We start from the raw sequence: 560,240 nt of genomic DNA, 5'->3' as shown, positions 1-560,240 counted from the left end.
GTTGGCTACAAAGATTCCCAGGAGTGAGTTCAGCAGCCTGAGACTTCTAGAGCTGTGCTCTGGAGCAGAGCCCTGGGGTACTGGTCCCCCCACTCCTTGGACAGATAGGTACAGGTGTATGGATCCTTTGTACCTGCTTGCTAGTAAATGTTTGGACATTTGGCAGACTAAGACCTGCTTTTCTTATAACATTCCGTCTGGTGGCAAGGTTGTTGGGGTGTGTATGTGTATGGGGGGGCGTGTCTGTGCGGCCATCATCTGCCTCTAATTGGGGGTCCACATTTTTGCCAGAAAACCCAGTCAGTTAGAATGCATGCCCAAAGTCAAGTGGTGGAGCCTGGCTGGGAACCAGGTCTGATTCTGGAACCTGTGCCCCTACCCACCACCCTACACTGCCTTCCCACACGGCCTTTGATTTGCTACCACGTGTCTAGAGGAGTTCTAGCCTTTACTCCAGACCCTGCCAGGCCAAGGCACTCTGCGGGGTGCCCATCATGGCCACGGAGGGTGCCATCTTTGGGTGCCCCTTCTCAGCAGCTGCTTTAGCCTCAAAGTGGAAGTCAGGTTGGGCCCTCCAGCTCGGTCTGGCAGGCGGTGTTGGTCTGATGATTCCTTTCACAAAACCCACTCCGAAACATGACCTGTTTTTGCAGGTGGTGGCTCGTTCTAAGGTTGACCGTTGGGCCTCATCCATGTACACGTTTTTCAAGAGCCTTCGGCCAAGAGCAACAGTCTATTTCTAACGAGTAGTTACACTCTTGTTGCAACATCAGCTTTAATTGTTCTCCAAACTACTGTTTCCTCAGCAAGCTCCGGAGAGCAAGGACCATCCCTTCCTTGTCTCATTCCTCCTTGTCCCAAACACCCAGCACGTTGAGGGCCCAGGTGTGTCGAGGAAACACCTGGTTACTTGACCGGAGGGGAAGGGGAGGCCCCCAAGAGCCCAGGTTACAGGCCGAGGGGACCACGGCAGAGGGCAGCCCCACCAACTGCCACATCACAGGGTGCCTGAGAGCTCCCCTGGGCGGATGATTAGCCTGAAACCCTGGGCAAATGGAGGCAGGACGCCTCTCTAGGACCCAACTGGACACCTGCAGTGGGAACAGCTCACCGGGGTTCTCCACATGCGGTCCCCGGCCCAGGAGCATCAGCATGGCCTGCAAACTTGTTAGAAAAGCCAATCCGGAGGCCCAGCCCAGAGCTAGCGAATCAGCAACTCTGGGAGCAAGGCTGGCCCTCCAGGTGGTCCTGACACACATCCCCCCTTTGAGAAGAACTAGTCCAGGCTCCTAGTCTTGTTTTCACACCATTTAAAACCTTTAGAGAAACCCCTTAGAGACCCCCCAGGAGATGACAGAGGCAGGAACAGACATGCTGGCTGGGAGTGCGACAGGGGGTGGGGGGCTCGCCCTGGCGAACTCTCGGCTTCCCACCACACTCCCTGAAATGTTCTGATTTAATCATTATGCCCAAGGCTCTCATTTTGCACAGTCTGTCTTGGGGACCCTGGGCAGACAACACCCAAAGCAAGAGAAATGGTGTCACAGGAGGAGAAAGAAGCCTAAAAATGAAATGAAAAAGAACAGAAACAGACAAAGCAACAGGTCCACACAAGGGAGGCGAGGACAAGTCAGAAGCGTGTTTAATTGGCATGACATGGAAGACATACATCAGGAGCACGAGAGGAGGCCTGGGCGCACTAGGTGGCCCTTGTCCACCCTGGGGCCTCCCCCTCCCCCACCGGCACCACAGGGCAAGGGCCTGCTTCTTCCCCAGAGACACAAACCAGCGGATTCAGACAGGACAGCACCCCAAAAAGAGGCTGGGGGGGGCGGGTTGGAAAGGCAAACAGAAAGAAAACAACCATAGCCAAGAAACATTGCACTTTCCCTTTTTTTTTTTTTTTTTGGTTCAGAGTTGCCCAAATTCCTTTACCAAGTGGCAGACAGAGGGTCAGGGCATCCCGACAACTGAGACCGCCCCACTGGCCTCCCACCTCTGCAAGGTGCTCTGACCCCTACGCTCATGCCCGCTCTCCGCTCCTCACTTGGCCCTGTGAGGGGCGGAGCAGACACCTGCTCCCATCTGAGGGACAGAGGAACTGAGCAGGAGCGACCCGCCCCCAGTCTCAGAGAAAGCCGGTCACGGAGTCGGACTGGGAGCGTGTGGCCCTCCGTGGAGCCCCGGGCCCCTGCAAAGACGTAGGGAAAACGGAAGTGTGCAGGCTGAGGGGCGAGGGGCAGGGGCGGGGGAGAGGGGGATTCTGTGTTTGTCCCAGTTCCGGGCAGTCGACAGAGCCTGAGCCTAGATGCCAAGACAGAAGATGGGACCAGCTGTTTATTCAACAAAAGCCTTTTATTCAGTCAAAAATCAACCATTGGGTTTATTCCGCAGATATTAAAAAAATGGGTAGAGGGCAAGGCTTCCCATCACTGTGCCCTTATGCTAATTAACTTAATTAACTTGCTATCCCGGGGGGAGGGGAGGGGGGAGACCTAGAAGAGGGGCATCTGGGAGACACGCTGCCAAAAATGCGGGGCTGGGGCCCAGAGCCCGGGTGAGATCGGAGCCCCCTCCTCCGCTCCCCGCCTCCCGCTGCCCCCTCCAAGCTCCTGTTTGGCCTGTGGGGGGGCCCCCACATGCCTTTGCAGCTCCCCGCCACCAGGGGGCGCGCCGGCGTCCCCTTGGATCGCCAGACGCGGAGGCGAGGCTGCGCCGAGAACCGGGTAGCTTTGCGCAGGGCGCGCAGTGGGGCTTAGCTCCAGACAGAGGCTGCCTCTCCCGGGGGGCCAAGGCCCCCCCAACCTTCCTCCCCTCAGAGAAAAGACAGGTTCCCGAAAGCCCAGGTGTGCCTGTCGTCTGGGAAGTTGGCTGTCAAACTGAAAAGCATTTCTGGGGAAAGGAGGACACGCACGTTTGCCTCGACGTTACTCAAAACGTTGCCTGGTCAAATGTCGGGAACTCTGGCATTCTCCCCAGTGCCATCAACACAGAGTGGGGAGCGGACGCCGTGAGGAAGAGGCCAGGGCCGCTGCTCCTGGGCCAGGCGACGAGGAGAGAAGGGTCGGCAGAGGGACGGAGAGCCTGGCGTCCGGTGGGTCTGGAACCCCCAGAGAGCAGCATGTGACCAGCCTGGGCCTCGGGTGGAAATCGCTGCTGGGGACAGAGGCCCACAGCTGCTCAGGATTCCAGATCTAGAGGCCTGGTGAGAGGAGGAGACAGAACTGTCCCTGCCCGGCAACCTCGGGCACAAACGGCCAAAGTCCAGCACCCCGCCAGGAAGAGGGCTGGCCCTTCCGGCAGCTCTGGGCTGTCCCCGGGCATGGACCCAAGGTGCGCCTGAGCCATGGGGCCACAGGACGCCTGCTAAGGCCAAAAGCCACACCCGTGGCTCCAAACCAAAAGGTCAGAGGGCAAGAAGGTAGAAGGAAGGCCTCATGGGCAGATGCTCATAGACGCCTGGGAATTGATGCCTGAGCTGGGGAGGGAGGAGGGCGGGGGGAATCCACACGCATAAGCCTGGATGATTCTGAGCCGCAAGTCCCTTACCGAGATGATGCCTCTAGCACGGGCTGCTCGACAGCTCCTCCCCACTGGGCCAGAGACGCAAATCGAGGCTCAGGCAGAAGCCAGAGAAGTAATGTGACATGGGGAAGGGCCCCCCTCTCCCCTCCTCCAGCCCCAAGCCACCAAGTCAATCTCCTGCCAGAGGGTCCTAGGTCAGAGCCAGGATTGGGTGGGGGAGTCCTGGGGCTCCTGAGCCAGTGGCCTGAGCAGGAAGGTGACTGCAGGGGCCTTGAGGGGCCCAACCTGCAAAGTCACCTGTGAAGATCAAAGCGCTCCCAGTACCTGCGGAATCTGGGGGCTCACAGTAGAGGTGGGGGACAGCCACGGGCTCTGCTGAGCAAGAAGGGAGTCAGGGACTGGCTAAGCGGTCCAGCCAGCGGGAACAGACATGCAAGCCCCACGCTGGCAGAGCCGTGCTCTGGGTTAATTAGCAGTCGCTCTGGCCTCCTAGGAAAGTGCAAAGTGAAGACCAAGGACAATTCAAAGTGAGAACCAAGGGCCAGCTTTTCCTCTCCTGGGGCTGGAGTAAGCAGGGAGAGGACAGGCTGCTGACTTTGCAAAGAAGCAGGAATTCTAGAGTCAGGCCGGGCCCTAGGTAGTCTGGGAGGCTGCTTCCCATACCAGAAGCCTTCCTTTGATGAGGACTAGTTCTGGGCCAAAAAGAGTCCAGCAGGGACCAGGAAGAACTGCAGAGAGAACCAGGTAGGTCATCTGACCCCACACAACACAACCAGCAGCTGCCATGTCCCCAAAGACTTGTGCCAAGAGATAAAATAGTGACTCAAACAGATCTCGTGTCTGTTGGGGTCTGGCAAACTCAGCCACAGACCGCAGAATCATAAACTGTAAAAGACCCAGCCTTACGATTGTACAGTGTCAGCATGGAAGAGGACCTTCCGGTTCAAGAAGCCCAAGCTTCCTGGTTCTGCAGATGGGGTAGCTGGGGCCCAGAGAGGCCTGGGGCCTGCCCACAATCACAGAGCAGAGCCAGCTGCAGGTTCCTGGCCTCTGGTCCAAGGTCACCTGACTTTCCTGGTGGCAGTTCCAGGGCCATCCTGTCTCGGTGGCAGGCGGGGTTAGAAGCTTCCTATGAGCGCATGTGGGCCATAGCCCCCAGGAGCAGCCACTACCGAATGGGATTGCCTGGGCCCCTTCCCTCCTGCCCGCCCTCCCAGCATCTGAGCTGAGAGAGGGAAGGGAAGGAGGATGCTCTGTGGTCTACTGGACAAGGCAGACCGGCAGGCAGAAAAGCAAGTGGGAGAGAACTGAGCGACAGTTTTCAAAATCTACCACGGAGGGAGAAGGAGCCCTTCCTCTGCTCACCTGCTTGCAAAGAGTGCCCTCCTCCCCTTTCCTAATGTACCCAGTCCTCCCTTGTTGGCTCCCAGGCTCCATGCTGCTGCAAACACCAAAGGAAGAGTTGAGAAACCAAAAGATATCCCCTGTTTGTCCTCAGAAAAGATGCTGTGGACCCAGAGGAAGACACAGGATGGGGAGTGTGGACAGGAAGCAGAGAAAAGGGGTTCAAGAGGAGGCATTTGGGCTGGGGGTGGGGGGAAAACAGTGCATTAGCCATTTAAGAAACCCACTCTTCGCCCTCTCCAAACATCGAGCACAGTATCTGGAAAAAAAAAAAAAGAGAGAGAGAGAGAGAGAAAAAGTTTTTTGGCTTCTTGGCCGCTGCAGGCCACCATCCTCCCAAGCGCAGGTGGGCAGGTGGGCGAGGGCGTGCACATGTAAACGGTAGGCCCCGCATCCCTGGGAGCTTTGGACACACGAGGCAGCAGCAACAGTTAACAACCAATAAATAAAAGATATCAATTATATATGTATAAAAAAAACTCACTTTCCCCACAAAAAGCACAATACTGTTATCACAAAAAAATCATCATCATCATCATCATCATGAATCATCCTAGCCACACAGGTGGTTTCGCTGCTCGAGGATGGGACGACAAATAACGTTAATCAGGTGGGCCCCCCCGACACCCCGAGCGCACCGTGGCCGAGGCCGTGACTTCCGTGGCCTCTCCAGCTGCCGAAGGACGGCCGAGGCGGGAGGCAGTGTTCTCTGAGGTCAGCAGTAGCTTTCTCCCCATCTGTCAGTCTACCTTCTAGGACAGAAGGTGGTTTTGTTTTGTTTTTTTCTTTTTCAATGTTTGTTTGAAATAAAAAAACAAAAGCACACGCGCAGGAGAGCAGGAGGGACCCAGAGGCTGCCTGCGAAGCAGCCGAGTCCTTGGTTTTGCAGAGGGCTAGAGCCTTTTCCGTTTCGTGTTGGTTTCTGGACAAGCAGAGGTGGTTGGCAATTGGAGCCGGTGGCTTCAGGCGGTGGTGGGTGCAGGGCTGGGGGGAGGAGAGCCGGGCCTCGTGGTTCCAGGGCAGCCCGGCTGGGTATGGATGCGGAGAAAGGCTGGGTGGACACAGGAGGGTGGTGTTGGGGCGGAGGTGGCCTCATGGCACGGGAGGAGGTGAGTGGTTCCCAGGCATCTGGAAGACACAAGGAGGTGAGACAGGTGCAGAGCTGGCTGCCAGGGACGCACCACTACAGGGCTGGTGGGAGAGTCAGCGAGGCGCAGGGTGGCATTCTGTCAGAAGTCCTAAAATTCAATGTGCATCCCCTCTGATCCACCCATTTGGTGCTTAGTATTCATCCTTAAGAAATAAATCAGATGGGGGCGCCTGGGTGGCGCAGTTGGTGAAGCGTCTGCCTTCGGCTCAGGTCATGGTCCTGGGGTCCTGGGATCGAACCCCGCATCGGGCTCCCTGCTCAGTGGGGAGTCTCCTTCTCCCTCTGCCCCAGCCTGCCGCTCCCCCTGCTCATGCTCTCTCTCTCCCTCTCTTTCTGTCAAATAAATAAATAAAATCTTAAAAAAAAAAAAAAAAAAAGAAAGAAGGGGTTTGCCTCAGTAAAATCATCTATAATAGCAAAATAAAAAGGGAGGGAGCAACTCAGTGTCCACTAACGGGGAGCTGGTTGGATACACAGGATGCAGCCAGAGCATCACGTGATGGGCAACCACTGAGTTGGCATGGCATGGCCAACAGGCTCAACGGGATGAGTCGTCAGGGAAGCGCAAAGAAAAACCACACTAAGACAGCACTTCACACCCACTAGGGTGGCTCTCCTCAGAACACAGGGAAACAACAAGTGTTGGTGAGCGTGTGGCAAGCCCGGGACCCCCAACTCTTGCTGGCGTAGGTAAAATGGTGCAGCTGCATGGAAAACAGTCTGGTGGTTCCTCAAAAAGTTAAACACAGAGTTACCACAGGATCCAGCATTCCCACTCCTAGGGATGCACCCCAAAGAACTGAAAATCGGGACTCGAAGCCACGGACACCCACGTTCATGGCAGCACTGTTCACAGCTGTCAAAAGGTGGAAACCCAGATGTCCACCAATGGATGAGTGGATGAACAAAATGTGCTCTGTCCATACAGCGGAGCACGACTCAGCCGTAAGAAGGAACGAAGTCCTGACACGTGCTACGACATGGATGGACCTGGGAAACATTGCGCTGAGTGAAAGGAACCAGACAAAAAAGGCCACAGATTTCACTTCTACGAAATGTCCCAGATAGGCAAAACCATAGAGGCAGAAGGCAGGCTGGGGCTGCTGGGGGCTTAGTTGCAGGGGGGATGGGGAGAAACTGTGTAGTGGATTTGGCATTTGATTTTGGAGGGATACAGATGTTTTGAAACTAGACAGAGGTGGTGGTTGCACATCGTTGCGAATGTACGAAATGCCACTGAATTGTTCACTTGAAAATGGTTCATTGGAACCCACCCTTCCCCTTTGGGACGGGGCGCCCTGCTGGCTCAGTCGCTAGAAGCTTGCGACTCTTGATCTCAGGGTCATGAGTTCAAGCCCCATGATGGGTGTAGAGCCTCCTTAAAATAAATAAATATTTAAAAAAAATTTTTTTAAAAACAAAGTGATTGATTTTATGTTAGGTGAATTTCGCCTTGATATATTTTGGAAAAAAGGCATGGAGGACTGTCCTGTCTGTTGGCGTCTGCGCCATCCACAGATCCTTCCCGTAACCTGCTCCACTTAAATCCCATGTCCCTGCTCCCCCAACTGCATGGGCGTAGGTGTCGGATCCAAAAGAGGCCATTTCCCAGATCTGTGTGAGATGACCTGAAAGCATCATCTGGGTCAGTCAGAAGCTAGGTAGCGGTGGCCCTGGAGGAGTAGGAAGTCCCCACAGGACCAGAGTTTGGGTGGCCGCCGCAGTGCAGGTGGGGGGAAGAGTCACCCAGGGAGAGGACTGTGTCCTCTCAGCCTTCTGTCCCCATGCCAACCCTGGGGTGCTTGGCTGAGTTTCTCATCACATGCTTTGCCTTCTGTGGCAATCTGTGAACCCTTACGATCCGCAGTGTCGTGGTGAAAACCGCAAACATGATGAAACTCACCAAATGCTTTAAATCCATAAATTCATGATGGTATGTTTAAAAAAAAAGCCATTGGTCACCTCAAAAGGATATTAGAATCCAACTCATTTTGAAAACTGAAAAGGAGGAAGAATCGAGTATCTATCCTGCCTTTCCAATTAAAAACTAGGTTTTAGAGTAACGAAATAGTTGACGAGGGCAAAGTTCCCTGCGTAGAAGCAACCGAGCCACAAACAAAGAAGGACAGACAGCTTTAGGACGTCACCTACAGAATGAATGAATGAAGCAGTCATCACCAATGGCTGCTGCTGTCACCCGACCTTATGAGCTACCTGGTGGACACAGGCAGCCCCAACTTAGGAGGTGTTCTCGACGAGGTGGACCAAACTGAGTGCTGGGCAAGCCTGTAGATCTAACTGCCCATTTCCCAGAAGTACAGGGAACCAAAGAACATGTGAGAACTACCACAGGGGCGCAATCCACAAACCGCAGATGGAGGAGACTCTACAGAACGTGTTTCTCAACAAACAGCAAGCCAAAAAGGGGAGGGGAAACAGATTAAAATAAACTTGAGAGACCTATCAACCAATTGCAATAGGTGGAATTTATTCAGATTTTGATTCCAATAAACAAAAACCCGTGAGGTAATAGGAAATGGGAATACCAGCTGCAGGGTGGGGGGTATTAAGGCATTAGTATTGATTTTTCTACTATTATGGATTTTGTAAAGGATTGTTATCTTTTAGGAATACATTTTGAAATATTTATGTATGAAACGATAGAATGTCTTGAATTTGCTTCAAATTAACCCACTCCGAAGGTGCATATGGAGGGTACAGACAGTACCAGATTGGCAGCGAATTGGTGATTCTGAAGGAGGGTGGTCAGTAATGGGATTACACCATTCCTTCCACCACTGCTTGTGAATACGACGTTTTTTTTAAAAACCCACTTCAAGATTTCCAACAGCCTAAGTGTCCCACAGCACAGGACTGGGTAAATTATGGCCCAACTATACAACAGAATACCATGCAGCTATTAAAAACGATGGTGTCGAACCACATTTTTACTGATGTAGAAAATAGGCAGGATCTCAGTTCCTGGGTGGCTCAGTGGATTATGTAACAGTAACTTATCAAACAATTAGGATACATCAGGAATCTGAGAAGGCAAATCAATCACAAAAATGATGGAACACAGGTTGGATCTAATTACTATCCAGTAGGTTCTAGGACAAGCCTGAGAACAGGAAGAGGGCAATTTTTGGGACGAGCTATAGAAAGGTTGTCTGAAAAGCTCGTCATGGAAATAAAGTAACATCTTCTTGGCCGCCATGTTGCTGGTGAGGCTCAGATGGGTGTCTCCATACATGGTGTTAAGGAAAGCCTGGGCAGCCACAGCATGATGTGAACTTTGTGCCAAGTTGGGTAAAACACGTTAAAAATCTTTTCTTGGGGTGCCTGGGTGGCTCAGTCAGTTAAGCAACTGACTCTTGATTTTGGTGCAGCTCCTGATCTCGGGGTCATGAAATCGAGCCCTGCATTGGGCTCCACACTGGGCATGGAGCCTGCTTGAGATTCTCTCTCTCCCTCTCCCTCTGCCCCTCCCCACAGCTCGTGTGTGCTCTTTCTCTTTCTCTAAAAACAAACAAACAAACAAAAAACCTCTTTTCTTAGTGTTGAGTCTCCAAAACAAAACATAAATGTTTCCTATAAGTTGTTCATAAAAAAACAAAACAAAACAAAACAACAGCCAACAACATATGGTTATGAACTCATTGTTGCTGAGGAAATACAAACACATGTGTGTTCACAGAAAACCGTAAGGCAGAAACAATTAGGGTGATTGAAAAATAATCACACACCATAAAGAAATTAGTGACACTGCGTGAGTTTTTCTGGGAGGCGGATATATCAAGAAGCTATGTTTGTACCACTTTTTCCACAGCCTGCGGGAGACAAAGCAGCATGTCACAGGAGACCACTGGTGGTAATTCACAAAAGAAGCCTCTGGGAAATGAGACAATGGATCATAATACGCACCATGGGACCCAGAGCCACATGCTGAGTGCTTCTAAGATCAGAGAAATAACTATGATGGTTTCTTTAGAAATTGGTTTGATTATATACCCCCATGTGACCCAGTTATTTTTGTGAGTGTTCGATTCCTTTTGAATCACCCTGGACCCAAAATGCTCACAGTGGTTATATCTGGGTTATACATGAAGGTTTTTAAAAATAAACTTCTTGTGTTCTGTTTCAACATACTGTCTAAGGTCTCTTCAATGGAAAAGGATTTCTTGTGTAAAATCATCAACAGCAGCAGCCTCATAGAAACTTAAGAATAGCATAAGCCCCCAAAATAAAGTATCAGCAAATCAAATCTGATGATACATAAAAATACTAACACACAATGGTGGAAGTAGAGTTTATTCTAAGAGTGCAAGGGAGGCTTAGCATTCAAAAACCAATCAGCATTATTCATCAGGTTAACACCCAAAAGGGAGAAAAGTCATATAAGCATCCTGGTAGACGCAGAAAATTTTTTTTATAAAACTCAACACTCTTCGTGATTTTCTAAAAAAACAACTCCTGGGGGCACCTGGGTGCCTCAGTCGTTAAGCGTCTGCCTTCGGCTCAGGTCATGATCCCAGGGTCCTGGGATGGGGCGGGCCCCGCATTGGGCTCTCTGCGGGCGGGAGGTCTGCTTCTCCCTCTCCCACTCACCCTGCTTGTGTTCCCTCTCTCGCTGTCTCTCTCTGTCAAATAAATAAATAAATCTTAAAAAAAAAAAAAAAAACTCCTAGGAGGGGCCCCTGGATGGCTCAGTTGGAACAGCTTGGGACTCTTGATCTCGGGGTTGTGAGTATGAGCCCCACGTTGGGTGTAGCAATTACTTAAAATAAATAAACATAAATAAAAAACAACTCCTGGTGAACTAGAAAAGGAAATTTCTAAATCTGATAAAACCTATCAACAGAAGACCTATACCAGACATTCTAATGATAATTATTGAGTTAATTATAACTTAACTAATCTAATAGTGAATTATTATTATTATTATTATTTTAAAGATTTTATTTATTTGACAGAGAGAGACACAGTGAGAGAGGAAACACAAGCAGGGGGAGTGGGAGAGGGAGAAGCAGGCTTCCCTGTGGAGCAGGGAGCTCGATGTGGGGCTCGATCCCAGGACCCTGGGATCATGACCTGAGCCGAAGGCAGACGCTTAACGACTGAGCCACCCAGGCGCCCCTGAATTATTCTTTTTTTTTAAAGATTTTATTTATTTATCTATCAGAGAGAGAGAAAGAACACAAGCAGGGAGAGGGAGAAGCAGACTCCCTGCCAAGCAAGGAGCCTGATGCAGGACCCGATCCCAGGACACTGGGATCATGACCTTGGCCAAAAGCAGACGCTCAACGAGTTGAGCCACCCAGGCTTCCCACTAATAGTGAATTATTGAAAGCTGTCCCCCAAGACAAAGAGTGAGACAAAAATGCTCCCCATCGCTACTCCTAAGTGACACTGCACTGGAGGGCCCAGCCAGTGCAAGGAAGCAGGACAAAGAAACAGATGGCTGAAGGACAGGAGAGGAAGAAATAAAGCATAGACAGTCCCAAAGAATTGAAGGTAGATTCTTAGATTTGATAAGTGACATTAGCAGGACCATTAGATATATCATCAATAAACAAAAACCAACTGAATTTCTAGAAACCAGAAATAAACGGGAAATACAATTTAAAAAAAACAAACCTGAATATCCCGGAATAAATCTATCGTAAGATGTGAAAAACTTTTAGCTGAAATCAATAAAATGTCCTAGAGGAAAAATCTGAAAGACCTAAATGAATGAATATACCATTTTCATGGATTGGAACACTCCACACAACAAAGATGCCAATTCTCCCCCGAAATGAACTGTAGATTCAACTCAATCCCGATCAAAATCTCAATGTGTGCATGTGTGTGTATAGAAATGGATACATTCATTCTAAAATCTATATAGAAATGCACATAGCCTAACGTAGCCAAGGCACTCCTGAAAAAAAAGTGATGAGGTGTCACTTCCAAGATTAGGTTATGAGAAGATGGACGCCTGCATCTCGGGTTCTTGCTCTCCCTCCCTCCTAGGAAGCTCCCCCTGACGGAAGCCAGCAGCCCTGTGCAGAAGTCCCCACAGTGAGAACCAAGGCTGCCGATCCAAATGAGCGAGCTTGGAAGTGGGTGCTCCCCCACCAAACCTTCAGATGACACCATGGCCCTGGCCAGCAGCTGAGGGTTATCCAGGTTACCTGAGGCTGAGGAGTTTCCTAGAACTTGAGACTTTCCGTGCAAAATCTGGGACAGTCCTGGGCAAACGGGGATGGCTGGTCACCTTGCTGACAGCTTGACTACATCCTCATGAGAGACCTCAAGCCAAAGGCCCCCAGCTAAGTTGTGCCCGAATTCCTGATGTCTGTTCTTTTCAGCGGCAGTTTTGAGGTAACCTAGCATTCAGCAATAGATAACTATGACGGCACTTCCCAAAAGGATGACGTACATATGACCAGCTACCCGACGTCCGTGCTCACCGGAGAAAGATAAATTAAAATTATACCCCGTCACGACACACCCACCAAAATGTGTAAAATGTAAAAGACAGAGAACATCCAGTGTTGGCCGGGCTGTAGAGCAAATGGAACTCTGAGGCAGTGCTGGTGGGGTCTAAAATTGGGGGGGAGCCACAGGGGAAGACTCGAGTGGCCTCTAGTGAAGCCGAACACACACATATCCTGGGTCCCACAATCTTCCTCAGATACACACCAGGGGAACGCATCATCCGTCCACCAGAAGGCACGTTCAAGAATGACCTCGGGGGGGGCAACACCCCCATTCCTCGCACACAACACGGAGGACAGAACAGAGAGGAGGCAGAAAGAAGAGGTAGGGGAGAATCAGGAAGAAAAAGGGAAGCAGTCCTCTCCTGGCCACAGAGGCCTCTCCTGGCTCTATGGCTCAGCACTTCCAGCAAACCCGACTGGAGGAAACGAGAAACCGTATCTGAGCTTCTGAACAAGGGAGCCAGAGGGCTCACTCAGGGCTTCCACGGGCCACACCCGGAGGGCGTGCACAGCCCTTGCTCTCCCCGTCCCCCGACAACTGTGCTTTTCAAAGCGTTTCCAATCCAGGGAAACTTCTATTTAAGCAAACTCTCGGGCCGAATCTGGGCATATAAAAATGACAAAAGGAGAGGGCGCCTGGGTGGCTCAGTTGGTTAAGCGACTGCCTTCGGCTCAGGTCATGATCCTGGAGTCCCGGGATCGAGTCCCGCATCGGGCTCCCTGCTCAGCAGGGAGTCTGCTTCTCCCTCTGACCCTCCCCCCTCTCATGCTCTATCTCATTCTCTCTCTCAAATAAATAAATAAAATCTTTAAAAAAAAAAAAAAAAAATGACAAAAGGAGAAAGGCTGTAGCTGATTTGAAGCCTACCTCCAGGCCCTCCTACCAGCTCGGCTCCAGCTGGGCAGACCCCAAGGACTGCCAGGAGACCCAGCGAATCCTAGGTGCCCTGTGACTGGCTTTCCCCCCCCCCAAGCCCCAGGTTCCCCTCCACTCACCCCGGCTCTGGGCCCTGGACTATACCAGCCCGTCATAGAGGGACAGTGCCTGCACGATGGAGGGGTCTGCCTTCGATCCTTCCTGGAACTCCTGCAGGGTGAGCTTCCCGTCGGCATTCTGCAAGCAGAGAGAGGCGGCTGAAGGCGGGGGGACAACAAGCCTCCTAGGATAGGGGCCTCTGGCCTGGACCCTGGACACCTGCTCCCCAAGCCCATCCCAGGACTGGCCCGGAGAAAGCTTCCAAATTTAGGTCAGGAAGAAGGCAGCGCACCTCGCTACGTAGGAGGAGTCAGGCATCAAGAGAGACCCGGGCACTTCCTGGCAAGGTAACCTTGGGTACGTGACCCTGGACCCCTAACTCCATACTTATCATTATCACTGCAATGAATTCCCATAAATGGTGGTTAATCCCCAAGGGCTGAGAGCCCACTGCATTTCCCTGGGGTCACTCTTGCAAGGGCATTTAAACCACTCCCGGAGCAGCCTACACCAGACGCCAGGAGACCCAGTGGAGCTCAAGAAAAAGGGCTTGAGTGGGGTCTCTCGGGGTAGTGGTGATTTGGGCCAGAATCCCTGCCTCTGGAGCATCTCTCAGGGAAACCCGTGAGAGCCAAAAAAAAAAAAAAAAAGGCCCAGAGAGATGGCTCACTGCGGGCCCTGAAGATGCTACGCGTCTCACACTTGCTCTCAGGGGCTCCTCACGGCCGCCCTAAGAAGAGGCACTGCTCTTATCCCCATTTTGCTGGTAAGGAAACTGAGGCTTGGTCACCTCCCTAGGGCCCCATGGCTAGTCACTGGGGAAGGTAGAATTTACACACAGTCTGGGTGGGTGGTGGGCTCTGTTTCCCTAAATAAGGGACGTACGAGCTGGGGAGATTTAAGGAGCGTGTGGCCTTGGCATTAAACAGCATCGAACCGCCCCGTGACAAAGTCAGTATCCCTCGCTCCACACGCTGTGGATGCATCTTTCGATCAACGCCAAGAGACCAGCGCAGTCTGAACCTAGAGGTCTTCCCTGCCTCTCTGACATGTGCTGATCTCAGGCTCTAAGCTTTCAGGGCAAGCACCTGGATCCAGCCAGGACATACTAATAAGCCCACTGTCAGGAGCGCCTGGGTGGCTCAGCCAGTTAAGTGTCTGCCTTTGGCTCAGGTCATGATCCCAGGGTCCTGCTCAGCGGGGAGCCTGCTTCTCCCTCTCCCGCTCCCCCTGCTTGTGCTCTCACTCGTTCTCTGTCAAATAAATAAAATCTTTAAAAAAAAAAAAATAAGGCCACTGTCACTGTAATTTGTGTTCTTTGATTTAAGGCAAGTGATACTGGGCTGCCCTACCATCACCATATCAAATTTCCAATAAATACAAACTTATTTCACTTTAAAAAAAAATTTTGATATAAACAAGGATTTCTTAACCTGGGATCTGTGGCTAGAATGCAGCAGGTCTGTAAACTTAGATGGGAAAAAAACGAGGTCTTTCTATTTGCTAACTTCTAACTGAAATTTAGCTTTTCCATCTACAATGATGGTAGGTGACAATGCCCAAGAGAACCAGCCGCACCTGGGACCTGTGTCAACCGTGGGGGTCATAGGCAATGACGTGTGGGCATCACGTACGCTTGTCACCGCTTTGAAACTGGGGGGTGGTGACACCCACCACTACACCTCTTTATTTAATGCATTCATAAAGAAGCTCACAGAACGCTCTATCACGAATTCTTTTTAAAAAATATTTTGATGTCTGTATTCCAAAATCATTAGCTTCCTTTTTGATCCTATGGATTTGATTTGATGCACTGAAAACCGTTATTCCGAGAAGCCCAGAGACTTCTCCAGTACGTCAAAGGGATCCAGGTCAAGAAGTAAAAACGGTTAAGAATTTAGCTGGGGAGGGGCGCCTGGGTGGCTCAGATGGTTAAGCGTCTGCCTTCAGCTCAGGTCATGATCCCAGGGTCCGGGGATCGAGCCCCACATTGGGCTCCTGGCTCGGCAGGGAGCCTGCTTCTCCCTCTCCCTCTGCCTCTCCCCCTGCTCATGCTGTTTTTTTTTTTTAAAGATTTTATTTATTTATTTGACAGAGAGACACAGTGAGAGAGGGAACACAAGCAGGGGGAGTGGGAGAGGGAGAAGCAGGCTTCCCGCCGAGCAGGGAGTCTGATGCGGGGCTCGATCCCAGGACCCTGGGACCATGACCTGAGCCAAAGGCAGACGCTTAACGACTGAGCCACCCAGGCGCCCCTGCTCTCTCTCTCTCTGTATCTCTGTGTCTCAAATGAATAAATAAAATCTTAAAAAAAAAAAAAAAGAATTTAGCTGGGGAAAGAAGTGTTGGCTAAACTTACTTAAAGCTCTGGATATTTGATAGGGATGGCTGCTGACCTGCACTGAACATCTATGCATCTCGCAGGGTCTGCGCGGCCCACCCACTGGGGCCCAGGGCCTGGCCCCCACGCCTTACCTCCCTGGTCAAGTACCAGCCTCACCGGGGCTCACCTTGTCCATCATGGCGAAGATGCGGTCCACCCTCTTCTCCGGGGTGTTTTCCTCCTCGGGGAGCTCCACGGTGTTCCCCTGCCAGAGAGAGACAAGGTGGGCGCTAGGCTCCTAGCACTCCGGCTTTGGGGTCCTGGCCAAAAGCCTGCCCCCCAGATCTGGGCGGGTTCCAGATGCAGACTGCTCTTTCTCCCACTCCCCACCCCACCCCGGCCCTCTCTGCCTCCTGCTCTGGAACACTCTGTCCCCACAGCCGCTGCCCACCTCGCAGATGTGCAGTGACCCCTCCCCTGGCCAACTCTCAGCCGGGGCGGGAGAGCGGCTACGCGAGCGGGCTCCCTCGGGGCCGACCAGGCCCTGTCCCCAAACGTGACGCCCCCCCTGCCTCTCCTACCCCATAGGGCCCAGGCCTCACCACCATCTGGTAAATGGCGTCCACAATGTCCAGCATCTCGTTCCTGGTGATGTAGCCGTCGTTATCCAGATCGTAGAGCTTGAAGGCCCCTGTGATCAAGCAGCGGGGCGGAGTCAGCCCCAGCGCAGGGCGGGGTCCGGCAGGCTCTGCCACGCCCCTCCGACCCCACCACCCCCCAGCATGCGGGGGAGCCCCATTACTCATCCACAGAGGATTCACATCAGGACAAGCAGGGATGGACAGACAGACACACACACACACACATTGACACAGGTACCATTTCAAGTAGGGTTTAAAAAAAAGAAAGTAAAAGTAAAAAGAAGGGGTCTCTGGGTCTGTAGAGCAGGGGCTGGGGTTGAGTGGGCGGGGGGGGGGGGAGGGAGGGCAGGAGGAACCCCTAATGGCCTCCCTCCCCCCGCCCCCACCCTCCCCAGTCTCTGCCTCCTCTCCACCCACTCCCCTCCCACAATCACGCAGCTTCCTGCTATGGTCAACTAAGAAAATAAAATAATATGCCCGGGATGGGGGTGGGGGGGTAGCTTTTACATGAATAAAATCCTCCTTTATTCCTAAAAAAAAAAAAAGAAAGAAAAAGAAAAAGAAAAAGAAACTGCACTGTTTTCTTGTTGCCAATGCAACGTAAAGGCCCAAGAGAGCAGTGAATTCTGGTTCAACTGTTTCCACCCTCTCTCCAGACGTCATTTTGCCCCTGCCCACTCCGCCCTAGGGCCTCGCACATGCTGTTCCCGCCTCCCACAGGGCCAGCTCCTGACCCTTCACAGAGCCAGTTGCTCTCCTGTCTGCTCACCCACCCTTCCCGCCTCGGCTGCAGTTTTATGGGATTTTTCAAAATCGTGTCCCCGTGCTAGACTGACAGCCATGACAGCGGGCACCTGCCTATCTGATTCTCCCGCGGCTTCCCAGCCTCCGGGCCAGGGCGCACTGTGGCCGTGTCCTGTGGATATCTGCTGAGTGAATGAGTAAGTGCATGAATGAGACCAGACATCAAAACAGCGGCCTCCCAAGAGGTGCAGCCAGCACTGGAACCGAGTCTTAGAATGCAAGGCTACACTACCCGTGGTCCACGTCTACACCCGTTAACCGCCCCATCTGTCCACCCTGCCTCGGTAAGCCATGTTCCTCCTACACGGCCACCCCCAGGGAAGCTCCTGTGACCTGGAAAGGCCGGACATCTGGGTCATCTCTCAGCCCTGGACCCACAACCTGGCCCGGTTATCTGGGCGCCCTCCAGCCTGGGCCCAGCCAGGGGCTGCCTGACAGAACCCAGGGACAGGACTTACACCGAAGCTTCTCATCCAGCGTTCCCCTTGAGGTCACCGACAGCGCCTGGATGAACTCAGAGAACTCGATCCGCCCGTCCTGATAGGAGAGAGGGGCAGGGTGGCCTCAGTCAGTACCGGGTCTCTGGTCAGGCTGGGCCTTGGGTGCGTGACGGGTGGCGGCAGGCACCAGATGCCCATGGCTGATGGACGGACACCCAAGTGGAGAGGGTGGGAGAGAGGGGACAAGGGACGGAGTGGGGGGTAGGATTACAGATGGGTCAGGCCAGGCAGGGGGGACAGAAGAAGGAGTGAGGCTAAAGGCAGAGCCCAACTCCACATGTGATGGGAGAAAGAGCCAGAAGTTACCACCAACACACACACACCCTCTCTGGGCAAGGGCCTCCTGGAGATCCCCTTTCCCCTTGGCCTAGAACTATAGGCTTCCAGGCTTTTGAGGGCAGGGCTCTAGACTGTTTAATCCCACCTGTCCGTTTTGCAAATAGGGAAACTGAGGCCTGGAGAGGGCAGAGCTCTTCCCAGGGCTAGGCAGTGTGATTGTCAGCTTGAGGATACTTGGGGAGAAAGCCAGAGCGTGACAGCACAGAAACATTCCAAGCGCCCAACAGTACAGAGCGTGAAAACAAGTTACAGTAAATCCACCGTGAACATGAGGAAGCCTGGAAAAATGCAGGCATGGGACAGAGTGCTAAGGACTGTGGGCCCCCTGACAGTGGATCTGCCAACTGTCAGCACGGCCATCCCCAGGAGGGGACACACGCAACAACACAGATGAGCCTTGAAAACATGATGCTCAGTGAATGGAGCCAGGCACAAAAGATCGCATATTGTATGCTGCTCAGAGCCTCAGTTTCCCCATCTGCAAAATGGGGGTATTAAAAGGTCATACCCCACAGGTAGTTGGTTGCAAAGCCTCACTCAAAATAATCCACGTAAAAAGCTTAGCACACAGTAAATGTTCAGTAAGGTCAGTGATGATTCTAAATCCGGGTTATTGTGCCTGCAAGCATTTGCATTCTGTGCTTGTAAGAGAAAGGGCAAGGTATACAAATGTGCGCATGCGTGTCTATACATACATACGTACGCATACACATCTCTGTGCAGCACGTGTAAGTGCATGAATTGCATATGTGTACGCACGTTTGTGTGCGGATGCAGGCACGCATTTGTACGCATCAGTGTATGTGCATGTGTGTGCGTGCGCACGTGTGTGTGTGTGTGTGTTCCTCCTCCAGAAGGGAAGGCCGGCAGGAGAGCGTGGGTGCGGAGATGCCGCGGGCGCCTGCAGGAGGGAGGGGACTCTGGGCCGGGCGCGGGCCCCGCCAACCCCCAGCTCACCTTGTTTTCGTCAAAGACGTTGAAAACAAACGTGGCGAACTTGGTAGGATCTCCAAATGGGAAGAACTGCTTATAGATTTTCTGGAAGCCTGCAGCATCCAGCTGCCCGCTGGGGCAGTCCTTGATGAAGCCTTTGTACCTGGAGGCGCAGACCCGGCGAGAGAGGGTAAAGGAGGCGCCGAAATCACCCACCTACCCGCAGCTCCTGCCCAGTGCCCCGGGAGGCTGTGAATCCTGGTTCAAAGAGACGGTGCCCCATGGGGGTGGTGGGCTGGACGTCCTAGCGGGGGCTCATCCCAGCTCTGCCTCTGGCTAGCTGGGTGGCCTGGGATAGGTGACTGCATCTGTCTGAGCCTCATCCATCCAAGGGGGAATAAGAGACGCCATGAGAATGAACACTGTGCATAGAGCACTTGGCCCCCCAGCCCTGCCCCCCACACAGCGGGGCTACAACAAAACTCACACGAACCAGCTCCTCAAAGTGGCACTCTTACACCAGGCACTCCCGCCTCCCCCACTTTCTCCACTGAGCCCTTCCTGGCACCACAGAGTGGGCAGAGCCACCATATGGGGCCGGCAGCTGGCTCCTCCCACATGCCTGCACCCTACAATATGCACACACCCCCTCCCCCACCTCTGTTCCCAGGGATCTGCACTGACGGACACGGGAGCCGGGCAGCGAGCTCAGAGGGCACCTGGTTTGTTCCGATTGGACTTGTCCACCCGGTATTCCCAGTGCCCAGCACAGGATCCTGCAGATGCCCGCTGATGGCGACATGGCTTTACACTCCAAATCCCAGCTTTGCCCTTTGCTGGCTGTGCAACGTTGGGCAAGTGCCTTCCCCTCTCTGAGCCTCAATCCCCTCATTCATAAAAGGGGACAGCTCTCATAGCGATTTTGTCGGGATCAGATGAGATGATGAGGTAACACTTACCCCAGGCCTGGGCATAAAAAATCATCAACAGCATGATCTTTAGTATTATGAACTCAGATGAGCTGTTGTAAAGTAATTCATGAGTTGGCTCTTGTGTGTAGCTTAGCAACCCAGCTGGAGGAGGGGGATTCCCAGCATAGAGGGAAGCTAGCGAGGGATCAGCAGCTGAGGGATCAGCTGCTCCCAGCTCCTAGCTCTCGGGGCACCTCACTGCAAACCCATTCTCCTGGAGCGCCCACAGCGGCTGGTGAGCAAGTCTACAGTGAAGCCCACTTGAAGGATGAGGAAACTGAGGCTCAGGAGGGGTACTTGCTCGTCCTCGCAACCCAGACCAGAGCTGAGGCGGGGATCGAAGGCAAACACTGAAGAGCCCAGATGCTCAGAGACACGGGGTCGCCGAGACTCACCTGCCCCGTTGTTCTGTTCTAATGGAGACCCTCGTGTCCAGGGAGGGGATTCTGGGCACCCCATCTTGGCCCTAGGAGGTGGCACCATGGCCGGAGCCCATTCATAGAGGGGGCATGCGGAGAAGAGGTCCAGGGAGGCCAGATCCCTGCTCAGTAAGCAGATGGCTGCCCCATCTCACCCTCCGCCTGGACCTTCCCGGGCACGGAGCTCAGCCTTCATGGCTGCTCCTTGTGAGTCACCCCTGCCCTGCAAGGTGGGTTCAGTGATGCGGGGGTTCAGAGATGAGGCAAGAGGTCGGGTGCGCTTCCCAACACTGGTACCAGGAAGGGACGCAGCCCAGTGCAGGTCCCTCCTCTAAATTCTCCTTCCCAGCGGAGTGCTCTGGGCTCCAAACTTCATACCTAGGCAGGACACACAGCCAGGGAGAAGGAGCGTTGCAGGGACAAGACCTGGTCCATGGCCCCAGGCTCCCTGGTCAAGACAGGTCCCTGGGCAGGAAGAGGGGACAAGCCTGGTGCCAGGACTTGGTGGTCCACGTGGGGACAGGCTCTGCTGTCCCCAGATCACTCTGGATGCCAGGGTGGGGGCCTCCCCCAGAGCTTCTCATTTCCCCACAATGGATGTATGTTACCTAAGTGATCCGCAGAGACTGTTAAAAACAATAAAGAGAAGACAAAAGCCTCTTCGGAGGGTCCCTGCGGGTGGCTCTCAGGGGGCGGCTCTTGGAGGGGAAGGCAGCTCGCTCAGCAGCAGGAGTCTTCAGCTCGGAGAGCAGCTGCCTGGGCCCACGGTGGGGGCCCTGCAGTAACTGGGGGCTGGCGGGGCGCAGGGAGGCCAGCCTCAGTGGGGAGCCTTCGGTGGGGGGGCCTTTCCGGTTACCGCTGCAGAGACTGTCACGGTAGGGCCCCAGGAAGCCCACCCCCAGGAGGCAATACCAATTAGGCCAGCCCCATGGCCCAGCCTCCTCTTGCCAGGCACTTCCATAATCCACACCCAACCACACCTTCTAGAACTTGCCATACGATCTCCAGCCTCCAGGCCTTGGTACCTGCAGGTCCCTCTGCCTGCAGAACACACATCTTCCTTCTCTTCATTGGGCTAATCCACTCACCCACCACTACCAGTCCCAGCTTAGCTGTCACTCCTTCCACGAACGCTGGCCAGGCCCCCCAGAGCCTCAGAGCAGCTCCTCTGCTCCCTCACCCCTCGGAAGACCCCAGCACGCCGTATCCCGTTTGTCTCCAGGCTGTGTCCCCGTCCGACCGTAACCTCCCTGACACTGCAGTGCCCCATGCCCGGCACAGGCCCTGGTGTACAATGTGGGCTCAGTAAATGCCTGTCCAGGGAGATGGATGGATGGATGGACAGATCAGCATACAAACTGCCAGACAGGGACAGACGGAGTGGGGGCCCAGGCATCCAGTGTCTTCTTCCTGAGCCCCGAGGACCCTGGCCAGAACCTGAGAGCTTCCTTCAGATGGCTAGAGACCCACTGATGGCCCCCCACCGCTCTGTGACAGGGAACTGAGGGCCCAGAGAGGGCGAGAGGCTGGCTCAAAGTCACACAGCAAGTTAGCAGCAGGATCAGGGCTCAGACCTGGGTCTCCCGCCTCCTGGGTTCCCACGTCACCCGCCTCTCCTTCAGCCAGGCAGAAACACGGCTGCATAAACGCATGGTGAGGCCGTGCTCCCCAAACGCTGTGCCACCCTGCTGTTCATCATCAGAAGGTGGGGGCACCCTGCCTCGCCGGAGCAGAGATGGGGAGCTGTCCCAGACACCCCGGTTACCCCAGAGCCCTAACTCACCCTGTGAGTTGTCACAGCTCTGAGGCCGGGACTTGACAAAACGGCCCAGTCCTGAGGCTGGCTGAGCCGGAACACCCCGCACCAGGCACACGCCCCCTCCCCGCTGCCGGCACCCGGTGGGGGGCTGCTGCCTCATAAGGAAGTTCACATCCAGGACTCCCGTCCCCAGGATGACGGAGTGACTCCATCCCCCCCCCCCCAGGGCCCAGGCCTCAGGTTCCAACAGGCCCGGGTCCGTCCCGCTCTCCTTCAGACGCACAGCCATCAGGAAAGCTGCTCCAGGAGCCCAGGCCCTGCGTGCCAAGCCTGGCCCCGTCCTGTCTCGCTGGGAGAGGGACCCTGAGGGACCCCTTCCCTGCAATGCCCCTCAGTTTCCCTGCTGGTAAAATAAGTGACTCAGATCAGCTCCGGGGGTCGGGTTTCCCCACGCCAGCACCTCTGACATTTGGGGTTGGAGGATTCTCAGTGGGAGAGGGGCCTGTCTCGCGTCCCTGGCCTCCATCTGCTAGATGTCTGTGGCCCTCAAGTTAGGACAACAAAAAGGGTCTCCAGACAGGGCCAAATATCCCCTGGGAGCGGAACCACTCCAGCTGAGAACCACTGAACTAGATGGCCTCTGGGAACCCCATGAGCTTGAGGGGGTCTACCACAAGTATTTTCTTCTGTGTAACAACCACCCCTGGGGGCTACTGAGGACCAGGCAAATGGCTATGTTCTCTCCAGGCACAATTTCACCCCATGGTCCCACTGAGCCCAGGAGACAAGGACGATTATACCCGTTTTACAGATGGGGAAACTGAGGCTGGGGAAGGTTACGTCTTGCCCTGGCTCAGGGCCTTCACTCAGCACGCCTTCTGTTTAGCCTGCTCTTCCCCTCCCTACCCTGCTGACTCCCACCCACACTTTCATTCTCGGCTTCGGTGTCTCCCTTAGAGAAGTCCCCCTTGGCCCCTGCAGACCAAATCACGCTCTGGGACAAACACTCCCAGCAAGTCAGGCATCATGTGTAGTGGAAAGGAGGTGGAAGGATCTTTTTCTTTTATTTATTATTACTAGCTCCGTGCACTGAGCATGCACGAAGTCCGTAATATAAAAAAGTTTAATTTTTTTTTAGAGTTTAAAGGACTGAAAAGGAAGGGCTCAGGCTTCCCCGTCAGACCTGGCTCGATCCCAGCACCATCCTTGACCTGTGTGTGACCCTGGGCAGGTGACTTCCCCTTTCCGGGCCTCAGTTTCCTGATCCGTGAGGTGGAGACCAACACAGCACCTGGCTTCCAGGCCCTGGGTGAGCTTCGACAAATGGCAGCAGTGTGGCAGATCGCAAAAGACGTCCTGGACATCTGCCGGGCGCCAAGCTCCTGCCCCCAACCTCTCCCACACAGCAGAGCCCGAGATGCCACGGACCCCCCGCCCCGGGCGCCCTGTCCTGCCACCTGCCCCAAGGAGGAGGTTCCAGTACACCAAGGCCCCTGATGCCCCCGCCCCGTCCAATCACTCAGCCTTTATGGAGGCCACCCCCATACACAGCCTTAATGGTTAGGGTAGTATTTTACGTTATGTGTATTTCACCACATTAAAAAAAAGGAATTAAAATCATTACAGAGGGACGCCTGGGTGGCTCAGTCAGTTAAGGGTCTGCCTTCAGCTCAGGTCATGATCCCAGGGTCCTGGGATGGAGCCCCGCATCGGGCTCCCTGCTCAACAGGGAGTCTGCTTTTCCCTCTCTCTCTGCTGCTCCCCCTGCTTGTGCTCTCTCTCTCTCTCTCTCACTGACAAATAAATAAACAAAATCTTTAAAAAAAAATCATTACAGAATGTTCTAGATCAGGCATAAAAATATCAAACACAGATATAGTTTGGTGTAACGCAGCATGTGATATAGAATACAAATCCTAGATAATAAAAGTTGTTTATATCCACATAAATCAACAAACCGTGACAGCAATCAACTATTACCCACTAAAAAATGAGCTACTTTTAAAAGATTGTTGCAGAAAACAAAACCTTTGAAAAAACAAACCAAACTACAATCACGACTCCACCTAGATTTGCCTTTTCTTTTATAAACCGTCCTTAGTTACTAGGACTCGTGGAAGCTATTTTTTGATTTTAAGTCATCTTTTTATTGAGGTAAGAAGACGACATTTTATCAAATCGATTATCTCTGTACCTGTCACTAGTCTTGAAATCTTGTTCGAGAACAGGGGTCTTAGCTCTTGGGGGGCCAGAGGCGGCTCTGGGAATCGGACACAAAGCTATGGCACTGAGTCTGGGAAATGGGCCCAGTGTCTGCGCACGCAGCGCATACACTTCCTGGCCACATGAGCACGGGCGTTCGACAGTGTTTGCTGTGTTTGGGAGCCAGCTCTTCAAGACAGGGTGGGGATGAGAAGAGAAAGTCGCAGACCTGACAAGTGCGTTCTTACACTTCTTTGAAAAGGAAAGGGGCGAAGAAACCTGTCATTTCATAAAGCAGGGAAGGCTGAATGCCACTTACAGAAGGGGCTTCTCCACTGGGCCAGCCTGGGCCATGCCTGTGTCCCCTCCCCCAGGGGACTCCAGGCACCTGTCTCCCTCAGAGCCGCCTGCCCCCAGCCCCCCACACTGGCCTGGCCCATAGCAGGTGCTCAGTAAAGACTTACTGAGCAGACAAATGAATGATCAAGTGAATGAATGAACGAATCCTCGCTATGACACGGGGGGTCCAACTCCAGCTCAGCTTCTCGTTCTCGGAGGACCCCGAGCAAGGCCCAAAGGCCCCAGCCTGCTAGGACTTGCTGGGGATTCAGTGCTCTCAGTTCCCAGGGATCTCTGCCCCGTGGGAGCCAGCCTGAGGCCAGGCTGCAGCTCCCTGCATGCCCCTCTCCCGCCAGGCCCAGGGTAAAGCGAGGCAGCGCGGCCTTCTGCAGCAGGAAGGGTACGGAATAGATGGATAAACGAGAGCGCTTCTCCCCGACCTGCCATCAGGCCCAGTGCGGCCCCAGCTGCCTCCGTGTACACCCGACGGATTCTTCTCCCATTATCTTTGCAAACAACGCCCTCCCATAAACACAACCCATGAGGAGGATGCCTCTTCCTTCCTGCCCTCCCCGCCAGCCCCCATGGTCTTCAGCTTTGGGGGGCTGCCCAGGCAAGAGCCAGCAGGATGGAGCTCCCACAGCCTGGGCCACGGAGGTGGAGCGAGCTGGACCCCGACTCCAAACACACACACACACACGCACGCACACAGCACTGGGCCACCTGGGCAAGTGTCTCCACCCCTCTGAGCTTCAGTTTTTTCAGAAAATTTGGAAAATAGAGGGGAGCCTCGGTGGCTCAGTCGGTTAAGCGGCTGCCTTCGGCTCAGGTCATGATCCCGGGGTCCTGGGATCGAGCCCCGCACTGGGATCCCTGCTCAGGAGAGAGCCTGCTTCTCCCTCTCCCTCTGCCTGTCACTCCCCCTGCTTGTGCGCGCTCTCTCTCTCTCCGTGTCAAATAAATAAATAAAATCTTTAAAAAAAAAAGAAAAAGAAAATTTAGGAAATAGAAACTGTAAGAGAGAAAGGCACCAGGACCCATAATGCTGCTACCCAACACACGCCTCTGGCCATTCCTTCCCAGCTCCCAGGCCCTCTGCCTGTGTTCATCGGGACCCGGGGTGGGTGCGGGGCGGGGGGGGCATTATCTGTGCCCTGCTGTCTGCCCTCTGAGTGATGGCAATTTCACAATCATCTGCAAGGGCCTGGGACCTGCTGCAGTTTCTTAGCCCTCACTGCGGTTCCTGACCTTCCAAGAGTGACAAACTAGGCTCAGCATGGGAACGAAGATGGTCAAGAGCAAGGCGCAGGGACCCAGGCTGGCTGTGGACCCCGACACTGGCCTCACCTCTCAGCCTCCAGCCCCCTCCCTGCAAATACAGACAACCGCATGGCAGCGCGGGGCTGGGAGCCCCCAAGATGACCCTGAGGGGCACCCAGCGGGAGCCCGGTGCAGACTGAGCCCTGATGACGCTGGCCTGGGCACCCCACTGCTGCAGCCTGGCCTGGGCTCCCCCGAGGACCTGTGCCCGACCAGCACCGAGGCCCGAGTGCTGCTCCCGGCTCTGCCTCTGCTCCCTGGGTGGCCCACGACCCATCACAGAATCACGTAAGAGCCCTGGGCCTTGGGTTCAGCCAGAGGAATGTAGGACTCTTAATCTCGAGGTCGTGAGTTCGAGCCCCACCTTGGGTGTAGAGATGACTTAAAAATAAAATCTTAAAAAAAAAAAAAAAAAAGCCCTGGGCCTTGGTTCCCCTGCTGCATTGTGGCTACTGAAAGTCAGCACAAAACAAGGGGATCCTAGAGCATGCTGGAGAAACAGGGACTGGGTGGTGAGGACAGGCCTCTCGGAAGAGAGGACACTGGGTGCAGATGCCAAGATCTGGGTGCAGAGGGAACAGCAAGGACAGGGGTTCTGAGGTAGGAATGAGCTTGGTGTGGGTGAGGGACAGCAAGTAGGGGGATGCCCAACAAGGCTGAGGGAGAAGGTGAGGGGAGAGATCCTGGGAAGCCCAAGTTTTCCCAGGGAGGCGCCATCCCCAACTATTGGGTGCCCTGAGAGCTGTTTAGGATGTGAAGGGGCTGGCTGGGGGCTGTGGTGGCAAAGGGTCCTCTGAGAAGGGCCCAGGGCACTTGGGATGCAACTGCTCATCCTACCCGTTTCCTGTGCAAAAGACAGAGGGGACGGTGGGTTACCTACAGTCCCAGTGAACCAGTGAGGCTCGGGTCAATTGAGGGATAACAGATGGGCTCCTTTTGTGGGCCAGCAACAACGGCACTGGGCGCCCTGAGCACTGGAGGAAACTGATCCAGAGTGCGATAATCTGTGATCCATTACCAATGTCTGCTGTGGGCGCCGGCGGGGAGAGTGGTGGTATGAGTGGCCCTGTTTAACCATCCCCGGTCTCGCTTCACCCTACGGGATGTAGCCATTCTAGAATACCACAGTGAGGTGGGTCGTGGGCTGACCCAGGAGGGCCAGAGGAAGGCACTGAGTCAACCATCTCCTAGGCTTGAAGGCACCACCGAAATGAACCAGAGGACATGTACTCAAGGCTCACAGAACTTTCTGGCAAAGAAAGACCAGTTCTTGTCTTTATAAGCTCTTCAGAGACAGTTGCCCTACAGCAAGGACTGGGTGTCACAAGGCCTAGGGCCCCGGCTCTGTTATGGGAGCCTCCACGAATGCTCTCCACAGGCCAGCCTCTTCGGCCTCCCTGCTGTTCCTCAAACCCTCAAACACGCCAAGTCCATTCTCACTGCACCTTCACGCTCACTCTTCCCTGGGCCTGGAACTCTCCTCCACGGCCGAGTCCTTGTCCAGGTCGCAGCTGAAATACCAGCTTGGCAAATGAACCAAAGGCACTCCACCTGTCTGGGCCTCGGCTTCCCCATTGTCATAACGAGAAGGGGACCATGACTCTCAGGACTGCCGCATGGGCTGTACTGATGACGATATCAGGATTATTGTTAAAACCACCAACGAAGAGAGGGCTACTAGGCCCTGCTCCAGATGCTTCATGTGACTACATCACTTGTTCTTTAAAATAGTCCTATAATATTTAACTATTATTACCCTCATTTTCCAGATGGGAAAACCAAGACACTGACAAGTCCAGCAACTTGCTCAAGGTTGCTCACGCAGGACGTGGGGTGTGGGTACCCAAGCCCAGCGCCCTGGTTCCAGAGCCCGCCTGGCCGCTCTGCCCTGCCTTCTCCGGGGGAAGCACAGGTGTAAGCAGGGCAGAGCCCGGGGGCTCAAGGGCCCTGTCTAGGAAATGTCAAGATGGGACACTCCTCTGGGTGACAGTGAGGAGGAACTGAATGAGGCCACGTCTGAGAGCTCGCAGGGCACACGGCGGCGCTGGGGAAGCATCTGCCATCTCTCCGGGACAGACTGCACCTTCTGCCCTGCCCGGCAGGGCTCACCATGTGGGCCCCCAGGGCAGCTCCCAGGAGACAAGAGCAAGTATGGGAAGCACTTGGGGTGTGCTTCTTGGGGGCTGAGCACCTGCTGTGGCCAGGCTCCGGGGGCACAGGGGCGAACAGGGCAGGGCCGGCCCTCAGGGCCAGGAAAGGAGGCAGGGAGGCTCACAGATGAGTAACTGCTACGGGCTGTGTCCCCGGCTGTGATGGGGGCCCCTAAGCTAACCTGAGGGCCCAGGGGTCTCAGGGAAGAAGCCCTGAGGGTGGGAGATAGTAGCCAAGCAAAGAGGTGGAGGGGTGTCCCCAGGAGGGGGACAGACCAGGCAAAGTTCAGGAAGGCCCAGGGGGTGAGGTGAGTTCAGGAACAGACAGCAATTCAGGCAGGCCAGGGGGCAGAAGGAGATGGCAGTGAGACTGGCGGGGTCAACAAGGTCAGACCAAAGCGGTCCTCATCCCCATATAAAGATGCCGAAGGCACGGCCTTCACCTGAGCGTCAGGCAGGGTTTCGGCAGAAGCCGAGCATTGTCAGGTTTTTGTTCAACAATGATCCCTCTGGCTGCCAGGTGGGAAGGAGGGGGATAATGTACAGATGGGGAATCCCGGAAGGCTTCCTGGAGGAGGTGACTTGGATGAGCCTTGGGAGAGGAGAGCTCAGCTGGCCTAAGAAGGTAGGAAAGAAGGGTGGGGAGTTCCAAAAGGGAGACAGGAGTAGACAAAGGCCCAGGAAGGAAGGGCGGGGAGTTCTGGAAGGCAGAGCCATGGGGATAAAGACCTAGAAGTAGGAACGTTTCTGGAACGCTCACCTGGGGAAGTGCAGAAGTGAAAATGAGGTCGGAGGCAGACCAGACCCACATGTTGGTCTCGGATGTGGGGGAGGAAGAAGGCGGCAGCGGCTGCTCCCTCCACATGCGCTCCCCCCCTTCCCCCGCCTCCCCCATCGCAGGAGTAGCCAGCTCACTATCCGGGTTCCGCCCACCAGGCTGGGTGTCCGGCATGCGGTCAGCAGAGTTGGGCAGGGCGGCCGCAGCTCCCACCCTCTGCCGCCTGGACTCAGGGACCTGGAGTTGTACAGACTGGCCCCTAGGGGAGCCTGGCCCGGAGTCTCACGGTGTGGGTCCTTGCAGGCCCACCACGGCTGGCTGTGACAGGGGGCACATCTCTAGGCCTCAGTTCCCCATCTGAACGGCACACAGAAGACCACTGGCCATGGCTGTCATCTCTTGGACACTGTGCTACGACCTTCACAGGGAATGTCTTCCCAGTGAGTCATCATTCCCACCACACACACGGGGAAACTGAGGCTCAGAGAATCACTTGAGGCCTCGTCAGGATCCTAGAGTCCATTTCTAAACCACCAAACTTTCCTGGAAGTTATCCAGGCTTGCCTCCTCCCCTCCCTAACCCCCCAACCTCAGGTCTACCTTAGCGTGAGCCTCCCCTGTCAGCACTACATTCTGCCACATTCCACAGGTGACCAGGTGACAGACAATATGCCACTCCCATCTCCCCCAGCCTAGGCAGGCATAACTAATCCGTTACAGCCCTCGTTAATCTCTCACTGCTATACTTTCCCTTTGTTCCATGACATACAGCCTCAGAACCCTTCTTAACACGGCACTCTGGACAGCCACTACAGATTGAATGGAACCGGCATCCGAGAGAAAACCTATTTGCCATCCTTGGTCCAGTCTCACTGATCACTTTATAGAAGAGGGGGCTGAACCCCAGAAATGGGAAGAGACTTCTCAAGGCCACCAGTGACTTAGTGACAAAGCCAGGCCTGGGACCCAGTCTCCTGACTCGTTCCTGGTCCAAACCCCTCTCTTTGGTGAGCAGGGCCTGGTGGTCCTTAGAGATGACACACAAGGCAAGGAGTCCCCAACACCCCCTCTCCACTCCAGTTCAACTGGCTCTACATCAGCCCCTTGTGGACAAAAAAATCTAAATGAAGGCTGCCTCGGACAGGTTGGTAGAGGAGCCAAGCTCAGAAGCCCCTCCCCGTGCCCCTGTCCTGGGCAGCTGGACTGCTGTCCCATCAGCCCAAAGCCTCCCCGCCAACAGTTTGGGGGAAAAACAGCTACTCACCACTGCTGGACTTCCTTCTCGGTAACTGCAAGAGAAAACAGAAGACTTTTAGCTCTGGGAGGTGTCTTAGGGGATGGGCAGACCCCGGGGAGCCTCCTTCCTGCCCTCCCCAGCCCGCCCCCACAGCCTGCCCGCCCCTGTCCCCCAAATGAACAGTCCCGGTCAGGAGCTCCGTGTCCGGCCACCCCGGCAGGGGACAGCACTGGCCTATCCCTTCTGAGGCCCATTGTGCTTCTAGAAGGACTGACAAGAACAGCCCCTTACACGCGGGGTTGGCTCTCCCTGCTGTCCTGGGGGGCGGGGGGGCCGGAAGGAGCATCACACCCAGGCCAGTGTTTGAGATACGCTGCGCCCCACCTCTCATTCCCGGGACAGCACCGTCGGAGAAGGCACTCGGCTGCCCTGCCTGCGTGTGGCGGGCCAGGACAGAAAGGCTGAGCAGTGCCCCAGGGCCCTGGCAGCCCCCAGCCCCCTCCGCTCCTCAGCCTGCCCCTCCAGCCCCCCACGGCAGTCACTTCCAGGTTTTTTACAGGCAAGAAGAGAACAGAGCCGTAAACCAAAACCTGGGACAAGCCACATAACGTGGTCGAAGATCCAGCCAAGCCAAAATAGTCATTCTTTATTGAACCGTGAAACAAACAAAAAAATCTTTTTTTTTTTTTTTCTGAAAAGTACTAAATTGGCTCAGATTGGAACCAAACCAGGGCTCTCTCTACGATCACCGAGTGAGAACATGTAACCACCTCCCGGGCCACACTCAGTCTCTGTGGGGGTGACTTCGGGAGGTGCCTCCAGCAACCCATGCCTCAGTTTCCCCATTTGTAAAGCAGGAATAATAGGACCTGCCCCATGAGCTGTGCTGGGAATTCTATCAGAACAGGTGTGAAATGGGTGTGAAAGCTCCTGAGTCCCTGGCATGGGCCCTGGCCCGCCTACGTGCTCCATGCCCACTTGTGGAAGGAATGAATGAAGGTACAAATGAACGGACGGACAGGAAGGTCGGTGCCAGGTGGAGGTCAGCTGAGTAAAGGAATTGCAGCCTCCTCCCAGGGAAGTGGGAAGGGAGGCCCAAGGGGGTGTCCCTGAATTGCTGTGCCCGACTGGACTCGAGGAGGCCACTTTTCCAAAACCTGCTCAAAGGAAGCTTGTAACAGCTGCCGGACACCAAGTGCCCACCGGCTCCGTGCCAGGGTGGGCCTCTGTGTTTGACTCAGCCGCCCTGACAACAGCTCCGAGGGAACACGGTGTTACTCTGCCCTGGCTCCAAATGGGGAAACTGAGGCATGAAGGGGCCAGGACGTGAAGTGAGAGGGTGAGGATCTAAACTTTGTGTGTGGCTCTGCCATCTGATCCACAGGATGTAACCTGGTGCTCAGACCCCTGGGGCAGGCTGGAGGCCCACCGCCAGGTTCCTCCTCCCACAAGCCCAAATCCCAGGCAGAGGAAGAGGCCAGTCCCCCAATAGGCAGCTGATAAACAGAGGGCACGGCGACAGTGGGAGGTGCCGGCTACCTGGATCGGCCAGACCTAGAGTAAAGAATGCAATTTTCCAAGAGTTTTGGCAGACGATAGAAGGTGGGAAGGGGGTCAGGTGTGGGGGTGGAGAGGGAAAGTGACCTTGGTCTGACCCAGGCTGAGCTGCCCTGGACTCGCCACCCACGCCTGGCAGTGAAGGGCAGCAGGGGCAGGGGATGATGCTCAAAGCCCAAACCTGGAGAGACACAGGAGACCCATCACAGCATAGGCAGGAGCTTACGGGGAACCTACTCCGGAGCCAGACTAGGCTGCCTGGATTCAAACCCAACTCCACAGCTTACTAGCTGTGTGTCCTCGGGTAAAGTACTTCCTCTCTCTGAGCCTCAGTTCCCTCATTTATAAAACGGGTTCTTGTGAAAACTACAATGGCTTGATGCTCTTTCCTGCATAAGAATCCCACAGGTAGGGGCGCCTGGGTGGCTCAGTCGTTAAGCGTCTGCCTTCGGCTCAGGTCATGATCCCAGGGTCCTGGGAGGGAACCCTGCATCATCGGGGCTCCCTGCTCAGCAGGGAGCCTGTTTCTCCCTCTCCCTCTGCCCTTCCCCCCTGCTCTAGCTCTCTCTCTCAAATGAATAAATAAAATCTTAAAAAAAAAAAAAAGAATCCCGCAGGTGGGTGGTAGTCCCGTTTTCCCAATTAGATTGAGGTTCAGACGAGTCCACTTGCTTATAGTCAGCCAAGGTCACCTTGCCAGGAAATGGCAGGGCCAGGACTGCCTTCAGAGCCCAGGATGGACGCCCAGCTGGGTGCCCCCCCACCCTGAGAATCAGAGGAAGAGCTGCATGACCTTGTGTGACCTCGGCATCACATGACAGGAGCGGCAGGAGCTGGGAGGTAAGAGTTTGGGTGGCAGATCCACTGCTGACCTCTGGCCTCACAGGGCCAGAGAAGGCTCCCCTGGAATCCCCTAGCTCAGAAATTCCCCCCAAGTCCCCAGGATGGAACAGCTAGCTACGTGGGGGCAGGGGACATAGTTGGCTGCCCCTCCCCCATTGGAATTGTCCCCAGCATGAACACTGGTTGATCAGCAGGCAGCTAAGCCCCAGGGGCAGTGAGCTGGGGTGGGGGGCGATGGGCCCTTCTGATGCTTTAAGGAGCTAATTAACCTTTAGGAAACAGATGAAGCCATCAGGTGTCCCCTGGTACCATGCCAGGGCCAGCAGGTCATCACTGCCTCACTGCCTGGACCCATGGAGGGTCCTGAGTGGGGTGGGCATCAGGCAGCCCTCTGGGGACCCAGCCACCTACCCGAAGCCCCTCCACCAGTGTCAGGAACCTGGAGGTGACCAGTGTGAACCTGACTGTGCAGGTGAGGCAGCTGAGCCAGAGACCTGAGAAAGGGACCCAAGGCCACGGCCAGAAGGAGGCAGGCAGGAGGTCATTGCCAAGGTCTGCTCAATGCCGAGACCTGCGTTCTTACCATTCTGTCTGGGTTTCCAGGAGCTCAGCCATTCCCACGCTACCTTCTCGATTCTTCCCTAACCACCTGTCCGATGATTCACTCAGGATGTTTCTCTAAATCAGCTCGCTCATTTCACTGACTTGCCTGATCTAGATTTAGTCTAAGCATCAATATCCATAAAATTACCAATGACGTGTGCTGTTCGTATCTTTTCTAATACACAACAAAAATATAACCATGAAGATGACTGTCCTTGATCAAACCTGGCCTCTCCAATAGTGAACACCCCGACATCATGTGCCCCCCTGATTTCATGCCGTGGGAGGACGTGGCATCCACGGAGTGCTCCTGCCAGAAATATTCAACCTGAGTCTAATCATGAGGACATAACCAGACAAATCCAGAAGGCGGGACATTCTACAAGGCAATTGGCCAGGACACTTGAGTCAGTCAGTGCCATGAAAGGTAAAACAAGGCAGGGGATCGTTCTGGAAAAAGAGACAAAGCCATCAAATGCAACTCGCAAAGCCTGGATTGGGTCCTGGATCTGGTGTTAAAGACCAGCCACAGAAAACATTATTTGGATCGCTGGGGAAGCTGCACTATGGGGCGCAAGTAGATGCCCCAATGGACCCGCTGCTGATTTTCTTAGGGGTGGGAACGGCACAGGGGTGGTGTGGGAGAATGTCCCTCTTCATCGGAGATGTGCCCTGAATTATTTAGGGGTGAGGGTCAGGATGCTGGCAGCTTCTTGTGGGAGGTTCAGAAATGCATGCACATATATTTAGAAAGAGAAGCAGCAAACCCCAGCAAAATGCTGGCCGCCGGCGAATCTAGAGGAAGGACACACAGGTGTTCACTGCACTGTTATTTCAATGTTGCTCTCGCTTTCCAAATGAAAGGTTGCCGGGACATATTTGTCCTCATCAGCCCACAACCTGTGTGTGCCCCCATCCCCCCCTCCCCAGCGCAAGAAGGACTGGGGGTCCTGCAGCTCTGACCACCACAGGCACCGGGAGGGAGGAGGGGGTGGGGGACATCACCGGGTCCCTCTGCTCCACACTCCACCCAGATGCCAGAGCGACATTCCCAGGCTCAGGCTTCCTAGCTTCTCCCCGGGGCCTCCATCCAAGTGTGAAATTAAACAGGCGTCCACCCACACCGCGCTTGCACTAGGCGGGTCCATGCTCAAGGCTCAGGGCTCAGGACAACAGAAAGCTGTCCTCAGTGCTCCCTCAGCCCAGCACTGCCCCCTCCAAGCCCCTCGCTAGCCATCCCCCCCGCCCCCTGGCTCCTGTACATGCTGTTCCTCTGCCCAGGACATTCGTCCTCACCTCCTTCACCTGGGTAACCCTATGCACCTTCCCAATCCCCACTGGGATGTCCCTTCTCTGCAGAGCCCTCCTGCCCTGCCACAGCCGCCTCTGAAGCCCCCGCTATGTGAGAATCACTGCTTCCTGCCTGATCTGTCTTCCCATCAGCTCCACAGCGGAGGGTCAGACCGGGCGCTGCCTGCCAGGGCCAGCTCAGCGAGGAGGGGGGCGGCGGTAAAACGGAGCGGTCTGCAGAAGGGGCTCTGGGGTCAGCCCAGCCAGCACTCCAGGCCAGGGCTCTGGTTGTGTGGCCCTGAGCAATGACTCCACACCTTGGAGCCTCGGTTTGCTCATCTGAAAATGGGACAAATAACAGCCTCTGCCTTAGAGGGGGAGGGTGTGTGGAAAGCGCCTGGCATGATGTCTGGCATCCAGCAGGCGCTCAACGGTGCCACTTTTTCTCCTCTTCCCAGCTGGACACTAAGCACCCAGAGGCCAGGGCGCTTCTCGTGGCATACCCCAGCATCACCTGGGCACCTGGCCCGGTGTCCTGCATACGGGAGGCAGAGAATAAACCCTCGTTGATTCCTCATCAAGCCACTTGGCTGCATTTGGGACACACCCTACTGTGTTTCTCAACACGTTTACTTTTACAACTGCCATCGGCTTTGGGCACCTTTACGGATGAGCTGCCTTTCTCCAGCCCCCTCCTGCCTACAGGCCAGGGGGCCCCAGGCTCATTAGGAAACCAGTATTTAAAACCACATGGCTGAGGCGGCGAGAGGCTCTGGGCCAGTGTCCTGTCTTAGCCATGTATAGGCTGTGTTACTCTGAACAAGTTACTTAACCTCTCTGAGCCTTGGTCCTCATTGAAGGATGGGGTATAAACTCCTATCAGACAAGAGCCATGGGGAGAGCTTCTTTTTTTTTTTTTTTTAAAGATTTTATTTATTTATTTGACAGAGAGAGAGACAGCACGAGAGGGAACACAAGCAGGGGGAGTGGGAGAGGGAGAAGCAGGCTTCCCGCCGAGCAGGGAGCCTGATGCGGGGCTCGATCCCAGGACCCCGGGATCATGACCTGAGCCGAAGGCAGACGCTTAACGACTGAGCCACCCAGGCGCCCCCTTGAGAGGTAGCTAGAAAACTCCCAGCTTAGAGCGGGCACAGAGCCAGGAGGAGAGGGGCTGGGCATCCCCTCCGCTCCCCTCCCACGGACCTCCCTGAGAAGCGGGGGAGACAGGGAAGAGGCTTGCTGGTGGCTGGGAGTGGGGAGGGGGCCCAGCCGTGGCCCGCTCCCCAGCTGTCCCCCAGCTGGCTCACTGCAACCAGGCCTTCACCCCCTTTGGCAGGAGTGCCTGCAGAGCCCCTCTCCTCACCACCCCCCCCCCACGCCCCGGCAGGAAGAGCAGGAACAGCACTCCCGCTCCTGAGGCTGCTCCCTGGGCCTCCTCCCTCAAGCACAGCTCTCGTCTGCCAGGAATGAACGCGAGAGAGCTGGTCCCTGGAGCCCAGGATAAATGTTGAGTCTGATTTTGATTTCCCTAAAGCAAAATACCTCTCTCCTGATTGAAGCTCAGCTCAAACACGGTGGGAACAGAAAGCAGGGGTGGTGGCCCCCACAGAAGGCCTGGCTGCAGCAGGAGGGATGGCAGGCCCAGCCTGCTCATTCCGGCCTCTCCAGCCACCGCCCTGTGGCCAATCCAGACCCTGTTTCTGTCTCCAGGGACAGAGGCTGGGTCGAGTGCCTGTGTCACCCATGCCTCCCACCCCAGTTGCAACAAGAAGGCCTCTGGTTTGATGAAGACAAAAAGCGAAAGTGGGGCCATTTGGGCCTGGCCCCCAGCAACCCCTTGTCACTAAATCTGACACTCCGTTAGTCCTGACACATCTGACCACTCGGACAAAGAAGTGCTCAGAAGTGCAGAAAGACAGCTTCCAGAAGCACAGCGCCCCTCAGACAGCTCCTGCTCAGGCCCCAGGCCTCTCCTTTGCTCAACCTCCAAATACTGGAGTCCTCAGAGTCCCTTTCTCACACGGCTGTCGGGGGTGGGGGGCAGCACAGGCACCCCACACACCTCACCCCAAGCTCCTCTCCAGCTGGCCCCCTCTAGCTCAGCCCCTGCCTACACTCCACGTGGCCCAAAGAGATCCCCACCCCAGACTGGACCTCCCCTTCCTGGGGACACCCCTTTCCTGCTCTACTGGGCAGAAAACACAGGAACACCCCCACATTCCACAGCCAGCCAGGTGTCCCCACCTGGCCCCCCTCCCCCGAGCACTTGCCAGCCTCCCACCCACCCCCCAATCTAGTCCCCACCAGCAGCTGCCAACATCCCTAATTTGGCGTGTCCCTCCCCTCGTAGCAAAGCTCAGAGAAGGGAGGGAAGCGGCTGCCATGTGCAGCCTGTCCCTCCCTCCAGCCTGGGGACAGGCCCCCCCACCTGCAGGAGGGGCAGTACCCTCTAGGGAAGGCAGCGTAGCGGGGTAGGCTCCTGGGACCGGGATTCCGGGGGGCTGCTACCCCCCCGCCGTGTGACCTGTCTTTTCCTGTCTATGAAAGGGGACACAGCTCCTCCCACACACAGCAGACCTTACCTACAGTGCTAACTGCAGAGACTAGAGAGAGAGAGAGAGAGAGAGAGAGAGAGAGAGAGAGAGAAATGCTTGGGAGTTTCCCTCCCAGGGCTCTGGCCACAGAGAGCAGACACCTGCACTCCCCCAGCCTCCAAGAGCCACACGCGCCCCGAGCCCCATGTCATCTCCCAACAGACCCGTGTATGCTGCGGTGGAAATACACCGGTGTTCCCGTGGGGGCCGGGGACTAGGCAGCCCACCTTGGCCGTGCAGCTCTCCATAGACTCCAGAGAGCTCCAGTCCCCAGCTCCCGCACCCCATGAAGTGACGGGCAGGCAGCCAGCCAATGGCCATGGACTACTCCCCCCCCCCCCCCCCGCCAGGCCCTGTGCCCCAGGGCGCAGGCCGTGGACACCCACCAGGGGCGGTGTGGAAACAGGAGGGCGGGCACAGCCCTGGGCCAGGTGCGGTGCTAAGGTGCTAGGAGCCCTCGGCCACCGGGGGGTGGCAGGCTCCTCTGCAAGAAGGAGACCTTGGGGACAGCTGCCTCGAGTGACATGCACAGCTACACCCGAGTGACATACACAGGAGCTGACTCTCATTCCATGCCTCCTCCAGAGCAGGGGGAGAGGCGGCCGGCCCTCCGCCCGCCCCACTCCTGCCTTCCATAAATGCCCAGCTGGAGGGAGCCAGCCTGAGCTCATCGGAAAGGCACCTGGCTTCCTGCCCAGAATTCCGGGGCGCTCCAGGCTGAGCGGGGTGCTGCGGAAGCCCCTCTAGCTGACCCAGAAGGAGCGAGTTCCCCAGGACCCTGGCCCCACCACCCTCCCCCACACCCCCAGCCATCCCCTCCGGCCCCCCCCCCCCACTGGTGGTTAGCACACCCACGCCAGCTGGGGCCCACAGGAGTCCACAGGACACGGGGCAGGGCCTTGCCTGCCATGCTCTTACCGCCCCCCGAACCTTCTGTGCAGGCTTACCTGCGGGGACTTGGGGGCATCAGCCATCTGCAGACCCACTTGCACCAGATCTGTGAGCTGCCGCTACAAGGCTAGCCCTGCACCAAGCCCCTGCACACAGGATTTTGTAAAGCCTCCCAAAGCTCCGGGGGTCACAGCTCTGGCCAGAGCGAGGCCAGCTGCTCACCCCTCACCCCTCTGCTCCTGGGACCGACTCTGGCTGACCCGCCTGGAAGCTGGGCTCTCTCCCACCACAGGCCTTTGTGGGGCCAGGTCCGCCCGCTATCTAGCTGCTGTGTGACCTCAGTCAATGTACGCCCCTCTCTGAACCTTGAGCTTCCGTCCCTCTCATGGAGCTGCTGTCGGAGCCAACAAGAGCATGCAGGCCCAGAGCACTGAGCCCAGCAGGTGACGAGTGACACAGAGACTCAGACTATCATGATGACAGCCACGGTGTTAGAATAAGACGTCAGGGGTTTCACTGCCACTGGGGAAGCAGCAGAAGATGTGGGCTGCGGGGCCGGGGGGGCTGATGGGAAATGTCCTCCGGCGCAGAGAGGAGCCAAGCCCTCAAGGGGACCGAGGTGTGAGAGCTGCTCAGGACTGCTCAGATCCCAAGGCAAACGCCCCTGCTCCCCGTTGGCCCCTCAGGATGCTCCTGAGCCCCGGACAGAGCCGGCTCCATTGGCCGAGCTCTTGTATTGCTCCAAGCTCTGTGCTGACAGGTGGGGGGTCCCTGCCAGCCCACCCAGCTGGTGAAGAGGGAAAGGCACCCGTCCGAGGTCACAGTCAGTGGTGGAGGAGTGGAGGTGGGCGCCCAGGTCCCTCCAACTCCGAAGCCCGTGCGCAAGACGGCTTTAGCCTGGATGGTCGTTCCCAGGGAGGGGGCCACCCGCCGAGCCCCGCAGGCCGTGGCAAGCCCTCGCTGAGCACCTGCAGTCGGCCGGGCCCTGGGCGCCTGGGGTGCGAGGTTCATGGCCCAGCAGGGAGCAGCGGCTCCTGCCCGTCAAAGTGCCCCTCGCTGGTCCGGCCCCTGAGAACCAGGCTCCAGGTTCCACCTTTCTCCTGGACGCTGAGACCTTCCCACATTCAGATTTGCCAGCTAAAGCGTGATGTGTGTCTTTCTGGTCACGTCTCAGTTTTCTCATCTGACAAATGGGTTAAGAATGCTCACTCCCACCGGCTTAGGAGGAGATGAAAGTGCTTGGTCCCTGGAGAAGGGCCACGTGGGGAGGAGTCCAGGGGCTCCCCAAAGGTGCCCTCCCCAGAGCCTCTGAGGCAGAGGGCTGGTACGTTCTGGCTCAGATATTCCCACGAGTTTTGCATTCTGCTCCATCATTTATACACATTTATTTTACCCTAAAAATAAAGTTATAAAACACATTGATTTTAATTTCTATCTGTTAAATAACTTTTCCCCCTAAAATTCTTAAAACTGCAAAAAGATGTACTTTGTCTTGTGGCTTCCAGGTGCAAAAACGTCTCCCTTTACTTAGCATTCACTGCGTGCCCACCTGCGCTTAAGCACGTGGCAGGCATTCATCTCATTCACTGCCCGAACGAGGCTGTGGGACAAGGACTTTGCATCCCCCTTCTACAGATCAGGAGACTGAGGCTTCTAGAGGTGAAGCCACTTGCCCAAGGACCAACCTCAGTCTGCAGCGAGGCTGGGACCAGAACCAGGGTCCGTGTGAGTCCAGAACTTGCTGGAGAAGTACAGCATTTCAAACATCACAAAAATGCATTCTGGGAGTTACCTTCCTGCCTGACTCCTGAACTGCATCATCTGGGGCCCTTGAAGAGGCACCGAATCTTTGGCTTCTCTGACTCCCCAGCAAAGGGCCACCGGGGCTGGGAAGCAAAGGTTCTCAATATCTGCTGATCTATTAACAACTTGCTTTGGTCGAGGGACCCACACCAAGGGACACTCACAGGTCCCAATCCCAGCCCTCCCACGTTCCAGTTGTGTGACACTGGACAAGTCAGTTAATCTCTCTGAGGCTCGGTTTCCTCATCAGGAGATTGAGGATAAAACCTACCCTGGCTACATACACAGGGGAAAGCCTGGACAGCGGGGGGAATGGTTTTGTTCTGGTCTTTCCGCCTGCCTGCATTATCTGATTTTGTCTTTCCTCAGCGGCCGGGGGCTCCATGGGGCAGGATCTGTGTCTGCCTAAGTCACAGCCATAAAACAGCATCCAGTACATAGTAGGTGCTCAGTGTGTATCTGCTCTTGGAGAATGCATGTGTGTGTCATGCTTGTTTTAGGTGGGGAAGTAGACGCACCTGCTTTTACTTTCTAGAACTCAAGGTATTCCGTCCGGCTCATTAATGGGCTTGCTCTGATGACTGCACTCCTGGGCACTCCTCTCTTTCTCTCTCTCTCTCTACTCCCTCTCCCTTCTACCTTCCCTCCCTCCCTCCCTCTTCTCTCAAAAAAAGAAAGGAAGGAAGGAAGAACAAATGGGATTTCCTTTACCCCTGCATTCACCCGATAATTAATTGCTGAGCAGCATATCGACCAGGCCCTGCGCTGGGCTCCGGAACACAGCACTGACCCAGACACAGGTCTCTGTCCCCGAGTCTCTGATGAACAGGAGAGACGGACATAAGCACGCAACAGCTTGGCTGTCTAACCATGTGTGCAAAGTGGGATCCTGGCCCACTCAGGGGGTCAGGGCTGCTCCCTGGGGAAAGGGTGCATAGGCTGACATCGAAAGGATGGGCAGGCCTCAGCAGGCAAAGAAGAAGGGAGAGGGCTTTCCGGAGATGACACAGAGTGTGGTGAGCTCAGGGGACCACAAGAAGCCACGGCTCACTGGAACAAGGAACTGGCCAGAAGAAGCACGATGTGGTCCAGGCAGATGGAGCACAGCAAGGGCCCCAAAATGTTAACAACTGCTACTATTATTAATAAAGGTGTCACAGCACCCACAGACAAGACAAGATGACCAGAGCCACTAACAAGGGCGCCTGGGATTGGGGGAGGGGGTGCAAGAAGCCCTGTCCTAGGACCTGTGGGGTATGTGGCATCTGCCTACCCCAGCATCCCCCACTTCCCTGCCTCATCCCCAGACCTGGGAGGGGGTGGGGACATGCTGGGCTGGTCTCCGTCCCCGCTCAGGCAGAAGCCAGGTCAGTCAGAGCCCTTGATAAGGTCACAAGCCCCAGAGCAAGGAAACTTCAGAACAGCAGTGGGGGAGGGGCCCTGAGAGACCCAGCGAAGGTGCAAGCCCCCCCCAGACCGGGGAGCTAGAGAGGACACTGGCAGGGATCAAGCAGGGGCTGTACCAGGAATGGAAACCGGGTGGTCACGGGGTCAGCAGGACCCCGCCCCACCTCCCCCGCCAGCACCCCTCCCTCCCCTTCCTGCCCAAGACGTGGCAAATCCCCCACTGAGAGCGACCAGCCAGCCGCACCTGAGCCCCACTAGGGTGGCCCAGCTCCCGCAGCGTCCCCGGGGCTGCTGAGTGGGGGCTGGAGCCCCAGGCACTCTGGGCAGCCAGCAGCACTGCGGGCTCCGGCTCTGGCCCTTTAAGAACCAAGAGCAGAGGGGCGCCTGGGTGGCTCAGTTGGTTAAGCGACTGCCTTCGGCTCAGGTCATGATCCTGGAGTCCTGGGATCGAGTCCCACATCGGGCTCCCTGCTCAGCGGGGGGTCTGCTCCTCCCTCTGACCCTCCTCCCTCTCATGCTCTCTCTCATTCTCTCTCTCGCAAAAAAAAAAAAAAAAAAAAAAAAGAACCAAGAGCAGAGGGTGGCCTTGACCTGGCCTCCGCACAGAAGTGACTTGTCCTGTCCTTATCCTGGTCCTGGGCAGCAGGAGGACCCCAGCCCTGGGACGCCAAGCAGCAGTGGGGCACAGACAGGCACAGCCACACGCCCGTCAGCCTGGCCGGAACCCACCGGAGGCCAGACGGAGGCCATGACCACTTCACCTGCTGGTGCCTCCTCGGGCCAAGGTGGACACCCCTAGTGTCCCTGGGCCTTCACAAGGCTCACCTGGTTCCCAAGATTGGCCCCCAGCAGGGCTCCCTCCAGGTGGGGCCCCTCCCTGCTGGTCGGCAGCCCCTCGAGGGGGCTAACTCACCATACCTCTGCCTTACCATGCATCTCCTCTCCACTCTGGCCACTGCACCCTCTCTAGGTCCTCAGAGTTGCCACACCTAGATGCCTCCAGACCTGGAACACGCTGTTCCTTCTGCCTGAAACACTCTCAGCATCTCCCATAAACTACCCCAAAAACCTCTTTGCTCCTTCTCAGCTTCAGGTAGGGCCAGCTAATTTAGCACATAAAAATACAGCATGCCTGGTTAAATCTGGATTTTGAATAAATAATGAATAACTGTTTATTATGGCTGGCAACCCTACCCTCAGGTTTCAACCGAAACATCACCTCTTCCAGGAAGCCCTCCCAGATGCACCCCCAACCCAGTAGCCTCCCACAGCATTGTGGAATGCCCTGTCTTGATGCTTATCCTAGTCTCCTACCCGTTTCCCCACCCAACTGCAAATGCCAGGAAGGCCAGAAATCCATCCATCCGTCTGCCCTGCATCCTGGCACCCACAGGACCTGGCATGAGGCATTCATCCCACAAAGGCTTTCTGCATCTGGAAGTAAAGAGCGGCAAGGTGACCCGGGGATACCCTTGGCTGAATTCACCCCACATGGGCACCCAGGGCCTCCAGCCCTTCTCCCCCCGCCGGCTGGGCCTCCTTCTCACAAGCACCCCCAGCTCCACAGAGCCCGAGTCGAGGAAACCCAAATCAAGGTAAGAGCAGCTAGTGGGCTCCTCTCCTTTATTTTGAGGGCTGCTGTTAGTTTTAATTAAGATCATGTACCACTCAGGCCCAGCAAGGGCCTCATCACGGGCAGTCTGGAAATAATAATCACCCACCGCAGCCGTGTGAGCTGCTGAGGTCTGGACAGGAAGCAGGACCCTGGGGGCCGGGGGGCAGAAGCCCAGCAGCACGGGCTTTGAGCCCCGTCGAGCGCCTCGTCTGCCCAGCACACACACCATATACTTTTGAACAGAAGGGAAGCATTCGCTTTTTCCCCCACAGTGCCAAAAATAGCCCCATCTCCTGCCTTTGAACAGGAATCTCTTGGTTCCTACAAAAAGACAGGAGCGGCGGGGGGGGGGGGCTGCAAGGAGGGGCCGTGTTGGCTGGCTGGACCCCTCCTCATGTCCCCAGCCCCGGGGAGGTCCTTGCCAGGCCTGACTTGCTGGGGCCCAGCCTCCCCGTGCCTGACTTCTCAGGACACCCCCAGACAGGGCAGGCCCCCCAGCCCCAGCCCAGGAGGTCGGAGGGGGCCAGACAGGAGCAGAGAGCACAGACCCGAGATGGGTGAGCCGCTCCGCTCACTCGTTAGCTTCTTCCTTTCCATATTTGCTTGTTCGTTCCAACGGGTATGCGCCAGGCTCTGTTCTAGGAGCCAGGGGGACAGCGGTGACCCCCGCAATGAGATGAGTCTGTCCTCAGGGTGCTCACAGCTGAATGAGAGAGCTGAAGGTGTCCTCGCCACCTGGTCTTGGGAGGCCACAGGCCGGTCCCTGGGCACCTCCCTCGGAGAGGCTGCCGGGGAGCTGGCACACGTGGAGGGCCAGGTGAAGAGCGCCCCCGAGCTGCCCCTCGCCCAGGGCACGGACCCTCATTCAACCTGGCAGCAGGCCTGTGTGAGGCCACCCGGGCTCAGAGGAGGGGTGCAGGAGCTTGGGGACCCACCAGGCCCTTATGCCAATATTTTCACACTCATTCCAGCCACAATCCTGGGAGGTGGGATTATCATCATCTGCCCATTTTACAGGTGAAGTAAGGAGGCCTGAGGGAAGGAGCTTGGCCAAGGTCCCAGAGCTCAGGAGAGGGGCCAGGCTTCTCCCCCAGGCCTTGCTGCTCCCCGAGCAGGAGCGCCTGCCATGACACCGCAGAGAAGCCATCTCCACTCACGTCGCCGTCCCCTGACCCTCCAGTTCCACAGAAGACAAAGCAGAGGGTCAGGGTAGGAAGTGGCCACAGGGCTGGGAGGTGGAGAACGAGGGATCTGAACCCAGCTCCATCTGCTGCCAAATCCAGGACCTTTCTGGTTCCCACAGCAGCTTCTTAGTTGTTTTTGTTTTTTTTTTTTAAAAGAGGCCACCTTCTGTCCCCAAAAGGCCAGAGTGGTGGGGGCGCTGGGGAGGCTGGGGAGAGAGAGAGGGAGAGAGAGAGAATGGTACTCTGAGCCCACTTCCTAGCTGAAAACCCAAGCCTAAAATAAAAAAAGGAGAGTGCTATTTCTGCTTTGGGTTAAACATTCCTCAAAGCCACATTCCTCCCGCCCTCCTCCTTCTCCCCTGCCAGGGAATCCGGAGCACGGTGGCCTGGACGCCCCATCAGCTTCCTGGTGCCACCGCATGAGACCAGGAGTGCCAGAGCCAGCAGCTGCCCAGCACCCCTTCCTGGGCACCCCCCAGCATGGACTCAGTAGGTGGGGAGCACTGCCCCCTGGGTGGCCCCATCAGGATATCATCAGGCTAAGAAAAGGTGACTCCCCATCACATAGACACGGGACACTGGAGAAATGGAGACCCTGAAGGGGCAGCTAAAAGCCACAGCAAGTCGGGCTAGAATGAGGACCCCAGACTCCAACCTGGAGATCCATCCCCTCCTACCCCACCCCATCTGATTGCAGGTCAGGAGGACAAGCAGGTCCCACCCTGGTCAGCGGAGGACCAAAACAAAGCAACACATACACTTTGGAAAGCCCAGACTCTTATACAGAGGTGTTCACAGGCCTGCCCTGTGCATGGCTCCAGGTCGGGCACTGCACAAAAAACAAATCCACCACGAATGTCCCAACCCTCAAGAAGCTTACAGTCGCCCGGGGTGCTGCTGCCAGGCCTCCAGCCCCTGAGGTCCCCTCTGTTGTGTCCCTGAGCCTCACACTGCACCTGTGGTCTCCCACTTTGTCCAACAGATGTTTCTTGAGGCACCCTGGCCATGCCAGGCACGGGCAAGGCAGGACGGCTGGGGGCACTCCAGGTGTATCCTGTTGATCTCCATGGCCTTATCCTCGGGCTGCCTCCTGCTTCACAGCCCCAGCCTACAGGCTCCCCAAGAGCAGGGATGGTGCCAACACTGGACAGTGGGACACACCACTCCTGAGCCCACAGGCTGGGAGGATCCCATGAGGTGAGCACAGCACTGGGCACCTAGTGAGCATTGGAGCCTCCCCTGGGACAGGCAGAGGCTGAGAAAGCCTCAGAGGCCTGGGGTGGGGCAGCCCCCTGATGCCCAATCCTACCGATGTCCCCTGGACTTCTCACAACTGCTCGCCTGCTGCCTTCCGAGCCAAGCCGAGGTTGCCCCAAATCCCTTGCGAGAGGCGAAACATCTGGAACCAGTAGGGCCACGTGTAAAGCTATGAAGCTGGAAGGATCCTACCCACTGTCTAACCTCACCTCCAGCCCAGGAATCTGGGATGTCCAGCCAGTATCTGATGAACAGCTGCCTGAATGCCTCCAATGATGGGGTGCTCACTACCCTACTCAGCAGCTCTAAGGTTATAAGGCTCACAGATTGTAGGAGCCAGGCACATAGAGGGAGGGGCATTGCTTTGCCAGACAAAGATTTGAGCCTGGGCCCCAATGTGGCCACTGACTGTCTGGGAAGCCATGGGCATGTCTCTGAATCTGCCTGGGCCTCTTTTTCTTCACCTGTAAAATGGGCACCATAGTCCCTACTCCCAGGGTTGTGGTGAGACCACAGGGCGGTAGATCTGTACTCAGTACTCACCGCTCAGCATGCTCACTTGGTAAATGGGGGCTGTCACTTCTGCTATCCCTCCCCAATCCCCCCAGCGCCCCAGGACAGATGGGCTCCCACAGAGCACCGTGGTAAGGGCAGGAGGGTGAGAAGCGGCAGCCAGGTTGTCTGGTCCCAGAGCTCAGCAACTGCGCCCCCGGCTTCTGACTCAGGTCTCCGGGCCCATCTATGCCTCCCGCCCAAGCTCCCCCCCCACCGCCCCCCCCGCCAGGCGCATCTGCATTTACAACCTGCGCAGAGCTGCCCTCACACACACCAGCACGCGCACGCGCGGGCACAGACGGGCCGCCTCACCCACACACGCCCGGAGCACGCCCACGCGAACCGGGGCTCGCACACGTGACCCAAGCCCCCGCCCCACCACACGCCCACACCGGGCACCCACGCTGGCTCACGATCGCCCGCACACCTCCAAGGCAGCTTCTCGGCACCCTCACCCACAAGGGCCCGCCCCCCACCCCCCCACCCCGACCCGGGATCAAACACCACCTGCATCACTCACCAGATGGGTGGCCTTGGGCCCACCCTGCTCCGCTGTGAGCCTCAGTTTCTCATCTGTAAGCGAGCACCACCCAGGATTCCTGGGAGGAGCTGGCGATGGGTGCGTGTGAACCCTGAGCTGGGTCCGGCAGAGACGGCCTCTGATCCTTCCACGATGTTGATTACAGATTCGCCCTCATCACTCATGAGCCGTCAGATTCCTGTCTCCACGATCCCTAACCTCACCCACAACAGCCCCAATTCGCAGATGATAAAACCGAGGCACGAGAAATTAAGAACTGTGTCTGCGGCCGAGACAGCCCATGATCCCAGGTCAGCAGACACCAGAGCCCGGCACGCTCTGTCCCTGGGGCCCCGGTGTAGCTGCCCCACAGAAGTCTCACCAGCTGGAAATCTGAACATCGTACAGAAAGGGAAATTGAGTCCCAGGGGCACTGGGGACTCCACGGGGACTGTCCAGGCTGAGGGTTCTGGGACTGAAGCCCAGGCAGGTGTCTCTCTGGCCCTCCAAGGCTACGTCCATGCAGGGACCTGAAGTCCAGCATTCCAGAGCCTGTCCTCCCTCCCCAGCTCAGTGAGCCAGGAGCCCAATGCAGAATGATCCTGCTGCCAACCAGCTGGGCCAAATACAGAGGCCATCACATTTGCCACTCACTCCCAATTTATCCAAGGGCTTGTGACTGCTCACCCTGTGACCACCCAAGGGGTGGCCAAGGACTGCCGTTCCCTGACACGAAGAGCTTAGCAGCTTCTTTCCTGTGAGAGTATTTACTGAGCACTTACTACACACCAGTCCCTGTGTCCACCTGTCGGGAAAAGCACTGTGGTCCATCCCCACGTCACACACAAGACGCCCAGAACTCAGAGGGGCAAGGGGCTGGGCAGAGTCACAGCCAGAAGACAGCAAGCTGTCCCACAAACGCTCAACGCTCTGCTGTCCTGCCCTCAGCTGGGAATCTGACCCCAATTTCAAGTTACCTGGAAACCTGGCACATAAATTTATGACGTTCTCTGCCCTGGTAAATAGACCACACCCAGGACGTGCAAAGTGTTACATCTCAAAATGCCAGTAAGAAGGATGCTCTTTTTAATTGATACTGGTTTTTTTCCTTGCCTGAGAGGAAGAGATATTTAGGACAAGATGAACCAAATCAGAAAACAGCAAGACACCCCTGTCTCAACCCCAAGAGCCAACCCATCATGGCACAGTGGGGAGCACCCCAACATTTAGAGCCAGCAGTCCTGGGTTTCTGCCTGGTATTTGCCTTGTAACCTTGGGAGGAACACTTCATCTCTCCAGTACTTGATTTTTCCATTTGTAAAATAAAATAAAATAAAATTTGTAAAATAAAATTTGGACTATATGATCCCAAAATCTCCTCTACCTCAAAGATCCCAGGGTCCTATTTAATAGTAATCAAAAGAATGAACATTGAAAGAGTGAGCTACTCTTTTCTTTCCCACAAAATCAGCAGTAATCAAGAAAAGCAGTAAGACTCAGTGCTGGCAAGAATGCAGGGAAAGAGGCACTCTCTCATCCATGTTTGCTGAGAATGGAAATTGGAACATACTTTTTGAAGAGTGATTTAACTATTTTTCTATCAAAAGCCTTTTTTTTTTTTTTTAAAGATTTTATTTATTTGACAGAGACATAGCAAGGGAGGGAACACAAGCAGGGGGAGAAGGAGAGAAGCAGGCTTCCCACCGAGCAGGGAGCCTGATGCGGGGCGCGATCCCAGGACCCTGGGACTATGACCTGAGCCGAAGGCAGATGCTTAACGACTGAGCCACCCAGGCGCCCCTCTATCAAAAGCCTTTTAAGACATCCCCAGGCTTTAACTCCGCAGCTTCATTTTGGGGAATGTATCTTCCAAGAAGAGCTACATGCAAAAATTTATTGCAAAGATGTTCATACAAAGATTGAGGAGAAAAATGTTTGTCACGGCACTACTGATATTGGCAAAAAGAAGAAGGAGGAGGAGGAGGAGGAAGGAAGGAAAGAAGGAAGCAACCAACCTAACTATCCAATGGCAGGGGATCAAATAAAATGTTGCATTCATATGATACACCATTAAAAAAAATCATGCTTTTTATTTTTTTAACCATGTTTTAAACTTTTTTTTTAAGATTTTTATTTATTTGACAGAGAGAGAGACAGTGAGAGCAGGAACACAGGCAGGGGGAGAAGCAGGCTTCCCACTGGGCAGGGAGCCCGATGCGGGGCTCGATCCCAGGACCCTGGTATCCTGACCTGAGCCAAAGGCAGACGCTTAATGACTGAGCCACCCAGGCGCCCCTAAACTTTTTTTTTTTAAGTGGACTCCATGCCCAGCGTGGAGCCCAACGCAGAGCTCCAACCCACGACCATGAGATCAAGACCTGAGCTGAGATCAAGAGTCAGATGCTTAACCAACTGAGCCACCCAGGCGCCCCTTAAAAATCATGTTTTAAAAGAATAGTTAACGATATGAGCAAACATTCACAATTGTCAGGTTTAAAAAAGTTAGAAAATAAAAAGTATATAATCCCAAATGTATAAGGTAATGAAACCTACACACCAAGTCCAATGGAATCTTCCTCCTAAATACACCCAGAATCTGTCTCATCCCCACTGACACCCAGTTCATCACCGTGACCACCCCCTCCTCCAATCCATTCTTGGACTATAGATAAGAACACTCTCCAAACCCACATCTAACTTTCTCCACCACCTCCTTCCATGGCCCCCCACCCATCTCAGAAAATGTGCAAATCCCTTCCCAGGGTCTTCGGGGCCCTTGGTGAGGAGTGACATGAGCCTGGCCCAGCCCCAGCCGCATTGCCCGCTGCCCATGATCTGCCCAGAGGGGCCGAGGTCTGGCCTTGGGAGGAGAGGAAGTTGGGGGGCCAAGAGAAAGGGCTTTCACCTCACACTGCCAGAATCTCTGGGGTGGGGTGGGGCTGGGGCTGGAGACAGAAGGAGCCAGAGGAGGCAGAAAGAGCCAGAACAGGTGTGAGGAGGAGGCCTGGGCTCTGTGACTCCCCACAAGTCCCTGCCCCTCTCTGGCCTCCTCTGCTTCTCTCTGCACAAAGGGGCAGGCGGCAGACCCACTCGGCCCACCCTGCTCTAGGAGACAGAGGATCCTAGGACTGAAGCTACCAAAAGTTTAAAGGGTCCCCTCAGAACCAGGCACCGTGCTAAACCCTTCACATGCCTGTGAATCCAACTCTGGGGCCTCTGGGCTGCTCATCTTCCACAGGAGGAAAGTGAAGCTCTGTGAGAAGGGGTGTGCACAAGGAAAGAGCCAGAACCCCAGCACATCTGGCCCCGGAGGCCCACTATCCTCCCTGAGACTCTGCTGCCAAAGAGCCCCCCTTCCCTTTCTGGCCCACACTCTGGACCTCAAAGCATCCTCCCATTTGGATCCACAGAGTCACATGGGCAGGTGTTACAGATGAATGGGCCGGCGCTCAGAGAGGGTAAGTGACCTGCCCAAGGTCACAGAGCCTGACTGAGGACGCAGCCCCCTTCTCCAGGATACTGAGTTCTTTCCTAACAGCAGATGTGGGCCCACCTTAGTGTAACGCCCCTAACCTCAACTCCTCTTGCTGCTGTTCAATCTCCCCTCCAGTGGAGAGAGGGAACGGGCCTCCCTGGTCCCACCCTCTTGTGCCCAGGATACATAGGATTACAGAAGCCGCCTTCCTCCCTCTGGGCCTTCCCTCTCCTGGGTGGCTTATTCCTTGCCTGGCTGTGGGGCCCTTCACAGCCCGACCCATTTGTCCCCAGATGGGTACCACGTACTGCCTCCCCCCACGGCAACGTCTTGCCCCCCTCTGGCTGAGCAGCACTGGGTGGGGGGAGCGATCATCGGAGAATATTCCTTCTCTTACAGGAAGGGACCCTCGTGTGACCTTCCCAAAGCCAGGGAGTTACAAGAGCCCAACTGGTGACACCCGGTATCTCTTCACCCCAGACGCCTGACCGTGAACGAGGGTCCCCTTCTCGGCTCTGGGTGGCAGAGGGGTTAGCTGCCGGCTACCCAGACCTCCCCCCGCCCCCGGTTGCTCCTCCCCTCCACAAGGTGCCACGTGCCGGGCACCATTCTGGGCATCAGGAAAAAGGCTGCAGAGACTCAAGGTTGACAAGCAAGGTCAAGACAGAGCCTGGGCTGACCAAGAGCGACAAGGAGCAGGCGACCTCCTCCGGGTCCTGGACAGAGGGTCCCTGGGGAGTGCCGGGAGCACCATAGGGAGAGGCTAAGGAAGGGAGGCGGGGTGGTGTGTGTCTGTTGGGGCCGCCTGGCTGGAGCCCAGAAACCTTTAAACCAATGCAGCTCAGACCGCAACAAACGGCTCGAGCCCCATAAGCTTGGTATTTTGGACCATCTGGCTGGTTTCCATCTGAAGGCAAGAGTTACATCCCTCTCCTTCCCGTTTCAATGTCTGCGCCCAACCCCGAGCGAGCACTCGATGAATGGCAGGTGAGGGCAGAGCAGAAATTACCAAGTGGGGGTGTGGGGAGACCACTGCAGGTAAAACAAGAAGCTGCTAGGATTCGGGCTCACCGAGGATCCCACCTTTCTCTGCGTCCTATGGGCCAGGCACAAAGTCCGGGGCCGTGGGAAGATGCCCCGTGTGGAGAGATGAACTTTGCCCACAAGATGTATTTACGATCAACTCAAGATGAAGCTGAATCGTGTAGTCAAAGCGACATTTGGAACGACTGCTCCCATGCATCCTTACATCCTTGACAAGTGTTTGTCGCGCCTTAAGGAGGACCCTTTACAAAAGGCCACGTATTAGGCTATAAGGGAATTACCCTGTTGGTGCCTTACGTCCCCTGGGAGCCAAGTACCATGAGCATACCCATTTTGCAGATGAGGAAACCGAGGGTCACTTAGGGGAGGGGCTGGCCTGTCCCACAGCCTGGGCACGCAGGGTTGACAACAGCCCCACCAACAAGCTGGAAGACAGTGGGCCAGGCCTCCAAGAAACCGGGCTGCCGGCCACAGACTCTTGCTCTCCCAGTCCCGGCTGGGCAGGGGCCCCCATCAGGCTCGAACCTCCTGCTGCTCCTGCATATGAGCTGTGCCAGGAAGGGGGAGGATTGCACGACGGGGCATGATGATTTACAAAATCTCATCTGCAGAGGAGGAAAAAATCTCCTCTGCAGTGTTCAGCCTGAAAGCCGGAAGGTTTTAGTTAGGCTGCATCCAGATGTGTCTTAGACTTCCTCCTGCCCAAACACCCCCGCCACACACACACCAGGACAGTCTCTCCCACGGAGGAGGAGAGTCACCACCAAGGGTGGCAGCCAGCGATGACTCAGGTGTGAACATCTGGGCTCCCCTCTGGGCACTGCAGCCAGCTGTGCTCTCCCGAGGTGGCCTAGGACCCCCCAGAACCAGTGTGGGTCTTCAGATGGGGCTCTTGGGAACCAAGATCTGCGTGACAAACACCTGTCAAGGACGCAAGGCCCTGGACCCAGCCCAGACCTCAGGACTGAGAAATCGGAGCGCAAAGCAAGCGGTGCACTTGGAATTTAACAAGCTCTCCCACAGACTCTGACGGCCCTTGCTCAGTGCTCCTCTCTTGACCCCACACACAGAGCCCCCGGAACACAGAGCAGATGGCTCCAGCGCCCATCAGAAGGAAGCCCATCTGGGGGCCTTAGGACAAGCTGGAGGCTTTCTCTGCTTTTCCTGCCGGGAGACTTTTCATCAACAAATATCTGTGGACCTACTAAGTGCCAAGCAGCAGCAAGGGAGACAGACGGGAAGCCAGTGACCCCCCCGCCCCCTCCCCCAGCCCACACCTAATAAAGGCTCTACAGAGGAAGGTACTCGGCTAACTCTCTCTGATCAAAACTGTTCCATGTCTCCAAAGGCCTTTAAAAATAGCCCAGGCCAGCTCAGCACTACCAGACCCATTCCTAACAAAGCCCTGTTGACTCAACTTCTCCTAAAGTTGACAGATGTGCCCAGGGGTGGGGCGGGGGGGGCAGCAAAATGACCTTCCCCCCCAACCCCTTCCCATTTAGAATCCACCATCAACGGGCTGATAGCAGCAAACAGACAGGGACCCACAGAAGAAAAGCCCCTCCTGACTTCTCGGCCTGAGTTCTGAGGTCTTTCAAGGGGCATAACTTTGGAGACGGACGGAGTTTGAGTCCTGACACCATGTGGTGACTGGCCGTGGATCTTGGGCACAGGACTTCACCTTTCTGAGTCTTCGTTTCCTTGTCTGTCAATGAGGTTGGGAACAGTGCCCACAGCGTGTAAGATGATTCTATGAACTAATGATGCCAAGAGCTCAGCATGTGACATGCTCAGGAAGCAGGCAACCTGGCTTCATTCAGCTCACAGTGGGCCCCCCTGCTCCACCAGCATGGGGACGCCCTGGTTCAACCCAAGCCCACCACTCCTGTCAAAGCCCGTGGTGCCCTCTGCCTCCCTGGGCCCAGGAACCTGGGAAGTCCCACCTGCAGCCAGCCTGAGGACCCCTATGGCCCACATCTGGACAGAGCCTGAGGAAAGGCCCAGCAAGTCTCACAGCAGAGCAGCCAAACTGGGCCACCTCCCCGCTCCCCCCATCCCCCCAGGAAAGAGGGTAAGAGCGGTAAGGACCGAGTCCCAGTCCTTGGAGCCTCCACGCTTCAAGGAGCAGCTACTGGGATGTGAGTTCCTCGCTGGAGAATTCCACTGGAGAAGGACCAGTACCTCCCAGCAGACTAGCGCCCACTCAGGAAAGCCCCCTTTGTTCTAAGCACGTGGGGGCGAGGGGCAGGTTGCTGAAGCGTGGGCTTGGCCAGACCTGCAAACGTGCCCAGAAGACCGATGGAGGGGGGAGGGGGGCCGAGGTTGTGCAATGCACCACCAGAAGCTGCCTCCCAGGCCTCCATCAACGCAGGAGGCTGGCAGTCAATCTCCTGCCCCTGGGAAGAGTGCAGAGGGGCTGGCCCCCCGCAGCTGCCCAGGTATGGGGTCTGAACTCCAACCCACACCCAAGGCCAGTGCCCCCTTCCAAGTCACACACACAGGCAGGAGCCCTTCCAGACCATGCAGCCGTCCTTCTCCCGGTCCCCCCCCCAAAAAAGAGCATGTGGTCATGACCCGGTGCCATGAACCCCTGGCAAGCTGGGGTGTCCCCCCAAGAGGCTGCAGGGAGGGGAGAAGTCCGTGATGGAGAAACCGAAGATGCGAAGGTACCGGACAGTTGTGAAGTTGAGCCAAGTGGAGAGACACACTGGACCAGCTCTGGAGAAGCCCGAAACGGGCAGACCCTCCTCTTAGGGGGGCCCCGGACGGTGACCTGTTGAGATGGCCCAGACCACCCCACGCCCCCACCCCCCCCACCCCCCGCCCGCTGTATCAACCCATTTCCCAATGTGGCAGATAGAGATAGAAAAGGGAAGGTGAGATCAGGGCCAGGGGAGAATTCACCCCGTAAATCCTGCAGCCCACAGGGCGCCCAGGACCCCGCGCCGCCGCCGCCTCGAGCTCTCTGGCAAGTCTCGCCCTCCCCACCCCCCCCAACGCACACGATCCGGGCCAGGGAGGGGGCGAGAGGCCCACCTCGAAGCAGCGGCAGCAGCAACAGCAGCGGCATCGTGATGCATGAATCACCCACCCCGCTGTGCTCGTGCCAGTCGGCTCCGCACAGCCCCAGCCACCGCGCCACCGGGAGCCCCCTCCCCGACCACCGCCCCTCGCCCTGGCACAGCCCGGCCCTTTCGGACAGTTCTGCAGAGAGGGGGCTGCGGGGGGGGGGGAGGGGGACGGCTGGAGCCGGCCCTCCCGGCCCGGGGGGTGGCCCCGCGCGCGCCGACAGGCGGCACCCGTCCCGGGCGTGGGGGGGAGGGGTGCCCTAGAACAATAGGACCAGGTGTGGGGCCGGGGGCGCGGCCGGGGGCTGCGCAGGGGTCCGCGCGGAGGCAGGGCGGGGAATGGCCGAGGGAGGGGTGCGGCGGGCGCGCCCGGAGGAGGGACGCGGGGTCCGGGGGTGGGGGGTGGGGGTGGGGGGTGGGGGCCGGGCGTGGGGGAGGGGCGCGAGGGGGCGGAGGCAGCGCCGCGGAGCGCGGGGCGGGGGTCCCGGCGCGCGCACTCACAGTAGGTCTTCCTGGTCAGCTCCTCCACAACTTCGGGCTTCAACTTGCTGTTGGATTTCCCCATCCTCGGCGGCCGCGGCCCCCGCCCCCGGCCGGACCCCGTCGGGGCGCCCAGCGGGAGCGGCTCGGCCGGCGCGGGCCGCGGCGGGCGGCGGGCGGGGCGCGCGGAGGGCCGGCGGGCCGGGGCCGAGCCGGGCCGGGCCGGGCCGGGGCCGCGCCTTTGTCTGCGCCGGGCCCGCGCGGCCCGGGCGCGGGGCTCCGGCGCGCGGCGCTGCGCGGCTGGCGGCGCCTCGGCCCCCTGGGCGCGGCGCGGGGCCGGGGAGGGGGTGGGGTGGGGCGCGCGGGGCGGCCGGCTCGCAGGCCCGGGGCCGTCCGGCCGCCGCCCTCTCCCGGGCGCCGCGGCGCGGAGCTGCGCTGGGCTGGGCGCCGACGCGGCCGCGGGGTGGCCGCGGTCGTCCCTGGTTACTGGGCTCCGCGGCACATGCTCGCTGCTGCGCTCCCTCTCGCCGCCGCCCCTGCGCTCCCCGCCTCCCGCCTCCCGCTCGCACCGGCGCGCCAGGGGTGGACCCGGAGCCGCCACTCAGCGCCCGGCGCCACCTCCCGCCCCGCACCCGCCCGGCTCGGGCCTGCGCCCGCCGCACGGCGGCCCCGCGGGGCACCGAGCCGGCCGGCGGAGGGGCGGCCCCGGCCTCGCCCGGGCCCGCGGCGGGAGGGGGCGGTCACCCCCGCCCCCGCCCGGGCCGCCGCGCCCCGCGCTCCGACCCCCCGCGGCGCCGCCGGGCGGGGGGAGGGCCCGGAAGATCTGACGTGAATGAGGCCAAGCCTCTGCGCCGCGAAACTCATTCATTCGACGCGGATTTGTTGGGCGCTGGGGACCCGCGGGTGAATGGGACGGGCGCGGTCCCAGCCCTCGCGGGGCCGGGGCGGGGGTGGGGGGTGGGGGTTGGGCACTGCGCGGCGGGATATCACATGTCTGCTGGGGGATACCTTCCGCGGCCTGGGGGGGGGAAGGTGACCTCCAAGCCCAGGCGAGGGAGGGGGGTGGTTGGGACCGTGTTCCAGGCGGTGAAAACCTGGAGGAGGGGAGGCCCGAACCCGAGGGAGAACTCAGAGTACAGGGCGGCCGCAGGCGGGGTAAGATCTGAAACCCGAGAGAAGGGCCAGGGCCAGTGGGGACCGGCCTGCCCCTCTCCCCAAGGAGCTGGGCCTCTGGGCTTTAAGCGGAGGGGTGACAGGGGCGGATCTGCTTTCTCTGTTTCTCTGGCCTCCGTGCGGGGGGTGGCCTTCCTGTGGAGGGGTCCTCCTGGGGGGAGTCGAGGCTGAGGCCAGTGGCCAGGGCTCCACCTGGATGGAGAGAGGCAAGAGAGAGAGTCCACATGGCCTTCCCTGGCCATGCCCATCTGCAGTGTCAGTATGTTGGGATCTCCTGTCTCCTAAGCAGCTTTATCCTTTTCTCCTTTGCAACCATCAGACTAACCGTCTGCTTTATTGGTTGTGTTTATTTCTTGTGTGTCCCCTCCCCTGTAGTGTGAGCTCCCTGAAGGTGGGGTTCTTGTCTTATTTGTAGTTGTATCTCCAACACCTAGAAGGCACCTGACTTGCAGTGGTCACTCCAGCCAACCTCCCTGGTGAGAAAGAAGGGGCTGGGGATCTGGGGGTGGACAGAGCATGGGAGGAAGAGGCCAGGATGAGGTGGGGGGGCAGGGTTTCTTTTTCTCGCCACTTTGGCAGAGCATTCAGACCTCAAGGGGCCTGGGGTACACAGAGGAACTGAGGAGTGCCTCTCAGCCCCCAGATGCCCCCTCCTGCCTCCAAACATGGCCCATTCCCGATTCCCCTCCCTACACTGCCTTGCCCCAGGAAGCCTTCAGATGGGCATATACTTGCCGGCCACGTTCGTCAAGGAATGTGGTGGGGACAGACCTGGAGAAGGGGGAGCATTGCCCAGGCCCTGCCCTGGAGCCCAGTGGCCCGTGTGTGGCCTCGCAGGGGCGCAGCAAGGTGGGGCTTAGAGAACGAGGGAGAGGTGGGGGGTAAGTCAGACTCAGCATCCGTTGGTATTTAACTAGATCACTTGGCGGCAGTTCCCAGCCCTGATTCGCAGCAGAATCAGGCCCCACGGGAGGGTGCTGCATGGTCAGCCAGGGTGGTGGTGGCCGGGTCCAGCGAGGCAGGCGAGGACACGGAGAGAACTGCTTAGACTCAGGTTATAGTTTGAAAGTAGAGACCGTGGGATAGCCTAATGGACTGCATGGGGGTGTGGGACAAAGAAGGGAGTCAAGGTCAATGCCAAGGATTTTGACCCGAGCAACTGTTAGAATGGCATGTCCATCATGTGCCCAGGAAGCAGGTGATGCCGGCGCCTGGAGTTCAGGGACACGGAGGCTGCGGGGATCAGCTGGGGAGTCATCCTGATAGAGATGGAATGTAAAGCCATGTGGCAGGATAAGGTCACTCAGGAGGGAGGGTAGACAAGGAGAGCATGGAGGACTGAGCCCTCAGAGACAGGGATGGGTCAAGAGCGGCTCCCTGAGGGTTATAAACCAGCGTGTATAAAGTAATCGAATTAACTGCATACACCTGTGAAAAGCAGCCTGAAGCCTCTACCTCCAGGGTGTTCCATCATTTGTTACCAGTATCAGTGGGATTGCAAGTCATTTTATTTTCTGCCCTCATCTGTATTTTTCCTTGCATTAAAAAAAAGTGGGATGTAATTCACATAACATGAAATCCACCGTTCTAAAATGTGCAGTTCAGTGGTTTCAGGATATTTGCTGGGTTTGTGCAACCGTCACCACTACTAACTCCAGAAATTCATCTGTATTTTGTACAGACTGTTTTCTACAACTAAGCACATTGCTTTTGAATAAAACAAACATTTGATCAAGTCATTTCGCTCATCTGCAGGTAGCCCCGAAAGGTGCCTTCCTGAATCACTTGCCAGAACGTCCTGATAACCCAGATACCCGGGCCCCATCCAGAAGGGGTGGATCTGAACGAGGTGGGGGCGTGGCCTGGGAATCGGCATCTTAACCCAGCCTCTGGTCAGCGGCGAGTCCCTTGTCTTGTTTTATAAGCTCGCCTGGGAGAGTGACCCCAGCAGCTTGCTCAGTAGTTCTTCCAGAAAGCCCTTGGGGAACAAAAATGACGTACATGTGGTAGGCAGAGTCTGGATTAAATATTCCCTACACCACTGCGTCCTGGGCGTCGGTACCTTCCCCGCCGGATCAACAGCTCCAGCCCAGTCTCTTCCAAGTCTTCACCTGTGTGCGTATTCAGTGCGCTGCGGGGTGTGTCCATTTGGGTGTCCCTCAAATTCCTCAGGCCAGAAACATAACTTATCACGCCCCCATCCCCCCAAAAAGAATCTTCTCTCCTTGGGCAAATGGCTTCTCCTATACTCTGGCTCTAGCCAGAAATCTGAAACACCTTAGCCACCCCTGCTCTCCCCAGGGACCCTACTCTCTAGATCCATCCTCTGCACCTAGTCCATTGGATTTCGCTCCCTGAATAGACCTCAAGGCTGAACGCTTTCCTCTGTCCCCCCACCCCCAGCCAGGTGAATCCAGCTACGGCCCTCTCTCAAAGCCATTTTCTCTCCTGACTCACCTCTTGCTCCCTCTCATGGGGCTTGCTCCTCCAGAGCTGGTCTCCCTTCCCCTCCCACAATAGTGATCTCCTACACCGGCAGTGTCCAGCACAGGGACCCCTCCCACACAAAGGCCACTGAGCACATGAAATGTGGCCAGGCCAAAGGAGATTCTGAAGGTTTGCACAAAGTAAAAAGAATGAAAAATACCTCATTAATATTTTTTAAAATGTAATGACGTATTGAACTGGTAATGTTTTGGATAGAAAGTTTCAATATCTTAATTTTTAAGTGTCTACTAGAAACTTTAAATTGCACATGTGGCTCATGTGATATTTCTGTTGGGCAGCACTGTTGGATGTCCCTTCAGGTCTCCACATAAACATCAGATCCTCCACGGAGCCTTCTTGGCTCCTCCAGGTGAGCTCAGGTTCCCCTGGGGCGCAGCTACCCACAGGCACCTGGTCCTTGGGTTTGCGGCACTTTATACGATAAGGAGGTGTGTCCGGGGAAGTCCTTTCCTTTCCATAGGCCTGGGGGGATCAGGGGTATAAACGGAGGATGCCCAGGGCAGAGTCAGCTGCTGGGGGTGGGGGTGTTGAAATCTGGCCCAGTGGAGGGGGGGCGGGGGAAGAGGAGGGGTCCCACTGAGCCCCCAGCATGGAGTGTGACACCCCCCAGTCCTGGTCGGTCCTGCCCCTCATGCACTGGGTGGCTTTTGGCAGATCACTTCCTATCTCATAAGCTAAGCTGATCGTCTCATGTGGGGGGGGGCAGGGTTATAAGGATCAAAAATGCTTTGCACAAGCACAGGACAAAGAGTTAATATCTTTAACCTATTAAGAACTTTCTAAGCCAATAATCTTTTTTTTAAAGATTTTATTTGTTTGAGAGAAAGAGTGAGCGAGCATGAGTGGGGAAGGAGGAGAGGGAGAAGCAGACTCCCCGCTGAGCAGGGAGCCCAATGCATGACCTGAGCCGAAGGCAGATGCTTCACCGACTGAGCCACCCAGGTGCCCCAAAGATGAGCTCTCACTACAAAGTTGGGGAAAGAACCCGATCAGGCAACACAAGAGTAAATGCAAGTGGCCAGTCCACAGGAAAGCTGTCCTTTATAAGCCATCAAAGAAGACTAATTGGAAAAAGAAAAAAAGTTAATAATCATACCCAGTGTTGGCAAAGGAGCAAGAAAACGGGCATCCAGATATTGCCAAGCAGGGTGCAAGTTGGTACATCCTTTCTAAAGAACAGTTTGGCAGTAAATATCTGTATTCTCTGACTCAGCACTTCCACTTCTAGGAAATTATCCTAAGCCAACAATTAGAGATCTATACAAATGTTAAGCCTCAAAGATGTTACTGCAGCAACATTTATAATAATGACAATAAAAAATGGAAGTGGTCTATATATCCCAAATGAGGGATTCACCTGTTGTACCAGGGAATCCTGTACAATATTAAATTATAGCTCAGCTGGAAACCTAGTCACATGATATAGATCTGTTTACAGCACAAAAAACACAGAAAAGTTTCAAAAACCTATAAGATGATCCCAACTGTGGGGGAAAAGAATCTATGCACATCATTGGGTATTTTATTTTATCTTATTTTAAAGATTTTATTTATTTATTTGACACAGAGAGACACAGCGAGAGAAGGAACACAAGCAGGGGGAGTGGGAGAGGGAGAAGCAGGCCTCCCGCAGAGCAGGGAGCCCGATGCGGGGCTCGATCCCAGGACCTTGGGATCATGACCCGAGCTGAAGGCAGACGCTTAACGACTGAGCCACCCAGGCGCCCCTCATTGGGTATTTTAATTAAGTAGTTTTTATCATATTTTTCTCCAAATTAAAAAGATTGTCAAATGTTTGTAACTCAGTGCCTCCTGGTGAAAAACCAGTCTCTGGTATATACATCCAATGGGAAGGAGGGCTCCCCTGTATGATGCTTGTGGGGAATAGGCTATACTATGAACCACTCCGTCCACAAAGTCAAGACGTATGTGAGCATCATAAAGGTTCTGGGAAGTCCTGCAGGGAAGGAATCTATTTTATTTAAGCATTTTCCACGCTTATTTGGCCGGTGCAATTTTTTTTTCCTTAACTCCCATTAGCATTTAAAGAACTGGTATCCTATGGAATAAACAACCATGAGGAACCTCCTGTTTTATGAGTCCAACCCCCCTGGGAGAAATGATGGGGAGAGCATTCCCTCAAGGTAAGTGGGGCAACACTGAACCCTGATGAGGGTTAAGGGGATGGAGGGGAAGCAGGCGGCCTTCCATCAGTGTGTTCACAGGGTGGGCGTTGCTGGAGAGAGCCCACCCAGCGGCCAGCTCCAGCATCACCTCAGATGACCCTCAGGTGCGTGGCCCACCGTGGGAGCTCCATAACCACGCGCTGGGCCCCCAAGCTGATCCGCCCGGTCCCCACAGCCTGCTTCATGTGCACGCGGTGGCTGCTGGAGCCCTGGTTCGGGAGGAGTGGAGGCAAGCAAGCACGGCTGGAGAGAGTGCTGTGAACCTTCGTGCTGTGGGTCCCAGTCACGGGGCAGGGGAAGGATCAGCCTGGGCAGCGTGCCTGCCCGTGTTCTCCCAGGGAGAATTCTCCAGTCTTTCCCACCCATCTTGCCCGCCTGAGTAAATGACTACCCACTCAGGGCAAATGGCGTGTGGAGAGGACCAGGCGCTGGCCGTCCGCCCATGTCAGAGCTGCCCACCATGGCCCACCCTCACTGGGCCCTCTGGCCAGCCTTGTGATTTAGGGACCTGTGGAAGTGGCCAGTCACTTCCCCCCCTGTTGAGGGAAGCAGGCGGGACAGTGGTTAACACAGCCCTGAAGCCAAGACTGCACTTACTGGTTGTGTGGCCTTAGGTGACTTACTTAAACTCCTTAAGTCTCAGTTTTCATATCTGGAAAATGGGCACAATAAAGATGGCACCTCCCCACATTGGTCGTTATAAGAATCAAGTGAGGTGATGTGTGTAAAATACTTCGGACCACTCAGTATAGATTGGCTACTGTTATTGGTGAATAACAATATTGTATTTTAACAATATTAACATTGTTATTGACAAAGAAAAATGCAATCACTTAATGAAGCCGTCCGTGGGAAGGACCCTAAACCAACAGTCTGAGTGCCGGTCCTGTCTGTGGGATCTGGGGCCAGGCACGTGGTCTTTCCGAGCCTCAGCTTCCTCATTTGTAAGTGGGGACCGCGGTGCCTTGCGGGGAGCCTGCTGCCTCGCGGGGCTGTCTGGGGAGTTGAAGCGGGTTCCTCGGGTCACAGGAGCATGGAAGAGCTGAGCGCGCACATTTGTGAACGAGGAACAGGTGCAAAGCCCAGCTGGCCTGGGGATAAAGCCCTCCCTCCTCGGGCCTTTATCTCCGGTTCCCTGGAACTGAGAGGGGAGTCCCTTCCCTCCTGGGGTGCATGGCCATCCTGCTGCAGGACAATCATTGACAGGCAGACTGCCGGGGTCCTCGAAGGCTCTGCCGGCGAGCTTGGGGACAGGTACCTTCTCTGAACCTCACCTTCCAAGCACTGAAGCCTTCAGGGAGGGTCTCGAGTGAGGCCCTTCCCACACGCCTCCTGCTGTCCCAGCCTGGAGCAATTTATGAGGACAGGAGACAAGCCAGGGCACCCGCGGGTAGAGACGCCCCTGGGAGGGAGCCTCCCGGCTCCAGGGTTGCCCGCAACAGAGACCAAAACTGCTCGTGAGGGCACAGCCAGCGACGCGTGTACGTACAGGAGCGCTCGGGGCACTGGGGGGCCGCTGGAGAGTAAGCTGAGGAGGAGCGGGACCCACGAGTCTCCAGGATGCGGGATCCAGAGGCAAAACCAAGGAAACGGGGGTCTCCAGGCGACCAGCAGCTCCTGCCGCTTCCACTCTGCAGCCCTGCGTTCCAAATTCGGTCCTGGGAGAGACAGTCTGTGGGCCGCGCCGGGGTCTTGGGACCACACTGGCCGTGGGGTGGGAAACTCCTCCCGTGGGGGAAGGGGAGTCTCCCCCCAAGGTAAACTGAGCGCTTTTCCCAGAAGAATGGGGACTGAATGTTGGGGTTGGGGGCGGATCCAGTAAATGCCCAGGCAGTTTGTCTGCAGACGGCGTCCCCAGGGCCTCCTGCCCCTGCCTGGGTCTTCCCGGCCCCCCAGCACCTGCCCACCAGACTGACTGACGAGTCACGAAGCCCAGTTCTGGGAGAGGATCTGATTGGCCCACATGAGTCAGGTGTTTGCCCCGGTCCAATCAGCCCCGGCCAACCAGGGTCAGGGTACGTAGTTATGGCTCCAGACGCCTGCCCTCAGGAAAGGGGAGCTGGACTGACCCCCTAAATACCACTAGCCACAGAATTTGAGAATCCTCAAAGCTGGGAGCCACGACTTTGAAGACCAGCGGGCCCAGTGTGCCCATCTTACAGATGGGAGAGCAGAGGATGCTGTGTCCTGTGGCTTCTGCCAGATGCCTGGTAGAGCCTCCGGGAGCCAGCAGGTCCCCCAGGATCAAGCTCAGAGCAGGAGTGGGGAGGAGGAGCAGCTTTTCTGGAGGCCCCAGGCCAGGAGCCCATGAATACCCTCGGTGCCACGGAGCTGCCCACCACCTGGCCTGTCCCCAGCTCATCAGCGAGATGCCTGTTGGTTTCTGAGCCCCCAATGGCCTCTGGGATCCGGCCCAGCTCTCCCAGGGCCCTGGCCCCCCTACATCAGTGATCTCTGAGCCAACGCATGGGCCCCATGAAGGCCAGACCACATGCATCTCGTCGCTGCTGCCTGCCCAGGGCCCAGCCCGGAGAGGAAGCTCAGACCACACTGATGAGTGGCTGGGCGGTGACTCCTCAGCCCCTCTCCTCCTCTTTGGCCATGACATTAAGTCCATCCATCTCCTTGAGGTCAGCCACATAGAGAATCCAATAATGCCCAGGCCCCTGTTCTGGGTTCCAGGCCCAATAACTTCTGGCGCAGACCTAGATGATTGTTGCCACCCTCTGGACCTCAGTTTCCTTGTCTGTACAGTGAGGGGCTTCAAGGTGCCTTCCAGCTGGGACGCTGTGTGCTTTGACAGTTCTGAGTTGGGCTCCAGTCTTGAAGGGGCAGAACTGACTGGGATAGAAGCAGGACATGTTCCTTCTCTTGCAGTCCTTCTTGCTTTCAGACTTGAACTTGGTCAAGAGCAAGGTCCTGGGGTAGCAACCGTAGCCACCCCTTCCCCGCGCCCTAGGCGATGCCCCAAGTGCTTCCCATGCATCTGCCCCCGAGTCTTCACAGGACCCTGTGAATTAGGCAGCGAGGCCCAGAGAGGTTGAGCAGCTGAGCCTGGGTCACACAGCTGCGGACTGGCCATAGGGATCAAGTCAGGCCTATCTGACTCCCCAGCCTGGGAGCTCACTCTGTGGCGCAAAAACATCCTGGAACCTGCGTACAAAGAGATGTGTGCTCTGCTGAGACCTGCTGGGTTGCACAGCTCACCGAGGCTGGCAGAAGGCAGGGGATCCGCATGATTCGGGGCTACCAAGGACTCACTGCTGCATGGATGAGTGAGCTCCCCATAGCCCCTTCCTCCAAATGGCTCTGGGGGAGCTCAGGGTGGGCACTGCTCCTGCTCATCTCCCGATGTTTTGCCAATGGAGCCCAACACCCCCCCTTCCTGGGGTCCGGCAAACAGTAGGCAGCAATCGTTTACAGTGGATCTTTAGAGCCTTCATTCTCAGTGGTCTTGGGGCGTCATCAACATTCAGACATTGCTGACAGTGGGCTCCCCACTCCCCCCAGCCCAGGGAAGTCCAGGCCCAGTGCAGGATTCCTGCCCCCCAAGACCAGCCCACTGTAGGGGCTCAGACCGAGTCTTCATGTGGTTTCTGGGAATGTTGTAAATGAGGACGTAGGGTAAGTTCCACTGGTAGGTGGGGGCACAGGGCTGAGTTGGGAGGGGAAGTTCCAGAAGCATCTTTCCTGGACTCAGCCCCCATCTCCCTGGGGCTTCCCACCCCAGCCACTTCTGCTCCTTGCTGTTCTCGGCCCGGCTTCCTGGCTTGAAGGAAACCTGCCAATGCCAAGCTGACTGCAGGGCCCTACAGGCCCCCGGGGGAGCCTCAGTGGCCCTCGGTGGGGCCGGGGAGAGACTGAGAAGAACACACTGAGGGAAGAGCAGGTGCAACTTTGGCTCCTTCTCCATGGGCTGATGGCTTGGGGGTAGCCAAGCCGCAACCCCCTTTCTTGTTTGTCTCCACCTTGGCTCTGAGGACAGGGTTGGACCCTGAGCCTGGAAGGCTCTGGGAGCCAGCACGGGCCATGGGTGGAGAAACCCTACATTAAGGAGACCCTTTACCGCCCAAGTGGCCCTGGATTCTCCCATTTTGCTGCACGGCCTCGTTACTCAGCAAGCCCCTCCGGAGAAGTAAATACAGCCTTGTTAATAATTCTGTCTGAATGACCCTGGCACCGGAGCCTCTGGATGATCCGTGTTAAGAGTAGTAGTTCATAGGGGCCTGGAGAGACTCATTACATGGAGGTAAAACATGGTTGAAAATCCATGAGGCCACCCACTGACGGATTTTATGAAGGCCTTGACTGTGAAAAGGCCGAAGTCGCAGCCAGGGGCCCACAGGTAAGGGGGGCAGGGAGGGCAAAAGAGTGCCTGAATTCCAAATGGGGTAAATGAACTTTTTCTCAAGAACAGCAAAATCAGCTTTTCCCAGGCTCAGCCCTGGAAGGTTTGTTGCTTCCAGTCAAACCCCAGAGCGGTAGTGGAAAGGACTCAGCCCAGGAGACAGCACACCTGGGCTCCAGGTCCAGCACGTCTGTTGCCCCCTGGGGCCCCACCTTGGATGGATCGTCTGCGGAGCAAGGCGGGAGGAGGAGCTAATTCAGTGGCAGTGCGGGTTCAGGGCCTTTCCTGTGCTCAGTGTGGGTCTGGGGGTCAGGGCCCGCCTCTGACAGGCTACTGAAATCCCACCTGGATGCCTGCCTCCGGGCATTGATGATGAATGAATGTCATCAGCAGATTCTCAGGAAAGACACCATATAAATCACCCCTTCCTCTTGACGACAGCCCTTCCACTTACTTTGCTAATTACCTCTTTCTCATCTTTCAGAATTCTGCCCCTGCATTTTGCGGGCAGTCCTCTGGGACCTTCCAGGGAGACTGCAAAGGCCCCTCAGGGCCCCCTGTGCTTTGTGCATCCCTTCTGTTCAAGCGCTTTGTCATAACAAAAAACATGACCTAAACTGGCTAAAGCGACAGAGAACTTTATTGACTCATGTAACTCAGAGTCCAGCAGTATCTGCTTTCAGGCAAGGCTTGATCCAGGCTTCAGGATTTCCTCTCTCCATTTCTGGCTCTGCTTCCTCAGTGTTGGGGGCCATTCTGAGCAAGGCTCTCCAACTTGGCTACAGGCAGCAGCTTAGGGCTTCCCAGTTGTTCACATCTTGCTGAAAGTGAGCCAATTCCTCCCCACCCTGCCAACCAAAACTCCAAGATGGTGTCTCATTGGCCCAGATGACCTGAAGGGGGTCATGTATCTATTCTTGAGCCAATCAATGCAGGGGTGCAAGGAGATAAGGGATGTGCTAATCAGTTCAAACCAACCAGGGCTATGGGCACCCTGGGTGGGTCAGTTGGTTGAGCATCTGACTCTTGATTTCGGCTCAGGTCCTGATCTCAGGGTCGTGAGATCAGCCCCACATTGGGCTTTGTGCTCAGCATGGAGTCTGCTTGTGATTCTCTCCCTCTGCCCCTCCTCCCTACACCCCCACCCCCGCTCATGCGTTCTCTCTCTCTCTCAAAAAAAATAATAAAAATAAACCAATCAGGGCTCAAGTCCAGAACCAGGAATGTGAGGTTAGCCTTACCCAAACCAGAATCCTAAGAAATCAGAGGCTGGATCTGGTATAGAGAAGAAGAGATGAAAGCCAGAAAGGCAGCCAAAACATGTCCCCCATGTCTCTTCTTTGTGTTATAGTTACCAGTGTGCCGATCACAGTGCCATCTGACCATGTTACTTCCCTGTTAAAGCTTCCAGGGCCTTCCTACTGTCTTCAGGGGCAAGTCCAAGCTCTAGCAGAGGGCCTCCTGACACAGCCATGCCTGCTTCTCTAGTCTCATCTCTTTGCTCCCCACTTCCCACTCATGGTTCCACCTCTGCTGGATTTGTCCAAATTTGCCAAGCTCTCTCTCATCACTGGCCTTAGCACATGCTGTTCCCCCTGCCTGAACACCTGTCCACCACCCGCTTCATCGAGCTAACTCATCCTACACAGGATGATACTTCCTCCCTGAAGCTCTCCTTGACCTAGCCAGGGTTGGGGGCCCAGGCTCTGTGTTGCCAGACACCTCTCAGCTTGGATCACTGTATTTTTTTAATAGCTTTTGTGAGATAGAATTCACATACAATTCACCCATTTAAAGTGTACATTTAATGGTTTTTAGTATTTTTGTAGAGTTGTATGTACAACTGTCAACCACAAATTTAGGGCATTTTCACCACTTCCAGAAAGACGCCTTGTGCTCACGACCCCCCACCCCCTGGCAACCACTAATCTACTTTCTGTCTCTATAGACTTGCCTATTGTAGACATATTATATAAATGGAATCATACAGCAGGTGGCCTTTTGCATCTGGCTTATTTTTGCTTATATATGCCACAAAATGCCATCAAGGTCCATCCATTTTGTAGCAGGTGTCAGTCCTTCATTCCTTTTTATGTCCTTTGTTTGAGTAGACCACTTTTATTTATGCACTCATCAATGATGGACATTTGGGTGATTTCCACTATTTGGCTCTTAGGGATGATGCTGCTATGGACATCTATATACAAGTTTTTGTGTGGACATCTGTTTTCATTTCTTGACTTCATACCTAGGAGTGGAATTGCTGGGTCACATGGTGACTATGCTTAATCTTTTGAGAAACTGCCAGATTTTTCCAAAGCATCATTTTACATGTCCATCAGTGCTGTGTGAGGGTTCAACTGCTCCACATCCTCACCAACCAGTTGTTATTCTTTTTTTTTTTTTTTAGCCACACCAGTGGGGATGAATCAGTATCCCACTAATTTTGACTTACATTTCCCTGATGAGTAATGATGTTGAGTATCTTTTCTTGTGCTTGCTGGCTGCCTATTCAGATGCCAAGACCATCTGGTAGGGAAAGGACAGTCCTTTCCTTCCTTCCAAGGAAGGTGGAAAAGTGGATCTCCACATGCAAAAGAATGAAGTTGGACCCTTGTCTCATACTAAATACAAAAATTAACTGAAAATAAATAAAAAACCTAACCTAGGAGCTGAAATTATAAAACTCTTAGAGGAAAACATAGAGGAAAAGCTTCATGACAGTGGATTTGGCAGTGCTTTCTTCTTCATGTCAAAAACACAGGCAATGCGAGAAAAAAAAATAAATTGGATTTCATCACAATTTAAAACCTCTGTGCATCAAAGAAACTATCAGGAATGAGTGGCAACCCACAGAGTGGGGGAAAATATTTGCAAATCATATATCTGATAAGGGATTAATATCCACTATATATAAAGAACTTCTACAACTCAACAACAACAACAGTTCAAAAATGGGCAAAGGGAACCTTGAGGACATCATGCTGAGTGAAATATGCCAGTCACAAAAAGACAAATACTATAGCATTCTATTTATACAATGTAGCTAGAGATGTCAAATTCATGGAGCCAGGAAGTAGAATGGTGGTTTCCAGGGGGTGGGGGGTGGGGGAAAATGGGGAGTTGTTGATTAATGGGTGTAGAGTATCAGTTTTGCAAGATGAAAAGTTCTAGAGATTGGCTGTACAACAATGCAAATGTACTGAACTGTACACTTAAAAATGGTTAAGATTGTAAATTTTATGTTATGTATATTTTGCCATAATTAAAACCAAATTAAACTAAAAATGGGCCAAGTCTTTGAATATTTATTTCTCTGAAGAAGACAGATGGCCAATAAGCATGCAAAAAGATGTTCAACATTACTGGTCATTAGGGAAATGCAAGTCAAGACCACAATAAGATACCAAATCACAGCCTATGGCGATGGCTATGATAGGTGCGCCTGGGTGGCTCGGTCATTGGCCGTCTGCCTTTGGTTCGGGTCATGATCCCGGGGTCCTGGGATCAAGCCCCTCTTTGGGCTCCCTGCTCAGCGGGAGGCCTGCTTCTCCCTCTCCTACTCCCCCTGATTGTGTTCCCTGTCAAATCAATCAATCAATCAATCTTAAAAAAAAAAAAAAAGGATGGCTATGATAAAAAAAAAAATAGTAACAAGCACCCTTGTGGAGAAATTGGAACCCTGTGCACTCACTGCTGGTGGGGATGTAAAATGGTACAGCTGCTGTAGAAAATGGTATGGCAGTTCCTCAAAAAAATTAAACACAAAACTATCACATGATCCAGCAATTCCACTTCTGAAAGCAGAGATGTGGACAGATGTTCACAGCAGCATTCTTCACACCAAAAAGTGGGAGCAATCTAAGTGTCCATCAGGGGATGGGTGAACAAACAAAATGTGGTCTATGCATACAATGAGATATTATTCAGCCTTAAAAAGGAATGAAATTCTCATACATGTTACAACATGGATGAACCCTGAAAATATGATGCTAAGTGAAATCCCTATTCAGATCTGTTGCCATTTTTAAAATGGGTTATCTTTTTATTGAGTTGTAAGAGATCTTCACATATTCTAGAGTTGAGACCCTTATCAGATACATGATTTGCAAGCGATTGGGCTGTCTTTTCACTTTACTGATGTGTCCTTGAAGCACATAAGCTTTAATTGTGATCAAGTCCAGTTTATTTATTTTCTTCTTTTGTTGCTTAGGCTTTGGTCTCATATCTAAGAAACCTTGCCGAAATACAAGGTAATGAAAACTTACCCATTTCCTTCTAAGAGTTTTATGGTTTTAGGTGGATGACCCATTTTGAGGTAATTTTAGTATATGGTGTGAGGTAGGGTTACATATTTACTTTTTGCATGTGGATGTCCAGTTGCCCCTGCACCACTGGTTGAATAAAAAGATGGTTCTTTCCCCATTGAATTGTTTTGGCACCCTTGCCATCTATCAATTGACCACGAATGTGTGGGTCTATTCTTGGACTTCACTTCTATTTCATTGATTTATATACATCTATACTTAACGTCAGTACCACACACTCTCTTGATTACTACAGCTTTGTAATAAGTTTTGAAATTGAGGGGCACCTGGGTGGCTCAGTCAGTTAAGGGTCCAACTCTTGATTTCAGCTCAGGTCATGATCTCAGGATCATGAGATCAAGCCCCACATTGGGCTCCACGCTCAGCAGAGAGTCTGCAGAAGACTCTCCCTCTCCCTCTACCCCTTGCCCCTTCTCTCTAAAAAAAAAAAAAAAAAAAGATGGTTTTGGCTATTCTGGAGCCTTTGTATTTGCAAATGAATTTCAGGATCAGCTTGTGAATTTTTTGCAAAGAAGCCAGGCTTGATTTTGGTAGGAATTGCACTGAATTTGTAGATTAATTTGGGAGTGTTATGGTTTTAACAATATTGTCTTCTGATCCATGAATATGGGATGGCTTTCCATGTATTTGGATCTCCTTTAATTTCTTTCAATGTTTCAGTTTTCGGAGTATAACTTTTGCACTTCTTTTTACTTTATTTTTATTTAAAGGTTTTATTTATTTGAGAGAGAGCACGAATGGAGGGGGGGCGGGGTGATGGGCAGAGGGAGAGAAAGAAGCAGATTCCCCACTGAGCAGGGAGTCCAATGTGGTGTTCAATCCCAGGACCCTGAGATCATACCCTAAGCTGAAGGCAGATGCTTAACCAACTGAGCCACTCAGGCACCCCTCTTTTTTTTATGATTTATTTATATAGAGAGAGCGAGCACAATTAGGGGGAGGGGCACAGGGAGAGAATCTCACAACCCTGAGATCTTGGGGCTTAATCTCACAACCCTGAGATCATGACCTGAGTCAAAATCGAGAGTCAGATGCTTAACCAACTGAGCCACCCAGGCGCCCCAAGTTTTGCACTTCTGTTAAATGTATTCCTAAGTATTTTACTCTTTTTGATGCTACTGTAAACGGAACTGTTCTAATTTTATTTTTGGATTGTTCACTACAAGTGTATAGAAATGTGGCTAATTTTTCTATATTGATCTTCTATCCTCCTTGTTCGCTTCTGTGTCTCTATGCTAATACGGTAGGCGGGCACTTTTAAAAGGGCAAAAGGCTGGGAAGTGGGGCAAAACTGGAGGCCAGGCCGCCCGCTGGAAGGTGTAGTCCGGGTGAGGGTAAGGGTGGCCTGGGCAGTGGCAGTGGGGAGAGAGGTGGGTGCACTGGGATGGGGTGGGGGATAGGGAAGGGTCAAGGGTAAGGCCCAGGTGTTTGGCCTGGATCACACTTACCACACTTACCAGGACTGGGGAGGAGGCGTGGCAATTTCATTTTGAAAATGTGGCTTTGAAGCGCCTTTAAAACAGCCAGGGAAGCAGCTGGCTAAGCCACCAGGGGCTCAGAGAACAGCTCCAGGCTGGAAATAACACTCTGGGACCAGTGGGGGGCGGGGAACGGAGGAGGCTGCCAGGGCGAGAGCTGGGACCCTGCTGAGGAACCCAACACCACAGGAGGCTGACCGAGGGCCACGCAGCTGGAGAGAGGAGGGAGCCCGCAGGAGGTCTAACCTGGCCAGGAGGTGATGCTGGGCGGCGCAGTGGGAGCCCAGGGGGCGTCTCAAGAGGGAAAGAGTCCCTCAAGTCCCCGCAGATAGTAACGGAGCCCCAGGAGGTTGCAGGCGACTCTGGCTGGTGGAAACCAGGCTGCCGTGAGTTGGGGGAACTGGGAGGTGAAGTACACCTGAGTGGGTTGGCCTAGGAGTGGGAGTGGGGGGCTGCTGCTGGCCTAGGGAGATTTGGGTGGTTTGATTTTGAATGGGAAAGTCGAAGGAGCTATTAAACTGGAAAGGGCGGGCAGGGCTCCCAGCAGGGCCCACACTTCTCCCCACATGCACCCCCGACACCAGGCTCCCCTCGGATTTCACACAAACACTAGTGTGTGGAGAACTACTTTCACTCCTAAGTGACTGAGGCGCCTCGGGCTCAGTCCCTGCAGATCTGCTCTAATGAGCAGGTTCCTCATTTTATGAAGGTCAGCACTCCCCTGCAAACTGGAAGGAGCTGTGGAAGCTCCTGAGCCGTGCCTGTCACCCCAGCCCCCTAAACTCCGGTCCCCAGACTGCTGAGCCAGCTTCCCTCCAGGTGGGGACCGGGCTGGCGCCCAGGGGCTCTGCGAATTCTCCCGAACGTGGCCTGGCAGAAGAACCAGGTCTGCAGGAAGAAGGAAGCACTTTTCTTACACGTCTCACCTGCCTCATTGTTCTGTAGCCGGAGGGCATGTGTCCGCCGGCCTGCCAGGTTCCTGGGGAAGGACAGGACATCCACAGGCAGCCGCAGCAGGGAGGGGGCCCCCGTGGGCACTGGGAGGGCTTCACCAGGCTCCTGGGCCCGGGAGGCAGGGAGCAGCTCTCAGCTAGGCTCCCGACTTTGCCTGCTCTGCGCCTCATCAGAACAGGGAAAGCAGGTGAGTGATCAGGCGCCCCGGCACTGGCCTTCCTGACCCGAGCCCAGGTCCTGAGCTGCCGGCCCCACGGCTTCAGGCCTAGAGGGCTGCCTTTCCGACTGGGCAGGACGAAGCCAGTGTTGATCAGAGGGAGCAGTTCACCCCCCCAGCCCCTGCTAGCACCCCTCAGTGCTCACCACCGCTGCTCCCCCCACCCCCCGGCGGGCCCGGAGCTGTGTGTGCGAGGGCTGCTCAGACATGTGCAGCTGCGCGACTGAGGCAAGTCTCCAGAAGGGGGCTGGCTGGCTCACATGGGTGGTTCCCAAAGTGTGATCTGGGACCGGCGGAGGCCGCATCACCCGGGAGCTTGCTAGCAGTGCCACTTCTCGGGTCCCACGGGAGACTCTGGGCCCTCCAGGGGGCTGATGCTCGCTCAAGTTTGAGAAGCACCGGATCAGGGGGTCCCTAAGGCCTTTTCCACACCTTCTCTTGGCTGCCCCTTCCTGGGATGCCCCAGCATCTCTCACCCTGAGAGTCCCTCCTGATTCCTGGGATCCCCCCATTACAAGGCCCATCCTACTCCTCACGCTTCATTCCACAGGTACCATTGGCAATCCAAGGCCCCCAGAGAGTCAGGAATGGGAGCTGGGGGTGAAGTATGGCCACCCACTGAGAAACCTAGGCCAAATAACATAGCTTCTAAGCGCCCCCTGCCCGTGAATGTCTAGGCCATGATGAATGAGGACTGAATCCTCACCAACCCAACAAGGCTGGAACCAGCAGACCTGGGGAGGGGGCACAACCTCTAGCCCCAATTTTTGTAGCTTTAAAGCCAGAGCACTGGATGCATAAACCACAAAACAGTACGCCTTGTGGAAGAAGCCAGACACGAGGGACGTACGGCGCGGCTGCTTCATGCGGCGCTCCAAAACAGGCAGGGCTGTGGTGTGGGAATCGGAGCAGGGGAGTGGCAGTTCCAGGGAGGGGGTGGTTCTGGCTGAGAAGGGGCACGAGACAACCTCATGGGGGTTGGAAAGGCTCCATCCCGATCATGGTGGAGGCTACAGAACTATATACGCATCTGTCCAAACTCACCCAAGAGTGAATTTGACTGTATGTAGGTTACACCTCAGTTCAAAACATTCGTAGTAAAATAAGGGGCTTGGGATTGCACGACTTCTAAAAAGGCTCCGAGTCTAAAGTCTTGGACTTCTGGGATTTTGATGTGAGCTGTATGGGCGGCCTGCTTGGAAGCAGCGTCAGAGGGCAGGCAGGAGGGCGTCGCCCCGAGGCTGCACTGTCACCTCCCTTGCAGCCACAGCAGCTCGAGGTCCTGCTCCGGAAGGTCCTGCTCCGGAAGGTCCTGCGGAAGACAGCCCCCACCCCCCCACCCCCCCCATGGAGGCAGGGCATCAGGAAACGACAGGGGATTTCCAGTCTGTTCCAGAGCCGAGCCCCTGGGGCTGCAGACGGCAGGGCCTGCGAGGTTCGCAGAGCTTCTCTGGTAGGAGTCACTGTTGTCGGTTAGAGCAGGTGGGAGGCAGTTAACTAATTTAATGAACAAGAATCACGAAGGCAAAAATGAGGAGAGGGAGGAGGAGAGAGAGCAACCAGGAGTCAGTGCCTCCCTACAGGATTACAAACATACATTTCCGTCAGAGAATCTTTATTTTACATGTTTGCATCACAGCAAGAGGATCCATCCCATACGTCACCCTGATCGGAACCCCCACCCATGACACGTTTACATAAATACTCTTCAGTGATCATTAGTGTTAAAAAAAAAAATACTGAAACTCCTGCATCCCAATCTAACCTAGAAAGCAAATGATATTTACAGACATTTTCTCCCGCAAACGAAACTTATTTTTTTGGATTAGATGTGTCTGACTTCTTTGGAGGTCACATGACCAGGCAAATCCAATTTATGGTCGGGAAAAGCTGCTTAAGGCGCCAAGAACCGCCCCCTTGTGTGGCCAGGATTTGGGGATCCTTTTGTAATAAGGATCTTAAATGCTAGAAGGCTGCCCTGCTGGCCCCCGTGTGATTTGGCGTCGACTACAAAACCCGCCCTAGAATAAGCTGTCTTGGAAGTGAGTGAGCTTTTCTGTCTCACTTCGACCCTTACTGACTTTGTCCAGAACTCCTCCTTCCCAAACGGCCTGCCTGCAGACTTCCTGCCCCCAGAATTCCAACAGTCCCTGGGCAACACGACCAGATCCTTGCTCCCACACCGCCTAGTCCCTCTCTCGGCCGGGCTGCCTCCTTCACACAGTAGCTCGGGCGATGTGCATGTCCCATGTCCTCACAGAGAGCCACCGAGAAACATCTGTCAAGCGTAAACCATCCAGAGGGGTCACAGGCTACAGAGCAGCCCCCGGGGAAACCTGGAACGTTCCGTCCACCAATCGATAACCATACTCCAGGTGGGACAAGTATTAGCATCAACTCAGGTGGGTCTCTTTTAAAGACTTCCCGCCCCAAACACCCTGGAGAAACCTGCAGTCAAGAGCAATCCTTTGGAACACACGGTATGTTCCAGATGAATACCTTTTTGACATACCAAGAAGTACCAAGTCAAAGCCTAAATTCTTTAGTGGGGAAGCTACTCATTTACTGAATCCTGAACGGGAGAAACAGGTAGCAGGCCATGGGCATCGGGGACTCAGCACGTTCTTAATCTGTTAAAAGGCCGCGGGTAAGTCTGAGGAAAGCAAAGGGGTGAGTATGGAGTGTGGAAATGGGCTGGGATCTGCGTCCCTTGAAATCCAGCAGCTTATCAGCATGAACGGTCCCACTGTTCCATGGGGTGTATGGAGCAGCGCCAACCACTTCATCAGACCATCTAATGTTCTAAGAGCCTTCCTCGGAGAAGATGCTTCAGGATGTGGGAGATGGCCACAACGCCACTCAATTCAAACAGGCATCTTCTAACACTCTTCTTAGTTCCTAAGGACCGGCTCCTGGTAATAGACTCTTAAGTACTAAACAAGAATACATTTTACTGCAAAGGTCCAAAGCATAATGTGCAGCATTAACATGTACGCTCTTGATAAAATTCTCCTTGGCTTAGAAAGTACATGTGTCACACGGCTCCAATGCTGCAATGCACCAAAGCCTCCAGCCCATGTTCCCAGACTGAGCCTTTGTGCGATCAATAGCTGTGGGCTGAGGAGGAGCGGGGGAGGAGGAAGAGGAGGGAGGAGGAGGACGGGGCGGGGGGGGAGGAGGGGGAGAAGAAGGGGGGCAGGTCGTGGAACAAGAGAGAGCAGATATCCCGATGAGATCATAATGCAAGAGCAGAGAGCTCACCGCGACAGGCACGCAGAGCACGATGAGACATCGCTGTGTGGCTGCCTGGATATGTCCAGGAGAGACCAAACCTGGAAATTGTACTCCAAAGTGGTTTCTTGGAAGAAAACTGAACTGACTCAGGCAATGATCTGGGAAACCATCTTTCACACTCGAGTAAGCACCTCCTGACGGCAGAGTGGGCCACCAATCCACCAGAGTTGTAGTCAGCAGGTTCAAATGCACTGCTACTGAAATTTTAAAGCATCAAGGAACCAAGAAATAGGCTGATGGAGTCTTTGGCTACAGTTAAAAGCCAGGATTAAGAGATCGATGATTGTTCCTGTTGTCTTAGTAATTTTCTAGCAAAATACACAAACTTTATTACAGGAATAGGACAGATCCTTTATTTCCTCAAGTCCCGCAGCCGGCTGCCCTTGCAGTCCAGAGCAGATTTCCCAAAGGAAGCACGGGGACTATGCGGGGGCAGAAACGGAGCAGGAACACAAAGCAAAGCTATAAATCCTGCCATCTCTCTAGGATGCGCAGCCGATCCCCGAAATACTGACGGGCTTAGCAGCGGAAACACTGACTCACGACGCCCCCACGTGGTGGTGAAGACCGGGCTGCTGGAAGGACTGGTGGGACTATCTGGCTTCGGACCCCAGTGGTCATCTTTACTCGGGAGGAGAGCTGAGTGCTAGTCCCAGCTCCCAGATGATGGACAAAGGGAAGGCATTTTTACAGAACAGGATGGAGAGCTCTAACAATTTGTACAAACGTGGGAAAACCAGTTTTCCCAATCTGGGGCTGGGGTTTTGATTTTTCTTGATCACTGGGCCTCACTTCAAACCTTCTGCCACTTACAATACAGGACTTGGGCAGATGACCTGCTTGTTAGTCTTTATTCCTAAATCACGACCTTATCTGGCCTGCACCTTCCCGTTCAGAAGGGTCGGGACTGTCTCAGCCACCACGTGCCTGAGCCCTGAGGCGCACGTGTGGCACCGGGAGCCCAGCGCTCTGGCTCACGGCCTCACCAGGCTGCTGAGGCTCGGGGCTCTGCCAGAGGAAGGCAGAGGCTCGGGGAGGGCAGTCAGGTTGGAGCTGCCCCCACACGTTCTCTTCCTCCCCGGCTCCTTCACTCCCTGGCTTCCGGCAAGTGAATCAAGGACACCTCCGCAGGGACACTTTCGGGGGGGCGGGGGAGGGGGAGAGGCTTCATCACACCCTGGGTCTTGCCAAGAAGTCTTATGGCCTAGTCAAGAACATCTGCTCGCAGGACAAACAGCAAATGCGTCCCTCTGAGGGAAGCACCTAGGGGGGTTTGACCACAGCACGAGACACATTTCAGAAGTACTGGGACTGTGTTTACGCCAGGAAAACAAAAGTCTTAATATTCTCGTCCTCCCTGCAACTTCCTTCTCCTATTGTGTAGCCCCCATTTAAGGAAAAAGAAAGACAAGAAGAACGGAAGAAAGACAGAAAAAGAAAAGGTCCCTTAAAGAAATACTTAGGGCGAATTTCGTTGCTCCTGAAAGTGGGGAGACACACGGCCTCTTCCCCCAACTCTGTGGCGAGGCGAGCAGCAGCCTCAGGAGACGGAAGACGCCGGCTCACACCCCACGCCTAGCCAGGACCGAGCCTCTGTGCAGGAAGGGCCGCAGACAGCACCGAGGACTCAAGAAAGTGCGTGAAGAGAAGGCTTTTCCGCTCCCTTTGTCCGGGAGAGAGAACAGCACAGGAGAGGGACAACTGAGGACAGACTCTTCAGGTGCCCGAACCTGGGGTGCTGAGCACCGCCCCCGAATCCTGCAGTTCCTGAAGGACGCTTCTAAGCCGAGGGGGGTGGGGGGAGGGGAAAACCACCTCCGGAGACAGCTGCCCGCCCCCCTCCCCAGACCCAGGCAGGTGTGGGCTCCGGGCACCCCCAGCAGGCGTTCCCGACGAGGCCACAGTTCAGCCTCTGGTCTCAGGCCCGGGCTGCCATAAGCCTGGTGGGGAGATTTCTGCCCACCTCCTCGCCTGGGCCACAGTGGACCTTCTGAGCGTCCCACCATCCAAATGACTGAGCTACCGGCTGCACCACTTGAGGCGACTACCCGTGCCCATCTCCAGGCTCCGGAAGTTTGGAAGGGCCCTCTGCTGAGTCTCTGAGAAAGAGCTCGCCAGCCCCAGTCCCTGAGAGTAAAGCTCTGTTCGACCACACCTGTTCTAATCTTAGCATGCATGCCCCTGGGAGACAGGGACGAGGTGTTTCATTCCTGCCAGAAAGCCTACCTGGTTTATAGGAAAAACTTTCTAACGATGACGATTTGCTTGTACTTAAATATCTGCTTAAACACTACCTTTTCTGCCCCCAGCTGCTCCTTTAAGAGACATTCCTTCCCATTTCTCCCCGTTATTGTGATTACACAAAACAAACACAGCCACAACGAGAGAAGGAAAAGAGGTGGTCCTGCTCTGGGCAGTCAGAGGAGCCAGATGTTCAAGGAAATCCTACTGGACAACGCTTTCTGAGCTTAACCATACACTTCTATCCATCCATCAGACAACACCAAATATGCTTCAAGAAAAGCACTTTCCACCACGGTTCCAGAGCCGTTGACTCTGACAGGGCCATTCAGCCTCCAGATGACAGAGCCCTTTTGGGAAGAAGACGGCCGGGCCTCTAGAGCTGCTGGTTCCTGGTCGCTTTCAGAATCCTGGGTCAAGGTCTGGGGCAACATTCAGGGCCAGGAACCCTGAGGCAGGCTCCATATACTAAACTGGGTTTTGACACTGCTTTCTAAAATAACCTAATTTCATCCATTTTTGTCCCCCAAAGACACCACGATAAGTTTCCTTTCCCTTCTAAGTCCCTGTATCCTCCCTCAGCCCCTGCTCATTTCCTGCGGCCTCATTCCCGAGCCGTGACTGGCCCCAGCCTCGCGCCGCCGCCCTCCCTCCCTGTCCACTGACACTCCCCCCCCCCCGGCTGCCACACACTTGGGGGCACAACTGCTTATGTCTTGAGAGTTCGCAATTAAAAAAAAGAAAGAAATATAACTTACAAACAATGTCTTCCTTTTATCCTCCTATCTACACTCCCTCCCCACCATTCCCACCTGAAGGAGAATTCTAGCTGCCCATAACCAGCCACAGATCCAGTTTCCATAAAAGAGAGTAAAAAATTAGGTTTCCGTGGCACTTTGTTCCCAGCCGCGCGCTCTGCGGTGTCACTGCTGGGAGGCGCTAACTGCCCCTGCTCACCACTAGGACGATTAATAAGTTAGAGGTTCTCTTCGACAGTCCCAGCTCAAGGCTGCTCCATCACGCGGTGCCTTCCCAATCGCCCTGGGGCTCCACCGAGCCGTTGGTCACCTTCTTGACTTTCTTCATGTTCTCCATCACCCCTGATGTCGTCACTCTGAATGAGGGGGGAAAACAAATAAACCAGTGGGAAAATCTCAGTCTTTAAGTAAAAGGCCATCTCACCACGGGCACAGCAGAGTGGCTACGCGTGTGGGCTCTGGAATCAGACAGACCTGGGCTCCAGTCGCGAACCCGCTCCTTGCTGGCTGGGTCACCTCTGCCGAGTCATCCGACCTCCCTGTCCTAAGTGTAATAAATGGTTCCCGCTTCCCAGAACTGTCATCGGGGGAAAATAAGATTCTCCAAAGCACCTAATCAATACATACCAGCTGTTATTATTACAATCAACACTGATCCGTTGCCCTCTTTCTGTCGTGGTCTCCACAGATTCTTATGTTGCGTGTCTACGTGATTATGATTACAAGACCACCATCTGTGTCCTAACTAACCTTCTGAAAAGAAAGCTCATCAGGTGTAGTCGTTCTTCATAACCAGCCACAATGGATCATTTCTGAGTCATGGGACAGAACCACAGGTTTTGAGGAAGCTTCTGGCCCAAAGATTCCTTGACCATCAGAAACAGAGAACGGCTGCCCTTAACGAGCCCGGGGCCTGGTCTCTGCACGGCTGTCAAGGAGCCCGTGGCCCCGCCTCTGCGCTGCAGCCTGGGACAGGGGCCTTGTCCCTGTTGGTGCCCGGCCCTGAGGGGTGCCACGGAGCCCTACACTGAAAGCGTAGATCAAAAGGGAAGGACCCCGGCTTCAGAGAACGTGCGGAGCTGAGCAGAGCGGCCCTTTCCAGACAGTGAGCCACAACATCTCTCGAGAAGGTGGGGTCTATGAGAACACAACCTCTTGCCCCACTAAATGTGAGCTGGACAAGATCTACAAAGGATCCAGGTTGCTTCGCAGCGGAAGACACCAGGCAGAGAGACTGAGCTTCGCCTGGCAGGCAGGGCTCAGAGGAGTCGCAGGGCAGTGAAACGACTGTGGGTGGGTCTGTACTGTAGACACCTGTCATGACACGTTCGTCCAAACCCACAGAACGCACACCACCAAGAGTGAACCCGGAGGTAAATGACAGACTCTGGGTGATAAGGACGTGTCAGTGTAGGTTCAGCGACCGTAACAAATGTCCCTACCACTCTGGAGGGGGATGCTGACAACGCAGGAGGCTACGTAGGTGGGGGCAAGGGGCACATGGGAAACCTCTGTTCTTTCTGTTCAATTTGCTGTGAACCTAAAACTGTTCTAAAAAATAGAATTGAAAACAAGTAAACAAACACACCTACCAGCATCTCCCTAAGTACTCTAGAAAAAGAGGCACCTATGTGCCCCATCATGGACCTGCAGGCATCTCCTAAGCAGTAAAATAAATTCAGTCAACTCAGTAGATCTCTCCGAGGACCCTCCCTATCCCCCCATCGGCTACCAAGTCCTTTCACCTACAAATGGTAATTCAGTGGCCCTATACGGGACACACCTAGAGTCTGTCCAGCTGGACCTAAAGGCAAATAAATGATTTTATGGGGTAAGGAAAGAACTGCCCCCTTTATTTCTCCTTTCATTCCTGCCACCATGTTGCTGCTGCGACCAGGCCTCAAAGCCAGCCAGTCCTCCCCAGAGTTGGGACTTTTCTCAGACAAGAGTCCTTCCGACTCTTGGGCTGGCTGTACTTCTGGCAAAGTCAGGACAAGGTGGGCTGCCAAGATGTGGCTCTTAGGGGAACTGGGGGGTTCCCGCAGATTCTGTGAGTATAAACATGGTCCCCGGACAAAGGAAACCGCCTCACTTCGCCATGGGACCCAGCATCACTTCCCGTCCACCGGGGCGGCCAGGGCCTGAGCCCTCCAGGAAGGGTGCACCTCTCCCAGGCGACAGGCACGCCCACAGGTCTTGTCCTCATGGGACTGTCTCCGGACTGGGATACGCAGGTGGAGCAGCCATAGGCCCAAGAGAACCGGAAGCCTTTCTTGCTCCAGTACAGCTTCTCCAAATGCATGAGATCAGAGAAGAAATGCACCCTCAAGTCTCACAGAGTCGCTCACAGCAACAGCAGCTGCTGTGTGGAAGCCCTTGCTGGAAAGGACAAGGGTTTCCACACAGCTGGGCTGTGAGCACAGCCGGTTCATCGGACCCGAGCGGGGCTCGGGCTGTGGCTTGGGAGACACACCTGCCGTGTGTCTCTCCCCAGCAAAACACTGCTATCCAGCTGGCAGACCAACTGAGAAAACGAGGCTCACTCTGTCATGCCAGCCTGGGGCTGGGACAGAGAGGGACAGGAATCAGGGCTCTTTGGACGCCCCAGCCCAGCAGAAAATGGTCTTCCAGAACGACACACAACAGACAGGAGAGCTCTGAGCAGGGGGGACCAGGACTCGGGGTGGGGAGAAACACCTCTGCCTGGGATGGGGGGCAGCTTCGAAGCCTGTACCAAAAGAGGAGGAGCAGAGGCAAGATGGAGGGGCGGGAGGAGGGCAAAGGAGTTTCTGAACAAAAGAAATGTAATGGGCAAAGGGCATGGAAGAAACAAAAGAAAGCTCCCCGCACGGTCAGAGAGTGAGAAGCAGCTGTTGGCGAAGGTAAGTGGCAGGAAGGTCAAGGGCAGGCAGGGCAGGGCCGTGGAGGGCCTTGTCTACCTTGGCACAGCAGCTGGACTTGATTCTTACACCAGGGTTCTCAGTCCTGGCTCAAGCAGGATGCCCTGGGGAGTTAAAAAAAGGACAGAGGTACCTGAGCCTCGACGTTCAGAATCAAGTGTCCAGGGGAGGGGCTAGGGACTCTCCTTGGAAAACACTCTACAAGTGATTCTGGTAGCCAGGAGAATGGAGAGGGAGGGAGGAAGACCAGGGGCGGGGACATCAGCCGTAGGAAGGCAGAGCACTGGGGTAAAGGGGGAGAGGGAGAGGAGACACGACATTAGGTTCCCAAGAAGTAGCCGCTCACTCCACGTGGGCTGAGAAGAGGAAGGTGTTTAGGCCAACCACCACGTGCTGCTGATGGCGAGCGGGCGGACAGCGGGGCCATCAAGGCCCGTGGGGAATGCAGGGGACGCAAGCTTGGGTACCGGTGGGCAGGTGGCTAGAGGGACCCGAAGCTCAGAAGAAGCAAGTGGCTGGAGCAGGGGGCTGGGGGGAGAGGGGGGCTGTCAATTAGGAGACGGCAGCCTGTCCAGGGCAGACGCTGTCCCACCTTCAGTGCCTGCTCAGGGGAGCACTTGAGGGCCAGCGGCCCCTGAGCAGCTCTCAGGTGACGGCAGCAGTCCCGAGCCAAGTGGCTGTGCTCCCTGGGGGCTCAGGAGAGAGTGTGCAGGACAGAGACAGAAGGAGCAGGGAAGTGTAACAGAGCTGGAGGGAGCAGATGGACCCAGCGCTGCCTCCCACTTCCCTTCTCCATCTAAAAGGTGACCCCTCCTTTCCTTGCAGAACCCCGACGAGCTGTGCTTGCAACCAAACGGGCCTACTGAACACAGGCACGATAAGAAGGGGAGCTTCGGGCACCCACCGCTCTTCCTGCTACACCACGCTGTGATCTTGGGCCCAAGCGGCCCCTGGACACCTCTGTTTCTGTAACCAAACCAAACCGTAAAGTACAATCCAACTGTAAAGTGTTTTCTGGACTTGAGATCTGGAGAGGCCTGGCTGAGAAATAATTCTATTAGTCTCTAATCCCCGTCTCCACTTCCGTTGCCCATCCACTTGAGCAAAGGCAGTTTAGTAGAAAAAGGTTCCCGGCATCCCTGAGGCCAGCATTCTGGATTGGGAACCCCAGAGAGGCAACTTCCCGGCCCTGGAACCCACACCAAATATTTCTTCCCTCTCTGACATCTCAAAACAGCAGAAAAGAATTCAGGTCATCAAGGATATGCATGGCACAGGAGGCGGCCACCAAGTGTGATCACTGAAACTGCATCCAATACTTTTTAACTTGCTGAATTTTTTGATAAATTCTCTTAACCAAATTGGTAAGCCTTTGCAAGCTTTAGCCCAAAGAGAGTTGTGTACAGAAATAAAAGAAGAAAAAGACAGACAGTCAGGTACTTCTGACTACACCCTCACTCTGCAGGCTCCGCGGGAGAACCCAGGTGGGGCCTGGGGGGTGGCCGGCATGCAGGCCTGGGCCAGAGGAAGAGTGGGAGCACTCTACCCCCAGGAGGAGCCCGGCCTGTCCTGGGCTCAACTGGCAAGACTCGCCTCCCAAATGCACTGCACTTCAGAGAAAGGAAGTGAAAACAGGTAGAAGAGAAACTACCCAGAATCTCAGTCAATAAGGTGAGTGGCCCAGTTCAGTGTTCGGGGGCCACTGATGGGTAAGACTCATTAGGAAGAGGATTTGTTTTGGGGTGTGTGAAGCCTAAGGAATATTCCTTCCCACAAAGAGGAAGTAATATTTGTTCTGTGGTGAAGATCAGATCAAGCTCCTTTCTACAGGAAACACCCTTCAATGTGGATGACAGAGAGCTCATGACCTTCTAGAAAACACAAACAATGGCTCTGCTTGCCTCTGGCTTGAGTTATTTCTAGAAGATTTAAGAGGTGCCATCCAGGAAGAGCACCTCCATGCAGAGGAGGGGACAGCCTTGGGCGCAGTGGCATCCCCGAGAAGCTGCCATCAGCCCTCACGCTCACCTGCAGGTGAACACGGATGGCAGGCTGAGGGCTGGAGCTTCCTTCCACCTTGGCCTGTTCTGCTCGGACACATCTTATTAATCCATAGGACTTCCTCAACAGCAGAACTTTCTCTCAGCCAGAGAGAAGCCCCACACAATTTCCCTGCTGACTTAAAGGCACTTGGCCTCAGTCGGCAACCCAACTTCTTTTTCACAGGCTAAGCAGGACCAGCGCTCCTTGGAAAGAGCACCACCCTAAACAAAGCCTTCACCTGTGATTTGACTCTCTCGCTGGGACATACTCAGCTTTTCTGCCACTGAGGAGCAGCGCCCTCACTATCACAGGATGGCGCACACTGAGCCACAGAAAACAGGGTGTCATCACAGCGCTCCTCCCTTATAACAGGAGCGTAAGCGGAGACAACCAACGGCTAACCCTCACCCCTCCGATCTCTCCCCCAGGCTGCCAGAATGAAGGACACACTCCCTCCAGTCTCCACGTGACTTGTGGTCTGTCTGTCCACTTCCCCCACTTCCCTGCCCTGAGCTGAGCACACGCAGACCCTCCTGCTAAAATACTTACCACATATTACCAGCGAGAAACGAAAAACCAAAACAAAAACTTTTAAAAATTTTGCCATGAGACAAAAATACCTTCACAGCGCCTCCGTGCTTCTGATAAAACGGCTGATGGAAAGGATGTGCGGACTCCTATATTGCTGGTGAGAACTTCGAATGACCCAGGCAGCCAGCTTCCAGCTGCGCACCCCAGAGAAGCCCTGCTGTGGGGGCATGGGTAAGCACACCTCTCCCCACTGACTCTCATTTCAGACCCTTCAACCAAGTTACCGGCTCAGATTCTGCTCCTTCTAGAAAAGGCACACCGGACGGCCCTACTCCTTCCCCTCTGCTACCTGTAAAAAGGTATTTCTTTTGCACAGAGAGCTGTTGTTTGGGGCCCATCGGTGGGAGCTGCCTTCCGTTATTGTTCCAAAGAGCCGTCCTATGCTGTCCAACAGCCCAGCAAGGCCCAGCAGGGCCCAGGAGGCTCAGCCTTTGAATCAGGACAAGTCAAAAAGCCACCCGCCTCGCTGGAGGCAGCGCACCTCAAACCGAGCTTAGGCTGATCATCAAACACAACCACTGACCTGGCCCATCACAGTTCATCAGTAAACAAGCCAATACTCTCAGTCACTATTCCTTTTCTAGATAATGAGTGCTCTTTCCCAGAAAACAGGACCCGAAAGTCACTTGCCCTGTGACTCAGAAAAGCCCGCCTGAATGCTCGCATAGAGGTCAAGTCACTGCGCTAGCTGTGAAAAGCCACTTCGTTATCTGGTGACAGAGGAGTCTGCGGACAATTAGCAGACCCACAGACGACTCAGACGATCACATTTTTAGACACCAGCTCCTGGTGGCAGGGGCCGAACAGGAAGTGGGGCTGCCCATCCCCAGTGGTGCTGAACGGGCCAAGCCAATGCCCACGTTCCCACCCCTGGCTTATTGGAGGCAGGCTCCAACGATGCTCAGTGATGCTTAATCGGATGGCCAGTCCCATTCCCCTGCAGAGACTGAGCGATGCCCGGCAGATACTGTCCTTCAAACTGAGTAAGACCGCCTGAAGCTTAAGTGTCCATTTCCTTCTGCTAAATATAGACGTACTACCTCTGGAACAACAAAATGCAGAGAGAAGCTGCTCCGATTCACACCGTGCTGTTCAGTTGGGGCCAGGGGCAAAGGAAGGGGGGCAAGAAAGGAGATTTCTTACACTGATTCCATTTCCAGGTCATCCTCCTGAGAAAGTTGTAGGTAGGGGTTATCTGAAGCCGGACGGAATTTACAGCCCGTTAGAACAAAGAACACCAGCGTGGCCATTTCATCCAGGAGCTGCAAATTAAAACCCACCCCAAATAAAGGGATTAGCAATGCTGTTCTTCAGAAAGCAGTGAACTAAGCAAACTGGCACAGCCCCCCCATCACTGACCACTCTCTCAGGCCAGGGCGGTGCTAGGGCAGGGTCTCCTCACAATGTGTGCCAGAGCGTCAGCTAGGAGCATCTGCCCGCAGATGACAGCTAAGACCCTGGGCTTTAACCAGTCTTCACTGGAATCTTTTAAGAGCTTCTTTTATGCCCAAGTTTCCCACAGTGCCCTTAGCACCAAGCAGGTGCCTCAAGGAAGTCTCCTCTCACCGTCCCCTACACGCAGAACTGGTACAAGCACTGGGTGCCAACTACACATTCGGGTGAGAACGAGAGAGAAAAGGCTCTAAATCATTTGGTGGCTTCCCCTAGGAGTTAACTAGCCCTAGTATATGGCACAGACACCATATTGTTGAAATACTCATGTGCTCTGGATTCTGAGCTTTTCTAAGCCCTGTAACTGAAGGAGAGACCACGTCTCATAGCATTTTAATTATCCAGGGCGAAGCTCACACTCCATGCCTGAGGCTTTTCTCTTCAAAGTCTTGTAAAATTGAAAACTAAAATCAATAATGCAATTACTTCCAGATTTTTCATGTAATCCAGCAGCTTTCCTGGACAAACAGATCATCTTAATTGTGGACCAGAAGCGACAGAAGTGGCCGCTTGCCTGACCCCTCTGGAGCAACCTTACGTTACAGCCCAAGACTTGTCCTCAGCCAGAGTCTCCCCCCACCCCCCCAGCAGCGCACCTGGTAGAGCCACTTCCACTGGAACGGAACGGCGAGTTTGAGGAGAAATGCAATGATCCTGGTGAAGTATATGTAACACACGATCTACCGGGGGGGGGGGGGGGAGGGAGAAAGAAGAAATAAAATCAACATGGAAACAACAGCACTGTTTTCTTCCAACATCTTGCCGTCACAAAAGAACAACAAATCAGAAGACAGCATTACCCGAAGAAAATCATTTGACACTCAGGATGTTAATTAATAAACGTGGCAGAGATGGCTTCTCTGCCAGTCCCACTTAAAAGGACTCGTTCCTTGGGCGCCTGGGTGGCTCAGTTGGTTGAGCGACTGCCTTCGGCTTGGGTCATGATCCTGGAGTCCCGGGATCGAGTCCCGCATCGGGCTCCCTGCTCAGCGGGGAGTCTGCTTCTCCCTTTGATCCTCCTCCCTCTCATGCTGTCTCTCATTCTCTCTCTCGCAAATAAATAAAATCTTAAAAAAAAAAAAAAAAAAAAAGGACTCGTTCCTCATCTCTAGGTGACCACCCAACATGGGGAGGATAAAACATTGGGCGTGGCTGCTCTGAACTCCCGAGTCACCCCTTCCTCACCTTTTCCACATACATAACCCCACTGACTTCAATCCCCAAAGGACGGTATATTTTATTCCCAGGCTTTGAGGAATATTTTCGAGTAGTAATAGCAAAACGAAGCCGACAGGGTCCACACTGCTTTAGCCTCTTCGACAGAGGCACTGAGCCTCTGAGGCCCACACCCAGAGGACGTACCAGTAACACTGAGTACTCTAGTAAGGGAGGATGTGGCAAGGATTCCCAGTGCCGGCCACTGGAGCATGGACTGCTCACTGGGACCACGCCCAGGGTGGCTGGGCTTGCAGGGAAGGAACTGTCCAGCCCACAGATAGGAGAAGACTCAGAAACTTTCTTTTAGGAACCAGGAGGCAAACTCTTGAAGAGCTTACACCTTATATATTCCAAGAAATCATTACCCTAATAATTCAGAGCGGGTCCTGCCTTTGGTGTATGCTCAAAAGGACTTTTCACGGCCAGCAGTCCTGATTTTAGGTGTGATCTTGTTTTTGCAAATGAATAAAACAAGAAAGTCAAGGGGCGGCTCCATCTGGCATATGCCTGGAAGAGCACCCAGAGAAATAACCACCAAACTGTTAACAGGAATTACCTGGGGGAGGGGGAGGAAGGAAAGGGGAGAACATCAGGGTCATAAAGGGCTTTTGCTTTGTCTCTATAATCCTTGCATTATAAGAAAACATCAAGCATGTATTACTTTTCGAAGTATTTAAAGCCACATTTAAAACTAACATTTAAGAAGGTGTGACTCAGCTGTTTAATTCCCCCTATCAAAAAACATAATTTGGTTTGATAAAATGAAATCTGCACAGCTCCAGATACCACATCTTGTACTTTCGCCAATTCTTCGGAAGTTTATTTGCTCTACTCCTTGAACTGATCTTATTTACAGATTTAGGGTTTTTGGGTTTTTTTTTTAACTCACCAAGACGTAATAGTGTCTGAAAAGTTTCAGCTTTGCTAAGTTAATAGCAGCTAGGGAGAAGAAAGAACAAAATGAGAGGCACATTAACTTCTTTTCTCATTTTTAAAAGCAAGTGACATTCAAGCGCCCTCTGTCAAGAGGCCAAGTCTAATGCAGATGAGTACTGCCCAGGGGCACATCTATATTTCTGGAACCGCATCAGCTTGGCAGGATTTCCCCCAGTCATCAGGAAGAATCAGGGAGTTATGGGAGCTGGGATTCCCAGCTCCAGTGGTACGCTGGTGTGCATCTCCCCATTCTGGGCTCAGGAGCTTTAAACTTGCCATACTGACACCACAGAAATCCACAGGCACTACAGATCAAGATGCCCCAGCCCCCCAAAGCCACTGGTAAACATTCCAGCTCTGCCACTGTGGCTGACAGAGCTGCACTCCCCACTAGGACCAGTCTCAGGTGGGGCCCTGAGCCTCCCACTAGCTGAGGGTCTAAGTTCAATTAACCCGCGAGTGCATCTTGCCAGTTTCACTTGTAACAAGCCCTCTGAATACAACGCTGCTGGCTATGTCCTACCTTTGGATCGCTCAAGGTCAGGGAGCCAGGACAGCTAACTTCCTGCCACCGCCTATGGCCATGAAATATTGATGACCACAGAGGGTAGCCTGGCTCCCTCCCCGATTAGCAAGCCTTTCATTCATCATAAACCTTCCTGCAGGAGGCAAATTAATTTGGCTTAATAGCATTCAATTACTGGTTCCATTTAAGAATGGCGCCGTGGATGGAGAAGATTCCTCTTCCTCTCCCCTCTCCTCTGGCTCATGATTAGCGGGGGGGCACTGAGGCTTAGGGTTCCAAAAGAAATCCCTGGAATCCTAAATTAATCTTCAGCGTGATGATCAACTAACAGTATCTGCAAGAACCTCCTCGGGGAAACCGAACGCCTGCCTCCATGAGGAGAGGAGCAGAAAATCTTTACAGCAAATCTAACCCTCAAAATTGAGAGGCTGTAACACCCAGGTGTCGAGCTGGAATGGATTCACGCATGCAACATTCGAAGAAGCTAAATGAAAGCAGGCAGATCAGCAAAAGCTTTCTTATCTGGCAACCTCTCTGGTAGTCTTGTTATTTTTCAAATTAAATCTCTCTGTTCTCTTCCAGCTTGCCATTCACTGTCTCTGGGCCCGGCTCCAGGATGCAGGCCAGCCGAGATGGGGCAGCTGTGGCCTTTGCCCCAGGCGCTGCTGTCCCTCAGGGGCAGAGACGTGCTACACGCCCAATACGGGCGGCACAGAGTATCCAGGGAGTGATGCGAGCAGATGCTCCTGCCCGTCTGGGGGACGGAAGCAGCTCCACTGAGGACCAAGCGTTACACCTGAGAATTCTGTGTCGAACAGCTAAGCCACCACAGGTTTAAGGCTTCACACATCTGTATGAACCAGGGTTCCGTTCCTGTGTCTTTCTGCATGGGCATTTGCTGCTCACGTGGTCAAGGAAATGCACACCCCGCCCCCAACAAGCAAAAGAGTTCTTGCACACGAACACTCAGTTCTCTTCTTTGTGAACAACCAAGGGAGAACAACATTAACACTCAGACCCTTTAGATAATAAAAATGCTTGAAAAGTCTCTTCTGAATTTCATTTGCTGAAATAAATCCTACACATGCAACTCCTGCCCTTGCTTCACCAAGCACCATCGGCCGGCCAGAGAGAAGTATGAAGGGTTTAGTCCTGGAGGTCAAGGCGCCAGACGGGTTATAGCTGCTGTGGCCCTGTCCAGAGAAGGGCTCCCAACTTAGAGCGGGCGCACAGGGGTGAGAGGGAGGGTTCCCGAAGGAGCTGGTGTCTCAGCAGAGGCCTGACCGGGGCTCGGGAAGGAGCAAGAGCGGAGAGGCCAGGGGACGGTCCTCGGGAGGAACAGATGCGAGGGCTCGGGGGTGAGAGGCCCCTGCGTGGGGAAGAGGAAGCTGGCTGCTGGACTGGCCTGGCCAGAGAACCGGCTGGGCCGCGGGGGAAGCCGAAAACAGAGCTGATGCAGAAGACCACCAACTGTCCTCCTTGTCGCTGCTGAGGGCGCGAGGGCGCCAGGGAGCCTCTGCAGGGTCTGAAGCAGGGAGTGCCTTGATCACATCTACATTTGAGAACAATCTCTCTGGAGAAAGGATGGAAAGAACCAAGAATGAGAGCCCAACTGAAGTCAAAAGCCTCGAGTTTGCAGAGGTCCCTCGGAAAGGCGGTGAGGCACGTCTTTTTTTTTTTTTTTTTTTAAGATTTTATTTATTTATTTGACAGAGAGAGACACAGCGAGAGAGGGAACACAAGCAGGGGGAGTGGGAGAGGGAGAAGCAGGCTTCCCGCCGAGCAGGGAGCCCGATGTGGGGCTCGATCCCAGGACCCTGGGACCATGACCCGAGCTGAAGGCAGACGCTTAACGACTGAGCCACCCAGGTGCCCCGAGGCACATTTTGCTCAGTGCAGATCCCGCCTCAGAGGCTGGCTGAGGGAGATGGACAGACAAGGTAAGTCTGATGGTCCCCTCTCTCCCCACCAGAGTGAAGAATTTGGGGCTGATGGGGAGGGAAGCACAGGGGTGAAGGCGTTGCAGGGCAAAGACCGAGTGTGAGGGGAAGAGTGGGGAAGGCGCCGCATCTAACGTCTCCCAGGAGTCAGGTGCCACCCCGTGACACCCTCCAGGCCGCTGTAAGACACCCTGAGCTGAGGCAGGCCACGGAGTGCCTCAAAGGCGAGCCCGTGCGCCCAGGCCCCGGCACTGAGGCCGCGCCATCTCAGGACGCGGGCCAGGACGGACAAACAGACCTGGGGACAGGCAGCGCGGCCTCTAAGAGATGCAGTCACAGTATGTGAAGCTCAGGGTTGTTGGCAAAACCCACCAGTCATGACAGACGTCACTTCTAGTCACACTCGAGACATTTGCTTACGAGAGCGCTGCTCCCGGGGCCAGCCCCCCACCTGGGCGCTCCAGTCACAGCCGAGGCAGCAAAGGCAGGGAGGAAGCTGACTTACTGAACTGAGAAACACAAGTAGGTAGCAGTGTAGGCCCTGCACATTTGAACATCTTGGGTTCAAATTCCAACTCTGCTGCTTCCTGGCTGTGTGAGCTCAGATAAGCTGCCTAACCTCTCTGAGCCTCAGTTTCTTCATCTGTGAAACAAGGGTTGTTGGCAGAGGTAATGAGACAGTATGTGGAAAGCAAGCAGCACCCAGTAAGCACTGGACGAATGTCTACTGTTACAGTATTAGGATTATACAGTATCGACCGAACACCAACTAGGCCATAGACTGTTGCAGCAGCTGCCACATGTGGCCGGAATCCAGGCTCCAGTGAGTTCGACTGGCCCAAGTGGGGACGTGGGGGCTGCCAGCACGCCCCGGGCTGCCATCTGCACACGATGCGTCAGCCTGCTGAGCAGGCAGGACCCAGCCCCAGAGGGGGAACCTCACCAGCATTATGCAAGGAGCAGAGAGCAAGGCAGCAAGTCGCAGCCTGGAATCCCAAGCCTCCTTCTGCTTTTTTCCAAAAAAGCTGTCCCTGGAGTTGAGAATGCGGCTGAGCTTGCTGCTCACTGGCTCAGGGCAGGCCGGGCTCCCACGGGAGTAGAGGCTCCTTGAGTCTGGGCTGGCTATTTCTGACCCCACCACCACAAACAGCAAATATGGTAAAAGAGCGAGTCTGGTGGGAGGAAAATGCCTCGGACAGGAGCCCAGAGCCCCACGTTCCAGTCCCTGCACTGTCATGGCTCCATGTACCTGGGCCTGGCCTGTCCCTCCCTTCTCAGGCATGGGGCTGCCTGTGGTCAGGATGTTTTTATGGCAATGGTTCTCCCCGGGGTGAGCACCAGAATCACCCCGAGAGCTTCTCCTAGTACACATGCCCGGCTGCCCCTATTAGAGAATTGGACTTGGCCAGAAGGACTTTGAAGAACCTCCCAGGGAACGAGGAAGGAGAGAAGCAGGGGACAGGGAGGTTGTGCACCTGCTCTAGGAGCTCCTGCAAGGCCCACCTCCTGCTACGGGCTCCCCCACCCCCACATATGGCCAGGACTCTGGATTTTGGCAACTACTTTTTACTGATGAGAACAGAACAAGTGCCCACAGAGGCAGGAAGTGCCCAGCTGTTTCAAATAATTACCAAGGCAGGGACGCCTGGGTGGCTCAGTCGGTTAAATGTCTGCCTTCGGCTCAGGTCATGATCCTAGGGTGGGTCCTGGGATCAAGACCCACATCGGGGCTCCCTGCTCGGCTGGGAGCCTGCTTTCCCCTCTGCCTGCTCTGTCTGCCACGCCCCCTACTGTGCTCTCTCTAACAAATAAAACCTTTAAAACAAATAAACAATTACCAAGGCAGCAAACTCTGTGGCCAGCAGCAAGAGCAAAGGTGCCCCATCTAGAGGAGGTGCTGCCCCTTCCCTAGACTTTCACCTTTCCTCCATACCCCCAAGAGGAACGAAGAGGCTGGAAAGAAGACAGATGGTCCCCTTCCTCCCCAGCAGACTTGCCTAGATGGGCTTGAACCACGACACTGGTCGTCAGCTGAGTGAGGAACCATGTGCCAGGCACCTTCTCATGCTTCATCTGGGGTAAAACCTCACAACAGCCTCCGTGAAGGAACAACCACTGTGACCACTGCCTCACAGAGGAAGGACTCAGGCCTGGAGAAGTTTTAGCAAATTACCAACGTCACACAGCTTGTAAGTAGAGAAACCAGTACTTAACACCCAAGTCCACCTCTCTCTAAAGACCACGCTCTCAATGCCCACACTTTGCACTCAGAGAAAGGCAATTCATAGCTTTGTAATCCCCTGGCAGCCTAGGGCTCAAAATGCTGGGCAGTGCCCAGGAGCTGCCAGCAATCCATCTTGAAGAGGTAATACTGGGTGATTTATGAGACACACAGAAGCAAAGGCCCATGACAGTCTCTTAAAGGGTGAAAAATTTCCAAAACAATCCTTCTCTGGGTATAAAGAAAGCCTTGAGGCTTAAAACCATCCCCATCTACCCCAAATCCTTTTCTCCTGCTTCTTCCCTGCCGTGCTTCAAAGGGAATTTTGAGTCGAACACCACAATTACAGAAATAAGGATGCTAACAAGGCCTGGCTGGCGTCAGTGTTGCTCGGACTCACTCTGAAGCTCAGTGGTTCCACAGTCTGCTTAAGCTCTGAGTTCAGTCTCCCTCTGCTGAGGCGGGGGGGAGGGGGGGGGCGCACAGCAGCTGCCCCCACTTTCGTGGTCGAGCACAGGCCTGGAAGCCAGGCCACACGTTGACCTGGGACCACACTGGCCTGGAAGTGTCCGTTTTGGGGAGAGACCAGCTCACCAGGTGGCCTCTGGCCTCCACTAAGAGGAGATGTCACTAACCTATCTCACGAGGACAGCATCAGAAGCAAGTATGGGAACGGCTGTGGTAAGACAAGAACTCTGTACAGAAGGAAACTCGGATTTTCAAACTGTCGAAGGTCATGTGAAAAGTGGTTCAAAATACATTTCCAGGGGCGCCTGGGTGGCTCAGTCAGTTAAGTATCTGCCTTCGGCTCAGATCACGATCCCAGGGTCCTGGGATGGAGCCCCGTGTCGGGCTCCCTGCTCAATGGGGAGTTTGTCTCTCTGCCCCTTCCCCTGGTCGTGAACTTGCGTTCTCTCAAATAAATAAATAAAAATCTTAGAAAAAAATACATTTCCAATACACATTTAAAACAATGATCCCGGAGTGGTCAAAATTCACCAAACTGAACAGGTAAGGGCTAATGCATCTCATTGTAAGCCAATGTGACTGTAAAGGAACAATAAAAAGAAAGAAGCATAAATGGTCCAAGAGACTGGCCGATGACCAGAGCACACACTAGGGAAGCTAACTGTAAGATTTCTGCTGTCACATCTGCTGAGTTTCTGTTCTTGCCTCCCTTCTGCTCTAGAAACACCAAAGGCCCTTTGGGGGTGGGAGGTAGGGTCCGAAGGACCCACGCTGATCTGAGTCTGCTCCTGTGTCCGCCAGCCTGCAGCATGCACGACGCTGGGAGCCCCGCTAGTCTGACATCATGGCTGAGGCTGGGCTGAGCCAAGGAGCACGCCGCGCCCCGGCTGTCCGTGGCACAGACTCACAGCTGGCAATGAGCTGGGTGAGGAAGAAGGTCAGATGTCCCATTGCTTGATGACACAGCCTGGTCAACAGCAGACAACACCTTCTCCATAAGAGAACCGGATCTCCCTAAATACTGCGGTAATCAACTGAGAAGAGTTGGTTTCAACTGTGACTCAGGACTCGTAGAAACCAAACGCAAGCCAAGGCCACTAGGCGGAAGAACCCTGTCCAGGACCAGGAAGGGCATACCAACTCAGATCGCAAACCAGGCCTGCTGGGTGGCCAAGGGCCCCCCAAGACAGCAAGGTGCCCAATGTTTTGAAGGCCCAATAAAAAAAATGGCAATGTGTCCATGATGTGGCTGCTTCTCAGGCTGGGGATATGCAGAGGCCTCTTTGCTTTTTGGTTATAGATTATATTAATTCAGGATGGTAACAGTGGTTGATTATTTTGAAATGTTGAGCAGAAGCTATGGTTATGTTAACAACATTAAAAGAAGTTTGGGTGATCTGCTAGGGGAAAGTAATGAAAACAGGGTTTGGTGATTAAAAGAAATGAAAGGTCATTGTATTAAGCCAGTCTAATCAAATACTCTTTCTCGTTACTTCTTCAAAATAGTCTATTTAGCTGTGGTTTTACCCTTTCTAGGGTCCTGGACTCCTCTGAGATTTGCTGAAAGCCACAAACCCTCTGCCCAGGTAAATGCACGCGTGCACAAAACCTCACCCAGTTTCTGGCGCCTACACAGCCCCCCTCCCATAACGCACTCACAGATGCCACGTGGAAAACATGGGAACTAGAGAGCTGGACTTACTCTGACACGAGGTGGCCCTGAGTACAGGACAGAATGCCACACCGCCCCAGCCCCCATGGCAGAGGACGAGCCTTCTAAGCCCCTGCATCACACCGGCTGGAGAGAAAGCGTTCCTGGCGTGCCAGCACGCCGCCTGTCTGGCGCAGAGGCTGTTTATGGCGCTCTCGTGGCACAGCTTTAGACTTCAGGGTCAGGAGAGGATCATAGGCATACGCTCTAACTACATACCCAGGGCTAAGAGGAAGGATGAAAATTTTCTGAGTGACCAGATAAAGGGCATCTCATTTTTTCTGCCTCTTCTCTCCTGTTACCTTGAAACAGTGCTCCAGAGGGGGTAATCCGAATGCTATCTCCAAGGGCAGGGCAGAAAACAGCATAGAACAATTCCAGAGGAATTCTTTCCTACCCAGGCAGCACCCGGTCCTAGAGTCCTCCCCACATGCTGGGGAAGGGAAATCACAGCCAAATGTGTGGTTGGGAGGCTCCCCCTTCTCCTGACCTCCTTCTTCACCCTAGGGCTTTTGACCTAGGGCCTCCAAGTCTAACCTAATCATAATAATTCTCACTGCCTACAGCATCAGTGGGCACGGGGCACCTCAGTTTCTACTTGGAAAATGTAAATAAAGATTGGACAAACCTGAAATTATAACCAGAAACTGAGTCAAAGGAGTCAGGGAAGACAGTGCTTATAAACATCAGCCCAGGTGGAAATGTATAACCCAAAGCTCTGCTGGTAAACTGAGGGCAATTCATGTTAAAAGTCATCTTGTTAGTGAAAGAAAAGCACAGATACCCATTAGAATAAGAAGTCAGGTAAAATATCACAGCAAATAATGATGCAAAAGCTATTGCCCCAATCAAATGACAACACAGTCCTGGACACAAAGATGAAGTTCAACAAATGGTTAAAAGCAGTAATTTCTTAAATCTATGTAAGCTTTATAGTTTTCAAAGCACTCAGTAAAGGGTGAAAAGTCAGTGGTCAACATCACTGTTACAGATATGATTTTTAAAATGGTATCTCTTTAATGTCTACAACAGCCAGGAGTTGGCAAACTTTTTCTGTAGAGGGTTGGAGAGCACCCTTGTGGGCCCGATGATCTCTGCCAAGGACTCAACTCAGCCGCTGAAGCACAAAATCACCCACAGACAATGCATACACAAATGGGCATGGTGCATTCCAGTAAAACTTTATTTACAGGGGCGCCTGGGTGGCTCAGTCGGTTGAGCATCTGCCTTCAGGGGTCCTGGGATCAAGCCCCATTTCGGGTTCGCTGCTCAGCCGGGAGTCTGCTTCTCCCTCTCCCTCTGCTGCCTGCCCCCCTCTCCCGCTCATGAACGCTCTAATAAATAAAATCTTTAAAAAAAAACGATTTACAGAAACAGGCAGGAGTAATTTTCTTCCTTTCTCATCAATGGGTTTTTCATTAGGTCTGTTTACATGAACCCACCCAAATAAAACATATTTTTTTGGCATGAGATGCCCAGAACTAATGGACTCTAAATAGTCACAAGAATCTGGCCAAGTAAGTCTGAAATAAACTCTCCAGGCACAGGAAAAAAGAACTAGGCAGGCTTTTTGGTCATGGCTGTCATGACCATGAGAGATTTAAGAAGCCTCATCTCTATCACATGGTTCTCAAACTTTTGGTCTCAGGATTCCTTCATACTTTTAAAAATTATTGAGGACCTTGGGGAGCCTGGGTGGCTCAGTCATTAAGCATCTGCCTTCGGCTCAGGTCATGATCCCAGGGTCCTGCTCCGCGGGAAGCCTGCTTCTCCCTCTCCTGCTCCCCCTGCTTGTATTCCCTCCCTCGTTGTGTCTCTCTGTGTCAAATAAATAAATAAAATCTTAAAAAAAAAATTATTGAGGACCTCAAAGAACTTCCGTTTATATGGGTAAAATCTACCAATATTTACCATATTAGAAAACTAAATTTCAAAAGTATTTAATAATCAAATTAAAAGTGACAAAATAAATCCACTATATGTTAGTGTAAATATTTTTTTAATAAAAAAATAACTCATTCAAAAAAATTTGAGAAGAGTAGAATTGTTTTCTGTTTTTGTAAATCTCTTTAATGTCTGGCTTAATAGAATGCAGCTGGATTCTCATATCTGCTTCTGTAGTCAATGTGCCGTGAAAGTGTTTTGGTTGAAGTATGTGAAGGAAATATGGCTTTATGCAGATATAGGCCCTTTTCAGAGAGCTATGAACAGTCTTCTTTGACATTAAAACTTGCCAAGTGGTAGCTTCTTAAAAGATTAGTGAGGTGGGGAATCTGAAACTGTGTCAATGAATTTCCATAATCTGTCATTAAAATCCACTGGTCCAGGGGTGCCTGGCTAGTTGTGAGTTCGAGCCCCACGTTGGGTGTAGAGATTACTTAAAAATAAAATCTTGAGGCGTCTGGGTGGCTAAGTCGGTTGAGCATCCGACTGTATTTCGGGTCAGGTCATGATCTCAGGGTCATGAGATGGAGCCTCGCAGAGGGCTCTCCGCTCAGTGGGGAGTCTGCTTCTCCCTCTCCCTCTGTCCCCTCCTTCATGTGAGCCTGCACTCTCTCTCAAATAAAAAAATACATCTTAAAAAAAAAATCCACTGGTCCATCTTGCACTTTGAATGGATCTTTTATTCATGCATGACTGTGTAACACACATTGGCCAGGTGGAAGATACTGTTCAACCAAGTCATGCAGGTGTCTGAAATATTGACACTTTTTATCATAAAATATTTTTTTAAGTCACATTTGTTAATATCACCCCTTCTCACGTAGGTCTTTTAAGAACTGGGAAGCTATCAGGCCTTCAGTGGTGGATGTGTTTTCCTAAATTAACATTTGTGCTTTCAAGTGAAAATGAGATCACCAGCAACAAATACTTCTCGTCATTTCCCTGAATTGACAAGTTTACTTCGTTCATTTTCAAGAAAATGTCTGACAAAACCTCATGTCTGAGTAACCATACCAAAGTTTTATTCTTTCAAACAAAAATGATGTCCCAAGAGAAAAGCAGCTGGTTCAGCTTGCAACTCCAACAACTGCACATGTGCTTTCCCCTGAGACAACTATCATATTTTGGTGCACAGCAGAAGTACTTCACACATACTTCCCATTTCATGACACTTGGAACGTTCAAAGACATGTTTAAAGGCTGAAACTGAATAACATCAGTAGTTTTTACTATTTCATCAAGGCCGCTCTTCAGTGAAACGAGCCTCTCTCAGCGCTGGCAAGCAGGCAGCGATGGCCGCTAACACAGCTTGGTGCGCCGGCCTCGAGTCCTGCTCTGGCACCAGCTGCTTGACCCCCTGCTGCTCGTGTACCAGCAGAGCAGATAACGACGACCGTGGCCGGTGGTGAAAACAGTGTGACCCCGAGGGCCCTCGTGGGAACTGCTACCCTGACGAGTACTTCCCACGGCCGCAGCTACTTGCAGAACGTGGGCGCCGCTCCCAGGGAAGCCAGGCCTCCACAAACCCTGCAACTAGCCAGTCACAGTTTAAGTGCCTGTGAAGCTCACATAAAAGCCCAGAGTCCTCAGAACACTTCCTCTCAATCTTCCTCTGAAACACAAGGGGGGAAAAAAAGACGAGCAGCAGCAGAGATTGTTAATTAAATGTAGGGCGTCTGCCCCCCGCCAGTCCACGATGGCGGAGAAAGGAGGAAACAGGTCTACGCTCGCGGGCAGTGACAGTCAATGTCGGCGGGCAAAACACGGTGCAACCTGAGCCCGGGTGTCTGTGTGAGACTCAATAAGCTGCCGCTCAGAGGATGCAGCGCAGCAGTGACTCCAAATGACAGAGGAGCTGAGAGAAGCAACAGCGTGTGACAGAGGAGACAAAAATGCAGCTGAAGGACAGTGGGCAGCTTCATCCTTAACGTTTCCCTCAGGTGCAAGGACTCCAGAGACGAAGAAGTAAACAACATCCAAGCAAACACTCTGAGAGCCAACCGCCATCCCAAATGCAGGGGCAGCCACTGCAAACTGCACTTCCCCCACTGGCAGTTGGTCAGGCCGGACGGCACTTACGCTGAGAGTCTCAAGCTCAAGTCACTGTCAAGGTCATGCATTGAGTCAATGGCACCAGGAGCCTAAGATCAGGAAGCAGAACATCAGCTGCTGTCCAACAAAAGCTTCCAAATCTAGTAGCAGGCTTTACTGCCCATGGCCTTCACTTTGCCAGCTGCCTCTGGGGTGGGCTAGATCTCAGAAGGGTGGACCGAGGAGCACAGGGGGCCAAGCACAACAGCCGGGAGCCTGCGGCCGGGCAGTCGGCAGTGTGCTCACTCCAGCTTCTGCCTCACTTCTGTCCCGATCCGCTCTGCAGTCAAGCCCCAGGGCAGCTTGCCGCTGAGGGGTAGGGGATGCTGTTCCTGAGACTTCTCTGCAGGGGGACTTGACCGTGGGAACATGGCTGCCCTGACTCCAGAAGAGTTACAGGCATAACCATTTTTCCAAGTACTGAATGAAATATGCATTTGCATATCAGCTAAAAAGCAGCCACGGCCTAAATCAATTCAGGGAAAGAACATGGATCAAGACACCCCAATTCTAACTACTCTGTCTCCTTTTCAAAGGGTTTGTGATATTTGCTGATGAGAAATGGGTGCCTTTTTTTTTTTTTAAGATTTTATTTATTTATTTGACAGAGAGAGACACGAGAGAGGGAACACAAGCAGGGGGAGTGGGAGAGGGAGAAGCAGGCTTCCCATGGAGCAGGGAGCCCGATGTGGGGCTCGATCCCAGGACCCTGGAATCATGACCTGAGCCGAAGGCAGACGCTTAATGACTGAGCCACCCAGGCGCCCCAAATGGGTGCCTTCTTAACAGTATGTCAACCAGAGAACTGGTGACAGCAAGCCCTGGTGTGCTGGTGACTTCTGGTTTTTAATATTTGCTCTCCACTGACGAGGTCGCATGCTGCCACCTGCTGGAAAAAGTGAGAAACTGCCTCGTGTGCCCCAGGCAATGACAAGAGCATTCATTCAGGTTCTAGTTTCTTTTCACTACAGATGCACAGGGACAATTCGGATCCCATCTTGGGCTTCAGCCGGCTAACCATCAACTGCTAACCATCAACCACTCATGGAATGAATGGTCACAGAGACAATTCATTACCGTGGTCACCCCAAGCCCTCTCAAAGCTGGGTGCAGAAAGCGAAGAGGCAGTCAGAGGGACCAGGATGATGGAGGAGAGGGGAAGGGAGCTGGCGAAGAAGGGTCAGAGGAATCCACAAAAGGGGAAGGGCGAGGCCAAGAAGAAAAGTACCCATAAAATTCACCAACTGGAGGACATCCTCCTTGGAATTTTTAAACATTTTCAGCCAAAAAGTAAGAAAAATGAATCCAGAAACACCTAAGTGTATGAAGACAAAAAAGTAAAATGTCTCAGCTCAATATATTAAAAAATTTTTTAAACTTTAAATTTTTTTTGAGTAATGTCTATACCCGACATGGGGCTCGAACCCACAACCCTGAGATCAAGAGCCACACACTCCACCAACCAAGCCAGCAAACCGAGCCAGCTGGGTGCCCCTCAATGTGTTAAAATTAAGAGAACGACCTATTCACTGTTACAAAAATAATAATAAAGGCACCTTTTTATATGACAAGCACAGAAAAAGAAGAAAGAAGACAAGAATATCTCCCAAACAGTTATTCTCAGAAGGTGAGTTTTTATTTTTTATTTTGGATTTTTCTGTTTGTGGTGGGGTGCTTTATTAGGATTCTAATTTGTGTTTTATTTTTTGTAATTTCACCTTACCCCATTCCAAGAAGGCAGGAGGGCGCTCTGAGCTCTGAGCCAGGCTAAAAGCAAACCATTTATGCAAAGTTCAAGCTGAAACTCACTGACAAGAATCTGTCCCAGAGGGAGAAGAGAATCCAGTGCTTTTGAATGCTTTTGAAGAATAGGAGAAGAAAACCAAAAAGAGCTATTTCCCAGGACAAGAAAGAAAACATGGGCTGGCACATTCTGAGTGGGGCCTGCAGCCACTAGGGCTGGGTGGGCCTGGGGAGGCAGGACCCCCTGGCGCCAGGCCGCCCAGAGCCAGAGCGCTACGAGGGCTGGATGGCGGGAGTCCATCCAGCAACGACTGTGGGCCAAAACCACAAGAGTCGCAGACACCCCCTGAGTGCGGTGCTCTACGTAAAGACCCCAGGATCCCGCCGGACACTGGCATGAAGCCTTGAAGTCGGGTTTAGTTCAACTTAAAGAAAATACTGTGGTATTAATTATATGGCAAGTGCAAAATAAGACTGGTACCTATTACCTGATTTCCAAAAAATGAATCCACGTTACTTTTATCATCATCATCATCATAATAAAACAGGTCAGCAACCAAACTTCATCAACAACAACAAATGAATCATCTGCCTTAAAGAACAGTGCTGTCAGCATCCGGACCCACAGGCAGCGCCGAGCACCGAGAAAGCACTGCTTCTCAGTCCCTGACGGTCCGAAGCCCTCCTTTATGCCACGGCCTGCGGTCGTGCACTATTCAAATCAGCTCAGAAACGCACAAAACATTTTCTTTGTGGCTTCTTTTCTTAGGAGGGATGGTTAGAAAACCAAGGAGATGCAGAAGGGGTATCATGGCACAAGCATTAAAAACCAGAGCGTTTCAAAGGTTCTCTCTGGCATCAGTCTCATCTTAAATTAATACCGACACATCTATTTTGAAAGCGTGTTAAATCAGCAGGAAGGGATGCTTTACACATATCCATCCCCACTCCATCATACCTCCTGTTCTCACAGTGAAGTGCTATTTGATCCTTCCCAGACAAGATTTTCTCCTCCTGACTCAGTTTGGAGAAGGTGAAAATCACGCTCACGAGTGGAAAAGGAATGAATCACCTCAATAAGCAGCCATCACCCCCAAGCCTCCTTCCACGGCTGACCTCTGCAAAGTTCACCCCCTACCTCACCAGCAAAAGCCCCTGGGGCTCCCCGGCCTGCCTCCCAGGAGATAGCCACCCTTCTGCCTCCACCTCCATCTCCCGGCGGGGCCCAGGCATGCAGCTTTGGGAAAGGACCAGCAGCACCAAAGAGCACAAGGGGACTTGCCTTTTCCATCTGTTGCTGATGCTTCCTGTAAATGCCTGATTGACCTAAAAATAAACATTTGGAGAACAAAGGTTAGCTGACAGGTCTGCATTCTTCTCTGTTTCCAGCACTAGTAACTCAAGGCCTTGAATTCCCCAGTTTTTAACTGGAAGGGCCGGACCAGGCGGCTTTAGAGTGCTCTCCCTAAACAACGAGATCTCCGCTAACCGACACCTTGCCCCATCCGGGGCTCGAGCCTGAGAGTTAAGGATGCCCTCTAATGGCTGAAAAAGGTCTGACAGGGGCCTGGGTGTGATGGGAAGACAAAGCAAAACACAATCATTTCAACCCTCTTCATCTCTCTCTCTCCACCTAAAATCTCTCATTCCCACAACTATGCCACCCCGCGATACTGCCGTAGAGCGCACCTGCTACCTGAAGAACATGCCTCCCCGCACCCCTCCCCCCCCGCCCCGCAGAGGCCGGAGGCTGATTTCTAAAGTCTAGGTTCTAGGAGCTTGTGAGCACATGGTTTCCCGAAAACTCCCTATTTCACTGACTGGAGATGCAGAACTCTGCTGAAAGGTGTCGGCCTCCAGGGAGTCGGTCTCCCTGCTGTGATGGGCCAGGCAGCTAATTACATCACTGCAGTGAGGCATGGGAACATTAACATGATTAACACGGTGATGGAGCAGAGTTCTAGGCAGAGTGCAGAGGCTGGAAAGGAAAGACTGTCTCAAAAGGATGAGAACAGCCCAAGCAGATCCAGCCCAGGGGGAGGGTGGGTCTTACATGGGGGCCGAAGTCCTCACGGGCCACCCACTCTCTACCTGACCATGAAAAAGTCTTTTCTCCTGAGGGAACCCCCCCACCCCCGCCACCGCCGCCATCTTCCCACCTGGGAGAACTGAATGACGCAGTACAAGAAAGTGAGCTAGCACAAAGTTGGCACCAAACCCACGGCGGCCGAGTCTGAGTGCTTCAAAAGAACCATCGATACTATTCCTTAAGTCACCTCTAGTACTTGATGTTTTTCATCTTACAGCAACTTTCAGAATATTCACCTTCAAGAACCTTGCCGTGCGGCATCTGCTCGTTGGTGCTAAAATGAACAAGGGGCGGGAAATGGCCACTCGCAGCCCTATGGCCTGCCTGCGTCTTCCCCAAACCCACAAGGCCCTTCTTTTTATTAAGAGGAGCACATGGAAGAGAAGGGACTGCACTCTGTTCGAGAAACTCAGACGCTCTTTCTATCTGAGGACAACACTGGTCATCCTGTTCCAGGTGCCTGAGCTGCCTGCTCCTGGGTAGGACGAGGGGCGGTGGGAGAGATCAGAAAGACTCATCCGTACTCTGTCGTGTCTGCTGGAAGCTGCCTGCCTCACAGACATGTGTGCACGTGTGACGTACGACGGAATAAGGGTCAAGAGGGAGTCTAACTGGCTGGAAGGATTACATTCCACTGGCACCATGTTCTAAATAAGCAGAATAACTGAAGGAACTGATAAACCCCAGGATCCTGAAAAATAAGAATTTACTTCATGAGGCCACTGCACTGTGGACTACCTCATTTCTAATAGAAAGCAGGTAAATATATTTTTAAAAACTTTATTCCAGGGGCGCCTGGGTGGCTCAGTCTGCTAAGCGTCTGTCTTCAGCTCGGGTCATGGTCCCGGGGTCCTGGGATCGAGCCCCACATCGGGCTCCCTGCTCAGCGGGCAGCCTGCTTCTCCCTCGCCCTCTGCCTGCCGCTCCCCCTGCTTCTGCTCACCCTCTGTCAAATAAATAAAACCTTAAAAAAAATTTAAATACAAATAAAAACTTTATTCCAAAAGAAGTAATTGCTTTCAGTCATGGAACTAGATCACTGTAAGAATGAGTGTTTTATTTCTGCCAGCCCTTTTTCCTCTACTTGCTTCCTACCAAACCAGTAATTCCCTTCACTTGGCATAAGATTTAACAAGGATATTTTCTCTCATCAACCACTGACGTGGTACTGATGTTTCTTTACAGAACTGAAGCACAATGGATGCATCTACAGCCTGCCGTTCTGAAGATACGTATCCTACGTGTTCATGTGCTGGGACTCTCACTAGTTCATGTTCATGCACTCCCGCACCTTCCGTCTAACCTGGCAAGAAAAGGCTATTTATGGGATTTCAACTCCCTTCCCTCCAAATCATGCTGCTAGGTTACGCTGCTGCTGAGCTCTCATTTCCAGACCCTTCTCTATTGTCTAATCTGGGCTAAAAGCCACGGTGCCAGATCAGCTCTATCGGAACGCACTGAGGAACCGGGTGAAGACACGAACTCCAGCCTCCTCCTCCTGGGGACTGACCCAGGTTAGCCTGGGGACCCAGGAAGCTTTATCTGTCACACAGATGCCCCGTGTGACTCGGACCGGTTTGCAAAAGGCTGGTTCAGCAGCCTGGTCTTGTTTGGCACACGAGCCCCGGGGTGCACCGTGGCCCCCTCCCTGCGGGTACTCACCACACCACTGGGAAGAGGATGGCCCCACAGCACAGCAGGTCTACCAGAAACAGAGAATCCTTCCATAAGCCATACTCCGTAGTCCCCTCCTCGGTGGACTCTATGATGATGTAGGCCACGTTTGCCAGAACCTACAGGACACAAGAAGTGGCTGAGGCCCTAAAGCAAGGGCAGATCTCTACAACAGCAGTCCCAGGAGGGGGTGGCCACTTGGGCCTGCAGGCCCCCAACCACGGCCACGGCCCTCTCTCCAGCGCCGCATGCTTTTCAGAATACTCCGCTCTCCCGTCAAGCGGTGGTCTCTGTGCCCTCCTCCTGAGCTTGTGACTGCCCTGAGCAACAGTTAGGTGGCAGTGAGACCACGTGATTTCCAAGGTAGGTCATACAAAGGACACCCCCTCTGGCTGGCCCGATCTCTCAGGACACATGCCCTGGGAGCCCTGAGCCCTCTTGTAGGGAGTCTGGCTACCCCGAGGCTGCCAAGGTGGAGAGACCAGGCAGAGAAAAAGAAGCTGAGGAGCCCCAGCTATTCCTGCCCCACCTCATCGAGTCTTCCCGGTCCAGGAGACGGAGGCAAGTGGAGACGTCGAGGTAGCCCCAGCCACCGTCTGACCGCAGGAGGCCCCACATCAGACCTGCCCAGCGCAGCCACTCCTCAATTCCTGACCCACACAGAACGTGAGAGAATACGTGCTTATTGTTGCTTTCTGTCACTGCATTTGGGGTGATGTGTGACGTAGCACAGATCATCAGGACACTCTGCTTTGCTTTTTAGGCCCCAAGGCCTCAGCAGAACCGCTCGGGTGCTGAATGGGAGACACCGCACACCCCATTCAGCCACGATGCCCAGATTCCTCAGGCCCAGGTTCTCCCTGTGTGGCCGCCGCTGCTCCTCAGTCTGAGGTACCTGAGAGTGTTATCAGAGACCAGAGCAACGAGAACGGCGGATTTTGGCCCAGTGCTTGAGTGGTCACACTGCTCCTCCTAGGAGCAACCCCACCCGGGTCACCTCCACACAGGACATGGCTTAGTTCTTCCCACTGAGGCTCATCTGTGTCCACGTTCTGCTCCAACTGGCCTTGGGGATTCAGTCCTGGCACCAGTGTGCTGTGAAAGGCCCCTGAGCTGGCAGAACTGGGATAGCAGTATTTCAAACCCGGGCTACTACTCAGCATAATAAAGGGGACGCTCTTTGGGAGATTTCCAGTAGGTGTGGATGCAGAGATTACAAGTCCACCTCTGCACTGCACGAAAAGTCCAAGGTCCCAACTACTCTGCTTGCTTTCTGGAAAGGTCAGTCTGCACACTTTGACAAAGAACGTAAAATCTGTTGTGCTGCTATTCGGGACGTCTCTAAGGATAGTTTCTTTTTCTATCTAGGACCTTTTAGCGAAACTATCACAGAAGCCATACTTCACTTGATACAAATGCAAAAACTATTCGGAAATTTCAGTCGTCCTCTGCCACACACACCTTAAACACCTGCATCTGGGACTATCTAGGAAGACAAAGTGGAAACAAAAGCGTTCCCAGCTTAAATTCCTAATTCCACTTGGTCCTTACTTCACACTCTCGACAAAAGACAAAATGTGCCCTGGTGTGGAACAAAGTGCCAAAAATGTTCTTGAAAGTCTGTGCGTACATTTTGGACATCTCTCACTTCTCACTCAGAAATGCGCACTGGCTCCCCATGGCCACAAAAGAAGTAGTTTTAGCTTCCGGGCTGATATTCAAGGCCTTCCCACATGAGTCCCTACGTTATCGATGCAAAACTTCCTTATGTTCAATTGTTTCAATGTCCCGTTTCCTCAGAGCTGCCTGCCACGTAACCTTGCACTCAGCTCCGTCAGGGGTGCAAAGGAGGGAAGCCAGGAGGGCTGTGCCCCATCGCATCTCCGTTCGGGTGGGGGCAGGAAGGTTTGCCTGGAGGGACAGTGGCAGCTCTGGGGGGGGACAGGGCGACAGGGAGCAGTGCCACACAGTAGGAAGAGGACCCAGGCCCTCCCTTCGGAGCCGGGAGGCGTGGGCAGGCTGCAGAAGTCCGCCTGGCCGGCGCAGCGGCCGTGGGAGCTCGACAGCCGGGACCCGTACGGCTCCGCAGCATCTCTGCTCGCTCGGCGGCAGCACCACCTGTTCCTGCTACTGCTCTTTTGCCTGCCACATTTGTCTCCTTAAACAGCCAGGCAAGGCTGTTCTCTATCTTGAAGGCTTCTAGATCATTCGAATTTGGGAAATCAGTCTCTCTCCCAGGAACCTACAGCCACTGGTCTGTACCACTCATCTGCTGCTGACACGAGTCCCTCTGTCATTAATGTGAAGGTGGCTTTGCTGCGAACACTGCCAGACTGCCAATCACCGGAGCGAGCGGGCTGGTCTGGGTGTGCAGGGAGCTGTCCCCCGCCTTCCTTCCCCTGCCACACCCGCACTGTGCTCCCGAACGAGATCACACGATGAGAACAACTTTATCAAACACATGCTCTTTGAGCAGAACAGAGCAGTCAGGCATCCCTGCTAGGCCCTCCGTGTTTACTGTGAGTTCTTTATGCCCAATCTCTGCCTCCAATAAGACTGTTACACAGAAGACAAGGTTCCTCTCCCAAGGGGCTCACAACCAGGCAAGGCTGGCCTTGGCCTAGGGTCCCAAACCAGGAAGGGTTTAATAAATAGTTGCCCTGGTGTCTACTTAATATTCTACCTTGTGAGAACTCACTGGTGTCATTCACAGTTTTACAATAGTTTGTTAACTGAAACACTATGTACCTGAGCTTGGCTAAGGGGACCATTTTGCTAGAGGGCAGCCAGGGTCACGAAGGCAGGCTGTATGTTCCCTGACTTTCTAGCAGCTCTCTACTCAAGTGCAGGCATCCGTAAGCCGCTCGCTAGGTGAGCGATGGCAGAAGCTCTCAGGGCAATGACCCAAGGCCTAGGTCTGCCAGAATTCAGAAAGAGAACCCCAGTGGTATGAGCTGGAGTTTTTGGATGAGCCGACTCCCTCTGCCTGGACAGGCCCACAGCTGAGCCTTGCGAAGTGCCAAGACACAACCAGGACACGCAGGAGTAGGGTCCCTTTACCTGGAGTGGGATGACAATCATGAAGATCTTTTTGTCTTTATCGGAAAGGATGTGCTTAATGAAAGCCCAGCCGGTGCCGATGAGCGCAATGGTGATGAACAGGAGTGCCCCTTTCAAGCTGGAAAAGAAAAAGTTTCAGACACCAACAGTCTCTTCAGACTCTCTGCAAGTTCCCCTGCATAGCTCATTCATGACTTCACGGGCTTCTTGGAAAAGAGAGGGGGCCAAATTTAGGAAACTCCTCTTAAGTGAAGCAGCACACAAATGGTTCCCCACGCACCCCACTCCATGGGCAGCAAATCCCACCCCCCCATGGAGGCAACCCCCTCCCGGAAGACACCAGCAGCCTCGGGTTCTCAGGTCTGGACAGCACCCTGTGTGCCATACACCTCTGGCATGGCGAGAACCCGGACAGGCCGCCACAGGAGGGCAGCGACTGTTCATGCGAGGCAGGTCTCTTCCTACCATGGCCTCTCCAACTTCTCCTGCGTGTCACTCTGCGTACTTACAGGTGAGTGATGTAATACACGACAGCCCAACCCTCGATCGGAAAGCCCTGGGAGGAGATGTAGTGGTAGTCAATCTGCAACGAAACGACTGCATTTCAGAAAGGTCCATCTACCACACGCCTTCCGCACAGCGAAACAGGAAAGGCTGCCACAGGACCTCACAGTGGCGGGGTGGGGTGGGGGGTTGTCCTCTCCACCCCACACACTAATACCTCACTCGTCAATTCATAACTCAGCATGTGAGGGCACTAACAAGGTCAGGTAGCACAAGAAACCTGCCACAAGCTTTCGATGCCACCAGCATGCAGATCAGGTCCCTCTCTTGGGGCAAGAGAGTCACGCTGGCAAATGGCTGCCTGTTATTTTCTTTAAAATCCCCAAGGGCCGGGACGCCTGGGTGGCTCAGTTGGTTAGGCGTCTGCCTTCTGCTCAGGTCATGATCCCGGGGTCCTGGGATCGAGCCCCGCATCAGGCTCCTTGCTCAGCGGGGAGCCTGCTTCTCCCTCTGCCTGCCGCTCCCCCTGCTTGTGCGCGCTCTCTCTCCCTCTGACACATGGATAAATAAAATCTTCAAAAAAAAAAAAAAATCCCCAAGGGCCAAATGCCACAGGTCTCTTCAGTATCCCAGCCAGGAACTTCACCTTGCACACCCCAACTGCTTATTACAGAAGTCAGTCAGTCAGTCAGCCAGTAAAAAAATCCATGTGGAGTCACGCCCCTTCCACTGTTTTGTTTTGTCCTTTAGAAAAAAATCTGTACATTTCGAGCTACTTAAAGCCACCAACGCATTTTAATTAAAGAGGCAAGTCTCAGTAGTGCGCCCACAATGCTTCCTGGCACAACTCACAAACGCTGGTATCGATTTCTTCGTAGACCTTCCATTCTGTCACGAATGGCTATCTAGACACTGAAGTGACTCTAGGGCCTCGTCATTCATTATCTACAAAGTTCCAGAAAGAATCTTTTAACTTAGATCCAAATGGGAAATTATCCAAATAACTGTCATTTCCGAAGACTGCAACTGGACACATTACTACTCCTCTGATGCCAACACTTTTAAGTGCAGGAGAGCGCGTGTCTGGAGACTGTCGCCCTCACAAGCGCGGCCGGCGGGTGCCACGGGGCAGTTGTGACCTTCCTCCCATGGGCAGGTGCACGTCACTTTGCAGCTGGACTAAATATTCAAAGTGCAAGCTCAAGTCACACGCCTCCATCTTTGGAGCATCATTTTTCTCTCAATAAGTATGCAAACACCAAGCTTCAAATCAAATGGGAACATGGGAAAGTATTTAGAAAAATCAAGTCGTGGAAACAATTCAGCAGGTGGCACTCTAATCTTGAGAAAAGACAAACAAACAAAAAGGAATAAAAATAAGTAAGGTTCTAGGAAAACTCTGGGTATGTAGGTAGTGTCAGAAGATGTCTCCGGGCTCAGGTTACAGATGGAGGGTGTAATGATTTATCCCTGTGATGGCCCCTCCCACACCAAAGGCTTCATGAGAAAAGGTCTTCTTTCATCTTATTTCCCACTGACCTAGCTCCTCTTTCTTCCAATTCGTAAATTTTCCTGACTGTGCAGACACTGTACATCATTTCATAAATGACCCAAAATACTAATACATACTGCGTGGAACACCAAGGAAAGAGACTTCGTGAAAGGAAGGGCCGCCATCAACCAGTGAATTTTAAATACGTCATTCCTATAAAAATAGAGAGAAAAGAATTAAAGGAATATTCCAGGGGCTCCTGGGTGGCTCAGTCAATTAAGCGTCTGCCTTCGGCTCAGGTCATAATCTCAGGGTCCTGGGATCAAGCCCCACATTGGGCTCTCCGCTCAGCAGGAAGTCTGCTTCTCCCTCACTCTCCCTCTGTGCTCCTCCCCTCTCTCTCTCAAATAAATAAATAAAATCTTAAAAAAAAAAGAAAAAAGAAAAAAGGGAATATTCCATTCCTCCAAAGGATGGCCAAAGCTCCAGGCATCAGATACATTTATAAGGACGCAGTAAATACAATCTAAGCAAACCACACACACGAAGCCCTTTGGAGACCTAGTTTCCACCAGCAGTAGGGCCCCGATGGAGCCCCAGGGTCACCTCTCGTGCACAAGTCGGTGCTGTGACTGGAGCAGCGTCAGGCACTGAAGCCAGACAGGACGACTTCCAGCTCCTGAGAAGATGGAAATCTGCACAGCTTGCCAGCTTCGTGCCCAGAAACCACCCTGGAAAGGCCACAGAGGCAAGAATGAGGCGGTGGGATCTACGAAACTGGCAAGAGGCCCCTTGGAGAGCAGAAAGCGCCCAAGCACAGCTGTGGGCGTGAGCTGCGGCCCCGAGGGGGGCGGGCCTGGAGCCAGGTGGCATGCAGGGCTGCGACCCGCCGGACACACCAGGCCAGCGGGGGAAGCGCCGGCTCCTGCTGCCATGCCGACACAGACACCCGTCTGCCTTCGGGCTGCCATCTCGCCCTGGGAACTAAGGACACAAAACCATTTGGGAGACAAATTTAAAACTCTTAAAGTACATAAAACCTGAATAAGAGCAACAGAGGAAACTCACACTCTCAGATACCAAGATGTTCTGTGAAGCCACAGCAGTAAAACATGTGGAATGGGTACAGCACCACAGAAATAAACCGGCAGAACAGAATGCTCAGAAATGGATTCCTGGGTGTACGGAGCCTTCACATAGGATAGATAAGGGGGCAGCAAACTGGTAGGAACAGGATGGACTGTTTAAAAACCGGCATGGGGAGGAGCGCCCAGGTGGCTCAGTCGTTAAGCGTCTGCCCTCGGCTCAGGTCATGATCCCGGGGTCCTGGGATCGAGCCCCGCATCGGGCTCCCTGCTCCGCGGGAAGCCTGCTTCTCCCTCTCCCACTCCCCCTGCTTGTGTTCCTGCTCTCGCTCGCTCTGTCAAATAAATAAATAAAATCTTAAAAAAAAAAAGGGGGGGGGGACTCCAGATGGATTCCAGTGCTAAATATAACATACATCTTTTGTGACCTTGTAGTAGGGAAAGGCTTCTTCCAAGAAGCACTGCCCAAAAGACTAAAATTAGAGAGCTCTGATTCTTGTTAATATGAAAGACTTTCATTCAACAATGAATACCACAGACAAGTTTAACAGACTGGGAGAAAAAATTTGCAATGTCTAAGACAGACAAAGGACTGATATAAAAAATATGCAAGAAACTCCTGTAAAGTGACAAGAAAATGACAGAAAACCCAACAGAAAAATGTGCAAAGCCTAAAGGTACTCACAAGAGGGGGAACCCAAATGGTTAACAAGTCCCTAGAAAGATATTTCACATCATTAGTATTTAGGAAAATGCAAAATAAAATGAAGTACCAGTTCACACCCAACAGACTGGCAAAAAACAAGATGTCAGTGTTGGTGGACGGGAAAACAGGAACCCTTTTGCACCACTGGTAGAAGTATAAACTAGCACAGGCAATCTGGCAGCACTTAATGATATTAAATACGAATTTACCCCATACCCAGTGCACCTGTTTCTGGGAGTGTACCCCCCCCCCAATGGTGAACAGAGACATAAAGGGACACGGCCAGGGTGGGGGGGGGGGCATCATGGCAACACTGTTTGGGGGAGGCAGGGGATGGGGTCCCTCACTAAAGGGATGGATAAGTAGAATGTGGGGATGCACACTATTGAGTAGCTAAAAATTAATGAACTAGACAGACACACAGCAATGTGACTAGGTCTTAAGAAAGATACTATTGCGTGAAAAATGAGAACAGTATCTGTAGATAGTAGAGTTTATAGAAGTTAAAAATACATGCAATATCAATAAACATTAGCTATTTATAAGAATACACGCATGCCCAATAACACCTATTACCTGCATCTGAGTAGCTGGGAAAAGCAGAAATGAAGGGGAAATGAAGAAGAGGGGCCTTGCATGGAATGATAAGGCGGGCGTGTCACAAACTGACAAACACTCCCTTTCCAGGCTGATTTCCTCCCTGGTACTTTCCTGTCTGGGGCCTACCTACTTGAAGGTCAAAAAGGAAGTCAAGGCCAGAGGAGTCTGTCACTCTTGAACAGCAATGAGATGTACCCAGAGTGCAGAGCTGCCCACTGCCGAGCCTGGTGCTCACTCACACGCTCCGGCACACTCAGCTGGCAGTCCCAGCTGAAATATCAGCCACGGGGCAGTGATGCTTGGGATGAGCACATGCTCCAAAGCCACAGCAACCTGGCTCGAATACTGGTTCTACCCTGGCAACCCTAACCCCTCTAAGCCGTAGTAACCTCTTCTAAAACGGGGCAATGTCCGCCTCAAGGAGCAGCCGGATGATCAGCAGAAAAAACCAGCATCGAGTGCTTGACGGGACAAGGAGCAGGCACCGGAGAACGGCCGGCTGTCTTCCCCTCCCCACACTCGGGGGCCCGGGACAGAACTCAGAGAGTCGAGAGGAGCCGCATATGCACGGCAAGTAGACGTGGATTCCGCTTCCAGCTGTGGCAGGTGCCACTAACCATGTCTCTCATTTCTCCTCTCAAGACCTCCATAAGACGAGGCAAAGATCTCCAGTTCCTTCCAGCTCTAAGGGACTGCAAGCCTCTGAAATGCACGAAGCCCTGGAGTCACATCCTTTATGTGGCTCAAATTTCCAACCCAACAGAACTGTCTGTAAGTCTCCTGGAAAAACATGGGGATGGGGCGGAAGGCTTACATTACACATCCCTGTGTGTACACTGCACTTCAAAGAGAAGCTAAACACGTGCTGCACAAAGCAGGTGGGCCTCATTTAACCACAGATTTAAAACTTCCCACAGTTTTAGGTAGGTGAACCAGTGATAATGACTATAGCATCACTAAATACATGGAAACTAAAATACCATTGAACACCTGCCTGGTCAACTATTTTGTATGTACCTCCTATTTGCATAGCACCCTGATTTGCAAAGCCCTCTAGACCACATTATCTCGGGGGCAATCACATAACACACCTAAGGTTCTAAGACTCTTAGAGGAAAGCAGGGCAATGACCCACCCTGTCCCAGTTTTGTGGCTCAGGAGTGAAGCGAGACACACAGGTGGGAATAGTCCATGTTTATACTTGGAATTGGGCCTCTGACTCCCACTTCTTACTTTTCTACTAAAGGCAGAAGCAAAACTTTATTTAAAAACCTTTTTATAGCCTGAATTGGTAAGATTCTTCTTTTCTTACTAAAGGCTGCCTGATCGCCTACTCCAAACATGACCATGCAGGGTCCTTCACAAGTAAAGAAGCGGCTCTTTCCATCTGGTGAGCAGAGTGAATCTTATGACAAATAGCAACCAGCGCTGTCCCCACCAGAGCTCACTACTCCAGCTGAGCGTGTCTACCAGAAGAGAGTCAGGCCACCGGGGACTAGAGAGAGGTCTCAATTTCTGCCCAATGCTCCATAGAAAGAGGTATTTGGGGTGCTTAATTATTTTATGAATTTAAATTAATCCACATTACAATCCCATATTCATATCCATCATTTCATTTATGGGCTTAAAACAAATACTTCACACTATTCTCTAACTGAAAATTAGTATTTTATTCTCAGTTTTTTGGTTGGAAGGAGACAGATTTATTTTTTTTTAAAGATTTAATTAATTTATTTATTTGAGAGAGCAAGAATGAGAGAGAGAGACAGCACATGAGAGGGGGGAGGGTCAGAGGCAGAAGCAGACTCCCCACTGAGCAGGGAGCCCGATGCGGGACTCGATCCCGGGACTCCAGGATCATGACCTGAGCCAAAGGCAGTCGCTTAACCAACTGAGCCACCCAGGCACCCCGGAAGGAGACAGATTTAAACACTCGCCCCGTCCACATGCAGGTGCTCCCTTCAAGAACTGAGTACAGGCAGGTAAAGCCTTCGAGTTTCAGAAGAGAGGCCAAGAGCCAGGTAGGTGGGCTCTGAGTAAGTTCTCTCCAGTGACAAGCCTCTGGAAGCCAATACCTCTCCCCGTCAGGCCCTGAGCAGACACCTTCAGTACTGAGCAGTAATGCCATCCTCTCAGCAGGTAGTGGGTCACTGTCACTAACCTCCTCTCACAAACAGACAGCCCCTGAATGGGATCAACGGGCTCACTCTGAGTCCTGGACTGTACTGTCTTCACTAGGGAAACACTTGCTTATACATTTTGTTTTGCCTGCCTATTAACAACCTATTTGGATTTGCTTTTTAAATAAAGCAAAGGGAAGTAAACAAACAGCAAGGCATGCAGAGTCTCCCTGTTTCAGGGAAGATGCCCTTTGAAGAAGAGGACAAGGTTGCTAGTGCCAATCCCTCTGGGGCTAAGAAAGCAACAAAAGGTGAAATTATGCACCTCTCAACACACTCTAAGCTGGATGGCTCAGGGAAGTAACAACTCACTGTCGTTTTCGAAGGATGTGAATCCAGATGGTCCCAGAAAGGAAAAAGAAAAAGGCCATAGAAATGTATAATTTAGGGAGAGGGATCTCTCCTGCGGACAGGTAGCTGTCAGGGTTCTTCTCTGTGATCTCAATCTAAAACAAACATAAAATTAATGTTTACTTTTCAGGAACAGATCATCCCATAGTCAGCAATCTGTCACCTTAGCTGCCTCACTTGGCTAAGGAAGTATCAGCAGATAAACACATTCATTCTAATGCACAGTTCAAAGTGTAAAAACATCCCAAACTGCTTTGTATTTTTTTCTTTGTGAATCCTCTGCAGAAATGGGATTCTGGCCACATTTTCTCCTACTCTGTTTAAGTGTTGTTAAAACCTACTCTTATAATAAAATAAATGTCTCACATTTTACAAGGCTGACAAAATCTGCGTGGAACACCTTCTATACCGTACTCACATCAAGGCTGAAGGAAAACTTGTCGCCAGACTGCACTTCATTCCCAGAGCATTTATGGAAATAAAGACTGTAGAGGCCTTCTTGGTCATCGGTGCTGATGTTAAAGAAAAACTGAAAGTGAAGAAGACAAAAATTGAAGAATACCCAAATCCTCAGCTAAATGTTTAAATCTTAGAAACAGATCATGAATGCTATGGACAGAAAAAAATACAGATTTCTTAATTTCTTAAGCGGATTCTCCCAGAGCAGAAACAGACGTTTTCAGGGCTTCTAGCCGGCTCAGTCAGTTACGCGTCTGGCTTCAGCTCAGGTCAGGATCCCAGAGACCTGGGATCGAGCCCTGCATTGGGTTGGTTCCCTGCTCAGTGGGGAGCCTGCTTCTCCCTCTCCCATGCCTCTCCCCTCCCCCTGCTCATACTTGCTCTCTCTCAATTAAATAAGTAAAATCTTAAAAATAATAATAATAAAATAAAATAAACAGATGTTTTCTTATTCTGTGATTCTGCCTGAATATTTTGTTGTAACAATTTTCAAGGTAGCAGGAAAAGGGACAGAACCACTCAGGGAACACCTCTGTGCCCACCACCGAGGTCCTACGACCTCGTTTGGACACAGACGCCGCTGCCCGTGGTGGCTTCTGCTGAGGGCTGCAGGGATAAGCTATGGAGCAGGTACCTCGCTTCCAAGTCAATATATTAGTTTGCTCTTTAGGTAAAAAATACTCCTGAAAAGAAAGGAGGCTCCTCTCTGCTCCCTGAAAAGGTAAAGGACCAATATTCCCTCGTTAAGATTTACTCCTGTGATTTCAGGAGACAGAGGCTACATTTTCTACATGGACACATTTTTCTGTTTCTCACGTTTCATGGGTTCAAATGACGTTTAATGTAAATCCAGACATTTTATATATAAGATCACAGAATACGACTCCTTAGTCAATTCTAGAGAGCATTTTGCTAGAAGCCTAAAATATACTGCTTAGGGCTACATAGATAGATGATAAACTATAAAGAGAAGTGAGGAACTGATGGGAATAACGTTTTTCGTAACAGTTGGGTAGGGATGTGAGGGTCACACGGGGTCTCTGGGGTGCTGGCACTGTTCTATTTCTGCTCTCCACTGATGGTTACAGAGGTTCTTATTTATAATTATTTGTACTTGACATAAATACTATGCACTCTTCTGCAAGCATACTATACCATGCAGTTAAAAAAGATAGGTAAAAAACAGACATCTGACAAGAAGACGGAAATAAAGGACCAAGAATATTCAAGCTGAAATTATTACTTTGTTAAATCATGTCCTGAACTCAGCAATGTAAACGTTAAGAGCATGTGTTTTAGTCCACACAGGGAGAGCCAGAAAACGCTTCTAAACATAGTAATAGGGGCGCCTGGGTGCCTCAGTCGTTAAGCGTCTGCCTTCGGCTGAGGTCATGATCCCAGGGTCCTGGGATCGAGCCCCGCATTGGGCTCCCTGCTCCGCGGGAAGCCTGCTTCTCCCTCTCCCACTCCCCCGCTTGTGTTCCCTCTCTCACTGTGTCTCTCTCTGTCAAATAAAATCTTTAAAAACAAACAAAACAAAACAAAAAAAATAAACATAGTAATAACCTCTAGTTCCAAAAGTAAGAATCATATGAAATTTCTAAGAAATATAAATTTTTTTAAAAAGTCAGTACATTTGTCATGGTTGACCAGAATAGGCACCTGACCCTTAAAAAAAAAAAATCAACCAAAGTGTATGTTTTAGAGTAGGAATAAGGGCTAACAGTCCCTTTCCTGCTTTAGGCAGAGAAAACACCATCCCTGCTCTGTGGATGGAGCAGACAAGCTCACAATGACTGCCCTATCCAAAATTAGGGTACTGAGTAGCAGCACAGCAAGGGGTCACCCACTGACTTCTATCCGAGGAGAAGGGAAGCCAGAGAAGAGGCAGACTGTCCGTCCACTGCCTGTTTCCTGAGTCCCGAGAAGCCTATGAACTGGTTATCTCAACCACTGTCCTTAATCACGACACTCGCCCTAACACAAAGCTTTAGTAACTGACAAATACGTATATCCTATCATGCTTTCCTTGGTGTTTTTTTTTTTAAAAAAGGCTTAAAGAAATTTCAAAAAACTTACTGTACTAATAAGCACTTTAAAGTGAGAGAAGGAAAAGAGAAAAAAGCACCTTTCGTATTTTCTTAAGGAGGCAGTAAAGAAAGTGATTAAACACATGAATGGGCCTTAGAGGCAGACAAACCTGGGTCTGAATCCTTCCCTTGTGCAAGTTCCTTAACCTCTCTGAGCCTCAGATTCCTCACTGTAAAAGGGGAATAACAACAGTGCCTCCTTCACAGAGTTGCCGGAAGGATGAACTGAGGTAATGACAATGTGCAAGCACTCCGCACCCATTCACTCGGCTCCGTCATTACTAACAGACAGCCTATTACAGGCCAGGCGCAAGATGAGGGATTTCAAATACATCAGAAAAAAAACAAATTAAAAAAAAACCCTCTCCCTTATGGCTACCCTCTACAGGGAGCCACAGAAAATAAGCATAATAAATAAGCAGAGGACACAGCATGTTGGAAAGAAGTGTTAAGGGAAAACCAGCAGGAGGGGAGGGAAGGAAGCGGCATTTAAAATAGGGCGAATGGAGGAAAGTTTGCTGAGAATATGACATTTGAGCAAAGGCTTGAAAGGGGAAGAAATGAATCACTGGCTTCTGAGGGACAACCATTCCTGCCAGTGGGTACAGCCAGAGCAGAGCCTAAGGCCTGACTGTTTCTAGGAGCAGCAAGGTGGCCTCTGTGGCTGGAGGGGAAACAGGAGCCAACGTCAGTGAGGAGACAGCAGCCAGACTACATGGCTTTGCAGACCAGGAAGGGCTGGAGCTTCTGCTCTGAGGCAGATGGGAAGCATCCACAGGCTCTCAATTAGCTATTAATACCTATGGTCACTAAATTTAAAGACAATATAAACATTGCTAGATAGGCAAAATAATTTATGCTGAAAGAAATCAGAACAGTGGATGCAGGGATGGGGGACGCTGAGGTGGTAAAAATATAGAGAATCTTGGTAGAGAGTGGGTTACACGGGTGCGTGCATTTGTTGGAACTGATCGAACTGCACATTTAAGACCTGTGCATTTCACTCTGAGCAAATTATACCTCAATTAATGAAAACTGGTTTGAAAAGGGGCAGTGATTCTTACAAATTAATGATAAAAGATTATTTGTGCACTGCTTCCAGAGCACTTTTATATTTAAAAAATACTTATAACAACCCTATGAGATAGGTGCCATCATTGTTCACTCTTAGATGATTAAAGAGCAAGATCCAGGAGTTAAGTGAGCTAAGGTCACCAGCTAGTAAGTGGGTGCTGAGACCCCATCCAACGTCCTAGCCCATCCACAGGCTGGGATGCTGCCATAAACTCATGGGCAGTGAAGAATGGGGCCAGACGGGTAGGTCACTCAACGCTGCTGAGCCTCGGTGAACTCATCTCTAAAATTCTACCAGCATCCTAAATGATCACCAACGGTCCTTCTAGATACAGAATTCTCTGCTTCTAGCACACTCCGAATGGGAGGCAGCACGGGATTAAAGAGGCAGAGGTGTGGGGACAGCCAGGCAGACGTGGGTTGTTGGAATGTGGGCCTTGTCACTCACACTGGACATTCACAAGTCACTCATTCTCAGACACATGATCAGCTAAGTGGTGGGTAACAATATCCACCTTGGGTTTGCTATGGAGAGAGCTACTGCATTCGAGTGACTGATACGTAGCATGCCTAAATTATTATTCCTAAATTCAAAATTCCTTTGCAAATTCACCCTTTTACACTGTAGAGATAAATCCTATGAAGATTACTCAAGAGAATACATACCTGAAAAGAAACTGCCCCATCACTATTGTGAACAGAAAAGGATTTTTCTCCCGCTGCCTAAAAAAAACACAACAACCTGTTTTAGGATACTGGCAGAAAATGTATACTAATAAAAATAAAAATTAAACAATGAATCATGGAACACTACATCAAAAACTAATGATGTAATGTATGGTGATTAACATAACAATAAAAAATTTTTAAAAATTTAAAATTAAAATTAAAACAGAACAAAAGAAAAGCACATCCTTCTTAAATCTTTTGCTGACCTTCAGAAGCTCTCTGGAAATAAAATTCACCATCCTTTCAAGATGTCTGTGATCCCCTTTCACAGAGAAAGAAACTCTTCCTCACCCACTTCCTTTTCTCAGCGGTCTCTTCTACCTCCCACTAACCCCCTATTCCCTGCCCCTGCCCCCGGACCCCCCTGGAGCGTGTCTCCATTCTTACAGTTTCAGCAGGACTACGGGTGCCCACCCAGGTCACATCCTGGCACTTCACCTGGACGCCATTCCCAATTTCAAATGATCAGTGTATTATTGCCATTGGTGCAGTGGACTGACTCTCAGCAAAGAGAAGGAGTGAACTACTGATACACCCAACATGGATGAACTCAAAAGAATTATGCTGAGTCAAAGAAAACAAAAAGAGCACGTACTGCATAATGCACCTCTATAAAGTTCTACATTACTCATCTACAGAGGCAGATCAGCGGTTGCTTGAGGACGGGAGGAAGGCGAAGGGGCAGGAGAAACTCGAGGGGTGATGAGTGCGTTCACTGTTCTGTTGTGGGGGTGGCTTCACAGGTATACACTTAAGTCAAAACTTAGCAAACTGTCACTTTAAATATGTGTAGTTTATTGTATGTCAATTATACTTCAACACAGCTGTTAAAATACTGCCATTTGGATGTCCCCTCACTGAAAAATCAAGATATCCCAACCCAAAATGTTCCCAATTTTTCCTTCTGCTATTTCTACCATCTACTCTTCTACAAAAATAAATAAATAAATAAATAAATAAATGAATGAATATCTACTTCCTTCCTCCCCTGCCCCCAACACCGCCCCATCCCTTACTCCACATTCCAAGACTCTGCTCCAGTGCAGGTCCTCATGGCCCTGAACCGGTATTGTCACAACCGCGTTCTTCCTGGTCGTCCTAATTTCACTGTCTCCCTCTCTGAGGCTGCTCTGCACATTACTTTCAGAACATCTGCCCCAAACACATCTGTATCACAGTCCTTCCTGATCAAGAACTCCTGACGACTTCCTATTTTCTGTGCATCAATTAATACCCTCTACTGTCTGGACTTTTATTATCTAAGATCCTTGTCTCTGCTCCCAAAGACACACGTTTTACTTCCCATAGGCCAGCACCCGGCATTTGTCATGCTCATTCCCACTTCCGGTCTTTGCTTATGACATTCCTTCCTCTTCCCCAAACAAACCCACCAAACTCCAAGCCCTGATGACATCTCCTTCCTGAGGGCAGCCCCCCCACTGTCTGATCCTCTACCATGTAAGTGCTGTACAACTCAGAACTGAAATTCTTCCAATGTGGTAACATTACCTCTCCAAACGACGGCAACTCCCCACGGATCAGGCGTGTGTACGTGCGTACCTGTATATATGTATGTATATAAATACATCCCCTCATATCGCCACATATATACACTTACATCTATATCCACACACATACACACATATGTACATATATATTCAGGAAAGCTGAGCATAGTGGGTGGTCAGTTCTTACCTTTGAATCTACTGTACTTCTTTTAGATTTTCCACTGTCTAGAAGCAGAAACATTTAAAAGATATTACTGCATGATTCAGCTTGTATATGTATGACAGGGTCATTTTATGAGGTTCTAGCTTGTCTAATATCAAATAATTCAAACTACTTGTTAGTTTGAGGTGAGGCCACATGCTATCTTGTAGACTGACAACTCCTCAGATTCCAAAACAATTCCTGAGCCACAGAAGCAGCAAACTGGAGCTTGCTACATGATCAATGCTCTCCAATAAAGGATAATACTTAGTACCAACAGGGAAATCATCTCTGAATAACCTAATGATGTTATTGCCAGAGGTGCCACATGGAGTGACCTTCCTCATTTTCTAAGTTATCACGCTTGAAAACAGATCATTTTAGAATACATATATGACATTTATTTATACACAGGGAAAAATTAATAGCAAATAATATTAGCACAATTCATACTTTTTTCCCCACACACACAGCAAGGTGTGTTAAGACTGCTAATGGCTTCTTTCAGGGAACAGGGAGGGTATCTGTGCCTTATTTTCACTTAAGATGCCCTTCATGGGGAAGACAGGATTTCAAACTCCCTGCAGGGAGAGAGTTTCAGAATAAAAGAAGGAAAAGAATACTCTCCATGCAGGGCATGCATATGTGAGCAAGAGAGGAATGGCGCACAGGCACTAAGCTCTACCATCAAACACATGTAACATTCCTGCATGTCTTTTAATTTGGGTTAGAGTTTTGACAAACTGAGAAAAAAAAATGTGTAAATAATACAATAAAGAGTAAGTTCTCTTGAAAGAACTAAACTATTAGACAAGGCTGACAGTTAATAAAAGAGGCAATAAATATAAACCGGTTAATCAACGTGTGGAGATAAAGTGCAGCCTCAGTAGTGAGAATGAATACAAAACTAAGAATATCCTTTTTGCCTTTTACTTTGGGATTAACACAAACAAATAAACACCCAAAACCCAGTCCTGGCTAAGACATGGTGATGTGGTCAGTATTCCTACAGATTTCCCAAAAGGAGCATCAATTCATACAACGCATTTAGAAAGGAACTGAACATATGTACCAATATTCTCCAAAGTATTCACAGCCTTTGAACCAAATATTCCAATTCCGGGAACCCAACCTAAAAAAAGTTCTAGATATGACCAAAGTTCTACAAATAAAGAACTCCCAATGCAGCAATATTTATAATAGCAGACAGTGGAAATACATCTCCTTAAGAGGAAAACTTGAGCAAATTACAGGATCCACATAACGGGAGGGATGGTAAGAATGAACTGTCTGCAAGCTGAGTGAACAGGGATGCTTAAGAAATTACAAACATGATGACTATGAGTTTCTCTTGCTCGCTCTGCTCTCTCTCTCAAATAAATAAATTTTAAAAATCTAAAAACAAACAAACAAACATTCCAGACCCATGAAAGAGCCCAGAAAGAACATAGATTACTCAAGTTCTAGTGCTGCAAGGACGGAGGAACGACTGTTCTTTTCCCCACCTTCCCCATAGTTTCCACCTTTTCCTTTAACGGTTATATATTTTTGTATAACCCCCAAAATAACATAATGCTACGATGTATGTGTTTTTACTTGGGGACAAAAAAGAATCTACAGAGCAGGGCAGTGAAGAAAATGCTGTTCTGAGCCTGACAGCTGACCTTGTTTTGGCTGAGTCTGGTTTCCCGCTGAAACAGGGTTAGCCCCCGGCTCCTGGCTCTGGCCTAGGCCCTTCTCATCCTTGCTGAAGACGATCTTTGGTAACTGCGTACCAGCATCTGGTGGAGATCTTACTCTCACCCTACATTCAAAATAAGAGAAAAGAAAAGAAGTTCAAGGTAATGCAATGGCCATCTGAGTGCCATGTGTTACACACTGTCTCAGTATCTAAATCCATTATCTCAGATAGTCCTTTCGAGTCCCTGATGTAGATTCTACTAGCTCCTTCGTGCACCTGCTGAAATGGGGACTCAGGAAGGTTAAGAACTTGCTCAAGAGTGGTGAGGCCAGAAGCAGCCAGGCGAGGATCCAGCATTCTTACTCTGAAGCTTACGTTCCTAGCAACCATACAGTTCTGAAGGACATATTTTCCCCCTAAGTGTCTATAATGTGCTCAACAAGGGGAACGGAACAAGGGGCAAAAAACCAGTAAGATGTTAAAGTGAACTCTAGGGGGGCATGTGAGAAGCAGCGGGCACAAGCATTTCCTCTCTCTCGCTTCTTAGCGGATTTAGATCCTGCCAAGGAGGGGCAGGTGAGGCCCCATGCCTGAATGGACACATGAGCTAAGCTAGCACGGTCGAGATGGAGGGGAGCACTTCTAGTCCTGCCTCATGGGGGAGAGGCTTCCCTCTGTCCCTGGCTGAGAGCCGGCTGGGATAATGAACTCACTCTGTTGAACACGCCACACTATTTCGAGCTGCTCTACCTTTGCCTCCAATGCTCTTCCCTTATTCACCTGGTGAAGTCCACTCACTCGAAGGCTGGTTGGGCCAAGAGTTGCCTGAAGCCTTCCCTTCTCTTCTACAATTCACCAGTTTCTCTGCCCCACTACCTCTCTATACTGCCATGATCATCTGTATTGGTGTTTGGCCTCCCTCATTCATCTCCAAGCTCCTTGAGGGTGGCACCTCCGTCTCCCTCGTGTTCTTAACCTCCAGCACTCAGCACAGTATTTGGCACATGGCAGACACTCAGTAAATGTTACCTTAACTACCAAATTCCCCGTAACTTTACTTGAGGATGGAACTGAAGGAACATGAGAATTACTTACTCACTTCTGGAGATGTCTAGGATTAGAAGGGTGACAGAGACAGACTGCTTTTTTAAAATACAGTAATTATCTTCATCCTGAGAAAGGAAGACCCAATTGTACATCATCTTAGTCATTCACACTAGAACAAGAACAAAAGGTTTTCAGGAACAAGGCAAACAAGTGATCCAACCTCCATCCCGAAGAACACAACTGTGGGTGCTCAGAGATGCTAGGGACTCAAAGCAGCCACCCCAGCAAGAAAAGAGCATTGACAGAAGCAGGGTGTTCTCACCCAGTGTCTTAGGCTCACATGAAGGGAGTGATCAGGTCATGTGTGTAATGCTCACCAGATAAGAAGAAAATCCGTCATTCTTTGTGCGGTCCAGGCTGAATCCAATCTAAGAGGGGGTGAAAAGAGTAGAGGTAAATATCCACATGATACTCTGGCATCCATACCTTTCTTACTCGAAGAGCAGAAAAGGTGATTCTTTGGCCTAGCCTTCTCTTGGTTTGCTTAGCATTCATTTTGTAAGAGGGATCACTAATTACTAAAATTATTAAAAAATTACACCTTAAGTGTTAAAAGTAAAACTATTTGATGCCTGTTCACAAGTTTAATTTTCTCCATAATCTGAGACTTCGTATTTAAGTGTGGGGTGAAGCTCTCATCTGAGCAACAGAGAAGGGTAATGCCCTTGACCTCCTGGGAAGGCACTTACACTTGTGTCCTTGTCTGTGGCTCTTGCAGGGTCATTCACGGAAAGGCTACTGACATTAACCACCATGTACCCATCCTTGAAGAATCCAAAGGTGTTCAGATGAACCTTACGCCTCACATCGTCCTAAAAAGATTTGGAGTGGTGGAATTAGTAATATGGAGAAGTTAACTTGATTATTTAACCTATTTATTTGCTTGAAAACTATGGTATCTAGCTAACCAGTCACTGTTTCCATATACTTGGACATATATATAATATATATACTTATCTTGCTCCAAAAGCTGAAGAAGACTCATCAGAAATTCGTAAGATATCAACAGTTTTGCAGAAGGAAGCACGTAACAAATTTAATTCATTCCCATGCATGCGAAAGGGTCCCAGGGCAGACTTGGTGATCAAGTGGAATGTGAATTCCAGGGAAGGAGGAACAATGTTTTTGTCATCCTCACAAGCTTCCTGCTAGCACAAGGCCTGGAATCCAGGAGGCACTCAAAACATGTTGGGGGTGAGGGGAGAAGTGCCAAAGCTGCCCCAAGAATACACTCATTTTTATAAACCTTCTTATGAGTTTTATGTACCTGGCTCCTCCCACTACAGGATAAGGGATACCTGACATTACTTTTCTAACCTATAATACAATTTTTTTACATTTGCACCTAAAAATGATGTTTCATATGACAGGTTTTAAGGAAACAAAGCCTTATGCAAAAGGAATCCAGGAACTAGCCAGGTGGAGACAGATCTCTCAGACATAGGATAATCCTGAGATTTGCTGAAACTGACCACGTGGGCAAATGCCTACCACACCTGCTTGCAACTGCCTCAAAGTTGTGATTCCAATCCCAACTAAGTCAATAAATTTTAAGGCCAACAGAACAACAGTACTAGTGAATACTTCTCAAGTTGAGGCTCCACCAAGACACGTCCTACTGTGTAAAGTCATGAGTTTTATTTTTTTTTTAAAGATTTTATTTATTCATTTGAGAGAGAGAGAGAGAATGAGCAGGGAAAGGAGGGAGAGGCAGAGGAAGAGGGAGAAGCAGGAACCCCGCTGAGCAGGGAACTTGACGCGGGGCTTGATCCGAGGACCCCGGCTGGGATCATGACCCGAGCTGAAGGTAGGCGCTTAACCAACTGAGCCACCCAGGTGCCCCAAGTCATGAGTTTTCTATAGAGAATCATTTGCCTAAATGAGAGCACCTTCTGTAAGTCCGCAATAAGCTAACAGTTGTTAAGTAGCTCCTAAATGCCAGGTGCCAAGCTAAGCACTTTCCTAAAACCTGCATTTGGTTCTTCCTCAAATCTGCATAGTCATTTTTGCTACTGTTTGCATCCTGCTCATATTTTTAAAATTCTATCCTTTAAGGGTGCCTGGGTGGCTCAGTCGGTTAAGCATCTGCCTTCGGCTCAGGTCATGATCCCAGGGTTCTGGGATCAAGCCCCGCATCAGGTTCCCTGCTCGGTGGGGAGCCTGCTTCTCTCTCTCCCTCTGCAGCTAACCCTGCTTATGTTCTCTCTCTCTGTCAAATAAATAAAATCTTAAAAAAAAAAAAAATTCTACCCTTTGTTTCTTTTGATTTTAAACATAGCTACTTGACAACATATCGAGATGCTCTGGGGACTCTAGCTCTGCTCTTTGGCTGTCTCTGCCGGCTTTCCCGGCAGGTGTGTCTTGGTGTGAATGGTAATTTTCTCTTTCTAGACTTGGGTCTCCTGGACATCAAGGGGAGTCTAATCGCAAACCCCAAAGACCTCTGAGGAGAAGCTCTGGATCAGATCTTTGGCAGACAAATCATAAACCGAAACCCCCTACATAGCTAAAACAGACATTTTATAGCCATTAGGAGGGTTATATTTCCCAGCCCACTCTTCTATTCAAGGAATATAGCTCTGAGAGTCCTATAATATTAGGACCTATGGAGAGGGACACAGTTCCAGCATTCTCCACCTCCCATCCCATCCAAGTCTTTGGCTCCTGCTTCCAGCCAGCCGTTGATACTCCAAGGCTCTAGGGGCCAAGTTTCCACAGTGTCTCAGGGCCCTGGCTTGTGTTCATTTACCTGCTGGGATTGCAGCTCCCCACCCGCCCACCCTCGACGACATCTTTTTTTTGTGGGGGTGGTCCTGAGCATTTCCCTTATTTTCCTAGGATCCAGCTATGCATTTAAAGCATGTTTGCTGGGCTTCCACTTCCTGGTGGAGCGGTGTGCAGTACACCAGAACTCCCAGGGAGAACAAGAAAAGCAGATAAAATAACAGAAGTCATCCGCTGGAAGGCATGAGAGGGCTGCTAGACTACAAAACCCAGAAAAGCTAAAGCTCATGGATTCTAACAGAAATGATTTGAGTGACTATTTTCTCAACTCTCCCAAAGCTGCTACAAGGCTCTAACATCCTAGATGCACAGGAGAGAAATCAATTCAACTACATATGATGGATGCCTTAGGACACTGTGGCTTCATACCCTGGCAGAATCCCCAGATGAGAAGGGCGGGAGAGACCGAATTAATAAGCAAGTTCTTGCTACATGCAACACACAGATGAACCTCACAACATGATACTAAGCGAAATGAGCCATATCACCATAGGTATAATCAAGTCGAATGCAGGGGGAAGTAATCTATGGTGACAGAGGTCAGGATGAGGATGATTCTTAGGAGGGAGACACTTGCAGTCGCTTGCAGGAGGGGGTCTTAAGGAGCTTCTGGAAGTGCCTGGTAACATTCTGTTTGTTGCTGGTTGTATAAGTGTGTTTACATTGTGAAAATTCACTGTGTCATAGGCTAATAATGCGTATTTTTTTTAGCATGTACATTATAAAATAAGGTTTAAATTTTACAAGTATGCTTGTTCTAATTTAACCAGCATTTAGATGCTGCACAGCAAAATGGAAGCCTGTTAAAAATTGCTTAACTCATTTAGTCTACCACCATATGTACTCTCTAGGTATGTGGGGGGGAAATGCTTCAATTGCAAGTGTATAGAAGTTGTTTTTCCCATATAAACATTATATTCCTTTATTGTTTGTTCTCACTTTTATATTATCATTTCACTTGATAAAACAATGCCACTAAAAACACATGTTTGAAGAATATTTTGAACGTTAATAACCGCAACACAATTCCACAATCTCCACACCTGAGAAACGGGCTTTCCTGTGATAGCTCATCCTCATCCAGCCCAGGGTAACTCAGAGTAGTAGCCCCAGACAGGGAGGCAAACACGAGTTCAGGGGTAAAATGACTACCCAAAACAACGCAGACCCTAAGTGGTGAAGCTGGGATGTCAACACTGATCTGTTGTGAAAGCCTTTCACACTACGGCCTCCCACCATGTGAAAGTAATCATGATGGAGTATTAAATGCAAGTTGGACAACCTGGAAGAAAGAGACAAATTCCTAAAAACATACAACCTCCCAAGACCAACTCATGAAGAAGGAGAAAATCTGAACAAACTAATAGTGAGTAAGGAGACTGAATAGGCAATCAAACAGGAAAGACAGCTAAGGCAAAATTAACAAGAACCCCGCTCAAACTCTTCCAAAAAAACTGAAGAGGAGGGAACACGTCCAAACCCATCTTACAAGGCCAGCATTATCCTGATACCAAAGCCATATAAGGACACTACAAGAAAAGAACAGTACAGGCCAATATCCCTAATTAGCACAGATGAAACACTCCTCAACAAAATACCACCAAACTGAATTCAACAGCACATGAAAGGGTCATATACCACGATCAAGGGTCATACACCCCTGGGATGCAAGGATGGTTGAATATATGCAAATCAATAAATGTGAAACACCACATTAACAAATTGAAAGGAAAAAAAATCCTATGATCATCTCAATAAATGAAGAAAAAACATTCAACAAAATACAACATCCTTTCATGATAAAGACTCTCAACAAATTAGGTAATGTACCTCAGTATAATACAGGCCACATAGGACAAGCCCACAGTTAATGTCATCCTCAAGAGTGAAACACTGAAAGCTTTTTAAAATCAGGAACAAGATAAGGTTCCCCACTCTCACCACACCTGCTTCAACCCAGTACTGGAAGTCCGAGCCAGAGCAATTAGGCAAGAAAAAGAAATAAGAGGCATCCACACTGCAAAGGAAGAAGCAAAACTGTCACTATTTACAGATGGCATAAGGAACTCAAACAACTCAACTGCAAAACAAAAAACAACCCCTCCAAAAAACAACCAAATAACCTGATTAAAAAGGGGGCAAAGGATCAATGAATCAATCAATAAATAAATAATGGGCAAAGGATCTCAATAGACATTTCTCAAAAGAAGACATACAAAAGGCCAACAGGTATATGAAAATGTGCCCAACATCACCCATCATCAGGGAAATGGAAATTAAAACCACAATGAGAAATCACCTCATACCTGTCAGAATGGCTAGTATCAAAAAGTCAAAAGAAAACAAGTGTTGATGAGGTGTAGAGAAAAGAGGATCCTTGCACACTGTTGGAAATGGAAACTGAAACAGTCATTATGGAAAGCAGTATAGAAGATCATTAAAAAATTAAAAATAGGACTATCATATGATCCAACAATCCCACTTCTGGGTATACATCCGAAGGAAATAAAATTAAAATCCTGAAGAGATACAGCTGCACTCCCAAGTCCATTGCAGCATTATTTACAATTGCAAAGTATGGAAACAACCTAAGTGGCTGTCAAGGATAAATGGATAAAGAAAATGTACACACACGCACGTGCATGCACACACAAACACACACACATACACCATGGACTATTATTCAGCTTTAAAAAAGAATGAAATCTTGTTATTTGCAACAATGTAGATGAACCTGGAGGACATCATGCTAAGTAGAATAAGCCAGACATAGAAAGACAAATGCTGCATGATGTCACTTATATGTGAAATCTAAAAACGGTGAATTCATAGAAGCAGATAGCAGAACAGTGGTTATGAAGGGCTAGGGGGTGGAGGGAAATGGAGAGATGTTAGTCAAAGCATACAACGTGTCAGATACGCAGGATGAGTAAGTTCAGAGATCTAATGTACAGCATGGGGACTAGAGTTAACAATATTGTATTGTACACTTAAAATCCGCTGAGTAAATCTTACTTGTTCTCACACACAAAGGTAGCTATGCGAGGTGACGGATATGTTAATTGGCTTGACTGTGGTAATAATTTTACAATGTATATCAAAACACATCTTAAATACATACAATTTTTGTGAATTATGCCTCAAAAAACCAGGAAGATATTAAATGCAAAGAACAAAATCCAAACTATCTAAAGTAAGAGCTAAATCTGTAAAAAAAAAAAAAAAGCATATGTATTTACACTTATTTATTTATAAAAGATTTGAGAGAAATTCACCAAACTATGAAAAGATTAGTACCAGTGGGATGGTAGGCAATAATTTTTTTTTCTTTTAAAGATTTTTTATTTATTTATTTGACAGAGAGAGACACAGCGAGAGAGGGAACACAAGCAGGGGGAGTGGGAGAGGGAGAAGCAGGCTTCCTGCGGAGCAGAGAGCCTGATGTGGGGCTCGATCCCAGGACCCTGGGATCATGACCTGAGCCGAAGGCAGACGCTCAACAACTGAGCCACCCAGGCGCCCTGGCAATAATTTTTTCTTTATACTTTTCTCTATTTTTACAATTCCTAACAATGGTCATGTATTAATTTATAATTTTAAAAAATTCAAAAAATTTTTTCAGTATTACCATTTGCCAGTATTATCTGTGGGACCCTCACCTAATCTAACCCCCATCTCCATTTTAAGCTATCATATCACCATGTCAAATAAGACACGTATGCAAACTCTATTTCGCTACAGAAATCACCGAAACACAGAAATTTTTAAACTAGAAGGAACCAGGAAGGTCATACATAATTGCTCACTCAACTGTATTTGACTCAATTCAGTGTAAATAAACCAGTACTTATAAAACACCACTAACGGCCGAGGCCCCAAAAGTGAAAAATACTCAGTTCCAGAAAAAATCGCCGCTAGTCAGTCCTGACTGAACAGGAATACAGAAACCTCTCCTTCTACCGTGGGAAAGCCAGAGATCTGGGCACTCTGGGACAAGTGCCCCGTCCATTCTGTACCTCCCGTGCCAGAGTGCTCCAGCCAGCATCTGGGGATGTGGGAGGAGTGCAAGAGACAGAGCCCTCAGCACTCACATTTCTCCCTCCACTCTCCTAGGAGCAGCGAGGTCAGTTTCTTGAAGACAGAGTGACAAAGCAAGGAGGGGGTGCCAAAGTAGAGTTAGGATGTCAATATCAGACACAAGCAATGAAGATTTAATTACATTTTCAACAACCACCCTCTTTTTTTTTGTTTGTTTAATATTTTATTTATTTATCTGACAGAGAGAGACACAGCAAGAGAGGGAACACAAGCAGGGGGGTGGGAGAGGGAGAAGCAGGGTTCCTGCCGAGCAGGGAGCCCGATACGGGGCTCGATCCCAGGACCCTGGGATCATGACCTGAGCCAAAGGCAGACGCTTAACCAACTGAGCCACCCAGGCGCCCCAACCCTATTTCTTTTTTTTTAAGATTTTATTTTTTAAAGTCATCTCTACACCCTACATGGGGCTTGAACTCACAACCCCGAGATCAAGAGTTGCGTGCCCCCCCGACTAAGCCTGCCAGGCGCCCCCTATCATTTCTATTAGCACTGACACAGCAGTAATGTCGGTCTGTTTCTCCAAGGATTCCAGATCGCAAACACTTGACCGTGTAGCCAACTGTGCTAAGAGCTTTATCTCCCACCACTCATTCTTACTACAACACTATGAGGCAGGTGTTATTATGCCCATTTCATAGATGAGGAAACAGAGGCTCAAAGTGGTAAAACGTGCTTACAATCATATTGTTAGTAGGGGACAAAGCCAGTATTCTAACTCAGGTCTGTTTAAACCCCAAACATGTGGCTTTGGCCACCTCATACTTTTTTACAACCAAATAGATAGTGCATCTTTTGTTTGTTTTCAAATTTTTTATTGTAGAAAATTTCAAACCATCAATTCATGGTCCATTTTGATCCTCCAAATTCCTCCCCACCCCCAATCTCTTCTAAATGGGACCTCATTCTGAATAGACTCAAATCTCAGATATTCTATCATTTCATTAATATTTTAGTGTATATCTGATAAGAGCTTCTTAAAAAAACATAACCATACTCACATGGTATGCTCTTAACCACAATAAACTGCTTATCAAGTTAATTAAACAAGATTGTTCATCCATGAGAAGTCAAGTTTACAGGAACATAAAATACAGGACTGTTCCCAGGTACATATTTATATGGTTGGTCATAAAAACTTGGTAGTTTTCCCCGGCTCTCCTAGTAGACTTATATTATCTGAAATCAGTGGAAACACAATTACAATCTCAAAAGTACTAATCCAAACAAGGAAATAAGTATCAGTTTGGTGATGATGATGAAACAATCTGAATTAATATATAATTAACTTATTACAGAGGATCCAATTAGAGAAAATGTGGCACCAGCATATTCTGAATTATTTCAGATTATTCTGAAAAGCTTGTCTTTATTTTCAATAAACTATTTGTAAAATTAAAACTTCATTTTACGATTGTCAAAATTCTAAACCAAAAAGTTTATCCAAAAAGCATATATTTTTTTTTTTTTTTTTTTTTAAAGATTTTATTTATTTATTTGACAGAGAGAGACACAGCTAGAGCAGGAACACAAGCAGGGGGAGTGGGAGAGGGAGAAGCAGGCTTCCCGCTGAGCAGGGAGCCCGATGCGGGGCTCGATCCCAGGACCCTGGGATCATGACCTGAGCCGAAGGCAGACGCTTAACGACTGAGCCACTCAGGCGCCCCTACCAAAAAGCATATTTAAACTGTGCAGTTTCAAGTCATAATTACGGATGCGTGTTTTTTTCTCTTCTTCCTGTTTTCTGTTTGCATGCAACTTTATTTTTACTACCACAAATGTGTTATTAGCATTTTAAGAGTATATACACACTCAGAAGTGTGCATGCAACTTTATTTTTACCACCACAAATGTGTTATTAGCATTTAAGAGTATATACACACTCAGAAGTAAATTCTTACTGAAATAAGTTTTCCTAAAATTTCTGACTTATAGAGAAAATCTGAAATTAATAGACAAGAAACATGCTGAGATCTTGAACCTCAGCAATAGTCAACTTAAAATGAGATGTCATCTTTCTCCTATCAGGTGAGAAGTTATTAAAACTTACAATGTGGTGTGTTGTGAAGTATATGGGTAAATGAACACTGAACATTCTTATACACTACAAATGGAAGTGTGAACTGATAGAACCTTGTAGTTACAGGCTATTTTTTTTTCTCAAGATTTTATTTATTTATTTGACAGAGAAAGAGACACAGAGAGAGAGGGAACACAAGCAGGGGGAGTGGAAGAAGGAGAAGCAGGCTTCCCGCTGAGCAGAGAGCCCGACGTGGGGCTCGATCCCAGGATCTTGGGATCATGACCTGAGTCGAAAGCAGACGCCTAATGACTGAGCCACCCAGGCGCCCCAGTTACAGGCTATTTGGCACCTTCTATTTAAAGTAATCCCATGCCTAGGAATCTACAACACAGAAATACTAGAGCTGATACACAAAGATAATATCTAAAACAATATTCACAGCAGCTCTGTTTAGAATAACTAAAATCAAGCAATAAAAATGCAACACAAACTTCTATAAACAAAAGAATGATTTTTATAAATTATGAGTCCTCCTTACGATGAAGTATTATTGTAGTGGTTTAAAAAAAGGATGTAGGCCCATGTATACCAACATTTAAAAAATGTCTGCAAGAGAGGCATGCCTGTGAGACCTGGGTGGCTCAGTCATTTAAGCATCTGCCTTTAGCTCAGGTCATGATCCCAGGGTCCTGGGATTGAGCCCTGTGAGCCCCATGAGCACCGTGAGCCCCTGGAGTCCCGCCCCTGGAGTCCTGCTCAGTGGAGAGCCTGCTTCTCCCTCTCCCTCTATCCCTCTCCCCACCAGCTCACGCTCACTCTCTCCCACTCCCGCGCTCTCTCTTTCGAATAAATAAATAAAATCCTTAAAATAAATAAATAAAAAGAGAGGGGTGCCTGGCTGGCTCAGTTGGTAGAGCAGACAACACTTAATCTTAGGGTCATGAATTTAAGCCCCATATTGTGTAGGGAGCCTACATAAAAAAAAAAGGCTGTAGATAATAAATAAAGACAAGTATATTCATTCAACAAGTATTTACTGAGTACCCACAGGCACTGCTCTAGGTTTTGAGACTGGAGCACTGAGTAAAATGAAAAAAAAAGTCCTGCCTTGTTGAGCTTATATTCTAGTGGAGAGAGCAGATAAGAACAAACACATAGTAAAGGCCATGGTCTATTAGCCTGTGAGGAGTGTCAGCGGACAAACAGTGCAGGGGAGGAAGAGGAGGAGAGAGGGAGGCAGTGCTGGGGAGGGAGAAGAGGAGAGGGGGACGGCGGGCCATTAGGCCACTTAGACGAGGGTGGTCCCGGAGAACTTCACTGAGGAGGCCCCTCTGGGCAGAGACGAGGAGGGTAGTGTGGGCATGGGCCCAGAAGACGGGCCACGGCACTGACATAGAGGTTGGCAGACTGAGGACGACAAGAGGACAGAATGGCTGGACTTTGGCTCAGAAGTCCCTGAAGAGCTCTGCACAAATCCTATCTTAGATTTTATAAAGTGTGATTACTCCAAAAAAAAGAAAGAAACCTCTAAGTGGGGAATGTGCCTATGAAGATTATTAAAGTTCTGCAGAAAAATGACATGCCAACCCAAAGGAGGGGACGGGGAGCGGAAAGGACTCTTCAACATGCCCGTGGCCCTCTTGTATTAGGCAAGCTTTTGGATCAGCAAAAAGCAAAAAGTCACCTGTCACATACTAAATACTATTTCATTCTTTCAGATGCTTTGTGAAAGGTGACTGTAACTCATGTTGTTCTAATTTGTACTTACCCAACCAAAACATTTTTTGGTTTTCTATAATCTATGCCTCTGAAAATGAAGTATTATATTCACAAAATCATTTTTATTTGACTTCTGAGAGTGAGATTTAGGACAGTTTTTACAATCAAACGTAACTTTAGAAATTGTAAATGACAGGGGCGCCTGGCTGGCTCAGTCCATAGAGCACACAACTCTTAATCTCGGGGTCCTGAGTTTGAGCCTCACGTTGGGTGTAGGGATTACTAAAAAAAAAAAAAAAAAAAAGTTGGTTAGAAAGGTATAAGCAGAGCCACAACATATAGTCTTGCTATTTGGCTGCATCCATAACAAGACTGGTTGTCGGGGTGCCTGGGTGGTTCAGTCAGTTAAGCCCCTGCCTTCGGCTCAGGTTGTGATCTCAGGGTCCTGGGATCGAGCCCCGTGTCCAGCTCCCTGCTCAGCAGGGAGTCTGCTTCTCTTTCTCCCTTTTCCTCTGCCTGTCCCCCCATTTGTGCTCTCTCTCTCTCTGAAATAAATAAAATCTTAAAAAAAAAACAGAGCCCCACATCAGGCTTCCTCCTCAGCAGTGAGTCTGCTTCTCTCTCTCTCCCTCTGCTCATTCTCTCAAATAAATAAATAAAATCTTGGGGCACCTGGGTGGCTCAGTCATTAAGCGTCTGCCTTCAGCTCAGGTCATGATCCCAGGGTCCTGGGATCGAGCCCCGCATTGGGCTCCCTGCTCCGTGGGGAGCCTGCTTCTCCCTCTCCCACTCCCCCTGCTTGTGTTCCCTCTCTCACTGTGTCTCTCTGTCAAATAAATAAATAAAATCTTTTAAAAATTTTTAAAAATAAATAAATAAAATCTTAAAAAAAAACAAACAAGATTGATTGTGCCTTACTGAGCACTCACAAGTCCACTAGGAGTTCAGAGAATTCCTATTTTTACAAACATGGCAACGATACCTTTTCCACTAGTAAGTGCACACTGGAGAAACACTGGGGCACAGAAATACATTCATCCCCTCATTTAACATACACCTGCTGAACCCCCACCATGTGTCGGGCACTGCGCATCATCAATGGACAGCCAGACAAACCAGCTCCTGGCCTCAGGAGGCTCACCATCCTCCCAGCTGTACAAAAGTAAAAGGAGTAACAACAAATATCCATTTACCCACTCTCCAGGCTTATTAAATGTCTGACTGTAGTGCTTCAGATCCACAGGAAGGGAGGGTGGGAAGGAGGGAAGGAATGAAACACTGGTGACAAAGAGAAGTGCCTTTGTACCTCTCTGTCGAACCCTAATCTCCTCCCATACCCCCCATGCTCATGAACTGGTTAGGTGCTTTCCTATTTTTCCTTTTAAAACTACTTTTACTAGATATATCCATATCCATAAATATCACATAGTATCACTCTGTGTTTTAAAAATTTGGATAAACTGTGTCATAATGTATAAGTACTTCTGCAACTTGCATTTTCGGACACTGTTTTCTTTTGAGGACATTTCTGTATTGATATATTTAACACGCACTAGTTCCTCATTTTACCTGCTTGTGTTCCACCACATGTACATCACAATACAGACAGTTCCAATCTATGATGTTTCAACTTAGAATTTTTGGGCCTTACAATGGTGCGAAAGCGATATGCATTTAGTAGAAACCATACTTCGAATTTTGAACTTGGCTCCCTTTCCAGGCTAGAGGTGTGTGCGATCCTCTCTCGTGATGCTGGGCAGTGGCAGCCAGCTGCTGCTGTAGGGCAACCCTGCGATCACAGTGGTGACCAACCCCTACGCTGACAACCACTGTTTGTCACTACATGAGATATGCGGCACTTTATTATAAAACAGGCTATGTGTAAGGTGATTTTGCCCAGATGTAGGTGAATGTTAAGTGTTCTAAGAGTTTAAAGTAGGCCAGGCTAAGCTATGATGTTCGGTAGGTTAGGTGTATTAAATGCATTTTCAATTTACGACATTTTCAACTTATAATGGGTTTATCAGGACTCAACTGTAAGTCAAGGAAGATCTTTATATCCACTTCCCCATCCATGTACATTCAGGTAATTTCCAATCTTTTGCTGTCACAATGCTGTTATAAACATCCCTGTACATACCTTCTTATGGATATTTGTGTGGGGATCGAGAGTATATACATCTAGATGTGAAAATCCTGGGACACGGAGTGTGCACACTTTTAGCTTACTAGAAATTGCCAAATGGATCTCCAAAGTATATGAGAGTTTCCTTACATCCTCACTGAACCTTGCTGTCAGACATTCTGTTTTGCCCAGTCTTGGGAGAAATCCATGCTGACACTGGTTCAGCTGCATTTCCTGATACTTCATGAGTTTGAGCACCTTATCTGTTTATTAGGCACTGGGTTTTTCTTTTGCAAAATGCCTTTTTTTATAGCCTATGCCCATTTTCCTTTTGGATTTCTTTTTATGTTCTTTATATATTCTGTCTCCTAATCTTTGACTTTTGTGCTGCAGGCACCTTCCCCTAGTCTTTTCCCTTTTGTTTTAATTGTGTAGTATCTTTTGCCATAGAAGTTGTTTTTTTTTTCTTTTCAATTTTGAAGGACAGTACCTATCTTTATTCCTGATAGTATTTTTAAACTCTTTTTTTTTTAAGTCCTTCTCTATTCAAGAACTTAACTAATATTAACTAATACATTATTCTAAAAGTTTTAGGATTGTTATAACGTTTTGGTCTTTAACCAGGAATATACTTTTGTGTAAGGTAGTTCTCTATTCCACTGCTCTGTGGTGCCACCTCTATTATGTATCAAGATCTCATTAAGATGTAAGTCTCTATCTGCGCTTCCTACTCTGTCCCATTGATCTGTTTGATTCCCACTACAGTATCATATGGCTTTATGATCTGAAACCAAGTAAGGCAAGACCACTCTTCTGTTTAGATGCGTGTTGGTTATTTCAGGACTTTTGGAGGCCAAAAGGAGAACCAGGGGACTTCTGGGGTGCTAATAACACCCTGTTTCTTGACCTGGGTGCTGGTTACATGGGTGTTCAGTCATAAGAAAATTCACCAAGCTGCACACTTACAAACTGAGAAACTAAAGAAACGACAGGCAATGAGATGAGAGAGGACGCCAGCTCAGAGAGAGACTAGACTGACTGCCTCGCTGAGAACGTGAGCTCCCTCCTAAGGGGAACAGGGTGCCCCTGATGGGCATAAAACGGCAGTGACGTGACCATATTTGGTGTTTAGACAGGTCACTCCAGCTACAGAACAAATATGAAGTGGACTAATGCTGGGACACCAGCTAGGAGGAGACCACACTGGCCCAGGAAGTAGAAGGATGGCCTGGACCTCACATCCACAGAACTCAGTGTGGAGAAGTCATGGAGAGAAGATTTCGGGCTTGAGAAAATGAGTAGCTGGTGGTCCCAGCTACCAAGGAAAGACCTGGAGCAAGAGTAGACAGGTTGGGGGTGAAGGAGTGGAAGGACAAGTGGGTTTCCAACATGCAGAGATGCTTGCAAGACAACTGGACAGAAGCGGGGAGATGGATTTAGCTATCCAGAGCTCCAGAAGAAAGATCTGATCTGGACATGAAATAGGAAAAAACACTCACAATCCCTAAAGACAAGTACTGTTTTGGTGTATTTTCTTTTTTTCTCCTCATCTTAATAATAGTTGTTTTGCACGGACAATCCTGTTCTTCTAAAAAGGAGAATATCAGAAATGCTTTTGCCTTAACTTCCTCAATAATTTCACATTAAATTGCTTTCAAATATAAAGCAAGTGGAGTAAAGATACTTCAATTTAGTTGTTCTCATAAACTGAACTTTAGAGAATAAATACAGCAACACTTAACTGAGCTAGCTGAAGGTCACCTACCTGGCCACTTCATTTTAAACAGCTCACCAACCAGCAGTCCACAGATGGTACGGCCCGTGAATGTGTTAGCTTTGGCCTACATGTTTGGTTTTTTTAATTTCAATTAGTTGCTAACTAATATCATGTAAAAGCCGGAATTTCTAACTTTTCTTGAGGGAACAAAAAAAAGAACCACAAGACCTAGCCTGTCTAGGCCACATTCCAATGCAGCAAAAGCAGAGAAGAAGTACCCCCCCCCCCCCCCCCCCCCCCGCCAGCAGAGGAGACATGCGCTCTTCAGCCAGCCACGCTCTGAGGTCTCCCACAGCCGGCTCACACACGCAGCTACCTAGCTTCCGCCAGCATCTAAGCCCGTGACCTCTGATGAACACAAACAGCAGATCTCAAAGGCAAGCAAAGATGCCTTTCAACAAAAGGCACCCACAATCAGTCTCTCTACAATAGAAAAAAACAAGAATACTACCATCTACCACCATTCGCTGCCCGCCTACTATTAATGATAGGAGACACTCCCCCCCATGAAGCTTAATATTCAAATTCTTGGCTTGTTGTATTTAGACAGCAACTCACAAAAGGAATGAGGTAAAATTTACTCAATAAAGCAAAATTCCGACAGCTAAGCATATGAGAGAGAAAAACTACAAAAAGCTGAAAGAAAATGCAAAACACAGACGTCTGGGGTCCTGGCAATCAGGGGTCTCCTCAGTGACAGTCACTGAGAGCTGGTTGCCTGGTGCAAGTGGTAAGATGGAAAAAGCCCTGATCCTGGGCTCAAATTCTGTTACCTCCACTTATGTAGCCCAAGTTCTGATACCCTAATTCATAAAGCAGGGACGATAACATTTATCTCAAAGGGCTGATACAAGGAGTCAATGAATAAAAAACATCCAATATTTAGCAGTCTCTAGTTTATACTGGATACTTTCATACCAAGTAGCTTTTACCACCACTTAAAACAGATTCTATAGGACACCTCATTTCCAAGTGAGCCTAGAACATCTGTCACTGGACCAGTGGTCTCAACCTTCCCGTGCACATAGCAGTCTCATATACTACAATTCTGGCAGCACACTTAAGAGAGACAAAAGATTTAAAACAACACTGAATGTACCAACAGCATCTACCTCAGCGTCACATTCGCCCAGCTCTCTTCCTGTCTCACTCTGCGTTGCCTTGGATGAGCTGCTGTCTGCCTTGACCAATCTCTCTTCCACACTCCCAAGGCCCAGGTAGTGAGTCTGACCTCACGCTGCTGCCAAGAGCACCCTGTATCCCGTCCTTTTCTTTTCTTAGAGAGGGAGAAAGACAGAATCTTAAGCAAGCTCCATTGCCCAGCACTGAGCCCGACACAGGGCTTGATCTCACAATCCTGAGATCATGACCTGAGCCGAAATCAAAGAGTCGGACGCTTAACCGACTGAGCCACCCAGATGCCCCTGTATCGTTTTCTACGCCACCCTGATCAATACCCTGGACAGGCAAGGCTAACCACATTCATTTTACATAATGACCACAGTTTTGGAGGCTGCCTAGGAAGGGTTTGAGGTTTACCAGGATGGACCAGCTAACAGTCCATGGCCCTGAGATGAGGCATAGCACGGATAAGGAAGATCCTCTCTTAATTTCCCAAAACTTTTCAGATACTTTTGGGGGTGAGGGGGGCCTCACAGAGCATTCTCTGCAACGGGGCTGCAGCCACTGGTTTAAGGAAGATCCGCCATATAAGGCTGGTGTGACCAGGTGGCTCCTGATCAGGGGGCAGTGGTTTTTGAGTACTCATGCAGAGAGGGATTTGATCTATTCACTTAGGATCATCACTCCATCAAATTGCTAAAGATGTTCTCTAAAGGCTCTAAGGAAAAACCCTCCCTGTGTCTTCTGGGCTTCTGGTGGCTGCTGGCAATCCTTGGATCTGCTTGGTGTGCAGAGGCCTCACCCCAATCTCTGCTTCTTTCTTCACATGGCCTTCTTCCTTCTTGTGTGTCTTCTTGTAAGGACACCGGTCATATTGCAAATAGGGCCCATCCTAATCCAGTATGACCTAATCTTCACTACTTACTTCTGCAAACACCCTATTTCCAAATAAGGCCACATTCTGAGGTTCCAGGTAGATACTAATTTTGGAGGGACACTAGTCAATGCAATATATATATACCTATATACAGACAGATAGATATAGATATATCCATCTTCCTAATCATTCACACTGAAGTATTTTAGGTCTTAATTACCCGGCCCATATATATGTTATCCTTCAACTAAAGAGGTGAAGGAAAAGAAAACCTACTAACTAGTCCAGACAATACTTTTTGACTCCAACTGTTTTTCTACTAGTTAAAAAAGTAGTAAACTACATATGAGGGTGCACTGGGGGAGACGGAAAAAGAAGAAATAAAAATGTCTAACAGCAGCAGTGGAAGGGGCAGGGGCAATAAAAGTGGGGGAAAAAAACCAAAACAATCACTAGAATTTTCCAGGGCTGTTTTATTAAAAACTCTAGCGATCAAATATCTGATTCTTCTGCACTAGTATTCTCAGAAGAAAGCAAACTGGCATGCATGCCACCAAACAGGAGTCACTTTTAAAAGGGCGTTATGTGCTTATACACACACATGCTGAAGACCAGATGCTTGATACACAGTTGTACTTAAAAGAGAAGAAACAGGGTGTCTGGGTGGCTCACTCAGTTAAGCGTTTGCCTTCAGCTCAGGTCATGATCCCAGAACCCTGGGATTGAGCCCTGAGTCGGGCTCCCTGCTCAGTTGGGAGTCTGCTTGTCCCTCTGCCCCTCCCCCTGCTCGTGCTCTCTCTCTCTCTGTCCCGCTCATTCACTTTCTCTCTCTCTCAAATAAATAAATAAAATCTTTTTTAAAAAAGAGAGAGAGAGAGATGAAACCCTGAAAGATCTGTGTAAGGAACCATTTAAAGCAAACACTGAGGTTAGGCGTCTTTCCAGCTCAAATGGCCAGGTACTGGTGTTAAAATAACCTTCAAAGTGCTATAGACTACTCCACTTTGGTGCATAAAAGAAGGCAGGAAAAGGTATGAAAAATGAAGAAGACCCAGATCAACCCATATGTTCACATTACCCAAGCCCAAACAAAATGGAAACCTGCTGTCTTTTGGCCACACCAATTAACCAAAGAGCAGCATGTGCTCAAGCCAAACAACAACGCTTCACTCCATTGGTTTAATAAGAGGAAAAGGAGTTAATTCAGCTATGCTAATGGGTGATTACACAGGAACTGCCCTTCACGTCCTGCAAAATATGCCAGTTCGATAATCATATCCCCAAACTTAATCCTTCTACCATAAATGTGAGTAGGAGGGTGGGAACATATGTTTACAATCTGAGGATAAATACACATCTTGCTCCTATGTTCCCTTCCCAACTATGAAATCACATTAACAGTATTATCTGATCTTCCTCCCATAGCCTGTTAGGTGGTGGAAGCAGCATCCACCTTCATAACCTCTGCCAGCAACCTAGATGCCACCCCCTCCTTCACCTCTACATCTGTCCATCATTTACCTTCTAAATAGCTAGTGGTCAGGGCACCCAGCTGGCTCAGTCGGTAGAGCGTCTGACTCCTGATCTCCGGGTTGTGAGTTTGAGCCTCGTGTTGGGGGTAGAAATTACTTAAAAATCAAGTCTTAAAAAAAAAAAAAAAATAGCCAATGGTCTGTACCCTCTTCTCCCTCCTCTCCACAATGCCCTACTTTAGGCCCTAATCTTGTACCTAGACCCTGCCTATAACTGGCTCATCCCATGCTTCCAGTCCTGCCCTCCTGATCAAGTGTCCACAGAAACCTATCTAAAATGTAAGCTCAGGGGCGCCTGGGTGGCTCAGTTGGTTAAACATCAGACTCTTGATTTCAGCTCAGGTGATGATCTCAGGGTCATGAGACTGAGCCCCACGCGGGGCTCTGCACTGAGCGTGGAGCCTGCTTGGGATTGTCTCTCTCCCTCTTCCTCTCCCTCTGCCCTGCCCCCGCCCCTGCTCACACACTCTCTCTCTCAAAACAATAAAATAAAGAAAAGAAAAGAAAATGTAAACTCAATCACCCCCAACCTAAAAAAACGTCAGGGGCTCCTTGAATGCTGTAGAGAGGGATTCAAATGCCTTCCCATGCCACAATGGCCTACCTCTATGCATTTCTTCTCCTCTGCCCTTCACTCTCTATACACCAACACCACGACAGTGGACTATTTCTTGCCACCATGCTCATGAAGCTGTCCACTCTGACTGGACTATCTCTTTCCATAAGCTTCTCATAGCTAATTCCTTTTCCCAACATGTAAACTCTTGAGGTTCAACTCAGATGCTACCTCTTACAGGAAATCTTCTCTGTCTTATGCTCTTAGAAAAGGTTCAGGATTCTGTGCTCCCACAGGCCCGGGGCATGACTGTTAAAGACACCATGCTGTATCAAAACTACTTGTTCCTGGGGCACAAAGCACGTATCTGACAAAGAACTAGTATCTAGAATATATAAAGAACTGTCAAGACTCAATAATAAAAAAATCCAATTAGAAAATAGGCAAAAGAGGTGCATCTGGTTGGCTTAGTCGGTAGAGCATGTGACCCTTGATCTTGGGGTTGTGAGTTCGAGCCCCATGTTGGGGAGAGAGTTTACTTAGAAAACAAACAACAACAACAAAAAAAACAAAAACACAACTGTTTCTGTGCCTGTCGCATTTTTGCATTTCTAGTGCCTGGCACATAGTAGGCATTTAATAAATGTTGAATGAATGAACTACTATTTAGTTTGTTCTACTAGTCAGTGCTATGTTTTATATAAATTACACCTAAGCCTTATAACTATCCCGTGAGAGAACTACAGATGAGGGAACTGAGGGTCAGAGTAGCACGTGAACACCGATCTCTTGTGCTTTCTATTCCACACACACTCTAACCACACACACACACCCCACCCTAGCATGTTCTTATTCCCTTTCCAGGTCTCAGCTTTAATGTGCCTTCTTCACAGAACTGTTCCCTTATGCCAAAAACCAAAGCAGGTTCTTCCTCACACAAAATAAAATCCACACATCTCACCACGGCCTCCAGGCTCATGTGTACCTCCTTATCTTCCCCTCCTGCCTTCCACTCTACCCCTGACCACTCTGCTCCAGTCACACAGGCCTCCCCCTAGTTCCCAAGACAAATGAAAATGAAGACTGTCCTACTCAGGGCCTTTGTACCTCGTTTCCTTTGCCTGCAATTCTTCCCCTAGATCCTCAAATGCTTGGCTCATTCTTTAAGTTTCTGCTCAAATACCACGTCTTCAGAGACACCCTCCCAGGACCCCATAAAGAGTAGCTTCCAACTCCATTACTCTTTACCCTGATACTGCTTTATTTTCTTCTCGATTCATCCCAATCTTAGACTACTTGTGCGTTCATGTGCTTCAGAACTTATGTCCATTACCACTAGAATGAAAGCTCCATGTGCATAAGGGCTCGCCCTGTTCACTGACACAGCCTGTATTTAGAGCAGTGCCTGCCCAGCATATAATAGACACCTGATGAGTATCTGTTAAATGAGTAAGAGAGTAGAAGACATATGTTGCAAAGTCATCTAGTAAGCTTAAAATCACTCATTTTAGTCAATGAATATACACACACACACACACACATACATATAGATTTTAAGTCAAAACAAAACATTTCAAGTATACACTTTTTTGGCACAACTCTCTGCTTTAATCTATCTTTTCGCTTAACACCTTCTGATCTAGATCCCACTGGTATAGAGGATGTCTTATGTGACTAGCCCAAAAGTTATACAGCGTATCATGGAAGTCAGGATTCCAACCAAGATCTGCCTATTCCAAAGTCATGCTGTTTCCTAAACTATATTAAACTGCTAGTATAGTTCTGATTTATGATTATGGTTTATAATTTGTGGATAATTACCATAAAAGTACTCAACCCAAGAATGTCCAAATTAAACCAAAGCACTCAAAGCTTTAGCAAGACACTCTCTTGCCATTATCTTATATGCAGGAGCTACCTGAAAGCTACAATTATCAGTCATCAAAATACTTTGTATTTAAAAATACAAAAGTCTACAATGTAAAAACTACACTCAGACAACCTCTAACATAAAACTCAGATTATCCTTTTTTATCCCATTAGTAAGAATTTAAAAATGACTTTTTTTTTTTTTAAGATTTTATTTATTTATTTGACAGAGAGAGACACAGCGAGAGAGGGAACACAAGCAGGGGGAGTGGGAGAGGGAGAAGCAGGCTTCCCGCTGAGCAGGGAGCCCGATGCGGGGCTCGATCCCAGGACCCTGGGATCGTGACCTGAGCCGAAGGCAGACGCTTAACGACTGAGCCACCCAGGCGCCCCTAAAAATGACTATTAAAATAACATCAGTGGGGTGCCTAGTTGGCTCAGTCGGTTGAGCATCCGACTCTTCATTTCAGCTCAAGTCATGATCTCAGAGTTGTGAGACTGAGCCCTGCATGGGGCTCCATGCTGGGCATAGAGCCTACTTAAGATTCTCTCCTTCCCTCTCCCTTTACCCCTTCCCACCCACTCATGCACACTCTCCCTCTCTCTCTCTCTTAAAAAAAAAAAAAAAAAGAATAACATCAGTGATCATTTAAATACACCATTTATTCAAAGTTAGGAGTCAGAAAATAAATGCTTAATAAATAAATGAATGGAAACCACCCATCATCCAGAAAAAGCTAAATTATATTCCATATTTTAAGTTTACAAAGTGGAGAAGTATTAAAATACTTGAGAAAAATTCCCATCAACAGAGGGAAGTCTAGGGACGCTCAGTCAGTTAAGCATCTGCCTTCGGCTCAGGTCATGATCCCACTGTCCTGGGATCGAGTCCCACATCGGGCTCCCTTCTCAGCGGGGAGTCTGCTTCTCCCTCTCCCTCTGCTGCTCCCCCTGCTTGTGTGCTCTCTCTCTCTCTCTCTGACAAATAAATAAATAAAATCTTAAAAAAAAAAAAAAGAGGGAAGTCTATACTACACTCAGAATATGGAGGACCACTATCTGTTTCCTTGCTGGTCTGAAGCCTCCGTGCCTGGATGGCATGTGGGTAGGGATCATGACTAATATAAGCAATCTATGTTTCCTGAGCATATGAATGCCTAAGGAATAATACTTGTTTACATTTTATACACTTTTCCTTTGTTTCATGTGCCATATTTGAGAGATATAACAAGATCCACTATATGACAACACATAATTTAATCAAGACAGTCCTATATTTTGACACCAAACAGCACAATTAAAGATCAAATACCTAACTGCTGTGTTCTGAATGTTTGTGTTGCCCCAAAATCCATATGTTGAAATCCTAGTCCCCAAAGATGATGGTATGGGGTCTTTGGGAGGTACTTATGTCATGAGGCTGAGCCTTCATGAATGGGATTAGTGTTCTTGTAAGAGAGACCCCACAGAGATCCCTCACCCCTTCCACCATAAAGGTACAGCAAGAAGACACCAGCTATGAACCAGGAAGAGGGCCCTCAACAAAGCAAGCACCTTGATCTTGGAACTCTCAGCCTCTAGAAGTGTGAGAAATAAATTTATGTTGTTTATAAGCTACCCAATCTATGGTATTCTGTTATAGCAACCTGGAAAGACTAAAGACACTAATGAACACAGAAATGTAAGCACTGGACGTCAACAGGGCAAACATGACAAAAAGAAAGACAATCAGACACTACATCTCCCAGTGGAAGAACACAGCACTAATTGAAGTGGTCTTGCCAAAAGAATCAATCCTGAACATGATCAAGCCTCTAGATCCAATTAACTCAAAGGATAGATGAACATATTAAACTAGAAAACATGTGTCCACACAAAGACACGCATGTGAATGTTTGTAGCAGCATTATTCACAATGGCCAAAAAAACGGAAAAAAAACCCAAATGTTATCAATTGGCGAATCAAGAAGACAAAAACGTGGTCTATCCATACAATGGAATAGTATTCAGCCATAAAAAAAGGAATGAAGGGCGCCTGGGTGGCTCAGTCGTTAAGCGTCTGCCTTCGGCTCAGGTCATGAGCCCAGGGCCCTGGGATCAAGCCCCGCATCGGGCTCCCTGCTCGGCGGGAAGCCTGCTTCTCCCTCTCCCACTCCCCCTGCTTGTGTTCCCTCTCTCGCTGTGTCTCTGTCAAATAAATAAATAAAATCTTTAAAAAAAAAAAAAAAGGAATGAATTACTAATACATAGTACACATGGATGAACCTCAAAAATTTAAGTAAAAGCTATAGACACAAAGGACCACATATCGTGTGATTCCATTTATATGAAATGTCCAGAAAGGGCAAATCTATAGAGTCAGAAAGGAGATTAGAGGTTGCCTGGGACTGGGGTTGAGAATGGGAATGAACTGCAACCAGCACAAGGGGTCTTTTGGTGGTGAGGAAAATGTTCTATGGCTGGACTGTGGTGATAGTTGCACAACTCAACAAATTTACTAACAATCACTGAACTGTAAATTTAAAATGGGTGAATTTTATGAAATGTAAACTGTAGGGGTGCCTGGGTGGCTCAGATGGTTAAGCGTCCACCTTCGGCTCAGGTTATGATCCCAGGGTCCTGGGATTGAGTGCCGCATTGGGCTCGCTGCTAGGTGGGGAGCCTGCTTCTCCCTCTGCCTCTCTCTCTCTCTCTCTGACTCTCATGAATAAATAAAACATAAAAAAAAAAAAAAGAAGTGTAAACTGTACCTCAATAAGGTAATTTTATAAAAGTATGGCGCCTAGAGAAAGAGAAAGAATCTGGGGCACCTGGGTGGCTCAGTCAGTTAAGTGTCTGACTCTTGATCTCAAGGGTTGAGTTCAAGCCCTGTGCTGGGCTTTATGCTGGGCATGGGGCCTACTTAAAAAAAAAAAAAAAAGAAAAGAAGGAATTTGAGAAGATTGGGAAAACCAGATGAATGAGGAAAAGTGTAGTATGGGGGACTGGCTCAGTCGGTGGAACATGTGACTCTCGATCTTCGGGTCATGAGTTCAAAGTCCACGTCACACGTAGAGATTACTTAAAGAAAGGAAAGTGTAGTATGGGACAAGAAATGTGAATAAAAAAATGAAAAGACTCATTTCTCATTTAAAAAAATAAAGAATGTGAAGAGAGAAGTAATACATGTGGGAATGGGGCAGAATTAGCCACTGGTTAATAATGGTTATTCAGGCTCGGTGACAGGTACACAGGAGCTCCATCTGTCTACTATTGATATCTGTTTGAAATTCTCCATGATAAAAATGTTTTAAACAGATGAATGCATATTTATGGTACCCAGTAACTTCTTCATGTTATTTCTGCCAGTCTAGGTCTATAACCTGATCAAGTCTCCTATTTCTCCCAGTCCCAAGCAAAACAAGACAATCTAATGTTGTTGCTCTGATAGGCTCCCTTCAGGTGACTTCTGTTTCCTTGGGGAAGAAGTCAGAATATTTACTTAAAGAGAAAAGAAACCACCAGTATTATTATGGAATGACCACTACAATACTGATGAAACATGTACACGGATGAAAAACATTAAGTAATTTAGCACAACAGGAAGAAATCAATTACCAGAATTACACCAATTCAGTTTGCTTCTACCACTGAGGTCAGTATATGTTTTCATCTCTACCAACACTGTATTTACCCAGTGATGCTGACCACCTGCCATTTTAATTCTAGAAATATACAAATCCAGGGCACTGGATTGGTAGCCAAGAGACATGGTCCAGTGTGTCCTATTACTAGCTTTGTCTCTAATTAATAACCTATATGAGTTCAGTTACACTACTTAATCTAAGGATCCTAACCTGTAAAATGAAAGCATTCTGAAGATCCAGAGTTCTTGAGTTGGAGTCATAAGCCTGGCCTATGGATAAACTTCAGCAAGATTAAAAAGTCCCAGAAATTCCCCAAAAATGTTTTGTCTACATTCCTACCTGCACTTCTCTGGGGAGAGGTTCTATAGATTTCAACAGATTCTCAAAAGGAGTCAAGACTCACCTATCTCCCTGCACTCAAGAACCATTTTAATCAGGATAAGTTTTACTTACAAACAACAAAAGCTGAGAACCAAAAGCTGGTGCATGGGTCTGGCCAGGCTTTTTAACCAACTGAGCCACCCAGGCGCCCTGGCCAGGCTTTTTAATCTGCATTCTATATTCTTTAAACTCTACCTTCACAAAATACAATGCTTCGTGGTTTGTTAAAGCAATGTGTTTTAATAAGACAAACTACCTATAATCCTACAATTTCTTAGAAAATTGTACATTATGAAAAACATGTACAAGGCTTTGGGTCGTAACGACTTATTTTTCTACTCCCCAAATATATTAACCTGCTGAACCGCCTGAAGGCACGTTTTAGCCTTAGACGTCTGTTAGCTGTGAGTTATAAAGTAAGATCCAAGGGATCATTCTAGGCCTATCATAAATCTCCTCCCTAGACAGACGACAGGAGTGAGGGAGAAAAGGGCAGGCTCTCTAATTAGAAACACATTTTTAATGCTGGTTTTAAATTCTCAGTCGTGTATTTCAAGCAAGATTTGAAATTCCTTAAAAAAAAAAAAAAAGTGAAATTCCTCCTGGAGATTCCCGCTTTCATCAGTCCAGACAGCGCCCTAAGCCGAACCGGGAAACTGAGGCTAAGGTTTCGCGTACCTTCAAGGGGCACAAGAGGATGAAGAGTGGACACCGCGGACAAGCTAAGCCGGGGATAAAAGTTAGAGGTGCGAAGGGAGGGGGAAGAGCTGGTCGCTCCCTGCTAGGAACCTAGGGAAGCCAGCAGGGACCGAAAGCGCGGCCTCCAGAATCCCCGAAGTTAACGCCTCAGTTCAGCCCCTTCCCCTCTGAGGCTCAGTTCGAATCTTCCTGCCCCTTCCAGACGGCCTGAGGACCCCCGTCATTTCCACAGTTCCCAACAGACCCCTCTAAGAGAGAGGCCGCGCCGGGGGAAAGGAGGGGTGGGGGCAATCGCTCAGAGACCCCCACCGTGGGCCAAAGTTGCCCCCAGCCCAAGAGAGAGGCCTCGGCCTCCGCCCCCCGCCCGGCCCTGGCCGGCCTTACCTTGAGCGCCAGGTGGTGGACACGGCCCAGGCCGGGCTGGGCCAGCAGCTGCAGCAGCCCCAGCAGTGGGAGCAGCCGGAGGCCCGCGGCCAGCGGAGCACAGCGGGAGCCCGAGGGGGCGACTGGCGCCGGGGCGGCCATGTTTGTTCCAGCATCACCAGCTGCTTCCTCTCCCGCCCACTTCCGGGGGCAAAGGGCTGCGGCTCCCGGAAGGTCCTGGAAGGGGAGGTCGGCGGCGGGCAGCCCGGTACCTGCGCGCCGTTTCCTGGGGCGTGCGGCCGGGGAAGTGGCCGAGGGACCGAAAGTGGCCACCTTGGGGCCGTTCAGTTTGGTCTCCCCTGTGCAGACTTTCGGCTTAGCCGGAAGAGGTGGAGCCCCCCGGGGGGGCGGGGGTTGAGAAATTTGTGGCGGTTGCCGTGGCAACAGTCCCGGGGCAGGACACTCCTCCCCCTCCACCCGCGCGGGGCCTCACGTCCGCCCCACGGAGTTTTGCAAGCGACCTTGGGCCTGCGAGACCGCGACCGCAGGGGGATCCGGGTTCGCTGCGGGTGGGAAGTCTTACACTGTGGCTACAGCACCGTGCCCCGCTGATGAGTGGACTGGTCTCAGGAGCGGCGTTGAGTCGGTGGAAAATACAGAGTTCCTGGCTTGTTAAAGGTCCCTTGGTTGTGTTGAGGCACCTCACACTAAAATTTCAGACGAAATGGTTGCAGTAATACGATTTATTGAGCCCTTAACTGGTACCTAGGCCTTTTGTGTGCCTTATTGCATTTGATCCTTGGAACAATCTGGTGAGGTAGGAGGTAGGTATGATCATTATCCCCACTTTACAGGTAAGCAAACTGAGGCTCTGAGAAATTAAGTCATTTGTTCCGGGTTGACAGTCAAAAGGAAACCTTTAAATACTGTGTTATATTGCCTCATGCTATTTCGTGTGACCTCGAGAGTCTGAGTCTCAACGTTTTTCTCTTAATTCCGTGTGGAAACTTGCTTTGCTTCTAATCTGTGGGATTTATAGGGAGATCTTCAATAGCGAATTCAGTGGTTGGTTCCCTTTTCTCACCATTTTGTCAAGAAGTTACAGAAGAACATGCTTAATGAAAATTGCCAATAGGCTAGCCAAGTTTAGTTTTTAGATTCTGTTTCAGCTTGCCGTACAAGTAAGTAATGCATGCTCTTTGTGTGAAATCATTTAAGTAAAAGAGAAAGTAAAAACCACTAGTGTATTTTATGACAGAATATGATTCTTGAAGTTTTAATTGGAACTAGGAACTGAAATGAACATATCTTAATATTTAATATATTTTAAAGGCCCTAATGGGCTGCACTCAGGTTAAAAAAGAAAAAATCAGTTGGGAAAATTCAGAATGGGGGAAGGAGGGATGAGGGGGTTGGGGAACTAGATTTTTTAGCTGTGTGCAATTTTGGTAAAATCATGAATCTGAATTCCTCCCTTCTAAATAACCGGTACAAATTGTGTCACACCCTCTGTAAGGGCGAAAGTAGGGCACTAAGGTGGGGCCAGGAAGTTAGAGGCAGTTTACTAGGGGAAGCATATCTCTTCCTACCCCAGCCTCTGATCTTTGGCCATCTATTACAAATGTGTAATCTTACATCTTTGAACAGAATTTTTATCTGATCTTACTACCCCATTTTGCAGATAAACTGAGAACGAGAAACTATTATTTTAAGAATCCACAAAGGGAGATGATAGTAGTTAAATTTAGTTATTGAGTGATTAAATTTGCCAACTATTCTGCTCGGTACTTTATATATACATTATCTCATTTAATGTCACAAAAACCTTATAAGGTATATATTTTTATTCCTTTTTTTAAAGGATGAGACTGGGTTGATTACTTTATTCAAAGGCCTCTGCTCATTTATAAATGACCTAGATGGAACGCTCATTCAGGCCCCAACCACAAAGCCCAGTACTTCATCTCTGTCCTGCATTGTTGTAAAAAATCATTTGCATATTAGGCTGGAAGAGTCCTTAGATAATCAACAGATCCATCTATCTGTTTAGCAAATTTGAAAACAAATCCAAGGAACCCAGTTGACTTGCTCAAGATCATACAATTTCTGCCAAGTATCTTTAGAACCAGGACTACAACCTCCTCTGCTTCAGACCTGGGTCTGTGCATCTTGCACTATACCATACATGGTTTTCTAATTCTTACCATTTTTAATCTTTCAAAAAATTAAAAGCCCAGAATATAAGTAACTGATGTGTTATCAAATGAAATGCTAGAAGGGGCGCCTGGGTGGCTCAGTCATTGGGCCTCTGCCTTCAGCTCAGGTCATGGTCCCGGGGTCCTGGGATGGAGCCCTGCATTGGGCTCTCTGCTCAGCGTGGAGTCTGCTTCTCCCTCTCCCACTTCCCCTGCTTGTGTTCCCTCTCTCGCTGTGTCTCTGTCAAATAAATAAATAAAATCTAAAAAGAAGAAAATGAAATGCTAGAAAAATTTTCAGAAGGCACTTTAAAAATCAGCAAAATGAGAGAACATAGTAGGAACATAAAATAAGTGATACTTTCTTTTTGGAATCGAGATTTCAAAGACAGTTAACTGATTCTCACTGCACTGTGAAACTAGTTCAAAGAAAAGGTGATTTTTAATTGCAGTTTCATTTTTAAAGGCAGTCTGCAATGCTTTGGAGTATTTCTGTTGTTTACTTTTTAAAGCAAGGTCCTGTTTTTGAGACTCTCTGGTTTTCAATTTGAATATACTAATAGGCTTCTAAAAATGGAATGATCAGGAAAAGTCTTTAATTTCATTAAGTGATACGATACTCATGAAACATTTAAATCGTTTATAAAATAGAAAGCTTTTGTCTTTTAGTTTCTGGGAAACAATTTTACAAGAGCTTAAAGTTGGTTTCTTATTCTTTGCTTCTTTTCCCTTGGGAATTATTATGTGACCTTCACAGGGTCACATACCAATGGTATCTGTCCAGAAGTTTATAAGGAATAGCTTCCTTCAGGTATTTGAGCGCTATATTGTGCCAGTCATTAATTTGAAATTGAGAGAATTAAGAAAGGGAACGCTAATTACAAAGACTTAAAGTGAAGTGTTTTTTAGATAGTTAACTTTTCAAATTCAGTGAAAACTATCTTGGCAATTATATTTAGGCACATAATTTCAGAGTTTCAAGAAAAGCTTATTTGCATAATCATGATGCTGTAACTGGAAACAGACATGTTGAGTAACAGAACAAGTTATGCCTTCTTCTCCCTGGCACCATTTTCAAAGGGACATTAAACTTGAAGGTATCGACTGAAAAAGCCTGGAGGAGCTAGAAAGAAGACTCATCTCCTAAACCTGACTTTTAACCTCACTATCTTAGTCAAGTCTATTTTATTTTTCCATTTCCTCTAACTTTGCAAGATCCACTAAAGTTTGCCACTAGTAGCTGAATTTATAGTTTGAACCTAATACTATTAATAATATTTGGTATCAGTTTAGAAATTTCCAGAAACCTTATAGAAATTAGTGGGTTAATATTTGCTGGTTGTAACAACGTATGATTACCATTTGTTTTTATCGAAAGAGTTGACAGTTCAGACCAAAAACCTCTAGAAACGGAAGAACCAGAGGTGAAATAGGCGACTGGCCACACATTCAGAAGTCAAATGTCACTTTCATTCTTTGACTTGAAATGTAATTTCTTGGGGCGTGGGGAAAGCCCATCGAGTCTTCTTGCAGAGAGTCATCTTGGAAAAACTCGGCCCTGGCATGTCTTAAATCCCATGAGTTGGAGAAAAACATCAAGTTCACTTCCCCTCAACTTGGTGGCACAGTGTGTAACTTGCTCAGCCACAGGACAGCTGGTTTTTCCTGATTTCATGCACATCTTCATAGACCTTCAGGGGAATTCCACAATCAGGTACAAAAATTGGTTGCAGTTTTAAGATTCTACTCACCATAGACTTGCTACTTTTATCCCACTCCAACTTTTTCCACTTGACTGGTTTCTTGGGTCCTTAGTGAGAAGTCTGAATGCTAAACAAATGGAGAATTTTAAACCAGAAACTAATGGAAGCTATTTTAAAGGAGGAAAAAAATCCCGAGAGGGTCATTATGAATAGTACGTCAGCAGTAGACAACCAATCAGTTAGTTGTAGTTCAGGCGAGCCACTTTGCGACATCAGAAGTGTGTCGAGGATTGTGTTCCTTCGTACAATAAGTAAAAATCCTCCAGAAAACAAGAGGAAAGGAAGAGGAACAATATTGGTGCCCTTAAGTGCTAAGCATTTTACCCATATTCTTTAATCTTCAAAGTGCTACTACAAATCTTTGAAGTAAGTAGCATTATTTCCATCTTTTTAGAGCTCTCCAGCTTTCTGTGCTATCACCAAAGCCAGTGTGCACCTCCAGCTTCCTCATTCAGCCTTAGAACAACCCACGAAGTCCCTGTTTGACCAATGAGGAGACAGAAGCTCAGTTTAAGTTAACTTGCAAAGGTCACACACACATCTAGTAAGTAGTGGGATGCTAAAATCCCGACTTAACAAATACCAAACCTATCTCCTGTAAAAAAGATAAGGTAGATAGATCTATACATCAGAGATCCTGAATGAGATGTTTATTATTTGCTAGCAGCATTAGAATTGTCAAAAAGCCCTGGTAGAATTCTTGGCCTCTAACTACACAGCGACCTGTAAGGGTCTCTAATTCCACATGATCAGACTTTTTGGTGAAAATTTATATAGTCACCCACCGAGATCAGAACTTTGTAAATCAGTGTTCTTCAAATGTTCCTGAGAGGTGAATCAGGTGTGCTTAACCTCGATTGACCCTCTATGTAATTCAAACACTTACGTAGAGAGGGTTCAGAATACCCCCTGTGATAATTGATTCCTAAGTAGGTCACAGTAATTTGTTAATAGTGAGAATTCTTTGTCTTAGAATTATTCCCTCACCATAAGAGAAACGGAAGTAGATTTAGTTCTGCCTAGAAAATACTGTGTTGTATTTTATCTTTCTCCCCGCCCCGCTGGCTTCTCTTTATCCTGTTTGTTTCCATTGCCTTGAGATCAGTGGTGCCTTTTTCCTTTTTTTCTTTTTTTTGAAGATTCTGACATTTTCAAACCTTTTCCAGGTACCACCCAAACTTAATGAAGTTAAAGATATTTGCAGTGTGGTCTAGTTAACCTGGTTCCATATAGTTCTGCTATTGTGGCTTCTAATGGGTTCCTATAACTATTTCCTGCTTACTCACCTTAAAAGGTTTCACTGTCATGTGGTCTTTTTTTCTTCTGCTGTCCCTTCCTCTTCTTTCCCTTCTTTAGAGCAGCAGGTTGTTTTTCCTCCTGATTAGCACATTTTCACAAGTGGTCACTCTGTTTTTGAGAAGTCTCCAAGAATTCAGTCAAGATTAGATCATTGTATTTGACTGGAAAAATATTTAAGTGTTGGCAGGAAGGAAAATTGAGTTGATTACTGAGCAAGGTCTTGTAAGCTAACCTGCATTTCACTTACCATTTCCAAATAGCAGACTAAATTGTGAGGCATTGTTTGAAATTCTGAGCCCTCCAACTCACTCTGGCTATTAATCTGCTTTGGGAGTAAGTGGCTGGCCGTCCTGATTGTTACATATCCAGGAGGCTCTGGAGTAAAGAGTTCTCAGACCGGGTAACAGTGAGAGCAAAATATTTAAACACACACACTAAAAACAAATGAGTAGGGGGAACTTGTAACTGAAAAAACACAGACCAAAACAGTCTTGACAGTTTAAATTTATTGTTAACTGTGCCCAACAAAGGAAGTAGACTTGTAGGTTTATCTGCAAGGGTTTTCAGCTGCACCCTTTCATGGAGGAGAATGATAAACTTGTGGAGGCTGGTGGTGGTGGGGTGGTAGGTATTGGAGAGATGCATCATTGTGCAATATTTCTAAAATGGGGCCCATTTTAGTTCAGAGTTACTCAGAAAAGCCAGTAGTATTAAATAAGAGAGAAAGAAAAGTTGGGGAGAAAGGACGCAATGATTGAGATGAAAGTTGGAACTCCAAAAGTTCAACATATCTTGTTGGAAATATTTGTGTAGAACTTTGGAACACAGAGAAAGAAAAGGGGAGTATCTACTTAAAAATGCATTCTTGGGGTGCCTGGCCGGGGCAGAGCTTGTGACTCTTGATCTCAGGGTTGTAAGTTCGAGCCCCACCTTGGGTGTAGAGATTACTTAAAAATAAAATCTTAAAAAAAAAAAAAAAGTCTGCTCTCAGTTTCCCAACCATGCACCGAGTAACAGGTGCTCATCTCCTGATCCTCACCAGCACAGGGTAAGATGGATAGTTCTCACCTCCATATGGCAGGCCAGGGGCTCTGAGCTTCTAGAGAGGTGGAGTCACTGCCTGAGGCCACCCAGCTAGTACATGCGGGCGGCTGGATTGGAATCCAACACGTTATCTGTGGACCCAGCGTTTTTGCCACTAAGCGGCAACGTGATTTCACGTCTGAGCGTTTCTTGGCCTAACAAGTTGAGAACCACTGGTTTCAGAGATTGAAAATCACTGGTTGTATGCCCCTGGATTCCTTCCCCAGCCGCTCAGAGCTGCTTGGTCGCTCTTGGTCCCCATCTGTATCCTCACCGAACCAGGCCCCACTCCCATCGCGCAAGTCTGCAGGGCACCTGGGGCCTTCGCGGCTGCTAGGCGGTGGGGAAAGAGCATCCCGAGCGAACTCTGGTCGGCTCAAATGGCTGCCAAGGGAAAGTATTGTCCTTAAGTCCAAATTGGTGCTTGGCGAGGTGGAGCACCGGTAATAACAGGGGCCGGCTTCGTTCAAAGGCGAGAGGTTGTTCTAAGAGCAGAGAGTGTGGTCGCTAATAATAAAGAAGTCGGCGGGGAGAGTTCTCCCGGTTCCCGGTCCCGGCCGCCCTCCCGCCTCCCTCTGCGTCCTTCAGGAGCCCTGGGCCGTGCGGGTCGGCCCGAGGGCGCCCAGGAGGAGGGTGGGCCGGGGCCGGGGCCGGGGCCGGGGGCGGGGCGCGCGCGTGCGCGAGCTGTCAGGCCGGCCCCGCCCCCGCCGCGGCCCCGCCCCCTCCCGCCGCTCCTCCCTCGCTTCCCCCTCCTCTCGCTGTCCGGGTATGGGGCGGGCTGGCGGGCGCTGCGGCGAGCGCGGCGGCTGCTTCCTCGGGCCATTTTGCTGAGGAGCGACGGGGAGGAGGAACTGCTGAGGAGACCCAAGGCGAGGAGCGGCGAGCCGGAGGAGGCGGCGGCCGCGCGCGCACCGGGCTTTCCTCGATTGCGGGGATCTCAAGGGGCGAAGGGAATCGCCGGGGAGGGGGACCGGAGAGCCGCGCCTGCCGCGCGGCGCGCCCCTTCCCGCCCCCTGCACCATGAGCTGGGGCACCGAGCTCTGGGTGAGTGAGGGGCCGGGCCCGCCGGGCTGAGGGAGTGGGGGGGAAGGTGCCTGGCGCTCCTGGGCAGGGGGCGCGGGCCGGGCTGCCTCGGTGGAGGCAATGGCGCGCTGGTAGGGGTCCCCGCGGCCTGCGGAGGAGACGCGGGGCTGGGTGCCCCTCATCGGCCTCGGCCCGAGCAAGAGGTGCAAGCCAGATTCGCCCTTTCGAGGCGAGGGGAGCTGGTGTGGGAAGGAGGAGGGGGACGGATCCGGGTCTCCCCGGCGGCCTGAGGAGGGGGCGCAGATCTGGGGCCCCTCGGCGGCCTGAGCTGGGGGCGCGGATCTGAGTCCCCCCCGGCGGCCTGAGCAGGGGGTGCCGATCTAGGTACTCCGGCGGCCCGGGTATGGGGCACGGACCCGTGTCCCCCCACGCCGGTGCTTGGGTAGGGGTCCGGGCTCCCCCCCACGGCGGTCTGGGCAGGAGGTGCGGATCTGAGTCCCCCTGCGGACTGAGGAGGGGGCGCGGATCTGGGTCCCCCGGGCGGCCTGGGCAGGGGCCGCGGGCCGGCCTCCCTCTCCCCGGCGCCCCGAGGCCAGTGTGGTGTGTGGAAAGAGCAACCTTAATCCCTCGGGGCGAGTAACCGACGCGCGGCTGACCAGCTTCGAGGGGGGCGTGGAGGCCCTCAGATTTTCCGGGCTGCGTTATTTGTTCGGGCGCCCCAGCCGCGAGTGCCTAGGGCTGTTCTCCCCGTGGAGGTGCGGGCCGATCTGGCGCTCCTCTCGGGGGCGGGGCGGCCTCGGCCGGGCCGGGTCTCAGGTCTTGGGTTTTGGGGTACAGGGGCGAGAAGTGATGTCTTCCCTCTAGAGGCGAGGACTTTTGACCTGTGGCGGCGCGGGGCGCACTTGCAGTTCTAAAGAAGCAGCTCAGATCCTGGATTTGCGGTGGGGACTGCGGCGTTTGGCCTGGAAGGGAAAGTAATCGGAGTTAGAGGGAGATCTTGTGTGACCACGTTCAGAAGGAGGCATTCGCGGGAGAAATAATTCTTTAACTGCTCAGAGGAAACAGTTTTAAATGGGGAAGGTTGGCGGCGAGGGGAGCCCTCTGAGATCCTTAACCTAGGGCTGCGGATGGGTAAACAGGCAGCGCGGTGTCTGAAACCTCTTGCTGGAAGCTCTCTCCCCGGAGCCGGGCGCCCAGGGGATGCCGAGGCAGTGCACAAGCCATCCCTGGGGAGGAGAGGCTGTGGCTGGTGGCATGGGGCTTGTTTCTCTGCCTTTCTCTGGATTCCCCGGGAAATCACTGGGCAAGGGATAGGCAGTGCAGTGCCGGGGTGGTGGGGGAGGAGTGGATGAAATCTCAATCATTGCACTGAAATGTTCTCAAGATGAGCCATTTCCCATGATGAACTCGGAAAGTGCCTCCTTTCGGAATTCCATTTGTAAAGGGTGTGGAGGAGAAAGTGTGGGGGGGTGGTTGCTGTCTGAGCTGAGGCCAAGAAATCTCACGTCAAAATAAAACAAGGTTAGAGCAGCGATGGAAACAGCGCATCCTCCCTTAATCTTTTTTTTTTTTTTTTTGGCTTTAATTGTTTTTACATAACCGTTTCTTAGGCTCAGAAACAGCTACTGTCTTTGACACCAAAATCCTGAAGGCAATAGCTCCCTTAAATTACAGTGATTGATTTTATAAACATTCTCTGTCTAAAGGGACTCAAGATTTCAGCTGATGTTTACAAATACAAATTTTAAAATAACTGATGGTTTTAAATATTTGTACCTACCTCCTTAAGCAAAATTTATCATTTTAAATGCAGCGTGTTTTTCCTCTTCCATTCCTTCTCCACTCCCTTGGGCTCTTTTTAGCTTATCTGGGGTGGGCGAACAAATCCGAAGTAAATTTTATCAAGATAAGAGAAATCCTGGCACAATTTCTTTTTGCTTGTTCAAGCAAGAGAAAAGGATTGTGGAGGAAAAAAGGCAATATTTTTTAAGTGCAATAGGCGGGGTCGAAGGGACTGAACACAAGGTGGACATTTCAGTGATGTTACTGAATGGCATAAAAGGTGATCAGGAAAGAGAAGGTAGCTTTGAGAAGAAAATGGTAGAGTAGGTCCAATCACCTGCATTATTCTGTACACTTCTTTTAGGGGGTGGAGGGGTGGGAGGGAAAGCAAAGACAATGTTGTTGAAAATAAATAGGAACTGGAATATCTATGATATATGATAGGAAGTCTTGATTTGGTTCAAAATAAATTGGGGTGGGGATGTTGGCAAAACAGGAGTGGTCACGAGTTGGTAATTGTTGAAGCTAGGTGATCAGCATAACAGGGCTCATGATGCTATTCTTTCTACTGTGTATGCTTGGAATTTTTTACAATAAAAGTAAGTGGAAAAGATTTTTAAGGCGGGGTGTGTGTACTACTTGAAAATTTTTTCACTTGGTAAGTTTCCAAGAAAGAACATGTCAGTTAGAGTTTTATATACGCAAATATATGTCAGTGAGGAGTCACGGAAAAAAAGCATTTCACTAGAGTATGGGCTTTTGGGCTTAAGTGGCTTATGGTTTAATAGGGGGAAAGGAATAAACACATTATTTGCACTAATAAAAGAAGTGCAGTATTTGAGTTTTAAGGTGAAATGCCAGGAAGCATAAGGGCAACAAAATGTCTCTTTTCCGCTGCTTTATTTTATTAGTATTTGAGATTTTTTTTTTAATTGGAATAATGAAGGATTCTGAAAAAGAAGCTTCCAGTCCTTCAGTGGTAAGAGACTGGGTGAAGTGCTGTGTTGGGCAGCGCCGGACAGCCCAACGCAGAGCAGTCATTGAGGGTTTTCCTTGAATGGTGGCTTGGACTCTTGCACGCGGGTAAGGAGATAACGATGGGATGCAAAATCCTAAGTTGGTAGAATTCTGTTTCTAGGTGGAGGGAGGCAGCGCTATGGTTTGGATGGGCATGAGTTATTTGTAATAGGTGGTTGCAGCTTTCATAGACCTTCACAAATACCACCAGGTTTTACACATATTTTAGGACTTTAGTCAAGATCTGCACAGGCTTTTAAAACCTACGGGTTTCTAATGGGCGCTTTACACACAAGGCCTGCTCTTAAGGCACGTCCTCCTTAGGTGAAGTAAAACCTTTCTCTCCTTTTTTTTTTAAACATCTCTGTAGGGGTAAACTTTCATATTCCAGGAAACTTTGAGAAATCATGAAATGTCAGGAAGTTAATACCACTATAAAAATGACCTCAAAACCATAATTCGTAATAACTTTATTGGATTAGTTTGTATTTTAATGGAGGCTTTCTATTTTTGTATCAGAAAGTCATAACAAAGTATAAATGGCTGTTTTAAAGTGATTAGGATATAATTAAATAGTTTCTGTACAACTCTTAATACTAGTCCCTTTTGTTTTTACTTTTTTGTGTGTGTGTGTTTTTTAATTTTTTAATTTTTTTTTAAAGATTTTATTTATTTATTTGACAGAGAGAGACAAAGCAAGAGAAGGAACACAAGCAGGGGGAGTGGGAGAGGGAGAAGCAGGCTTCCCGCTGAGCAGGGAGCCGGACGCGGGGCTCGATCCCAGGACCCCGAGATCATGACCGAAGCCGAAGGCAGACACTCAACGACTGAGCCACCCAGGCGCCCCTTTAATTTTTAATTTTAAGTTAACTCCACATTACACATGGGGCTCGAATTCACAACCCGAGATCAATAGTTGCATGCTCTACTGGCTGAGCCAGCCGGGCTCCCCCCCAAACCCATGCCCTGCGTATTATTCCCTCTTAATCAATTCTTAATTTTTTTATTGAACAACTACTGTGTGCAATATACTGATCTAACTCATGTTATATACACTGAAGGATATCTACTTATTTTGGTGAAAGCATATAAAGTAGGTTTTAACTCTAGTCTGCAAAATCAGAGTCAAAAGAGAGATTTATGTTTCTAAGATTAACCAAAATGCATTTACTCAAGCCTTTGTTACAAAAGGTAATGTTAATAGCGTAAATTGATTGCACTGACTTGTTGAAATTGTGACTGGTCATTGGAGAAATGGCCGAGCAAGAATTTCTTACATTTGAATGTTTTTTGTTATTTACTTAGTAGAGGGAAGTGACAAGTTACCGAGGTTTCACTTCAGCTTTTTATTCACATGCTCATTAATGCGAAGAATAAATAAACCCACTGGAAATTTTAGCTTTCCTCATAATTATTCTAATCTTTGCCGCTACCAAATGACCAAGTGACAGCACCTAGTTTTGTGGTCTCCCCGTGTCCTCTCTGACATCTTCATTGCTTTACTTTGGTGCCAATAAGAAACGGAGTAGCCCAAAATATCAAAAGCAAGAAAGCAAGCAGAGAGATTTTCTAACCTGAGTTTCCAGGACAATGCCAGGCATGCGATGTACATTCCACAGTATGTTGAATATGGTGATATTGATTGCGGTGAGCCCTTTTTAGAGGTAGCAGTGGAAGAGTTATTTACCAACTCTACTGAGAACAATGCCTGACTCATAGTAGGAGTTCAGTAAATATTTATTGAATAAACGAATGGATCCTTTTTTCCCTTTTGTTTTAATATTTGCTTTTTTAAAGTAATGGGAGGGTAATTTTAACACCTTTCTGCCCCTTGGCAGTTGTAAACATTTTTGATAACTCTAGGCACCGTTTTTTTTTTTTTTAGACTTTATTTTTTAGAGCCATTTTAGTTTCACAGCAAAATTGAGTGGAAAGTACAGAGATTTCCCATATACCCCCTGCCCACAAATACGCACAGTCTAGGCACCTTTTTTACTTTTAAAGTAAGGCTTGAAGATTTATCTCCTTTGCCGTTCATGTTGCTTATGCCGGCTATGTATGGGTATGTTTGATATAAGAACACTTTACAGTGAGTTAAAATTGTAAACTAAGGGGGCGCCTGGGTGACTCAGTCGTTAAGCGTCTTCCTTCGGTTCAGGTCATGATCCCAGGGTCCTGGGATTGAGCCCCGCATCGGGCTCCCTGCTCAGCGGGAAGCCTGCTTCTCCCTCTCCCTCTGCCTGTTGCTTCCCCTGCTTGTACACTCTCTCTCTGTCAAAAATAAATAAAATCTTTAAAAAAAAATTGTAAACTAGGCATTATTGATTCTTTCTTAATCTTGGAGTAATTGACTTAATAGTTCCAGGTTTGGGAGAACGGTTACCTCTTCTTACTGTAGAATGCTAAACGTAGGGCAGGATTCACAGCTCATAGCTCTTCTGCTTTTTGTTTTTAACAATTCAGAGATTTCCATTTGAGATAAAACATAGCAAGACCAACAGGGGAGACATTCATTCCTGCCAGATCTGTGGTGAGTGGAGCAGAATTGCCTCAGAAGATAGGCTAAGTGGAGTTTAATTCTGTCATCCCTGCCTTGCCATTAAAATAGGCTTTGCACCACCTTTTCTGGTTAGTAGATATCAAGCAAAACATGGGAGGTCTGGCAGTCTTGATTCACTCATCAGCTTGTTGCCTTCACTTTATACTCTAGACATAATCCTGAAAATTTGTGTAAACTGCATTTTTGGTCAGTAACACTGTATTTCAGGCACTATAACGGAGTTTTGTAAATGTCCGGGCTTACTGGGTGACCACATTATAACTCTTGCTTTACATCGGTGCAACACGGAAAATGCTCTTTGGAGGACTATTCAAGTATCATCCACTTCCTAGCTAAAGCTAATATTGTGTTTCCTGCAAGTATTACTCATACTTGTTTCATCAACACCACCCACATTTAAAAACAAGGCTTTATTTTGACACTTAAAAATTGCAAGCTACCAAGAATACATGAATGCCCTGGGAAATTAATCTAATTAGATTTTAGAATGTGGGTGTAAAATCTTCTAGAATTAGTGTTTATAATGAAGTATTTGTTTCCTTTTTTAGTAATATGTACTCATACTAATTTCAGGCTAGTAATGCATCTAGTTAAAATCTGGGGCATCTGGCTGGTTCAGTCAGTAGAACATATGACTCTTGATCTTGGAGTCATGAGTTCAAGCCCCATGTTGGGTGTAGAAATTACTTAAAAATAAAATCTTTTAAAAAATGTTAAAATCATAAAAGGCCAAATATGTATATTATATTAGAGAGTTAGTTGAGAGTATACAAGTTGTGTTTTTTTTTTTTTTTGAGAGTATGCAAGTTTTTAATATTGATTAATCATGGTCTTCCCATTGGGCCAACTTTTTTTTTTTTTTTAAGATTTTTTATTTATTTGAGAGAGAGAGAATGAGAGAGAGAGCACATGAGGGGGGGGAGGGTCAGAGGGAGAAGCAGACTCCCTGCCAAGCAGGGAGCTGGATGTGGGACTCCATCCAGGGACTCCAGGATCATGACCTGAGCCGAAGGCAGTCGCTCAACCAACTGAGCCACTCAGGCACCCATTGGGCCAACTTTTAACTCATAAATCTCATCCAATTTGTAAATTCTGTGTTAAATTTATGGAAAGCTTAAACAACTTCAGTTGTTCCATACTAGAAATAGATTTAAACCACCACCCCCCCAACAACAAAAAGATGAAACTTCCAATTTCTTGTTGCAAAAGTTATAATACCTGTTCACATTTAAGCTACAATATCACAATAGCTATATTGTGTGTTTTTTCAAATATAGAACACGCCAGTCTAGTAATTAGAATGAAGGTTTTACAAAGAATTAACTCTTAGAGTAACATCTGTGATTTTAGTGTATAAAGTTCAGCAGGTACAGTCCCCATTTGTACTTCTCTGCCCTCTTTATGGGTTATAAAAGTAGAAATAGCTTCTAAATTGCATAAACTCTATAGTTCTTGTAATAGTTTCACATGCACCATGCCTTATTGCTGTACACACTGTTGAGTAGTTATCATCCACGTTGCTGATTATTGAGAGCTTATCATGTCCCGTGTGCTGTACAAAGTATTTTCCAACCATCATCTCATTTATTCTTCCCAAGAATCCAGTGAGGTTAGTACCATACATGCCAGCATCTGGGAAGAAGATGCTGAGAAGGAGTTAGGAGTGCAAGGTTTTATTGGGAAGTAATACACACCTGTGACGAGAAGAGGGAGGAAGTGTGATTGGGAGAGGGAGCCACAGGACCAGGATGCAGCCTGAGAAAGTCTCTACCAGCTCCAGCACAAAGATTACCTGTTCAAGGAATCTTACGTTGGACAGAAATGGCCAGGCTGCTGTTGTGCCTTGCACGTTCATTGGCCAAGGGCCGCCCCGAGAGCGGTGTGACCTTGGCCTCCATCTTTCTCAGTCTTTGGTTGGTGTTTGCCACAAGAAGACCATGACCTTGGCTCACAAGATAAGGCAGACCCTAGAGTCTGCTAACTATTCTCCTTGCAGCTGGGCAACGAATTCTTTCTGGAAGGGGGACCTGAGTGGCACATCTCTGCACTGGCTACAGCCACACCGTTAACGTCCCCTTTTATAAGAGAGGAAATTGAAGCTCAGGAGGGCAAAGTAGCTTGGCCAAGTTCACAGAGTAGGAAGTAGAGATTCAATTCCACATCTCTGGGATGTAAGAGCCCTCTTCCTCAGACTTTAACATTTTTTTAAGTTCAGGGGCCCCTGACCGGCTCAGTTGGTAGAGTGTGCGACTCTTGATCTCAGGGTCGTTAGTTGAGCCCCACGTTGGGCATAGAGATTACTTAATAAAAAATAAATTTAAATAAATTTAAAAAATAAATATTTCTAAGTTTTAATGCCTTCAAAAATATTGTTGTTGTTTGAACTTTTTATTATGGACATTTTCAAACATACTTACATTAAGTAATATTATGAGCCCTTATATACTCATCATCCAGCTTGAAAGTAATCAATATGTTGGCGTTCTTGTCTCATCTTTTTGGCTCCACATGGTGTATTTAGAGCCCTTGGTTTTCTCCACCACGTGTTGTAATGCTAACCTGCTACCTCACTTTTCTAATGTATCTTTTATTATTTATTTATTTATTTTTAGAGAAGGGGGGGCAGAGGGAGAGAGAGAATCTTAAGCAGGCTCCATGCCCGTTGCGGAGCTGACCCTGAGATCATGCATGACCTGAGCCGAAATCAAGAGTCTGGTGCTTAACCAACCGAGCCACTCAGGGCCACCTCACTTTTCTTTTTTTTTTTTTTAAAGATTTTATTTATTTATTTGAGAGAGAGAGAGAGAGCACATGAGAGGGGGGAGGGTCAGAGGGAGAAGCAGACTCCCCGCCGAGCAGGGAGCCCAATGCGGGACTCGATCCTGGGACTCCAGGATCATGACCTGAGCCGAAGGCAGTCGCTTAACCAACTGAGCCACCCAGGCGCCCGCCACCTCACTTTTCTGAGGAATCAGGCAGAAAACCAAAATTCTTCTGCCCATCTCTTAAAATATGAAAACAGGAGAGAACCCAATTGTTAAGTGCCCAGTGCACATTTATTAGAGGATTTAAGTGTATCCTTTCATAGGCTAACAAGGACCGTGTGAGTTTAATAGTTTTCTCCATTTTATAAATGAGTCTCAGAGCAGTGAAGCTACTGACCAGACTCATCAAACAACGAATGCTAGCACTCGTGCTACGGGTTTTGGGTTGGTTGTGTTGTGTTTTGTTTTTTGTTTTGTTTTGTTTTGTTTTTCCTGACACTAGACAAATGTAGTTTGAAAAGTGCATCTTCTGTATTCGTAGCTTGCAAGCCCTTTTCTACCCATCACTCACTCATATTTCTCCATCAGTGATGTCGGTTTTGCTTTCTAAAACCTTTGCTGTTACTCATATTGAGAAGCGTTGAGAACCAGTGACTCACAGGGCTGACTACTGCAGCCCCAATGGAAACTGTTATGAATGAAGCATATATTCCAGCAGGTGTCTTCTGTGTGTGTCTAGTGATTCACTCATTCTTTCAAATCCAAAGTTACTGTTTTTCCTTTCCAGTTTAGAGAGATTAATTTGTTGTTGTTTTTAAGATTTTATTTATTTATTTGACAGAGAGAGGGAACACAAGCAGGGGGAGAGGGAGAAGCAGGCCTCCCGCCAAGCAGGGAGCCCGATGCGGCTCGATCCCAGGGCCCCAGGATCATGACCTGAGCCGAAGGCAGATGCTTAATGACTGAGCCACCCAGGCGCCCCTAGAGAAATTAATTTGTAAAGGTATTACGAGTAAGGTCAAGTTTCTGATTTTGTTGTGTTGCGAAAGTATGTCTTGCTGTAAAGAATTTTTGTTGTTGTTGTGGAAAAGTACGTTTTTTTTTTATTAAATTGGGACAGAATGAAGAGGTTCTAGATATTGACCATTTGGGGGTGCTCTGGCTGTCCCATGCAGCGCCTTCAAAGTTTTGGTTCTTGGGGACTAAGAAACAAAAACATTTCCCCTACTACCTACAGCAAAAGAAAACGTGGCACCTTTAAAGGGATCTATTCCCTTTATACTTTTGTTTGCACAACCAAAACTGAGAACAGGTTCCTGAAATGCATTAAAATACCCAACAGGTCCTTGGGAAAATGGTGTGGGCGTTGCCACACCATTTCTGCTCTGCGGAAAGCCTGCTTCTCCCTCTCCACTCTCCCTGCTTGTGTTCTCTCCCTCTCTGTCTCTCTCTCTGTCAAATAAATAAATAAAATCTTTAAAAAAAAAAAATTATAAATATAAAATGCACTCCAGGGGCACCTGGGTGGCTCAGTTGGTTAAGTGTCTGCCTTCAGCTCAGGTCATGATTCCAGGGTCCTGGGATCGAGCCCCACGTCAGGCTCCCTGCTCAGTGGGGAGTCTGCTTCTTCTTCTCCTTCTCCCTCTGCTCTTCCCCCACTCGTGTTCTCTCTCTCTTCCAGATAAATAAATAAAATCTTTTTTTAAAAAATGCATTCCAAAACACTAACCATACTAATATTTAGCAATATACTTGAGTCTACTTAAGTATAATTTAAATGTTACCTGTCCAGGGGAAATAGTTCTCTTTGGCTATTATTACCACATTTTTTTAAAGTTATTCTGTGATTGGGGCACCTGGGTGGCGTAGTCGGTTGGGCATCTGACTCTTGGTTTCATCTCTGGTTGTGATCTCCGGGTCGTGGGATAGAACCTCTTCTTTGGCCTCTTCTTCTTCTCTCTCTGCCCCTCCTGCTCATGCTCTTTCTCTCTCTCTCAAATAAATAAATAAATCTTTTAAAAAATTTTTAAAAGATAAAGTTATTCTGTCATATCACAGGAAAAAATTGTAACTATATATGTTAACTAGACTGTGGTGATCATTTCACAGTATATACAAACAGAATCATTATGTTGTATGTATGAAACCAATAATGTTATATGTCAATTCTGTTTCAATTTCTAAAAAAAGTTATACTGAAGTCACATTATGTCCCCCCAAAAGCTGGATGTTTGCTGCTTGAGACCACAGTCTGATGAATTATTCTACATATCGGCTTAGTTTGAGTTTGACTTCTACTTAGCAAAGAAAACTAAGAAACTTAAAAATATCTGCCTTAGGATGGACATATATGGAAATGCCTGGCAATGTTTGGGCAAAGAAATTTGGATTTTATCAGTGTGTTTGTGCATATAAAATATATTTTTCACCGTGACTTTAAAATTTTTGGAATTAAATTTACTTAGCCTTAAAAGTAGGTTATCTAGTATTATTTGTTCTAGTTCTATGAAAAATGTTGGTATTTTGATAGTGATTGCATTAAATCTGTAGATTGCTTTGGGTAGTATGGACGTTTAAACAATATGGGACTATACCAAAATAAAAAGCGTTTGTACGGTGAAGGAAACCATCAACAAAACAGAAAGACAACCTACTGAATGGGAGAAGATATTTGCAAATGATATATCTGATAAGGGATTAATATCCAAAATACATAAAGAACTTGTACAACCCAGCACCAAAACCCCCACAAATAATCCACTTAAAAATGGGGGCAGAGACCTGAACATTTTTCCAAAGAAGACATCCAGATGGCCTACAGACACATGAAAAGATGCTCAACATCACTCATCATCAGAGAAATGCAAATCAAAACCACAAAGAGATATTACCTTACACCTGTCAGAATGGCTAAAATCAAAAAGACAAGAAAGAACAAATGTCGGTGAGGATGTGGAGAAAAAGGAGTCCTTGTGCCCTGTTGGTGGGAATGTAAATTGGTGCAGCCACCATGGAAAACAGTAGGAGGCTTTTCAAAAAATTAGAAATTGAATTACCATATGATTCAGTAATTCCACTACTGGGTATTTACCCAAAGAAAACAAAAACTCTTAAGTAGGCTCCACGCCCAACATGGGGCTTGAACTCATGACCCTGAGGTTAAGAGTCGTCTGCTCTACAGACTGAGCCAGCCAGCTGCACTGAAAATAGAAACTCTAATTTGAAAAGGTATATGCATCCCTATGTTTATTGCAGCATTATTTGCAATAGCCAAGATATGGACACAGCCCAAGTGTCTACCCACAGATGAATGGATAAAGAAGATATTATATATATATATATATATAATGGAATATGACTTAGCCATAAAAAAGAATGAGATCTTGCCTTTGCAAGAACATGGATGGACCTAGAGGGTAAAATGCTAAGTGAAATAAGTCAGAGGAAGAGATATCATTTGATTTCACTCGTATGTGGAATTTAAGAAACAAAATAAACAAAGAAAAAAAGAGAGACAATAAAACAGAATCTTGAATATAGAGAACAAACTGATGGTTGCCAGAGGGGAGGGGTAGAGAGATGGGTGAAACAGATAAAGGGGATTAAGAGGACATTTATCCTGATGAGCACTGAGTAATGTATACAAATTATTGAATCATTATATTGTATACCTGAAGCTAATATAATGCTGTATGTTAATTATACTTAAAAGAAAGATTTCTCATTTGTACGATGAGGATTTAATCATTAAATAAAGAGAATAATCAAGTTTCATTAAAAAAAAAAAGGTTATCTACTTGCATTGTTCAATTTTCAAAAGATACTAAGGTGTGCATGAAAAATTTCATCCTAGGATAGATTTAATTCTTTTTTTTTTTAAAGATTTTATTTACTTATTAGAGAGTGAGCATGAGCAGGGGGAGGGGCAGAGGGAGAGAGAGAAGCAGGCTCCCTTCTGAGCAGGGAGCCCGGATGATGGATGACGTGGGGCTCCATCCCAGGACCCTGAGATCATGACCTGAGCTGAAGGGAGAAACTTAACCAACTGAGCCACCCAGGTGCCCTGGATAGATTTATTTTCTAGATTGCTATTACTGTTTTTGGTAAGAGGATTGGTGATGTAGGTGGCAAATAATTATGACTTTAGTATGTAAAAGAAGAAACTAAACAAAATTATAAAAATTATATCAAATGATACAGATGTGATGTGTATGATGGAGACATCCATATTTTGTCCACAGTACCTATTTTTTTGAGCACCTACTAAGTGCCAAGACATGGTTCTTATCCTCAAGTAGCTTGTAATCCCGTAGGGGTGTAGAAATATAGACAAATCACAGTACAGTGTGACAAGGACTAAGGTCGGGGTAACTCCACGGGAATAGGTACACAGGAATATAACTCAGTTGAGGAAGAAGTGGCATCCATGTGGAATCCTGAAGGACTAGCTAATTACACAGGTGAAGCGGTGCCAGGGGTGGGGTGGGGGTCAGGTTAGGAGGGTGATGCAGACAAAGCCTTCCAGGAACAGGAAGTAAATGGTATGTCCAAAGGTCCATACGTGTAAGAGGACATGGGCCTGGAGAATGAGCAGAGCACATCAAGAGGAGCCTAAAAAGGTAGACTGAGGTTGACAACTATATGAGCACTGTGGATTTGCCTTGAGGACACACGATAGCCTTGAAGTGAGGAAAGCAGGTAGCCACATGGTCCATTTTGTAGTCTCCTTACTGCAGGGTGGGGGTTGGACAGAAGCTAGATTGCAGTAGGCCCTGCTAGGTTAATGGGCTGATTGGATTCATTGCACAGGTTAGAGTACAGAGCACCCCCTAGTTTTATTTTTATTTGGGTGGCATTAGGGTAGAATTAATTGCTAGGGAGCCTTGGATGCCTAGAGAAGATCTAGCAGGGTGAGTCTTGAGTGGCGAGCCAGGGGATTGGGAGGATGAGGCCAATTCACCACTTTGGCTTGTGGGTTAAATAGTATGTCAGCCTCAGGTGTTTTTGTCCTTCAGTTGGGCACAGAACCAAAACCTACAGTCACTTCTTTCTGGTGCTCTCTTTGTTTCTGCTCTGGTGGTACAATCGTGACAGGGTTTGGCCAAAGGTCTCTACCTCAGCTTTATTAAGCTAACAGATTTGGGATTTTCAGTATGCCTGGAGGTGACTTACCCTAACCAAATTCCCAAGACTGATGAATAAGCTGAAGTGCAGATTTTAAATTTATAACAAGAAGTATATCCATGAAGAGACAAGCTGTTCATATTTGCCGATCTGCATGTTTTCTCCCTATAGGCTAATCCATGTGGAAAGCTAAATTCTATACAAAGTTTCTTGGAGAGCATCAAATCAAAATAGATTTGGATGAATTTAATGGCTTGTGACACCAAGTCATGGAAACCTAAGGCCTCTATCTCTTCTGGAGGGATAGATTTGCGTTAAGGATAGAACAGAGTCTGTTTCATACATGTTATATAGATGATTCCTTTTTCTTTAATCTATTCTTTCTTTAGAGAGTCTACAGCGTATTTAATTATGTTTAGACCTTTTTAATTCTAATCTCTGTTCAGTCTTGCATTCCTGAGATTACATCCAGTTCATCAACTTCTCACTTTACAGCATTTCCCAAACTGGCAAGTCTGAGAATCTGTCATTTGAAAAGCTCTCCTAGGTCATTCTGATGTGGCTCGGGCAGCACTATTTAACACTTTGATTCCTTCTCGTGCATTCTCAGTTTCTGCTCGTTTTAATTCTTTATAAGAAATGTAAAATGTAGCCACATTTCGGAGCTCCTTTCTTACCCTGCCAACGACTTACAACAAACGACCGTTCTAAGATACTCTTTGTTCTTTGTGGTTCTCTAGTTGTGATTTACTCAGGTACCATTAAATCATCATTAATTCATTCAGCAAATAGTATTGACCTCTTACTATAGGCCAGACATTATTCTAGGCAGAGGGAAAATGGCAGTGAAACAAAACATAAAAAATATTGCCCTTATATGTGATCTTATATATATATATATATATATATATATATATCTTTTTTAAAGACTTTTTTTGTAAAGATTTTACTTTTAAGTCATCTCTACACCCAATGTGGGGCTTGAACTCCCAACCCAAGATCAAGAGTTGCATGCTATACTAATGATGTAATGTATGGGGATTAACATAACAATAAAAAAATTAAAAAAAAAAAAAAAAAGAGTTGCATGCTCTACCGACTGAGCCAGACAGGAACCCCTCTTTATAATATATCTGATCATGATAAATGCAAGGGAGAAAAATAAGGGTGTAAGATACTGGGAACTAAAGGATTAGGGTTGATGGGGAGGAGAACAAAAGTATTGTGCTGGACATCTTTGCAAGATGCCTATTAGATATTGAAGTATATTTAATGCTAAGTAGATAGTTAAATATATGCATTTGGAGCTCTGGGAACGGGTCCAGGCTGTTTGGGTCTGTTTGGGTCAGATTGCCCAATATATGTTTGGGTAATCAGAAAAACTAGAATTAAAATGGTAAAATTCTGAGCTCTTGTTACAGTGATATTCTTCCAAGTACTCTTTTTTTTTAAGTTTATTATTATTATTTTTAGTAATCTCTGTGCCAAACGTGGGGCTTGAACTCACAACCAGAGATCAAGAGTCGCATGCTCCTCTGAGCCAGAAAGGCGCTCCCCTCCACGCACTCTTATTTAACTTTAGAACTCCGTCACTTAGCAAAACTGTCATAATACCCTGCCCTTTTGGGCAGAGGCTGTTCTGTTTGCTGAACTGCTTACCTTACTGAGAATCATTATGTGGAACTTGTTTTATATCGGGAGAAATGTAGACTACTAAGAGTTGATTGGTTTTGTAAATTGTTATAAGAGCACAATAAACAGATCTTGAAGCTTTGATATGCTTAGAAGTAAAACTAATGTACCATTTCAAAAATGAGAAAAATAAAAATAAATGGCTACTGATGGGCATTCTGTTTTTGGTAATGATCAGAGAAGTTAATGTCACACATGCATCATTTTAATAGGGTTTTGCCGATGGTCTAATAGGGTAGACTCTACCTCTCTGAGAGCTTGCTCTGACATTTGGAGATGAATAGGGAATGTTCAGAATTATTCAATTCACACCTTGTTGACTGAGATCTCTATTGTACCTGATATTGTTTAATTTTCCTCTTTCTATTTCTCAGAGATAGTTTAAAATTGGTAATACTGGATCATCAAGTAAAATCAGCTTTGGGGGGAGCTCTACTTCGAATGGTGACAGACTCTGCTTTGCAAAGATTGTCACAACAGTATCACACATTCTTTACTTTTTTTTTTTAAAGATTTTATTTATTTATTTGACAGAGAGAGACATAGCGAGAGAGGGAACACAAGCAGGGGGAGTGGGAGAGGGAGAAGCAGGCCTCCTGCCGAGCAGGGAGCCCAATGCGGGGCTCAGTCCCAGGACCCCGGGATCATGACCTGAGCCAAAGGCAGACGCTTAACGACTGAGCCACCCAGGCGCCCCCACACATTCTTTTAAAAAAAAGAGAGACTTATTTATTCATCTGAGAGAGAGCATGAGTGAGGGTTAAGGGGGGAGGGGCAAAGGGGGAGGGAAAAGCAGACTCCCCGCTGAGTAGGGAGCCCAACGCAGGGCTCTATCCCAGGACCCTGAGATCCTGACCTGAGCCAAAGGCAGACGCTTAAACACATGTTCTTAGAATGTGACTCCTTCTGTTCAGAGGAAGGAGAGGGCTTATGTCCCCTCCTCTTGAACCTTGGCAGATCTTTGGACTGTCTTGACCAACAGGGTATGGTGAAAGGGTCGCCCTATGATTTCCATGGCAAGATCACAAATATGGTGTGCACTTTTGCCTTATTCTTTCCGGGATGTTACTCTTAGAACCCAGGATCACCTTGTTAGGAAGCCCAGACAGTCCATATCAACAGACCATATGAAGAAGCCAACTGTAGAGGTTCCTGCTGACAGCCCAATTGAGGTCTCAGCTAACAATGAGAATCAGCTGCCGGCCATATGAGTGAAAGGCTTCCAGATGATTCTAGCCCTCCACCATCGAGTCCCCACAGCCTTTCAAGCTTTTTCATTTGGGTCCCCAGCCAGGGAGGAGCAGAGATAAGTTGTCCCTGTCAAATAGCTGACCCATAATAAAATGGTTCTTTCCCACTAAGTTTCAGGGGTGATTTCTTTTACAATAATACCTGGAACAATATCCTTGGATGTCATAGTAGATAATAGTAACACTGCCCTTTCTCTATTTATTCAACAACAGGACTACCGTGTAACCTCTTATTCTACCCTAAAGAGAAAAATAAGATTACTTTCTTTTTGAAGAAATCCCTCAGAATATGAAATTGAGAAGGGGAAGAACGTTAATAAAAACATTAAAGATAAATTTTTATACTTATTTTCTCTGAAGGTGATGGAATAGGAAACTGAGAAGCTCTGACATGAAGACTTGTGGGAAAAAAGAAACTCCTTAAATAGTTTGTTCTAAGGTTCTCATCACAAGATTGTGCACTTTGAATACAATGATTCTGTGTCATTCTTTATGGTCATAGCCATCCACCTGCGGAAGAGGACAGCTCATTGCGATTCCCTTTTGTAAGAAATCGTTTTGCCAGTTTTTCTCCCCCAAATCCATCTCGTCTTTGAAATGGAAGCCATGCTGATCCACTTCAGAAGTCTTGTTTGAGGAATATCAAATAAAATGTGAATTTTTCTAGAGTTTCACTTTTGAAATCCAGTCAGTGTTCTGGAGGCAATGAATTTGCCAGACTAAACCTAAACATACGGATCTAATTCTGTCTCTCCTACTCATTCACTCTGCGTCTTCCGTCTCTGAGTGAGGGACTTGGGCTACATAGTCTCTAACGGGTGCTTATTTAAAAATTCCTCTATTTTATTTTCACAAGACTTCTACAACTTAGTGTGCAGTATTGTTTGAGAGTTCAGGTCTGGAATCAGACTGCTTGGCCCATAGCCTGATCCTAACTAGCTGAATAATTCTCGGCATGTCATCTAAGCTCAGTTCCTTCATCTATAAAATGGGGATAATCATAGTGCCTACTTTACAAGTTCAATGAGAATATCGAGTGAGTTAATGAATAGTTAAGAGCAGTAAATGTCTGACACAATGAGCTATATGAGCATTGGCCATCATTAGTCACCTTATGTGCTGCTGGTTGTGATGATATTTCATTCATGTTTTGAATCTCATGTCCAAAAGAAACCAAATGGGCATTTCCTTATTTGGGGTGTAGAAGGGTATAAACTAGACTGTGCGACCTCAAGTCCCTTCAACTCCAGTGTTCTAAGGTAACCTGAGTTCCGGGATCGACTGACGCTGAGAAAGTTGTCCTAGGAGCACTAATGCATCTTAAGTGCAAACGCATCAATGCCAATTACCGTAGAGTAGCTGCTTCCAAGGCTAGGAACTCCATTGAGAGGTTTTATGTATAGTTCCCACACTAGCTCAAAGAAATGCTAATAATGTTAATAGGAGGTTTGTAAAAGGTTCAACAATTCCAAAAGTGACACATAAATAGAATCATTGGACACATTCCTTAAGTTGTCAGGCACTCTGTACGTGGATTGAATGTCGGGTGTGACTCCATATGCAAAAATATCAGGGACTGTTTTGCTCAACAAGAACTTTTTGGCCGAGAAATCTGAATGGCTTGTTTATTTGTCACTTTGATAGATCAGCAAGTAAATAAGGGAGGTAAATAATACCATTCCAGAAAGACTTTCGGTAATCAGGTACTTCATTTCTAGATAAAAATATTCAACCACCTAATGGAGAAGAATGCAGGCTGATGGCTTCGTTCTTCTTCACTTTCTGGATTTCTTTGGCTATGAAGCTCCAGTAATTGTCTGAGTCCATTAGAGGAGAAGAAAACCCTCAGGAGGAGTTGCAAGCAGTTGGCTGAGATAAAAAATGTTTCTGAAGACCTCCCAGCAGATCTAGAATTTACCTTTGATTATTTAAAAAAGATTGAAAACTCTAATAAAGTCAGTTGCAGAAATGTCAGTCGTGTTCAGTGAGGTATCACCAATATGTGATGATCTATAAAAAAGATCTGTTTGAGGCACAGACCCCATCCAGATCCCATGGCTGGAGTGTTCCGGCTGGCTGTTAAATGACTGCCAAGGTAGGCCACGCTGAAGATGACACTTACCTTGATTTCTCAGTGTGGCAGAGACCAGGATAGCTCAAAGGGAGATTCAAGGGTACTGTTGTATGCACTATTTACTTGGTAGTCTTTGAACTGTGGGCCAATCCTTAGGGACCAGGCAGTCTCATATGGGGTGAAAATAAAGAAAGCAAAGGAGAAAAGACAGAACCTAGGGGGAATGTAGGATTTGCTAACGTAGATGAAAGGCTGAGTTCAGGGAAATTGGGTAAAATGCTAAATGCCCAGAATAAAAAAAAAATGACCCATCCTTTGGATACTGTAGGCAGCTCCAAGGGTGCTATGGGGAGAACACTTAGGAACCTGGATTGCCTAATACAGACAGAGTGGGTGAGTCTCAGACCAGAGTGCAGACCTAACAAGGCCCCAACATCCCAGAGTTACAGCTAAATTTAGACAACCCCTAGCACACTGTCTCTTCCAGCCGATTGTGGTTTCTCATCCTTCAGGCAAGCCAGCCTGCTTGTGCCCCAGCTCCTACTGCTTTGTCCTAGCTTTGCCCTCTGCCGGGAATGTGCCTCTCCCAGGTAGCTCCCTGGTCCTTCCCCTCCTCCTTCTAGCCCTACTTGCAGGCAGTTTCAATGACATCCTTCATGTAAGTTACACACAGAAATGAACTCTGACCCAGGTCAGCATGCTGGAAGTCTCTGTTAAAGATGCAAAACTGGGGAAAAGTTGTGACCTCGTAAGCATGACTTATTTCTTAATTCTTCATGTATTTTTTTTTAAAGGTTTTATTGATTTGACAGAGAGAGACACAGCGAGAGGGGAAACACAAGCAGGGGGAGTGGGAGAGGGAGAAGCAGGCTTCCCTCAGAGCAGGGAGCCTGAAGCGGGGCTCGACCCCAGGACCCTGGGATCATGACCTGAGCCGAAGGCAGACGCTTAATGACTGAGCCACCCAGGTGCCCCAATTCTTCATGTATTTTTGAATAAGCAGCTTGTGCTCATGGTACATATTTCTCCCAGTCACCCCTTCCCTTCCCTAGAGGCAGCCACTGTTACTAATTTCTTGTATTAGAAAGCTCACAAGTATTTGTAAATAAAAGCCCTTCTCTATGCCATTCACACCTTTCGTACCTTCCTTTTTATCACTTACATTATCTTGGTGTTCTCTTTTCCTTTAGCTGCCTCATTCTTCTTAATGTAACTGTTAATCTTTTTTTTTTTTTTTTTTAAAGTAAGCCCTAGACCCAAAGTAGGGCTTGAACTCATGATCCCGAGATCAAGAGTTGCATGCTCTACTGACTGAGCCAGCTGGTAGCCCCAAAAGTATCAATTCTTTTTTTAAAAACCTTTTTTTTAATTTTAATTTTTAAAGATTTTTATTTATTTATTTGACAGAGAGAGAGACACAGCGAAGGAGGGGACACAAGCAGTGGGAGTGGGAGAGGGAGAAGCAGGTTTCCCACTGAGCAGGGAGCCCGATGCGTAGCTCGATCCCAGGACCCTGAGACCATGACCCAAGCCAAAGGCAGACGCTTAACAACTAAGCCACCCAGGCGCCCCAAAAACCTTTTTTTAAAAAAGATTTATTTATTTAGGGGCACCTGGGTGGCTCAGTCATTAAGCGTCTGCCTTCGGCTCAGTTCATGATCCCGGGGTCCTGGGATCAAGCCCCGCATCGGGCTCCCTGCTCTGCGGGAAGCCTGCTTCTCCCTCTCCCACTCCCCCTGCTTGTGTTCCCTCTCTCGCTGTCTCTCTCTGTCAAATAAATAAGTAAAATCTTTTTTAAAAAAAAGATTTATTTATTTATTTGAGAGAGGAGAGAGAGCATGTGCACGGGGGGTGGGAGGGAAAGAGGGGCAGACAGAGAGAGAATCCTCAAGCAGACGCCCCACTGAGCATGGAGCCTGACTCAGGACTCGATCCCAGAACCCCGAGCCCATGATCCCAGCTAAAACCAAGAGTTGGCTGCCCAACCAACTGAGCCACCCAGGTGCCCCAAAAGTATTATGGATGTATTGAAACTTATTGTGGTCATCTAGATTGTTTTCAATATATTTCCCTATTAAAAGTAGTACAGTTTAGGGGCATCTGGGTGGCCCAGTTGGTTAAGTGTCTGACTTAGGCTCATGTCATGATCTCGGGGTCCTGGGGTCAAGCCCTGCGTCGAACTCCCTGCTCAGCTGGAAGTCGGCTTCTTGCCCTCTCCCTCTCCCTCTGCCCCTCCCCCTGCTCATGGGTGCATGCATGCTCTCTCTCTCAAATAAATAAATAAAATATTTTAAAAAAATAGTACAGATTAATAGTCTCATATGTTGTTTTGCATGTGTTTGGAGGCTAGACACCAAGAACTTAGATAGGCCAAACCACCCTCCGAAGAGGTCCGAACAGCCTGTGCGCTCTCTACAGCCCCCCTGACGTGTGGCCGACTGTTCTGCTAATCAGTGGCTAAAAAAGTGATGTTTCGATGTGGTTTTAATTTTCATGTATCTTTTCAAAGTTTAAGAACCATCTTCTTTTCTGTAAACTATTCGAGTCCTCTATTCAATTTTCCATTTAGGTGGTGACGAGCAGGATGCGAATGTGGTTTAACAAGTGAGCACACTGCTAAGAGGCTAATGCAGAATGTAACGCAGAATGATCTCATTTTAGGTACTGGCAGAGTAATAACTCAGAAAAGAGCGGCTAGATTAAATCTAATCTCCAGGAATGTTTTATGAACAAAACAAGCAGGCTTAGATAAGAGCTTCTCCCTCTCTCTCTTTTAAGTTTATTTATTTATTTATTTAAGTCATCTCTATACCCAGTGTGGGGTGCAAACTCACGACCCCAAGATCAGGAGCTGCATGCTCCTCCGACTGAGCCAGCCAGGTGCCCCGAAGAGCTTGTCTCTTTTAACACTATACCATTCTACACTTAGACTGACTACCATACCTGTGTCCTTTTTTGTCATACCTTTACTGAAAAAAAAAATCTCCTAAGACAATATTTATAACTGTATAACTTGGTATACAATAGCAGTTGTATTTCTAAAAATTGAGTTCATTCTTGGTATAAAAAGAAGAGCACAGCTATTTGACATTTTTATTCTTGAGGATATTAAAACAGAGCATGTTGTTCTATGCTTTTAGACCCAAAGCTTTGTAAACTCTTAGTAAAAATTTGTGCATTTCCTAGTTGTAATCATGTAAAAGATGCCTGATTAGTACACCAAGCAGGACTCTTCTTTTTTTTTTTTTTTTTTTTTTTAAGGTTTATTGAGCGATTTACTGAGCGATAGCAAAGTAAAAGTAAAAAGCTCCCAAGGAGGGAGGGGACTCAAAGGGGTTGCCACTGGAGTTTCTAAGTCTAGGGCTTTTTCTGGGCTTGTTGGCTGGCTGTTTTAATCTGATCAACCCTCCCTGCACCTGTCATCCAATCAGGTTTTTGTCCTATGAGGAAGGGTGAAGAGCTCCTTCCAGGGCAGTGTAAAATCCTTTTAAGAGTGGTTTCCTCTTAGGGTGGGGGCCCCTTGTCCCTGCCTGCCTGCCTGCCTTCCAGTTATCCTTCATCATTCCGCCCTCTGAAGAGGTAACCCTAACTGCTATTGGGGGAAAAGGACAATGACCTATTGTAGCTACTTCCTGCTGGTTAGGGGTGTTGGATGGGGCAGCAGTCAGGGTTCCTCTAGTCCCGATCTATCGAGGGGTCCCCTGTAGATGTCTGGTTTGACTTCCATGTGGGGCTCCATCTGAACCACCACCATTTGGAGTTTGTTGACCTTTACTGGTTAGTTGTCCTTAACGATGGTGGATATCCTGGACGAGCCCCCAAAAATGTTGCAGGATTTTTTTCTCCATTGGTGCCTGTGGTTCTTGGTCATACCACTTCGAAGAGTGAAGAGGTAGACCAGACGGAGTGGTGGGCAGCAAAGCAAGGTTTATTGAGCAATTTATTGAGCGATAGCAAAGTGATAGTACAAAAGCTCCCAAGGAGGGAGGGGACCCGAAGGGTTTGCCCCCAAGCAGTACACTTAACAGTAAAAGCAAGATACTTCTTCAATGTTATTTAATATCTGTACACAAGAGACCTAATGGACGATTTATGGGCCCTATTTTTAGAATATTTCTGTAAAACTGTAAGTTACTCATTTCTACTATGTCCATTTTTTCCAGGTTAATAGATACAGTGTTTTTTAAAAAGATTTTATTTATTTGAGAGAGAAAGAGTGCGAGCGTGTGAGAGAGAGAGAGATCATGAGCAGGGGCAAGGGGTAGAGGGAGAAGCAGACTCCCCTCTGAGCAGGGAGCCAGATGCGGAGACTCGATCCCAGGTCACTGGGATCATGACCTGAGCTGAAGGCAGATGCTTAACTGACTGAGCCACCCCGGCACCCAAGAAGGGTCAGTTTTAAAAAAGTAATAGTAAAGATGAAAATTATTTGTATTTATTGTCACAGAAGTGAGGGATAAAAGGACATTAGTTCTCTAAGGAGGTATACCTGTGGTCAGCAATCACATGAAAAGATGGTGAGCGTCATTAGTCATCAGGAAAATGCAAATCAAACCACAACAAGATACTACTTCACTCTGACTAGAATGACTATATCCAAGAAAGTGGAAAATACCAAGTGTTAAGGAGGATGTAGAGAAATTGGACCCCTCGTACATTGCAGGTGGAAATGTAAAATGGCTTAGCCACTGTGGAAAACTGGTGGTCCCTCAAAAAGTTAAACAGAGGGCGCCTGGGTGGCTCAGTTGGTTAAGTGACTGCCTTCAGCTCAGGTCATGATCCTGAAGTCCCGGGATCCAGTCCCTCATTGGGCTCCCTGAGCAGCGGGGAGTCTGCTTCTCCCTCTGGCCCTCCCCCTCTCATGCTCTCTCTCTCTCTCTCTCTCATTCTCTCTCTCTCAAATAAATAAAATCTTTAAAAAAAGAAAGTTAAACAGAATTCCCAGGTGATCCAGCAGTTCCATGTCTGGGTATAAATCCCAAAGAATTGAAGATAGATGTTCTAGTAAATACTTGTAAAGGAATGTTCATAGCAGCACTATTCACAGTAACCAAAAGGGGGAAACGACCCAAATGTCCATTAATGAATGAATGAGTAAACAAAATGTGGTCTAGCCACACAATGGAATATTATCCAGCCATAAAGAGGAATGGAGTACTGACCCACGATACAACTTGGATGTACCTTAAAAACATGAAGCCAAATGAGAGAAGCCAGACACAGAAGATCACGTTATGTGATTCTATTTATATAAAATATCCAGAATAAGTAAATCCATAGTGACAGAAAACAGATCAGTGTTTGCGGGGCTGGGAGAGGGAGAAATCGGGAGTAACTGCTTAATGGGTAAAGGTTTTTACTTTAGGGTGATGAAAATATTTTGGATCTCAATAGAAGTAGTAGTTGCACGACATTGTGAATATACTAAATGGTGCTGAATTGTTTACTTTAAAATGGTTAATTTTATGTTATGTGAAGTTCATCTCAATTTTAAAAAGAAAAAAGATACAAAACAGATCGGTACTGGGCATCTTAGTTATCTTTATGATGGCAAAGAAGTGATTTGGGAAGCACATTGGTTTTTGGAAATTTAAAAGCCATTGTAAATGCTGTATAAAACAATTGATCTTTAACTCTTCAGAAGGGTTCTGTAAATGCTTCCCAAGTAATTAAAGGATCGCTGTGTCGTGTTTGAAGTCTCCCTATTGACTGTCTACATAATCTTGTTGCAAAACAAGGTGTAAGGGTGTATTAGGCACTGTTTAAAATTATACCCACAACATTAAACCAGACTCAGAGAATTAATTGGGAATTGTTCTTTCTGCCAATTAATTTTCCACCAATCAGTTGTTCACCTGTCTACCAAAACCAGTATTTAGTGGCTAGTGGCAGTTTTCTCCGAGTGTATGGAAAAGTGTGAGCCGAGGTAGAAGGGAACGAGTGGAGCTCACAGTGAGTGGTCAAGGTTGACATTTTTACACCTTACTGTGATTACAGTGTGTGACTGAAAATAACTATTTAGTTCTTTTTAAAAGCTACCATAGTTAGATTGGCTATAAACATTATTCCCAGTTACCTGTGTTGCAGCTCACCTCCACAAACACATATTGTGCAAGGCACTGAGCTGGCTGCCGTGGGGGATAGATAGGAAGACTTGATAGCTGTCCTTAAGTTTAATAGGGGTGAGATTTCTAGAAATGGCTATAATAATTTTTCATTACCTGAAAACCCATCCGTTCTGAATGACCAGTTTTATGTGATCTTTAATCAGGGCGGTGGGGGTGGGGGGGAATAATGCCTAACACAAGAAAAGTTAGAGGCAGTTCTAAAGTACCCTGATTAGGGACGCCTGAGTGGCTCAGTTGGTAAAGCGTTGGACTCTTGGTTTTGGGTCAGGTCATGATCTTTGGGTCGTGAGATCAAGCCCTGCATCAGGCTCCCCACTCAGCGCGGAGTCTTTTTGGGATTCACCTTCTGTCCTTCCCCTCACTTGTGCTCCTTCTCTAAATAAATAAATAAGAAAGCCCATGTTCATGTATATTGCTGATGTGAAAATAAACCTATCTCACAGGGGTCTCTTAGGTGGAGTCACTGCTGTTGATGCCATTTTTTTGTTTTTGTTTTGTTTTTAAAGATTTTATTTATTTGTCAAAGAGAGAGCACAAGCAGGGGGAATGGCAGGCAGAGGGAGAAGCAGGCAGAAGGAGAAGCTCCTCACTGAGCAAGGAGCCCGATGTGGGGATGTGGGGCTCGATCCCAGGGCCCCAGAATCATGACCGAGCCAAAGGCAGACGCTTAACTAACTGAGCCACCCAGGCGCCCCTATTGATGCCATTTGTATTATGCGAGTGTTTCAAGAGCCAACGGGAATTTCCCTCTTAGCATTCCCATTGAGAAATGTGATTAAAACATAGTTCTGTTGCCTAAAAGGCCAAATCATCAGAACGCTCTAAAGGGGGCTTGTAGTGGTTACTTTCCAGTTCTGGAGCCTTTTTTTTTGTTTTTTTTATCTAGTGGAGGCTTGTTAAAATAGTCCAGTGTTTAGATAGATAAAATCAGCATTGTGCCTTTGACCACTCGAAAAACTTGAGGTTTCTCCCTGGCCAGCCATCGCTCTGAAAACCTAACCAAACAACAAGACAAACAAATCACACAATTGTTGATTTCTTTCCAGCTAATTATTGCCAAATTTGAATTTATGTGGCAGATTTTGGCTCCAGATAGAGCAGTCATGATGATCTGTTTTGGAGCTTTACTCATGATTTTTGTAAACATTAGAGCAAATTACAAAATTGATATTCTGAAATATTTTCTTAAATCTCTCCATGGATGTATCTTTCATCCAAAAAAATCACTATCAAACCCATAAAGACTTTTTATGAAACCAATGCATTCGACTTGTCAGCTTAATCCAAAAATACAATCTTGGCTGGTTTATGTTGGCTTTTATCTGAGGGAAGACTATATTGGTTTGATTGTCTTTTTTGATGTATTATTTTGCTATGTCTAGCCAGCAAAAGGTGATTCTTACTTGCTTGAAATAAAGTCCCCACTTTAGGTTTTCAGGTGACAGAATTTTCAGAGTTTGTAGAAATTCTATTAGTATAATCTAGCTATGTTCTATTCTTTACCTCCAGCTTTACTTTTTTTTTTTAAGATTATATTTATTTATTTTAGAGAGAGAGCACAAGCTGCAGGGAAGGGCAGAGGGAGAGGGAGAGAGAGAATCCCAAGCAGACTCCACACTGAGTGTGGAGCCTGATGCGGGGCTCAATCCCGGGACCCTGAGATCACGACCTGAGCTGAAACCAAGAGTCAGACGCTTAACTGACTGAGCCACCCAGGCTCCCTTACCTCCAGCTTTATTGAGATATAACTGACATGAACATTGATACACTTACATATTGCAAAGTGGTTACCACTGTGGAGTGAGCTAACGCCTCCATCAAGTCACATAATTACCATTTCTTTTTTTGTGTGGTGAGCACGTTTAAAATCTACTCTGTTGGCAACTCTCAAGTATATAATACAGCATTAACTATAATCACCATGCTGTACATTAGATCTTCAGCACTTATTCACCCTGTAACTGGAAGTTTGTACCCTTTAATCAATATCTCCCCACTTCCCCCACCCCCCCAGTCCCTGGCAACCACCACTCTACTCTCTGTTTCTAGGAGTTCGGCTTTTTTAGATTCCAAATATAAGTGAGAACATACAGTATTTGTCTCTCTCTGACTTATTTCACTTAGCATAATGCCCTCAGGGTCCCTCCATGCTATTGCAAATGGCAGGATTTCCTTCTTTCTTGTGGCTAAATATTCCATTGTATATACGTAAACCACACCTTCTGTATCCATATATACTTATTTTTAGTAGTAGGTAAGTAACTATATGTAAAAGTAGACCCTTGACTGCATTAAAAATAATCCAGGTATTCTCTATATGCTATATGTCAGGTCTAATAATGTAATTTTGAGATAATGAAAGTTAGAGTGAACCTTAGTAATTCTTTTCTTTCTACAATATTTTTTTTAAGTAGGCTTTTTTTTTTTTTAATTTTTATTCATTTTTTTGACAGAGAGAGAGATGGCAAGAGAGGGAACACAAGCAGGGGGAGTGGGAGAGGGAGAAGCAGGCCTCCTGCTGAGCAGGGAGCCCGATGTGGAGCTCAATCCCAGGACCCTGGGATCATGACCTGAGCTGAAGGCAGACGCTTAACGACTGAGCCACCCAGGCGCCCTCCCCACTACAATAATTTTTAATTAGCTGTGTATGAAATGTCATTTGAATTGTCTCAAAACTAGAAGTATGTTTATAAGTTTAAGGAATTTCTCACTAACACTGGCTCTTTAGATATTATTACAATAGTACTTTTGCGAATATATTTATTCTTTCTGTTATGTCCTGGGGGAATACAGGGGTGAGCACAGACAGTGGGGGCTGCCCTCATAGAGCTTCCTAATCAGATAAATGTGGATTTATGTTCTGATTCTTGCCACAAAGAGCAGGATACATAATGTTGAGACCAGACATGAGGAGGAGCCAGCTAAGTCTGGCGAATTGCAAGAGGCTTCCCTAGAGAAGTGAATCTTGTCCTGCTGATTTATGCTGTCTTTACAAATAGGGCCTGAAAAAAAAATTACACAGGCATGCCGACAATTAAATTATTCATAATTCTCAAACCGAGGCTCCATGTCCTTTTTGTTCATTAGTATTTCTTATAAATGCCTGATAGTGCAGAGAGAACCATCCAAGAGAAAGTTCACTTAGTTTAAGGAAATCCTGACTTTTCTGTACAGTGTGCTTTAAAAATAATTCTGTAATTGTTTTGTTATCATGTCACTAGGAAGAAAGAAAGAAAGAAAGAAAGAAAGAAAGAAAGAAAGAAAGAAAGAAAGAAAGAAAAGAACTTCCCTTTTAAGGGTAAAATATTGGTGCACATGGATGTTTATAGCAGCTTTATTTGTAATTGCCAAAACTCAGAAACAACCAAGATACCCTTCAATAGGTGAATGAATAAACCAAGTGTGATATATCCAGGCAGTGAAATATTATTCAAGCAATAAAAGAAATGAGGTATCAAGCCTGAAAAAGACACACAGGAATTTTAAATGCATATTGCTAAGTGAAAGAGCTGTCTGAACAGTTTACAAACTATCTGGTTCCAACTATATGACATTCTGGAAAAGGCAAAACTATGCAGACAGTAAAAAGATCAGTGGTTGCCAGGGCTTAGGAGGAAGGAAAGGATGAATAGGTGAAAACACAGAGGATTCTTTGGGCAATGAAACTATTCTATATGATATTGTCATGGTGGATATAGGACATTTTCCATTGGCAAAACCCATACAACACAAAGTGAACCCTAATGTAAGCTATGGACTTCAGTTAATAATAATGTGTCAATACTGGCTTATCAATTGAACAAATATGCCACCCTAATGCAACATGTTAATAATAGCAGAAACTGGGGGGTTGGAGAAATAGGTGCAATGTATGAGAACTCTGTACTTTCTGCTCAGTTTTTCTGTAAACCTGAAACTGCTGGAAAAAAGTATATATATCTTTTTTTGATGTTTAAAGTTTTTTTTTTATTTTAGAGAGAGAGAGGAAGAGAGAGAGCAAGGAAGCGTGCATGAGGGGGCGTGGGGGGCAGAGAGAGAGGAGGGAGAGAGAATCTCAAGCAGACTCCCTGCTGAGCACAAGAGCCCAACGCAGGGCTTAATCTCAGGACCTGAGATCATGACCTGAGCCAAAACCAGGAGTGGGTGCTTAACCGACTGAGCCGTCCAGGTGCCCCTGGGGGAAAAAAGAAAGTATGTTAAATTTTAAAAAAATCAGTTCAGTACACTAAGATCATTAAGTAACCTATTATATCATTGACTATTTTTTTAACTGTATTTTTTTTAAAAGATTTTATTTATTTGAGAGAGAGAGAGAGAGCACGAGCGAGCCCACAAGTAGGCAGGGTGGCAGGCAGAGGCAGAGGGAGAAGCAGGCTCCCTGCTGAGCAGAGAGCCCAATGCGGGGCTTGATCCCAGGACCTTGGGATCATGACCTGAGCGGAAGGCAGACGCTTAACCAACTGAGCCACCCAGGCGCCCCAATCATTGACTATGTTGTTGGAGCTGTTAGCTGTTGAAAAGGAAAAAAATTATCTACAGGTTTTATTTTAAACTTAAAAGCATCTGCATTGGATTTTTCCCCCCATCTTTTAAAAAGACATTGTGTTTTAGAAGATAATGTTATATTGATGTATGATTCATAAAATAAGATCTTTCTGAAGATTCCATTTATGAGTTATATATCTTCTATTTTTTTCTTCTATTTTTATAAAAGAGAAAGTGAGGTTGTATTTTCAAGAATATTTTAAAAATTCAAATTCGTAATAGTGTTATCTTGCAATAATGAGGCTATGGTCTGTTCACTTGGGTGGCCTGTATTTCTGTTCACATTTATTTTTAATGAGTAAACAAATCAAACAAACAAACAAATTAACCTTCAAGCAGAATTTTATGTTAGAGGCGCTTCAGGTCACTGAGATGAGAACAAGGCTGTTCGTTTTAAATATTTCTTGAAGCAAAACTTGAACCTGACTATTGTTTTAGTTGCTGTTTATAGTACCCCTTATTATGATGATTGTAAGGTAACCTCTTCTTGTATGGTTGGAATTTATTTCCTTTATCTGGAATAAATGTCGGTTTAAAATGACATGGAAATTTGCATTGCACTGCCTGAAAGACACAGAAAAATGTAATTTTGTTTCAGTATTTTATAAGATAACGTCTACAGTAGACATGAAAAATTTTACATTTTAATATTTGCATTAAACTCTACTGTTGAGGGGCGCCTGGGTGGCTCAGTCGTTAAGTGTCTGCCTTCGGCTCAGCATCCTGGGTTTGAGCCCCGCATCGGGCTCCCTGCTTGTCAGGGAGCCTGCTTCTCCCTCTCCAGCTCTCTGTGCAGGTTTCCCTCTCTCGCTATCTCTCTCTGTCAAATAAATTAAAAAAATAAGGGCGCCTGGGTGGCTTAGTCATTAAGCGCCTGCCTTTGGCTCAGATCATGATTCCAGGGTCCTGGGATCGAGCCCCACATCGGGCTCTCTGCTCAGCAGGGGGGTCTGCTTCTCTCTCCCAGTCCCCCAGCTTGTGTTCCCTCTCTCGCTGTGTCTCTCTCTGTCAAATAAATAAATAAAATCTTAAATAAATAAATAAACTCTACTGTTGAAGATTCAAGAGTATTATTACTATCTTTAAGACTGGGTCAGAGGCCAGCTCCCTCCTTTCCACTTAAAAATTTCAAATACACCCACTCAACCTATGCTTGGTGGGTTCCTGACTCAGGTGACCACCATAAATACCCCCACCCCCAACCCCAACAAAGCCGCTGAATCTTTCACTCTTACCAACTTCTTTCATGAATGTTTTTCAACTCTTTTTCCACCACCATAAAGGCTAAAATTACAGGCTTTGGAATCACAACTGGGTTCAGATTCCAGTTCTGCCATTACAGCTTGCTTTGCGATCTCATGTCAAAAAAACGGACATAATACTTTGCCATGGGATTATTGTGGGTGCAATAGATACGAGATTTGTAAAGGACCTAGCACCATGTGGGCAAACAACACCAGAAGAAATCAAGAGCAAGGGTCATCTTGAGCCAACAGTCTAGAGAAGTGGTTAAGCACATAGACTCCGGAGCTGTGGGTTCAAATCTTATCTCTTCTAGTTAATAACTGTGTGGGCTTGGACAAGTCCTTTAACCTTTAACCTTTCTGTGCCTCTTTTACCCTTCTCGAGTGAGGGGGTAGTAACAGTGTCGGCCTCCTAGGACGGTTGTGGAGATTGAATGAACTGTGTAAATGCTTGGAGCAGAGCATGCACACAGTAAGGACACTGGAAATGGTAGCCATGATCACCATTACCCACGACCTGAACATCTATACTCAGGAGACTGGGAACTCAGGATAAATGATGTCTGTTTCAAAGGAATCTTACCAAATTTTTACCTGTGATTGCAAAAAAGGGAAAAAGACTAGCCCAATTGATATCGCTAACAAAATTGGATACATTGGAATTAAACCATTAACACCCTTGCCAGAAGATGTAGCCAGTTACATTGACCTGGTAGATTATCTCGAGTTGCCAATACATCCTGGATCAATAAAATCGCTTGCATTTGCGTCATGTTTTGAAGAAATACGGGCGCTTCCCTGTGAATTAGGGGTTTCCGATGGTCCTGCCAGAAATCCCTGGGAACGCTGGGATTTCTGCTCACAGACTCTAGGGCGATGGTCATATAACCACCAGCAGTGTGGGATTAGTCACTAGCTCACAACATGACTAATTGCTGTGCCGAAAAGGGGGAATGGAGTCTAGTGTTAAAGATGGTTTTACCTGCGCTTTTAGGACACAAATGTTAATGGCTTGACCTGTGATATGGTCATAGTTATGATACTGCTATGTTTAATTTGTCAGTAAGCTATTATTTAGCTACTTATTTCCTCGGTGCTGGTTTTAAGCACTTTACACTATATTGACTCATTTTATGTTGCAACAGCTCTACTAAATTGGTACCATTATTTTTTTTTTATTGCCTCTTTTGGTTTTGAAATCTCATGAGAGTCCACCTTGCTCTAGAAACCCAAACTCAGATCCCTAAGTACAAGGTAATCTGAGAAACAGTGTTTAGCCTTGCAGTCTTCATGATAAAGTGGAAACTTAGAAGGGGTGAAATGCATACGGAGGGTCAATAAACAATATCAGTATAAATTCACTATTCTCAAAGTATGTCAGTGACGTCCCAGTGGACTCCAGAATTCCTTTTATTTTTTTTTTTAAGATTTTATTTATTTATTTGAAAGAGAGAGAGAGAGAGAGAGCACCAGTGGAGGGAGCGGCACAGGTAGAGGGAGAAGCAGACAGACTCCCTGCTGAGCATGGAGCCCGATGTGGGGCTCAATCCCAGGACCCTGGGATCATGACCTGAGGCGAAGACAAACACCTAACCTACTGAGGCACCCAGGCACCCCTCCAAAATTCCTTTTAATGGCCAGCATGGCCTTAGATGGTCTGGCCCAACGTGATCTTTCTGACTTCTACTAATACTCTTTTTCTTTTTTCCATAAACTTTTTTTTATTGTGGTAAAAGACACATAACATAAAACTTGCCATTTTAACCATTTTTCAAGTGTACAGTTCAGTGGCATTAAGTGTGGTATTATTACTGTTTTCACTTCTGGGTGAGGAAACTAAGCAGAAGTGAAGTGACTTATTGCTAGTGGGGCGAGGGTGTTGGCTGGAGCACGGGCAGTTTGACCCTTGTGTCTCATGCTGCGAGTCTGGAACCTCCCCTCCCCCCACTCCTGCAGAAAAGTGCCTTGTGTGATGGGCAGTGCTGTGCGTGTTTAGTTTACTCATTTTGGTTTGTTTTTAAAGCAGAGAATGCTTCGTGTGTTGGTTACATTAGCATTTGCCCAAAATAAATTTGTAACGCAAAATAGGAGCTCAAAACATTGAAGTAAGATGAAGCTGAAATAATTTGCAGCCACTCCAAAATAGAGCCAAATGTGATGGGTTTTCTTTGAAATATCTATTAATGGTTACTTTTAAAACTTGAATAGCTTCTGGTTATTAGGAGAGCTGACTACCCTGTATAATTAATGAAAGGAAAACACTTAAACTAGGATTAGATGTAACTAAACATTTAACTATCTCACATTCCTTGGCAACATCTTAGGAAGGGCAGCCATGTACCAGAATTTTTTTAAAAACTTTTTTACACCTGATCTTGGGAACTTGAGACCTCCTAATGGAATGACTGGAAGGGAAAAAAAATCATTTTATTTATGTAAAATTTCATGTGAGTGTGCTCTTTGTAAATACCATTTTCAGTAGCTCCATGGGAGGAGAGTACTCTTCTATTGCTCACAGTTGGCATTCCCCAGTGCTTTGGAGAGCAGCTGGTATGCATTCTCCTAAAATCCAGAATAATAAACTACATATGTGAACTAAACTTACTGTGATCATGCGCTGGAAGGAATTACACAGCAGGATTACAGTGATGGTTGGAGAAGTTTCCATGGACTCATTCATTCATTCAGCAAATACTTATCAAAGAGCAGGCAGGTGGTTGTGCCATGTTAGTCTTGACTGGGGCAGGATGTGGAGTCAGGTACAGGTGAGGCATGCCGAGTGAGAGAGGTAACTAGTGTTAACTCCACTGGTAAAAGTGCCAAGGGCATGGGGGACGCCTGGCTGGCTCGCTTGTAGAGTGCATGACTCTTGATCTCGGGGTTGTTGAGTTCGAGCCCCACCCGTCTGTTGGGTGTACAGATTTCCTAAAAATAAAAAAAATGTTTAAAAAGAGTGGCAAGTGCACCTTTAGTAAGTGGATTCCTGTAAAGGTAGCAGCACTTGGCCGGAGACTCAGGAATTTGGAGGAAAAGACAGTTGGAAATGAATCCTGGATTTCTTTTTTTTTCCTTCTTTCTTTCTTTCTTTCTTTCTTTCTTTCTTTCTTTCTTTCTTTCTTTCTTTCTTTCTTCCTTCCTTCCTTCCTTCCTTCCTTCCTTCCTCCCTCCCTCCCTTCCTTTCAGGCTCCATGTCCAACTTGGGGCTTGAACCTGTGACCCTGAGATCAAGGGTCACACCCTTTACTGACTGATCCAGCCAGGCGCCCCTGAATCCTGGATTTCTACTTAATGTTATGTGACATATCAGTAGAGACATTTTTCCTTTTACTGAAAACCTCAAACTTGAATAAAACAGCTATGTTTATGCTATTTTGTCATTAATTACTCCGAAGAAGGGAATGGTAATAAAGTGGAGGTAGAACTTACTTCAGAATAGACATTTACTTATGTGATTTCCTTAGGTGTCTTTAAAATAGTAACTCATTAATTAAATTAGTATAATACTATATTGATAATCAGACCTGATGCCCAGTGAAGAAAATTTTGAATGCACAGAGAAGAACAGAATAGTTGGGGGAGGGGGAACCCTCATAGTTCTAACCCCCTGAGGTAAACATGCATTTATAGGCCTCCATGCCAAAAATGTATATAAAATGTATAATTAAACTAGGAACAGCATGTATACCAAATATGACAGAGTTAGTATGGCAGTCTCAATATATGAAGGGGTTATGCAAAATATAAGATAAATACAAAGTTCCAAATAAATAAATAAACCAACAAATAAATAAATAAAGGTTAAGAAGAGAAAGGTTACAGGGGCGCACCTGGCTGGGTCAGTCGATGGAGCGTGTGACTCTTGATCTTGGGGTTGTGAGTTCGAGCCCCATGTTGCCGGTAGAGATTACTTAAAAACTAAAATAAAAAAAATTTTTTTAAGATTTTATCTATTTATTTGACAGAGAGAGACACAGCGAGAGAGGGAACACAAGCAGGGGGAGTGGGAGAGGGAGAAGCAGGCTTTCCGCTGAGCGGGGAGCCCGATGCGGGGCTCGATCCCAGAACCCTGGGATCATGCCCTGAGCCAGAGGCAGACACTTAATGACTGAGCCACCCAGGCGCCCCAAAATAAAATTTGTTTAAAAAGAGAGAGAAAGGTTACAAGAGGAAAGTCCAAAGGCTAATGAACATGTCTGAAAAGGTTAATTTCCCAAATAATGAAAGAAATGCATATATAAAGCAAGTTGCTTATCAAATAAGCAAAGCTTTCTTCCTCTTTGTTGGTTGGTTTTTGTTTCACAGATGGTGATATTCAGTCCTGGTCAGGGTTCAGTAAGTTAGTAGTACTCTGTTCACCTTTCTGGAAGGGATTTGGGCCACAGGCAGGGTGGTTTGCGGCCGGGATTCCTCAGCATAGCGGGCCTCTGTTCCGATCGGGTGGGGAATCTGTTGATAATTGTTTATTAAATATTTTGACTGTCACCTCTGCTAATAGGTATCAGTGGGCTTTAAAAGTGTTCCTGTCTGAAGACCTAGTAGTTCTCATGGGAATGTAAACCAATCTTTCTGGAATTTCTTTATAGCTTTGTACAGTATGGGTCTACTGGTAGTTAAGCTCCGTGAGAATAGAGAATTTCTGTCTTTTGTTTGCTGCTGTGGTCTTAGTTCCTAGAATAGTGTTTGACACATAGCAGATGCTCAGTAAAATATTGTTGGATGAATGAATAGGTAAATGTGATTTTGGTATAGGGTATGTTGGTTACTGTAATATTTTGTGTTCTTGTAACCTTCATAAACATTTTATTTGAGGAAAATTATCTGTTATATTCCTGTGGTGGTTTGTGAAAAATATTTTCGGCTTTTAGATAATAATAGTCCTGGATTTTTAAAAAAAAGATTTATTTATTTTAGAGAGAGAGATAGAGCACTGTGGGGGGAGTGGGCAGAGGGAGAGGGAGAGAGAGAGCCTCAAGCAGCCTCCTCGCTGAGCACAAAGCCGATGTGGGGCTCGATCTCACGACCCTGAGATCATGACCTGAGTGGAAACCAAGAGTCAAATACCTAACCGACTGAACCAACGAGGCGCCCCAGTCCTGAATTTTTTAAAAAAGTTTTTCCCCTAAGTGTGAAGTCTTTAACAATCAATAATCAATCCATACTTGGGTATTAAAGTGTTGCCCATTTTCTAAGAACGTTTTATATTTTATATGGGAACAAAATAGGAAGTCCATCAATCAAGTAATAGTTCAATACTTTATGTAATAAATTTTTCTATTGACTTCATTTTTGCTTTCATAAATGTTTTAACTTCAATTTTGACCTCCAGTTGGCAGAGGTTCGAGTGATCTTAAGTTTCTCTTTATACTGAAGATTTTCCCATTAACCCAACTGTAAACTAACAATTAAGTATTAATTATGGCATATTACAAAAGAATATATGAAAACATATATGTATAGAATGATGTATACAAAAATAGCAGTAAAATGAACCTGCATGTACATTCCACCCAGGTAAAGAAATAGAACATTACTCTGCCCCCCAGAAGCTCCCTATGGCCTCACTCTGATCACATCCTTCTCCCTAGTTGAGTATTACCCAGAATTTTGTGTGAAAAAATATTCTCTTGTTTTTCTTTTTCCTTTTATTTATTTATTTATTTATTTATTTAATTGATTTTCTAAAAAGATTATTTATTTATTTGAGAGAGAGAATGAGTGGGGGGGAGGGGCAGAGGGACAAGCAGACTCCCTTCTGAGCAGGGAGCCTGACACGGGGCTCAATCCCAGGACCCCGAGATCATGATCTGAGCCGAAGACAGCCACTAACTGCCTGAGCCACCTAGGCGCCCCTCTCTTGTTTTTCTTTATAGTTTTTTTGTCACTGAGTGACATTAATGACCATAACAGTAAACAATCTATTGTTTAGTTTTGCCTGTTTGGAGACTTTATATAAATGAAATGATATGGACAGTTGAGTTGTTTCCAGTATTTTGCTGCTATGATTCTGCTACATACATTCTTACTCATGTCTCATTGTGCACATGAACAAGAGTTTACGGTCTAGGTCCTAGACCTTAAGATATATATGTAGTGGAAGGATACCTAGGTGTAACACAGGGGCACAAGTTCACCTTTATTAGGCAAAACCAGTTTCTTTTCCAAGGTCCCCAGCAGTGTATGACCCTTCCCACTGCAATGCATTGTTAACACTTGGTGTTTTCTGACTAAATTTTTGCTAGGCTGGTGGCTGTGAAATGGTATCTCTTTGTAGTTTTAATATGCCTTTCTCTGGTTACGAATAAGGCTAAATATCATTTATGTTTAAAATTCTTCTTATTTTTACCCCTTTGCCAATTGAGTTATTTCATCTTTTGAAAAAAACTGATTTGAAGGTGTTCTTTCTATATTATATAGATACTAATCCTTTGTTGATCATAGGTGTTACAAATATCTTCTCCCAGTTTATCCTTTATCATTTCACTTACCTTGGGGTATCTTTTCATGACCAAAAGTTTTTAGGTTTTTTTTTTTTAAGATTTTATTTATTTATTTGAGAGAGAACGCATGATAGAGAGAGAGCATAAGTGGGGTCAGGGGCAGAGGGAGAAGCAGACTCACCGCTGAGCAGGGAGCCTGATGCGGGGCTTGATCCCAGGACTCTGGGATCATGACCTGAACTGAAGGCAGACGCTTAACCAACTGAGCCACCCAGGTGCCCCAAAAGTTTTTAGTTTTTATACAGTCAAGTTTATTAATTTTTTTTTTTCCTTTATGGTCTTAACTTCTTTTTTTTTTTTAAAGATTTTATTTATTTATTTGACAGAGAGAGACACAGCGAGAGAGGGAACACAAACAGGGGGAGTGGGAGAGGGAGAAGCAGGCTTCCCGCGGAGCAGGGAGCCCGATGCGGGGCTCGATCCCAGGACCCTGGGATCATGACCTGAGCCGAAAGCAGACACTTAACGACTGAGCCACCCAGGCGCCCCTATGGTCTTAACTTTTACATTTAGATCCTTAATCTATCTTGAATTAGTTTTTATATATTGTAAGAAATAGAGGTTTGATTTCATTTTTTCCAATAGATATTCAATTATCTCAGCACCTTTTTAAAAATTTTTTCTATGTAGAGCACAGGAGGGAGGAGCAGAGGGAGAGGGAGAGAGAAACTTAAGCAGACTCCGATGAGCACGGAGCCCAGTGTGGGGCTCGATCTCACGACCCTGAGATCAAGAGTTGCATGCTCCCCTGACTGAGCCAGCCAGGCGCCCCTCTCCCAGCACCTTTTGTTGAACAGCCTGTTCTTTCCCCCATTGGCTGATGATGATGGTAGTGGTGGTGGTGGTGGTCGTCATGATTAACACTTACCGAGGGCTTACCATGTGCAGGCAGTGTTCTCAGCATGAGATAACATTTAATCCTGACAGTAACCCTACAAATAGATCCTGCTTTTAGCCCCCTTTTTTAGACAAGAAACAGAAACACAGAGAGGTTAAGTGGCTTGCCCCACGTGACATTGCTGGCATTCCAAAGAGCCAGAGTTCAAACTAAGCCATTCTAGCTCCAGACCCCAGGTCCTCAGCCATCAGGTTCTCTATGTTTTCTGTATGGCTTCCTCTTTTCCATACAAAGTTATTTTTGCATGGGCCTGTTCTGTTCTTTGTGTTTTTCTGTCCCTGGTCAGTACCACACAGCTTCTTAATTAACTTTATTATGAGTCAGTGTACAGTATGGTTATTACCCCACGTTGTTCTTCAAGCGTGTTTTGGCTATTGTTTGACCTTCACATTTGAATCTTTGGATTATGTTCTCCAAAAATTTGCTGAGACTTTAATTGAAACTACATTGAATCTACAGATAATTTGGAGGAGATAGCCTTCTAATTTATGAACATAGCTCATATCTCTCCATTTATTCCGGTTTTCTCTAATGTCTTTTGTTTAAAAAGATTTTATTTATTTTTTAAGATTTTATTTATTTATTTGTCAGAGAGAGAGGGAGAAAGCACAACCACGGGGAGTGGGAGCAGAGAGAGAAGCAGGCTCCCTGCTGAGCAGGGAGCCGGATGTGGGGCTTGATCCAGGGACCCTGGGTTCATGACTGAGCTGAAGGTAGAGGCTTAACCGACTAAGCCACTCAGGCATCCCAAAAAGATTTTATTTATTTTTATTGAGAGAGAGAGAGCGAGCATGAGTTGGGGGAGGGGCAGAGGGAGAGATAGATCTCAAGCAGACTCTGTGCTGAGCAGGGAGCCCAATGCAGGGCTGGACCCCACAACCCTGAGATTATGACCTGAGCCAAAACCAAGACACTTAACCGACAGAGCCACCCAGGCACCCCTTATTTATTTATTTTTTAAAGATTTTATTTTATTTATTATTTTTTTTAAGATTCTGTTTTTAAGTAATCGCTACACCCAACATGGGGCTCGAACCCAGAACCCTGAGATAAAAGGCCACATGCTCTACCGACCAAGCCAGCCAGCCAGGCACCCCTCATTTAATCACTTTATTTTATTTACTTATTTTTTAAATATTTTATTTATTTTTATTGAGAGCGAGAGAGAGCATGAGCAGGGGGAGGGGCAGAGGGAGAGGGACAAGCAGACTCCATGCTGAGTGTGGAGACTGACATGGGGCTCAATCTCAGGACCCTGAGATCACAACCTGAGCCAAAACCAAGAGTCAGATGCTTAACTGACTGCACCACCCAGACGCCCCTCATTTAATCATTTTAAAACACAGGCTCTAAGTCACAAAGAAGTCTTAGAGAGAAAGAGGGATTGTATTAGTTGGCAAACACTCAAAGAAAACTGTCCTATGGAACCCTGGCTGTGGTCTCCAAGGCCCTGGCCGATCTTTCTCCTTATCACACCCTTCTTCCTCTTTATATCTTCACACTCCAGGTATACTGGATAGCCTTCATTTCCTTCAATTTGCCTTGTTCTTTCCTTCCTGGCACCTCTGCACGTTCTCTTCCCTCGGCCTGGCCTGTTTCCCCCTCCCCCACCTTTTCCTCCCGGCTTCTCCCCATTTTGCCTAGCTGGCTTTTCCTTTTCCTTCTTGTTTCAGCGCGAACATCACTTCCTCTGAAAGGCTTTCCCTAATCCCACGTCCAGAACCGATCCCACACTTCTATGCGCCCACTGCCTTTTATCTTAATTAAAACTCCCACTATCCTCCTCTGTAATTCTAGTGCCTGGCATGGAGCTTGGCTCATGGTCAGCTCTCAATAAGAAATGGTTGAATTCTTGCAATTTATTGGAAAGAGACAGGGGTGTATGGGTTAGATTGAAAGTAACAGAGACCCAAAGAGCAGTGGCTCAGATGATAAGGACACGTATCATCTCACACCAGAGTGTCCAGAGGCAGGCCATTCTGGGATTGGTGTTGAGGTCCAGTGACTTCATTTGCCATCCCAGCACATCAGGGACGCTTCCTCCTCGTGGTTGCAGGATTACTGTAGCAATTCCAAGCATCACAGGCAGCTAGGATCATGTCAAGTCAAGAAGAGGAGGAGTTTTTAGGGAGGGTGACCTTTCTCAGTAGCCACCCATAGATATCCCACACATCTGGTTAGCCTGGGTGACAACTCATGTCTAGCTGCAAGGGAGCTGGGAAAAGGTATAATCTAGGTACTCTGCCAAAGGGAAGATGGGATGAGTATGGTAGCTGCTAGACTCTTGGCCTAGAGGGTCTGTCCCAAGGAATAGCTTACAGAGCCAGGGGCTGGAAGAACTGGCCAGTCTCGCAAAGGACCTTCGCCGGCCAGTACGAAGCTCACAGGTACATCCATTTTGAATGCCCAGGATAATGTCTCCCATCTCTGCAGACCAGTGTTTTTTCCCTAATTTGGCACGCACAGGGACAATTTTCACCTCTTAGCTCCAGCACCTCTTCCTGGAGAGCTTCTGATTGGTCCAGTCTAATCTGTCGTGTGGGTCCTTTGGGTCAGATGCTCCGCTGTGGCAGTGGGCTGGAGAGTTGGGATCCCTTGTTTTAAAAAGAGAACAACACCTATGCGTTTGCTTAACCATCTTTACTTAAAATTGGAAGTGAGTTAATTGCTAAGTGTTTGGAAAAGCTTTTGCATTGATATTAACTAAGTTTCAGATGACAGGGCTTAACATTTTTTTTTTCCTATGATATTTCTGTAATATTTTGCACCCCTTCCCCACACACATGGAAATATTTATAGAGTTTAGAAATGAGTCAGGTCTTTAAAAATCTGGGGGTATTTTTTTCCTCATTAAAAATGTAGCTTATATACTTTGCTCTCGTTTAGCCTTTGGATTGCCTTCAGTGTTCTGGTAGAGTGTGGTTTCTTCCTTCTTCCCTCTCCCTCTTTTCTTCCTCCCTTAGGTTGGTCTTGAACTCGTCTCCTGGGGGCGGGAATCACACCTGTAGAGAACAGTGTGGGATGTTGGAGAGGTATGCTTAGTTCTCCAGGGTTTAAAGAAAGGAACGCGGGGCAGTCAGAGGAGGGCAGGTAACTGAACTCTCGTGTCTGCTGATTGAGCAGGCTCAGGACGAGAGACCAGTTCATATATAGTCAGGCTCAGCTGAGCAGATGTATAGACACCAGGAAATGAGCAAGTGGATTCCATTTCCAGGCCGAAGCCAGACACTAATGACACTGAACATTTGTGTTAAAGATGTTCATGTCACAATCATGGCTGGACAAAGCTCGTGCATCCTGTCACCGGGAGATGGCATTTTACATCTCTTGTCTGCTTGTCTCTTACACAGAGCGAGATTTTGCTTTCTGTGATGAGTTTCTGTCTTTCCATTAGAGCTGATTGATTCAACCCACTCTGGTTCCATGTCAGAGCCATCTTTCTAACCCTGGGTTTTACAGCTGCATCATCTTTCATACTTTTCCTCTTCTACTTAAGATATTGGACAACGTCTAGACAAAAGAGTAATTTTTGGGGCGCCTGGGTGGCTCAGTCGTTAAGCGTCTGCCTTCTGCTCAGGTCATGATCCCAGGGTCCTGGGATCGAGCCCCACATCGGGCTCCCTGCTCAGCGGGAAGCCTGCTTCTCCCTCTCCCACTCCCCCGCTTGTGTTCCCTCTCTCGCTGTCTCTCTCTCTGTCAAATAAATAAATAAAATCTTTAAAAAAAAAAAAGTAATTTTTATGATCACTTAAAAAATGACTTTTTTTTTTTTTTTTAAAGATTTTATTTATTCATTTGAGAGAGAATGAGACAGAGAGAGAGCATGAGAGGGGGGAGGGTCAGAGGGAGAAGCAGACTCCCTGCCGAGCAGGGAGCCCGATGCGGGACTCGATCCCGGGACTCCAGGATCATGACCTGAGCCGAAGGCAGTCGCTTAACCAACTGAGCCACCCAGGCGCCCAAAATGACTTTTTTTTTTAAAGATTTTATTTATTTATTTGACAGAGAGAGACACAGCGAGAGAGGGAACGCAAGCAAGGGGGGGTGGGAGAGGGAGAAGCAGGCTTCCCGCTGAGCAGGACCCTGGGATCATGACCTGAGCCAAAGGCAGACGCTTAACTACTGAGCCACCCAGGTGCCCCATGTTGTTGTTGTTGTTTTTTAATGAAAAAAGTAAGCACTCTTTAAAATGTTTTTTTTTTTTTTTCCCCCTGAAAATGGTATTCTTTGAGATCTCTTTCACTCTATCTTTGGGGCAGGCACAGGTGTTTATTTTTGTTTGTTGCTTTTACCGTATCCAGGGGAACGAAGGGGAGCTGAAAGTGACTACTGTGTTCTAAGAACATTGACATAATAGGTCAGAAGCTTATTGCGGCTTCTTGAAGGAATACATTCCATAGCAATCTCCCCTCCAAATCTCATCCGCTCAGACTCCAGGAGAGTCAGAATTCTGATGCTTTGGGTACAAGTTATGTTTTTCACCCTCTCTCGTCATTTCAGGATGCAGTGTAAGATTCAGCCGGGGCCATCCCTGCATTCGTCAGCCCCGAGTCTGCTCCTGTTCATCCCGTTCCATTTGTTGTACATCCAGCACCAGCCTCCCTGCTGCCCTTTTACACAATAGAATTATTGTCATAAAAACATGAAAATGCAGCTTTTCAGATTCTGTGTGCTTTTCCACATTCTTTATACCACTGACTTCATCCACATGCTGTTGCCTCTTAAGCGTCTGTTAAAGTTTGGGTTTTTTTTTTTTTTTAAGATTTTATTTGAGAGAGAGAGCGAGAGCAAAAGCAAGCACGGGGACAGAGAGAGACAAGCAGACTCTGTACTGAGCGCGGAGCCTGATTCAGGGCTCATTCTCAGGACCCCGAGATCATGACCTGAGCTGAAATCAAGAGTCAGACGCTCAACCGACTGAGCCAGCCAGGCGCCCCTAAAGTTTTTTGTTTTTTTTTTTTAACTCATACATACGTTTTCATCCTGTGTTTTTTACATTCTTACTTGTTGGGTTCAGAATGTCATTGCTGGAAAAAGCCGTGAATAGAACAGTTCCTTAGTATTTTTATTTTCACAACAGAAACAGAGTTAGGTAGATTGTGGCTAGTTACAATATACATGCCTCCGTTGGCCCCTGGTTTTTATGGCAGTTTGTGGACTTGCATCTTAAAGAGATTCGGAGTTCAATAAAACCTTCCATTTTGTGCGCTTTTCCTTTCTAATTAAAATCTTTCGTATTAACTTGACTGTCCAACCATGACACTGTGATGTTGGAGCTCCTATTTCGTCAATTACGTCACAGACTCCTCCTTTTCAACCCAGGGGAGCACCCCTCCTAATTCACAGAACCTATTTCGGAAATAGCAGATGAATGTGTGATTTTACAGAATCTGTGTCTACTTGTTATTGTCAAACCAGAAGGTGTCTGTGCTCCCTAAAATAAACCCTCTAGGGGCACCTGGGTGGCTCAGTCATTAAGTGTCTGCCTTCGGCTCAGGTCATGATCCCAGGGTCCTGGGATCGAGCCCCGCATCGGGCTCCCTGCTCGGCAGGAAGCCTGCTTCTCCCTCTGCCACTCCCCCTGCTTGTGTTCCTGCTCTCGCTATGTCTGTCAAATAAATAAATAAAATATTAAAAAAAATTAAAATTAAAATTAAAAAAAATAAATAAATAAACCCTCTACTGCTGCCCTTTACCTTTTATCTGTTCTTTCTGTGTAAACAGTGAATTTCCTTTGGGTAATGGTTTTTCATCACTTCAAGGTTTGACACTTTCATGTTGAAAATATATATTTCGGTATTTCTGCATTTTTAAAAGATTTATTTATTTATTTCAGAGAGAGAGAGCGCGCCAAGTGGTGCAGTGGGAGGGGTAGAGGGAGAAAGAGAATCCTCAAGCAGACTCCCCAGTGAGCACAGAGCCCAACGTGGGGCTTGGTCCCAGGACCCTGGTTTCACGACCTGAACCAAAACCAAGAATCAGCTGCTCAAGCGACTGAGCCACCCGGGCACCCCAAGGGTATTTCTGCTTCTAATAGTATCTATGAGAAAAATTCTTTTTATTTGTCCATGGACATTAATTGAAGTCTTTGTTTCAAATTTGAGATCTAGAATTTCAGGTGGCATTCATGAGCATACATTTTTGTTTGTAAAGGTTTATAAAACTTTTTTGTTCCTATATATACAGCTACTTTAATATTCAGAACCTAAGTGATTTTTAAAAAACGTTTTAAATGGGGGTTTTGTTACATTTACTCTGGGTAAATCTATATGTGCTGACACTTTTCTCTCAAAGATAAGAGGAAGCTGGGGCGCCTGGGTGGCTCAGTCGTTAAGCGTCTGCCTTTGGCTCAGGTCATGATCCCAGCGTCCTGGGATCGAGCCCCACATCAGGCTCTCTGCTCTGCGGGAAGCCTGCTTCTCCCTCTCCCACTCCCCCTGCTTGTGTTCCCTCTCTCGCTGTGTCTCCCTCTGTCAATTAAATAAATAAAATCTTTAAAAAAAAAAAAAAAGATTAGAGGAAGCTAATACCAGTAATAATATCCCAAGGGATTCTGCTCAAATAGAGCCATTTAAAGTCTGCTTCTCAAAGTGCCCTAGTTCTTCGGAAAGTGAATTTATCCTAAATTAGAGTATCCTAAAACAGTGTTCTAGACAGCACGGACGGAAGTGGACCCAGTGATATGGAAAGGCTAATTCTCTTCACTGGGTGAGTCACCTGGGGAGACTGAGAGCTGGGCTCAGGATACCCTTCCTCCGAGTCTGAGCCATTGACACAGAGCTAACGTCAGCAACTTCGTTTCTTACCAGATCGGCTTGTTCCGGGGATTTTGAATTTGTGTCGGTTTTAGTACACTTTTCAATGACAGGAAGTACTGTGTTAAAAACTGACCTATACTTTGGAGAAAAACTTCGTTGAGGCTGACTTGGGTCTCCTCATTTTAAAGCAACTAGCTTGGTTCAGTCCCGGGTTTCAGCACCAAAAAAAAAAAAAAAAAAAAGGCAAAACAAAACAAAAAATAAAGCAACTAGCTTTTCTGAAAGTAGTTCCTGTGTCACCTCTTTTGCAGGTTTTGAAAGAAAAATCAGATTTCAGAAGACTTCTCAAGCATGGCCAAGAGTAGTCATTCTATACTGACCTAGAGAGACCAGTCTTGGTACTGACTGATGAGTTGCTAGGTACACGAAGGCAAAAATTTGTGTTGAACTTCAGGATGCTTCAGGAACTCTGATGAAGATGTAATTACCCAAACAACTGCCATGGTTCATACTTCTTCTGGTTCGGTCTTCAATGTGCATACGCCAGACCTGAAAATAATTGGAAACTACAGTAATTGCATTTGATTAATGCACTTGTACTCTCCTCATTTGTCTCTGCAGCTTACTCAGCCTCTGGTAGCCAACAGCTCGTGGCACCCACCTTTGTTTGGTTTGAATTCAGGGAGCAATAAGAGGTCAAGAGGGGGCCCATCGCGTTGGACCCAGTTCCTTGGAAACATCCATTTGCAGTTCTCTTGGCGATTTCGGAGTTAATTCTTGAGTGTGTGTGTGTGTGTGTATATATGTGCACTGGTACATTAGACATAATTTTCCATCAGGTCATATATTATCTGCCTTCCTTAATCTTTAGAAATACAAAGCTTGGGCGCCTGGGTGGCTCAGTTGGTTAAGCGACTGCCTTCGGCTCAGGTCATGATCCCGGAGTCCTGGGATCGAGTCCCGCATCGGGCTCCCGGCTCAGCGGGGAGCCTGCTTCTCCCTCTGACCCTATCCCCTCTCATGCTGTTTCTCGCTCTCTCTCTCAAATAAATAAATAAATAAAATCTTAAAAAAAAAAAAAAATAGAAATACAAAGCTTTCCAATAGAAATTTTAGAGCGTGTATCATGAGGTAAGAGTTCTTCAAGTGCAGTCCCTAGACCTCCAGAGGTTCCAGAAACCCTCTTATGGAGTCCACAGAGTCAAAACTATTTTCATGATGATACTAAGACACTGTCTTTCTCACGGTGTAGATGTTTCCGCTCATGGTACAAAAGTGGTGACGGGAAGGCCGCCGGCCCCTTGGTATGAATCAGGGCAGTGGCTCCAAACACAGCAGCTCTTGTACTCTTCACGGTTAGCTGTTTAAAAAAAAAATCAGTTTTATCTAAAAATGTCCTCGATGGGGGCGCCTGGGTGGCTCAGTCGGTTAAGCGTCTGCCTTCGGCTCAGGTCATGATCCCGGGGTCCTGGGATCGAGCCCCACATCAGGCTCCCTGCTCAGCGGGAAGCCTGCTTCTCCCTCTGCCTCTGCTGCTCCCCCTGCTTGTGCTCTCTTGCTCTCTCTGTCAAATAAGTGAAATATTTAAAAAAATTTTTTTTAAAAATGCCCTTGATGAAACAGTAAGATTAGTAATTTTATTAAATCTCAACTGTTGAATATACACCTTTTGAATAGTATGTATGACAAGATGGGAAGTATGCCTAAAGCACTTAGTGTTACCAGGATACTCAGGTAATTGTGTTGTGAGCTGAATAACTGCTTTTTTCGTGGACACTGTTTTTACTTAAGAGAACAACTGGCGAACAGACTCTTAGGCATTTGGCAGGTATTTTCTCAAACATGAATGAAGTGAGCCTGTCCCTTTAAGGAAATGACTATTTGTTGCCAATGATGGAATTCTAGCTTTTAAGTGAAAATTAGAATTTTGGAAAATTTGCATTTGCCACTGTGAGCTTGACAGCTCCCCAGTATTTAAAGACTCATCAAATTCTTGATCTCGGGGTCGTGAGTTCAAGCCCCATAGAATAGAGCTTATAAAAAAAAAATAGGATGCCTGGGTGGCTCAGTTGGTTAAGCGTCTGCCTTCGGCTCAGGTCATGATCCCAGGGTCCTGGAATTGGGTCCCAGGTCAGGCTCCCTGCTCAGCAGGGAGTCTGCTTCTTCCTCTCCCTCAGCCCCTCCTCCCCACTTGTGCTCTCTCTCTCTCACTCAAATAAATTTTTTTTTTTAATTTTTAAAATATTTTTAAAAATTAAAAATTAAAAAAATACTCATTGGAAAAGCTGAGATAGGTAGCAATATAAACAAATGTGATTTTAAAATATTTTGTAATGAAATGTGGCAACACTTGGAAGATCTGCAAGTTATCAGTGAAATGATATTTTCTAAATGACTAGTGCATAATGTTATACAATCATGTGCAGGTAAAAGATCCATTCAAAGTACAAGATCGACAAGTGCATTTTATTGTAACCCCATATGAAAAATTTTTGGGATGGTTTCACATTTCACATTGCAACTAACCTTTAAGAAGCTACTATTAGTTGAGTCTTGGTGTGGTATCAAATAATAGCTATAATTACCTAAAAAGGCTATTGAAATACTCCTCCACTTTCTTACTACATATCTGCATGAAGTCTTATTTTTTTCACATATTTCAGCCAAAGTGAGGAATCACACCAGATTGAATGCAGAAGCATCTGAGCATCCAGCTGTCTTCTATTAAGCCAGACATTAAAGAGATTTGCAAAAATGTAAAACAGTGCCTGTTTTCTCACTTTTTGTTGTTGTTGTTTTGGAAAAGAAAGTACTTAAAAAGAAAACAATGCTATTTATTTTGACATGTGATGGATTTAGTGTCGTCTTTTTAAATGAATTAATATGTTTAAAACTCTCAGTTTTTAATTTCTGATACAGTAGATATTGATAGCCATAACCCACATAAATAAAAGCTTTTGGAGGTCCTTAATGATTTTTAAGAGGGCAGAGGGGTCTTCAGAACTGCTGTTATGTAACATCACAAGGGAAGGGGTGCATTTTTGATAATGGCCCCATCTCCAAAGTGGCAAAGGCTGTTTTTTCAAGGGCCATTTATAATATTTGCTCACAAAGGAGTCTTTTTAAGATTTGGAATGTTTTTCCATTAAGTTTTCCACATTTTGGTCAAGAATGTAAGTGGGTTGATTAGTTTTTCATCTGTTTTGAATTTGCTTTTAGCTGCTGTCAAAAAAGGCCATGCTGGGGCAATCCATGTGATGGGAGCGGTAGAGTGTGGCATCATTAGGGATGTTTTAATATTTTTAAAAATTTTATTTGTGACAACATTTTATTTCATTTCATTATTTTTTTAAGTAAGCTCTACACCCAGCATAGTGCTCAAACTCACACAACCCCGAGATCAAGAATTGCACACTCCACCCGCTAAGCCAGCCAGACGCCCCAAGAGATGTTTTATTTTTTTATTTTTATTTTTTATTTTTTAAAGATTTTATTTATTTGACAGGGAGAGACACAGCGAGAGAGGGAACACAAGCAGGGGGAGTGGGAAAGGGAGAAGCAGGCTGCCTGCGGAGCAGGGAGCCCGATGTGGGGCTCGATCCCAGGACCCCGGGATCACGACCTGAGCCGAAGGCAGACGCTTAACAACTGAGCCACCCAGGTGCCCCAAGAGATGTTTTAATACAGCATAAAAAGAATGATACTATATTGACAAACAAGTACTAGTTTATTTGTTGCTACTGAGTAAGGTTTTTAGTATTAAGATCTTCTATCTTATTTTGGCCTTATTTTAGTGCTTTATTACAGCTTGCAGAATGTTCCTGAATACAGATAACTTTATTGAAAACATATTGTTGGTTTGGGGCCAGTAATTTTTAAAGTAGACTCAATTCAAATGTAGATTTTTTTTTTTTTTTAAAAGAGTTTTGGTATCAAAAGCTGTTGCTCTGTATTCTATACATCAAGGCTAAAAAAAAAAAAAAAAGAATCGCATATTCATAGGGAAAAATATGTAGTGAGATTATCAGCAGGACAATCTAAGAGCAGATGGTGTTAACAAGTTTTCAAGGAAACCCTATAACTACTGAAAACAGTAAGGTTCTGGGGATGGGAGATGAAACAGATGACTCTCAAATGGAGGGAGGGGTCTGGAAAGGAGTTTTTAAATAAATAGGATCTATGAAATTGGTTAGCAAAGGGTTACCAACCAGCCCAGAGCTTTAAAGAAGCCTTGCTCTAAATAGCTAGGAATGATTTGTAATCATTACTTGAATTGTTTGTATATTTGTTCTCTCAAGTAGTTTGAAATGACCTACAGTCTTGTTTACACTATTAATTTGCTTGACAACCCCTGTCTTTACAGAGGACATAAATAAATCACCTTCCTGACTAGTGTTCCTTGAAGTGGAACCTAGATGTCCGTGGAATATATTATTGGGGACCAAGAATCAACGAATACCTTAAATAGTTGTCCCTTGTTTTTTATGATAATGTAAACAATTATTGGATTTAAAGACATTCTACAGTAATTCTTTTTCACGAGAAAAATATTCCAGGAAAATAAAACCTTAGTTTCTAAAACTGTCCTGTGGGCCTGGGCGGGGGTAAGGTTGAGGAAATGAGTTTTCTTCAAGAAGAGAATTTCTGACGTTGGAGAAAAAGTGCTTTTGCCTCGGCAGGGTGCCCACTCCCACCCAAGATAGACTTCTAGGGAGCTCTGTGTACTCATTTTCTGGTTTGCATAGCTTTGAATGGAATATAGGATGAAAGCACGAGGACAGGTATAAGGTGGGAGGTGCTAGGTTTTAAAACCAAGCTGAAGGATGGCACCAAGTGTGTCCTATAGGATCGCACAACACCTGTGATAGGATTAAACTGTGGCTTTGTATTTTTTAGACTTGATTTGACTCTTTCCCATTTTCCATGATCCTCATGACTGAGTTGTGAAATTAGGCAGGGACTGATTTTGCATCTTTAGGCAAATGACTACACTCCGCTCGGTTCGGTGGCCCCCGGCGGTGAAGTCCCAGGGTGGGGCCAGAACCTGGATTTCTCTATTCCTGCTATCTCCCTGGGGACAGCACTCGGTCCATCGTTCTCTGGAGGCAGTTCTCCCTTCCTTGCAATGTCGCGCTGACACTCCCTTAGCTTTCCCAGGCCTTTCTGGGCTCTCCCTCCTGGGCCAGGCCCTCTTGACTAATTCAGTGCAAAGCTGCTGCCGACTTTGCTGACCCTCTCCTGGGATCCCTGGGTGCTGCTTCAGAGACACCAGCTCACAGGCCTCCCTCCTTGAGCTCCCAGTAGATCTGTGTTTCCAGCTCCCTTCCGGACATGTCACTCCCTCGCGCAACGTGTCACTTCACCCCAAACTGCTGCCCGTCGACTCTCTAGTCCCCAGAGCCAGAGGCAGGGAGGCCCCCAGAATCCTGCCTCTCCCTCATATTCCTTTCCAGTCTCCTTCTGCAATCGGCCGCTAAGACTAGTTGATTCTAGTTGTTACAGGTCTGGACGTCCTTCCCTCTCCTCCTGTTTTCTCTCATCTGGACTAAGGAGCTATCTCCTGACTTCCACCTCCTGGCGATTGGAAACATGTCTGTGGGTGTGCCCCTCTCCTTGCAAATTCAGCAGCTCACGTGTGCGCACTGGACAGGCTGAGCTCCTTCGCTCATTGTTTGAGGCCTGGGGTGATGGGCAGGGACTTTTTCCAGTTTCTTACCCACCACCATCCTTCCCTTGAGCCCTCCCCCCCACCTTCGCTCCAGAGGGACAAGTCTCGTCCCCCCCTCTCCGATCCCCAGATTCCTGGATGTGTCCCCACTTTTGCAGTAGCTGTTGCTGGAATACCCACCCCCTCTCATTCTTCCAGGCTAGGAACCTCCAGGCACTCTGCAAGAAGGGGCTCTATTTCCGTTCATTTCGGTTCCCCGGCTCCTTTCCTGGCCCACAGTGTGGGTTTGATAAATGTTCAAATGTTTGAATAAGGTCCGCATGAGTCATTTTATTTATCTGTTTGAAGAAAGCAGTATTTTGTAACTCTTCTTGTTCCCATTTGCTTGCCCCAACTTTCAGTGAGCTGTTTTGAATAACTCAGAGATAACAGGTAAGGTGTTGGCAAGCAGGACTGAGTTGATGTGAGTGTTTCACCTCTCAGTTTTTGGAATCTGGAAAAGATATTTTCCTTTGCACCAGGACATTAACTATATCCCCAAACCATGTTTCTAACATGAACGAATGGGTCAGAGTTCAGTACCCCAGGCAGTTTTCAAACCAAATTTGGTAATGTTGATTTAAAACCGCTCAACAAGAAAAGCACCCAGTACAATCATGGAAAATATTAGAACGGCTTTCTACACAGCGACATATTGTTGAGAGAATTGTTCACTGAAATTATATTAATCACAGAGAAGGATTATAAGCTCTCTCTCTCTCTGTTTGTTTTTTTAAACAGGATCAATTTGACAACTTAGAAAAACACACACAGTGGGGAATTGACATTCTTGAGAAATACATCAAATTTGTAAAGGAAAGGACAGAGATCGAACTCAGCTATGCAAAGCAACTCAGGTAAGTTGATATTGAAAAAGGTTATTTGTTAACTGCAAAATGGATGTAACAATAATTTATATTCTCATTTATACTGTGAATATATAATCCTTTAAATATTTTCCCCTTTTATGTAAGGTGATACTTCAATTAGAAACCATTGCTTTTGATAGAGAAGATTCATTTCCATAGAACAATAAAAATAAAAACTGAGTTACTGCCCTTAGGCTCTGGGTTTTTGTTTTGTTTTGTTTTTTGAAGGATAGTTTCTGAATTTTGGAGCTACTTATTTTTTTTCCAGAAAACTCCTAATTGAAATATAATATATAGAGAGAGAAAAGTACACATTAAAAGTGTTCAGCCCCAGAAATCTTCACAGAGTGAACACCCCCCCGTGTCACCAGCACCCAGATGGAGAGACAGGCAAACCCAGCCCCAGAGGCCCCCTGGTCCCTTCCGGTGCTCCACCCTCCCATGGCTGTCCACTCTTCTGACTTCGAATGACATGGACAGTCTTGCCTGTTTTTGAACCTCATCTGAATGTATTGACTTATTAGGCACTGTTTGTATTTGACTTCTTTTGTTCTACATTATGTTTGGGAGATTCATTCATGTGGCTGTATATGGTGGTAGCTTGTTTCTTTTCACTGGTGGTTGGTGTTTGGGTGTGTGAGTATACCACAGTTCACCCATTCCTCTGCCACTAGGCGATTGCTTGTCTCCTGTTTGGGGATATGAAGTCTGTCTACACCCAGGAGTGGAACTGTGGGGTCACAGGTGTTAGCTTTAAGTAGACAGCTTTCCAAAATGCTTCTCCCGATCCGTGTTCCGTCCAGCAGCCCGTTAAGAGCCCTGTGGAGCAGCATTTTAAAAGTGCTTGGACTGCTTACATCTTTAATGACGAAATTATCCAAGAAATTTTGCTTTTAGATAAAATATGTAAAAGTTGTTGGTAGAACAAAGCTGGAACTTGCCGTGGCAGGCACAGACTTTAATGATTTCTTGTTTGGTTGAATTGGTTGGTGCAGATTGTTTTAAGACCTGTTAAAGATCCAGATGACTTTTGGTATAGAAACATTTTGTTTGAACCCAAAGAGCGTCTGCAGGAAGGGTATGTCAGGTGTCACTGAGAGAAGATGGATTCTTTTAGAGCTGGTGTTGTTTATAAATAAGCACCTGAGTGGTACATATGGATTGTTTTTATGGATGACAAGTTTTGTTTCTATTGAGTAAAGAAAACATAAAACATATTGCTCAGTGAAGTAACCGTAACCGTTACGACTTGCTGAATCCAGATTGATTTCTGGCACTGTGTGTATGAGCCTCACGTCCTGAATGTGGCAGTAGGGAAGGGGCTGCTTCGTGCTGATTATCTAAATATCGCACTGTTCGTCATAAAATGTCTTTGGTGTGAAAATGGGTTACATACACCCTTAGCCAAAATACGGTCTCACCTTATGGATTTATCTGTTTGTTGCCTTTCTTTTTGTATTAGCTTACACTTGTCTTCCCTGGCACCTTTGTCATGATCCTGTTTTGTTTGGGAGGTTTATGATTAGACGCCATTAATTCAGCACTTAGCAAGTATCTGCTCGGTTCTGTGTCATGAAGGGAAAGGGCTTTCTTAGCTCCCCCTCTGGATTGCACCTGGCTTCTTGCCCTTTCTCATCACCCTAGGTGAGGGACGGAGGATGCAAGTAACAAAATGGGAGGCTGTTGGAAAAGAATGCAAATTCCAGTGTGGGTTTAGGGTAAAATACGATGGCTCTCCATTGACTGTTTTACCCTCTTGTGGATCACAAGTTGAAACAGAGGATCAGTATCAGGGATCTGATGGCAATCTCTTGAGAAGTACTTTTCCTGAGATCTAAATATATATTTAGTAGACTCTACGCCCAACATGTGGCTCAAACTCACGACCCCCTAGATCAAGAGTCCCGTGTTCCACTGACGGAGCCAGACAGGCACCCCCTGAGATTTAACTATTAACATTGTTTCATTACATCCCTAAGAGGTATCTCAATTTATACTTGTTGGGAGAAGTTGATGTACAAGATCAGGAGTAATTGAACAAATGCCTTCAAGACCATTACTAACCCTTCAGACTGGTCTTCTCCTCCTTGGTACTGAGCCCTCAGCCAGGTCCTCAATGCCGATACATAAGCATCCTTTCTATTCTTTGTCGATTTGCTGCCCCACTCACCGAAGTGACTCAGTTTCTCCTTGCTGCAAACCCAGCATCTCCTTTCCCATCCTCACCACTTGCTTGCTATGTTACTGAGAGCACGGAAGCAGTCAGAAGAGAATGTCTGCAGACTCTCAGCATCTGTGCCCCCCGCCCCGAGATGCTTCTGTCTAAATCCAGGCCCCCCTCTTATGCGCTCGGTGTCCCCCCTCCCTCTGGCTCCGGAACTCAGCCCCAGTGGTTCTCTCTCCCATGTCCTCAGTTCTTCGTTCCCTGCTGGGTTATTATCCCCATCGACACACAAGCACACCCTCATTCAAAAACAAACTTCCCTGAGGTGGTTCTCCCCACCAGCTGCCACCATGTTGTTGTTCCCCGTTGCAGCCAAACTTCTCGAAAGTGTTCTTACTTGCTGTCTCCAATCCCTCTCCTCTCACTACCTTAGACTCACCACACACCACTCAGCCAGAACTACCCTTCCAGGCCCCTGTGACTTCTGTATGGTTCAACCCAATCGCCTGTCCTCAGTCCGGCGTCCTTGACCCATCAGCAGCTTTGACGGGGTGGATGCTTCCTCCTCCTTGCTTGGCCTCTAATTCCAGTCTTCTGGCTTCCTTCCTACTTCACTTTGAGCTCCTTCTCAGCCCTCTCGCTGGGTCCTCCTTTGCCTTTTGCCTCTTTACCCGATGTGCCCTGGTGCCCAATCCCTGTCATCTCCCCCTCTCGATCTGTATTCCCTTGGTGATCTCATCTGGCTTTAAGTATGATCCACGTGACAATGGCTCACAGGTATGTACCTCCAAGCTAGACCTCTGTCCTGGACTCTGACACAGATTATGCATTATCTCCTAAAACCTATTTGAAATAGAAAGTGTCTGAAACCGAATCTGTCCACTTAAAATCTGCATCTGCACAGCCCAGCTTTTCCCCACACATTTGAGGGCTGCTCCCTCCTTCCTTGTTAGGTCAAAAACTCTGTTCCTTATTCAGTCAGAAATCCCCTCTTTCTCAGCCACTACCCCACCCCCATCCCCAATCTAAGCCATCAGGAAGTCCCGGTGACTGTACTTTGCAAATTTACCCAGGATCTGACCCCTTCTCATGACCTCCACCTCGGCCGCTGTGCTCTAGTCTCCATCACCTTTCACCTGGGTTATTATGAGGCTTCTAACTGTTTCCTCTTATTCCCTCCTTATCCCTTCTTGTCTGTCTGTGTTCCACAAAGCAGCTAGATCATGGCACTCTGTTCAAAATTCCAACTCTCCATTTCACTCCGTAAATCCAGAATCCTTACCGTGGATGTCCTACAAAGCCCTATGTGATCATATCCCTCAACATCTCTGACGTCCTCTCTTTCCTCCTTCTCTCTCCTCTCTGCTCTAACCGTACCAGCCTCCTTGCTGTTTCTCATACACACGAGGCACGCTCTTGCCCCAGGGCTCGCCTTTCTGTATGGGTATCACCTATATGTTCCTCGCATGCCCACCCTCTCGCCTCCCTTCAAGTCTTTGCTCAGATGTTAACTGCTCAGTGAGGCCTACCTCATCTTCCTGCTGTAGTTTACAGTTTTTCCGTAGCACTAATAACTTTCTAACATTCTTTACAATTTTCTTATGTATCATATTTATTACTCATTGCCTTCCACTTCTCCCTGCTAGAATGGAAGCCCCATAAGGGCAGGGGTTTTTGAGTTGTATTCACTGAAGTATCCCGGTAGTATGGAACAGTGCCTGATGCATAATAGGTACTCAGTAAATAGTTGTAGAGTGAATCGACAGGTCCCGTTCTAAGCTGTTTGGTCCCCACTGCTTCAAGGAGAATCATGTGTTTGCCCAGGCTATGAGAGCTGATGAGGCTTACCAACAGAACAACCAACAGTGTGTCAACTGAGTGCCAGGGGAGCTCTAATGAATGAGACACCTTGGAGCTCACCTTCTCACTGTGGAAAACAGACCACATGCAAACAAGCAAAAAATTAAATCATTTAAAGATAGCATTTATCATCCCAGATAAGAAAAGCCAGTGATGTAATAGAGCATGATGGTGGGTGGGGGTTACTTAGCTAGACTGGCCAGGGAAAACCTGTTGCTTGAGAACCGAAGGACAAAGAGAGAGGGCCGGCATGCCAAAGTCTAGGGGTAGCTCTTCCAGGCCAAGGGATCAGCAAGTGCAAAAGTCCTGAGGTGGAAACATGTTCAAGGAATGGAAAGGCCAGGGTGACTGAAGCATGGTCAACAAATGCTTGCTTGAAATATCAGTATGATGTTGAAAAAGCAACACAATCTTTTTGGAGAAGCTTCTGGCATTAAATCATTTTTATTTTTTTCAACATTAGAGAAAAAAGAACACCAACTTATTTTAGAAGCAAAGGATGATCATTAGGGCTTTGATTTGTGTAGGTTTAGGGGTTGGCAAATTACAGCCTATGTCCCAATCCATCCACTGCCTAGTTTTATAAATAAAGTCATACAGAAACACGGCCACATCCATTCATTAATGTATTGTCTATGGCTGCTTCTGAAAACAATTGCAATTGACTAGCTAACGGGGACCACCTGAGCATGACCTACTTGCAAGTCTAAAACACTCTCCAGGGGCACCTGGGTGGCTCAGTCGTTAAGCGTCTGCCTTCGGCTCAGGTCATGATCCCAGGGTCCTGGGATCGAGCTCCGCATTGGGCTCCCTGCTCCACGAGAAGCCTGCTTCTCCCTCTCCCACTCCCCTGCTTGTGTTCCTGCTCTCGCTAACTCTGTCTCTCTGTCAAATAAATAAATAAAATCTTTAAAAAAATAAAATAAAATACTTACTCTCCGACCCTTTACAGAAAAAGTTTACTGACCCTTGCTATAGTTACTATTTCTTCAAGGCAATGTAAGGTCAAATGCCTAATAATGCCTAATAAAATTTTAAAACATTTCATAGACCTATAGAAGAGAACCAACTATTGATTGCCCTTAGCAACTGTTAAATTTTTTTAAAAAGCTAAATTATTTGTTATGATAATGAATTCATATGATTAAAAATGCCAGAGGTAGAAAATGGTGTGCCGTGAAGGGTCCCTTCTCCTAACCCTGTCCCTGGGGACAGTAAATGTTATCAGTCTTTTGTTTATCCTTCCTGAGAAATTTTATGCCAACACAGGCAAATGAGGGTGTGTTTTCTTCCTTGCTTCCCCAGCAGTCCCTTGTGCCCTTGTCTTTCTACATCCTGGAGATTGTTCCAAGGATTCATTATTTTTGTGGTTTTATAATACTGCATTGGCTTGGTGGACGTGTTGATTGTTTCCAGTTGTTTGCAACTCTCAACAAAGTTGCAATGCATAACCTTGTACAAGCCTGTCTAGAGACAAAGTTCCTAAAAGTAGCTCTCTGGTTTTGATAGAGTTCACCAAGTTGCCACTCAGAGGCTGTGACCCTTACCGCTCATAGCAGAGCCTCGGGCAGTGCTACTTACCTTGACCCTCAGCGCTCCCTGGTACCAGTCTTTTCTTATCTTTGCCAACGTGATAAGTAAAAATTGGAGAGTCTGAGCCTTAGTTTGTGTTTCTCTTATTATCAATGAGGTTGAGCCTGTTTTTATACATTTGAGCCATTTATACTTTCTTTTTGATGACCCATTCATGTCCTGGTCAATTTTTTTTTCTAATCGGAGTTCATTGTCAGTAAAGGGTAACTATGTAGAAATCATTTTATAAAATATATTGCATATATTGTATATACAAGTAATTCAACTTACATTTACTTTCACCATAAAAAGTACATACAAGTGAAACTGCAGGATTTTCTGAACCATAAATATTAAACTCTTATAAGATTTAGCAGAAAGATTATAAAAAACTTGTAGGATGTCATTACCTTTTTTTTTTAACTCCACATTATAATTTTAAGCACGCTCAATTGACTCACTGCTAAGTAAGATAAAGAAAATAATACTTATATGTTTTGCTTCCTGTTCTAGTTGAGTTATATAATTTGGTCTTTAACACAGTCCCACAGTTAATTTGTCTTAATTCTGCATTTATTTGTTTACTTATTTATTTATATTTATTTATTTATTAGAGAGAGGGTATGTGTGTGCACGGTAGAGGAGGGGCAGAGGGAGAGAATCTCAAGCAGACTCTGTGCTGAGTGCAGAGCCCGATGCCGGGATGGATCCCATGATCCGAGCCAAAGCCAAGAGTCAGATGCTTAACCGACTGAACCACCTTAATTCTGTATTTAAATATAAACGTATGCTCACCTCCATTCCTCTACCACAGCTTCTCCCCCTGTCTCTTGGCATCAAGAGAAATATGAATATTTCCTTCCCTAATGAGAGTTTATGAAGTAATCCTTCATACAAACAAACTCCTGTTTGTTCCTGTTTGAGAATGCCCCCATACTTGATAATAATTTGACCTGGTTGTTCTCCAGTCATATTTTAGTTATCTCCAAACTTTGTTGCTGCATTGGTTTTTGGTGGAAAAGTCTGGGGCCAGCCAGATTTTTTTTTCTTTGTAGGTGACTTGCTTTGACTATATATGTGAAGAATTTTTTTGTTCCATTTAGCAGTTTGATAACATCGCCAAGCGATGATCATTGTTTGTCAGTTTCCTTAGAGCCCTTTCATATGCAGATTCAGTACTTCATTTATTTCAGGGTAACTTTCTTCAGTTACATCTGAATATTTTTTCTGTACTACTTACTGGGTTATATATACTTCAGAAATATGAGTTTTCTTTATGTTAAAGCATCTTGTTCTTTAGGTAATCTTTTTTTTCTGCTTTTGTTAGTTGCTTTCCTTATCATTATCTCAAAGTTTTCTTCTGTTAAATTTGATATCCATCCCACTTTATTTATTAGTTCTGTAGTGGTATGCTTTAGTTCTTAGTTCATTTCCTTAACTTTGCCATCTATTTTAGCCCGTGGTCTGGGAATTCTTTGCTTCATTGGCTTTGTGTTTTTATTAAGTTTGTCTGTAGTGTAAAATATTCTGGAGGAGTTTGCTTTTGCTTCTTTTCCTTCTTTTCTTCCGGATTGGTTTCTTTCTTTCTTTCTTTCTTTCTTTCTTTCTTTCTTTCTTTTTCTTTCTTTTTTTTGGGGGGGGTCATTCCCTCCCTCCCTCCTTTCCTTCGCTCCTCCCAACCTTCCTTCCCTTCCTTCCTCCCTTCCTCCCTTCCTTCCTTCTTTCCTTCCCACCTTTCTTCCTTCTCGTCTGTATTACATATCATATCTTTTTACCTCGCTTATGTTTAATATGGGCAGTTCAGTGAAGTGCTTAAGAGAACAGACACTAGAGCCCCAATACCTGGCATGCATTCTTGATTCTTCCATTCAATAGTAACACAACTTGGGGCATATACTCTCTGTGCTTCATCTTTTTCATCTGTAAAATGTGAATAATAGTAATTCCTCCTTTCTAAGGTTGTTAAGGGGACTTAATGAGATAAGGCACATGCACTTCCTAAGCATGCTTTTCTTACCTGCATAAGCAACACCAGTGCTGCTGTTGGTTCTGATAGAGGGTAGTTGAGCATTCCTGGCTGTGCTTCTAGAACTGTTGGCCTTTCCCTCTGAGCTCCATTATGGGGTAAGGGTGAGGCAAAGGGCCTGGTTTTGTACATTTTGTCTTTGAGACTCTGAGTGTGTTCCAGAACTTTGTTAGAGGTTCTGTTTGAGAGATATATCCTGTTCCTTTGGAATGCCTAGGTTAGGGATGAGCTTCCACAGGCATCCAGCTTGGAGCCCTGGAACGTGAGGATCCAGGTGGTGACCCCTGCTCCTGCCCGAATTCTGGAACCTGGGTGGTCGGCCTGCGTGTCTTCTCAGAGCTTTCCTGTCACTGTTCCCTGACTGCTTACTCACCCCTCAGTTTACTATTGTCTAAATTGATCTTCAGGCTTTCGTGGGCTTATTCCTACCCTACCCCACCCCCTGCCACAGTGGCAGTGAGGGTGGGGGCAGCATCCTTCCATGTGGTCCCAGAATCTTCCGTCCCTCACCATGGTCGCCGCTTTTCAAAGTGCGTAGACTGAAGTTATGCTTCTTTCTTCATTGGCTTGTTTTCTGCTGTTGAAAATTGTCCTGGCTTTTAATTCTCACCTCTTGTTGGGAAATCACAATTCCCTGATCGAATTTTATTCTGCTGTCTTTATCCAGAAATCTTGTGGTGAGCTTTTAAAAAAAAGAAAGATAGAAAAAACAAAACATTCCTGGACCCAACCCTGGACCTTCCATTTCGGAGGGCCTGGAACTGGGCCCAGGTGTCTCCTTTTTAAAAGCTTCCCTGTGGTTCTTCGGATCAACCAAGTTAAAATCCAGTATCCTTATGAGAGGATTATATTTTTCTCTTAGCTTTTAATTAGCCTGTCTGAAGAGCAAGTTTAATATATAAAACACTTAAAATTTCTCAGAAAGTTCCCATAAATTTAAAGCTGCTCTTTGTGGTTTGTTTTCTTGCTTGTTTTTTAAGTAACCTCATACAAAATAGGGGCAAGAAAGCCCATCTCCAGAGAATGGAAATGAAAGTTGATCTTTCTTTCTAGTGGTCCTTGAGAGAAAAATCCTGATTTTCCCTTCCAGACTTCTTAAGCTTTTAGTTTTCTGCTGGCATTTATAGAGTGAATTATTCATTGGTGCTTTTAAGAAGCATTTTGAATGCTATATATGCTAACATGGTCAAAGTGAGACTCATTCATCACAACGTGACGGTCTCCACAGGCTGTCACCCACAACAGAATATCCCCCCCCCACCCCCCCACCCCCCGTGGTCTTTAATCCTGTTTAGGATTGGATTGGTAAGAAGGAACTAAAAAGAGTGCTGGTTTTACCTTTCTATATTCAAGCTATGTTTCCTTCAACTGGATATAAAATTTAAATTATTTTTATGAAGGCTTAGGACTGGAAGCTAAAAAGAAAATGTAGATTTATTAATTTTTTTAATTTATTTTTTTAAATATGAAGTGGGTTTTTTTGTTTGTTTGTTTTATTTAAGTAGTCTCTACACCCCACCTCGGGTTTGAACTCACGACCCCAAGATCGAGTTCAAGAGTCGCACACTCTTCTGACTGAGCCAGCCAGGTGCCCCAGAAAATGTGGATTTAAGTAAACCTTTACAATAACAGTTTCGAAAGAATTTTTATATAAGATGTGAATTTCAAAGTGATATTTTCAATTTGTAATTTATGGTTAATATTTAAAACCATGCATTAAAAATATCTCACATGCTGGGGCGCCTGGGTGGCTGAGTCAGCTAAGCATCTGACTCTCGATTTCAGCTCAGGTCATGATCTCAGGGTCGTGAGATCAAGCCCCACGTCCGACTCCTCGCTGGGCATGCTTGAGATTCTCTCTCCCTCTGCCCCTCCCCCCACTTCTCTTCCTCTCTACCAAAAAATCCCATATATGCTACTCTACGCATATGTGGAAAAGAACCTATTGGTTATATGGTCGTCTGCTTTCCATGTGCTCCCCTTTCCATCCCTGCCGGCTGTGAGTAGGATGGACTGTTTTTACTAAATCTACCTTTTAAGGAGTGACTGTGGTAAACCAACTCAAAGAACTGTACTGTGCTTTCAACAAACAAGATTTCTCTCCTTTGCATTATTTTTTTCTTTAAGCCACTTTATTTATTTATTTAAAAGATTTTATTTTTAAGTAATCTCTATACCCGTTGGGGCTTGAGCTCACAATCCTGAGATCGAGAGTTGCACGTTCTTTACCAACAGAGCCAGCCAGGTGCCCCTAAGCCACATTTTTAAAAGAAATGCTATTTTTCAGCATTCTTTTGGATCTAGACTTATTAGGTAAACTGTACTATGCATCCAGAGTATCAGCAGAGAAAATATGACATATTTTATTATTATTATTATTATTATTATAAGTAAGCTCTATGCCCAGTGTGGGGCTTGAACTCATGACCCCGAGATCAAGAGTCCCATGCTCTACTGAGTCTGCCATCCAGGTGCCCTTCATATCTTCATTTTATTTCATTTATTTTATTTTTTAAAAGATTTTATTAATTACTTGTCAGAGAGAGAGCAGAAGCAGGGAGAGCGACAGACAGAGAGAGAAGCAGGTTCCCTGCTGAGCAAGGAGTCTGATGTGGAACTCAATCCCAGGACCCTGGGATCCTGACCTGAGCCCAAGGCAGATACTTAACGAACTGAGCCACCCAGGCGTCCCCATATCTTCACTTTAAATTGCAACAGTCGATATTCTTGGGTGTTACATATTCCCTCAGAAAACTTGAAGGGGCAATAGAGGTCATTTCATCCAACCCCCTTGAACTCACAGATGAGGAGCTAGATGCACAGACTTGCTTGTTGGTTTGTCTGGGGTCACGCCATCCCAGAGCAGTGTCCTTTTTACTGAAGTCCATTGCCTCAAATCATCTAGTAACACCTGTTAGAGATGAAATCACATCCACTTTGTATGTAAAATGTACCATGATCAAAATTGTAAACTTATGATGGTACATTTTTTTCTAGGTGAATCTGTAGATTCAGGGGGAATACAAGAAAATGTGAAATAATGAAAGTAACTACTAGGAAAGAGGAATAGAAACACGGGATAAACAGGGAAGTGAATACTGAGATGTGGTCAAGTGAGGACCCCCACTGTGGACCATTAGTCAGCCTCTTCTGGCTATTTCCCTAAACTACAGCGACCAAAGTCACGTCCCACGAGAAATCAGCCGATGGGACCCATGTGCATGAGTTTTGTTTTTCCAGGCTTACCCCATGGTTTTTGTGTAAATTTAAGCGTGTTGAATGTAGAGATTGTCTGGATTCTTGACCCAGAGGTGAGATTAGGAAGAGAGATGTGAGTGATTTTGTCTCATCTGAGTGTGTTCAGTGCAAACCTGCTGGGCAGGTTAAAAGTCCTCCTAATTAAATATCTTAGCATGAACAGCCCCCAGATTCCTTTCCTTTTCATTCCTCTTTGGGGGAGTAGCCACACAGCCTTGCCAACATGCCCTTGGCACTTGGACTTTTTTTTTAAGATTTATTTATTTATTTTAGAGAACACGAGTAGGAGGAGCAGAGGGAGAGGGAGAGAGAGAGAGAATCCCAAGCAGACTCCCCGCTAAGTGCAGAGCCTGAAGGGGCTCGATTCCATGACCCTGAGATAATGACCTGAGCCAAAACCAAGAGTCAGATGCTTAACCGACTTCGCCACACAGGCACCCGGCGTTTGGATTTTTAATTTGAACATTTGGACATAGTCCACATACTTTCCTTGAATCGTTGTGAAGATGATCAGGAGGGAACGGTGGCCTGGAGGGACACTCGCCCTCAGCTCAGTGCTACAGATGAAATCGGCTGCATGTGTACACATGGTCTGTACTCTCCAATTAAAGTCAGGTCGTAACAGCCAGGTTAGCACCAGCTAGTGCCCCTTTCTGTTCTTACGTGCTCTACCTTTGAGGTCAGAGATTCAAAGCGATGCAAGTCCTTCATAACCAGAGCTTTATCACCCACGTAGAAAGATGGAAGGAAGCAAGGGGCACCTGGCTGGCTCAGTTGGAAGAGCATGCGACTCTTGATCCAGGGTCATGAGTTCCAGCCCCACGTTGGATGTAGAGATGACTTTAAAAAAAAAAAAAAAAAAAAAAGGAAGGAAATAAATGGATTTCAGCTGCGGACATTTTGTGATTTTTTTTTTTTTTTTTTTACTTGTACACAAAAAGCACTGACTTCATCTTTCATTCCTGATTTCTCAATCATCTTTCTATAGAAGGTGACATTTCTGCATTTTTGTTTTAGGAACCTCGCAAAGAAATACCAACCTAAAAAGAACTCGAAGGAGGAAGAAGAATACAGGTCTGTTTAATGCTGATGATTATGTGCTGATATCTTTATGCTGGTCGTGATGATGTCTGAAGGAAAGGAGAAAGGAAACCTACAAAAATAAGCTGCATTCCCCATTCATATTTGTGCTAGTTTTTAAATTGGCAGTGAGAACAATAAAAACCCTACTCAGCTAACTTATGCCGAGTCACTAGACCTATTCCAGATTGTTTCAATTAAGGTAATTGGGAAAAGCTTAGAATATAATCTAAGCAAATACAGGAAATGTGGATTATGCATTCCACAGTCTTGATTTGCTTTTGTAATACCAGGAGTCTCTTTCACTGAGAAATATGTCCATTTCAGTCAGCAACTTAGGCACCTTAACATGGACAGCCCAAAAGTATTATATTTCTAATTTGGATCTAAACATCCATTGCATTAGTGCATATTTAGTATGTATCGATATTTGGGTCATATTTGGACCAGGTATTAACAAAGCCAAATACTGCCTTATGTAGAGTGATTCGGTGTCACAAAATGCAAAGTGTTTCAGTTGTAATTAATTCTGAGCCATTTTGATGAGAACACTTTTATGAGTAATGAACTGTCAGGGTCCTATGAGACGTTGATGCACATTAACCTGATTTTAATTAATGTTTCGTCAGTGCATACAGTGTTTGAACAGAGGGGACCTTGTTTGAAAAAGAGTGGTGTGTGTTCATTTCCGTAGGTATACGGCTTGTAAAGCTTTCCTTTCCACCCTGAACGAAATGAATGATTACGCTGGGCAGCATGAAGTTATCTCCGAGAACATGACCTCGAACATCACTGTGGAGTTAGCCCGCTATGTCCAGGAACTGAAGCAGGAGAGGAAATCGGTAACAAAAGTTTGTTTTTTCTTCCTAAGAGATGGACCAGGGGTAATGGGAATATCCTAGAAGCTTTCAAATTAAATAGTCATATAAGGTGGTGGGTCTTGAACTGAATTGTATAAAAGTTATGGACCCTGTTCTTAGAAGGTGCTTCTAGGTCTTTATAAGGGTCTCTCAGACACTGAAACTTATCTGAGGACCCCTAGGTTACTAATCCCTTTGAGGAATTTAAATATATTTGAGGATATCAGACATAAAAAGAGTAAGCAGTATAAGATGGTATGTGTGGTGGAATAAATAGTATTAAAATAAATGCTTATGAAGTGTTCACAAAAGCCAGAAAGATGATCTCAGCTCCATCTACTCTGTTCTTTGGCTCCTTCATCTAACGAAGAGGCCCTTTTTGCTCCTCCTACCTTCGGTATCATCTTTGCATAGCTCTTATTGTTAACAAAGGAGAAAAAGGTACGCTCACACAAAGTATATTCATAGTCAAGGTTTTGTCCTAAAAGATTTATTTCTAAGCTGTGGCCTGTGTCATTGTTCTCTGACCGGTTATGCAGTGCATCCTAATTTTTTAAAAATATTTATTTGGGCGCCTGGGTGGCTCAGTTGGTTAGGCGACTGCCTTCGGCTCAGGTCATGATCCTGGAGTCCCTGGATCGAGTCCCGCATCGGGCTCCCTGCTCGGCAGGGAGTCTGCTTCTCCCTCTGACCCTCCCCCTCTCATGTGCTTGCTCTCTCTCATTCTCTCTCTCTCAAATAAATAAATAAAAAATCTTTAAAAAAAAAAAAAATAAAATAAAAAATAAAAATATTTATTTATTGGACAGAGAGAGACACAGTGAGAGAGGGAACACAAGCAGGGGGAGTGGGAGAGGGAGAAGCAGGCTGCCCGAGGAGCAGGGAGCCCGATGCGGGGCTCGATCCCAGGACCCTGGGATCATGACCCGAGCCGAAGGCAGACGCTTAACAACTGAGCCACCCAGGCACCCCGCAGTGCATCATAATTTGTTAGTAATAAAGAACTAAAGCTGGCCTGTGATAATACTTTTTTCATTTAAATTCGAGTCCACCATAATTCTTCTGGTGCTCTGGAGAGGCAGGAGCCAACAGGGAAGATGGGGTTCCTGCTGAAACAGAAGAGATATTAAATAGTAATGACCAAAATAATTATTTAATTGCAATTGTGATAGTTGCTACAAAGTATAAGTACAGGTGCTGTAGGAGGAGGTGATAGGAATACCTAACATGCTCATGCTCAGGATCAGGGAGAAGCTTCCCAGGGCCCTTAACAGCTAACGTTTTAAAAGGACTCAAAAGATGAGGAGGAGTTGCCTGGGACAAGCAATAGAGGTAGCAGCCAGTGCAAAGGCCCTGAGACAGGAAGGTATTTGGAACATCTGGCGAGTTTACTTCTTACTAAGCTATAAATAGGTAACACATGGCTTTGGGTATGTTTAGTAGTTAGGAACAGATACATGCCTTAAGATCAACCTGTTCGTTTGGAAAAAAAAAACCACATAGGTTCATAAACTGAGATGAAATTTTTATCTGTTCACATTAGAGCAGTGGATCTCAACTAGGCACAATTTTTCTCCCCACACCAGCAACACTTGCCAGTATCTGGAGGTAGTTTTGCTTAGATTAGATGGGGGGGGGGGGGGCGGTTGCCATTGGCATCTGGTGGGTAGAACCCAGAGATGCTGGTAAACATCCTACAATGCACAGAACAGCCTCCTCAACAAAGAAGAACCTGGTCCATGATGTCCATAGTGCCCAGACTAAGAAACCTTGCACTAGACCCCAGATTAGATGACAGCATCTTCCAGACCATTCATTAAAGATCTTTTTTTTTTTTAAGGTTTTATTTATTTATTTATTTGACAGAGAGAGACAGTGAGAGAGGGAACACAAGCAGCAGGGCAGAGGGAGAGGGAGAAGCAGGCTTCCCGCTGAGCAGGGAGCCCGACACGGGGCCGGATCCCAGGACCCTGGGATCATGACCCGAGCCGAAGGCAGATGCTTAACGACTGAGCCACCCAAGTGCCCCTAAAGATCTTTTCTATGATGGAAAGGAAGCAGTGAAACAGAAGGTTCAGAATGAAGCACAAATACCTAATATAATCATAAAGTCAATACAATAAATCTGAACATGATGTTAGACTGCTTCCCTGGGTTCTTGAACTTCCCTTAACCTTGCAAAGTTTATACCTTCTTCCTGTTTGTTTCTTTGTTCAGTGCTTTGTGTCTCTTGACTAACCTTCATCCACCCAAATAGCTTAGAAATTTAGCCAACACCCCAAACAAGAACTCTCTGCATTTACCTTAGTACAGAATATAAATTCTGTTTCTGGAGTGAATCATGAGATATGAACCCACATAACCTGGCTTCCTGTTACTTTTTTTGAATGCCTCTCCTCCAACCACATGGCCCCCTTGCTGCTCCTCAACCTCGCCCCATGTTATCCTGCCTCAGGGCCTTTGCACTGGCTTTTCTCACCTTGGAAAGCTTTTCCCCCAGATATCTGCAAAACTCACTTGCTGACTTCTTCTCAGGAATATCGTCCTCTTGAGGTCTGTCTTGTCCACCTTATTTAAAATTACAAAGTCCGTCCTCTCCTTCCCCTCTTCATTCCCACCACCTTCCCTGCTTTACTGTTTTTCCATAGTGTTTACCAGCATCTAACATTTTATATATTTGCTTGTTTTCTTTCGTTTCACACTAGAATGTAAGCTCCGCGAGGGCAAGAATTTTCTTGGCTACTGTTATATCCCAAGCACGAGGAAGCGTGCCAGGGTAGAAGAAAGAATTAGAAGTAGAGAGAAGCAGTCTTAGACTCAACTTCACTCTTAGACTTTGTGTTACTAGTAGAGGATCCTTGTATTTCCTTTTTGTGTTATGTTTGGGTCCTTTTGTTTTATTCACTCACTGCTAATCATATGTCTTTTGTACAGTCCGTCATATCAGTAGTTTGAATTCTGTTCCTTTTTTTATCAGAAATTACAGTAATTTATAGAGTAAATTATAGGTGATACAGATACACATTAAATAATATCTTGCAATATGTAGTGTTCCTTTTATTTTAGGGAGAATTACAAGCACACATCTGAGTCAGACGTTCTCCTGGGAAGAACTGCAAACACCATGCTCTCTTGAAACATTTTGTAATTACATTAAAATGACATTTTAGGAAATTGGGAAACCTTTTAAACTTCTAGAAAGAAAGAATATCAGTAGGCAAATGCATATTTGTGGTGTTTTAATATAATGCATCATGAACATTTTTGCTTTTTTTCTACATATTTACCATTATTTTGAATGACTGCATAATGTGGCATTATGTTGTATATTGATACACTGTGACTTTAAAAATTATTCTGATTATATTGTCTATTTAATTGTTTGGCCTCAAGTCTTCATTTTCATGGATTATAATAACTGATATCTATTAGGCTTTACATTTCATCTTCATAGCACCCCTTGGGGAGGGGGACCATTACACATTTTACCCCAGACCAGGAGGCTGGAGCCAGCAAGGCAGGGAGTCAGGACCGTCCCCAGGGGTGGAGCTGGGTGTCTCCCTAAACCCACACACGTTTGCATGCATGTTTTTGTTTCCACTGAGTGACATTCTTTAACTTACATCCAAGGATGCCGGGTTAAACAGTGTGAACATCTTCATGGGCAGTGAGTTGGTAGATAAGGTGCTCCTTGAAGTCGAACCATAAGGACCAATATTTCTCCTTTAGAGCTTTCCCTTTTGGCTTCTCCGACTCTTATTAGTGAGTGATCTTACTTATTTTTGAAAAGATGACTCCAGGGGCGCCTGGGTGGCTCAGTCAGTGAAGTGTCTGCCTTCGGCTCAGGTCATGATCTCAGGGTCCTGGGATCGAGCCCCGCGTCGGGCTCCCCGCTCCGCGGAACGCCTCCTTCTCCCTCTCCCACTCCTGCTTGTGTTCCCTCTCTCGCTGTGTCTCTCTCTGTCAAATAAATAAATAAAAATCTTTAAAAAATAAAGTAAAAAGACCTTTTTAAAAATGTTGAATTGATGGATGGCATTGAAATGAGCTGCTTTCACCATTTTAGGTTTAGCTAGTATTTCTCATAGCTGACCAGAAATCATGTCTTGCTTAAGTACCAGTCTGGTTAACCATTAGTATAATACGTTTTGGGCCATTTGATATAGTGGCGAAATCCTATCTGCCCAAAGGGATGATTTCAAATTTACAGGATTACTGCTGGATCTCATTACTGCATGTAGAGTATTTCCAAGTTCAGTTTGGAATACTACTAGAAAATGATTTCTCCTCTAGATTTTGCCATGTTTGAATAGATGAGCCTTAACAAGGATCTGCATGGTGAAAAAGAGCTCATTCTGCAAAAGATGTTTTCTTTCCTCTGGATTTGAAAGGAAGGTAGTAAGAAGGAAGTAAGTAGAGGGAGAGATGGACATTCTTCCCATCTTGGGGGCCATTTCATGATAATGAGCCAGCTGTTTGTCCTTGAAGTCTTAAAAATCTCCCATTGTAAAATAGGATAACACCTATTCATGCTGTTCATGTTCTTTGGAGAAAAGATGGGTTTTAGGCAAGCAACGTCCACACCTACCTTGTTCCCATGTTACATGCAGCTCTCGTGCGTAGTATCATGAATAACCAGTGTCTGTCCCGAGACACAAATCTGTAGGTTCTTTGTTACGAAAATTCATTGATTTTTCAAAAGTAACTTCTTTAAAAGGAAACCTTGACCTGCTGTCTGCAAGGAGTTTAGATTCTTTCCTGCCTGATGTCTGAGCCAGTTTCCATCAGATTGCATGAATAGTCCTGGGAGCCCGCAGGGAGCGCGCTCTTAATTTCTTCACCTAATGGGCTCCGCTGCAGAAATTATATTTTTAGCGAGATACTCGCCTTCTCTTTAGAGAGAATAGAATCAGGAGCCAGTCTTTGGGGCGAACGTAAATCAAAGTACACAGTGACAGATCCTTTGCTTTGTATTCAGTTTTTTGTCTGCATATGTAAATTATCAATAAATCTGTACTATGCGACAATGTCTAGGATTTACTGGTGTTCAGTAGAAATTACTGGGAAATCAACATTCTTTATAAGGCAGCATGCTTAGTTTTAATGTGTAAAATCTGGGAATTTTATACTTGCCTGATTTTCCTAGATTTTGACAGATTTACAGTAAATACAATATTCATCTCTTTTAGCGGACCACGTGGCAAAAAGAACTTCTGTTTCTTGGGGCACCGGGTGGTTCAGTCGGTTGAGCATCCAACTCTGTTTTTATTTATTTATTTGACAGAGAGAGACACAGCGAGAGAGGAAACACAAGCAGGGGAAGTGGGAGAGGGAGAAGCAGGCTTCCCGCCGAGCAGGGAGCCCAACGAGGGGCTCGATCCCAGGACCCTGGGATCATGACCTGAGCCGAGGGCAGACGCCCAATGACTGAGCCACCCAGGCGCCCCTGAGCATCCAACTCTTAACTCTGCTCAGGTCTTGATCTCAGGGTTGTGAGTTCAAGCCCCGCATCAGGCTCCATGCTGAGTGTGGAGCCTACTTTAAAAAAAAGGGGGAGAACTTCTATTTCTTTTATGTACTCTTCCCCCCTTTCTTGAAGGGGGGGTGCTATGATTCATGTATTAGTTGCCAGTATTGTTAAAGAATGTTACCAAAACTCTGGATTAGAGAACAAAAACTCAAACTTTTGGGGTGCCTGGGTGGCTCAGTCAGTTGGGCATCTGCCTTCGGCTCGGGTCACGATCCCGGAGTCCTGGGATCAAGCCCCGCATCGGGCTCCCTGCTCCGCGGGAAGCCTGCTTCTCCCTCTCCCACTCCCCCTGCTTGTGTTCCTGCTCTCGCTATCTCTCTCTGTCAAATAAATAAATAAAATATTTTTTAAAAAAAGAAAAAAACTCAAACTTTTTATAAACCAAAATCCTCATTTTTCTAAGTTACCTTCTAGATGTCACAGACATAGAGATATTGATATGTCTCTGTATCAGAGACTGATATAGATATGTATATGTAATATCTCTATATAAATATATTACATATATAAAACACTTAAGCATATTAGTCCTATATAGATATAATTTATATTTTTCTTTATTCCACATTTAATATCATAAGCAGTTTTTATTTTTCTACTTGAAAATATGTAGTTTTTTTTTTTTTTAAAGATTTTATTTATTTATTTGACAGAGAGAGACACAGCGAGAGCAGGAACACAAGCAGGGGGAGAGGGAGAGGGAGAAGCAGGCTTCCCGCTGAGCAGGGAGCCCAATGCGGGGCTCGATCCCAGGACCCCGGGATCATGACCTGAGCCGAAGGCAGACGCTTAACGACTGAGCCACCCAGGTGCCCTGAAAATATGTAGTTTTAATCATTGGAATTTTAGGGCGCCTGGGTGGCTCAGTTGGTTAGGCGACTGCCTTCAGCTCAGGTCATGATCCTGGAGTCCCGGGATCGAGTCCCGCATCAGGCTCCCTGCTCGGCGGGGAGTCTGCTTCTCCCTCTGACCCTCCTCCCTCTCATGCTCTCTGTCTCTCATTCTCTCTCTCTCAAATAAATAAATAAAATATTAAAAAAAAAAAAATCATTGGAATTTTAGTGGCTAGGCATTATTCTAATGCTATTATCATTCACTTAACTAATTCTTTAATATTTGATCTGTAGGCTATTACCAGTTTCTGATTGTTTACTTTTAGTTATACAAACAATACTGCAGAGAACTCGCTACTTTAATAGCTCTTTTGTGTATGGGGTGGGGATCGTTCCTCCAAGCTAAATTCCCAGAAAAAGAGTACGAGGTCAAACATACATGATTTATGGTTCTTAATTAAGCTTTGGTCGTTTACTAGAGTATTGGTCTTTAACAGAAGTATAGATGAGATTCCTAAGTCACTGAAATAATCAACGAGATTGTGAATTAGCCGATCTGAAATGTGGGTAGTTCAGAGTTGCTATCAGATATATTCCTCCATAAGAACTAAGGTAAATATACCCTTGTTGGCGATTTTTGCACATTGAATCAAGTTATTAGAGAATTTCAGAGAGATTGTTTGGTTCATCTCCAGCCTTCGAGTCTGTCTCAGGATTATCCACAGTGATCACCGCTAAACGCATAAGAGGGATTTATGGAGATTTGTAGCTCCAGAAGGGGAGTCAGGAGGTTCCGGCCAGCATTTACTGGAAGCTACAAGTAAACTTCTCTCCGCAGGTGGAAAGTATGGCTCATTACAAAATATTGGCCAGGAGCAGAATCGCTTTTTTGGCAGTGGTTATCTGAAAAGTTCTAGAGGAAACAATTATACAATACCTTCAGTGACTCACTAAAATTTTTATAAACAGAGAGTGCTTACAAGACCCCACATTACTTAGAATTGACCAGTTATATTTTTTTCCCTGAGGTTTCAGGGATGTTTAAAAATTGATACTAAAAGATACAGTCATCTCGAAGTTAGGTATTGGATAGGTCCTATTTAGGAACTTAGGGAGGGACTTGATTTCCTATAAGGCAGTTTTGTAGCATGAACTGACCCTACTATGTTTAGAACATGTTTTTATAAGAAATTACAGCAAACAACAAAGCCTAGCATGAAGGAATGCAAAAAATAAAAGGACCTTACGTATATGATCAAGTCATTACAAATCTATTTCTGATCTTTTCGGTCCTATTGTGATGCAACTGGGGGTACTCTGTTATAAAGCCAGGACCTGTGGGAAGAAAGCACAGAAAGCCAAGAGGGAGTTTCGATTTCATGGCCTGGAAGAGGAGGGTTTCGATAATAGTTCCTCTTTACTGGGGTTACCACTTTTATTTAAATAAATCCAAAATCCAAAAGCGAGGGGCCCTGTAGAAGTTGTTGGTCTTCTGCCTGTGTCATGCTGATGGGACTCCCACTGATAGCCCCTGGTTTAATGTATCTGTAGAAGGTGTATTTGGTTTTGTTATGTCTTCTTTGTTTTGAGAGGACATGTGATAGGAGCGTGCTTTTCATCAAGGCCCTGTCACCGCTGTGGTTCTATCACCTGCAGAATCATTAAAATTTTATCCTAGCATTTATGGGATAACATACCTAGTTATCAGGAGGCTGACATTCTGCTCTTGATTCCCTGGATTTGAAGTGCAACTTTGGGTTTTGTGTTTCTTCCTTGTGAGCTGGAACGAGACCTTCTTTTTCTTCTAAGAACTGGGAATTACTTGACTGATGTTTTGTGTCCCAGCTGACTCTCTTACATCCAGGCACCTGCTTGCCATCTCCCCTGATGTGCCCGATGCAGCATCCCCCAGCACACCAATGTCCCCTGGAGCCCGGCAGCACTGGGAATGATGCCCCAGAGCTGTGCCATGCAGTGGCCTTTTTATCCCATCCAAAAAGAAACTTTGGATCCCCCAAACTCCTTTATCACACCCCTGTTCCAATCTGCATTTCCTCCGGTCAGTAAATGGCACTCCTTTTTAACCTAGTTGTTCTGGCCAAAACCATAGGGCACCCAGGACTTCTTTGTCCTTCACACCCCATCTTCTATATAATAATCAGGTCCTGTCGGCTCTACCTTCAGTAAATGTTCTGAATCCAAACACCTCTCACCCCTTGTCCGGTCCCTCATCATCTCACCTGGAGGATTGCCCCAAGCCTCCTACTTCATCCCTGTGCTCCCAGGCTCACCCCGTGGTCCATGGCGCAGCTCCCCGTCTCCACCTGTGCCACCAGCTGTCCCGTGAGCAAGTGCAGCAGCCTCCCCCCTGGTCCCTCTGCCACGCCTGCCCCATTCGGTACATTCTCCACGCGGCAGCCTGCGCAACCTCGTGATAATGCAGATCAGACCACGTCCCTTCCCTTCTTCAGTCCTTTGATAGCTTTCCCTCACACTCACGTGGCCTGGGAAGCCGTCCTTGGTCCAGCCCTTGCCTGCTTCTGCCTTATCTCTCGTCTCGGTCTGATCACATTGGCGTCAGCTGTTTGATGAACACACGAAGCCCTTTCCTGCTTCAGGGCATCTCCACTGTTCAGCTGAAGAAGGGTGTTTCCTTCCCCAGACCTTTGCAAGTTCATGCCTCTACTTTGTTCAAGAAACATCCCCATCCAGATCTATCTAAAATGTCACTGCACCCATAGCCGCCCTCTCTGTCCCCTTGTCCTTTTTCTCTTACCACTGTGTCCACTGGGTTTCATAAGGACAGCACCCGGCATGAGCAGCACGCTGCACCTGGGGGCATGCAATTAACATTCGTGGAATGAATGACTGAATTTGATTGTAAGAGCTTTCAGCCTTTTGGGGAAGGATTACTGCCCCTAAAGTCTCACCCTTGGTCAACCTGGCACTTTATCTGAAACTCTTACTGATGGTGATTCTCCTTGTCTGGGTTTGGAAGTAAGAGATTGATACTCTCAGAAGGGCTCAAGTGAGGGGCATCACTGCTTAATATTGATCATATTAAGATTCTTTCATCCTAGAAGCGCCTGGGTGGCTCAGTCGTTAAGCGTCTGCCTTCGGCTCAGGTCATGATCCCAGAGTCCTGGGATCGAGCCCCGCATCGGGCTCCCTGCTCTGCGGGAAGCCTGCTTCTCCCTCTCACTCGCCCTAGCTGTGTTTCTCTCTCTGTCAAATAAATAAATAAAATCTTTAAAAAAAAAAAAAAGATTCTTTCATCCTAAAAGTTAATCAGGAGGTGCCTGGCTGGCTCAGTCCATAGAGCATGTGACTGTTGATCTTGGGGTCGTGAGTTCAAGCTCCACATTGGGCGCCGAGCTAACTTTAAAAAAAAAAAAAAAAGAGTTAATCAAGATTCTTCGAAACAATTAGAATTTTAAGGAATATGAAAGAAGGGATTATTCTGAAGAACAGGTAGAAGCCTCCTGGAGTCCAGGTAAATTGTGAACGTGTGGAGCGATCTGGGTAGCAAAAGCCAGCGTGAGAATGACAGGAGCAGTGGGGAGAAGGCACACTGGGAGAGAAGTAAAGACAACTTGGCAATGTCTGCTGGACCATGCGTGGGGTCCCCCGCCCGGTGCCCAGATGGTCGGGGGGATGGGTAGGGTTCAGCGGCTGAGCTTGACACTGGGAGGTAGGCGTGTTTGGAACTTGTGCACCAAGAAGGTATTTGTGTTACAAATGGATTAAGGAAAATGGACCTTCCTGAATTAATCCTATTTATTTAATCATATGACCATACTGTATAAATCAGAATGCGGCTGCCATCACGAACGCCTAGGTTTATGGTTTGGGATTGGAGGGAGGGGGCGAAGTGCTCCCTTGAGCAGGGCTGACGGTATTTGAGTTTCCTCCACAGTCCGCATCCATGTCTCTGCCACAGAGATTCATAGTTGCATTAATTAATCCCGAGTCAGGCATAGAATATGCTAGTGTTCAGACCCACCACACTGTGGGTTTTGAGGAAATTATAACATTTGTCACAGACGTGTTTTCTGCAAGCTCCTTTTTTCTTTGCCCTTTTCAAGTCTTGTGCTCCTTTGTTTTCATCTGTGGAATCTGAGTTTTATTTAAAATTCCAGATGGTTGACTGTCCTCAATTGAGTGTTTATTCTTTTTTTTTTTCACTTTTTTTTTTTGGAAGTGGCTGTTCTCACATCAATGCCATATTTTGCTTTTTTATGGAGTTTTAAAAATTAAGGGTCTATTATATATAAATAGAGTAAAAGCGAGCAGCTGTGTACTTAATTGTGGAGTGTGAATAATAAACATTTTCACAGCCTGAATATGATCTCTTGGAGCCCAGTAAAACCTTCTTAGAAGCTTTGTCATTGTAGTTTTTCTTGAAGTTAGTGCTTGCTTATTTTAGGTTCCCTGTGATTCTTCTCTCAGCTGCCCCTGGTCACTGGGAGAATCCTAAAAAAATTTGGAAGGATGCTTTTATTATTTATATAGATTCTACCTGTATATTTTTAAGGTCCAACCAAAAATTTGAAATGAAAGTAAGTTTCACTGTCAGCTGAGATACCATCAGGCATTTTCAAAAGTCTGTTATTACCTCCGAAGAGAAATGAAAGCATCCTGCTTACAGGAGAAAGTCAGGAGCATTTCTCTGGGTCCCTAGAGATGGCATTTCCCGTCTCAGCTGATAGGAGAAAAGCGCCATGATGACTTCACTTTGCGGCTCCAAAAGACTTATTATCTTTTTCTAGAGAACAATTCCTCTTTATTTAGAGCTCGGAGGCACACTTTTTAGATACACACTTGCTCACTGTCTGGCAAAGCAATGCTTTGCCATTGTTTGTTAATAAACAACACACACATCTGGCAAGCTGGTTTGCTTGTTTACCTTTGTAACTGTTAGCTAGCTTTTCCAATTGAAGGAGGGGAGAGAGAACTGGACCCAGGTGACCTCTGTCTAGGTCATGGTACGCTCAGGACGGTCAGGAGACCTTGGGTTCCACCCCCGGATTTCCTAAGGGATCAGGCAGCACCACGTATTTTTTTTCTGTATTGTAGCCAAATGAATTTTGAAGGAACACATACCGTGAGAGATACATTAGAAGGAAAATCACGGACACCTTGATTTTTCCCTACGTCTCAGGAGACATTAGGATCTCAAGTGTAGTTCTCAGATGGTTGTTTTAGTCGGACAGAACTGGGGCTGAGGAGTCCTTCAAGGGAGAAAGCTCATCATCAGTCAAGTCAAGGTGCACAACCGTGCTTGAAAAATAAATTCACGTTTATTTTTAAATATTAAACGAAGGAGCAGCGGGAGAATTTACTGTGTGGGTTTTCAATCAAAGTCAGCCCTGGTGCTCCCAGAATATGACTCTGTGTGTGTGTGTGTGTGTGTGTGTGTGTGTGTGTGTGGCGGGGGTGGGGTGGGGTATCTATTGTCTTCAGAGAAGATTCCTGTGATGATAAAGCCCAGCCAGCCTTCCTGGCAGCGCCTGTCGCCTTCTGCGTACTCTTGTGTGTGTTTCCTCTCTCAGCCCAGGACTGGCCTTGCGTTTTGTGAAAACATTTCGAGAGCATAAACCCAGAGCACGGGTCTGAGTTTGGTGCTAAGGTATCTCCCCTCCCCTTTACGTCTGTCTTTAAATCTCAAAGTAAAACGGGGGGGGGGGGATGGGGAGATCTTTTCAGCAAATCGCAGAACACGGTGATCCTGCTTGCGAAATGGGGGATCGTCCTCTTGACAATTCAGGAACGTGGCTTCTGACTGGGCAGGACTCCAGGAGCCCAGGGGCCTCCCTGAGAGGGCACGGCAAAGCCTGTTTCTCTGCCTCCCTGTCTGCCTCTCTCTTCACCGCCCCCCCCCCCCAGCTCCCCAGGACCTCCCTCAGTCCTGCCCTCCATTCCATGTTAAAGTGAAATATGTGGCTTTCAGAAAACCCACTTGCATTTGGGACTTCCTCCGAAGTTCAAGATTTTCCTAGCTCTGCCCTCAGCTCTCCTTCTACTTCCACTGCCTTGATCCTGTCTTGCTTGTTTATTTCTAGCCTTAAACGCAATCTCTGTTCGGTTTCATCCCTGTGTCTGTTATGAAACTTGAAGAATGAAGCCCCCAGGGGGCTCCTCTTGGATTCATAGAGACAAAAAAAAAATTGCCGGATGGGTAAAACTTGCCGTAAAAAGGCGCTTAAAACATGAAACGTGGCCTCAAAAGAGAGACAAGAAAACACTCCCTTATAAAAAGAGCGCTGTTCTTAAAAAAAACAAAATCTGATTTGGTCTCCTCCTTCCTGTCCTCCTTTGTGACTCAGCCCCGCCCTAGGCTCTGACTGGGGGGGATGGAAAGGTCCGAGGCTGTGCGGAGGGGACCTGTTCCGTCGGTCATGCTTTCTGCCTGCTTTCTGGCCGTGGAACCCCCCCACCACCACCACCGAGGTTTACCTTGTCCGTCAGAACACAGACAGCCCATTCAAGCCCAGGCATTGAAGGAAGGTTGTCTAGTAAAAGGAACATTTACGTTGCTGTGGAGAGGGTTCAGGAGAAGCAACAGGGCTGGTGCAGAACCCCGGGGCTAGTCAGGGGGGGGAGCTGCTGTGGCTTCCCAGTCTGACGGGGCAGGGGTGCATTGTAGGCACTTCATAGGAGTGCCTGATGGGAGCTGTGGCCTTGGGTCGAGGACCCAGCCAACCCGGAGCATCTTAGCGAGAGGAAGCTGCAGATGGATATAAATTCCTGCCCTCTGATATGCCAGAACCTCTGTGGCAAATCTGACAGAGCCGGAGGGCAAGGGAAGCCTGCATGTGGTCCCTGCAGGTCAGCCTCTGGGGACACAATAGGGCGGAGAACGGATCTGGGAAATTCCCGCCACATTGACAAAGTTGGTGACGTCACAGTTGAAGGCTTTAGGAAACGCTGGTGATTTTAGGCCCCTGGATAAAAAGGACACCGTTTTCTTTCTTTCTTTTTTTTTTTTTTTAAAGACTATTCATTTATTTGACAGAGAGAGACACAGCGAGAGAAGGAACACAAGAAGGGCGAGTGGGAGAGGGAGAAGCAGGCTTCCTGCTGAGCAAGGAGCCTGATGTGGGGCTCGATCCCAGGACCCTGGGATCATGACCTGAGCCGAAGGCAGACGCTTAACGACTGAGCCACCCAGGCGCCCAAGGACACCGTTTTCTTAATATTTCCACGTGTTTCTAGCTGGTCTTTCCTTGGGATCTCGTCTCCCTTGGTGATCTCGTCCAGGCCGTGGCTCAGCATCGAGCACCCGCTGGATGCTGACGACGCTGATCGTTTTAGCGTGGACCACTCTCTGAGCTCTCCCGCAGCCATCCAGCTACCTGTGAGGCTGTCCACTTGGGCGTCTCCTAGAATGTCAGCCTAACACGTCTAAAGCTGTGTCTGATTCCCCTCAGACCTGCCTCTCTCAGCAACCCCCCCCCCCCCCCCAAGCTCTGGCTAGCAACCTCAGTTCTCTGCTCACATCTGATCCTGGAGTTTTCCCGACCAAAGGACACCTAGAGTCTGACCCCTGCTCACCATCTGCACGGCTACCCTGTGGTCCAAGTCTCCTGTCTCCAGGGTTGGAGAGAGGCTCCTACCTGGAACCTTCCTTCGTAACACGGCGCTTCTATACTTGGAGTGATCCATGGCTCCCCAGCTCATTCAGACCACAAGTCTACAAGACTCTCCACAGTCTGGTCCTTTCTTCTCTGACCCCCTCTCCTGATGTTCTTGAGGCTCACCCTGGTCTAGCCCTCTAGGATCCTTACTAGTCAACACAAGGCACTTAACCTGCCTCAGGGCCTTTGCCAATAGCAGGGGGAGTGAATTTATTTTTAAATCTAAAAAGGCCAAAGTCATGGAAACATCCATCCACACAAAAGTTTTACACAAATGTTTGCAGCAGCATCATTCATAATAGCCCCAAACTGGGAAAACCCTAATGTTCATCGACTGTAAATGGATAAGCAAAATGTGTATACATCCAGACAATGGAGTGTCACTTGGCAGTAAAAAGAGATAAACATGGATGAACCTTGAAGACATTCTGCTAAGTGAACATTAGGTACTAGTGGAAACATCATGCCAGTCACAGAAGGACCTCATATTGTATGAGTCCATTCATAGGAAATAATCCAGAACAGGCAAATTTATAGAGACAGAAAGTGGAGTGCTGGTTGCCTAAGGCTGGGGAGGAGGGGGTGGGGAGGGATGACAGCTGAGGTACCGGCTCTCTTTTTGGGGGGATAAAAATGTTCTCAAATTGATTGTTGGTCATGGTTGCGTAATTCTGTGACTACACCAAAGAGCATTGAATTGTACAACCTAAATGGGTAGATCGTGTGGTACGTGAATTCCTCCTCAAAGCAATTAAAAACAAAGATCTAAGTGATTGTTGTGTTAACGAACGTTCCTGTTGTTTTTCCAAGTGCTGTATGTAGGTCTTAGAATTCAGTATTATCATATCAGAAGTTTTAAAGGGAACTCTGTGACCGTTTGCATTTTCACTTCCTCTTTGTTTTTTTAACCCTTACCTTTCTTTGGCGTGCACGTGCTAGATAGTCAGTATTTAAATGTGATTGAGGGGGTGCCTGGCTGGCTCTCTGTTGGTAGAGCACGTGACTCTTGATCTCAGGGGCGTGAGTTCAAACCCCACGTTGGATGTGGAGACTACTTAAAAAAAAATGAAATATGAATTTAAGCAGATGGATTTTTTTTCTCACGTGTGAATGTGAGAAAGAGGGGGTGCTAATGCCTCTGTATTTTCTGCTTCCAGTACTTCCACGACGGGCGGAAGGCACAACAGCACATAGAGATCTGCTGGAAACAACTCGAATCAGTAAGTGGACAAGAAACAGCTCAAGAAATGCCTGTAGACTTTCTAATTTGAGTGTGAGCTTGCATCGATCCGTAAGTGCAGAACAAAAACACCAAAGGGATGCCATGCCCTTAGAGATTTTCTCCAATTTGAATTGCATTTGTTTCTAGACACCATTATCGAGACCAGAGTGTGGAGCCCAAAGAGCTCAAGCAGAGTGTTTTTCTAAAAACTCATACGGAAAGCACAAAGGTTGGACAGGTGGGGTGGTTATAAATGCAGACTGTAGAATAACTCTTTGATGTTAGGACATACAACCAAGCAGCTCAGAGGAGAAAGCTCTTTGGGGGATTGAGACAAAATGATACGTTCTCATAGGAATCCCACGGCTTCATTCACACCTGCTCTCCTGTCACCACTTGCCTTTGCTTTCAGAGTAAAAGACGATTTGAACGGGACTGCAAAGAGGCGGACAGAGCGCAGCAGTACTTCGAGAAGATGGATGCGGACATCAATGTCACCAAAGCAGATGTTGAAAAGGTGAGGTGACAGTGAGCTCCCTTCTTTCACTTGCCCTGATGCCTGTCGCCTCTCCTCCCAGGCTGCCTGTCCCCAAGCTCTCCTTTTTTTCATGTCACCGCAAAAGGCCACTCAGCCTGGGAAGAGCTGTTAGCATTTTGTGTCCCTCATCTTGGGGACCAGAGGCTGACTTCTGGGGAGTCTCCAGTGTTGTGACTGGAGCAGTTTGTGGATTTGTGTCATCCCCAGGATGATGACTGGGAGACGTCGCCTAGGAGTGGCTCTCGCGAGGTGGGGGGTGGGGGTGGGGGCTTCCGGAGTCTGTGGTTTTCCCTTAATGGCTTTTCAAAGAAAAAGTCAGTCCCTTTAAAAGCCAGAGCAAACCAGTTCCGTGCCATCTGGCAGAGCTCTGTCGCTTAATGCTTCCGTTGGGGAGATAAAGGGACTCGCAGGCTGGCCTGACTTTGGAGGTGATTCATTCAGGTTGTTAGCAGGGTGCATCTGGGCGTCCCATCCAGGGCTCTTTTCTAAATGGACTTGTGTCGCAGTTTGGAATATCATAAAGCTCGAACTGTACCTTCTTGTGGTTCCACATCTTTCTCCCGAGAAGCTGAGTTTTCTTTTTCTAAAAGTTATCAATGCAGTGTAAACAACATTAGGCTGTTAAATGACTGTATTCATCCCATGGCTGCCCGGGGCTGTTTCGGCATCTGCAGCGTCATGCTTTACGTGGGGAGAAACACAGCGTTTTCATAGATTTCTTTCACTTTTGCCAGATTCATGGGAGATGGGTTTAGTTGGAAAATAGTGTGGGTTATTTAGTTACTTGTCCAAGTCTGCCAAATTCCTTGCTTAAAGCCTAGGTATATATTAGCATGCCTTCCTCGATAATTATCTAATATATTAAAATACACATCCTCAATGTCTCTATTTGAGCTGGAGTGGGGATACTTTACCGAAAGATGTATGAATGAGCTGATAAAATTACCATAAATTACCATCAATTTGTCATAAATTCCTATGAAATAACCAACTCCCCAAGGGATTTAAAATGTGACTCAGATAAAATAGATTGATCCAGAGTTTATCAAAAAATCATTTGGGGCTAAATGAGGTATGTCAGTATATGCATAACATACCTAGCAAAGGTATGCATTCTTTATCAAATATTTTATTATTTTATTATCATAAATGTAAAATCAGAGTGATTTTTATTCATTTAAAGATTTTTTTAAAAGAAATTGCTTTTATGACCTTTTCTTAATATAAAAGCTGTCCATGCTTATTACAGAAATTGCTTATTTATACCATTTTCTCTTTTGGAGGGTCAGGTTTCTGAAATCATTTTTATTCATATTTTGAGAACCCCAAATTTATCATGGAGCTTCCCTTGTCTATTTTTATTTTCTATTTCATTTAGTTTCTTTTTCTTCTTTGCCTTCCTCTTCTTTGGATGTATTCTCTTGCCTTTTCAGAGATTTCTTTCTTCTTGCCTACCTCCTTTCAGTTTTTCATCTTTCCTAATGTGAGCATTTAAGTAACACATTTCTTAGGGCGCCTGGGTGGCTCTGTCGGTTAAACATCCGACTCTTAATCTCGAGCTCAGGTCTTGATCTCAGGGTTGTGAGTTCAAGCCCCACATTGGGAGCCTACTTTAAAAAAAAAAAAAGTAACACATTTCCCACTTATGTACAATTTTATCTGCAACCCACGAATTTTGGTATGGAGTACTCCTATTGTTTATTTTGAGATACTTTTCATTTCCTTTACTATTGAATCTCTCCTGTGATTTATTTGGAAGCCTCTTTAAAAATCTCCAATTGTGGGTGCCCGGGTAGCTCAGTCGGTTAAGCGTCTGCCTTGGGCTCAGGTCATGATCCCAGGGTCCTGGGATCGAGCCCTGTGTGGGCCTCCCTGCTCAGCTTCTCCTTCTCCCTCTGCCCCTCCCCCTGCTCATGCTCTCTCTCTCTCTCACTCTGTCTCTCAAATAAATAAATAAAATCTTTAAAACAAATAAAAATTTCCAATTGTATGACATTTAAACTTATTTTTTCTTTATTGATTTCTATAATTTAATTACATCATTATTCAAGGAAGTCTGAGTTTGAGTCTTGGGTATTTGTTGAGACTTGTTTCATGGCCCAGTACATGGTCAGCTTTTATTGGCATTCTGTAAGTAATTGAAAAGAATGTGTATTATCCGTCTGTATGTATTTTCATTAGATCCAACTTGCTGATGATGTTATGCAAATCTTCCCATTATGAAGATTTTTTTTTGCCATTTGTTGTATCATTTTTTGAGAGAGATATATTACTTCTTTGTGCTTTACTTTTCCTGTTTGTAAAAAGGGAACACAGAAGAACTGGATTTCATCCAGTCTGATGGTCTTTTCCTTTCCCCTGGAGAGTTTGGGCTCATGTATACCATCTCATCTTGTTTTCTCTTTGTCTCACTTTCTCTGTGTTCCCTTACCTCTTGCTCTGACACTTTTTGTTTCTTGCCTTCTTCAGTTTTGAAGTTTTTGTTTTTACTTTTCTCATTCCGTCTTTCACCTATATGAGAGATTGGAGATTATGTATTCTCTTTCTGTGCTTTTATTGGTTGGCCTAGATATTTTAACATACATATTCAACCTAAACTACGAAGTAATTTGGAATCTTTACTAATGTTTTCCCAAACAACCTTTAACTAAACCAGCTCCCTTTGATTATCGCAGTTTATTTGTGATTATTTGGAGTTCCATTATACAAGTTAGGCTTTCATAATTTTATACGGTCCTCTAAGTGTGCTTTCTACTTTCTTTGTTCACCATTTCTTTTTGTATCTGGGATCTTATTCCTTCTTCCCAAAGGACATCCTTTAGAGGTGCCTTTAGCAGAGATTTATTGCAGTAAAATCTCAGTTTCTGTTTGATTGGAGTGATCATCACTCTCATTTTTGAAAGATGATTTCTCCATGTATACAATCCTAAGGCGATTGTATTCTACCTGGAGGAGGAACTTAATTCTTCCATCTTCTGGCTCTCATTTGTGTTAAGTCGCAATGGGGAAGAAGTCAGTGTAACTGTTAATCCTTTGAAGATAATGCCTTTTCTTCTTGGTAACTATGGAGATATATTTTTTGGTCTTAGTTCTTCACTGAAATTTCACTATAATGTATCTATCTGTGAATTTCTTTTTTATCTTGCTTTTGATTCGGTGAGTTTATTAGTTTTCCACCACGTGTCTATCTCTCATTCTGCTAGTTCATCTGGAACTCTGATTATTAGGTGTAAGTTAAAACTTCTACTCTGTATCCTGTCTGCCTATTAACCTGTATTTCCATTTCTCATCTCTTGGTCTTTCTCTGTTGTGCCCCATGTAATTCCTTCAGATATAATTTTCATTTCACTAATTCTTTCTTAAACTGTGTCTAATCTGTGGTTTAATGTATCCATTAGTTCTCTAATTTCGGTTACATTTTCACTTCTAGAAGTTCCTTTAGGCTCTCTTTAAAATCTGTGTAGTCTTTTTGTTATTTTCTTGTGACTTTGTCACATTTTCATGTCATATTTTACTTATTTAATATACCAATTTTATATTCTCTATTTAATTAATTTCAGCATCTGCAATCTTTGTGGGCCTGATTCTTCAATTTGTTGTTTCTGCTGACTTGCTCATGGTGACTCATTTCCTTGTGTATTTTTGTGATACATATATTTCTGCTATAATACCATAAGTGCATTGTTGCAAACCTTACGTTCTGAAAAAATACTGCTAAAAAAAAACAAACAGGACTTCTGGGGGGAAAATAGGCCTAGAAACAGATCACTCAACAACTAGAGAACTTTGTAACCAGAACAACAACCCTATAAAACTGGGCATCTGCATCGAGCACCACAGCCCTTGTCCTTCAAGATGTGGGTCTTTCAGAGTATTAGGACCTTCAGAGATGTAGTTTCTTGGGAGCATTCATTTCTGATGAGACTACTTTCATCAAAATGAAAAATCTGATCCAAATGGTAGTTTTTGGTAGTTATCCATCGTTTTCACACAGGGGGGAATATCTTCCCAGTTAACATTAACATACTGTGAAAAACTGCATACAGACTAGCAAGGCTTTTATGTTGTACCAAGGTCATAGTCCTATATTTCAGTCCTATAAAAAGGTATAAATCACAGCAGAAAAACATGTGAGGTACAGAACAGACTGGGTGATTATGAATGTGTGTTCCTTGGGATTTTATCTGTGTCCAAGGTTTAAAAGGAGTTCTCCAGGGAGCTGACATTCCCTGGGGTTGCTCCCAAGCCAGGACTGTGTCAATCTAAATTTCCAACTGGGGGTTTGAGATCCACACCTGCTGTGTGAGTTCTGGCCGTTTGTGTGGTTCAGAAATTTCCATGATGATTTTTTTTTCCTTTGTTTATCTCCCTCAGGCCAGACCCAAGTTCGTTATCGGAAGTGCAGTTGCCGGGTCCAGTTATGGCTTTCGGACTTTCTGATAGGTCCTGGCCAAATTGAATTGTTCTCCCTGACTCTTTTTTACTATTTCCAAGGATATATTGTTTTTTCATATCCCGAGAACATCATTTTGTTATTTTTACGCAAGTACCATTTACGTCCTCTCCAAGGATCTGATAAATTACCCGATTTTAGCATCACAACTTCAAAGCAGGTAGGGCAGTGTCACAACATTGGAATTCACAAGTTCTTTTGCCTAAGAGTATGACTTAGAGCACTGTAATTTCCCCAAACAAACGGCAGTTTGACTGTTAGATCAGTGCTCTGCTTCATCGCCAGTGAAGCCTCTCGTCAGAATCAAGCTGAAAGGATGTGATGTTTCAGTTTTTGTTGCTACATAATGTAATTTCCCATTGTGACTTCTGACAGTCTTTGAATCTAATATAAATGTCTTTCCCCCCAGTTTCCACAAATGATTAAATTATCCGATTGTATTAGAAATAACTCACCCTTTCTTGTACAGCAGTCAGCCCTGCACACTTGGAACGATATGACCGTGTTTACAAAGACATAACCCTTCCCACTGTCAGCAGAATGGACTTTTCTAGATTACGTTTGGGGTGTGATGACACAGGTGATGTGAACTATATGTGCACGCATCTTCTAAACTACTTAGGATCTGAGTTTGAGCCTGATTTTCTTCTCCTCCTCCTCCTCCTCCTCCTCCTCCTCCTTCTCCTCCTCCTCCTCCTCCTCCTCCTCCCTCTCTCCCCCCCCCCTTATTCATAAGCACTTTGTTCAAATCATATGAATCTGCCCAAGTCCATGTGGAGCATCAGTAGACTTGCTTTGTGTTCAGCATCAGTGTGTAGCCAGATATTTAGTAATTTGCTTACAAGAGGGTTTGTGTTGTCCTTGAGGCACCCAGTTTAACTAAAAATAAATATATGTTTGTAAAATAGACATAAGAAAAACTGGTAGTTTTATCTCTGGGCAAGTGAATAGATTTGGATGTTGTGAGGATGCCATGTTCCTCAGAGGAATGATGAGGGAAGGAAATAGCTCAATGGAATGGATTTTATTGGTGATGAAACTCAAGGAAGTATGCAGTCTCTTTTCCTTTGCCAAATGCAGCTGTTGGAAGGTTTTGAACTTGAAGACTTAACATGAGTTCTAGTGATTAGGAATTAGGTGATCTGGATTTGCAGAAGAACCAATATATGTTAGACTAGGTCATCCTGTGGCTCATGATCCATGTGCTTATGTTGAAAGTAAAACCAGACCCTTTCTTCCTCCCTTTTAATGAGGTGGAAAATATAGTCCTTACCATCTGCTTTGTAATAATGAGAAGTCAAAGGACTGCAAGGGAACATGGAAAAATCAAACAATATATGTCTTACTCAAATACAGGATTCTCTTGTAAAATAATGAGGATAAGGCGAAAGTATTCTATGCTGTTGCACCTCCCCCCATCCCAGGCCCTCCTCAGACATGATCACTCTTGCCACTTGATATGTGTCCTTCTAGAATGTTTAAGATAGTTTTTTTTATTGGGGCACCTTGCTGGCTCATTCAGTAGAGCATGCAAGTCTTGATCTCAGGGTCATGAGTTCAAGCCCCACATTGGGCATAGAGCTTACTTTAAAAAAAAGTTTTTTATTGAGGTGAATTTACATACAACAAGGCGGCCACATCGTAAGTGGACTGCTCAATGAGTTTTCACACATATATGAAATCATGCACCAACACCCAGCACAGGGGACATTTCTAGAACCCCAACAGGCTCCCTGGAACACTCCCCCACTCCAAAGGTAACTATTATTCTGACCTCTATGATATATTAGTTTAGCCTGCTTCTGTATTTCATACAAATTATTCAACACATATTCTTCTGTCTGGCTTCTCTGACTCAATATTATGTTTGTGAGATTCATATTTTTGTTGCATATGGTGCATATTTTTTGTTGTTTATGTTGCCCACTTGTGATTGCCATGTGGCATTCCATGTGTGGATATACCACAATCTGTTTATCCTTTCTTGTGTTTGTGGGCAATTTGGATTGCTTCCATACTGAGGCTAAATTAAGGAAAAATCTACCATGAACATATTTATATGGGCTGCTGGTGGACATCATCTCTCACTTTTCTTGGGTATATACTTGGGTGTGGCATCCTGGGTCATAGGTGTGTACCTGGCTCTGGCATGATGTCAAAGAGCTTGACAAAGTAGCTGTACCAATGGACACTCCTCTAGGGGTTGCTTCTCATCCTCACCAACAATAGGTGTTTATCAGTCTTTTTATTTCAGCCTTTTGGATGAGTGCGGAGTGAAATCTTGTAATGGTCTTAATTTGTGCTTGCATTTTCTGGATAAAGGATGATGTTGAGCATTTTTTGAACCATGTGAGTAACCTGTCTTGTAAAGTGACCAAATCTTTTGCTCATTTTAAAAATAGATTTTCAGGGCACCTGGATGGCTCAGTCGGTTAAGTGTCTGCATTCAGCTCAGGTCATGATCCCAGGGTCCTGGGATCAAGCCCCACATCAGGCTCCCTGCTCAGCGGGAGTCTGCTTCTCCCTCTCCCTCTGCCCCTCTCCACCCTGCTCATGCTCTCTCTCAGATAAATAAATAAAACCTTAAAATAAATAAATAAATAAAAATAGATTTCCTTCTTTTCGGTGTAGAGGTATTCTTTATGAATGTGTATATGTATGTGTTTATACATATGTTCATAGGTATGTATATAATTATACAGTATATTTTTATGTCTCACTTCTTTTGATGAGCACAACTTACCAATTTTAATAAAGTCCAATTTACCAGTATATATTTTTAAAAAGATTGGTACCCTTTGTTTTCTGTTTAAAATATCTTTGGGGTGCCTGGGTGGCTCAGTCGTTAAGCGTCTGCCTTCGGGTCAGGTCATGATCCCAGGGTCCTGGGATCGAGCCCCGCATCGGGCTCCCTGCTCAGTGGGAAGCCTGCTTCTCCCTCTCCTACTCCCCCTGCTTGTGTTCCCTCTCTCGCTGTCTCTCTCTCTCTGTCAAATAAATAAATAAAATCTTTTAAAAAAATAAAATAAAATATCTTTACTTACCTCAGTAAAGCCTTTTGGTATGCCTTTAATTGTTAGGTGGGTGATGCTTTATCTTACCATTTTCATCATTGCTATCAAAATATTGTTGTATAATGGAAAAGCCTAGACAACCAGAATATTATTGTTTCCAAGTCACACATTTTTAAGGCTCATGCTTAGTTGCACAGAGAGACCGTCTCTCACTGGCCCCATCTCTCAGAAGCCCGGCGCCATCAGAACTGACTTGGTGCCAAAGGACTGTTGTTCCTTGACACTCTGAGCAATTAAACTCTTCATCTAGTCGCCCCCCCCTTTTTTTTTTTTGCAGGTTTAGAGCATAGTGTGTAGACAAATGGGCAACTGATTACTTTTTAATGGAGTCAGTATTTCAACCTTTATGTAGTTTGGAGATTTCTTTGGAAGAATCAGAATTTTAAGTAACTATTTGTTTATTTTATAAAAATGTTTCTACTAATTCTTTTCTTGCACTTTGCTTCTGCTTGGTACAGCTTTTTACCCAACTAAATCTTGAACTTGTCTATTTCTGTTTAAACATGGAGTTACCCTATACCTATTTTTGTTTTTTTTTTTAATTTCAGGGAATTCTAATGGAATCATGACTTCATGGTCTCAGTCTCATTTTCAAAAAACATGTAACGGGTTGAAGAATTCCTAAGTTGCAAAGTGTTCATGTTCACCGTTCATTCCCTGACCCATTATCCACCGACTGTGTGCTGGCCAAGCCTGGTGGCCGCACTTAATCACACATTCCTTGACTTTAAGGAGCTTGCCTTTCATTTTCTTCCTGGTACTCAACTCTCTTTGTTGTGAATTTTCCCGTTTGCCCTCTAACCAACTCTTCAATGGCATTTTGGTGACAAAGCCTTTATAGTCAGGTTTTATCTGTCACTCTGCTTTGGAAGAATTACATGCCAGACAAACTTGGGTGAGGAGCAGTGCCTAATCTCTGCATTCTGATAGAGCCGCAGCTGGTTAGTGTGGTGTTGGGATGAAAAAGGAAAAGGTTATCAAAATGAATGGAATGTGAACTAATATTTCTGAACAGAGAGAACAGTGTTTTCTAAATGCATGCATTACACGGAGTTCACCCATGTCAGGCAATGAATAATTCCCTTTCTCTAATTCGCCCTTGCCTTGTGACTGCTGGCTCTTACATAATTTCTAAATGCAAAATAGGATATTGTTTAACAAAAACTGCAGTTAGTGGTTACAAGTAGCTACAGTAATTGTTAGAGTTCGAGTTATGTTTTTAAACTCTGGTGTCAGTTTCTCCTTCCTAGAGGTCCAGTTTCATTTATCTTGTATGAATCTTTTACTGAAGTTTATAGGCAGCTGTTTGCCATGAAACAGTTAACATGGCTTCTTTATTCAAATTCATTGCAATTCTGAATATTGGCTAACCAGAGGAATTCTCTATAGGATGGGAGAAGTTTCCTTACCCGGCTTATTCGTGAGTGTTATATAACCTGATTTGAGGAAATGTTTTAAAAGTTAAATTAAATTCAAATCCCGACCATCAGCACTCGGAAGAGCGGGTCAGTTTCTCGGGGAGTTTGCATTTCCATTTCTGTGTAATATTATGGCTTCTAAATTACGTGGCTGTGAACGTTCTTTGCTTTTTAAATTCTACAGAGATGTCCCTATTATGAGGTAGATTAGGAACTTCTGAGCCACTTATGAATGAAGGTAGAATTGTAAGGAGTATGTGATAAAACTTCACGTTTCTGATTATAATAAAATACACGTGCTCTTTTTTATATCATATGTTACATAATAGAATATTTTAAAGGGAAAAATAAAATAATAATCTATGCTAATTTTACATAAGAATGAAGGAATTTACTTTGAATGATTATCAGTTTGATAATTATCTCAGTAAAATAAATGAAATGTAGCAGTTGAGGAAGGTTTCTTTAGTTGGAAGCCGTGCTGAGGACTCCGTAAGCACTGACAGGGTAGGCTTACTTCTATTCTAACTGAAGCCAGCTGAATAGCAGAGTGTTAAATTTTTTTACCATTTGGGGAAACAGCCTCTTGCAAGATGACTACTTTAGTCATTGTACGTATAAGGAATTGTACTATTAAATTTTTTCACTGCCCTTGCTCTAACTATGAGGTTTGACATCTTTATTGAACATGGTAATATCTTGAGTGCTTTTCCCAAATTTGTTTCATATCAAATGTCTGACTGGTTATCTGAAGGAATTGTTCACTGTAACAATTTAGAAAACAACCAAAAAAATTTTTTGAAAGAGGAAGTGGTTAGTCTGAACGCAGGAAATACATTTTGCAACTGCAGCTTGATCTTTTTTGGTTTAAAATGCTTTTTTATTTATGATGAGAGAAAAATGTGTACAATTTAAAGGAGACTCTCAAAAATGGATATTGTTGCTATAAGTGGATCAATGTTCAAATCAAAGATTCTAGAAAAAACACTTTTGTTATTCTCTTGTTTATGTCTCTATCTGTAGAGTTTATATTCTGTGTATTTTTTCTCTCAATATGCCTGTATTAAATGAACATCCTGAATGGTTTTGGTTGTTTCTATTCTTAATATTTGTCCTGGGTAGTAATGGATATGTTTTCCTCTTTTGACACTTCACATGGGAAATGGAATTTAATGGAAATTTTCTCCAATTATTAGATGTGGAATAAATGTATTTATATTTGGAAACAGGACATAACTTTGATCTGTGTCATAAGTGAACATTAGTAGGATGAGTTTTGTGTTTTTTAAAGGCTGTGACATTCCATGTTAGTTTTACCATTAAAAATGAATTTGGGGGGGGCACCTGGCTGGCTCAGTTGGTAGAGCATGCAACTCTTGATCTCCAGGTCATGAGTTTGAGTCCCATGTTCAGTGTAGAGATTACTAAAAATAAATAAATAAATAAACTTTAAAAAAATGCATTTGTGATAGGAATGTTGAAACATGCAATTATTTACTACAGTTAAGTGTTCCACACAATAGTATTCAAGTTGCATTCAGCTCCAAGTTTTAGTTCATTTGCTACCAATTGCTACTATCTCTATATTGTAAACCTTAATTTTCATTTACTTATTTCTGAAGTAAGTGGTTTTTATGCTAAAAAAATGGAGTTTGGTTAAATAAACCTCCAAAAAGAAACAAGGAAGTCAAAATGTCAAAATCTCAAGAATATCAGGAATGTTGGGGGTGGAGGTATTACCAAAAGTGAATTTATATAGAGATGAAATACTTCTGGGGCGCCTGGGTGGCTCAGTCGTTAAGCGTCTGCCTTTGGCCCAGGTCATGATCCCAGGGTCCTGGGATGGAGCCCCGCATCGGGCTCCCTGCTCTGCGGGAAGCCTGCTTCTCCCTCTCCCTCTCCCCCTGCTTGTGTTCCTTCTCACTGTGTCTCTCTCTGTCAAATAAATAAAATCTTTAAAAAAAAAAAAAGAAAGAAAAGAAATACTTCTGAAAGCCTCTTCAATGAAATAGTTGCAGTATGCATTATTTATTTACATTAAAATGTTGACATGAGAATCTGCCTTAGCCTTGTTTTAGTGTTCCTAAAAGCATAACCATTGACAAACTCCAAGTTAATCTGCAACATAGTAATGGAACCCAGTAAGGCATTCTCATACCCCAGACCTGATGATTAAGATGACTTAAGTAAAAATAATATGAATATAAATATATATATTATATATGAACATATGAATATGCATACAAAATAAAAATGAATTAAATTCATAAAAATGATATTCACTTATTGATGTGTGTATGTGAGAGTGTGTGTAGCGTCAGACACTTGGCACTCACTGTTCTAAAGGCTTTCTTATGGCAACTCAATAAAATTATTTTATTTTATTTTATTCTGTTTTATTTGGGGGGGGTGGGTAGGGGCAGAGGGAGAGGCAGAGAATCCCAGGCAGGCTCCATGCCCAGTGCAGAGCCCGACTCAGGGCTCAATCTCACAACCTTGAGATCCCAACCTGAGCCGAAATCAAGAGTTGGACGCTTAACTGACTGAGCCACCCAGGTGCCCTATCATTTAATAAAATATTTTAATTTTCACTGATAATGAATGGCCTGCTTGGCCAAGAGCTCGTTCTTAATCTTGCTACTACATAGAAGTGAGTTCGTATCTTGTTTCTACCACTCACTAATGGTATGGCATGAGGCAGCTTGCTTCATCTCTGAGCGTGTTTCCTAGTCTATGAAATAAGGATAATATTGTGCACCACAAGGGCTTGTTGTGAGGTTTAAGTGGAATGTGATACACATAAAGGAGAGACCTGTTTTTGGACCGCAGTTAATTGGTCAACACTGTTGTCATCATCTGTATTTTGCCTGTTTGTGTCCTTCTCTTTTGATTACTTCTGGCTCCTTCCTCCTGCGTCTTGCTCCTTTGACCTACTGTGAATCAGTTGATATTTTGAACATTCTAGGCATGTAGGCATTCCACAAGAATATTTATTGAACAAATAATGCATAGCTTCAATAGGATTACAATAGGTACCTTTCATGAGGGCTCTTGTTAGCCAATAATGATGAAATGGAGAGACAAGGAAAACTTGAGTCCACTGGAGAATAAGATAGAGTATCATATGTTATATGCCAAACTGCATGGTGAAGATAATTAGAACAATAGCAGTTTGAAAAAAAATGGCTTATGAGATACATCGTATGTAAAATCACCCGACCCTCTGAGCAGCAAATACTGGGAGTTCAAAGTCGTTCATGGATTCTGCATCTGTAAAAGCTCTGTGCAGATTACAGGTTGTTGAGATAGGCCTGAGGACAGAATTGGGGCGTGAAGATGAACGATGTGTAGAAATGGAAAAGATGGAGCAGACAGAGAGCAACTGAGTGGAAAGAACCCCATCCAGGGCTCTGTGGGAAACATGCTACCCATGTTGACCTGCCTGGTGGGACAGGGGGCTGAGCAGGATCTCCTGGAGAGATGAAATGAGAACAGATTATGACAGATATTAAAAGAAAAGCCAAATGGCAGAATGAACATGACCCTGATGAAATGCTATTGAACCTCCTTCTCAAAAAACTCACACTGGAAAAGTGCTTTATATTTTCTAAAAGGCTTTTAACCCCCTCTAGAATTCTTTTGGATAAAAAGGGTAAGGCTATAAGCTCTTGAATTATCATTAGCCTTAAGTGGCTACTAGATTATGTTAAATGAGCTCTTTACTGTTAACCACTGTAGACATATAAGGCAGGGCCAGTGTCGTTACTTCTTACATATGATTCCTCTCTGGGTTACATTTCTTCCTTCCTGGATGATAGGTTGTTTTACTTTTTTTTCCATGAGGGTTTGTGAGCAGTAAGTTCATTATTTGTCTGAAATGTCTTTATTTTGCCTTCCCTCGAGTGTGATAGTTTAGCTAGGTGTAAAATTCTCAGCTGACGTTTATTTTCTCTCAACACATTTTGAAATATCATCCCATTGTCTTTTATCATTGATCGTTCCTCTTGGGAAGTTGGCTGTCTACTTAATTGTATTCCTTTGTAGATATTTGACTTTCCTTCCCTGGTTGTTAAGACCTTATCTTTGCCTTTGGTGAAACACTATGATGTTTCAAAGTATACACTTTTTTATTTCTAATTTTCCTGCTTGGGGCTCAAATGGGAGTTTGTTCCTTTTGTAAATGTAGGAAAAGCTTTCAGGTGTTAACTCTTCAAATGTTGCCAGTGTTTCATTCTCTCAAATTGTTGGTTCTGGGACTCACAGTAATTGTGTGTGAAACTTATTTTATTCCAGGTGCCTCCTAACTTCGTTTTCATTCCTTCCCTTTCTTTATCTCTATATATTACATTTTGTGTAACTTTCTTAGCTACTTCATGAATTCTCTTCAGTTATTCTATTATTTAACTCACGTATTAAAATTTCAGTGACTGTATTTTTTATTTCTAGACATTCCATTTGGTTCTTTCTCAGATATGCTTCATCTTTATAATGTCTTATTATTTTCTTGTGAGTTCTATTGCTTCTTTTATTTCTTTAATTATTTTAAATATTCTTGTTTTCCCACTCTCTCTCTCTTGCTCTCTCTCTCAAATAAATAAATAAATAAATAAATAAAATAAGTAAAATAAGGTATTAAAAAGGGGGGGCACCTGGGAGGCTCAGTCTGTTAAGTGTCTGCCTTTGGCTCAGGTCATGACCCAGGGTGCTAGGATCAAGCCCCACATTGGGCTCCCCAATCAGTGGGAAGTCTGCTTCTCCCTCTCCCTCTGCCCCTCCCCCATGCTCTCGCTCTCAAATAAATAAATAAAGTATTTACATATTCTTGTTTTATATTTTCTTCCAAATTGTTCTTTTAGCTTAAATTCTTATGGTGATAATTTTTCTATTGTATCACCTCTCACGGTAGTTTATTCCCTTGTGCGTTTATGATTATTATTATGATTATTATTGTCTTTTTCATATGAGTGTGTCTTCAATAGGGATGGTTTTTTCTCTGAGAATCTCATAAAAGCAGGATTATATGAAACCCAGCAAGATTTTATATTGGTTTCTTCCAGACAACCTGGGACTGCTTTTTATGTTAATTACTTGGGTCGGGAATTCTTGTACCATCTGTATAATACATACAAGTTTAAGATTTTGTTTCTCAGAGGACGCACTTCCTCTACTCCACCCCATAGCCTGAGACCTTAACAAGCTTCCTTGCTGTCTTGTCTGGTCACTAGAGAAGTTTTGTTAGGTGTCACCCAGCTTAAAGAAAAACAGAGAAAAATGAACATTGAGATTAAAATAAAGGGCCTGTGGTCTTATGTCTTGAACTCATTGATGAGATATGCTGAATACCACATGGAAGATTTTTAGTATTAAACCCTACTGATTAAACATCTGCTGTGACTTGGGTACTCAGGGTGAATAGCTGCTAACCTACCACCAAAAACACATCAGATCTCTTCAGAACAGGAAGCCTGTATTTTCTTTCCTTCGGGAATGTAACATGACTATTTTTTTTTTCCTCTTCTGAGGAATGTATCTTTTCTAGAACAGCATTCCATATTTTTGTTCTTCACGGTAGCAGCACGGCCATAGAGAATGATCGTTCGGGCATTAACTTTCTAGAATCTAGGCTGTCATTTTCAGCTGTATGTATCTGAAACCTTATGAGTGTCATATTCTGGGGTGAAGTTATTAAGGTGAGAGGGAGAAGAGAAAGAGGTAATCTATTTCTACCCTGCCACAACTGAAAACTCAAGTCTCTTGCCAATGACAGTGCATTAGAAACCAGGGAAGAGAAGGGAGCCAAGTCTTGGAGACCATGATTTATATTTTACCAAGATCTCTGAGCTCATACCAAATTTTTCACGAGCCTACCCTGGAGCACTGCCAACCTCAAAATGAACAATATCAGCATTGGCTTCTCTTTTAGCAGAAATGGTCACTCACCTTGAATAAATAGATATTTCAAATTCTACTTTTCAAATAAGGCAACCAGGGTATAGCGGAACAGAAGGCCTTTTCTTAAAACTGTTTAGCAAGTGAATGGCCCATGTGGGATTGAGATGCTGGTCTCATTTGCTATCTTCCCGTGTACTCTCCTTCTGTTTCAGTGACTGTGCACCAAAGTAACCTACAATACTGGGGCTAGAAGTTGTAAGACTGTTGGGAAAAAAAAAAAATCAGGAAATTGCTGAAATATTTCAAGCATATTTCTTTGGTTAACTTATTTTGAAGTTTTTCTCTGTTTTGTATTTTAGCTGCCTTTATAATTTATCAAAGACAGACTCATTGTTTTGGCAAGTCCCAGGCCTGGAAGGCTCCAACAAAAACTCCCAGCACTCCATCTGAATAGGAATTTTTAAACGCATTCTTAGTCTTGAATTTAAAAATGTATTCTAGATGCAACAGTTTGCTCGGAAATTTAAACAATGCCATTTATCATATAATAACATTGCTCCAGACAGAGAACTTTTTCATCTCTTCCTTTGCTAGTATCCCTCCTACTACATTATCTTTTTAGAGCTCTTTCTTTCTTTTTCTTTTTCTTTTTTTCTTTCTCTTTTTTTGCGGGGCGTGGATCTCAAAGGCAAGCCATACCTCTTCAGCTTTTAAGTTTCTGGAATTCAGCATTAGAATTTGTTTCTTTAACTAATCTTTTTGGCAAAATAGAATATTCCTTAATCACTCGTATAAGAAGTGATCACTATTAATGTCTTATTTTTACAATAATCGAATTATGCTGTGAATACTGTTTTGGAAACTTAAAAAAATATTTTTTTAAATCACATACAGCTTTCATTTTCCCTAGTCATTAAATACTCTTTTACAATTTTTTTTTATAGGCTACACCTTAGGCCATCAAGGTTATAAGATATCTTTAACCAATGACATTACTGGGCATTTGCTTCAAATTACTGTCTATTATAAATAATACTGTGATGGATATATTCTGTGAACATTTAAAATGATTTCATTAGCAGGGCGCCTGGCTTTTCGCTCAGTCAGTGGAATGTGCAACTCTTGATCTTGGGGTTTGTGAGTTCGAGCCCCACATTGGGTGTGGAGAGGACTTAAAAAGTAAATAAACGTAAAAATGAATGAATGAATAAAATGATTTCATGAGGATGAATTCCCAGAAATAGAATTGCTGAGTCAAGGACTCGGGGAGATGAGCTTTACTGACCAATCCTAGAGAAATCCAGTATACCAACTAGAGTTTTCAGGGATTCTCCACCAGTTGCTGTGTGGTTTTTTTTTTTTGTTTTTTTTGTTTTTTAAGATTTTATTTATTTATTTGCCAGAGAGAGAGAGAGCACAAGCAGGGGGAGCGGCAGGCAGAGGGAAAGGCAGACTCCCTGCTGAGCAAGGAGCCCCATGTGGGACTCAATCCCAGGACCCTGGGATCATGACCTGAGCCGAAGGCAGACAGTTAACCGACTGAGCCACCGAGGCGTCCCCACCAGTTGCTGTTTTTATGGATCTCAAAAGTACCTAAAAAATAGGTCAGAGTATTCAGTGGCCCCGTCCTCCCTCATATGCTGCCAAAGCATGCGTGTTTCTCATTAACCCGGCGTGTCCAAAGGAAGGGTGCGCTGTTGGTCGGAGCTCCTTGCCGCTCTGAGAATCACCAAGTTTGCCAGCTGTTGATTGGGGATCGTTGTAACGTGCTGGTGTCATTCGGTGGCATCACTGCAGCTGTGCTTCTGGAACTTCCCACTGACTTGCCCCAGGCTGCCTTATCTGCTCTCAGTTTTCACAGATCACAAATTAAGGACTTCAGGTTGTCACATTCCCAGTGATCATCAGACAGAGGAATGAGCAGGCACTTTGACTTTCTAAACCACCCATTTCTGTAAATGGGAATTATTTACAGCAAGCAAATTTTTGTAATCGGGTGAAAAAAGAACTAAAGGTGGAGAGAAGCCAGATAACCCAGGTTATTAAATTTTATAAGTTTAATTTTATCCACCATATATTTTTTTAAGTCATCTCTACCTCACTCAGTGTGGGGCTTGAACTCACAAACCCCGAGATCAAGAGTCACATGCTCTACTGACTAAACCAGCCAGGCTCCCCAGTTTTATCCACAATATTGAGTCAGTGGCTCAGATGATTTGAAGGAGGGTGAATTTGGAGCCAAGAGACCCACTGGATCCTTGCTGTGCCTCCAGCCCAGGCTGCTAACCCTTCTGGATCCCGGTGATGGCAGTCAAGCTCTGGAGCTGCCCCAAGTCTCCAGCTATTGGATAATAATTATGGGCAGCCTGGCAGTGGTGCAAAATCATGAATTCCGAATAAAATCTCAATTTAGCCCCCTTTTCTGTCCAGCCTAAAATACAGTTGGTTTCTTTTTATGATGATGAAATAAAACATCGAAAGTACAGCTGCCCGGGAGAACCTTTACTGTCGTTTGAGCTTACCAGTGGTAACTGTAAATTATTCCTCACTGCTGTCCCCAGATTTTTGGGAGCAAAGGATGGGCCTTTTAAATTTGTTCTATTACATGCTTTTAACAAAGGAAAAAAAGGGCTTTCCAAAACCTCTGAACACTGCTGCAGTAAATGGTTTATCACTTAAGGAACAGCAGTGTATATAAAAATGTGGGAGGTCTGAGGCCATGTTCAAAAAATTAATAAATCTCATTATTTATTTACAGTAAATATATAAATGGAACCAGTGCATATTTGCCCATTTTTGTGAAAAGGTCAAAAGCCATGAGCAGCCCTGAGAAAAGACCTAAGTGTATAATTTCTTAAGCAAATCGACCATGTGCCCCACGTGAAAGCAAACATGTTTCTTAGTACGCCTTATATTCTCTGCTCATGACAGCTGAGACTGAGCCAGCAGTGTTGTTTTCTTCCTTAATATCTGAAATATTAAGGGGAAAAAATAACACTGAACTGAGCAGGAAGTCGCAGCACATTTTGGCCAATGCTAATAGTCTAAATTTAACTAACTAAATGGATTACAGTATTTTTATCTTTAAACCCATTAGGATTTAGAAGCATCGGGCTGCAGTTCAGTTTCTAAATTATTGTTTTCTTTATTTAGAAACTGCAGCTCTGACCTTTTGGGCAATCCAGCTTTACTTCCATAGGACATTTAGAGGGGGCGTGTAAAAAGCCAGTGAAGTCATACTCAAGAGGTACATACATAGGCCTGTTTGGATTTATTTGGGGAGATTCCCAAGGGTTTGTCAAAGAAATTCTAAAGTTTAAATTCAGCCTTTCTGATTGACAGTGAAAGTGGTCTAGATCTTATTCAAAGATGTCTATGATTTACAGCCTCAGGCGATTGTGGTCATTCTGGACTTTTTAAAAATATTTTCTCTAAATTCTATAACTGACTCATTAAAAAAAAAAAATCTTCTGAACTTCCCCCTGCCCTACAAGATGCAGTGTCTTGTATTCTTAGAATGATAACTTTAATTGCAAGATACAAGCTTATGGTGTGGCTTGGGAAGGAAGTACCTCTTGAAGATAATAGTCACTATTTTTAGACTGACTTAAACAGAGAGGAGAAAGAGTGATCTTTATGATCTTCATTTAGCCTTAGACTAGGAGATGTACTCTCTAAAATATCTAGTTACTTACTGGTTACTCCAGATAAGTTTTCAAAAGCAGTTTTAAAGATATTTTTAAAAATGTATTTGTAATGAGTAACTGACTCAACGCTAGTTTTAGAGAAAGATTCCTTCTAATTCCATTGCAAAATAAACATAACAGCTTACTAAACAAAAATAGATTTTCCATAGTAAAACTTATTCAGAACAATGGCACATTCCTGGGCCCGGGATTCAAAAGTGGGTATTAATTCAAAGCAGCTGGATGCTGGGATTGAGAACAAGACTGTCCTGTCTTCCTGCCTCAGCCCTGCAGAATTTGATGTGCGACAATATTTTACTGCTTTTAAGTGCTTCTCTATCCTATTAGTGAGAGAGAGGGGGTGGAGGGAGAGAGAGACTGTAGGAAAATTCCTACAAAGACTATATAGGAATACATACACTTTGCAACCTTATGTCCACGTTTTTGCATTCAAGAAAAACTCCCAGAGAGATCATACTTCTTTAACATAAAAGGTAGACCCATTCCCTCTGATTGTCTGATTTGTTTTCTTCTATTCAGCTAACTTTCCAGGGCTGGAGTTTTATACTTTTTTCCTGATTTCAGCTTCTTCCACAGTTCCCATCTAGTGGTCCCTAGTTATGTTTTGGGATCACTGTAGATAAAATTTGTAAAGGGCATCGTGAAACTATTATGAGTTAGTATGCTAATGAAAGCAATTATATAACCCAAGTGAACACATTATTATTAGAGATTTAGGGGAACTGAGAGGAGAGGATCATTGCCACTTCCAACCAGATGGTAGTGGGGTACTCCAGCAGGGCACCCCAGTTCTCATGAGTAAAACATTTCATGGTTAGTATGATGGGTTTATTGTCAGGAAGCTTGTATCTGCTCGTGGGGTGTGTGTGTGTGTGTGTGTGTGTGTGTGTACATGTCCATATGCACATACCTACACATGCATAATGATGACATTCAGCTCTCTGTTTCAGAGCTGAAGCTATTTTAAAAACTCACCAAGTTCGAATAATTTCTCCAAAATAAATAAGGGGACTCCATCTTGTTACTTGTTACTTTTATTTACAAAGGAGATGAGGAAACAACCCCCCTCACCTTGAATTTTGGTAAGACTGTTTCTGAGGAAGGTTTGTAAACGAAATAGAGAATTTTTTAGAAATTTGAGGTCTACCTGGGAGTTTCCTTGGTTTTTTTTTTTCATATTCGTAAAAAAGTGATACATGATAAAACTAAGTAATTGAAAGAGTTAAAAGGTTTTTTGTGTTGGAAACATTAGACGAACAGATGGTATGCGCGTAGGTGGGAAAGCTTTTATTTAAACAGAGGAGGGCTAGTGTATACTGGAAGGGCATAGATTTTTGAGGGTAGCTGGGGACTTAACATTGTGGGGGCCAGATTAATATATTTACTAGTGGACACGGTAGAAGCGGAAGCCAGAGCATATGGTCAGGAAGGGAGTTAACAGGCTGCCGACAAAGAGGAAGAATATGGCCGTTGAAGTAACCAAGGGGAGATGAGAAGTGGATAAAAATGGTTTTGAGATCCCTAAGGGCCTTGAGAACCTAAAAGAACCTCAGGTGATAAGGAAATCAGTTTGGCAATATTTATATTGTTAACCTTTGTCTGAAAAGTGTTCGAGAAGAGAATGAAGGAGGCAGCTCTGAATGACCACGCTGGGCTTTCACCAACACGCTGATGAGTGAAATGTGTCAAGGAAGTGAAAATCAGGTGAAGCCTCCAAGTCACAGAGGCAGGAAACCATAAAGAACACCAAGATGCAGAAAATCTGGTAGTAGATGCTACCAATGATCAAACAGAAAGTGGGGCGTTGACTTTACTTTTGAACGCGTCCATGTTCTTTTTTGTCCGTTTAAAAAACGAGTGGGTTTAGTAAAACAAAACAAAAAACACACAAAGAAACAAAAAGTTCCCGTAGTTATGTTGGAACAAAGTCCTTTTCCTGTTGTGTTTTTGGCTCGGTCTGGTAATTGGCCAAGTCACCTGCCGGCCAAGCCACTCTTCATCTGACAGGGGGTGGTTTTTGCCCTGCGTGAACTTCAAACTGTGTTTGAGATTCATGAGGTCATATTTCTCAAGACATCTCCAAAGGGCTAGATGAATCCAAGGTGGGATCTCCAGCGTAACCATCAGTGGTATTTGTGGATGACTTCAGAGTTTACAGGCATTCTTGTTCAAGCTTTAAAATCAATTCTGGGGGCGCCTGGGTGGCTCAGTTGGTTAAGCGACTGCCTTCGGCTCAGGTCATGATCCTGGAGTCCCGGGATCGAGTCCCACATCGGGCTCCCTGCTCAGCGGGGGGTCTGCTTCTCCCTCTGACCCTCTTCCCTCTTGTGCTCTCTGTCTCTCAGTGTCTCTCTCAAATAAATAAAGAAAATCTTTAAAAAATAAAAAAATAAAAATAAAATAAAATCAATTCTGCAGGGGCACCTGGCTGGCTCGGTCACTGGAGCATGTGACTCTTGATCTCGGGGTCATGAGTTCAAGCACCACATTGGGTGTGGAGCCTACTTAATTAAAAAAATAATAAAATAAAATCGATTCTGCGCCCTTTCGTGTGGGTGTGTGATTAATCAAAATATGAATTAGAGGAGAGAAACAAATGTATGAATTTTGTTATTGATTATTTAGGAGAAGATCAATGCAGGAAAACACAAGATAGCACATACTCATACACAAACAAAAAACACAAAGAGGGCGCCATATTTACCACTTCTTTTTTTTTTTTTTAAAGATTTTATTTATTTATTTGACAGAGAGATAGAGAGCACAAGTAGGCAGAGAGGCAGGCAGAGGGAGAGGGAGAAGCAGGCTCTCCGCTGAGCAGGGAGCCTGACATGGGGCTCGATCCCAGGACCCTGGGATCATGACCTGAGCCGAAGGCGGACGCTTAATGACTGAGCCACCCAGGCGCCCCAAATATTTACTACTTCTTTAAACTGTATACTAAAAGTAAACATCTGGATGCCTCCCTGGCTCATTCGTGGAGCATGCGACTCTTGATCACTGGGTCCAAGCCCCATGTTGAGTGTAGAGATTACTTAAAAAAATAAAAATAGGAATGCCTGGATGGCTCAGTTGTTTAAGCATCTGCCTTTGGCTCAGGTCATGGTCCCAGTTCTGCATTGGGCTCCCAGCTCAGCAGGGAGCCTGCTTCTCCCTCTGCCTGCTTCTCCCGCAGCTTGTGCTCTCTCCCGCTCAGATAAATAAATAAATAACATCTTTTTTAAAAATAATAAGTAAAAATAATAATAAACATCATGGAAGTGTTAGAAAGGTCCATATAGATCAGGGTTCCTATGCCTTTGTAATTCATGAACTCCATTGAGAATTGGATAAAAAAATTTATGGATTGGGGTGCCTGGGTGGCTCAGTTGGTTAAGTGTCTGCCTTCAGCTCAGGTCATGATCTCAGGGTCCTGGGATCAAGCCCCGCATGAGGCTCTCTGCTCAGCGGGGAGCCTGCTTCTCCCTCTCCCTCTATGCTCTCGCTCTCTTTCAAATAAATAAATAAAATCTTAAAAAAATTTTATGGATTCCTCCATCCCCTCCTTAAGAAAAAAAAACTATATATATTATATAAAATATATGTACTATTATAAAAATATATGAGCATAGATTCCCACAGGGGCCATCTAGGTAACATAAATATGTGAATTGGGCCAAGTGCAGACAATAAAGAATAGGGACACTTGTGTCAAACTAGAAAGTAATGCCAAGTTAAGACAATAGAGAATGGTAGGGTTTGTGAAAAACTAGGATGCACATCCTTACCTAAACTAAATTCAAATTCTAAACAATTTCTAGAAAATAACACCTGCAAAATATAACACATTTGAGGTAAATTTGACTGCAAACCCCTGCGGTTTGCAGTTCTAGGCTCTTATTATATCTAAACATGGGGGTACTCTCATTTTTTGTCCCCAGGCACGACAGCAAGCTCAAGTACGTCACCAAATGGCAGAGGACAGCAAAGCAGATTACTCATCAATTCTCCAGAAATTCAACCACGAGCAGCACGAATATTACCATACTCACATCCCCAACATATTTCAGGTAAGTAATTCAGGCTTCTCAGATTGGCTTTGCCTTTAGAGACACATGGCTTTGGAATCATGATTGCTGGGCTTATATTGAGTATTTACAGAATTATAAATTTCCTCAAACTGAAGTCACTTTTGAAAGCATCCAGGGAGCGCCTGCGTGGCTCAGTCAGTTAAGCACTTGACTCTTGATCTCAGGGTCATGAGTTCAAGCCCTGTGTTGGGCTCTGCTCTGGGCATGGAGCCTACTTTTAAAAAAAGGGTATATATATATATATGTATATATATATATATCAAGCATTGACTGGCAATAAGATGAAATATAATATTAATCTCAAGGTTAATCAGTGACCTTTGCAGATGTCCTCAGTTTGCACCTGCAGCCTTTCTTTGCTAGTCTTAGAAATACAATTCTTAGATTAGCACCCTCTTTGCTAAAAGGACCATTCAGATTATAAAATGCCAACTTAATTTTAGGAGTTCCTAGCAGAATTCATACGGTTGTAGAATTTGAACAAATGACAGTCCTTTTCTTTGGATTGTTTTTCTTTTGGCTACTTTAGGTTGTCAGAAATGGCATGAGAAAAGTTGTAGACATGTTCTCCCACTTTGGGAATCTTTTACAACTTGTGAACTGGGGTCCAGTTGTAGAAAAAATAACAAGTATCTGCTTCTTCATGTCTACACACACAGGAAACAAGAGCCTCCAGCTTGTAGACGGAAGATACACAGTTACCTCTCAGCCTGTGTTGGGTTGAGACCATTAACCACACCAGGCTTTTGGTAGAGTGAAATACCCGATCAAAGGCGGAGGAGAGGTTTGAAATGTATCACCAAATGGTGTCAATGATAAAAGCACTTGAGCTTGGGGTTCTCACTGAAATTGGGATGGAATCCTATAAAGTATACATTTGGACAGCCTAACAACTCATAAAATATGTGTACAGCTGGTGAAGATGGAGGCAATAATGATAATGATCATGTAGCTCTAACCCTACCAATTGGCCTATTTCTGTCCCAGACTATTTGTTCAAGGTAACAATGCCGCTGAAAACAACTTCCGTGAGTCATAGTGGACCAAATTAATTTCATACAAAATCTAATGTTGCAGAAAATACAGGAGATGGAGGAAAGGAGGATAGTGCGAATCGGGGACTCGATGAAGACCTATGCGGAGGTGGACCGGCAGGTGATCCCGATCATTGGGAAATGCTTGGATGAAATAGTAAAGGCAGCCGAATCCATCGATCAGAAGAATGTAAGTATTGTAGTTTGGACTTAATTTACAACGAAGGACTCCTGGTTCCATTATTTCTTTGCCGCCGTCCACAGTGACCTCACTGAGTCATCTCGAGATGGGTAGTTGCTTCCAGTGCTCACGAGTACTTTGCAGCAGTGGTAACACCACTTTTGAGTGTTCTGTTCAACTCTCGGTGTTTTGGATTTAGCTCTCAAATTTCTTTTCCAGAAAACACAGATAAGTCTGAGACATTGCAGAATTAAATTGTTTTCCTGTCAGTTGGCTGAGTAACTCCCCACATCGGGATCTGGTTCTTTAGGTCACTGTTGACATTTTGCAGGCCAGATAATTCTTTATTCTAGGGCACAATCGTCTGTCTGAGAACACTACTCAGGGCCAATGTCATTCATTTGGATTACTTTCCTAGAAACCTATTTCCCTCAACAAAAATATCAACTAGGACACCAGCATAGGCTTTTACAAACATCTATTAATTTGCAAAACCAAATATTTAACAAAAAGCAATGTCGTAAATATTCTTTGTCATAAGAGCATCTTAAAATGAGTCTAGGCAAGGGACCAAAGTGGTCTTTCCTGTATGAACATATCTTACATATAGATTCTTCATTGCTGTAAGGACATTTTAGGTGTATTAACATATTTAAGGCCATCTGTGTAAAAAAACTGTTATCGACCCAATGTGCAGAAATACTTCCAAATGTGTTAACTAATAAGTGTTTGTAGGAAGAATGGTTCCAGTAGCGGGCATATTTTTTTTTGATTTTAGGATTCCTTGATCTCTATTTTATTAACATCTATTCACCTGGAGCCTCCTTCTTCAGTGATTTCAGCTAACTTTTTTGAGGAAAATTACTAATGCTTATTAATTGTGTTTCCCCCACAAAACTACATTATGCCAAGAAGTAGGTGCAGGTGATCAAACCATCCTTTCCTTACAATGAACATGTCTTTATTTGACGGTTTTATCTCCTTTAAGCATCTCCAAAGAGAGACAATCCTTTTGCTGAACACATGTCTTGGTTGAGACACATGTGACTGGTCATGCATCCATGCAGTCCAGTTTCCCATTTTCTTACCACCATTACCTCATTGATTTTGGACATCTCTGCATCCTCAGTTTCAGACAAAGTCTTTTTTTTTATTTCTTTTTTAAAGATTTTTCTTTATTTATTTGAGAGCGAGAAAGCACGAGCAGGGGGAAGGGCAGAGGGAGAAGTAGGCTCCCTACTGAGCAGGGAACCCAACTTGGGGCTCTATCCCAGGACCCTGGAATCATGACCTGAGCTGAAGGCAGATGCTTCACTGACTGAGCCACCCAGACACCCCTTGGACAAAGTCTTTTGGTGGTTTATAGATGCCTGGCTCTTGGAGGGAGATCAAGAAATAGTCTTGGTGAGGCTTTCTCTCATCACCCTATTTAAAATGTCAACAGTCACCAATGACTGTGGAGAGTGGTCTTTTAAAGGGAAATAATAATAGTGAGGTTTATAAGGTAAGCCTTCACCTCTGTTGAATCTTGACTTTTTTCCTTAGCCTAATTGACTTCTGGCATTGATTAAAATCTGAAACAAGCCTGATTTTAATTTCTTATATTAGAAGCTTGGAAATGTCTTTTTCCTTAAAACTTCACAATTTTACAAGATCATGTCTGAATGATGGTTTCCCTTGAACAGTTTTACCTGGGAAATTGTGAGCACCCTAGATTTATAGGATATTTCTCCCATTATGGGAGCCTTGTTTTCCCATTTTATCACTGATCATTCTTTTTCACCTACGACTTTTATGTTGCTAAATACAAGGGTCTTTTCTAAGTCTTCATTCAAGTTCTTTTTGTTGTTGTTTTAAAGATTTTATTTTACTTATTTGGCAGAGAGAGAGCAGGAGAGCACAAGCAGTGGGAGCGGCAGAGGGAGAGGGAAAAACAGGCCCCATGTCGAGCAGGAGCCTGATGCGTGGCTCGATCCCAGGACCCTGGGATCATGACTTGAGCCGAAGGCAGTCGCTTAACCAACTGGGCCACCCAGGCGCCCCTTCATTCAAGTTCTTATTCAAGAATTTGAACTCTTAGCAGCACCAGCCCCCACTTGACCACCCTCCTATCTGCTGTTCCTTCACTTGATTCCCAGGAAACCATACTGTGATGGCTTTTCTCCTCACTGACTCAGTCTCCTTTGCTTGTTCTTGTTTTCCTTCTTCTTACCATTTAACTTGGGAGTACCCCTGGGCTTTGATCTTGGACCTGTGTACTCTCCACATTCGCTCCTTAGAGTGATCCGTAGACTCTTGGAGCATTAAGTCCCATCTCAACTCTGAATCACACATGTTACATTCCCAGCCTGGACCTGTCCCCTCCACGGCAGGTTCATACACTCAGCTGCCAAGTGGCTTCTCCACTTGGATGTCTACTACGTTCCTCAAGCTTAGCATATCCAAAATGGAGCTCCTGGTCTGTCTTGCCAAACCTGCACCTCCTTTAGTCTTCACTCTCTCCGTCATGGCATTTTCATCCTTCCGGTTGCATGGATCTTGGAGTCATCTTTGATACCCTCTTCTTCTGATACCTGCATCAGTGTGTCAGCCAATCGTATTGGCTTTACTTCCAAAATACATTCAGAATCCACACAGCTCTCACCACCTGTATTGTTACCCTCCTGATCCAAGATCTCCATCCAGTTGGGATTGTGCAGGAAGAGCCTGGATTACTGCAGGAGATGTCTAATGTCTCCCCACCTTTGCTCCCCACCCCATTCTTAACACAGAGACCAGAGGTGTTCTTTTACAGTAAGTCAGGTCACGTGTCTCCTCTGCTCAGAGCCCTCTGTGGGCTTCTGTCTTACAGGAAAAGTCAAAGCCACTGTGGCCTCAAAGTCCTAAACTATCTGCAACACCCTCCCTCCCCATTTATCTGTCTGACGTCACCTATTCTGTATTCTCCCCAGTGCTGTAGCCACAATGGCCTGCCTACTATTCCTAAAAAACTCACAAGTATGCTCCTACTGTGCTGTTCCCTTTGCCTGGAATATTCTCCCCATAGATATCTGCCTGGCTCACTCCCTCAGCCTCCTTCAGGGGTTTACCTGAATGAATGTTTCATTTTGCTCTTTTTTGAGAATTCAAGGGTCAGATATTTCTTAATCCATACAGATCATCTTTCCTGGCACATTCCCTTCCTCTTTCCGAACATCCCTGCTCTGTTCTTGTGGTGCATCTCAAGTTTATCTTCTCTTGTAGATTCAGCTCCTAGCAAAGTTAGTTGTGGTCTTGCTGCTTTGATCTTTGCTATTTTTATTCTAGTTTTCCTTTGATCACACATGCTCTTTATCTCCGCCTCTTCGTGTTTTCATTTTGAGAAACACTGATGGTAATTTTATGAAATGGTTCCCTGAACATTTATTGAACACCTACTTCCTTCCATGCATGGCGTGCTCACCACGACCCGCCAAGGAGAACCTCGAATTCAGAGAGGTTGCAGCCCTGCCCAGGGCCATATAGTGAATGTGTCCATCTGGTTCCAAACCCAGGTTCTTCCCTTAAGGCCCCCCCCACACACACACCTTGTCCTTTTTATTTCTAAAGCAAGCACTGTTTCTGGCACATGTTTGAATCCACTCACTCACTTGCTCACTCACAAGTGCCAGGCACAGCTCTGAAGACAGAGACGGACAGTAACAAAATAAATGAGAACCTTATTTAGAGTGTTAAAACAGGATGAGCATTTGGGGGAAAATGAGGTAGGAAAGGATGCTAGGAAGTACCCGAGGGGGTGGGCTGGCTATTACACCAAGAAGTTACATTTGTGCAAAGACTCGAAAGAGGTGATTGAATAATTATTTAAATGGGATAGGAGGACAGAAAGCTCCCAGCTCTGTTAGCCCCCCCCCCCAACAAACTGGATGTCCCCTCTCCCCCTTAAAGCAGTCTCAGAATCACATGATTACTTAGAAGTTCAAACTGGTTTATTTATGTATGGTTAATTTCCATTTATATCAAATGACCGTGTTTTCATTAGAGCACATCAGTGAGTCACTGGCACACCTGGGCTTGTAGATCTGCATCTGCTCGCGTACGTTTGACTGCATGTAACAAGAACAGTAGCGTCTTACACAAGGCCATTTGTTTTTCCTCTCACATAAAAAATATCTGCAGGCAGAGGGTCCAGCCCTGGCATGGACAGATGGTCTGTAAGTTCTCAGGGACTCAGGCTCCTCCTAGTTCACAGCTTTTGATGATGCGACCTTCAAACTCAGTATGGCTTCTGGAGCTCCAGCCATCACATCCAAATTCCAGAAAGCAGAATATAGAGAAGGACCCATGCCATCCCTTTAAAGAGTCTTCCTAAAATTACACACCATCCTGTCTACATCTCAGAGATCTCAGAGGTCAAAACTTAGGTGGCCACTTCCTGCTGCTCAGAAGGCTGGGAAATGAAGCCTTTAGGTGGGTGGCAAGGTACCCAACTTAAAATCAGGTTCCTATTCCTAAGAAGGGAAGGTAGTTGGCTGTTGGAAGATAATCAGCAGTCTGTGGCCCATCTACAAAGTAAGTAGTAGCTAAAATAGCTATGACATACCAAAATGTGGGCTTATATTAAGAATTGAGATCTTTCCAGGGACGCCTGGGTGGCTCAGTTGGTTAAGCGTCTGCCTTCGGCTCAGGTCATGATCCCAGGGTTCTGGGATCGAGCCCCATATCGGGCTGCCTGCTCAGCGGGCAGCCTGCTTCTCCCTCTCCTGCTCCCCCTGCTTGTGCTCTCTCTCTCTCTCTCTCTCTGACAAATAAATAAAATCTTTAAAAAAAAAAAAATTGAAATCTTTCCAGATTGTCTTCTCTAGTGTTTTTTTTTAAGTCAGATGATCATTGACTTCAAATGTTACTACGAATCACATGTGCTTTTGTAATACTTTATGTATACATCTATCTATCTATCTATGACATCATGATTGTGATCGCCTTACACATTTGTCTGCACCACCCGACCCCGAGAAAGATGTAGCACCCAAAGTTCCTAGCAGGGTGCACACCCTAGAGTAGGCGTTCAGTTCATTGATTTATTCAGCATTTATTGCGCACAGTTCTCACTGGGCACCATCTAGGTCTAGGGATACAGTAGAGGAAAAACAGACGAGAGCTTGCATGTGAGTGGGGGAGGGTCTATGAACAAATAAGGAAAAATCATGCAATGAATTAATATCCCTGAACCACAATGAACCAAAGAAGTGAGAGAGATTATCTACTCTTTGCTTTGACTTTCTGTATGCTAAACTACCTTAAGAACTCCTGGTGAGAACCAGACTTCTGTATTACTGTATTTTTCAAGGGAAGTGCATAACAGTAGCCCATTTTTTTCTGCTTTTAGCAAAGTCCTTCTTACTTAATATTTGTTTCTCCAGCTGCGGAAAAATGGTTATTGAGAATATCTTTCCATCTCAGCTAGGCATATAGCTTTTTGAATAGTGCTTATTCTTTCTAATGATAAAAATATTACTAGAAAAAAATCTGTTATTAATCAATATAGATAAAATTCTATAGATAACTATAGAGATACAATTCTTTACGATAGCATCTGTATGAAGCCATCAAAATTCGTTGTGTCGAAAGTATTTGCACGTGTTTGAATGCATTCGTGTTTGATGGGTGTAATTTCAGGATTCCCAGCTGGTAATAGAAGCTTATAAGTCCGGGTTTGAGCCTCCCGGGGACATTGAATTTGAGGATTACACTCAGCCGATGAAACGCACTGTGTCAGATAACAGCCTTTCGAATTCCCGAGGAGAAGGCAAACCAGAGCTCAAGTTTGGTGGCAAATCCAAAGGAAAGTTATGGCCCTTCATCAAAAAAAATAAGGTACTGATGGTTGGACCAGCGTGAAATGAGTTTTATCAAGTGTGGAGATTTTGACTTTCTCTGTTAGTCTTAAAAAACAAAACAAAACAAAACTTAAGAATGTAGGTCTATAGTTCACAGAATGCAAAAAAAGAGCTAGAATGCTATTTTATTTTAAACCATGATTTCTCTTTGGTGGTGGTCCCTTTGCCATGGCCATTTGTCTTATTTCAGATGCATTGCCACCTGACTCGTGTCACCCACACTAACACTGACCTCTACTGACCTCTCGGCCATTCCCCATCATGCCTTTCACTGCTAAGTCCACTAGCCACCTGGTCCCCTCGGCTGGGAGAGAGGGCCCTGCGCAGGATTTCTCTAACAATTATCAGCAGCTCTGATTGAAATTGTTTCCACGGGTTAATAGCTTTGTTTTTGAATTCATGTTAACATGTTCCTCCATGAACATCGTGCGTTTTCTTTTGGTAGCGTGGTACATAGGTGCATGACAGTGTTAACCTGGGCGTCACATCACTGTGCTCTGCTGAGAATAACTGCATATTTAATTTTTCAAAGACTGTCTTGCTGTTTTGACAACCTTGGCATCTAAGGCCCTTTACATTCTCTCATCAAGCTCTGGTGGTTTAGATGGTTTAGAACTCTTTACCCTTCTGGCCTTAACTGGTTTAGCGTAACTAATCAGAAATGTAGTTTGCATGTGAGAGTCTGCATGAGCTTCTTGTCAGAGATTTCTTGCTCTTCTTCCATTGCTTTACTTACTAAAACCTCCACTTTTTGTCATATTCTACATGTTTTCTTTTGGACCATGGCCTAAATATTTAATCGTTTGTGTTTTACTTGCTTTGGATTTCAAATATTATTTGATGCTTATTTTTGTTTTGTGTCTTATCTTCTTGTTTCTGATTTTACTCTGTCACTGCTCCATCTTACATGTAGCTTATGTCCCTTTTAACATCCCCCCATCAGCCTCCCCCTCCTCCCCCTGCCTCTGCCTCACCCTCTGCTGTTCCCAACGGCCCCCAGTCTCCCAAGCAGCAAAAGGAACCCCTCTCCCATCGCTTCAACGAGTTCATGACCTCCAAACCCAAAATCCACTGCTTCAGGAGCCTAAAGCGTGGGGTAAGTTCTGCTCTGGAATCCCGTCTCTCTCGTGCGCTCTGGGTGCATGTGTCGTTCTGCATGACTTATTTTGTTTGTGAATGAATCCGTTGTGTTTTCCCATAACACGAAACAGTAAGGACCTGGGATTCACCGTAGCTAGAAAGAAGAACGACAATAGGAGGAGGAGAGAAGAAAGAAGGAAGCAGAATGGATGGAAAGAAGAAGAGAAAGCCAGCCAGCCGGCCCAGAGTCCTTTTGGTCTCGAGCACATTTTAGAAAGTCTTTTCTCTACTTCTCTTTTAAAACCTCTAAGTCATTAATATTCTACCTTGATTTTACCGAAAAAGGAAGCTTAGATTCAGTTTCCAAAGCCAGTGACATCTGAGATGAGGAATTGGAAGTCACTGTAGACTCAGAAAGTGTTTGCTTGATAATTACTGGAACAATGTGAGTGTCACAAAGATACTTCTCTCTGAGCTAAGCTTCGGGGTTCGAAGGGGAAATGGCTCGAGGTTACAGTGGTTTCTTTAGCTGTGTTGGTGAACTTATAAGATGGTGATAAAATATCTGTTGGCTGGAAGAGACCTAATGCCGGATTTATCTTTAGAGGCTGAGATAATAAGCAACTGACATTTATTGAGCACTTACCACGTACCAGACTGTTCTGTGGGATCATTTACTTTTCTTCAACTGCCCTATGAGCCTAGGTACTACGACATCCTTATTTTCCTGATAAGAAAACTGAGGCCTAAAAAGATGAAGTTAGGAAGAGGTAAAGCTCATTGTCTGAGGTTCTGTGAAGTCCACCCTCGGGGAGCATCTGTTATAATATGGTTGACTCACGAGTGGGTGTCCTTTAGATCCCAGCTTGCCATTTGAATTAGGATCACCTGTGCTAAATTCACAGTTTTGTGCAGTTGATCCCGTAACCAAAAGGAGTTACCAGTTTGGTTTACGGTAAAAGATTGGAACAAAGTCGTTTGGAGCCTCCCAAATAAATCGAACTGATCAGTGTAGTCTAAGCCATCCCCAAATATCCTATATAATGAATAATGAGGTGTGGCGATCAAGAATAAACAGACACGTGTGCCCAGTAAGGTCTTTTATCCTGACCTGTGGGATGTGTTCTCGTACAAACATAATTTTTACTCTTCCCTTCCTTTGGGTAAGAAAGAAGGTAAATGTATAATAGCTGTGACTAAAACAAGGGGCGGCACATATACTAAAATTGGAACGATACAGAGATTAGCACGGCCCCTCCGCATGGATGACACGCAAATTCGCGAAGCGTTCCGTATTTTAAAAATAAGTAAATAAATAGAATGAAGTACAACTCCCCCCCAATTCTTTAAATGCAGAGTTCCTTTAATAAGAGAATCTCAACATTTTATGCAAAGAATACATATAGTTGGCGAAATTATCTTGTCTTAAGGTTTCCCAGCATATCAGGTTAAGAATTAGAAATGTAATTTCCTCAAGATTTCAAGAGAGCCATTGTTAGAAGGCAGAGTGTAGCTTCAGAAGTGGATGATGGATCGCGTTGAGCTCTATAATTAGATCTCAGTTCCTGGCTCGATCAGGCTGGCTTTTAAAACTCCCCGTCCATCCTGCTTGCTCATGGAAGAATTTCCAACATCTGGCCAGGGTGTTTTTGCGACATTATAAAGTTTCATGTTAACTGTAAGTCAGTTAACCCATCTCTCTGCCACTTGCAAAACCTTTACAGAGCACTCATTTGTTATATTTCTAATAAGTACCTCTGCATGGTCTTTTGGAACCTCACGTAGAGTATGCTGAATATTTGTGATTGTTTACCATTTGTTTCTGTGTCTGTTTCATTCTCTCAACACTACACAGTCTGTTGGTTGCAAATGGTTTTCCGAATCTGTGTTTCATGATGTTCTGTAAATGTTTAGGAAAAGACCAAAGAATGTCAGTAATCAATAAGTGTACAGGAAAGATGGCTAAGAAAAATATAACCCTTCAAAAACAGTGAAATGAGAAACAAGTTATTATGATGATTTAGAGGAAAATCCCTCTTTTAAAAATTGTAATGAACAAAGTGAATTTTATTTCTTACTCTTTAAATCTGTGCTCAGCAAAAACTCAAGTCAAAAATTTTTTTTCTCAATGCTTTGTTTTCCTGAGAGTTAACACACATACGTACACATTCTAGAAGAATTAGTAAATAAATAGAAACACATTTCTGCTTCCTTCGTTTTGGGTCAACCTGTTCTTAGTGAGGGTCAGATTTGAGGTGCCTTCCTTCAGGAAGTAGAAGTGAACAAAAAGAAAGAAAAAAAATGAAAAAGGAAATGCATCACAGAAGTAAAATTAGGAAGTTCAAAAATAAAAAACAAATCTGAAGTTTGGGAAATAAATTTGATTTTAAAGCAATCTCAACCCAGAAGGTACACGGATTACAGGGCCCATGATGAAAATGATACTGTCCTTATATTTCCTTTATTCTTACTTTTTAACTTTAAGACTGTTGTGCCAAAGATAGGAAAAGTGTCCTAGAATAATAGATCTGTGATTTTAACACATCTTTTAATTTATTGTGTTTTGCAGCTTTCAGATCCAGATTTCAATCCTTTGTTCCTATTATCTGAATGTGTAAATCCTATGCAGACATTTCTTAGCATAGGCGATTTTGTGTCTAAATAATTAACCAGGATAAAATGTTTTTTTGTTGTGCATCATTGGCATCTGTAAGAAAATTTTGTTTCACTGAACATTTCTAAAGTATGCCACCTGAGCATTATTAACCATTTTCTCATCTTTACCTAAGTCAAGGAAAAATGAAACTAGATAGTATGGTCTCGGTTTGCAATTTACAAATGTAATTTTGTTGTCTTAAATTAAGATTTCTCTTTCTGCTCTGGGCAAGGGCCTTCTAAATCTAAAATATGGACCTAGTTCCCACGTGTTTTAGAGTTCATTGCATGGAAAAATCCCACCGAAGTTGGTCAAAAGGTTTGGAAAACCCTTACCGATTGTTTGTCAGATGTTACAATTTCATGGTTACTTTAATTTTATTTATTTTATCTTGTTCTCTTGCTGATTATTGGCAGACTCAGTCTTTCAGTTTTCACAAAGAACTCATGAAGAGGACGATAGGGAAACCCACGTATGCTTTTGAAGCTAGGGACTATGTTGTAAGTTTACCTGGGACGGCCAGGGCATACAGTCATGGCACAGGTACTAACCCCTATGACAGCACCAAGACCGGGGACCTGGCAATGAAATTCCCCACGGGGAGACCTGGACAGGGGAAGGGCCTCATTGTTAGTATAAATTCAACCCCAAGCTACTTCATCTGGAAAGCTTGGGTGGGAAAAGGATCCCAACTTCCCAGAACAACCAAGCTGCCTCAAAATGCCAATGGACCGAGCTTGGCTCTGCCCCCCCTTCGCTGATCGTGACTGCCATCTGAGATGTCAGTGGGTGTGATTTTACGATGGGTGTGAATCTCACCCATAAACGCAGCCGCAGAGCGTGGTGCCCGGAGAAGGACACTCTTACACACGGCAGTTGTGTAGCTCGTACGAGGACCCACATCCCCGTTTGAAAGAGGTGGATCCGTCGGGGGGTTATGCCATGACGCTTGGAGAACCAAAACAATCACTGGGGCGTGAGCAAGGTCGTAGAGTAGTCACGTGACTTCCCACGGACCTTAATTAAACACAGTTACTTGGATATTTATTTTCACTGTCCCCTTTCTTCGTACTTGAGGTTAGTACCTGTGGCTGAGCAGTAACACATGGACCCGCTGGCTCTGTGACCCCCTCATGTGTTATTGACATGTGTGGCCCCCAAGCCTCTATACTTGTTGCCTGAAACTGACAGCTTTTTAGCTCCTCGGATGTCTCGCAATGCACTTAATGCAGTCTTTACAAGTATTCTCTGAAATGATTCGGTTCCTAATGTTAAATGATCTAACTGGTGGGCTTACAACTTAAGACCGAAAACCGGTGTAGGATCGTTACAAGAATACCACATCCCGTGATGGTGCTTCTTGTAGATGACCCATTGCTGTCCACTTCAGAACATTGAATCTGTCTTGAAAATCCGGTATTTCCTATGGGTCCTCAGATTTATTTGCAATCCTAATGACTCATTTTTTTTTTATTATGAAGTGGTAATATTCCTATGCTATTAGTTTTGGTGGTAGAATGCTTCTTTTGGAACGCTTAAGAAAGAATATATAATTGATATATGCATATAAGTAACGGAAGTTAGCCGAATAGAGAACAGGTAGTATACGGAGTTCAAATGTCAGGTCTTTAGACAATAATGTGTGAGAAAACATTTGTAGGGGGTAGTGTGCTTTGTAGGGAAGATATTTGCAAAGTTTTCTGCTGTGCACCCTGAGTGTTGTCTGTAAAGAACTCAAGTCGTGACCAACCGATCTGTGCTAAAGCTCACAGGAGGGGCCCACAAGAATAGTCAGGAGTGTGCACGTACGTACCTCGTTCTCCCAAAATTTTGTCTTACTGCTTCTTTCCTTAAAGTCTTTTTCCCCATAGGGGTGATTTCTTTAAAAGCTTGATGCCTATTTAAAAAGAAGTGTCCATTTTGAGTTCATCTTAAGAATAAGATTTTTAAAATCCGGTTAAGGAATTTTTAACACCCTGCACTCTCAATTTAAAATCAGAGGGCGCTTTCTTTGGTACTTTGTCTCCAACATATTTTTGATCCTGCTGCAGCTGCCTGAACTTTTAGGATTGACGACAGCTAAGTAAAAATTCACCGCGCTCTCAAAACACTGCTTTCCAGCCATAGAGCATGTCTCACCTGTTAACGAAGAGCCACATGTTTCTTTTTTTCTAATTTGGAGATGCCTTTTAATCTGTTTTGTGCCCAGTAATCGCTCTACCTTTCCTAATCTCCAGGCCCAGCAAAATTGCACCAGCTGTCTCCTGATAATTGTCAGGAAACCCATAGCAAGGAGTACCCCTGGGTAGTTGAGATAATTGGCTCTCTGTTTCCTAACTAACTTTCAGGGCAGCTACCCCTGTTAGTTCCCCAAGTGCTGTGTAAGCCCCGTGGGTAGGGCTCAGAGTGGATGGAGAGCCCCTGAATACACCTTCCACCGTGCCGGGGCATGGTTAGCGGTGCCAGAGTGTCGTCCTGCCTCCAGCCTGGTGCAGAGAGGCTTTCAGGATCCTGCAGATGGTTTCCTAGAGCAACTTCCAGCCCCTAGTTACCTGTTCACCCATTCAAGAGTTTGCCTTCATGCCTTCGAGAAATGCTAGTGTTCGCATTTATTAGAGTTCCTCAAGATAAATACATTACTTGTACGTTGTGGAAACAATTGCTCTTGAGACGCCCCCTGTAAGTAAAACTCTCCATGTGAAATGTGGTGAACAAAAGGCGATGTGATTCTTTTTGTCTTTTATTATCAGCATGTGTCACCAACTGCAAACTTATTTTAGCTTATATCCAGGCTGATGTGATCCACACAGAACTGTGAACAGAAACTCTCCTTTTCTATCTTTATTCTTTGCCCTGGCAACATGGCAGCTAAAGGAAGGTTTTGGCAGGGCCCAGCCCCTCTTGTGAACGTTTGCACAGATCCGCTGCAAGTCATTTTCACAAGCGACAGGTGAATTTATGTGTTATGTTAATACGATGCAACTGACCAAATTCCTCTTCTTCTGATGTGTTGTCTCTCTCTTTCTTTTTTTCCCGTTACCTCTTCAATTTTTACGTGAAGCTTTCTCTCAAGCTGGTAAGCACAATTATTCTATGCATGTCCCGAATCTAATCAGGTTTTTTGGTATATGTTTCTGTTGCGTGTGCTTTCGTTGGTGTTTCTTCGTTAGACCTTTGCAATCCAAAGGTCCAGAATCTACGAGGGGCGATCTTAATCTTTTCAAGTTGCTAAGAAAATTAACGCTTAACTCATGATTTGGTTTCCTTTCTTATTGGGGCCTTAAGAGGAGGACAGATGTTAATAAACTTTATTTAAATGTGAGCATAAATATAAATATTCGATATCGGGGAGTTTATTTATTGGATCATTTGGAATAAAAGTAAATTTAACAGCTAAAGATGCTCCTCCCTGGGAGCCACAGAAGCAGATGAAAAACACAGAAAGCCTGAAGGAGACGTGCAGGAATGGTGCCAGTCTCAGACTCAGGTCCAAGGCAGCCTGCAAGATTCGCAACCAATGGGATCTTGAAGTTGCAACATAAATACGTGGGTGCCTTGTGCATAGCTGATTTAAGAAATCACAAGATGACTTTATGGACAGTTAAAAGAGCCTCCTAAGCCTTTCTAAAATAATTTACTTAGTATTCTGTGTTGTTCCTACCTAATTGCATAGCCCTAGGAAACAGACTAATCATTAAACTTATTAAAAGAAACCCTTAACTCTATAACCCCTAACTATACTTGAGATATGTGTAAGTTCTCAACACCACAGCTGAGAATGTCCTAAAATTATGGACAGTGATAAGCTGCAACAATTCAACCAGGAATGAGGTCAGCTACTTTATGCACTGCTGTTGATGATGCAGGATAATAGTTTCTGGTTGTCCTGATATACACATTTGTATGTGTGTACATGGATACATATATGTGTGGATATCCAGAATTTTTTCAACCTGACTCAGTATTTGGCAACCAACCCGACCCTAGAGAAAACATTTTATTAAATGGAACATTTCTTAGACTGTGAAATAAAATCCCCAGACGAGTCCTTAATTAAGGTCTCTACGAGAAGGAAAACATTCTAAATGTTTCAATGAACTGTGTTCAGTGGCAGCATGAATTTGGGAGAAACTGGATCAATTAAGTAGGAGTCTCTCAGGTACTGGGGTTTCTTCCTTGCCCTTTCTGTATTTCTTCTTTTGCCATTACTTGGAAGCCAGTAAAAAAAAGTGAAGCATTGCCTGGGGTGAAAAAAAAGTGTAAACTCTCAAGAAGCAGCTCATGCTTGTGCTATTGGGGAGAGATGCTCAGAAGCAAGCATTTGAGTCCAGAAATGTGAAACAAGGTCCTCCTAGAGGCTTAGCCACTTAAAATATCCATATACGCGTTGACCCCTCTTGCAAAACCAGCGCCACCTCTGGGGCCGGTCCTTTCCAAACTGGGCCACTCCAAAGATTTCAGAAAGTCCGCTCTGACTCAAAGCTAGAAATATAAATTCCTTCATGGCAAAATGAGTCATAGGTCAGAATATGGTTTAAAATAATCCAAGCCTTAATGGCCTTTTAAGGTACTTCCAGACACCTGACGCACCTTTGGATCTAGAAGAAGCCGTGACCTGAATCTCCAAGGGCAATGCAAAGTTTGAGGCACGGTTCACGAGATTAGTTTCTAGATAACAATACAGAAACACAGACTACCTATTGAAAGGGACCTAATTCGTTCATTTATTATTTAATGGGTTTTAGTTCTCGTAAATAAAGTTAAATTTTTTGCTGTAGAGGGTATCTGTTAATAAGTCACAAGTGCTGTTTATACACTGCAAACCTTACACCTGCTCACAGTCTACACCTGTGTCCCATACGGTAGCCACCCATCACATGTGCCTATTTAAATGTTCGTGAATTAAAATCCAATAAAAACGTAAAATTCAGTTCCACAGTTGCACTGGCCGAGTTTCAAATGCTCAGTAGCTATGTGTAGCTACCGTATTCACCAGTGCAGAGATGAGAACTTTTCCATTCTTTGTAGAAAAAATTCTTTGGGGCTCCGAGCCCGTCGTTAGGCTTAGGAACTATTGATGAATTAACACTGAGCGCTCCCTGGATTTCCTGGCTTCTGAAGCAGCGCGTCTTTTGTTTTGTTGCATTCCAGCACCTAAAAACAAAACAAAACAATCCCCTGAATTTTGGAAAACATGCTCATGTGATTTAAGTAAAATCAGCATGAATACAAGGTATTGTGCTTTCAGGCTCGGTGACGGAGCTGAGCGAAGTGAAAAGCACACGGTCCAGGTTCCAAGTATTCCAACACGATAATCGCATAGGGGACAGAAAAAACAAGCCTGATTTATTTCTATCCTGAAGATGAGTTGGGTTCATCTAAGCTTTAGAGGCAACTGAGCTTGCTTGGCTTGCCGTGAGGGACTAGCCACTTGTGTTCTGGTTTCACTCATCTCTCCCTCTTTCTCTTACGCACGGGCACACGCACACACGCACGCACAAGTCTAAGAACATCAGCTGAAAGGCCTGTGCGTGGCCTTCGGCTAAACTCTGCTGCCTCACACGCTCCCAGCACAGCCCTGGCACTCTGTCCTAAGCAGCCAAGGAACCTGGTCACAAGCACCATGTCAGCTGCTTGGCAAATTCAGCTCAGTTTTGGAATTATATTACCCGGGTCCTCTCTTCCACCCACGCTCCCAAGCCAGCCTGTTTCATTGGTTCGAAAGTAAAATCTCTTCTAAAATTCCTTGGCTTCTCCCTGGCGATTGAATACGTTTCTCTTTCTTTATGAAAATCGCTTCATTGAAGCAAAGGCACTTGATCACCGACAGCTTCAGCCGCAGCTTCTGACACGTAAGCATCTGCAGGAGTCTGGAAGCTCGCTGTTGATGTGTTCTACTGAAATCGCCTGCGCCGAGGAAAGCTACTAATTGTTTCTGAAAGGGGATCAAGATATCAAAATAGGCTCCTTCTGCTGGATTGGAAACAGCTGGCTTGGATTTCGGGCGCTGGGAAGTTGGTGTGGAGGTCGGGGAGCGCATTCTATGTGGATTTGCTGAGGTCACCCTACAGATGTCAGAAAGGAGTGACCAGACTTTGAGAGGCCGTGGAGGGGAGAGAGGGGGAGAATAGATGTTTTAATGTCCTTCCCCCCACCACATTCTCTGAGGAACCAGACGTCCCATCTGTCACTTGGTGGGGATGGAAACTTTTGGCCTCAGCCTGTGTGGCGAAGTGGAAAGACTCCGAGTAGGGAGTAAAACAGTGCCTTCGACATGAGACAGTTGATGATGGGGGCACTTGTCCCTGTGTTGTATGAGGGAGCAGAAACCTCAAACTTCCTTCACGCTCCAGTGTTGGCTACCAGCGCTGACGGGCAAGTGAAGAATCTGCCTCAGAATTTGTTTTTCATCGATTCTCGTGGGGGGGGGGGGCAGAATTTTTTCTTCCCCTCCCTCCTCGTGCAGCCTTGCTCCTTGCCTTGGCGGAGGTGGTTTGGCCAGCAAGCCTGGACCCCGAACCGGTGTGTGGGACTTTTTTGCAGTTTGCATGCATTGATCTTGCATCTCAGCTGGGTGTCGTGGGAAAGAGCTTCCCTTTAGTTCATGAGAACACATGCAGACATCTGCATCCCCTGGTGTCTGGGGAATGTGTCCTGCGGGCTTCACTCGGTGTCTGTCCTCAAGGAGGAGCGCCGGCTCATGCCTGTTTGCATTTGCAGGGCGCCACGCCAGAGGATTTCAGCAACCTCCCGCCCGAGCAGAGAAGGAAAAAGCTGCAGCAGAAAGTCGATGAATTAAATAAAGAAATTCAAAAGGAGATGGATCAAAGGTAGAGTGGAGCGATACTACTTATTTAGAAATTCAGGTTCAGTGTGGAAAGATGGGAATCCTAAAAGAGCTTCAAGAGAAGTGATTATTTCAGCCGTGTGGTTTTTTTCATGGAGGGTCTACTGGATGGCTTCATTACAGATCGGGAGAATTCTTTTAACAAATAGGTTTTACTCTCAGTTTGGAGAACAAAATACATTTGGCTATCTTTTTTTTTTTCTGTATTTCTGTACTTTTTAAAATTTTTATTTCTCTTTTAAGTTTTAAATTTTAATTCCAGTTATATTAGTTTCAGGTGTACAATATGGTGGTTCAACACTTCTACACATGACTCGGTACTCGTTACGATAAGTGTCCCCTTAGTCTCCTTCACCTGTTTCACCCATCCCCCACCCTCTTCTTTTTTTTTTTTAATCTTACGTATGTAGCTGAGTTTTTTGTACAAATGAGGAAGAGATACGTGGTGTGAATCCTGCCCCCTTCCCTTGCCCCACGTTCTAGCTTTGGGTCTAAAATGTCCTTGTCTTTCTATTTGGGGATAAGTGACAGTCAACCTTTCCAGAGGTTCCCGTGTCTCCTTATCTTGTTATAGAGCGTACTGATAGTGTCTAGAAAACAGATCATAGTATGTCTTATTACACACACACCACCGGCCATCAGAGTTATGATGTTTGCCTGCTCTTGAGAAGCTTCTGCATCAGGATCCCACTGCTGGGGTTCCCGGTTTTCTGAGCTGTTTTGTAAGTTTGATCCCAGGATGGTATATATGCAAAAAATAATAAGAAAAGATTTGATATCTCTTCATTTGCGCTTCCCTTCCCACATTTATAACCTGTAGATCTTTTCTGTCACTTAGGGGTTACTTGCTAATGAATCTGATTGAAAAACCACTTTATTAATTGTCTCTCACCTTATAAATTCTCAGAGTGAATTAGGTGAATCATTCATCTATTTGAGATTTTCTAAAAGATAACTTGAGATTTTGTGCCCTGTACACAGGCCAAAAAGTGATTCTACATAAATTTAGTTATGGCGGGGACACCTGGGTGGCTCAGTTGGTTGAGCGACTGCCTTCGGCTCAGGTCATGATCCCGGAGTCCTGGGATCGAGTTCCGCATCAGGCTCCCGGCTCAGCAGGGAGCCTGCTTCTCCCTCTGGCTCTCTACCCTCTCATGCTGTTTGTCTCTCTCTCTCAAATAAATAAATAAAATCTTTAAAAAAAAAAATTTAGGGCGCCTGGGTGGCTCAGTTGGTTAAGCAACTGCCTTCGGCTCAGGTCATGATCCTGGAGTCCCGGGATCGAGTCCTGCATCGGGCTACCTGCTCAGCAGGGAGTCTGCTTCTCCCTCTCCTGCTCCCCCCTCTTGTGCTCTCTCTCTCTCTCTCTCTCTCAAATAAATAAATAAAATCTTTAAAAAAAAAATATAGTTATGGCGAAGCTGGGGTTAAAATTTGGTTATGCAAAAAGCCAACAAACAAACAAAATTGGGGAAGCAGTACAGTTTAGTACATGGCAAAAGAAAAGTAGTTGCTTATTCGTTTACTTCTGGTAGAGCAACTCCTGAAAAATGGGTGGTTTTATTTATTTTTATTTTTTATTTTTTTAGAGCGAGAGAAATCGGGGTGGGGGCGTAGAGAGGCATAGGGAGAGAGAGACTCTCAAGCAGACTCCACACCCAGTGCAGAGCCCAATGCGGGGCTCAATCCCACGACCCTGAGATCATGACCTGAGCCGAAATCAAGAGTCGGATGCTGAACCGACGGAGCCACCCAAGCGCCCCAAATGGGTAGTTTTATAAACCCTATTACAGTGCATAACAAACAGCACATAGAATTAACTTCGGTTTTGTTTTGTGTTAGAAATACACCTCATGAGATGAAAATTTTCTTTATCCTTTTTATTACATGTGGGACCATATATAAAAAGGGTCATGTATATATAAACCAGTTAAATCTCGGGGTGTTGAATAAGTAATATTCTGTATGGGAGTAAGAAGTTCTGGCTCGGGTATTTGAAACGACATTGAAAAAGGTCGTGGACACTATTGTCCAATAGTTATACAGAAAAATTTCTCTGCCACTTGGGTTGTGGCCGTGGAAGCTGGTTAACCTTTTAACCCTCACAGCGGCCTTGCTGGTAAGAAGGCAAATCCAGTTTAACCATTTACTTGATGACTGTTTATTGAGCATTTACTGTGTACAAGGAAGTATCCTAGACCCTGGGAATAAAGCGATGAACAAAACACATGAAAACCTCTGCTCTCATGCAACTTACATTTTGTACAAGAGGGACAAGGCAGGACTAATCAAAAGCACAAAGTGTGAGGGGAGATTTAAAACACCCTGGGGTTCAGGGGTGCCCGGCTGGCTCAGTCAGAGGAGTGTACGACTCTTGATCTTCAGGTTGTGGGTTCGAGCCACACGTGGCATACAGAGATGACTTAAATAAATAAAACTTAAAAATAAATTAATATACCCTGGGTTCAAACCTGGTTCCGCCTATTTCTGTTGCAGACTTTGGATAAGCTTCTTAACTTCTTCTTGATCTTAACCTCTTAACCTTACCTCGGTTTCCTCATCTTGAAAAGGAAGTTAATAGTGAGGATTAAATGTGTCAGTGTATGGAGGTGCTTGGACCAATGCCTGGCACATAGTGTCTATAAAATAAAATGAGTATGTTCAGTGTCAACAGACTACATGTCCCAATTAGATTTTCAGACTAAAAAACAAACAACCCAAAATCCACCTGTATGCTACCTACAAAAGGCACATCTAACTCATAAGGTATAAAAAAATAACATACCTCATAAGGTATAGACAGATTGAAAATAAAAGAATGGAAAAAGATATACCATCCACACGCTGGTTGACCAGTGCCAGCCAGAGGAAGACTGACTTTCAGGCCAAAAAACCCCTCAAACTATTAAGCTCAAGAAGTTCAACTTCATAACATTAAATGCTTTGAGTAACAAACAGCCCAGTTTAAAGCTGTAGGACTGTCTGATCTCAAAACATAAAAAAGGTTATACTATTAACCCTTTGCCATGAGTATGTACAAGAAATACAAACACATCACTGTTGGGGGAGATGTTTAATGCTCTTCTCTGAATAACTAGTAAAACAAATTAACAGATTCAGGGTAGAATATTTAAATAATATAATTGACAAAATCGACCTCAATCATGTCTATCCAATAATTGCATGGTGCACATTCTTTTCAAGCACACACACAACATTTCCAACAATTGAGCATATCCTGTTTTCACAAAGCAAATCTCAACAAACATCCAAGGGTAGACACCATTCAAGGTGTGTTCTCTGAAGCCTGCAGTAAAGCTGGGTACCAATAACAAACATTTAGAAATTAAGAAATGTAGCCCTAGATAACTCAAAGACTAAAGAAGAAATCATAAGAGACATTGGAAACACATACCTGTACCCCTGAAACAAATAATACATTATATGTTAAAAAAAAAAAAAAGAAGAAAAGAAACACACTGACAGCACAACAAAGAGGAAAAAAAAGAGAGACATTGGAAGATACTGGAGCAGAGCTGAACCTGAACCCATATTCTATACATCAGTTACTGGGCTGTCACTAAGGCAATGCTCATAAAGGGAACGATATCTTTCCATATGTATTAAAAAATGTGTATTTTTTCCATATGTAAAAAAAACACTAAACATCAGTGAGCTAAGTGTCCATCTCAAGAAGTTAGAAAAAGCACAGCAAATTGAACCAAAGAAAACAGAAGCAAGAGTGTAAATTAGTGACATAGAAAAACATACGCACTCAACAAAAAGGATCAACAAATCCAAAAGTTGATTCCTTGAAAAGATGAACAAAATTAAACTTCTGGAGAGACCTACCAGGAGAGACAGGAGGAGGAGAATCAAAGGTAATGGATCTCGACAAGTCTTTCGAGAAGTTTTGCAGAGAGGTAGGACAGTAGCTCGAGGTGTAGCCATAAAGTCAAGAGAGGAATTTGGTAAAGGTAGACACTACAGCTTGTTTGTAGTAAGAGCATTTATTCATCTCAGATACTTACTGAGCATCTACTGCGTGCCATGTAGTGTCCCGCCACTGGGGAGATCCCAAGTTAACAAAAGAGCTTGGGCCCGGAGAGCTTTCATTCTAGTAGGAAGAGACCGACAATAAACAATAACAAGCATAATAACAACTTACATAATGTTGGAAAGCGATACACGCTGTGGGAAAGAAGGAAGTGGAGAAAAGTCAGGGGGCGCGGGGAGTGCAGGTGGAGGGGGAGGGCTGTAGTGGAGATGGGACCTCAGGGAAAGTGAACAGTCAGTACCCACAAAGGAGCAGCGGGTCGGAAGGGCTCAGAAGGGCTCAGATGCGAGGGGATGGGCCCAGGCCTGGTGAGGACTTGTGGAAATTCTCTTCCTGTTATTTCTGTATTTTCAGTTAAACTATTTCCCATGACTCAAAATAGGGTTTGGTTCATTGGTCTTATGTTGTATAACAGGTTGAGGCTGCCTTTTACTGAAGCTCATTAAAATTGGCCCCCTTACCAGCTGCAGAGTCATTTGCTCTAAACTTTTAACACCTCGAACCCTACTAAAAGTCTCTCAGAACCAGAGTTCAGAATTAATAGAGCTCTTTGGTCCCAGAGATAACCCCAAGCTTGGCTGCAGCACTCCTGTGGGGATTCATTTACTCAGGTTGCTGTGGGCGGGCCGCCAACACGATTTCAGGAAGGGTGTGGGATCTTGCGATATGTAGCTTTGAGGCTCAGTTACCCGCCTGTCATGGATACCAACTGTGGGTTTGGTTTCTTAATAGTTGAAAGAGTGTGTAATAAAATTTCCAAAGCAGTTAACCGTGCTTCTCCATGAGGGGAACATATGGTAGCCCACAAGACCAGGATGCAGGCTGGAGCTTCGGTTTGCACGAAAAATGTGCGTCTGGGTATTTGGGCTTTGTTTTTGTTGTTGTTTGGGGCAAAAGGCAAAGGCACAGGATTGATTTATGTTTCTCAGTTGCTGAGGGCAGAGGGAGGTACCACATACCGTTCAGAAAAGGCAACCGAAATGTTCATATCCATCTCTGGATTATACAGACCTCGGGAGCAGAATTCTTACGGAGTTTTAGGATGAAAGCCGGCCCCAATACTCCCTTCCAACCCACGTGGTGACATCGCCTTCCCGTGCTCCCATTCACACGGCGTGCAAGATGGTGGGAGAATACACTAGGCGGGTGACATTCACCTTTACCGTGTCCTGCTCCCTCTTTTTTTTTTCAGAGATGCCATAACAAAAATGAAAGATGTTTACCTGAAGAATCCTCAGATGGGAGACCCAGCCAGTTTGGATCACAAATTAACCGAAGTCAGCCAAAATATAGAGAAACTGCGGCTAGAATCCCAGAAATTTGAGGTATGAAAACGCTGTGGGTGGTGAAAAGCTCTGTTGGAAAAAAAAGAAAGCGAGGAAGGGCTGTGGATGCTGTAGAACACCAGCCATTCGTGCAAGAGGTGCGGCTGGAGGGTGTCGGGGGGGCTTGGCAAGTTGTGATAAAAGGAAAAGTGGTCACCCACCGGCTGTTCTGCCCCTCGGCATGCCCTCTGCCCAGGATGTCCCCTAAAACCGACATGCACGGTTGTATTTGGATGCGTTGTTCTTTGGTTTAAGCGCTTCGCTTAGTCGGTCCCGTTCCAGCGCCTGTTGATGATGGACACAGCGGCCAGTGTGCCATTGTGAATCCAGAAGTGAAAAAAAATCAAGTCAAATACGTTATGGTTCTTACAAAGGACCCATCATCAAAGGGTCATAGAGGTGACAACCGCTGAGAGACACAAATTAGAAATGAGTAGGAAAGATAAATAATAAATGTTTTAAGGAGGGAGAGAGAAGCACTCGAGAGCTATGGACAGAGGGCTTCTTTTACCCACAAATTTCGAGGCTACAGAACATGGAAAAATATATCAGTGACTGATCGCTCCAGTCGGAATCGGTTACTTCTAGCAACGAAGGGTCAGATACGGCTTTTTAAGATTCTTCCCAGAATCCGTCAATCAGTTACGACTGTTGGAGGGTTTAGAACCTAGAAATGTTCTTTCCTGGTCATTGTTATCCTTTGGCCTTTTTTACACTGTTTCCAATGTTGCCCAAGATAATTTTATCTTTTATCTTATTTGATTTCCTGTATATACGTTTCTTTACTATTAAAAAGAGTGACATACTCCTCAAAACAAGAAAAAGTGAGTGTAGCTTTCACACTGAGTCACCGCTGACGCGCGGCAGGAGTCTCCTCTTCTCCGGTGGGACCTCACGGTCACAAACTTTTGGAACCAGAAGGAACTAGAAGCGACTTACCTGAAATCACACAGCTGTTTTAAAAAGCCCAAGAGTAGAGGGGCACCCGGGTGGCTCAGTCGGTTAAGCGTCCGACGCTTGATCTCAGCTCAGGGCTTGATCTCAGGGTTGTGAGTTCAGGCTCTGCCTCGGGCCCCACGCTGGGCATGGAGCCTACTTTAAAAAAAAAAAAAGTTTAAAAAAAAGTGCAAGAGTCTAACACAGTCCAGCGCTCTTTCTGCCCCATTGTGACAGTTGCCTAAACACGCTTGCTTCTACTTCTCCAACGTGAGATGCACTAGGAGCAGTTGCCTATGGGTGCCTTATCCAGCTGAATGCAGAGACCCTAGAGACGGGGGGGTCCTTCTCGAGTCTCAGCTTCAGTGACCATTGAGCCCCCCGAATTTGGGGCCTTTAAGACTCCCTGGCCGGGCCCTCAGCTGAGCTCAGAGCAGCGTCTTTGGTGGCTTTTGCTCGCAGGCCTGGCTGGCGGAGGTGGAAGGCAGGCTGCCGGCGCGCAGCGAGCAGGCCCGCCGGCAGAGTGGAATGTTCGACGCCCAGAACCCGGCCACGGTCAACAACTGTGCCCAGGACCGCGAGAGGTACAGTATCTACCGCGCCTGGCGTCCGGCGGGGAGCAGGTTGGCTTTGTGTTCGGGTCCCGATTCTGGAGGCTGCAGACGAGCGTGAGGCACTTGCTCTGTTCCCAAGAGCCCAAGATGCCTGACCTGCCCCTTCCCCACCGCGCGGGTCCCTAGTGCCGCGTGGGGCGGTGACGGAGCACGCGGGTGACCTGCGATGGCCTTGGTGATGGCAGTCCGGGGGGGTGCAAGCGCGTCACTGGGCAGTCGCTATAGTTGCTGTGTGGTTTCCTTTCTTGAGCAGCCCGGATGGCAGTTACACGGAGGAGCAGAGTCAGGAGGGTGAGGTGAAGGTGCTGGCCACGGACTTCGACGACGAGTTTGATGAGGAGGAGCCCCTGCCTGCCATCGGGACCTGCAAAGCCCTCTACACGTTCGAAGGTGACCTGCGTCCGCCCGGTTCCCCGCTCGCGCACGCTGTCCCTTCTCCTGCTGTGATTGGACCTTCTTCCAGATCTTTCTCTCTCGTCTTACCCTATCGTTCTGCTCACCGTCATCATCATCATCATTTGGTTCATGGCTGCACGTTTTGCCCGTTGGTCCGTACAATGGAACAGTTTCCGTGCAGCTTACCTGCAGCAGATAGCGTGAAATAATGATGATTTCATCCGTTCGTCCAGTATTTCCGGGAGCTCCTGTCTTGTAAAGCCCCCAGAGGGGTGGGATGCGGGCGGGTCAGCGTGGCATCCGCCCCCGGAGAGAGCAGACACACATTTGGGGGAGGTCAGCTGACAGCGCTTACAGAGGTGGGGCCCGGAGCGATGGGGGTTCATGGGACTGCGAGCTCACTTCCTTAAGAGAATTAATTCAGGCAACTCTCCAGGCTGCTCTGCCCCCGAGGCAGGGAGGTGAGAGAAGCAGGGGCTCGTGTGGCTGGAGCTTAGACGTCTTAGGTGGGAGTAGTGGAATCTGAGGCTAGGAATGGTGTCCTTGAGGGGGGAGGTGGGCAAGAATCGTTTGGATTGTTTTGGGCCACAGTTGAGGAGCTATTGAAAGCGTTTGAGCAGGGAGTCGATACCGTTAGAGCTGTACTTAGGACACGTATTGTCCCGTGTGTGGGGCCCATCGGAGAACAGGGATGAAGGGTTCGAAAGACTAGCCTGGAGTTGCCAGAACGATGTCCCGTAGAAAGATATTAAGGATGCTGTGGAAGAAGCGTCCGAGCTCAGGGAGGTTTGGGAAGCCCTGGGACAGATGGATCTTCCAGAGCTCCTCACGACAGACCACGCGTTCAGTGGGACAAGAAAGCACTAGGTTCAACGTCGCCAACTTAACCCCATTCCCACGCCCTGGCCCCACCCCCACGGCCCCCCTGTGAGCAGCTCCCCAGACAGTCTGCCCTTGAGAATTCTGTGTGAGCAGTGGGGCGCTAGACTTGGGCAGTTATCTTAGCAAGTGGTCTTGGGGACCCCCGTTTAATTAAAGAGTGGGCCCAGAGAGGTCACGGTCAGCAAACTGCTCAGGCCCCTGGCTGACTGGAAGCGGGGAACAAAGACGGGAGGAAAGGGAGCGGATTCCTGAAGGTGCCCTCCCGGGGCCCCCCTGAAGTGGAAAGGTAGGAGAAAGATGTAGTTTGGGAAGAGACACAGCGAGGCCAGGTTTAAGAGCCAGGGCCGACGCTGGAAGTGGACACGTGTTTCAGGCCCAAGAAGGGGAAGCTTAGCTACCAGCAAGAACCGGGATGGGAGAGAGAGAAGTGGGGATAGTGTCTGAAAAGGTGTCATTTAAGGCCACAGGTGGTATGCTCCCCGCAAGAGACAGAGGAATAGCAGAGCAAAGATGTCCCCTGGGGAAGCACCTGGCTTCCCGGGGGAGGGGGGAGGGGGCAGCTCTGGGGTAGCTGGAGAAGGGTCCCAGAGAGCCGCAGTGGGAGGCCTGGAAGCTTCTGCGTGGTAGGAGGAGCCCTTGCAGGGCAACGGGGGAGGGGTCCGTGCATCTGTCGCTCGCCCACTGCACCTCTTTCATTGCCAAGCTCCCTGTTTGCGCTCCGCCTGGATGTGACGAGAAGCTGACTCATTCTGATCTTGCTTCTCCAGGTCAGAATGAAGGGACCATCTCCGTGGTTGAAGGAGAAACACTGTACGTGATCGAGGAAGACAAAGGCGACGGGTGGACCCGCATTCGGAGAAATGAAGACGAAGAGGGTTATGTCCCCACTTCGTACGTCGAAGTCTATTTGGACAAAAATGCCAAAGGTGCTAAGACTTATATTTAATACAACTTAAAAAAAAAAAAAAAAACTAAAAAAAAAATTGGAGTTGTCTCTCCCCACAACTATGACTGTTCCTGGCGGTTCTTCCAAAGCGTGGCTGGAGGATACCGGACCGGAGTGCCTGTTGTCACATGGCCACGCGGTGGGCTTGTAGGCATTCGACACCCGAATTTCCATGGCTAGTTTTGACTATAATCACGTTTCACTTGCTCATGAAATATGACGCGGAAAGCTGCCAACTGCCAATTTACAATTCTGTCATTTGAAATCGGATAAACAGTTCTTCTGGCAGTATCTGTAGGTATCCAAAAAAAAAAAAAAAAGTTGCCTTCTAGCTTCTAATCGCTATTTCTGAATTTAAAGGTCCACACACATCAGAGGGGTGGGTAAGACTTCAGTTCTATCTCACAACTGCCGTAAATGGAACCCCCTTAGAAAGTGTTACATTTTGTAACTTAATAACTTGAACTACGCTAGTTTGTTTAATCTTACAATCATTTGCTTTGGAGGAAATCATAAATAAAACCTCCCCCTCCTTGAGGAAAGAGTAAGACGAGTCCTATATTGGTACTAAACGTGTGTATTTTTCCTTAAACGTGTTTAAGATCATTGGTAGATCGCCGTGATTATCCTCTCCCCTCCGCACAATCCCAGACAACCAACTGAAATCTGGAAAAGCTTGGTTAACAATTAACCAGTTGACTTTTACAGGAGACCACTGAGCTCCCCACTGCCACTGACAGAGTCGATCAGATGCCCTGGTGCTGTTTTGATCACTTAGAGAAAACAGCATGCTTCTGTTGGAGGTTTTGTGGCAAGTGGAGCTGTATTCAGCTCACACTTCCCCAGGTGGGGCTATAAATAGCAGCAGCTGCTTCTACACGCAGACCCCAGCTCCTCACTTCGCAGAGGTGTTTGGGGTTTTTGGTTTGTTCGTTTTTTTTTAATCCTTGACATCTTTAAGACCCAAAATATGAATTTACTGAAAATCGTTTTAGAATTGCTAGCTCGTCTTATACAATGAACTATAGCCAGACTAAAATAAAGTATTTCACCATCTTGAAAGGGATCTGGGTCACGTGGGGATTTGCATTTTTAAATTGGCAACATAGGTAATGAAATCGATCACATGCATAGAGATGGGTACCCAGCCCAATGTGTGTGCCCATTTCAAGAATCTACCCTGAGGTCACAGAGAACCAGCTATGAATGGCTCACAATAAAGGTGTCAAGTTCCAATTTACTTTTTATTTGGCTTTGAGAATTATTTATTCATGTCCTTCCTACTTTTAAATAGGAAATTAGCTCCTTGCTTTTACATCGTGAGCTCCTTTTATAAGCTCAAGTCGATTTAAAGCTGATTCTACCAAAAAAAAAAAAACCGATTTAAAAATCAACAGCTGCTTATCATCGGGGTGTGGCAGCTGGCCAGAGTTACGGGTGCTTGTTGTAGATTCTAGCAGAAAGTTTGCTACATTCCCCAAGGACCACCAAAATGGAATTTAGTAAATGTTAATGACAGCCTGATTTTTAAAACACGTTTTATTGTTAAATAATGATAGATTGCCAGGAAGTTGTAAAGACAGTCCAGAGCCATCCCGTGAACCCTTCAGCCGGTGTCCCCCCAGTGGTGACTTCTGACGTAATGGTAGAATAATGCCCAAAGCAGGAAACTGACATCGGTCCGCCTGCTTATTAAAATATCATTTTGTGATTCAGATTTCTTTTGCCTTGTTCTACCTTTGCTGATGTAATATCGATAAAGCCATTCACCCTGGACCCCAGACCTCTCAGGAAAATCATTTCTGTTCCCCTTTTTAAATATTTGCCGCAAGTAACTCAGCTGGCCCTGAAACCACGGGGATCCCTCTTCACGAGCTAGGGGAGGTTACAGCACTAGGCACGGACCCAGGCGAACGGGGGACCTCAGATATTAAAACCAGAGCTTTCTGTCCGATGATGGGACTCATTTCCAGCCTGTGAACTGCTACAGGAAGCAAACCAAACACTGAAAAAGTCTTAAAATGGCCGAGACAACGTGAGCCTTTGGAAGCCTCCCTTGGAAAGTATGGCATTCCATGACGTTGTTGTGGGTTTATTTAGGTTTTTGTGTTTTTTGTTTTTTTCTTAACAGTTGTGCAAATTTGATTCAGAAAATGGCTCAGTTGGTTTATGGGGGGCGGGGGGGCGTGTGTGGGTTTGGGCGTGTAATTGAATGCTCATGATTTTAAGTTGTGTGCCTCAGGCCCTTAGCACAGGCAGCTGCGGAGGAGGGACAGAGCAAGTGTGCCTTGGTGCCCGCCGGTCAATGCACCGAGTATTAGGAGAAGTCCTGAAACCGTTCCCAAAGAATCAGAATTCCCATTTCTGCCCAGAGCATACTCTGGTTTTTCCTACCCTCCCCCCACCCCCGGTTATCTGCTAAAATGAAAGAAGTCAAGTCTTGGCTTGTGGGTAAAGTTTTCTCCTTTTATTTTAGAGACACATTTAGAGATTACTCGTGTATGCGTAGAAGCCTGTCTTCCCCACCTGGTTTCTCAATCTGCTCGGCACCCCCCAAGAACACTGCCCCCCCAACCCCTCCCAGCCCGCGGGGAACTCAAAGCAGCTGTTCTGTGCCCGTGCACACGTGTGTGTGTGTGTGTTTGTGTTGTCGTCTACAATGTGACTATTTAATAATTGCCAAAATATTTAGACTAGAGGAACGTCCAATGGGTCAGTTGGATTGTGACTGTCTTCTTTTATGGTTCAGTTTGGTTTTTTAAATTGCTTTCTGTTAAATATGTCCATAATCCCCCCACCCCCCCCACCCCCCCCACCCCCCATCTATTTGTATATACTGCCATTTAAAAACTAAAAGGATGACTTGAATTCGTTGTTTTAACGTTTGACTCTTTTGTCTGTTTGTTTTACTGGTGCTTCTGCTGCCTAATGACCATTTTTGTTTTTGTTCCCGCGGGGGAAGCCGGAAGGACTAGGTCCCCTGCCGGCCACTCCAGACTTGAGTTTATTGTAGACACTTGTGTTCTGAGTAAGTTTTGTTCCAGTATGGCCAACATGATTGTCTCTCTCTCTTCTCACCCTGAAAGAAAAGAATCTGTCTGGTTCCTCTTAGTTGTACCCTCGTATCTGCCTCTCTAATAAACGTATTTTTCTCAGTGTTGTGTATTTTAAATGATTTTTCACCTTTCCGAGAAAATGATTCTGTGTAATCCGGGTATTTAACTCTTTTGTCTTCAGTCATGGGGAACTTTTCCAGCCAAATGCTTTTTTAAAATTCTGCCCTCCCCCCCCCCCCCCGCCTTTTAAATGATGACACCTTCTCTGTCTCTCGCCCTGCGTGCACCTGAGGGCTTTACGAGTCTGTCTCTCCTTCCTCTCCTACCCCCTCCAGATGAAGAACTTTCACTGTTGATTGCTGAGTAGACGCTGAGTGACACATTTTTCCTTTTCGCCAAGATTTTACTTTTTTTTTTGTAAAGCACCGAGAGTGTCGGTCAGGGAGAGAATCGGGCCTTGAAATTCCTTGCATCCTCCTGGGAAGCGGGTCATGTTTCTTTCTGCCGAGACTCGGCGGCCCCAGAAAGAGGGGCCGGGGGTGGGTGGGCGCGGGTCTTCCGTGTGGGCCTCTCTTCCCTGCAGGGAAGGCTAGCCCGAGGCGACCTGAAACCGTGAAAGTTCCTTATCTCAGACGTGCCCCGTGGTAACACCCACTGCTCTAAAGCTGTCCCCCTCCCGGGCGGCGCAGTCCACGGAGCAGACTGCCCGCCCCAGACCGCCGGCCTCCCTCTAAACACTTTCTCTTCTGTCTTTTTGTGTTGTAGGTTCCTAGAGGCGGCTGCAGGAGCTGGAGCCTCGGTGAGCCTTCCCAGGAGAAACCCTTCGGCCTGCTCGTCTCCGCAGGCCCGGGCGCCAGCGCGCACAGACGGCTCCCGGGCTGGGCCGGCGCGCGGCCCTCCGACGACATCACATCTCAGCCTCAAGCCGCGTCCCCCCGACCCGCCACGCGGCTGCTTGCCGTTTTCTTTCTTTTCTTCCGACAGCATGCTTCTCGTGGCCCGGCTCCCCCCACGGCCCGTCCGGCCACCTCTCCGGGGGCAGTTCTGTCCCTGTCCCCGTCCCCCCACCCCCACCCCACACGGGGCCACGGAAGGCAGCTAGACACGTGCTCCCTCCTTCCCGGGCCCCTGCCTTGGCCCTCAGTCTGCCTGGCGCATCCTGGCCCGTCCACGGTTCACACTGTGCCTTTCGTGAAAACTTCGCCACCGGTCTCCCCGGGGGAGACTAACAGAATCTGGACAAGGAGGGTCAGGCGTGCACCAGGCGGACTGAGCGCCCGATGTCATGGATGGGTTCCCGCGTCCCGAGTCCGTTGACTCTTCGGTGGTCCTTTTCTGGTTAGGGGTCCTCACCTCATACTAAACATCGGCCCTTGCAACGTTTCCTGGCCTGAGAGTGTCCGTGGGGGGCGCTGGGGGACACGGAGGCACGCACACGCATGCATGCATCCCCTCCATGGCGTGCACACGCGCGAGCACACACATGTTTTGATTGGGAGCCTGTGCTCCGTGGCCTGGAAAGGTCTACACCGGAAGTAAATTCCATCTCCAGGGCCACACGCAGAAGCGTCCACCTTTCACGGGGCGAGGGAGGGTCCCAGCCCACCTCCCTGCCATGGCCCTGTGAACGGGAGCTGCGGGACGTGGCACTTGAGCGAGCGTCTCACCTCGACCCTAGCTCCTTGCAAAGTGACAATTCCCGTCTTCCCGTGAATTCCCGAGATTCGCATCTTAGGATTCTAGCGCTTTCCTCACCAAAGAGCCTGTGAGGCTGGCGGTCCTTCAGGTGGTCCTACGGCCACGGCTTCCGCATGTTCTCACGTGCTCCGAGGGCCACGGAGACTGGATGGAGTTGGCTTTTTGAGTGAAGTTCCCTTCCTCTTGCGGATCCTTGAGGAAAACGTGAGGCCGTGTAGCCCGTGGCCAGTCATGCCTTAGAGCAGCCTAGCTTCCCTTCTCTGGTGCAGACACGGTCGGGAGGAGTCACTGGCTGCGAGTTTCTGTGAGCGAGACACCATCCAGAGCCCAAGAAGGAAATCGCCCTCTGTCTTCTCTCGTTTGGCTGTTGGTAACTAGGTGGTCACCTCGAACATCCTCAATTCTTCTCGACCTTTATGAATCTAAGACAAGGATGTCTTACGGGAGCCGAAGGGACAGAAAGGACAGGTGCTGGGCCTGTGTTCAGTGGCCAAAACAGGGTTCCTCTCAGTAAACCAGGGTTGAGCTCGACCACACACCCCCTTCCGAGAGAAACCTCCAGCAAGCAAATGCCTGGGGAAAGCAGGTGAAGAGAAGTGGCTTTGGGTTTAAAGGCGAGCAAGCAAGCGAGCATGAGCTGCCCCCTCTTCTGTCCCTCTGTCTCTGTCTCTGTCTCTGTCTCTGTCTCTCTCTTGCCCTGAAGGGGGCCAGGCCCTTCGGGTAAAGACTACCTGCCTATCTGCCTGGACGGCTGAGGCCGTGGGGGTCTCGGGGCTGCTCTGTTGGCAGCAGGCCTCCGTTCCCCACGGCGGCGGGGAGCTCCTCCACCTTGTGAGAGGGCTGCTTGCCAGATGCCCCGGGGCCAGGGGGGCCGGGCCTCCCCCGAGTCCCTGCAAACCTGCAGGTGTGTGGTTAGGCCAGGCCGTCCCAGCAGCTCCACGGAGGCTCCTCCGCCAGCCCCGGGGTGTGGGGGGTGGGTGGGGTCAGGAATCTCTAGGAACCTCTGAATCTCACCAAGCCAAGCTGACCGCTCTCCACTCCACAAGGATGCTAAATGGTTTTTTTTAAATCGATTTTAGAGCCTCAGTAATGCATGTGCATTGCATCTTTCATATTCTGGGGTCAGGATAGATTCAGTTCTCACAACATAGGGAAAATGTTATAAACTGCAGTGATTGGTTCTTTTAATGTCTGTTAAGCCCAATAGAGAATATGCTCGTATCTTGTAACCCCTGCGCCTTTTTTTTTTACTCCCTTCTGTACCACGTGTGTCCAGAAAGGAATGGATCCTTAGTGCTTCTCCGTGTTAGCCTTGGTGTTTGCCACCCTCCCCGCCCCCGCCGCTGGCGGGTCTGTGCCGTTGTGTGGGGAGGGGAGCGCTGCAAACCTGAGCTCATTCAAGGAGATAAGTCATTAGAGGATAGTTGAGGTGTATCCTTTACTCTGGGGATCCTCCTGGGAAATCATCCCTATAGGAGTATGGACCAGTTCCCGTAGAGTAGGGGAACCTCTCCATCTGCTTCTCGGGCCCCCCTCCGCCCCCCCACGCCTGTCGTTTCTCCACCGATGCTAGAGTAGTGTTGTTGTAAGAATGACTAAGTTTTAAAGCACCTGCCCTGAACATGACCTAAAAACAACGTTTTTCTGCTGGAAAGAGAGGAACTTGTCATTCACCCAGTTTTTCCTTTGCAAGATAAAAAAAGGCATGGAAAGCTGTCGTGGGATTTTCCTTCGGGGGTTTAGCGCGCTCACCTCGGAAGCTTCCAGGCTGTGAGGCTCAGGCCAGATAAGCTGTTGCAGCTTATCTCGCAGCACAGAGGCCCCCCTCAGGCCTTCTGGTGACATCTGTAATTACAGGAGAGAGTTTATGGAACGCGAAAAAGTGACATGGATGCTAAGTATTTTTCCAGAAATCTTAGTTTCATACTTCCTCATACCTCTGCCTCCCCGCGCTGGTGCCGTCAAAACAATTCTTTAAAGAGTGATCCAAAATTCTATTTTAACCTGATGTTGAGCACCTTTAAACGTTTTGGTTTGTGTGTGTGGCACTAATTCTAAACTTTGGAGGCATTTCAGTGTTGTAACGGCCCCCTGCCATTGTGAAGGTTCTGGAATTGCCCATTTGTCTCTGGAGATGGAATTAAACCAAATACAGTGCTTCCATTGGAAGGCTTATATTGACCTTGTAACTATATGTTAATCCTCTAAATGTTAAATAAAAGTATAACCTCTGTTATGTGGTCATGGGACTGTTTTGTGGCACGAAGAGGAGACCTCGGGCCCGGAAGCAGGCCGGGGCTGCTGGGCCTGGGGGGGGGGAGGGGGGGCGGCTGGGGCTGGGCCCGTGTGCACCTCACTGATTTACTGCGTGAACCCAGGACAAGTCACGTAGCCATCCGCTCAGGCGCGCTTGCGACCTACTAGTTCTACCCACCACCCCACCTGCTGGAGGAAAAGCTGTGGGGGACACTGATGTGGGATTCAGGTCGGTTCAGTACAGGGATTTGGGGGGGCTCCTTAGGAGCAGGAAATTTGTTTTCCATGCACATTCAGCAGGCAGCTACTCTAGGTCTTCAGGGCCCCTATTGTGGGGGGTGGGGGTGCCGGGACCACGGGGCACGTTGGCATTCTGTGGGCAGTCTGCTCTGGCAAGTGCTCGAGCCCACCCTCTTGGTAGCCTGGCTGCAGTAACCACGGGCTTGTGCGACACTGAAGGGGGGAGGACTCCAGCCTGCCCCTCCCCCAGGATGTGCGCAGCGGGAAGCCCCGTTTCCCTGCCAGCATGGAGAATCCCACCCCAGGCCGTGGGGGGAAGGTACAATGATTTGTGCCCACCTTTTTAGGTCCTAAGGCCCCTCAGAGCTGTTTTAGTACAGTCGGGAGGGAGTGAGGTCGCAGCAGAATTGCTGGGGGGGGGGGCGGTAGGTGAGGCCACCAATAAGAGGCCAGGCCTCACCTCGGCCTTCACCTCCTCCCCCAAACGGATGTGAGCGGCCTTCAAAAAAGCAAGAGCTCCTGACTCCGAAGGCAGCAGACCTGTCAGTCAGGCTCCCCCAGTGGGCCTGGGAGACTCAGCAGCCCGCCCGGGGGCAGGGCCGGGCCTCCGCGGCCTCTCCTGGCCTCAGGGGCACCAGCCGCACCCAGGCCCCGCAGCACCCAGGCCCCGCAGCACGGCCGCACAGGTGGCGGCGACCCCTAGCGGGAGAGGGGCCAGCACAGAGGGGAAGGACACCCCGTGTCGGGGACCGGGTGACCAAGAACACAGTGGAAGCGGGCTGAGCCGGAGGGTGGGGGTGGGGGGGGTCAAGTGTCCCTCTTTTTTTTTTCAATTAAAACAAAAGAGATCTCTGGAGTTGTTGGCCCCACGGGACAGCCCGGGGAGCCAACTCTGAATGGCTGCAGCCGAAGTGAGGCGCTGCAGGCCTGTGGGAGGGAAGGTGCTGGGGGCGGCCGGCCAGAGAAACGGCTGGCCTAGCTCAGCGGGGCTAATGTCCCTGAGTCCTGGGCAGTGAGGAAGCCCCGTCCCTGGCTGGAGGAGGCCTCGCCTTCCCTCCCTGGCCTCTGCTGTTCTTTTCTGAGAAGGGGAGGCAGCAAGCCTGTGGCCAGCACCCTCTCGGACCCGGGATTAAAGTGCAAACCTGGCACTCAGCAGCCACTTTGTGAGCATCAGGAGCTGCTTCCCCCGAAGTGCATCCATGAGGCCCTGGTTTAAACACTACCTGCCCAGGGGTGCCTGGGTGGCTCAGTCGTTAAGCGTCTGCCTTCGGCTCAGGTCATGATCCCAGGATCCTGGGATCGAGCCCCGCATCGGGCTCCCTGCTCAGCGGGAAGCCTGCTTCTCCCTCTCCCACTCCCCCCTGCTTGTGTTCCCTCTCTCGCTGTCAATCTCTCTGTCAAATAAATAAAGAAAATCTTTAAACACTACCTGTCCAGATGGTATAGTGAGCGACCTGTACTTAAAGACCTCCCATCCACTGGGGGCATTGCTGGGCCACAAAAGGTGGAGCAGAATCGGAGAAAGGCCCCCCTGTGCCTTTGTCCTCAGAGCTGAGGGGCTAAAAGCTGTGGGAGGAAACAATGGGGATCTCCTCATTCTCGGCTGTTGGGCCCGGGAAGGAGGCGGGGGGTGAGGTGGGGCGGGAAGGATCGCGGGCAGCATTCTGCCCCCTCAGTGTGCACATCCTCCCACCGGTGGCACCAGGCTGCGCCCTGTCCCCCCTCCCAGCTCCCCAGACACCACCTGGGCCAGGTTGCTCACTGCTCTCAGATCCAAGGAAGGGCTGGAGACACCTAACGCATCCCTGGGACGGCTTTCCAGAACACACATTGTCTTACAGTGTGGCCTGCCCTTTTCATAGCTTCTCCTCAGGGCGTTCATCTCCTCTCTGCTGCAGGCAGAGGAGCCAGGGGGAGGTGTGCTTCCCCCGAGGCTCTGTGGGGCTCAAAACGAGGTGGTGTAAGACTCGCAGGATCATTTATGTTTGCACTGAATTCCAACTAGAACCAAGGTAGGAAGCTACACTTTTGGGGGGGGCCTGCACCTTGCAAATGCATTTTCTGATGCGGGTTTGTGAGCAGAAGCACAGGCAGCCGCTGGCCCCCACGCTCCCCCGTCTGTGGGTAGAGGCTCTTGTCTCCTCTAAGAGGGGCGGCTGGAGGGAGGCCCAGGCCCAGCCGAAGGCAGGAGCCCGACGGCAGCGGGGGAGGGGATGCCTGCGGAGGAAAGACAGGAGGTGGCCTCCCCACTGCCCCGGGCTTCCGGCCCCACCCAGTCTGTGAACATCCACAATCTCCTGTTTTGTCTCCAGATTCCAGCATCTGAGTTTGGCGGAGCCACTTAAAAGCCTGGTATATCAAGGGAAAATATAAAAGAAAGATTTTAAGGCCAATTTGGCACCTCCCTCTTTCTCCCCCACCTTCCTGTAGTACAATGAGTGTCCCCAAACCTCTGAAATCAGGCAATCCTTCTTCATTCTCATCTTCCATGGTAAACAAGGCCAATCACAAAATCCGTACCCCGAATTCCGTGTGTACAACGTTCAGATGTGAGCAAAGCTAAAAATAGTGCTTAGACTCCGATAGACACGGACGTGGGAAAGCTATAAAGAAAAGTGAAGGATGAAGGATGGGCAGGAGCTACTCCTGGGGCGGGGCGAGGTGGGGCTGTGCTCAGGAGGGACCCACAGGGGCTCACGGGGCCCGGTGATGGCAACGCCCGGGGGGAACCATTCCTGATGCTGAACATGGGTCTGCACACTCACATCTGATGGGATTTCACAAGCATCTGTGCTCCAAATAACACACAAAAACCTCCCATTCTTCTCTCCCCACCAGACCCCAACAAGTATAAACAAAAACCAACCAAAACCACAGGGAGAATAAAACACCAGCATCCTCAAGTGCCGGGGAACTCCCCGTGTACGACCCCAGCAACCGTGATGCTGTGATTGGAGGAGCCAATGTCTGCCGTCAGCCGAGGAGGAAAGGGTCCCTCCAGCTGTGGAGCCCTTGCCCGCCCCGGGGAGGGTAACCCCAGCTCACAGACGTTACCCCAAGTGGCCGAGTGGCCGGGGGCGCGGCGCCAGTAGGGGACCGGCCCGTGGGATGTGCTGGCCTTTCCCCTCCCCCCCCACATCTGGCCCCACTTCTCTGGGTCCGGGCTGGTTCCAGGAAGATGTGTCCGCGGCCCCCTCTTCCTCGTCCGCTCCTGCAGCCTCCAGACGCTGTCTGGTTTCAGAGCCCTGCCAAGCCCCGTCCCTTGTGTGGTGGTGGGGACCGCCGACCCCCCAGCCCGGGCTCAGGCCCCCCGCTAACACAGTGAGCTGCCCGGACACAGACGACAGCGGGGGCTGTGGGGACGCGTACGTATTTATTAGGACATTCCGAACACCGACGAGGCCACGCCGACGGGGCGGCGAGTTTACAACCTGGCGCAGAACCTGTCACCGGCGGGGTGACGACGTGTGGCCGCCCAGCCCCACCACGGGGTCGCCTGCTGGCTGCAGCAGGAACTTTCAAAAGACTGTAGCACATGTCAAGGGACTCCAGAGCGGCTTGTTCTTCGATCACATGCTGCCTCGGTGGGGAAGGAACCGGGTAGGAGGACTGCAGTGAGCTACATGCCGCGCCAGCGTCCGGGGCTCTGCCGGAATTCCAGCCACATCTGCTTCGAGAGACTGAAGGCCACGGCGTGTGGGGGCCTGGGTCCTGAGGCCCCTTCCCCGCCCCTGTTCCCTCTGGCCCTGACGAGGTGGGCATCTGGCCCCAGCAGCTTCGTCCAGGGGCATGGGCGCCCCCGGAGGCAAGGCCCAGCCCCCGGGGCTCATCCCAGCGCCCCAGCGTGGCCTGGCTCAGCATCCAGAACAGGCTTCCACGGCCGACTGAGAGGTGCCCCAGAGCCACAGCTCCCTGGGCTCCCCATACAGTGTGGCGAGAAACAGGGAGCCCCCCAGGGAGGCCGCATTCGCAGCAAAGCACAGTGACACGGGGCACTTGTCACCTGGTTCCCCGGTGGGGACGAGCGAAAGCCAGACCGTGGGGCCACCTCGGCAGCACGGGGAGCCAGGGACCAGCTGCCTCCAGAAACAACCCCCACCCCAGGTCCCCACCGCACAGGAGTCCAGAAGTCGTCAGCCTGCAGGAGAAACGCTGAGAGCAGCCCAGGGTTCCGGGGCCTTTCTGTGACACTGGGGATCGGGGCCGAAGCGGGGCCTAGGGAGGAGCTGGGTCCGGCACCCCCACTGCTCCAGCTCAGGCCTCTGCACCCCAGCTCCCTGCTGTGCGTCCCGGGTGCTGGAGCTCCTCCCGCCCCTCGGTCCCTAGGCCACAGCCCCTGACTTGGAACTCCAGGGACCCAAGCTGGGCCCGAGCGAGCGAGGGGGCGGGTGGGGGACACAACGACCGTGACAAGTGGGCACAAAGACCCAAGTTAAGGAACGTCGCAGAGCCCTGGTCATTTGAAGAGCCCGAAGTGGATGTATTTCCTGGTTGCGACATTACTCCCTGGAACCCAAACGACTTTTCTGTCTCTTTACACATCTGCGTTTCCCAAACGGCCAGCCTCTCTTCCGGGCACAAGCACGCCCTCCGCAGGGAGGAGGGCCAAGGCGGGGGCCTGTGGGGACACTTGGGTCACTCAACCCGGCGGGGCCCACGAGAGGGTTTTTCCAAACAGCCTCACGGAAGGTGTGTTCAGGGATGCGCTCTTCCAATGCACAGGGGACGGGAGAGGGTCTCTGCAAAGGGAGGGGACTTACAGACTGGCCCACCAAGTCACACGGCCCGGGTCTCGGCTTCGATCTTCTGCTCCCCGTGTAGGCTCTCTGGGTCCTGGAGCTGGGCCACGCTCTGTCGGATGGCGATCTCGGGGCCGCCGCCATACAGGTTGTTCAGGTAGACCCAGGTCTCCTCTGAAATCTGCCCGTAGTCAGCTCCTGCGGGGCCCCAGAGGCCACGTGGTCGGGGCTGGGCTTGCGCATGCCCCCTCACCCCGTCCGGGAAGCCATGGTCTTGGCCGTGGGGGCTCCGGGAGGTCTGGGCCCCACGAGGGAGCTTCCGTGCAAAGCTGCTCAAGAGCAATCTCGGGCCGCTCCATGGGGACGTCCGTCCGCTAAAGACCCCAGAAGGCACATCTCCACTGCCACCCGTTTCCTGGGGTGGGGGGGTGCCCGCAAAGGGCAGGCAGAGGCCAGCACAGGGCCCGGGTAGGAGTGGCGGGGGCTCCCAGAAGGACTGACTGGCAGCCAGGAGGGACCGTGGGGAGGCTGGCTGGCCGGGGAGGCAGTCCTGAAGCCGGCGAGACTCACCCTGCTTCAGCTGGATGTGGCCGCTTCCTTTGACCTGTGCAATCCTGCTGTTGTCAATGGGCCCAGGGGGCTCTGGAACAGACGCGGCTCAGGCTCAGCGCCTCTGGGCCCCTGCAGCAGCGGGCAGCCCCCCGGTCCCCAGCACGGCCCTCCAGCTCTCAACAGGTAAGAGCCGTTCTCAAGGCATGACTCCAACACCGCAACCCCAGAGGCCGTCCGGGGCCCACGGGGTCCGTGTGACATCCTCCCAGGGGCAGGTGTTGGGCACCGGATGCTCATCCACAGAAGGGATTTCTGGGACCCGGGCACTGGCTTCAGAGCCCCTTCCCCAAACCTCACGTAATCCTCAGCCACCCTGGGCCTTGAGAGCTGCTCCCAGAGGCAGGGGGAGGACCGGCCCAGGGAAGAGCTGGCTGAAGGCGAAGCCGGGGCCCGAGCGCGGGCTGCAGCGACTCTCCAGCCCCGCCGAACCTGCCTGCCTCCCCCAACCCTAGGGAGCCCCCGGGGCGCGCCTGGCACCTCACCGCCCAGCAGGGCCTGGACGGCAGCAAGGCCCCTCCCCTTGCCCCGAGGCCTGGCTGGTGCTTGGGCCCTGAAAGGCCAGTGTCCCGTGCACAGAACCTGCTGACCCTGCCGGGCCCCCCAGCCCCAGGCTGGGAGCCACGTGTGGAGCTCGGGCTCTGCTGTTTCTTGCCGGGGACTGCGGATGACTCTGGGAGGCAGCCTTGTCTGGGCACCAGCAGGGACAGGACGTGAGGAAGGGGTGAGCAAGCCGGCCCCTGTCCTGCCGCAGCAAGAAGGCCTGGCCCTGGGCGCTGGGTGGCCTGGCCCAGGTGGGGGGGGTGGGCCAGCGATCCCAGCCCTGGGGCAGGGGGAACACCTGTGCTGGGGGCGGGCGGGGGGGCCGTGCTCCACTCACCGTTGTCCTTGCCCTTGACAAAGGCCTCCCACTCCCGAAACCACTGCATGCTGATGCAGTAGATGACAGCCGGAGACTCCTCCGCCTGGAAGGCTTTGTTCAGCTGGGCCGCCGGGGAGAGTCCGCAGAGGGGAGCGTCAGCACCACTGCGCAGCACCCCGCTGACCCTCCCCTCATCCCCAACTCTTAGAACACACCAGATACTCCAGGTAGAAGACTTGGGGCTCCCAGACAAGTCCCACCACTCCAACGTCTGCAGGGAACACTTGGGGGGATCTCTCCAACCGAGACCACAGGCCGATGCGGCTCCCCCCACTTAACCGATGCGCTGATTTGCTCCATTAACTCTTCTGACCCGTCATTTTTCCACGGGCACAAAGCTCAGTGGCCTTAACTGTCTTTCACCCACGATCCACCCCCGAAGGGCGGGTGGTCCCCGGTCACCCTGTTCCGAGCAGCCCCGGGCCTCACACACGCCTGCTTCCTTTCCTGAACAGGATCATCCTGGTCGTTTTGCCACTTGCTTTTTTCACTTAATGCACCTTCCGTGTCACTTTGTAGAGCCCCGTGGTTCTCACTAGCGGGGAGATCTGCCGCCCAGGGGACATGGCCGATGTGTGCAGGTGATTTTTGTGGTCACTGGCATGCGGGGGGCCAGGGATGCTAACTGTCCTCTCACACACAGGACAGCCCCCACAATAAAGAGTCACCCAGCCCCAAACAACAGGGCTCTGTTCTTTTCAGAGCTGCTCAAGCAGAGGGACCTGAGCCTCCAGAACTCGACCCCCTGAGAGCAAAGCCTGCAACGTCTGGCCGCTCCGTTCTCCCACAGGACAGGTCTTCCAAACAGAGCCTGACCGCACACGGCTCTTCAGTCCCCGGCTCCCCACATGTCCCCCCCAGAGGCCAGAGGCACGGCACCCCGCCCCTGCCCGCACGCACCTTAATGAAGGTGTCGATCTCGATCCGCCTCCGCTTGGCCAGCGCCTCGATCTCCACCTGGCAGATGCAGCACACGTACAGATGGTTCACGGCGGGGCCGCCCCCAAACCTGCGCCCGGGGGGAGGGCAGAGAGAAAGAGAGCGCGCGAGCGCACCCTGAGGGGAGGGGTCCGGGAGGGGAGGCGGCAGAACATGACTGCCCTCCACTTGGCGGGTTTCTCCTCCTCCTCCGGGGAGCCTCCCTGATGCCGCCCTAGGTGCCCGGTGCTCGGGCCTGTTGACTTTTCTGTCTCCCTCACGCGACTGGCAGGGGGACCTGCATGCCAGTGGGCCCGCAGTACCCGGCCCCGCACCTGGCCCAGGCGTGTCACAAAGCTATGTTTAAAGGCTAAAGGGCAGATTAACATTCTTGCTTCCTCTCTTGGCTACTGGGCAGAAGCCGCTGTGGCCAACAGCCCACCCGGCCAGATCCCGAGGACGGTGTCAAAGGGAGGCAGAAGCTTGTCCCTCTGCAGGTAGGAGGGTGAATTCCCACGGGATATGGGGACACATCTCCCTATGGGGCTCTGACCCACCCACCACCACCGGCCAAGTCTGCACCGGACCTGCCAGCGGATGGGGCAAAGCCTGTCCGAGGAGAGGCCTCCCCGGCCTGTCTGATTACTCTCTTAGGGGGGCACATCCTGCCTGCCCATCTGCAGAGCGACCCGGGCCTAGGCAGGTCCTCGACATGAGAGCCACGTTTCTGGTCCTGAGGGACTTGAACCTGGAGGGCCTCAGGCCGCACAAGCCCCAGGCCATTGAGCTGGGCCGGCCCGAGCCAGCACGCCGGGGACTATCTGTGAGAGGGACCTGCTGGCCTTTGCTGGAGCCAGTCTCTGTCCCTCCCGACTGTCAGGGTCCGACGGGTGCCCGCAAGTGTCTTCGTCGCTGCAGTCACGCGCAGGGAGGCTGGCAGCTACTTCTAGACAGCGTGGGGGCCCCGGCGGCCTCTGTTCCCGGGTCCCCTCCCGGCCCCACGGACGGCGGCCCGGACAGGAGCAGGCACGGCACCTCACCTGTTGTACAGGTGCTCCCACACGTTCTGGGGCAGGATCACCACCAGGTCGTCGATGTAGTGGTATTTGTGGGGCGGGATGCCTGTGGAGGGAGGCCCAGGGATGGAGTGCTGGGGGCTCGGCCGCCCGCCCCCTCCCCCCCACCCCGATCACAGAGGAGGCGCCCTCACCTCCGTGGGAGCAGAGGAAGGTATGATTGGTGATGGGCCCCGGCTCGGCGAACGTGTTGAACTTGTTGAGCCATTCTCGAGACACGTAGAACCGCAGCAGGCTGGGCTCCCGCATGGCAGCCAGGGACACCACTTGCTGCCGTTCCCGCACAGCCTCCTCACTGCTCTTCCTGCAGCAGGGGTGGGGCAGGGGTGGGCAGAGCAGGGGTGAGCAGGGGTAGAGCAGGGATGAGGCAGGGTTAGGGCAGGGGTGGGGCAGGGATGGGGCAGGGGTGGGGCAGGGGTGGGCAGAGCAGGGGTGAGCAGGGGTAGAGCAGGGATGGAGCAGGGTTAGGGCAGGGGTGGGGCAGGGATGGAGCAGGGTTAGGGCAGGGGTAGAGCAGGGGTGGGGCAGGGATGGGGCAGGGGTGGGGCAGGGGTGGGGCAGGGATGGGGCAGGGGTAGAGCAGGGATGGGGCAGGGGTAGAGCAGGGATGGGGCAGGGTTGGGGCAGGGGTGGGGCAGGGGTGGGTAGCGGAGCCCCTCAGGATCCAGCAGCATCTCGGCGGCCCCACCACCCCTGCCAGAGTGCGGGCCACGATCACTCCCATGGGAGCACTACGGGAAGACCCAAACTCAACTTCTTGGGTTCCCCGCTTTCCCCACAGCCAGAAGGCTCTTTCTTACAAGCTGGAACCCTTACTGCCCGGGGCCTAGAACCTTCCAGGCTCCACCCCCCACCACAGGCACCCAGAGTAAAGCCCCAGGGCGTAGGGGCTGGCCATCCCGGCCCACAGGTCACCCATCTGTCCTTGACCCGGACCCCTCCCCGCCGAGACAGCCTGCCCGGGGCCCCACCGGTAGAAGAGCACGTAGGCCTCAGCGTTCTGCACCACCGTCTCGTGGACCTCGGTGACATACTGGTCGTCGAACTCGTACCACTGCCCGTTGATCACGTTTTGGCAGTAGGCGATGTAGTGGCCACCTGCGGCGGGAGGGGCAGGCTGGTCACGGATGCCCCAGGGGACGGGGACAGGGGTGAGGCAGGGGCGGCTGACTCACTGCCTGCCGTGCCGTGGTGGCAGATGACCGAGAGGAGGTCGTAGGTGGTGATCTGGGACGTGCACTCCTTGGCAAGGAATGGACGCAGGTCAAGTCCCTCGAGGGGGAAGGAGACGTGGCTGCTGATTTTGAACGAGTACATGACCTCGTGCCGAAAGCGCTTCAGGTGGATGCACAGGATCTGGGGGGCCGGGGGAGGAGGCGGCGGTCATTCCAGACAGGGCTGGCCGGGGCCCTGTGACCCCCGGTAACGAAGCGGGGGCTCAAGGCCGGGCTCTGGGACACCCACCGGCCCACTCAGGTCTCGCCCTCCAGGTGAGCACAGGAAATGAAGCAGCGAGAGCCTTCCGGAGGCCCAGGCCGGCTGAGGGGTCCCGCCCACTGGCCGCCTGGCCACTCGGAAGAGCTGTGCGCGGGAGCTGAGCTAGCTCGCTGCACGGCCCCGGGCAGGGGCGCCCCCGCAGGCTGTGCCCGAGGGCGGCGCTGGGCCGGGCAGGAAGCTGACCGTCAGAACTCTAACTACCAGTTCTGTGGCACCGACTTCCCCACAGCTTTTCCACGCGGGCTTCCCAAACCTGCTCGACACCACCCAAGCACCCGCATCCCGGGCCACGCTCCTCTGCGCTCCGGCCACGCGGCCCTTCCTGGGTTTGGCCAAGCCCGTTCCGGCCTCGGAGCTCTGCCTGCCTGCTCCTTCCCGCTCTCCCTCCACCAGGCTGAAGCCAGCCCCTGTGCTCAGGGCTCACTCAGACCCACTTCCCTCAGAAAGGCCTTCCCCAACGCAGACGGCCTGGTGGCCACATCCTTCCCCAGACACCTGTCTTCCTCCAGGTGGCACCCTCCACCCCACACCTGCAGAGTGTAGGGGGAGCTGAGGGAGGGTCCCAAGTCACAAAGTGAGAGATGAGCCCCTCCACCTGCCAGAGCCTCCCCCCCCAGCAGGTCTCTCAGCCGAAGCAGGAGACGCCCCCCTGCCCTAGGCCTCTTCAGCTCGGGCTCCCTGAGGCAAGGGGTGACAGCTCCACCACACACCAGAGGCAGGCAGAGACCGCGGGAGGCTGCCCCACTCACCTCGGGCAGCCGCAAGACCTTACAGTACTTCACCCCGTTCCGCAGCCTGGCGGGGAAGAACGGGGGAGAAGCGGTGAGCATCCCGGTGTGCGGGCAGAGGGGCCCGGCGAGCACCCTCCCCACACGGTCACCTCTGTGAGGTCAGGGTCAAACGCTCTGGAGGAACCAGGGAAGTACGTGGGACACAGACAGACCGAGGCGTGGGAACGGACCATTGGGGGGAAAGCCCAGAACACACACACTTACTTTTTACACCGTTCACAGCTGTACATGTTGTCACCTAGGGCAGGAAATGCAGACAACGGTGAGCAGGGGCCGGAAGTGGGAGCCGAGGTGGACATAACGATTTATGCTTACGAGACACAACCCGATATGCCGCCTGCAAGAGACTCACTTCAGCTTTAAGGGCACACGGGCTGAGAGAGAGAGGGATGGAAGGAGACATTCCCTGCGGATGGAAAGCAACAGAACAGAGGACGCTGTACTGACATCACATAAAGTAGACTTTCAGTCAAAATCTGTCCCAAGAGACGAAGAGGGTCACTATGTAGTGATAAAGCAGTAATTCAACAAGAGGACGTAACCATTGCAAATATATGCATCCAACACCGCAGCACCTAGATATTTCAAGTGAACATTAACACAACTGAAGGGAGAAATAGTCAGCAATACAATAATAGTTGGGACTTCAATATCCCACTTTCAACACTGGGCAGATCATCCAGACAGAAAATGAATAAGGGAACCAGACCTGAATGACTACAGACCAAATGGGCCTAACAGACATATACAGAACATTCCATCCAACAGCACCGGAATACACATTCTCAAGCGCCCACGGAACATTCTCCAGGACAGCTCCAGGAGCTGGGCCACAAAGCAAGCCTTAATGAATTTGGGAAGATGAATATCATATCGAGTATATTTCCAACCACAGTAGTATAAAACTAGAAACCATGAACAGGAGGAGAACTAAAAAATTCACAAACAACACACGCCTCAACAACAGACAAGTCAAAGAAAAAATCAAAAGGGAACTCAGGAAGTATCTCAAGATAAACGAAAATGAAAACACAACGTACCAGCACATACGGGATGCAGCAAAAGCAGTTCTAAGAGGGAATCTCATAGCAATAAACACCTACGTTAAGAAAAAAGAAAGATCTCAAATGAACAACCTGACTACACCTCAGTGAATTAGAAAAGGAAAAATAAATTGAGCCCAAACTTGGCAGAAGGAAGGAAAGAATAGAGATTAGAGCAGAAATAAGTAAAACAGAGATGAGAAAATGAATAGAAAAAAAGTCAGTGAAACTAAGAGTTGGTTTTCAGAAAAGATAAAATTGAAAAAACCTTTAGCTAGGTCAGCAAAATGAGAGAGAGAAAGAGAGAGAAGGAGGGAGGACTCAAATAAACGAAATGGAAGAGGACCCTTACAACTGACACCACAGAAATACACAGGATCATAAGAGGCCCTACAGCCAATTAATTGTACACCAACAAACCGGATAATCTAGAAGAAATGGATACATTCCTAGAAACATACAACCTACCAAGACTGAGTCATGCAGAAAGAAAAAATCTGAATAGACCAATAATGAGTAAGGAGATTGAAGCAATAATAAAAACAAACAAACAAACAAGAAACCTCCCAATAAACAAAAGTCCAGGACCAGATGGTTTTGCTGGTGAATTCTATCAAACAGTTAAAAAAGAACTAACACTAATCTTTCTCAAACTCTTCCAAAAAACTGAGGAGGGTACCCTGATACCAAAGGGAGATAAGCACACGATAAAAAAAGAAAACCATGGGCCAATATCCCTGATGAATATAAATGGAAAAATTCTCAACAATATTCTAGCAAACCGAATTCTGCATCATATTAAAAGGACCACACACCATGATTAAATGGAATTTAACCGTGGGAGGCAAGTATGGTTTATCATACACAAATCGATGCACATGATACTCTACATTCACAGAATAAAGGATAAAAATCATATAATCCTTTCAACAGAGACAGAAAAAGCACTTGACAAATTTCAACACCCTTTCACGATAAGAGCTCTCAACAATTGGGTGTAGAGGGAACATACCTTAACACAACAGAGACCACGTAAGACAAGTCCACAGCTAACCTCATCCTCAACATTGACAAGCTAGAAGCTTTTCCCCTAAAATCAGCCATGAAACAAGGGTGCTGCCTCTCACCACGCCTACTCAACCCAGTACTGGAAGTCCTAGCCAGAGCAATTAGGCAAGAAAAAGAAATAAAAGACATCCAAATAGGAAGAGGAGGGAAGACTGTCTGCAGGTGACATAACCTTATACTTAGGAAACCTAAAGACTCCATCAAACAATTGTTAGGACAAATCCATGAATTCCGTAAAGTTGCAGGGTACAAAATCAACATAAAAAAGTCGGTGGCATTTCTATATACTGACAGTGAAATATCTGAATGAGAAATAAAGAAAACCATCCCATCTACAATTGTGTCAAAGACGGTAAAACACATAGGAATAAATTTAGCCAAGGAGGTGAAAGATCTGTATGCTGGAAACCATACGACACTGATGAGAGACATTGACAAAGAGGCTGTGACATCATAGAAAACACAGTCCAAGGTTCCTGGCTCAGAGCCTCTGAAGTCCTTGTACTCTCCTAAGTGGTAAGAGCACTGGGAGCAGCATTTGTCCTGATATTTGCTCTTTGACCCTGCTTCCTGGCACAAGATTCCTAAGTCCCTTGGGATTTCCTAAGTGATGACAGTGACTTTGGTTCTATGAGGTGACTCTAGGGGCGCCTGGATGGCTCCGTTGGTTAAGTCTCTTACTCTTGGTTTTGGCTCAGGTCATGATTTCAGGGTCATGAGATCGAACCTGCATCGGGCTCCATGCTCAGCATGGAGTCTGCTTGACATTCTCTTCCTCTCCCTCTGCCCCTCCCCCTGCTCATACGTTCACTCACTCTCTCTCTCCCTCCAAAATAAAAAAAATAAAATCTTAAGAAAAATAAATAAATAACAAGATGACTGTGGATGGTTCCGGAATTAGGGCTGGTCACCAGAAAGACCAAGCCATGATTAGAAGTTTGGAATTTTCAGCCACACTTGTGTTCTACAGACAGGAGTTTATAACTGATCATGCGTACGTGAAGAAGCCTCCATAAAAATCCCAATGGCATGGGCTTTGGAGACCTTTGGAGTTGGTGAACGCATGGAGACCGAGGGAAAGTAGCGAGCTCAGAGACTGGAAGCTCCGCGCCCCTTCCCACATACCCTGCCCTGTGCATCTCTTCCATCTGACTGTTCCTGAGTTACAGCCTTTTATAATAAACCAGTCACCTAGTAAGTAATGCCTCTAGCAAATTTATCAAACCCGAGGAAGAGGGGTTGGAACCTTTGATCTATAGCCGGTCAGTCTGAAGCACAGATGACAAGCGGGACTTGTGACCGGCTCTTGGGGAGGGGAAGTCTTGTAGGACTGAGTCCTTAACCTGTGGGATCTGATGCTGTCCCCAGGTGACAGTATCACAACTGAGTTGAATTCTCAATACCCAGCTGGTGTCACATAACCGTGTGGTATGGGCAAACCAGCACGCATCTGGTGTCAGGAGTGTTGTAAGAGTGATGGGACAAAGACGGAGCTGTTTCTACACAATGACCAAATAAGTGAGAAGATACCCTGCATTCATGGATCAGAACAATAAATATTGTCAACATGTCCATGCCAGCCAAAGCCATCTATAGATTCAATGCAATCCCCATCAAAAGTCCAGTGACATTGTCCACAGAAATAGAAAACAATCCTAAAGTTCATATGAAACTACAAAAGATCCTAAATGGCCAAACAATCTCGAGCAAGAACAAAGCTGGAGGCATCACATTTCCTCACTTCAAACTATACTACAAAACAACAGTCATCAGAACAGTATGCTCCTGGCATGACAACAGACACATAGACCAAGGAACAGAATTGAGAGTCCAAAAATAAACCCATGCATATATGGGCAACTAACATTTGACAAGGGAGCCAAGAATATTCAACGGGGGAAAAGAGAGTCATTTCAGTAAATGGTGTTAAGAACACTGGATATTGGGGCGCCTGGGTAGCTCAGTCGTTAAGTGTCTGCCTTTGGCTCAGGTCATGATCCCAGGGTCCTGGGATCGAGCCCCGCATCGGGCTCCCCGCTCAGCGGGAAGGCTGCTTCTCCCTCTCCCACTCCCCCTGCTTGTGTTCCCTCTCTCACTGTGTCTCTCTCTGTCAAATAAATAAATAAAAATCTTTAAAAAAAGAAAAAAAAGAACACTGGATATTCACATGCAAAGGAATGAAATTGGACCCTTGTCTCGTACCACTCACAAAAATTACCCTGAAGTGAAATGGATGAAAGGCTTAAATAGAAGGCCTGAAACCATACAACTCTAGAAGAAAACATATGGAAAATGCTCTTTGACATTGGTCTTGGCAATGTTTTAGATAGGACACCAAAAGCACAAGCAACAAGAGTAAAAATAAACAAGCGGGACTACATCAAACTAAAAAGTTCTGCACAACAAAAGAAACAATTTGCAAAATAAAGCAGCAACCCACAGAATGGGAGAAAATATTTAGAAACCTATATCAGATAAAGGATTAATATCCAGAATATGTAAGGAATTCATTCAAATCAATAGCAAAAAAACAATAATCCATTCAAAAAGTGGCAGAGGACCGAAGAGACATTTTTCCAAAGACAAACAGATGGCCAACAGGTACATGAAAAGATGCTCAACATCACTCATCATCAGGGAAATGCAAATCGAAACGATGAGCTATTACCCCACACCTGTTTTAGAATAGCTACTCAAAAAGAGATTTTAAAAATGAGATAACAGGTGTTGGCAAGGATGTAGAGAAGGGGGAACTTGTGCATTACTGGTGAGAATGGAAACTGGCAGAGCCATCCTGGAACACAGTGTGGAGGTTCCTCAAAAAATTAAAAATAGGGGGCACCTGGGTGGCTCAGTTGTTCAGCGTCTGCCTTCGGCTCAGGTCATGACCCTACAGTCCCAGGATCGAGCCCCGAATCGGGCTCCCTGCTCAGAGGGGAGTCTGCTTCTCCCTCTCCCTCTGCTGCTTCCCCCGCTTGTGCACTCTCTCTCTGGCTCGCTCTTTCTTTCAAATAAATCAATAAAATCTTTAAAAAAAAAAAAAGGGGGGGAAGGAGATCCTGACACCTGCTACAACACGGATGAACCCAGAGGACATCACGTTGAGTGAAATAGGCCAGTCACAAAAAGACAAACACCATACGAGCTGACTTAGATGAGGTCCCTAGAGTTGTCAAGTTCACAGAGACAGGAAGTAGAAGGGTGGGCGCCAGCGGCTGGGGGAGGGGAGAATAGAGAGTTGCTGTCTCGGGGGTAGAGAGTTTCCATTTTGCAGGATGAAAAAGTCCTGGAGAGTGACTGCGCGACAACGTGAACAGTCACACCGCTACTGGGCTGTACACCTCAAAATGGTTAAGACGGTAAATTTTAGGTTATGTATGTTTTACCACAATTAATTTTATTTTTTAAAAGAGCTTTCCCAAAGGTTAGTAAGATGCCCAGCACTCAACAGAAAAATGGGCAAAGGACAGGAGTGGGAAATTTCAAGATAGGAAATAAAACACAGTCAAAACACTAATGAAAACTGCCCAAAACCATCGGTAACCGAGGAAATGCAAAATTAAAGCACGGTATTGTTTCTGTCCACCAAACTGGTAAGCAAAAGAAAAACAGGGGAAGCCCTAAGAGCGCTCCAGGCGGTGGGGCTGGGGGGACATGCAGGCCTAGGCTGATGGGGAGGGTGGGGGTGATACTGACAGTGGGTTCCAGAAACCAGCTGCATGCTCACCCAGCAAACCCCTCCCCAGCCAAGCCCACTCCGCTCACCCTTCAGCTCATCAGCAGCAAAGAAAGCAGCAAGGCAGTCTTCCAGGGTGACGACTGGCCCCCAAAACCAGCTGGGGGTACAGGATACCACAAACCTAGGGAGACAGAGCAGGGCTGGTGGGGTGGTGCCAGGGCCCGGGCAAGACTAAGACTTGGTCACTTTGGGCCCAGGGAGGCGGCTTGGCCAGGTGGGTGGGATGGGCAGAGGTCTGCAGCCAAATACCTGGGACCACCCAGCCAGCAGCCCCGGTGTCCTTGGGAGAGAGACGTCACCTCTCCCGGAGCCTTGCCTTCCCGTCTCTGAAGGGACCCCGGTCCCACTGGCCCATCCTCTGGGCTGATGGGCTCCTGACATCGGGTCGGTGGAAAGCGGACCTCGTGGCACACAGTGAGGGCTCCAGAAAGCTGCCCACTGCTCTCCCCACAGGGCCAGGCCCGCTTTCCAGCTGCCACCCTCCTTTCTAGCTGCCGCCTGGTGACCCCCCTGTCATTACCTGCTTTCAGACCCGCGGGCCCCCCCAATCCAGGCCACCCCGGTGTGGCTGAGGAAGCCCCCACCCCGCCCAGGCAACATCTGCACATCCAGCTGTGGGCGCCCTTCCAAACCCTGCCCTTGGCCCTGCCAACGCCTGAACTTTGCTGTTTGTGGTCTGCTGCCGTCCAGGGCTAGGGCAGTCTCGCGTCTCCGGCAGGCAGGAAGGTGGGAAGGGAGGCCTACCTCCGGATATACTCCATGATGAAGGCGAGCCAGCCCTGGGTGGCGTAGCTGTCGCCGCAGGCGCCCGGCTTGGCCGGCACGTTCTGGTAGATGGCCGAGTGCAGCTTGGCCAGGTCCTCCTTGCCAGGAATGGGCAGTGACAGGTCCTGGAACGTCTCGACTGTGGTGGACACCTGTGCGGTTGAAGGTCAGCCTGGGTTTCCATCTTCCAGGGTTCTGCCCTGCCCAGACCAAGCAGAGTCTGCAGCCTGGACCCCAGCCACCAGATGACAGGTGGAGGACAGAGGGTCTGCTCGCTGGACCCTGGACCCGGGGACCAGGCAGCCAGGGCCCTCTCCCTCCAGAAGGGCAGGGGCCATCAGGTGGAGAAGCCACTCCCCCCCACCCCCAAGGGAGGACCACCAGGGCCCCTGAAGGCTGGCCCGTGGCTCCCCACTTGCAGGGCTCACCCGGTCACAGGTGAGACACTGCACAAGGCTGAGGATGGAGCCGTCGAAGATGTCGGAGATGACACTGCGGTGGCGCTGCTCCTTCCGCCTGCGACCCCCGGCGCTCGGCACCTGGGCTGGGGGCATGCACGGGGCTAGACCCAGCCCCCCCCGGCCTGTCTGCCGCAAGGGGCGGCGCTGGGGCTTGCTTGGCTGGGACTCGGGGGTCTGTGTGCGTCACGTGGTGGGGTACGCAGGTCCCCTCCCAGGGCCTGGGTCACTGTAAGACGGGGCGCCCCCACTCGCACCCCAGTGGCGTCAGAGGAGGGTTTGGAGGTGTCGCTGCTCGGAAAGGCAGCCGCGGCACGACTTGCACACCCAGCCCGGCTGCGTGTGCGGATGCCCCGCCGACCCCCCTCCCTGCCCAATCCTGCCAACCTTTCTTGAGCACGTACGATGGCCCCATCCTCACGGGGCTCGCCCGGGGAGGGCTGCCGGCCAGCTTGGCGTGGCCCTCGTGGTGGTGCACGGGGCTGCAGGGGCGGGAGGCACTACGCATGTGGGCCTCGTTGTCTGGCTCTGGGGGCAGAGAGGGGACCAGGGCTGGGCCGGGGGGAGCCACGTCGGCTCCGGGGCCCCGTCAGGAAGAGGCCCAGTGAGCACCTCCCAGGGCCCGAGACAGGAGCCCACCCTGGCCCACCCAACCCGCAGGACACATGTCCTCCAGTGTCCAGTGGGGGCGCGGGGCCGCCGGGCAGGCTGAGCCACACCCCGGCTCTGAGTGGGTCGGCCCACGCTACAGGCACGTAGGAGGTGCCGGACCAAGCGGGCGGGGGCGACCCCGAGCGGCTGTCTGGCACCTGGGGTCCGGCAGGGGCTGGAGGACCCCGGCGATGGTGGCTGGGCCTCCGCGGGCTGGTCGTCAAGGGTGGCCATGGCCGTGTCCACATCGGCGTCCTCGTCCACCTGCTCGGAGCTGGTGCGCTGCTGGCCCCAGGAGAACTTGCGGTCCTTCATGCGCTCCTTCTCGGAGATGGCGCGGCCCGCCTCGTCGGGGATCAGCAGCTCCGCCTCGGCCTGCGAGCCGCCCCCGCCACGGCCCTGCCCGTCGCCCTCACCACGGTCGCTGCTCGAGTCACAGGACAGGAACTCGTCCTCTGACGGGCTCCGGTCGCCCTCCCGCTTCTCGTCCGTGTCGCTGGAGTCCGAGTCCCGCGCCTCCGCCAGCACCGCCGCGGCCGCCACCACGGGCTCCTTGAGCTCCTCGTGGAGCTGGTCCATCAGGCAGCGCAGGAACTCCTGGGTGTCCTGGAAGCGGGGGCTGCGTCAACAGGGCTTTCTGGGGTGGAGGAACCCGCCGCGGGCGCCCCCCTGCTTCTGCTGCCGAGGACACCAGCGGATCCAGCTGGCGGGTGCTCGCGGCGCCCTGGGCAGACGCCCTGAGCAGCCCTACCAGAGGCGTCCACGGCAGCTCTGTCCTGAACCCTGCTCTACTGCAGACACTGTGGCCGGAGGGGCTGAGCCACCCCTCCCCAGTCACGCAGCTGTGAGGCGGCAGAGCCGCGTCCGTGTCACGCCCCGGGTCCTGCTCCCAAGCACCCATAGCCCTGCTTCCAGCTCAGTGTGGGAGAGTGGAGGAGTCGCGTTTGGCCTCCAAAGTCACCTTGCTGCCTATAGGAGGGGACCCTGGGGGTGGGCGGGGAGCCTGTGGAAGCAGGAAGGGGACCCATAAGACACAAGTGCACGTGAGGGCTCAGCTGGCTTTGTAGGGGTGATGCCAGCCGCCAGGCCAGGCTGCCTGCATCCTCCAGCCTTCCTCTGGGCCTCCCTGCTCTCCCCGTCCTCCTGCCAGCCCCCGGGGCCCGCCCCTTCCCTTGCCACGGTGGCCTGTGGTACGGGGACAGGCTCTGGAGGCAGGATGGCACCCTCCCAGAGACGTGGGCATGACTTGTCTAAGCTCCACTTCAGGCTGGTTGGGCCTTGAATCACAGCAGTGGCACTTTTATTCTGACCTCTGACTAGGTCACCGAACCGAGCAAAAAGCCCGGGAAGCGAGGCTTCCAACACCTGCCCACGGGGCCCAGCCGAGTGCCGCACCCCCAGGCGCTTCAGAAGACCAGAACACGGTGGCGGCGGCTGGTCTCCAACAACTGGGGGTACCGGGTGCCATGCTGGGCCACGGGTTCACCGTCCTGCCTGTCACAGTGCCCCTGGCCCCATGCCCGACCAACACGGCGTTGGGTCACGGAGTGGCCAGGCCCAGCCAAGCCTCCCCAGCCCTCTGTCACCGGCGTGGGGAGAAGAGCCTCATCCTCTCAGTTCTGGGAGAGGGAAGGGAGGGCTCTGGGTGGATTTCCTCAAGCAAAGTGTTGAACTTGAAGATCAGAGAAATCAACCACTAGCTTATCCTGCAGAAGGGAGCAGAGAGGATTTGTGGGTCCTGTGTCAGGGGCCTGGGAGGTTCTTTTAAGAAATGGGCCCCGATACACCATCTACTTTTCTCTCTGGTTCTTCCTTTTAACAGAGGTACGGTGTTTGTTGCTAAAATCTCCAGCCATTAACAGAGGCCCACAGCCGTGCCTACGTTTCAGACTCAGAAATGTTCCCTGTGTTACGTCTAAGAACCAGAGACAGGGATGCTTCTGGAATCCAGCTGGGTGTTAGGCAGCAGTCCTGCTCCATGGGGTCCTCACAGAGAGCCTGGGAATGGCTCAGCTCGGCCTGACCCCCGCCCTGCCGCTCTCTGCTGTGTGACCTGAGCGAGCTGTAGAACCTCTCTGAGCCTCAGCTCCTTACCCATAACATGGGGGTGACAACAGGACCCACCTCAGGAGAGTTCTGTGAGGATAAACAGGGCTGTCCTTGTGGGGCGGGTAGTGACAACTTAATAAACGGTAGCTGGTGAACTGTGATCATGGAGGGCATTATCACTTCCCAGAAAGGGTGGTGTTCGGGCAGCGCTGGACTTCTCGGTCAGGAGCCTGGTGTTCATCCAACTGAGGGTGTGAGCAGAGGAATACCCAGCAACCCTCCCCCTGGGAAGGGACGGCAGGCAGGGTGCTGGGGGCCGAGGGAGAGGGCGGAAGGCATCTCTCGCCTGACAGCTGCCCTGTTCCTGGCCCCCACGTTCGGGCCGCAGGAACGGCCGCCCAGACAGGCCCAGCTCCTCCCACAAGCCCAGCAGTGAAACCCCAGGCCGTGTGGCAGTCTGAGGCAGGGTACTGGACCACGTGAACGATCAGCTCAGCCTGGGACTGGGGCATACGTGTGGCTACATTCTGCTTCGTTTTGGCCCCATGAGTTTATGCAATAGAAAGTATCGTTGATGTCCAAAGGGTTCCCTATATTTACCAAAACTAGTTATCAAAGGTTTCCTTTAATAAAAGTGAAATTCTGCCTGTGATTAGGGGAAAGAGAAAGCACACAGCGCTGAGGAGCCCAGACTCTGCGGTCAGACTGCCCGAGGTCAAATCTCCAGCCGTGTGGCCAGGGCAAGTGACTTGCTCGGCTGGGACTCAGCCTCCACAGTGTCCAGTGAGGAGAACACCAGCAGGCTCCGGGAGCCTACCGTGTCCTCACACACACGAAGGGCTCAGGCAGTAAGGGGACCCGCCCCGTAACCCTGAGCTGCACTGCTATTTTCCACGCTGGTCTGAGCTTCAGAGCCAGGCCTGGTAATGGTGTGTCCCCTGCACAGCTCGGACGGCCTACCTGCTGGGCATAGCCTCGGAACATCGGGTTGACCAACTTGATCCCGTGAGACAGGCTGGTGGGAACCACGTAGCTTGGGCTGTAGGAAGACCAGACCCGTTAGCGCAGGCGGCCCGCTCAGAGCTACACGATCCCGTGAGGGCTGCTAGGCAGGCGGCCCAGGGCGGCTGCATCAGACTCAGTGAGGTGTCTGCTGGGAGGTGCTGACTTGGCCAGAAGCCCTTGCAGGCTCGCACATCCCCACAGTCAAGAAGGAAAACGTCAAGTCATGGCTCAACCAGGCAAAGAACTCTTGACTGGCTCAGCATCATTTCCTGCTAGTCTAGGACAAGTCTGCTTGAAAACTGTTTTCTTTCTGAAATACTTATTGTGGTTTTTTTCTCATTTCAAAAGTATGACACGTTCATGTTGAAAAATCTAAAATTTCAGAAAAGCCCAGCAAAGAAACATCACAGCTAATAGCACCACCACCCAGAGATAACTACCATTAAGATTTCCGGATTTTTCCATGAAAACAGACACACACAGAAAACAAACTTGGCTTCTGACAGAATAGGAATTATATTACATCACACTGTTTTATAATCTGCTTTTACACTTGGCATATTTCTATGCACTCATTTTAAGTTATTCCCAATTTTACTGGGGAAACAGGCCTAATCCAAACTTCTGGTCTTAAAATTCATTTACACTGAGCTAAGCCCCTGCCCTGTCAGCACCAGCCACGGCCCATGAGAGTCTCTCCCACATGCACGGTGGTGCCTGGGCCTCGGCACACACATCTGGGAAGTGGCTGAGGGCTTGGGGCAATGCCACTTTCAAATTCTAGCTCCTTCTTTCACAAGCTGGGTGACCTTGAGCAAGATACGTAAATCTCTCCGAGCCTCAATTTCCCCAACTTGTAAAACAAGGTCGCCGTAAGGATCACACAGGTAAAGTGTGGCAAGCGCGCCGTGAGGGGCTGAAGGCACAGGTAGTGCTCGGTCGAGGGGCAGAGAGAAAAATCCCCAGCCCCAGGCACCTGCCCAAGGTCAGGGGCTCAGTCACTCACCGTCTCCTGTGCCAGACCTCAGAGACCAGCTTCTGGTAACTTTTGCACAGGGCTGGCTTCTTGTCTGTGCGCACCAGGCCTCCGCACTCCAAGAAGAACTGGGTCAGTGGAGGGCTAGGGGCAGGGAGAGAGCCGGCTCAGAAAAGGCACTGCTTAGAAAGAGCTGGCTGGAGAAGCGAAAGCCGGAGGGGCGTACTGTTGCCCCTGAACCAGAAATGCCTGCAGATGACCTGTCACAGGGTGAAATGTGTCTCCCCAAATCCACATGTTGGAGACCTCAGAAGGTGACTATATTTGGACGCAGGTAATTAGGTTCAAAGGAGGTCCTCAGGGTGGGCTCTAGTCCGATATGACTGTGTCCTTCTACGAGGAGGAGGTTTGGACCCAAACACGCCCAGAGGGAGGATGACGTGAAGACACAGGGAGAAGGCAGCCAGCTAGCAGTCAAGGAGAGAGGCCTCCAAAGCAAGCCCCCCCCTCCCCCGCCCACACACCTTGACCTCAGACTTCTGGCCTCCAGAACTGAGATAGAATAAATTTCTGTTGTTTAAAGTTTAAAGTACCCTGCCTGCCATGCTTTGTTATGGCCACCCCGAGACGCTAAAACAGCCCCCTTCCCTCTCCCAGGGCTGCCGAGCTGCCAGCTTCAGGGGCCGTGGGGTCAGGGGACGGCTGCTGCCTGATAGATAGAGAACAGTGCCTGTTCTTCCCGCCAGCCCACTCTGCGGACACCTTCCCCAACCTGAAGGCATCTTCCCTTTTCCTCAAGTTAACTTATCTCATTACTTGAGAAATACATATTCATGGTAGAAACACTGGAACATCTAGAGGTTGGCAAACAGTAAGAGACTTTAATCCTACCATGTGAGGACAGCTACTCAGAAGATTTTAGGGGCATATCCTTCCAGACGCTCCCATGCACACATCCCCCCCTCCTTCACATATGCAGGCACTGAATCCCTACCAAGTGGGACATCTGTGTGCCAGGCACAGGAAATGCCCTGGCCTCACCGAGTTAACAGCCTATCCTAGGTAGAAATTAGGAATTTCTCCCCCAAATGGGATTGTACCACACAAAGCTTCAATAACCTCCTTCCTCCCACTGGCCATATTCTGACCCCCTCCCGTTTGGTAAATACTGTCCTGCACTCACTGTAAAACTGGCCTGTAAATGTGGACCACTGGGGTGCCTGGGGGGCTCAGTCGTTAAGCGTCTCCCTTCAGCTCAGGTCATGATCCTGGGGTCCTGGGATCGAGCCCCACATCAGGCTTCCTGCTCAGCGGGGAGTCTGCTTCTCCCTTTGCCCCTCCCCCGTTCGTGCTCTCTCTCTCTCTCTCTCAAATAAATAAATAAATAAATAAATAAATAAATAAATAAAATCTTTAAAAATAAATAAATGTGGACCATCAAATCGTTCTCCATAAATAATGGGCTAGGAACATCCCCCTAGGCAACGTGCTCCACATCTCAGTTGACCTTCCTAGGATTAATTCTGACCGGAGGGACTGCTGGGTCAACGGACACATGTGTTTTTAGGGCTTTTGAGGTGGATCCATATACACGCATCTGTGGGTAGCACACACAGCACAGCTTGGGGGCTGCTGCTACCTCCAGGGCACCTGGCGACAGCTCCAGGCCTCCCAGCTCCCAGATGAGGTGACAACCTACCAGTTGGACAGGGCCTGCAGGGCAGCGTTCATGTAGCAGGAGTTCCCGAGGTTCTTCATGCCCGTGAGGCCTAGGAACCAATCACGCGGGGGAGGGAAGGTAAGGGCCCTGCCCTCCCAGATGAGCTGTGGCTCCCGAGCCCCCGGGACCCAAACAGGGGAGGACATAGATGGCTGGTGTTCCACCCCAGAAATCTGCCAAGTAAGTTAATGTGCTTCCCACTCTTAATAGCTGGGGGTACCTGAGTGTTTCAAACAGACGGACTCCTTTGCCCTCCACCCAGCCGGGCCCAGCGTCTGCCCTGCACAGCTGAGGCCAGGGGCCGAGGGGCACCGGCCTGCCCAGGGTCACACAGCTGAGGCAGGGGATGAGGACTGGCAGGCCGCGAGGACTCCGCCGGATGGCCGGCACTCCGAGGGGAGCCACCGCGCTCTACGGGCCTTCAGGCTGTGGGTCAGGTCGCCCTTCCCTGTGCAGTGCTGAGGCCCCCGGCCCAGCCCCACAGCGCCCCCTGTTCCAGGGTCGGCTACCTCGAGGCTTCAGGTCATCATCCTCTGACTCGGACTCTCCTTCGTCGGCCACAGCAATAGGGACAGCTTTCAGCGGGTGGGAGGGCAGTGGAGAGTCCTGCGTGGAAGACTGAGTGAGGAGCACGGGGAGGTGAGGCGGGAGGGGTGGGGGTCAGAGGCCCATGTGCCCCCCAGGAAAGGAAAGGAAGCCCAGCCCCCAGCTGCGAGCCCAAACCGAGTCAGCCCATCTGAGCAGAGGACACCCTGGAAAGAGACGGCACTGGTGGCCCCAGCCCGGGAACTTGTATTTTATTTACAAAAATAAAAAATTATCTTAATTGTCATAAATTTGGGGAAAAAAAAGAAACAAATAACAACAGACAATGCAACTTTCCTGAGACAACCACTAGAAGTCTATACACAGCTATGTAGATTTTTAACTGTTAATATGCACAGGCCCCCAAAACAAGATACTGTCCATGTACTATTTCATAGTCTCTTTTTGTAAAACATCATAAACATCTACCACGTTTGCAAACGTATCCCACAAACACTTAGGGAGCGCCTACCACGTGACGGTCGCTGTGTCACTGTGGAGGAGGCAGGACACACGGCAGCTGACCAGCCCGACAGTGGCGCCCTGACCCCAGCCCGAGGCTGCCCTCCACGTGCGGGCCTGCCGGGCCCACCACCTTTAGGTGCTGCACAGGGCCCTGCTCGGCGCCTCATCAGGGGGGTTTCCAGGCGTTTCCCACAGAGAATTGCACCGCGGCGACTACTGGGGATTCCCTTGGGATACGTCTTAGAGCTGGGGTGACAGGGGCTCTCCATAGGCCCCAGCTGGGCTCCCACAAGCCCTTGCACACAGCCTCCCCCCAGCCTGCGAACTCCCAAAGGGAGGCCCTTCCCATGAAGACCTGTGTGTCCTCAACACCCCACATGGGCCTTGGCCCAGAGCTGGGGCTCAGCAAGCATTTGGGACCCACCAATCCCTGCTCCAGCGACGCCTGGGTCACAGGGCCCTGCCCTCGACGTGTGTCACCACCACCTGCGCTGACCCTGCTGCACCCCCTTACCTGCTCCGAGACCCTGGGTGAGGGGCCTGCTGGGGGGGCTGCCAGCTTCCGCTCCAGGAACACCTCCTTCTCACAGGCGTAACACCACACCCGGAACGTGGTCAGGTTCACTGTCAGGTTATGCTTTTTCGCCTAGAGGGCAAGATCCAAACTGAGGTTGAGGATACACTGGCCCAGCAGGAGCCCCGCGGCTGCATCGGGGCGGCCTCGGTAAGAGGCGCGGTCAGGACAGACGCCTGGAAGCTCTCGGCATCTGCTCGTCCTGCAGCCACGAATGCCCAGGGCTGCCGTTGACCAAACACGTGCACACGCCACAAGCATATGCTTGCCCCTGCATATCAGCTCTCGCTTCTTTGCAGCAACCCTGCTGCGCTTATTCCTATTTTAGAGACATAGCCACTGAGGCCCAGCAAGGGCAGATGGAGCTGGGAGGCTGCTGGAGCCGGGGCTTGAATTCTGGGCCATCTGCCCGCAGGGCCCGCGCTCCTGGCCACGGCACTCACCTGAGCATGAATGGTGCTGTGGTCAGCGGAGGATTCTCCGCAGCCAACGTAGGGGCAGGAGACCTGCGGAGAGAGGGAAGGAGCAAGGATCGGGGCTGGCCCGTCTCCACCATGAGGACCCACAAGCGACTGAGGCCCTGCCACCACACAGGAGAACAGCTTTATATGCCCTGCGGTTCCAGCTGGACAGGACGGCTACCATGACAGCTGCCCCTGCCCTCGGAGTAAGGTGGGCAGGGTGCTCTGGGCTGCTGGCCTCCTGCACAAAGCCCAGGTAGGGACACAGCGAGACGTGGGCCAAGCTGAGGCCTGGCTGCGTGGCGCCCAGACCCTCTCCCTCACTCTGGCGCCCTCTTGACTTGGGCCCGGCCCCTGAGACATCCAGGCTGTGTCCCCACCTGAGGTTTCCAGCAGTGCCCACCAGAGACGGACGCTCCCAGCCCAGAGTCTAGACCAAGCTCCATGCCCCCAACAGCGACAAGGATGCCTTACCTGGAGACAGGCCCACAGGTTGGGTCCAGTAACACCACACGACTGACAGACTCCCTGTGGGAGAGGAAGAGCCAAGTGTGAGCAGCCTGGGGGAGCCGCTCCAGCCGGAGGCGCCGACGGCTGGACTCCAAAGCTCTCCACTTAAAGGCATTTTTGCCTCAGAAAGGCTTTCACCAGCCTGCCAATGTAAATGTCCTTCCTCACAGGGCACTTCAGACTTTACTGTTTGAATTTTGTTTCGTTACGTGCTGCAAAAACATTTTCCTCCGTAAAATCATTTGAAACTTAAATCAATAGACCCATTAATATGCTCTTTTATTGCGCCCTCCACTCTCCCTTTCTGTGTAAGCCTTTCTCCCCATCTTGACTCTGGGCTCCATGAAAGAGGGACGGTCTGCTTTGTCTACCCCCCTGACTTCACAGCGCCTAGTACAAACTGGGAGATCACTACGTCTGAAGACCACAGAAAACACCAAGGTTTCTGGTCTTCTGGGTGACAGAGCCTGCATCTTGTCCACCAGTATCTCCCCTTCTTGCTTTAGTAACAGAATGTGTGGATTTGGGCTGAGCACATGGCCAGCCAGCTGCAGACTGTTTCTCGGCCCCCACTGTGGTCACGGGGCTCAGTTCTCATCAACGAGATGACAGTGAAAGTGATATATGTCACTTCCAGGCTGTGCACCCCCCTAGCTCCTTCTCCTCCTTCCACTGGTTGGAATGCAGATGCAAAGGCAGGAGCGGACCTTGGACTCAGAGATGAAAGTCACATGTTGGGAAAGGCAGGGTCACCCTGCCATCCTAGCTAGCTCTGGACTATTCTATGAGAGAAAAGGAAATGTCTACCTCATTTAAGATACTGTATTTCAGGGTCTCTTTGTTACAACTTAAACCTGCCCTAACGCCTAGGTGGCTCAGTCGGTTAAGCATCTGCCTTCAGCTCAGGTCATGATCCCAGGGTCCTGGGATCGAGCCCCACATCAGGCTCCCTGCTTGGTGGGAAGCCTGCTTCTCCCCCTCCCTCTACCTGCTACTCCGTCTGCTTGTGCGCTCTCTCTCTCTCTCGCTCGCTCTCTCTGTTAGATAAATAAAACCTGTGCCCTAAATAATCTTGTCTGTACCTGTCTAGAACAGCAATTCCCAGCTAAGCCTCCACAAAGCCCAAGGGGCCTCCATCAGCTGAGGTGAATTCTAAGTGCCAGCTCTGACAGCAGTTTCAACATGGGGCTCAGCCAGAGCAAGAGGGATACCTGCTGAGGATGACCATGGCTAAGTTCATCACACATGGCTCACGTCATCCCCACCAGTCCGTGCAGCACCTCTTTTGTTTGTTTTTTTTTTAAAAGATTTTATTTATTTATTTGACAGAGAGAGACACAGCGAGAGAGGGAACACAAGCAGGGGGAGTGGGAGAGGGAGGAGCAGACCTCCCCGCCGAGCAGGGAACCCGATGCGGGGCTCGATCCCAGGACCCTGGGATCATGACCTGAGCCGAAGGCAGACGCTTAATGACTGAGCCACCCAGGCGCCCTGTGCAGCACCTCTTTTGGACAGATGAGGAACTGAGGCTCAGAGGTCCCGTCAGGCTATGGAGCAGGCTTGGGACGGGGAAGCTGGGGAGCCTGGGTCGTCGAGCCCCCCATCGGGAAAGCAGGCCTCCCCCTCCCACGCTTCCTCGGGAACTTCTTATTCTCACGAAGCCCAGTTTGTGGCCATGCCTAAACATGGAGCTCCCCGTCGGGCTGAGGTGAAGAAGGTTGGAACTGAGGTCTGCAGTCAGACGGGGTCTCCCGCTGGGGGTTCTGCGGGCAGCAGGGGATCCATCAGTAGCCCCTGACCTTCCTGAATTTGTCATCTCCTTTGTGATTTCCTGATTTCACAATTTACTTTCATCTTCTGGGGCTTCCTTTTCCTTTCAGTCATTTGAATAACAAAAGTATCCTACGCTTTTTTTTTTAAGTAGGCTCTGAGTCAATCTGGGGCTCGAACATACGACTCTGAGATCCAGAGTCGCATGCTTTACCTACTGAGCCAGCCAGGCACCCGGTATGCTTGTTTTAACAGTTCAGATGACACACACGTTATACACAATTTGAAGTAGAGGATATAACGTGTAATAAAAATATGTGCCGGAATAATCGGAAACATGTCCCTCCATACTTTCTTCTGATACAAATGCATATGCGTATACTTAGGGAGGGGGTGTGATTTTAGGAAAAATGAGATCATACTATGCATGTTTCTGCCACCTTTTTATGGTCATCTTCCTGAGTCTGTACACAAATATCACACCTCGTCCTCTGCAACGATCGATCGCACGGTGCCCCGCGCTATGGGCTCAGCACAACTGACCCGTTCCCTTCTTGATGAGTATTCAGACTGCCGCCAGTTTCCTCCTCTTACACATGATGCTCAATGAATACTGCTGTATTTGTATCTTTATAACTGGTACTTACATTGCTGCTGGATAAATTCCCAGAAGTGGAATGGCATCCCTGAAGGGACAGGAATGCCTACCCAGCCCCACCACGTGTGTGGTCTCCTTCCCTCCATCACTGTCAGCTCTGATCCGACCAGCCTGTGGTTCGTCTGGCAGATGGAAATGCTATCATCTTGCTCTAGTCAGCAATATCCCCAACCACTCGTGAAGTTAAGCATCTTCTTTCAGAGGTGTCTCGGCCATTTGCATCTCCTCCATCCCAACTGACCTGTTCAGAGCCCTCCCTCTTCTGGTATTTTAAAACAATTGTGGTTTCGTTTTGTAGGTTCCTGGATGCTCAGAGCAGGGTGGAAGACATGCTCCCTGAAACACAGTCCTGAGACATCTCCAGATGCCCCTCCAAAAGGCTGCCGTGGGCCAGCCCAGACCTTCCCTCCTTGCTCACCTCTTTGCCCTCAGATCCCCCTATTCCTGCCTTCTCTGGAGGAAAATCCCCTCAGTCTGTCTCATTTATTTCTCCGTGCACACTCAGAACCCAGCGTTAGACAATGCAAATATTTGCACCACAGCCTTGCTCGGCCCCTCCTCCAGATCACAGAGAAGCGAAACTACTTCAAAAGAAGCCACAGGTACTTTGAAGGCCTGATCCCTCCAGTGGGCCCAGGCTAAGCCAGCTCAGGCCAAAGGCCACCCAGGACCTGCTGGTGGAGGGAGGCTGACGGACCAGCATCAGGTGCCCAGAAAGAAGAGCCAGCAGTGTGTCTAGGAATCTGACCCCAGACCCCATTCCTGGGAGTGTCCTCCACACACTCTTCCCCACCCCCCCACCCCCCCCACCCCCCAGCACACAGCGGCACTCCCACGAGGCCATTCATCACAGCATCACATTCACCACATGCGAAGAGCCGCGGTGTCCACCCACAGAGGCTGAGTAATGGGGTCCACACAACGAGATACCATGCAACGCCAGGGCCAAGAGTGAGAACACCGTCTATGTACCAGGATTGAAAGAGCTCCAGGATACACTGTCCGGTGAATAAAGCAAGTTACAAAAGTGTCTGCAGTATGCTACCTTTTATGGAACGAAGGGGAAATGAAAAATAAGCATATTTGCATGAAGAAACTCTGAAGAGGTACAAAAGAAACTCCTGTAAGTGGCTCCCTAAAGGGGGGGCGGGGAGGGGGAGCACAGAGGCTGGGAGGGGGACTTCTTGACGCTGGTATTTTTATATTGTTTGATTTTGAACCACAGGAAAGTATTACGCCGATTCAAAATATTTTTCCAGACAAAGACACATCCTCCCCACTCAGAGTGGCCCACCTTCTTGCTTTGGGCCTGCCCGGGGCCCTCCTCAGGTCACATGTGTCAAAACGTCCATGGACTCTCAAGGCGTGATTCATGCCCTGCCCTGGAAAGGCTCTGGGCACCCGCTCCAGCAGCTAATGCACAGAGCATTAGCGGCTCCCAGATGGAGTGAGCTAAGTGATAATTAATGGCCATTAGGACACAGCCCCCGGAAGGCCTCGAGCAGACACCAGCCCTTCCATTTACACAAAAGGCTAACCAGAGACTCTCGGAGAGCTGGTTCTTCCACCGCCTTCAGAAACCTCTGTACCTCAGGAAGGCAGTGCCCCTGGGCATGGGCCCCAGCCCCGGAAGGTCTGACCCTTTACCTTAGATTTGAACAGCAAGTCCTCCTTGGTCACCTCCCCTATGGAGTCAAGGTGAGGGCAAAGGTCCCTGGAGTCCCCCATTCTGGCCTGGGCTCACCTATGAGAAAACGCAGGGAGACTGGGTTAACGGCAGCCGCTGGGGGAGGGAGGCATGTGGCTACTGGCTCGGTGCACAACTTTGGTCTCGGGCCCTGGCTCTGCCACATATCGGCTGGTGACTCGGGGAAGCCACGTAACTACTCTGAGCCTCACTGTCCTTCTCTGGGAATTGGGTGTGACGGTAACATCGATCCCAGTGGATTGCTCAAGGACTCACAAATGGGTACGTGTAAAAGTGGTAAAACGTGAGTAAGTGCCGTGGGGTGCACCACCATCAACTCTACCGGCTGGCATACCGTACGTCCTGCAGACATGCCAAAGATGTGGTACCGCTGGGGGAACTGAGCGACATTTGTGGCAACGTCCTGTGAGTTACAATTATTGCCAAAGAAAATGCCTAAAGAGAAATCACTGAATTTGTTTCAGCCACCCAAAAGTTTAGCAGAAATCGCACCCAGGAATCTGACTGTTGATTCTAGCTCCAAACTGTTGCCCAACAAGGTCCAAACCAACCAAAGATGAAGTGGAGCCAAGGTGGTTGGATCGAAGGCAGAGGCTGCGTGTCCACCGAGGGAGGTAGACCCCCAGCTCTCCTGGAAGGCCCCTCCCCACCAGGAATGGCCAGCCAGGGGTCGACGAGCCCAGGCTCCCAGCCAGAACAGCTGTTCCGGGGCACTGATAAGGTTCCAGGTTACACACTAAGTGGTCTCCATACATTAGCTCATTACAAACTCCCCCAGCCATCTTCCAGGCACCTGTGATTAAGCCCCTTTTACAGATTAGGAAATAGGGGTTCCTTCTTCTCTCAGGTCTCACAGAAAGAATGCGAGGGCTAAGGCTGACCTGCAAGCTGGTCAGACTCGTAAGGCCCCACCTGTGTTCGCTCTCTTTTTAACTTGGGAAAATGTAAACATAAGCAGCAGACAGAACTGCACGGCTCACTCCCATGTACCCATCACCTAGCTTCAGCCCTGAGCCCTGAGTGGCCAACCCTGCTTCAGCCCAACCTCCCACTTCCTCTTTTTTTGCAGCAGATCCCAGACACCACATCATTTCATCTGCGCATGTTCTTCTAAAAGATAAGGGCTTGAAAAAAGAAAAAAGACAACCACAGTTCCGTTATTTCACCTAAAAGACTTTCCTCCTCGGTCCGTGCTTCAGGCGGGCAGGCTGTGGGCCTACCTCTGTGTAGAGCGCCACCCCCAGGAGGCAGCTGACATCCGCATTCTCCGTGGACAGCTGACGGTGGGGCGCTGCGCCGGCTGGGGTGAGTGCAGGCCTCTGGCAGGGAACCTGGGGGGACAAACCAGCGCACTTCATGCAGCTGTTATTTCAAAACCACTCTTCGCACCGACCAGGGGCTGAAAATAGGCCCGAATTCCTCCTGGGAGGGGCAAGTGAATTTTTGGACATTTGAGGCATCCGCGGGCTGGACAGGCTCCTCGGTCCATCCACAGGGACAGTAAAAACACATCACTCCCAGGGTAGCTAAAGGCTTGTGCAGAGCTGGCAAATAGGGCCAGCCCCTCCTTGGGGGTGTTGGACCCTTCACTAGCCACTGCTGGGCATTACCTCTGTGATCCCCGAGAGCAGAGACCTTCAAGGGTCTGTAAGAGAGGGCCACAGGGCTCTCCAGCTAATGCTCCCTCTGGCTGCCACCACCTGTTAACCCTCTGGACGGAAGGCTCAGCCCCTTCCACGCATGCCCGCGACCCTCAGATCATCCTTGGTGCCTCCCAAGGATCCTGTGCTGCTCAGAATCCCCGGCCCCCAAGTCTTGAGCAACCCCAGGCTAGAGGCACAACTGAGTCCATCCACGTGTCGCCACTGCCCCCCCTTCCCTGCTGGGCCACAGTCCCCCAGATGTGGGCAGTTCAAAGAGAGAGAGGCAGTTAGAAGCTAACATTTAAAATGGTCACGTGACAATGATGGGCTCAAGGTTCTAAATTCCAAGCCCCTTCACTCAAAGCCAGATTTTTAGGATTGTTGTTGTTTTTGTTTTTGTTTTTCATTTCCACTGAGGTCAAGTGCACCGGGTTGCCAAGCTGCAATACAGTCAGGAGGCTGGGGAGAGAGGGGAGGGAGTGTCTTTGGTGTGTGGCCCATCTCTCCAGCTAGATGGCAGAGCCAGCTTATGAGCCTGATGCCCAGTGCCACGAGCGGTGCCCAGAACAGGGATGATGGCAATGGGCCCATCTGGATTCACACGTGCAATCAGACTACTTAAGTTCTTCCAACTTCAGATAGGGAAAAAAAAAAAAGCCCTGTGGCTAACAACCCTCCATGTACCCTCATTGCCCCTGTTTTACAGAAGAAACAGAACTGGAGCTTGAGTAACTAACTACAGGACTTGGCCAAAGTCAATCCTCAGCTAGTCAGTCACGCGTGGGTACTCGATCAGATTGTCTGGTACAGAGCCAGGCTCTGAATCCAGGTTTGACAAACCTTGTCTATAAAGGACGAGGCAGTAAATAATTTAGGCTTTGTGGGCCGTGTCAATCTTGATCACATATTCTTCTTTGCACTTTTTTTCTTTTTACAATGTATTAAAACTATTTTTTTTTAATTCATAGCTCCAGGGCTCTGCAAGATAACCCAGGACCTGCTGCCACAGTTTGCTGCCTCCCGTTCTAAATCACTGTGCTGTTGGGGCCTCACCAAAATACGCCCAGATCACTGACATTCCACATTTCACTGCACACAAATCACCAGTTTAAATAAGGCAAATAGCGAAGAAGAGTCCAAAGGGTTAACGTGGCTCCAGATTTTTTTCTAAGTAAGTAAGTAATCAGGGTATGTGCAAAGACAGAATGACAAAGATATGCGCTGTTTATAATGGGGGAACTGGATGTAATCTGAGCGAACGGCAACAGGCACTGGACAAATAATGATACAACCACACTCTGTTGTACTGCGCAGCCATTAAAAATGTAAATATTGAGGGGCACCTGGGTGGCTCAGTCGGTTAAGCGTCTGCCTTTGGCTCAGGTCATGATCCAGAGTCCTGGGATCGAGTCCCACATCGGGCTCCCTGCTCAGCAAGAACCCTGCTTCTCCCTCTCCTGCTCCCTCTGCTTGTGCTCTCTCTCTGACAAATAAATAAAAATATTTAAAAAAAGGTAAATATTGAATCTTCCTATGCACGGAATTAAATTAGATCTAAATATGTGAAGAGACACACCATGTTCGTGGACTGGCGTACTCAATATTAAGATATCCATTCTGCCCAAATTGGGCTACAGATTCAATGCAATCTCAATCAAAATCCCAGCAAGCTTTCTTGCAGAAATTGTCAAGCTAATTCTAAAATGTATACAGAAAGAAAGACCTAGAAGAGCCCAAACAATCTGGAAAAAGCACAAAGTTGGAAGACTTATACCATCTGACTGAAGACTTTCTATAAAGGTTCAGTAATCAAGTCAGTGTGGCATTGGCTTAAACAAAGACATACGGCTCGAGGGAATAGAAGCGAAAGTCTAGAGTTGGACCCGCACATAATGTGGTCGAATGATTTCAAAAAAGGTATTGATAGGGGTGCCCGGGTGGCTCAGTGGATTAAGCATCTGCCTTCAGCTCAGGCTGTGATCTCAGGGTCCTGGGATCGAGCCCTGCATTAGGCTCCACGCTTAGCGGGGAATCTGCTTCTCCCTCTCGCTTGTGCATGCTCTCTCTCTCCCAAATAAATAAAATCTTAAAAAATAAAAATAAAAAAAAGTACTGATGTAATTCAACGGGCAAAAGACAGTCCTTTCAACAAAGGCTCTCTGTATGGGGGAAAAATGACCTTTAACCCGCCTCACATCATACACAAAACTTATTTAGAAATGGATCATAGACTTTATGTAATTGGTGGTCAATAAAGTGTTTAAAAGTTCTTCCTTTTCTTCTTGTTCTTTTCCGAGGTTCTGGAAGAGTCGGGTTATTCTAAAATACATCCTTGTGGGGCGCCTGGGTGGCTCAGTTGTTGGGCGTCTGCCTTCGGCTCAGGTCATAATCCCAGGGTCCTGGGATCGGGCTCTCTGCTCAGCGGGAAGCCTGCTTCTCTCTCCCCCTCTCCCCTTGCTTGTGTTCCCTCTCTCACTGTCAAATAAATAAATAAAATCTTTAAAAAAAAAAAAAAATAAAAGTAAAATAAAATAAAATACATCCTTGAGATGCCCCGTTGGCTTTCTCATTTTCAAACTGACATCTTCCCCTAATTCTTTTTCCTCTAGTTCTTCATTTGCTCATGGTGCCGCCGGAGCTCAGCTTCAGAGCCCTTCGGTTTTCCACCTTTGCCTCTGGCCTTCACATTGGTCACCGGCTGCATGTGCGGCTCCTCCGCCTGAGCCCCGCGCTCCCTCCTTCCATGCGTGCCGGAGGGCTCCGGGCACGCCGCCCTGGCTGCGGGCGGCCGCTTCCTGCTGCTGCGCATCTCAGAGCATACGTGATCGGTGACATCTTTCAAGTCTTGCGCATGTGTTCTTAGCAACACACTTCTTAGGACCGTAAAACCCCCAACGTTCACCGTTCTCAACCCCGGCAGCACCCCGCCTTCCTCCAACTCTTCTGCCCTTCACTTCATTCACACGATTGCTACCCGCCACACAGAGAGGTAAACAGTCCTTCGTGTTTTCAACAAGCTTTCTCTCTTCCTCATCTTCTGTTTCCAGAAATTCGTGTTTTCTTTCTTTTTTTTTTAAGATTTTATTATTTGAGCAAGCGAGCGAGCGAGAGAGAGCACAAGCAGGGGGAGGGGCAGAGGGAGAGGGACAAACAGACTCCCCACTCAGCGGGGAACCGGCCATGGGGCTCGATCCCACGACCCTGAGATCATGACCTGAGCCGAAATCAGACGCTTAACGACGGAGCCACCCAGGTGCCCCAAAACCACCTCTTTGGATTAAAACTCTGAACTATTCCACCTGTACAGTCTTGTTTATTCTGGGGGAAGCACCTGGATGCTCCGGAGACAACAAATCTGTGAGGAAGAGGAGTTGATTAACATCCACGTTCCCAATCTGGATTCACCTGCTGCCGTAATGTGAGTTCAAGCCCCGTGTCCACCAGTTTTGGGTACACTTGGTTTGGGAGCTTTGCAAAGCCCGCAGAGCCTTTGAGGTCCGTCTTTGGAGCCAGCAGGCCCCGAGCGGGGGTGGACCCGCGCCACCCCACATCCCTGACCCCTCCACCACCAGCCCCAGCACGGCCCCGGCTGCCAGTTCTCCTGACTTCAGACTGAACGAGAGCAAACATTAAAACTCTAGAACTTCTAGAGGAAACCCTAGGAGAGAATCTCTGCAACTCTGGAGTCCACAAAGGTCTTAGAACACGGAAGGTGTTCTTTATAAAAGGCAACATTGAAAAACTGGACTTTCTCAAAATTAAACATTTTTCTTTTCAAAAGATGCTGTTAGGGGAATGAAAAAGCAAGCCACAGCCCGGGAGAAAATGTTCACAATACATGTATCTAACAAATATCCAAAATACATAAAGAACTCTTACAACCCAAAGAAGGATAAAGTGTCCAATTTTGTGAAACGGGTGAAGGATGGAGCGGGTACTTCACCAGGTAAGAATGGCCAACAAGCACACGAGAGCATGCTCAACATCGTTTGCAAGATAACATCTCACAGCACCAAGAACATCTAGAACTAATAAAAATCTTCAATAGCAGGGGTTGCTGAAGATGTGAAGGAATTTGCCTATATTGATAGGACTGTAAAATAATATCAAAAGCTGGAAAATAGCCAGGCAGATTCCTACAAAGTCAAGCACACACTTATCACATGAGCCTGCAATTCCACTGTTGGATATTCACCCAGGAGAAATGAAAACATACCTCTACACAAAGATTTGTATGCAAACATTCATAGTAGCTTTATACGTAACAGTCCAAAATTGCGAAGACCTCCCAGTGTCCAACAACAGGGGACTGAAGCCAACTACCATTATATTCATATAATGGGACACTACTCAGCATCAAAAAGAACCCTGGATATGCACAGCAACATGGGTCAATTCCAGACACGTTAAACTGAGCAAAAGAAGTCAGATACAAAAGAGCACAGACTCTAGGATTCTCTTCATATGAAAATTCAAAACAGACAAAACTAACCTAAGGTGTTAGAAATTGGGACAGTGGTTGCCTGGGGCAGAGGGTGAGGCTACGCTGTAAAGAGGGAACTTTCTGTGGTGTTGGAATGTTCTAGATTTTGATGGGGGTGTGATTTAGCCGGGTCTCTATACCTGTTAAATCTCAGGAACTACATCTTTAAAGTGCATGAATTTTACTGTATGTAAATTATATCTCAATAAAATTGATTAAAAGCCCTTTATTTTTTTTTAAGATTTTATTTTATTTTTAAGTAGGCTCCATGCCCAACGTGGGGCTTAAACTCACAACGCTGAGATTAAGAGCCACATACTCTACCGACGGAGCCAGCCAGGAGCCCCTAAAAGATTTTAAGTAATCTCTATACCCAAGGTGGGGCTTGCTTTTCCCCAGGTCCCTGAGAGAACACTGGGGAAGCATGACCTCCATCCCTTGGGGGCTCTCCAGACCCCCAGGGTGTGAACAGGACACCTGAGGCCCATTTTAGAGAGGGGGCAGCATCTGAGTGGTCCCAGAAGCTCCGAGAGGAAGTGCCTCAGCTGCTACCCGAGTGGCTTGAAAGTAGAACCTTTCATCACGTGACTCATTCACTTGAAGATCTGCTCTTAACGCCTTTGCTTTTGCCTCATTAACTTCCGTGTTGGATTAAAATTTTTCATCTCCTCCCACTTACCCTGAAAATAGAAAAAGGCTTTTTGTGTGGTTTCAATACAATTAATATACACCTCTGTAGAAGCTGGAGAACACTGACAAACATAAAATGGCATAAAAATCACCTGTGATCCACCTGGGGGTGGGGGTAAGATGGTTACTGTGTTAGTCTTGTTCATGTGTAGGAATGCCTAATTTAAAAAACGAAACTAGAATATAACAGATACAGTTTGTATACAAGTTTTTTCTGTTTAGATCACGTACATTTCTCCTGTCAATAAACTTCTTTTCAACAACTTCATTTTTAATGGCTGACTAATGTCCCACATAGAATTTAAGCTACACCTTACTTAGTCGCTTTCCTACTCTTGGACACTTAGGGTATTTGTGTGTGTGTGTTGCCATTATAAATAAGGCAGTGAGAAATATTTTGAAAAATAAATCTTTGGACTACATCTTTGATCCAGGAAAAATTACTAGGTCAAAATGTGTGTGCTGGGGGCGCCTGGGTGGCTCAGTCGTTAAGCGTCTGCCTTCGGCTCAGGTCATGATTCCAGGGTCCTGGGATCGAGCCCCGCATCAGGATCCCTGTTCGGCGGGAAGCCCGCTTCTCCCTCTCTCGCTGTCTCTCTCTCTGTCAAATAAATAAATAAAATCTTTAAAAAAAAAATGTATGTGCTGAAGGCTCTGGATACACATTGACCAACTTCCCTCTAGATCCACTATATAAATTTATCTGCCTACCAGCAGTGTATGAGCATGCCCAACAAAGAAAGTTTGAGGTTTACTAACATTTTTTTTCAAAGCTGATGTTTAAAAACAGTTTGTAGGAAGGGCAAAGTTGAGCGGTAGTATTGTAAACTTTGGGTGTTTACTCTTCCGCACATAGGACCTGAAACGTCAGAAACACCTGGTCTATAAGGTCTACACTCAACTTTTCTCCGCTGCCTAGAAGCTTTCACTTCATTTTATCTTGGTACCCAACTGGCTTGGCTTGGTGTAATGTAACACACGCCAGGTTTGGGCCCTGCCCTTAACCCCAGGGTAGCTATACGCAGCCACCAGGGATGCGATCATTACTAGCCAAGCCGCCTTTTCCTGTGCTCTTCCCCTGTGTCGGCTGCTTCACATACGTTAGCCCTGGGGCTGACCCTAATTCTAGAAGGCAGTGAGATAGCTAGCCCTGCATTCAGCTCCTTGCTGGTCACTTGCAAGCTGTGTGTCTTTAGATAAATCAGTCGCCCCTCAGTTTCCACATCTGTGAAATGGGGACAAAGATGGCAACTAGCGTTATGGGAGGGTGCAGGGAGACAATGCATAGGGAGGATTTAGCATTCTGATCACGTGGACTTCCAGGGTGGCTCAGGGTCTGTATTTACCTGCAAAGCAAGGACGCTCAGAAATGTTCTGTGCTATAATTTGTGTTACTGGCCATGTTTTATAGATCAGGGGATGTGAGTCACACGCCCATGGGTGCCCTCCATCAGCTTTTCAGCCTGGGCTCCATGGCCCAGGACAGCGCTGACTCTGACCAGGCACTATGCCCAGTGCTTCTCCTACACTCTTCACGTAAGGAAAGCTGTTTCTCATTTTAGGGAGGATGAATGGAGGCCCAGACACAGGAAGCCATTTGCCCAAGACCATACAGTGAGGAAGCGACACAGCGAGGAAGGAACCAGGCTGTATCTGCCTTCACAGCGCTTCCCATTCTTGCCTTTGTGCAAATAATTGGAGTGCACACAGCAGGCACTTAATAAAGACCGAAAGAAAAAAACCTATGCTGCCGAGGGAGCTGGCTCCCAGGAACAGGCCCCTGAAAGCAGCTGTGCTGCTAGGAGTCAGCAAGGCCCCTCCCTCTCCCGACTGGCCACGCCAGCCTCCGCTCCTGGGGCACAGAGTAAAAGCTGGGGGAGGGAGGCCCCGGCAGGTCTGGCTCAGAGCCCACCCATTGCAGGCCCCAGTGAGGCTTCCGAGAGGGTTCAGCCTGAGAGAGGGCAGGCACTTTTCCCTCCCTGGGACCTGCAGCAAGGAAGGGGGAAAGTGCCCCCAGCCAGCGGGCGGGCGGGCAGGCAGGCAGCACCTCTGGGCCTGGCATCAGCCGCTCAGACCAGGCCTAGGGTGCCCATTACTCATCATTTTCCTGGCAGTTCTGGCCACCTCCTCCTCCCAGCTAGGAAGCCAGTTCCTTAGGACGAGAGAGGGGTGCTGCCAAGTCCTCGCTAACACAGAGACAGCCACCTGCTCTGATCCTTATTACCCCAGCCATCCCACACTCCACACACCTGTCCACACCCCTCCATGACCCTCTGGCCCTCAGAGCATGAGCCCTTTCCCTCCCTCCTGCCTTCTTCTCTCTGCCCTGCTTCCAAGCAACTCCATTTCTCCTAAAGCCCAAATATACCCCTTCCGTCAACCCAGTCTTAATTCCCTAAGAATCCAACAACCTCCTGACTCCCAAGCAGAACCCTCAGCCTCCTCCTGCCTTGACAAATCTGGCTTCCCCCACACCTCTGTTCTCCCACACCTCCAGTGCTCCTCATTTGCCTTACCCACCCTACCCACCCCTGCCCTGAATGGCCCCGTGTACTGGAACTGACACTAACAGACCTCACTGAATCCTTACCACCATCCTGGAGGGCAGGCAACAACTGGGAGCTAAACCCATCTCCTGCCTGCCTGCCCATCACTGGAGGAGAAGCTGAGGCTCAGAGAGGTGGAGTAACTGGCTGGAGGTCACACAGCTACTGAGCTGCTGATCCAGAATTTGACCTTGGGACTGCCCACCCTGAAGTCAGTGCTCTGAACTGTCAGCTCCACAGTCTCCCCAACAGCCCCAGCCAGCCTGGAGTGGGGATGATCTTTACCTCCTCCAAGCCAAACACCCACATTCGGAGGGCAGCTTCCCCTGGCCTCCTTCACAAGAGCCACTTCTGAGTCATGCTTCACAAAGCATTTTTCTGCTCAACTTAAACTCCTGAAGTCTACAATAACACCTCTGAAGCCTGGCACTGCAATTTGTCCCAGGCTCTAGAGGAGTCAGTTAATTGGAGAGGGCATGGGTTTGGGGCCACCCCAGGCTGGTGGTCTTTGGGGGTCAGCAGGCTGGAAGCAGTGACTGGCCCCAGTCACTGAGAAGCCACAAACCCTAGAGTGCTGTAAGTATAAGCAGAACTCAGACTAAGACCCCTAAAACCGCAAAGCAGGACAGGGTTAGAGAGGTTCACGCCAAAGGTCACACAGCCAGTAAATGAAAGAAGAGGGACTCCGGTGGGGAAAGAGGCTCCGAGAAGAGAAGGCTCCTGCCCAGAGTCACAAGGTAAGGTGGCAGGACGGGGGATTGTACTGAGGGTCAGGACCTATAACTCAGTCCACTGCTTTATCATGTTACCGACCTAATCCCAAATGAGAATACACCAATTTAAATTTGCAACTCAATACCCCCTCCCACTCGTAATTCCCTTGCCTCGTTCTATTTCCATACCACTCATCACCTTCTAATATACTTTACATACTTATGTTACTAAAACCTAAAGTCCAGGGGCGCCTGGGTGGCTCAGTTGGTTGAGCGTACGACTCTTGATTTCGGCTCAGGTCATGATCTCAGGGTGGTGGGATCAAGCCCTGCCCTCAGCGTGGAGTCTGCTTGTCCCTCTCCCTCTGCTCCTCCTCTCCCCCCCACCCCCTCCTCAGCTCATGCTCTCATTCTCTCTCAGATAAATAAATAAACAAAATCTAAAAAAAAAAAAAGAAGAACCTGAAGTCCACTAGATCAGGGATCTTTCATCTCTTTTGCTCCCTGCATACTTCAAGCACTTAGAACAGTGCCTGCTCTATATAGTAAAAGCTCAGTGACCATCTGAATAGTAAGTCCAACAAACTTTTACTGAACACTTACTATAGCCAAACTGCAAACTACAATTGCTTTGCTGCATCCCAAATCTACCTAGACATTAATGTTCACTGAACCCTGAAACAAGCCAGGCTCCAGGAAGGAGCTCGCAAACCAACCCAAATTCAAGCCAAACGCGTAATTTCCTTAAACAACTAAACTCTCAAAACTATAGCATGACACATCTCTGAACTGAAGAGAACCCACATTTCTCAGAGGCTCCCTCTGAGAAGCAGTTTCATCTCACCCCCCAAAAAAGGCCCAGCAAGACTTAGAGGGTCTGCAGTCCCTTAGCCTGGCCACCCACTGCCACATTCACAGCTGCTACGTTTCCAGCACAGCTTTTGCTAAATAGGTCACAGTGAGATCTGCCACAGCCCAGGGGGTGAGTAGCACTGGGTACTCTGGCCCCCAGCTCATTTGTACCAGACGCTCCTTCCTGGGATGGCAGAAGAGAAGAAGGGTCCAGAAATGTCCTTGGCCTTCTGGCCCTCTCCTTGGTGCTGTCCAGTTCCTCCTAGTAGGAGGGCAGCTGGGTGGGCAAAATCAGAGCTACCTCTGAAAGGGTGATGTCTGCAGACACGGACTCCCTGGGTTCCCACAGCAATTCCCCGGGAGCTTCCCCTTCAGCCAGCAGGTATAGGGTGTCCAGTGATTCCCAGGTGCATCTGGGGTTGGTTGAACCAGACTGCAGAAGGCAAGACTTTGAGATTTTAATATATGGCTTTCGACCAAAGCCAAAAAGCTGTTCCAAGAAGTCCCGAGTTCATTTGTCTCAGTCCAAGGGAGAGAACAGCAATCTCAGGAGAGACTGTTCCAGAGAAAAGGAAGGCATTCCAGAAGTGCTGCCCTGCGTCTGAATGGTCTTCCAGAAGAGGAAACCAAAACAGTCTCCGTCAGCCCCTCCCCCCAGCCAATGAGCTATAATAACAGCAGCTGCAGCAAACATTTACTAAGCTTCTACTGTGCTGGGTACTGGGCATAACCTGCAGCAGACGTGGGCCTGCCACTGATCCCTGCCCCACCTTCCAGCTGTGTAACTTCAGGCACTCACTGCCTCTCTGAACCAAAGTCTCGTTTGCAAAATGAAAAATAACTCGATCTACTTCATAGGATTGCTGTGGGAGCTCACCGAGATAACGCTTAGCCCAGTGCCTGCCACACAGTAGCGCTTAATACGAGGCAGTGCTTTCAAAGAAAAGGACTGGCCTATACTGAGAAAAGGAAAACTATTTAAGAGGTTCCTAAAAGTCCTGTAAGCCATCACTGATATATTTAGTTATTTCCTAAGCGTTCGTTGATGCCTGTTTGTTTGTTTTCAAATAAACTAAGCCTCACGGCATCCTCGGGGTGGAAAGGGCGGAGGGCAGAGCGACAGTCCTCGTGACAAAGGACGAAAACAAGGCCCCTGAAGGTCCGGGGAGGCGGACGGCAAGCACAAGAGGAGGGGCCCTCTCCCCTCAAAACCCTCCAGGAGTAGGTTCAAAACATCGGACGCGGGGATGAAGTGGCTGGAGGCCACCATTAGCGGGGCAGTCGGCGCCAGGACTTTAATTCACCACTGCTAAGAAGTGGTCATCTTTTATCCCTAAAGAAAAAAATGCACGTCAGGGCCCAGACCCCGGGGGAATAAGTCAGCGCCCCGAGACGCCACACTCGTGCTTTCAACGCTGGGTCAGGCCCCGCAGAAATAAAAGAGATGGCGGCCCCCGTTCCGGAGAAGCAACGAGCCCCCCAGGGCTCCAAGTGGGGCATCGGGGCCCCAGAGGACACCCCCTGGGCGCCGGCCGGAGAAGGGGAGAGGGCGGCGGCGGCCGGGGGTCCCGGGCTCCGCTCACCTGGCAGCGGCGTTCTGCGCACCTGGCAGGGCCAGGCCCCAGCCGGCCCGGAGCCAGGCGCGGGTAGCCCCTGCTCGGAGAGGCCCGGCCCCCCGAAGCAGCCGGCGGCGGCCCGGAACTCACCTGCCGTCGCAACCGCGCCGCCGCCGCCTGTCAGTCAAGCGCACCCACCGCTGCACCGCGCAGGGCCGTGTGGCCCGCGGGCCGCGCCCCGCCTCCTCCCCCTCGCCCGCCCAATCGGGAGAGGCGGACGCCGCGGATGGGGGCGGGGCCAGGCGGAAAGTGCCGGCAGGGGGCGGGGCCAGGAGAGCTTGGGGCGGGGCCGGGAGGGGCTGGCGCTGTGAGCCCTGCGTTCTGACCTCACTGCCGCGCGCCGGAAGCAGCCACGGCCACGGTGCAGGGGCCCGGCGTCCGGACCGCGGGGCCGGCGAGACGATGCCGGTCACCGGCAAGAGTTTCCGCCGGCGCCGGGCCGACTCAGAGTCGGAGGAAGATGAGCAGGAATCAGAGGAGGTTCGGTGCGTTTGGGATGGGGCTTCCAAGGGGCAAGAAGAGAGCCGGCTGCGGGACTTATCACCGGCCAGCCTCCTCTTTGTGAGCGGAAATTGTCCCTTTCTGCAGACAAAAACTGAGGCTCCTAGGGATGAGGCCGCCGCACAATAGGGAGAGGTGTCCCCAGGATGCACGGTGGGTCTGACACCCAATGGGTCTAAGCGCAGGGTCGCCTTCTGGACCATTGTGCTGGCGGCTCAGCATCTGAGCAGGGGTGCCAGTCGAAGCTGCCTTTTGAGTCTGAGTTCTGCGGAGGGTCTCTCAATCTTGTGCATTGCCTTTTTTCAGATTAAAACTAGAAGAGACCCGCGAGGTGCAAAACTTGAGGAAGAGGCCCAACGGGGTGAGGTGGGTGCCGCGGGGGGACCCGGAGGAGGAGGAGGAGGAGGCGCAGATGACAGAGACACGCCCCTGCCTGAGTCGCCATCACAACTATCTCCTCAGACATAGCTCCTTCTCTTAACACGCTGTACACCTTCCACGGCCCTGAAAGGAGTCCAGCGTTCTTTTAAAGACGTTTAACCAGGAGATGGCCTGAGCTGTGTGGTCTTGAGGTTTGCCCCAGAGGTGCAGAAACGGGTTACTAACTCGTGTTTTTATTGCACCCGATTGTGAAATGCACATTGATTGTTAAGAGTTTGGAAAATTTAGAAAAGTGTAATCAAAAAAATAAGCAGCGCCCATAATTCTCCCATCCACAGGTAACCAGTGTTAACATGTAATGTTCTGGCTAATCTGTTTTTTTCCCTCACATTTCGGACATTAACATTTTCCAAAGCCCTTTTTAGTGGCTGCATAGTATCCCACCCCGTGCATGTGCCGTACCTAATCCCCTACTTAGGGGTCATTTGTAGGGGACAGTAGGTCATTTGTAAAAGTTCACCAAATAAGGGTGCGATAAGTATTTTTCTACATTTGTCTTCAGCTTCATGTTCCCCAAAGGCAAAATCTTAGAAATGAGATTTCCAAGCCACGATAATGTCAAATGGCCTTGTAGGAGAGTGTAACACTTCACCGTACCTCCCACCCAGCATCTAAAGTACTTGCTGAACTCTCTTTCATGCTTGTAGGCTTTTCCAGCTGGCTTTGGTGCCCACTCCTCAGAAATTGCCTTTGCTCTAATGTTACAACATACAAACTTCCTAAGTGTTTTCCTCATATCTCAATTATGCAATTTCTATCTCTCTCTGTCTCTCACTCTCACTCACTCTTACTCTCTCACTTTTCCTTTTTGTTTTTGCTCAGTGCTGTGGCCCTGCTGGTGGGAGAGAAGGTACAAGAAGAGACCACCCTAGTGGTGAGTTGTGGGGGCCTCCCTGGATAATGGGGAGTTGTGGCTGCTCTCCAGTGGGTGATTGTGTTTAAAAAAAAAAGCCCGCTGCCAATTATATAGATGCTTCTTCTCAGCTGTGTTTGCTTTCTGCAGGATGATCCCTTTCAGATGAAGACAGGCGGTATGGTGGACATGAAGAAACTGAAGGAAAGAGGCAAAGATAAGTAAGTGCAGGCCTTACTTGATACACGCTAACCTGTAGCCCCTGCCTGGGTCTGTGTGACCCCAGATAGCTGGGGCCTGCAGCAGCAGCTTTAGTGGGACATCCTGAGGTATCCTTCGTGCTTTGTAAAGGGTATGCAGCTTAAAAACAAATGAAAGCAAAACTCTTTTTTTTTTTTTTAGAGAGGGAGAGTGCACGTCCACACGCGTGCTGGGGGAAGGGCAGAGGGAGAGGGAGCGAGAGAATCTCAAGCAGACTCCCAGCTGAGCGCAGAGCCCAGCGTGGGGCTCGATGCCATGACCCTGAGATCATTACCTGAGCCGAAATCAAGAGTCAGATGCTCAAGTGACTGAGCAACCCAGGCGCCCCAAAAACAAAAACTCTTGAAGTGTGTTGCGGATACTCTCTTTTTGTAAAGGTGCATTATTTAGTGTGTTTCAAACCCATGTGGAAGTTTTGTTTTTCTTTTTTAAGAAACATACAAAAACACAATTATAAAAATAATAGAAAAGTAAGAAGTAAAAGTATCTACTCCTTCCCCAGAGAAATCTCCAGAGGCCAACAGTTTTCTTGCTTCTGTTTCTTCTATTTACATATCACATATATATTTTTTCCCAACCATAAGCAGGATGTACTTTTCTGTGTATTTTTTTTTTTTTTTTTTTATAATATCAAACTCGGCCTCACTGAGTTGTGACTTTAAGACTGTGCTTCATTGCTTCTCCTTATAGGATCAGCGAAGAGGAAGACCTCCACCTGGGGACATCATTTTCCGCTGAAACCAACCGAAGGGATGAGGATGCTGACATGTGGGTATCAGTCTGGCTGTGAGCAGTTCGGGGTTGGCTCCAGCCAGATAGAGTGCAAGATGTTTAGTCACAGATGACATTTTTAGAATTATCCAAAGGCAGCAAAGGTGGCCCCTGTCACCCTACCTCCCAGGCTTTTCTAAAAATTCTTTAAAAAGTGGTTCTTGGGAGTTTAGATTCCTTGACTAGTAACTAAACACTGTAGAAATAAACATTGGATTTGCCCACTGTTTTGCTAACAAGGCTGTTGAACAGATGACTACCATCTGCCATTACCTTTCTGTTTTCGGTGAACCTTACATATATTAATACCAATAGATTGGGAGGGCATAATCTCATAATAGAGGTTGGTGCTTTAAGCTGAAAAAATTTTGCTTGGTGAAAAAACTCAAGTTATTTTTATGTTTCTCATTTTTCCACGGACTGATGAAAACTTCATGGACCATCACTGCTCTGTGGGCCAGTGTTGGGGACCACTAATTTTATAAATGTTTTTTGTTGTTGTTTTTAGAGAAAAAAAATTTTTTTTTATAAGATTTATTTAAGAGAGAGAGAGAGCATGAGCAGGGGGGAAGGGCTGAGAGAGAGAGAAGAAGACTCCCTGCCGAGTGGGGAGCCAGACATGAGGCTCGATCCCAGGACCCCAAGATCATGACCTGAGCCAAAGGCAGACACTTAACCAACTGAGTCACCCAGGTGCCCCGGGGACCACTAAATTTAAAGACAGGTTTTGTGAGCCTCCTGCCTCTCCCTGAGGCTTGTGGCTTTCTCATTTCAGGATGAAGTACATTGAGACAGAGCTGAAGAAGAGGAAAGGGATTGTAGAACACGAGGAACAGAAAGTCAAGCCGAAGAATGCAGAGGACTGTCTTTACGAACTTCCTGAAAACATCCGTGTTTCCTCAGCAAAGAAGACAGAAGAGATGCTTTCCAACCAGATGCTGAGTGGCATCCCCGAGGTGGACCTAGGCATCGAGTATGTTTCAGACCCCTTCTGGCCTCTCTCCTGCCCCTATCCCACCGAAGAGCGCTCTGCTTTCCAGTGAAGGGGACTGTTTCTCACCTGTCTCCTTGGAAACCCACAAATAACTATATTTTCTTTGGCAGGCTGAGATGCTTGTGCCCACAGTGTCTCTTAAGGATTGGTCAGTGTTGTTAGACTTAAGGGAAAGTCTCCTGAACGCAAAAGTGTGATGTTTTGTTTATTGAGATATAATTAACATGTAACATTATATTGGTTTCAGGTATATAACATAATGATTCAATATTTGTATACAGGTATTTATTTTTATTTAATCTTTGTTCACAGCTCTTCAGCTGTTCTAATCAGATCCTTGTAGTCCTCTCCTTTATTCTGGCAGGAGCAATGTTAAAGGCTTACCCATCTGATGATCCTCCTATTTATTTTTTGCAAAACATCTGCTCTAACACTGGATTGTCATGGAAGAAATACGATGGTCAGAATCTTCTTTGGGTGTAGTAGGAGGTTGGGTTCTCGCGTCTTTTCTGGCCTTACTAGCTCTGGGCCTTGAGCAGTTCTCTTTCCTTCTCTGAGGCTGTTTCCTCTTGATCAGGAGAGGACAGTACGTCTATATCTCCGACAGCTGTGAGAACACGTGAGAACGGGACTGTAGGAGAGTAGGTCACCTGTGGAGCACTGTGCTCCAAGAGAGGATCTCCTTAGACACTGGTGGGCTTCCAGCCTGACCGTCAGTTCTGTCTGAGAACCAACAGTGAGACGATCTAATACATGGCGTGGCTTCTTTCTCCCTGCAGTGCTAAAATAAAAAATATCATTTCCACGGAGGATGCCAAGGCCCGTCTGCTGGCAGAGCAGCAGAACAAGAAGAAAGACAGCGAGACATCTTTCGTGCCCACCAACATGGCCGTGAATTACGTGCAGCACAACCGATGTAAGCTTTTCTGGGGAAGTAGCCCTGCCCTGCTGGGGAGGTCCCCTGGTTCCCATATTCTGTCTGATGTGTCCCCTGGTCTCTTTTGATCCAGTTTATCATGAGGAGCTCAATGCCCCCATACGGAGAAACAAAGAAGAGCCCAAAGCCCGACCCTTAAGAGTGGGTGACACGGAGAAGCCAGAGCCTGAGCGTGAGTACAGCAGAGGCCTCAGGGCTGCCTGGAGCAGTCATCAGGGCCTATGGAGGCAGCGTGGCCTCTGCAGGGGTGGAGCTTGGACTTTGGGGCCAGGGCACCCCGGTTCCACTCCATGCTCCAGACCATGGCCATTTGCCTTCCCCTTTCCAAGCCTCAGTTTACTCACCTGTGAATGGGGACCGTCATAAAACCAACCATTTGGGGTTGCCCTGAGGATTCACTGGGCTATCAAATATAATAGAGACTTAAAAAATTAGGACATTTCAATAAGCAAAAATAAATTCAAAGTTACCCACAGTGTCACCCAAAGATGAGCGCGTTGACATTTTTATGTACAAGCTTCCAGACTTCAAAAACATATGTATATAGAAACGCATATTGTATACATATATAATAGGATCTCATAGTGTTTCACTCAGTGGTATGCCCTGCATGTCTCTCTGTGACAGTAAATACATACTTTCCTGTTCAGTGGCCATTTCGTGTTCCATTGTATGGATATACTGCAGTTCCCTCTGGTTGGACACTTCGGTTGTTTCTCCTTTTTCCCTATTTAAACACTGTATTTGCCTATATCGTGTCTTTAGGCTACATACCAAGAAGTCGCCAAAGGCTCCTCTAGACGTGGGGCTATTTGATCCCCCTGAGCCCCTTTCTCTCATGCTAACCAGCACCAGGGGGGGCGGGGGGGTCTCCCTTTTCATCAACAACGGGGTGGTCCTAAGGAAATGCTGAAGTTGCTGAGGCTTCTGAAAAATCCAGGCTGTTGTTTTCCCTTCCCTTCCACTTGAGAAATTAGTTTCTGTAACATCTTGGTTGCATAGTCTTTGATTCCCAGAGCTTTGTGTCATTCACACATAGTAAGCAAGGACTTTGGAGTCACGAGACTCGGCTTCCACTCTCAAGCTCCCTTCACTTTCTGAGCAACCGTGAGGAAGTCACCTAAGCTTTCTGGACAGTGGTGGCAACATGCCCCTGTTAGAATTGCGGTGAGGGGTAAAAGTTGTATCTGAAAGTATTGGGCACTTTGTACCTAGTCAAACTCTCACTGCACCCACCGACTGGTCACCTAGTCTGATGCTGTGTCACCATACGCCACCATACTGTCACCTGGCCCCACCCTCTGTTTATTTTCATTCACTCAATAACAGGTATTCACTGAGGCCCTACTATGTTCCTATTCACGAGGGTAGGCACTTGGGGCTCCTGTGTGGAATGAGACAGGCGTGGTCCTACCCTAAGCAGAGCCTCTCAGCGGCTTGCAGCATGGCAAACAGCTTTTCCTCTTTCCCTTTGTAGGATCCCCTCCTAACCGCAAGCGTCCTGCTAATGAGAAGGCCACCGACGACTATCACTATGAGAAGTTCAAGAAGATGAACAGACGGTACTAAGGGTGGCGAAAGGGAAAAGTGCAGAATGGGATGTAAATAGCGCTGTGCCTTCCGTACCCCTCCCTCCGCCCCAACAAAACGCTTCCTGGACAGAAGTTTGCTTATTTGCTAGCAGACCATTCCAAAAACAGACTCTATTAGCCCTGCTGCTTACCTGCTGGATTTTTCAGGCACCGCATTTATAACCTTTTGAAACAAAACAATGTGTAGTTTCCCTATTTGAGGGCAAACTCTTATTCTTGTGAGCATTATTAAATCTTGTTTGTAAATATGTTGACTTTCTCTTAATATTGGCCCCAGGGCAGGAGGAAACAGCTGTGTTCAGAGTGAGATGAAACCCTTTAGATTGTGCTGTTAATTATTAATATATGCAATCGTGTGTTCTACGTTCAAATACCTGGAGTTCAGAAATGCATCCTGCACTGTTTATGCCGGATCCAGCTGAAAGCAGAAAAATCTAGGATGGAATCAAAGGGACACTGGCATTTTCTGACTTTTACAAAGTTACCTATTTCTTTTCATTAAGAAAGAAAAAATTTCTATCATTTTCAGCACTTAAGTATTAAATATGAAACGAATCCAACCTTCTTGTTTGTATTGTGTCTCCTTCTACCAACACTAGGTAATGTGTTGAGAGCCTGGGGCGTGGGCAGCTCAAATGCAAAACTCAGTTACTGAGAGATTTTCTCATTGAGTTTGAGAGATGTGGACAAGCTCCAGCCTGCTGGCCGCCGGGGTGGTGCACCCTGTGCTGTCATTTTCCTGAGGCACTTAACACAGGCCAAGATGAGAAAAGATGAGCAGGTTGGTTGACCTAGGGCTGATTTTTAGAGTGGGTGTTGTGGCTAGAGGAGTTCGGCTTTGGAGTCTGAGCTGAGCCCTGCTCACTGCGTATTACACCCTTGCACAAATCTCTTTCCCTGTGAGTCTGGTTTCTCATCTGTAAAATGGAGATAGTTTTTATTTTTATATTTTTTCCTCCATTAGAATGCAGGATCAGTGAAGGCAGAAATCATGGATGCCTTGTTTTTTTTTCTTGAATCCTCAGGGTCTATTCCATAACCCAACACATGGGCAATCCTCAAAACCATGAATGAATGGGTGAATGAGTGCAAGTAACTTTTGGGTGGAGAAATCTGAGGAACACTACCTCATCCAGGTGGTGAAGGTCAGTAACAGTCATAAATAATGTTGGTAGTATGTATCCTTCATATGTCATGAAAATAGCACTCTACCCTTGTAAATTATGTTCCTCCCCAACGCTCATATCCCCAGTCTAATCATGAGAAAACATCACATCCTAATAGTGGGGTATCTTACAAAAGATTTGACCAGCACTCCCCCAAAACTGTCAAGGTCATCAAAACCAAGGAGAGCTTGAGAAACATTCTTATCCAAGGAGGAGCCTAAGGAGACATGAGAAGGCAATGTAATGCGGTATCTTGGACGGGATCCTAGATCAGATCTAGGACATCAGGTAAAAACTAAGGGAAAATGAACAAACTTTAGTTGTATCAATATAGGTTCATTAATTTTAACAAGTGTAAAATACTAATATGTTAATAATACGGGAAATTACGTAGGAGGGTATATAGGACCTCTTTGTACTGTCTTCTCCATTTTTCCATATATCTAAAATTGTTCCCCGAAAATAGTCTTATTTTTTAAAAGCGCCCCCAGCGGCCTCCTGCGCTCACCTCCCAGAGGCAGGCACGGGCTCTGCCCCACACAAAGATGGCGGCGGCGGCGGCGCGAGCAGACCCGCCCCGCACAAAGATGGCGGCCGCGTCGGGGCGGAGCCGGAAGCGCGGCCTGGCAGTAGCGCGGGTCTTGGGCAGCGCGAGAACGCGCGGGGCGGCCCGGGTCCGGGTATGAAGCTGGGCCGGGCGGCGCTGGGCCTGCTGCTGCTGGCGCCGTTGGCGGTGCGGGCGGTGGAGCCCATCAGCCTGGGACTGGCCCTGGCCGGCGTCCTCACCGGCTACATCTACCCGCGCCTCTACTGCCTCTTCACGGAGTGCTGCGGCCAGAAGCGGAGCCTCAGCCGGGAAGGTAGACGGGCGGGGCGAGCGTCCGAGGCGGGCGTCGGGCCACCGGCGGGGCCGGGGGCCGGGGTCGCAGCCGGAGCGGCCCGGCTGGGGTGGCGCCTGGCTCCCGGCCACGACCACGGACGGAGCGGTTTGGTCGGAGACCCGAGCAGGCGCGCTGCGAGCCGGGCCACTTCCTCCGCCGAGAGTTTCGCTTCTTTCCAGCCGGAGGCAGGAGGGATGGTGGGCAGTCCGCTCGCGCCGTGGGCGGCGGCCGAACCGCAGCCCTGCCCTGCGGGGCGCGGAGGAGGGGCAGGCCTGGCCGGGGGAGGCCTCCAGGCCCACCGCCACCTGCGGGCCAAGTGCTGCCGACGCACCGCAGCGTTTCCCGCGGTGCTCGAAGAGCTTAGCCGGCTCTGCGGGCTTTCACACGCGCCTGCACACTTAGCCAGATTTCGCCAGACACACAGACACCCCCTCCCTGACTAGCTTTGTTTTTCCCAGCGCTGCAGAAGGATCTGGACAGCAAGCTCTTTGGACAGCATCTTGCAAAGAAAGTCATCTTAAACGCTGTGTCCGGCTTCATAAGCAACCCGAAGCCCAAGAAACCTCTCACCCTCTCTCTGCACGGGTGGACGGGCACGGGCAAAAATTTTGTCAGCAAGATCATCGCGGAGAATATTTACGAGGGTGGTCTGAACAGTGACTATGTCCACCTGTTTGTGGCCACGCTGCACTTTCCACATGCCTCCAACATCACCCTGTATAAGGCAAGAGCAGAATTTTGGAATCCTTCCTGGATGATGCCGGGTTCCCGGTTTCTTTGTCGTGGGGTGGGATTTGGGAATTCTGTGTTGGAGTGAGTGAGCCCTGAAGACGTCTACACGTGTGGGTTCCCCCTTTGAAAGGTATGGAAGTTAGGGAGGGTTTGAGGTTGTATGGAGCAGTTATACCATCCCAGCTTCGTGGTGGTTGCTGAAAACAGGCTCTGTATGATACTCTTTTCAGTAAGTGGGGTTAGACGTGGATGTCATCGCATCCAACCTAAAGATCATCACCTCTAACTCATTTTGTAAAAGAGGAAACATTTCTAGAAAGGCCTGAGGTTGTTTAGCCGAAGCGTTGCAAACTGCTTCTACAGTTTAACTCACTGATGGATAGCTTAGACTTCGGCAGCAGACACACCTGGTTGTGAGTCCTAACTCTTCCACCTGCCAGCTGTGTAATCATGGGCCTGAAGAAGGCTGGTGGACACAGGATACATATTAACATCGCCATTTAAATGACAAGGACCAGCAACTGAGTGACACAGCATTGCTATGATACCCACACAGCACAGGAATTACAGTCAGTGTGGGGCTTTGGAACCAGGCAGGGCAGGATCCAGATCCCAGCTCTACCACATACTCATATTGTGATCTGGGGCGAGATGATGCAGTCGATGCCTCAGTCTCCCAATCTGTAAAATGGGTATGATAACCCGCACTGCACGGAGCTGTGGTGAGGAACCAAAGAGCTTGTGTGTGTAAAGTTCTTAGCACGGTGCCAAGCATACAGTAAGCACTCTGTGAATGCGACCATTGTGGCAGCATTTGTAGCGCTGATGCTTCTCTGCCATTTGTTTCTGTTGCACTCGCTGAGAACTTTGGCTTTTCCCCCTTGTCATTCAGGACCAGTTACAGTTGTGGATCCGCGGCAACGTGAGCGCCTGTGGGAGGTCCGTCTTCATATTCGATGAGATGGACAAGATGCATGCCGGCCTCATAGATGCCATCAAGCCTTTCCTAGACTATTATGACCACGTGGATGGGGTCTCCTACCAGAAAGCCATCTTCATATTTCTCAGGTAAGGTCAGGGCGGGGACCTGCTTGAAGAACCCTGAGCCCAAGTCCGTGGGCTTCGGGACGAAACCCGGTCCTCACTCAGCAGAATTCTGTTGCAGCAATGCTGGAGCAGAAAGGATCACAGACGTGGCTTTAGATTTCTGGAGGAGTGGGAAGCAGAGGGAGGAGATCAAGCTCAAAGACATGGAGCCAGCCTTGTCTGTGTCGGCCTTCAATAACAAGAACAGTAAGTGCCCGCCGTTACTAATCCCTCGCGTTCGTGATCCTGCGTCCCTAAGTTATAGATCTTCGGCATCGCCATGGCCTGGGAGCTGGCTAGAAATGCCAATTCTCGGTCCCTTCCCCAGACCTACTAAGGCGGAATTTCTTGGAAGAATCTGTGTTAAACTCCAGGTGACTTTCATACACCCTAAAGTTTGGAAAGTGCTGTTTTAAAGAAAGAGGGACAGTCTTGATCATCGAGGTCTTAAAGATTAGTTCCCTGTTTTCTTTAGCTAAGTCCTTTTCCTTTGTGGAAGAAAAGCAAGCGATTGAGCAAGGAAGGCTGCTGCTATAGGTGCCTCCAAAAGAAAGGACCTGTTGGGTCCTTTTCTCTCTGTGTTTTGCCCTGGAACTTTGAAGAGATTCTGTGCCCGAGATTAACAGCCAAGCAGTGGGCGGGCCCTTATTCTGCACTGGGCGCCTTGTAGAACGCTCTACCTGCAGATTTCCTTTGATCTCCACAATAACCTCATGGGGTAGAAACTGTCATCGTCCCCACAGAAACAGAGGCTCAAAGGGAGCCGCTTGCCCAAGGCTACCCAGCCTGTTTGGTGTCTCTGGTCCCAGAGCCTGAGCTTTTCACTGCCCAGCTCATGGTTTTTCCAGTGAACTCACACACCTTTGACCTTGAACCCTTGGCGGTGGGAACTCCCCATGATGCAGAATGACTCACCGGGTAACCTGGGAGCTACACGGGCTGACTGTTACCATTTAAGTCTGCTCTGTTCAGGTTCCTTCTTGAGCTTAGAAAACAAAAGTTCTCCTTTGAAACAAGGAATTCCTTCTACTGCAGAGATACGTGAACAGTATCGGGTGTTGTATATCCGTTTGTGTAGCCAGAATATTACTGATGAAAGCCAGGATATTTTGTAATCTGTTAGATGGTTCCTTGGCACGCAAACAGTATGAACACATTGCACTAGAAACCTTAGCCTAAATGCTTTATCAGGGTGAGGCCGGTTGCCTAGAACCCACGTTCTGGGGGGTTATAAAGGGTTCCAGAGTATAAGCTTCAGAATCACGTGGACCTGGCTCAGCCATTTACTGACTGCAGCCTCAGGCAGATGGCTGAACTCATTCATTCATTCCTGTGTTTATTGAGCACCTACTAGGTGGCAGGCACCGGTCCAAAAACTGGGGACATAGCAGTGAACAAAAGCAAATCCTTATCCTCATGGGGTTTACATTCTAATAATAATAAATAAGAAAGGAAATGGGTCAGATGATGGATATCTGCATCTATATAGAAGTAGAGATATATTTTCCTCTCCAATAGGTAAAAAGTCAGTCAATAACGAGGCTTTGGGGGTGCTGGAATGAGGATGGGCTGCAGTTTTAAATAGAGTGATCAGGGATGGCTCACTGAGGGTAATATTTGAGCTGATCTGAGGACTGAGGGGGTGAGCCAGGTGGCTACCACAGGGAACAGCATTCAATCAGAGGGAACAGCACATGCAGGAGCACTGAGGTGGGGGTGTGCCCAGGGTCACTGTGGCACTGAGGAACAAAGGAGAAAGGGGTTGGATAAGAGGCAAGACTTGCCCTGGGCGTGCTGGTCATGGAAGGCCTGGAGGGCCATAGGGAGGCTTTGGGTTTGACTCCCAGTGGAGGAGGGAGCCCCTGGAGTATTTTGAGCAAACAGTGACATGACCAGCCTTGGTTTTAACAGGACCACGCTGGCTGCTGGGGGGAGAATGGACTGAAGGCGGCAGGGGCAGGGACACCAGGCAGAAGCTATGCAGCAGCCCAGGGGACAGATGCTGGTGGCCCAGCCCCTCATGCTAGTGGTGGGCTCGGGCAACATGGTGGGATGAGGATGCGTTTTGAAGGGAGAAACCTACAGAAGGTAGAATAAGATTTCCTAAGGGATTGGTGTGGGAATGAGAGCACACTGACTCAAGGATCCGGCTTGAGCCGTGGAAGGGTGGCACTGCCATTTCGGGGGACACACTGCAGAGTTGCAAGTTTGTGGGGCCGGGTGAGAGATGGAGACAGGCGTGGACAGTGAGCGCGGCACCCCTGTAGAGATGTGGGGCAGATGGCTGGCCGTTCCAGTGGGGTTCTGGCGGGACACTCAGGCTGAGGGTACAAATGGGAAGTGGTCCATAGATGGTTTTTCAAGAGACCCCATCTGAGATAATTTTTTTGTCAGAACACGATTCCTGTGGTCGGGTTCTTGTCGTGCCCTCTCTGCCCAGAGGTCACCTCCGGGCCGTGGCTGCCCACTCTGGCCAAGTAGCCTGTCCTCCTTGCCCACTCATCCCATCTCAGTGCTCACAGCCCCTGGCACGATCTGAAATCGTCTGTGTACTGGCTTGTCAGCTTGGGAACCCGAGGGCAGCGTCCATGTCTGCCCGGCTCCGGGCTCTCTCCCCAGGGCCCAGGGCTTGCGCGACGCAGAGCAGGCCTTCAGGAAACGAGCTGCCCCCCCTTTGTTACTGCTTGGCCATTAGTTTTGTTCTTTCCCACGGCCGACTCCACCCCATCCAGGCAGTGAGATCTTTATGGAGCACCAGCTTTGTGCAAAGCACTGCTGGGAAAGGAAAATTATGATTTATAATAAGATGTATTTGCTCGTTGTCCCCGTTTCTGGCACAGATATAAAACGCTCAGAATTTCCTAAGTAACAAGAGCCATAAAAGTGTCTTGATATTCATAACAAAGCCGTTAACCACACCTGAGTTTGTGTTAATAAGGGTCCTTTGGGGAAGCATCTGAAGGGCATAGTCTGGTTTCCAGGGGAACCAACCATGTGACTGGAGGGTTGGAACTTTCAGTCCTATCCCCTGATCGCTGGGGAGAGGACAGGGGTGGAGGTCGGATGAGTCACCAATGGCCAATGATTTGATCAGGCATGTCTATGGAACGAAGCTTCCATAAAAACCCAGGATGGAGTTCAGAGAGCTTCCGGGTTGAACATGTGGAGATTTGGGGAGAGTGGTCCTCTGGGAGGGGGCGTGGAAGCTGCACATCCTTTCCGCATTCCCTGCCCTCTGCGTCTCTTCCATCGGGCTGTACCTGAATGGTGTCCTTTAACTGAGCTGAACTGTAGCGCACCCAGCTGGTGTTGAGAATTGCTTGGTGGTGTGAAAAAAACAAAACAAAACAAAACCCCACACACGTGGGAATTGGTGTCAGAGTGAGACCAGGCTTGAGGCCCCAGAAGGAAGCGGCAAAGCGGAAGGGAAGCCGTTCACCTCTGCAGGCGTTGGGTGCGATCCGGCGGGCGCGCTGTCGTCAGGAGGGAGCATGTGCTGGGTCCTCCTGGGAAACCAGGAGGGGACGTGACTGGGTCACGGGGTGGGTGCCAAGCCCGCACTCGTCCCGGGTGAAAACACACAGCAAAGGCTGTGCCCTGTGGCCACACCAGAGCACCGCCGTCACCCAGTATCGCTCTTGACGGTTCCAGTTCCTGGTCCCTCGGTGCACGCTGCGTGGTTTGGACGTGCGGGCAGCTGCCCTGTCGCTGTCCGGTGAGTCCCAAGTTCCCCGAGTAAGGGAGCAGCTCATCCTCCCCTGGGGCCTCCTCCCTCCTTGTGCCAGCCTGGAAAGCTGGTTCTCCCCGCACCCCACTCCGCCTCTCTGCGTGCTCCTGGCACCCTGGGCTAGTGCGCCTCTCCCGCTTCGGATCTGTAGGTCCATCTGAGAGGCCTCCCCTGAGCCAGAGGCCTAAGGAAGGTGCCACGTCTCCTGTGCTTGGCTTTCATGGAGGCACCAAGTGCCCGGGTTACACCTGACTCACTGGATTGCGGGCTCCACCTCCGAGTCTGGCCCCCAGTGGACGCCCTGTGGATGTGTGTTGGATGGATGGGGGAGCAGGTGGACGATGGATGAACAACACCTTTTTCTTTTTCCCAGGTGGCTTCTGGCATAGCAGCTTAATTGACCGAAATCTCATTGATTATTTTGTTCCCTTCCTCCCCCTGGAATATAAACACCTAAAAATGTGCATCAGAGTCGAAATGCAGGCCCGAGGCTTTGAAATTGACGAGGACATTGTAACCAAAGTGGCAGACGAGATGACATTTTTCCCCAAAGAGGAGAGAGTTTTCTCTGACAAAGGCTGCAAAACTGTGTTCACCAAGTTAGATTACTACTACGATGACTGACGGCCCCGGAGTCACTGCTTCGACTTGGGAGAAGGAACTCAACACCCAGCTCTCTTCCCGGACCTCCCCAGGCTCCGTACTCTAGAAGAGGACTAAAGGGAACGCTTCCTGTGGAACAGGACGGGAATTTTCCTGGGCAGGTTGCATCCAGCGGAGCCTGCAGGCCTCAGACCCTACAGGTCGTGGACTTCGGAACAGCCCCCGGAGCCTTCAGAGGAGGAAGCAGCCAGCTCCCAGTCTGCTCAGCCTAAGGCTCATGATTTTTTAAAAATCATGTTTTAATTTCAAGTGTTTCTGTTTCAAGGAAGGACGTCTAAGTTTTACTGAAAATGTGGTGACTTTATTTAAAATGGTTTTTAACATTATGAGAAACTTTTCAGACTACGTTTCTGGCTTTGTGTGGTTTTCTTTTAAGTTCCTGTCACCATATTGCATACCGTGATATCTTTACTGCAAAAAAGCCCAAGCCTGGGTTCTCGGCACGTAGTCCCTAGGATAGCATAACTGGGGACCAAGCCCGGAGCAGTGATCAGACCTGTCCCAGGCTGACCATCGCAAGGGGCAATGAAGTGTTTAGATAGAAGGATGAGTGCATAAGAGGGGACACACTCAGGCAAGTCACAGATAAGCCTTAAATCCCCTTTCCAAGGGTTTTGATCTCAGTAACATTGTGAACTGTGGGAATGATCTTAGCAACATTGTGAACATTTGTTAGAAACAGTTTCCTTGGAGAAAAGTATTTCCAGCATCTCACTTGCCAGTCCTTCAGCTTTGCAAAGGAAGACCCTTCTCTGCTTTCCATCCCTGAATGAGCCATGTGTTATTTTGCCATATTTTTAAAAACGGTACTCGTTGCTAGTTCTTTTTTTTTTTTTTTTAATTTTATTTATTTGACAGAGAGAGACACAGCGAGAGAGGGAACACAAGCAGGGGGAGTGGGAGAGGGAGAAGCAGGCTTCCCGCCGAGCAGGGAGCCCGATGCGGGGCTCGATCCCAGGACCCTGGGATCATGACCTGAGCTGAAGACAGACGCTCAACGACTGAGCCACCCAGGCGCCCCTCGTTGCTAGTTCTTGTTGTTTAATGAGAACTCCCAAAACCTCTTAGCTGCCCCCCCCCGGCCACCAATCCACCCTGAGGATGCCGAGAATAGTGTTTTTACTTATAACTACAGCAGAGCTACCATTTTGCAATAAAATTGTGTGTAATTTGTGAATACATCTTTAAAGGCGGGAACAAAAAAACCCTCCACCGTAGGTCTTAGGTGCTTCAGCTATGAATTAAGACCTAAGAGGTGCAGTGCAGGCTGGAGTGACGTCTAACGCAGGCACTTGAGGATCCTGAGAGCTCTTGCTCTTCGCTCAGCTGCACTGGGCTTCATGGCGCTCCTGACACCCAGCCATGGAGTTCAAATCGAGAGACAACCCCAGCTGAGATGCCAGGCAGGAGTACAGAGCACCACAGGAGACTAGACGTGCCTTGGTGTGTGCAACGCCCATGTGTGCCTGCAGGCGGGTGGGGCTCCTGTGGGGGGTGGTACCTAAGTGCTCGCAGAGGCCCATTTTTGTTGCAGGCCCAGAGGACCAGCTGGCACCCGGCTGCTACAGGACCCCTCTGCCTTGTACCTGGCCTGCAGAGAGCCTCTTCAAGGGCGTCCAGGCCTCCTAAGGATGGCTGCAAGTGTTGGGAGTTTTTTTTTTAAGATTTATTCATTTGAGAGGGAGCAAGCGAGAGCATGAGCAGGGGTGAGGGTCAGAGGGGAGGGAGAAGCAGACTCCGCCCTGAGTGGGGAGGCTGATGCGGGGCTCGAGCCCAGGACCCCGAGATCATGACCTGAGCCCAAGGCAGACGCTTCACCAACTGAGCCACCCAGGCACCCCAAGTGTTGGAAGGTTCTTGGTGTGGAGCAGAAGTCGGCCTGTCGTCCTATCCCCAGGAGTCGCAGATCGAGCTACTCACTTTCAGATGGCAGCCCCAGCACCTGGGCGCCCCTACTTAGGGAACCCAGGAATCCCTGACCTCAGTTGGCAAGTTCAGTCTTGGTAGATGAGGCAATACGGGGCAGAGCGGAAATTGCACAAGGCTGGGGACAGACCTGGAAAGTCCTGTCTCGGGACTTGAGCACCTTCAATTAATGGGGGGAGTGGGTGGGACGCTGGCAAAGAGGGTTTGAACTTTCTATAAAGTAGCTGGCTTGTCCTCAGTCCTGGAAAGAGGGTTGGTGTTAACGATTCGCCAACAGAGGAGAGGCCAGGTGGAGTGCGCTCGAGTGAGGACTTCACTGTACCAGTTCTGGTTTCGGGCTGAGCCCCGCCTTGCTCGGGTGCAGAATGTCAGCAGGAAGTCCTGTTTTCCCACTGCCTTAATTTCCTTCCTATGTTAATTTTAGGAGAAAACACTTGCTAGAAAGAAGTCCAGCTCTTCCTGCATTTTCATCTGTGGAACTGTGGTGTATAAGCCATCACCTAATCCAGTGTAACTGTGTGTGTGTGTGGCGGGGGGCGGGGGGGGGGGGCCAGCCCTGAAGGTCAATACCGACTGTCTGACGCAGATGACCCGCCAGTACGTCTGGGGTGTAGTAAACCTGACACCCGAGCTGTTGAACAGCCTTTATCCCAAGCTCAAACTTTCCAGAGTTACCAAATAAACTAGAAAAAAAAAAAAAAAAAGGTTTGCAAGTGACATGTCACATGATAAAATGTAGGCTTTATTTCATATTCAATAGGTCAATTCAAGTTCTTGTCTACCTCTTACATGGGGCGAGGGAGGCTGGGCTGTGGTCAGCCGTGGCCTCTTCAGGTTACAAGTCCAAAGGTGGCCCACACGTGGTGAGTGAATTGCGTCACTGTGAACAGGGAAAATCTTGTCTCTCCCTGACCAGACACGGGGTTATGAAAGAATTGTAACTCGGCTCCAATGCGAGAACACAAAACCAAAAATTTTAAGCCTTAACTTGGCATTTTTTTTTTAAATCAAAAATCGAGAGAGAGAGAGAGAGCACAAGTAGGGGAAGCAGCAGGGAGAGGGAGAAGGAGAAGCAGGCTCCCTGCAAAGCAGGGGGAGTGCAATGCGGGACTCGATCCCAGGACCCTGGGATCATGACCTGAGCCGAAGGCAGACGCTTAACCCACTGAGCCACCCAGGCGCCCCTTAACTTAGCATTTTTAAAAGACTAAAGGTGACCCTCTGTAAGGCACTCCTATGTCGTAAGGATGTTCCTTCTACATCTTCCATATGAACACACTGCACGCTGTTCTTCTAAAGTGTCTGTGGTCGCGTCGCAGCTGTGACACACACCAATTCACACGGGCTGGAATCCGTCTTACTTCCCGGTGACCAGGGCGGTCCAGCCTAGCGCTGTCATAGAGGGTGCTCGTCATCAGAGGACACCCGGGACCAGCCGCTTCACACTGACCTTGTTTGACCTACAGCTGTGACCAGCTATTGCCATGGACTGAACAATAAAAATGCATACTGTTTTTGTTAAGATTTCTGATAAAGGGATGGGCAATTATTCCATTTTTTGGTGTCCTTCCCAGGTTTTAAAATAAGCCATGTTCTATATTTTTCTATTATCTAAGATTCACAAGTAAAAACATCATAAAAAACATACATATCCTTGAAAATTCTAGCATTTCTGTGTCCAGTACTTACACTTCTTTGGCAAAGCCAACTCTGCCAGCTGAGCACTCTGGCATGTGGCATCCATGGAGACTTGAGCATGTCCTATGGCTTTCAAATGATTCTCTGGAATAAAGTGAGAGACTGATCCATGCATAAATTATAACACATTTCACCATGGGAACCAAGAGCTCAAATTCAAAACCAACGGCCTCATTCTGATTTGACTCTCATGATGATGCGTGATTGGGGGCAAATCTAGCAGCGACTGAAGTTCAGGAGCAGAAGTGGTACAAGGCAGGCTGAGATCGATACCAACTGAGAGACGGCAAAGGAATTCCAGGACCAGCCAAAGCAACGGACAAACCGCGAGGCCGTCGGTCCTGGTCTGCTGCAGTGGCCTCAGATGGAGACCCCACACCACAGGCAGAGAGGTCACCTGGTCGAGAATGTTCCGTGTGCAGGCCACGTCTCCACCGGACACTGTCTGTGCCTGAAGGTGCCACTGATTTCAACTGAAAATTCTTGAAGCCAGTGAACACTCTCTGTGCAAAGAAACAGGTTTTCAGCAGCTGCAAACCAAATGCTCCCCAGGTTGCGGCAGGGCCCTTGAACTCCCTGAGTTAGAGCAGCAGCTCCTGAGGTGTGGGTGCTGTGGGTCTCACTCACACAGCTGTCTGCAAGGCACTTCTGTCAAGGTCAGCAAGGGGCGGGTGGTTAAAAGTTCATCTTCCGCCGCAGTTAACAGGTGGATTGCTATCAGGTCCAAAATGACAACTGCACCCAACAGATGGGTGTCTGTTCAAAACTCAACTCTTAGAAACTTCTACGTCCCGAAAGTCCACAGGTGCAAAGTGCAAACCCCAAAGAGGGCTTCAAAGTGCTTCCGGAAGGCAAGACCCTCGCTGGCTGAGCTCCCAGCGGTCTCTTACCCCACTTGAGTAAGAGGTCAGTGAAAATCCAACCGTGACTGCACAGTCTTGCAGCCCTTGTCTGAGTAGATTTTCTCGCTTTTGGGGAAAAAAGTCATTTCATCTGCCACTCTGGTGACAACGTCCTCATTGATGGCAGAGCCACGGGCCCTCATCTCTGCCCGCACACACATCTTCACGTGTCTGTACTCCAGGGGGAGGAAGGGGATAAAGTAATCGATGAGGTTTCTGTCTATCAGTCCGCTGTGCCACAGGCCACCTGCAAAGCAAGACACAGCTGGGTCTTCCCATCACTGTCCCTGTCACCTGGCCAAGCTCACTGCGCTTACAGGGCCCATTCTGATCCCAACCCACAGTATATCCTTCATGTCTCTACCCCTTGAGATTCTCTTTTTATCAAGCGTGCAACAAGCCTGATAAAAGGACTGGTCGGTTACCCCTGCTAACTGGCTTCTGTTATGGAATGCCCGAAGAGTAAGTACCTATTTCAGCGAAGCCACAGAGGCCCACAGATTCAGTGGCTTTATGGAAGGTTTAAAGGAGGGGACTCCGCTAGCAGGGTTAGGGGGCTCCTCAGCCTGGGAGACTCACTGTGTTTATTGTTGAAGACTCCGACAGAAAGCACGGGTTCGAGATCCTTCAGCTGAATGTCTTCCCTCTTTCTTCCCGCCCGCCAAAAGTCAAGGGCAATCTTAGTTATGAGGTCCCCACCAGCATTGCTGAATTTGCCAAAGAAGCAGAGTAAAAATTACAGTTAGATTCTGTGTCTAATCGAGGATCATACCTGCTCTGAGGTTTCTTCTTAACTGGGGAATATTTACTAAGTGCTCCTGGACAAGGACAAAATAAGCGTCTGCCCTCACGGAGCTTGAAATCTGCTTTTACAAAACTTGCCACACAATGCTGACTTTTGACAACCTTCGGAGGCATGGCCAGGTAACAAAATTGCCTGTTATCAGCAATATCTAATTCATTTTCTTCAGCTCTCACACTCCTTGCCATGCCAATTGGAGCAACCCCAAAGTAAAAGAAAGAAGTCAACAATCTTAACATAACATAAAAAAAAAAAGTCAACAATCGACTTTTGCTAGGCACCTTTGTCCCTGGCCAACAGAGTGCTGACGGCTGCCAGGACCTCTTTCTAGCACCGGGAGAATGAGTGGCTTGTGTGCCCCCGAGAAAACACCTCCCGCTGACCTGAGAAAGATGAAGATGGCCTTCCGGTAAGACACGCCATCGATCTGCTCGTAGTAGTCTAGAAATGGCTTGATTGCATCGATGACCCCAGGGTGCAATTTGTCCATCTCGTCAAATATGAACACAGAGCTCGCACATGCACTCACGTTACCCCGAATCCATCCTTGTAACTGGTCCTAGACCAAACATAAAAGAAAGAGGATGCAAAGGCTCAAAGGATGTGCCAAGGGGAGCAGAAGCACGGCACAGTTCCTCATGCTCTGCCAGATGATAAATCGGAGCTCTCTGGGCCTTTACAAAGAACTCTTGGAAACTGCATCCTAATCTCCATTCACTGGGTAACAGCTTTTCCATAACTTTATAAAAAGTGAAAACTGACAGGTGCTCAAATGCAAAGAAAGTTTTTTCCCTAACTCAAATGATGTGCTAAATGTGACTTTTTAAAGGTATGAGAGGAGCAAGACATGTGAATATTGATCAGTTCACTGTTAACCAGCCCATCATTTCAGTTCACCGTGGCCTGAAATCTCAAGTTAATTTTAGCAGACATACGGAGGAATAAGAAACTGGACTCAGGCTTGCACAGTGCCCCCAACCAGTGCCCGGACAATGCAGTGAACAAGGGAACTGGCATTTCATGGAAAGCATGCTTTCCTGAGAAAAAGACACCCAAGCAACAAGCCCTCCACCCCAAAACGTGAACGGCTCCAGAGGCCCCCTCATCTAATTACTGTATTTCTAGAGATTTATGAAAGAATTTGGAAAAAAACTTATTCCTTCTTTTCAGCAATTTCCCGGCTGTTTGTGTGGCAAATAGCCAGTTTCACTTCCTTGTTCAGTTCAGTTTCTGTTTCTTATTTAGGTCCCCACCTAACAGTGGACTATTAATCTTTATAAGGACAATGGCCATTGAAATGAGAACCCTACTAGACAACTTAATATAAATGTAGACAGAATATGTCAAAAGGCGGAACGGTCTTAAGATTGGGTTCTTCGAGGCTTTCATTTGAAGAAAGAAAGCAACGCCTAGGATTTGGATGTGAAGAACAAAGGAAATAAAAGCTACTGAGGGGGAAAAAAATCCTCTAGCTTACAGTGCTAACTGCTGAGTGTTAACTGCAGACGCTGTATCATAGGTGGGAGATTTTAATGAAGTCGTATCAGAACAAATCACTTAAGACTGCTCCGCTTCACCAAGGGCTGGGATGGAAACAGCGAACACACTCATTCATTGCAGAACGTGGCTATGCCTCAAACAGGGAGTTTGGAGATTTGGGCCCAAGTTTCTGATTTGCCACAAGGCCAGAGAGATTGTAAGGAGCAAGTCCCCTCGCCTCTCTTGGCTCCATCTTTTAGTGGAAATAAGGTCAGCTACCCCACTGTATGATTTTGGAATCAAATGAGAAAAAAGCTGTAGGAGAGCTCTGCAAACAGCAAAGGGTAACTGGGGACAAGTGTGCCTTAACTCAGTGGGGGCCCAGGGCTACTGCTGTGCAAAGAGAAGCAGCAGAGGCCAGAGTTAGTGAGCAGGTCACCCAGACCAGTCCGAGTGGCTGGTGGACACGGTAACAGCATTCTCTTGCCTGGTACAGTTTTATCTGCTGCTCGTGAGGGAAGTGCAGAGTCGAGACATACAGGTGGACAAAGTTACTCTTCAGGCCTTTTGAGTGAAGATTTTCAGCCACAATTTGGCTGACAAAGTTCTTGCCCGTGCCAGCCCAGCCATGTAAGGAAAGAGTCAGCGGTTTCTTGGGATTTTGGTTGTTCTTGAAGCCAGTCAGCGCCTTGAGAATCACCTCTGTGGCCAGATGCTGCCCAAACAGCTTCTCCTCTAATTCCAGCTTGAGGGCTGCAGGAGCCAGCCGGAGAACAGAGAGAAAAATACACATTAAACAGGCACCAGAAAAGCAGCACTTTCCCCAGCTGGCCAAAGCGAGAGGCGATATTAGCAAGCGGTCCAGCAGGGCATCTGCCAAACCCCAGGGCTGGCCCAGAGGCAGAACCTCGGGGTGCATTGTCACACGATGCCACTTCCAAGGATATGCACTAGACGGATGTCCTCCTTAATAGTCCAGTGTCTGATAAGGAAGCTAAACGTGTTCGTTCATCCAAGGATTAGCCCTCTCTTGACTGAGCTGCATGCTATTCCCCAGCCACCCCTGCTGGCTTGTAAGAAAACCAAGGGCCAAATGTGGGCTTTCTGGGTAGCCGTTGCACATAGAAAACTACTTAATAGGACTGACATGGTGCAAAGGGCTGGACACGCTGCCTTCAGCTTCTTCTTACTGTACTCGCAGGGAGTCCGAGGCATTTAAGAAGGAGCTTGAGCAGAGAGCCCCACGATCTGGAGCATGGGTCTCAGAGGGCACGGCTTCCAGGGCTGGAGTCCGGACCGAGGCCCCGTCCGTGCTCCCTCCCGCCCCAGCTCAGGGTGAGCGCCGCGCCCCTCGCGGGCCCACCCGCCCTACCCGACGCGTTGAGCCGCTGCTCCTCGCGGCAGCACTCGGCGAAGCGGCAGTACAGATCCGTGTAGGACAGGTAGCCGGTGAGCGCCGACGCGGCCCCGATGGCGATGGCCACGCTGATGGGCTCGAACGCCGCCACCGCGTGGACCGCCAGCAGCAGCCCCAGCGCCGCCCCACGTCCTAGGCGACCACGTCGTAGGCGACCAGCCCGCCACATCGCCCCACTCGCAGCCCGCCAACCTCCGCGTCGTATGGCCCGCCCACCGGGAGCTGAACCGGACTTCCGGTTGCGTCACTTCCGCCCCGCAGGCCCACCCACTCCTCGGAACGGCCATATTGGCGGAGGCGGGGCTCTGTGTCGCCATCTTTGTGCGTGGCGCGAGAGCTGTCCAGTGCCTCGGCTTTCACGAGCCCCACGCCTGCTTCTTACTGTTCTGTGTCCTAGACCTTTTCCGAACCCCCACACTTGGCTTTGTCATCCGTTCCCCTGGAGCTGTAGTGAGCCTCTCCCATGTCTGCCCACCTGCCTGCCTTCCTGAGACAGCTGCTCTGCGCTCTGGGGGCCCCGGCCAACCGAACACTGGGGAGGCACGGAGACTGCCGTGCCCTGGCGCACAGTCAACCCCGAAGCCCGTTGCGTCCTTCCGCATGCTGCAAGGCCGGCCACTTGTCTGGTGCTGGGAAGACAGCAGTGAAGGAGCGGGAGTGGCCCTGGCCGTCCCGAGCCTCCAGGCTCTGGGAAAGGCAGGCGGTGGGCAAGGGTCCCACACTGAGCGGCGGGAGAGGCCCAGGGGCCGTGGAGCAGGGAAGGCTTCCGTCTAAACTGAGAATTCAAAGAGTTACTCAAGCAACAAGTGAGGAGTGGAACGTTTACACAGAGAACAGAAAGTGCAGTTTGGGGAAGTATCTCACATACTGGAGGCTGGTGAGAATGAGGATGCAGAGCTAGGGGAGACTGGAATGGGAAGGCCTGCAAGTGCTCTAAGGAGTCTGGCCTCTATTCTGGGGGCCATAGGGAGCCACAGAAGGTTTCACACAGGGAGCGGCATGGGCAGAACAAAGATCACTCTGGCTGTTGGGTTCAGTGAGGAGAGTGGCCCAGGTAACCTTGGCCCAGCCTTTGCTGAGACCGGTTGAGTTTACCCATCAGCTAACCGTTCAACAGATATTTAATGAACACTGGCTCTGTGTCAGATTCAGTGCCGTATGCTGGGGATATAGCAGGAGCAGGGCAAACAGAGGCCCTGTCCTCACGGAGCTCTCGGTCTGGGGTGAGGGAGACAGACGGGCAGCAGATGGGTTGTGTCCAGTGTGGTCAGTGCTGTGATGCGGGATGCATGGAGGAGGCACCTTACCCAATCTGCAGGTTGGGGAAGGCTCTCCTCCATGCCTCAGTTTAGACCTGAACAATGAGTAAAATTGCTATGGCCTGAGATTCCATTGAGTATGCTAGAAGAGCAAAGTAACTATCAGCTTAAAATGTTGGTACAATAGACAGGAAATCGGGTGTTTTGTAACCATTTAAGCTTATGATGAAAATTTTCCATGTCGATCTAAAAATGCGCAGAGGGGCTGTATGAGCAAAAACACGTGAAGACCCCTCCCGGAAATCATACCCTGCTTAGTAGGCATTGACTCTTCATCCTCCATGTTAACTCTGCATTTAGTGTAAGCAGTTGGTGCCTCCCCCCTTCTAGGAAAGGACTTATGTATGGATCCGGAGCTTGGTTCTCTAGCCAGATGGCCTTCTTCCTCTCCCCCATCAGCCTCTTTGTTGCCACATCTTCCCTGTCTCCCCACTCTACAGTACTGACCTGCCCTGAGGTTCTCTTCTAGACCCTTTCTCTCTCTCTCCTCTCTCCCTGGGTGAGAGGCCCCAACTTTCTCCCTCAAGACCCTGCATCTGGCTGCACACTGGACATCTCCATTTGGCTATTCTCCAGACATCTCAGGCACCCATACAGTCAAACAGAAGCCTTGATTGTTTACTGCAAACATGTCTCTCACCCATGGTCCTTATCTCAGGAAGTGGACCCATCTTCCACCAGTTGCTTAGACCCAAAGCTAGTGGTTGTCCTGGATTCTTTTCTCCCCCAGCCTCCACTTCCAATCCATCAGCAGGTTGCTGACCCCATGTCTAAAACCTCTCCAGGGCGCCTGGGTGGCTCAGTCGTTAAGCGTCTGCCTTCGGCTCAGGTCATGATCCCGGGGTCCTGGGATCGAGGCCCGCATCGGGCTCCCTGCTCTGCGGGAAGCCTGCTTCTCCCTCTCCCACTCCCCCGGCTTGTGTTCCCTCTCTCGCTCTCTCTCTCAAATAAATAAATTTTAAAAATAAAAAAATAAAAAAATAAAATAAAACCTCTCCAAAGCTCTTCAGTCACCATTTCCATCTCCTTGGGCTGTCCCTAGTCCAAGCCTCCATCATGGATGGCCACAGTAGCCCCATAGGGGGTCCCCTGCTTCTGCACTCATCCTCCCTGATCCATACTCCCCATGAGAGAGACAGGTGGTGTTTTCACAACAGATGGGATCATGTCACTCCTGCGTTCAACCTGTCAATGGCTTCCAAAAACCCTTAAGAAAAAATCCACCCTTTTTATTCTGACCGCAAAGCCCTACATGATGTGCCCCTGCCTTCCTCTCAGACCTTCACATCCCACATACTCCCTTGTTCTCAAACCCACAGCTCCGTCTCTCTCCTGAGCATCCTGTTCTCTCTGCCTGGACTCTTGCTTCAGAGTCCCACCTGGCAAAGAACTTTCAGGCCTCAGCTTGAAGCCCACCTGCCCTATCTAAAGTAACTCCACTTCCACCCCCCATGGCCCACTGTCCCTATCACCCTGTTTGTGTCCTTGTCTATTGTCCGTCTCTTGCACTGGACTGAGAGCTTCAGGAGGGAACTTATCTGTTGTGTCCTGTTTCTCTAATTCTCAGAACTGTGCCACATACACAGTAGATGCTCAATAAATATGATTAACGTTCAAGGATAGCATACTCTCCAATAAGGCAAACTCTGATCTGAGGGCCAGAGATGCCACTATGGACTAAATATTCTCATCCCCCAAAATTCATATTCTGAATGTGATGGTATTCAGAGGAGGGGCCTTTGGGAAGTGGCTGGGTCAGGAGGATGGAGCCCTTAACATTAAGATGTTAATAACTGGGGAAACTGGGTGAGGGCTATATGGAAACTCTCTGTACCATCTGCAGATTTTCTGTAAATCTAAAATAAAAGGTTTCTTTTGTTAAAAAAAAAAAAAGTAATTTTGTCTGTGCTACTGTCTGATCATCAGTGATGTTGTAAAAATCCTAATCACACAAGCTTTAATTCTTCTAAACTGAAGTTGGTTTGTGAGAGTGTGTAAATTGCACTTGATGGGCAGAAATGCTCGAAAGACTGAATGTAACGTATGTGCAATGGATAAATTGTCTATTTTATATCTGTGAAAAGGAGGGAGGATCCCAGGGGCGGGGTGTGAGTGGCAGGAGCTCTGAGCCCTTGATGCTCTGGCATTGTCCTCGTAGAGAGAGAATCTGATTGGCCCAACCTGGGTCAGGTATCTCGACCTTGGATCAACTAACTATGGGCAGGGGTGTTGTTGTGCCAAAGTAGCCCCCAGTTTGTACTATTCTACACATTTCTGTGGCATTTTGTTCCCCTAAAAGTGTGACTAGTTCCTGACTTGCCATTTGGTCATTTATTGTGAAGTTGGCTACTGGAATCCATGGAGGGTGGGAAGATGGCCGTAAGAGTAGAGGACCTCCAAGCCCCCTCACAAAGAGCTCTCTGGGGGACCAAGACACACTGGAGCCCCAGGAGTGAACATAGCCGAGCCCAACAGTTGCCCCCCAACTACATAATCATTCTGACACTGCTTTGTGCTCCACTCCTGCTCTTTTAAGAAAGTTTTAAAATTTTTAATAAAACAACTTATATATTTCAAATGGACAAAAATCACTATCATTTACAGTATCTTAGGATACATTGCCTTAGAATGGGAACTTCCAGTACTCTGAGGTCTGCAATATAGATCTAGAAACCTGGATTCTATAGAAAATGAAGACTGTTTAAGTCAGATCAGGGGGAAGGTAGTGACAGCCAATGGTTCTTTTTTATTAATTGCTGTAATACTGTCCTTCGGTGGCTGAGGGAGTTTCATATTTTCTTTAGATGCCATTAGGCACCAAAACGCTCGTAGGACAGCTTTGATGCTATGCTAATTCTGCCATTTTGCTGGCACTGATGTGGCCTTGGGTGACCACTTCATTAGAACTACTACTCCATTCATATTAATTTTTGCTACAAATCTTACAAAGGGGAGTGATTCTGGACATTTAGATCCACATTCTATCTTAAGGCTGTCTGTTCGGGTTTCATAAATTGTCCAAGCCTGCGCTGGCTGCCATCTTCTGTTACTGTCACTGGAAGCCTGGTGCCTTCTTCACCCTCCACCCATCCCCTGGCCCTCATGCTGTACCATTCCCTTTACTCTTTCTATCATCGCTCTGTTGGAGCCATTGCTTTCAATGTTTAAATTGTTGACCAAAAACATTCAAACCCACCAGCTTGACTCCTCAAGGCTGTCATAAGTTGAAAGAGCGACCAGAAAAGTCTTGAAAGGGAGACCTGCAGGAGACAGGTCTCGGCTTTCTGGTTTCCCTGCTGGCTGAGATTTTCAGGACCAGAGACAGGGCCCCCCCCCCCCCCCCCCCGACCTACACCTGTTTCCCGGGGAGCTTTGGATTTGACTGTCAGGAGAGGTGACCCCACCTGATAGACTGGGAACCTACCCGACGCTGGAGAGACCTGGGGAGGGAAACACTAGAGGGTGCTAGTGAGCTGCTGGTCTGAGGATTCGGAGAGGTCCACTCAAATCCTGACTCTATCACCACCTCTTCGAGGTTCAGAAGGTCACAAAAAATAATGACAACAAAAAAAGTTCAAAAAGCCTAGATTATTTAAAATGCCGATTGTTTACATTAAGGCCTCTTCTCACCCAAGTCTTATCAGTGTCTATATTATACAGAGGGGTTCTCCTGGGGGTGCACCGTGGTTGGTGTTTTCCTTCTCTTGTTTGTTACTTTGCATACAATGATACCCAGTTTGTTTCTAGGAAATCTTACAGCTATAGAATATTACATATGCTTTTAAACAGCTTTGTTGAGCTAAAGTTGACATGCAACAAACTGCACATCTTTAAAGTGTACAGTTTGATATGTTTTAACATCTGTATACAACCACGAAACCATCACCATGGGGACCATCATCCCCAGAAGATTCCTCTTGTCATTGAAAACCCAGCCACACCACTGCAGGCCGTGTGTCCTTGGCAATCACTTATTTCCACTTGAGTCTCAGATGTTCACTCATGAATTCTCGGCAGAATATGTTTAACTGAAAGCTGGCTTCTTCTCCCCCTGGGACCCAGCCACTCCCTTTGACCTCCTGATAGGTGTGGGCTCAAGGGCTGCCAACCCACTTGATAAACAGAACACAGTGGGCAAAGGAAATCCGCTGCCCAGATGGATCACAAACCCAATGCGGGAGAAGATGGTTAATGGATGGCTCCATAGCGACTGTGGGTTTCAAGCTAAAAAAAACACCCGTGCTGGGTTAAGCAGCAAAAGGAAGTGGATCATCAGGCCAGGGGAGACTGACAGTACCTTACCTAAAGTGCAGAGGTTCTGGGGGCCAAGGGAAGGACTTGAGTCAGGCCCAGAGTGCCCGCCTCTCCCCCTCCTTCTCTTTCATCACCTTCCCTCTGTGGATCTGCTCCATTCTCTGCACAGCACCTGGCTTTGTGTGTGCTGCTCCAGACACCCAGAGACCACACACTCACGGTCTTCTTCTCCCCCCTCCACTCTTGACCCCAATTCCAAACTCCAGGGAAGAGATTTGATTGGCCCAGCCTGGGTTATGTGCCCCCTGATCCAGCCAGCTGTGGCCTGGGGTAGGGGCAGCATCCCCTGGTATGGACCATGCGAATGAGGAAAGGACTGCTCCCAAAAAGGGATCCACTTATAGTGTGGATCTCCCAGTGTCCTCCAACCTGGCCCCCATATTTGCCCCACCATTCTCACTCTGCCCAACAGCCCTGCTCAGCCCCGTTCCAGACCTAGGTCCTTTCATTCATTCACTCAACCAGAGAATTCTTTCTTACTCAGCATTTTGTTCTACTCAGACCTTCAACAGATTGGATGAGGCCCACCCACATGGGGGAGGGCAATCTGCTTTACTCAGTTTACCATTCAAATGTTAATCTCACCCAGAAACTCCCTCACAGACCCACCCAGAAACAATGTTTAACCAAATATATGGGCATCTCATGACCTAATCCAGCTAACACATAAAATTAACATCATACCCTTCAAAAGAGACGAAGTTTGACCCTTCTCTTTGTACCCTTCAGGCTTGTGACTGCTTTGCACGTGGTGGAGAAGGGGGGTGTCTTGTCAAGAATAGCAAAGGGGCTCAGATTTCACCCTGCTTGCAAATTCACATGCCGGCCTTCCAGTTTCACAGAGGCTGTCAAAGACATGAGCTTCCTAGGTCAGAGATGGGGACTTTATCACTCATGGCACAGATGTCAATAAATATTTGTGAAATGAATGAATGGTTGGATGCTCTGCAGTCCTAAGCTACATACCCAGGAAATGGCAGTCAACCAGATCTTTGGGGGGAGCAAAAGCCCCCCAAAGTCAGTTAAAGAGATAAGGTAGAAGACAAGACCAATTTGGCAAATACCTGGCAAAGTTAAGGTGTGTGTGCCCTGTGACCCAGAAATTCCACTCTTCAAGCCTTTATCACATTATGGCACATGAAGAAAATGAACATATGAGTACATCCCACTGGGGTCAGTGGAGGGGCTGCTGGATGAGGTGACTGGGCTCAGGGCTCTGGCTGCCCTGGCCTCTTCCTAGCTGCCCACCTGCAGCCCATTCATAGCATGGAGGGTATAAAGCCCAGCCCTAGAGGGATTCATACATGTGCATAGGAGATGCATTTGAGGATGTTTGTTGAGGCTCTGTTTGTAATATTAAAAATTGGAATCAAGCCTAATTTCCCATCATGAGGGGAGTGGATAAGCAAAGCATTGTCTAGTCCTATAGTGGAATATTCTGTGGCAGATAAAAATGGATGAACTGAAACTATGTGTATGAATGTCTGTAAATCTCAGGAACCAGAGTTGAGTGGAAATAATGAAAGGATATGGCACAGCACACCATTTATTTATCTATTAAAAATGCGCATGTGCTCCAACTTCAAGCTCTATTACAAAGATGTAATAATCAAAACAGTATGGTACTGGCACAAAAATAGACACATAGATCAAGAAAACAGAACAGAAAACCACAATTATATGGTCAATTAATCTTCGACAAAGGAGGAAAGAAGATGGAATGGGAAAAAGACAGTCTCTTCACAAATGGCATTGGGAAAACTGGACAGCTACATGCAAGAGAATGAGACTGGACCAGTTTCTTACACCACATACAAAAATAAACCCAAAATGGATTAAGGACCTACCTGTGAGCCCTGAAACCATAAATCCTAGAAGAGAGCACAGGCAGCAATTTCTCTGACATCGGCTATAGCAACATTTTTCTAGATATGTCTCCTGAGGAAGGGAAATAAGAACAAAAATAAACTATTGGGACCACATCAAAATAAAGCGTCTGCACAGCAAAGGAAACAGTTGATAAAACTAAAAGGCAACCTACGGAATGGGAGAAGATATTTGCAAATGACATATCGGATAAAGGTTAGTGTCCAAAATATATAAAGAACTGATACAACTCAACACCCAAACCCCAAATAATCTGATTTAAAAATGGATGGAAGACATGAACAGACATTTCTCCAAAGAAGACATCCAGATGGCCAACAGACACACAAAAAGATGCTCAACATCACTCCTCACCAGGGAAATGCAAACAAACAAACAAACAAAAAACAGCGAGATACCACCTCACACCTGTCAGAATGGCTAAAATCAACAACACAAGAAATGATAAGTGTTGACGAAGATGTGGAGAAAAAGGAACCCTCATGCTCTGCTGGTGGGAATGCAAACTGGTGTAGCCACTGTGGAAAACAGTATGGAGGCTTCTCAAAGAGTTAAAAATAGAACTATCCCTACAATCTAGTAATCACACTACTGGGTGTTTACCCCCAAAATATAAAAACACTAATTCAAAGGGCTACAGGCACGCCTATGTGTGTCGCAGCATTACTTACAATAGCCAAATTATGGAAGCAGCCCAAGTGTCCATCTATTGATGAATGCATAAGGAAGATGTGATACACACACACTGGAGTATTATCCAGCCATAAAAAAGAATGAAATCTTGCCATTTGCAACAACGTGGATGGATCTAGAGAGTATTATGCTAAGCGAAATAAGTTAGAGAAAGACAAATACCATATGATTTCACTCATATGTGGAATTTAAGAAACAAAATGAACAAGCGAAGGGAAAAATAAGAGAGGGACAAACCAAGAAACGACTCTTAACTATAGAGAACAAACTGCTGGTCACCAGAGGAGAAGTGGGTGGGGGGATGGGCGAAACAGGTGATGGGGATTAAAGAGAACACGATGAACACAGAGTAATGTATAGAATTGTTGAGTCACTATATTATACACCTGAAATTAATATAATGCTGTATGTTAACTAACTGGAATTAAAAATTGTAATAAAAATGCGCATGTGCTACACGTCGTTTATGGATACATACACGTTTAAAGTAAAAACGAAACATGACAAGGAATTGATAAACCCCAATTTCGGCATGGAGATGCCTTTTGCAGAGGAAGGTCAAAGGGAGGGGGCTTGGAGCTTTCCTTATACAGAGAGCAGAAGGAACTACTGTAGCAAAATGTTATTTCCTTCAATGAAATCGTTTATACTTAAATACTAGAGTTAGGGTGGCCTCCAGAGAGGTAGCTTGAACACATCTGGAGAATCTAGTAACCTGAAGAATGTTGTATTTTTGTCCAAGAGAGAAGGGCCAGAAGGCGTTCATTTCCCCAAATCTTGCCTCTCACCTGGAGGCTCGGCAGAGAGGCTGGTGTAGTTCCCAACTCTAACCACTAGATGGTGCCAGCAACCTGAACGAAGGAAGAAGCGATTTTTTTTTGCAAGACGGAGAAGCAGAGGAGAGAATGTATCTGAGAGCAGGAGAGGCAGGTAGAGGTAGAAAAGAGCGCCCAGGTAACAGAAGGACCCCTAGCTGACGCAGCAATACCACTCACAGGTATTGATGAAGTGTCTATTTCTTAATACTTGAAATTATCCAAGACGCGGTTCTTCGGCATTAACAAGGGGTCGAGCTCCCACCCCCACGTCTGACTGATATCATTTCACTCCTGTCCACTGAATGACCCAGAGGTGTATGTACCCTCTGGAAGGGGGAATGATCCGTTTTTAGTCTCAAGTGTCTGGACTTCAGCATAAAGGCCCTAAGTTCACATCCTGGCCCTGCTTCTGACCAGCTGTGTGACCTTGGGTTAATGTCTTAACCTCTCTGGGCCTCAGTTTTCTGATCTGCCAACTGGGGATAATAATAGTACCTACTCTGGACTGTTACAAGGGTTAAATGAGATTACACACATGGCGCCCCTGGCACATAGTAGGCCTTTGCCAAACGGAAGAAACATTAGGTGCTAATGCCCACACCACTCTAAAGTAAGTATTTCCAGGGAGTGAGCATGAGGTGTCAAGCCAGCAACACAGTGAACAAAGTTTAATGCTCTCCTGAGGGATCAAGATATTCCCAAGCACCCAGCCATGGGGAAAGAGAGTAGTTAGATATGTGATGAATGTGTAAAAGATGCAGCTGGAGACCCCAAGGGTGGGGGGATGACACCATTCTTTCCTTCTTTTACTCCTTAGACAAGTATTAGGAGGCCAGCTTCCTTTGTAGGCCGTGAGACACCGTGGTGAGTAAGACACACTGCCCCACCCCCACCCCAGGGACGCACAACCCAGTTGGGACAGAACAAACCTGTGAGGGTTTGGGGGCAAAGGGTGTGAGGTCAGGGATAAGATCATGAGTCCGAATCATGAGGCCCCGTGTGTCCACCAGAGGTGGGCAGGCTGTCAAAAATAAGTCTCTTTGAAACAAAACAAAACACTATTTGTCAATATGTTCTAGCCCAGTGACATTTTAAAATAACATTATGGAGCATATTTGCATATCATGTAGCTCACCCTTTTCATGTGTGCAATTCAGTGATTTTTAATAAATTCACCAGGTTATGCAACCATCACCATTAATCAGCTTTAAACCAGTTCATCTCCCCAGTATGCTCCCTCCTGGATATTTACTGTTATTTCCTGTCCCCGCCCCAGGCAACCACATCTACTTTCTGTCTCTATGGCTTTGCCTTTTCTGGATATTTCACGTAAATAGGTCAATAACATATGGTCTCTTGTGTCCAGCTTCTTTTCCTGAGCACCATATTTTCAAGGTCATTCATGTCATAGCATGTATCTGTAGACTACTCCTCTTTATTGCTGACTAGTATTCCATTATAAGGACATTTAGGTTGTGTCCCATTTCTGTCTGATCTACCAAATTTTAACCTAGGGCCAGGGGGTGGACTTCACACATTCTGTCAGCTTCTTGACATGACATGCACAATGAGTGTGTGTGATTTTTATGGGAGAAGTTCTGTAATTTCCACAGACTCTCCAAGGGTACTATGACCATCCTCCCATATACAGAAACACGACTCTGGACTAAGTGAAGTTGGTTCAGTCTAAATTAGGTGGAGTTATTTATCGTTCTGGTCAAAAAATGTGGGCCTTTGGGTGGGGACATTGCTCAGAGCATCTCCTGGTGGAAGCTGGAGGACAGTGGCCAGCAATGACCAAACAGACATGATCCTGAACCCATGTCCAGGCTGCACCGGCCCTGCAAGGATGGGGGGTAGGTGGTTCTAGAAGTGTGCTTGTGGCAGTTCTTCCTGGGGACAGCATTAAGAAGAATGCCAAGGTTCCCAGGCTAGCCCACCACATGTGTTAACACCCAACCGTGTGCCCCAAGTGGGGGGATTCAGGGGAAAGAGAGAGAGGGGGAGAAAAGTTCCCAACCCCGTTCCTAATACAACAAGAAAGCAAGAGCCTCCTTCTTAGAAAATTGGTAGCATTTTATTTGGGGGAAAAGAATCTGAACCTACAGAAAAATGGAAAGACTACTACGAAAAACCACTATGACAAATTCATGTGTCCCTCCCATGGATCCACCCAATGTGAATGTTCTCCCATTGAGCCACCTCTCTATCCCTTTTGCTGACCCATTTGAAAGCACTTTGCAGACATCTAAATTAAACTTTAACCCTAAACCCTTCATTGTGTATTTCCTACGGTTAAGGACAATGCCTATAAAACCACAAACCACTACCCTACACAATTTAATTTCAGTATAATAATATTATCAATTACACCCCACATTCAAATTCCCCCAATTACCCCCAATACTGTCTTTTAGAGGTTTTGTTTTTTTTTTAATCCAAGATCTAATCAAGGACTACGCCTTGCATTTGGTTGTCATGGAAGCCAGATTTGGAACTGAACCAAAATTAATGAAAATTGCTAGCCTGTGTGAGAACTTGAAGGGCCCAGGTGCGGGAGGGAAGGACAGCGCAGAGGGCATCTCAGGGACCCTCAGAACAGCTTGGTGGGGGCTGCTGCCCACGTTTATAGAGGAAAGGTGGGAGGTAGTGTCCTTATCAGAGAGCTGAGCTGCCATCGCCCGGGTGTGGTAGATGAGAAAAAGCTGCAAAGCCTTGCCCCAAGTCCTCCGGCTTGAGAGTGGGGGAGCTGGGATTTGAACCCACTCTGGCTGACTCTGATCAAACCAAACGCACAATCCGGTGGCGCCGCTGGGGCAAAGCCAAGACGCAGGACCCCAGGGCGTGCGGATCCGGGGTGCGCGGTTCCAGGGCGCAAGGCTTGGGCCCTGGCTCCCTGCGCGGTTTCCTGGGGTTTGGGGGGCGGGGGGGCGTCTCTCCTCCACCTGAGACCTCACATAGGTTTTTTGAAAGAGCCTGAACAACGGAAAGAAGGGTCTAACCATGGAGGTGGGGAGCCTTAGGCTGCCACTTGTGCTTCCTTTGACATTTAAATAATAAAATCAAAAGCACCATAATGTGCGCGTATATTTTTAAATATTTTTTTTAAATCACAGAAACAGGACACGTGCCTGAAGAAAATGAGAAAATACAAACAAGCAAAAATAAGCCAAAATGTCACACCCCCACCACCCAGACATCGTAGCTGTTCGAATACTAGACTTCCAGATCTTTCACCAGGCAGGTGCTTACCCAGGTTAGGGCTTTGTTTTCCGGACTGAGACCCCACACGACAGGATCACTGGATGAGGAGGTGCTGCAGCTTTATAGGAGAATGTCCATTGTTCCCTGGAGGGGCCGACTTAATGATCCTGATGTGCTTTCATGTGGGGGACCGAGCAAAATACACTGTTTTATGACCTGCTTTAATCTGCCAGTGATTTCCATGTTTCCATTTCAGACAATTCTCATCTTACTTAAAGCAAGATTTTATTTAAGATTTCCCAGTTAAGGGCACCTGGGTGGCTCAGTTGGTTAAGTGACTGCCTTCGGCTCAGGTCATGATCCTGGAGTCCCGGATCGAGTCCCACATCGGGCTCCCTGCTCAGCGGGAAGTCTGCTTCTCCCTCTGACCCTCCCCCCTCTCATGCTCTCTCTCTCTCATTCTCTCTCTCAAATAAATAAAGTCTTTACAAAAAAAAAAAGAAAAAAGATTTCTCAGTTAACCCCACCCTGTTTTTCATAGCTGGTTTGTGCATACTGGCATTCAAGCGGGGCGTGCATGACATCTGATTGTATGTCCTCAGGGTTCTAAGCTAGTGTGCCCCCTTTTTGTGACAGTGACCTGTTGGAGAGATGGAGTCAGGTGTTCCAGGGAAAGCCCCACCCCCTAGATTTGTCCCTTGCTGCCTTTTGGTGTGATGGAATGTATTCCTCCATCCCCCATATTTCCTCTAAACGGGAAGTTAAAGCAAGGCTGGATGGTGTGAAATATGAGCCCCTGATTAAAATCTCCCACAATCTGGGAGTGCCAGGGTGGTGCAGTCGGTTGAGTTGGTTTCGGCTTGGGTTTTAAACTCCGGGCCACGGTATCGAGCCCCAAGTAGGGCTCTGCACCCAGCGAGGAGTCTGCTTAGGGCTCTCTCTCCCTCTCCCTCTGCCCCTCCCCACATGCTCATGTGCTCTTTCTCTCTCAAATAGATAAATAAATCCTTAAAAACTATATAAATAAATAAAATCTCCCACGATACAGAAGTGTGTAATTAAGGAGAGATGGTCAGTCCCCCACCCTTCTGGTCCTTCTCCCCAGAGATGCCCAGTTACTGGCTGGCTGTCCCTACTTCCAGACCTTTTTCTCTGCTTCTACAAATGGATGGCTGTTTCTATGTGTGGATATTTGCTGTTGTTTGTACAAAAAAGAGGCGGGGGGATGGACACTATAGCTATTGTTCTGGAACTTTTTTAAAAAATGTGACCACCTCTCCCTAGTTTGGCCATCTCTCCACGTCTTGATAGTGAACCTCTGTCAATATAACCTAAGATCGCATTAATTTTGCTGACTAAAAGCCGTACTTCTTTTGTGTATAAGCTGCTGTTAGTTCGTGGCAAGTGTGGAGGACCTAAATGCAAATTCTGTGGACCAGATAGCATCGAACTTACTCAACAGACTTTCAACTCCTCCCCCCACCCCCATCCCTACCAGCCCTTCCCCTAATGCAATCCCCTCCTGGTTCCCATTGCTCTGGGGATGAAGTTCAGACCTCTTGCCTGGCCCTGCTTCCCTGCTCCGTACCCCTCCGTACCTTTGCACGTTCTGTGCTCTCTGCAGTACCCCTCCCCCCTCCCCAGAGCTCCTCCGGCTCTGGCTGTCTCTGGCTCTAGAAGAAAAGCTGCTACAAACAGGTGATCACTGGTTTCAGGCCAAGGTTGTGGGCAAGCATTTTCAGTGTGTGCACCCCTTCAGGATTGAGTGGATCCCGCTGAGCAAGAGGGCCCCTCTTCCTACCCTGCTCTCCATCCCAGACCGGGCGTTCCAGGCAGGGCGTGGCAGCCATCTCCCTAGCTCCCTGTCTCCTTTGCCACCGTGTCTCCAGGACCCGGGACAGGGCCTGGCACAGAGTTGGCACTCACGGAAGGAATGGACGAACCCATGAATGAACACTGGCAGTCCTGCCAATAGAGACAACCTTGTTGGCAATGCGAAGCCAAAGTCTTTAGGACACGCTCTGATCCAGAAATTCTACTTGTAGGAAAATTCATCTGCATGCACACAGACGCTCGTCTTGGCATTGTTTATCCTGGGGAATATGCGCTGGGAACAATTTACATGTCCAGAGATTGGTTAAACAGAGAACAGGATGCTGATCTTTTCTTCCAAGTCAGCGTTTCTTCCAGTCTTCCCCTCCCACCGCAGTAAATTGCACCCCTACCTACTCAGCTATTCGAGGCAGATCTGGGCCATTGGGATTTTCTTTCTTTCTTCCTCCTCTTCTTCTTCTTCTCTTCTTCCTCCTCCTCTTCTTCTTCTTCTTCTCTTTCTCCTCCTCCTCCTTCTTTTTTAATGAAATCTACCCAAATGGAGACAGAAATTTCTCAGCACCCAAGAAGTTCCCTCATGTCCTACCCCCCCTCTGCCCAGAGGTAACCACTATTCCGACTGCTCCTGCCGTTCTCGTTTTCACACTTCCTGTGTCTCTAAACCAGACAGCCAGCCCGCCCCCCGAGGCCTGCTGGTTCTCTGTTGCAGTTTTTCTCAGGCCCCATCACCTCTCCTCTGGGCAACAGCACCAGCCTCCTCCCTGGTCCCCTCCCCCTGAGCAGCCGGAGCCGGGACAGAACAGAAGACTGGCCTTGACCTCAGCAGAGGTGAGGATCTCTGTCTGCCCGGCATCTGGGCAGACAGACGTCAGAGGGCTGAGGGGCAGGCGAGCGGGGCCACCCGGCGGGGCCTGCGGTTTGAGTGAAGAAAGCGGTTGCATCAAAATGGAGAGCCTGACCACAGCCTGGGGCCTGTCCCTGCCTGAGTCATGCTAGAGAGACAGGGAGGGGAAGGCAAGAACCTGAAGCCCCTCGGATCTCAAGCTGGCCAAGGCCTTGGGTGTGACGTCTCTGACGTCATCACTGATGAGCTCAGGCTGTGGTGCCTGGGGACAGGGTGAAGAGGAAGGAGGGAGGAGGGCTGGGGCTGGCCCAGCGGAACCCCAGGCCTGGGTTGGAGAGAGGTCATGGGGTGGAGACGGGGTTGGAGAGAGGTCACGGGGTAGACAGCTCCAAACCACTCCCAAGGTCAGGATGCCTCCGACATGAGTCCTGTGTCCCCGGCACCCAGCACTGGACGTGGCACACTAGCGTGCTCACGGTTCAAGAGTTGAAGGGATGAATGAGCCAGAAAGGCACCTCTGCTGGGCACTCCAGTCCCCCACTTTCATTCTAAAACCTTCAGAAATGGCCGTGCTGGGACCTCCCGCGTCCCTGGTTCCCACGAGGACTCACCCTGGCATTGTGGTCCCAAGCCTGCCCTTTTCACAGGCTCTGGTGTGTGGCTCAGTATGTGCAGAGCTGGGGAGTGACTGAAAGCTAGGTGCAAATCTGGCATCCAGCCAGGAGGAAGAAGCATTTTTTTCCCCCTTCAGGATAATGTTGTGCAAGTGCAATTCAGAGGCCCAGAACTGCTGTTCCCTGGATGGGATAAGAGAGTCAGGGCCTCCCAGGATCGTCATACTCGGTCACCTGGGTTCCTGGCTGCAGCTTGTGCTGGGGGTGGTGGGGACAGCAAGGGACCTATCCGGTCCTTTCCAGGCTCCAAGTTCAGAACAATTCGGGGACACCCCTCCCCTGGAGCCCCGTGCTCTGTGAGGAGCCCTCGATTACAGCACACGGGCTACTGCCTGCAGCACTGACATGGCCCGTCCAGACCGAAAGCCGGTGGCCCTGGGGGGGTCAGGGCATCCAACCTGGCCCAGGGGGGATCAGCCCGAGGGCTCTCCACACCTGCTCCAGGCGGCAGCCCCCTCCCAGTCAAGCCCCCCTCCCCTGGGCTCCCTGAAGGGTCTCCTCACACACACCCGTCATGTCTGTGTACCTGGTGCTGCGGTTGAGCACAGAAATGGATTCACTCATCTGAACCTCAGTGTCTTCATCTTGAAAATGGGGACAATAATAGACCCACCTCCTAGGACTGTTAAAAGAAGACACTGAGCGGGCGCCTGGGTGGCTCAGTTCGTTAAGCGACTGCCTTCGGCTCAGGTCATGATCCTGGAGTCCCAGGATCGAGTCCCGCATCGGGCTCCCTGCTCGGCAGGGAGTCTGCTTCTCCCTCTGACCCTCCTCCCTCTCATACGCTCTCTCTCTCTCTCATTCTCGCTCTCTCAAATAAATAAATAAAATCTTTAAAAAAAAAAAAAGAAGACACTGAGCTAATATGGATAAAGCTCGGGGCACAGTGTCTGGCAGGTATAAAGTCTGGTAGTATTGTTAATTTGGTTACATAATAATTGTTATTTTATCACCACGTTTTACTGCCCAGCTCACGTTCGCCGCTGCCCAGTTCAGGAGGGAAGAACCTGTTCTCTTTTGCCAGGTCCTGTGTTTGTCTTAGACAAGTTTGTGCCTGCTTAACCCCGGGCGCCGGGCCCCCTCCCCGGAGGCTTGGTTGGTGTCTTCCCTCTGCCTCCGACATGCTCAGCAGTGACGTCCCCCACCCCCACCCCAGAGGCCTCTGATGGGTCCATGTAGTCAGAGTGGCGTCTGGTAGGAAACACACAGTGTGGAGGGGGTTGCTGTCTCAAGGGGCTCATCTGGGGCAATACTGTGCGCCTCCGTGTCAGGGAGGACCTGACTCTTAGGACAAGGTGAGAGCAGGGAGGCCTTCACGGTAGAGGAGTTAGGGTTGGGGGGACTGGACAGGGAAGCGGTTAGAGGCTTGCACAGGAAGTGTCGTCTTACCCTCCAGTACCTAGAAAACAAGCGGGATCCAAAATGGCCTTCAGTGGGGCCTTGGCTGCCGGCGGCCCCCAGCGCCCTGCAGAGCCGCTGAGGGACCTGGGCTAACTAGCTCCGGTTCGTGGTAGTCGGCTCCTTCTGTTGTCACTAGGGCAGAGCCGCTCTGGGGACTCTGGGATAGAGGGGCTTACGGTGAGGATGCTCGTGGGACAAGGGGAACCTCTTGGGCGGACTGTGGGAACACAGGTGAGGATCCCAGGGCTGGCCAGGACCAGAAGCAGAGTCGCGGAGGGGTTTATTTGTCAAGGTTCTCTGCACTGCTCCCGCTGCTCACAGCCTCACCCCTGCCCCCGGCCCGGGGTGCTGAGCTCAGCCTCCTCCCACGCCCACGTCCACGTCCACCTTTCCATCGCCCTCTGGGTATCTTCTGTTCACACCCGAGGAGCACCTGCTCCCGCGTAGCTCTCGCGCTGTTGCGTTCGCCGGCTGTTGGCCTCGCATTGGCGGCCTGTAGTCGGGAGCTCTCCACTGTCCAACCAGCTGAGGCTGTAGTGCTCAGACCCAGGAATTGCCGGGGGCTGCTGGGTTGGTGGAGGTGTGTCTAGCTGTGTTTGGGGGGCTACAGGGGGACCCTTTACAGGGGCTCAGGCCTTGTCCCCTACACCCACCCTCTGGCTTCCAACCCGCTAATCATGTTCCCAGATGATCCAGCAAAAGCCCCCATTTCTCCTCTGTACTTCTCACCTGATACACACACATCATTACGATCCTTATCCTGTAGTGAAGTAATGCGTTTTTTTACCAGCCTCCACCCGCCTGGACTGATAACTCACAGAGCAGGGGTGGGGAAGGACCGTCACACATGCATCTCCAGCCCCTGGGCTCTGCCTCCGGAATGAAACGGGCGTGGCTGAATCTCAGTTGTTAAAACAACAGCGGCAGTGATAGTTTACATTTAATGCCAGGCCCAATTCCATGTGTCACCTGCCTTATCTCAGGAATCCTTGAAGGAAGGTCTATCATCACGCCCATTTCAGAGATGGAGAAAGCGAGGCTCAGAGAGGCCAAGTATGGTGCTCAGTTAGGAGGCAGCAGTAGCCCACAGTAACCAGGCCCTGGTTCGGGCCTTGGGCTCCTCCCACTCCTCAGCTGCCAGCCATGGGTGGGGGGGTTGGGGGGGCAGGTTACTTGGTCTCTCCAGGCCTCAGTTTCCCCTTCTCCAAAAATGGGGTAAGAAGGGGCGCCTGGGCGGCTCAGTCGTTGGGCATCTGCCTTCGGCTCAGGTCATGATCCCAGGGTCCTGGGATCGAGCCCCGCATCGGGCTCCCTGCTCCGCGGGAAGCCTGCTTCTCCCTCTCCCACTCCCCCTGCTTGTGTTCCCTCTCTCGCTGTGTCTCTCGCTGTCAAATAAATGAATGAAATCTTTAAAAAAAAAAAAAAAAAGTAGGATAAGAAGATTCATCATATGAGTCGGTCACAGAAAAAAATCGGCGCTTTTCAAACTGTAAAACTCAACCCCGGGTCGTCATTATTATCACAGATGGGAAGAGGAGTTCTGCTGTTCTTTCAGCAATAAATTGGGCTTTGCAGACTTGACCTTTAAGTCCAGCTTGCTCGGAATCACCCCACGAGTTGGGCACATACTTCAAGGACAGCTCTGACATCTTGATTTACAGGTCGTGGGATCGGAACTAAAAGGCATACGCGTTTCATCTGAGGTTCTAATCACATCTGTGACCTTTGCGCCATGTGTCTTAAAGAAATAAAAAACCAGAAGGTTCTAGAAGACTTTATTGCACAGCAAGAGGTAAATGACATTAGCCCAACTCTTTATGGAGAGTGGCACCGTCCACCATGGCAGCCACCACCAGATGTGGGCCTTGAGCTCCCCCAACGGGCTGCCTCCAAACTGAGATGCTCCAGGCCTGCAAAATTCACACTGATTTTTAAAGACTTAATATGGAAAAAAAAAAAGTAAAATCTCTCATTCATAATTTAAAAATATTAACTACATGTTAAAATAATACTTTTGATATATTGGGTTAAAAAAATAGATTATTAGAGTAGGCTGGATAATATCCCAAAGATACCAGTTCCTAATTCCTGGAAGCTCTACGTCTTAACCTTATAGGGAAAACAGAACTTTCTTTGCCAGCGTGATGCGGTTACAGCTCTTGAGATGGAGAGATTATCCTGGATTATCCAGGTAAACCCTAAATGGGATCACACGTATCTTTATAAGTGAGAGGCCAAGGGAGATTTACACAGACACCTGGAGAAGAAGAGGAAGCAGGGTGGAGGTAGAGACTGGAGCAATGTGGCCACAAGCCAAAGAATGCTGGCATCACCAAGAGCTGGAGGGGGCAAGGAACAGAGTCTCCCCTTGACGCTGTGGCGGGGAGTGCAACTCTGCCAGCACCTTGGTTTTGGACTTGTGGCCTCCAGAATTGTGAAAGACTGCATTTCTGTTCTTTTAAGTCACTGAGTTTCTGGTAACTTGACGATCTTTTTTTTAAAGATTTTATTTTTTTTTTAAGTTTTTTTTTTTCTTTTTAAAGATTATATTTATTTATTCGTCAGAGAGAGAGAGAAGAGCACAAGCAGGGGGAGCGGCAGGCAGAGGGAGAAGCAGATTCCCCGCTGAGCAAGGAGCCCGATGTGGGACTCGATCCCAGGACCTTGGGATCATGACCTGAGCAGAAGGCAGATGCTTAACCGACTGAGCCACCCAGGCGTCCCAAAAGATTTTGTTTTTTTATTTATTTGAGAGAGAGAGCACATGTGGGGAGGAGGGTCAGAGGGAGAAGCAGACTACCCGATGAGCAGGGAGCCCGATGTGGGACTCGATCCCAGGACCCTGAGATCATGACCTGAGCCAAAGGCAAACACTTAACCGACTGAGCCACCCAGGCGCCCCCGTAGATTTATTTCCAAATCGGCAGTATCAGCTTAATAAATCTTCAGTCTTCAGCTGGATGGTATGAAGTAAGCACTCTCTGGAGATCCAACCAGGAGCTACACATGTTCTGTGGACACAGAAAAACACCTCTCAAAACACGAGAAGGCATGTGTGAGTGTCCTCGGGCTGCTATCACAAATGACCACAGACTGGGTAACTTAAAACAACAGAACGGCATCGCCTCATGGTCCTGGAGGCCAGAAGTCTACAATCAAGGTGCTGGCTGGGTTGGTTCCTTCTGGGGGCTCCAAGGAAGATCCGAGTGGCTCTCTTCTGGTGGCTGCCGGGAAGCCTTGGCATTCCCCAGCGTGTGGCCACATTGCCCCGATCTCTGCCTTCCTCGTCACATGGCCTTTTCCTCTGTATGTCTGAGTCTCCCTCCCCTTCCTTTCAGAGACACGGGTCATTGCATTCAGAGTCCACTTTCAGCGATGGTCTCATCTCAAAGTCCTCAACTTAAGTATCTCTGCAAAGACCCTGTCCTGTGATGCTTAATTTCATGTGTCAACCTGACAGGCCATGGGGCACCCCGATGAAACATTATTTCTGGGTGTGTCCAGATGAGATAGCATTTGAATCAACAGACCTGAAGACCAAGAAGATTGCCTTCCCCAGGGTGGATGGGCATGAGCCGATCTGCCCAGAGTGAATGGAACGAAGAGCAGACTGCCTCACTGCGGAGCTGGGACATCTCTTCCCATTTTCTCCCGCCCTTGGACTGGGATTCACACCATCAACTCCCCCGGTTCTCAGGACTTTGGACTCAGACTAAATTACATCACTGGCCTTCCTACATCTCCAGTTTGCAGATGGGAGAGCGTGTGTGGGACTTCTCATCCTCTATAATTGCATGAGTGATGATATATGTTTTGTTTTTCTGGAGAACCCTGACTAGTTCAGACCCTATTTCCAAGTGAGGCCACATTCACAGATACCCATGGGTTAGGACTTGGACATATCTTTTTGGGGGACACTGTTCAGTACACCATAAGCCTGTTACCTGGGTCTGTGGTAGAGGCCGGACTGCAGAGGGTGTGGGCCTCACAACTGTGTGGTCATGGGTTCGATCCCTCCACTCGTGACCTCTTTACTATGGTTGCTTCTCTCCCACAAGCCTCAGGAATCCGCTCTGACAACTGGAGGTAAGGGACTTACCCTGCAATGTTGGCATGAGACCACTTACTAGCAATGTGACTGGGTGAGTTACTCAACTACTCCTTATCTCAGTTTTCTCATCTGTGAGGTGGGAAGAATCATAGTACCTATCTCAACCGGATGTTGAAGATTGTTATCATTTCCCAGGGACATGGTGAACATTATACAAGTGTTGTTTTCTTTCTTTCTTTCTTTCTTTCTTTCTTTCTTTCTTTCTTTCTTTCTTTCTTTCGTTCGTTCTTCCTTCCTTCCTTCCTTCCTTTCTTTCTATTTTTTTTTAAGATTTTATTTAATTATTTGAGAGAGACAGAAAGAGCACAAGAGGGGGTAGGGGCAGAGGCAAAGGGAGAAGCCCAGGACCCTGGGATCATGACCTGAGCCGAAGGCAGATGCTTAGCTGAGTGAGCCACCCAGGAGCCCCTCTTTCTTTCTTTTTTAAGTCATCTCAACCCACAGCGTGGGGCTCGAACTCAAGATCCCGAGATCAAGAGTCACATGCTCCACCGACTGAGCCAGCCTGGTGCCCCTGTACAAGTGTTGTTAAAAAAAGGGGGGGGGGGCGCCTGGGTGGCTCAGTCGTTAAGTGTCTGCCTTCGGCTCAGGTCATGATCCCAGGGTCCTGGGATCAAGCCCCGCATCGGGCTCCCAGCTTGGCGGGAAGCCTGCTTCTCCCTCTCCCTCTGCCTGATGCTCCCCCTGCTTGTGCTCTCTCTCTCTCTCTCTGTGTCAAATAAATAAAATCTTAAAAAAAAAAATAGTACTGCATGACGCCTGGCTCAGGGGAAGCTGCTGTTGTGTTCACGTTGTTATTTATGAGGAAATGTCATCTATTATATTAGAGAGAGGTGATGAAAAGTTCTATCAAGCTCTGATGTTATCCTTACTCTGGCTTTGAATCAGACATGCCTCCCTCACTCAGCTCATGTTGAGTGACCCTGAGCTCAGACTCAGGGCCAGCTCGCGGAGTCACACAGGGTCCCATGTGCTCCATTTAAGGCTCCACCGTCAGCAGCTTGAAACTCTCGATAACTTTTGAACAAGGGGCTTTGCATTTTCATTTTGCGCGGGGCCCCACAAATGATGTAGCCAGACCTGCTTGGCATTACAGCCCGTCCTGTGCTTATGGCAATGAGGGGTCTCCAGCAAGGGGTGGTGTTCCCCCTCCGATCTGCACTTGGTCCATGGCACATGGGGTTATGGCCCCTTCTAGAGGGACCTTTACAAACTCGGTCATGGGGGCTGGGAAAACATGGGATCTGAGGACGAGCCGATTGGGGTGGCGTTTGTTTTGCCTAGAAGAGGAGATTTAGGGTCCACCTGGTGATGTCTTCCAATTTTAAGGGCTGTGGGGAGGGGAAGGGAGCACACGTGTCCCCTGTGGCCCCAAAAGACAGATCCGGCTCCGCACAAGGAAGGAGTTCTGCACAAGAGTTGTGCAAGAAGGAAACACTGGCTTGACTTCAAACCGTAGCTCTGCCTGGGGGTGAAGAGCCCAGGCTCTGGCTGCAGACAGCTTTACCTCTGCCCAGATCTGTGGCCTTAGGTGCAGTCATTCATAGCCCCGAGCCCATTTCTCCATTACAGGTGACCACACTAAGGATAAAACAAGGCAGGTGAATACATGAAGCACCTAACTGTGCCTACCTCCGTGATAGCTGCCTGCTGTGTCCTTGTTGTTTTTGTTGTTTATTATTAGTAGTAGTAGTATTGGAAAGTAGTGAGTCCCCCAGATGGGCAGGGTTCAAGTTGAGACGGGCCACCATGGAATTACAGAGATGACCTGGGCATCAGAGCTAATGAAGGAAGCACACACTTTGCCCCCTTAACCCCTTCGGCATCTGGCACATTTGGATGATTCGTTGAAAAACCCGCAGTCCTAAAATACTGTCTCTGTGAGGCACCTGGGTGGCTCAGCCGTTGGGAGTCTGCCTTCGGCTTAGGTCATGATCCCGGGGTCCTGGGATCGAGCCCCGCATCAGGCTCCCTGCTCGGCGGGAGGCCTGCTTCTCCCTCTCCCACTCCCCCTGCTCGTGTTCCCTCTCTCGCTGTGTCTCTCTCTGTCAAATAAATAAATAAAATCTTAAAAAAAATTACTGTCTTTGTGACAAAGGCCCGATGGAAAGAGAGTGGCGCTTCTTGTGAAACTGAGGAACTTTGGGGGTCCGGGAGGCTGCTCAAGAGCGGGGAGGGTTCCCATCCTTCCTGCATGGGAAAGCCCCAACCAGCTGTCCCCTGAGCCATCCTTGCTGGCTGAACCATGATCCTAGGAATGCAAAGCTCCCCTCCAGGGCCTCCCAGGAAATGGGTTCCTGATGTGTCTGAGAGCCGGACGGCGGAAATGCCCATGGGAAAGCAGCATCCGGGGGCGGCGTGCATGGGTGGGGGGGGGGGGCTGGCTGCACTGGCAGCCTGGGCCTGGGCGGCTCTTGGCTCTCCCTGACCCCGAGCCTCTGCCTAGAGCCACCCTGGGAGGACTGCAGCTTCTCTGGAAATGTCTTGGCAGGGATTTGTGCTGAGACAAACATTTCTCCTCTCCCTCGTCCCCCATGCGCCTCTCCTGTCAGCTGCACACTGTCCCCAAATAGCATCCAGGAAATGCTCCTGCCTGACCACAGCTCTGCGCATCAGGAATGGGATCTGAGGCCCCGGGTCCGGCAGCAGCAGCTGGGCTCCATCAGGGGCTGCACTGGACCAGCGCATGGAAGGGCCGCAAGGGTGTTTCTCTCTGCTGAGACAGGACAAGGGGATGGCCCAGGAATTCACAGCATTTCGGGCACACATTCAGGTGGCCCATCTTTCAACAAATATTTAGTAAGCGTGACTCCGTGCAGACACCCCACCGGGCGCTCGCTGTACACAGAGCCATGAGGAAACCAGCAGCCCAGCTTTGCTTTTCTCTTTTTCTTTTCCACGTAAAAGTAAGCAGTTTAAAGTGTCTGAGTTCAGTGGCACTATGTCCATTTACATCGTTGCGCAACCATCAGCATCATCTCTAGAACTTTGTCATCTTCCCGAAAGAAAGCCCCAGCCCCATGTGCCTTAAATCGTCACTCGCCTTCCCCCTCGGCCTACAACCTGGCAACCACTGATCTGCTTCCTGCCTCTATGGATTTGCCCGTTCCAGACATTTCTTATAAATAGAATCATATGATATGCGGCCTTCTGTGTCTGGCTTCTTAGCATGATGTCTCCTGGGTTCATCCATGTTGTAGCGTGTGTTAGTACATCGGTCTTTCTGAAGGCCGAACAATGTTCTCCTGGGTGGCTCCCAGTCTTTCCTCACCACTGGGCTCTACAGCTGAGCAAGCTTGCTAGTCCTCACTCCCGAGAGGGAAGAGCTCCCTGGGAGTTCCTTGCCTCGGGGAGGCATACTGAGAGCAGAAGAACCTTACGTTACCCATTAAAGATTGCGGCTTCTTGAGTGCTTACAACATACAGCCCTGCAGCTAGAACAGCACTGCCTCTGGATCAAAGCACGGCCTCTGGGACCCGGGGCAAGTACATCCACCCACCTGGGCCTCAGGCCTCATATCTTTACAATGGGTCTAAGAGTCTTGTCTCCTTCAGGAGGATTAAACACGCTGGCATCTGTGATTAGGCCAGCTTGGGTATGAGAACATTGCCCAACGATCCTGGGGCCAAATCATCCCGTCCGACTGTTGTCCTTAGGCAGGATGACACCAGCCCTGAAGGCCATCTTGGCCATCACAGGAATGGGCTTAGGGGCCAGGCTGGGCTTGAGAGCCCCAGGAAGCAGCCTGGCACGTAGCCCCAAATCAGCCCGATTCACCGATGGGCAGCTTCTAGTGTTCACCATTTATCCTTGTCAATAAGCATCAGTGGCTGTGTTTCTGCACTCTCGGATGAGTGTTTTTGCGCTGCCAATGTGTAACCTAACTAAATTTAAAATCGCATCGTCTTTCCAGTCCTAACTGACTGGGCACCAGAAGCGGGTTAAGTTGTTCTGGTCCCAGCCTGCCCGGCAGCCAGTCCCACTCAGAGACACATAGGCCTCTTCCCTGGCTCTGGAGCCTGATGGGGGAGGCAGCCAGGCTCCCCCCACACATTCCAGGAGGTAGGTGGGCAGGAGTCAGGACCCAGAACCACACTCGGGAGCTTTTTACTTATTTTGGTCTAGATTCTTTTGGTTATAAAGAAAGGAATCCTAACCAAAGGAGCTTAATTCAATTCAATAAATTACAGTTGGGTCTATATGTCAGGCATGGGACCAATGCGTGTGCCTTATCGGCAAACAAAACCGAGACTCCTGCCCCAGGAAGCCAGGTGTTAGACAGTAAAGATAATAAATAAATTACATGGTGTGTCATTGAGTGAAATGAGCTATGGGATAATAAATAAATTATATGGTGTGTCATTGAGTGAAATGAGCTATGGAAGGAAAAGAGAAAGCAGAGGCAGGGAAGTGGTATCAGAAGGGCCGCGGGTGGGGACAGGCTGTGGAACGGATGAAGGTGGTGGAGGGGGCTGGAGGGGCCGACATCTGAGCAACGACTTGAAGGTGAGTGTTAGCGCAGCAAATGCCTGGGGGGAAGGGAATTCCAGGCAGAGGCACCAGCCAGAGTGAAGGCCCAGAGAAAGGACAGTGTGGCTAGGCTGACTGAGTGAGTGGAGAAGGAATCCAGAGAACCAGATGGAGACCAGATGGGATGGGGCCACAGGCCATTGTCCAAACTTTGGCTTTTACTCTGAGCGAGATGGGAGCCACTGCAGTTTGGAGCCAAGGACAAGCATGATTTGACCGATGTTTTGTTTAAGCAATGAAGGAAACTCCTAAACTCCCAGGCCCCGGGTGAGTCAGAAGTTGGGACCTTGCTGCCCCCAGAACACAGGCTCCCCCCGCCTCCCGCGCAGGGAATGGGGAGAGTTGTGCGCAGCCTCAGGTCACTACAGTCCCGGGGCTCAGTCTTACAGCCAACGGGGGTCGTTCGAGTGGGGTCGCAATATAAACTACCGGGGAAGGTCTCTGATTGGCTCTGCTTGGACCAATCACAGTGGCCCAATGCCAGGGACATTGTGATTGGCTTCCCTGGATCACGTGGCCACCCCTCCCCCAAGAAGAGGAGTTCTCGGATTGGCCGGGCCGCCTGCATGACGGGCAGTCGGGGTCCAGTTCCTGAAAGGAAAGTTGCCGTTTCCCAGAAGAAGGTAGGAGGGAGAGGTGAGCTGGCCGACGAAACAGCCCTTCCGTTGAGTTGCTCATCCTGGACGCCTCAGGGGGTCCGGCCGGGGGGGGGGGGGGGGGCGTGTGCCCCAGGAGTGGCCGCGGAGCCCCCCGCAGCGCGCTGATCTGCGTTCGCACCGCACCCCTTCCGCGGACAGCAGATGGCCTTTCACAAACACCGCTGGTCGGGGAGAGAAGTGGCCCGTGCCGCTCTGATGACTGCAATGCGGCTCTGACTTCAGAGGTCACTTGAGCCACAGAAACGTTCTTTTATCACTGCATTGCCCCATCCCCGGCTGGAGAAAGCCCCAGCAACACTGCCTGAGGACAGGAACCAGGGGCCGAGGTGGGGCCGCTTCCTCCTCTCTCGTAAGCGCCTCTGAAGTCACAGACAATTAAACAGCCCCCAGAGCTGGGTCTCTGATCCTCAGGAAATGCCGAGGAGGGTGAGCTGGAAGAAGCCACTTGGCAGCTCACACAGAGCGGCTCGGAGTTGTACACTGTGACCAGAGAACATCACAGCGAATTTGTACGTCTATGTTCACCTGCATGACCACCACCCAGGGGTGATAGAAACATTTCTTTTTTTTTTTTTTTTTTTTTAAGATTTTATTTATTTATTTGACGGAGAGAGATACAGCGAGAGAGGGAACACAAGCAGGGGGAGTGGGAGAGGGAGAAGCAGGCTTCCCGAGGAGCAGGGAGCCCGATGCGGGGCTCGATCCCAGGACCCTGGGGTCACGACCTGAGCCGAAGGCAGACGCTTAACGACGGAGCCACCCAGGCGCCCTGACAGAAACATTTCTGACACCCGGGAGGCCTCCTCCTGGGAGGCCCCAGGGCTTCTCTCCCCTTCACTGCTGCATTTCCCGTGAGCCTTGGGGCCAGGCCCAGGCGAGCACCCCCATCCCCACCCGGTGCTTTGCACACACCGTCTCCAGTCGGCCCACCCCCTGCAAGGCAGGGGCACTTCTCTTACAGGCAAAGAACGTCACCGGAGCTCAGAGAGAAGTATCACCACCAGCAGCAGCAGCGAAGACAGCGGCGGCAGCTTCCACTGGCTGCAGGAGGCTTTAGGGAAATTCTTGGCCAGAGATCAGAGAAGGGCTTGTCCTCCCTGCCAGGTCCTGGCTTAGCTGGTTCATTTCAGCAGACGATGAGGAAAAGATTTCTACAATGAAGTCATGCACGTCACTCCGAAGGGCTTCCCCACAAAGTCCCTCTTATTTTTGGCTCCAGGTAAGGGTGGATAATAATCCACTCTTTGCCCACACTGGTTTTCCTGGCCTTTGCCGGTGAGGTTTCCATCGTGTTTCAGAAGACCAAGCAGGGCAGAGCACACTGCCTAGTCCAAGGAAGGGTGGACGCCCAGGGCCCCTTCTTGGGCTGCGTCTGGTCCACAAATCTGGGGGTGGTGCAGCCACCAGACCCCAACCCCCACAACTGAACTTTTTGGCAGGGTTTCCCCAACCCAAGGGCAAGACAGACAGGCGTCCTCTGTTCTCAGAAACGTCAGCAAGGAGCAAGTTTGCACGATTCCTTCAAACATACGGGCAGAGATAAAACATAATTCAGGACATCCCATACTTTCTATGTCCTGTCCCTGATCATGACCTATCTTTTATCTTGTGGGGCTGGTGGCCCCATGTTCCAGAAACATGGGCGTAGGTTTACAAGCACATGTTTTGCCCAGATAATGGAAGGCTTGGCTCATAGCAAATGGACAAGCAATCCTCCCCGACCCCACTCCCCACCCCCAACCCACCACCCCAGCAGCAAGGACAGGGGTTTCCAAGAGCCTACCTCTTGGCAACCCAAACATTATCCCCATTTTGAGGAGGAGGAAACTGAGGCTCAAAGGCTCATACAGATGAGGGCTTACTATGCGCCCGGTGCTTAATAATTAGACAAGACTTCCCTCAGTTCTCTCAACTGCTGTATGTTACAGCTGAAGAAAAGTGTTCAGAGAAGGAACCTGCTTGCCCAAGGCCACGCAGCTGCCGTCGCCAAGGGCTGGCTCTGGGATTCAACATCAGCTGAGTCTGGCTCCAGAGCACGTGGCCAGGGTCTCTGCCCCCTGGCCGGTCCTTCCCTTGGTCGCTGCTGCTTTGGGACTGGCCCAGACTGATAGTGCTGTCCCTCCGGACATGCCCGAGGGTGCAGAAGACACGGAAGACTGATTTTTCCCTCCTGCCTCCGCCCCGAGGCACCTCCCAGCAAAGCAAGCAGTGCTGGCGAAACAAAAGGGACAAGATTTCATGCCTTTGTGGAGATCCTGCCCCAAACTTGGGAAAGAGGGTTGGGGGGGGGGCAGCGGGCACAGCAAGGTGAGGATCTTGAAGCAAGAGATTCAAAGAATCTGAGGGCACAGACTGTTGATGTTTTTTGTTGAAGAGCCAATGGATCTTTTGGGAAGTTCTTGTAAATAATAAAACCATTTGCCTGGGAGTCTCCCAGAAAAGTACAGGCATTCTTCATTTCGTTGCGCTTTGCTTTATTGCACTTTGCAGATACTGTGGGTTTTTTGGTTGTTTTTTTTTTTAACAAATTGAAGGTTTGTGGCAACCCTTTGTTGAGCAAGTCTGTCGGCCCCACTTTTCCAACAGCGTTTGCTCACTTTGGGTCTGTGTCACATTTTGGTAATTCTCATGATATTTCAAACCTTTTCATTATTGTATTTGTTATGCTGCTCTGTGATCAGTGAGGTTGACTCAGTGAAAGCTAGGATGATGGTTCACACTTTGTAGCAATAAAGTATTTTTTAATTAAGGTACGTACCCTCCTTTTTAGACATAAAGATCTTGCACACTTACTAGACTACAGTATAGTGTAAGCATAACTTTGATGTGCACCGGGAAATGAAAAAAATTCATATGAGTCGCTTTATTGCGAAACTCGCTTTATTGCAGTGGTTGGGAACCGGACCTGCAATATCTCCAAGGTGTGCCTGCCCAGAGATGCTACAGAACAAAATGGAAGGGTGTTCTCTAGTTTGGTGTGCTGGCTGTAACCAATCACCCCACATTTCATGGCTTAAAACAACACCAATTTATTATCTTAGAGTTCTGGAGGCCAGCAGTCCAAAACCAATGTCAGTGGGCAAAAAGTCAAGGTATGCCAAGGCTGGTTTCTTCTGGAAGCTTTAGGGGAGAATTTGTTTCCCGGTCCTTTCCAGCTTCTAGAGGTCACCTGCATCCTTTGGGTCATGGCCCTCCTCCCCTTCATCTTCGAAGCCAGCAATATAGCTTCTCCTCTCCTCTCCTCTCTGACCTCTGTTCCTGTCTTTCCATCTTTTCTCCCTACTGCCTCTGTCTTAGGAGGACCCTTGTGACTGAATTGGATTCACCCAGATAATCTAGGATGATCTCTCCTAGGATCTCTCAAGATCCTAACTTAATCCCATCTGCAAAGTCCCTTTTGTCAGGTGTGGTAACATAATCCCAGGTCCTGGGGATTGGGGAGTGGACATCTTTGGGGGGCCAGTATTCAACCTACTACAAAAAAGCAAAGTCAATGGAGGTATGGCTGTGGTTCAAAGGTCCAGGCTGAGAGTGGGGGCAGATGGCTCAGTTCTCATGCCCACCACCTGCCCTGACCCTCTGGGAAATGGGCATAAATCAGCAGTGTCTGCCACCTGTGGAGGTCCTGCCAGGCGCCCAGCTTTGTCACCCCCCCCCCAGAAGGCAGGCATTGCCATCACCCCCATTTTACAGATGAGGAAACAGATTAGAACATGTTTAAGGATTTGTCGGGGAGGAGCGTCTGGGGCCGGAGGCTGGGCCGGGGACATCTCTCAGCCCTCTGCTTCTCCCAGCATCTGGGGGCAGAAGCTGCCTCTGCAGCTGGGAGTGGGCGGGTGCTGAGTGCAGACAGGCCTCCTGCCGGCTCTCCCCGCCTCCTCCAGCTCCCGCCCGGAGACACAGCCACACACCGGCTCTGCCCGTCTTCCCCGGAGCTCCCGCCGCCCACTGAGATGCCTCCCCCTGCCCTGGCGTTGGTGAGTGGCCAGGCGCTCCCAGCTTTCCTGCTCTGTGGCACACTGCTGGTCATCAAGATGTACGTGGTGGCTGTCATCACGGGCCAAGTGAGACTTCGGAAGAAGGTATGCTGCCCAGGACCCCCGCTCCCCACATCCCCGCGTGACCCCCGCATCCCCACCTGCGCTCTCTCTCGCTGCCCTGCTGGGAAGGTGTGGGGCTGGGAAACTTGGCCAAGGTGTTTTCAGGGCCAGAGTGTGAGGCACCCGGGGACCTGGGGGCCTCTCCCAGTCCTTCGGGAGGGCAGGGCCTGCACCTTCTTGTCCTCTGTTTTAAGAGCATTTGCTCACTTTCTGGGCCACCAGGTGGGGTTCTGGCTGTGAGTGCTACTGTGTCCGCTGGTGTCTCAGAGAAGCAGGTCGCAGAGGGTGGAGCGAGACAGCATAAAGCCTCCACTGGACCTGGTGCCCTCCAGCACAGGAGATCTGATATTTGGGTATTTGGGTGGAGTGAGAACTAGCGACACAGGAGTCCGAGAAACCCTTAAGTGGAAATTCCCAACTCACTGGCAAGGGCGCTTACAAAGCCGCTGCAGCCTCAAGGGGGCCAGGTCTCGGCCGGGCTTCATTGGAATTTTCTTTCCGTTTTAAAGGTTTTATCTCTTTATCTGAGAGAGAGGGGGAGAAAGAGAGAGAGAGAATGAGCGGTGGGGAGGGGCAGAGGGAGTGGGAGAAGCAGACTCCCTGCCGAGCAGAGAGCCAGCCGAGGGCTCCATCCCAGGACCCCGAGATCACAACCCGAGCCAAAGTCAGCTGCTCAACCAACTAAGCCACCCATTGGAATTTTCAAGGAGGAATTTCCCCCACTAATCCAAGTCCCAGAGCCAAAACAACAATACAGAGGCTGAGATGTGAGCTCGGGTGAGCCGGTGGGCGGGACGACCCATTCAGAACAGCTTCGCATTCTCGGGCCAAGCTGCCCGGCTGTCCTGTTACTCAGTAGAGGAATCATTTCCAGAAACTGTGCCCCTTTGTCCCCCTTTGTCCAGTTCAAAAGCAAGGCAAGGCTAGCTCTGGCATCGCGGGGTGGGGAGGTGGACACCGGGGCTCCGGGATCTTGCTGGGGAGTCAGACTCAGCCCCGGGCGCCGGGTTGAAAGCAGAGCAGCTCCAGAGGCACGAGCACCCGGACGGTCCCTGCCGTCCCCCTCTTGGTCCAACCTGGATGGGAATACAGGCGCCCAGCGGGGACCGCTGCATGCACCCATGGAGTCCCTCCGTGGAGCTGAGCATTTAATCCCCAAATGACTCTGGGGGAGGAGGTGGGAACTCCTTGTTTTCCAGGTGAGGAGACATTCATTACCTGTGAAGGCCACATGGAGGGGTTGAACCAGGGGTGGGGGATGGTGTCTGGCTCCACAACCTGCCCTGGGGGGACAGAGTTCTCAAGAGCGGGGTGGAGGCTCCCAGAGCATCCCTTTTAATGTGACTTCAGGGATAGAAAGAGATAAACCCGAGAGTGCCCTTCTCCCTGGTCAGTGGGGAGGAGCCGAGAAAGCAAGCCTCCCTCGGGCTGTCCCCAGAGGCTCCTTACTACATCTGGGAGCTTCCCTCCGGTTTCTGCTTTGGTATTCTGTCGACCAGGAAAAAAGCCCAGGAGCCACACCTTGGGAAGGGGATGGATGTGGGCCTCTGGCTCCTCCACCCACCAGCTTTGGACATCGGGCAAGTCCGGGAGCTCAGTTTCCTCATCTGTAAACGGGGGATAGGGTAGTGCCAGGAGAATGCAGTACCGGGCGCAGGACGAACGTTTCACCAATGTTAGTTCTCGTTAACTTACTAACAGTTGAGGGCAGAAACCACACTCATTCGTGGGAGAGCATCCAGGGGCCTGCCCCCTGTCCCAGATGGAGGTAGCACTCCCGCTTCCGACCCAGGGGCTCGTCCTTCTGTGCCTGCATGGCAGCTGGCTCTAATTCTGTCTTTAGGAGTGAGCAACCCCATGGACCCCGAACTCCAAGAACAGCTCCCCACAAGATGCTAGGACTCCCTTCAAAGGGTCCCTGGACCCTGTGCCGAGCCATCCGAATTGGTGATTCCATGACTGACGGGCCCGTGGAGAGGAATTCTGGGTGTGGGGCTCTGATCCTGACCACGGCAGGCCTCCGGCCTGGGCCGCCTTCCCTTCTGGGGTGGGGCGGGGGCAGCCCCAGCAGGCAGGCCAAAGCAGTGGCCGGGGGCAGAGGTCACCAGGGCTCAGGAGTCAGACCCTTGTTGGATGAGCACGTTAAAAAGCCTGCTGCTGAGATCCAGGTTCTCTGTGGGGTTGGTGGGGCTGGCTTGCAAGAGGCACGTGAGTGCGGGGCATGGGCCTCCAGTTCTCCCCTTCACTCTTCACATAGGAAATGAGCTCCCTTTGATCCAGAATTCACAGAGGAGGGAGCTGAGGCTCAGGGAAGTTAATAAACATGCAGCTAGGGGCACCTGGGTGGTTCAGTTGTTTGAGCATCTGACTCTTGATTTTGGCTCAGGTCATGATCTCAGAGTGAGATCGAGCCCCACCTTGGGCTCCATGCTCAGTGGGGAGTCTGCTTGGGATTCTCTCTCTCTCTCTCCCCCCCCACCGCTCCTTCCCCCCCCCCATGCACACATGCACACTCATTCGCTTTCTCTCAAATAAATAAATCTTTAAACAAAATGTGTAGCTAGTCAGTGCAGAACTGGGATTCTCTGCCCTCGACTAGCAGACCCTCTCATTGCTCTTAGTTCAAAGTCCAAATTCTTAGAGTGCCTCCAGGACCCTTCATCTTGGGCCTCTGCCCCTTGTTCTCTATATTCCAGCCACACTGATTTTCTGTTCTTCAAACATGCCCATCTTCTGACCCCGGGACCTTTGCACATGCTGTTCTGTATATCTTCAATGCTATTTCTCCAACCCTCCCTTTGTCTGGTTAATGCTGTTGCATCCTTCAAACCTCAGCTTTAATGTCCCTGCCCCAAAGAAGCTTTCTCTGACCCCCAGACTTGGTCAGGTCTCCTATGACCATTCTCAAGGCCAACCTTGTCTCTTCTCTTTTTTAACCCTCACCACCTGGTCTCCCCTGGTTCATAGGCAATTCCCCGATCCAGACTGTGAACTTCCCAAGAGTGGGGGCAGGATGGCCTTTGCCTTAGTCTGTTCTGGCTGCTATAACATACCCTGGACTGGGGGGCTTACAGACGACAGATTGATTTCTCACAGTCCTGGAGTCTGGGAAGTCCCACGACCAAGGTGCCTGCAAATTCGGAGTCTGGTGAGGGCCCGCTTCTGGTTCACAGATGGCTGTCTTCTCATTCTGCCCTTGGCAAAGGGGCAAGGGAGCTTTCTGGGGGCTCTCTTTTAATGGGCATGAATCCCATTCGCAAGGGCTCCACCCCTATGACCTAATCACCCCCGAAGGCCCCACCTCCTAATGCCATCATCTTTCAACATATGAGTTTGCGGAGCACACAAATGTTCAGTCCGTAGCAGGCTTGCTCGTGGCGAGGGCCAGCGCTGGGCACGCAGCAGGAGCTCCAGTGGTCATTCCTGGCGGATATATTCCAGGCTTTTGCCAACCCCGAGGACGCCCTGAGACACGGAGGCCTCCAGTACTGCCGGAGTGACCAGGACGTGGATCGCTGCCTCAGGCAAGTACTGCTGGGCCTCGACCTGGCCACGGTCTCCCCCTCCAGGCCTGGCTCTGAGCAGCGGGACCTGGGGGACACCCAGAGGACCCAGGTCTTCTGCCTACCTGATCCCCTCAGACAGTTCTCATTTACTCATTGATCCAATACATGCCCATGACTCAGGATTCCAGAGTTGGAGAAGGCTGCTCGGTGAGAAGGCCGTCTACCCCTGGCCTCTGAGCTCCAGGCCCTACCCAGCTCCGCTATCTGGGGGCGAATGACGGAGTTCGCCCCGATCTCTCCATCTTCCCAGGGACGCGTCCTGCACTGACAGATGGGTACTTTTTCCTTTTTGCCCCAAAAAGGTCACCCTTCACACCCTGGTCCATTCACGGGGATTGCTAACCATCAGCTCACAGCGGGGTCTCGCCCACTGGCTCAGCGCTGTAGGATTTAGGCCGTTCTCAGTTATGAACAGAGCGCATCCAAACCTCTCGCATTGCCTTCGCGTGTATGTGTGAGCAAAACCGCAGGATGCATTTGAGCGGGGTAAGGAATATTGCTGAATGGTGCACAAATCTCCTTTCACCACTGGTGTGGGAGAGGTCTCGCCTGCCCCTGCCACCTCCTAGCTTCCCCTTTGGAGGGGTACACCGCCAAGGCAATGGGCGAAGATCTATGTCACGTTTTGGTTTTCCTTTGCATTTCTTTTTTTTTTAATTCGGAGTGAAGTCGAACACCACTTTGTACGCCTAGCATCCCCCAGTTGATCAAAAACAATTTTCCTCATTATAGAAGTCAGAACTCCTGACCATTGCAGACAGTTTGGGTCCTGTTGCAAATCCCCAGAGGGAAAAGAGAGACCTGTCCCGATTCTAATCCCAGCTGACATCTAACACTGTTTCCATCCAGCTCCTCTTTGTCAATGTTTTCCATAAAATTAGGTATGCGTCGTATACCCAATTTGGAGTTGTGAGATTTTTTTTTTTCAGTTAACATTATTTGGTGAGCATTCTCCAGGTCAGTAAATGTTACTCAAGAAATGGGTCTTTAGAAACGGGTGTGTAAAAATCCCATTGGAGACTCAGTGTTAATTTCACGTCACCAATCTGGATGGTCCATTTTTGGCAGTTTGCTCTAGTTCACACCAGCGGGCTGGAGAGTGAGGAGGCAGCATTTCCGGGGACAGGGACGGTCGGCGGAGTTGGGAGGAGAAGTGGGAGGATGGGTAGCTGCACAGGAGGGAGACCAGAGACAAACACTCACATAGCTCTCAGTGCATTCCCGTGCCTCACGGGCAGAGATGGGTGGGACGCCGTGACATGAATAATAGAGATTTTTTTATTGAAAGAGAGTGTTTTTTTTTTTCCTTTTAGTTGTCTTGGCCATTGAAAATAATTACATACTTGTGGTTTTAAAAAATTACAGAAATGTGTAAAGTAAATGTAGGAAGTAAAATTCTTTGCTGTTCCACCCTTTTTTTTTAATTAGAGAGAGAGAGAGACAGAAGACAAGCAGGGGGCCCTGGGGCAGAGGGAGAGGGAGAAGCAGACTCCCCGCTGAGCAGGGAGCCAGATGACCCTGGGATCATGACCTGAGCTGAAGGCAGACGTCCAGCCAACTGAGCCACCCAGGCGCCCCTGTTCCACCCTTTCTAATATAACAACAGTGTGTAGTACTTCATAAGAGGTCCAGCCATCCATCCACCCGACATGTAATGAGCACCTACTGTATGCAAGGCGTTGTGCTAAGCGCCGGTTGTACCTTAGTGGACCAAAGCCTTACCCATGCACGAATCCATCCTGGTGACCCATATCCCGCCCTCCCCCTGGTGGGCTTGACTCTCCTGGGCAGGGGAGAAGGACCCGAGTAGTTGAGGGGGCCTAGCTTCTCACAGCGCTCGGGGTTCTATGTAGCAAAGCTTACTTGTGACATTGGTTACATAGCTTTCCAACCCTTGGTTTCTTTTCGGTGGCTGTAACCAAGCCAGGGAGAGACAACAGACCCGTGGTGCCAAGAGGTTTCCACCTACCCAGTATGAGTTTTCCTTCTGATCAAAGTGACCCACTATCTATAGCAGTGATGCTCAGATGGCTGGAATTCAATTCAGCACTTCTTGAGCACCTCTTATCAAATAATGTTTTATATCCACTCAGCAAGTGTTTGTTGGTGGGGAGAACCTGCTGCGTAATGGTATTCACTGGGGACTTACCATGCCAGACTTGGGGGTTCCTGGGGCTCCCCCTCCCCCTCCTCCTGACTTCATGTAACATCGTGGCAACTCGAAGGGGCAGAGCACCACACAGCCGGTCACCCACTACCGGAGAACTGGCTGGAACCTGAGGGGGACAGGCCCTGGAAGCAAAAGTTAAGTTAAACATTAGACGAGAGTTTATGGCGCAGTTAGGGTCACCCTTCCGCACAAACAGGAAAGCCCTTAGGTCTTGGTTCTTGGAGGAGAAGTCGGCCTTGCACATTAGCAATGCACCAGAGCTGTAACAAGAGCCCAGCCCTGGGAGAAGTCAAGAACCAGATTTCGAGGGAAACGATGAAACCCAGCCACTTTCTTCGGTGATACCTATCCGAGTCTCCTGGCAATGTGTATTTGGGCCCAATCCTGAGTCTGTATACGAAACTGCAGGGAGGAAATATCTGCGTGGCCCTGAAGAAGGGAGACACCTGACCTACGCTTTGGCAACGTTTCTATTTGGAGTGTGCAGCCCTAATCCCACTGAACCAGTTTGTCAGGCGATTGGTCCCCAAATCGCAGCCCTAGAAATCCCTTAGACATCGTCCAATGCATTCATTTTGCATTTTGTGGATGGGGCCCCGAGGCCCAGGAGCGAGTTAGCCGCGTGTAGAACCACAGGCTCTTGCCCGGGGACAGGAGATGGGGGGCGTTGAGTGGGGTGTCAGCCGGGAGGCTGGCAAAGCTGAGAGGCTGAGATGCTGGTGATGACCACGAGGCAACGAGGAAGGCCCTCAGGGACAGCAGTGTTCCGAGCACGTTGTAGACGCCAACTCCCCGGGCCCCCAACAACCTCCCCAGCAGGTTGAAGGCAGAGCCGGTTTGCCCAGGCCCTCTGAGCCCGGGCTCTGCAGGAATGTGATTTTACTCCACCTTATACCTGCCTTTGAGATTGAGCAACCGTGAGCCCTGCATTCATCGACACGGCCTGTGTGGGCGGCGGGGAGGGCCGGGGAAGAGGACAGACCGCAGCTGTCCCTGCCAGGTGCCTCGGGGTACCCCCGGGGCTCCCTCTTCCTACCTTCCGGTGGCGCAACATCTGGAGGGGGGAGGGGCGCCCTGGTGCTGCTGGAAGTCCCAACAAGTCCAGTCTAGCAGCAGGGATTGGCTTAGCGTGACTTCTATGTGAAAAAGTGGTTATTATTGGAATGACACGTTTTGCCCAAGCGTCTCTCTGGTACGTGACTCCTTCCATGTCTGTGAGTGCATATCCGTGCCCGAGGGAGGGGAAGCGGTTTTCTTGCCTCACCTTTGATTTCCCCACAGCTCCCTGCCCTTGGCACCACTTGCAGCTTCGTGGGGGCACCCCGCTGTGGTTTGAGACCTACCCAAGGGAGGCGGGAGGATGGCTGGGCCAGTGCCAGGGACTGAGAGTCAGAGCCTCAGGGCTTTCTTAGCCCCCAGCCACCTTTCCCCCCTCACTGGTGACCCTGGGGCCCTCTGACCCATCCCCCCGGGGCTGGAGCTAGGAGGCGGGCTCAGCCCCACTGCTTGGTTTTCTGGGGGGACTGTGCAGAGCGGGGGGGCCCCCACCTGCTGTCAACCTTGCCCATCCTACCCTCCTCCACCCTGCTCCCCCTCATCTGCTCTTTGGGGTTTGGCCGATGACTCTCTTAACAACTCTCTGAAAACTAACTCACTCGTCAGTGAATGCATCCTTTTAAGAAAAATGTCTGAGTGAATGGGATTTGTCTGCTAGTGAGGCTTTTCTGGAAACTTTGAGATAAAAAGTGTGACGAAAATGTTCATCCAGGTGGGTCATCTGTGGTAGGCAGACCACATTCTGGGACACACGGACTTCATTTAAAGTAGGTTTTCAAAGGGTGTCCCTCCCATAGTGTATGGGGGGGTGTTGGGATGCCAAGCCCCATTTCCATAGGGTAGAGCAGTCCCCTCCCTCTTTCGTACCTCACAAGTAAGCTAAGGGACTTGCTTGATCGGGGAGCGGGAGTGGCCCCCCAGCCCGGTGAGACCTGCCCTGTGCAGACTTGCTTTCCCCGAGGCAGGCTCCCATGGTGGAGATTTAGGAGAAAAGGAGCGCTCATGTTCGCTCCAGGATGTGGGGACAGATGCCAACTGCTGTGTCTTGAGTTTGGCCTAAGGAAGATCCAGGCCCCCTGGCTTAGCGGAAACTTCTATCCACTCAGACCGAATTCCAGGCCCCATACCCCACCTCACAGGACCCCTCTCCTGCTCCCATCCTGCCTCGCTCCCTCGCATGCCACCACACTCCAGACACACGGGTCACTTAACTGTGCCTCGAACACCCTATGCTCATCCCCACCTTTGCACTTGCCAATCTTGCTCCCTGGAAAGTTCTTCCCCTGTAGGGGCGGCCTGTGGATGACCCCTTATCGTTCAGACTTTGGTGCAAATGTCTCCACCCCAGTCACAAGGCAGAGACCCCTGCGGCCCCGGGCTGCCAATGAAGGCCTCCCCCCTGCCCTGCGCAGCCCACCTGATTCCCTAAGTCCCAGGCCAGCCCTTGCCCTGGGCTCCTTGCAAGTGGGAGGGAAGAGGAGGACTGTGGCGGGGCCCCGCACACAGGAGCTGCTGGGCCCGGGCCTGGCCTCCTGGCACAGCATTGGTGAGACGCCTTCCAGCTGGAAGGGCCTGGAGAAGGGGCTTTAGTTCCAGCCAAGTCCTCATGCCTCAACACACGTGGCTTGGCCTTGGGGGAGGTCACAGCACCAGTGCTGGGATCTTGTTTATTCTTCGAACATGCCATCAGTCGCTGGCTCAGTCTCTAATTTACTGGACTTGCCCTTCCCACCTCTCCCCAAGGAAGCTGCCCATTAGCGGGAGTCATGGAAAATGTGAACCAACTCTTAGCGGAAGTGGATGAGTTTTGTTTCTTGGTTATTTATTTATGGTGGGGGTTGTATACAGCCCTTCCACTTGTCCCCCCTGCCCCCCTGCCCCCCTGCACCACCACACTTACTCACACACTTGATCATTTTAAACAAAACACAACAAAAAGGAAGCAGGATAGCATGGATGAAATGAAGCGCTTCACTGGCGTCCAGTGATGGGTCGGCTCCAGTGAGCGGATGTAGCTCTGTTATTATGGTCTTGAAAAGGGAAGGAGGGTTTGCTGGGGTTTAGGGGCAGAATAAGACAGTTAGGCAAGGGTTTCAGGCCCACGCTCTAGCCCACGCTACTCAGGAGGGCCCAAGCACCTGCATTCAGAAGGAGGGTGGCCTCAGAGAAGCCTGCCCTGGTGGTAAAGGGCACAGGTTCGAGTCTGACCTAGGCCTCACCCCGGCTCTCAACCCCTCAGAGCCCCACTTTTCCTACCTGGTGTCCAAGGCCAGAGGGGGAGAGGGTGGGGCGTGCGGCAGGGGCCCAGTCCTGGAGAGCGCTGGGGCTTGGCAAGACCCCCCAGCCGGCTGCCTGTGGTGGTGGTTGGTCCGTACGACGTGGGGCCTCCTCTCCTCAGCTGCTGACAGGCGCCGGCTTGGACCTGCTGCCTCTCCTGCCTCTGTGGTGTTTCTTTGTCCTGGCCGTGAATGGACTTGAGCCTGGCACCCTGAGACAGTCCTCCCGTGGTGGGGGGCCTTTCAGGGCACGGGGCCCCAGCCTCCACCACATGGTCAGTGCTGACCCCCGGCTGACCGCCCGCCCTTGTCTTCCCAGAGCCCACCGGAACGACATGGAGACCATCTACCCCTTCCTGTTCCTGGGCTTCGTTTACTCCGTCCTGGGGCCTGACCCCTTCATCGCCCGGATGCACTTCCTCGTCTTCTTCCTGGGCCGCGTGGTGCACACCGTGGCCTACCTGGGCAAGCTGCGGGCACCCACCCGCTCCCTGGCCTACACCGTGGCCCAGCTCCCCTGCGCCTCCATGGCCCTGCAGATCGTGTGGGAAGCAGCCCGCCACCTGTGACCGGCAGCGGAATCCTCAGCCACCAGACCACTGGCCACGAGCCGCGGTGACTGTACCTGGGGGACTGGGCGTCCCTTGGAGATGGCGATAGGCCCCGGGGACCTGGCTTCTTGGCAACCGGCTGAACATGGGATTCTGGGCATCGTGGGCCTGAGTGTGTTTGCATAAGCGTGTCCACACACACGTGTGTGTGTGCCCCTTGGATTTCTGGGGGAAGTGGCTAATTGGACCATGTAGAAATGTCAAGATTGATAGAAAATCCTTCCACTCAAATACCAGAGCATTAAAAACCACATTCCTTCTTCATCGCTAAGAGTGACATGAGCGGATGTAGCTCTGTTATTATGCCACCAGGGGGCAGTGTTATCCACTCCCAGCTCTGCGCACGGAGCGCGGGGGGCAGGGGCTAGCCGGGGATTTCTAGTGACGCCGGGAGACTCAGTCCAGGTTCCTAAACTAAACAACCCTCCAGATCCAGGGCTATAATAAATGCAGATTTCTTAGACCCACCCCAGAGAGTCTGGTTCAGCTAGTTCAGAGGGGGGGCCCTGGGCATCTGCTTTTGTAAAAAGCTCCCCCGTGTCCCACTGATGGCAGGGCCTGGGAATCCCTGCCAGTTCCCTCTAGAAGCAGGGCCCAGGATAGGTTAGGGTTGATTTTGCAATTTAGTGAGGTTGGGGTGGGATTATGTTCCTTTATGTCTGGTCGACACTCCTGGGCTCAGTCCTCATTCCTTTACTGGATCGTCTTCTAAGTGCAAGTGCCAGTAGGAGGGGCCCCCAGGACAGTTCGCTTTTCTTCCTGAGGAGTTAGTCTCTCCTAAAGGCTGTCAAGCAAGGACAATGGGGCTTGAAGGACCAACCACTAAAAGGAACTTTCCGGCTCCTTCAGTATCTGCAAGGTTTGAAAACCACAACTGTGCATCCCAATGGGGAGTCTGTGTGTGTGTCTCCTAGACTCTTGTTCTGAGATATGTGTGGTTTTCATCATTAAATGGAGTGTCTGTCCAGCTTGGCCCACCACCCTGCAACATCTTGGCTGCCCATTCCTGGGGTCCACCTCCCCCACCCAGGTGGGTCATTTTGGCTGGACAGTTTTATTGGAGTTGGGGGGGGCGCAAAATGACAGGACATGGTCGCTGGCAAACACACAAACGCACCCCCATCGGGGTGTTAAGCCTTGCATCAAGCAAGCTGCTCGGACCCCCAGCTGCCGCCTCCCTCGGGTGGGTAACATGGTCTATCAACTCCATTTTTACAGATGAGGACATTGAGGCTCCGCGGGAGGGGGCGCACCTGAAGCGCGGGGCCAGCTCTGCATCCGGCCTGTCAGCCTCTGAAACCCTGCTCTAACCACTGTCCCCTACTGCCTCGCTTCCCCTAACCACCACCCCTTCTCCCCAGGATCTGGGGAAGCCCCTGGGCACATCTCCCAACAGCCTGCAGCCCCTGAGCTTCTGCCCGCGGGGGCTGATGGACCTGCTGGGTGGGGGCCTCATGGGGGCTCAAGGGACTCCCGGCGTCACTAGAAATCCCCGGCTAGCCCCTGCCCCCCGCGCTCCGTGCGCAGAGCTGGGAGTGGATAACACTGCCCCCTGGTGGCGAGATGAGCGTCTATTCTCAGGCGGCCGCCGCGCGTCTGGAACGGAGAGGGCACCACCAGGGATGGAGAGAGCCTGCTGTTTGCTAAGCCTTGGTTGGGCGCGGTACTGACCATCTTTTTTCACTTGATCATTAAACCAGTCCCAGGAGGGAGACATTTCTGCTTGTTGAGGAGGGAGTAAGGCTCAGAGAGGAGGAGTCACTTGCTCAACGTCCCTGAGCTGGGATTTGGTTAAGGCCAGAGGAGCAGACCCAGTATGTGTTTTTATATTGTAATATTTTCCCTCCTGGGGAAAGAGGGCATGAGGGGGCACAGTGCCAGCGCGGAGCCGGGCGAGGAGCGCATCCGACGGGAACCTTGTGAACCCAAGACCTGCGTGAAGGGGGTGGCCCCGTGGAGCCCCTGTGCCTTGTCCCACCATTCAACCATCTCTGTGGAATCCCCTTGGATGCGGTGCGGGGCCGGGGGCAGCAACTGTGTGTGGGGACAGCGGGACAACAGTGAACCCCAAGTGCCAGCACCCTAATGGGGGGAAATGGGGCAGTGGTGGGGGTCTTCCAGGGGGAGGCAGCAACTCACCTGAGAATGGAGGTAAGACGGATTTGTTTTAGGGGGAATATCCAAGCTGACGAAATTGAGGGGCAAAGCTGAGCAGAGCTCAGTCTCCTGGGGTCTGGTGGCTGGGAAGTGGAGGGTGGAGGGGTATGGGAATGGAGGGAGGGTGGGGGGATGAGGGGAGGGGGGAGTTGGAGGGGTGGGGGTGGAGGGAAGATCTGGGGATGGAGGGGAGATGGGAGGGGGAGGAGAGGAGGGGTGAAGGGAGCTGAGGGGTGGAAGGAAAAAGAGTGAGGGAAGGTGGGAGGTGGAGGGGAGATAAAGGGGTTGGGGACGTGTGGGGAATGAGGCTAAAGGTCAGCAGCAGTGGGGCTCATCTGAGGCTTTGGGGCCATGTTGGGGACATTAGAGGGGGATCAGTGTAGTTGGGTCTGTGTCCTAAGAGGGTCTCTGAGAAAGCCAGCAAAGTGGGGTTGACAGCCAGGCAGTGGCCCTTGCTCCCCGAGTGCCATGGACAGTACCCTGCCTGTCGCCCAGGAGCAGGAGGGCCCAGGGGAGAGGCGGGTGTGAGCAGAGAGCAGGGAGGGGCCCACCCAGGGTGCTGTCGGGGCAGCTGGTGGAGCTGCAGGGTTTTGCAGGGGAAAAGGATGCCCAAGGGCCTGTTCTGCTCCTGTCCCCTGGGCGGACGCAGTCCAGGATGGGGGGAGGGCTGGGAGCGGCCTCCTGTCAGCAGCTCCCGCCTCGGCTGCACACCAGGCCCAGGGAGGCCAGCACCTGTTTCCTAGCAGGCGAGACAAGCCGGGCAGGGTCCCCGAGAGTGGACCACATCTGCTGAGCTGGCCAGAGGTGCTGAGTGCGAGTTGTTGTCCTGCCCTGGTCTCTGCAATCCACACGCCTGCCACCAGCCCAGCCTGACTGGGGCCCGCTCTTGGGCGCTGCCTCCTCCCTCCTGACCCAGGGTTGGGGGTGGTGTGAAGTGTGGGCAGGGGGCAAGGGCTTTGGAGGAAGCCCAGGACAGGTGGTGGCTTGTGGTTTCTGTCCCTGAGGGCACCTGCCAGGAACTCCTGGGGCTCCCTCGTCTGGTGGATTTCTTGGTTCAAGGCTTCCAAGAGCTTGCCTGGTGTGAGAGGGACCTAGACGCACAGGCAAGTGTCGAGAGGGCAAGGAAGCCTCATTTCACAGTCCTGGAGGTGGGGACAGGATCTGGGGACCCCCTGCAGAAGCAGAGCCCAATTCCCACAGGACCCACAGAAGCCTCCGTGTGTGTGTGTGTGTGTGTGTGTGTGTGTGTGTCCCCAGGAGGCCACTGCCCTCCGGAACAGGCTTCCAGGCTGGCCAGGGCAGACAGACCGACCCCTTCTAATTCTGAGCCAGCTGGGCCTCAGGTAGTCACAGAAGAGGGGGTGTCTGTCTGGCAGGGGGAATCCAGCCAGGCTTCCCAGGAGAGGTATCCTTTGATTTGGAACCTGAAAGGGGAATGGGTTGTTGTTGTTGTTTTTAAACTGTTAATTATATGTATGAGGAAGGGTCAATGTCGAAGGTTTAGAAACTCCAGAAAAGCTCAAAGAAGAAAATAAACACCTTCCATACCCTCAGCCCACAGGGGCCGCCCTGCGTCACGCTCCGGGCGCTCCGAGACACTCATTTGTGCCCTTGGCCGTGGGGGCTGGGTCAATACAGCCGCTTCCCATCTGGATCCCAGCATCTATGCTGGGCCCCCACGGTGCACTCCCCACCCAGAGCCGGAGGCTTCTGCATGGCTTCCAGCCCCCTCCGAAGAAGGCCGTGTTCTCAAGAGGCTGGCATCTTCTTTTTTTTTTTAAAGATTTTATTTATTTGACAGAGAGAGACGCAGCGAGAGAGGGAACACAAGCAGGGGGAGTGGGAGAGGGAGAAGCAGGCTCCCCGCAGAGCAGGTAGCCCGATGTGGGACTCGATCCCAGGACCCCGGGATCAGGACCCGAGCCGAAGGCAGACGCTTAACCAACTGACCTACCCAGGCGCCCCGAGGCTGGCATCTTCTTGATCTCCTTCACTGTTGGTCTCTTCCTCTAGACTGTGCCCCTCTGGGAGTCAGGGGTTTGGGTCCCTGCTGTGCCCTTGTCCCCAGGTCTTGGAAGAGCACCTGGCTCCTAGGACGTCTCTATGAAGTGAATGAATTGTGTGTAAAATGAATGTGTGTGTGTGCATGTGTACATATAACAAAGAGATCGGGACTCGGGAGGGCTTTTATCCGGCATGGCATTCCGCGACAAAAAGTGTTTGTGAAGGGTTTCTCAGCACAGGGGAGACAGATGTGGTGGCATCAGGGCTCACGGGCTTGCAGCCAACAGGTCAGACCGGCTTTTTTGTCATCGCTCGAGATTTTCCTTAACGGCACCTCGGCACTTCCTCCCGGGGCTCTTGGTGGTCAATAACATGAATTTTAACAGCCTCCTGGTATTCCATCATCCTGGATAACCTCATCATTTATTTAATCGGCCCTTACTGTTGGAGAAATTAATTTTCCAGGCTGCGTCAGCATGAGCGATGCCTTCATGGGCATCTTCGAACAGAAACCTCTGTGCACGTCCGTTTCTTGAAAGTACATTTCTAGAAGTAGAATGACTGAGTGAAAGGCACGTGTTTAAGGTTTGTGGTCTATATTGTCCTCCAAAAAGATGGTTCCAATTTGGATGGGATTTTAAAAAGAGTTTTGTCAAGTTTTAGTACCCGAGTTGGAAAATACCAGAGACCACCCACAATCCCACGTCCCTGAGAAAATCACTGTTCACATTATGGTTTATTACTTTCCAGATCTTCTTACAATGCATATTACGTATATGCATATTATATATAATAGGCATAATATATTTATGTATCTATGCATATTAGATACATATAATATGTATTTAAATACATATAATATTTATATGTATTTAACATGCATAGATACATATATACTATATATCAGTGTGTGTGTGTGTGTGTGTGTGTGTGTGTATCTCCAAAAGAGACTGTGAGGTAGGTCATGTTTCTTCACCTCTGCTCCTTGGAGGGCCTGCTACGTGGCCACCCACAGGACAAAGGTCGCTCTTCTCGGTATCTGTGCCGGCCAAGAAGATTCTGAGTAGCTTTACTTTTTAAAAGTGTGAATTATGCAAATAAGAGGGGTTTTCTTCCCATTTCCAAATATAAAATTATAACATTGAATTCTTCTTTTTCAAACTACACACAACTCCCCCAGACATGCAGAGCTATCTGCTGACTGTCGAGAATTTGGCTTTGTTTTTTAAAAAGTTGACACAATATTGTAACCCTTGTTGGAATGCATGTTCAAGGCCACAGGGGAACAGCCTGAGGAAGGAGCGTGGCAGGGAGAAGGGACGGTCTGGAGGGATTATCTGGAGAGTCTGGGGCAGGGGGCAAGGGGGGGGTTGAGGCTGGACAGGGCGAGCCAGGCCAGGTGGTGGAGCCTCAAACAGCTGGCCTGGGTGATGGAATGTTGCCGAGTGAGCCCTCAGGAGCCACAGAAGGCTTTATACGGGGGGAGGGGGGGCGGTGGGGGGAACATGATCAAGGCTGGGTTTTAGGGCAAGAAATCTGCCAGCTTGTGCAGAATGGCCTGGAAGGAGGTAGGATGGGAGGATTTCCGGGGGGGGTGGAAATAATTTGAGCAAAGGCTTCGTGTCTCCTCTGTAATGGGTCGGGGGTTGTTGGGTGCGCCATGGGCAGAAGAAGGCCAAGCTCAAGGTGGATGGCCAAGCTCCGTCTCCACCTGTATTCGTTTGCTATGCCGTGTAACAAGCTGCCACAGACTTAGCAGCTTAAAACAACACCCACTCGTGATCTTACAGTTTCTAGAGGGCAGGACATGATCTTACAGTTTCTAGAGGGCAAGAGCCAGGGCATAGCCTGACTGGGTCCTCTGCTCAGGGTCTCACCAGGCTGCAGTCAAAGAGGCCTTTGGGCTGAGGCCTCACCTGGAGCTCAGTGTCCTGTCAAGCTCATTCAGATTTTGGGCAGAGCCGAGTTCCACGCAGTTGGTTGTAAGACTGAGGCCCTCTGCTGTGGGGGCCACCCCTCCACAGGCAGTTCCCAACAGGGCTGTTGGGCTATAAAGGCCGGCAGGCAGGAGAGCACCTCTGTGCTCTGAGTCCCTTCTTTCAGGGAAGACCTGACTCTCCTTTAGAGGGCTCACCTGCTTAGGTCAGGCCCACCCAGGATAATCAATCTCCCTTTCGATCAAGTCAAGTCAGCTGATTAGGGACCTTAATTAAATCGGCTAACTTCTTTCATTCTTGGTGAGGAGCGAGTCAGAGTTTCCATCCACACTCACACAAGGAGAGGGGACTACCCCGGGGTGAGAATTGCAGGGCCATTTTAGAATACTGCCTAGTACCCCACCTGTCCTCTGAGGATTCCTTCTGATCTCCAGGTGCCCACTCCTGACCCCCCATATCTCAAGCTCAGTCCTTCTACGGTGTGAACTAAGGGTTAAGAAGCTCTCAAACACACTCTTTGCAATATGGAAAAGAGTTACTGATGACCACAAAGCTTCAGGACCTGCGGGACTGGGGGGGGCGGGGTCATAGGCAGTGGAGGACTGCTCTGGAAGGGGGCCACTCCCTCACAAGGGACACAGCAGGGTGCAAGCACATTTTCTATCTCTAAAGAGCTCTTTATGCAGTTGAGACTACTGCATTGACCTGCTCATTCTGTTTCTCTCTTAGGTTATTAGCCACAGGACAGAAAACACCCAGACAAGCGGATTGCAAGCCACGATGAACGTTTAAATTATAATATTTACCTTTGGGTTTGTGTCCTTCCCAGAGTTTTTACATTGCAGGGATGAAATGTGTGCTAAACAGCTCAGCACACACTGGTTTTCCAATCCCCACCCCCACCCCCCATGTTGGATTCCTTCTCGGAAGTGGGGTTTCGAGATGGAGTTACTGGTGACAGCATGTGAACGTTCTCATGACTGTTGGGACAATTTCCGGAAGGCTTGTGCCAATGATGTTTACGCTGTGACCCCTGCTGGTGATTTGGAATTTGCTTGTCTTTCGAGAGAAGGCTGGGTCAGGCGCCGGTTGGAGCCCTGATGGTCACCCAGCTCTGTGCCCAGCAGTGACCACACAGCGCCCCCCAGGGGCGGGTGACAGAGGTGCAGGGGCTGGGCACTGAGGGGCCCCTGAACAGCGTGTGCTGGGTTCTCCGGGCAGGAGACATGCTCTTGCACCCCAGGACGGGAGTATTCTGACTTCCTCCAACTCTACTCTGTGCCCCTCAACCGTAAACACCAAAGTGCCCATTTATAGAAGGTAACTCTGTGCCCACAATCCCATGAGTTGGCTTCAGTTCTTATTACCTGTTGTTAGCCCCATTTTACAGAGGAGGAAACTGAGGCTCGCAGAAGTGCCTCGCCCGAGATAAAACCGGTCTTTACCTCCTAGGTTTTGGGTTTTGCGAGAGCCCAGACTGCCTTTTCTCTTTCTTTCAATCACGTTCTTTTATTTCAAACAAACAAACAAAAAAATAGAAGCAAAGGCACGCAGTGTCCTCTCCCAAGCCTGCTTGGCCACATGGGCAGAGGGAGTCAAAGAGAGAAAGATTCCAAGTTCTCCCAGCCCGGGACAGGGCCTTGGGTACCTTATCCTCATGGAAATTTCTATCCCGGGACGGGTGCCCAGGGGGCTGCCCACGCAGCTCTGCAATTAGGGGGACACTTGCGACAGCCTGTTACAGGGAGGGCTGCCGTGCCCCCCCCCTCGGCTCCCTGGAGCAGCACGTGTAAACGATTAAGCCGGTTTGTTTTCTCTGGCGTGCTTGGGAGGAAGTGCCATTGCCATCCTTGTGGCCCAATGGCAGGGCCGGCGCCTCCATGGGAAACAGGCCCCCAGCTTTTTCTGAAGCTGGTGTTCTTGGGACCTGCCTTCTCGGTCCCAACTTCCACCCAGTGTGACCCCATCTCTGCTGCGGGCCACCCCAACCTGACGATGCTTCATGGCACCCTCCCTTTGGATGAGAAATCTGAGCGCTGGAGCTCTGGCCGGTGACTGGGCTGGCCTGTCGCTTGCTTTCAGTTCAGTGCTTCTGGGGAAGAAAGAGGCCTGCCTGCCTGGCTGCCAGGAGGGCACAGCTCTGGCCACCCCGTGGGCCATCGGCCTTCGCTGGTGCAGATTCCTGGGGTGGGGGGGAAATGGTAAACCCCTCATGAGGGAGGAGGCTGCTCGGACCAGGCTGGCCTCCAGCTCTCTTCTGGGTGGAAGGGCAGGCCAGCATCTTCCCGACACCTCCACCAGGCAAGTCCTGCTTCCAGAGTCTTCTTCCTCCCTGGTACTTCCGTGTGCCTAAGCCAAATCCTGGCCACCACCTGGCCTCCCTCGTCTCCCTCAGCCCATCATCCGGTCCTTAACCCCTGCCCCTGCTGTGTTTGGGACGCCTCCCAGATCTGCCCACATCTGGTCCAGACTCCTGCTGCTCCTCCCTGGACATCTGCCCTGGCCTCTGCAGGGGCCTCCCTGCCTCCACTCTTAGTCCTATGGCCACTCCTCCATACAGAACCCGGGGGTGGGGGGTGTCCCTCTACCAAGCCAATCCCCTCCCTGGCTTCCCCACCGCCAGGATGACATCCAAACTTCTAGATTTGGCCACACCGGCCCCATTTGAGCCAGCCCCTGCTTCTCTCCACCTTCATCCCGCACCGGGAGATCCAGCCCTGGAATTGTCCCCACTGGCCCAAAGAGACAGCTTTTGGCTCACCCCAGGGCCTTCACACATGCTGTTCCCTTAGCCAGAAACACTGTTCTCCCCCACTCTTTGGCCAATTCTTCATCCTTCCAGGACACCTCTTCCAGGAAGACTGCCCAGATGTCTTAGACTAGGTTTGGGGCTCCCTGTGTTTGGTGTGGCCTCTGCAGCAGGGGACCCCATGTCAGTTGCCTGCAGGGGACCCCACGTCAGTTCTCTGCTCTCTCCTCAGGGCCCTGGCACACAGCAAGTGTGTCCTATTTGTTCAGCGACTGAATGGTAAACGGAGGCCCAGAGATCACTTAGCCCAGGCAGAGGCCAAACTGAGCAAGACAACCCCTCCCACACACACACCATCCAGGGCACAGATGTCTCCCCTGCTCTGGCTCTCGTAGTCAGGTGAGCCTGAGCCCCTCGAGACAGCAGGATGCCCCCTCCCCACGCCTTCAGCCAGAGCCCCTGCCTCCCTCACCCTCATCGGCGCCCCTCTCTCTCTTGGGCTGGCAGAGTCCCAACTGTCCAGCCACAGGGAAGTCACACGGTGAGCGTCCTGGGGCTTGTGTGCACATCAGAAAAGGGCAAAGTGCAGTGCCCAAGAACCCAGTATTCACAGTGAAATCCCAGACGAAGTATGGGGAAGAAGATCTCGGGGTGAATGGGGGAGAATGGGGAGGGGTCCTCACCTCACTCAGAGGTATAATTACTGTATCTTCTAACACAAAAATGGGGATTGTCCCTCACGCAAGGATTGTCATGAGGCTTTGACCTGTTTGAGGTCATCTAGGAGATGTAGCCCATGGGTGGGGGGGAAGGCTGACACTTTGGGGCACTTTGCTGCAGTGTGGACAGGGCAGACTATGGGAGGAGAGGTCCCCTGGATTGGCTCCATCGGGGTGTGATCGCCGTGTCACAACGAGGGCCGTCACCAGGAGGGGCTGGTCATCTTTGTGCCCTCTGGGGGTCGGGGAGTGCTGTCCTACTTCCTGGGGGCTGGTTGAGGTCACTATCAACAGAAATGACTCTGAACTTCCCTGGAGGGTGTGCCCCACAGAAGGGGCTGCGTAGGGGGCCAGGTGGAAGGGGCTGGCTTCAGACCACTCCCTTCACCCCAGTTTCCTACAAACTTCCTATAAGTGATGTCATTAGCTGGTGGTACGTGTGTCCTCTGTCACCGCCAGTTATCATCTGCAAAAAGGTGGGTGGACTTGGATAAGGTCTTCTGGTGTCCTTGGCTGTTAGGACCACTCCTCTGTCCTTTGACCCGCGTGGGACCTCCACTCTGCACCCCCAGTTCTGGGCCATTTGCCTAGGCCCAGGAGGGTCCCATACCTTCTGCATGCCCAGAGATAAAGGAGTTAATTCCAGCATCTGCCCCACACACACACACAGTCTGGCCAGCCCAGGAATCCATGGTCACCCACCCTGCCCCCCACCATAGGGCAGAGGGGACACTCCCTGCCCAGACAGGGAAGGGATCCTGCCCAGAGTCACACGGCGGGGTTTCTCCCAAACACCTAGGTGCCCGTGGGGTCCAGGGCAGGCCTCTGTCCTCCTACCCGACTCCCCACCTGTGGGGCTCTGCCGGATGATGGAGGGCTTCATTCACAAGAAGGCGCCCACATGAGGGCATCTGGCCCCGGCACGGCTGCAGGCCAGAGCAGGGCCCCAGGAGGCCATCCACTCAATTGCTTCGCTGCCCTTATCCGCCCTCCCTCAAACTTTTTGGGGCTTAAATTTTTTTTTTTTATTTCTTAAAGACAAAAGCTTTTCGGTTTTAATACACAAAATAAATGCAGTCCTTGGTGGGCTCCTGCGCCTCTGGCTCAACCCCTCCAAAGGTCATGGGCCAAAGTCTCCCACGGCTGTAGACAAGGGGCTCCCAGCATCTCAGCAGCCTCTTGGGCCCAGGAGTCCGGACTGGAGAGAGGGGCCAGGAGAGCCCAACCAGCCTGTCCTGGGGACAGCGGACAGGAGAAGGTCACTTTCATGTCTGCTCTCTTTGCCGTTGTTCGACCGGGGAGGCAGTGGGGTCCTGGGGGGCCGGCTGTCAGTTCACCGTGGGCACCTGGCTGTGGTGCAGGCTGAACTCCTTGGCCTTGAGACGGAGGCTGGCGATACTGTTGGCCATGTTGACTCCCGGGGTTGCGGGGCCTGAGCCTCCAGGGCTGTAGGGCGGCACCGTGCTGGGGGCGACAGAAGGCACAAGGACATGTAGCTGTGGCTGGCACGCTGCCCAAAGCTGACCACTTCCGGCTGCCTGCCCTGGACCCCGGCGTCTGGTCCTCCTGCCTCCCCTCCTCACTTGACTCTCCTGGGAAGCCCTCCCCCCAGGGGCTGGGCATAGCTGGGGCTGCAGGATTTGGGGAGGAGTCAGAAACACTCACAGATGGCCCCGGGACACAGAGCAGCCTCTGTGGGTTTGTGGGCATCCCTCCCTGGATCAGGAGCCTCCCGAGAGCAGAGCCTGGGTCCTGCTCACCCCCGGTGCCTGCGCTGGGCCTGGCGCACAGCAGGATGGAGGGGGAGGGAACACACACCTGTTCAGAAGGATGCCTCTGGGTGGCTCTCCTGGTCCAGGTACGGACAGGCCGGGAGAGCTGGCCACCATGGGCATCATGAGGACTCTGACCCCACAAGCCCACCTGCTGGATCTCGCCTCGCACGAGACCAGGGCTCCAGCACCTCACACAGACTAAGGGTCAGGTGGCACCCCATGGAGTTGTGGGTACAGAAACATAACGCCCTAGTACTTCTTCCCTCTTCCTTCCTGCCCTGCCTTCTTTCTCCAGCTTTGACCAGAGCAAAACTGCCCCAGAACTTGGCTCCGGACCCCAGCCAGGGTCCCTGGGCTTCGGAGGCCCTTCCCTCAGCCCTCGGAGCCAGGGAGGTCAGCGCAGGGCGCTGGGGCTCTCCTGCCAGCCCAGAAATCTTCCTCCTGGTCTCCAGCTTCCTCAGGGTGACAAGGGTTCTTCATGCCCCCTGCAGACGGGGCACATTCATGCACACACGTGCACACGCACAGTCATGCACACACGTACACACACGCACATGCATGCACACTCCTGATCACGTGCACATACTGATGTGGAAACACTCGTGTGCAACACTCACACGCACACACTCGTGAGCACACACACACTGGCCCACACCCTACTCGGCCGACAGGGGCTTCAGGAGCGCCTGGGCACCCATCACAGCTCCCTGCGGATCCTCCGAGGCATCTGGGCCCGAAGAGGCCCCGCCCCCTCCCCACCGGAAGGGGTTCCTGCTCTCACCTGTAGGGGGACGAGGCTGTCCAGGAAAGATAATCGGGACTCAGGGCGGTGGGCCGGGGAGCCACGGGCTGCTCGATGGCGGCCTCCTGGCTGTAGGACTTGAGCAGCGAGGCGGAGCGGTTGGCTAGCATGGCCCTCTCGTTTCGGCGGAACTTGGCCCGGCGGTTCTGAAACCAGACCTGGGGGCGGGGGAGGCGTGTTGAACGGGGTGCAGCAGGCGGCAAAGGGGACCCACGTCCTTTCGGATGCAGTGCGTGCCCGCTGTGCCACCAGCTGAGGACTGGCAGCTTCCCCTCTCTGGGCCTCGGTTTCCTGATCTGTAAAATGGGGATGCTTCTGCGGCGGGCTAAGCGCGCATCGGGGAAAGGGCGAGGGAACGCGCGGAGGGACGAGCGAGGGACGCGAACACGAGCCCCTCGGCTGTTCCAAGGCTGGGACTGGAGAGGGGCGAGCTGAGCTCTCGGCTCAGAGCTGGCAACCAGCAGACCTTAACACTTGAACACGGCTTTATTCGGCAAAACCTTTCCCCGCCAGGCACTGCTCCAAGCACTTGACAAATACGCAGAACCCTCTACAAGAGACCGCGTGGTCCTCACTTTCCGGGGAGGCACCTTCAACACAGAGAGGTTAAGTAACCTGCTCGAGGCCGCACCAGCGGGTAGGGGGCGGGGCTTGGATTTGAAGCCCAGTCCTCGGGGCCTCAGACGCCCCTGCCGCTCAGCGCCTGGCCTCCGCAGCTCCGGGGCCCCGAGGAGGGCCCCCCCGGGGTCCGCAGCGCTCACCTGCACACGCGCCTCGCTGAGGTTGACGCGCCGGGCCAGCTCCTCGCGCACGAAGGCGTCGGGGTAGTGCGTGCGCTCGAACACGCGCTCCAGCGCCTGCAGCTGGCTGCTGTTGAACGTGGTGCGGTTCCGCCGCTGCTTCTTCTTCCGCTTGGCCGCGCCGCCGCGCCCCGGGCTGGGACACTCACCTGCGGAGGGGCCGAGGGTCAGCAGGTGGGTGGGTGGCCGGCCGGGGCCCGCCCTGCGCCCAGAGGTGCGGAGGTGCCAGGGCCCAGAGGGTCACGACTCAGGCATCAGCTTGGCAGTTTGCACGGCGCGCTCTCCTTGAGCCGCCCCGCTCTGCGGATGGACGGCCCGGCCCCGAGAGCAGGAGCAGATCCCTTGAATTCACTCCCTCCTTCATCCCTTCCTTCATCCCTTCCACACGTATTAACTGAGCAGCTGCTGTGTGGCAGGCGCAGTGCCCACGGGGAATAGAATAGTGACCAAAAGCAGTCGGACCCCTATCCTGGAGCCAGGGCACAGGCTCCTGTTGCCACGAGGGACAACTGACCAGGTCAGGGAGGCCCAGCGGACAGCTGAGTATCCTCAGCACCTGGCCTAGGCGTTGGGGCACCGTAAACCCTCCGTGGATATTTGTCGTGGAATTATAACGACACATAACCAAGAACAGGAGTCAGAGTTTCTTTCTTTCTTTCTTTTTTTAAAGATTTTATTTATTTATTTGACAGAGAGAGACACAGCGAGAGAGGGAACACAAGCAGGGGGAGTGGGAGAGGGAGAAGCAGGCTTCCCGCGGAGCAGGGAGCCCAATGCAGGGCTTGATCCCAGGACCCTGGGATCATGACCTGAGCCGAAGGCAGACACTTAACGACTGAGCCACCCAGGCGCCCCATGGAGTCACAGTTTCGAGGGCCCACGGTGGGCAGGCTCTTGAGCACCCACGATCATTGCTCGCAGCAATCCTGTATAGACAATGGAGGCCAGCCTCATCACCCCCAGCTTACAGAGGGACAGGGAAGCAGGTTCAGGGAGGCCAAGGTCTCTGGCACGAGTTCAAGCACCCAGTCAGTGGTAGAGGAGGGATTTGAACCATCAAGCTGGTACCAGAGTCCTGGTCCTATTCACCAAACCCACCTGGCCGGCTGCTGAGAGCAACCTTCCAGAAGGCCCCACAATGCAGAAGGGCACCTTTCTGCACCCTGAGCACCTACTGCGTGCCAGGGGCTGTGTAGGGTACTGGGGAGAGACGGAGCAGACTGAGGGAGGCAGGCCCCAGAATAAGACGCCCAGTGCTGTGGGACAAGGGTTACACCATGGTGCAGGAGGATACTCAGCTCTGGCAGGCGATGGGGAGACAATCAGGGAAGGCTCCTCAGAGGAGGTGATGCTCAAAGTGGGTTTGAAGGATGTACAAGAATTTTCCAATCAGATCAGAGGGAGGGAGGGCAGACATTAGAGGCAAGGCACAAGAGGTGGGAATGATCAGGGGGTGAACCCCAGCAGAGGAGCTGACCAAGGGTCTACGCTGGCCTCTGATGCAGGATGGGCAGCTCAGGTAAGGACGCCCGGCATAACCCTGGGGAAGGCATGGCGTCAGCAACTATTACCTTTTAGACCCATCCTGTCCCTTGAGGGACGTTTACAGCCACTATTGCCCCATTTCCATTTTATTGAGGGGCGGAACTGGACTTGGCTATTTGTCCCCCAGGGCCCAGTTTATTGCCCACTCCTCCAGGGAGCCCTCGTGACCACCTGAGTCCACCTGGGATCCCCTGCTGCACTCACTCCGCACACACGCAACACCATCAAGCTCAGCACTTCCTTATGCATCTGATCTTATTAAAAATGTATATTTTAATAACCAAGTAATGTCAGTGCTTGTCACAGTAATAGATTCAAATACCAGAGAAGGGTCAGAAGTAAAACAAAATACTCGCCTCTCCCCAGCTCTACTCCCCATGCTTTACAAGATTACAAATGTACATTTTAAAAAATTTACAAGCATGAGATCATGCTGAACACCCTGGTGCTTCAACTTGCCTATTGATAATTTTCCAGATACCATTCCATCTCGGCACAACAAACATAACCCTCTTTATGTGGATTGTTCCCCACACTCTATTTTCTCTAGTGTTCCCTCCCTCCATCTGGAGGAACTTATTTTTTATTGTATTTTTTCAAAAATTTTTATTTACTTATCCGAGAGAGAGAGAGAGATCGCTAGCAGGGGGAAGCGGTAGAGGGAGAAGCAGACTCCTGGCTGAGCAGGGAGCCCCACTTGGGACTCTATCCCAGGACCTGGGGATCATGACCTGAGCTGAAGGCAGACGCTTAACCAACTGAGCCACCCAGGCGCCCAGAACTTATTTTTTAAAGCAGTTTTTGCTTTATCCTTCCAGCATTGCTTTTTGCAAATATAATAAAACACTCCTTTCCACAGCTCCCAAGCACTTGGCTGGGGGACTACCCCATGGTTTATTCTCCCAGAGCCCTATTGATGGACACCTGGTGCATTTCCAATCTTTTGCCACTAAAAGAATGCCACAACGAAGAACCACACGCAAACATGATTTCCTATTTTTGCCAGTACATATTTGGGACAGATTCCTAGAAGCGGGATTGCTGGGCCAGTGAGAAAAATGCTAGAGGTGGCCAGATTCCCCCATAAGGCTTCCCACCAGCAGTGTATGGGAAGGTCTGTTTTGCCCAGTTTGGACAACAGAACATATTGTCAACCTTTTGGAGCTGAGTCCATACCTTGTGGTTTTGCTTCCCCAGTTACACAGTCCCTTAACACGTCCAATATTCTTTGCACAATGCCGGGTATTTGCTCTGCTGAGCATCTAGAACATTCCAGGCCCAGTGATGAATACCACTCAATCCCTGTTTTCAAAGAAGCTCCCACGTTAGCAGGGTTTATTGACTCTTGAGCAACCAACTGATTCGATTTGAGGCTGAAGCGTTCCATGAGACTGGTAAATAATAATCGTGGGAGCCGATGGGGGTCCTGTCAGGCAGGACACAGCGCGGTCCCTGGGAAAAGATGACCTTACAGCTGAGTTTGGACTGGTAGTTCTCTATTGAGGACAATTCTGCCTCCAGGGGACACCTGACAGTGTCCGGAAACATTGCTGATGGTCAGGACTGGGGGTGGGAGGTGCTATAGGGGTTGAACAGGTAGAGGCCGGGGCTACTAATAAACGCCCTTCAGGACAAGGACAGGCCCCCACACCAAAGAATCATCTCGTTCACAGTGCTCACGGCACTGGCCTAACTGGGCGTTCAGGACTGTTGCAAACGCAGGAGTCACATGTGGGGGCAGGGGGTGGTGGGGAACGTGAGTGGCCCTAAGGGAGCCGCCTCGTCCCCTGGCCGGGCTCCAGCCTTCTCTCCTTGCCCCTCTCCTCCAAGAAAAGGCGAAGATGGATGAGAACGCCTGGTGCCTGTGAATGTCTCTGTGCCCTGCGTCCCTGTCCCCTGGAGCGGGAGGAAAGCTAAACTAAAACAACAAAGGCCCACGAGCTGAAAACCGGGTGGTGATCAATAGCCCCAAAGCAGGACAGAAGCTTCTGGAACACCAGCCATCCCAGAGATGATTTCCATCCCCCTCTAGGCAACGCTGTTTGGGCACACACCCAACGCAGGAGGCATTTCAGCCAAAAAAGGAGACTTTTTTTCGAGAAGTTTCTGAGCAATTCAAAACGGAGGGTGTTTAAATGAAAACCATTTTGCAGCTTTCGCCCCCGCCAAGTGGGCGCCGGAAGAAACAACTCGGCTCTTTCGCTGGTTAAACTGTGTGGTGACTTGGAGCCGAAACCCTCACTCAAAGGCATTTAGCGCCGGGCCCCCCGACAACCCCAGGCCTCCCACACCAACACCAGCTGGCCTCCTCCCGTGTCTGGGATCCGCTCTCTCTGGGGTCCCATCAAGGCAGCTCTGATGGGGCACGCTCAGCAAAAGCTGGTTTAGCCCACGAGTCGTGCCAGGCGTTGCCCATGCTTCCATGCACTGAATCTCTGCCCCCGGGGGAAACTGAGGCCGAGGTTGTCCCTCTGGGTTGGAATTCCTGTTTGTCAAAAGGCTCAGCCGGCCCAGGCTGCGGGTGTCTCCTCCCTCATCCACCTTGCTCCGAGGGAAGGGGACCCAGGGGTCTGTCGCAATCTCAGTCCTGGCTCTAGAAGGCTTACAGCCTCACGTCACCTCACTGGTGTGGAAATGCCCCTTGATCTCCATCCTGGCCTGGGGGGGGGGGGTAGGGGGATGGGAAGACAGAAGTACGTCCCTCGGCACCTCTTTGTTCCAAAGGAAGACCTCCCCTCTGGGAGCTGTGAGGGACAATGGCTTGCTCAGTCACACAAAGTTCCTATGAGGAGCAGAGTTTAACTCGGTGCCGAGAGCAGAGGAATTGCTCATAAATGGTCACTACCCTCAGCTTTGTTGCTTCTGGGCAAGTGGTTTTGTGCCCGAGGTCAAGGGTGTTTCTCCCCAGCCCTTTGGTCCCGTCGCCCCAGCCCGCGGTAGAAAGACGGTCCCCCCGCGGGGCGCCTGGGCGGCTCAGTCGTTAAGCGTCTGCCTTCGGCTCAGGTCATGATCCCAGGGTCCTGGGATCGAGCCCCGCGTCGGGCTCCCTGCTCCGCGGGAAGCCTGCTTCTCCCTCTCCCACTCCCCCTGCTTGTGTTCCCTCTCTCGCTGTGTCTCTCTCTGTCAAATAAATAAATAAAATCTTTAAAAAAAAAAAGAAAGAAAGACGGTCCCCGCTGCGGGCAGCCGAGGCCGAGGACACCTCAAGCAGCATCCTGCAGGTGACCCAGGACTCGACCTCTGCTTTCCGGCGGATGTGCTGGATATTTGTGACCCGAAGCTCCTGAGTCACCTCCTGAGAAATGGGTGGTGGTGGGCCTGTGTGTCCCCCGGGGAGGGGGCTCCACGCTGGGACTTTCAAACATTTGGAAAAGAAATAAATAACTCACTAAGCCTCCGGCCAGCGATTACTGGGGCCCCGTTCTTTCCAAGTCGGGCTGTGCCCCAAATCTCCTTTTGTTCGGTAAAAGTCCCGCTTTTCTCCAGGGTTCAGAATGAAGCCCAAACCCGCCCGCGTTTACAGGGGCTGCTTAGGTGCAGTCGTGAGGGGCTGGATCGGGGCGGGAGAGAAATGTATTCGGATGGGGGGAGGCCTGCCACACTCTCTCTCCCTTAAAACCAAATTACTTCGTCCCCGATTACATTACAATATAAAAAAATGACTTGTGCACAGTTTTCTGCCATTAAATTATTTCACACATACCATTTATTTGGCCGACTGCGGGCCAAAGACATTTAAAAACTCTGCTCTCAGCCAAATGATCAAGTGTTCCTGGCTCCTCTCCCCTGCACCCATGGTTTTTCTTATTCCGTGTAATTTAAGGGTCTAAATAGTCTGGAGGGAATTAACTGCAAATTCTTCCTAAGACAAATAAACCCAGCCTCTTCGTTTCTGCCTTTCCCAAGCTGTTGAGAGACACTCTCTGTTTGTTTTTGCCTCAAATAGTCAGTTTGCGCCTGACCCCGGGGCCGCGGCGAACTCCAACCCAAATAAATAACTTTTATTAATTAGCATTTATTCTGACCAAATAAGCAGCCCCTCTCCCCCCTCCGATGTGATCTCTGCCAACACGTTCACAAAAATAAACAGTGGGTCCCCAGGACCTTGATGTGGATTTAACAAATTAACACCGGGCCTTGGTCAAAGGAGCTCCAAGCTGCAGAAATATTTACAGGCAGGAAAGTCTGAGGAAGGAAGTAGAGGTGGAGGGCCCGGAGGGGCCTGCAAAGGCTTCAGCCCCCACTCGCAGGTCTCCTGGAAGAGATGAGGGTTCCTTTGAAGGACCCCTGGTTCTCCCTTGTCGGGCTCAGACGAGAATTCTGGAAACTGCCCCGAGCTGTCACTGAGAGCCACCAGGAGGCGCTGAGGGTAATCGCTCACCTCCTCAGCAGGGAGAAGGAAGAGGCTGGACAGGCCAGTGGTTAAGGAGGTGAGAGCCACCCCCCCAACTCCCCCCTCACCCCCCACCCCCAGGCTCGCCAGCGGAGTGGCTGAGGGCAAATCTTTGAACAGCTCCCAGCCTCGGGAATCTCACTGAAAAATGGGAACAAGGAACTACCTCATTAACCCTACACGGGGCTCTTAGCCCGATTTTACAGATAAGGAGACTGAGGCTCCCCGGGTGAAGCAACATGCCAAAGCCATAGGACTAGGAAAGGCCGGAGCTGGGATTTGAACCTGCAGGTGAGCACAGAGCCCAGGCTCTTAGCCCCCTTGATGTGGGGCAGCCGGCCCTAAGAGGGTCTGCACCCCCCGTTCCTCCTGCAGAGGGATTTCTGAGGGTCTCTCCAGGGGCTTAGGGTGAATGCGTACAACCAGGAGGAAGGAGACTGAAGGCCGCAGAGGTGTTTCTGGAGCTGGGTGGGGTGCGTGCCGGAGCTCCTGGGCACACAAGCTGGGGCCTGGAGAAGCACACAGGAGGGAAAGGCGTGCAGGCTGCCCAGCCGGTGAGACCTACCAGGGCAGGGCCACTGTCAGGCATGACACTGAGTCGGGCCAGCAACATTAGAAGGAAGAAAGGAAGGAGTGACAGGAGGGAGGAGGAAGGAGAAGAAGCATGGTCCCTGAAGCCCTTCCTGAGGCGGTCAGCCCCACTCCAGCCAGGATCCCAAGCAAGGAATGTAAGAGCTGGTTTCATGTCCAGCCAAGCTGACCTTGGTCCCGGACACTGAGTGACCAGGCCTAAGACACAAAGGAGGGGCTCAGGTCCTCTGGGGAGATCACACAGGCAGACTTCCTAGCATCACCTCCCTGGAAGCCCCCAACAGCCTCAAGAGGGTCAGGCAGGCCTGTCTCTGTCCTAGAGAGAAGACAGAGGGAAGCCCAGAAGGGGCCAGGACCTACCCAGGGTCACACAGCAAAGAAAGCCCACTCCCCTGGCCCTTTCTTTTCTCGATACATCCCTCGTAGCCAGTTGCCAGGGAAAATGGAGAGAAGAGGTAGCCCCAGCCCCCAGCCCAGCCCTGGGCATGGTGAACACAACAGAAGGATGGAGCCTTTCTCTAGAGGGCCTTTCTGGCTCTATCCACTGGATGGGCCCGGTCCTCAGGAGGGCGTGGGGCTGCTATCCCGGGTTTGCAGCCTCCTTGAGGTTGGTACTCACACTGGACATACACACCCCTCACTTGCGGACCCTTGCATATATCGTTCCTGGGCTCGCAACCCCTCCTTTCTCCCTCCCTGACTCCCCTTCATGTCTCAGCAGAATGCCATCTCCTCGGGGAAGCCATCCTAGACCCCCTGTTGTAGCTGTGTCACACTGTTGAGTAAATGTGGGGTCATTTGTCCAACAGGGCCTGGAACTTACTATTTTTTGTCCCTCTGGAACCCATCACAGGGCCTGGCTTAAGGTAAACACTTCACAAATATTTTTTGAGTGTTGAGTAAATGAATGAATGAACAACCTGGGACTCTCATGCCCAGACTCCTGTCCCCGCCCCCAGGCCAGTGACCAGTATGGTTACAAGGGAGCCTAAGCAGGCGTGGGCTGACCCTGCAGTCTGGAGGAGATTGGGGGAAGCTCCCACAGATCCCCTAGAAACCTCAGCAGAGTCCTAGATGCACAGTTGCCAAGCATCTGGGTCTCTCTGGGGTCTGGAGCCTGTCCCTTCCATGCACAAAGGCCACGACGTGCTGCATACACTTCCACAGGATGACTGGACCCCCTCAGAAAACCCAGTGGAGGGGCCCGGGCACCAATGGGATCTGCCTCACCAGACAGCATGAGCTCCTACCCACCACAGGGCCTTTGCCCAAGCTGTCCCCTCTACCTGGAGCACTGCACCATTTCTGCCTGACTCAGGCTTACCCAGTTTTTAGTCTGAGCCTAAATTCCCTGCCCTAAGAGGTTTTCCCAGCCCCCAGGCCAGGCCGGATCTCCTCGTTACAGGCTCTTGGGCCCTTTCCCTCTCCCACACATCTGTAATGAAGTAGTTTTTCTCTTTTGGTTTATCTACTTTGTGCCCGTCTCTTCCATTTAACTCAGCACTAGGAAGGCAGGGACTGGGTTTGCTTGTCACCCTATAGCCCCAGGACCGGGCAAGAAGTTTGGTTTCAAAAATATTTCTGAATGATTGATTATGTAAATGAAGGAATGCCTCATCCCAGAAAACAATGGGAAATCCCAACATCCAAAGCCAGTTTGCCTTCCCCTCCGAAAGGCCAGTGGTTACTTAGATGTGACAGCCACAGCACACGCAATTAAAGAAAGATGAAGCGGACTTCATCAAAATTCAAACTTTAGTCAACACCATCAAGAAAGTGAAAAGACAACGCACAGAATGGGGAAAAGGTTCACAAATCATATGTTTGGCAAGGGGCTTGTATTTAGAAGATATTAAGAACGCTTAAACTCAACAATAAAAAGACAAGTCATCTAATTAAAAATGAGCAAGGGATCAGGGCGCCTGGGTGGCTCAGTCACTTAAATGTCTGACTCTTGTTTTCGGCTCAGGTCATGATCTCAAGGTTGTGGGATCAAGCCCCTTGTTGGGCTTTGCGCTCAGCGTGGTCTGCTCCAGATTCTCTCCCTCTGCCCCTCCCCTAGCTCGTGTGTGCTAGCTCTCTCTCAGATAAGTAAAATAAATCTTTAAAAAAATGAGCAGGGGCGCCTGGGTGGCTCAGTCGTTAAGCATCTCCCTTCGGCTCAGGTCATGATCCCAGAGTCCTGGGATCGAGCCCCGCATCGGGCTCCCTGCTCCTCAGGAAGCCTGCTTCTCCCTCTCCCACTCCCCCTGCTTGTGTTCCCTCTCTCTGTGTGTCAAATAAATAAATAAAATCTTTTAAAAAAAAAGAGAGAGCAAAGGATCTGAATAGACATTTTTCCAAAGAAGATATATAAATGGCCAACAAGCATGTGGAAAGATGCTCATCATTAGTCATCAGGGAAATGCAAATCGAAACCGCCATGAGACACCACTTCACACCCAGTATGATGGCTAGCATCAAAAGACAGATATTAACAAGTGTGGGCAAGAATTTGGAGAAATTGGAACCCTCGTGCACCGCTGGTGGGAATATAAGATGGTGCAGCCATTTCGGAAAAGAGTCTGTCTGATAGGTCTTCAAAATGGTAAATACAGGGGGCGCCTGGGTGGCTCAGTTGGTTAGGCGACTGCCTTCGGCTCAGGTCATGATCCTGGAGTCCCGGGATCGAGTCCCACATCGGGCTCCCTGCTCGGCAGGGAGTCTGCTTCTCCCTCTGACCCTCCTCCCTCTCACGCTCTCTGTCTCTCATTCTCTCTCTCGCAAATAAATAAAATCTTAAAAAAAAAAAAAAAAAAAAAAATGGTAAATACAGAGTTACCATCTGACCCAGCAATTCCACTCGTAGGTATAAACCCAAGAGAAGTGAGATGCATATCCACCCAAAAACTTGTATACGAATGAACGTTACTTATAATAGCCCAAACTTGGAATCAACCATCCAACAGCCAATGAATGGGTAAACAAACCATAGTCTGTCCACACAAGGGAATGTTTTTGGACTGTGAAAAGGAATTAAGTGCTGATTCATGCTACGACACGGACGAACCCTTAAAAACATTACTATGCTTAAGAATATTATGCTAAGTGAAAGACGTCAGTGCCATCCATGAAAGGCTGCATAATGTATGATTCCAATTTTAAGAGATATCCAGGGGCGCCTGGGTGGCTCAGTCGGTGAAGCGTCTGCCTTTGGCTCAGGTCATGATCCCGGGGTCCTGGGATGGAGCCCCGCATCGGGTTCCCTGCTCAGCCGGGAGCCTGCTTCTCCCTCTCCCTCTGCCTACTGCTCTGCCTACTTGTGATCTCTCTCTCTCTGTCAAATAAATAAATAAAATCTTAAAAAAGAAAGAAAGAAAGAAAGAAATGTCCAGGAAAAGTAAATCTAAGGAGACAGAAAGTAGGTCAGTGGCTGCTAAGGCCTGGTGGTGGGGAGGGTTGAGGTGGGGAGGGAAGGAGGATGACTAAAGGGTGCAGGGGTTTTGGGGGTGCTGCTGGAAATGTTCTAAAATCGTGGTGATGGTTGCACAAATGAACATATTAAAAATCACTAAAGTACACACTTTACACACTTTAAATGGTATGTCAATTATATCTCAATAAATTGTTCTATAAAAAGAAGTACACAGGAAAAGGCGGAGGGGCAGAGAGAGCCACTGGGATTGGTAGAGAAAGGAGCCCCCCTGGACTGGGGCAAGGGGACCCTGGGAGGGGCGTGAGAGTGGGGGACGTAATTGGCTAAGGCCCAGATGATGGCTCAGCCCTGCGGGTTTAGCCCCAGAGCCGCTCTGGGTCCTGGTCTTTGGGGAAACCTTCAGTGAGAAAGCTGCCAGGAGGCGGGTTCCTGGGACAGAACGTCTCCACATGGGGGCTGCCACAGCAGGCCCACTCGGGGAAGCCAGGGGGGCAGATATAGGTGAGGCTAAAGCTACCTCTCTGGCCCAGGAGCCTTTGAAAAATGGGGTCATTGGGCCCAACGAGGGGAGCAGAGACAAAGCTACCAGGCAGAGAATATCTGTGTCCTATTCTCAGGCACAGAAAAGGGCCAGGAGGTCAAGGCCAGCTACGGCTGACCATCTCAAAGGTTCTGGGTTTCCCGAGCCTCCCCTCGTGCCCCCCAGGCTTCTGGGTTCCAGGGCCTGACCGCTCTGGCTTCAGCAGCCCAAGAGTCCAAGAGTTCAAACTTCCAGGCTCCTCTGGCCATATTTGTGGTCGGCCCAGCCTTCTCCACTCCCCAGACCCCGAAACCACCTCCAGAAAGTGGGGGCACCTGGCTGAAGTGGGGCCCCAGGGGGGATGGGAGTCGGGGAGCCATTCGGGAGAGAGAGGAGCAGCCCTCTGCTCAAAATTTGGTCTGAGAAGGAGGTTAAGGTCTGTCCGTCTGGTTTTAATCTAAGGTTGGTGGCCAAATGCCAAATTTATCGTAAGACTTACATTTTAATAAGGGGTTGGTATTTGGAGGAAAGCTGCCCTCCTTAACCATTTCCAGACCAGGCTGAAGTTGCTGCTCAGGGGCCAGTGTGGGGTTTTGCCTCCCAGTTAAGAGCCCGAGGGCCTCTCGAGGCCGGAGCCAGCAAGCACCCGCTGGGAGTCAGGGTGAGCGCTGGTGGCCGGGAAGAGAGATGTTCCGACTTCCCGTAGCTTGGTTCTCAAGCCAACCCACCAAAGCTCTGGGGCTCAAGCCTGTGACTCTTGTCTTCTCAAGGACTCAGACCTAAAGGGACCTTACAGCCCCTTATTTTTGCAGATGGGGAAACCGAGGCAAGTCGGGGTGGCACTGACCTGGTCAATGGCTCCCAGCAAGGCAGTGGGATCCCAAGTTCTGCCCACTACAGTCCCACACCTGAGGATACACGTTTGCCTCCTCCCTGCTCCCTCTGTCCCTGGGTTGGGGTGGCGGGTGTTGGGGGGGTACTTAGGAGCTGACCGTTGACCCAGCAATCGGGCATGTTTGGGGGCAGTGGGGGAAAGGCAACCAGCAGCCCACCCAGAGAGCAAATGACTGCCTCCCCCTGCCCTCCACCACTTCCCTTCCCCCCTGGCCCCCACCCCGCATCTGAAAATGAGGAAAACTCCCCCTCCCCCTCCCTCTTGGGCCCTCAGTATCACCATCTGTGCAGTGGGGGCAACAAGGGGGCTATTCCTCCCAGTCAGGGCGGCACAGAGAGGACGGAACAGTCCGGGGCTTTCCTAAGAAGGTGCTAGACGCGGTGGGACTTTACACAGACAACTGTTCTCCCCACTAGTATTCTTCCCAAACGATGGCTCACTGGTCCTTCCCCTCTTGCGCTGGTGAACCCCTTGAGGAATCTGAGGAATTCTATGGGCCCTTCCCCCAGAAAAACACAGGTGCACACACAATCTCGCATGGAACTTTGGGTGATTCATAGACTCTCTGAATCCTGTCCACAGACCCCACCCTGTAAAGTCAGCTTCATGGAAAGGCAAGTTTCTTTGGCCCCAGAAGAACATGTCCCACTGCCCCCTGTTCCATCTGGGGGTCCCCAGCAGCCCTCTCCCCCCGACAGCGAGCGGCCAAGACCGAGGCCAGGGCCATGGGCCCCCTCCTCCAGGGCTGGCTGGCGGGAGCTCGCGGAACCCTGGTTCTGGAATGACGCTGCGCTCCCTGAGAGGCTGACCTTTAAAGCATCGCTGGAGGGCTTTTATGACCCATTTGTGAGTTCCAGGCACGCTGGAAAATGTGTTTGAGGCTCCAAGGAGCTCCCAGGGCCGTCTGGAGTGTTCCTGCCTCTCTCCTCACCACAGCTGGGCCTATGGGTGAGGACAGAGGACTCCTTCCCCACCCTTTTCTTTTTCTGTTTGGCTTCCATTTACTCAACTTTATTATGTGCCTGGCACTGGGTTAGAAAGTCCCGCCTTCTGAAATGGGGCAGGCGCCGTCGTTAAGCCCTGTTCTCAGTGGGGGACAGTGAGGTTCAGAGAGGTGAGGGAACCGACCCAGGTCACACAGCCAGGCTGTGAGGAGGCAGCGATTTATGCCCAGGCTGTCTGTCCCCAAAGCCACCCTTGCTCTCTGGAGGAAAGCAGCCCTGGTTAACCATTTCTAGACCAGGGTGAAGTTGCTGCTAAGGGCCCCGCGTGGTTCTCTCCCATCGGCGAGCCCCGAGGGCCTCGCAAGGCCCACAGCCGCTCCAGATTTCCACGGTTCCGTTGACCTCTCTGCTACTTGAACAAATCTGATCCCTCTGCCCACACCCGCTCACCTCATTGGCCCTGGTGCCCTCAAGGCTGACAATCCCCTGCCGTGTGTCAGCGGGCTGGTGCCTGTCTGCATCCCAGCAACCACCAGCCTGCCCAGCAGCGGGCACACTCAGGACCTGGGCACAGAGCCATCTGCGACACCCCTATTGTGTTCCTGGTCACACCCTAGAAAGTTCTCTGCTATGGGGAGCCATAGTCCATCTCCCTGTGGGTCGCCCCAGTTGTCTGGGGACTCTTCTCCAGAAGGGCTGCTAACACTTGAAGGCAGGTTTTCCAATGCCTTCACGCACGACTCTGGGAACCTGCCGGCCCCTCTCACCACCTCTGGGGTGCCCGGTGGAGGGGTTGACACCAGATCTTCCTAATGTCTCACAGGGGTGTCCACTGACAGTTTGCTTCAGAACTTCTGGGAAGCTTGTTAAAAATGAACGTTCCCGGGGGGCGCCTGGGTGGCTCCGTCGGTTAAACGTCTGCCTTCGGCTCAGGTCATCTACTGGATCTCAGGGTCCTGGGATCCAGCCCCGAGTCAGGCTCCCTGCTCAGCGGGCAGACTGCTTGTCCTTCTCCCTCTGCCCCTCCCCCGCTCATGCTCGCTCGCTCTCTCTCTCAAATAAATGAATAAAATCTTAAAAAACAAAACAAAAAAAACCAAAGGACATTCCCATCTCATCCTACGGGATTCCAATCCAGCAGGCTCCAGTCCAGCTGGGAATCTGCAGCCGACTTTCTCTCACCCTATAGTTTAGCAACCGTGGGGTTCAGGACAGCAAACTGGGAATGACCCAGTTCAACATGAAAAATGCCGATTCACGCTCTAGGTCTGCACTGTCCCATGGGGTAGCTGCTACCTGCAGCCGTCTAAATTTGCACTGATGAGAATGAAATGACAGTCCTCAGTCCCCCTAGCCACACTTCAAGGGTTTAATAGCCACACGTGGCTAGAGGCTCCCGCACTGGACAGCACAGACAGGGAACATTTTCACTATTTCACTATTACAGAAAGTTGTATTGGATGGAGCTGCTCTAGAATTCCAATTTTTCTTCTTTTTTTAATGGAGAGGGAACAACCACAACAAAGACCAGCATTGAAGGATATTTGAGAGGAGAAAAATCATCCCTAAATCCCACCATGTCGACATATCTGCTTAATTTTTTGTGGACTTTTTGGCCCATGTCCACATGTATCCAGCTTGCACATGAGTCCACTTACAGTGTGCATGAATATCATTTCCTTTTTTGGATGGGATATTGATGAAAAGGCCAGGATTAAGATCAGACATACCCAGGGACAGCGTGTGTGGTTGCACAGGTTGTGCACTGCACAACTCCAAGGGCACCATCCCCACAGATTATAGTGTAGCTGGTGCCCCCTCTAGTTATGCAGTCGACAACCCTTTAGACCATACCCGCTTTCTGGAAATAGCTGCATTCAAGTTCTGGCTTCATGTCGCACCAGCTACGTGAGCTCTGTGGACAAGTGGCTTCACCTCTCTGAGTCTGGTTTCCTCACTGTAAATGTGGACGGCAGTACCTAAAGTGCTTAGACAATATCTGGTGCCTAGGAAGCGCTTGAGTCACTTCGCTATTATGTCGGTGACTATTACGACCTCACAATTTTTTTTTTAAAGATTTTATTTATTTTATTTGATATAGAGATAGAGTGAGAACACAAGCAGGGAGCAGAGGGAGAAGCAGGGTCCTCACTGAGCAGGAAGCCTGATGTGGGGCTGGATCCCAGAACCCCGGAATCATGACCTGAGCCAAAGGCAGATGCTTCACCAACTGAGCCACCCAGGTGCCCTCTACCTCACGGTTTTATGGAGCAGATTCAGTGAGATAAGGCAGGTAAAGTGCCCTTTGTTGGGAGTGGCACCGCCCAGGGCTGAGCACATGTTGCTAGATATTCGCGTAATCTCCACCCTCATGTGTTGCTTGAGATTCACGTAATCTCCACCCTCATGTGTTGCTTGAGATTCACGTAATCTCCACCCTCATGTGTTGCTTGAGATTCGCGTAATCTCCACCCTCATGTGTTGCTTGAGATTCGCGTAATCTCCACCCTCATGTGTTGCTTGAGATTCACGTAATCTCCACCCTCTTCGACAGGATCGGTTGTGGTTGCCTCATTTCACCTAGTGGGGATACCAAAACTGCTTAACTCGTCATTTCCCTCTTGTGGGACATTTGGATTCTTTACAATTTTTCTCTATTGCAAATGATGTGGAAATGGCTCGTTTCTTTGTCTTTCCACTGGATTTCCAAACCCCGCCTACTTCGAGGGAAGTTCTCACAGCTGCATCCTCCTCTCTGCCAGGACCTTCCGGCTCTTTCTTGCCACTGAGTCAGCCAGAACAGGCTCCCCACACAAGTATAAAGGCTGATTCACCCAGCACAATGGTTAAGAGCTGGACTTTAGAATCAGCCTGCCTGGGTTCAAATCCCAGCTTCACTGCTGTGTGACTCCGAATAAGTTACAACCTTTCTGTGCTTCAGTTTTCCCATCTAGCAAATGGAGAAAATGTTATATCCCCCATAGAGCTGGGATGAGGATTAAGTGAGTTAATGTATATAAAATTCTTAAAACAGTGCCTGGGATCTGGTTAAGTGCTAAATCACATTAGCCATTAGTGTATTTATTTGGAGTCAGATGCGTCTAGGTTCGAGTCCCAGACTTGCCATATATTGGCTGTGCAACCTTTTGGCAAGGTACTCAACCTCTCTGAACCTCATGTTCGTATCTGTGGAGTGGAGACTTTGGCTATACTGAGAGGATCACGGGCAACCGTGTGCCTGGCACACTGAAGTCTCACTCCTAAACAACAGCTGTAAGACACCTTTTCTGCAGAGCCAGTGTGCGTGCGCGCGCGCACACACACACACACACACACACAGAACAGAGGCTGCCCCGAAGCTGTCCCAGGAGTCTTTCATAGATCCTTCATGGATGCTTCCAGAGAAGCTGGGTTGGATCCAGCAGGAAGCCTTGAGACTGAACCCAGAGACTGACCTTGTCTTTTTAGTCTCAGCACCTGGCACATGGTAGGTGCTCAATAAATACTGAAAGCAAAAATATGAATGGCTGAATGCATGCATGCATGAATGAGGGAATGGAATTTGGGTCCCAGGGGAGATAATCCCAATTCTGTGCCCGTCCAGATACGTGAAGACTTTTATGCACTATAGATTGGGATAAAGTATTACAAGATTTCCCACTTTCCTGACCCTCCTATCTGTAGAAACTAATGTATTTATGTTTCTCTAAATTTAGGGGCCAGAGTATGATCCAGAGAAATCCCCCTCCCAAAGGGAAAGGCTTCAGCCTGGCTTTGCTGGCACTCAAGGTCAAAGGAACAGGGGCATCATTCTTCTCGTAGGGGAGGTGGGTAGTGGGGGGGCTGGAGCCACATCCGCCTGCCCTGAAAGGCGAGGGATAGGGGGACTGGATAGGAGGGGCAGGCAGCTGGTTATCCCGAGGCCCTCTCCAACAGGGTCCAGCATCCTCCCTTCCTAAAAGTTGGGGACCACCTTGTTCCTTGAGCCTTCAAATGCAAAGGAAATTTGATCCCGAGCCCAAAGTCTGACCTCCAGAGTCCGACAGCCTGGATTGGACTCCCACCTCCTCCACTTTGCAGCTCTGTGACCTTGAGCTTATCACTGCTCCTCTCTGGGCCTAGTTTCCTTATGAGCGATGTGATGTGTTCCAACAGGACGGCAGTCCTGTTGCACAAGGGAGAATCCACTGCAGCTCCGGCCAATGGCCAGAGCTTTGGCCCTCTAGGTCTCACCTCCTCCGAGCCATTCAGAGCCCCTGGAGATGATGCGGGAGTCCCCACCCCACAGGCACCTAAAGTATTGGTGTGCATGGGGCTGACGCTCCCTTCCCCCACTCAGCATCCCAGCTCCCCACTTGCAGAACAAGGAAGAAGGCTGCAAGGCCAGGAACATCCACTCTTTCCACATATCGTCAAAGGTTTTCTATGAAACACTCTTCCCACAAGTCCGGGAAGGACTGCAAACCAAGGGGACCACCCCAAACCCTAAGGCCCTGGGTGAGGCCGCCTCCTCTGCAGCCAGACTGGGCTGGCTCAGACTGACAGCACCACCCTGTCCTGTGCTTCCTCTCTGATCTCAATGCCGCCTCCATCTAGGGGGACCAAAGTGCCCCCTTCCCACCCCCACCCCCCATCTTCCTAACCCCCCCTGCTGGGAGTGGTCGCTGACAGGGCACTCCTGGGAGCCCGTGTGGTGAGACCTGAGAGCTCAGGCCCCAGCTCCCTTGCTCACCACAGGACCCCAGAGGAGGCCCAGGGAGGGAAGGAGGTGGGCTGGAAGAGCAGGGCACCCCAAGCTGCCCCGGAGAGGGGTGGGGCATGGGCCTGACCCACAGCCAGGGCTGAAGACCATCCTGTGGCTGATGCAGATTTGGTGCCAAGCTGGGACAGGCCTCAATGAAATCCTTGTATTTACCCCAGTGGGTGAAAAAACCCCCTTGCGAATCCATGCGTTTAAAAGGCGCCAACCCCTACATTTCCTTCGCCCCATTTCCTGCTCCCCTCCCCCCACTCTGGCATTTCTCAGTATGGCCCAAACTCCTCATCTTAGGGGAAGCTCTGACTCAGAACTTTAAAAATCTTACACACAAACTTAAGAAAACAAACTTGGGGGTGGGGGCGGGAAGAGTCCCCGGTCCTTGACGGGGGCGGGGAGGGGGGTTGGGGCTGGGCTTTCCAAGAGGCCATCCTTCCCTCCTGGGGATCTAGGCCAGCGGGCTGGGCGGACCCCACCCGGGGAAGCCCAGCGTCCCGGGGGTCGCTTTCCCCGCCCGGCGGGGCGCGTCGGCGCTCGGCTGGCGGCTGGGGCCTGGGGTCGCTTGTACGCACACGCGGGTCGCCCCGAAAGCCAGGGGGGTGCCCGGCGCGCCAGCCGCCGCCCGCCCCGCCCGGCCATGTGCGCGCCAGCCCGTGCGTGCGAGCGCGCCGCGCCGGTGGCGGCCAGAGCGGCGCCGCGGCACATCTGGTTCCAGGCGAGCCCCTGGCGCCTGCCTCGCCGCAGACCCGCGGCCCAGACACACAGACGTTAATAGATCGGCGCGCCCAGCCCCGCGCGGCCCGCGCCCGCCGCCGCCAAGCTGCCGAGTGGGAGTGCGAGGCGGCCGCCCGCGCGGAGGGGTGGGCGCGGAGGGGTGGGCGCGGGGCGCGCGGGGGCCGGGGCGCTGCGCCCGCCCTCCCCCTCCCCCTTCCCCTGCGGCCGCCCGTCTGCCCTCCGGCTCCGACCCCTCCCTCCCGCGTCCGCCCCCCAGCCTCCGCGAGGTCCCGGCCTGGAGCCACGACTGCCCTTTCCCATCCCGGGAAACCGAGTTCACGGAAATCCAGCCCCCAGTTAGCGGCGCGCACGGCGAGGGCGCATCTCCGCGCACAGACGCTGCCACCATCGCCCGCCCGTTCCACAGTCGGGGAGACTGAGGCTGGAGCGGTCACTCGCCCCACGTCACCCAGCGAGAAGGCAACGGAGCCGGCCTTCAGCGGGGCGGTTGGACTCCAGCCCCACCCCAGGCAGATCCGCACCGGGTTTTGCCCCCTCCTCAGCTCCTAACGCACACACCCGGAACCCAAGGTCACTCAAAGTCGGTGGCAACACGGGCCCTTACCTGGGGCGTCTGCCGCACCCCCACCCTTCCCCAGAGGCCCTCTCCTCAGCCGCACCCCAGATCCTTTAGCTGAGGTCCTGCGACCCAAGCACCTGGAGGCAGTGAGGCTTCCGGGGGGCTCCCCAGTTTGGGAGGATTCTTTCTCTTGGCAAGGTTTCAAGACGGCTCCTCATTCAGAATTGCTCCCGGCATCAAACCCTGCACCGGAAGGGTACACTCCAGGCCCACTCTTGCTCTGGGAATCGCTCTGCTTTGGAACCTCCTTTTTTTATTATTATTATTCAGGGGTGTATGACACGATGGGTTTTGCTTTTGAAAGGAAGCTATGATCTTTAGAAACTGTCCAGATACTAGATTAAAGAGTGGGCTAAAGTGGGTCAGTGAGTGGTAGTGGGTGTCCCTCCAACTTTATACATACATACATACATACATATATACTACGCCTTTAGCCCCCAGGGGTAAGCACGTGTGCTCGCAAATTGCAAGTAATTTGTTGGCTCCAGGTTAAATTTTAGCATTCCCTCCGCCCTCGGAGGGGACTTTATAAGAAAATGGACCCACATCAAAGTACTACACTCACCCTCAAAGGAGGAAAATAGCATTTTTTTTTTCTGAGCTGCTTACACCATGGAGGAGTTCTGTTCAGAACTTTCCCATTAATACCCTCTGAATTCACTTGGGGGGCTTGTTAACTTGGGCCATCAGAAATCTGGGTTTTAGAACAAAACCACACTTTAAAAAAGTTCCCAGCCTGAAGGTAATAGGCTCTGTAATGGCCTTGGTGAATGTGCCCGGGCGTCAGAAGCCTGTCTGTTTTTACTTTCCAGCCAAGTCTCAAGGTAAAGTTTTGGGCTGGTAGGGCTCCCGCCCCCAACCCTCACCACCCAGAATGTGGGGCCAGGAGAAGAGCCGCGTGGTGCAGGAAGGGGAGACTCCAGCAAACTGGGGGCTCCTAACCCAGCTCCCAGCCCTTACTTCCCCCCACCCCACCCCCTTATCCCCTGGTAAGACATGCTGAGTGGGCCTGGGAGCCGGTGAAGGCCAGGCCACTGGCCAGGACCAACCAACACTGCTTCCACGTGTAAAAACCAAACCAAACAAGCAAATTGGCCAAGTGGAGCCTGAGCAAGTGACAGTGGATTTGGAGGGACGCCGGTTCTCCCAAGCATCTGCCACTTCAGCATCCTGTCCCTCCACAAAGGCACTTTCTCCTGCTCCTGGACCTGATGGCACATTCTGGTCACAGAACTCCGTCCCCTTGCCTAGTGGCCTCCCCTCCCTCCTCCTCAGCCAGAAACCTGTGGAGAGGATGCCGCTTGCAGGTGCCCAGTCCATACTCCACGGTGGGGGATGGAGGTAGGATCTCCAGAACTTTCAGGCCCTGGGACTTTGCGAGGCCCTGGCCCCAAGCAAGCCCAGCCACCAGTCTGTGAGGTGTTGAGTTCCTCCCCGGGCTGCCGGGTGACTCCAAAAGGTTAACTGGTGGGAGCTGGGCCCTGCGCAGAGACCTGTCTGTGTGGCCTCTAGCATGCACCATTTCTTCTGTCTGGCGAGCCCCTGTCATCTGGAAGCTGCAGACGCAGAGGGCCAGGGAGTGGCTGTGAGGGGAAGGGCACTGAACCCCCCGAGCCAGAGGCTTGGCCCAGCCATGAGGCCTTTGCTTGACTACCAGAGCCATGCCCAGACACCATACCAGTTATCATGATTCTGAAAGGGGCTCCCCCCGCTGCCCTCCACGGAGACCCCGATGTGCCAGCTACTTTACACTATGATGCGGCTGAATCTTCACACCTGCAACCCCAGGAAACAGATCCTCATCATCGACCCATCATGCGGATGGAGAAACAGGATCTGAGAGGACTAATAACTTCCTCTAAAGTCACACAGCCTATTTGCGGGGGACGAATCAGGGACTCATGCCCCCCGATGCACCCGACTTCAGCCCCTGAGCTCCTAACCACTGAACCATACTGCCTCCTGGTGGGACAGGGTCCATATTCCTGCGGAGCCTGGGTGAGTGTGTGCATACCTCTTCCTCCAGGCCCCAGCCCGCACAGAGTCACAAGGGGCTTTGGAGAGCACTCAGACCAGGGCTGACTCATGGTGGTGTCATCCCCACCCCCCACGCCCACTTCTAATCACCTGCTAGTAGATGCTTGGAACACTGTGTTAAGGGAGATTCTGAGGAGCCCTGGTTGATTAGCCTTGTTTGCCAAGGGGTTAAGGAAGGGGGTGTTCCAACAAGAAGATGAGTATTTGTCAATCCTGAGCCTGGTTCCAGTGTCCTGGTTTTATAGATGCAGAAGACTGGAGCCAAGAAAGGAGGCATGACTTGCTCAAGGGCGCTGGGAGAGTTCTGAACAAAGCCAGAGAGGGGACACGGGTTTTGCTCCCCTCTGGGGGCTCTTTCCACCTCAAAAGCAGTGTTGCAGAGTGCCACCATCTCGCTGCCCCTTGGCCCCTCACACATTCTTTTCGGAAGTTTCACATAGGTCACAGAAGTACATTCGAAGAGAGAGATGTTCAGTTTCTGCCTCTTTAAGGAAATAAATGAGCAGCAATCTGGCATTGCCAGGAAGCAAACCCTTATCCAGGGCCTCAGTGGCAGCAAGAGAAATCATCCTACCTCCTTCGATATATTTATATGAGGGACAATATTCCGCCTCTCGCACAGGAATATCACAGTGCTAGGTCATGTTGGCAAGGCAAGTTTTGCCCTGAGAGAACAATTATTTTTAAGATGCTACCATGAGAAAGTTTTTTTTTTACAAAACCAAATTAGAAACAACCTGATTTTTTTTAAATGGGCCAAAGACCTTAACAGACACCTCATTCACAGAAGAGATACAGATGGCCAATAAACATAAGAGAAGATGCTCAACATTACGTGCCATTAGAAATTGCAAGTTAAAACAACAAGCAGACACCACCACACACTTCCTGGCGACACCAAATGCTGGCAACGATGTGGAGCAACAGGAACTCTCCTTCATGGCTGGTGAGCACGCAGAAGGATACAGCCACTTTGGAAGACAGTGCGTCAGTTTCCCTATGAAACTAACCTTATTCTTACCATAGGAGCCAGCAGTCAAGCTTCTTGGTATTTACCCAAAGGAGCTGAAATATATGTCCATACCAAAAGCTACACGTGGATGTTTATAGCAGCTTTATTCATAATGCCCAAACTGGGAAGCAACCAGGATGTCCTCCAAGACGTGAGCAGATAAACCTCGGTCCAGCCAGACAATAGGATAGTATTCAGTGTTAAAAGAAATGAGCTATTGGGGTGCCCGGGTGGCTCAGCCAGTGAAGCATCTGACTCTTGATTTTGGTTCAGGTCATGGTCTCAGGGTCCTGAGATCGGAGCCCCAAGTCGGGCTCTGCTCTCAGCTGGGAGTGTGCTTGAGATTCTCTCTGTCCCTCCCCCCTGCCCCTTCCCCTGCTTGTGCTCTCTCGGAGGAGGAGGAGGAGGAGGAGGAGGAGGAGGGGGAGGAGGGGGAGGAGGGGGAGGAGGAGGAGGAGGAGGAGAAGGAGAAGGAGAAGGAGAAGGAGAAGGAGAAGAAGAAGAAGAAGAAGAAGAAGAAGAAGAAGAAGAAGAAGAAGAAGAAGAAGAAGAAGAAGAAGAGAAATGAGCTATCACGCCATGAAAAGACATGGAGGAATTTTAAGGGCATACTACTAAGTAAAATAAGCCAATCTGAAAGGGCCACATGCTGTAGGATTCCAACTATATGACATTCTGGAAAAGGCAAAACTCTATAAACAGTAAAAAGGAGTTGGCAGCCAGGGGAGGGATGAGCAGGTGGAGCACAGGATTTTTAGGGCAGTGAAACTATTCTGTATGATACTATCATGGGGGATGCCTGTCATTATCTATTGGTCCAAACCCTATGGCTTGAGTGACAATGACCTGCCAATTTAGGTTCATGAATTCTAACAAGCGTGCCAATCTGGGGCAGGGTGTTGATAGTGGGGAAGAGTGTGTGTGTGTGTGTGTGTGTGTGTGTGTGTGTGTGTGAGGGGAGGGGTTATGGGAACTCTCTATACCTCCTGCTCAATTTTGCTGTGAACCTGAAACTTCTCTAAAAAAACAAAATAAAATAAAATCTATTTAAAAGGAAAAACAAAAAGGAAAAAAAATTAACCAAAGCTTGTGGTGTGCTGCTAAATGTTTAACAACTGGTTCTCTGTGAGGAGGCACCTTGGATTTATGTTTGTCAATTCCTGGGAATAAATACTTCCACCAGGGCCAATTTCTAGCTACAGCCTGAGACCAATGAAGGCAAAATCGGGAGGACATGTGCAGAAGCACCCCAGGATACAGTATTTGCACCGTCCAGATACCGTAAATGCAAATAACCCCAAGCCTATAAATCATAGTCAATGTAGTAAAATGGTAAGAGGTGAGTTTTGAGTATATATCGCCTTTGTTTTCAGTACAGCTTGGGTCACTGTAAATTTATATAATTTAACTTTTGATGACATCTGTATGTGACAACCAGCTTCCAAAATCCCGCACGTTTCCTAGCGGGCACTCGTGAGGCAGCACGAGCTGGTGCTGGACGCCACCGCGGTTTCTGAGCGCCCAAGGGACGTGGTCTCAGTTTTGTGGGTTTGCACGACTCCCCGACCACGCGCAGGCACGTTTTGTCGGAGGCGGCATCAGGGTGTACGGCCCATTTCGGATTTGGAAACCAGATATTTTATGGATGGTGATAGCCGTGTCTGTCCCCCAAGAACTACCGCCCTTGGGGGGGGGCGCTGTGAAGCCCCCACCTCCTGCTTACGTGCTCGCCAGGGTTCAGATCCTTCCCAACGACCTGACGCAACCAGTGGGTCTAACATCACCTGCTCTGAACACCGGGGTCTTTCTAAAGTGACTCATTACCCTCAAGCGTGTGCCCAGAAGGCTGAAAAGTCGGAAAACTCAGGTTTCATGCCAATTATCAGGGAAAGAGGGGTGCATCCCCCCCAAACAGAGGTTGTGAGGGAAGGGGAGGATGGGTTGGGCTAAGGTGGGAGGGATGGAGGCAGCAGGGCGGGACTGGGGTCCTCGCTGTTGGTGCTCAGCACAATCCCTGGGTGGGGATTTAAAAATAAAATGCCAAGCCCCGCCCAGCCCTCTACCCTCCAGAGTCTGACTCAGGGATGGGGCCTGGCCATGAGCATTCATGGAGCACTCTCCAGGTAAAGTTACTGTGCAGCCAGGGGGGTCAAAAACCACTCACTGACAATATCAAGTGTATGGTCTTGGGGCATCAAGCCTGGCCTCGTGGAGCCCCAGCACTATGGCCACAGGCCACCGAGCCAAAATGAGCCTATTTCTCTGTCTGCGAAGTGGATTGTCACGGGCGTAAGTCAGGTAACGGAGCACCCCAAAACGAGAAATGATGGAATCTCTCTCTACACATGTGTGGAGTAATTCCCGTGTGCAGGGCACTGAGCCAAATGCACCATGCTGGGAGATCCACACTCTCATTGATTCCCCTTTTACGGATGGGGAAACCAAGGCTCAGGGACAATGAGGACCTGCCCAAGGTCATCCAGCTAGCTGGTTGGCAGAGTCAGGATTCAGAACAGAGCAGACAGGCTTCTTGCTCTAGACATGAGTGCCTTGGGAGCTCAGAGAAGATGGGGAAGCTGCAAGAGGAGAGATCAGGAGAGGAGGTGGGGGTGTGGTCAGGAGCATAAGAGCAGCCCTAAGCCATGGGCCTCTCGGAAAAGAACAAGGCGGAACATTCCTGCCCTGTGCATACTTCACCTCCTTCCTGTGAGACCCTCATTGTCCATAACTTCTGGGGAGTCTCAGCAGAGCAGGCACTTCCTGTTCCGTTCTATGAATGAGAACGGAGGTAGACGGAGCAGCTGAAATGTGGACCCAGGGAACGCTCCCGGCCTTTCTTCTTCAGAGTCAGTTAGACCTGGTCCTGATGTCGATGTGCTTCTTAGAGAAAACATGAGGTTGATGTGTGCTATTGCAGGTGTTTGGGGAGCGGGCAGGAAGGCACAGAGGGAGGGGCAGAGCAGGAGGTGGGCAGCTCACGGTCTGTGCCCACACCATGGAGCCTGGGTGGGGGGGGTGGCTCTTCAAACAACCCCCCTTCACATCAGGGGGCCCTTCCAGCCCTCAAAACCCTCTCTCATCCACCCTTAGAGACAGTGCAAGGGGGATACGGTCATTAACTTGCTTTTCAAGAGGGGAAACGGGTCCAGAGAGTCCACGTGGCCTGCCCAAGCTTACCCAGCTGGGATCTGAGCTAGAGTCTCCCTGCCCTTAGCTCCTGGGCCAAGCTACCTGTCTGCTTCCAAATCTCAAGTGGGTATAATAAGAGTACCCTCCCCACAGAGTTGTTATGATGATTTCACGGACTCGGGGACAGTGACCCAAAGGGGCTGCAAATCAGGCTGCTGGTTCTGCAACCTTGGCAAATCATTTCATTGCTCCGTGCCTCAGTTTCCCTGTCTGTATAACACATGATCCATGGATGGTTGTGAGGATTCCGTGGGATGACGTCTGGAAAGCGGTCAAGATACGGGACACACAGTGTCACTACGGCTTGTCAGCATGAGGGGGGCCCTCTGTACACCTCACCTATCTGGAGGGGGTGGGCTACGCAGGCCAAGCTCCCTGCCAAGCCAGGAAGCCCATCTCTGCCCCTCCCTTCCATGAGCATACCTGAATGCCCAACGCAACCCACGTCTGGCAGGCTCCCAGACTGAGGAAGCAACCTGCTCCCCCCAATCGTATGTCCCCACCCCCCTCTGCAGGGGGCTGCGCTGCGGGTCGCTGTGCCTCAGCCCGCACCCATCAAGTACGGAAGAGTCTGCAACGGGCTGGGCACATTTGCTTCATTCTACCCTAGCCAGGGCCTGGCCCCCACCTGGGCAGCTCTGATTTCATTAGCATTCTGCTGAGACCCTCCCCCACCACCAGACCCACCAAGGCCCCCCACTCACTCACAAAATCAGGATGCTGGAGTGTTTTCAGAGAGGAGGGGAGGGGGCCCTGGGGAAGGGAGGAAGGGCTGCTGATTGTGAAGACAGAGTCTGAGGCTCCTGATGAGCAGGGACCTCTTTGTGAGTGAGCAGACCCTGAGGCAGGGTGGGGTGCCCTCTCAGGTGTCCGCCCTGCCCTGGCACAGCCCTGACAGTGAGCGCCTCCTGAGTGTGCCCTGAGTGCCTCACTCTCCTCACCCTGGTCCTGAGCGAGACCCAGAGAACAGCCAGAACGCCAGACCAGTCTGGATCCCAGTCTCAGGACCACCCCCCCCATTCCTGAGCCTCATCTGATTCCCTACCCACAAACCTCCCACAAACCTCCCACCACCCCGCACAAACCTCCCACCAGCCACACTCTGTCACTTCCTGTCTTCGCACATGCTGTTCCCTCTGGCAAGAACACTTTTCCACCTAGCCTTGAAGCCCAGCCGAGTCTTCACCTCTCACCTTAGGCACCACTTCCTGTAGGAACCCTCCCCTCCCCACTGCATAAAGGCTTGGGGACCTGTCTGCCTCCCCCAGCCACGTCTTTATCGCTGATTAAACACCCCTGGACTGCACCAGCCTGTTTCCCTCCGTCCCTCTCCAGGGCTGTGTTGACCGTGGGGCCTGGCACAAGGTAGGTGCTCAGTAAACACTGGATGAACACATGAAGGACTCACAGCCCAGCTCTGTTTAGCGTGTAGACCCACAATGTCTAAGGCCCAGGAAAATGGAAGACCTAAAATACAGTTTCTGCGGGAGCTGGACAGACCCACGGGGCCAAACGGACACACTCAGCCCCGGAAGAGAGGTGTGCGTGGCCTCAGTGATGTAGCTGCCTGCCCTGGTGGCCGGGGACAAGATGGCAGAAAGGTGGTCCCAGGGCCAGCTGCCCAGGCCACCTGGACGGGCGTTGGTTGCTTTGAGGGTCATGGTTGAGTTCCAGCTCCTCCACCCACAAACTAGGTGACCTTGAGAAAGTTACTTGAGCCTCGGCTGCCTCATTTATAAAGAAGGCATATATGGGGCGCCTGGGTGGCTCAGTCGTTAAGTGTCTGCCTTCGGCTCAGGTCATGATCCCAGGGTCCTGGGATCGAGCCCCGCATCGGGCTCTCTGCTCAGCGCGAAGCCTGCTTCTCCCTCTCCCACTCCCACTGCTTGTGTCTCTGTCAAATAAATAAATAAAATCTTTAAAAAAAAAGGGGGGGGCATATAAAGGTCCCTCGGTGTTAGGTGAGATAATACGCGTAAAGCGCGTAAAGCAGGCCCCACTGCTATTTGGGGGCACTCTTCCTCATAAATGTAAGCCCTGTGACGCCAGGCAGCAACCCCTTGGGAGAGCAGCCTCGCTCTGTCCGGGTCCGAGGAGTTGCGCTGAAGCCCAACCCACACAGCGCCGCCCTCGGCCAATCAGCACGCAGCTCCTCTGTGATTGGCTCGAAGGTGGGCAGGGACCCAGTCCCGGCAGAGCAAGACCCTGGGAGAGATGCTGGCTGCTCCATCCACAGCTCCCTGGATCCAGCAGCGCCTGAAGTCCTGCCCTGGATTTTTTAGGGATGCACACCATTATTTTACTTTTGCTTAAGCCACTTGGGGCCGGTTTTCTCTCCGTTGTAGGTGACAGCGCTGACTAGCACACAGCTGCAGCCTTACACCTACACCCGGACCCTCATCTTTACCCTGGCAGAATTAGAGCGGTGCGCCCCCCACTAGGGGAACCCCCTCCCCCAAGTACAGCACCCGAGGGACTTGTGGATCGGCCTTTGGAATCCCGTCTCCTCTGCTCCCAGCCCTGCCCCCTGCCACATGTGCTGTCGTGGACCCCTCTCCCAACTAATTTGGGATGTGGGTCTTTGCAGCCTGTTCGCAGGGGCTCTCATCTGCCACGGCGTTGCCCCGTGGGGAGAGCAGGGGTGGGAGGGCTCCGGGGTCTGATTCCACCTCTGCCAGGTGCTGGCTGTGCAGCCTTGGGATGGCAACTCCTGTCTCTGAGCCCCAAGGGTCCCTGTGCTCCTCAACTTGGTGGAATTTACTGGCACTGAAATTCATTACCTGTGTCATTAGTCGCCTGTCGCCGGTTACCTGGAAGCTCCTAAAGGCTGTTGAGTGGGTGTCTGCATTTAGTATGGGCCTCAAGAAATATATGTTGAGTATTGGAACCTCTATTTCTTTTTTTTTTTTTTTTAAGATTTTATTTATTTATTTGAGAGAGAGAGAGAGAGAGCGAGAGAGAGCACATGAGAGGGGGGAGGGTCAGAGGGAGAAGCAGACTCCCTGCTGAGCAGGGAGCCCAATGCGGGACTTGATCCGGGGACTCCAGGATCATGACCTGAGCCGAAGGCAGTCGCTTAACCAACTGAGCCACCCAGGCGCCCGGAACCTCTATTTCTCACCTGTGAAATGGGAATGTTGATGGCCTTCTGTAAAGATCGGGGTGGGGGGAGATGTGTGCCCCGGGCTTAGGCCCAAATGGGAGCTTCCTCGGGGAGATGATTTGTTACTGTTTTGAACGGGGTCCCCGCAGGGGCTCTCCATGGACAGCGACTTCACCCGAAGAAGTGACCTTAATGGGGAGTGGTGGGCAGGCGCTGGCCCAGGCAGGGAAGAAGGGGAAATGCAGGTAATGGGCCGAGGTCTCCACAGTGGGCTGGAAGCTGTTACCCTATCCCCCCCCCCCGCCCCGCCCCTGGAGCTGCTCCCGACCCTGCTGTGGTGGCCCGGGCCTCTGGTGGTCTGCTACGTCCACAGCTGAGTAGCGCTGGAGACACCCGAGAGGTGCCCTAGGGTGGACACAGCCCCTGCCGCGAGAGGGGTGGAGACACTGCCTGCACCCCTCCCCTCCCCCTCGCCCCGAAATGCCAGCAGACAGTGGAAATAAGCCCCCACGCGCCCTGCCCTGCCTGTGATGGGGCTCGGGGTGGAGGGAGCGTTGTTGCCTTAATATGGAGCTAGTTTGGGCTGGGACCGTTTCTGTGCCTTGCCGGGGAGATGAGGGACCCTGGGGACCAGCAGCTGCCAGGGGTGAGGCTGGGTCCTCTGTCTGCGCTCTCAGGGACCCCCGCGGGAGTCGGTAGCTATAGCAGCTGGCCACATGCCAGTCCCGGGCCAAGCGCTTCCTACGTCTGCGGCCTCACCACCCACGTGTCAGTATCCTTCCTTTGCAGGTGGAGAAACTGAAGCCCGAAAGGGGAAGCCCTTTGCCCCAGGGAGCCACTTGGGCTGGGTCTGACTCAACTGGCCCCACTTTGGACTGGGTCTGATTCAACTGGCCCCACTCTGGACCTCCTCTCCGTGGGGCCATTTGGACAGACAAGACCACTAGGTCCCAGCCCTTGGCTATGAAGTCCTCAGAACTGCTGCCTTCCTAACGGGGACCATGCCCCCTCCTCAGAGGCCTGCCTGTAATAGGGGAAGGTAGAGACGAAGATCTGCTGCGCAGAGGACACCGGTTTGAAGAAAGCAGTGAACATTCGCCACAATCCGCAGAGCCCAAGAAGCTGCTACAGAACTTTCCAGAACCCTGAGGTTCTCCTGTGGGGGCTCCAGGCCAGCCCTTGGGTGCCAAAGGAGATACATCCCACCTCTGGCCTCTTGGGAACGGGGCTTCCTCAGCTTTTCTCCCTCCTCCCTGCCTGGGGCTCCCTCCCACGCCGCCTGCCCTGTCCACGGACCCACCATTCACTTAGATTTCCATCTGGTTCTGGTTTTTGAGAGGCAGAGGGAGGAGAGGGTTTAGGGAGAAGCTGAGAGCCGGCACCCAGTGGAGGTAAACCGGATACCTTCACTTCTTTTCTTGGCGCCCAAGCTCTGTGCATTTCCCCCCTGCCAACTGCCTACAAACACAGATCCACACGGAACCTGCTTTCTGATGGCTGCTTGGGGTCCCAGGCAGAGAAAAGAGTGAGCATCAAGATCAACCTTCCCATGAGTGCAAACACCATGTCTAAACCAGCTCTGCTGGAGCCCGGGGATCACTGAGCGTGTGTGTGTGTGTGTGTGTGTGTGTGTGTACACACGCACGCATGTGTTCTATGTGGCAAGAACCCATCTGTAATCCCTGAGGGAGCATATCTGAATATCTCAGCCTTTCTCCTGAGCCATCTTATCCACAGAACTTCTAGAAGTTGCAATTAATCTCTAATTTGAATTTTTAACCTCAAATGCCACATTATAAAAATAGTTGTGTTGTGTTTTATAGGCGGTATTTGTCATGAAATTATACATGGTTATAATTTGTGCCATGGAAAATAAAGCAAGATGCTCGTTCTGCCTGGGAGTGGCAGTCAGTACCAGCCGGGCTGGGACTGCAGTAAATCCATGCCGTCCTTCCAGAGACGGGACCCCAGGTCACCAGGCAGAGGGTCCTGTGGGGGGGGGGGACGCCCAGGGCTGGATCATCTGTCCCCTCTTTGGAAAGCAGAGTTAGGTACCAGCAAAGGCCACTAGAGCTAGTTCTTGGGACCCAGAACTCTGTTCCTAACCTCAGTTCCTTTTCCTGTGGGACCTTGGGAAACTTTGCTCTCCTTGGTTTTTCCATCTGGGAGAGGGCTTAGCGGTCGTAAGCTGGGCATCTGCCCCCTCCTCCCAAGCATCAGAGAGAGTGAAAGAGAAAACAAATTGGACAGGTTGGCATGGCACTGAGCCCCTGCCTGCCTGATCTCATCAACTCCTCTGAACAACCCAAGCTCCGGGAGCTATCATTACGCCCATTTTGCAGATGCAGAACTTGAGGCTCAGGGAAATAAGGTGCTTTCCCCATCAGAAATCGGGGGTGAGGTTGGGGCCAGAGTCCCACAGCCAAGCCAGGCCCTATCAGCAGCATGCCCTGCCCCCGAGAAGGCGGGGGACCCACTGGAACTCTCTGGGGCCAGCTGTTTCTATACCAGGGCCACCACTGAGCTATACGGGGGACCACGAAGACTGTCCCTATTCCAGGATCCCAGTCCACCTGCCTGGGTCGAGCTGGAGCCTCTGCTCCAGCATCATGACGCCCCTTGTCCATCCCTTCCTAAGCAAGCCTGGAGAGGCTGGGTGAGGCTGGAGTGAGCACAGCCCCGGAGGCTCTGGGCCAGCCAGGCTAAGGAATATGCTGAGGACAAGGGCCTCAGACCTGGCACCCGCATGTCCTCAATACATAGCCTATCTTCCTGAGCCTCAGCCTCCTTGTCTGGAAAATAGGGCCAGAAGACTACCTAGCTCCTAGAGTATCTGGGAGGAATTAATGAGATGAACCGTGGAGGGCTTAGCACATATTAGCTGCATAATAGAAGGTCCTGACTGTTGGGATCTCAGTGATGATGATGATGAAGATGAACACCTGCAAGTTGGCCGGCTCCACTGCCCCGACTCAGCCACGAGCACCCCACATTCCCTCCATCCCTCCAGGGATGCAGGATTTGTAGCCAGATGGCCTGGGCCAACCTTCCTCACCTAGTTAACAGGTCTGCTAACGAAGCTTCCATCTCAGGGTCATTGTGCCCCTGTGGCATGAAGCCCTAGGGTTGGGTCCATCCCGCAGATGGCAGGTTGGTTGAGCCTGATGCTGGGAATAGGACCTGCCCTGTCTCTGGTTCTGAACGGCTCCTGGAGCCTCTCCTCTCCAACTTGGGATCTCGGATCTCAGAGCAGCTGGGCCCGGGGCAGCCAGTTAGGGCTTGTGATCAGCTCCTTTGGAGATAGGGACGCCCTGGAGGCTCTGGGCAGCCAGGACACCTGCTGTTCCCAAGTTAGCCACTCATTTCCCACATGACAGGGAACACTGGCTCACCGAGAGAGCTACTGGGAAGGGCCTGGGTGCTCTGGACCCTCCAGACACCCAGAGATGAGCAGAAAGCACTCCCACCACTCTTAATATAACAATGACAAGTCTTGGACCAGGCCTTGCTCATTGGCTCACTCCCGCTCCTCTGCTCCTGGAACAGCCAATTTCTTTCTCACCTCCGAGCCTCTGCATCTGCTCTTCCTGCCACCTGAAGCACCCTTTCCAACCCCTTCTTTTGGCTCACTCATCCTTTAGGTCCCATCTGAAATTCCACTTCCTCCAGGAAGCCCTCCCTGAACCTCCAGACCAAGTAGGGGGCCCCACTGTCTGTTCTTATAGCAGCCAGGACATCTTCATGGCAGGGACCACACCTCCCTGATCCCTGCTGGGACCCCAGTATCTAGCACACGCTTGACACGGGGTAGGTGCTCAACAAATATCTATGGAGGGAAGGAAGGAAGGAAGGAAGGAAGGAAGGAAGGAAGGAAGGAAGGCAGGCAGCATTCATGGGATGCCTCCCCCATTCTTCCTCCCCTGAGACCGACATCAGCCCCTAGAAAAGACCGCCCTCTTGGGAGCTCTGCTCAGCCCAGACCTGAGTTCACTGCACCAGCAACAGTTGCCTGAAACAATGACCTCAGTTCGGGGACGTTAGATCTTTGCCTTTCCTTTATTCCTTCCCAGTGAAACCAGAGCAGTCCGTTTTTCCTTCTTGTCTCCAGCAATTTCCCGCTTCGAGCCCTGATACCCTCCCCGCCCGGGGGCTGTCGTGACTGCAAAGCCAGCTGCCGGGGCCAGGGCCGGAGGGGGCGGAGGGGGGGGGGGCACGGGAGGCTGGCCTTCCAATTAAAACACGATGTCTCTGGAAACATGAGATTCCCAAGGCTGGGGTCCCTCCCCGGCCCCCAGCCCCTCCGTCACCGTCACTGCACAGCCCAGGGTCCTCCTGCCTGACTGCTGTGGGGCAGACTCTGCACCAGGGGGTCCCTGGAAAAGCAGTGCCTTCCTCAGGGCACTGCAGAAGTTTCCAGGTGAGAACCAGGAAGACAGGAGGCCCAGTTCCTCCCTGGCAGGGCCTGGGACGCTTCCAGCCAGAGGTCACTGCAGCTCCTTGGCCATCTGGGGAGCCCGGCATGGGGTGGCCACCCTTGTCCCTAGACTCTGGGGATCACTGCATATTTCCTCAGTGGCTTTGGGCAAGTCACTTTGCCTTTATGAGCCTCAGTTTCCTTATCTGTAGGAAGGGAGGCAGGCGGATAGGAAAGCCTGGACAGGACAGTGGGCAGCGACATGCCCTCATGCTCTACTCCCTGGTCAGGGGCCAGCACTCGCCTGTCCCCTGGTGATTTCCCAGCACCATGTCTCAAAACAACACCCGTGTGGACCGAGTGAATGAGCAAATTAATGGATCCCATCCAGTGTTCTTGGAACCCCAAGGCAAGGTGTCTCTTGGAGGGGGACGGGGAGGCAAGGGGTTCAGCAGTCTCTCAGGGGAAGGCAAAATGGCCTGTTTTCTGTAGCTTCGCCATGAGGAGAAACAGGGGACAAAGTGCCCAGCTGTCTTCTCTCCCGATCTTGGGACGTTTTTCTGGATGGCCCGCTCCTAGTGTGGGAGGCAGCCCTTCCTTCTCCAGGTCTGAGACCAGAGGATGGCGCTCCAGGTCCCAGAGAGGTGGCCAGGTCTCCAGGCCCCCAGCTGGGAAGACGTGGCATCTAGAGGCCCCTCTGGCTTCCAAGCCCATGGGGTGAGTGGTGAGGGCTCTGAGGGGACGAGGGGCCTCAGTGAGGGCAGGGTCAGCCAGGGCTCTCAAGAGAAGCTTGTCCTCTGCCATCAGCTGTAGGGAGGGGGGCCGCTTTTCACTCTGTGCATCTCAACGTTGCAAAAAGACGGTGGACCTGGAGGCTCTAAACCTTGCTTCTCCACCCACCATGTTACTGGGGCAAGTCATTTACCCTCTCCGAGCCTCCGTTTCCCCCACTGGAATCCTAACAGCAGAAACCCTTGCTGAGCTTGACTCCCGTGCCCACCTGCACTCAGCTTCAGCTTGTCCCTAAATCTCTAAAACCACCCTGCAAGGAGGCATGGTTCCTCTCCTCATTGACGACCAAGGCGCTCAGAAAGAGGAAGAAACCCACCCAGGGCACACGGCTGGTGTGGACGACCGTGAGGCACGGTCCCCATGCAAACAGACCCTTGGATGACTCGTTGTCATCAGCAAGAAGAGAGTCGGAGCGGAGAAGGGGGTCCCCAGGTTCCATGGAGGGGGGAAGGAGGCCCAGGAGAGATGGGGATGGGTGCCGGGCTCTCCTGAGGGCCCCGCACCCGCCTGGGGAGGGGGCGGCCAGAACCTGGGCCCTGCGTGGCCTGGCTGCCCGCTGGCTGGACCGGCCGTCCGCAGCACCATCTTGAGAGCATTAGGGGCTGCAGTTAACAGCTGTTTTCTGTTACGTGTTATTTGTTAGTCTAATGAAAGGAGGTGCACTGGCTTTCAAGACCTCGGCGTTCTGCGGGGGTTTTACACAGGAGGCCCGCGCGAGCTCCGGCGCAGGAGAGGCCCGGGGCCCCTGCCAGGCGCGCCCGGCGGCTCCCGCTTTGATTCTGCGGGTTGCAGCCATCCGCGTGGTAATTCCAGCTCTGGTTAAATGTCACTTTTAATAACGCCATCTCTGGCGTGGAAATGTCTGCGCCCAGGGCAAGGGGGGAGGACGGATGGGGGGCCGGTGGGCAGTACCTGGGGCCGCGGACAGCCTGCCCCTGGGGACTCTTCGAGAGACAGCAGCAGGCGGGCAGGATGCTGGGAGGGGGCTTTTGCAGTGACAGGAAAGGCAGAGCCCAGCTCAGCAGTGAGGCTTCTGACCCCCGCCCCCATGCCCCACGGCTGGCAGCTGGAGGGAGAAGTCTTCCCCTGTGGCCACACCCCCTCATCCCAGTCCCTAGGGCTGCCTTGGGCTGGTACTCAGTAGGCGCTCAATGACTGCAGTGGATGGTCCACAGGTCTCTGGGGACGCCCCAGCAGCTCCCTCCCCTCCTGGACACTGGACCCTTTCAGCTGCTTCCTCCGGCTTCCCAGGGCGGCTCCTCCTGGCCTCTCCAGCCTCCACGAGGACCACTTTCCACTCCGGCAAACCGAGGAGGGTGGGAGAGGTGCAGAGTCAGTACTGGGAAGGGCCTGTGAGAGTCCCGTGGCGCTCACCCTTTCACGCACACAAAGATGACTGGGGAACCCGCTCAGTGCAGATGCCCAGGCCCCGCGGAGCATCATTCCATGGGTTGGGGCGGAGCCTGAGAACATGCATTGCAACCAGTTTCCCCCGGGGCGGGGCGGGATTCTCAAGCAGTGATTTCTGGGACCACGTGTTGACAAACAGATGGTCCAAACCCCCTCAGGCCAGCGACAGGCCGTGTCTGGGGCCCCACCTACCGCCTCCTGCGCAGGAATGTCACAGAGGTGACACCCCTCACCTGCTCGGCTCTCAGGCAACAAGGTGCTCGCTCAGCTCTGGGGTGGAAGGGCCCTCTGTGGAAGCTTCCAGTCTCCCCGCCCCGGCCTCCTGCCCTTTCACGGCCCCACACCAAAGACCTTCCCCCAAAGCCCACAGTCTGCCCAGCAGCTCCTGTCCACCTCTTGGCCGCCAGGTGCGAGCTTCTCTAGAACCCCTTGCCCCCCTCCCCCCGCGGCCCCCAAACCGGAACGTCCCAGCCGCCCCTCCCATGCACAGAAAAGCAGAATGGATCACGAGAGGGACCAAAAATAATGTCTTCCAGAGCCTGCTTCGTCTTTTAGGATGCAATAAAAGATATCACCGGCCGTAAAGTACCCCATGTGGACGGCACCTCTCATCATGGTGGCCCTCGGAGCCAGGCTGGGGACAGGCAGCTTCCCAGATGTGGAAGGGACACAGACTCATAGGGGCAGTGAGAGCATCTGGGTTGTTTAGCGACCTTGAGATTCCACGACTCCTGGGCTCTGGCCTTGCTGCCACCCGCGAGCCCCCACCCCCAGGGAGGCCACGGCCTCCTCCGGGTAGCAGCCCCTGGGTGAGGAGCACTCTGCCGCATGCCCCCTGCCCCCGTGCCCTGGCCTAGCCCCTGGAGCACCCTGACTGCTCAGCATGGGAGCTGGCCACATAACTTTCCCCCCTCTGTCTAAACAGGAAGCCCCCCCCCCCCCGCCCCCGGTGCTCTCCTACTCACCACCTCACAAAAGCCACTTAACCCTTGGCCCATTCCAGAACCTTATGGCCGCTCACCGCTCACCGGCTGCTTGCGGCCGCCCTGCCCCCTCAGAGCCTGGACTTGATCATTTGGGCCAGGCTGGAGCCCAGACGAAGGGCTGTGAGTGTGTGAGTGTGGGTTTGGGGGCTGAGTGTGTGCAGGTGCGTGTCAGTGTGTGTTGATGAAGGTGTGTGTGTGTGTGTGCAAGTGACTGGGTTTGTGTGTGAATGTGTGAGTGGGGTTGTGGGGGGGAAGGGTTTGTGTGTGTGAGTGTGTGAGAGGGGTTTGTGTGTGAGTGCGAGTAGGTTTGTGTGTATGCGTGAGTGTGTCAATGGGGTTGTGTGTGTGCATGTGTGTGAGTGTGAATGGGTTTGTGTGTGTGAGTGGGGTTGCGTGTGAGTGTGTGGGGTGCATCTGTCTGTGTGTCTGGGAAAACCAGTCCACCATGTGGTCCCCAAATGCCAGCCCATGACAAGGTCTTCACTGACCTACCACAAAATGAGAAAAATAGGGGCAATCTGTGACTTTTTTAAGCTAGATGAAGTCAGTTTTGAGGCCCAGTCCTGGCTTCGGGACGCCGCAGGTTTCTCTCTCGGATAAACAGATGGAAGCAGCAGGGTCGCCGCTGCCCCGAGTAAATGGCTTTTCTGGGCAACTCTTACAACCAGCCCCTCCGTGCCCGTCCCTCTCAGCCCCTGGAAACCTCACCGGGGCCTGAAATCTGAAAGTCTGGGCAGCTGGCAGCAACTCGAGGCCTGACATATAGTCGGCACTCAGACAAGGATCGTGGAGTGAGTGAGTGAGTGAGTGAGTGAGTCAGTGAGTAAGCACGGGAGCTGGGCTAGACTGGGGAAGGGGGCCGTCCTGTCGATGTTCCTGAGTCAGGGACCCTCCGCTGTTCTCCTGGGTCCAGGAGGCTACAGACGGGCCTGCGGAGGGGGAGGGAGGCCATTCTAGATGTTTCTGGGCAGGAGGGGTAGAGGACCCCTCACTCACTTCACACCTCCCCAAACCCAAGCTGGGCAGCCCCCGACACTGTCTCCCACAGGCCTGTGACCCAGGCCGAGCCGCTAAGGAGTCCCCTCGGCTGGCTGCCTCACGGCCCCCTGAGTGCAGCCCACACCTGCCTGGGAGACCACCGAGCATTCCAGGGGCTCCAGGGATGGCTCCAGGGAGTGGCAGAGAACAGGGGCTTCAGAACAGGACAGACCTGGGCTAGAACCCTACATCCGCAGGAAGACGGGACCTTGGCCAGTGGCTCGTTTCCTTCTGCATAGAATGGGGATGATAAAAAGGACCCACTTCCATGGTGGCATGATAATGGGGCTGAGGCAGGTGGAGCCCTGGGGGGCACACAGTGAGCACCCGGCGAACAGGCCGGTGAGGGCCGCTGGCCACCCTCCCTGCGTCCCCGGCACGACCCCTGTCCCCTCCCACAGCCGCCAAGCCCAGGGCAGCCCCTGGCCAGCTTCCAACCCTGACGTGCCATTTGGAGGATGCGTTCAGGGGGCCCACTGGCTCCCCCTTAAATCACCCCCAAGATTCACATCCACCTAGGGTCAGCCACTGTCCTTTGGGTCTTGGACACCATGAAAGTCCCCTAAGGTTCACCTCATCCCATCTGACCTCACATTTCTGCCTAGAACAAGCCTCTCCTTGTCTTCACCCATTCAGAAACCCTGAACACGGCACAGGGCCTATCCGATAGCCCCACTCTGTGCAGCCCTCAAGGCCTATCCCCTCCTGCCTCTCTGCCCCCTTTAATTCCCCAAACAAATCCCACCCCTCCCTTCCCAGCTGGGAGACCTTGGGCAGGTTGCTTTGCTTCTCTGGGCTTCCGAAAAATAGGGATGGCAAATCACTAGCCCTGCCTGATTCGCCGGGCTGCTGTGAGCATCTCAATGAGCTATAATGGAGCCCCTTTAAGGAGCACCCACTCTGTGCTGTCTCCCACACCCACTCAGGGCTCACCACACCTACAGGGACATCCCTGTCCATGGTGCCCATTTCATAGATGGCAACACTGAGCCTCAGGATGCTTTCTGGGCCTCAAGTGTGGTGTGCAGACAGGCATTATCACTACTGCTCCCAAGCTACTTTTCCAGAGTCTTCTGGGAGGGAACAGTGACAGCGCCAGCCTTGTTGAGCTTCTGCCCATGGGGAAGGGCCCTTGTGGGGTGCTAGCTGGTCCAAGCTTCCTGTGCCACACCCCCAAGCTCCACGCAGTTGATCTGCTAGAGGAGCAAGACCACCCTGGAGCCGAGAACAATGAACTAAAGCGAGGGCCCGGCCTGCTGACAAAAAGCCAGAGAGGCACCCCTCCCACCAGCCACCCTGGGGGACCCAGCAGTTCTCTCCAGCTGAATTCCCCTGGGCTCTCAGCTTCTGGGCCTGGCTCCTCAGCCTCTCACTCATCCTCCTCTCTTCCTGCTCAGGGCGTGTACCGAGGGCTGCCCTCACCAGGCCCTGCCGGGACCCAGACCCCGGAGACTCCATGTTCCTGGGGCATCTTCTCAGCCTGGATCAAATCATGATGAAGGACAGGAGGGGCCTCTCAAACATCTGGGCCCTGCCTCCCATTGTTCAGGTGGGAACTGAGCCCAGAGAAGGGATGTGACATGCTCAAGGTCACACACGGAGGGGCCAGCAAAAGCAAGGGCTCCTCGCCCATGGCAGATGGCTTTACCCCCTGCCCGCCCCCCGGAAATGGAGGCAGGGAAGCAAGGGAAGGGAGAAGAAAAGCGGGCTCCATCTGAAAAAGGCCCAACTCTGAGGAAACCCTTCTTGTCTTTTTCCCCCACCAGCCCAGCTCCTGTCCCGGCCGCCCGCTTGCAGGGCTCCCGCCACCACCACCCCAGGGGCTGTGCAGCCACCTGTCACAGCGAGCTGGGGGAGGGAGGTGGCTGAACACCGAAGTCAGCTGCAGAGAACAGGGTGACGGTTCCTCCGAAAATGAAACCTAGAATTGCCCCGAGACCCAGCAGTTCCACTCCTGGGCATAAACCCCAAAGAACAGAAAGCAGGGGTTTGAAGAGGTATTTGCACACCCATGCTCCCAGCGGCATTAGTCCCAGCAGCCGAAAGGTGGAAACACCCAAGTGTCCAGCGGCAGATGAATGGATACGCACGCGCACTGGAATATTACTCAGCCTTCAAAAGGCAGGAGATCCTCACACCTGTTGCACGTGGAGGAACCTGGAAGACGTCATGCTAAGTGACTTATATAAGCCAGACACCAAAGAACGAATGTTGTAAGCTTTCCCTTCCATGAGGTCCCTAGAGTCGTCGGATTCACAGAGACGGAGAGGAGAGGGGTGGGTGCCGCGTGCAGGGAGGGGGATGCAGAGGCGGCATTTCAAGGGTGCAGAGTTTTATTCTGGGGAGATGAGAAAGTTCTGGAGCCGGATGGTAGCGGTGGTGGCACAACAGTGTGAGTGTGCTTCATGCCCCTGAACTGTGCGCTTAAAAATGGTGCAAGTGGTGGGCGCCTGGGTGGCTCAGTCAGTGAAGCGTCTGCCTTCGGCTCAGGTCGTGATCCCGGGGTCCTGGGATCGAGTCCTGCATCGGGCTCCCTGCTCAGCAGGGAGTCTGCTTCTCCTTCTGCCCCTTTCCCCTGCTCGTGCTCTCTCTCCCCCTCTCTCAAAAATAAACAAAAACCTTTCAAATAAAAAATTTTTAAAAAAATGGTGCAAGTGGTAAACCTTCTGTTGGGCATATTTCACCACAATAAATGTTTTAGAACTTGAAGGCAAGTTCTGCCGGTTTCTAGAACTCGACGGTCCCTTTAGATCCTCCACTCAGACACTCGGCCCTTCCCACCCATCACTGGCAAGGGGAAGGGGCGGGTCCCCACCCCAAAGCAGACTCACCCTTGGCTTCCTGGCCCCCCAGTAGCAGATGTGGCTGAGGGGGCAGCTCCGTGAAGGGAGCCCAAACCTCCCCCACACCCCCAGGGGCTCCAGCCACCCTGGCTCAGCCTGTGCCCCCAGCTTCCGAGCACCCAGCTGCCCTGACTCTCTGGGAAGTGGACCACTTTCCTGAGGTCCCCGAAACAGGTACCAGCCCTGCAAAGGCGGGACCCCTCCCCCAGGGGCTGGGGGGCCTCTCCGCCTGGCTCCAGGGGCTTTGTTTATTTTCCCAGTGTGTCCGCATCCCTGTTTCCGCCCTGCCCACAGGAGGGAACGCTTTAAAGAAAATCTCAGTTATTAATGTGGTTTCTTTTGTTGTAAGTCATTGCAAAGGCAGCAAACGAGGGTTTATTTTCCTAACGTGCTTGGCATAGCTCAGCGCCCGGCGCAGACTTCAGCGCTTGATTTGGGAGGAACGCGAGACCCTGGTTTGCTCTGAGTCACCAGCGAAGCCACAGCCTTCCTGGCCAGTTCCGGGGGCGCCTGCTCTGGGAAAATCCTTGGCAAGAATAGGCTACATCTACTGGTGGCTTTGTGAAAACAAAAGAGAAAAAATATTTTTAAAAATGTGAGCCTTGTTACCTTAGCAGATTTGAAAATGTATTAATTTTCTAACCCATGAGTTTCCCCATTAGCCCCATTAGCCCTTCATTTAAAAAAAAAAAAAATTATTTATTTATTTGACAGAGAGAGACACAGCGAGAGGAGGAACACAAGCAGGGGGAGTGGGAGAGGGAGAAGCAGGCTTCCCGTCGAGCAGGGAGCCCGATGCGGGGCTCCATCCCAGGACCCTGGGATCATGACCCGAGCCGAAGGCAGACACCCAATGACTGAGCCACCCAGGCACCCCTAGCCCTTCATTTTTAACAGGCCCCCCCTTCTCTCTTGGTGTCAGTTGCTTTCTTTGGGCCCAGAAACAGCTCCAGAAGCCACATGAAAACCCACTTCTGAGCATGTCCCAATCTCCAGGGAGGCGCCAGTGTTCCCAGCAGGCCCAGGACTAGGGGGTGGAAGTCCCAGCCCAGGGCCCATGCCTGCTGGCGTGGGGTCCAGAGTCCCGGCACCCTGAGGCTTAGTTGCCCACTTAGGAAAGGGGTTCAGTGATGCAGGCCGGGCTCACCAAGTTGCCGGGAGGAAAGGTTCCTTCTCCCCCACTTTGGAGACCTCAAGACTTGGGAATCCACGGTGAGTGTTAGTGGGAGGGGGCACCTGCCGGAGAGGGAAGGCTACGGAAGGAGAGCAGGGCAGTTGGCCTGTGCCCTCCCTCTGCAGGCCCAGAGCCAGACAGCGGGCCAAGGGGTTCCCACAGGCCAGGGGCAGCTACACAGCACCCCCACCTGCCTCCTGGGGGGGACTCTGCCTGGCAGCGGGCACCCCTGGAATGCGCCCAGTTGGCCTTGGGGAGATGCCTGACTCTATATAAAACATTTGGATTTCATGGACTAGTGATTTGCTTTCAATCTAAGGAATGAGTATAGGGTTACCTCCTTTTAATTTTGCCAAGTAAGGACATTAAAATAAAACAATCTCCAGTTATTATCTCTAGTTTGTAAAAGAAAGGGCGTTCGAACACCAAAAGTGAGGAGGAAAGACATAATAATCCCAAACACAGAGAATCCTTTACACTGAAAGGTGTAGCTTCCTGAAGAACTCTCCATATTGTCCTGTTTGCTTCAATTTCCAAAGGCCTGGAGAAAATCTCCCCGTGGGCCAGAAGCACTGGGCTGGACCGCCCTTCCCCACACAGTGCTGGGCGGGGGTTCCAAGGCAGGAGGCAGCCGTGAGCCCCTCACTGAGCCTGCAGCCCTTCGTCGCGCACAGATGAGGGGAAGGAGATGCCCACCTCTGGGGGCAGACGGATGCCGCTCCTGCCCCGTCCCACCTGCCCCCACAGCCAGGGCCTTCTCTGTTCCCAGTACTTGCGTACCCCTGGGATGCGGAAGCCCCACCCGGGGAAAGGCCACGCAGGCCTCCAGGGCTCTCATTGAGGGTGGTGGGCCCCAAGGGGCTGCCGGGGAGACCCACTACCCACCAAGCTGCCAGGAGGGCTGCCAGCGACCCCCCGTCCAGGCACTTATGTCCCCAGTTGGCACGAGCTATTCTGGAACTCCCCAGAAAAACCCTGAATTTGGAAACCTTCTACGCTGTGCCCAAGAGAAGCAGTGCCTTCCACTGTCTTTCGGCAAGGCTGGGGGCCAGGGTGGAGACAGGCACCGAGCCGCTGGCCAGGGCTTGAGTACAGAAAGCCTGTGCCTCCTCCCTCCTCCCCCCATCACTCCTGCACCCCTCTCTTCTCTCCTTTCCTTCCTTTTCTCCCTTCATTCTTGGCTTCACCTTCAGTTTGCTCCTCCTTCTCGCCCCACTCCCAAGGGGGTCCCCCACTCATCAGGGTGAAATCAGAGCCCTCTCCTCTCCCCTTAGGGGAAGCTGGCTCCGAGGCAACTGCTCCTCCCAGGAGACCTGAGGTCCTGCAACAAACTCAGGCGGACAGAGCCCCTCTCCTCTTGCACCAGAAGGCACCCCACTTTACCCCTTGTCCAAACAAGACACCTTCCTTCCACTTGTCCCTCAGGAAAACCCCAGCTCCTGGGGGTGGGTCTGCCTGCTTCAGGCAGGGTGCAGAGCGATGTCCGTCCGCTGTGGCTGGTGGGCAGTGGCCCCTGGGAGGGAGCCGGTACCAGCTGGGTTCTCTCCGAGGCGCCGCTCTGTGTCGGGCCTCCCTCAGGGATGCACGTGCTCCTGGACGAGGTTTCAGACGAGGCTGAAGTCACCTCGGTTTTCCCTGCACCTCCTCTCATCTGAAAAGCAGGGCACGCAGCCAGCCGGGGCTCTCAGCCGAGACCTGGAGGCTGGTGCAGGAAGTGGGGGTGCCCAGGAGCCGGCGGGAAGGCTGCTGGAGTCAACTGGGTGACCTTTTAGGGGCCCAGAGCCTCCAGCAGGCCAGGCTGCTCCCCAGAGCTAGGGGACGGGGCTGTGGTCTCAGCCATCCTACCTCCTCCACAGGGTGTGGTGAGCTGTGGGGACTCAGGCCCTTCCTCTGCCCCCATGAAACCATCCAGGGCCAGGGACCTCAGCTTTATCTTCATCTTCTCTTGCTCTATCTCCCCCACCCCTCCCCCTTCTCACCAAGGGCTCAGGCCCTTGTGATCCAGTGTGACTTTCTAGGGGAAAAAAAAAAGCCACTTGGGTGGGTTGTTTGTTTTTAAAGCCCTTTCCTGATGACCTTTAACCTCGGCAGAGGAGAGAGGCCTAGCTGGCTCCTTCGGCTTGGGCCATTCCACCGAAGAAGCTGCTGGTGGGGCAAACTGGAGGTGGGGGGCCGGCATCCCTGTCCTAGCCAAGGAGCCCATCCGAAGACCTAGCAGCAGCTGGGGTGGGATCGGAGGCACGGGCGCAGAGTTCGGAACCCAGTTGTGTGACTCGGTGACTCGGATGCCCTGCCCCTCGCAAGCCTGGTTTCCCTAACTGTGCCATGGCCATAATCACACCCACTTCCCAGGGGATTCGATTCGGCAGCGCGGCCGCGAGGGCTGCCCCCGGGGCCCGGCACAAAGGCGGCCCACTTCCCCGGCGTTCCCACGACTCGCGGCGGCGGCTCTGGCCAAAAGGCGGCCGGGCCCCTCGCGGGGTCGAGAGCCCCGGTGCCCGCAGCCCACCCGCTCACAGCCAGCCAGCCTCCCACCACCCACCGGCGCGGCGGGGCCAGCCCCGCAGCCTCACCCCCGGCGGGTCCCCCGCGGCGGCCGCGCCAGCGCCCCGACTCTCTCCGCCCACCCCCCCCCCACCGCCCCCGCCCGGACCCCGGACCCCGGACCCCGCGCTTCCGTTCCCACGCCCCCGGGCCCCGGCCCCCGGCGCGGCCCTGCCCGGCGCCCGCACTCACCGTCCTGCGGCGCCGCCTCGCTGCCGCTGCTGCCCCCGGACGGCTCCCGCGCCGCGCCCTCCCGCGCCTCGGCCCTGGCCGCGGGGCGCGCCGCCAGCCGCCCGGCCGCCGCCACCTCCTCCAGGTCCAGGAGGTGGCTCACCGTGAAGTTCTTGCGCGCCTGGGCGCAGTCGCCGGGCCCCAGCGCGGGCGGCGGCGGCGGCGGCCCCGGGCCCAGCGGCGGCTTGTCCAGGGCGAAGGCGGCGGCGGCCGCGCTGTCCATGCCCGCGAGGGCCCCGGGGGGTCGCCGGCGCGGGTGGCAGGCGCGGGTCGGAGCGAGCGCGCCCCGGCCGCCCCGCGCTCGGCCCCGCTGCCCGCCGCCTCCTCGCCCCCCGGCCGCCGCGGCCCGCCCGGCGCTGACGTCGGGGAAGCAAACTTTCTCCCTCCCCTCGGCCGCCTCGCTCGCTCCAAGTTGCTAAAACGCGAGCTCCGCGGGCCACACGCCCCTTCTTGAAGCAGCCTCGCCCCTGCCTCTCCTCCTCCCTCCGCCGCGCCTCGCCCGCCCCCACCCTGCGGCTGCGGGGTGGGAGGGGGTCCCGCGCCGAGTCCGGCGGGAGGCTGGGGGCGGGGAGACGGACGAAGGAGGGGTGTCCTCCCTTCACCCTCCCCACCCACATCGTAACGAGTGGGAAAGTTCAGCGTTTGGGGGTTTGTTAAATCCCCCAACAAGTGTCCGCGGGAGGCGACAGTGGAGGGATCAGCAGCAACCCCCCCACCGCCCCTTCCATTCACAAATTCCTCCTCAGGGGTGAAGGGGAGCGACTCTGAGACAGCTGACAGCGAAGAGCAGAACTCCCAACTCCACCCTCATTCCCCCACGCACCCCAGCTCTTTCTTAATCTGCCGGAAAGGAGCAGAAGCCGAGGTCCACCTTGGTCACTCGACCTGGCCCCTCGGCCAGAAAGCAGCTCATTCTCAAGCTTCTGGGGTGTAGGCATCTGACGGCCCCCCAACACACACCCCTAGTAGCCCATCTCCGGGATGCTCCAGGCCCTCCCCAAGGAAAATCAAGCCAGTAGGAGAGTTTCCCTCCAGAATTCCTAGTTTAGATACAGAGAGGATAGACAGCCAGATGACAGCCAGACTGACAGATGGGGGACAAGGTAAGAGAGAGGCAGGCTTGGGTCTCTGCTCTTGTTTTTGTTTTTCAAGGAAAGCGCGGAAAAGATGGCTCTGGTGGCGGAGCTGAGGTTGAAAGCCGTCCGGATGCCACAGGCCTTTCCCCGGGCAGCTGCAGTGGGACCGGGCCCTGTGCTCCTGCTGTCCCTGCACAGCCATCATGCCAAGTCACAGAAACAAGCCCACCAGGAGAAGGCCTTCAGAGTGTCCTTTCTGGGCTCCTGTGCACAAAACCCGCCCAGTGTGCACCCCTGGGGGCCTGCAGCCCAGCAGACTGCGTTCTGCACGAGTCACTTTCTTCCCCCAGAGACAATGGACAAACCCCTAAAATGAGGCTGAGTGTCCCCCAAGTGGAGTTGACAGGGTCAGTCCATGGAGGTGCACACTTGGGTAGATTGAGGGTTCGGAACTAATAGGGTTCTTCTTCTTTGGAAAGCTGCCCCCAAGGAGTGCCCAGTGAGAAAAGCGGGCAAAAGGGGAGCAGTGCACACAGCGTGTGTGGCTGAAGGATCTTCTGAGGGACCGAGTAGAGTGGGGCTGCTACTGGGCTCTGGGAACTCGCCCTGCTGGAGCGCCCACCAAGTCCAAGAGTAGGGGCTCATCCCAGGAAAAGGGCAGCTCAGCATTCTGAACAGCTTTGGTGTCAGAGACCAGGTTCCAGGCCCAGCTCTGCTGTGCACCCCTGTGTGGCCTCCAGTGGGTCACCTTCCTTTTCTGAGCCCCAGCTTCTCCCCCTTAGGATGGGCCGAATGAAGTGTCAGTCTCCCAGGCACTACGGGTATTCCGCAGTTGAAATCTTGGGCCCGGGGCCTAGAATACAGGGAGGGTACTGTCAGTATGGGCCTGTGGAGCTGGGAAGGGCCTGAGGGGCCATATACGTCCTGTTTCCTTGGGTGGGGAAACTGAGGCAGCAAAGGCAGAGGCTCTTTCCAGAGCTGGGAGAACCATGGAAACTGTTCGGTCCAAGCCCTTCCATTGAACAGGTAGGTAAACTGAGGCCCAGGGCTGAGAAGTACGGTGGTTGGGTCTCCGTCACAGTGACTTCCTCCATCAGCTCAATCATTCGTTCATTCATCCTACACGCACAGAGAGGTAATGTCCTGTATCTGTGTACAATGATGGTGCTCTGGCCCCAGCCTTCTGGGTTCAAATCCAGACCTTGAACTTCCTAGCTGTGGACCTTAGAAGTCTCTTTAGACTGTTTTCTCTCAGTTATCTCATCTGTAAAATGGGCTGTTAGGAGAATTAAGTAAGTTGATATAGATATAGGTTGATTGATCAATCAATCGATCTATCTATATATTGTGAAGCACCTTGCATGGGTAGCTCAGTCGGTTAAGCGGCTGCCTTCAGCTCAGGTCATGATCTCAGGGTCCGGGGATCAAGTCCCGCATCGGGCTCCCTGCTCAGGGAGCTTCTCCCTCTGCCTGCCGCTCCCCCTGCTTGTGCTCTCTCTCTCTTTCTTTCTGACAAATAAACAAAATCTTAAAAAACAGAATAAAACAAAATAAAAACCACATTTATTCCAAGAAGCAGTGCAGGGCAGTGATAACGAAGTCAGACTCTGGAGCTGGGGGGACATGGGTTTGAATCTTTTCCCTGCCACTTACGAGCTGTGTGGCCTTGGAGAGGTCACTCACTAGTTCCCTCTGAGGCTGATCCATCATCTGCACCTAGGGATAATAAAGGGACCAACCCAAAAGAATTCTCACGAATGTGGCATTATTATTATTGTTGTTGTTGTTGTTGTTGTTACTACCCTTGCCAGTCCTGGCACTGGGGGCCGGGGTGGTACGGGGATGGCAGAGTGAGGCAGCAGACATAGGCTGCTATATATACCAAAGCTGAGCCCTTGAGCAAGAGCTCCAGGTCTGTTGCAGCCTGGAAATGCACCCAAGGAAACTCCAGTTAACCCCAAGAGGACAGAACTCATTACCCCAAAGGGATACAGCTAGAAAAGAAATAATTTCCACGGTGATTTAGATCGATGCTGTGATGTTAACCCAGAGTGGGGAATGAACAGTAAACAGGATCCCAGTTGGGAACCTCAGTTCAACAAGGCCTTACAGAACCAGGCCCTGCTCCAGGCAGCGGGGATGGGGAGAAATAGAGGAGAGCAGAGACGATCCCTGCTCTCCAGAGAAGATTCCATGGAGAAGGAGCTGATCCTTAATTGGTGGCTCTATTGGAGGTTGGCTCCTAGGTCTCTCCATGAGTTGAAGTGCATATTTACCCAAGTCTCAAAAGCTCCTGTGCTAAAAAAAAAAAAAAAAAAAAAAAAAAGTTGATTTTCTTATCACAGAAATAAGATGCTTAATGTGGAGATTTTATTTTTTATTTTTATTGATTTATTTATTTTTAAGATTTTATTTATGTATTTGACAGAGAGAGAGTTAGTGAGAGCAGGAACACAAGCAGGGGGAGTGGGAGAGGGAGAAGCAGGCTTCCCGTCGAGCAGGGAGCCCGATGCGGGGCTCCATCCCAGGACCCTGGGATCATGACCCGAGCCGAAGGCAGACACCCAACGACTGAGCCACCCAGGCGCCCCTAATGTGGAGATTTTAGAAGACATAAGTAAAATTAAGAAAATAAAAATCACGTATATCCCACTGTAAGAGCTCTCTGACACACAACAGATATTCAGTACGTTTTTTAAAAGTTGGTTTAATGAAAGAGATTGAAGATAATCACTATATTTATTCAATATTGAAGGCCAAGGAAAAGGAGTGAGCTAAAAATAACTTTAGAGTATATCTTTCTAGCTTATATCTGTATCCTAGACAGACAAAGATCATCACGCATGTTATAAAAGTCAAGCTACAATGTAACAACTTTTTATAACTTGCTTACTGTATCTCCTCCACCACTATTTTTAATGAAAGCCCAGTGGTGCATCATTCCCTACTCTGCTATACCTCCATACTTCTTTTCTTGATAATAAATACCTAGGATATCTGGCTGTGGTGGGCTGATATTAGCCTCCCAAAGATGTCCCAGTCATAGTCCCCGGAATTTGTGGATTTGGTAGCAGATGGAATTAAGGTATCAGATGGAGTTAAGCTTGTCTATCAGGTGACCTTAAGATAAGGAGATCCTTTTAGATTACGGTGTAAACCCATGGGTCCTTTAAAGTGGAAGAGGGAGGTAGGAGAGCCTGGATGTGAGAAAAACTCAGCAGGCCAGCACTGCCTTTGAAGAAGGAGGAGAGCAGCCACAAACTCACAGGGGCGGCTTCTAGAAGCTGGAAAAGGCAAGGAAACAGAGTCTTCCCCAGAGCCTGCAGAAGGAAATGCAGCCCTGCCCAGCCTGGCCTTGATTTCAGCCCAGGACTATCTGATCTCTAGAACGGAAAGTTAAAATACATTTATATCGGTTTAAAAGACAAGGCTTGTGATCATTTGTTACAGCAGCAAATAGAAAACTCACACACTGGGTCAAAGATTCTGCAAAAGATTTAAGACTTTTGATCATATTGCCATATAGCCTCCAGAAAGGTTGCATCAGTGTCTACTGCTACGTCTCTGCGTCCCGGTTAGCATGAGCTATTTTATTTGTTTGTTTACGGCAATGTCTTTCCGGTTTTATCTAACACAAATAAAACATGCACGTGAGCTATCTATTCCTGTTCTTCCCCGTGCAGCTTGGTGTTGCGGCTGGTGACTGACGGTCAGCTAGCAGGCTGCTCTTTCCAGAACAGCTTTGCAGTTCTTGGGCAAAACCTTTTGAGGACCCCCATACAGTAAGCTCTGTTGCATACCAGCATCATTGTTACTTTCAGCTCCTCGATGTTGTGGACCAGAAACTTCTGGAAGCCACTGGATGGCAGGTACTCTGTTTTCTTGTTGCTCTTCTAACCCCCGTTGGGCCTCAAGAACCGGCCCCCGAACCTTCCCTGAATCCCATGGCCAACGCCGGTTACATTTCATTGTGACCTATCAGTCTCACTGGTACCAGATGAACTTCTTGGTTCTCTTTGTGATGATCTGGGACTTCACCAGGGGTCCGAGGGCAGCATGATGCCAGCCGGGGTGGCGATGGCTGCCCCCTCTGCCGGCAGGGCTGAGCCAGAGTGGTAATCATAATTTATTTTAAATTTTGTAAGCATTTCCTGTTTCAACCTGCATACATTGAATTATTGATGAATATTTTTGGTATATAATGACCTTTTGCATCTCTCATTTGTAAGACGTCTGTTTATGGTCACTACTCATTTTTCTACTGCAATGCTTCTCTATTTCTTCCGGAGTTATATCAATGTCATTCTTTGGTCATGACAACCTTGGCAAGACACTTGGCCGTCAAACACTCAAGGACCAGGTCCATTTCACAGATGGGTAAGCAGAGACCAAGGATGACATGGAATCCTGAGGCTCTTCTGGGTCACCTGATCCGCTCCAGGAGCCACATACCCAGGAGCCTTTTCCAAAGGAGACGGTATCACAGGGACGGCACACAGGCTAAACCATGTTCACTCTTGTGCGTCTGGGGAATCGTAAACACCGCAGGCTGATGTGACTCAGACGTGACCAGGCATGACCGTGACAGATCGTAGGGTTCTGTAAATATTGTGTCAGGCTGCGATCACAGCAGGGCTCCCCGTGTATCCCGGACCCAGGTCCACCCTGTGGGAAGTAATGCCAAGCCCAACGGGGCAGGACATTTGGCTCTCCCCCTCAGCTCTCTGCCCAGACTTTTCCCAAGCCTCAGTTTCCTCCCTGGGGATCTCCCTACTGGGATATCCTGCTGAAGTGACTGGTTCTCAGCTCTTGGCAAGGGTTGAAATATTATGCCCCTTTGAAAAATGTTTCTGCCTCACCTGCAAATCCAAAGATAGAGATGGGCTCCATAAGAGAGGGGCTCACATTTCACGAGCATTACTGTGAGCCAGGCGTACTGTCTTGCAGCATCCTCACAACTACCATGTCAGGAGGGGAAACTGAGGCTCAGAAAGCATACGCTCTGTGTCCTGCTAAGTTTGTGAGGCTCCTAACCATCATGCCAAGTTGTTCCACGAGAATGTAGGACTAGGAAGTTCTGTATTTCTCTTGAAGAATTATGGTCTCTTCCTAAAAAACAAAACAACAAAAAAACAAAACAAAACAACAACAACAAAAAACCCCCGAAATAATGAGACCTGGCCAATCATTGCATTTCCCTTTTTGCCTTGCCAACCAGGAGCCCCGGAGCTAATGTGAAGACAATCACAGTAACTTTATCTGTCCGGATGACAAGTCAGTGTATTAGCTTCTCTTTTCTTCTCCTTCCACGTGGCAATTTTTTTCTTTTTTTTAGGTTAGCCAAATGCAGTCATGAGAAGAGGGGAAACAGTAGGACAAGGAGCTCCATCTGCAACTGACTGAAATTCAGATAACCCGCTACCTCCGGACCAGCCTCCACGTGGCCTTTTTGTTTTTCCATTTCGGTTTTAGATTTTGGGGGATGCAATGGCCTCGTGTTGGACACTTTCCAGCCGGGGGAGTGGGTCCCTTCACCTCTCTGGACTTCGGTTCCCTGGCCTGTCAGCCGGAGGTCACAACAGGGCCTACCTCACGGATGGAGTGGGCCTGGCGCGTGGGACATAGTGGACGAGCCTCACGTGCGGGTATGAAGAAAAGGCTTTGAACGGTGGGACTCTGACGAGGTGTTGTCCAGACTAGACTTGGATGCGCCGGCCATTCTGTTACAACAAACGCTTCTTCCAAGCCGTGGGCTCTGGGCTGCTGGGACCCATGTGACAACCAGGAGGACCCCTGTTGGAGAACTCCCTCTTGTTACAGATAGAGAAACTGAGGCTCAAAGGGGAAAGGACCAATCCCAAACTGGGGACCCACCTCACGCTGCAGCTGGCGTCTGGAAGACTGCCCCTAGCACTCCAGCCTTGCCTTCTCTGAGAGTCGGGGGAAGGACGCCGGGGGCCAGGGGCACAGGCTGAGGCCCAGGGAGCCCTGAGCTTGCTTCACAAAGGTCTCTGGAGCCCTCAGGCCCTGCCCTGGCTCCCTCCCGGGCCCTGCACCATCTTGCTGTGATTACTTTGCGGTGAGTGGGGTGGAGCGTATGGGGCTCCTCATTGCACACAGCATGGGGGGGGCATGTGCCACGAAGGGGGGGCAGTGGCTGAGGACAAGGCGGGGATGGAAGGGGGGGAACGAGGCTTTCAGCTCACCAGCTTAATTGGGGATATAATGGTTATTATTATTTATAACTTGTTCTTGAACCCACGCCAGGAGAGTGTGTTCACAGCCTACACGATCCAGGCAGGCGTTAAATAATTAAACCAAGGGCCTAATCGGCGGCGAAACTCCCCATGGGCTTCTACTTCCTTCGTTCGCTGATTGCTGATATTTTGGGGGTGAAATATGACCATTTTTACCATCAAAGAGATCAGAGTTCCAAAGGCAAGAAACGGAAAAAAAGGTGGGCGGGTCGCTCTGCCAGTTTTCTTTTCCTCTGACTTAGTGGTCTGGTAAAGTTTCTTTAGACATGCAAAGATTTACACACCTTTCTGCAGGGAGCCTTAAATTACTCCCCGATCCCTCACACATTTCCCCGAGCGCGGGAACAGTAAGTCATTGAAGAATGAACAGGCCTCCCCATAACGGCTCTGGCGGCCTTTGAGAAGGAGAATGTCTAATGACTTTTTTTGAAGTGGAGGTCAAGGTTTTTTAAATAAAACAATCTGTATTAATGCAATTTCCTTTTTAGCTGTAGCATTGGATTTTCCCCCCTCCTTTTTTTGGGGGGGAGGTGGGAGGGGAGGCAGGGGTGGGGAAGGGCATCATTTTTCTCCTGCCAGACAATATGTCCCTAATGAGATACACTTATTTAAAACTCTGTATATCATCACCCTGTCAGGGCCTGCAAGAGGGACCCTGCGTCTCCCTCTGTGTTTGTTTCAGATTAGCCGGGCTGCTGATGGCCTGCAGGCCACTGGTCTCCTGCTCCCTCCCTTCATGGAGCCTTGACCATTGCATTTTGTGCCCCTGCCCTACCACCCCACCCCCATTGAGTCACCCAGATCTTAGTACAGCCCTTCGGCCTCGGGGCCTTTCCCTTCCCCAACACCCACCTGCCTCTCGTGGCTCAGAGCTGCTCCCCCTGACTCCTGAAGGCCTTCCTGCCTCCACCAGGAGGAAATATGGAGTTCCAGTCCCAGCTCAGCCCTTCAACCCCACGACTGTGGGCCAGCAACTCAGTTTCCCCAAACCTTCACTTCTTTATCTGCCAAATGGGGTTAACAAGAGCGACCCGCTCTCCCTCCCCGGGGGGGACCGTGAGGCTGTAAGAAGGTTCTGCTGGGCCTCCCTAGCTTCTGCCTGGTCCCCAGCTCACAGGACACGGTCACCACCACTGTTACTGCTTCCCCAGACCTAGAGCAGAACCTGCAGGCAGGACTGGCCTGTTTCCCCCCCCTGCCCCGCAGCTCATAAGCCAGATGCACCTGAATACAGGGCTCAGTACCTCTATGACAGGTTTTCCACTGAGTGCCGTCTGGTGCTGGGGCCAGGCTGGGGCATGGGGACAGAGTGGTGACCCAGATAGCCCAGAGAGAAGATAAAGAAGCAGCAAGATCTGGGGATCATGGGATCATGTGGGGGGTGGGGTGGGGAGGGCTTCCCTGAGGAAAGGGCATTGAGTGGACTCCTGAGGCAGAGCAGGATTCAGCATGAGAAAGAAGCTAGGATCTCGGATGTCCAAGTGGGGGACCCAGCGTGTGCAGAGGACCCACAGAGCCTCTCACCTGACCTTTTCCAAGGGGCCTGGGCCCTGCTACAACATCCTTTTTGGTCTCACTGTGACTCACTTTCCCCTCCCTGCCAAGCTCTTGAGCTTGAATTTCATGATTAACTGCTCTGCACGCACCAAGGTCATGGGACACCCATTCCACAAATGTGTGCCTCGCTCCTTCCTGTGCCCACTCTTGGGCCTGGGCCTGGGACTACGCTGGGAACAGGCCGGTTCCCACCCTCAGGGCTCGCAACCTGCAGAGGGAGAGGGAAGTGGATGTTGGATATAAGTAGGACTTCAGGGTCCTGGGGTGGGGTGTGGTCAAGGGAGCCCCCCCCCCAAACCGGACTATGCGAGCTACAGGGAAGGAGCTGGGTTTGTGGGGAGGAAGGGAATTACCCCAGAGTTTGCCTGCCCGGAGTGGGGACCATGTTCTCCCCCTACAGCCCTGGCTGGCAGGAGCCTCTGGCAGCCTTGTTTGGGCCTGAGGGCTCTGGGACCTGGGGGCGGGGGTAGGCTTGGAGACCAGGAACAGGATCGTTAATAAGCTAAAGTGGCTGAAAGAGGGGACTAGGCCCTTGTCGATGGCTCAGCCATGGGGTGAGGGCTGGGAAGCTGTCCACTCATCCCCACACCTATAAGTACCCGCTCTGGCCCAGCTCAGGGCAGGGGCCTGGGGCCTGGAGGGTCCTGCTCCACAGGGGGCAACAGAGGGACCCCAATGCCTCTGCCCGCACCTCCCCTCTCTCGGCTGACTCATTGCCCAGGCATAGGACTCACGTTAACTGCTGCTGACTGCCCAGGCGAGGTCCTCTTGTCCTGGCCCCTGCCAGCACCCAGCACTGAGCTTCCTGCCTGCCTTCCTCGCGGCTGCCTCCCCAGAGTCCAGCCCGGTGCCAAGCACCGGCAAGCATGAAATAAATAGCCACCTAGTGAAGTAATAACAATCAGAGTGACCCGCATAGCCTGTCTAGACAGTATCCAGATAGGCCTGACATCAACGCCCCCAACACACACTGCCATTCACGTGCTCTGTGACCTTAGGCCAGTCACTTCCCTCCCATCTGTAAATGGAGGATCTACGCCTCAGGGTGTGGGGACGATTCACCCCACAATGGGTGTTTCAAGCAGGCCAGGGGCTTCATAAATGCTGGCTACCTGAGGGACCCTTGGCTCGGTGTGTTGATTTCTGGAATCCTCTGGAATTACTCTCTTGGTCCTTTACCTCTTATCACTGCTGACACCTCCACAGCCAAGTCTCAAGGCACAGCCTGGCCCCACACCCCTTCTTCGCCGGCCCTCCCACCCCATCTCCGTCTCAGACTTCATCTCTGTTCTCTCCCCTCAGTCTGTGTCCCCGCCTGTGGTTTCTCTCCGCCTCTGCCAGGAATCCGATCCCAGAGGAACCAGTACTCCAGGGCTCAACTGTGTTCCTTTTACGCAGTGACATGGGAAGGGGGAAGGAGGGAAGGAGAGAGAGGGAGAGAGAGAGAGGAGGAAAAAATCAAAGCCCACATATTGGTTCCAGATGTGGTCTTCTCTCATAGCTTTCTCCAGCAATTTAATTAAATTCCCCCAGACAGCCAGGAGGGTTTCTTAATGATCAAATTTCCCGGCTCCCCTCCTCGAACGGGCCCACTCTGTCTCCCTGACGGATGGCCGACCAGATTCTTCCTGCGTCCGCTCTGCCAAGCAGGGCCAGTGGGGGTGGAGCGGAGGGCTTTCTGGGGAGCACAAAGGACCCTGTGCCCACCTCTGCCCTCCCTCCTTCCCCAAGGGATCTGAGCCCTCGCTTGGCAGAGTCTGACCGCGCCTGGCTACAGCGGCTGGAGGGGGCCCAGTGGTCCCTTCCTTTGAGCTCTCTGCCTCTGGGCTGGCCTGCCAAGAACTGATGCCAACTGGGCACCAGCCGGCCTCAGATGGGAGAGTCTCTGGAATCAGGACTCTGGGCTCATGGACCAGCCAGAGATGGGGCAGGCTCCGACCTCCTGGGGACCCTCCCCACACCCATTTGGCTCAGAGAGGGCAAGGCCTGGGCCAAGACCACACAGACCTGCTTGCCAAGGACAGGAGAGGCGGAGGCAGGCTGACCAGCATTGACGAGGTGAGGATATGCCAGGGAGAGGCCTGGGCGCTATTTCCTGGGATGGTTACCCCATGTGAAGCTAAAGGTCACTCTCAGTAGGCCTCCTGATTTCTGGAGCAGGAAGGCACGGAGGCAAGTCCCGAAACCACCATCCTCTCGTGTAGCTGGGGCAGGGAGGCTGAGAAAGGGAAGCCCTCCTGTCTTGGGGCGAGGGGCCTGAGGGGCTCTGTATGGACTGAACATTCGTGCCCTCTGAGTTCATATGTTGAAGCCCTAACCTCCAAGGTGATGGTATTAGGAGGTGGGGCCATTGGAAGGTCATTAGGTTAGATGAGGTCACGAGGGTGGAGCCCCCAGAATGGGATCCGTGCCCCTCCAAGAAGAGGAAGAGCCGTCTGCATGCATTCTCTGCACACGCCCGCAAGGAAGAGGGGAGCGCGTAGCAAGACAGTGGCCATGTACCAGCTAAGAGGTGAGGCCTCAGGATGAAACCTACCTTGCTGGCACCTTGATCTTGGACTCCCCAGCCTCCAGAACTCTGAGGAATAAATGGCTGTTGTTTAAGCGCCCCCCCCCCCCACCTCCGTCTATGGTATTTTGTCATGGCGGCTCGAGCAGCTAAGACAGGCTCCAAGCACCTTTTCAGCCTGTCCGCCTGGGCTTCACCTCATCTGGAAGAGCAGGGCACCAGGATTGCCTGGCAGTGTTTGTATGGAGCGCGAACCATGTCAGGGAGGAGGCTGCTCTTGGAGCAGGGGGCTCTGGCCAGCAGGGGTGGGGTTCCTGGGTGTCAGGGTCCCCAAAATGCTCCTCGGTGCTTCTTAGGAGAGCAGATGGAAGGAAGGAGGGGACAGGAGAGTCTTCCCCGGCCCAGCCAAGGTCCTACCACCCACTCCTCCTCCCGGCCTCCTGGTCCCTCAGTTTCCCCCCCTGAGCCCACAGAGGGTTAGGCCTCTGAGAGCAGAGAATCGGGGCCTTGTCCTTCCACACAGGGCCGAGCAGGCTCAGGTCATGAGGGTCAGGGGTCAGGGTGGGGTCAGGGTGTGGGGGAGGGGGAAGGAGAGGAAGGGAGGGGGGGCCAGCAGAGAAGTGCAGACAGGAGGAAGCCCCGGGGGCACCGGTCCCTGTGACTGCAGTCCCGTTCCCTTCACAAATATGCCCAGCCCTCCATCTCTGAGCCTCGGTGCCCCTGGGACGTGCCAGGGGCTGAAGCTGGAGGCTGTCCACCAAGTAGAGAAAGCAGTATTCCTTGTGGCGGATTGCCACGTTGTCCAAATATCTCACTTTATGGAAACTCAGCCAAATCAAAAGAGGAGAAATAAAACGGGGGCCTTTCACCCCACTTCCCCCTCAAGGGCCTTATAAGGGACAGACCTGGCTGGTGACAGGGGTCTGGGGAGGGTGAAGGTCCTGGGAATGGAGCAGGACCAGTCCCCCCCCAACCCCGGGGCCGCCCTCCTGCGTGTGAGCTTGTGTATGTGCGTGAGAGAGACAGAGAGGGTGTGAGTGTGTACGATGGTGTGTCTGAGGAAGTATGCGTTTGCGTGAGAGAGGGTGTGTGTGTGAGAATATGTTGGCGAGAGTGTGATAGGGTGTGAGAACGTCTTGTGTGACCAACACACATGTGTGAGCGTTCAGGACAACGTGTGAGAGTCTGTCGCCTGAGTACATGCGTGAGCGTGTGCGAGCGTGTGAGCAAGAGCGTGTGAGCGTGCGAGGGCCGGGGCTGGGCCGGTGGCAGGCGTCCTGAGCAGGGGCTCCGAGGAGAGGTTAAGAGCCAGGCTCTGGGTGTGAATCCAGACTGGGCCCCTCGGGAGGTCCCTAGCCATCAGTCGGCCAGTGGTCTCTCTGAGCCCCAGACTATGATGTGGGAATCCTGCTCCTGCGTCCTTCCTGGGGGTTATGACTAGTCAATGAGATCACGAACACTGAGCTTCTAATCCAGCTAATGGGACACGGGATGACCTCGACCACAGGCTGTCATTGTTCTCAATGTATCACTCACAGTCAGGCTGGGCCCTGTGGCGCCCCAGAGGACCGGGGAAGAAAATGAATGATGTGCTAATCCAGGCTGGGAGGGCCCGGAAGAAGGGGATTGGGGGTGGCCTCCAGGGCAGGTGCCCTGGGTGCTGGGAAGGACGGCGCTGGGAGGAGGATTTTGTGGACAGAGCAGGGCCAGGTCCTGGTGCTCACGGCCTTCCCTCCAACCCTAGGTACAGGAGGGGTGTGTGGGGCCTGATTCCCTGCCTGTGGCTGATTTAGTGTCTTGAGTCTCAGGCAAGACACTCACTGGTAAAAAGGTAGGAAATACACAGAAACACAAAGAAGATCCATGTGCCCCAGATCCCAGCACCCAGAAAGAGCTGCCACTAACACCTTAGTATGCGGCTGTCCTGCTTACGGGCCCGTGCATACACGGGTACACATACACATACCACGTTTCCCTAAGTGGGAATCATACAGTACCCGCTATTCTTGGACTCGCTTTGTTGAACTGCTATAGGACAGTCTCGTGTGGGGTACGGCAGCTATTATCACTGTCGGTGTTGGACGGCTGGAGAGGCTAGACTTCTCTCCTCGTGTTTGTTAACAGTTTTTCATCCTTTGGGACTCACCTGTGCATGTCCTTTGCCCATTTTTTTGTTAGTGTTTTTGCCTTCTTCTTGTTGATTTTTAACAGTTCTTTATATATTAAGGTTATCCCTCTCTGTACATCGGACAGTCAGAGGGACTCCCAAACTCCCTGGGGCAGGGGCAGACCCAGCCAGAGTCTGGGCTCTGGGTGCTTGGCTCCAGGACCCCCAGCCTGCCTAGGAATCCTGGAATTCGGCGGCAGGAAGTGGCTAGGCTGGTAGGGCAGTGAGAAGCAGTGGCAAGGAAAGAAGAGAGAAGGTTCAGAACTTAAATCAGAGGCTCTGAGTGACAGAGCCTTAATGGGAGACAGATGGAGGAAATAAGGTTGCCCTTGCTGACAGGAGGGAGGTCAGGGGTCAAGGAGTTTTCTAAAGACAGGAGCCTGGGCGACAGGCAGGCGGCAGGGCCTGGCTCCACAGTGTGGTGCCCAGGGGCTGTGACAGAGAGGGGTCAGCTCCTTACTCCTGCTTGTGCAGACCCTCTCAGGCCCACACCCAGAGCTGCTGCAGGACATCCCACCCCTGAAGGCCAGATGTAAGGAAGAGCACCCCCACCTCCAGACCTGGGTTGGAGTCTCAACCTAGCTGTGCAACGTTGGGTAAGCCTCCAAACCTCTCTGAGCCTGTTTCCTTGTTTGAAAATAGTATAATACCATCATTTACTTAATGGGATTTATTGAGATTAACACAGTGCTTGGCGCATCAGAAAGGCTCAGTAAATAAAAGCTAACTCAGGGCGCCTGGGTGGCTCAGTTGGTTAAGCGACTGCCTTCGGCTCAGGTCATGATCCTGGAGTCCCGCATTGGGCTCCCTGCTCGGCAGGGAGCCTGCTTCTCCCTCTGACCCTCCCCCCCTCATGTGCTCTCTCTCTCTCTCTCTCATTCTCTCTGTCTCAAATAAATAAATAAAATCTTTAAAAAAATTAAAAAAATAAAAGCTAACTCATTACCGTTCCTTTACTGGTCACAAGACAATTAGAATTTTCGTGGTTTTTTGTTTTTGTTTTTTATAAAGATTTTATTTATTTATTTGAGACAGAGAGAATGAGAGAAAGAGAGCACATGAGAGGGGGGAGGGTCAGAGGGAGAAGCAGGCTCCCTGCCGAGCAGGGAGCCCGATGCGGGACTCGATCCAGGGACTCCAGGATCATGACCTGAGCCGAAGGCAGTCGCTTAACCAACTGAGCCACCCAGGCGCCCGACAATTAGAACTTTCTTGTTGGCAGACCCCACCAGCAACATCAAGGACCTCTTCACTGGCTCCAAGACTGTCAGAGCTGAAGGGCCTTCGGGTTACAGGTGAGGAAACTGAGACCCAAAGACCAGAAGGGCCATGACAGGGGTCATCCATCAGAGTGGTCTTAACTGTGTCCTCCAAAGAGACATGTTCAAGTCCTAGCCTCTGGTACTTTTGACTGCGATCTTATTTGGAAATAGGGGGTTTGGTTTTTGTTTTTTTGTGGGTTTTTTGTTTTTTTGCAGATATAATCAAGTTAAAATGAATTCCTACCAGATTAGGGTGGGTCCAAAATCCAATGACTGATGTCAGTTAGAAAGGACAAGGAGATTTGGACAGAGACACAGACACAGGGAGGAAGGCCATGTGAACACAGAAGTGTGCAGAAATGGGAGTGGAGCTGCCACGAGCCAAGGAAAGCCTGGGGCCACCAGAAGCTGGCAGAGGCAAGAAAGGAACTTTCCCTGAGTCTTTGGATGGAGCTACGTCCCTGCCTGCCGACGCTTTGATTTCAGACTTCCCGCTCCCAGAACTGGGAGAGAATACATTTCTGTTGTTCCCAGCCGCCCAGTCTGTGATGCTTTGTTATGACAGCCTTAGGAAAAGAGTGGAGCCAGGCAGAAGCAGGCCTCAGCCCAGGTGGTCCCCCCAGGTCTGTCCTCGACCCCATTCTAAACAGGCCTCCTCCAGTTACTCACCACGTGCCCAAGTGTGCCCCAGTCCCCCGACACGTGCCACAGAGCAAGTGACCCTGAATCCAATGGGAAGGGCTGAGAAGCCTCTGGGTTGCCTGTTGGCTGCTACATCACTCAGGACCTTGGGGCCAAGAAGCAGGGAGTGGACCCTTAAAATAGGGGTAGACATTCCCAACCTCCCCCCCAGGGTAACACCTGGGGAGACTGAGGCACACTTGAGCAAGTGCCCCATTCAGATGCTCATTGTTGCCAGATGGGAGTTTGGGCCCAAGTACCCAATCATCTGATTTTATAAGATAAGATGGAAAGCTTCATATCAGTGTGAGCAGCATTTCCCAACGTCACTCAAGAAGACACTTCTTGGGGCATCTGGCTGGCTCAGTCAGTTAAGCATCTGCCTTCGGCTCAGGTCATGATCTCAGGGTCCTGGGATCGAGTCCTGCATCAGGCTCCTTGCTCAGTGGGGAGTCTGCTTCTCCCTCTCCCTCTGCTGCTCCCCCTGCTTGTGTTTCCTCTCTCTCTCTCTCTCTCTCAAATAAATAAAGAAAATCTGAAGAAGTAGAAGAAGAAGGAGGAGGAAGAGGAGAAGGAGGAGAAGAAGAAGGAGAAGGAAAAGGAGAAGAGGAGGGGAGTAGGAGGAAGAAGACACTTTTCTCCTGGAGTGAGAACCCAGGCAGTCATGTACTGGGAGCCATGGACCCGGTGGTCTGCAGTCCCTTCTGCCAAGCCCAAGCTGCCCACCCCCACCCCTCCTTCTGGGCCTTCTAGGCAATAGAGGCAGAGACAAAAAGGTGTTTTGAGTGCCCAGTGGGGATTTTGATAGCTGGTCATTTGATCAGCGCAACAACCTTGTAAACTTAACAACAATAACAGCCAGTAATTAATTACGCAGCCCCTGCTGCATACTAGACCCTGCTGGGTCCCCATAGCCAGGCCTGGGGGGAGTGCTTTGGATTGGGTTTCCTTGGTACATCTGTTCTGCTCTTGGTGGGGGAGCCGAACATACACATCGGATTGTCTTCAAATGCCTCTCTAGACCTTTTCTCCTTCACTCAACAACTCTCGCCTCTGGCAGGTGCCAGATGGGAGAGACCTCCAAGGGCGCATGGGGTTGGGGGCAGGGGGGCGGGGTGGGGAGGCCAAGGTGCGATGCGAACGCTGGGACCCTCACGCCTCTTCAGAAAGGACTTTCCAGAATCATGAAGACATCAGGGCTCCGATGTGGGACTCGAGGTGGTCGAGGTTCACGTGGATGGCCTAAGGGAAGATGCCTAAGCCCCAGAAAGTGGCCCCAGGCTTGGGTTCCTTCCTGCTAGACTCCAAGTCCCTGACACTCACAGAGCTCTTGATCCAAGATCTTGGATGGGTGCGATTACCCCCGTTTTACGGGTGAATAAACTAAAGTTCACTGAGTCCATCAGAGCAGAAAGTCAAGGAGTTAGCAGCCTGCAGGGCCAGGAGCTCCGGGGGACGGGGACCGAGAGTAAGGAATTGTCCCCGCCGCCCGGCGGGGTGGGTGGGCGTCCACTCAGCGTGGGGGGAGGCGAGAGCCCGGCCAAGCCGGAAGAAGCCCGGGTAGGATCCGAGTCCAGGGCGGCTCGGAGGCGCCCGGGGTTCCAGTCACCTCCAGAGCCCGGGGAACTCGGGCAGCGGCCGGCCGGGCCGCGCAATGGGCGGAGCTCGGACGGCGCCCAGCGGCCGCGGGCGGGATCGCAGGGCGGAGCAGGGCCACGCCGGGCCGGGGCTGGCAGAGGCGGACCTGCCTTGAGCCGGGATCAGGTTTGCGGCGGGGGGCCGCGCCCTCCACTCCACCCGCGCCCGCCCCGGCGATACCCTCCAGCTCACTCTCCGGGTCGCGCCGCGGTCCTCCGAGCCCATAGGAGGCGCTGTCGCCACCGGTCCCTTTCCTGGCCGGCGCGGGCCGGAAGTGCGATCTGCGAGGGTCACTTCCGGCGCGGAGCAGCGGGGTGGGCGGCGGGGCGCGGGGGCTGGACCAGCAGAAGCCAGGTCAAGCCCGCGGCCGCCCGAACGCGCCCAGTCGGCCTCTCGGCCTCGCCCGAAGGTGCGGCCGCCCTGCCGCGCCCGAGGCCGGCGCGATGCCGTTCCTGCACGGCTTCCGGAGGATCATCTTCGAGTACCAGCCGCTGGTGGATGCGATTCTGGGCTCCCTGGGGATCCAGGACCCCGAGCGGCAAGAGCCCTTGGACGGGTAACTAGTTTCCTTGCCGCCGGCGGGCCGACCCGGCGCTGCTTCCCTTGGATTGTCACCACAAGCGCGGTGGGGGTGGCTGTGTCCCCACCGTACGGGTGAAGAGGCAGGCGGAGGCCGGAGTTGTGTTGCTTCGAGCGGGAGCCCCTGCACCCGGCCCAAATCTTGCCCTTTGCAGGGCGGAGGGTGCTCGAGGCCCGCGCACGGAGGCCGGGAGGGTGGAGTGCGGGCAGGGCCTCCGCCTCGGTGCCCCACCCAGTGCCCAGCCCGCCTGCTGCCGGTTGCGAGGGAGCAGGGTGGAGTCTGTGAGGGCCCCGGGTTTTACCCCAGAGCAGTGCGAAGATGAGCTCTGTGGCTGAGCTTGCCTTGCACGTAGACAAGAGCAGGTGTATCCGCGAACCCGCGGGAAGGGTGTTCAGGGATGCAGCCGTGAGCTAAACAAAACCCCCGGCGTCGGTGATGCTTACGCTTCGGAGGAGGGAGACACGAGCATGAGTCAGGTGTCTGTACATTCGGTGTAATGGAGACAAGAGCAGAGGAAAGCGGAAGCAGGGCTGTGTTTCTGGGATCCGTTGGAATTTCAAACACCGTCTGTCCAGGGACTTCGGTGGAAACAGGCTTGCTTCATCACTGCTCTGTTCACTTGGAGGCTTGTTCTGAAAACACAGTGTAAGGTGTTTCCTTAACTCGGAGGCTGTCCTGTGGGTGAGGGCAGGGCAGCAAAGCGGGTGCTGCGTGGCCTTTTGTAGTCCCAGAATTTTTGCTTGGCACGGGTGGTGCACTGGGCACCCTCCCGGGCTGGGGAAACAGACGGAATCCCGCCCAAGCAGTAAGGATGGCACCTTGATCCTGATCATTGAAGGGCTGCAGAGGGATGAGGCTAAGGGGAGTGGGAGCGTTGGTGAGGAAGGAAGCCTCACCCGGAGGAGGTGGCGGCCTGTGAAGGAGCTGCGTACCGGTTCACAGAGCTGTCCGTGGGCCTGAGCTTTTGGGGAAAGCCGCAGAAGTCTTGGAGGTCAGGGCTGGCGGGCAGGTAGGGTGGGGGCTGGGGCGTGAAGGGCCGTGTGCGCGCAGCCTTCTGGGGACCGGGAGGGGAAGCGTCTCCGAGTGTGAGCGCGGCAGGAGGGCCTGGCCGGCCCCCGCTGCGGGGGTTGCCTGGTCTGGCCTGGCCGCCTCGGCAGCTCAGGGATGGTCAGTGTCAGGGGAAGGCTGTCAGTGTCCGCTTCTTGCTCCTGGCTCTGCGAAGGCTCCCTTCAGGCCCAGCAGCACAGCTGTGTGAGGCTTTGTACCCGAGCCAGGGACCAGATTGTCTGGGCAACTGGGGAGGAGGCTGGAGTCAGCCCCAGTTCTTCCTCAGCAAACCCGAGGAGTCAGCTTGAATTAAGAGATCCAGCTTGCTCTCTTGCTACCACAGGCCTTTTCCAGAGACTTTCTGCCCCACAGAACCAGGGCCCTACCTTGGAGGGAGGGGGGGTGATGACAGCAGAAAACCACCCACCCACAGGGTGCCCAGGCTAGCTGGTCTCACAGCTGGCCCCCCCCCAACTGGTCCACCCCTCTGCTGCCCCAGGCCCAGTTATGTCGCCAGCGAGGAGAGCCGAATCCTTGTTCTCACTGAGCTGCTGGAGAGAAAAGCCCACTCTCCGTTTTACCAGGAAGGTGTGAGCAATGCCCTGCTGAAGATGGCCGAGCTGGGGCTGACCCGGGCGGCCGACGTTCTCCTGCGCCACGGGGCCAACCTCAACTTTGAAGGTCAGCTGGAGCCCAGAGGGGCTGGGGACGGATAGGTGGCTTAAGGGTGGCTCTGCCTTTCTGGTTCTCTTGGGAGCCGCTTCCCTTATTTCTTCCGTGGGTGGGTGGCGACTGAGGAATCCCATCCCCCTGTGGGCTTTCAAGTGGCTCTGACCCCCTCTGGTCCGAGAGTGAGTTTGTAGCTGCCTCCGCCATGTGCTTGATCAGCAGACTTTCCCAGCTAAATCCCCGCTTCTATTAACATGAAAATGCGGCTGCTGGCACTGTGCCCAGAGCTCAGGGAGAGCAATTTTCTGCCACTTATTCTGAGCCATCTCGCATTTTTGCCCATGCCACAAGGAGAGGGGAAAACACAGAAGCGACGCTGGGTGTAAATCACGGCAGGGCCCGGTTAGCTTCTAGCCTGGAGGTGCCAGGGGATGGAGATGGAGCCATTTTCCTTTCCTCTGTGGCTTTCTCACCGGGGAGGGCAGGGTCAGCCAGGAGACATGCAGGGCTGACTTGTGACCAATGCAGGTCTTTGAGCTGCCACAGTATGTGGCCGGGCACGCCTCCCCTCCCCATGTGAGGACAGGCGCGGAGGGCGCAAGGCTCCGGGAGGGCCAAGGAGCCCAGGGTGCAGGCTGTTACGAAGTCAGTCACTTGGAGACTGGCTTCGAGAACGTGGCTGTTACTGTGAGGCTTCACGAGCCGTCCTTTGAGGTGCCTCTCCCCAGCAGCCTGAGAAGAGGCGCCTTGTCTTATAGTTCCATTTTACGGAAGAGACTAAAGCCCAGACTGAGGGGCTGCCTGCCCCCGGGACCCTGCCCGAGGTCTGACTCCAGCGCCTGCGCTCTGGCCTCTGCTGGGGATGGCTCTGTCCGGACCCCTCACGGTGCCAGAAGCCCGGGCCTCCTCCGATGGGAGGGCTGGGGCGAGCCAGAGGCCGGGTGCGGACAGCAGGACTGACACGGGCCGTGTCCGTGCTTTCAGACCCTGTCACTTACTACACGGCCCTGCACATCGCCGTCCTGCGAAACCAGCCAGACATGGTGGAGCTGCTGGTGCGCCACGGGGCGGACGTTAACCGGCGGGACCGGGTAAGAGCCGGGTCCGGCCCGCTCGGAAGCAGGGATGGGGCGGGGGGCCGCGAGCAGCCTCCCAGGCCCCTGGGCCCACTCAGCTGTGCTTTCTTGGCTCAGATCCACGAGAGCAGCCCCTTGGACCTGGCCAGTGAGGAGCCTGAGCGCCTGCCCTGCCTGCAGCGTCTCCTGGACCTCGGAGCGGACGTCAACGCAGCTGACAAGCATGGTGGGTGCCTCCCCGGGGAGAGCGGGGTGCCTTGTGAGGGAAACCCAGAGCACCCCGGGGCAGTGGCTCGGCATACAGGCTGGACGCGGCCTGTCTGATGACACAGCGCAGCCAGGCTCACAGTGGATTTTGTTGACCTGCAGAGGCTTTCGGGAAGTGGTGCAGCCAGCAGCCCACACCAGCCCCGAGGTCTGCCTGTAGGAGGAAGCGGGGCGGGCGCGCAGTCAGATGCTGGGGCGGGGCTGGGGGGAGCCACGACTTCTTCTTGGCAAAGACTCAGCCCAGGGCTCAGGTGGCATCTGAGTGTCCTGAAAAATCCCAGCTCTTCTGTCCACTCTGCTCGTGGTTTTGTGTGGGTGGAAAGAGAATGACCAGAAACCGGTCATCCTCAGCCTTGGCTGAGAGGTCGATCGTTTTTAAAGGGGCACCTGGCTGGCTCCAGTTGGTAGAGCACACGACTTGATCTCAGTGTTACGAGGTCAAGCCCCACGTTGGGTGTAGAGGTTACTTTAAAATCCTTGGGGCGCCTGGGTGGCTCAGTGGGTTAAGCAGCTGCCTTCGGCTCAGGTCGTGATCCCAGGGTCCTAGGATCGAGCCCCGCATTGGGCTCCCTGCTCCGCGGGAAGCCTGCTTCTCCCTCTCCCACTCCCCCTGCTTGTGTTCCCTCTCTCGCTGTGTCTCTGTCAAATAAATAAATAAAATCTTTAAAATAAATACATAAATAAAAGCCTTGAAAACAAACAAAAAAAAGTTCACTTTCTCATCCTGCATGGTTTCCCTTGCACCTCAGGGGTTGCCCTGACCTCAGCTTCCTGGTCCCCACTCCTCCTCATTCTCTTCCTCCTGTAGGAAAGACTGCTCTGCTCCACGCCTTGGCCAGTAGCGACGGGGTGCAGATTTATAACACCGAGAACATCCGGCTCCTACTGGAAGGAGGTGAGGCTCGTCTGCAGGCTGTTCCCAGGCCTTGCCCTTCCCTCCCACCATTACACACGAAGCACTACTTTGCAGGGGTTTAAGACCTCCCATCTTCTCTTTTCCTGACTGGCTCTTATAGGCGCAGATGTCAAGGCCACCACCAAAGATGGGGACACCGTGTTCACCTGCATCATCTTCCTGCTTGGTGAGACCGTGGGAGGGGACAAAGAGGAGGCCCAGATGATCAGCCGCTTCTGCTTCCAAGTCACGCAGTTGCTGCTCGCGCACGGGGCCGACCCCAGCGAGTGCCCAGCGCACGAGTCCCTCACACACATCTGCCTCAAGAGCTTCAAACTGCACTTCCCTCTCCTGCGCTTCCTGCTGGAGTCCGGAGCAGCCTATAACTGTTCCCTCCATGGTGCGTCCTGCTGGTCTGGCTTCCACATCATCTTTGAGAGGCTCTGTTCCCACACGGGCTGTGCTGAAGATGAGAGCCACGCGGACCTCCTGCGCAAAGCCGAGACCGTCCTGGATCTCATGGTGACTAATTCCCAGAAACTTCAGCTGCCTGAGAACTTCGATATCCATCCTGTGGGCAGCCTGGCAGAAAAGATCCAGGCCCTTCACTGCTCCTTGAGGCAGCTGGAGAGCTATCCTCCGTCCCTCAAGCACCTGTGTCGCGTTTACATCCGGCTCTATCTCCAGCCCTGGCCTGTGGATGTGAAGGTCAAAGCCCTACCTCTGCCCGACCGGCTGAAGTGGTACCTCCTCAGTGAGCACAGCGGTACTGTTGAAGAGGACATCTGACCGCTCCCAAGCCGAAGGGAACAGGGTCTGGGCAGCTCAGTCTCCTGGGGGATTTTGGTACCTGCGGCAGCCTTAGGGGAGACCCTTCTGGCCTTCTGTCAGAAGGTAGAGGTTGGGAGACGAGACTTGATCCTCACTGCGTACCAAGAAAACCAGGTGGAGCCCAGCAGCTGCAGTCATTCCAGTGGGAAAAGGCTTCGTCTTCCAGGGGGACTGCCCCCCTTCTGTTTGGCAGAACTCCCAGTCTCAACCACATTGGGAAAAAGGACCGGGTTTAGATTTGGGACGAGTGTACACCCTGTTCATCTGTGGGGAGCATCGGGCAGGGTGGCTCTGAGTCTCGGTCCTGAGAACTGCAGGAGGCTGGTCTGTCTTGCATGGGGCCCAGCTGAAGCCAGGAGGAAGCGCGGTGGGCCTGTGGGGGCACGACCCCACTGAGGCCCTTCACTCCCACCTCTCCCCGTGCTAGATTATTAGGTCACTTACAAAAGTGCTTTCGGTGGGCCAGGGAGAAAGCTGAGCTGACCCCTGCCACCTTTGGCTGCTCTGGGGCCAGGTCATCCATGGCCCGGCCCACCAAGGCACGGGACTGGATTCCGGTGGCAGCTCAGTCTGTGCCAAACCTGGGATCTTGGGGGACCGTGCCTTCTGCTAAAAAGCAATCCTGCATGACCAGGGACAGTCCTTTCCAAAATGTGTTTTGTGAGGGGTTCATCTGATAACGAAAGCTACCAATACTGCAAGCTGACTGTACTGTGCACGCCGAGCCCTCACGAAGCCGCTTCCCGTCACGTGGGTCCTTGTGAATTGTGTGAATGCCCGGAGGCAAGCTGAGGCAACTAAAGGATACATTATAAAGTAAAATGTTTCTCTTGGCCTTCAAGGTCCTTGTATGGCATTTTGGCCCCCTCCGCGCCCTCCCCCAGCCTAGGACAAAGGCTCCCACCGCAGCCATTAAGAAGAGGTGAGAGGCACAAGGGGACGGCAGCATCTGGTGGGGACAGTTTCCAAGTAGCACCGCACTGCTGTCCCAGTAAAGAAGAGCACCACTCCAGACTGGCTAGGGCCTTCCCAGTACAGGATTTACCCTTTTATTTTTTGACTGAAAACGCTCACCGAGGAGGAGCTGCAGGGCACAGCCAGGAGTGAGGCTGCAGACTTCCCTTGCTGTAGCCCATTGTGACGATCACATTAGGGACGCCAGGGCTCCCATCACCAAACAGGCCTCAGAACATGAACATCCCCAGCAGCTGCAGGCTCCACGGCCTGGCTCCTCTCCTCCCCCCAAGGGAAAAAGTCCTCAACAACCGAGAGTTCTCTTCCTCTTAAGGCACCCAGGCCTGTGGCTGGAAGGCTGGGTGGTTGAAAGGGAGATCCAGAAAATCTCCCACTTGTGGAATCGCTGTATTCCCACGTGGGGAGCCCCAGGGGCCCTGGAGTCCCATGGTCTGCACTGCCCGGTCCCTGCCTCTCAGGGCCGCAGAGCCAGGCCCCAGCCTCACTGCTCTGTCCAGTGGCGCCCTCCCCACTGGGTCCCATTATGCCTTTTAAAAAGAGTCTAGTGACGGACGGCAGACAGGTATATTTAGCAGTCTCACTCAGCACTCCCGAACCATCATCATGGAGCCTCTGGGTCTCGCCCGGCTGCCAGCCCCCCACCCCACACTGGTCCCTTTCTCCTGCCATCCCCCGCTCATCTCAGGGCTAAGCTATAGACGTGGTAGATCTCATCGGGGAGGTTCTCCTGGCGCTCCTGGGCTAGGAGGCTGAGGCCTGCGCTGCGGACGATCCTGTGGACCACCTCGAGGTCCCGGCACACGCTGCTGTCCACATCGTCCAGGATCACGCCCTCCTGGGCCATGTTGTCTTTGATGACAATGATGCCATTGGGGCGCAGGCCCTGCTTGCAGCGCCGCAGGAACTCCGCCAGGTGCTGATCGGTCAGGTGGCCTGGGGACAGCAGAGGCCAAAGTCACGAGGGAGGGAGTGGTGCCAAGCGCGTACATACCACTGGCCGAGTCTCTCAGCCTCCGCTCAGACTTACCGAGCTCTGTCTAAACGTGCTCAGCAGTCCAGAGAGGCTTACCAAATCCCGTTCTATGTAAGAGGAAGCTGGCTCAGAAGCCACTCACCCAAGAGCTGTCACAAAGTACACAGCTGGGATTGCACCCTGACTTGGTGACTTCTGGGCCCTGCCCAACACCTACACTCCAGGCCACCCCCCCCGCCCCGAGGCCTGGATTAGGGAGTGCATACCAGACCATTCCTTCCCTAATTAGAATTCCAGACGGGCTGTTAGGAACCACAAAATACAGGGCCAGACCCAGTGTGTCCCCAGCAGGGCTGTGGTGTCTGCTGGGGAGTGGGCGGCCAACTGCTGGTACAGCGGCCTGCCGGCCAGGTCAACAGCCCAGGGAGAGCACCCTGGGCGTGCTGTGGGGCTAAGTGGGTGCAGGAGGGACGGCAAAGCAAGGCTCACTTGCTGTGAACAGCAGGGGCAGCCAAGGCTTCAATTTTTCCTCTTATTAAAAAACATTTACTTATAAAAACTCATTTCCACGTTATTTGAATGCAGTTAAGTTATTGGTCATTTATATTTTTTCAACCAAAAACTGCACCCAAGTGGGTCATAACAGGTACTGACAAAGCATGGAAGGTGAGCCCAGGGAGGACTGGAGAAAGCCCTGTCCTCCTGCCCGCTGCAGGAGCACTGGGGCCGCCCTCCAAGGTGGCGGGGGGGGGGGGGGGGGGGGACATGGACCCGCCCCTACAGCGGGAGGTGCGTGGAAGGTGCGTGGAGGGTGGAGAGGGCCGCGAAAAGCTCACCTATCACCCACTGGATCCAGATGACATCGTAGGAGCTGGGCTCGGGGCTGAAGTCCTGGAGGCCGCAGCAGAAGTAGTTCCTCACCCTCTTGCCCTCGTCCCCCAGGTACGTCCTGGCTTTGACCAGGAAGTCTTCCGTCACGTCCACCATGTCCACCACCGCGAAGAGTGGCAGCAGCAGTCGCTTGGTGATCCTGCCTATGCCGGCCCCGCAGTCCAGGGCACAGGAAGTCCCCGTCTTGTTTGGGCCTTCCTGAGAAGCAGGGAAGGCACAGACTCCGTAAGGAAGGCTCAGAGAGTCCGAGGGACCCTGTCCCCGAGAAGGGGCTGTTCCTCCCAAGCTCCCAGGTACTCAAATCAGGACTGGGCACAGGCCGGGGGCTGGCATGGGGGGTCGCCAGTGGGTAGGACCACAGCACATTCTTGCCTGGGACACACATTCCTAAAACGCAAGCCAACTGCCACTTAAAGGTGATTAACTTGGACAGGTGCATTTATCTCCTCTCACTCCCGACACCCCAGTAAAACCACAGGATGAAAAGAATTTAAGCCGTGAAAGAATGGAAGGCAGTCGGTGATTTTCACAGATCAGGGAAGGTGGGAAGTGGGAGGGGAGACCCCACGTAGTATGGGGAGCAAGCACCAGCCTCTGATGCTTGCCAGGGGAGGCTGCAGCCAGGGACACGCCAGCCTGGCCCAGGGAGGACAGAGCAGGTGAGGAACCAGGAGCCTGCCTTCAGCAGAACAGCCCGCACCCCCAGCCCAACAGGCGGCAAACACGGCAAGAGCGCGAAGGGTTCGCCCCTGACAAAACCGAACAGTTAAAGGAAGACTCCATTCTGGTGCCCAGGAGCCCCCGCACAGCGGCCAGCTCCCATGTGGCAACCTTGAGGCAGAGGCCCCAGTCCACACGTCACCCCCGCACCACCCTTCGAGGCCTGGGTGGTTGACGCCAACCAATAACCAAAGGCCCCGCGGTGGTTCGTGTAAAAGGTGGCGCCCCGTGCAGACCAGGCCGGGCCACCAGGGCCACATCCTCTGCTCCTAGGCGGCACGCCAGACCTGCCTACCCTCAAAAACCTCTGCAGGAACTTCCGGGAGCTGCTGATGTCGATGCTGGAGATGTGGCCATACCCCCCGAGCATGCCGTCCACTGTGGGCGGGACTTCCTTCCAGTACGTCTTGGCCTTCGAATAGAACTGTTTCTCGTCTTCTATCACCTCACTTGTCATGCTGTCACCAACCGAGTCAGCTCAGGCACCAAACTCAGCAACAGTGCCTCCTGAACAACAAAAAAGAGCCAATCAGCTAGGTTGAGGGCCTCAGTCTCACCCCATGCTTCACGAGGTCACACAGCCCTGCCCGATGTAGAGAAATGTCCAGTGTCCCCAAAACCGCTTCTATCCCTTGGATGACAGTACCTTCTGTCTCTTGTATTCAAGTCATTTTGCAAAATTACCTTTGTATCAGAGGAGAAGACCCAGAGTCCTGGGCTTCTAGTCCTTTCCTTACTAGACGTGACACCTGACCTGATGGCTTCTAACCCTAGGGCATAGAGAACTCCCAATCTACACTTGAGGAAAGTGAAGCAAGGAGCCCCAGCCTTCTACCGTGGGTGTTCTGGCTGATCCTGGGAGGGGCCTGGGGAGTCCGCACGCCTCCCTCTCACTCGCGAGCACAGAATGAAGCTCGCTGTGGGGTCCGGTCTGTGGTTAACCACGTGCTGGGACAGTGTACCAGGCGCTGTGCCGGGAAGTGGGCAGACAGCTCCATGCACACACTGGCAACTGCAGGGCCGCGGACAAGTACAAGATGCGGGCACAGCACACCCGAGAGGAAGTGCTTCCCTGGGGAGTCGAGGAAGGCATCCCGCAGAGAACCACCATCAGCTGAAACAGTAAGGAAGAGCTCACTAAGCCAGCGGGGCAAGCCCGCCCCAGGAAGACAGGTGTGAAAGGCACACAGAGAGTGCCTGCAACTGGAAACACAGGGTCGGGGTGGGGGCACATTCGTCGATTGGACTCCCCGCTGAAGAGCAGGGAGGTCGAACTGCTCTAGGGTAAGCAGGGAGTAACAGGGGATGTGTGTTTCCGGAAGACCGTGTCAGCAGCTGGGTGGGCTTCGGGGGCGACAGTGAAAACAGACACAACAAGGGAGTGTTACCATGACAGGTGGAGGGGTAACGACAAAGCAAGAGCCAGGGCCTGGGGGAGGGGGAGGGGGAGGGCTCGGCAGCTGCACACCTGGCCAGCCCAGCCACTCATGCCGGGAGGGACAGAAGGGGCACGTCTCTATCCTGAGGCACCGGCCCCCACAACCCGTTCGCCATGTGCAGGTGCTGTTCTAGTTGCTCTGCAGCTTTGGCTGAGACACCGTCCGACCCTCAGGGGGCTTCCCGTCCAGCGGGAGACAGAATCAAGTGGAACCAACCAAAACACAATGCAGAAACGGTGAGACGCTCACTGAGCCAAAAGTCCTGCGGAAACTCAACGAATGGAGGACTCCCTTCCGACTGGCAGATGGAGCAGCAGCCCAGAGAAGGCAACCTCGCTAGGCCCCGAAAGACAGGGGATGATGGCGGGGGGGGGGGGGGGGGGGGGGGGAGGGGGGCGGCTCGAACAGGGACAGAGGGGGCGGCGCCTGTGTGCCACCCGGAAGACGGTTCTGGGGACGGCCTGGGCTGGTTGGAATGCAGACAGAGGGATAGGGTATTATGGGAGACGAGCTTAGACAGGCAGACTGGGCCTGGATTACGGGAGGCCCCAACGGTAATGGAAAACCAACCAGCTGAGAGTTTCCGAAGGGCCCTAGGTGTGCCGGGCTGTCAGCGGCGGCGGGCCCAACGGGCAGAGTGGGGGCCGAGTGGGAGCGGCAGGAACCACTGGCAGTGGGGACACGCAGCAGCGTCGTGGGAAGACAGCTCTCAGCTTAGGGGTCACATCCTCAGAGGCCCTCCCTGACCGGCCCCGCTAAGGTGGCTTCCTCCAACACCCCAATCCAATGCCCACGTTTTCCTGCCTTCAGAACGTGTACTTCTATCTGAAATTACACTGTTTACTTGCTGTCTAGCCTCCACTGGGATGGAAGCTCCAGAGGCGCAACCTTGCCTTTTCGCCACTGTGTCCCCAGCACCAAGCCCACAGGAGTCCCTCGGTGCAGGGCTGGAAGCCCGCCCCCCCCCAATCCACCAGGAACACTGCACGACTATGCTCCTGAGGCTTCACTCCCTCCACCTTTACACCACTCCACTGGGTGGTAGTTAAGTCACTGAGTCCTGGAAAGCTTCATGTGGGACCCCGGGAGAGTGCTCAAAACAAGTGAAAAACCTCTAGGATGGAGGAATGCCTTAAGGGCTTCAAGAGAAGTCATCCGATGGGAAAGAGAAAAGTGCCTTGAGGACAAGCATATTATAGCCCTCGATACATAATTTAGAGACTGACTATAAGGAGAGAAGGAAAGGGAACAAAACACGAGAAGAGGTGAAGAATTTTCACTGGCCATGTTTGTCACTAATCCCCAGTGCACAACTGTACTCTGAACTTGTCCTAGAAGACAAGGAACCTTCCAGAAGCAGCAGGCCCACCTCAGCCCAACAACTCAGGAATGCTCTTCACTGATGCAATCCTGCTTCCACCACGGTCAGCCCTTTCCAGGGAGCCCAGCTAGCCAGCGGAGACACCGGGGGAGGGCCCTCCTCCCCATCTCCTGGCTCCTTCCTGGATTCGGACATTCCTCACGGACAAGGCCACACTGGTCCTCTGAGGAACCAGAAGAGAAGCGACAGCATCCACGTGCCCTAACAGGTCCAGTTCTTAGACCTGTGACTGTCACTGTGTCTGCCCTCTAGAGCCCTTCTGCTGTGTGGAGAGAGTCCTCCAATCCCCTTCAGATTCTTGAATCAGCTCTCAGGCTGATGCTCCAGCTTCCCTGTTCAGGTTACAAGGGTCTGGGACCACAGTGAAGGCAAGTTTCAACTACTGTGTCAATTGAAGGGCCCTTTGGGGTAACAGGCTGGGGGGGCTGGTTCTAAATACAGCATCCCCTCACCCTGGCTCCCCGCCATGTCCCACACCAGTGTGGGAAAGAGAAAGTGGCACACTGCTCAACAAGAATGACAGCCCTGAGTCACAGGGTAAAGCAAAAGAACGCAGAAATCTGCTGATAGCCAGGAATGCGATCATTCCTATATCACATACAGTGATGTCCCTGAGAGCTGACAGGAAAGAGGGCCACCGGCCTGAATGTCACCACAGAGCTCAGTCTGGGGGCTACCCAGCCCCCACCAACAGGCCCCACAGTCACCATGTCACAGCCTCTCCATTACCCAGGAAGGACAGCATCAAAGCCGGCTCTTCCACTCAGCACTCAGACGGGAGCTCGGCAACACCGACCCTGTCCCCATCACTGCCCACCAATCTTGGCAAACTGCTGGTTTTGTCTTCTTATCTATCTCCCCACGGGCCTGGGAGCTCCTTGGAGAACGGTGGCAACACCCTGAGATGTATCACTGCATTTCTCTTGCGTCCCATATAGCATTCAACAAAAAGTTCACTCCCCACGAAATGAACGGAATAAATGTGGGGCCACTCCCCTGCCTGTACTCTCTCTGCCTGCCTGCCTTCCCTCCCAAGGAGGTCAACTTCCTGGGGACAGGGACATGACCTCATTCCCGATTAGCCCAGCACCGGACACAAAGCGGGGGGATGCTAATTGGTTGCTGAATGAACCAAAGAATGAGCTTTGTGGGGCTACATTTTCCACTTTTGAGAAAAATCCAACAAAAATCCAACCATTCAAAACTGGTAACACTGAAGGCCATTACCGACAATGTAATTTTTGTGCTTTACCAAAAGCCTTACAACATGATTTCTTTAAATGTCAAGGTCCTCTGAATAATCTAATTTACAAGAACTCCACTTACAGGCAGATTCTAGGAACAAGCCAGGGGAGGAACATCCAGGCCAGGAAATGCCAAGTCTAATTTTGACATTTGTTCCAACAGCTGATTCATTAGTAAACGTGACTCCCTGGGGCCCTGTCTACACCTTGCCTCCCGGTGTCCAGATTGGAGTGGGCAGGAGGTCCCTAGGGGTCACAGGAACAGTGGGGTTGTCAGTCAAATAGCAGAAGCCCTCATAGACTCTGGCCAGGCTGTGGTGAGGAGCTACATGGCTGCAGGGGTGGGAAAGGGCCTGGGCACAATCTGGCTTTGTGTGCACTCTCGACTAGCTTGGACGGGAGAAGCCCTTTGCTCATAGTGGACTCTGCTCCACAGACAGAATGTGTTGTGCACCATTCACAGTCACCTGGCCACCTCCTCTTCCCCTACGAGGTGTTTAGGGGGACAGGTGGGTAGCCGCCCCAGCTACTTCTCCCAGGATCCATGGAAAAGAACGGTGTTTAAACTGTCACTGTCAGTTCTCTGGGGAGGCCTCGCATCCTCCTCATTTACCAGTCTCTAAGAAAAAGCCTGGAATTAACAGGAGACAAGAGCCTGCCTGAAGTTACCTCCTCCCTCTTGCAGCCTGCCGAACAGGGCCTGTTCTCCCTGGATCTGAGGCAGCAGCTGGACATATGGGAATGGCAAGGTGCTCTATGAAAAAGAAAGGGAAGGAGGAAGTAAAGACGACTAAAAAAGGCTGGGAGCGGAAGGGAGATGGAGTGTTTAAAAACAAACTAACGCTCCGGTGGAGTCAAATGAACCACGTCTGAATCCTGGCTTTGCTTCTCTCCGACTGTGTAAGCTCAGGTAAGACACTTAACCTCAGTTAGGAGGTAAGTTTCTTTACCTATAAATGGGAACAGCGATGCTGACTTTACAAGAACGCTGTGACGATTAAAGGTGGGTGTGAAAGCAGCACGTGATCGGCACAGTGGCAGGCACGTATTATCGCAAGTTTAGAAATCTCTGTCAAATGAGATTTTCACCAATTCTGTGCCAATTGTAGAGTCAAAAGGGAAAAATGCAGTGAAATGCCCTAGAAACTGTAGTGTTGGACACACCTAAGGGATTATTACTGTGATGCTGGGGGCCAACCCAGCAGACAAAGAGCTCTGCAAACGCGCAGGAGGGGAGTGAGCGTCCCATCCCTGCAAGCACAGAAACACTGCAGAGACTCTGGGGCCGCTATCTCTGTGACTCTATGGCTTCTGGTCCCCACCAAAGCATTCCACATGTACTCTCTCTGTACACAGCCTGGGCAGAGTCTATGAGGACTTCTGCTATTTGACTGACAACCCCACTGTTCCCTGTGACCCCTAGGGACCTCCTGCCCACTCCAATCTGGACACCAGAGGCAAAGTGTAGACAGGGCCCCAGGGAGTCACGTTTACTAATGAATCAGCTGTTGGCCCTCCCCCAAAACCCAGTTGAGGGATAGAAAACCATTCCACTAAACGAGTGATGTGCCTTAACACAAATACACACAGGAAACCAGGAACAGCATAAGGAGGGAATCCAGACTTCTTAACACAGCCAAGGCCCTAGTCCTCCAGGGGCTCATCCCCTCTCTCTGGGCAATGCTTCTATATATCCAGACCATCTGCAAGACTACCCCACCCCACCCCACCGTCAGGGCCTCTGACACCAGCGGTTTCTATCCCAGAGAGATCCCGCCGTTGATGGGCAGCAGAGCCTGGGCCTTTCGTTCGATAGGACAGCCCCTCCGCAAACTGGCTGACCTTGGCTCCAGGGCTCTCGGCGGCGAGCTGTGTTCTGAGCGGCACCAGTGTCGAGCCGTATCTGGGGTTGGGTCCAAGGCGAAATATGATAGCAACTCCCATGCAACGGGCACTACGCTGTGCCCGGCTCTGACCTGAGCGTTTTACTGCGTCCTGACACCTACCCTCCGAGTGCGTGCCCTCCTTAATCCCCGTTTCTCACAGGGGAAACTGAGGCTCAGAGAGGGAAGGGTCTAGCTACGGCCCCGGGACGGCGCGGGGGAGTGCCCCGTCCAGGGTCCGGGCGCCTCGGGCCTTCCTCCTCCACCCGCCGCCACCGGTGGCCCAGGTCCGACCACCCCGGAGCGCGCACGTGGGGGCCCGGGCAGCTCGCGCCGGGTCACGTGACGAGCCGGGGCCTCAGGGCGCCGAGGCAGTTGGGGGCCGGGACCTCCCTTCCCCCGCCGGCCACCGCTCCCCGCTCCGCCTCGCGCTACTCACCCCGGGCGGGGGCTCCCGGGACCCGGGAGAAGAGGACGGGAAAGAGGAAGGGAAGGCGGCCGGAGGCGGCAGCGAAGAACCCACAAGCCCACCACCAGCTCCGCCAGACCACCGACAGACACTACACCCCGCGGCGCGCGCTGCCTTTGTCCGCACACGTCACTTCCGGGCGCCGGCGTGCGGGGCCGCGGCTAGCTCCGCCCCGGACCGGTTCGCCCCGCCCCGTGGGCGGCTGACCTCAGTTGACTTCTGGGTCCCCGGAGGGCCTCTCGGACTTCAAAGAGCCTCAGCGCCGCCGAGCCTCTCCTGCCTCCAGCACGGGCACCAGTCCGGTTAGAGGCCGAAGGCTGGGCTTCTTAAAAAACGACCGTTCTGTGGGTTTTCCACTCTGTATAAAGGGGCGGGGGTGGGGGGAGGGCAGGGAGCCGTATTCCTCAAATCGTACCCATAACAATTTGCATCTTAAAATAATATACAGATCCGCAAAGAAAGAAAGAAATACCTTTGACAGTGCCAAGGGGTTGTTACCCCAAATAAACAGAACAAGTACTTGAGGTTTGCATTCCAAAAAGCCTGCCCTCCCATAGGCTGCTCCCATGTATAGAAATTTTGGAGGGGTCCCCGAAACAACCTTGATGGACTGTGAGTTTGCAGGTGGGTAGGGCTTGTGAACCTCCCCAAGCCTCAGTCTCCTCTTCCGCCAGTGTTAAATGCGTAGGATAGGGGCGCCTGGGTGGCTCAGCCGGTTAAGCGTCTGCCTTCGGCTCAGGTCATGATCCCAGGGTCCTGGGATTGAGCCCCCCAACGGGCTCCCTGCTCAGCGGGGAGTCTGCTTCTCCCTCTGCCTGCAGCTCCCCCTGCTTGTGTTCCCTCTCTCTATCAAATAAATTAAAAAAAAAAAAAATGTGTAGGATATTGCAGGTCAAGCCTTCACCCCAGTGCCTGCAGTGGGCTCTCAGTAAACAGACAATATTTATGATAAACTCATTTTTCCTAAACCGATGCCCTGGTCTTAGATTTAGAGTGCCCTCCTCTGGGAGGAGGAGATTTGCACACAGGAGATTCTTAAAAGTGTGTTTGCCGGAGTGCCTCAGTTAAGCTTCTGCCTTCGGCTCCAGTCGTGGGCCCAGGGTCCTGGAATCGAGCCCCGCATCGGGCTCCCTGCTCAGCGAGGAGCCTGCTTCTCCCTCTCCCTCTGCCTGCAGCTCCCCCGGCTTGTGCTCTCTCTCTGTCAAATAAATAAATAAATAAAATCTTAAAAAAAAAAAAGTGTGTTTGCTCTGACAAAGTGAAAGCTATGGGGTGGGGGCAGAGTGCTGACTGCTGTTGAGTCCCCCAAATCTGTTTGTGTATATATTATATGGCATCCTCTCCACAGTACTCCAGGTCAGACTTGGTTCCCCTGGCCTGGGCCCTTCTCCCAAGCTTCATTGTCCATGTCTCTAAGGGAAGGGGATAAATCCTGAAAAATCTCAATTGCTGGGTGTGTCTATAATCTTCTTTTGGGGGCAGCTCTGAGCCCAGCTCTTTTAGGGGTGCCTAAAATCCACCCCTACCTTTTTTTTCCTATCAATGGAAGAGAAAGTCCCTTCCCTACACCTGGACTCTGAGGCCTTTCCAGATCTGGACAGCCCCGACCTCAAAGCCTCTTGCATCTCTGAATTCCCAAGCCTTGCACACAGTAGTTGGTCAAGAAACATTTGCAGCGGGGCGCCTGGGTGGCTCAGTCATTAAGTGTCTGCCTTCGGCTCAGGTCATAATCCCAGGGTCCTGGGATCGAGCCCCGCATCGGGCTCCCTGCTCGGCGGGAAGCCTGCTTCTCCCTCTCCCACTCCCCCTGCTTGTGTTCCCTCTCTCACTGTGTCTCTGTCAAATAAATAAATAAATAAATAAATCTAAAAAAAAAAAAAAAGAAACATTTGCAGCATGCAAGAGCTGGAGGGCTCCTTAGAAATCATCTTGTTAGTCAGGTGTTCCTCATCCATTTTTTTAAAAAACCCACATGCTCTTAGAATAAATATAAAAAATGTTCACCTTTCCCACTCGATAGTCTAACTTCCTGAGGAGGTATATGCCCTTCCATCCCTCGTTGAGGAGTATTTGCAGAGAATGGAAATGCATCAGCTATGATGCCTCCTCCAGGCAGACTCATAAAACTGTAACATGATACCATGCCAGCGAAATTACTGGTCCAAACAATCCTTCTCCCCCACTCAAGTTTCACAGCACAGGCTCCTCCCAGCCAAGAGTCCCAGACGGAGCCCTGAGAACGGACAAACTCATCCAGCATTGCATAGCAAACAGAAGCAGAGCCTGGATTTGAAATCAGTTCCCTTCCAGGCCCACTGCATTCTTACTGTTGTACTTCCAGAGCTGCCCAGCCCAAACTTGACCCACCTGGGCCTCCCAGACCCAGAGAGGGGAGTGGAACCCTGGGCCCTCCACCCCTGGCTTGGGCCTGGTTGCCCTTGTCAGGGGTTCCACCACCCCCTTGTGAGTGCAGCCTTGACTTCCTGAGCACAAAGCCCCACCTTCTGTCTCCAGGCCTGAGAGCTGTTCCTCCCATGGCCTTGGGTGAGGGGCGGATCACAATGACCCTGAAGAGGCCCAGGAGGCAGCAGGGAGGGTCCAGCAGAGGGATCAGGCTGGGAAGATGGGCTCTCCCAAGGACCAGCCCACCGGTTAGGGGGCTCTAAACTCAAGGGACCTTCTCTGGACCCACCCAGAAGCCCCCTGCGGTGAGTGTGACACCAGGAGCCAGCTCAGAGCTGACAACAATCTGGGAGTGGGGTGCGATAGGGAGGAAGCAGGTTCCAAGACCCCCCAGTGTCAGTAGCGGGGGCAAGTGTGGGGCTCTGTCTCCCAAAGGGCAAGTTTGTTAAAAATATGTGTCTTGGGGCTCTTGGCTGAGTAGCTCTGGTAGAGCTTGCCACTCTTGATCTCGGGGTTGTGAGTTCGAGCCCCACGTTGGGGGTAGAGATTACTTAAAAATAAAATCTTAAAAAAGAAAATATATGTCTTGGCCCCACCCCAGACCTACTGAGTCAGAATCTGGGGCATCTGTATTTTCAACAAGCTCTCCACCCAAGGGGCCCTGAGGCCCCAGCAGGACTGGGCAACTGCTGGGCAGGTCTCTCCTTTGGAGCTGGTTCCAGGTTTCCTAATTCCCAGGGGAGTGCTAATAGCATAATAGGACTTGAACACTCCAATGGGCTAAGTCACAAAGGAGCAGGTGCTCTGTTATCCCCATTCTACAGATAAGGGCACTGAGAGAAGTTAACCAACTGGCTTGTCCAAGGTTGCAAAGCTAATAAGTAGTGGGACTCAGACTAAATCCTAAATAATAATAATTTTAAAATAATAATAACAATAGTAATAGCAGCTAGCCTTTCGTTGAGCACGTACAGCGTGCCTGGCACTATTCTATGCCATTTACATGCGCTCGGTCACCTAAACGTCCCAGCAACGCAGAAAGGTGTGTACGCTTACGTGACCATTTTGCAGGTGAGGAAACAGAGGCTGAGCGAGCTCTGGCCTGAAGCCACTTGCTGCCTGACGAGGCAGTGGTGTTACCCCCAAACCACAAGGACCCCCCCTCCGGGCACTATGGCCTGGGGGCTGGCCTATGCCCTCCTCTTCACTTCGCACGGCACCCACCCCGCCCCACTGGCGTGAGGATGCCCTGAGCTGAGCGCAGGGCCAGACATGCCCCGGCGTCCCCCCAACCCCGGGACCCAGCAGGTGGCGCCCAAGGGGCTCCCCGGCGACGGCGCTCGCCGAAGGAGAGACCCGCGACTGCCCAGGCTGCCCCTGCCCCAGCTCCGCGGGTCCCCCGGCGGCTTGAGGGCCTCGGAGGGCGGCGGCGCGTGGTGGCCGGGCGGCTCCTCGCACCCAGAGCTGGGGCTGGGCGTCAGGGGCCCCTCGCCGCGCCTGCCCGCCCTGCCCACCCTGGCCCAGCGGGCGGCGCAGAACCGGACAAGGCTGAGGTCGCTCCTGCTCCTGGCCGGTGCGCCCCGGGAACTCGCGCCCGGGCGCCCGGGGCCTGGAGAGCGCGAGGATCCCTGCCGGGGTGCGGCCACCCTGCCCGCCCTCCTAGGAGAGTTCCTCCCCAGCAGGTTCCGAGAGCTCCTGCACCAGCTGGGCGCTGAGCGCGCGGAACCCCCGCAGCCGAGTGAGGCCCCGCCCGGGACCCCAGGGGGCGGGGCAAGGGCGGGGCGGAGTCATTTCCGGGATGATCTCAGCTACTGTTAGTGGAGTAGGCCCGGCAGAGTCCTGGCAACTACCCCTCGAGGGCGGGTCTACCATTGCCCCTCTTGTACAGATAAGGAAACTGAGGCCCAAGGCCCTATAACTAGGAAGAGCCTAGTAAGGACTGTCCCCAAGCGAAGGCTCATATAGCTATTTCCACCTCCTCCTGGCTCCCAGCACCCTCAGCATCACAACCAAAAAGGAGTGTGTCAGAGCACTGCCACCATTCGCCCCGGTGTCCCCACTGTTCCTTCCTTCCAGAGCTGCGGTAAGTGTCAAGTTACCCGCTGATGGGGACAGGGTTGCCAACAGTGCTCCGAGGATGGGGGACCCCGACCACTCATGCCAGGTGTGGCTTGTTTGTCTTCAAGGGGCCAGTCATCGTACTTCCAGAATAGTCTTAAGAAGATTTTGCTCCATCAGATACCTGCCCTGGGGACCCTGAGGAGAGATCACTCACAGTTCACCCTCAAGAAGGCCAACCAGTGAGTTACAGGAGACTGGCGGTAGGGGGATGGGGAGAAAGAGCATTTCTTCTTTTCTTTCCTCTTGTCTCTCATCCATGAATTTATCCATCTGTCCAGCTGTACATCCGTCTATGTGTCCATCCGTGAATCAGGTCTTCTGACAAACCATTCATAATCCATCCATGAATCCACCCATCCATCTATCCATCTATCCATCCATCCATCCACCCATCTATCCACTTATCTATCAATACATAGATGTATCCCAGAGCAGGTCTCCTCCCAACCTATCCAAGGATTATCCATCAACATCTATGAATCCATCCACCCATTCATCAGGTCTTCTGCCAACATATTCATAATCCATCCATGAATCCATTCAGATATTCCTGCTCCCATTCACCTATCCATCCTTGCATACATCTTCTCTGTGAACCAGGTCTTCTACAACCCATCCATGAATCTCTCGAGACATCCATCCATTCATCCATCCATTCATCCATCTAGCCAGTCATCTTTCTAACCAGAAACTCTGATGATTCTATCCACCCATCCATGAATCCAATGATCAGTCATCTACAAATCCTTCCATGCACTTGTAAATCCAGGGTACTGTCCATCTATAACTTGTCATGAAGCCATCTACGAGTCCACATACTCACCATATACAGAGTCATCCATCCACCATCCATACATCTACCCATCCTCCTAACATCCAGTCCTTCTATTCAGACCTTTTCATTAACTCATTCATGAGTCCATCTATCCATCCACCCACCCACCCAATCTTCCATCCTTTCACCCATCCCACCATTCATTCGTCCATTTCTTCCTCTTTTATTAAGTTTTACTATATGTCAGATATTGGGAGAAATGAGATAAGGGATGGAGATATAGGAGAAGAGCCTGGGCGTTAGAGCTTACCTGGACCTCGATGCCATAGCTCTAATGAAGGGGAAAAAGAATGCAGAAAAAAACTCCTTCAGCATAAACAGGCTTAAACCGAGGTGAAAGGTGAAGAGCATTGCCCATGAGTTTTTAAGACCAAAGAGAGTAAATACACAACATACATGCCATTCCTTCTCCTTCTGGACCCACGGCTGACAGTACTATTTGATCCCGGCATTTTTCCCCCACTGGGCCTCGAACCCTTCCGGACACAGTGCTCCCAGCAGACACCACCGATGGCTCAGAGAAGGTGCCAGAAGTGAAACACATTTGCCAAGCCAGGAACTTTAAATCAATCAAATAAACACACTACGTCTCACAAGATATAATAAATAAAAGTATGGAACTCATTATCTCAAATACGACAAACAGCAGGGGTGGACACAGTCACGGTGTTTCACATTTAAGAGCTAATACTTGAGCACCTCGTGGTGTGTGAGATTCCCTGGTAGGCCCTGCAGGGGACACCAGGGTGCATGGGAATGGGCTCCAGCAGCCTCTGATAGGAGAAGCTGAGATCTCAGTCCCCTGGGCCCTGAGGCCAGCACGGACCAGGGGTTGATAAGCAGACAACTGTTGGATCACTAGGTCTGGGACATCTCCCGGCCGCCTGGCTCTTTCGTGGGCTGATGAAAGTATCCCTTACGTGTCCACACAGACATAAAGATGTAGTCAGATAAATGGATGCAGATACATCAATACGTGTGTCCTTAAGGTTGAACGTGGCATTTCTGAATAACAGAGCCATGGATGAATCAAGCAGGCCCTCCCGCAGCCTTGCCCTTGAGGCTGAAATTAATAAATATAACAATAACAGAATGCCCTTTACTGAGCGCGGGCCCCACGCCAGGCCTTGTACTAGATGCCTCCCATAAGTTATTTGATACTTACCAAACTCTTATAAGGATGCTATTATCATGCTTACACTATATAATACATAATTGAGAGGGGAAAACTGCAAAACGGAGGACTCGAGTGTGGTCTGCCCAAACTCACATGCGTGGGTAGAGGTGTAGCTGAGACTGATGATTATAAGAACAGTTTGAAGTCACAGATGTTTACTCTGGGCACCACACACCCTGGGTGGAGTGCTTTGGCACCCGTTTCATCTTGCCACCCCGTGTGGTGGGCACAAGGATGATCCCCATTTTACAGATAGAGAAACTGAGGCTTAAAAGAGTTAGGGTTGAAACCCAGGCCTTCTTGACGCTCAAGTTCATATCCTTCTTCTCTCTGCTGAATTGCTTGATATATAGGATTGCCAGCTCTGGAACTAAGATTCAAATCTTGGCTCAAGAAAGAAAAAAAAAAAATCTTGGCTCTACCCGTTACGAGCTGTGTGACCTTGGGCAAGTTGCAAAACATCTCTGTGCTGTGGTTTGCTCATCTGTAAAATGAGAATAATGATCATGTTTCCCCGGCTGTGCGGGTGTGACGGGCTGATGCATGCTGCATGCATGATCCACTGCCTGGCAGGCAGGAAGTACTCCCAGAAAAGGCGAGCTACTGCGGGTGTCAGGATACCCAGCGAGGGCTGGTCCAGTGGACGTGTGTTGTTGGGGTGGAATGTGGGGCTGGGGGCTCAGGCCTTGACCTTCCCCTGCCCCTCTCGTCTCTCTCAGCAGGCCCCACGGTGCACAGGCCCCCAAGCCCAGGGCTGTGCTCACCCACAGCTCCTCGGGGGAAAGCTCGGGACAGCGCCGACGGTTTTGCCCCTTCCGAGTGCGATTCGCCGATGAGACCCTGCGGGACACAGCCCTCCGCTACTGGGAGCGCAGCTGTGCAGGTAAGCAGACAGGGCGGGGAGCCCCAGGACTCCAGAAAGTTCCAGCCTGGAGCCCAGTCAGCAGAGACTGTGGCCCTGGGTCCTGGGAGTAAGGGCCAGCCTGCAGAGGCTAGGAATCCACTGCCTCTGCTGAGAAGGGGCCCGAACTGGCTTCTCCAGACAGTGTCAGGAGGGCCTCGAAGACCAAGTAGAGGGTCCGAGGTCCTGCAGAGGTGTCCCAACATGAGTGGCACCGGGGAGCAGTCACAGTGGAGGAAACAATGGCTGCCCAGGCCTGGCCACCGCTGAAGGCTTTCTTGCTGCCCCGGATTCCCACGTGCCACATCCGCCCACCTCGGAACAGGCACCCACAGCCTCCTGACTCCCACGTCTGGCCCCCTCCGTGGCCTACAGGGGCTGAAGAAGGTGGCAAGGCACCTAAAGCATCTTCTTCCCATATCCATGAAGGCCTGCCTGGCTGAGGAGTTGCCCAGAAAGGTCCAGAATATCAAACCTTCTCTCTGGGGAAGTCTGGCACTGGCTGGTCCAGCAAAGAAGCTAGGAACCACCAGGCCCAGGTTCTGCGATGGAAGTTTGCCCTCGGCTCCTTGGGGATGGATGGGGTGCTGTCTGCTTTGGCACAGTTTCCAGTGTTTTCTGAAGTGGGTGTCAAGAAGCAGGCGGGAAGAATGCGTGTCCTTGCTCTGGTATAACCTTTTACCAATCCCCCCGCCCCTCTCTCCATCAGCCCAGCCTCTTCACTTCTCAGGAGCTAGCAGCCCCAGGGCCTCCAAGAGCTTGCATCTATTTATTGACCAACTACTGTGTGCAGTTTCAGGAAACGTGGCTGTTCCAAAGCCTAGCTGTGGGTAAAGCCCTAAAATCCAGGATCTTTGCTGATTCAGGAGGGACCCTACCCAGTCCCCTTAGGGTCATAGGAAGTTGGAAATAGAAGCTGCAGTGTTGTCCAGCTTCTTGTTGTTTGACGGGGAAGCCAAAGCTTCCGAGAGCAGGTGACACAGCAGCCGAGAAGAGAGGCCGGGGTGCCCCCAGGGAGAAACCGTTTCATGGGAATGGCAGCTAGCGAGCTCAGGAGAAGCCTCCTTGGGGGCCAATGGCCACAGGAGCTGTGGTCACATCCCAGGGCACCAGAGTGGGGCTCTCTCGGCTGACTGCTTCCCAGCCCTTTCCATCCTGAGGCAGCCGTTGGGGAACTTGGGGCCCCTGACCAGCCGGAAGGGCAGCTATCGGGCAGGAAAGACTCCTAGCCCCTCCATCCCTGCAGGAGTCTCACCATTGTCTCTGGATTTCCACGGTGGTGTGACTGGCCTTCCCATTATGGGAAAGAAGGCCCATTTGGGGCTGCAGTAGGAGTGGGTATGTGGGGGAGGGCACAGTTTGGGTAATAAAGGCAGAAACAGTCACGCAAGATAGTTTTAAAACCTGAGCCTTCTCTGGAGGCAGCCATAAGGCACTGGGGAGCCTTGGGTTGCCATGGAGACGGGGCTGTGCCCAGCCTTGCCTGCCAGAGAGGGAGGAGGGGAGAGTGGGGGTGTTGGTACACCCCCCCGCCCCGGGTAGAGATCTCACTGGAGCTCTCTCTCCTCCAGTCCAGCAGGGTGCCATCGAGAATGGGATAGCTCCCCGGTCAACGACATCAGAAGGGGTGTTCGGGAGTGTCGGGAGATGGCTGGAGAGTTTGTCCAAAGCCCTGTGCCCCAGGGCCAAGGAGGAGGCCATGGCCAATATCTCGTTCGGCTGGGACTGCCCTGGCCTGTGAGGCTTTGGGGAAGGGGACAGGATTCATAGGCATTGCCAGGCACCCCCTCCTCACCCTGTAGACGACCCCACCCAGCAGCGGGCAGCCTAAGGGTCGTGGCCTTGAGGGCCCTGCCAGCCATGGGTGGACGTGGGATTCAGGGCCCATGCAGCTCACGGGCTCCTGTCCCCCTCAGGCCCATCCAGGAGCCACCGGGTCACCTCTCTGAGGATGCCTCCGTGAAGAGCAGCCTGCCCTGCATCCCCAGGGCCACCACACAGAGGCCACGAGGTGACCCCCAAACCTTGCCGGACACTGACAACATCCTGGGGCAGGTGGGCAAATCGCCCTGCTCCTGGAGCCGGAAGCTGGTGAGTGCCTGCTGACAGCCAGCCACCCGGAGAACCCCTGCCCAGTGGGGTGGCTGGGGTACTGGGTGAAGCCTCCCTGCATGTGGCTAAGAGCTGGGCTCTCGCACTGAGCTGGGTTCGGATTCCCAGCCCCATACTTGCAAGCGCTGGGGTCTTTTTGCATTTGCATTCCCTCATCTGTACAATGGGGCTGACCCCCATGCCTGCCCCCTTGGGCTGGGATATAGAATCCCCCTGGGCCCAGGGAGCCACGTCTCCGGCCCAGAGGGACCCCACAGCCTCCAGCTGGTCCTCCTGGTCTCTGTAGGAATCCTTCCTGCCCAGCTTGGTGCTGCACACAGTCCTGAAGCGAGGATGCCCTAAAGGCTACCAGCCCCTCCTGCCTTCCACGACACCACAGGAGGCTCCCAAGGGAATGGCTACTGGAGCCCAAGCCCGCGCATGGTCGCGGGCAGAGGGTGAGGAGAGGCCTTTCTCACCCCACAAATAAACATGCATTCCAGATGGCTGGGACCTGCTACCATGTCTCACCCCACAAGCCTCTCTAGGTGCCAGGGGTCCTGGACCAAGGAGAGGGAGAGGACAAAGTCATGGCTGGGATGAAGCTGAGGGGTGGGGGCAAGCCATTGTCAGGGGCCAGGACTTGTTCCAGGTGATCCCCTCTTCTGGAAGTGGGGAGGCCCTGCCACACACTTCAAACCTGGGACCAAGCTTCTGTCAACCTAGATCAACCCACACCTGAAACAGGCACCTGCCCTGAGCCCCGGCCCCAGCTTCCATCTTTGACTGGAACCAAAGGCTACTTGCTGACCTCCACCAGGCAGTGAGGGTGTCCAGACTCCAGCGGGGTGGACAAACGTTTGTCTTCTGCATTCCCCAGGTCCCTGGAGGGCAAGCATCCAGGGTGGGTGGGGACCAGATGTTTCTCTCCTAGTGGTGGAGGGAGGAGGAGTGGGCAGTGTTTAAAATCACATCAGGGGGTGGCAAAAGACCAGATGGCGTTGGTCTGACCGCTGCACTGACTCAGCATCGCCAGCCCCATACTCCCGGCGGCCAGGTTTGGCCCTGCCGCACCTGGGTTCCAATCTCCTGGGCAAAGTTTAAAGCCCCCTCCCCTCTGTCCAGGCAGCGCTTTGGCCCCAACCCCTCGCCAAGCCGAGGATTCAGGTCTTTATCGCCACCTCCTGGCCAGTGAGGAAACAGCCACGGAATCCCCACTCAGGCACCCTGCAGAATAGGAAAGGATGGGATGGGGAGTGCTGGGCGGGGACAGGCGGTGGGGATCTTAGGACCAGGAGGGTCGTGGATGGGGAGGATTTGCTTTGCAGGGGTGCTCTGCCTCCAGAAGAAAGGCCACAGATGTAGGCAGTTTGGAGAAACCCTGTGGGGGATGGGGTGGGCGCAACGCTACAAACTCCCCTTCCCTGGGGACTGAATGGGGTTTCGATCCCAGGGATGACTCCCCTCCATCCCCTTTCCTGCGCTTTCACGACACCCCCACCCCGCCCTATTTCCATTTCCTGGGGAGCCTGATTCTACCGCGCCGCCACCCCCGTGACCTTGCGCCGCCCGCCTCGCCCTCTCTGAGCCTCAGTTTCTCCCCAAGCCTCAGTTTCTCGCCCGCTGCAGCGCCGCGCCGCGCCCACGCGGGGGCAGTGTTGGCCTGGCTTTGGCGCCGCCCGGCGCGGCCGAAACTTCTCAGCCTCCAGCTCCGGGGTCGGAAACTTTTCCCCTCGCGCTGCGCTCGCGGCTCCCGCCCGCGCCCTCCTCCCGCCGCGGGCCCGCGCCGCCTCCTTCCACCTGCCCCGGGGTCGCGGCGGGGCCTGGGGGGGACGCCCCGTTCCCCACCCCACCCCCCAACTTCTCCTTGCTGCCTTTGGTTGCCATTAAGCCAAAAACTGCTAAGCTGGCCGCGCACGAGCCTGGAAAGCGAGGCCCGCGTGGAGCGCACGGGGGATGGGGACGGGGGCGGGGGGCGGCCGGGACCAGGCCCCCCGCGGCGTCTGGGCGGGGCGAGGGGCGCCCCGCTGCGAGCTGCTACCCGCCCCGCCCCCCCCCGGGGCCCGCCCCTCCCCGCGCGGGGCTCCACTCTTCCTCTCGGGCGGGCCTGCTCTCCTGCCCTCTCTCCGCCCTCCCTCTCCTCCCCGACAACGTGGATTCTGTGTCCAGAGGACCTTGAGCGTGGGCCCTGAGCCTCACACCTGCCACTCAGCACAGACACGCACACAGGGACACCCGCCCACAGGCCCACTGGACGCAGGGCGCACGGGCCACCACACACACACACACACACACACACACACCCCACGGAGATGCACAGCGCACAGAGACCACACGCGCGCACACACACACACACACCAAACACACACCGCAGAGAAACACCGGAGACACCCAAACATCAGACACAGTATAGAGACACCAGAGAAACGCGGCACAGAGACGCCGGGCACACGAAGACCCAGAGCACACACAGCTAGAAGCACACTCACTCACGCATAGCCTCCCAGCGACCCCCGGCCCCCAAATTCCCGGTTGTCTTCCCCACTGCTGTGGGTCAGCCATGCCCCTGAGTGTACTTGAACCTGGGGTGAGCAGCCAGGAGGGCGGGGAGGAGGGAGGGAGTGCTGGGTGGGGCTGGACCCCTTTCCAGCGGCCCCCAGGTTCTCAGTCTCTCACTCCTCCCTGACAGCACCCAGGGTCCTCTCCATAGGGGTCCCAATAAGGCCCTTTTTACTGGGACATTTCCACTCAGGGCTGGCAGATGGCCAGCCCCTCCTGGGCTCCAGGCAGCAGCATGTCGGGAAGGCCAGGAAAGTGGCCCTGGTGGCTTCTCCTTCCCCATAACCCTGCCCCCCCAACGCCCTCCCCATGGGGGGGCAGGGCAGGTGTACTCCCCCCCCCCAGCTCATCCCAGCTCTTCCCGTTCCTGTCTGCCATCTCACCCTGAGCAATCATATCCCCAGATCCCACTCCATCCCCGCACCGCTGACCCTGCCCTGGGCCCTGTGCAGACCTGTGCCGGCTGGGTCTAGCTGGTGGGTGGCAGAGAGGAAGGAATGATTCCCTATCCAGGGCAAAAGGAAGTGATGCAGAGGCAGGAAAATCACTGCTCCTTTCCCCTGAGTGCTCCCTCCCTCCCTCCTTGGACCTCTCCACCCAGAGAGAGCATCTCCTGAGCCCCGCTTGCTGATAAGGACTCCAAGGCCCAGAGAGGTTAGCGGGATTTGCGGAGGCTGGCACAGCTGTGGGAGATGGGACTAGGTCTGCATGTGTCCTGCCCCAGCGCCCAGCCTCCAGCTCTTCTCTCATAAGCTACTCTTCTTTTTTTTTTTTTAAAGATTTTATTTATTTCTTTATTTCACAGAGAGACACAGCTAGAGAGGGAACACAAGCAGGGGGAGTGGGAGAGGGAGAAGCAGGCCCTCTGCCGAGCAGGGAGCCTGATGTGGGGCTCGATCCCAGGACTCCGGGATCGTGACCTGAGCTGAAGGCAGACATTTAACGACTGAGCCACGCAGGCGCCCCATAAGCTACTCTTAGTATAAGTATTCGTTGTCGGGGGAAACCAAAGCCCAGAGAGGTTAAGCTCTTTCTCAAGGTCACACAGATTAAGTGTTGAAGTCAAGAGACTGACCCCAACATACAACTGTGCCTCTTAGCAGGAGCCCATGTCTCCTGCCGAAAGCCCCACAGTGTGGGCTCCCTCTCCCCCCCGGGGCAAAATGGGGTGATCTGGAGGACCGTTCCTTCCTGGATCCATTCTCCAGCATAAGGGGCACTGGGGCCACCCAGGGCAAGGTCAGGGAGAGAGAGGTTTCTCTGGAGCGGGGTGGGGGTGGGGGGTGAAGCCAGCCCCCAGTGGAGCTCTGGGGACAGGAGCTTCCCCACGGACACATCCACTGTCATTGTGCAGACAGTTTGTTGAGCACCTACTGGGTGCCGTGCACATGCTGGGCCCTGGGCACCTAGCAGGCACCAGACTGACCAACTCCGCTCTCAGGAGGCCACAGTCTGGTGGGAGACGTGGACTCAACGGACATTTCCAGGACAGAGTGTCAAGTGCTTTGGTAGGAGGCCCGGGGCTTTGGAAGCACAGAGCACAAGCCACCGCCCAGGGCATGGGGGGGACACCTGGGCTCTCCAGGGCCCAGAGGTGGGGGTGCATGGTGAGACCTGGACAGAGGAACAGGAAGCCGGGTGGGGGGGGGGTGACTGACACAGTCTTTGCAGTCGGGCTGGTGCCACAATTCTAAACCCCGGCTGGGGGATTTGGGACAAGGGGCTCGGGAGGGCTGTTGACTAGAAAGAGGGAAAGGCTGGTATCCCCCAGCCAAGAGGGGCTGCCCCCTGCTCCTTCCAGCCCCTCTGCCTTTGTCTGCCATTATCTAAATCCCGCCGCCTGTGTCCTCCCCCTCCCCAACATTTCTGCCTCTTTGGGTCCCTTTGTCATTCTCTTCTAAATATGTCCTAAGTGACAGATGGTCTGCACCTTCCAGGGGCTCCTGTGGAAGGACATCAGAGCCCTCCACGGAGATAGTGCATGCTGCCACCTCCAAGCAGCCCCGTGTAAGCCTCAACATCCCCTATAAACAGCCTCAGGAAGCGGGGGCGACGCTGGTGGTGGTCATTGTACTTCTGGGACCCACTGGAACCAGTGTTGGGTGCTGGGCAGAGGCCAACCCAGAAGCCAGGATTGAACCCACCAGGTTGGGCTGAATGGTGGCACTGAGACCCCAAGAGCAGTAGCCAAGAGCAGCTTGCCTGCTCTCCCCCATCATGGGGCATTGGGGACCACTAATGACTCACCCACCAGGGTTTCCCTGGTTTATTGTCTGCACCTGGCAGCTCTGGGGACGGCAGTGACACCCCCAAGCTCCCAGGGAGCCCCCCACTGGGCTCTGGGCAGACTTCCAGCTCTCCTGGCTGCAGAGCCCAGCAAATCCCCGAAGAATCTCCCTATGGGAACCTGTTGGCCCAGGCACTTTCCAGGCACCTTGAGGACCCAGACTGTGTTCTCCAGGGGAAGATGCCTCCCCGGGTCAGCTCACGGGTGACTTCTAACAGCCACGGCCATTCTGTGGGCGAGCAGGAATCCACAAGAGCTGAGAGTGCAGCCAGGAATCACAGAGGAATAATGACAGGCATTACTGAGCTGGTACCACGTGCAGATGGGGTCTAAAGTCTGCCATCTTTACAGCTTACTTATCCAGGAAGGAGGGCAACACTCTGTGACGAAGGAGGCCCTTAGCCCAATATTACAGAGAAAGAACCCAGGGCACAGAGAGGGTACGTCACTTTCCTGGGGTCACACAGCTACGCTCCAGAGAAGAAACCAGTGTGGTAAGTGCTGTGATGGGGGAAAGCACAGGCAGGTGGCCCAGGAGCACACAGGGCAGCTGCCTCCTCCAAGGCTGAGTCTTCCTCCTCCTGGAAGCCGGCTCAGATTTCCTCCAGCCCAGAGGGCAGGGCTGTACCCCGCATACACAGCTGGCTGTGGCTGGCAAACTCTACCACTCCTCGGTTCCCCTGCTTCCCATTCATTCATTCATTCATTCACAGAACACAGTAACTGAGCATCTACTGCATACCAGGCTCTGTCCTGGGCTCTATGAACAAGAGAGACGGTGTTTCTACTTACGGGAGCCCCCATCGTGGTGAGGGAGATACGGATGGGGCTGGCTTCCCAGATGTGTGACCCCTGCAGGAGAAGCACTCTGCATCCCGTTTAATGGTCTTCTGGTGTCATCTTGACATTGTCAATTTTAAACAAGGGGCCTTGCGTTTTCATGTTGCCCTGGGCCCTGGCAAGTTGTGTGGCTGGTCCTGGACACAGACATTAAACTGTGCACATGGTGCACGGGGGCCACCCAGACTGCCCAGCAAGAGGGAGTTAGAACCACCCGCAGGTGCACTGGCCTGAAGGCAGGACACCCCCCCACACACACACGGGTTAGCAGGCTTGTGGGGAGTTCCAGATGGCCGGGCAGAGAGACTAGGAGGCCAGAGTGAGGCTGGGGAGAGGAGCAGATCCTGGGAGATGACACCAAGGAGTGGGCTTTGTCCTGACCCCAAATCCCTGTCACGGGTCTCTGGATCCCTCAGGGCAGCTCCCTGGGAGCTGGGTCAGCGTCAGGCAGGAGGTCTGGACCAGCAAACCTCCAAAAGGACTTTAAAAAACAAAAACCAAAACCTAGGAGCACCTGGGTGGCTCAGTGGGTTAAGCGCCTGCCTTTGGCTCAGGTCATGGTCCCAGGGTCCTGGGATCCAGTCCCTCATCCGGCTCCCTGCTCAGCGGAGAGCCTGCTTCTCCCTCTCCCTCTGCCCCTCCCCCCTGCTCATGCTCTCTCTCTCTCTCTCTCAAATAAATAAAATCTTAAAAAAAAAACACCCTTGTGTCTGTACTGGCTAGATAATGCAGGCGTGGGACACAGCACGACAGGCAGAAGCCCCAAACTGCTCCCAGCCACCCCCACCCGGCCGTGGTCCTCCTACTCGGTAACCCCATTTCCTGGGCACCTCCCAGAGATATTCTGTGCACATACAAGGAAATACAGACATGCCTGTATTTTTAAAGATTTATTTATTTATTTGAGAGATTTATTTATTTATTTGAGAGAGAGAGAGAGCACAAGTGGGTGTAGGGAGGGGCAGAGGGAGAGAGAGTCCCAAGCCGACACCGCGTTGAGGACAGAGCCCCGACGCGGGGCTCAATCTCACAACCCCGAGATCACAACCTGAGCCGAAACCAAGAGTCAGACGCCCAACAGACTGCGCCATCCAGGCGCCCCAACATGCCTCTATTTTTATTTTGTAATGTCAATTTTACCTACGTTCTGTATTGTACACACTACTGTGCACTTAGGGTTCTCACCTCACAATCTGAGATGTCATGGAAAGCTCTTTCAAGGTCATTTAATTTTGTAGATGGAGAAGTGGGGACTGAGTGTCGCACAGGAAGTATGGGTGTTCTGGTCACCCACGCACAGTGCCTGGCCTTGGCCATACACCCAGGCCTCCCCCACGGCCCCTCTCCGGTCCTCATTGCAAGGATTGCTGAGAAGGGGGAACTGCGTGATTCCCATTTCTACAAGGCTCAGAGAGGTCACATAGCCCGACCCAGATCGGAAGCCTCAAAGCCACGCTGCCTCCTAGGAGCAGGTTCACCCTCCCCGGGGCGGCACTGCCCCCTTCCCAGATACTCACAACTTCCCCGATGCCAGACGGGGAAGCCCCTCACTTCAGCAGGTAAGAATTGGGCAAAGGACCTTCTTGCCTGACAGCCGCCGGAATGGAGCCGGTGGGAGTCCCAGCAAGGCCAGGAGGGTCTCGCAAGAGGATGCCTGGCCCCCCAAGGCCCCAGCCCTAAGGCCTGTGCCTGTCAGGGAGGGTTGGCATCAGCTGGCTTAATGTGCCTGGGGCTGTGATTCAGCATTTGGGTTCCAAGAGTTATTTTTATTGTGTTTTGTTGATTCAAAGCTTGCCTTTGAAGTCTGTTTTCGAGCCTCCCCATCCTGGAGAAAGGAGCTGGTTTGGATACAACTGTGCAGTGTTGTCTCAGCCTGAAAAATAATTCCCCTTGAGTTAGGGGCTCACTGTCCCTGCGCACACATGGCCCCCCATGCGTGGGTGCCCATGGGGGTCTGCAGGACAGCCTACCACCCACATGCAGGCAAGTAACAGGCAGCCCCTCAAAAGTTGTATGAAGAGGGACCCTCCAGGCACAGGGGAGGCTGTCAATGCTGGATCAAGGGTGCTCAACTTTTGGGGGGTCATGAGACTTTGTGATGAAAGCTAAGGACCTTCTCAGTTCAGAAAAACATACCTACACACAAAGCTTTGCAGTCAATTCCAGGAGCTTCTTGGACCTTCTGAGAACCCCCTCCCTTTAGTTTAGAGCCCCTTCCTAAAGGAATCTTATTGTCAGCCTTTTAGTAGCTAAAATTGAGCACTTGCTCTGTTTCAGGGGCTATGCTATGGGGTTTCTCAGATTAACTCATGAATTCCTCATAACTGAGGCACAGAGAGGTTGGGTCACTCACACAAGGTCACACAGCTCACAAGTGTCTAAGCTAGGATCTAGGCCCAGCCTATCTGGCCCAGTCAGCACTCCTAACCTAACATCTGCAGATGCATGCTCACACACACACACACACACACACACACACACACCTACACACAGAGTGCCAGGCATCTGAGTAAACCTGTGGATTAGGCCCAGAGAGAGAGAGGAGTACAGAGCCCCAGGTTAAGCGCCCAGGCTTGGGGTCTGGCTGAGCAGGGTGACTGGGGTCCAGAACTTTGTGAGGGTCAGCTGAGACCCACCTGGAGATTCCCCTGGCCTGGGGCCAGCACAGGGACACCCCTGTCAGCAGACTTGATGTTCCCATCAGGGAAGGAACAGACAGTGGGGGTCACATGGGCACACACCTCGTTGCAATGATTGCTACCCAGCATGGACTTCTTCCCTTCCCTCTCTCCCTCCTCTCTGCCCCTCTTCCTCCCTCTCCCTTCTTCCTCCTCCCCCATCCATGGCCAAGGATAAGACTTGCCCACCCCCATAAGCGGTTGGGCATCCTGTGGTCGAAATAGCCCAACCCTCTCTACAGCACACTTCCGAGAAGCCCAAACCAAGTCTGGGGAGCCCCGTGTTCTCCCTGGGAGGCCTCCCCTTTGCCCACATTAGCTGAGCCCACAGGCCAGGCCGGGTTGCCCAATCTGGGGCCTCTTGCTGCCCCATCCTCCTTCCCCGATGTAGGGAGGACAGGGAATGGCCTTCATCGGCCTTCCAGGCTGGGATTTCCAACATTTGTGGAGTTAAGACCCTAATACTATTTTTCAACAGCTTTTGGTGCTTTAATAGAATTGAGGGTAAATCTAACTTGCAAATTTTCCCTTTTGATCTCCCTTTTTCTTTCAGGAGCTCAACAGAGCAGGGTTTAAAACAGGACTGGAGACAGCTCCCTCCTCTCTCCTGCTCCCAGCCAGGGTTCTCCTGAGGTTGGAAGTCCTGGGGTAGTCACTGTGGGCTAGATTCCTAGTCGCCAGCTTTGACTCCCACTGCTTGCCTCCTTTCCCCCCATCCAACACTGACTTGGCCTAGGCAGGCTCCTCCAAGCCCCCAGGTCCTGCCCCCTCTGCCTCCTCCCTGGCTTCTCCCTCCATGCGCCCCGCCTCCCCACTCCCCACTCTTGCAGCAGGCTTCTGGCTTCTTTACTCTCCTGAGCCAAACTCCTTCATGCCCCAGGGCCTTTGCACATGTTTCCCCCTCTGCCTGAAATGTTCTTCTCACCAGCTTCACTGACTCCTACTTAAGATCAGGTTTCCGCTTAGATGTCTCCTCCTCAGGTGAGCCCCCCAGGATCAGAATTGAATAATGGTAACATGAACAGCACCGACAAACCATTCTCAGCAGACACTTGAGCTCAGGGAGGCGTAGGCACTGAACAGGCCCCAACCCACAGCCGGCCACACAGGAGGCCCTCAATAGACGCCGGGGAAGGGGAGGGGACTCTTCCTGCTGGGACCTGTGCCTCAGTTTCCCTGCCTATAAAGCGAGGGGGTTGGGTCACAGGCCCACACTTGCCATGTGATGATTTTCTGATGCTCCCTCTGGGTTTCTGGCAAGGATCACACTCATTTCACGGTATGTGACTTCCTTGATTATCTGATTTTCCAGGGAGGAATTTTAAATCTCTGGGTTGGGGTGGCATCTGCCTAATACCCAGGCACCCGTCCCATCCCACCAGCCTGAGTGCACCTGGCATCCTGGGGAGGCCCATTAAAAGTGCCCCCTCTTGGCAGATAAGGGGGGCAGAGAAGCCCTTCAAGGGCTCTGTCTGCATGGATTGGCCCACGGGGGTGGGGGAAGGGTGGCGGTGGCAGTCCCCGTCTCTGCCACCACAGCTGTCAAGGCGGGCCAGACAGGCCATGTGCAAGGTCTGACTCTGTCATTTCCTGGCCACTGTGGCCCATCCTTCACTTCTCTGTGCCTTGGTGCCTCTGCTGAATAGCCCGCATAGAACAACACCCCCCAGCTGAGGTTCATGTGCTGACTCAGCAGGTTCCTGGCCTGGGGCAGACACACAGTAAGGGCTCTGGGGGTCAAGGGCTCTCTCTGACTTTCTCACCCACCCCCCTACCGCAGTGGCTAAGCCCCAAGTCCCTGGAGCTAAAAAACTAGGTCAGTACCCAGCCCTGCTACTTGACCTCCTGGTGTCTCAGTTTTCCCATCTGTAAAATGGGGGTGATAGATACACCTTCCTCTCAGGGTGCTGCCTGCTGCCAATGCCAAATCAGCGTCTGCTCTCATTATTCCCAGTCTGGCCTCCCCCTGCTCCGCTCCTGTGTGGTGATCAAGGCAGGGGCAGCGGGCATGAACAGCTGAGTGCAGACTCCACCAAGTGCATCCTGTCCACGGAGCCTGCGTCTCGCTGGTTTCCTGGCTATGTGATCTGGGGCAAAACGAGTCCCCTCTCTTGAGCCTCAGGCTGTTCACCTGGGAAAGGATGTCCTTAATCAGCCACACTGGAAGGCTTATGTGGGAGAGTGTGTGGCCATTGTCATTCTTACTGTTGTGACATCAGAAAGTAGAGCCATGGGGCACCTGGGTGTCTGCCTTCGGCTCAGGTCATGATCTCAGGGTCCTGGGATCGAGCCCCCCCCAAAATCAGGTTCCCTGCTCAGCGGGGAGTCTGCTTCTCCCTCTCCCTCTGCCTCTCCTCCCTGCTCGTGTGCTTGCTCTCTCTCTCTCAAATAAACAAAATCTTTTTTTTTTTTTTTTAAGATTTTGTTTATTTGACAGAGACACAGTGAGAGAGGGAACACAAGCAGGGGGAGTGGGAGAGGGAGAAGCAGGCTTCCCGCGGAGTAGGGAGCCCGATGCGGGGCTCGATCCCAGGACCCTGGGATCATGACCTGAGCCGAAGGCAGCCGCTTAACGACTGAGCCACCCAGGCGCCCTTAAATAAATAAAATCTTAAAAATAATAGTAATAAAGTAGAGCCATTTCGCAAGAAGGAATGTGTTCAGCCTCAACCGTGAAGAAGGACAAGCAATGTCGGCTCCCTCCGGCTTCTAGGAAGCTGAGGCCCGAGGGACCCCCCTCCCCCGCCAGCACAGCGGGGTTGGGGGGGGTGGGAACGCTGCAGGGGGTCCCTGAGACCGCCCTCCCGCGGGCCGAGTGGGAGCCAGGCGCAGGTGCGTCTCCGCCAGCCCGATCTCGGGGATCCAAACTTCCCGAGTCTCCCCCGAACGCCCCTCCCGAGAAGGCCCCGCGCCGAGGCCTCCCGGCCAGGGAGGAAGGTGCCCGAGGCACGGAGAAGGGCAGGGACCGACCCGAAGCCACACAGCCCCGCCCGGCCTGGCGGCGCCGCTCGCGGCCCTGCGCGCACTTGCCCAGCAGGGACGTGCGGGGCCTCCCCGAGGTCCGCGCCCGCCGAGCCACGGGATGAAAGGGGAATCCGCCGAAACCTGCCTCCCTCCCCGGCTCGCCCGCCCCTTCCGCAACCGGATCTGGCTGGGGGCGCCGGGCTTTGATGTCGGCGCAGAGGCCCCCCCACCCCCGCCCGGCCGGCTCGGGAGCCTCCGGGAGGCCGACTTGAAAGGGCAGCCGCGGCCGTCCACAGCCTTCCCCGGGCCCGCCTGAAGGAGGCGGGGAGGGGGCCGCGGGTGGCGGCAAGCCCGGTCCAAGGAGCGAGAGGGCGGGCCGTCCTCGGCGTTCAAGGCCCTGCTTCCGCCACCCGTTGCCACGCTTCCACTCGGCCCCCGGGTTTGTACAGAATGACCGTGGTTCCCAGGTATTGCCCCATCTCGGGCCCTAGCACTCAATGTTCCAACTGCCAGAAACACCCTTCCTGTCTTTGACTCCCGGCCTTGGGGTCAGCTCCTCTCTCTGGGCTTCAACTCTTGATGTGGGCTTTCCCAGAAACCGCTCCCCCATCTCCTTCCCAGGTCCACCGCCTCAGCGACCCCCAGAGCGGCAGACTCCAGTAATCCTCCACCTGCAGACCCCTAGCTGGGAGCTCCAGGAGGGCACCCTTGCGGCCAGCCGCCTGCCCGGACCGGGGTGGGCGGGTGCTGGGGGAAAAGGGATAACCAGTCGTGATAATAATAAGCCCTTGGGGCGAGCCAGCGTGAGGGTGGCCGAAGACAGAACTCCCGGCTCCTCGAGTACATCACAGATTCCTTGGTTCCCCGTATCCTTGGAATACCAAGCCGGGTGGCCCTTCTCCCTACCTCCAGGTGGGGCCTTGCCCTCACTGCACAGCCCCCCTCCCCCCCCCCCCCCCGCTGCCTAGGCCCTTGGGATCAACCGCTGACAGCCCCCAGAAACCCCCAGCCCCTTGATTCCCTGCCCCAGAGTCCCCTGATGCTCTGCAGCTGCCTTCTGAACCCTCTGCCCGGTCCGCTGATTTCTGTGGCCTCTCCCACCGTGGCACTAGGGCTCAGGAAAGAGCCCCTCCTTTCCTCACCCCAGGCTAGATTCCATCCCAGGACTCTGTTCAGCCAAGGGGGAGGGGGCGCTGGGAGGGGGAGCTGACCCAGGCACCATCCTCGGGGGGCGGGGGGCGCCCTTCAGTACGTTAGGCGCAGGAGCAAATGGGCCAGGAACCTCAGTTTGGTTCCAATGTCTCAGGAACTGAGGTTTTCACACACAGAGCCGGCGAAACTGTCTGTCTGTGCACACAGACCCAAGGGCAGCCGTGAAAGGGGCCCTCTAGTATCTCCCCAGGAGGAGGAGTGGGGGAGGGGGGGCTCCGCAGGGGTGGAGGGGGGTGGCGGTGATGCAGGGATGAATGTGCTGCCCGCAGGAGCTGCTGCCTGGGTGGGCAAAGCCAGATGTGAGCTTCAGCCTCCCCTCCCCGCCAGCTCCAGCTCTTCTAGAGACCTCAGAGCTCAGCCCTCCCGTCCCCGGGGGGATTCGGTCTGCATCTCCCTACCACCACTCCTGCTGCCCCCACCCCACCCCACTCCGCCGTCTGCTGGGTTCAGCAGGCAGAGGGGAGAGAGGAGGGGGGACAGAGGGCTCCCCTTGGGGGCGGCAGGCTGAGAGCTGACCCCCACCCCCACCCCCATCAACCCTGTTTTCTCTTGCTTCCTGAAGGGCTGGACTAACCTTCCTTCCTTCCTATCTTTAACGAATGTGTACTGCACACCTACTATGTGCCGTTGTGTGCAAGGATGGAGTCCTCATCCAGTGGGAGAAACAGACACAAATAAAACAGACCCATAAATACGGGCTATGATGACAGAGCTACAGGCAGCTCAGAGAAAAGGCTCTAACCGGGCCACAGACATCAGGGAGGCTTCCTGGAGAAAGTGGCAAGGTTACCTTGAAAAGCAAAGGCTAGGGTGGGAGAGTGAGTGGTGGGAGGGGCAGAAGGCTCAGTGAGTGGGCTGCATTGTGTGAGCGGGAGAGAGAGGAAGGACCTGTGTGTGGGGCAGGGGGAAGGCAGGTCGGTGTGGCACAGGCAAGGGGCCACGCGGGGTCTGGGCAGGTGGAGCAGGACCTTGCAGGACCTTTCAGGACCTGGGAAGCCACAGAATCCAGCCCAGGATGCCCCCACTCTCCCGGGGAAGGGGACTCACTGGGCGGGACCCACAGAAGCAGGAGGGATTAAGTTGGGGCAGAAGAAAATCCCAGCCTGGATTTCAGACCCCACCTGGAACGGACTGGCCTGGCCAGAGGTGGGATTGGAAAAACTGGAAGCTAGGCTCTCAGGAGGTATGCTGGCTGGGGCTGGCCCCAAAGTGGACGGGAAGTAGAAGGGCCTGACCCACTCGCCTCGAACACCGTTTCTTCTGACTACCTCTTCTAAAAGAGGAGCAAAGAGCCCTAGCAGCGTGCGGTGACCCAGTCCCTACCTCCTGGCTTACAACAATAGAGGTAATAATGGTCATCAGAAGCATCATCACAGCAGATGTGTATTTAGTGTTGTCCTTTGAAGTCATTCACTTAATCCTCACAATAACTCAAGGTGGGGAAACTGAGGGGTCAAATCAGCTGCCCCTGGCCACCCAGCTGATAAGTAGCGGACCTGGGATTTGAACCTAAGGCCTTCTGGCTCCAGAGCTGACATTTCTCTACCTCTCTGCAGTGCTGGCTTGCACAGATTTGCTGTAGAATGAACAAGGGACCCGATTGAATTTGCTCTTGTCTCCATGTGCCCCCTAAATGGACTAGGTGCCCCCTCCATATGGATTCCTTCCCCTGTCCCTGCCTCAGGACCTGGGCTGTGGCCTCCACGACTGAGCCTGGCCTGATCCAAGAGGACACAGGGAGGCCACCTCCTGGAACTTTTGAAGTCACCCACCTGCCAGGCTCCCGCCAGATTCCCCGCAGGCTCCCAACCCAGCTTCTTGCCCACGTATTCAAGGTCCCAAGAGAGACAGGAAGGTCAGAGTCAGAGAAATTGGAGGAGGCTTTGCTGCTGGCTTTGAAGAAGGAGGAAGGAGCCACAAGCCTAGGACTGTGGGCAGCCTCGAGAAGCTAGAAAAAGCAAGGAAACAGATTCTCTTCTAGAGTGAAAGGAACACAGCCTCTCGACACCTTGACTCTGGGACTTCTGACCTCCAGACTGTAAGAGAATAAATTTGTGTTGTTTAAACCACTGCATCTGTGGTCCTTTGTTACAACAGCAACGGGAACCTGATATAGAGGGGCCTGACCAGATCTTCTCCAGCTTAGCCAGGTCTTAGCCAGCTCTGATGTTCCAGAAAGAAAAGAAATAATATGAGTGACCCTGCTCTGTAAAGGGTTACAGGGCCAAGGGGCAGGAGTGGGAGCTTCATGAACCACCTGGTCATCCTAGGGTCCTTGTCTGGGACGTTCCATCTCTAGTTTCCCCAGAAAACAAACCCAGCCTGTTTGGCGGGCTGGGCCTCCCGGTGGAGCCTGCAAGGTGAGCAGGAGGAACTCCAGCCGGTCCTTCCAAAGCTGAACTGAGGCTTCTCCGGGTTGCTGTCTGCCGGCTGCCTCTCTTCACCAAGGGGCCACTGGAGCCTGGGGGTCACGAGCACAGGCTGGAAACAGGTTGCCCAGGCGTGGAGTCTCTGCTTTGCTGAGCCAACATGTGTTTCTCTGGGCAAATTTCTCCAGCTCTCCAAGCCTCGGTGTCCTCCGTTAAATGCAGAGACTGGGCAGAATCTCCCTGCAGGGCCAGCCTGGGTGTTCATGAAGAGCTCCGCGCGGGGCCGGGCACACAGGTGTGTCCCTGTGTGTGTCTGGCTGTGCGGGGACTTGGGAACAGGGACACACACACAGGCATGCTTGTACGGGAACGCGCGTGCAGGTGTATACACAGCCTGGATACGCATTCTGAAATTCACGTTTTACCCGTCACTCCCCTGCTCACTGCCTTCACTGCCCAGGGGAGAAGTTCATATCTTCCCCATGGCCTACAAGACCCAGCCCAGTGTCACTCTGGCAGCCCCTCAGCCTTACCCCAACGCTCCAGCGTGCGCCCCAAGATCCAACCCTGCCTGCCTCCTATCCATTCCTCAAGGCGGCATGTTCCCAAGGGAGTCCAGACCTCCCGTCACGCTGTTCCTTCTGTCTGTTTCCCATTTCCCTTCTCCTCCTCATTGACTAGCTCCTGTTCAGTCTTTGGGTCTTGGAAAGCTATCGCCTCCTCCAAGTAGCCTTCCCTGACTGCCAGCCGCGCTGGGGTGATTGTCTCTCCCATTTCACTACATGGTCCCTCCCTCCTGTGTGCTCCCCTGGTCTCAGCACTACTTTGTACAATAATGGCTCATGAGCATCTTTCTTCCTTCTGAGGCCATGTGTGCCCCATGGCAGGAAGCCAGAATGCTGCGTCCTCCCCTGTTGCCAGCACCCAGCACAGGGTCCAGCCCAGAGCAGGTGCTTAGAACACTTTATTGAATGAATGAATGAGTACGCATGTCTGGATGCGTGAGCAAGGAGCTGCAATCACATATGCCTTCCTGCAGTTAGTGATGGGGGGGGCGGGCAGTGATTTGGCTCAGACTTGCCTTGGGGGGAGCTGGAGCAGGGCTGGGGCCAGAGTGTGCGGCTCCCCACCCCAGTCCCCTCTCCCCTGCGCTGAGTGGACTTACTGAGGTTGCTTTGTTGTTGGAGGGGGAGGGTAGAGCAGAGTGAGCGGGAAGGGGAGGCCTGCAGCCCACAGCTTCTCCTTCCTTCCTCCCTGACCTCCCTTTGACCTGCAGCCAGTCTCCACTGAATGGGGGAAGGGGCAGAAACCTCCAGTGTCCCCCTGGGGAAGGCACTTCTGGATCCCCCTCTGTGTGCCCCCAGGCCTCCCCCCACCCCAACCTCAGGTCTGGGGCCTGGGGAGGAGCTGGTCAGGCCCAGAGCAGGCTCCTCGGGAAGGTGGGTTGAGGGCCTGGCCTGGTCCTCCCTGGGGACGTGAGGTAGGTCACTCCACATCTCTGACCCTTAATCCTGTCATCTGTGCAATGGCCCAACAGCACTTGCTTGCCGCCACGTGGCAATTAATGAGATCATGTTTACGGAAGGCTCGACACAATGTCTGGCAATGGAAAACGCTCAGTAAGTGTATTTTTGTCATCATCATTATCATTTCCCCATCTCTCCCTCCCCGTCTCCCTCCCTCCTCCTCTCCCTCCCTCCCAGCCCTCAGGACCATGCAGTTTGGCTGGTGCACCCTGGGATAGTAGGACAGCCCCGTCTTGTTCACCTCTGTACTCTCCCCAGCCTCTAGCACACTGTCTGGCACCTAGTAGGTGCTCAGCTCAGTAACTGTCCAATGAATGAACCAGCAGAGTCACGGGGTTGGGGGCGGGGGGGGGGCGGCAAGACAGCTCCTCTCTCTGGGCCTCTGCGTGTCCACAAACTGGGAAACTCCGAGGTCCCTCCCCCTTTGAAATCCAGACTGGATGTTTGTGTCGCCACTGTGCTGAGTCTTGTGGGTCTCTCTCTCTCTCTCTCTCTTTTTTTTTTTTTGAATATTCATGCCCGCTGTCACTTCCCCAAGCCCTCTCTCACCTGGACACAAGCCAGCCTCTCTCGCTTTTCTGCCTGCTTCTGTGCTCTGACCCTATTCTCCATCACACAGAGCTGGGGCAGGGGTTTTCAAAACACAAATCTCTGCTGAATAACGACAAGAGCCTTTAATGTGGCTCATGGGGCCCTGCACAGCCCAGCCCTGAGGAGCCCTTTCAGCCTCTTCCAGAAACTTCCACCAGCTCTAGGGCACAGGCCTCCTTTTCTCTGACCCTCCCTGTACAGGCCCTTGGCACATGCTGTTCCCTCCCTCTTCATCTGGGTAACTGCTGCTCATTCTCCAGATCTGCCACTCCTATTATTGACTGCCTTCGTCCCTCCCAGCATCTGTTGAGTCAGAAAGTTATATATAGGGGTGCCTGGGTGGCTCAGTCGTTAAATGTCTGCCTTCGGCTCGGGTCATGATCCCAGGGTCCTGGGATCGAGCCCCGCATCGGGCTCCCTGCTCGGCTGGAAGCCTGCTTCTCCCTCTCCCACTCCCCCTGCTTGTGTTCCCTCTCTCTCTATGTATCTCTCTGTCAAATAAACAAATAAAATCTTAAAAAAATAGTTATATATATATTTTTATTTTATTATTTATTATTTTATTTATTATTATTATATTTTATTATTCTATATTATTATATTTATTATTTTATTATTTATTTTTATTATTTTATTTTTATATATAAAGTTATACATTTTTTTTATTTGAGAGAGAGAGCATGAGCAGGGGGAGGGGCAGAGGGGGAGTGAGACTCCCCACCGAGCACGGAGTCTGATGTGGGGCTCGATCCTAGAACCCTGAGATCATGACCTGAGCCCAAGGCAGATGCTTAACGGACTGACCCACCCAGGTGCCCCGAATCAGAAAGTTATAGCTGCTAGTGGGATAATTGGGTGTGTTTTCTCCACTAGACCAAGTGCTCTGGGGTGGGGGGGTCAGGCCTGGCTTGGCTCCCCTTTCCATTGCTGTAACACAACAGAGCTTGGCACGGAGCAGGTGTTCACAAAAGGCTGGTCATGGCCAATAGCCCTGCCCCTGGAGTGGGAGGCTTTCAGGGTCTCCGCAGAGCACCCTTTTGCCTGAGGGGCAGTTGGCCACAGAGGAATGAGTGCGGACTGGGTGAAGGTTCATACTTGTCCCTCGGGGAATGGAGCTCCAGAGGGGCAGGTGGCCGGGGAGGAGGTGACCTCTGGCTGCACTGCTCAGCCCTGCCCTCTGCCGCAAACTGCAGCCTGCTCTCAGGGGAGGTCCTGTGTTAGCCATGATATTTTGGAATAAATTCCATTCTCTGAGTTTGGCCAGGATGAATCCCAGCCCTACCACTCACTGCTGTGTATCCTTAGGCAGAGCCCTGCCCTTCTCTGGGCCTCAGGTCCACTTCCCGGCACGGTGCTCAGCACAGCATGCTGCTCAGGCAGGAGGGGGCTCAAGAGTGCCAGGGGCACAGGGAGGGACAGGGTGTGGTCTTCGGTGGGGGGCACCCCCAAAGCCACTCTGCAGCTAGTCTGCAGAAGGCATTAGGAAAGGTGGTAGAGAGAGCCTCCGAGTGGCTGCCAAAGGGAGGTGAGCACTGAGTGTGTGTGTGTGTGTGCTGTGAGCGAGCTAGCTGGTGAGGAAGAGCCTTCAGAGGAGGGGAGGAAGGGAATGAGCTGGAAAAGCTCAGCACTGCACCAGCAGTGAAACCAGAAGTCCAGGGGCAGGGAGCTCGAGGGGACTCCACAAGGGCAATGCAATCAAAGCATGTGTGTCTGGGAGTGGGGGGGCCTAGATGGAGGGAGGGGCTTCTCAAACTCTGGAGAGGAGGGGAGGATTTCGGGGCCAGAGGGTCTCACTTGGTTCCCTAGCATCCCTGGTGTCAAGGGCTTGCCCTCTGCCGCCCAGGACCCCTGTTTGAATTTGGGCTCTTCCACTTGCTAGCCATGTGACCCTGGGTGAGTCCTTTGCCTTTTGAAGCCTCAGTTTCTTTGGCTGTAAAACTGGGATGATGACAGAACATACCTGTGTATCAGTTTGCCAGGGCGGCTGGGGGTACCCCACACTGGGGGGCTTAAACAACAGAAATGTATTTCTCACGGTTCTGGAGGCTGGAAGTGCAAGATCAAGATGTGGGCCGGTTTGGTTTCTTCTGAAGCCTCTCTCCTTGGCGGGTAGACAGACACCTTCTCCCAGTGTCTTCACATAGTCCTTCCTCTGTGCGTGTCTGTGTCCTAATTTCCTCTTCTTAAAGGACACCAGGCATATTGGACTGGGGCCCACCCTTATGACCTCACTGAACCTGAATTTCCTCTTTAAAGACTGCATGTCCAAAGAGAGTCACATTCTGAGCTACTGGGGGTTAAGACCTCACCGTATGGATTTGGGGGGACACAATGCAGTCCATAATGCCTGTTTTGGTCTGAGTTCCCCTGAAAGCAGGCTAAAGGAAGGGCCTGGGGGTTTGGAGGCGAGTATATTCCCAGGAGCGAGTGAGGGATGGGGAGGCGGGGAGTGAAACAGGAAAGAGCAGATACAAACATACATTATTGAGCTCACCATTATGGAAGTCTGGGTGGCCAGTCCCCTGGGATTGTCTGAGATTCTTTATGAAGTACGTCTCAGGCCCATCAGCCTGAAGAAGAAAGGGGGAGGCTTTTACCCCATGGCTCCGTTTCCCCTGGATCAAGGGTTGCCCTGTAGGGTGCTGCAGCTGGCCATGTGTGACCGCTGAGTGGGTTCCTGGGGCGGGGAGGGGTGCCCACACGGGGCATCCAAAAAGCCCCAGGGTGGGAAGCGATTCGTAGGCTGAAGCATCCTCATCCTCATCCTCATCATCATCGGGCTGTGGCTGCCTGGAGCTGGCCAAAGCCGGCAAGGGCTGTCCACCGCCCTGGCTGGATTAAGAGGTTTGAAGTCCTGCGTAAGAGATGTTCTCTACCCCTCGCGGCACTCAGCTCTGTCCCTGTCCTCCAAGTTGCTGGCTATCTGCAGACCCTGCAAGACGTTATGCAGACAGTTTGCTGCATCTGGGTCTGTTACCCATGCCTGAACAGGTACTCACCACTCTGAGTTCCATGAGAACCACACTGTTCGAGGCTTCCTGGTTTCCCCTCCCCCCTCTCCCTCCTCCAGCCCAGGTAACCAGGACCTCTGACCTAACAAACCTAAAGCTGCAGGGAAGAGAAGCACAATTCCAATGGGGGAGGGGGAGCGGTGGAAGGGACCCAGGGGGCAATCCTGTGTCCGCAGCTTGTTCCTGGACTGTGTGTACCAGCTAATGGGGACCCGGCACCATTGACCTGCTGTGAGTTCTGTGCCCAGCGGGCCAGAACACGAAGGTGCAGAGAGCCCAAGGAGCCTGCCTTGGCCACCAGGGGGGCCCGAGTCCAGCCTTGACTCCCAATTCAGTGCTCCTAGGACCACACTCCAAGAGAAAATGTGGGGGTCATGGGGAGAGGGAGAGGCTGGGACAGGTGGGGACCTTATGCCCACTCCCCTCCAGAGTGCTTCACATACAGTTGGTGCTTACTAAATATGTGCTAGATGCTGGGTGGGTGGGTGGATGGACCGACGGACAAACAGGTGGGCGGGGCCTAGCCCCGGATTCCCAGGCGGCCAGTCCGGCGCTCCCCTTCTTGGCTAGCCTTGTCTGCTTGCTAGCAATCTCCCTTTCAGTTCTGCGGAGTCACTGTTCTCGACCCCTTGTCAGCTCTGTGTGCCAGGAATTTGGAGGGAAGAAAGACCGACAGAACCTCAGAGCCTCAACACCACCTGACCTTACTCAAGATGAGAAAACCGAGGCAGGGGGAGAGTCCTGAGGTTTGCTCAGCCCTAGAATGCCCCACCCCCACTCCCCCAGCAGCCTTGGGCTCCTACCCCTGCCTGGCTCACCTACCACTATGGGGAAGAAGCCTTAGGACTTCTCTGTCCGATTTTGGTAACTAGTTTGCCTTTCCCCGGGCGGGGTGGGGCGGGGCCGGGGCGGGCCGTGGGGGCGGGGGGAAGGATCTGGTCTGCTGATGGGGTTCCCTGAGCCCCAACCAGTCATTCTGAATCCTTCCGAAGTTGTGCTAACACAACCCGTGAAGCTCCAAGGAAGCTCTGGCTGGCCTCCGAGAGGCATGGCAGGGCTCCCCAGCATCTCCTGGCCCAGTCTATGGGCTGCCCGCCCCCACACACCACTCCCTCCCTCCATGAGTCTCTCTTCCCTCCCCTCGTGGGCCTCTCACCCTTCTCCAGGGTCTGGAGACAAGACCCAGGAGCCCACTTCTGTCGCCCACCTATATATGGCACGGGGCCGAACCCTGCGCCTCTCTGAGCCTCAGCGGGGCAGGTCAGCGACCTGAGTTGAGTCCCTTCTGACCCAGACCCTCCAGGACTCCTTGGCCATCAGAACGCTATCTTCCCTTCTCCCTCTGTCTGCACCCCCTTTCTCTCTGGCCCCCCTCTTGCCTGCACTCTGGCCTCTCTCCGACCCCCCTCTAACTCCCCCGCTCCATATTCTGCCTTCTCCCTCCTCTTTCTCTCCCTCCTCCTGACCACCCTCCTCCGAGAATGCCAAGTCTGCAGGTTTCCCGCGACCTTGAGCAGCCAGCAGGTTGAGAGCAGAGCTGGTAGCTCAGAGCTTTGCAAAGGGGCCTCTCCCAATGGAGCCCTGCGCGTGCACTCCTCTCCCATCCCCTATCCCACTTGCCCTGCTCTATTTTCCCCCATAGCATTTCCTATCTTTTCACTGTTTACTTCACTTATACATTATATTTACTGGCCATCCCCTCACGAGAACGTCAGTTCCACAGGGGCAGGGATTTTTGTCCCCAACGCCTAGAACAGGCCCGGCGCACAGTAGGTGCTCAGTGGGTAACTGATGAAGATCTCCTCCCCTCTCGCTCGCTAATGAGAGCCACCATTTATGGAGCGCCTTCTGGGGCGCCACCTCATTGCCTCTGATCAACAGCTCTGTGTGCCCAGGACTCTGTCGGGCCCCTCTGGGAAGATGGGGAAAGGGAGGAAGGGCCCAAACGCAAGGACGAGTCCAAGGTCACCGTGGTAAGCATTGGAGCCGGGATTCGAACCCACACGTCCAGACCCCGGCGCCTGCGCGCTTGGTCCTTCCTCCGGGCAGCCCGAGGTGGCATCGCCCGCCCGGCCGCTCCGGAAAAACCGAAGGGGGCGGGGCCAGTCCTGCTCCGAGGCCTTCGGCCACGCCCCTACAAGTAGAGTGGAGAAACTGAGGCACCCCCACGCCCACCCCCGGCTTCCTCGGATTCCCTGGAAGCCTCCTTCCCAATCCCAAGTGGACCGGGAACCGGCCCGCGCCCCCCTCCCTGGACCCTCCCCTACTCCCCTCGCCCCGCCCCTCCCAGCCCCCGGCCCGAGGCGGAGCTTAGCCCGCGCCCACCGGGAGCCGGGGAGGGAGAGAAAAATGAGTTTTCCTGCCGCCCGGTGGCGGTGTCAATTGATCGGGCGCGGGCGGGGGCCGCACGCCGGGCTGGGGGCCTCGCTCGCAGCTGCCGGCGCACAATTATCGGGAAAAAACTGGGGCGGCTGCTGCGGTGAAATTAGTTATCGATCCCTCGGCGGGGCCGCGGGGCCGCGCTCGGCGCTGACGGCTGCACACCCGGGCCCGGCCCGCTGGGCGGGGGCGGGGGGCGGCCCTCTCCCTCCTCTCCTGCCCCCTCCCCCCGGCCACCCTCCCCCTCTCCCCTCCTCCCCCCGCCGCCCTGCTCTCCTCTCCCATTCATTCCGCCGCAGTATCGACCCACGCCGGCCCGCGTGGACAGGCGCCCCCTCCCACTGCCCGCGCCCCCCCATCACTCGACCACCCCGCCCACGGGCCCTGCTTCGGGGGAACCCGCGAGCTGGCCCCGAGGAAGGAAGGACGCCGGGGGTGGGGCAGGGTGGCTCCCGCGGAGACAGGGCGGCAGGTGCCGAGGGTGGGAGCCGGTCCTGCCCCTAGAAGACGGGCTTTGGGGCCCTGCTGCCTGGGGAGGTGTGACCTCTCTGAGCCTCATCTATAAACCAGGGTAGGTCCCACACCTTGCTTATCGAGAGGATACAATGAGAGGGTTCAAGTGAAGTGCTTGCGCTTGTCGCTCCCGGGGAGCGTGTTGGGGGTTTATTTCGCCCTTATACCGCCGATTCTCCCCAACGCCTCTAGAAGCTGTGTCATAGCCCCATTTTATAGATGAGAAAACTAAGCTCAGAGAGGGGAGACGCTTTATCTGTGGCCACACAGTGAGCTGGTGGCCCCAGGACTCTACAAAGCCAGCTCTCAGAGGGGAGACCCCAGGCGGGTCTTCTCAGTAGGCTGCTGACATATCCCAGCGCCTGGGCTGGGGGTGTGGTCAGGGAGGAAGGTCAGGTCTGGGACCCCCAGCCCTTTGTCTTAGGGCAGCTTGGCCCTGCAGCCTCTAGGGAGGAGGGAAAGAGGAGAGAGAGGGGGGAAGGGGAGTGAGGAGGGAAGGGCCTCCCATCTCAGAACTAGGCTGGGGGGTGCGGAGGTTCTGAGTTTTAATCCTGACCCTCTACTCACCAGCGTGTGACCTTATGCAAGTCCCTGCCCCTCCCCAGGTCTCCTGCAAAGAGGGGTTAGACCTTGTGCCCCCAAGGCTCCTTTGTGCTCACCCACCTTGCCTCTGCCGCCTCTCCCCTGCCTGCCTGCTGCAGCCTCATTCACCCCTCCAGCCCATCTCCATTGAGCACCTGCTGTGCAGCTGAAAGCAAGACAGTCCCTGTCCCTGCTCTCTTGGAGCAAGACGGGTATTGAGCAAATCACGAAAAAGCCGCATATGGATACCTGGAGTCCAAAAGGCACCTTGTGGTCAATCTGGGAAAGACAGGTGTGCTAGTGGGCAGGGAAAAGGGTGAGGTTGGCAAGGTCAGGCCATGGAGGTCTGGGGATCTATGAAGGAGCTTTGTCCCCAGTGAAGGGCTTTGAGCAGGGGAATGCCAGGGTCAAGTTCGGCCCCACAACTGAAAGCCTGAGGTTCAAAAATCCTGCATGGGAGTCCTGGTTCTGTTCTTGGTCTCTCCGATCCTCAGTTTCCTCATCTGTAAAATGGTAATGATCTGCACTGCTAAAGGAGCTATGGGGTTTGGAGTGGGTCGGCCCTGTGTTCGAGTCTTGCCTTCAAGCCGTGGGACCTTGGGCGGTATCAACAAGGGGCTCAATGGAAGGATTGGGGCAGTATAGAAATTCAAGGGCTCTGTGCTCCTTCCTTCCAGCTTTCCTGGCTTCCAAAACGGGGCTGCAGAGGTGTGCTCAAGATCTGGAACAAGGTCTCCCCTCTGACAGAGAAGGTGGTGGCCCCTCGGCTGGCCAGAGGAGCCCTGACCTGATGCAGAGGAGAGACAGGGCCAGAGGGTGGGGGCTGGCTAGCGGTTCCCGCCTCTTATCCATGTGGGCTGCTGGGACCCTGGCTGATGTGAAGAGGTGAGGGTGGGGTGGCCTGGGGCAAAGGGGTCCTGAGCCGAGTGTCCCCTTTGCTGGCTACAAGGGAAGACAAAGACAAAGCTACAGATGGACATTCTGGCCTGTGGGGACTGGGATTGCTTTAAATAAAAACCAACTCTCCCTGGCTTCTAGAGAGTGGAATATGTTCTGTTTCTTGATTTGGATGCGGTTATACAAGTGGGTTCCTTTGTAGATTCATACAGCACATCACCTAGGGTGTGCTTCCGTGAGCTCCCAGGAGAATCAAGTCCTCACCCTACGAGCTGCCTATGGGTCCAGAGGGAGCGCAGGTTTGTGCGTACGGGTGAGGACCCTACGCCAGCTTCCCTGAAGAGCCCACCCTGCAGCCTCTCAGATTCCCAGGACCACAGATTTGCTCATGCTAGAGGGACCACCGAGAGAGGACAAACAGTGATACCTAAGCATCAAAACCATCTCCCCCCTAGCCAGGTAAGAAAACACGCACAGAGGCACCTGGGTGACTCAGCTGGTTAAGCGTCTGCCTTCGACTCAGGTCATGATCCCAGGGTCCTGGGTTCGAGCCCCCTGTGGAGCTCCCTGCTCAGCTGGGTGCCTGCTTCTCCCTCTGCCTTTGCCCCTCCCTCCTGTTCAAGCACGCTTCCTCACTTACTCTCTCTCTCTGTCAAATAAATAAATAAAAGATTTTATTTATTTATTTGACAGAGAGAGACACAGCGAGAGAGGGAACACAAGCAGGGGGAGTGCGAGAGGGAGAAGCAGGCTTCCCGCCGAGCAGGGAGCCCGATGCGGGGCTCGATCCCAGGACCCTGGGATCATGACCTGAGCCGAAGGCAGACGCTTAACGACTGAGCCACCCAGGCGCCCCAAAATAAATAAAATCTTTTTAAAGAAAAAGAAAAAAAAAGAAAACTGAGGCACAGAAAAAGCCAGCAACCTGGCCAGGTCCCCCAGTACTAAGATAGAGCCAAGATTTGAAACAAGACCTGCCTACCCGGCCTCAAGGCCACGAGTTTTCTATGACCCCTTTCCCTCCTGCCCTACGTTTTGCCCCTCTGACAGTATCTGACTACACCTGCCATCAGTCCATGTGAGGGTGAGCAGGCGAGTGCAAGTGGGGAAGGAGGGGGAGCAAGGGAGGGGAGAGGAAGGTGAAGTCAAACAGTGACCTGGCCCAGCAGGCCCCTGGAAGCCTTGGCCGGTGTAGTGTGCAAATGTGCATCTGTGCCTATAGATCCGTGGGAATGTGTGAGAGTGCCTTCGGGAAGGCTTTCATAAGCGTGCGTGTCTGCAGGTACAGCCGTGTATGTGTGTAAGGATCTGGGCACTGTGTACGTGGGCATGACTGCGCCTGTGTGCATAGATTGCTGAGTCTGCGTGTGCATATGGGTAAGTGTGAGTAGCTCTGAATATGCACGAATAACTGTGTTCCAACCCCTACGCACGTATGCGCTTATGTGTGTGTGCATCTTCGAGCGTGCTCGCATGTGCGCCTTCCGTGTGCCTGGGGGTGTCTGTCTGTACTTGGGTTTCAGTGCACACCTGTGTGTGCGGGTGAACCTCCCTGTGAATGCTTGGAAGCACACAGAATGGAGGCCTCTGTGGGTGCCTGGAGTCGCCTGGGTGTGTATGAAATGGCTGTGTGTGCTGGTGCAGCCAATACACGTCTGCATGCTGGTCACCGCGTGTGCACGCTGGCACGCACGGGGGGCAGGTGCACGTGCTGTACGTACCCACCTCTGTGGTTCGTTCCCTCCGCGCTTGCATACGAACGTGTGTAATTCCTCTGCACACACACATGCCCAAGGAGCTGCTCCCCAGTACACGCACATTTCTGAGGCTGCTTACGTTTGCACCTGGGTCTGTGTCTGCCTCCTTGCACATGCGGAGCATACACGCGGGTCATCCCACACTCACTCGGTAGCACACCGCCGTGGGGAGGCGGGTGCTTTTTGATGCTTCAGCAGAGCGCGAGGGGACAGAGAGAGCAGGGCCGGGCTTGGCTTCTCCTTGCCTGGTACAGGGTGCTGGAGAGGGAGGCCGAAGCCGGCCAGGACCGCCTGGCTGCCCTCTGCACCCAGCTGGGATCCAGGGGAATGGCCTCCAGGGCTGGTGGGGGGCAGGAGACAGCAGGTGGCCTTGATGAGCAGGCTGAGGGCTACCCCCCCTCCCAAGGCCCCTTGCCAGGAGATGCTCTGGTGAGCCTCTGAGCTTACAGAGACCAGCTGCCGCCTGCTTGGGCCTCCTACACCTGCATCCCAGCCTCTGCTCAGGGCATGGGGCTCCAGGGGCCAGGCTGTGGGGCCTGGCTCCTCTCAACTTTCTCTCCACCCTGCAGCCCTGGCTTCAAGGCCCAGACTGGGGCTGGACTGGGGCTCTTCTCCTGCAAAGGCAAGATGCACAAATCACCTTCCTCAGGTTGGGTAGCAATAATGGAGCCTGAGTGCAGAAAATCAGGACGTGCCCTCTCCCTCCCTCCCTCTCCCTGCACCCCCACCCCACCCCTGTTCACCCTGATCCCTAACCTAAGTCTGTGATGCCCCTCCACCCAGCACAGCTTGCCTCTCTGTGCACACACACCCCCAGCCGGCCCCAGTTCACTCACCCTCTTTGTGGTTCCTGCACCTCTGTCCCTTGGGGTCACTACTCACCCCAGGTACAACTCTTCATCCTTAGAAGATGTTGGGGCCTCCCAGGGGCCTCCTTTCCCCGCTCAGGGTGTCCCTCCAGGGCACCATAAGGACCACTTGGCCAACATGCTGGCCTTTCCTTTCCCCTCTCCCATCTTTCCCAGGGACTGCCACTTGTCCCGGCACAGTGGTCCGCCCCGACATGGTCACTGCTTGCGTGGCTGCACCTCTGAAGTTGGAAACTCAGTCATCCCCACCTCCCGCCCAGCTAGCCCTCTCTCTCCTCTTCCAGACCCCTCTGTCCTACAGGTCCCACCCCTCCCTGGGACTCCCCATGTCTATCACTTCCTGTGCAATATCGTGGGACAGTCCTGCCCTCGGGCCAGCCCAGGACCTGCAGGAAGCCAAACCAGCCTCACCAGACTTCACCTGTGAGTGATGGCATTGCCACCTTAGGCCAATCTCTCATGGTGACCGCTTCACCCGGAAACTGCACCCCTTTGGTTTCCCTGTGCTCTCTCTGGTGTCCCGTCTGCCCAGCTGGCTCTCCTCGCTTTCCCTTTTGATGAACTGAGGGTGTGTCCTGGGCTCTGCCTCTGACCCCCAGCCCTCCCTGGCAGTGCCCCCCTCGGCCATGACCTCCTGGACTTCCAGCCCCACTTCTTTGCCTTTTCAACACCAGATCCATCATGTCTGCTGCCCCTCTGTCCCCACAGCCCACACAGGGCCTTCCCACCCAGGCAGGAAACTGGGACATCACCCTTGCCCGAGTCTTCCTCCTCACCCTCCACGTCCAGTCAGTCACCAAGTGCCTGTGCTTGGGGTTCACTGAGCTTCTTGGATACACATTTTATTAAGTTTGGAAAAATTTCAGCCATTATTTCTTCCCATATGTTTTCTGTTCTCTTTCTCCCTTCCTCTGGGACTCCAGTTACCCATATATCAGACTGTTTGGAAATGTCCTACAGCTCACTGATGCTCTTTCCATTAAAAATAATCTTTTTTTTCTGTTTCATTTTGGATAGTTTTTTACTGCTACGCCTTCAAGCTCACTAATCTTTTCTTCTGTCTTGTCTAATCTGCCACTAACCCCATTCCATGTATCTTTCATCTCAGACATTGTAAGTTTCAACTCATCAAGGTTCAATTTGGATCTTTTTTTAATGTCTTCATATCTCTCTCTACTTAACATTTTGAAAATATAGAATACAGTTATAAAAATTGTTTTAGAATTCTTCTCTGCTAATTCTAACATCGTGTCAGTTTTGGGTCAGTTTCAGTTGATTGATTTCTTTTCTTTAGCGGTCACGTTTTCCGGCTTCCTTTTATGTCTGGGGATTCTCCCTTTCCCTTCCTTTCTTTCTTCCTTTCTTTCTTCCTTTCTTTCTTTCTTTCTTTCTTTCTTTCTTTCTTTCTTTCTTTCTTTCTTTCTTTCTTTCTTCCTTCCTTCCTTCCTTCCTTCCTTAACAGGCCTTTAATTCCTTTTATTTTTCTTGTATAAAACATGTGGTGGCCACAGCTGGAGGCTGGGTCCTCCGCACAGAGACTCTGGCATGTGTCTTTACAGCCTCCCAGCTGTGGCCACCACATGTTTTATACAAGAAAAATAAAAGGAATTAAAGGAGAGAAGGAAGAAAGAAAGATCCCTGATAGGGAGACTTGGTGAACACAGTCTCTTTCCAGAGATTGGGGTGAGACAGCTGTAGGTCTTGGGAATGTCATCAAAAGTGGCCTTGGCGTAATTGCCCTGGGTGGCAGTGCAGTCCCTGGCTGAGGTGTAGTCATCAATACCAGCCACCATCAGTAGCTTCTTGGGCACAGGGGCTGAGACAATGCCAGTGCCCCTGCTGTTGGGGATGAGGCATACCAGCACAGAGCCGTAGCGGCTGGTCACCTTGCATGGGACAGTATGGGGCTTGCCGATCTTGTTCTCCCAGTATTCTTGCTGCACAGGATGGTGGAAAGCTTGGCCAGGATCATGGCCCCATGGATGGCAGTGGCTACCTCATTGGAGGACTTAATACCTCGACTGATGTGTTCATTGTAATCTCCAGTGGCAACAAATATCTTGAACCCAGTCTGCTGGCCAGCATGGGTCTGCTTCTGCACCAACATAGTCTTCAAAACCTCATCCTTAAAGGATGCCCCCAGGAAAAATCAATGATCTCAGATGCCCTGATGGGCAGGGAGAAGAGATAGATCTCCTCCAGAGACTTGATCTTTGTGACCTTGACCAGGTGGCCCAGCTTGGTGTTGGGGATCCACTCCTTGTCTTCAGTCTTGCCTCCCTGACCACAACCCCAACTCCAGCCCCAGATGCCACCGCTGAAGCCTCCATGGAAGCCACCAGCCTCCCATTCCGGGCGCCTGGCTCCTCCAGGCCCTCCTGGAGTACCAGCATCATCTGCCATATGGTGTTTTCTCGGAGAAGAAGAAGTCTGGTAATTTTCTATTGGATACTAGACATCGTGAATTTTGGATCTTTTGTATTCTTTTTTTTTCTTTTTTAAAGATTTTATTTATTCATTTGAGACACAGAGATACAGAGAGAGAGAGAGCATGAGCAAGGAGAGAGGCAGAGGGAGAGGGAGAAGCAGGCTCCCCGCTGAGCCGGGAGCCCGATGCAGGGCTCGATCCCAGGACCCTGGGATCATGACCTGAGCTGAAGGCAGACGCTTAACCATCTGAGCCACCCAGGTGTCCCTGGATCTTTTGTATTCTTATAAATCTTCTTGAGCTTTGTTCTGGGAAGCAGTTAGATTACTTGGGAACTGGGGCGCCTGGGTGGCTCAGTCGTTAAGCGTCTGCCTTCGGCTCGGGTCATGATCCCAGGGTCCTGGGATCGAGCCCCGCATCGGGCTCCCTGCTCCGCGGGAAGCCTGCTTCTCCTTCTCCCACTACCCATGCTTGTGTTCCCTCTCTCGCTCTCTCTCTCTGTCAAATAAATAAATAAAATCTTTAAAAAAAAAAAAAAAAAAAGATTACTTGGGAACTAACTGATCCTTTTGGGTCTTGCTTTATGATTTGCTAGGTGGGTTTTAGCAATGCTCAGTCTGGGGCTAATTCTCCACCTCTGAGGCAGGACCTGAGTGCTCCACCCCCTGCCCTGTGAATTATGAGTTATCCAGTCTGGCTGGTGGGAACAGGCACTCTTCTCCCATCCTTGTAGGTGGTTCCTTCTCAAAAGCCACTAGTTCGTGTATTTTTCTTCTGAATTTTTTGGTTGTTTCAAGTGGAATAGTAAATCTGGCCTCTGTTACTCCATTTTGGCCCAAAGTGACGGTCAATCACCAAGTGTGGTGAGTCTCCTTCCTAATCATTCTTGAATCTATCAACTTCTCTTCCTGTCATGGCTCCAGACCCCATTACCTCCTGTCTGGGGCAACACCCATAGTCGCCCAGGCCTATGTCTCTGCTCCATTAATATCCTTTCCATGCAGCATAGTCAGAGCCAATCTTTCTAGATTGCACCCTGACCATGCCATGCCCCAGCTTCAAACCAGTTGGTTTGAACCTATGGCTCATCAGGTCTTGGTACAGCCAACCAAACTGAACTGCTTGTATTTTCCCAAGGGGCCATTCTCTTTCTGTGGGGCTTTTGCTCATGCTGTTCCTCCTTCCAGGGGCTCCTGCCTTCCCTCTTCTCTTCTACTTTTCCTCTAGGCCTCAGCATAGCTGACACCTGCTCCAGCATGCCCTCTCACCTCTCAGATAGGGAAAGGTGCTTCTCCCCTCTGCAAGCCTGCCCCTTAGCATGAATTGCTCTGGATCATCGCTGCCTGGGATGGCTGTGTCCCCTAGGTTGGGCATCCCTGAGGGTGAGACCCTGGCCCCTCCTGCTGAGCCTGCCCAACATATCTGCTGAAGGAATAAGTGAATGAATTAATGGATGAATAGAATAGAATAATGGCCAAGGCCAAATAGAAAAGGAGGCCAGGACTGTGACTCAAGAGACTAGTATCTTCTTCCCAGTCCTGCCCCAACTTGCTGTGTGATTTCAGGCCATCACTGGACACAATGAAGTGGTCTCTGAGGTCTCATCTGGATCTGTCATGACACCCACATGTGTCCACAGCATCATGGAATGAGTTGTAGTCATGCTGAACCCATCCTCCTTATTTGACTGGTGGGGAAACCCAAGGCCCAGTGGTGGGGGGGTGGGGGAACAGCTGGACCCCAGAGGACTCATTGCATCAGTGACAAAGCCCAGCTTGAGACTCATGTGCCTGTTCTCAGTTCTGCCCTTCTGGGCTTTGGCAGAGTGTGGAGGAAAAGGAGTCCCTGCTCCCTGTGTCCTGGTAGGGGGTGGCCTCATGGGCAGGGTGGGGCACTCCAGGCTTGGGGCCAGGACTTCTCTGTGCCTGGCACCTCCCCAGGATTCAGAACACACCAATAGGGAAGGGAAGAAGGGTCACTCTGAAGCGGTCACATAACCAGACTGGGGGAAGACCTGAGGGGGAGAATCAAGGTCAGCCTGAGGTCAGGCCCTGTCCAGCTTAATTATTCATTAAACAGGAAAGTCCAGGCACTGAGTTAATGACCAGCACAAGGCTGGGGAGGAGGAAATTCCTCCCAGAGGGTGAGCATGACCTGCAAGAATAGGGAAACATGTAATGAGCAGTTGGTGGAGGGCCCCTTCATTCATCCGTCCATCTTTCCATCCATCCATCCATCCATCCATCCATTCATCCATCCTTCCTTCCATTCATTTGCTTCTCTCTCTGTGCCTGTCGATGAGCAGAATGCTGGAGTTCCTGCTGGTGCAAGGACAGAACAGTGGAGACAAGGACAGACCAGAGTGGTCAGTGTTGTGGCAGGGGCCACACAGGGGTCTGGGGGAGCATAGAGGAGACCCCCCCCAACTAAGCCTGGTGAACTGGGCAGAGCTGCCCGGAGAGGGTGAGGCCACAGAGGACCCCTCAGATGGACCCACGGATCTCCTGTGGCTGGACCACCATGGCAAGTGGGGTGTGCCATGGAGGGCCTGCCTGTCAGCCTCTGCGCCCCACCCCATCCCAGCTCAACCTCTGTCACATTCCCTGCTGTCAGGGATGGCGCCGTCTGAGCCCATCTCTACCCTTGCTGTCTTCATAGAGAGACTAGGTTGGGGATTTCCTCCGATGGGCTGGCCACCCTGCCGCTCACATCCCCAGCGCCTGGCCCTTGGTCGGTCCTGGTGGGCTATTGGATGAGGAGGAGCCGAGGGAGGCCTGAAGTGCAAGCTGAGAAGGGAGATCGGGGTCCCCTCTTGGGGTCCAGTGGGTGCGCAGCTGAGGTGGAGGTCCCGTCCACGGGAAGGAGGCTCCATGGATGGAGGGGTTCCAGGAGTCACCTGGTGGTCTTGTCCCTGGGCTTGGGGGAGTCATGTGCTAGGACTGGGTGCAGATGGGAATTGGGGGGATGAAAGTGGGGTTTCCCTGTGGGAGGGCACGAAGGGTGGTGGGAGGCTGAGGAGAGGGTTGGAAGGAGGTGGGTTCTCAGCGTGAGGAGGGGAGGGGAGGGAGGAGAGACAGGAAGAAAGGGGGAAAACAGATTGTGCACAGGAAGATGGGACACCGAGACTGGGACTGCTGCAGGGGGGTGGTGGGTGGGGCCAGATGTCTCCTAAGAAAGTGGCGGAAGGGACATTCAGGGGGTTCAAGTGTTGGCAGCACCGATCTGGGAGCTCTCTGGGGCCGGGTGCTCGTGCACGTGGGTGCCCGTTTGTGTCATGTGTGTAGGTCACTGTGCACACTACGGGTCACCACTCTCAGGCCTCCTGCGTGGCTGGCTCCTCCCAAAGGCCCCATCCTCTCCCTGGGGGGTCTGGCCTCCCCCTCCCCCTGGGAGAAGTCTGAAGGAGGAGAGGGGCTGGACATCACCATGGGCCTGGCTCTGCTCCCCAGTTTTCTTGCTGGGAGCTGGGGCAGCAGAGGCCCCAGCCTGGACCCAGCCCCACTGCACTCTGGGAGCTGCCGGAAAGGCCTGGATGAAGGTGGCTGTTCTTACTGAAATTAAACAAAACCCACACCAGGGCCAGTTCACAGCCCCTGTCTCAGGCTGTCCGGGCTCGAGAATGGAGTCCTGGCCCCAGAGCCCTGCAAGCCGGCCTCAGTGCGGTGGACCCAGGGGAGGAGGGACCAGGGGCGGGTCCCCACAGGGTGGCAGGTTGGCACCCCATGACCTCAGTCCTGGCTTCACCCACTGCAGGAGGCCCCTGGTGCTCCTCCGCCCGCCCGTGGGCCCTGACAGGTGCGCCCCACCTCAGGATCCCCATCAGGTTGGGGAAGAGACGCTGCGTCTCCTGCTCTGGCCCCACGGGAGCCGGAGGGGAGCTTCGAGTGGTGGCCAGTGGGGGCAGGAGGGTCCGCAGGATGGGTGGGGGGCTTAGGGTGTCGGCCGGTGCCACCCCAGCCGGGTCTGCGACTGCCCCGGGCGTGCCCGAAGCTTCGGTGGCGGTTTAGGACCGACCCCCCTCCACTCCCAACAAACACTGGCGGGGAGGAGAGGGCATGTTTGTTCAGCGCTGGGGCTGGGTGGGGGGGGTACAGGAAGCAGAATTTCAAAGCGGCTTCACCCTTTGTTACCCCTTCCCGGCCCCGCCCCCACACCCCAGGCTGCTGCATTCCAGAACCAGAGGGGGTCCTGCCCCGGGAGAAATCCGCTTAACCGGAGGCTCGGATTACAGCCTAGCTGCTGGGGCGGGGGGGGGGGGGGGGGGGCGGGGGGGGCGGCCCTTCCCTGCCCGACATTCCGGATGGCGGGTCTCCGGTCCACCCCATCCCCACCCTGGGACTCCCTCCTGGCCTCCTCCGGCCCCAGGAGGCAGGGGGGAGCTGAAAAGAGGCGGGGCTGGGGGGCAGGACGGACCCCCAGCCCCCGCATGCTCACGTAGATGACTGGGAGATGGGGTTCGGGTTGTGTTTGCAGTAAGGGAGCCCCGGACTCTTGGCTTCTGCCCTGGATCTGACCTCAGACAAAGCTTGCTGGGCGCCTCCTGATTTGGATGAGGTGGGATTCTTTCTTTCCAATTAAGGCAGCCGGGGCTTTATCTTATTTTCAGGACTTTCTCGAGGGACACTTTACCTGGCATCCAGTGCCCTAGTTTTGCTGTACAGCTTCACCAAGTCTTGCATTTGTGTGATTGCCACCCTGAACAAGATCTTGAACAGGCCCAGCGCTCCAGAAAGTTCCCTGGTGCCCCCTCCCAGGCATGCCCCCACCCCAGGCGGAACCACTAGTCTGCCCTCCAACACCATAGACAGTTTGGCCTGGGAGCATGTGCTCCTGTGGGCCTGGCACCCCTTACTCAGCAGGATATTCTGGGGACCGTCCACTTCATTGCCAGCTGTCCTTTCTCATTGTTCAGTTTATTTCATTGTTCGTCCCTTCTGTCCCTGGCCATCCCAGTCGCTTCTGGTCCCAGAAGCTGCTCTGGATGCCTGTGTAGCTGGTGGAGAGGGAGGGACTTGATGGGACAATTGTTTATTCCTTGATTCCTGACTAGGAGCATACAGAGACACAGGGCTTTTGCACATGCTATTCCTGCTGCTGGGATGCTCTGCTCCCTGTCCTTGGTGCAGTGGGGTTTTTAAAAATTTTTTTAAATATTTTATTTATTTATTTGAGAGAGAGAGAGCACAAGCTGGGTGAGAGGCAGAGGGAGAAGCAGACTCCCCACTGAGCAGGGAGCCCCAATGCGGGACTTGATCTCAGGACTCCAGGATCATGACCTAAGGTGAAGGCAGGTGCTTAACCAACTGAGCCACCCAGGCATGGCTCTGTGGTGGGTTCTTTATGATCCTTCAGGTCTCCGCTTAAATGTCACCTTCCCAGAGAGGCCCTGGCCCACCACCCGGTCTACTAATGTCCCCCAGCCCTTCATTCCTTGGTTTCGTTGTCTTTGTGGGGCTCATTGCTGTTTGGAATCATCTTATCCCTGTACTTGCCCCAGAGGCCCCTATTGGAAGATTCCTGCTCTCTGAAGGCAGGCACTCTGCCTCGTGTATCCCAGTGCCCAGCATGGCTTGGAGTGGTTATCAGTCAACCATTTGTAGGTGCATCTGTAGGGTGGTGGAGACCCTGCTGGGCTCAGAAGTGCAGGCTCCCCTGGGGAGGTTTCCTGCAACCGCAGGAGGCCTGCCAAGGAGGGGTAGGAGCCAAGGAAGGGTGGGAGATGTGTGGGCCACATATGTACCTTTCTTATCTTATTCTTTTTAGATTTTATTTATTTGACAGAGAGAGATAGCGAGAGCAGGAACACAAGCAGGGGGAGTGGGAGAGGGAGAAGCAGGCTTCCCACCGAACAGGGAGCCCGATGTGGGGCTCGATCCCAGGACCCTGGGATCATGACCTGAGCCGAAGGCAGGCGCTTAACGAGCCACCCAGGCGCTCCGTACCTTTCTTATCTTTTGGCTAATGGTTGCCAACAGCATTGTGCTTCTGGAAGAGGGAAGGGTGGGACGGAGTCCGGCCTTGCCCCTCACTCCTGCCTCAGCCTGAGCTGCTCAGCATTCAACTGTTTTATAATCACAGGTGCAGGAGGAAAGTCTCCCTGCGAAAACGGGAGGTTTGGAAACCACTGCTGTAGGCAATGGGGAGCCATTGAGGGTGTGTGAGGAGGGGAGTGATATGGAGGTAGCCAGCAGCGGCAACTGAGCGTGGGTTGGTAGAAAGAAGGGCTGGACTTGACCAGCTTGCCATCAGCCTACCATGGGCTGGGAAACTGCAGCCCCGGTCTGCAAGGTTGCTTTATGCCTGGGAGCAGTATGGGGAAAGACCCACAGGTCCTCCGGGCTGGGCAAGTTCAGCCAGTTGGGGTAACAGGTTGGGCTAACAGCGGGGAGCAGCAGACCCTGCTGTGAACTGGGGAGTACGCATCCCCATGAAAGACATTAGTGCTTGAAGCAAACACTTGGACATCGTGCCTTCCAACAGGATACGGGGACCCTGCTCCTGAGCTCTGCCCTGTTGGCCCATGGATGGAGGACCAGGGTGGGAAAGGCAGGTGCTCATGGTCAGTCATTCAGCTGGTTCGAGGTGAGGACAGGTGAGAAGCAGGTGTCCCCAATCCAAGGTGGAGCTGGCTCGCCTCACCCTTCCCTTCCCCAAATCTGGCCCTTCCAGCCCCAAAGCGCCAGGCTGGTACGGGGTTCACCCTCCACGTGTTCTTTACCTGCTGGCAGGCCACCCAAGGTGATGCCGAGGCAGGGCCATGGAGGGTGTGCACGGGTTCTGCCTGCATTCCTGCGTGGCTGGCCTGCCTCTGCAGGAGGGGACAGGGAGAAGGGACTGGACAGCCCTGCCCCTGCCCCGCTGCCAGAAGCTCTGAGGGTACAGAAGTTCAGTGACATTGTTGGCTCGTTCAAGTGTTTACTGAGCCCTTAGTGTGATAACCAGGAGTAAATGACCAGGTGGGGACACCTGGTGGTCAGGATAGGCCCGGGCCTGCCTTGGGGGGCTCACAGCCTGGGGAAGCTACGGTCCGGGGCAGGCTGGACAGAGAACTGGTGAGCCGCACAGGACTGGATCCTCATGGCCCCAAAGAGGCTGCCGAGAGCCGAAGTTAATTCTCACCAGTGTTCTCCGGTGTAGCTTAAGCCTGGATCACCTTTCTGTTCTAATGCAGAAGCTTCTCACCTTCACTGCGCAGCCATCATGCGGGGCAGGGGAGGGGTGGGGTTGGAAAGAGCTTGCTTAAAACGCAGAGTCTCTGGCCCTGCATACAGTGCGTTTTGTCTGGACAGTTTGTGGATGGGACCCCGTCATCTGCATTTTAATTACCACCCTGTCTCCGTGTCCCAGGGCTGCTATAACAAATGGCCAGAAGCTGGGTGGCTTAAAACAACAGAGGTGTATTTTCCCACTGCCCAGGCTGAGTCTCACGGGGTGAAAATCAAGGTGTTGGCAGGGCTGGGTCCTCCTAGAGGCTCCAGGGGAGAATCTCTTCCTTGTCACTTCCAGCTTCTGGTGGCTGCTGTCATTCCTTGGCTTGTGGCCACATAACTCTAGCCTCTGCCTGTCTTCACCTCCCCTTCTCCTCTTCTGTGCAAATCCCCCTCTGCTTCCTCTCATAAGGACACCATGATTACATTCAGGGCCCGTCCGGACAAGCCAGGATAATCTTCCCATCGAGAGATCCTTAATTTAATCACATCTTCCATGTCCCTTTTGCCTTGTAAGGGAAGATTCACAGGTTCCAGCCATTTCCATCTGGATGTCTTTAGGGGAGATTATTCAGCCCTCCCCCATCCCCTAGGGATTCCAATGTAGAGGGTCCTGAGATTCTCCTGAGAAACCCTCGGCTGAAGGTTTGTTTATTTAACTGATGGTTGCTGTCTTGTGATTCTCTTGGAGCTTACAGAAACGGGGCACCATTCAGCATTTATTTAACAAGCCCTCTTGGAGCTCCCACTCCATGCCCAGCCCTGTGCTGGATGCCGTGGACATTCAGGTGAGGTGGACCCAGCCCCTCGTGCTCCGAGTCTGGTAGAGAGAGAGAGATCCGGCCCCTGCCCCCCCCAAACAAAACCACCCCAACCTCCCTAGCGTGTGACAGCACTCTTTTGGAGCTACCCCAGCTCAAGGGTGGGCCTTGTTTTCTGCAAGCCAGCTCCTCCCCAGAACCTTGGTTCAGGAGTTCTGTTCTAAGCCGACCAGTGCCCAGCATCTCCTGAGACCTGGGCTAGCGCATTCTGAAGGGAGGGACTTTGCAAAAATGGCTGTGGGGTGCCCCGTCTCCTTCTTGTTGGACCTGAGCAGGTGGCCTCCACTCTTCCCCGAGGATTAAGCTTTTGCTGCAGAAGGGACAGCACCCCCAGACTCTGGGCCACCCGTTATGTTTTGTCCTGGTGTCCTTACTGCTCATGCCGGCCTGAGTCAGGATGCCGGCTACTTGCAGCCAGAAGCATCCTCACCCATATCGTGTGTGGAAACGCCGACCAGTGGTCCGGCTGGCCTGCCCTGTGTGACCTTGAGACTGCTCTGATCCTGGCCACCCTCTCCTCCTCGTCAGCTCCCACCTGCCTATTTGCCATTTCCCCGATGCCCCTTCCCCTGCCACTCCCTTTGCTGGGAGCCCTCCAATTCTTTGTTCTACAAAGTTCTGCTCAGTGGTGCCTCCTCCATCCTATCTTTTCAACCTCCCAGGCTAGAAAAACCAACAGAGCTGAGCCCTCTGGCTGGGGCCAGGAACCGCGCAAGGCCTTTACAACGTGCTGTTATCATTCCCATTCTACAGCCAAGAGACCTGAGGTCGGCCTGACTCCAGGCCCACACCAGAAACCAACCGCCGACCTTGGCTTTCCCCTTTTTCCCAAGCTCAGCATTTGGCTCCCCATCCTTGGGCAGCCTTTGCCCCTCATCCGTCCTGCACCCCAGCCCAGGAGCACAGTGGGGGCTGAGGAAATTCTGCGGGGGACAGGTGCTCAGTGAGCAGGATCTCCTTGCCACCTCTCCAAGGGTAAACTTGCAGACAGCACCCCCACCCCCACGGCTGCGTGCTGACAGACAGACAGACAGACAGATACCAGGTGCTGGGGAAGGCGAGCCAGGATGGGGGCATCAGCCAGTGTTGCCACAGACCCTTTAGCAGAAGACTGAGGCAACCCCTCCCTGCCATTCCTGTGTATGCCTTGCAGCAATGAACAAATCCAGTCTAATTTTTGCCAAGTTATAAAAACCACTTCTCTAGCAACACTTCATTTAATCCGGCGACAGCTAAGATCAAACTGAGTGCTTTCTGGGTTGGGAGCCCTCTGCTAAACACTGTATGCCCTTGACCTCACTGGACTGCAACCTCGTAAGAGGCATGCTTTTATAATCCTCCTTACACAGAGGGGGAAACTGAGGCTCAGAGAGGGTGGGTGAATCACCCAAGGTCACCCTGCTTGGAAGAGAGCACAGGGTAGGATTAACTCAGGCCTGGTCCAGATAGAGCATTTCCACTGCACACTTCCGGGGCGGGGGGGGGGGGGTGCGGCGGGCAGGAGGGGACAGGGGAAAGTGCATGTGGGGGAAGGCCTGGGGTCCAAAGCCTGCTCCGCCCAGTCCTAGTGAGATGACCCCAAGCAAGGAGGAATTTTACTTTTCTAAGCCTCAGTTTCCTAGTCTGTAAAATGGGCACACAATAGTTGTGAGAATGGCAGAACCTTTTCATGGACTGTTCCTCTGTCTGGGCAGTTCCTCTCTGGCTTTTCAGGGGACAGGCTCCTTCTCTGACCCTTTACTTCTCAGCTTGAATGCCCTCTCCTCAGAGATGCCCTCCCTGACTACCCCCACCCAAAGGAGCTAGCACCCCACCTCCCGCCCTGCCCATTGGTTGTTGTCTCTCTCATTCATTGCCTTGCTTATTTCATCCCCAGCCCTTGTCACAGGCTATGACATTCATTAATTCATTTGTCTGTCTGTTGTCTCTTTTCTCCCGCAGACTGAGCTCCACGAGGGCAACAGTGCTCCCTGGGGGTCTATCCCCAGCATCTGGCAGGGTGCCTGGCAAGAGGAGGGGCTCAAAACACACCTGTTGCAGGGGCAAAGAAATCATGAAAGATAATGCGTGCACAATGCTCAGCAGGGGCCCACCGCCCAGCAATCGCTCCGGAAGTGCTAACCAATGTTCTTACTACAAAACAAACACAGACACATTTCCAGCTTGTTTACAATAACCCAGTGAACCTCGGGTCGGGTCAGTCACTGAGCGCCACTGCCCTGGAGAGAGCACAGGCTAGGCCAGAGTCGGGGAGCACCCCTCTCCCCCAGGTATGCCTTGAGCACTGTTTATTGCGGTTGTGGGAACAGAATGGGGAAGGGCCTTGCTGTTGTGGCATGTGCTGGGAGTGGGGAGGCCCGGGTGCAGACTTAGTAGGTGCCGGGGGACCTCTGAAGTCCTCAGAGATACCCTTGTCCCAGCCCAGATCGGGCTCACCTGTCCTTCCTGCCGCAGCTCTCCCCAGTTCCTTCCCAGCCCCAAAGTGCCCGTAAGGACATTTATTTACAGTTTGTCCAACGTGAGGATCATCTTCGAGTTCACGGCTGGCTGCATCTCTAGGACTTAGCATGCACTTGGCACTTAGTAGGTCTCAACAAATATTTGTTTAATAGATTAATGAGATGCGTGGGAAGCATCTCTCGAGTTGTGATTTTTAATCTTTCTGACTCCCCGACTTCTTTGAAAAACTGAAACCTCTGGGTCCCTCCCCCAGCAATGCACCCAAAGTGGATAGTGTCATTTGAGGGATTTCTTGGACCCCTCGACCCCAAGGTCACCCATAAAGCTCAGCTTAACATCTCTCTGTCTGGGGGAGGGGAGGTCCCTGAGATCCCAGGGAGCCGGTGGGGAAGACGGTACCAAGAGGCACCCTGGGGCTCACACAGGACAGGCTGGCGAGGACTGGTGTGAATGGACCTCTTTTCTTGTACCTTCTGCTCTCCGGAAGGAAAGGAAGCGAGTCCGAGGCGATCTGGCGGGAGGGGGAGAGCGCGGGGCACACAGGCCCGGGAGGAGAGGTAAAAGGGGAGAAGATGCGAGAACCGGGGAAGAGAAGGGGGCGTGATGGAGAGGCTCCGGCCCGCGGAGGGACGCGCGGGCGAGCTGGGGGGGGAACAAAGAGCGAGCGCGCAGCGAGCGGGCGCAGAGGCGCCGGGAGGGAGAGGGGCCGAGGCCGGCCGGCCGCCCTGGCTGTGTGATTCCTGTCAGCCCGCCGCTGATTAACGGGCCGCCTTCCAGCTCCGAGCGCGCCGCCCCGCGTTCCTGGCAACGGCGCGCGCGGCTTCCTGGCGGAGGCGGGGCCTGCGGAAAGGTTACATTTGCACAAAGTGCCGCGGCGCCGGCGGCCTGGAGGGGCTGCGGGGCGGGGAGCGCGGCGCGGGGAGCGGGGAGCGCGGGGAGCGGGGAGCGCGGCGCGGGGCGGCTGGCGAGCCGGGCCGGGGGAGAGAAAAGGCTGCGGCGCTCGGCGGGGCCTGGGTAATGGAAAAATTCCTCTGGGGGCCAGGCAGAAAAATATCGGGTTACACGCCCGCAGCACACGCCGCCCCGCCGAGGGGAGCCTCCTGCCGTCGTCCGCCGCGGGGCAGCCGGGCCGAGGGGCGCCCCTGGTCCGCGCGCCCCAGCCCGTGCGCCCCAGCCCCTGCGCCCCAGCCTGCGTGCGCCCCAGCCTGCGTGCTCCAGTCCCTGCGCCCCAGTCCCTGAGCCCCAGCCCGTGCACCTCAGTCCCTGCGCCCCAGCCCCGGCACCCCAGTCCCTGCGCCCCAGCCCGTGCACCCCAGTCCCTGCGCCCCAGCCCGTGCACCTCAGTCCCTGCACCCCAGTCCCTGCGCCCCAGCCCGTGCACCCCAGTCCCTGCGCCCCAGTCCCTGCGCCCCAGCCCGTGCACCCCAGTCCCTGCGCCCCAGTCCCTGCGCCCCAGCCCGTGCACCCCAGTCCCTGCGCCCCAGTCCCTGCGCCCCAGCCCGTGCACCCCAGTCCCTGCGCCCCAGCCCGTGCGCCTCAGTCCCTGAGCCCCAGCCCGTGCACCCCAGTCCCTGCGCCCCAGCCCGTGCGCCTCAGTCCCTGCGCCCCAGCCCGTGCACCCCAGTCCCTGCGCCCCAGTCCCTGCGCCCCAGTCCCTGCGCCCCAGCCCGTGCACCTCAGTCCCTGCGCCCCAGTCCCTGAGCCCCAGCCCGTGCACCCCAGTCCCTGCGCCCCAGCCCGTGCACCTCAGTCCCTGCATCCCAGTCCCTGCGCCCCAGTCCCTGCGCCCCAGCCCGTGCACCTCAGTCCCTGCGCCCCAGTCCCTGCGCCCCAGCCTGCGTGCTCCAGCCCCTGCACCCCAGCCCGTGAGCCACACCACGAGCAGCTCTGATCCTCGCGCCCCAGCCTGTGCTCTTTGGGTCCTCGCCTCGCTTTCGCAGCTCCCCTTCTGGTGAAAGGGCCCCGTTTCCCCAAATCTTAGTGTCCGGGCCTCCCCTCTGACTGTCCCCCTCTCCCCACGAAGGCCCGGTGTATGGCTGGCACCGGCTCCTGCCGTCAGGGCTGGCCAGACAGGTCGCATTCGCTCTGACTGGGAAGGCGGGCGGCCACTGGCGTCTGTCCCCGCCTTCCCTCGTGCCTGGCCGCTTCTGTCCAGCTCTCTCGAAGGACTGGGCTGTTGCCGCCAGCATTACATGGTTTAAACAGTGTCCCTCCGCCCCCCCCGCCCCCCGCCCCTGCATTGCGTCATTCCCCTGCTCTCAGACCATCTGCGGCTCCCTATTACCGCCTCTACATTGTAGTTTACACCCTTGGGTCTTGCCCAGCACCCGGGGTGGGGTGTGATGTCAAAACTCGCCGGCACCTGCGGTCTCCCCTGTCTGGTTGGGGCTGGGAGTTGAAGGGCTTCTGACGGACACCCATCTACTCTGTGAGTTTTTCTCTCCTTCTCTCCTTCTGTCTCGGATTGAACTGGTTCTGTCAGGAGACCCCGTATTCAGGCTGGGCCTTGCACCGGGCCTGGGGGAAGCCCGGGCTGAACCGGAAGCGGCCCCTGCCCTCAGGGAGCTCAGACCCCGGCAGGCAGAGTGGAGACCGCCCAGGGAGGAGGTTAAGAGCTGAACCGTGTAGTCCGGTAGATCTGAGTTTAAATTCTGCTCGTCCATATCCTGGCTGTGTGTGTCCTTGAGCAAATGACTCTCTGAACCTCAGTTTGCCCAGCCATCGTCAAGCAGGGATGGAAAAACAGCAAGGGCCACTCACGGGGCTTGGCTGGCGGATTTAAAGAGACAGCCTCAGCAGCTCTTGGCACGCTGCGCAGCGGCACTTGCTCGGCGAAATATTTTATTACTATTAGGGCTATAAAGAAGGCCGCAAATAATCGGGGCCAGGATCCTGCATGGCAAGAATCTCAACAGAAGAAGCCTAAGCAAAGGGCTCAGAAGGCAGGATGTTTAGGGTGGGGCTGCTGGGTGGATCCTGGCACTCCAGATGCCAACACATCAAAAGATCCCAAGCCTGTCTTCCCTAAGGCACGCCCACACTTGGATCCACCAAGGTGAAGTTCTCCTTTAATTGGGCCTGGGGAAGCCTGATTCCTTGGCTGGGGCGGGGGTGGGGTGCTGTAACCCTGGAGGGCACCACCCTCCACCTGGCTGGGACAGCTTTTCTCGGAATTATCACAGCAGCAGGTGGGACCTGGCTTCTGTGAGCCCAGTAGGGACAGACCAGGGGAAGGGAGGGAGGGAGGTCCCCTCCAGAGATTAATCATGCCCTCGAAGAAGCTTTGAGCCCACGGGGTCCGGGGCGTCTCAGAAAATGATCCAAGGGCAAATGGGGAAGAGAGAGGGGGGTCGAGAACATCCCAAGCTCACTGCTGCCTTGGTGTCACTTCTGGGGCCCCGGGAACTGGTTTGCCATCTACAGGGGTGCTGGCTCTGCTTCTGAGCTGGCGCCTTGCTCCAGGCCAGTGTGGTGGCCTTGACACCATCCCCCCCCCCGGCCCCCAGCTCTCGGCCAACCACAAAGTGACGGTTGGCACTGAGTGATCACCTAGCACCTGCCATGAGGTGGCAGGTACGGTCTCCCAGCAATCCTAGGAAGTGAGTATCTGTTCAGTTATTTCTTATAGATGAGGAGGCTGAAGGTCAGAGATCTTAGCTGCTTGCCAGGTCCTCCGTCATGGGTGAAGCTGGAACCCGAAGCCAGCCTTGCCAGATACCAAGGTCTGAACTCAGTTTTAGCTAAGTGCCCTGAGCCACTTCCACTGGGGGACCCAAGAAAGCAGCAGCAAGGGGTGAAAAATCCCAGTCTAGCTGTCAGGCTGCCTCTGGCAATGTACCCATTTTATAGATGAGCCCACAGGGGCTCTGCTTTGGAGACTTGCCCAAGGCCCTCTTGCTAAGGAGTGGAGTCCATAAGGAAGAGGAAATCTTAGCCTATGGGAGCTGGAAGGGGTCTTGGAGCTCTTCTAATCCAAAGCTCATTTTCCAGACAGGGAAACTGTGGCCCAAAGAGGACCCAGGCCTGCCCACCCACTGAAGCATCATCTTGGGCTATGTGCCTCTCCCCAGGGAAGCTATGATCCCGAACCTGTGAGTTCCATGGAGCATTCAAGAGGAAAGGAAAGGTGGACTGGGTAGAGCAATGAAATAAAAGGGACCAGGCTCTCCTCCAGAGGCCCAAGCGAGAACTCCCTTGACTCTCTGGCCAAAATTTTCTGCTGGAATTCTCCAGGGGAGGGAGGAGGAAGGGTGTGGGGGAGGGGAAGAATGCAGCCTGAGTGAGCCAAGGTCACAGCCTTTCTTCTGGGTCTTCCCAAGTCCCAGAGCTGATTTGCCCTCCCTGGCCCGGTGGAGGGTATAGTGGGGGCAGGGCAGGACAGAGGAATGGAGGGGTTCTGGGGCCCATGGGAGTGAGGGCTTCCATTGGTGTCCCCACTCATTAGGAGTCCCTTGAAAACCGGGAGAGAAGAATCTTCCCGTACCCTTTCTCCCTCCGTTTACTCACCCCGCTCCCTCCCCTCCAGCAATCTAGAGGTGCTTGGCAGAAGCCCCTGCGGCCACACACAACTCCTCACTTTTACACCTGAAAAATGTGGGTGCTGCTCACCTCTCTAGGTCCTTGGGTCCAGAAGCTGGGAGGCCAACAGTCTGTGATGCTAACAGTGAGCGACCGGGAACCTAACGTTCTGATTAAGTGAGTCTAACATCCTGTCCGCATTCACTTTACCAAGATTTATTAGGCTCCTGGTTGGTGGAGGCAGCCCTGTGCGGGGACCAGGGTGCGGCCGGGAGTAAGGGAGACCCATGCCGGCCCTCCTGGAGCTCCAAGTGCAAGTTTCACGTCTCAGCCGGAAGAGTCAAAAAGACTCACCGAGCACCTTATTCACACCAGAGTGGTTCTACGAGACCCATGATTTTTCTGGAAGGAGGAAGGAGGAAAGAAGGTGTGTGGAGAGAGGCGGGGTCACACCAGGGCACTAATTTTCATGTACACTTTGAGCGAATTTAATCTTCTTGGATCTATCACACCTATGAATACCAATGTCTTCAAATATCGCTGCTAACAGAATAATAGCACTTGTCCCTTTCAGCGGGCCCTTTCACCCAAGCATCTCCAATGCTCTGTGAACATTAATTAATTAAGCCCCAATTAAATAATTATCATTGACTGAAAATGTATTTACTGCACACATGCAACTGGCTACTGGTTTACTGATGTGACTTAACCCCTGCTGTCACTGCGCTTGAAATATATAACCCGAGGGCATTAGAAGCTCGGGTTCTTCTCTGGCTGTGTGCACGGAGCAGCTGGGGAGACTGTCTGCTGGGTACATCAATTCTAAGCACTCTGAATGGGCCCTCAGGTCTTGTCCATTCTCTGCCCTACTACTTCCTTCCATGCTGGGAGCTTACTGAGACAGATCACACATGCCAGACTCTTCCAGAAGAAAGGTTCTAGGTCAGCAGTGGCCTGGTTACCATTCCCACCATGTAAGTCTTACCCTTCTCCTTTCTCATTTTTTTTGGGGGGGGAGGGGCAGAGGGAGAGGGAGAGGGAGAGAGAATCCCAACCAGGCTCCATGCCCAGCGCAGAGCCCAGTGTGGGGCTAGATCCCAAGTCCCTGAGATCATGACCTCAGGGTCGGACGCTCAACCGACTAAGCCACCTAGGCGCCCCTTCTCCTTTCTCATATGAAGAGTGAGCCCTTGAGGTCCCTTTAAACTCCAAATTCAGTAATCCCCTGGAGTCTCCTGTCCAGTGGTTTAGGGATCCTTCTCTTCTCTGCCTTCTACTAGAGGACCTTTCCCCCTGGAAGAAGCGCTCCTTGGCCAAGTTCTGTGTTGACATCGGGCTGGGGTGGGGGATGAAGGAGATGTACTGTATAGTGAGCAAGGGTCTGCTGTGTGTCAGGCAGGAGCTGAGCCATCAGCGAACTGAAATTTCTCATTCGCGTTTCCCCCAGGGAACTAGGGGACTGGATGTTGGGTGGTCTGCGATTCTCTGGCCATCCCAGTGCAGACCAGCAGGCAGGAGCAGAAGCCCCCACTCCAGGACTGGAATGATGTGGTGCAAAGAAAGGACCGACTGGTAGTAAGGGGCCCTCTTGAGGCACTGGAGGAGATAGAAGGGAAGTTTGTTTTTCACAGTGGCCATGGATGTGGAATTTGGACAAGTGCATATGTACAGGGGAGTCCTGGGGCTGGGTGAGACATGGTGCCACTCCTGCGGGATTTCCCGAGGCTTCTATGTCTTGAAATTTACCGCGACATGGGGCACCTCCATTTGGGTTCCACAAATGAAGAAAACCCACTGAATTTGCTTAGGAAAAAAGGAGAACTATGAGCTCGCATGAGAAACCAAACAGTGACAAGGGCAGGAGTGAAGACCTCAGTAAGGACTGGGACACGGGAGTCAAATTCTTCCAGATCTCTAGCTATTCTTGCCCTATTGCTTCTGCCTGTGAGGAACGGCTCACACTGCGCAGGGGGCTTGGGGGGAGGTTGAGAGGTGGCAAGAGGTGCTTTTTAAAACAAGGATTTATTTTCTTTCATGGCCATTGATTTATTTACTTTTTTTGAGTAAACTTTGATCACCTATATTTTTCTAGAAATTCTCTATTTCATATATTTTCATATATAGTAATATAAAGTCGCTCATGGTATTCTCTTATGAGTCTTAAAACTTCCACTGTATCTGTAGTTCTACCTTCCTTTCATTCTTTTTTTTTAAATTTTTTATTGTTATGTTAATCACCATACATTACATCATTAGTTTTTGATGTAGTGTTCCATGATTCATTGTTTGTGCATAACACCCAGTGCTCCATGCAGAACGTGCCCTCTTTAATACCCATCACCAGGCTAACCCATTCTCCCACCCCCCTCCCCTCTAGAACCCTCAGTTTGTTTTTCAGAGTCCATCGTCTCTCATGGTTCGTCTCCCCCTCCGATCTCCCCCGCTTCATTCTTCCCCTCCTGCTATCTTCTTTTTTTTTTTTCTTAACATATAATGTATTATTTGTTTCAGAGGTACAGATCTGTGATTCAACAGTCTTGCACAATTCACAGCGCTCACCATAGCACATACCCTCCCCAGTGTCTATCACCCAGGCACCCCATCTTCCTTTCATTCTTAATATTAGATATTTGCGCCTTTATTCTTCTTTTCCTTGATTAATCTTGCTAGATGGTTGTCTATTTTATTGTCTTTTCAAAGAAAGGCTTTTGTTGATCATTTCTGTGATTGTTGATGTCCTTTTCATTTATGCTCTTATCTTTACTGTTTACTTCCTTCCAGTTTTTTTTTAAGCTTCTTTAGTTAGTTGAAAGTTTTACTCATGTATGTTTAAGTCATTCCTGTTTTAGAGTAAATGCACTTAAGACTATATATTTCTCTATAAATGTCAGTTTAGTTCCAATCTACTAATTTAATTTTGCATTTATCGTTTTAAGCTCAGTACCAAATATTTCATAATTCCCATTGTGATTTCTGTTGATGTCTTTGAGGGGGGCTCAGTAAGTAACTTCTCTTTTTCTCTCCCAGATTCTGAACTGAGAGATAAGATAAGGGTGGGGGGCAGGGGAGAATCATCTCTCTCTCTTTTTTTTTTAAACTGTTAAAGATGGGGCTCCTGGCTGGCTCAGTCAGTAGAGCAGATGACTCTTGGTTTCAGGGTCTTGAGTTCAAGCCCCACGTTGGGCATGGAGCCTACTAAAAAACAAAGCAAACAAAAACCTGTTAAAGATAAAGTTGGAGGGGCGTGCATGGGTGGCTCAGTGTTAAGCGTCTGCCTTCGGCTCAGGTCACGATCCCAGGGTCCTGGGATCGAGCCCCGCATCGGGCTCCCTGCTCCGCGGGAAGCCTGCTTCTCCCTCTCCCACTCCCCCTGCTTGTGTTCCCTCTCTCGCTGTGTCTCTGTCAAATAAATAAATACAATCTTAAAAAAAAAAAAAAAAGATAAAGTTGGAGGATGAGGGTAGGTGTGACAGCTAAATGGGTGGCCTAATACTGAAAATGGGGATTTGGCAGCCTTAACACCTAGTCACTGTGATGCTGTGGGTGGTGGCGGGGAACAGAGAAGGACCACTGTGGGCAGGCCGCTCCATTCGGAGAACGGAAGTTGGTCAGTGGGGCACGCCCACTTTATCTTCCCCACACTGACCAATCAGCTGCCACTTCCTCCTCCAGGCAGCGAGGCTCCGAGTGTTACACTAATTCAGCTCCCTCCACATAGAAGGAAAGTTCAGGACAGGAAAGAAACGTTCCTGCAACCGTTTCCTGATGAACCCATGAGATCGTTGGGAGCGTGCTTTTTAGTTTTCAAAGATACAGATGTGGTTGTTTTACATCTGCCTATCTTGTTGTTGCTGACTTCTAATTTTGCTGCATTGTGGACAGAGAATGTGGTCTGCTTTACATCCGCTCCAAAATTCGTTTACGCTTTCATTATGACCCAACGCAAGTCTGTTTTTATAAATGCGCACGTTGGGCCTGACAATCGCTGTTGCATGAGTCTGCTCGGGCTGTCCTGAGTCTCACGGCCCGGTGGGCTCAAACCACAGAGATTCATTCTCTCACGGTTCTGGAGGCTGGAAGTCCAAGAGCGAGGTGTCAGCAGGTTTGGTTTCTTCGGAGGCCACGCTCCTGGACTTCTTGCTGTGTCTTCACACGCCTCTCGGGCATCGCTGGTGTGTGTCCAGATTTCCTCTGCTAGTAAGGACACCAACCAGATTGGAGGAGGGCCCCCTCCAAAGGTTTCATTTTAACTCAAATCACTTCTGTAAAGGCTCTGCCTCCAAGTACAGTTACATTCTGAGTTACTGGGGGTTAGGACTTCAACATACAGATTTGGGGGGACACAAGTCAGCCCCAAACATGTGCATTCTTGGTTGGGATAGGCACGTAGATTCATGCGGGCTTCTGCATGTATGTACCGCATCAGACCTGTTAATTCTGTTGTTCAAATCTTCCATATCTCATGTAAATTTTCACTGCTTGCTCTATTAGTTTCTGGGGAGCATCAAAATCCCCATTCCTTTTGTGGATTTCTCGATTTTTCAAAGCAAATCTTCCAGTTTTTGCTTTACTTATTTTGAGGCTGTGTAGTGAGGTCTAGAAAATATAATTCTTGTTGCATCTTTTTTTGGTGGGTTGTTACTTCCATCATTCTGTAGGGTCCCTCTTTATCTCTTTACATTTCTTGGCCTTAGGTGTACTTTGCCTGATATTAATATTTACTATATCAGCTTTTTTTTTTGCCCACATTTGCCTGATACATCTTTTCTCTTTGTTTTTTTTTTTCCACCTTTCTCTTTTCTTTTGCTGTAGAGTGTGTCTCCTAAACAGCATAATATTGTATTCTGTTTTGTTTGTTTTGATCCAATATGACAGTCTCTGTCTTTTAAGAGACAAATGAAATCAATTTACGTTTATAATGATTGTTGATATATTTAGACTTACTTCTACCGTTTTATTCTGTTGTCCTATTCACCCTATCTTCTGAAATTATGTCTCATGTTCTGTCATCTATTAAATCTGTAGTGTTCTTTACTCTCCTTTTTTCTTTGACAGTTTGGAAACTATAGATGTATTTCTGTTGTTTCACTTGTTGCCCTTAAATTTTTGTTTGTTTTTTAAGATTTTATTTATTTTAAAAAAATTTTTTAACTTTTTACCTTCTTTTTCTTAAGATTTCATTTATTTATTTGAGAGAGAGATAGCACATGAGCATGAGTGGAGGGCAGAGGCAGAGGGAGAGGGAGAAGCAGGCTCCCCACTGAGCAGGGAGCACGATGTGGGGTTCTATCCCAGGACCCTGAGAACATGACCTGAGCTGAAGGCAGACACTTAACCCACTGAACCACCCAGATGCCCCTATATATTTATTTTAAAAATATTTTATTTTTAAATAATCTCTACACCCATTGTGGGGCTCGAATTCACAACCCTGAGATCAAGAGTCACATGCTCTACCAACTGAGCCAGCCAGGTGCCCCAAGTTGCCCTTTAATTTTTAACATTGATACCTAGAAATATCTTTTCTTAACAATGTCCAAAGCAGTGCCGTCCAATAGAAAAATAATGTGTGTCACACGTATTAGTTTAAAATTTCCAGCAGCCATATTAAAAAGCAAAAAGAGGGGCACCTGGGTCACTCAGTCGGTTAAGCCTCTAACTCTTGACTTTGGCTCAAGTCATGATTTCAGGGTTCATGGGATTGAGCCCCGCCTCGGGCTCTGTCCTGGGCATGGAACTTGCTTGGAGTTCTCTCTCTCCCTCTCCCTCTGCCTCTCCCCCCTCCCTGGCTCGTGTGTGCGCGCGCACGCGCACAGGGGCACACTCATGGGCTCTCTCTCTAAAAAAAAAAGCAGAAAGAAACAGGTGAAAATAATTTTAGTAACACATTTAACATTATACATCAAAAATAGTATTTCAAAATATAATCAGTATAGCATTATTAATGAAACATTTTGTATTTTTGCTGCTAAATCTTGAAACCTGGTATGTATTTTACACTTAACAGCCCATCTCAATTGGGACCAGCTGCATTTCAAGTGCTCAGTAGCCACATATGGGCTGTGGCTGCTGGGTTGGACAGCGCATGTCTAAGATATTCAGCCCCTCTGTTTTCCTGGACAAGACAGGCCTGGAGCCTCCCTTCAGTAGCCGCCAAATGCCTCCTCCCCTCTGCCTTGTTATTTTGTTCTTTTAAAATATCAGTTTTATTGATATATAATTTGCATATAATACTCATGCAATTTTGATGAGTTTTGAGGAATGAATATACCCGTGAAAGCACCACAGGAGTGAAGATCAAGAGCAACTGATTTTTGCTTGCTTTCACTCTAGATGAGTTTTGCCTTCCCCCGAAATTCATATAAACGGACTCACACAGTATGTGCTGTTTTGTATCTGGCTTCTTTCAGTCACTGTAACGTTCTTGAGATTCATCCACGCTATTGCGTATGGCAGTGGTTTGTTAATTTGTTCCTTGTGTGGCAGAGTGGTGTCCCATGGTGTGGACACGCCACTGTTTGTTTCTGCTTTCGCTTGTTGGAGGACATTAGGGTTGTTTCCATCTAGGTGAGGGCTGTCATGAATCAGGCTGCTATCAACATTTGTGAATGAGTCTTTGGGTGGACATAGGTTTTCATTTCTCTTGGATAAATAAACACCCAAAAGCGGACTGGCTGGGTTGTAGGGTATTTATGTTTAACTTGATAAGAAACTGCCAAATAGTTTCCCAAAGTGTTACATCCCTGTCTGTATTGTCGGAGAGTTTTAGCTATTCCATATCCTCTCTAACACTTGGTATGGTCAGTCTTTTTATTTTTTATTTATTTATGTATTTATTTTTATTTTATTTTTTAAATTTTTATTTATTTTTTTTAAAAGATTTTATTTATTTATTTTTTAAAGATTTTATCTATTTATTAGAGAGAGAGAGTGATCACAAGTGGGGGGCAGAGGGAGAGGGAGAAGCAGACTCCCTGCTGAGCAGGGAGCCCGGCATGGGACTCGATCCCAGGACCCAATCCCAGGACCCTGGGATCATGACCTGAGCTGAAGGCAGATGCTTCACCGACTGAGCCACCCAGGCGTCCCTGGTCAGTCTTTTTTAAATTTAGCCTTTCCAGTAGGTGTGAAGTGCTAGTTCATTGTGGTTTTAAATTTACCTTTCCCTGATGACTAGTGAAGTTGAGCATTTTTTCATGTGGATGAAAAAATATACATATTCTTGTATGGATGAAAGAATACACATTGAAAAATCCATATATCTTCTTTTGTGAACTATCTGTTCACATCTTTTAATTGTGTTATTTGCCTTTTTTCTTCCTGAGCATAGATAGCAGTTCTTTAAGTATTTCAGATACCAGTCTTTTGTCAGGTATTTGTGTTGTGAATATTTTCTCCCAATCTGGGGCTTGTCTTTTTATTTTCTCAGTGGTGTCTTTGGAAGGATGAAAGTTTTAAAGTTTTCTCCATTCCTGTCTGTGCTTTCATGTCTTTAAGAAGTCTGCATTTCCCAAGATGGAGAAGATTTTTCTCCTATATTTTTGTCTAGCAGTTTCCTTGTTTTGCCTTTTAAATTTAGACCTATGACCCATTTCGACTTAGTTTTTGTGTATGGCGTGAGGTAAGAGTGGAGGCTCATTATTTTTCCAGGTGGACATTCAGTGATTCAGCACCAACTGTTGAAAGGTGTCTTCTCTGTTGTCTTCCTCTGACACCTTCACTGATATCAATCAACAGTGTATGTGTGGGTCTGTTTCTGGAATCTCTGTTCTGCTCCAGGGACCTATTTGTCTGACCTGAGGCCACCATCCCATTGACCTGATTACTGTAGCATTACCATACGTCTCGAAATCAATTCTTCGTTATTTGTGTCTGGAATTTCTTTCTTTCTCTTCTTAAAAGATTTTATTTATTTACTTATTTGAGAGAGATCGAGCAAGAGAGAGAGAGCATGAGCTGTGGGGAGGGGCAGAGGGGGAGGGAGAATCAGACTCCCCCCACAAGCGGGGAGCCTGACATGGGGCTCAATCCTAGGACCCCAAGATCGTGACCTGAGCTGAAGGCAGATGCTTAGCCCACTGAGCCACCCAGGCGCTGCTATTGTCTGGAATTTCAATGCCACCTTTTTGGGGTTTTATTATTATTATTATAATTATTATTTATTCACGAGAGAGAGAACGAGCAGGAGGGGCAGAGGGAGAGGGAGAGAGAATCTCAAGCAGACTCCATACTGAGTGCAAAGTCTGATGCAGGGCTTGATCCCACGACCCTGAGATCATGACATATATGCCAAATCTGACTTGACATAGCTCAGCTTATCAACCTAGTCCTTAACACTGTCATTTGCTCCATCTTCCATCTTTGTGGAAGTGTCAGTCTTTACTTGCTCTGTCCCACGTGGAATCTCTCGAGTTTAGATGGAAATGTCATGCTTTTGCAGATACCTGACAGTGAGTGAGTGTGTGTGTCCGTTTGCAAATTGTGTATATTACCACTTCAAAACAACTTATTGCAGGCTTCTTTTTTTTTTTTTTTTTGGCTTGGAAACATTTCCTTCTTAGTTATATTTTTTAATGTAAAAGAAGTTTAGTGAGGATTATATGGTTTTTCTAGGCAATGGTTGTGGTGGCGTTGCTGGTCGTCCCCCCATATCCGTTCTATTTGCTACGTAATAGAATTTGTATCTGGACTAAGGACTACATTTCTCAGCCTCTCTTGCAGGTAGCTATGGCCAATGGGATGCAAGTAGGAGTGCCATGTGTGCAGTTTATAGATCATGCTCTTAAAAGGAAACTGTGCCTTGACCAGGAAGTGGATGCAATGGTTCACTATCTTGAACTCTGGGTACGGGAGCACCACAGGGGTCGTGAAGCAACAAAGCAGAAGGATCTTGGGTCCCTGACACCTTGAAGCTGTTATATGAGCTACTCATGTCCATACTGTTACTTAGGGAGAGATAAAATTCTATCTTTGTGAGCCACTAATATTTTGGATCTTGGTCAGATCAGCCAAGCCTGTATCCTAATACAATAATTAGATTTACTAATATAATTTACTAACTTATTTGTTCCATATTGTTTTTTGATACTCTTTCCTTTTTGCTTTATATTTCTTCTTGCAGAGAACATCCCTTAGGAGTTTTTTCACCAAGAGTTTGACGGATGAAAAATTTTTGGATTTTGTAAGTTGGAGTTGTTTTCATTTTCATTCTTTAGTGACAGTGTAGCTAGGTATATTTCTCTAAGTTAGTAATTAATTTTCCTCAATACGCTGAAGGTGTTACTCTATTCTTTTCTTGCTTCTTTTGTGGTTGAGAGTCCTCCTTCTGGCTTATATATCATTTCTTTTTGGATAACCTCTTTTCCCCTTTAGAACTGCTTTTAAGATTTCCTCTTCATCGTTGATATTCTGAATTACAATGTATCTAGGTGTAATTTTTATTTTTATTTATTTAGCATGGCCTTTGTTAGTCTTTATTTTGAGGGGGGGGGAAACTCTCTCTGTATCTAGTCGAGAGTTTTCCCCATATCTTGAGCTGTTATGTCAGTAGTGATCATTTTATTATACCCTTTTGTTCTTGATTCATATCTGCTTATTTATATGTTTTATTTATTTATTTAATTTGGTTATTCCTTTCCTTATCTCTTTGAGGAGTTTAAGCATGATTATTTAAAAGCATTTCTTAAAGGTGGGGGCGCCTGGGTGGCTCAGTTGGTTAAGCGACTGCCTTCGGCTCAGGTCATGATCCTGGAGTCCCGGGATCGAGTCCCACATCGGGCTCACTGCTCAGCAGGGAGTCTGCTTCTCTCTCTGACCCTGCTCCCTCTCGTGCTCTCTCTCATTCTCTCTCTTGCAAATAAAAAAAAAAAAAAATGTAAAAGCATTTCTTAAAGGGATCCACCATTTGAATTTTTTTTAAAGTTCTATTTATTTAAGTAATCTTTACACCCAACGTGGGATTCAAACCCACAAGCCCAAGTCACATGTTCCTCCGACTGAGCCAGCCAGGTGCCCTCCACCATTTGAATTTTGACAGTAGTGAATTATCTCCTGAACGTTGAGTTTGTTGCCTGTTGTGCTGAACAGACTCTAAGGTGCTCCACCCCCAGCCCCAAGATGCTTTCTGGCATTCGTGCTTTTACGTAACCCCCTCTCTCTTAGTGTAGCCCGTACCTGTGACTTGCTTCTGGTCAACAGAATATCGCAAAAGTGATGGAGTGTTGCTGCTATGATTATGTTATGTTATGTAAGATTCTGTCTTGCTAGCAGCCTTGCTGTGGAGATTCCGCCTGCTGGACTGATGAAACATGTGGTTGTCTTGGGAAAGGAATAGTAGGCAAGAACTGGGGCAAGGAATCATAGGAAGTCTGTAGGAACTGTGGATGGCCTCTAGAAACTGAAGGTGGCCTCCAGACAGCAGCCAGCAAGAAGCCAGGGCCCTTAGTCCTACAACTGCCAAGAAATGAATACTTCCAACAACCTGAGTGAATTCCGAAGTGGGTTCTTCCCCAGTCAAGCCTCCAGATGAGAACACAGCCTAACTGACACTTTGCAGCCATGTGAGACCCTAAACAGGGGAAATAGTTAAGCTCTGCCTAGACTTCTGACCCACCTATACTGTGTGTTGATGTTAAATGTGTGTTGTTTCATCCCACTCGATTTTTAACTATTTGTTAGAAAACTAGAGGACTGATTACACATGGCCCTATATTTGATCTATAGCTTATGAAGTTCTGTCATCAACGTGAGTAAGGCTCTTGGAACTTATGAACACTGATGGGGTTGTCCACCAAAATGTGATCAGTAGTTATGCATGGGTGGGAGAATATGGGTTATTTTTATTCTCTTCTATACATTTTAGTATTTACCAAGTTTTAAAATATGATATCTATATAAAATAGCCAAAACTGTTTAAATGTTTTATTAAAGATTAACAACATACTCATAGAAAATATCATACATCTTATGTTCAGTTCAATGATTTTTTACAAAGTGAACACATTTTCTGTAATCACAATCCAAGGCAAGAATTAGAATGTTAGTAGCATCCCAGAAGATCCTCTCTTGTCCCCTCAGTCAGTAACTCCAAAAAGATAATTATTAGTCTGAGTTTTATTACCATTACTTTTTATAAGTGGTATTCAGTATATTCATTTTTGTCTGACTTCTCTCTCTCTCTTTAAAGTAGGCTTCATGCTCAACACGGGGCTTGAACTCAGGACCCTGAAACTAAGAGTTGTATGCTCTACTTACTGAACCAGCCACGCACGCTATGTGTCTGACTTCTCTAATTCAACATTATGTTTGTGAAGTTTATAATGTTGTGTAACAATAATTTGATCATTCTTAACATTGGTTAGTATTCCATTGCATGAATATACCAAAATTTAGCTATATATTCTACTGTTGATGGAATTTGGGGACTTCCAGTAAAGCAAAAAAAATAAATTTAGAGTATAACAATTGGAAATAAAGAACAAACTGTCACTATTCACAGACATGATGGTATAGATGGAAGATCCACACAAAATTAACAAATAAATGATTAGAATTAATAAGTGAATTTAGCAAAATCCCTGGCTGAAATGTCCACACTAATTACAGTAGCCTTATAGAAAATCTTGAAATCTAGTGTGAATTCTGAAACTTTCCTCTTCTTTTTCAAAATTGTTTTTGTTATTCTAGTTCTTTTGCCTTTTCATGTAAATTTAAGAATGAGCTTGTTGGTTTTTACCAAAAAGCCCATAAGGATTTTGTTTGGAATTGGACTGAATTTATACATCAATTTGGTGATAATGGACAGCTTAACAAAATTGAGTCCTCCAATCCATAAACATGGTATATCTCTTCATTTATTTAGGTGTTTTAAAATTTCTTTCATTAGTGTTTTTTAGTATTCAACATACAGATATACCCAAGTATTTTATTTTTTTCCAGGGCTATTTCTTTTTTTCAAAGATTTATTCATTTATTCATTTATTTATTTATTTGTGAGGGAGGGGGAGGCACAGAGGGAGAGGGAGAGAGAATTTTTTTTTTTTTAAAGATTTTTATTTATTTATTTGAGAGAGAGAGAATGAGAGAGAGCACATGAGAGGGGTTAGGGTCAGAGGGAGAAGCAGACTCCCTGCCGAGCAGGGAGCCCGATGCGGGACTTGATCCAGGGACTCCAGGATCACGACCTGAGCCGAAGGCAGTCGCTTAACCAACTGAGCCACCCAGGCACCCGGGAGAGAGAATTTTAAGCAGACTCTGTGCTGAGCACGGAGCCTGACGTTGGGCTCGATCTCACAACCCTGAGATCATGACCTGAGCTGAAACCAAGAGTCAGATGCTCAACCAACTTCACCACTTAGGCACCCCTCCAATGCTATTAATTCCAATTTCTAATCATTCATTAGGAGTATATAAGAATACACTTTTATTTAATATACTGACTTATGTAATCTTGCTAAATTTATTAGTTCTATGGGATTTTTTACTTAGACAATTATGTGTTGTGCGAATAGAAGCAGATTTCTTTCTTTCCAAGCTCTATGTCTTGTTTTCTTGTCTTATTGCACTGGCTGTTGAATAAGAGTAGTGAGAGGAGACATTCTTGTTCCTGACCTTAAGGAGAAAACATTCAGTCTTTCCTAATTAAGTATGATGTGTGAATAACCCAACACCAAATCCTAAACCAAAGGTCTGGCTTCTGTGGCCTCAGTAAGCAGAACTCAGGTGGAAGTAAAGTGCCACTGATGTTTGAGGGAGTACAATCCACAGAAAGCTGGAGTGAGAGAAAAGGAAGGGAGAGAGACCCAGGAGGAAGGTACTTACTGTGCTGGCCACTTGGTATTAATCACAACTGATTGTTTGATCTTGTGGAACTGTTTGCAAATGCCTGCACATTGAGTGGACCCCATGGCATTTCAAGCACCAGCAGCCACAGGGAAGACCATGGGGTCAAGAGTTATAAATGCTAGCAGGTTGTGTCTGTGTGGAGTTGATTTTTTAAAGTATTTTATTTATTTATTTATTTAGAGAGAGAGTGTGAGCAGGGGTGGTGGGGGTGGGGGAGGAGAGGCAGAGGAAGAGAGAGAATCTTAAGCAGGCTCCATGCCCAGCACAGAGGCCAACACAGGGCTCAATCTCACAACCCTGGGATCATGGCCTGAGCCGAAATCAAGAGTTTGACGCTTCATGGACTGAGCCACCCAGGTGCCCCATTTCTGAAAATGTTTTTATTCTACCCACACTATTGATTGATAGTTTATCTGGGTATAGAACTTCAAGTTTGAGATATGTTTTTCTCAGGATTTTCAAGGCATTAGCTCCATTTTGGTGTAATTTCAGTGGTGCTATAAGAAGTGTGATGGCATTCTGATTCTTGATGCTTTGTATCAAACCCAACTTCTCGCTCTCTCAGAGGTTGTATGATTTTTCTTTTTTTTTTTTAAGATTTTATTTATTTATTTGACAGAGAGAGACACAGCGAGAGAGGGAACACACGCAGGGGGAGTGGGAGAGGGAGAAGCAGGCTTCCCGCTGAGTGGGGAGCCCGATGCGGGGCTCGAACCCAGGACCCTGGGATCATGACCTGAGCCGAAGGCAGACGCTCAACGACTGAGCCACCCAGGTGCCCCAAGGTTGTATGATTTTTCATTTGTTCTTAGTGATCTGAAATTTCACAATGACATGTCTCAGTGTGCAAATATTTTCACCCATTTTGCTGGATACTCAGTGGGCATTTTCAATCTGGAAACTCATGTCATTTAATTCAGAGAAATTTACTTCAATAACTTATTTGATGATTGCCATCCCCTTCTATTTCTTCTGTTCTATCTGGGACTCCTCTTATTTGGATGTTAGATCTATCTCCCAGGCTGATTCTCTAATTTTCATGTCTTTTTCTCTCTTGCGCTTTGTCCTTTTCCTCTGCTTTCTGGGTTATTGCCTCATCTGCAAACTTTTCTTCCAATCCGTTCACTAGGCTTTTCATTTGTTCTACCCAAGAGACAATTTTTGTTCTCAGAACATTCCTTTTTAATAACATACTGTACTTGTTTAATGTGTGCTATATGTCTTTACGTCTTATGTCTTTGATGATACTAGCAATTTTCTTTTTTTACATTTTTCTTCTCCTTATCATCATCATCTGTGTTCCCTCCAAAGCTGCTTTTTATCTATTTGTTGTTGTTTGGCTCTGGGTTAGGAGTTTCCTTCATGTACCTGGTGATCCTTGGCTTCTGCACACAGAGGCTGCTCAGAAACTCAGAGCTCAGATTTGACTGCCCACCAAAAACTCCACTGGAGAGTGATCTGGCTAGGCTCTTTCATTGGGAAACTTCTGATGTCCCTGTCTTTAGGTCTTTCCTCCTGGCCTTCTCAGATATGCGTAGAGTTATCTTTCAATCTCCTGCCTGGAGGGTCATACTAAGCCTGGTTGCCAGTTGGGAGTATCGATACTCAATGTGAAGACTTCCATTCATTCCCCCATTTTTGGTGAGATGCCCTTGGCCCCAGCTGGATCCACTTTTCTCCAGTACAGAGGCCCTTGGTTTTACCCACTCTGGGGAATAAATCATCTGTCTTCTGTTGGGATTGTTGGGGTATGGTAGAGGCAGTCACCTTGGGGGAACAGGCTCCTGGTTACTAACTGCTCTACAAACTGTCTTTCAAAAAATCCTCTGTGGTTCAGACTTCTCTTTCACCTCTGCTGCCAGAAGTACCTGGTACTCAAGGGGGTTCTGAGCCTTTGAGGGGTTCTAGACTTTCCTCACTGCTGGTTTAGGACTCAGTTTTTCACATCCATGAAGTTGGTTCCCACTCATCGACCTCTTTTCCAGTTTCAAAATTATCCCATTTTCTTTGCCATTGTAGCATTCCTTTTCCGCCATTTTAAAGGAGTTTCAGGAGGGAGCAGTGATAAGTGCCCGTGTTTGATCTGCTTTCTCTAACCAGAAACCCTGGCTCTTTTTTCATTATATTTAATTATTTTTGATATTTCCCAGAACTTCTTCATCATTTTAATCACAGCTGTTTTGTAGTCTTTCTCTCTTGGATCTATCCTGTGAGGTTGTGGCAGAGTTGGGGGGTGGGAGGGAAGGTGTCCAAACCTACTGTTGGTTTTATCATTGACTTTCTCTTATTACTGCTATTGTTTTGTAATTTTATCTTTGTGAGCTCATCTGCAGGGACCCTTGTCTGTGGGTTGAGCTTGGGTTGAGGTCAAGGCCCTCTGGTGAGTGTTCATATTTGTTTCTGCCTCGTGCACAGGGCATCTCCAGCCAGAGACCCCTGTCGGTGTTAAGTTCTTGCTTTCAGAGTCTCCAGAACACACTGGGAAGCAGGGTCGTGTAAATTTAAATCCCATCCCCCTTGAGGCTAAGTCTCTGCTTACAAATTCCCAGAGCAGCCTGTGTCCCACCCTAAACCCAGGCTGTGACAGAGGAGCTTCTTGGTGATCTGAGCAGAGAGTGGCTTTTTTGGTTTTTTGTTTGTTTGTTTGTTTTTAATCCTTGTCTACCTTTTTACTGAGAATATAACTCTGAAGAGTCTGGCTTGGAGGTGGGTCTCATTTACAGCTCCCTGCTTTGTGGAGCCCAAAGCCTTATTTCTTGTCCCCACAAGGGCTATAGAATCCAATCCCCAGGCTGCTGAGACCCACAGCCCTGCCCGCCTGGCTCGACACAGCAGCCAGTGTAGCCCTCCTGATTCCTGCTCTGGTTTTCAGCTACTTTTTTGTTTTTATCCCTGGGGAGTTCCCTTCCTTTCTTGCAAGCTCAGCCATGCATTTAGAAGGATGTTTGTTATATTTTAGCCACCATATCCAAGTCGTATTTTGTAGCAGGAGGGTTTTCGGCTGGGTAACTCACAATTCTACTAGAAACGGAGTCCCGTGTTTTTTGTTTGTTTCCAGCCTCTTTCACATCTCTGACTACCCCACAGCAGAACATCAAGAGAGGCCCCCAGATGCCGGGTAAATGAAATGCAGTTGCCGTGTTTTCACCTCATTTGGTGATTTTGCCAAAGGCCCCAGCAAAACTGAGTCAGGGTTCCTGTGGCAGTCCCGCTGTTCAGAGCAGGAGTCTCAGAGAACATTCGAGACCTATCCTGGGCTGGACTCAACCTACTGTGGGTACCATCTGATGTCCAGCCAGGCTGCCTTGGCATCCTGCCCTCCAGCCACACATCCGTTCCCGAGCTCCCTGTCACCCTTCTTTGACCTTGCTGATCCCACCTCTCAACAGCTTTGCTGTGTCCGCTTGCTTGTTGACTGGCCTCCTGGACCAGACTTGCCCTCCCTGGGCCACCGGCCCTGTTGTTTTCTCTCTGTGTCTCCAGCATCCTCACAGTAACAGTACAAACATGCAAGGCATTTGGTAAATGTGTGTCTAACATGTGAACGAGCCAGCTAGCGGTCCCCCACAACCAGCTCCAAATGCCAACTTTGGATTTCACAAAATTAAAGCAGCTGTTACAGCCCCATCACTAAACCCAACCCTAGTCACCCTCCTGCCTGGCAGACACCAGCCTTGCCCTGTAGGAGCGGAAGTATCCTCTGGCATTTTAATAGGGAGGTGACAGGTCATTTGGGATAAAACAGACTCTAATTAGCCCTCCCAAGAGCCGCCCTGCTCTGTCTAGGGGAGGAGGGGAAGAGGGACTTGGTCACTGACTCCTCCTCCAACCCTCCCCTCCCCCTCTCCTGGGGGACTGGGGTTCCAGTGCTCCAAGTTTGAGAAGACAGATCTCTTTCCACAAGGAAAACTGGGTGTGTGTTTCCCCAAACCTGTGGGTCCTTTGGTAGATGGATGAAGTGGTTGCAGCCACTGGCCCACAGTGTTTACGAAGCACTTTCCCTCTGAGATCTCTCTCTCTGATGAAGACGCACTCTGAAGGGACTTGCCCAAAGTCACACAAGGTCGGGTCTGGGCTGCGCTATCCAGTAGAGTAGCCACTCGCCACCTATCTCCACTGAGTGAGTACTTAAAATGTGGCTAGTCTGGATTTAGATGTGCCTTAAGTGCCAGATTTCAACGACTTCGAAGTATGAAAAAAAAAATCCCAGTAATAATTGTAATACTTGTGACATGTCAAAATCATAATATTTTGGATATATTAGGTTAAATACAAGTATTATTAGGATGAATTCCACCAGTTTCTTTTTACTTTGTTTTAATGAAGCTGCCCGAAAATTTTAAATTACCTATGTGGTTTGCATTTGTGACTTAGTCCTATTTCTTTCTTTCCTTCTTTTTTTTTTTTTTAAGATTTTATTTATTTATTTCACAGAGAGAGACAGCGAGAGAGGGAACACAAGCATGGGGAGTGGGAGAGGGAGAAACAGGCTTCCCGCTGAGCAGGGAGCCCGACACGGGGCTCGATCCCAGGACCCTGAGACCATGATGGGAGCTGAAGACAGAGGCTTAACCAACTGAGCCACCCAGGCGCCCCTCTCCCACACATCTGAGCTGTGCTAATGGCTTCTGGAGGCCTTGGGAAAAGACCTAAGGCAGAAAAGCATCTGTTTGAGGTGGCATACTCGTCAGCACGAGTCAGGACTGTCCACCTCATTGCACCAAAGAAAATTCATAATTGCTACAACAATAGACAAGGATCAGCAGCTGAACGTAAGGGCAGTGCATAGAATGGGATACGGCTTATGGGCAGTTTCTGGAAAGCGAGCTGACACCTTGTTTGTTTGTTCATAATGCTACTCATGCGTTCATTCAGTTGTCAACCGATACTTCTTGAACACCACCTCTAGGTAAGGTGTGGGCTCCCCCCGAAAGGATGACAGAATGAAAAAGAGGGGTAGAGATGTCCTTATATCAACCATGTGGGACCTTTCCTAATTCACAAATTAGGTAAATCACTTGCAAACTTCAATCCCTTCATCTTCATTGGTAACAGGGTACTGATGCTGAACTGTTGGGTGATAGCAGCCAAAGCCTCAGAAGAGGGCTCAGCCTCTTCTTGGTTCAAGCAGGACTTAGAAATTAACTCCCCCACGGGGTGTGTGGATGGCTCAGTTGGTTAAGCATTCGACTCATGATTTCGGCTCAGGTCATGATCTCAAGGTCATGATATCAAGCCCCGTGTCAGGCTCCCAAGCTGAGTGGGGAGTCTGCTTGAGATTCTCTCTCTCTTTCTCCCTCTGCTCCAACCCCTGCTCACTCGCACTCTCTCTCTCTCTCAAATAAATAAATAAAATCTTTAAAAAAAAATGAAATTAACTCTCCCACCCATCCTGCCTTACTGCATTCGCCCAGCCTGCAGCCCCTGAATGCCTGCTAGGTACCAGGCTTGGCACCAGTCTGGGGGCATGGTGGTGAAAGAGACGGAGCCCCTGTGCTCAGGAGCTCACAGTCTGAAGGGAGCGAGGGTGCCACCCTTGTAGAGAATCCAGAGGTAGGCTCCAAGCCCTGAAGGGAGGAGGAGGGGCTGCATCCTGCTAGGTCTTGGAAAGCTTTCTGGAGGAAGTGCAACCAAACATTCACCCCAAGGCCTCTGGGCCCCAGATGTGAGCTTCTGGCACAGACCCGTCCTGGCTGAACCCCATAACTGGCTGCTTGGCAAAGGACACTGGCAAACCCAGGCTGACTCTGGTTCATTTGCATATCATTTGCATCAATCTGCATATGTGGTGGCACAGCCTGGTCTCTTATGCATTTAAATTGCAAGTTATTTGTCTCTCTTTGAAAGCTCTCATTTTTTTTTTTCCCAAGGGGGGCTGGCTCCGTTTCCCCTACTTGCCCTTTAGAGACTGTTGAGTTTGCCCAGCACAATGGAAGGCTGTAGATTTGGGGTGGAATATATGCTTTTTATTCTGGCCTTCCGAGTACTTTGTCATTTTTAAGGGCCCCATGACAGCCTGGTGCAGAAAAGAGTGTTGGGCATGTGTACCCTGTGCTACATATGGGGAAGCTGAGGCAGAGAGAGTTTTTGTTTGTTTGGTTTGGTTTGGTTTGGTTGTTTGTTTTAAGTCAGGTGCCCAACCTTGCTTGGCCTGTTGGAGGTAAGTCCGTGACTAGGGATCTGATCCCGTGTTAAGAGGGAGCTCAGAGGTCATCTCTTAGTGGAAGGAAGTTCAGAGAGGGGCAGGGACTTGCCCAAGCCATACAACTGATCCAGAATGTGGCCTTGGCTCCCACAGCTCTGCCTGAAGACCATGGGCCCCTCTGCCAAGGCCCTTGTTTTAGCTGCTGTGTCAGGGGCCTGTGCTGCTTCAGAGGGCATCTCCCCCTTAAATACCAAGTATATTGATTTCTACCTACTTAGGTTACTGTTTAACCCTGGTGAGTGTCACCCAGCCCAGCACATCCCATTCAACCGAGGCCTGACTTAGCCCAGACATGAGCTAGCAGGAGTCCTCACTGGTGCCCTAAATTGGGGACTTTCTATGGTGCAAAAAGTGTGGTTCATTGCATCCCAGAGAGTGCAGGTCCCCCCACGCACCCTTGACATGACTGTGAAGACCAAACTTGTGGACATCAGCTTGTATTTTTAAATCTATCAACAGAATAGGGTGGGAACTTACTCAAGGCCAATATTGGGTCTAGCTGACTGTCAGGTCATTTGGGGATCTTTACTTATAAGAAGGGAATCATGTAATTCACTGTTAATAACAGCTCCCATTTACTGAGTACTTTATTGTGTGCTGGGCTTTCACTCAGATTATTTCCATTACTCAGTCTGCAAGATGGAGACTGTTATTCTTGGTATACAAGTGAGGCCACTGAAGCTCATGAGATAAAGGACTTTGTTCAACAAAATATCAGGGTCGAGGCTCAACATCACGGGTAGTTGGCTCCAGACCACAACAAAAGGGGGTGTGCTTTCCACTAAACCATATCACTTCCAATGTCAAGTCTAAAACTAGATCTAATATGAGCATTAACTTCTAAGTCTTAGGCAGCATAACGTAGGGACTTAACAAAGCACAGACTTGCTGATAGTGGATGAGTATCTTATATCAGATTAACCTTCTGCTAGTAACAGTTATAAAATCTGGATAAATATATAAAACAGATTTGTTTGGAACTAC

General features: G+C 50.5%; 12 protein-coding genes, 3 long non-coding RNA genes, 1 other non-coding gene and 2 pseudogenes across 47 annotated transcripts; 10 read left to right on the top strand and 8 right to left on the bottom strand.

Moving 5' to 3' along the window:
* Positions 1 to 2,336: 2,336 nt before the first annotated feature.
* NCS1 (neuronal calcium sensor 1) lies at positions 2,337 to 54,596 on the bottom strand. 2 transcript variants are annotated; one of them, XM_078061895.1, is made up of 8 exons: positions 54,463 to 54,596; positions 30,283 to 30,307; positions 19,105 to 19,243; positions 17,767 to 17,845; positions 16,466 to 16,554; positions 16,051 to 16,128; positions 13,561 to 13,678; positions 2,337 to 6,057 (listed from the first exon to the last, which is right to left on the bottom strand). In XM_078061895.1, exons 1-7 carry the CDS (start codon positions 54,524 to 54,526, stop codon positions 13,580 to 13,582), a joined length of 573 nt encoding a protein of 190 aa, XP_077918021.1. In that variant the 5' UTR covers positions 54,527 to 54,596; the 3' UTR covers positions 2,337 to 6,057; positions 13,561 to 13,579. The 2 variants fall into 2 exon arrangements, with proteins under 2 accessions (XP_077918021.1, XP_077918020.1); XM_078061894.1 differs by lacking the exon at positions 54,463 to 54,596 and adding an exon at positions 53,798 to 53,985.
* Positions 54,597 to 73,231: 18,635 nt separating this feature from the next.
* On the bottom strand, positions 73,232 to 148,248 carry GPR107 (G protein-coupled receptor 107). The gene is made up of 18 exons (XM_036117050.2): positions 147,871 to 148,248; positions 122,991 to 123,113; positions 122,619 to 122,669; positions 122,290 to 122,366; positions 121,178 to 121,317; positions 119,499 to 119,536; positions 117,741 to 117,797; positions 113,870 to 113,980; positions 113,413 to 113,546; positions 108,667 to 108,742; positions 107,043 to 107,116; positions 106,534 to 106,651; positions 103,462 to 103,592; positions 100,993 to 101,036; positions 87,020 to 87,069; positions 85,509 to 85,592; positions 84,604 to 84,722; positions 73,232 to 78,282 (listed from the first exon to the last, which is right to left on the bottom strand). The coding sequence occupies exons 1-18, from the start codon at positions 148,009 to 148,011 to the stop codon at positions 78,186 to 78,188; spliced, it is 1,665 nt and encodes a 554-aa protein (XP_035972943.1). The 5' UTR covers positions 148,012 to 148,248; the 3' UTR covers positions 73,232 to 78,185.
* A 6,699-nt stretch (positions 148,249 to 154,947) lies between these two features.
* Positions 154,948 to 291,136, top strand: FNBP1 (formin binding protein 1). Of its 17 annotated transcripts, XM_078061888.1 has the most exons (17): positions 155,005 to 155,233; positions 205,995 to 206,110; positions 218,020 to 218,076; positions 218,777 to 218,924; positions 234,100 to 234,162; positions 234,577 to 234,681; positions 257,167 to 257,295; positions 258,394 to 258,540; positions 264,190 to 264,387; positions 265,324 to 265,506; positions 271,208 to 271,222; positions 274,867 to 274,976; positions 280,243 to 280,375; positions 281,774 to 281,895; positions 282,176 to 282,315; positions 283,971 to 284,129; positions 287,971 to 291,136. In XM_078061888.1, exons 1-17 carry the CDS (start codon positions 155,210 to 155,212, stop codon positions 287,976 to 287,978), a joined length of 1,857 nt encoding a protein of 618 aa, XP_077918014.1. In that variant the 5' UTR covers positions 155,005 to 155,209; the 3' UTR covers positions 287,979 to 291,136. The 17 variants fall into 17 exon arrangements, with proteins under 17 accessions (XP_035972931.1, XP_077918014.1, XP_077918017.1 ...); XM_036117038.2 differs by lacking the exon at positions 287,971 to 291,136 and having other exon boundaries at positions 154,948 to 155,233; positions 282,179 to 282,315; positions 283,971 to 287,304; XM_078061891.1 differs by lacking the exon at positions 287,971 to 291,136 and having other exon boundaries at positions 265,411 to 265,506; positions 282,179 to 282,315; positions 283,971 to 287,304.
* Positions 266,683 to 266,790, top strand: LOC118551341 (U6 spliceosomal RNA). Its single transcript, XR_004925015.1, has one exon. It is a non-coding gene; the product is annotated as a U6 spliceosomal RNA (small nuclear RNA).
* A 3,617-nt stretch (positions 291,137 to 294,753) lies between the features above and the next one.
* On the bottom strand, positions 294,754 to 334,887 carry USP20 (ubiquitin specific peptidase 20). 6 transcript variants are annotated; one of them, XM_036117027.2, is made up of 26 exons: positions 334,790 to 334,887; positions 323,323 to 323,487; positions 322,096 to 322,192; positions 317,985 to 318,038; positions 317,493 to 317,555; positions 316,990 to 317,121; positions 315,935 to 316,043; positions 315,405 to 315,474; positions 313,736 to 313,849; positions 312,685 to 312,763; positions 309,834 to 310,281; positions 309,412 to 309,552; positions 308,995 to 309,110; positions 308,546 to 308,718; positions 307,828 to 307,922; positions 302,156 to 302,189; positions 301,910 to 301,955; positions 300,839 to 301,019; positions 300,635 to 300,761; positions 299,798 to 299,967; positions 299,628 to 299,709; positions 298,570 to 298,678; positions 297,628 to 297,730; positions 296,709 to 296,780; positions 296,160 to 296,336; positions 294,754 to 295,079 (listed from the first exon to the last, which is right to left on the bottom strand). In XM_036117027.2, the coding sequence occupies exons 3-25, from the start codon at positions 322,174 to 322,176 to the stop codon at positions 296,176 to 296,178; spliced, it is 2,760 nt and encodes a 919-aa protein (XP_035972920.1). In that variant the 5' UTR covers positions 322,177 to 322,192; positions 323,323 to 323,487; positions 334,790 to 334,887; the 3' UTR covers positions 294,754 to 295,079; positions 296,160 to 296,175. The 6 variants fall into 6 exon arrangements, with proteins under 6 accessions (XP_035972920.1, XP_035972922.1, XP_035972924.1 ...); XM_036117029.2 differs by having other exon boundaries at positions 323,377 to 323,487; XM_036117031.2 differs by having other exon boundaries at positions 294,754 to 296,017; positions 334,667 to 334,880.
* Positions 334,888 to 335,031: 144 nt separating this feature from the next.
* On the top strand, positions 335,032 to 341,609 carry C14H9orf78 (chromosome 14 C9orf78 homolog). 3 transcript variants are annotated; one of them, XM_036117023.2, is made up of 9 exons: positions 335,032 to 335,184; positions 335,507 to 335,566; positions 336,464 to 336,515; positions 336,645 to 336,715; positions 337,446 to 337,523; positions 338,302 to 338,499; positions 339,300 to 339,436; positions 339,531 to 339,629; positions 340,935 to 341,609. In XM_036117023.2, the coding sequence occupies exons 1-9, from the start codon at positions 335,102 to 335,104 to the stop codon at positions 341,024 to 341,026; spliced, it is 870 nt and encodes a 289-aa protein (XP_035972916.1). In that variant the 5' UTR covers positions 335,032 to 335,101; the 3' UTR covers positions 341,027 to 341,609. The 3 variants fall into 3 exon arrangements, with proteins under 3 accessions (XP_035972916.1, XP_035972918.1, XP_035972917.1); XM_036117024.2 differs by lacking the exon at positions 335,032 to 335,184 and adding an exon at positions 335,213 to 335,353; XM_036117025.2 differs by lacking the exon at positions 335,507 to 335,566.
* A 739-nt stretch (positions 341,610 to 342,348) lies between these two features.
* Positions 342,349 to 349,649, top strand: TOR1A (torsin family 1 member A). 2 transcript variants are annotated; one of them, XM_078061886.1, is made up of 5 exons: positions 342,349 to 343,075; positions 343,555 to 343,820; positions 344,721 to 344,896; positions 344,994 to 345,121; positions 348,566 to 349,008. In XM_078061886.1, the coding sequence occupies exons 1-5, from the start codon at positions 342,898 to 342,900 to the stop codon at positions 348,631 to 348,633; spliced, it is 816 nt and encodes a 271-aa protein (XP_077918012.1). In that variant the 5' UTR covers positions 342,349 to 342,897; the 3' UTR covers positions 348,634 to 349,008. The 2 variants fall into 2 exon arrangements, with proteins under 2 accessions (XP_077918012.1, XP_035972915.2); XM_036117022.2 differs by lacking the exon at positions 348,566 to 349,008 and adding an exon at positions 349,015 to 349,649 and having other exon boundaries at positions 342,543 to 343,075.
* Positions 349,650 to 351,951: 2,302 nt separating this feature from the next.
* On the bottom strand, positions 351,952 to 357,758 carry TOR1B (torsin family 1 member B). The gene is made up of 5 exons (XM_036117019.2): positions 357,484 to 357,758; positions 356,599 to 356,864; positions 355,016 to 355,191; positions 354,410 to 354,537; positions 351,952 to 354,077 (listed from the first exon to the last, which is right to left on the bottom strand). Exons 1-5 carry the CDS (start codon positions 357,695 to 357,697, stop codon positions 353,836 to 353,838), a joined length of 1,026 nt encoding a protein of 341 aa, XP_035972912.1. The 5' UTR covers positions 357,698 to 357,758; the 3' UTR covers positions 351,952 to 353,835.
* Positions 357,759 to 361,596: 3,838 nt separating this feature from the next.
* LOC118551311 (ubiquitin-conjugating enzyme E2 variant 1 pseudogene) lies at positions 361,597 to 361,982 on the bottom strand (annotated as a pseudogene).
* Positions 361,983 to 387,613: 25,631 nt separating this feature from the next.
* PTGES (prostaglandin E synthase) lies at positions 387,614 to 397,859 on the top strand. 2 transcript variants are annotated; one of them, XM_036070650.2, is made up of 3 exons: positions 387,614 to 387,898; positions 391,358 to 391,440; positions 397,304 to 397,859. In XM_036070650.2, the coding sequence occupies exons 1-3, from the start codon at positions 387,770 to 387,772 to the stop codon at positions 397,551 to 397,553; spliced, it is 462 nt and encodes a 153-aa protein (XP_035926543.1). In that variant the 5' UTR covers positions 387,614 to 387,769; the 3' UTR covers positions 397,554 to 397,859. The 2 variants fall into 2 exon arrangements, with proteins under 2 accessions (XP_035926543.1, XP_077918011.1); XM_078061885.1 differs by having other exon boundaries at positions 391,283 to 391,440.
* Positions 397,860 to 408,169: 10,310 nt separating this feature from the next.
* Positions 408,170 to 454,084, bottom strand: PRRX2 (paired related homeobox 2). The gene is made up of 4 exons (XM_078061290.1): positions 453,686 to 454,084; positions 410,500 to 410,687; positions 409,718 to 409,896; positions 408,170 to 408,625 (listed from the first exon to the last, which is right to left on the bottom strand). The coding sequence occupies exons 1-4, from the start codon at positions 453,945 to 453,947 to the stop codon at positions 408,490 to 408,492; spliced, it is 765 nt and encodes a 254-aa protein (XP_077917416.1). The 5' UTR covers positions 453,948 to 454,084; the 3' UTR covers positions 408,170 to 408,489.
* A 17,088-nt stretch (positions 454,085 to 471,172) lies between these two features.
* On the top strand, positions 471,173 to 477,077 carry ASB6 (ankyrin repeat and SOCS box containing 6). Of its 3 annotated transcripts, none has more exons than XM_036070642.2 (6): positions 471,173 to 471,427; positions 472,998 to 473,179; positions 474,152 to 474,258; positions 474,361 to 474,469; positions 475,319 to 475,405; positions 475,527 to 477,077. In XM_036070642.2, the coding sequence occupies exons 1-6, from the start codon at positions 471,315 to 471,317 to the stop codon at positions 476,192 to 476,194; spliced, it is 1,266 nt and encodes a 421-aa protein (XP_035926535.1). In that variant the 5' UTR covers positions 471,173 to 471,314; the 3' UTR covers positions 476,195 to 477,077. The 3 variants fall into 3 exon arrangements, with proteins under 3 accessions (XP_035926535.1, XP_035926536.1, XP_035926534.1); XM_036070641.2 differs by lacking the exon at positions 471,173 to 471,427 and adding an exon at positions 471,465 to 472,096; XM_036070643.2 differs by lacking the exon at positions 474,361 to 474,469 and having other exon boundaries at positions 475,527 to 475,775.
* Positions 477,078 to 477,255: 178 nt separating this feature from the next.
* NTMT1 (N-terminal Xaa-Pro-Lys N-methyltransferase 1) lies at positions 477,256 to 486,344 on the bottom strand. Of its 3 annotated transcripts, none has more exons than XM_036070644.2 (4): positions 486,182 to 486,344; positions 480,091 to 480,302; positions 479,021 to 479,273; positions 477,256 to 478,144 (listed from the first exon to the last, which is right to left on the bottom strand). In XM_036070644.2, the coding sequence occupies exons 2-4, from the start codon at positions 480,250 to 480,252 to the stop codon at positions 477,888 to 477,890; spliced, it is 672 nt and encodes a 223-aa protein (XP_035926537.1). In that variant the 5' UTR covers positions 480,253 to 480,302; positions 486,182 to 486,344; the 3' UTR covers positions 477,256 to 477,887. The 3 variants fall into 3 exon arrangements, with proteins under 3 accessions (XP_035926537.1, XP_077918010.1, XP_035926541.1); XM_078061884.1 differs by lacking the exon at positions 486,182 to 486,344 and adding an exon at positions 485,702 to 485,966; XM_036070648.2 differs by lacking the exon at positions 486,182 to 486,344 and having other exon boundaries at positions 480,155 to 480,297.
* A 3,542-nt stretch (positions 486,345 to 489,886) lies between these two features.
* On the top strand, positions 489,887 to 496,259 carry C14H9orf50 (chromosome 14 C9orf50 homolog). The gene is made up of 7 exons (XM_078061301.1): positions 489,887 to 490,352; positions 490,607 to 490,697; positions 490,801 to 490,914; positions 493,467 to 493,630; positions 495,220 to 495,385; positions 495,565 to 495,739; positions 496,047 to 496,259. Exons 1-7 carry the CDS (start codon positions 489,887 to 489,889, stop codon positions 496,227 to 496,229), a joined length of 1,359 nt encoding a protein of 452 aa, XP_077917427.1. The 3' UTR covers positions 496,230 to 496,259.
* A 6,586-nt stretch (positions 496,260 to 502,845) lies between these two features.
* On the top strand, positions 502,846 to 510,348 carry LOC118519722 (uncharacterized). Of its 2 annotated transcripts, none has more exons than XR_004909307.2 (2): positions 502,846 to 502,984; positions 509,964 to 510,348. It is a non-coding gene; the product is annotated as an uncharacterized LOC118519722 (long non-coding RNA). The 2 variants fall into 2 exon arrangements; XR_004909308.2 differs by lacking the exon at positions 502,846 to 502,984 and adding an exon at positions 507,437 to 507,534.
* An 8,167-nt stretch (positions 510,349 to 518,515) lies between these two features.
* On the top strand, positions 518,516 to 520,204 carry LOC118519720 (uncharacterized). The gene is made up of 3 exons (XR_004909304.2): positions 518,516 to 518,726; positions 519,370 to 519,542; positions 519,928 to 520,204. It is a non-coding gene; the product is annotated as an uncharacterized LOC118519720 (long non-coding RNA).
* Positions 520,205 to 524,044: 3,840 nt separating this feature from the next.
* Positions 524,045 to 525,176, bottom strand: LOC118519725 (small ribosomal subunit protein uS5 pseudogene; annotated as a pseudogene).
* A 15,251-nt stretch (positions 525,177 to 540,427) lies between these two features.
* Positions 540,428 to 551,045, top strand: LOC144380002 (uncharacterized). The gene is made up of 3 exons (XR_013443647.1): positions 540,428 to 540,635; positions 549,330 to 549,389; positions 550,375 to 551,045. It is a non-coding gene; the product is annotated as an uncharacterized LOC144380002 (long non-coding RNA).
* The last annotated feature ends 9,195 nt before the right edge of the window (positions 551,046 to 560,240 follow it).

This window comes from Halichoerus grypus, chromosome 14 (genome assembly GCF_964656455.1).
Source record: "Halichoerus grypus chromosome 14, mHalGry1.hap1.1, whole genome shotgun sequence".
Lineage (NCBI taxonomy): Eukaryota > Metazoa > Chordata > Mammalia > Carnivora > Phocidae > Halichoerus > Halichoerus grypus.
This window is presented reverse-complemented; position numbering and strand designations above follow the sequence as displayed.

Coding starts and splice junctions, on each gene's coding strand:
- NCS1 (XM_078061894.1), bottom strand. CDS start 53,963: ATGCCGCTGCTGTTGCTGCTGCCGCTGCTTCGAGGTGGGCCTCTCGCC. Junction 30,308..53,797: donor TGGGCTGCAGGATTTACGGG/GTGAATTCTCCC, acceptor TTTCTCTTGCAG/TTACCGAGAAGGAAGTCCAG. Junction 16,555..17,766: donor GCTGGATGAGAAGCTTCGGT/GTAAGTCCTGTC, acceptor GCTTGATCACAG/GGGCCTTCAAGCTCTACGAT.
- GPR107 (XM_036117050.2), bottom strand. CDS start 148,011: ATGGCCGCCCCGGCGCCAGTCGCCCCCTCGGGCTCCCGCTGTGCTCCG. Junction 108,743..113,412: donor CACATCCTTCGAAAACGACA/GTGAGTTGTTAC, acceptor CTATTTTTATAG/GAATGACGTATTTAAAATTC. Junction 78,283..84,603: donor GACCTGGAAATGGAATCAGT/GTAAGAAATCTC, acceptor CCCCTCATTCAG/AGTGACGACATCAGGGGTGA.
- FNBP1 (XM_036117037.2), top strand. CDS start 155,210: ATGAGCTGGGGCACCGAGCTCTGG. Junction 257,296..258,393: donor ACATCCCCAACATATTTCAG/GTAAGTAATTCA, acceptor CTAATGTTGCAG/AAAATACAGGAGATGGAGGA. Junction 281,896..282,175: donor TGTGCCCAGGACCGCGAGAG/GTACAGTATCTA, acceptor TCCTTTCTTGAG/CAGCCCGGATGGCAGTTACA.
- USP20 (XM_036117027.2), bottom strand. CDS start 322,176: ATGGGGGACTCCAGGGACCTTTGCCCTCACCTTGACTCCATAGGGGAG. Junction 309,553..309,833: donor CAGCCCCTGCCGGACCCCAG/GTGCCAGACAGC, acceptor CTCTGCCCCCAG/AGCCAGACAACGAGGCCCAC. Junction 296,781..297,627: donor TGTCAAGGGCAAGGACAACG/GTGAGTGGAGCA, acceptor CGTCTGTTCCAG/AGCCCCCTGGGCCCATTGAC.
- C14H9orf78 (XM_036117023.2), top strand. CDS start 335,102: ATGCCGGTCACCGGCAAGAGTTTCCGCCGGCGCCGGGCCGACTCAGAG. Junction 335,185..335,506: donor CAGGAATCAGAGGAGGTTCG/GTGCGTTTGGGA, acceptor GCCTTTTTTCAG/ATTAAAACTAGAAGAGACCC. Junction 335,567..336,463: donor AAGAGGCCCAACGGGGTGAG/GTGGGTGCCGCG, acceptor GTTTTTGCTCAG/TGCTGTGGCCCTGCTGGTGG.
- TOR1A (XM_036117022.2), top strand. CDS start 342,898: ATGAAGCTGGGCCGGGCGGCGCTGGGCCTGCTGCTGCTGGCGCCGTTG. Junction 343,076..343,554: donor GCGGAGCCTCAGCCGGGAAG/GTAGACGGGCGG, acceptor TGTTTTTCCCAG/CGCTGCAGAAGGATCTGGAC. Junction 343,821..344,720: donor CCAACATCACCCTGTATAAG/GCAAGAGCAGAA, acceptor CTTGTCATTCAG/GACCAGTTACAGTTGTGGAT.
- TOR1B (XM_036117019.2), bottom strand. CDS start 357,697: ATGTGGCGGGCTGGTCGCCTACGACGTGGTCGCCTAGGACGTGGGGCG. Junction 355,192..356,598: donor AGCAGATAAAACTGTACCAG/GCAAGAGAATGC, acceptor TGTTTGGTCTAG/GACCAGTTACAAGGATGGAT. Junction 354,078..354,409: donor AGTCTTCAACAATAAACACA/GTGAGTCTCCCA, acceptor CTTGCTTTGCAG/GTGGCCTGTGGCACAGCGGA.
- PTGES (XM_078061885.1), top strand. CDS start 387,770: ATGCCTCCCCCTGCCCTGGCGTTGGTGAGTGGCCAGGCGCTCCCAGCT. Junction 387,899..391,282: donor AAGTGAGACTTCGGAAGAAG/GTATGCTGCCCA, acceptor AGTCCGTAGCAG/GCTTGCTCGTGGCGAGGGCC. Junction 391,441..397,303: donor GACGTGGATCGCTGCCTCAG/GCAAGTACTGCT, acceptor TTGTCTTCCCAG/AGCCCACCGGAACGACATGG.
- PRRX2 (XM_078061290.1), bottom strand. CDS start 453,947: ATGGACAGCGCGGCCGCCGCCGCCTTCGCCCTGGACAAGCCGCCGCTG. Junction 409,897..410,499: donor TCAGCGAGGCGCGTGTGCAG/GTGAGCGCTGCG, acceptor CCCCGCCCCCAG/GTCTGGTTTCAGAACCGCCG. Junction 408,626..409,717: donor ACAGCCTCGTCCCCCTACAG/GTGAGAGCAGGA, acceptor TGTCGCCCCCAG/CACGGTGCCGCCCTACAGCC.
- ASB6 (XM_036070641.2), top strand. CDS start 471,948: ATGGAGACAAGAGCAGAGGAAAGCGGAAGCAGGGCTGTGTTTCTGGGA. Junction 472,097..472,997: donor GCTTGTTCTGAAAACACAGT/GTAAGGTGTTTC, acceptor CTGCTGCCCCAG/GCCCAGTTATGTCGCCAGCG. Junction 473,180..474,151: donor GGCCAACCTCAACTTTGAAG/GTCAGCTGGAGC, acceptor CCGTGCTTTCAG/ACCCTGTCACTTACTACACG.
- NTMT1 (XM_036070644.2), bottom strand. CDS start 480,252: ATGACAAGTGAGGTGATAGAAGACGAGAAACAGTTCTATTCGAAGGCC. Junction 479,274..480,090: donor TCCTGCAGAGGTTTTTGAGG/GTAGGCAGGTCT, acceptor CCTGCTTCTCAG/GAAGGCCCAAACAAGACGGG. Junction 478,145..479,020: donor CTGGATCCAGTGGGTGATAG/GTGAGCTTTTCG, acceptor TGCTGTCCCCAG/GCCACCTGACCGATCAGCAC.
- C14H9orf50 (XM_078061301.1), top strand. CDS start 489,887: ATGCCCCGGCGTCCCCCCAACCCCGGGACCCAGCAGGTGGCGCCCAAG. Junction 490,915..493,466: donor ACCCTCAAGAAGGCCAACCA/GTGAGTTACAGG, acceptor CGTCTCTCTCAG/CAGGCCCCACGGTGCACAGG. Junction 493,631..495,219: donor CTGGGAGCGCAGCTGTGCAG/GTAAGCAGACAG, acceptor TCTCTCCTCCAG/TCCAGCAGGGTGCCATCGAG.